General features: G+C 38.3%; 3 protein-coding genes across 8 annotated transcripts; 2 read left to right on the top strand and 1 right to left on the bottom strand.

Moving 5' to 3' along the window:
• Positions 1-56718: 56718 nt before the first annotated feature.
• IL15 (interleukin 15) lies at positions 56719-92160 on the top strand. 2 transcript variants are annotated; one of them, XM_032185925.1, is made up of 7 exons: positions 56719-56745; positions 66828-66954; positions 87476-87585; positions 88897-88978; positions 89527-89568; positions 91249-91389; positions 91940-92160. In XM_032185925.1, exons 2-7 carry the CDS (start codon positions 66892-66894, stop codon positions 92048-92050), a joined length of 549 nt encoding a protein of 182 aa, XP_032041816.1. In that variant the 5' UTR covers positions 56719-56745; positions 66828-66891; the 3' UTR covers positions 92051-92160. The 2 variants fall into 2 exon arrangements, with proteins under 2 accessions (XP_032041816.1, XP_032041817.1); XM_032185926.1 differs by lacking the exons at positions 56719-56745; positions 66828-66954 and adding an exon at positions 87126-87170.
• A 55413-nt stretch (positions 92161-147573) lies between these two features.
• On the bottom strand, positions 147574-440168 carry INPP4B (inositol polyphosphate-4-phosphatase type II B). Of its 5 annotated transcripts, none has more exons than XM_032186552.1 (27): positions 440052-440168; positions 399730-399788; positions 338608-338692; positions 329877-330101; positions 328068-328112; positions 306869-306987; positions 304923-305039; positions 268197-268247; positions 264800-264879; positions 256764-256875; positions 256339-256449; positions 254230-254302; positions 247930-248077; positions 237734-237864; positions 230445-230549; positions 225309-225417; positions 216224-216401; positions 211023-211235; positions 205452-205596; positions 194896-195068; positions 193670-193793; positions 192528-192645; positions 187686-187826; positions 184112-184209; positions 180079-180191; positions 175232-175386; positions 147574-148934 (listed from the first exon to the last, which is right to left on the bottom strand). In XM_032186552.1, exons 2-27 carry the CDS (start codon positions 399739-399741, stop codon positions 148802-148804), a joined length of 3114 nt encoding a protein of 1037 aa, XP_032042443.1. In that variant the 5' UTR covers positions 399742-399788; positions 440052-440168; the 3' UTR covers positions 147574-148801. The 5 variants fall into 5 exon arrangements, with proteins under 5 accessions (XP_032042443.1, XP_032042445.1, XP_032042442.1 ...); XM_032186551.1 differs by lacking the exon at positions 147574-148934 and adding an exon at positions 149246-150342 and having other exon boundaries at positions 440052-440161; XM_032186554.1 differs by lacking the exon at positions 256339-256449.
• A 65144-nt stretch (positions 440169-505312) lies between these two features.
• USP38 (ubiquitin specific peptidase 38) lies at positions 505313-528090 on the top strand. The gene is made up of 10 exons (XM_032186591.1): positions 505313-505997; positions 506455-506590; positions 511913-512042; positions 512285-512386; positions 515173-515331; positions 516414-516607; positions 517254-517347; positions 518209-518315; positions 519406-520750; positions 525254-528090. Exons 1-10 carry the CDS (start codon positions 505313-505315, stop codon positions 525413-525415), a joined length of 3114 nt encoding a protein of 1037 aa, XP_032042482.1. The 3' UTR covers positions 525416-528090.
• The last annotated feature ends 48626 nt before the right edge of the window (positions 528091-576716 follow it).

Genomic DNA, 576716 nt, shown 5'->3' with positions numbered 1-576716 from the left:
ACGTTTCTATAAATACATCAACACAAAAAGGAGGACTAAGGAGAATCTCCATCCTTTACTGGATGCGGGGGGAAACTTAGTTACAAGAGATGAGGAAAAGGCGGAGGTGCTCAATGCCTTCTTTGCCTCAGTCTTTAGCGGCAATACCGGTTGTTCTCTGGATACTCAGTACCCTGAGCTGGTGGAAGGGGATGGGGAGCAGGATGTGGCCCTCATTATCCATGAAGAACTGGTTGGTGACCTGCTACGGCACTTAGATGTGCACAAGTCGATGGGGCCGGATGGGATCCACCCAAGGGTACTGAGGGAACTGGCAGAGGAGCTGGCCAAGCCACTATCCATCATTTATCAGCAGTCCTGGCTATCGGGGGAGGTCCCAATCGACTGGCGGCTAGCAAACGTGATGCCCATCTACAAGAAGGGCCGGAGGGCAGACCCAGGAAACTACAGGCCTGTCAGTTTGACCTCAGTGCCAGGAAAGCTCATGGAGCAGATCCTCCTGAGAGTCATCATGCAGCACTTGCAGGGGAAGCAGGCGATCAGGCCCAGTCAGCATGGCTTTATGAAAGGCAGGTCATGCCTGACGAACCTGATCTCCTTCTATGACAAAGTGACGCGCTGGGTGGATGAGGGAAAGGCTGTGGATGTGGTCTACCTTGACTTCAGCAAGGCTTTTGACACCGTCTCCCACAGCATTCTCCTCAAGAAACTGGCTGCTCTTGGCTTGGACTGGCGCACGCTTCGTTGGGTTAGAGACTGGCTGGATAGCCGGGCGCAAAGAGTCGTGGTGAATGGAGCCAAGTCCAGTTGGAGGCCAGTCACTAGTGGCGTCCCCCAGGGCTCGGTGCTGGGGCCGGTCCTCTTTAATATCTTCATCGATGATCTGGACGAGGACACTGAGTGCACCCTCAGTAAGTTTGCAGATGACACCAAGTTAGGTGCGTGTGTCGATCTGCTTGAGGGTAGGAAAGCTCTGCAGGAGGATCTGGATAGGCTGCACCGATGGGCTGAGGTCAACTGCATGAAGTTTAACAAGGCCAAGTGCCGGGTCCTGCACCTGGGGCGCAATAACCCCAAGCAGAGCTACAGGCTGGGAGAGGAATGGTTGGAAAGCTGCCAGGCAGAGGAGGACCTGGGAGTGATGGTGGATAGTCGGCTGAATATGAGCCAGCAGTGTGCTCAGGTGGCCAAGAAGGCCAACGGCATCCTGGCTTGTATCAGGAACAGCGTGACCAGCAGGGCTAGGGAGGTGATCGTCCCCCTGTACTCAGCTCTGGTGAGGCCGCACCTCGAGTACTGTGTTCAGTTTTGGGCCCCTCGCTACAAGAAGGACATCAAGGTGCTTGAGCGGGTGCAGAGAAGGGCGACGAAGCTGGTGAGGGGCCTGGAGAACAAGTCCTACGAGGAGCGGCTGAGGGAGCTGGGCTTGTTCAGCCTGGAGAAGAGGAGGCTCAGGGGTGACCTTATCGCTCTTTTTAGGTACCTCAAGGGAGGCTGTAGCGAGGTGGGGGTTGGCCTGTTCTCCCATGTGCCTGGTGACGGGACGAGGGGGAATGGGCTTAAGTTGAGCCAGGGGAGTTTTAGGTTAGATGTTAGGAAGAACTTCTTCACTGAAAGGGTTGTGAGGCACTGGAACAGGCTGCCCAGGGAAGTGGTGGAGTCACCATCCCTGGAAGTCTTCAAAAGACGTTTAGATGTAGATCTTAGGGATATGGTTTAGTGGAGGGCTGTTAGCGTTAGGTTGGAGGTTGGACTCGATGACCTTGAGGTCTCTTCCAACCTAGAAAATTCTGTGATTCTGTGATTCCTCTCAGTTCTACCCAGAGGTTTCATGGATGCTTACTGTAGGCTTGCAGCTTCCTTGTAACATTAGATCCATTTTCTATCATGACCACCATGATCCTACTCAGATATTCTAGGTGATGCCTCCTCCTCTCCCCTGAGGGGTAGGTATGTAGCTATGCATTTGGGATAACAAGGGTGGGGTACTCCAAAGCTCACATCCAAAAATAAAAGCAGATTTCAAAGATATTCCTGATTTAAATCCAGAAAATCCAACTAATATTTCTGTGAACTCACACTCCTGATTATTAGCAGAGACCAACAGAGTTCTGTACCTCAGGGAGGGGAACTAAATATTCCTTCACAATTTCTTATAACCTAAAGGAGTAGGAAGACTGCTTTATGTTTTTGTTCAATAGCATACAAAAAGCATACAGAGAAATCTCACCTCACCTTGCAACTTTATCACACTATTATTCTTCTGGGAGATGTTACAGCTTTTTCCTACAGTTAAAACCTACAAGTTGCTAAAATTGTACCCATTGCTGTATGCTATGCAGACATAAAACATGACTATAGTAATCAAAACTGTGCTGTGCAGCCAATGGGTGCAACAGACCTAACTGTGAAGCTCTGGCTCCAGGTTACTTTCTGTAGATGGTTATGGAGAGGATGAAAGAAACATTTATATTAGCAGTACTAGCCTAACCTAGACACGTTAAAATTGAGAATCATTTTCATGTAAAGACCTGTGATAATTAAGTTTTGAGTTCTAATTGACTTTTGTAAGCAAGTTTTGAAAACAATAAATATTTAAGGTGAGGAATAAAAGAAATAGTGAATGGAAAAGTGCCTTGAAACAGCTCCCAAAGTTAGCATCACTCACCTTACTGCTTCCTGATGATGTCTCGGCTAGGGAAGAGTGCATTGAGTGATTTGCTTGAGAAATTTCCAAAAGCGTTGGTACCTTTTCCTAAATCAACCTGAAATGATTAAATAAATAAATAAATAAATAAATAAAATCCCTTTCTTCCTAAAAAGAAACATATCAAACATGCACATTTCAGCATGCTTCCTCCCTGAGGATTTCTCAGTCTAGGAAAAAATTGATGTTTTTTCCAGTTGCTTTCAAAAGGATTACATCTCTGCCAGGTGGTTTGCATGTGACAGTCAAATGCCACTGATGAGAACCATCAATTCCTTCATGGACTTGAAACCACATCCAATTTGTATTGCAAGTGACTATAAAAGGAGATGACTGCTGCCATTATTTTGTTAGATTTAGTCAAAACATCCCCAGACTAAGCAGGAGGGCATGCTGGTAGCTGTTTGATGAGTCTGCTGCAAAAATAATTATGTGGCCTGCAGTTTGTTCACTTTATCTTCTGTAGCACTTTCTTAGTGCCTTTTGTGTGGTTTGAGCACTCAGCTTTCGGAATTAAAGCATCTTTACTTCTATTGTCTTTCCACCTAATTCCCAGATTATGCAGTCTCAGATGTGCATTCTAGGCTGCTTCTCTCTTACATGAAGTATTATAAAATTAAAATATTTTCTTCAATATTCCCTTTCTTGAGATGAAATTTTCTGCACTGTAACTGTGATTGAACTACAAAGAGCTGCCTCTTCGGATCGTGATGCTTAACACAGACCTTAGTTACATTCATGCTGTAATCCTGCTGCTTTGAGCAGGATGAATGTCAAAGCTTGCAACTTCAACAATATATTTTTATTTTTTTTGGCTAAAATGGCACATATGAACTTTTTATTTATTTCTTTACTTAATTTTGATGTGTTACGGCTTAAAGTTTTCATGAACAACCTAGGTACCAGGGAACCAAAAATCTGTTTCAGTTTGTTTCAATAGCTTTTGAAAAAATAAATGGGTATGAACCCCTGGAAGACAGCATGTGAAAGTATTACCAAAACAGTAATTCTGAGCTGACAGGAAAAATCAAAAGCTATGAAAGGAATCATTAAAAACTAGAAGCTGTGCTTATTCAGCTGACTACAAGGGGTCCATGGCAGCTGTGGGTGCCTTTTATAAGGCAAGGATGAGATAAAAAAGGTGGTAACAGCAAACCTGATCCAGCAATCCACCCTGCCAAGAGCAGCCTGACTGCTCCTCTCTTAATGGGTTCCCTTCTTAGCCACTGTTCCCAATCCATCAGACTGGCCTGTGTGTATCCTAAGCCAGCCTCAGCATCCAGTGTTCTTTGGTGGGTGCAGTATATTGCCTTTTGGCACTCCAGTAGAAAAGCACATACACAGCTGTGCATCTCTCCTTTTAAATAAATTGAGGTGAATACAAAGGAAGGAGGAGAAGAGGAATTAAAGGATGTAAAAATTACCATATCAGAGACTTTTGCTGCTGGATATATGGATAAAAAAGCATTGCTTGTGACTCCAGCGAAATGAGAGTCTGCTGTTAGAGTCTTCTACAATCTATCTTGTTTGTGCTCGTGGGGACTTCAGAAGAACTAACTTTATTGGAATGGAACTGAAAAAAACTGGATCATTGGCCAAGGCTTGAAAAAATCGTTTCCTAGCTATAAAAAGAACATTAGCATCTCACAAAGAAGGTGCCATAGAAACAAGAAACATATTTTTAAAGCAAAACTCCCTTTGATGTGAATCCTGTGTAAAGCACAAAAATATAAAAGGGCCTGTGGGATCCTATTTCCTTTTTTTTTTTTTTTTTTTTTTTTTGGCTAATGGGTCACCTGGGACATGTCTTCTTTCTGGTGACTGAACTAAGATGGGGCAGCAGGGATACAAAGGTTTTCTCAAAGACATGCATGTGCTGTAACCAGTTTCTCAGAGGGGGGAAATATTTCTGCTTCCTTTACCCCTCTCTTCTCTTTCTGCACCATTTCTGCTTCACCTTGCACTTACTTGCACAGCAGAAGTGTATCTTGAATTACCAGCCAGAACCAGCTCCAGCAATCTGCTCCTGACAGAAGCTAGTGCAGGAGAAAAACCCCAAGAACTTAACTTATTGGCAACAAAGAAATGTCAGGTACATACAGGAAGAGTTTCTCTTCGTCCCATTCATTAGATATTGGACTTAACTCTGAGGCAAGGGAGTTTAAGTATTTAGTAAACTAAGTTAATCCATATCTTTTTGAATACTGAACATATGTCAGAGGTCAATTATGTGCTTTGTGTTTCCCATAAGATTATTTCCTCTTACATTTTTAACTCATCTTTTGAGTTTTTTTTTTCTTTCCATTAAAAAGCCACTATAGCTCAGGATTACATTATTTAAAACTCTAAATTTAATTATCATTGTATCTAACTCTTTTTATATTGAAGCAAGGCTCACTGATCTCCAATTTACAGTGACTAATGAAAGCTCAACAAAAAAAAAACTCTAAATACTTAAGTAAATGATATATAACTGTAGCAGGATTGCACATAAAGCTTTTGTTTTGTTCTGTTAGCAAGTTGGATGTTTCATCCTTAACCTCTCCTCTGAATTCTGTTATTCACCACTGTCCAATTTACCAGGTTGTTTTAGTATGTTTTGTACTGATACGTCACTAGCTGCCTTTACCTCAGTTTTATTGCCTAGCAGTCAGCTCTACTTTTAGTTATATCTTTTAATGTGCTTTGGAACTCATCTTTAGAAATTGGGAAACTCTTTGTATACATAAATGTGTCTTCAAGTCAATGTTACATATATATGTTACCAGTAGTTGGAGCTTTATCTTCATTTTAAGCTCACATATTTATGAATTATGACTACTCCTCTTTTTATACTGTTCAGAATTGTTACTACTGAAAAATAACGAATGGCAAAATTTTTCCTGGCAGAAGGAGCATATTAGATAGAAATTGGCTAAATACCTTGCCAGCTGTTCATGTCAGCAGTTTCTCAATATTCTGCAAGAATTTCTGTGCGAGAACTGTCTTTCATAGTCATACTGCTTCACCTGAGCTTTTTCCCTTTTACAGTCTTTTAAGGTTATTACTGCACCTCAGTATTTTTAAGGTTTTTAGACCTCTCTCAGAAAGTCAACCTTCAATTTTCAAGCTTCAAAATTAAGTATACTTTCGTGATATTTTGAGAATTGGGGTTCATAAAGGTTCTTTCCTTGAGTTTCCTTTAGACTCAGTGCTGCATTTTTCTAAAGTACAGCCATGAAAGCCAGAAATGGAGAGAAAACATGCTGGGACTTCACTGAGAGCAGAACATTTTGAAGTCCCAGCTCTGATATTTCAATGAGAGAGTCTTGAAACTTAGGAGCAGCTCAAACAGGTTGGTAGTGTGTTAAGTCCTCTTTACGTTGCTCATAGCAAACCTGTGTAGTCAATGGATGCTTACATGTCTAAGCTTTGTTTAGTTAAAAGGCTCTTGCAGTCCATATTGATTCATTATTTCACAAATCTCTCTGTAGTTAGCTGCATCGGCTGTTTTCTTTTATGTTTTAATGGTCTAGAAATGACAATTTGAAAATATTCAGTGGCACAAAGTTGAGAAAAAAAAACAACAAAAAGAAGCATTTGGGGGCAGAATGAGCCTCATTAAAATTATTCAAAATCCTGCTTTTCTGCATATCTCTGTCCTGCTGTTCACTGAAAAGCAGGCCTTGGCTCAAATTTTAAGGAAACATCGTTGATATCTGGGAGATAATGTATTTGTCATTTACCATGTCATTTTTGGAAGGCCAAGGGTAGTAGAAGAAGTATGTTACAAATAAATCCCCTAGTGTGCAAGAATGGTGTTTGAGCCAAGAGCACTGAAGTAAAAATTGCCCCCTGCCAATAGCATTTCGGAATTCAATTGAGATTTATTTTGCAAGCAATGAAGATGTATGCAAGCTGGAATCATTTAAATACAAGAAAATTTGGAGACAAATCAACCAATGAAATGCCCTAAGACCTTTTTTCGATTGTAAATGATATTATGGCAATGAGAATAAAACACTCTCTCTGACCTTGTGCTTTTTCTTGTTACCAAGAAGAAACACAAAAGCCTTGCAGTTATGTTTGAAAACATGCACCAAAATCTTAAAGATTATTTAAGGCAGAAATCTTATTCAAGCTTATTCAAGGTTAGTTTTAAACAAAAGGACATCTATTTTCTAACAAAAAACAGCCACTGAGTAAATAAGTCAGAGAAGATGATAATGACACCTCATTTATCATCACAGTCTAATAGTGATATCACAGTAGATGAAAGCTAGACACTGTCAACCTTGTAAATTTTCAGCTCAGTGAAGCCAACAGGAGAAAAAGGCAAAGAAAAAAAATGGTACAATGGATTTTGCTGTTTCTGACTTGAATGAGATCTCCTTGGAAGGGCCCTACATGGGGCAGCTCACTTGCACTGCAGCATGTGCTGATGCCAGACCTGCTTCTACGGCCTGATGCCACAGAAGAACCCAGGGTGCTGTTTGGGCTGTCTTCAGTAAGTGGTGATGAAGGATCCAGAGACTCAGCCTGAAGTGCTTGGCTCTGTAACACTTTTTTTACTCCCACCTGACAAGGAGGTGACTCTTCGCTGGCTGATGCATTCTCTTCAGCAAGAGGAAGCAGAACCCAGACAGGGCGCAGACAGCTTTCTTTTGTGCAAGCAGTCTCCAAAGTGCACAGGGAGGCAACCTGATCTCAGTTAGGCAGCCCTGAGCATGGTGCTTCACACTCCCCAGGGAGGTAAGTGCCTGTGGGAGTCAGAAAGCAAAGCTGGCATGGAGAGGTGGGATTTTCCTCAGGGATTTTCAGGGAGATACCTCCATCCTTCTTTTCAAGGGGAAAGGTGGCAATCTCTTTCTTTCAAAAACTGAGCAGAGAACAAGTCCTCTTTTGGCTTTGGGCAGAGAATCCCAGAGTGGTGTTCCTATCAGAGCTGGGTGAGATAATGCCCTCAGGATCAAGGAGACCCTCATTTAATCCTGCCTTCTCTACCACAGGGGGACCTGAGCCCACACGTCCTCCTCTGTTATCCCTGCCAGACAAGTTTCTCCACTGAAGAAGATGAAAATGAAAAGGAACAAGGGTCAGAGTGACAAATCAAGACAGGGAAATGACTTTCCTGCCTAGTGGTGGGGACACTCTACAGTAAGACTGTTTTTACTGGCATTAAACTATAATTGCATAAGCAGAACAGGGAAAAAGAACAAGAGGTCCTCAGAGAAAGGCCCCTAGCATTTTGAGGAAATACATTCTCTTTGTTTTTCTTTCTGATCAAACCCAGTTGGACAATGTTATGAGGATGGTGTGAGAAAGTGCGTGCTGTTGGTTCCCATGCAGTTTTTCTCACACACAGAATCACAGGTCCTATAAATCCACAAATCTATTTAGGTCTATGGGGTGCCAATATTCAAAAGCATTCAAATGATGTAAAAATAGAAGAAAGAAGAATTGCTGTAGAAGAGTGCCAGTTACCTACAGGCAATAACTGGATACCACTAAATCAAACTTATGTCATACTGTAACTAGGCCATGGTTCACTTTGATAGGCAACCTTTTTATTTGACAGGTTTGTTTGTTGTTTTGTTTTTAGGTAGTGGATTTTTTCTTCCTGGTTACTAAGGTAGAATTTATAATAGAACCTTTATCCATCTTCATTTCAGTCTGAATTAACACTCTGTGAAGCTTCCCAAGAGCTATCTTTATACGGTGGGTTACACCACCAGAAAGCTTGATTTAGACTTCTTATATGATTAAACACAACACTCATAAGCAAAGCAACACATCTTCATTAAAAACCATTAATAATGAAATTCTATTATGGAAATCAATTCACACTGGCAGAAGAATCAGATCTTATTGCCATCTAACAAGGATTTGCACAGCTGAAATTCTTCATTTAACAATAGAAAAGATCACATTTCCTTTCTTGCAAACGTAGTCTTGAAAAAAATGCCACAGAAATCACTGCATCCTCCAGGATAAAGCATGACATTGCATACAGGGGATGAAATTTTATCCATGTAGCAAAGAGAAATATGTTTAGTGAGAGGTCAAATCAAAAGGAATAGGATGGAAAGATTTCCCATTTGCTAGCAGGAGGTAAGTTTAATTATTCCACACCATTGCTCATCTCATTGGAGGTAATAAACTCCTTGAAAATTCAGTGGCTAGCAAGTGGAGATTCTTTCTTCCAAACAAAACATTTAAATAAGCTAAAAAAAGAATTTACATGGAAAAAATAGCAGTCTAATAACTCCGTATTTAATGAAAACAGTATTTACTATTTCTTTTGAGATATTATAATGGAGATCAAGTTACGTCTGACTAAAAATATTAGCAAAGTAATTCCCAAAATCATAAACATGCCAAAATCTCTACATCAGAAAATAAACTAAAAATTCACTTTCTCTAAACTGACGTAAGTGTGGATGTGAACTCAAGTCTGTGAGCATGGGACCATGCCCAAATTCAGATATAGCCTGGTTCTGTAGTCTGTGAATAACAACCACACAGAAGGTGTGAAAAGGTGGTTTCAGGTGAAATGAACTGTGAAGTGTGAAATAAGCCTCACAAAAAGAAACGTCTGCTTCTGGAGAGTTTGTTTTCAAAATTAGTTTCAACACACACAGGCTTATGCACATAAATGTCTGTTTATACAGATGTTTATCTTGGCATATTCCAATATTGGAGACTTAATCGTGATGTCAAAACCAGGAGGCTGGTCTCTTGGTAGGTATGAAAGAGTTCCTCTGAAAGGCAATTCAGAAGAGGAGTTTAACCTGGGTGGTTTCTATTCTTTACAAAAGGCCCTCTCTCTTTTAATTAAAAAAGGGACCTTTGCTCATAAAGGAGAGAAAATACTTTCATAAATGCTCATTTACGGAATCTCACTATTCATTACTGCCAAGTCATCATGTAGCAATTACTGTCTAGCCCAATACCTTTCAAATTTATATATATGTATATTTTACATATTTAACGGAGATATATATATTATGTTTTTTTATATATATACATATAAATTTGTATGGTATTGGGCTAGGCAGTAATTGGTACACGTGAGATACACATACACTCTCTCCATAAAATGGACCTTGAAAAGGAGATACACAGCAAGAGAATTTTGTACTGCAAGTTGCAGCTGAAAACACACTCATCAAATGGCTTCTCTATTCTTTAGTTCTGCCATTCTTCTCAACAGGACTTCCTAAGTACTTGGGACTGTATTACCTTCTTGCCTTTATATTTCCTAGTAATGTGTCCAGACACTACTAACCAGAGAACGTCATTTTCATAACTTTGATTTTTTACAGGATCTACTTTTCGTGGAGGTTTGCCTACATAATTTGGAAATATGACCTCCAAGAATTATTTAAAAAGACAGAAAAGAAACTGTGCTTTCAAGTGGAAGAGGTTCTTTTGAAATGGAAACCTACCTGAAATAGGTTGCACAGAGAAAATAAAGGCAGTGGTGTAGCGCCCTACAGACAGAAAATTGGAAGAACTTGTAGCATAAGTAGAGATTTTAAGTCCTTTGCAGCTCCTGCAGGAATACACTTCTTAAAGAAGGTAAGAAAGCCAGATGCATTTTTTTTTTTTCTGATGGGGATAAAAAGAAGTCAAAAACAAGGGCACAATATGAAAGCACTGGAAACAAGTTTTAGGACCTTTAAAAGGTCAATGCTCTTTTTCTCTTGCCTTCTCAAAAGGGGACAGTATAAATTAACACATTCTAAATTTCACACAAAATTAATTTCCATATGGCTGTGATATATGAGACAAGAGTCAAGATAACATCATAATTGCGAGGCAAACAGACATTCTATTTTTATAGCAGAAAAATCTACTATCTTGAGACTTTTTTATTACAGCATTGAATCTTTGCTGTGGGATCAAGTTCTTTCTACCAGTGGACAGCTGATTTAGAGACTATCCAGGCCTATCCTGCATCCTTTAAATCAAAGGTAAAGCAACTTTCAGGATTATTGCTGAAATTTGATCTATTTAAGAAAAGCAATAGTGAATACTTTCCCTCTTTTTTATAGAATAAGTTTTATAGGCAATTAAATTGAAGTATGATTTTTGACACATTTATGTTACAGTGCTGCTGGCTGCTGTTGCAGCATACACTGCAACTGCTGTAGAGCGAAAAGAGCTGCGGTTGCTGTTGGCAGAAGCACTGCAGTAGTGATGACAAATGTGATTCTCTCATCCAGTGTGCAGAATGTGAATATGCGCACTTATAGGCTGCTGTGCACTTACAGAGGGATTATGCTCAGATGCTTTCTAAGTAACATTTACCAAATCCAAAATCATCTAACAAAGATTAAAAAATGTTATTGCTATTTTTTACCTGATTGGCTATCCCACCACCAGTTAGCCAGCCAGAAACCACAAAATGCTGGCCTGTCTCCCCCTCATTTGCTCAGTCAGCATTGTAGACTAAGAGGCAGCATGACTTTTTCCCCCCCCCATCACTGCATGAAGAACCTGAAGCACATTTTCATGAAGCAAAGCAAATTCTTCAGCAACTTCCAATACCAGGTTTTATATTACTGAAATTATTTTGTTCTGATAGAACTATTTCTGAGAAGCTAGGGAAAAAAAATAGAGACTGTGAGATCACATTTTTTTTCCCCCTCTATATTTTTCTTCCAAGGGAACTCAGTATGAAGACAGTGACTTGGTGTGGATTGTTTTTCGTGAGGACTGTGATTTTGGATATCTTTATCACAGATTTGGCTATAGATGCATTAAGATTTTATATGAAGCATGAGAATTCCAGGAACATAGACTGACTTAGCATGATGAAGCAAATGGGAAATAACTTGAATTAGCACTTATAGAACAGTAAGTTTCATAGGTGCATGTTCACTTTGCTACATTCCCTTCTGTAGGCAGATATGCATTATATAATGCATTACTGGCAATGCCTTACACTGTGCAGGAAAACTGAAATGGTGCCCACATCCTAGGACTTAAAGAATAAAATAAAATTCCAACAGTCACAATCCCTGCACTCATAAAAAAGAAGTCACACACCTTGGGATAGTGCTAAACCGACAGCCTAGTAAGACAGCCTTATTCTTGCTCTGTGGCCTGTTGTACACTAGCGCTGCATACTGCTTGCCATGGTCTCATCCCAGTTCTGCTTTTCCTTAATTGACAGTAAAGCAGCCCAATTTTAGTCTGGCTGATCTTAAGGTAAAACACAAATCATTGTTCTGGTTTTTCTCAGTTCCTACCTTTGTCATTCTGAACCTCTGGCCATCTGCAATTCAGTTTGACAGAAAAAGAAAGGTCTCTAGTATGTTATCTTTCTACATGGTTCACAGAAGTAAGTAGTCAGAAAGAACAGAGAAATGCTATTTGTGCACCTGTTGAGTGACAGAATTCTTTAGATACTGCGGAAAATACGTAGTAACTGACAGTGGGGACATGATAGCACAAAAAAATGCTCAAGGACCTTGATGTTATTTTTAATGAGTTTGATAACTAGAGTTGGTCACAGATCAAAGCTGTACTCTGCTGGATTTTGTACACAGACAATCTCTACTTTACATATTTTATAAAACACAAATCAACAGGTGGTGAGAATGAGAGACAGCAGTGATCAGTAGGGTAGGCAGTACCATAGCACACAGCCTACTATCAGTGTTTTTTCAAGCATCACCACAAAAGAAATGTTAAAGGGGGGTGAAATCATTTTGTTTTCCTTTGTAGGTGGAATACCATAATCACGTAATAAAGTAGAGCTAAAGAGACAGAAAATTGCTGCTTCCCTTCTTGTTGAAACCTCACCAAGTCAGCAACCATGATTGGGGATCACCTATGTACATACAGTTCTCTTATGTATTGTATTTGCAAATCTGAGGTGGTTTTGTCTGGTTTCTCTAGATTTGTACCTCTCTTCTGATAACTATGAAATACTTATTTTCTGTACCTGTGCTGAAGTCTGCATCTGGCTAAACTGGCAGCCCCGTTTCCACCAAGAGGTGACCTTTAAGAGGCAGCACAGTGACAGGACATATCCTGAGAGGCAGCAGCAGTGAAGGGAGCTGAGACTCCACATCCCTACTTCCTGCAGTCTGTACCAAGTCAAGAAAGGCTGGAGCCCGTCAGACAGCCAGATCCTACTGAGAACTAAGGAAGCCATGGACACATCTGTGCCAGCCCCAGTACACAGCCTGCATCTCAGCTGCATGCACGCTGCACCTCAGGACCTTATATCTCCCTGCAGCCCCATGAGCAGGATGTCTCAGAACAAGTCACAGAGCACAGAAGTTGTTTCCAGCTACACCTCCAAATGAATCTGAATTCACTGGAACCATAACTTTCTCATTACCCTGAGCAAACGTAAGAGGAGACTGTTGTTAAACCTCCAGCTCCATCTCTTTGGCAGCAGTCTGTGCTTGTGTCAGGACAGAGTGACTGCAGAACCACAGCATCAGCCTCGTTCACGTTCTCCAGACTTGTATTATCTTGTAAAGATGAGGGAAATTGCAGACTGTAGCTTGAAAGCATGCCTTTACACGTTATCCTGACTTCCACAGCTCCATGTGTCATTAAAAAACTTCTGTGAGTAGCATCATATGATCATATGTTGGATCTTCAGTCTCAGGCCCTGCAGCAAGAGGAGGAGCAGGGCTGTCTCGTAACATCTGTACCTTCTTCCCATTTCCCCCATAGTCATGCTTCCTCCTCTGTACTTTCCATCAACAAAAGCATTAACACAGCCTGTAAAGTTTCCTTTCTGTCTGAGAATAAAAAACAATATAAAATGTTCTTTTTTCTTCTGGCCCAAAGCTGACTTCTGTTCCCATCTTGCTACGAAAACAAACTGCTAAACCAAAGAAAAGCCAAAGGCATCATACCTTTCTTCCCTACAGCAACTTGGGTGTCAGCTCCTCTCAGACTGATGTCTACCAGGAGAGACAACTGGCTTTGGTGTTAACAGTTCCTCAGGCTAATCATCTTCCTCTGGTGTGGTGTGATCTACCACCTCTCTTGTGCTTTCAGACCTTGGGTTATTTCTTTCACTGTAAGTTACAATATAAGTTATAATAAGGATGAATCCAACAGCTTATGTGAAACAAAGATCACAAAAACTACACTTGGAAGATCCCCAGTAACATATTCTGTAACTGAAATCGCTCTTCCATACTATATGGTAATATTGTGGTTCTGTAGCTGAGAGTTTAAGCAGTTTCTCATGGTTCCAGAGAGAAATCTTTTCCAGCAAACCTTGATATTAGCTGAATGAACATAAACACTATTATTTATTTATTTATTTATTTTTGACGAGTGTCCCTTACCAAAATCATCATTATGGTTTACAAGAAGAATTGGTCTTTGCTCATATTATGCCAATTTTTAGGATTCTTGAAGTAAGCTCTGTACTATTAAGGCTTTAACTTTACTCAGATCAGTCCCACTGACACTAATCTAAGTATTCCTAGGTTGATTTTAAAAGGCAAAGAGTTGTGTAAGCTTTTGAAATAAACAAGAGGACAACTGAGGAACACAGCTTAGGCAGTCTTAAAGCTTTGAGTTCTTGAACAAAAATCTTCTCACAGGATTTCAGTTTATATGGCCTAAGACTGAACTATAGAGAAAAACTGTGCAAGCTGGGAGGACATTCATGCTGACATAATGATTACTTGGGTATAATGACTGAAACAAAAGTTGCAAAAGCTTGCAGATTGTAGCAGAGGAACTAATTCCAACAACAAGAGGAACCAAAACAGAGGGAGCTGAAATAATTAGATTAGTTTAACTGTAACCATGTCTAAATATCCACAGGCATGGAAATGTTCAGTAATTTTGTAAGAGGAATTACCTGTGAATGGCAAAAATCATTCTCTTCAACATGCACAGCTGGCAAGAGAAGAAGCAACCTGTTCAACACTAAGCTGATTCATTTCTTCCTGCATACTACCTTGAAGACCCAGCCCATTTTTATTTGCTAAAGCTCTTGTTCAGATCTTTATTGGCTTGCATGTCAACAGCTGAAGCTTCCTCTTTCTGGTTTCAACAAATCTACTTGCTTTCCCTGCTAAACCATTTAACACATTACAATAAAAATTATCTTTCTGACTTATCACTTCTATTGTATTTTTACTTACTACACATCCCTCATCTACCTTTTCCTTCTCCTACTGCATCAGACAAGCTCTGTACCTCATACTGCCCACCTCTCTCAAAGCATACACTGGTCAGTACTTGCTTGCAGCTGACCAAGAAGCACCAGCTGCTGGTGCTCCCTAGCATAGCCCCTTCCTCTTTTATCATGTTCCTTTTGTAAAGGAAAAGCCTCCCATAAAGAAAATCTGCAAAGTCACTTTAACTTCCTCCTTAAGACTTACTGATGCCTGCCCATGCACATGACACCTGACAGTGACTCATTACCCTCTTCTGTGGTCACTCCCTTTTTGCTTATTCCAAACTCTCAGTCTCAGCTGGACACTACCTTTGGTTTTGCACCTGCTCATGTTCTTAACAGGTGCTCAGGTTACAAGATCTACAAGGTGCAGGCTGGGTTTTGTTTCCTAAAGAGTGTGACCTCTCTAGAAACACTCCACTACAAGATGAAAGGTTAAGCTTCTCAGAGGTTTGTGCCCAAGACCTTGTCCCATGTGAAGCCTCAGACACATGTGGGTGAAACCCAGCTTCCTGATGCACCCAAGAGAGCACTGAGCCTATATGAAGTTTTGAAAACACCCCTGGCTCTTCCCTTTCAACTAGGATAAAGTGGTTTGCTGCCTGGCCAGCTGCCTCAGGGACATGATCACTGTGATACCCTGGGTTATCTCTTGTGATCTCTAGGTTAGCTCTGTAAGCAGTCACCCTCTGATATGCTTCTGGGCTGTTCTGCAAGAAAGAAATAAAAGTCCCTAAAAGGACCAGGGAGAAACAGCAACAGTGCTGCCTTACCTTCTGCTTTATTAGTCAGACACACCCAAGGTATGATTTCTTTTGATTGCCTCCAGCCATAAGGTGTGAAAACACTGCCAAAGCATCACAGGGTTTGTTGCAGTGAGAACCTGCTCATTGTACCTTTTTATTCATGAAGAATTGTCACAGAAAAACAACTTGTGTAGCTGTACACAGAACAGAGTCTGTGCAACTGGTTTTCTTCTCCAGAGCCAAGCTGCAGTCAGCAGTCTTGAGATGAGGGAGATAGCCACGCTGTGGAGTGTTACAGCAGGAGCAAAGAACAGCTGCTGCAGGGTAGGAAGGACTGGACTTCTGGGTAGCCTTGATTTCTCCCTTCGCTGTCTTTCCAGTCTTTTGGGGCACACATTAGGGGCTGATTGTCAATGTGCAGGTAAATTAAAAATTTCATGCCACCACATGAAAGTTGTCACCTGACCAGGGCAGGCTTTCTAATAACATTCCAGGTTTTTACTTTAGCCATTCTGATCATTATTTGGGGAAGACTCAGCACGACTGCACAGACAATCCCTACTCATACGTCGTTCACTGACATCAGTAATTTTCAAAGAAACAGTGCCTTGGAAAGCAGCCTGATGTCTTTCAGAAAGGTAATACTAAATACGTGCCACTGAAGACAAAAATACTGGAAAGTGTGTGTGCACGCTGCTCAGATGTCAGCATCATTGTAACTAGTCAGAGACTGAGAGCAGGCTATACAGCACTGAAATTGGGAGGAATTGGGTAAATGACAATGTCTGTAGATGCCTACTGGAAGAATGTACGTCATAAGATGCAGACTACTTATATTCCCTGTGTTTGTGTGCACACATGCTTGTAAAGCCTTATCCTGTGAACAGAGGAAGAGGTAAGCAGAGGAGAAAAAAAAATTAAAGAAAAAAGAAAAAAAGGCAGGAGAAGGAGTGGAGCAAAGGATTGTTGCTAAAACGAAAAAGAGGTTCAGAAGCAAGAATAGGAAGTCCAGCAAGAAAGGATTTGGCCATTAGGCACCTAAAGCCACTTCTCAAGAAGCAGTGACAAAATGCTCAATCCCAGCTTGCCCAGAGCTGATCTCCTTTCAGACTGAAAGGAACTGATGGCAGGGAGCATTCACCCATGTTCACCCACTGCATGTCAGCAGGAGATGCACCGCGTATGGGTTTTGCAGAGGCCACAAGGCCCAGAACACTTACACAGCCAGGTCACTGCACAGTGGCACGCTACTGACAGTCAACAAAAAGAAAACCATTTACTTCAGAGATTAGCCCTGGAGAATGGGAATGACCATTCAGGACCCTATGGCCTGGACAAAAGCAACTTCATTTTTCATTACTGGGCTCTTTCATGTGGTAATTGATCTTTGCAGAAGAATTCTAGGTGGTGGACTCTTAGATTCATCTCCCCTTTTCCCTGCTGAACAGTCTTTCACCAGGTGAGCAGCCCGAGTTACCTGAAAGAGTGCTGCCTCTTAGAAACCTGGGGCTGCTCGGGGTGAGCAGAGGTGGTGGAAGCAAGACCTTGGAGTGTCAAATCCTGCCTGAGCTCCAAGGAGACATTTCATTTACAATAGCCTCCTCTTTGTTTTCTGAAGCTTAAATGATCAAAGAGCATTTCTTTTTTACGATCATTTTAACACTGACATTATATTGCTATGTTAAAATTGGATGTCGTTTCAGGAAAACCATAGCCACCCATGAAAGCAAAACATAAACTACAACAAATAAAGATGTCAACATAAAAAACTTCTTGGGAATAATACAAAGGCATCTGTAAGTAATACAAATATAGGTTTAATCAAAAATAGTTGCACAGAGAGATCACTCAAAGTAACTATGAGAAAACTGATACAGGAAAAAATGGGAGGATGCACATGATATGGAGGAAGAACAAAGACCTTGTAATGTGACATGCTCAGAAAATACGGATTCTAAGTACACCTCTGTAGTATTGAATTTGGAAACACATTTAGTAACTCATTACAAGAAGTTTCCCTCTTTCCAAATGTCTGGCCTGGTAGTTATTATCACTTCCCACAAATCTGCTGCTTTCAATGATCCAAATACTAATCAAATCACAACGCTATGGCACTTCATGAAATTGGTCCAAATGTTGTGAACAGGTAGTATATGGAAAAGCATTTGGTTACAGAAAGCTCCTTTCCCACATACTCTTTAAGGTTAGTTTTTCCTTCCACGTTTAACTGGAATTTCTGAAGATACTTCTTTCGTTTTCTGTTGAAATAAACAACGAAATATTGCCTGTAAATTTTCCAAAGCCTTTAGCAAAGAATATTTCAGGCTTTATTTATGTATTTATTTACTTATTTTAAAAGTGCAGTCTTCCCCTCACTCCTTGAAAAGCTGGGTGCCTTGGAAAATAGAGCTGAACACCCAGGGCCTGGTCAGTGCAATCCCTTCCATTTTCAGAGCAGATTACGACGATGGTGCTGTAAGGTTAACACCCAGCACAGAAAGCATCCACGTGTGCTTTGTACTGCAGTTCAAAGGGCAGCTCACAGCATCATTGGCTCGTGCACAGCTGCCCGAGGCACAGCCTGAGAGCTGTAGCCAGGGCAGGCCGAGGGTCAGTGCTTGGGTGCACACCGTGGGTCCCAGGCAGGCTGTGAGTGTTGGGTTCTGTGTAGAAAGTAGATTTCCTCCTTTATCTTCCACGGAGAGCGGAATCTGCAGCTGTGCTTCTGAAGTGTTCCACATAAAATAAGGAGCCATGCTTGGGCAAATTTTGGTGTCACTTGGGTCAAGCCCACCTTTTGTCAGCTGTTCAGTTAGCCAGAGGAGACCTCCAGCACTCCCTCTGCTGAATGACCCAGACTGAGATCTCCAGCATTACTGACAGTTAATCCCACTTTTATCTGGTACCTTGAATGACTGCATTAAGCCTGGCATACCTTTCTCAAAATTAGAGCTCTTTTTTTCTTTCTTTCTTTCTTTCTTTTTTTTTTTTCTTCTTATACAGCTGAACTGCAGCGAGGGCTCCATTTCAAAATGTGGCTACCATTAGGGTGGTGTTTTGGTACAGCAAGATATAATATACCTCTGTAATGTACTACTGTGTGCTCTTTAATTCTCCGAATAGCCAAAAGGCAGACGGCAGTAAAAAAGATCAGCTGCACAAACCCAGTAGTGACACAAACTGCTTAAATGAAGCCCATCTGAGCAATGTTTTCCTCATGCTTTGTGATTTTGCCTGTCACCCAGGACAGGTGTCTTAATAGTACAGATGCACTCTAATATGGTATAACCCGTGCACTCCAAATTGTCCCCTGGAGCTATCCAGGAGGTTGTTAAGGGATACAATGATTAAAGGCGAGTGTCAGTCTCATACAAGACTGAGCACTGGGAAATATCAAGACCTGGGGACTGTCTGAGAGTCTTCCCTGACCCAAAAAGTGCAACAGCAAGTGAACGTAGAAATGAAATTAAAGAATATCACTTCTGCCCCACTTCTTACTCACCCCTTTGACCGTGGGCCTGACCTGATAAACAAATGAAGTTCCTTCTTTATGCACACAAATGGGAATTCAGTGGCTAAAGAAGAGCCCAGAAGAATGTTCTGGCTTGCACATTGCCAGAAAAAGAAAAAAAAAAAAGAAAGAAAAAAAAAAAGCTTGCACTACTGCCTAATGCAACAAGGATGAAGCACCAACAAACAGCCTGGGGAGAACTAAACAGCCTCTTCAATTTGCTCGGATGTGGGTTTTAACTGTTTGTTGTGGTTTCATCTGGGATAGCATTAATTTTCTTCCTAGTAGCTGGTATGGTGCTGTTCTTTGGATTTAGGATGTTTTAGTTGTTGCGAAGCAGCCCCTGGACAGAGCCAAGGACTTCTCAGCCTCGCGTGCTGCCTGGCCAGCGAGGAAGCTGGGGGTGCACCAGGAGCTGGGAGGGACACAGCCAGGACAGCTGGCCCAGGCTGGCCAAAGGGACGTCCCACACTGCGTGGCATCATGCTCAGCTATAAAACCAGGGGAGTTGGCCAGGGGGGGCTTCTGCTGCTCGAGAACTGGCTGGGCATCAGTTGGCTAGTAGTGAGCGATTGCAATGTGTGTCACTTGCTTTGTTTATTCTTTTTGTTGTTGCTTGTGTTTGTTTCTTTTTCTTCTTTCTTAGTAAACTGTCCTTACCTCAACCCACCAGTTCTTGCACTTTCCAGTTTTCTCCCCTAACCCACTGCAGGGGGGTTGGTAAGTGAACAGCTGCATGGTGTTCAGCTGTCTGCTTGGTTAAACCACAAAACTGTTCTGGGGGATTCAAAGCTTTACCGGCAGACAAGACAACTGTGTCCCAGACAGATTCTTTTTAACTGCTTGTGTTGGCAGATCCAACACAAAATGTTCCCATGCTTCATGATGTTCAGAACTATTCTGGATCCAAAGAAAAGGCAGAGTTGGAAAGTGTCTGAGGTAGGTCCACCCCAAATAAAATGGGATGAATCATATCCATTGCTCATGCAATTGTTCTCCTACTGCGAGAGCAGCTTTCAAACTCAAAGGCCATCCTTTCTGAGCCTCTAAGTCGGGTACTGAGAGCACCTCTAGACAGATCTCTGTTCCTTGGAGTGCTTAGAGAAAGACAAGAACATGGCTCTGTAGGAGACGGCCAAGCTCAATATGCAGCAGGAATCTCAGGCAGGGTTACTCCCTGTCTCCTTCAGTCAGTGGGGTTCACCCAGTGGACCTGCTCTGACACTGCCCCGTGGCATTTGAACTGCATGAAAGAAACACAGCAGTGTGCTCTGATCAGGAAACAGTCCAAATCAGTTTTAATGCACACAAGTTACAAGCAGATGTGCAGAGAAATAATACTTAATAATACAGAGCCTAAACTATGGGGCTTGTGACATTAACTGATCAAGGTGGCTAAATCCTACGGATTCAAATATCTCTTACCGACACCCAGTGCTTGCTAAACGGCAGAAGAGGCAGAGACTGGATGGTGCTTACATTTTCATTCTGCAGTGGCATTCTAATTATAACTCCCTTCAATAACATCCAGCAATGACTATTATCCCATGCAAAACAGAATTTTGACCAGAGAACAGGTGGTAGGGTATGGCTTTTTCTTTAAAAGAAACAAACAAAAATACAGTTCCCCAGGCTGAGCTACTCTGAGTGATGACCCCAGACAAGCTGGCAATTTATCAGAAAAAAAACATCTTTTCTTCTCAAAGGATATGGTCAGAGGACATTTACCCTTGAGAAATACAGCTCTTTGTTTTTGTAACAGATCCAGCAGCACACAAGCATTCAAAAGGGAATTCTGTAATGTGTGGATGAGAAATGGCAATGCCTAAGCAATTTTGCCTCTCACTATTTTGTCTTGAGATATTCTGCATTGCCACATGGATAGCGTAAGAATCTCAGTTTAACTTTGGTCTTCTTACATGTCCATAAAATACTGCAGGTGAAAGAGCCTTACAACAGGAATCTACCATGGGCATCCTCATGACTTGCGGTGAACTTCTTGCCTTTGAATGCTGGAAGCAAAGCTACAAGAACATCAAAAAAACATGTGGGAACTATTTCCCACAGAGGCCAAAGCCAAAACAGTCCTCTGGCTAAGCCTGAAGAAGAAAGATTCTAATTCTGCAGGCTTAAAGGTTTTTGTGGTTCTCCAGCTTCCCTACATGACATTAGACATGGCTCAGAAGAACTGAATAGCCACACCTACATCATGAGCCCTGCCAAGAGTTCAAGTGCACTTAGTATTATTTGTCACTGCTGGTCTGCTGTCATTAGGGGCAGGGTTGTGCCCAATCACCCAGCAGTATTAATTAATCTTGATCAGCCATAGTATATCTGGCACATTAGCCAGAATATACACCACATAGAGTGTTTTATAGTGGCTTTGTGAGAATATGCAATACCTGATCTGACATAGAACATGCTAATACAACATTAACCTGTTAAACCTACTGCTTTTAAACAAATCCAAATTGCCCATGTGAGTTTGCATTGGATCACTGCTGTTTGCCATTTGGCAGAACCTCTCTGATCCCATCCTAGAAACTCTGAAGTTGGATTTACTATACAGTCAACAGATGGCCTCAGCTGAACTCCTAAAAATGAATCTGCTCAGTGCATTGCACACCACCTGGTACCCTGCCACTAACTACATCAGTAGAGAAGTGTATTTCAATGTCAGCTGGAATTTCCCTAGCCCTTCTCCCTCTTTCTTCAGCAGCAGACAATATCCCAGTAGGGTGAAAAAGGATGAGCATATGGCTAAACCCATTACTGATGTTCTTATAGCATTTAACTTCTGTCCCTGGGCTTGTTTAGATGCTATTTGTGGTGCATCTTCTCTTTTTTCTAGCAAGGACCACTGAGATGGAACACTTACACAGGCTAAAGCTAAAATAGATCTAGTAAAAAACATGGACACAGTGATAAGGGAAGTGTTGAGGGCCAGGAAATATTCTGTGGAAACATCATGCCACGTAGGAAGATAAATATGCAGCTAAGAGGCAATGATGAAAGAGTTATGAGAAACAGCAGTTCTAGGACCTGTTGCCACAGCTACCTCAACAAAAGAAAGCAGTAATTCATGTCATGAAGCAATGCTAATGAAGGGGAGGTTTTCTGGGGTGTGACAAATGCTTGTAAAGATACTCAGTTCACACACTCACAGGCTACAGAAGCTGGCTGCCATCCTTGCAGCCAAGGCATATAAACAATGGGCAGTTGATTGCAGCTGATGTGTAATCTCAGGAGCACGGATAAAGCAGCAGTATTAGACTCAATAATTGGATGGAAAAATTAGCCTCATTTTGAAGCTAAAGAACAAATTCAGTTTCCAATAAGAAGAGTCAAGACAGCAAGTCATGCTGTCATTTAAAACATATTATGGCTGATGTGCAGAATATCAAATGTGGCTGGAGTGCAGGGCAGGGCAAACTACGGGCTTAAATATTGCATTAGGTATCAGATTGCATTTGACAGACAAGGTGGGGAAGAATAGTTATCAAGAAGATTCTCTCTTCTCTCAAAGTAGATCTCCTTCTAAATAGCTACTATCACTTCAAGGAGAGGGTCTCCAGGACAGGAAATTGAGTTTAGAAGCAGACCCCTCTGTACGGATCAGTCAGCCCATCCCAGCCTGCCCAAGCACAGGATTCACAACATGGAAGTTGGTTAAACCCAAGCAGAGCTGCAAAGAAGAACCATGGAAATGAGGAGCAAATGCATCGTAACATCTTCAAAACTGATGTCAACCCGAAGCTTCTGAGCAGAATACTGTAAATAACTGAGATCACCAGGCATGCTCAAACAAGCATTCCTACTTTATATACTATGATAACCATCAGGGTTTCTACCATGACAGAAGATAGAAATCAGACATTCAAACCTTTGCCACATCACCAGGTACAACTATTAATGGAAGACAGGACCTTAGTTGCCTGTCAAAGGACTCCATGTCAACTGAATGGGATCCAGACAGGCTCATTGTCTTAAATAACGCAACCCTCCCACCTAAAATTAGGAGAGGACAAGAAAGAAATCACCATGGTATGATAAATATTAAAAGTGCTGGATGTGGAAAGGTTAACCAAGGATTTACAGGTTGTAGCTGAAGAAAACAGATGTCCTTTAAATATCAGATATCCTTTGAGGAACTAAGAACCATTAGAGGTATACTCACAAGACTTCAGCTACTGTATAAGACTCCCAGAACCTGTAAAACTTAAAACAAATAAATTGGTTTACAATGAATGTTGTGAGAATAGTTAGACTCAAGAACTGAAATCTGAAAAACGATGTAAAATCATTGTGAACAACACACCAATTCTGAAGTATTACATCCTTGTACAACCATTACAGCAACAGTTTTGTACCCCAAAAGGTGGCCTGGGAACAGCAGAACTGATGTAAAACTAATGATTTATAGGGTAAGTGAGTAGACACATGCACACAAATGTGCATGGATGGAAAATGAGGTATAGTCTCTGCTCTTGTGCATGAAGCAAATCTTTTGTAACACAAAGTGGATCCATGGTCTGCTCACAACAAAACATCCTGGTGCTTATCATAGCACTGGATATAGCACAATAATGATCAGGCAATTCACTGACTGTGGCAGATGTGCATAGCAGGCACTGTTTGCAGGGGCAGGCAGTACACCTAGATACACTGCTAAAGTCTCTGTAGACCTGTAAATGTTCTGTCAGCACACAACGATCTCTCTCCATCGGGCTTTCACTGAGCCAAAACACACTCTAGAGCTGCCCATGCTTGTCAGGAACAAGTGCCATAGAGACTGCTCTCTGAGGAGTAAGTAGTTATCTAAACAAGGTAAGATTTAGTTAAGAATAAAGAATAGTCCAGCAAATTATGGCTTGGTTACTTTCCATCTGGGACACCAGCCACTTTTAGGCATATCACCAGCAACACTGGACTCCAAACTAGCTAGTAATTCTTCCCAAATGAGCAAAATATTTAGATAGTACTGCTGTATTGCCAGTTCCTTGTTGTTTTAAGTTCAGTGTTATCTCAAACACGATTTACTACAAGAGGTACACCCATTTACCTCCTGTATTTATTGTGACCTATCTACAAAAGAGTAATATGCAGTATTTCAATTTTAGCAGTTGTGGATAGGCATTATCACATCCAAAAGAGGACTAAATCCAAGACAAACTTTCTACTGTCCTTTCAGGTCACTTACATGATTTTTGAAGTACATTTGTCCCAGTTGATCCTGACTATGTATGACACTAAGGTTTTTAAAAAGCTTTCCCAATAGCATTTTATAGCAGAGCTGTCCAAGACATGGAATGGCTCATTAGTGATGCAAAAAGCTTCTAACTCAGTAAAGTGATTCTACAAAACATTTATTCCCCCCCACCTCTAAAAAATAGCCTCTGCATACTTTCTGACTCTTTATTGATCTTTTCTATGTTAAAGTGAATTTATGCACAATACTTGTCAAAGACTGTTTACTTGTTTGCAATCCATGGAAATATTATGTGCTATTAAAAACAGGTCAGCACTGATTTAATAGTCTCTCTGGAAACTTTTATGTTTAGTATGAGTCTCTGCCACTATCTTGTAATAGGAGCCTTGCTTAAGTTTGGTGCCTGAGGACAAAAATGAAAGCAAAGCTCTTTGCCCTTGAGACATCTGGAGTATGGAGCCTCCCCACCACTTCCAGAGTGCTTTGCAGTGATGGAGAGAGAGAGAGAGAGAGATGAATAAGAACTAATGATGTGGTAAAGAGACGGATATTTTGCTTATATGGTATGGGCAATCTTGCATTTTAAGCCAGAGCAATCCATCTATACCCAACCTGGGCACAAAGGCAAGAACATTTGTTTTCAGAACAGCAGTTTCTAGGCTTGGGGTGCAAAGGCTGCCTAGAAAAGAAAAGAAAATTAAGAGTGCATTAAAATGTCTCTTGTAATTGTCTAGCATGTTATGGAAATCTTATGTCCTTCTGGTGCTGGAAACCCTGATATGATGCAGTACCAAGTGGACCTCTGGGCAGTGCGTTGCAGGCTGTGCAGGTCCCACCTGATGCTAACTCCCTCAAATTTCACTGGTATTTTGATTTTCACTGGTATTTTTAATCTCACAAAACAGATTCATCAGTCACTGATAGCAACAAAGTCTGGGATGGGGACTTAGCTTTAAAGAGTCCCTTGAACAATGTGTTCTAATATTTTTAGCTCTTTAATGAAAATGGAGTTTCTGAACAGGTGTGTATAATATTTCGAATGGATAAGACAATACACCGTGTCTTGACTACATGTACATTGACTTATTATGCAAATATACATACACTGATTAATTATACTATTGTTAGAAGCTTTCCCACGATATAAATGCATACACTTGGATTAGCTGTTATGTGGATCTGCTTGTACAACAGACTAACAGGCCGCCACTACTTCTGGGGAAAGGTGTGTAGAAACTACAGTTGCCTTCCTGGGTTGCCTCAAAAGGCAATTTTATGGAAGTTAATGTTGGAAACATGAACACATTGTACACCAGGAAAATGGGTTTAATACTACAAAGCTTTATGGGTGGAGTGGTTCCAAATGATTTTTTTCTTCCTCTATAATGTATCACTTCTTATCGCCAAGTGACTTCTTGTTCCAAGTGAACAAAATCAGCTGTGTTTCAGTAGTGACCCATTTAAATTTTTTACTGGTTGCTGTTACTGCCAGTTTTGTTATGGAAGAACAGTTTTTCCTTCAGACACCATTTACCCATGCCCTTGGAAGAGAGAACAGAATCACGTTTCCCAACACAACAACAAGGCTACATAAGCTTCAAAGGCCTGGCAACAAAAGTCAGGATCCTGTACAGAACTGTCCACAAGTCAAAGGCATAGATGGTACAAGGAAAAAAAATATAAAAATCAGGCAAACTTGTCAACAAAGAAGCTACAAAGACAGGGGCAACAGGAGGTGGAGAAAGAAAGGGCAAAGATTCAGAAGAAATCTCAATAAAGTATACACTACTTACTTGGACCTACAAACTATGTCTGAAGCACCTTTGTAAACAGGCATGTAGTACACAGTGAACTCCTATGTTCATTCAGATCATTTGTATAAATGATTGAGACCCTCAGATGGAAAGTTCAGCATATGTTCAACACACATGCACAGGCTTCATTTTGGTTTAAGTATATCCATTTTTAACTTCTATCATAGCTGGTTTTGGCTATCACTCCTAGTCTTACAGAATGGTTGAATTCTCCCTTGCTTCCATTTTCCCTGTTTTCTTCATAGTTTTGGTCAAGTGTAATGGATAATAAAATGGATAGTGGAATAAGTGAAATATAGATATCCAAAGAAGTCCTAACTAGCTATGCTTCAGCAGCTGAATTGTAATTCATTGAACACCTGCTGAATTTAGTATAAGGGTATGAAGAAAGCATGCTTCCTTGCTGATTAAGGAATGTATCACGTAAACCAGATTAACCATTTGCAACACAAAGCAAGCAGCAGCAGTAACACTTGGAAACATTTGGTTTCTAATACACCTTGAAAGAAAATGGTTTGAGTTTCAACTGTGAAGTCTATAAGCAAAGCCTTTACAGACACTGTCAGTTACAGCTTCATCAGGAATACAGCTAAATACACTGGAAGTGAACAAAAAAATTGTGCTTCTGTAATAGGATTCTTGGGAGGCTCTGGCCATTTGGCTGATATGAGGCAACATTTGGAAAACATTAGGAAAACGCCCCAAGAAAAGGCTCCCTCTCTGAATGGCTTAATTTTCAAAGGGCATGAAAAGATCCAGTGACTGCAAGAATCTGTCTTAAGTCTTATCTGTGTTCCTCTTATACACCTTGGACAGCTGCTGGTTTCTGAAGATTATCTTAAAATAAAGACCCTTTTGGGGAAACATCTAAATACTTCAGAGCTTTAAGCAAATACACTGCCTCCCTTGGAAGGAAGGGTGTTACCTGACAGCAGATATGCAATTAGAAAGGAGCTTATTGAAATACACAGCACAGTAGACTGCAGAATGTTCCAGTTCAGGAAAGCAAAACATTATCTACTTCATTAGCCTTTTTTCAATAAAGAACAAGAAAAATGTTGTCCTAATACAGAATATATATATATATTTCCCCCCCTCCCTCCCCTTCAATAAATAAGTAAATAAATAAATAAAATCCAAGCAAACAAAAAACAGTTTTGAAAGCCAGGCCCCATGTCGATTTGGGGGGAAGGGGTGGGGGGGTGGGTACAGGGTGTGTGTGTGTTTGTTTGCTTGTTTTACCTGGAATGAGATTAAAGAGAGTAAGATTTGTAGGGCTCACATGCCAGGAGTTCTGTTGTTATGAGTCAGTCAATGTTGACACTTTTTTTTTTTTTTTAATAGTTTTTCATTGAATATTTTTCTCTTTTAGGGATCACTTCTTACTGAAACATCAAGCCAGTTTTGACACCTGCATTATTGCCAGATTCTGAAGATGGTTACGGGTATGGTAGACTAACCAGGAAAGTGAAAGAGCTGTTAAGCAGGAAAAAATTGCAAAAAAATGTTCTTACATTGTTTCTACTCTCTTTGAGATCACATTAGCAGTGACTCTATTAGTCTGAAAAACATAAAAAGATTGTAGTAATATAAGGTCTTTAGAGCACAGTAGATTTTCTGCAGAAATGAATATTCTCTCTCATACTATCACAGTGCTTCTTCTCCAACTCCCTTCTTCAGACAACAAGCTACATTGCACTGATTGGGAAAAAAATAAAAATCCATATTTGTGCTCTGAAAAAATGTGAGTAAAAGTGTAGTTACTTTACTTAACTCATCAATCTTCACACCATGGCAATTAATTAACAAAATGTAATACAACAGCAACAGTTGTAAAATAGCAACTCACAGCTCAGGAAATATCAGAAAGATAAGTCCATGTGCTTCAGAAAACCACCATAAAGTCTTTAAGATGATTGTTAAGAACCTGATGGCAGCAAACCACCTGACATATTTGATTGTCAAGAGATAGTGTTCTCATAATGTGATAGTCACAATAGTCACAAAACAACAACAAAACAAACAAACTGAAGTTCTTCATAACTAGAATGAATATGTCCTCAAAAAAGGCAGGCATCTCATCAAGCAGAAAGAATGACATGCATTTAACTACTAACCAGTTGTTGAGCAATTCTGCTGCTCTTACTAACCTCAGAGGCACAGCATCAGGACTAATTTTGGCTTCATACCATCTGCAAGGCAGCCTAACACTTAGCTTCCATTCTGGCCTGTACGGCATAAAACAATAAATTATCCATTAAATAGTGTGCTAAATGTGCTAAAAACATTGTGGAAAAGCTACTGTAATATTGGTTTCTTGGAGGTCATTAGAGAATGATGTTTGATTCTGCAGATGCATTGAAATAACTGGGCTGCTAATGCCAGCCAAGGATCTGGTTGTATGTGTGAGGAACACATGCAACACTCATTTCAGTGAGGGCTGATTTCTCCTTGATCACTCCCACAAGGACTAAAATTTGCATTTAGTTATGACAGTAGAAGTAAAAGAGAAACTATCACTAGTACTCTTGATAATAACAGTTCTACTCACATATTGGGTCAAGCTAATTCCTGAGATAATTCTAGCTGAAGCTGTTCAGACTACAACAGGCATTAATTTAATCCATTAGATTTGCTCATTACCTGCTATCCTGGGATATGCTTATATTCTCACTAACCAGCATGAGAAGTAACACACACTGGTAGGAAAATAGCTGCTAATATCAGTGACATCAGCAAAGTGAAAACACATGCTAATTGAATTCTAATGCACGGGAGAAAGTGTGTCAGCAATTGCAGCAAATAACACAGTGACTGTGCTGTTCTCATATTACAACATGCGACAACACAAAGCATAACAGACAACTGGAAATTGAAAGGAAAATAAAGAATGCTGCTTCTGAAGAGGAAATCTACAGAACAATCCACATCATTTTACAACAAAATCATGGACAAGTATAAGGGAATTACCACCAGCTACCTCATGTCACTATTTTTCTCATAAGCACCGAGAAATACTCATAAAGCTCACCTTGTCCGTCTAAAGGGAAGTCAGTAAGAACTCTGCTCTGGAGGATGAATGAGCCTTTGAAAAAGTCATTTGACTACTGCAGAAAAAACTTTAAATTATGCAAAAGATAAACTGGCACTAAATATGTATCTGATTGCCATATACTACCCTAAACTGAAAGTATAGTGAAGGAAAAACAAAACAAAACAAAACAAAACATTAAGTATTACAGTGTCATAATATTTTGCAAAAACTTTGCCCAGGAACCTCTCTCCTAGCTTTTAAGTAAAGTTCAGAGATTTGGTTTACTTGATCACCAGTAGCAGATTTCCTTTAGGTCACCGTACATCATGAGAACCAGATCACTCTGAGGCAAAAACACTCAATTTGTCAATGCATTTCCCACAGCAAATGTTACAGAAATTCAAATTGTAAGATATTTCATCCAGCACATTGTGTCCTCATAGGAACTACCCATGGGAAATTAGAGAACCAGCACACACTAATCTGAGCTCTCCCAGGCAATAGTGGTCACATCCCACCACGTTATTTTTGCATTGTTTTTGTGAAACAACACCACAATTGCTGCTTAGTCAGATCCTCCACGGCAACCTGCAAACAACCTGCAGGTTGAGCATGGGTTAGCCAGTAACACTATCCAGAATAAGAGCTGTGGAGCTAAGAGATGCTGGCGTTCCAGGGCAATACTAGGTTCCTCCTTCTCTCCTCCTGTTAGCCTCCCGCTATTATACTGCTGATAATTACCCATATCCTTATCTCATGGGGCATAATGAACTTATTTCCAGTGCCATAGGAGATTCCCTTCTTTCTGTAAAGCTAGACACTTCCCTCTCCCACACCACTCCCCTTAGATTACTTTAACCAGGGAGACAATTAACTTAAACATACAGCAACAGTTTTCAGTTTATTTCCTTGATGTTTTCTTCTGTTCTGGGCTTGAAAAGGCTTCCCCCAGATTGGCGGTTTTTTGCTTCCACAGTAGATCAACATAGAAAAGAAACAGTCAAGACTGCCTCTCATTAGAAATCTTTTTCTTAGGCTATCATGGCCACAGCAAATCTGTCCTCTTGATTTTTAAATGTGGACACTTTCATTACAAGCAGTGCAGCAAATAAATAAATAAATAAATAAATAAGGAAACTGTACTCTTTGAGGGACTGGCATGCTGAAATTTTCTCAATTTATTTTCTTCTCTCAGTATTTCATAACCAAACCTATAGACCTTGTTTTACTCCTGTGGTAAGCCTGTAGGCCATTGTGATACACAGTTTGGTATAACCAGCTGACGGAAGTGTTACAGAGAACCCTCTGCTGTACATCAGAACCCCTCATTTGCAGAGCTTTAACAATTATTTTTTTGTGTTTCTAAACTGTTTCTGTTGTCTTGTAACTCCAGCAAGGTGGCTACAGCCTAGTGAGTTGTACTCACTAGTGCTACAACAACAAGAGCAGTTTGTGGTTGATTTGGGTTGGAAGGGACCTTAAAGATCATAGAATTCTGACCCCCTTTCTATTTTTGGCAGGGACACCTTCCATTAGAGCAAGCTGCCCAAGCCCCATCCAGCTTTGCTTTGAACACCTCCAGGGATAGGGCATCCAACGCTTCTCTGCGCAACCTGTTCCAGTGCCTCACCACTCTCTGAGTACAGAATTTATTCCTCATATCTAATCTAAACCTACTTTCTTTTAGTTTAAAACCATTACTTCTTGTCCTGTCACTACACTACCCAACAGAGCCCCTCCCCAGCTTTCCTGTAGGCCCCCGTCAGGTACTGAAAGTCCACTGTAAGGTCTCCCCCGAGCCTTCCCTTCTCCAGGCTGAACAACTCCAACTCCCTCAACCTGTCTTCATAAGAAAAATGCTCCAGTCCTCTGATCATCTAAATCTGTAAATTCAGAGCAGCTGGCGATGTAATAATATACCCTCTCAGTACTCCTTAGGTACCTGAAAATGAAGATCAGCTTTTTTTTTTTTCTCCTTTTTTTTTTTTTTTCCCCAAAAAAATAAACCATATTATACTTCAGTTCTGTTTTGAAGGTACAGATATTTAATCTCTCAATTCATTCAGCTAACCCTTTCCTTGTTGGCATTTGCTCAGCACATGCACTTGGGTACAAAAGTGTTTATTATATTCTAACACTCACAGTTCTAGTACTTGTGTTTGAAGTGCTTTTTACAAATACAGAAGTATCTCTGGTGCTTTTAATCAAAGACATTTTCATGGCATGACCCACTTAGATCTGCAGCTAATTCTGTAAAATATTTTATTTTTTCAACTATCCAAGCTATGCAATTAGTGAATGGCAAGACCACCTATATCACAGAACACCTATGAAGAAGGATATTGCTGAATCATCTTCCCTCAAAACACTTAAGCCAGGCTGAAGAAAGCAGTAGTAAATATGCAGCATGAAACTGCCTGAAAAAAAACATTAAGTAAGATAGATTACAGATGAAAATGCTGATACTTGGAATATTCCTGAAATTCAAATTCTGAGATGCAGATCTACTGATCACTGGAGCTATACAGGCTGCACCAGCTTAGCATCTATTCACTTCTAACATCTTTTACATCTTCTGAAATCTTGCTAAGCGATTACTATGTAAGGAAAACTAACTCTCAGAACTCTTTAAGCTATGCATGAACAATAAAATAGCAAAAGAGTGAAATAACATCCCCAAAAAAGATTCCAGGCCATTAGCTGAGAATGGCTGCAAATAGCATGAACCATACCTTACCATATTAGTCATTTCAAAGCCTATACCCAGAAACATTGTCACTCGATTGCAAGAGACTGTTCAGCTTTGTCAGATCTTGGTAAACTTAATTCAATCACAAAAATCCATCAGCAGGATAAAGTAAATTAAGGACAAAAAGTAGGAAAAGAAACAAACTCTGTATTCTGTGCTGAATACAGAGGGACAGTAATTATGATCCCATTTTCTTTCCTTTTTAATAGCCTTATGTCATCCACTTCCACCATGTGTGCCTTTGCTGGGGAGATTGCATGATTAAAATTAATCTACTTCTGGCCTACACGGTCTTTTCAGTAATGTATCATTGGAAAGTCTCATTTTGATGATTTATTGCTCTAATGTATCATCACTGAACTGCCATGCCATACAGTTCTGTGCCTTCTTATTGCCAGGTTCTTTGGTGAGACAGACAGTCTTCCTGAGCATGTTTCTGGCCAGTAGATGAGTTCTAGAAACACATTCAGTGCGACAAATAACAAAGATAGGTGGCTTCTTGGTGCAAAAAGGAAATCTGATGCTAAAAGTAGGGTTCTGACACTATTTCTAGTGCAGTATTTTCTCTGTTCTGCTGCCGGATCTCATTGTTTCTGAGAAAGTAATGGAAGTGCTTTAGGATCAAGACTCTAATCAAGAAATGCTATAGCAGTAGAGTTGTTAGAGCCAAGGTGTCCTAGCACTGTATTTCTTACTTCCTTTCTATTATCCACCACTTCTCCACAAGTGCAAAGTACACTTTTCTCATAAAGGGCTTCCTCTTCAGCAACTCAGGACAGCTGTTTCTAATCTCTACTAGACTGCAGCTTGCCTCTGCTTCAGAAGTGAGTGAGTGTCTGGAAGCTTGCCCATTCCTTTTGCCTGTAGCAGCTGGTCTTAGAGGGGATTTTGCTTTTCATTCTGAGACAAGAGTTCTGAACAGAGAGGGAAAATGGTAAGAAAAGACATGTTTCACAGTACCCAGGAAGTTAAAATTATTAAAAGGAATATTTAACATTATTGATTCATATATGCAAATGTAAATAATTTTTAATAAGTGTTTCGGCATTAATTATGCAATAAAATTGAACAACTGCTATCACTGATTTAAGCACATAAGCTCATTACATGGTTTTTAATTACAGTCTGTTTTAGCAGGCCATGATTACAGAATCAAAGGGATAACTCATTTTGATCTAATCAAAATAAATAAAATAAAACTTTCTAAATACCAGAAAAGTAGTATTGTGGTATTGAAGCATGTTTAGAATAGATCACCTTGAAATCTGGTTGACTAACCCCCATACTATTTGTAGCAATCTCAGCAATTAGATCCAATTGTAGAAAAAATGTTAAATATTTTTTCATTTTACTTTTTCATTTCTACTTTTTAAATAATGAAAATGCAAGATAAAAGTTTTCAAATGACTATTTCCTGTGGAACAGCACAGACTGCAAAAAGTCTTCCAGAAATTGTTCAGAGAAGAAATAAGTGGGTCAACAGTCATAATTTTCTTTTCTGAAACAAACAAATAAACCATAGAACCATTACCCTGTAAATAGTACTGCATAATTATGGCTGTAATTGCCTAGAAATCATCAAAAAGAAGAAATATTGCTTGTCAAGATTTTGATGAGTGCTTGACAGCTATCATTCAAAACCATTAAATTTGCATCCATTTTGAGAAAGCAGAAGGAATATCTCCCATGGGAAGCTTATTTAGTAGAAGCAATATGTTATGTGTGAATTCTTAAAATCCCACCTCAGGACTCCTAGATGAAGGCTGCATTGCAAAGAACTGCTTGGGTCACTAATCTGCAACAGGAACAGTTCTATGCTTGCTAAAAATACAAATACCAAAAAGCACAGAAGTTACTAGGCTAGGTATGGTGACAGAAGTAAGGATGCTAAGCCAAAACTTGCTGAGAAATCTGTGCTACCATTATTCTGTCTCAAACAAGCAGGTTGTCAAGTGACACTGGAATGTCATTGCATAGAAATTTATGACCCGTCAGCTGGTAAGACTACAGGAAAAATAAATAAATAAATCAAGATGGCATTTGTTGTAGCCAGAAGATAACTTGCAGGTTTATCAGTGACAGACACAGTTTCTGTGCCTATGTTTAGGAAAAAAAAGGGTTCTAATTTTCCATGTAATCAAAACACATGCAGATATTGCTGTAAACCTTGTATGTAGAAAAGGATCTAGAACCACTAAAAATAATTTGTCTTATAAAACAATCAAAAAACACACACACCTCATATGGCTGCATTCAGTGAGTGTTCTGAAAAAAAAAATCCCTTAGGATTTCCAAGGATATATGGAATATTAAGCAACAAACCAAATAGGATTTCATATCAAGATCACTAAAGATAGTGAAAGAAAAAAAAAAAAGTTAACTTCAAGGACCCCAGGATCATTAACAAAATACCTATATGTGATTAGTGTTAAAATCAGGTATTTGGCTCAGATAACAGCTGGGAATCACAGACTGATATAAGCAATGTCTTTTATTTTTAATATCTGGATTTGTTTTTAATCCTTTCAAATACTTGCCATCAAGCTTTTTTTTTTTTTTTTTTTTTTTTTTTTTTTTTTTCAAGCAAAAAGATATATTTCCTAAAATCTTTTTAGCCAGCTAGCTTCATACTGCCCAAAGTTGTCTCCATATGTTTTATTGCTCTGGCTTAGTAGCACATCACTTTTTGGAGGTTTCAAAGGTAGAAGAAATAAGTGCTGTGAAGAACCTCAGATAATTAAAGGAATGGGAAAGAAAGTTCATTACAAAAATTCTCAGAACACATCAAAGAACAGTAGCAGTAAGTGCAGCAACAGAAGCCCTGCAGTCAGTGCCACTGGGCAGTTTTCCCTGCTGGCTCCAGAAACTAAAGGTAAAATTTGTCCTCTGGCAAGTGCCAGAATTATTGGATTTGAACTGCAATTATTGTTTTGAAAAGTTTGAATAAGCCCATCTGAATCTTTAGCAAATAGCTTAATAACTGAAAGAAATGTAAAGATAGGAGATATAAAACAGCAAAATTAACAAAACAGAGAAAGTCAGTGGAAGCAGACTGTGGGAAAGGACAGGCACAGAGTGCTGACAAGCAGAGGAATCCCAAGGGCCAGAAAGGCCAGGCAGTTAAAATCCTGTTACAAATTACAACAACAACAGAACAGTGGCACATATAAAAACATTCCTCTCATTTTCAGAAGTTATACAAACATGGACAGACTTATTTATACCTTAAAAATGAAGGACAAGTTATTAGTGGAAAGTTTTATTACAAACTGCACAGAGTGCCAATGCAAATTTCAGTACACTTGTTTCCCCAAAACCAGCACCAGAGCTTTGAGGACAACCTTGCTATGCACTCCCGACACAGGAAGAAATTCAGAAGAAATGGTAAGTTAGTCTCAAGGCAATTAGATGCTTTCATACAGTTTCTTCAGTTAATTGATCCTTTAAGCTTCCCAATTAATTGCATTTTTCATCTGAAATGAATATCATTTATCTGGCAGTTAGAAAGATCTTGCAGTATATAGCAAAATTCATGTTTAAAAAAAAAATAGGACGTTTTCTGCTGATTTATTCTGCTAGTTATACTCAGAAGTCAAAAGGAGCAGAGAAAAATCTCTTCTAGCTTGTGTTAAAAGAGGTGTCTTTGTAGTAGCAACAGTGTATAGAAAACATGTTCATGGTCAGTGGCATGCCAATATTCATTCAGAAGAGAGAGTAAGAACAAACAGCTGTGCTCACGAGAAGAGCAGATGTGAGCCTGTATTTAGTTATGTTTGTATATCCTGAAACAGATTTAAGCCATTTCCATGTCCTCAGTATTCCTGTTGGTAACCAAGGAAGTTCTCCATAAGAGAGACAGAAAACCTTGCTGTTAGGTGCCTAGTTATTTAGAATGCCTCTACAGGGCATCACATCAGTAAGGGATGAAAACAGATATCGCATTGCACGGTCCTCACTGTCCTTGGCTATCACATCATTAAATGGAATTTAGGGTGCTCAACACCTTGAAATACCTGGTTTTCCAAGTGTCAATTCCCTTAATGTCTCAAAGTCAATTCCCGTCTGAAAGAGAGCATATAATCTATGTCACCTTCAAATTACACTCTAAATACCTAGTTAAGTGATCAGTTAAATAATGCTCCTTCTGGGGACACTCCATGTTAAGAAACAAGGGAAGAGGCACTACTATAAATTTCACAAATAGACAAATTATCCAGGAAGGATTTCCCACATTAAATGTGTACTCTCCAAACCTCTGCCTGCTTGCTTCCCCTGCCTGTAGCTGGTTTATGCTTCAGTGTTCTGCACACCAACTAGAAAATGTTTGAGTGTCTACTGCACATTGTCACAACTCTAGTTGTTATTTCTGGGGCATGTTATGTTAATTTACATCTGTTACTCCCAACTCCTTTAACTCTGTTCACTCTCAAGCTATATATTTGTATACATTCCCTTTTCATTTTGGTAATAAAAAAAATCCATCTGAAAAGCTATTTTGACAGGTGGGCAACAAATACCACAGGATTCCTAAACTGGCCAAAAAAGACCTTCAACTATACACAAGGCACAGATTTAACATCACCAAACATGCAAGTGATCCATCTTCACCTTTTATTTTAGAAGTTTTGAGCAATAAAACTGGTTTGTAAAACTGGCGTGGATCAAACTACTCTATTTTTTTGCTATCGAATTCAGACAGGCTTAATAGATACATATATATCAAATAGACATCAGCTTGCGGGGTTTTTCTTACCTGCCCTCCTTTTTACCAATCCACCTTTCTTCCTATGTGTCATTTGTAATTCTGAGGTATCCTTTTTATTTGCTTTTGAGCAACACTGAGGATTATTTTTATTGCTTTTATATTATTTAAATTTCATCCCAACTTCTATCTGCCTTTAACTTTCACCTCCTCTCTTCATTTCAACGTGCCTCAAAGCACATTCTTGTCGTCTGATCCCAGCAAAGCCTTCTGCAATTCTATTTGCCTCTCGAGGGAACTCAGCTTTGCAAGATACCAACAGCACCTACAAGTACACTGAGAACTGGCTGCAGACACAAAGCTACTCCCCATGAGCTTTCGCTGGACATGCAGGAGCTAACTCTTTCCCACTTCTTAAAATTGCCCCCCACCTTCTTTGCCAATGTATGAATCCCAGTTAATGTGGCAAATGGGCACAAGACACACATAATCATTTAGGTTACTTTTTTAATGCATCCCTTGAAGATGATGTGGAAATTCTTTGCTAGGCTGTTCATTACCCACACGATCTGCTGCAGATACGCTTTGTCTTCATTACAATGCCTAAAGTCAAGACAAAGCTTAAAGCCATAACACGAGAGACCTACTGGGAAAAGGCGCCAGGGTGAGACTGATATTTCCATAAATAAATTGTAGAATTTTAATTATTTTTAAAAAAATATTAGATCAAAAATTAATAAACCAAGAGTCTGGGGAGAAAATCTGCTGAAATGAAAAATGATAATAGAATGAAGAGAAAACATCGAGTAAGAGGAGGGAAGAAAAAAACACAGGAATACCTATTTAAGGATAGGCATGGAAGTGTGGGAGTGATGATCTGTTTTTTGATATTGCAGTCCTGCTGCAGCTACACAGGCAAGCACACAAAGGATATTCATTCACTCTCTTAGCTCTGGACAGCTAGGTTACGTGCAAGTCTGGCTACTAATTTTCACCCTCTCAGATCCCTGTACAGTCACTTGCAGAGGGATAAGGACACAGATGAATGCTCAGCTTGCCTGAAAGTAGACAGAAAGCTATGAGGAAAACTCCCTGTAGAAAAGAACATGGTGCAATGATACTTCAGCTGGCCTTCAAAATCTAACAGGAATGATGTAGCTGTGCTAACTTCCCAGACAGATAAAATGAGCCTAGGGAGAGCTCCAGGATAATTTTGTTTGGTACGAGTTAACTTTTTAAGCTCAGGGATCTGCATTTGCACCACAGCCATATTCTTCTCTGCCTTACTGTCAAGGTTAATAAGTAGCATCCTCCATTTAACAGCCAGTAACACTAGTACTGAGGATACCTCCTCTCTCAGCCCTTTTCCATTTGCCTGTTTGCAGGCACATATAAAGGAAACTTTAACAGTTTCAAGCTAGGACTGCAAGGTATCAAACTTAGAAGACACTCTTCCCATTATCTACATTTAACTTTTAGGTTATGTTATTTTAAGATATCCTTATTATTTCAGCATTTATAATACTATTAATTCTTTCATGGTAGTCATTCGGATGACCCCAATTGTTATATGTACTCTACAAAGAGCAAAAGTGTGGCTACTACATTAAAAAAAATTGTTATCTAATAAGTGTGTCAGTGTGTATTAGTAGTAACTGAGGAGCTGCTGACCAGATGGAGCATTGTTCCCTGAGGTATCTACTGAAATTACTGCATGGACCATATTCAAAAAATATTTTGCTGGGTGGTGCAGGATGGTCTCTTCTTTGTCTCTGGACACTCCTGTATAAACTGATAGTGTAACAGCATCTCCTGTACTACATCTGGCCCATTTCTCCACATAACACCGTGGCTCGGGCTAGCAAGATCTATGGCCCTGACATGACTGTGCTACTTCAGTGCAAGGAAGGCTCCCCAGAGATCACTTGCATTGCAGGTGGGCCTATGCAGTGCAAAGTACTAACATGTTATCACAGACAAATTATTCCTTTAGTTTCAATTTTATAAAAGACAAAAATCGGTAAATCTATTTTCCTGTGTTTTTCTGCAAGTTACTAACAACAAAAAAAAAAATCAGATGGAAGCATTTTATTTTATAAAAGACAAAGCATATATCATGCAGACATACATGGTGAAAAAATCTTGTTAGCCCCAGTAAGTTGCATCTATTATTAATGGGAATTCTTCATGTTCTCAAGAAGAAACATAGATCTAGCTGAAACCAGAACAGCAGCAAAGTACTTGTTCCAATTCAGTGAGTGCAAACAGCAAGCTCCTTTCTGTAACAGAAGCAGCTGTAAGCAATGGAACACAGGTGCGAGGTACTTAACCCATCACAGCTAAGATACAAAGCTGCAAACACAAGGGTAAGCTATCGTTTTTCATCCAAGCAGGAAATTAATTAAATGTGTAAAGCTGAGAACTTGGACTTGTGGCAATACCTGTAAGACAGGGGGTTTGTGGCATGGCATATCAGGAAAGCAAGAGAAGCTATTAGGTATGTTCAGAGAAATAGGACTGGATGTAAATTGGTTTATCCAACAAAAATACACCCCAGATAAAGCCTACCTTTGAGTCATCTGTCTTCATCCCAGAAGCAATCCTAGGAGGCTACTAATACTAATCACTTAGGTCAAAGGGAGATAAGTGTTTTTTTTGTTACTATTGTTTGTTTTTTAATGCAGCCATGAAAGTTACTTTAAATTACCTGCAGGAAATACTAGAGCATATACTACCCTTGTATTGTTTATATCTGGTAGTAAGGAGACCCAGTCAGGACTTTAACATCCTTGAAACTGTTGGCCAGATCTAGGGGTGACTTATGAGCCTAACAGCAGGATTTGTAGAGTTCATCAGGCTGAGCAGAAAGCTGCCTATTATACCACTGTGGTGTGTAATAAAAGAGAGGTAAGCAAGACCTAAGCCGTGCTCTGAGAAGGAAATAAAAACTTTCCTCTTCCTTCTCCTGAAATCTCCAAGAGTTATGCTTGCTACAGAGAAGGAAGCCCCTAGAGACAAGTTTCTGCCTCTGTCTTCTTACTGTCTTGGAGTTTTCTTACTTTACTTACCAGTTGGGATACAATAGTCCTATGATATTGTCAAGGATTTTGCTCCTTCAGCCTCTTAGGCACAGACTTTTTCCATTACAGTCATCATCCCTGCCTGTGTCTCATCTTGTAGTTACAGCTGGGTTTTCCCTCTCACCTCTAACTGAGGAATTGCATCCCTCTTTGGCTTTGCTGCATCTCACAAGTTCAAAATGCCAAGCTGGCAGCTACCGTCTTTGACAGATCACTGAAATACTTCCACTTTCTTCTTTATCATACTCTGCACACAAAGTCTGAGCTCTAGGCAACACCCTGAGAGGACTGTAGGATTTTTTCCAGAGAGTGGTCAAGCTTAATGCCTCTCTACAGTCAAATAATATTCTAGAGTAAAGGTGCCTGCAATCATATCCAAATTCAGAGGCAGTCAGTATTGGAGCAGTCTGCATTTGACTGTATCAATCAGAGCCCATCATAGAAGGCACAAAATCTTTCTGAAAGTAGGACTGTAAGGTCTAACAAACTTTTCTTCAGAAATGATAGTGGTTTAAACACCCTGCTTGAGGAAGAGGATGGACTAGCTGACCTCTAGTACCTCTTTCAATCTTGCTTTTCTGTGATTTCCTACCAGTTCATGGATAAATTTATGCAAAGGACTTTAAATATGTGCAGACTGAAAAGACTATTTTTAATAAGAGCCACAACTGTAGTCTCACTGTGTAACTTCAAGGGTGCCTCATAATGCTAAGTGTATCATTCAGACCCTGTGGAGCAATCCCATGTTTAAACAAAGAAAACAAAACTGCAAACTGGTTTCTACTTGGAGTACGGCCTGAATGGCAACATTGAGTTATTACTGACACTGACAGCTTTTCATCCTTTTCTTCTGCTATTAAAAAAAGGAAAAAAATATGTGCTCCTTCTTTCTGTTGTTGATTTTTAACTTTATCTTCAGTGTACTTAGAAGAAACTCTGATTTTTCTACATATTTGCACAGGTAGCAAGTTTGACCTTTTGTGGGGATTTTGCCTGTAATAAAATCATCTGACACAAGTGAAGTCTGCTCATTTTCAAAGTAATTGGATTAATGCAAACGTTTTCAGTGCCTACTTCAAACTAGTATAAATGGTCTGACATTAAATGAGGTTAAAAAGTCCCCTATAAACTACCACTGCTGTTATTAAATTTAATTAAGATAGAACAGCAGGCAGTTTAAATGGGAAAGTGTTGTGCAAAAATGGCAGCACAGAAAAATGACTCTGATGTTGTCATTAAAGCTAATTGGAAGCAAGGGTTTCTAAATGACAATGTAATTAACAGGCTAATGAATACCATATTAGGATTGTTATTAACAATGAAATTTGCAAACATACATGGAAAACTAGTTAGATTATCATACAATTAGAGATATTACAAGGTAAAACTCTACAAACAAATTATACAGCACTTTAGCTGCTGATGATACAATGCTCCAACCACACAGCAGTAATAAAGCCTCTTGCCCTCTCACCCTCTTCTTCGATTAAATTAAGTGACGATTACCAAAGATTAGCTATAAAATGTGTCCTCTGAGAAATTTTGCCATACTAAAATTCTGCATAGAGTTCACAAAAGTAGCATTGTTTGATAAGACAATGATCAAAGTTGGGGGAAGGCCCATGACTGCAGGCAGATGATGCACTGCAGCTATAAAAAGACACCTTTGGGATTCATCATTATTAAAAAAAATAAAATAAAATAAAATTCCATGCTGTTGGAAAATAAAAGTCCTGTTAAGTCTGGCTAATGCAATTTTATGCATAAATGAAATTATTTCTCAGAAATAGATGACATAATCAGCTTTTAATAATAATATCTGGCCCAGCTACTTTTCCATGAACCCTTGCTAAACTGCAGATGGAGTGGTGCTGGCTCAGGTCTAGGAGACTGTCCCTTGCATAGCAGTTTGTCATCACTTTCAGGGCAGGAAGGTTGAAGAGCTCTCAATAACAGGAAGATCATAATGAAAAACATAAAAGGAGTTAAAAGGAATGAAGTACAGCAGTGTCTCATGGTGGTTTAAGATACCTTGTTCCAGAAGAGCTTGGATGTGTCCACAGTCAACTTAGTATTCTTACTGGCTTCAAAGTGAGAGTCTTATTAAAAGATATTAGAGTTGAACAGGTATTAGATATAACGTACCCTTCTCACTGGGCATGGTTTACATTTCATTCTGTTGCCAAAAAAATAGCACTTTTTGAATATGAAAACTACATTTTGAGGTTAGGGTTTAAGCATGTAACCAGAAGTCCCCTTTGTCCTGAGTCCAATTATTAATAACTGATATTACTTTCAGTCAGAAAGGCTCTACAGAGCAGAACTTTGATATTACAGACTCTTCCATAATGCACAGATAATTGGTTAGTAAGACAATTAATTAAGTAGACTTGTTACAGATCTTTGCTTCTGGCTGGTTTCTGAAACATTACAAGACAGGTTGATCTGTTAAACTCATCAACTTGAAGGACTGAGTAAAAAGACCAGTCTTTCAAAAAGATAGAGAAATATAATCTCAAAAGGCTTAGCATATTCAAATAAATTAATGTTGTTTTACCAGAGACTGCAAATAGACAAACATACAGGCTTGAAAAGAATATGAAGTACACTACATAACAACCCAGACTGCTAGAATGGAATTGTAGAGGCAACATATGCCTAAATTTCAGGAGATCATATGAAATCTAAGAGGGAAAGTGACAATTAAAAACTTAAGACCAAAAATGAAGAGAATTTTTTTTACTTAACCAGCGAATACTAGATGAGAAAATATGATATGAGAATAAAGGTGTGATTACAAAAAGGAAAGAAGAAAATAATAATAAGCACTTGGAATTGCACTGGACTGATTGATTTGCTGAGAAGACCTTGAAAAGAATTCCAGTTCACAAGAATTTTACAGAAAGGCTCAGTTTTCATCAAGAAAAAGAAGTTTGGGTGGTCAGATCTGACAATTCAGACTTCTAAATTATGATATAAAACAGTACTGTTGTGCAGTAGATTGCACAACAGGCAATCTACTGAATATACATATGAAAAATTACACAGTTTCCTCTGCCTCTACAAACAAATATTTCTAGATAAATATATATTTCATCCTTAATTGATCCCTCCAAACAAATCATCAAAATACATCTTCAAACCAACACAAGTATATATAGTGGGAAACAAGAAAAGCAAAAACATCTGAAGAGACAGCAAGAGAAACAAAGTTAGATAAAGGCAATTTGGAGGGAAAGATGGTTTAAATAAATACAAGGTTCATTTTGTATTTGTTGACTCAGAAATTTAAATTTCTTCATATTCAAATCTTTTCTTCACAGTAATCATTGTGGCTAAAAGAAAATGTTACATCAAGTACTCCTTTGCCAGGATCGAAAACATTAACACCCTTCAACTAAAAATCTCTTTATACAATCCTTGCTTCACTGTATTTGGTAAAGCCAGAATTTTACCCTTTGTCCATACTCAGTGATGTGGACAGAATGAAAGTGTTAAAATAGCAACAAAACGATCATATTGAACTCTGAAAGACACTGCACTTTGCAGGATAAGAATTATATTATTTCAACAGTTCCCAAGATGATATCCCAACAAAAGGTGAAAACCTGTGGCTGGTATATACATTTCTCACCTGCAATCCCCTAGAATGGTAATATATACCTTTACTCTTAGATTACTGCTCAAGTTGTTTGAGCTAAAGTAACTTAATTCCCAAATGGGAAGCCATAGGTGTTTTACACTTTTCACTTTTGCATATTGCTATAGTTGCTTTGTCTTAGTTTTCTTAATCTCCCTGAGTAGAGAAGTTCTTACAAGGATTAACATCAAAGTTGTTATGACCTGTTAAGACTTACCTAAGACACTTTTTGGTTGTTGATGGAAATAAAAATACAAATATATACATATATTTAATATATTCACGCCACTATGTATAACCTAAATATATCTTCCTAAAATCGGTAGCAAAAGCAGAACGTGCCATTCAAACAATTATATTTTGTGATTGAGTCTTGATGCTTCTCAAAGCCAGTGGGGAAAAAACACTGCTTGTTTCAACAGACTAGAAATCAAATACTTCTCATCTATACCTCAAAGTGAAGTATCAGTTCAGTTATGCTACTGATAGTAAGAAGATAAGGTTTTATTTATATTAATCAATCCTGTTTCTTTTCTGCTGCAGGTTGCTTTAGTTGTCTGAAAGAAGTTGACTTCTGCGCAGTCCAGAAAACACGTGCACTACACACTTGGCTACAGTAGTAGCAAAGATTCTGCCTAGTTAGCTTTCTGTCAGACAAGGCACTTTTCAGCAAGTTTAGGGCTACGCGGGGTTATAAGCATTATATCACATGTTCGCTGACACATGGCTGTCAAATAAGTGGATTCTTCAACTATGCACCTTTTTGGTCTAGTATTCATTAAGATCCTTCATTCAACGATGGTTTCCTTTACAGACAAAGGGAAACCGAACTGTAAGATTTGTTTAGTCAAGAACAGGAAGCTTATACTGGTTAGCTCATATAAACAAGGAACAGACATTACCACATAGTTTCACATACTACTTACTAGGAATAGCATACAGCAAATAAATATTAATTTCTGGACTATATATTGTACTTTTCAATTCCACATGAGACAAAGAAAACACCTGAAGTTGCAGTACTTATTCTAAATACATAAAAGAAAGAAATCTTAACAAAGTCAAGATGTGTTCACAAATAGCAAAATAATTTATGACATACAACTTCTGTACCAACTGCAAAATAACATTTTGGTTTAAAGCTTACAGACTGGAGTTTCTCCATCTCTTTATCTTCTAAGGGGTGTGAAAAAAAAATAGGATGAGAAAAAATAAACACTCGACTATTTTAATTGCTAAAAAAACTACATCCCACCTGAAAATCCATTTTAATTGGGATACTAGATACTGGACTATCTGGCTAAGAGAATTTAAGATAACCTTTATTGAACTGGGGCTTTATTGAACTGGATCTTGTCTAAAAACTTACAAACTTTAGTGAACTATCCTGAAACATGAAATTACTACTGAGCTCCTCTCAGTGTTTATCCTTTTTTTTTTTTTTTTCAATTTAGAAATAATCTGTTTCTATTTCTTTTCAACATGTTCCTTTGACCTCTCTTCTATTTTGCAATAATGCTTATATACTTTACTAGAGCAGTCTATTATTTCACACTGTCCCACACTGAACAGAGTCAAAGGTTCTAGAAAACCAATTAAGTTGGTTGTATCTTTTGGAACACAAATCTTTTTAAAGCCTTAAAGCATATCTGCATATCTGCTAACCCTCACGGCCAATCTGACGCATGGAATTGTCTAATCTTTAAAGTCAGAGCTTTCTTCTGTCCTTGTAATTCCTAGATATGAAGGTCTTCCATAAATTCTCATCAAGAATTCTGTGCTGATGGTTTTATCCACAGGATCATGATTTCTAATCCTGACATTCATTCTTTAAAATATGTTTATCTTTCTACATGACAGTAATGCAAACGTGAACTTTTTCCAAATGAAAAATTATCTTAGAAAACTGACCTTTCCTATAAATATCTATTCCATAGATGCCAATTAGCATTCTATTGTTTATTTGTTATACCACCATGAGCCACTATATCAGCTGAAAAGAAAGCCATATAATATTTTGCTTTGGGTAGAATCTGGGGTAATTTCTGTGGAAGTGAAAATTTCAAAATTGTTTGTACGGGAAGACAGTGATCATGTAGCAGCAAAACTAGAGGAAGTATTAGTTTATACTAGCTGATGTTCCCTTACCTGACACATGGATCATAGAAACCACAGAAGAAAGCTTAATGTCTAGAATACAAAAACATGTTGGAAGTTTTTCAAAGCTTAATCAGAAAATTTTCCTGAAGTTGCATATACTTAATAGTATCCAGTACACACTCAGATATGTATACAAACAAATTACTATTGCCTCTTATTTCTTTTGAACCTCCATTTGGGATACAAAATGAAGGGTATACTTCATCATTAGACAATACTTTCTATTTTGTCTCCATTTAATTTTTCTAATCTAATCTAATTTTCATCTAATCTAATTTTCATCTAATCTACAAATTTATAGCAATAGACCATGTCAAGACCTGAAGTGTGAACAAATGATTTACGTGAGGGTAAATGAAACATAGACATTTAGTGCAACACCTTACAGGACTAGACTAGCCAGTCTGTCAAGCAATGTCCTTCATCATATTGAAAAATCCAGTCCCAAATATCCAAATATTTACACAGAAAGGTTTGTTGTTTCTGAAAAAGAAGCACAGATTGATCTAACTCAGGGCTCATGAGCCAAATGTACCCTCACCTGGGGCCAAACTGGGCACTGATATAATGAAACAGTTGTATTTTCCAACCCCATGGAAGTATTGTAGAAGAGACATACTGCATTTACTACCAGACAAAAAAAGAGGCATTATCATATTTTTAAGGCAAACTAGTATTTCAAAAACAATATCCAATTTGACTTATCAAGATGTCACAACTGAAAATCACTCAGAGCTTCTGTGATAAAATTTTAAAGTTTAAGTTTATGACAAAGAATGGATCATGTCACCAAAAAAAAATTCAGATGCACATTCGTATTAGCAGAAAAAGTGTAGAGAACAAGTTGTGAACAAATAGGAACTACAAACCATGCAGAGCCCATATTTAAGATCTGATGCAAATTGGTGTGACAGCTTGCAGAATTGTACTGCCTGAAAGAAGACCTGAGAGACCTGTGGAGGACACAAGGGTACCACCTGGGAAGGGTTCCATTATCCTTGCTCTCCTCTACTGCTCTCCCCTGGTGCTTCTGTCCAGTGCACGGTAGGCAGGTTGAATTCTGAGCTAACAGAGTGCTGGTTTGGCTGAGTGTGGGCTTCCCACCTCCTTCTCTTTAAGAAACTCTGACTGATGTGCTAGCGTCCGGACTGGTAGAAAAATAGGCACAGAGTGCCTGTCTAGATTATGTCTAGACATAATCTCCCACTCTTGAAAAACTACCAGAAGAAACACTCGGAGAAAATGGCAACACAGTGAGTAAGAACCCAACACATTTTGCTATGGAGAAATTATGCCAAATTATCCTTCCTTTTGTGACAGGATAACAAGTCTAAATGACAGAGGAGAAGCAATAGCTGTCATGTCGCCTTGACTCCAGTAATACTTCTGACATGCTGTCATATGTAATTAATATAAGCAAGTAACAAATTTGCCAGCATGAGTGTGCACTACAGGTTGGAAGGCTGGACTTGGAAGTGCTGCTCACAGAGAAACTACTGTAGTATAAAGGAATGAATACAGGTGTGTCACCCAATACTATTTAAGCATTTTCTCTCACAACGCAACAATCAAATGAATATCGTGCTGATGAAATCTCAGAAAGTATGAAATAAAAGGAATGTAACATTTTTGGAAGAGCAGACTGCAAAATAACCTTGAAAAAATGGAGAAGTGGCCCAAACTACAACACAGAAAGGCTGAGTGCAAAATCTGCATACTCAGGCGCTCAAATATTGCTTGCTCAGGTCTATCAGGCGCTCAGCCACTGCTGAGATGGGAGGAGAGCAAGTAAATAATTGAGTCCTTGGTAAAAGCTCAGATCCTAACAAACGCTTTTGGACAGAGACAACATCCAGCATTACCTCTTGAATTACTTGCACAGGAAGCTTTCTGCTCCTGATCAAAGTTTATGGAGAGTGACATTGCCTCCTTAAGGCAGCAGCGCACTTCTTCAAAAGACACAGAATGGGTCAACAGGACCATGAAATCTAAAATTTTCTTTGGTAGGGAAAAAGTAGGTAGGGATTAGTGCTATAAGAGATGAGCTTCCTATTAATGTGAACAGGTCTTCGGTAATCACCAGAAACAAAACAAAGCATAAGAAAAAAAAAAAAAACAACAGAGAGAGCCCCCCCACCCCACCCCTTAACACACAAACAGAAATCACAGCATGAATGAGCACAGCAAGTTAGCTCTTCTCAGGTGAGGAAGTAACTATTTTTAAATGAACATGAATTATATTTATGTTTCCATTATTTCTCAACCCTTGAGTTACACTTCCTGTCCTTCAGCAGTCACACAGTGGACATTTACATTCCCTAGTCAGCCTTGAGGTCACCAGTTTCATAGATTCACCCTGTACAAATCAGAAAAAAAAAAAAAAAAAAAAAAAAAAGTAATTTTAAGCTAAACCTTACATTTCTAAGCTGAAGTAGAGCACACAGGTTTTTTAAACTATGCTGGTCAATACAGCCAAAGGCTTATTTGGGTGACTGATGATGGAAAAGGCTTTCCAGACCTTGTGGTTTAGGTACTATGAACTTGCACCATCAGCAAAACCTCAAATCACTTTTTCATAAATTCATTGCAAAAACATAGTCCTTCCCTTTGCCAAAGATTAAATGGATCTCTTGCTGCTCTGGGATACAAAAAGTCAACTGTGTTTATCAGTATCTTAGGCCTAAGCTTCTGTTGATATGTGTATCAGAGTAGATTAAAACTGATTTGATACAGGCACCCAGGGATGAATAAAGTAATACATGCAATCTGTATGTACCAGCTGTATGTAGTGTAAATCTAGGTAATCACAGAGACTCCACTGGTATAAGCACATGGAAGGGTTTAAAGAAAGTAGTTTGCAATAGCAGCAGGACCCCAGTTCTATCCCTCCGCTAAACCACACAACATACATTTTGAAGAAAGGAAATCAGTTACAGTGGGAGCTGCACAAAAGTAGGTGATCTTTGGTAAATCCAGTGGGATTCAGAAGGAATCCTGAGGTAAAACAAGCAAACTACAAGTTGTCAGTAATTTCTATATTTGTAAAGTGACAAGAAATGTCACAGTGTCACATCTCTAATATACTGACAAGTTTTGGCTCATTGTCAGTTTCCCCAGTTCAAAAGCACTTTGTTGCAGCTGCAACGTAAAGGGCTGCTGCTGCTTTGCACTCTGTGCTAAGACACAAAACAGAAGTCAGTCTTTGTTTTTTCTGTATTTTGCCGATCTCTACAGCTTGAGTATCCCCTTGGACAGTAACTAAAAATGGAAGTAATAAATCAGAGGTAGGGAACATACTGAAATTTCCACACAGTTAAAAGTCACTTCCATACAGAACCGTGGGCCTTTCTACTTCCCTCCAGATGGGCCTGGCCTGGCTGTGGGTCTGAGTAGCAGCCATGTCACCCTCACAGTTTCTGCTTACATGGACCACTGCTTGAATCTGTGAGTCAGTCCCATTATGGACATTGATATAGAAGATTCATCTGAACTGCACACTAGACAAAGAGTTCCATGGCCCGATACTGGAAATTGTGTCCATAAATATTCTTTTTTTTGCTATTTTCAGGATGCATGAAATACACACTTCGTGCATCCTGAGACTGGAAATTCCCTTCACATTTCATTTCTACATGTGATTCTGTGATTTCCTACAAGGAAATTCTGTGACTTTGGCTAGACAGTCCTAAGACAGAGGACAGAAGGGTTCAGAGTGAGCAGTAGAAGTTAAAAATAGTGAATCTCTATTCTTCTGTATACTAAGCATTTCTGTGTCCCATGCATTGCCAGTGAAAACAATGGCATGCCATTCAGAGGGAGCTGTTTCTTCTGAATAACAGATACTCTGGGGAAATATAAGAAAAAAAAAAAAAGACAGGAAAAATTCCTGATCTGAGAACAATAAGCTATCAAAAAAAAAAAAAAAAAAAAACAAACAAACAACAAAAAAAACAAACAAACAAACAAAACAAACAAACAAAAAAAAAACAACCAAACAACCAGGACTGAAATGATAAATGACTATTAGTGGTAATTTTCACAACACTGTCTTTTCATTAGCAATACAAGGTTTTGATAACTCCCATTGCATGCATCCTTTCTTTTTATAGTATGTCACATATTAAGATCCTCTAGAGAAAGCCCTTTTTTTTTTTCTTTTTCCTCATGTAAAAGAGTGAGCACTCTATTGTGGTGATGCAGGAGTTCAACTGTATAGAAGCATGTCATAATATATGAAAAGGCTCTTCATATACCCTAGTAACCTGGACGCAATATGACAAAACTAAAGATAACATTGAATTTGGAACAACCAATTTTAAGTTAAACTACTTTGAAAAAACTCCTTTCTTTTGTGTAATTACAGGACATTACACAGAATTTGTTGTTTAAGTTTCCAGTCCATCCATATGGAAGCTAAACATCTTGTTCCCTCCATTTATATAGCAACTGCTTTCCACTGAGCGATTTCTACCTTTGTCACAAAAGCTATAAGCATTAAAGAGGCTGATATATTACAGTACAATGAAACTATAAAACAGTAATATTAAATGAGAAATATGGTACACGTGTCATGGTTATTTCATGTTAATGAGGAAAAAGAAGAACATGGCCATGACTATTTGACTACATTTCTTTTTATTAGAACTTACTTATTTGCATCACCATATAGGTTAGAATCTAATTTCCTTGCACTTCTAAATGATCTAATAAAAATGGCAAAGCAGGCTGTTAACCTCAGAGATGTTGTCTTCACAGACTAAGATTGATAGACCTGAGCAAATTGTTTTGCCAAACTGTTTGCTCTGAAGACAAGAATTCCTCCCACCCTGCTCCCAAATCATCAAAGTGATTCGGTTTCATTCTTGTAATGTTTGGTTCTTCAATTCACTGTTCTGGAAGTTCTGATGAGAAACATTTATAAATTGCTTGTCTAGTAAAAACAAAGAAGTAAACAAATACACAAAAACACACAAAAAACACACTTTGACTGGTGTGCTTTAAACTTAAGAATGACACTGCTTTCAGATAAGGATCCTGGCTGGAGGCATGTCCAGTACAGCCAGGGATACTTAAACCCAAAAAAAGGCTTTTCTGAGCTCTGCTAATTGGCTTATTTAGAAAGCACCAAACTCAGGATGTCTCTCAAGGTGCTGTACGGGACTACAGCTACCTAGGTCAGAAAATGCCTAGTCATCTAAAGTCAGCTGGCACAACACCTCCCTTCAAAAAAGCATTTAAGTAGAGAATTATTCCTATGCTAACTAGCTGAGAGCTTAAATAAGGAATAGATTCTTTAACAGTATTATGTGTTTGGCATGTAGTATTCCTACTTCAGTGACCATAGAGGCAGTGTGGACCATGAGATTTTTGTGGTCTAGTTGCTGTACTTAGTGTTGCTTAACTCAAGGAAAAAAAAAAACACAAATGTAACTTAAGAGAACCATTACAATGAGGATATGCCTTTGGGGATGTTAGGCAGCTTTATTCACATACTTGCTTTATTTGAGTAGGATTTTCTGTATTTGTCATGCAATTTAAGGAGCAACTCTTAATCCTGGATCCTGGAAAACTTTTAGGCTGCAATACTCAAGCATGCAGTCTAAATAGAATTGTGTCTGTTTGCAGAGCACTACACATAACACTTAAGATCTGAGGTTCCACACACAAATCCAAAAAAAAAAAAAAAAAAGCCAAAAAAAGCTAAAAGCTGAAACTCCGCTGTGCTCCACTCTATGATAGCTTTATTCACAGATTCAGAAATATATTCCTATTCATTTTTAAGCTTTAAACATCTTTTGTTTTAGTTTTCCTAACTTAGCAATTGATATGATTTTGCTTGGAAACACTATCTCTTCAAATAGGAGTAGCTCATATTTAGTGGCAATAGTTGATAAATTATAACTTGCTCAAAATACTATGCATGCTTCTGAAAGCTGGAATCTTAATCTTTCTCCAGATGTGTCTAGAAATTAAATAATATTTGTGAGATGCTAGATTTTTTTTTTTTTTAATAACTAAACTAAAGAGTCTATAATTTAGGACACATTATAACGTAATGCAATGTACCATACTGTACTGTATTATAATAAAAAAGAGACAGACTATCTGAAGTGCTATACTAACCATGAAGAAGAAATGCCTAAACTTTCAGAAGGCACACAATGCCCACCTAGCAACATGTTTAGTATATGACGTGATCTGTTACAGCCATAACTCTGCCATATAGTTATTTCAGACTTGCAAGTTGGTTTATGTGTTGTTACAGAACTGGGGCAGGACGGTTCCCAAATTCAGTTTTGTGTATAATTTGTTGAAAAGATTGTAATTTATAGAAATGCACCTTCCTAGCATATACCAGAGAGGTTTACTTAAGTCCCTCATCACACAAGTTCCCCACTGTCCTCTCTTATTCAGAAATTGTGCACTTTGTTACTAGCTACTACCACTGAGATCAAAACTCACCTCGGCTCAAATGCCCCACCTCTTGGTACACAGCAATGAACGCCAGTGATACAACTGGGATGTGACTCCTCAGAGGCAGAAATCTGTTTTCTCCTTAGCTCCACTGGCTGCCACAGTGGGAGTGGGGGGAACTAAAATTGTACCTGCTTATCAGCTCCTTATATCCATTCTTGCACATAGAGGAAGAAAACAATAGATCTCTCATTTTCCTGTGCGGTAACTTATGAGGCTGATAATTGAAGGAATGGCAGTTCAGCCCTCCAGTAAAAAATCAAGCACAGCAGTAAGAGACACTATTCAAATTGAAAATATTGTCCTCTGTATCTGCCTGTACATTTGTTTTCAGGGATTCTAAACATTTTTGAATTCAGTTTAAATAATAATTGTTATGCTTCAATAACTCTTATCAATGCAGATTTCTTATCAGAAGGCTTTCATTTCAAGACTGTTCTTTGAAAAGATCTTATACCGAGACAGTATGTGAGAAAAGAAAGGTGAAGTCTCATCTTTAATCATTTGGAAATTTACAGAAGAAAGCTGGGTATAAGATGAGTTGGTTGGGCACCTTGCTGGAATAATTTGGCTCTGCAAGAACAGCCTTTTTTCAAGACTACCTCCAAAAAATCCAGCATTCCTGTGTTACCACAATACCTCATTGCTCTAGAAGAGCCTTCTTCCTTCCCACTTCACTTTTTCTCCTGTAGTGATTCTTGGGGATCCATTTTGCTCCCTGGGTGTACAGAAGCAACATCAATTTCAAAGAAATTCATTTTGTGAGTCTATGGGCAAGCTTTTAAGAATACAAGAAAACCAAACTTGTTGTTAGCTATTGTGAAGCCACAAAAAATTTTGATTATGTTGCTTCAAATCAGGATGGTCATATTTGAATTTTCAGTTACGTCATTGTATTTTCAAAATTACATGCATATATGTTTTCACTTTACTGTTCACATGATGTAAGTTATTCACATTCTTTTTCACTTTGTCCACCATAAATGAAAGTTGCATAAATTAGAAGGGGATATTTTGCTTGTAGGATACTATAATAATTATTTATGCTATAAATAAACACCTTGATATGGCTAGTAATATTTAGATGGCTATAAAATATCCCTTATGTAATTAGGAAGTGCACTTTTGTGTATTTAAGAAAACAAACAAGAAAAAAAAATGTTGAGGGACTACAGGTGGTATTGCCACCCTATTGCAGCATAATAGGTACCGACACTTGCATGATTTTTATACATATCTACTGTAATGTTTAGGAACAGCTTTTATATTAATCTAGAAAAGTATATATTTTAACCTCAGAAGTGCCAGCAAAATATAGATCTTAACAAAAGAACAAACACAGAGATCTAGTAAAAAAAAAATCTATTGCATATAAAGTCTTTCTGTTTTGCAAATTTCAAAAAGAAATTATTTCAAAAAAGAAATAATTTCAAAAAGAAATAATTTCAAAGGAAATTATTTGGAAAGTAACTTAAAAATAATAAATGAGTGATTTTTGACCTTTTTCCACAGAATAAAATTTATGAGTACCTAAAGCTTTGTTTGCTTGGTCTCAACTGTTTGATTATAAATTTTTCCTTAGTGAGCAAATTCTGACAAATTATTTTATAGCAAAGGTATCACATCAGAAGGTAAAGACAGAGAGAAAATGATGTATTTCCTTTCAGTTTTAAGAAGTTACATATAAGAGACACCACGGGATTCCAAGTCCAAATACATATACACATTTATGTGAAATTCTTTACTCTTACTCTTGGAAAAAAAAAGACCCCTCACCGTGCCACTCTGTGATCTCAAGATAAACTAATGTTATGTTATGTTCTTGCTGTTGTTCCAAGTGCAGTGAGTTGGAACGATGAGGCACTCCCTAACTGTACCAGGAACTTGTGCTAGCTGGATACCAGACCTGTACAACCCGGAAGGTACTGGAGTCATATGGTTGGTGGGCAACATGAGAATCACCCAACAGGAATTGTGGCCAGGGAAAATATTGACTAAAGCCAATCATCTTGCAGTCCTATGAATACTGGCCCTAAGCGAAGAGCCCCTTTGAGTTCTCCGGGACCACAGCAGGCTGTGATCTAGGATCTCCCCGTGAGGTGGGATGCCTCTCAGGGCAAGACTCCCCAAGGTTCAATGGTCAACCTCCATACACACCGATGTAGAAAAAAGTGAGGAATTCACTTGAGGTCTGACACTAGAGGCAGAAGAGGGTGAGTAATTCACTAAAAAAGTTCTTGAATGTGCAGCGGCATTTATAAATCCCCAATACCTTGTTGTATAGAAATACCTAATCCTTTGCCCTATAGAAATCCCGCAATCTCTTGCTATATGGAAACTGTTAATGTCCTGCTATAAATCTTGTGTGTGAATCTTGCCATTTACAAACCTTTAACTCAGCCACTGTTTTGATTGTAGCAAACCCTACTGAATTATTGTGTTAAATAGGCTAATGATTAACTGATGATTAAGTGCTACTGAAGTAAAAATCATACAGTCTAATTTGTGATTTACCATAAAGGAATTAATAAATCTTATATTGCTGATACATCAGATCTGTGTAAATATTTCATCCACAACAAATCTTTATGACTACTTTTGAAGTAGTGAAGAAGTAGTGCCTAGTGCCCTTAATCACAAAACAGTCAAAACAAATGAGTATGTTACTTCAGTTTAAATATTCATCTAGGCTGGTGTTTTTTTCCTGCAATGCTGGTACCTCCTTTTCACATGTATTTTTGTACTCTGTTACAGCAAGAATTGCAGCCAAGTCTGTACTTTAATTGTCTGTTTCAAACGTTGCCCAGGTTTCAACAGCTGCCAGTGGTGGTAGATTTCACCTTTGCAGTGATAGTGGCTCTGAATCAGATCCTATACAGGAGCTAATCATTGTGGCTGCATTTCATTTCACTGCCTTCTCTGCAGAATGGATGCTGGAACCAAATGTTGTACCACATGATACAGTGTGGACACGACATGGACCTATTAGAACAAGTCCAGAGGAGGGCCACAAAGATGGTCAAGGGTCTGGTTGGAGCATTTATCCTATAAAGACAGGCTGAGGGAGTTGGGGTTGTTCAGCCTGGAGAAGGCTTGGGGAAGACCTTACAGTGGCCTGTCAGTACCTAAAGGGGGCCTACTGGAAGGCTGGGGAGGGACTCTTTGTCAGGGAGTGCAGTGATAGTACAAGGAGTAATGACTTTAAACAACAGAAAAAATGATAGGTTTAGATTAGACATGAGGAAGAAATTCTATACTCAGAGGGTGGTGAGGCACTGGAACAGGTTGCGCAGAGAAGCCGGGGATGCCCCATCCCTGGAGGTGTTCAAGGCCAGGTTGATGGGGCTTTGAGCAACCAGGTCCAGTGTCCTTGGCCACAGCAGGGGGGCTGGAATTGTATTATCTTTAAGGTCCCCTCCAACCCAAATCTTTCTATGATTCTATGATTCTATTTAGGTCCTTAAGTATGTTTTCTGAATCTGGCTGCAATAGAATGTCCTTCACAGGAAACTGTTATTGTTTACCAGGTTTTATAAATACTGTTCCTGAAAAAGATGTATTTTCCCTGAGAAACAGGAAGAAAATGCCCAACACTAGCTTATATTTTCTTCAATTAGGTGATAGGCCCATTGCTAAAACTCTCTCATTTAGCTGCAGAATATTCTCACCACCTCACAGTGTGTGACACACACAGAATAATAACCAGCACCCAGAATAATGCAGAAGGGGACAAAAAGAAGACTGCACAGATGGGAAGTACCATTTTCACTGTTGCCTCTGGAGTGCATGACCTTTACATAGTTAAGTGATGGTGCCTGGAAACCTGAGAGCACTCTGAAAGCTACTAGGCTTCATCTTCAGGACTTTGATTTAATTTTAATTCACAGTAGAAAGGATTTTCATTGTGAGGTGTCTATGTAGAACTTCAGGATTACAGCTGCCATGCCCTATGGTTATCATAGACACTAAACCCACACTTACCTTAATAGCTAAAATCTCTCTCTCTTTTTTTTTTTTTTTTTTTTCTTTAGTTTTGTGTAATTCACAGAGTATTTTTTCAGCTCCTTTATAAGGATATACTTCTGATGTCACCTGTGTCTAGTACACCTCTCTGCCCTGTCATCTTGCAGCAAACTAGATCTTGCCCTTTTCAGAGATCTTTTCTGTCCTGTCAGCCTTTTCCCATGGCCATTCTCTTTCTTGCTGTTGCCTCAAAAGGCAACTTCTCTTTCCCTCCTGTGTAAAATACTGTTCAGGCTGCTGAGAGGAGGAGGAATTATGACAAAAAAGCTGCATTTTTTTGCTTCCAAATTAAGCAAGTCTTTGGAGAGCTGGCTGGGAGGATACGCTTCAGCTACGAAGGTGGAGGGGACTGTGTACAGATACAGGCACAAACTGTGTGCTTCCTCCCCTATATGGAATTAGAGGTAGCAGTGTAATTGTTGCTGCTCAGGACAGCAAGACGCTGCTGTTTGTACTTGTCAGCTGTTTGCCTGCCCGCCCTAAATGGAGACATGTGCCTTTCCCCATGTTGTTCCCACCCTCCCTCTCCCTCCCCCTGCATCTGAGTATTGCTCAGAAGTGGGCGAAAGAGGAATCCTTCTTTATGGTGTGAGTAATTTCCACTGTGTATTATGTACAAACATAGTTCCAAATTATTATGTAACAACTGAAAGTAAAAGAGAATGGAGGAGGGGGTGGAGCATTTGGTGCTGTCATTAGTACAAACTTTACTGCGGCAACTTGCTCCACAGCCTTTCCGAGACTTGTGAGTATATTACAAATTTTAACATCCCCTTGCTTTCTTTTTCTTCCTTTCTTGTATTAAAAGGATGAGGGAATTCGTACTGTTTGGTTTCCAATTATTTAACATTTCTTAAAATTGCCTTGTAAGATATGTCAGAAGTGTAAAATATATAATTTAAGTATTATAGTTAACCTCCTACCTAGAGCCTGTTTCGCTGTTTCTGCTGTATGACAGACATAAGCAAGCATGGAAAATTGGTGCTAGCCTGTGAGATTTTGTCACAATTTTCTAACAAACTCACAATGCAAAAATGAGGAGAAAACAAGCTCTTCTGTAAGACTAGAGAACATAGTAAGGACAAAGATAAAAAGCTGGGAGATAAGTTATTTACCATCTTAATGTATATCTTGAAAGAACATTAAATGTAGACAGGGAACTGAAAATTGCAGTCAAGTGGAATCCTATTGAAATCAGTGATACAGACACAACAGCTGATAGCAGTACACTGGGGAGGTATTAGCTGGTTAGTATGCCAACTAAGTAAATGCATTCATGAGTCTGCTGTTAAAATAACTCCTTCTGCCTAATGAAATCAAAAGGAAGGAGGAAATGGACATTTGGGGAGAACCTTGTGAAGGACTATGTTTTTAAGACCTGCAAAATTACCTCTGTTAAACCCATCAACAGGAAACCCTCCTTAGTGTGCACAAACACAGTGATGATTTCTTCTGTATACAGCAAGAATATTTGTGCTACTTACCCTTAAAAGAGTCTGATATTGCAGAACAAGCTCCTGATTATAATTACTATAGCATGTTTTGCTATATTTTCCAAATAGTCAATAGCATAGCAATTCCTTTGCCCATTATGAATGTTTTTACTTCTATTTACATTTACCCATTAATTTGACATGTGCTAGATAAATGGAAAGATTTCACTCAACTATTTTATCTTGGAACAAGATACATAATTATAGATCAACTTAGTATAAACAAATGATCTTTTTAAACAAATGGAAGCATCAAATCAAATCCTTTGGAGCGTATTGTACTGTTCTAAACTCTAAGAATGTGTATGACTTTATAGCCTGTCACAATTACTCTGCAAACTCAATAAAGGTCACCTTAGCCAGCTCTTTGGAGTGTACGATTCTGTATCCTACTGCTTTGAAACTTTTTGAATTCCTTTGGGAAAAAAATATTATTGTCAGATCCATTCTAAGGCATCCCAGACCTTCACTGAAAATAGAGAGGGATTGCAGAGGACAGATACAAGCTGATGTGGAGTAATTAGGTGGCATGAGTAATATAATGCTAGATTTGTTTTGAGGAGTGAAAAGTCCCATCTCACATCAGCTTGCTTCAGAAAAATACTTGGCTTTGCAAGAAGATAAACATCTTCCAGGCTGTGGCCAGTAATACATTAAATACAAACTTTTTACTGGCAGGTGCAGGATCCTCACAGCCAAATGTTTCCCTCCACTGTTCTCAGAGGGCTCAGCTTTATATAGCCAGCACAGAAAGGAGGAGAAGAATCTGGGAATGGCATGCCCCTCTGTGAGATGTGCTCTATCAAGATAATATGCTTTATGGTGAAAAGTAGGTCATTGCTGCAGGGAGAGGCTAGCAGAGGGTACCACATCCAGGAATCACTAGAGCACAGCAGTTCAACCTCAGCTGTTGGAACAAACTTGTTACTCTGTGAATAGATACTGATTTTTATTCCTCTCATTCTACCTGACAAGGTCTTGTCGCTATACCCTTTCTTTCATCACTGTGCCATCGGTAGAAGCTAAAACCAAGGACAATAAATACACTTGCATTCATGTTTTTCAGGTCTTTCTTGTAACTCCTAACAAAGAATAGTCATTTTAGAGATTATTTAAAATACATCACTATAATGCACTAAGAATTCTCATATGTTGTCAATTTTCTAGAGTAAATGTATAGTGTGTTAAGCAAAACAAGAACAACTCAAATATGACCATTCACTGTACATGTGTACTAAAATATTTTTGATTTCCAGGAGTATTATTTCTTTATTTTCTTTGGTGTATTTTGCAGTGACTTTACAGGGAAAAATGCAAAAAGGGTGCAGCACAATTGTTTTTACTCTTAATATAACCTTTTAGCTCTAAGCAGTTGCATGTCTTAGTTTGCTGCAGAATCCCAAAATTGTGTATTTTAGTAAATGACAGTAGCTTTTCAGGTTGCTTTATTAAAAATAAAAATATTCTAACTATCAGGTCTTTTAGGACAAATTGGAATTATATTTAGGAGCTGTAGTATTCTGAGTCTCTTAATGTGGACAAGGCAAACCTAACTTTTTTCTATTACAACTTTATGATATATTATCTATAAAGATAATTTAACATTTTAAAGATAATGTTAACATTTTAACAAAGTTGTTCAATATCACTTCTATAGACACATTATAACCAGTGATGATGTTCTTTCCATTGTCCATCAGGACATGATAAAACATCCTGTGCCTGAAAATAGAAATCCAAGGTATTGTCATAAATCTGTAAGTTTGAAAATTGCTCAGAAGTGGAGAGGGGAAGACTCTACTATCTGTTATTTATTATCTGCTATTTATTACTCAGAGAAATGTATATGATAGCGTTAGGTAGAGGTTGGACTCGATGATCTTGAGGTCTCTTCCAACCTAGAAATTCTGTGATTCTGTGATTCTGTGATGCAGCATCTTAGTTTTTGTTAGTATTTCCCACACTTTTCTTTATTCTTTATTCTCATTCAATCTAGATTTGTGATTCCAGTTCTACAGACTTTTTTAGGACAGGACTCTGGGAATAAATATTGACATATTTGCAAACAAGTGACTATTTTTCCCTGCAAAGACCAAACCTTGCTAGAAAGGACTATTAGCAGGTCCTTATGGGAATATTTTCTCAAAAGTCCATTTTGAGCAGGAGTTCAAAGGGATAGAACTATATCGCAAGTCCCCAGTACCTAAACAAACAGATTATTCTTTCATAGGCAGAAGGACCTCCAATTCTGTATTATTAATCCCAGAACAATTTACCTTCTCACTGTTTCAGTGCCAAACAATGAACCTTAGCTGCTTGTGCCCATTCTCAAAGGTTCCTCAGTACTGAAGGTTCTTCTGCTCTTGTTGGGTCAGTGCTGTTCCCAGGACTGGTCCTACAATATCATGCTCAGAATGAATCTGAAGGGAGACTTCTGTCTTCCATTCATAAATTAATGTACCAGCATAAAATCAAGACACCGATTCTTTTTTTTTTTTATTGAAAAAATTAGCAAAGAGCAGCAAAAATATTTGGAAGCCAGTTATTTGCCAGCAGGAGATGTACTATATAATTGTGTTGTTCTTGCTGAAACATTGTTATCAGCAGGTAACAAGCATTGTTACAAACCATCTTACATGTACAGTATTTCATGATATAATGGATGAGGTATGTCTATAATGGTAGCAAAGAGCAATCACTCAGACACTGTTTCTACTATAGCTGCTATAAATTAAAAACTATAGTTTAATAGCTTAACAATTAACTCCAGTGCTAATGCTCAAGAACTACCAAAAAAGCCTATTTCCTGCCCACCGATGCATTGTTTTTTAAAAGCCTGCTATTACCTGTAGGATAGAAGGTTTGACCCTATGGCAGTTAAAAATCTTATATCAAAGTTGCACAATTAATCCACTGACGACTAGAAATTATCATTTATTTAAGGTGCCACTTTTAAATGAAAATACAAGTGAAACAAATTTGCTGTCTGTAATTTATTTTTGAGTAGAGGGATATTATGAATAGCTTAGCCAAAAATGGCTCCCACTATACCTTTCCCTGGCTGCAGTTTCTGCTGGAAGTCTGATAATGTCAAGTGCTTAGTAATTTTCTTCCCTTCAGTTTTAAAAACAGATCTGGATGGTGTGGAGAAATTTGTTGTCTATGCCGAGGCAAGGACTTGAACTCATTGGTAATTTCAGGTTATCATTTCCCACAAATCTTGTATGTGCAGATACAAATTATGGCAATACTGTTTTTGAGGTAATGGTCTTGCAAACAACTAATCCAGTAGAAGACCCGTTTTATGTAAAGGAATAAACAACACTGACAGGATTTCACTCCACATATTTTAAATGCCGTAACAACAGTTAATATGCTGTTAACTATTAATAACACACTACCAGTTCTGTAGGCATCATGATGGAAAACCTCAGTGGCCTTCCTTGATACTGCTAGTTAAGAATTACAGCACCTATACCAGTGGTGCCTACTTGTACCTCTGGCAAGTGACAAAGTGTCATTGTTTTCCTAGAAGGAGAAGTAGAAACCTTACCTGCCCTTCCAGGACTAGGGAGAGGTATTGCAGGAAAATGGAAATCTGTGCTCCTGACATCTGAAAGTTGCAGCTGGTTATCACGACCAACTTGCATGTAAGACAAAAAATGTTATCAGCAGAAGCACACTCTTTCAAAAATAACTTATCTGCCTGCATAAGCCATATATCTCTCTCCTGAAGAGGTTCTCTCTGCTGAATCTCACATGGCACATACGACACAGCTGAGTTACAAGAAGCATACAGTGTGAGTTTATGAAAGGCAGATCCTGCCAAGCTAACCTGATCTCTTTCTATGTATGACAAAACGACCTGCTTAGTAAATGAGGAAAAAGTTATGGATGTTGTTTACCTGGAGTTTAGTTAGGCAGTTGATACTGTTTCTCACAGTTTTCTGGAAAACTGGCTGATCGTAGCTTGGAGAGGTATACAGTTTGCTCAGTGAAGAACTGTTTGGATGGCTGGGCTTAAAGAATTGTCATGAATGGAGTTCAATCCAGTTGGTGGCTGGTCAACAGTGGCATTTCTCAGGCTTAATCTTAGGAACAGTTTTGTTTAATGTTTTTATCTGTGACCTGAATGAGGATATTGAGCGCACCCTCAGTAAGTCTGCAGATGACACCACATTAGGAGGGATGGCCAATCTCCTTGAGGGGTAGAAAGGCTTTGCAGAGTGATCTGGATAGGTTAGATCAGTGGGCTGAGTCTGATCGCCTGATATTCAACAAGACTAAATGTCGGGTGCTGCAACTGGGTGCTGGTCAACAACTAGCTCAACATGAGCCAAGTGTGCCCAAGAAGGCCAATGACATCCCAGTCTGCATCAGTAATAGTGTGTCTGGCAGGACTGGAGAGGTGATTGTCCACTTATAAGCAGCACTGGTGAGACTGCACTTTGAGTACCATGTTCAGTTCACTACGAGAAGGAGTTGCGCAAGCATGTGCAGAGAAGAACAACAAAGCTGGTGAAGGAGTAGAAAACAAGATTATGAGGAGTAGCTGAGGGAACTATGTTTGTTTAGTCTGGAGAAGAAGAAGATGAGGGGAGATCCCATCGCTCTTTAAAACTTTCTGAAAGGAGGTTGAAGATTGCAGGGTGTCTGTGTTTTCTCAGGTGACAAGGGATAGGACACAAGGAAATGGTCTCAGGTTGTGCCAGGGCAGGTTTAGACTAGACAGAAGGAAGAATTTCTTAATGGAGAGGGCGGTCAAGCATTGAAACAGGTTGCACTGGGAAGAGTGGTGTCTCTATCCCTGGAGGTATTTAAGAAATGTGTGGACATAGCACTAAGGGACGTGGTTCAGTGATGGGACTCAGTAGGTCAGGCTGATGGTTGGACTTGATAATCTTGAAGGTCTTTTCTAACCTAGATGATTCTATCATTCCATGAACGATGTACTCCCAGCTTGAATGTCATACTAGGCTGCATCAAACTTTTTTAATGGACATCTGCATGCCTATTATAACAGAGCGCTTGTAATATGCTTTTTAAGAACATGGGAATGGGAGTCACAGTAATCTTTTGCAGGCTCATCTATTGTAGCCTGTGGTGGAAAACAGAAAGTATGTTTGTCTCCTTGTTTGAGTGTACTTTGGTAATGCTGCAGTTGCTAGATGGAGTTTCCCTTTATGCTGCTTCTTGGCAGGGTAAATAGATCAAACAGTGTTTCATGCTCCTGAGACTAGATGAGTTCTGATACTACAGTTACCATAATTAGCTGCACTCAGGGCTGCCACATGCAGCATAGATCATCAACGTGCAGCAAAGGGGATGAGATGGAAGGCGACAGTGGGAGCCATCTGGGATTGCACTGCTCCCTGTCCTCAGTCAGCCTGGGGATTCCAGGAGTTGAACTATCCCTGCAGTGACCAACACCAAACACTGGTGATGGCAAAAATCAAATGGATTGGGGTTTACATGCTGTGGGGGTGCTTACAGCTTTCTTCTACTCATTTTATTTATTTTTACATCTTTTAAAATGATTTTTTTTTAAAAAAGTGTATAGCCTAAGTCCCACTGTATCTTATAATACAGTAATTAATTGCATGGGAACAGAAAAATGTAATTGTACCCTGACTATAATACATATATAATGGGAAAAATCAGATATTCTTCTTTTGTATGCCTCCATGTGTGATTTACTGCACATTCCTTGCAATCTGCTGTAAATGCAGAATAATTAATTTTACCTTTTTTTTGCTCACCCTTTATGGCACTCAGCAGCACAGTATCAAGTGGCTTTTTGAATGTGAATTAGTTCATTTTCTCAAAAACCCCAAAGTAAGAGTTTTATTTTATAAATGGGAAAACAAAATAGATGAACCTAAAGATTTAGGGTCTGATATGTGATACCTGGAGTTGATTTTTAAAAGAGATTATTTAGCATGCCCTAGGATTCTCTGTGTTTATATACAGTCCCAAGTGTGTTCTGTTGTAGCTGTGATAATTCAATGTTTGTTTGAATTAAGCTCTGTAGATGGCACTCATTTCTTCAAACTGTAGCCATCTGCATTGGAAAAAACTCCATCTGAGCTAGCTGACTATAAGGACTAGAAATATATGCCTGGGGAGCATGAGGCATCTCATCCTAAGGCCAGATACACAAAGTAACTTAAAATCAAGATTTTGTGTAAGAAGGAGCTCGGAAAATTGTTGGCAATTGTGAAAAATATGGGTTAAGGAACTTGTCCAAATCACATGGAGATGGAGAGATGAAGTCAGGGACAGGACTCAGTTTTCTGGGGCTAAATTCAACTGCTCTTGTCATCAATCCCATGCTTTTCTTCCTGTAATCTGACTCCTTTTGTATATACATGCATCTTTTTTCAAAATATATATATTTTTAAAGACATTGATACAGTCTCTTTCAGGTGCTTGGTCTGTTCAGTAAAGAGAATCCAATCTTTTCAGAAATCCTGTGAGGGAAAACGGAAATTGTTACATAATAGTGTGATTAAAAAGTTAATAATTTACTTTTTTTTTTTTTAAAAAAAAAAAAAAAAAGTTATGAACTCACGGGAAGGCAATGAGAAAAAGATTCAGTTTCAATTTCTGGAGAACAATGTACTTTAGAGTTCATAAATCCCCCCACTTCACTTACAATGTGAGTAAGGACTCCTTCCTTTCACCTCCACCCTGTCTTAATTCTTATCTGTGCCTCCATTCAGTTATGTTACTCTAACTCCAGAGCTTGGTTACATGCAGCATCAATGATTTTTGTTCCTTTACCACATTGTTCCTGCAGGAAGCCTTTTTGTATACCAAAATTTCTGCTTGCCTCTCTGAAGCTCTGAGATAGAGTACATTGATTGTAAAAAGACTGCTGGAGACCAAATACTCAGTGCCAACAAATCTCTTCTGTAATTATGTAAACTAAGCCACTCATGACTTGGCCAACTTTGTGCAGATTTTCTAAGCTGCCGAACTTGAACACATTACTAAAAAGCACAGCTTTAATTAAATAGTTATAAACATTTTCTTTAGTATCAGAGAAAAAATGCACATTTCTGCTCATTTGTTTTTGGAAGTGACTGAATTACTCTTGATGGGACTTAAAAGAAAATCACTAGCCTGAAGAAGTAGTTCAGCATAGGAAATTCCAGCTTTAACAAATTTGGCTTGACAAAAAAAAAAAAAAGCAACTGAAACGGTCTTATTGTTTGAGACCCAGTTGCAGAAGGCCCTGACAAAACTGTAGGCAACAGCCCCTTTACACATACAGAAATATTTTAATTCAAGGCCTAATCTCAAATACTGTACATTGGAAGAGGCATCTCCAGGTCATCTCTTCCAACCTCCCAATTAAAGCAGGGCTAACTTCAACATTACAGCAGATTGCTCCAAGGATACCTCAGAGCTTCCACAACATCTCTAAGCAGCTTCCTTCACTGTGTAACTGCCCTCACTGTGATTTTTTTCCTCATATCCAGTCAGGTTTCCTTTGCTGTGTACAAGGGGAAACTGTAGTTGTTTCCTTCAGTTCTTTCACTGTGCACCTCTGGGAACAGTTTAAGTCTATCTTCTTTATAATCTCTATTTACGTAGCGGAAAAAACAAACAAACAATGAGATCCTTTCTTTCCCTTCCCTTCTCCACGTTGCACAAACCCAAGTCCCTCACGCTGCGTGTTCAGCCCCCAAACCATTTTAGGGTCTGAGTTTTCAGTTCGTCAGTCTCTCTTGTACAGTAGGGCCAAAGCTGTACCCAGAACTCCAGACACACAGCCTTTCTCAGGTGGAGCACCACTCCAGAAACATCATGTTTGTGCCTTTCATCTTGACTTTCCGTTAGATGCCGGGTAGTTTAAGTGTCTCATCAGGATCACATATGCAACTGGGAGGCATCTTCCTTTGTTTAAAGACAGCTTCATCCAATTCCTTGATCAGGCATCTTGTAGCAGATACACACCATCACGTCTGCATGTTGAATTCCTTCTCTTGTCAGGTCTCACCCTCCTTGTACATCACAGCTCCTTTTCCTTGATCCAGTTCTATGCACAGCATACTGTAAGCCCTTTGCTCTTCTCTGCTCATCTTTCCTTATGAGCCTATATCCAGCCACTGCAGCACTCTGGTGATGTGAGTTGTTCCACTACACCTCCTTCATGCCAGCAAGGCCGTCATCCTGTAGCTGTGTGTGGATGGACAGTTCCTCCTGGTTCTTTCCCAAGGCTGCATGCAGAATGCACAGGTACTTAAGGTGATCTCTTGACTGCCCTGTTTACACAAGTGGAGTTTAAGAGCCTTCCTCATCACCATATCCCATAAATTCCCAGTCTGGAAAAGCTTAAATCAAACTTAAATCTCAGGAACTAAGTTCAATTACGAGACGAATGAACATAAAATCAGATTTTGTTATTTCACGGGCTATTTGAACATTATGGAAAACAGTACTTAAAGAGTATCTTTGGAGATGTTTTCTTGCAGATTATGTTGGGACTACTTTTATCAAAAATACAAATACTAATGTCCAGATAAATTGTACTTTCAAAGTATCTTCATCCTTTTCTGCTGTATGCCTGTGAATTCAAAATCCATGGTCTGAACAAAAGAAATTACTTGTTTCTCTAACCCCAATACACAATACTTGCAAGACCTGCAAGTGAATCTAGAAAAAAGAAAGTTTTAAAAAAGAAGGGAAGCTTTCTAGTAAATTTAATTGTTTTGTCTGCAAAGAAGGTAATAAAAAGGCAAATGAGCTAATTCACTGCCATGATACCTACTACGAAAACACTGTTTAAAAGAAGGTGCGTAGTGGATTGCTGCTGACCTGCTCTTTTTTCCATATGGTTTGCTTCATTTATTCTCTTATAATTCACCATATAAAATAAGAAGAATGAAAGTAAAATTGCATAGCTGGGCTGTATTGTATCTACATAAAAGGCAACAATTAAAAGCAATTGTCATGCTGTATTGAAGTAATCAGGGGAGCTCTTCCAGCCTTTTACAAAACATAGAATTATAGCAATGTTAATGGGTGTAACACTAGCTAATTTGGATATAATTTCTGTTCTGATTGTCATCAGAAGTTAGAAAAAAATATCCTTTGATATCCCCCTCCTCAATATTGCAGCATTCAAAGATATCAGTGTAAGATGGGTCTCTAGTACGTAACACTTGTTGAAAAGACGTCTTGTGTTTTTCATTCATTTCAAAGATTTAAAGGGGAGTTGAAAAAGTTGCAAAATTTCAGCAGCTTTCTGGTTTCAATGCTCTTGACAGTCTGAGAGCCACTCAAACCTTTACTGCAACATTAAATATGCTTATTTTTCCACCTCAAGGTCCCACGATGTAGTTGCCTAATTCAGATTCTGTGCTATTCTGAGTAATGTCCCAGGAGGCAAGATGCTGGGGATGGCATGGCCAACACAGAAATCTGCTGGAATGTGCAGCAGGCTGGAGAGTCAGGTAGGTGCCGTTTAAAAAACATGACATTTTATGAAGTCTCAGCGAAGCTTTTAGTGTTATTTTTATAGCCCTACAAGAAAAAACAGGTAATTCAGCAAATTTAAAGCTTGGAAACATTTCCAGGATTTTAGATGAGGCCACTAGAACCCTATAACTTTCTGTTGTGCTTTTTCCATTCCCTGTTGTCTACTTGTCCCAGAATTAACTAGTAAATAGCCTTAAGTCTAAATTTTTTTAGATTTCTGGGATGTTTTTCTTCATCCTCCCTCCTTCTCTCCTCCCTTCCCATTTTATTCTTTGCAGAGAAAGCTCTAGCAGACCTCTCTTGCCTGGACTTAATGATTGTGTCTGTAGCTGACCTTCCACAACATGTGATGCCATAACCCCTGACCCTCAAGCATGTTCAATATGGGAGGAAAATCCTATCAAGTGTCCAGGCTTTGTAGCACTCTTCAGAGTTTCTCAAAACACTTTCTGGATGATTCTGTGTCAGTTGTGTTTCTAGTATGCAATGTGGCCAGATGACCATAGATGGTATCAGGAGATAATAGCATCCTTCTCCCGTTGGCTGAATTTAGGTGTACTCTGAGCTAGAATACTGCATTGACCTGCTTGTCATGAGGCCTTTCAAAGCTGTACCTTGCTATAGTGTTTCCACTTCTACATCTCCTTATTTTTGGTCTGTGCTTCTACCATCTACTCAACATATTCCACCTCGCCACACCAGATTATAACTCCCTGAGTCTTTGCCTACATTTTCAGTCTCCTGCCCATTATTTCATACAAAAATACACCTCCTAGCACTTCTCAGATGTTGCTGAAGATACTATATGATAATGATGGAGTAGATCATGTGCCACTCATTAGCAGTTGCAAGTTACTGCACGTTACTACATGCAGTAACTGCAAGTTACTACAATGATTTTCTGTGGCACTTGTGAGTCAAATTTAGGTTAATTAGTATTCTAGGCCTGTAAACAACTTCAGATACACCACAAGCAAATAATTCCTTATTGATGCAGATAATTTCAAACACAAATACACACAGTGTTATTTTGACAATAGTATTTTCCCTCCTGCTCTTCAAGAATATAAAAAACTATACTGGGTCTGGCTTGGATGGAGTTAACTTTCCCCACAGCAGCCCATACAGTGCTGTGCTCTGCACTTGTAGGTAGAACAACTTGGATATTGCACCAATGTTTTGGCTATTACTGAGCAGCACTGGCATAGCGTCAAGGCTGCCTCTCCATGCCCCATGCCAAAAGCCAGTAGGCTGGGTGGGGGCAAGAGTGGAGGAAAACAGCCAGGACTGCTGACCTAAACTGAACAAAGGGATATTCTATATCGTCTGACATCACACCCAGCTACAACAGTTGTGGAAGGGGAAGGAGAAAGGGGGGGCCTCTCATTAGGAAAGAGTTGGTCTTCCTAAGCCATCACTACTCATATTGAGGCCCTGCTTCCCAAGACATAGCTGAACATCACTTGCTGATGGCAAACAAAGAAAAATTGTTTTCTTCCTTTTGCTTTTGCATGACCTATTTTTTCTTGCATGAGCTGTAATTAAAAAGCTCTTTATCTCAACCTGCAAGCTTTCCTGGTTTTCACTGTATTTTCTTCCCCTGTTCTTCTGTGGGGGGAGAGTGAGAGAGCAGTGTGGTAGAGCTTAGCTGCCTGTTATCCATAGGTTAGTGCCTGGTGCACCTTGACAATAAGCACACGGAGGTCTTTCAATTAAATAATTAATTATATAACTCTGCAGAGTCAGGTGCTTGACAATCTCTCACAAAGCAAGCACTCCTCTGACTTGAATCACCATTATTTATAGACAGCAAACTTGTGAAACTATCTCTCTGGCTACTTTTGGTTGTCTGCCTTAGCTGGCCTAACTTATTTTTACCGAGTTTGCGCATTCCATGGACCAGCTTGGGGATGGGGGGAGGAGAAGACACCAAATTCTGCATTTTCATATATTAGTGTTTTGGTGTGTGTTTTTTAAATATGTTAATGACACTTAATGAGCAAAGGGTTACCATAGGTCAGTTTGGAATTTTCCTTCAGCTGTTTTTCTCCTTCTTGTCTTTTAGTTTCCATCCCTTATCTCCCTTGCTTCTGCTAGCTCAAGGCTACCAGTTTCCCTGTTTTCTTCAAGGTTTCCTTGTTTTCTTCAGCCTGAGACTACATGCCCATTGGTTGTTAAACCTCCACAAAAGCCATTACTCATGTAGCAAGATATGGAAATAGGATTGCAAGATCATCTCAGCAATCACACCTATTTTGCCCTTTGGACATCATAATGTTGCCTCCGTTGTAACTCACCAATTCTTCTCTTTGATCTTTCATGATAACTTCAGAGGCCTCCTGTCTTCTGGAAGTGATTTTGTTTGTTTCCAAAGCCAGTGAACATTTTAAAATATCATTGTATCACTGCTCTCTTTTAAAGATGTGTGAGTTTGTTCCTATAACATTTATTCTGTTACTTTACCATCTCTTGAGTTAATCATTTTATGCTATTATTCATATTTATACACAATGAGTGATGTAGCTATGCAGGTAAAAACAAAATACCAGCGCCTTTCTGAATAGAGTGTACTATCTAAAAACAGACGTAACATTTTGCATTAACACTTACGTCGTGCATGTTATAATTGAAAGAGTACGTGTATGAGTTGAAAACAGTAAATCATAGCAGAATAATCTACTACAAGGAAAAAAGTTGAGTGGATTACATCCACTAAGGATATATTATTGTGTACTCTGTAATAGTTCAAGGATTTTTTTTTGCTTTAGATTTTGAAATGATTAATAAAGATTTGAACTAGATGATGCTTTTGTAGTTAAACTATCTTTTCACTTAAAATACTCTTAGAAGCTACTACACAAAATCTAATGAAGAGTATTCTGGTGATGTTAGAAGTTTCAAAACAGTTTTCAATGAACAGTTCAGAGAGTTATTAGTCATTAGTTATCAGTTATAACAACAAGCGGGTTATTACAATGCTACCAGAAATTTAGGAACCAAGGTCTGTTTTCCAGAAATCAGGCCAACTTTCCATTACCAAAATGGCTTTGAATAACTGAATCTGTCTGTTGGCTAGTTTGCTGAGTTACCTCTATATGCTAGAAGAAAAAATACCATAAAGTTAGTATTGAGTAGCTGATCTTTGGGAACTTTACAGAGAAGCAGGCAAAAAAGATATTTACCTACAGGCTCACAATTAATTACTTACCCTGAGTGTACTAAAGGGTGCTTCTGCATACAAATGAAGTAGCTTCGGTCTGTTGCTGGCCAGTAGGCTGCATGATACTGTTAAATATTGTTGAAGAAAGTAGTTGTCGAGCGGATTTCTGACAAAGCCTTTAGTCCTAAAATTAATTGTTAATATAAACAGTTAAATTAATGTAAAAATGAGAACAAAGTAAATAAAGTGCATTTCATCCGGTGTTTTGTTGCACTGATTCTAATTAGTAGCACTAGTAAAACCAGATTTTTCCAATCTCTTAAAAGTTTCTACAATAATTTACCATATAATTTGAGACTATGACTTTATATTAAATCAAACATCAGATGATTCATTATTTCTACTGTAACGTTCTCTGGTTGAATTTGATAGCTCAAAGCCCATGATTAGAGGATTCCCTCCCTCACTTTCACTGGGGCACTTGAGGAAAATTTCATGTTTTCATTTTCTAAGCCATTCAGAGAAAAGGAAGTTGGTTAGGCATTTCTCTAAAATGTTATTATCAGGTATACTTGAAGAGATATACATGCATTTACTTTAACTTCATGTTTATTTTTGCACTGTAATTATACTAAAAATTCAGTGAAAAAGATCAATGAAATCCCACCAGTATATACAATACCTTCACTCACTCACAAAAAAATATACCAGTCCCAATCTTGTTAAATTTTCTTTTATCTGAAATAATGCCTGTTCCTTATTCATCTATTTGTCTACTGAAGGAATAGACCTTAGTGCACACAACTCTTGACTTCTGCTGGCCAGGATACACAGTTCTGTGAATGACATCAGAATAAGACTGAGAGTGCAGATTTTTCAGTTTCTGTTGTTGTCTCCTGTGTCCCTTTGACTCCCTTTCCATCATTAGTACATGGAGCACCATCTTTTTTTTTTTTTTTTAATGCTATCAACTTCAGGTCTGTAACTGAAAAATTATTATTATTTTTTTTAGCTAATTCATGCTGATATTTGAATGAAGTTTCATATGTACTATTTTATTACATATTTGTAATCATCTAGCCAATTGTAAACTAAATTTATTCTACTGTACCTTAAGACTACTAAAGCTGGTTAGGAGATGAAAGCCTTCAGAAAAACTTCCAGCATATTCACTCCCCTTACTTTCCCCCCAATGTTATTTGTAAGACAAACATCAACCATGTAATTCTTTAGTGTAAGAGCTAAAATTTATAAACGCTCAAAAAAAGAAAGAAACTAGAGATAAGCATGGTAATTAGTTTGCAACTTCAGTGGGCATTTCTATGACCTACTACATGTTTTTAATGATACAGTCTTGGGAAGTGACATAGGCTCTAGCAGTGTGGGGGAGTGTTGCTCTATTTCCTTTCTGAACAAGCTGTCTGTTGGAAACATGCCTCTAAGTTGTAGCTTTCCTCCAGTGTTAGGGCAAGCTACAGACTTTCCTTATTTTATTATGTGCTCCAGGATCCTCAGTCCTTCACAACTCAGCAGCCTAAGCCTCAATCAGGTCTTTTTAATTCCTTCTCTGCAAAGGTGAATTAAGGTGCACTCTCTCTCCAAGCTATCCAGGTCTTGGAAGGAATAAAGGTGAAAGCCATGGAACAGACATTCCAAACCTGATGAAAACACAACTTTCATCACTGTTGCCAAAGTGAAATGGACATTATACTATTGTTTTCTGTTTCCTAGCTTCTGAGTGAGGATAACAAACAAACTCCCTCCCTGTGAAGAACATTTTCAATTTCAGAGCAGGAAAATCTCTATAAAAAAGATTAGTATTCCTTTTCTTACATACTTGAAAGAAGAAAAGAGCCTCTATGAAAACAGGGATGTGCATAGGACACTGAGACAGTACTGAGAAACACAGGAATATGCAGAAACTGTGTCTGGAATAACTGCAGAAATAGGTGGTCCTGTGGGAGAATATTCTGTTAAAAACTCCAGCCTAGAAAAGCCCTACCGTCTAAAATTAATGGTACATACTGAGAACTGCTGTGCATGGCTCTCCACTCAGGCCACGAGATGATGAGTCACTGGCAGCCCCACCTCTTTTCCTGCTACTTGCCTTTCTGCACATATGTCAAGGACAGCAGGTAGAACTGCTATCTTTATAAGTAAAGTAGACTAACTAAAAGCTGTGGCCTCAGTACTTGCAGGCAGACCTACTACGTTGGCATTGTTGCATTTGATGAAGTTTGAAATATTTATTCTTACAGGCTGATCTTCATGGTGCAACGTTTGCACTGTGGGAATAATAATCCATCTTGTCAGGATACTGGATCTCAGGGGCAGGGGTGTGGGATATAGCAGATGCTTGAGCCTTGGGGAACGATGCAGATGGACTGTGAGACATGATGGTGTATGCAGACAGAAATCCCAATGTCCTAATATAAACTGGTGATCCTGTACAAATCCATCTATCACCAGAAGCATTGTAAATTTTTTTTAAGTGAAGATTTCAGCATCTGCTTAACTGCAGTATGTAATTACATAACTACAGCCTTGGTGTTTGATCTGTCAGCAGCAAAATGGCTACCTAGGGATTAATAGTAAACTATGCCCTTGAGTTGGAGCTATCTCCTTGGTATACTGCTTTAATTTCTAGATTGTCTCTGAGCAGATTTTTATTATAATGAGCTCCATTTCATTGCCACGTAGTCATTTCATTATAATATCACTACCCAGCACAGCCTTGTGAATCACAGATCTTTCCCAGTGTTCACTGGTAGTTTTCTGAGACAAGAAATAATGCTCTCCTGAATGAAGTTGCTCCAGGAAAAGTTCTTTCACAGCTCTTTAGTTGGAGGAAAGAGAAGAAAATGCCAGCATCGTAACTTACTTGCAAACCAAAGAAGCCTCAAGTGGAAGTGTATCAGAATTTAATTTATTTTGAAAACAAAGCTTCCTCCCTAAATACAATTCAAGAAGTTTCCCTTCAGTTCTAGAGAGGTGATTCTTGAATTCCTTTTGAAGTGAAAATAGGATTTTCTTGGATTGACTTCAATCTCAAAAAGCCTAATGGTTTCTAATAGATAACCTGCAATGAGGGAGAGGGGAAAAATAAAAAAAAAAAGACCATTTGGTATCATTTGCACGTACTGATTTAAAGAGAAACAGCTATGGAAATGCAGTTATTTGAAATTAATTATGTTATTTATACAAAAAATTAAATACATCTCTATATAAAAAGACATTGTCCCTGCAGGTATCAACAGCTCTCTTGGCTATGCTATCAGACAATTTTCAACTAAACTCATAAAGCACAGGTTGCTTTGAAAGTAATTGTTTCTACTGCAACATTATACTATGCAGCAGACTGTTAAAGTCTCATGATACTCTTTGCAAAAGTAGAATTGGTAGCTTTAATGCCTTGACTAAATCCTAAATGCCTTGACTAAATTTATATGGTCAAGTAATTTGTCTCTCTCTTAAATCCCAAGTATGTGCTTGTTCTTGTCTCCTTCTCACACCTACAAGCAAAATATTCTGCAGACAGAAACCTTTATTTATACGCTTTTTACACTTTTGTGTGACCCTTGTTCTGAAATTTTGCTTATTTAACCAGTTGTTAGTACTCCCGATAAACAGCTGGCCACATAAAAATCAGGAGACGACTCCCATGACTTTGGATTTCCTCCAGAAGCTATGTGGATAACTATGTGATCTTAATTTTCTGTATTTTTTTTTTTATAATATGCCCAGACAAATGCAATATTATTTAATTGACGAAAGCTTTGAGCTTGCCACTGTGCTCATTTTGTTTCCTACAAAGAGATGTTTCTCACCACATAGTGTTCCACATCATTAGAGACTTGCCCCATTTTTCTGCTCTCTTGCTTCTATTCAGAATGCTGAAGTGCTGTGCAATAATTAGGCTGATCTTAGACTTTTGCAGCATATTTCACTGGATTTAATCTTTCCAAGAAACACCTCTCTGTGATATTAAAGAAGTCTGATTTTGATGTGCCCTGTAATGAATACTGTGAATTTCATTTTGAAATATGATACTAATGTAAGGAAGAGATGACCAAATAATACATGAAAATTAGGAATCCAAATCATATTAATCATCTGCAGTCTTCTCATCTCATTGGCTGTTGACTTGCAGATAAATTTGTCAATTTAATTTGAGAAGTATGCACTAACTTTTTGAGGTTCTTAAATTATTTTTTCCTGTAAAAAAGCAGTCTTTATTTGCTTTATGGCAGAATGAGCCTTTCACTTCACTCAATATCATTACACTGTTAATTAGAAATCATCTTTGCTTTCACCCTCTGAGCTACCGTTCTTATTTCAGACATGAAAATCTGGGATGCATGTTTTTTTATTCCACTGTAGATATCCCATGACTCTCTTTCTCAGCTTGCAACGTCTCCTCCAAAAAAATTAAGTTTCCCAAAAATGCAGATGATATTTTAAAAAGAAAAATTCCATACACTCCAAATAATCTCCCCTTTTCTTCTAAAAATGAGTTCCACATAGAGGCACACACAGTTTGTTTCAACTGAGCTATTATCTGATAATAATTACACTGATACTCAAGTAAATAATTAGCATATAAAATTACTGAAATTGATTCCTATTATTCATTTGACTTAAAAAATGACAAAAATCAGAGAGAGCTGGCTGTGCTTGAGTAAAATTTTGTTAGTAAAAATTTAATGACAGTTTGGAAATGACTCAATAAGTATCCACTAGCTTAGTTTATCTAGAGGAGGATAATCAGTTAATCAGTTTTCAATGTAAAGTAAAATAAACACAGCCCCGGGAAAACTGCTGAAGATTCCTGGTATTTTTTTTCAATCACTTTGAAGTCCTGTGCCTGCCTTTTCTCACTCATGTTTAGCTCCTGCAGACCCCCGGAGGACTAGTAAAAGCAGGTCAGAAAGCTAGAGAATTGTACATCTGATACATCACATAAGAGATGGTTACAAGGGATGGACTTTGTGTCATCTGTGTCACCACACCCCACCCCGCAGTCCCAAAATATTCAAACCCCTTAATATCCTACTGAAATTTTGATAGACCATATGCTGCTACCAAATCACTGTTGAAGATAATTTACCCAGACCCAAAACATAGCTAGCAAACAGCTAAATAGATCTCATAGGTCTATAGATTATATAGAGTTTTAGATTATTAAAGGGATACATTAAGCTATTCTACTTTGTTTGGTACATGAATCAAAGTGCTTAGTTCTCTCTGCTAAATTACATAGTTAAAATGTTCTTTTGTGCTGCATTAACCCTTTCAAAAAATACAAGACTGTACATATACAAGTTAACAATGTAACATGAAAAGAGTCCATTTCAGAGTGATAAACACATACCCTCATGAAGACTGTGTAGATACCTTTGAGATTTAAAAGATTTTAGTGAGTCAGTTCAGCATTCGTTTTCTGCAGAAGCTGAAACACAAGCTTATCACAGTATACTACAGTAAAACTTGAAGAAAATACAATGAAAATATGAAATTTGGCCTGATTTGGGGAGAAATCTTCACTAACAACAATATCTTAGGAACACCTGCATCTTTCCAGAAAAGCTGGAATTTTTTGATGTAAAGTTTTTCAAGATGTGATGAAGCATTTGGGGTCTAGTGCTCCTGAATGATAAGAGGGAGAAGTCTCTGCCCTCATACTCCTGTTCAATGAGGGGGACTGGCTTATTCCTCTCACCAGAAACATAGTGTATGTATATATGTGACGTACATGCTGAAGCTGACAAAGATGTCAGCTTTGTTCTGACCGGTTCTCTCTAGCTGACCAGAACACAAAGCAAAGCTATTCTTTCTAATATATACGTTTAACGTTAGCTTTGTGAAACCAGTTTTCAGCTGTTGGATACCTGAAGATATGTACTCCAGACAGTTTTACTCATTTTCCTACTCTCTTTCTTCTATTATTCCATACTCAAATACACTTGACTTGTGTATTGTGTTCAAGAAACCCTATGCTACTAACATTTATTATCTTGGCTAGGTGTTGTCTAACAGTACCTGAATGCATTATAAATGTATGGTGATACAATAGAAAGGTCTAGAGCATATTCACTACTAATACACATATTCTCCAAGTGTCTATGGGACATTTTTTGCAAGGGAATCTTTGTAAAACTTTTCTGATGTTCTGCTTTTAAAACAATTCCTTATTTTCTCGCTCTCTCTCTCTTAAGGACAACCCCCCCACACACACACTCATCTTCTGCCCTTGTGTAACTGAAAATGACTCTCAGATTTGTGACATTTTATGGATGCCTATAGATTATTTTGCTTAATTTAAATGACACATAAATATTTCAGGTCTTATTTTGAAATGTGTGTTATTTCAGGACAAATGGGTCATCATAAGGACAAAGTAGTTTTCTAGTAGGTTTCATACAGGTAAAAATGAATGACTTAACTATAACGCAAATTTATGTGCTTTGCATATATGACAACTTTTAAGAAAAACGCAATAGGCACTACACTGAATGCAAACTAATGTATAAACGTTGAGAAAGCTAACTCAAGCTATGTATTACACTTAGTCAAAGTGACTTTTCAACAATAACATGACTTGTTGAGATGGAGGCCTAGTAGCTATCTTCTACACTTTCTAGGATCTGAAGGCTTTTGCCTCTACCTATCCTAACAACTCAGTGCTCATATCGCAGGTATGCTGGCATCCAAGAACTGGGACAGAATGATTTATCTCAAAGAAATTTAAGTCACATTTTGTCCTGAATTAAATATCAGTGAGTGAGAAAAAAAAAAAAACACTGATTTAAATCAAGGACCTTTATTTTATTTCAGTTTATATCTCAGTTATTTTCTTAAGAAAAGGTCATTTTTTCTAGTTCACATTACCACAAAAAAAAAAAAAAAAATTCAAGTGACAGAAACCCTAACATTAAACATACATTTTCATATTTCTAACCAGGAAAATATTTAATGCACTTATATTTCTTAAACAGTTTTGTGAGTTATAGACTCAGATTCTTAACTGATAGTCCAGGAGACTGTGAATGATGCTTATTTTTGCTTGCTGGTTTTTGTTTTTTATTTTGCTTACAATTTCTGTCAGTCTCTATTCTGAAGGAAAGAAAATGGAAGTAACGTGCTTTAAGAGTATTTGAATCTTGTTTTACGTGACTTAAATGATTACCTAAAATACTTCGGATACAGATGAAAAAAGTATAGACCTCAAAGTACTGGGTTACTCTTTTTGCTCAATATTCCTCAGATTTTCTGCAAGACATGGAAGCACCTTTCGAAAAATCAGTTTAGGCATTTGAGTAGGATAAACACCTCACTCTTACTGAAATCAATAGGATAAGTTAATATTCATCATCCCTTCAACTGACTGCAAGCTTGGGTCTATGGGATGTGACCTTGCTCTGCTCTATGAAGAATTTTGTATGCACTTGGTGTCAAAAGCAATCTTGAAAGTATGGTACATTTTCCTATATATTTAGAGTAGTTAAATGATAGCCCTTCCGGTCATTTTTTACTCATAGTTTGCAACTAAGAGAGAAGAAACTTTGTTTCTCTTTTCCAAATAGGTTGCTCAATTTTGAAATAACTATTTCAAATGATGAAAATGTTCTAACAGTGCCTGGTGAACTGAAGCAAAAATAAACTAGAGCAAAACCACAAAGAAATTAAATACATCTTTTTGGGAAGAGGGCAACTAGCAGCATTTTTTTCCATTTTAATGGCTGAAAATAATACGTACGCTTACTCAAAGTACTGACATTGTAACTGTTAGAAAGCTCAATCTGGCCTAAAAAAAGGAAAGATATGTTCCCTTAGGTTATACGTATTTCTAAAAAGCAGTACTCTTCAGAAAATTACATTATGAAGAGGACTCAATAATGTAATATTTTACATTTTTAAATTACTTACCATCTCCTATTATGTTTAGAACTTAATACAAAAGTTGAAATACAAACTGAAAAAATGTTTAGGTATCAGGAACTGATAACCTTAGCTGACAGTTGAAATTCAAAAAATCCATTATAAAGCAAATACTTATCTATAGTGATTAACTACAGGGAAGAAATACTAGAGATGCTATAAACATGAGAATACCTCAGATCTGACAAGCTTTATATGCATTCTCCTTTGCTGAAGATAGAAGAGTTTATCAGGGAGGTATCGTTGTACTCTTGGCATTCACAACTGGCTGCAGTTGAAGACAGCAGGTCCAGAAGAATTGTAGTCAGAGCCAACTTCACTTTTCCTAAATTCTGTGTGCTTCTCTAAATCATTTCAAGAGCATGTATCTAATTTTTAACCTGTAAGGACTATAATCCTTTCTGATCTGCACATTACAACCTACCCATAAGTTACATACTGCCTGTAGACTAGCAGGGGTTAAAGAAGAGTCATTATGTTGGCTGTGAAATACCCCTTAGAACAGGGTTTTCTGCAGCCCTTTGGGTGTACAGAAGCTGTATAAGAAACTTTATTATGAACCTGTACCTATGTTTTCACAAGACGACTCCTGCATGCCTCAGAACAGGCTCTGATGCAAAACTGTTTTGACTACCTATACAGGTTTACAACAACGATCAATAAGGTCAGACAGACTATCTGAGATGGTACACAGCAGGGGTGGAATGGAAGGAACAGAGTGGAAGGAAAATCTAAAGGAGGTGAGGGGTGAGAGGCTGAGGCCTGGCTACAGGAGGCAGTGCCCGGCCCCTGCAGCCCCTCCAGGATCACCCCCAAGACCGCCAGGCCTTACCTCGAGCTCCCCACACTGCCCGGCCTTCAGCCTTGTTGGGGGCTTGCTCCCAAGGCAAAGCCCTGGTCCCCAGTACAGCAGCAGCACCTTGGGGCCAATCGGATGAAAACAAATTATATTTTTGACTAATGTGAATGTGAAGATGTGCACTTCAAAATTTGCAAGAAGTATTATTTTTTCTGAAAGACTGCATTATCTGCTGAAGTGTTTCTTTTATTTTGAAAGAGTAACTATTAGTCTGTAAATGATATATATGCTTTTGATTTAATACAATTGACAGACTTTTTGCAATATGGTCATAGGTTAAACTTGCAACATGTATTTCATCTTAGAGTTTTATCTCGTGTCTTATATGAGTATATCAGAAACATATTATTAATTACTGTCAACATCTTGCTGTCACTTTTGGCACAACATCTTTTCTGTTAAATCAATGAAGTAAGCAATCCAAGAGCAGAGATGTGTAATTTTATCCAAGAGTTTACTCCTTTTCGATAACACTGTTTCACAGAGATATATATTATAAAGGCAACCAGTGGTTTATTTGTGCTTTGCAGGATTGCCCATTATTTTATACACAACTGATTTTAACATCCCTATGAACTTGTTTTTTCAGTCTTTTTTAAAAACACTTTTGTTTAAATGAACATAGTGGCTAGTAGACTCACCTTACCCTGTATGAAAAAAAATTCCATGTTTTCTGGATGACTGCTGGACAGCACTGTTAAGAGCTATAACTACCGTTTCCAAATTTTAGGAGCTCTGATACAGAAACCAGATTAACAAAATTCAGTATTGCTTCAGCTCTTATTAGCTTGTACACACACATAACATCTTTCATTCCTCTCTATATATTCTGGGCTTGGCTGCCAAGAAATGAAGAAAAACTATCACCCATGCAAATTTAAGAAACCTCAAATAATGACACGTACCATGTTGTGTTGCATCTCCACTGGCAAAGTGGTTCAGTCTGCAATTTCTCAGTTTGTTACATTCCACAAAATATACTCAAAATTTACATGAAAAGGGGAGGTTCCTGTGGCACATACTAGAGCTTTTCCAATAATCAGCTTTCCTGTATCCTAACACAAGAAACTAAGGATGATTGTTCCTTTGCTGTAAGTCTTTCTGGTATGTTATTTATAAATGATTTAGATTAATCTAAAGCAGATATAATTTCCTTTCAAAATTTGTTTGCTTTTCCTATGCAGAAATATGAAACAAATCTATAATAGACATATTCTATTATTTCTTTCAATCCTGATGCTATCTTTTTTTGCCTACTGATCTGTTTACAATATTCCTTTTGGATGTTTATATGTTGCTTTCCTCATTTTTTGATAAATTTGTTTTTCCCAGCTTAATGTTTTGTTCTCAGCATCTCTGGAAAAGGAAGTAACCTCTTCACTGGTTTCAATAGAGCTAAGGCAATTGACACACATTAGGGTTTAATTCTGCTCTTTGAAGAATAAAAGCAAAGGAAAACAGTACAATATGTTCAACTACATCCTGCTTGCTTATCTCAGGATCCAGTACTGTCCAGTAAAAGTATCATAAGACAGGAACATATATTTATTTTATTTTATTTTATTTTATTTTATTTTATTTTATTTTATTTTGTTTTATTTTATTTTATTTTATTTTATTTTATTTATTTTAAAGAAAAAAGGTCTCAAAATACTGCCTCACTTTACAATTTTGAGAATTGCAATTACCATTTTCAATCTTCTTTCTGTTCCAGGTATATTACAGATCCCTATTTGTATATGATATAATTCACAGTCTCTGAGCTAAGTAGTTTGCTAAGTCTGAGATCTTATTTGTCCAGCAGCTGCTCCTTTGGTGACTACTTTATTGTCTCAGGATTTTTAACTTCTCTACATCAGTATGACAGCCTTTAATTTTGTTTACTTTTAAAGTTCTTCAGTACTGTTTTTGATTTTAACATCCTACACTCTAATTCCAAAAAAAAAAAAAAACACCAACTTTATACCTAATTGTATTTTATTTCCATGTTGATTGTTTGTTGCCATGGCATAAAAATATCACACAAAAAAAAAATATTTACAGGGTCCGCCTAGTAACATATATAGATCTGTACACATTTTGTTAAACAAATTTCAACACACTATTTCTGCTGGCTCTTTATTTTGTTGTTGTTTTATGCATGTGCTTTACAATCTCTTGTGATGCTACTGCTTTTTTATGCAGGAAAGTATATCCAGAACAAAAAATCACTACTTTTTGTATATTGCATCCTAAAGGGGTGGGAAGCATGGGGGGAATGGAGTTGAATGGTCATAGCTAACAACCCTATAAATCTGTTCTGTACTCTGCCTTTTACTGACTATGCCATTAACTCAGTCATTTTGACACTATCAATACTTGGGGCTTCTCAATTTAGTAATCACACTGCTTATCAAAGAAACTTAGCATTACTGTCATATATGCTTGCACCAGGACAACATTAAGTTGATCATTCATTATTGAGTGATTAGTACCCTGAGAAGACAGACATTCCATGGAGGAATTTAAAAAGAAAGATGCCATAACTTTATTTTCTGGCTGGATTTTACCAGCTGGCAAAATATGCTCAAGAGAGATCCTGAACTGGTTGGCAAGGAGTAGGTCAAACCCATGGACTAAGTGACATGTTTGGTGTTCTGGTCCCTGATTTCAAGCAGAGACCCTTATTTCAAGCAGAGATATAACTTGAGGAGGCCTGTGGTCATGACTTAGGCATTGTTCTGAAACAGATTGACAAATTAGTGAAAGCAGACAAGCAAAAAGGAAAGCTCTTAATTTAAAGTATTCATACTTAACATTCATCTAGCAATATTTAGCCCTAAATACTGGAGCACTTCTATTGGGTTGCATTGCTGCTGTAATAGTAAGGCTCCTTGCAAAGTTATAAAATCATTCTCTGCACCAAGGACAAACTTCCTCTCAGGCCAATAGCTAAACATAAGATGCATCTTCATAAGACTATGATATAAGCCCCAGGCCTCAAGCATGTTTTGGAGAAAGAAAGAAAAAAAAAAGAAAAAAAAAAAAAAAAATAAGGCCAAAGGAACATATAACTTCTATTTAACTTCTTACATTTCAAATTCTGACATTAAAGTTATCGAGTGGAATAGCAAAGACTCTGTGACCTTTTGGCAAGGTTTTCAAGCAAGCATTGCAACCTTTACTTTCTGATTTCTTCACCTGGCATAAGTCCCAGTTAGCAAGAGCATATAGGAGAAGGAAATCTAACTGGATAACTGTCAAAAGCAAATGAACAAGTATTCCAGCAAACCAAGAACACACAAATGCATAATTGGTTAAACTGAGAGAGTTTCCTGCCATGCTGATTACTGAGAATACTTCATTTTTCTTTGAAAGAAAGTTTGGACACATTACTCACACTTTAGCAGAATAAACTAGATAGAATATTACTCCATCCATGGAAGAGTATGAAGCTATGCATTATGAACAAGAAAGCTATAGTTCTTGGGGAAGGGGGATAAAAGAGAAGGAATCAAATAACAGTAATTTTTAAAGAATGCTTAATTTTTAAACAGAATCTGAAAAAATGCCTTAGTCTGTCTAATTTTAGGTAAATACAAAATTTCTGAGAAAGCACTTTGGCTTTGTGAAATAAAGACTTGAAGATGTAGCAATCTAAGGAATGTTCTGGCTCTCATCCAGAAAAGCATTCATGCAAGTGATTCAGTTTACCACTTAGTAATTCCACTGACTTCCTTTCTGGATCAGTAAATAAAATCTAGACAAAAAGCCAAAGAGGAAGAGTTGAAGACATCCCTGCAGAACAGCACAGAAGTAGAGACTGACTAAAATAGACTAAATAGCATGCAAGAAGATGTCTATTGCAGTAGAGAATGAAGATGAAAAATGAGCACAAACAAAATATTGTGTGGCAACAAATAAGACAAAAGCAATACATCGTACACACACAAAAAAAAGAGACAGTGACATGAAAAAACAAGAAGTTAAGGATGAACAATAATGCAATAGATGGTCAGCGGAGAGGACAGACTGAGGAAGATGATATGACTACAGGGGTAAGGAATGCTGAGTCTAGCCAGAAAGCCTAAAAGCAATGGGAAAAAGGAATGATTAGGAAAAAAAAAAACAGCTGTGTGCCAGAGGTCAAGAAGTTATGGATAAATTGAGAACAGCCAAAAATCAGGTAGGCTAGAATTTATTGTAATTTTTTTATCTTTTGTGTGTGTGTGTGTGCATAAGTAGTGGAACATTCTTCAGACATTCCAGAATTTTAAAAGAACTGGACATAAAATTGTGGCAGGAGAACATATTGTGGAAGGATGAGCCACCAGCATCGTAGGAAATAAAAAAAGCTGATGAGCACTGCTAGGAAGATCATGGAAGTGGAAGGAGCGTCTTTATTGCATTGTATAGCTCTGGTGAGATAACCTTGGATGACAGCTAAGTTCCCACCCAGTTGATTGCTCATTCTCTCCACAGCCAGATGTATAGAGGCGAAAAGTGTAAGGACATAAGAGAGGAAAACTCATGGGTTGAGCTAAAGACAGCCTAATAAGTTAAAAACCAACCAAACAAAAACACCAAAGAACAAGTGATGCAAAAGCAATCACTTGTCACCTACCACCACTGGAGCAATGTCCAGCTATTCTCCAAGCAATGACTGTCTGAAAAAATCACCCCGCCCCTGCTTTTACATGACATTTTTTAAAGTGTGAATTTATATGGTATGGAATATCTATTTGGATATGCTGTCCCAGCTGTGTCCTCTCCCAGAATCTTGCCAACCCTAATGTGCTTGCTGGAAGGGTGGCGTGAGAAACACAGAAACATGGTCACAGCTCTACAGTACAGCATTGTACAAACTACTATGAATAAAATTAAATCCATCCCAACAAGATCCAATGCAACAGTCTAGCAAAATGGAGTCTGAAAGACGACTGTCTACTTCTTTATTAAATGATTCCACTGAAAAAAAAAAAAAAAGAGCTGTTGTAGAGTGAGGATCACTACTGAAAGCACGTGCACAAATAGAGATGTTTGAGGGCTTGTAGGTTCAGGATATAAATTATCTAACTAAGAATGAAAATGCTTAGTTCTTCCCTACAAAGAACAACCTTGTGAGTCCCACAGTTACATGAATATGATAAAGTTACTCAGCAGGACAATCTTACGTCATAGCAATAAAGTATGGGCATAAGCAATAAAAAGTAGTGGACCAGTGTAGATAAAACCAGCTTGCACAGGAACTGAATTTTCCTAATTATAAATATCATATCTCAAGGAATCACTAAGAAATTTACAGGCAACTCTTAATAAAGAAATTCAGATATGTGGTATGTAAGGAAAGACATAATTTTAACTTTCAGAAATTTCCTTTGCTTGTAATTTAAATATTGTATAGAGCTACAAATATTTTCTTTTGACTAATGTATAGTTTTTTATGACAGACAAAATGAAGGAATCAGCAGCTGATTTTGCCTTGGTAAAGAAGAGTTGTCATTTGCTTATATGTTGATTTCTTTAGGAGAGAAAATAGTACTACTGTGGCTTACATTTTACTCACATTAATGATAAGTACTTCATTGTAACTTCATGATGGGAAAATGATATATATATATGTTTTTTTTTTTTTTTTTTTTCAAGCAGATTATTTCTGTGCTTTATAATTCTCAATTGCATCTTGAAATAATATATATTTTAATATATATTTATGTACAAAGTCTTCAATACTTACTCTGGCATAGCAGGTTATCAGAATGCAAGCCATGGAAATAAAAACAAAAAAATGAACTGCTTCTTCTCTTCTGCTGTTCAAAGTCCAAAGTTCATGCCTGTGTAAAACAAGGGCAAGTATTAGTGGTGTAATAAAGTTGGTTAATAAGTAAACAGAGTAAGAAATTAAAAATAAACACTAGCATAGGGAAAGTTACAACAATGTATATTCAAAGCAGAAGAATAATTTGTCAAAGCAAGTAAGTGAGCTAACAATTCTTATGTTGTTGAATAGTAGTGGATGAAACATTTAAGAAATTAGGGTAGAATATTGCTCTGAATTGTAGAAAGGAATGTATTATGTGATCTACTGGACCTTAAAAACCTCTTTCTCTATAAACAAACAAACAAACAAAAAATGTTTTCTTCAGCTGTATCCAAGATATAAGATTTTAAATTTATTTATATGTACCTTGATATTCCTGATAAGACTATTTTTTCAATTAAAAAACCAAAACAAACAAACAAAAAAAAACAGGATATATTTTAAGGGCTGTTAAATCAAATCAAAACAAATAGCATGCAGATAAAAACAAACAAACAAACAAAAAAAAAAACAACAAAAAAAGGTTTTGGTTCATTATATTTACAAGAAACATGACAAACATCACATGAAATAATACTAACTGCAGAAAGGTTGCATCTTTTCTGCAATACTGTAACAAAATCACTTAGTGTTTTTGATAACAGTGAAGTGGCGTGTACTTTTTAAATATTGCAGTCATATATTTGTATTGCTTATTACTTAATATTTTGGTTTTAATATTCACATATTTTAGATTTGCATTTTATGTGGAAATATTAACTGGTTGAGCTTTATTTTTAGACATACTTTGTTTAAAGGTAACTGAAATAGTTTAGAAGATGGATGTGGTATTACTTGATCTGGACATACTTTAATTTATATAATCTATCGTTCATTTACATTTTTCTTACATAACAGATTTTGAACACAAAAGTGATAAAAGAGTCTGGTACTGTTTTCCGTTACTGAGTGTGGAAATATATGTGATGACTAGGTAACTATGCTATTTCTGTGAAACCTGTGGGTTTTGGAAGCAAAATAATTGAAATGTTTTTAGAACACTTTCTATTTAAAACAGTAACAAATATTTTTTACAGACTCTTCAGAAGTGCCCTGGAACACATAAATGTTATTTTCCTAATTTTACCACTATATGCTTTTATAAGTTAAACAGCTTGCAGCAAGGTGACTGGTCACAAGTGGTGTTCCCTAGGGGTCAGTGTTGTCCCCTTTAATAGCTTTATTGATAACTTGGAGGAGGGAATTGAGTGCACCCCCAGTAAGTTTGCAGATGACACCAAGCTGGGGGGAAGTGTCAGTCTGCCAGAGGGTAGGAAGGCCCTGCAGAGGAACCTGGACAGGTTGGGGCGATGGGCAGAGGCCAATCTCAAAAGCTATACAGAGGAAAAGGATCTGGGGGTGCTGATTGATGCTTGCCTGAACGTGAACTGGCAGTGTGCTCAGGTGACCAAGAAAGCCAACAGCATCCTGGCTTGTGTCAGGAATAGTGTAGCCAGCAGGAGTAGGGAGGTGATCGTCCCTTTCTATTCTGCCCTGGTGAGGCTGCACCTTGGGTACTGCGTTCAGCTTTGGGCCCTTCACTACAAGAAGGACATCGAGGCCCTGGAGCATGTCCAGAGAAGAGCTACAAAGCTGGTGAAGGGCCTGGAGCACAAGTCCTGTGAGGAGTGGCTGAGGGAGCTGGGATTGTTTAGTCTGGAGAAGAGGAGGCTCAGGGGAGACCTCATTGCTCTCTACAACTGCCTGAAAGGAAGGTGTGGGGAGCTGGGGGTTGGCCTCTTCTCATAGATAACTAGTGATAGAACTAGAGGGAATGGCCGCAAGTTGCACCAGGGGAGGTTCAGGTTGGAAATTAGGAGATATTTCTTCTCAGAAAGAGCAGTCAGGCATTGGAACAGGTTGCCCAGGGAAGCAGTGGAGTCACCGTCCCTGTGGGTGTTTAAGGAGAGGTTGGACGTGGTGCTTAGGGGCATGGTTTAGTGAATGACAGTGGTAGCAGGGTGATGGTTGGACCAGATGATCTTGAAGGTCTTTTCCAACCTTAATGATTCAATGATTCTAAGTTAGCTACAAACCTGACAATAGATTTTTATTTTATTTTTTTAAAGCTATGTTCAGTTTTTAAATATGCACTTGTAAATTACTGTGTAAATAAACCACAGGTAAAGAAACACAATTAGAGCTAGTTAATATAAAAGTGTTGCACATATGATAAGAAATTAAACTTTGGACAAAAAAGCATAGTTGCAGATAATTAACCTAGCTTGGTGAAGAAGCTGTATCAGCTTAAATTAAAGGGCTTGTGATTCTGAAACAAAGTTTCCTAGGCTGTGCACAACGAGACAGTCAAGGCACAGCTCACACCTCCTCATTTCCAGTTGTCCAACTCCACTGAAAGAATTCGTAACTGCATGAATCACTTCCAGTATGAGAGGTAAATATAGCATGTATAACAGTATAAATATATACTGTATATGAACAGTTTATTTAATATATATACATAGCCCAGGATGAGTTAGGATTTTTGTACTTTGACTTCAGTATCTGATTTTATACTGACTGTTTTGTAAACTGATTACACACATCTGCAAGCTATGAATCAGTTGGTCTTCAATCTACACTCAACAGGTAGTCTTGTCTTGATTGGATGCCTTGTTAAATTGGTTAATTGAGTCAGCAGTAAACAAAATCCTGTGAAATCAAATTGTGATGAGCTATCTTCTTGGTTATATCTTTCAGAAAACACACCTGAAAAGTATTTGTCTGCAATACCATATGTATCTTCTTCTGAACAGTCATTTCTTTTTCCTTTTGAAGAATAAGACTGGACTGACCATCTTCTTCCTATGGTAACTACAAAATTAATGTAAATTAGGTAGTAAACACAAATGATCTATTTTCACTATTACAGCTACTACTTGCAGTTGCCTCCACTTGCTTTAGAAAGTGGGTTCTCTCCTGCCACGTTATGCAGTCCTGCAGCGCTTTTAGGCCATGGTCCCTTACCGTATTCTTTCTTTCTCTGATTAGGCTTACTCCAGTCAAGAATGCACCTTGGCCCTTATCTCCATCATAACCCTCAAGATGTTCAAATTGTTGCAATTAAAGACCTCCATCAATTGCCATATGTCTTTGCAATGAAAACAAACAAACAAAACAAACAAAAAACATTAACAAAAACACACATACAAAAAAAAAAAGCAAACCACAAGTGAACATGTTCAAATGTGTATGCTGGTTTATGTATACTAGATGCTTCCTTTCCATTCTCACTGTTTCCTGTGTTAGAAAACCAGCCTTGATTGATTCTACTGCCTACATGCCCTCCTCACACTGCCCCTTCAGTCAAATCTCTTTGCTAAGGTCTGATATTAAGAAAAAAAGCAGCAAATGTTCTCTGATTCTTGTTATATATATATATTTTTTTTCTTTCTCAAAAATCTTGTAATTTTTGAGTCTCTGTTTAAGGCTTAAGTGTTTAATAGCTGCTTGTTTCAAACCAACTTCCCAAAACAATTAGTTGTCTTTCTTTCCCTATACTGCCTTATATTACTTATAGTACAGCAGTATTGAAAGGGATCCAAGTTAATGAGTCGAGTAGGGAAATATTAAAACCACAGTTCACAGTCCAAAAATCTTCCAAAGGAGAAGAAAATTTTCCTTCCACCCTTTAGTGGTTCACTTCATGTAAAATTTTATCTATGGCAGGAGAAAGCTTTCCTGTACACACACACAACAAACAAACAAACAAAACACATATAAAAGGACACACAATATTTCTACAGGGCTAAAGATATAAATTCCATTGTAGTAGAGGTGGAAAAAATCAGTATTAGAGACCTAGAAATTTGTAATTTTGGAGGATACTTTGCAAGAAGTGTAGATATTTTGCAAAAAAATAGTTGAACATTTCTCTTGCATTATGTCTTATAGAACTAGCCTTTGAAAAAATTTGCTGACTGCTTATAGAGTCTGGCTCTGTGATATATATTTTATACATCAGTAGATTTTATGATTTATCAAATGTACTTGACCCACACATTACCATATATATAACAGCATATCTTTAGTATATGAATAATCTGTTACTCTTTTTTCAGCAGAAACAATGTGTGTACCTACTACTTAGCCTAGTGGTCACTGTTTTTCTTCTGGTCTAGTGCTTATATACCAAAGACAGAGGCAGATCACTGCAAGTGGACAGAAGTTCTGAAAGATTTGGAGCAGATCAAGACATCCGAAGTAAGCTCATTAAAAAGTTAACATTTCATATAAACATAGGAGCAGACATAATTAAACATTTAGCACAGGACTCGGTTAAGAGTGTCAGTAGCAAAGAGTACGAAATGGGATGTTGGTATAGTGATGTTTTGTGGGTGGAAGTGAGGGGGGAGTAGAAGATTGAAGGGAACTGGAGGTGAACAAATATGGTAGATTCTAGAATTAATTATTATTTTCATTCTCTCTTTTTTGAATATTTGATTATTATTTTTTTTAATTTATTTTGGTTGGGTAGAGCAAAAAGAACCATCTCCTAAGGAAAAGGGTAAAGGGCATGGAAGTTAGTTCCTTCTGAAAAAGTACTTACAGAACTCAATTCTGTTGAGCTTCCTCACAGTGAAGCCCATTCTGCAGGTTACTAGATGACTAAGATTCCTGACTTACTGACTCCCTGTAGCTAGCTTGATTGACCGTTTCAACTTGGAGCTAATCCATGTCTCTAATATTTGTTTATTATCTCTAAGGTCTGCTAGTTGTTGCTCATAATTCTAACTCTCATATTCTTTTAGGACATTGATGTCAGTTTATATACAGCAAACACAGATGAGGATGTAAGTAAAATTAAAATTTAACCCAAACTGGTCTAATATAGTAGCTTCATTTCTTTGCTAGCAATTTTCTCCTAAGGTAGCCTTGGTCTAATTTGAGAAAAGTTTCAGAAACCAGATCATTTTCCTTGGAAGTAGTTCTATTACCTAAATTACTTATGATGAACTGTGTAAGCTGGTATTATTTTTACTGAATTACCTGCTATTACAATTAATCGACTAAAAGGGATGATGGAAAAGGAACTTACTAAAATAAACACTGAACAATAACGTTGGTATTTGTTTGTAATTTGAAAAGGGAAAAAGAGTGACAAAGAAAATAGTTCCTGAGATTATTATTTAACACCATGCACTACAATATTACAATAAGAAAATACGGGAAAAGTGTCATATAGAAAATAACTGTCAACATCTACTAGTACATTTCTCTGCTTTTGCAATTCCTTAGCTTAGCAGCAAATACTAGGTAATATCAAGGATTTGGCTTTCTAATAGCTGGAGATTATAATTTATCCTGGAACCAATAAACTTAGTTATTTTTTTAAATATAATTCTTAACCCAGTTATAGAAATCTGCCTAAAATACGATCACATTAAATGCAGTTTCCATAAATTAATTCCTGAAGAGACTATTTCATAATCTGTTATTGTGGAACTCAGTCAGCACTCCAGGAGACACATACAGTCCACCAAGAAAATGAATCAAGCCAATACCCCACGTCTAGCAGTCATTTTTGGTATAAAATGTGTCCTCCTTTGGTATAAAAAGCATCCTCCTGAGAAACTGCCTTTTCTGGCAGCATAAAAATTCATACAATGGCTATGCCAACTACACACAATACATGACTTCCTGTACATAAGAAGTTAACAAGAGATTTCCTAGAAATAATAGACTTACTTACTTACTACATCAGCACAGGATAGTCTCAGTGTGCATGTGGAATACAGTAAATTTGATATGTTCAGTGGACTGGCAAGCCTGAGAAGGCACAGAGTCTAATGTATCTGTGTAGTTTGCTCTGTATGTTATGGGAAAAAAGGTCACAAAACATGCATGGTCCACACCTGCTCACCCATTCCCTTAACTGAAATTAAGTTAATTCCTTAACTGAACACAGAAGTTAATGCACTGTAAAAGTGAATTTATTAGCTGGTAATGTCAGGAAGATTTTCTTAAAGTGGGAAGGCCTGATGTGAAAGTCATACTACCTGGGGCTTGTTCTTGGCAATGGAGAAATCAGTTCCCGTTCTTTTCTTTTTTTTTTTTTTTTTTTTTCTTTATTTGTGTAATACAAGTAATAATTTGTTTGTTTGTTTCTCTCCTCCCCCATTCTTCATTATTTTGAATTCAGATCTCTGAATGAAAGTGCTAGAACGACTAAGAACAATACTTATTTAATTCCATTACTGTTAATTGTATTCCAAATTCCTAGCCTGATTAATTGTTTTCCTATTTTCTTCATCAAGACACAAAGTTTAACTTTGTCCTAGGAAACTGACTGGCCTATATATTAGCTCTCTGAATCTATCTTTGCAGATATTTGAAGGTACTTGAACAGTAAGAAGAGATATCCAGTAAATAAAAATCAACTACTTCTTGGTAAATTATATCCTATATTCAGGTATTCCATTTTAACCTTAAAGCTACTAAAACTTTTTTTTTTCTTTTTTTTTTTTTTTCAGAAAGAATGCCAAGAACCTATAATGAGATGCTTTTTCTTAGAGATGAACGTGATTCTTCATGAATGTAATATCAAAAATTGTAGTAAAACACAGGATGTATACAACATATTGAAAAATGGAAATGCAAGCTTTAAAAATGAGGTAAGTAGTACCAACAGTCTGTGGAAAAAAGTGTTTCTTCAGTAGCAGAACTTTTGTTTTTCACAGATACGCAAAAGGTGAGATGGTACATATGAAAGCAAAATGGGAATCAGTAACCCAAACATACAACAATGAAAAGGCTACACATATAAAAATGAAAGAGCAGAATTCAGTGATTTTTATAAAGCCACTTCTACGATTCCTATCAACAAAAATACTTGTGACTGGGCACACATACATATGTCAAAGTGTTTGAATGTGTATGTATAAATAGTAGTTTGTAACTTCAGTATCTAAAGTCACTTGTTGAGACACATACAGAAGTGTCCTAATTTTCAAAGAGACAGGCCACTTGGATCTCTCACTGAAGCACTGTGTCTTTGAAAGACGATGCTATACAGGAAGCAAGCCAGGAACAAAACATGAGTACCTTGGAAGACTCCAGCAGTGCTTTCTGTAGTAATTGACTGCACTGGAATTATTCACAACAGTTCTCTATCTGAAGAAACAGATCATGTATCCTGCTTTACTATTGCATTTTCTTTTTCAGTTGAGTTCCACAACATCAAAAAAATGTAAAGAATGTGAAGAATATGAAGAAAAAAGTTTTACAGAATTTATACAGAATTTTGTAAAGGTTATACAGAAGGAATGCAAATAATACACTGACCAAAAGAGAAAAGCTGGGAACGAAGACTGTTCAAGAAACATTCCTCAGAGAAATTACATTATCACCAACAATAAACTGAAAAGAACTTCACTTCTAGTGCTACTTACGTACAATAAAAAAAAAAAATAATAACAAAATCTCTGTAATGCATGTGTTCATAATTCCATATGTTCAAATAATATCACTTACAAAATATATATGGAAGGAATTTTAAAAGTTTTTTTTTTTTTTTTTTTTTTTTTTTTTTTCCCTGTGCTTAAGATGTAGTCCCCTGGAGAAAAAACTTTGCCTAACTTACCAGCCTTTCAGTGAAATTTTCTAAGATGATATTAGGATATCTGCAGTGGGAACCTTCCTGTGAACATCAGTTCAGGAATGACTGGATGGAGTTTCAGATAAAAGCTCTTCTTTAATTATCATTAATATAGAATTACCCTATCCTATTAAAGCAGTTGGCTATAGTTATTTCTGTTAGCTGAAATTTATAATTCTACTATCTGCTCAGAGGGCTGAGCCCAGAAGATCTTAGCTCACCTCTTGTTTTTGTTGTTTGTCCTGACAGTTTTCCTTGCCCTTTTTTTGTTTTGTTTTGTTTTCCTATTAGTGTTCCTTCAGTGAACTACTGTCAAAAAACAAGCTGAGGCCTATTTTTCCTGCAGGTCTGTTGGCTCTCTTATAATATTTTTATTCCTATTATGGTTTTCAGTTAAACCCAGTTAGTTGCTTTTAACTATGGCTTCAAAGTCAAAAACTTTGAGCAACCTGGTCTAGTGGGAGGTGTCCCTGACCATGGAAGGGGGGGCTGGAATTAGATGATCTTTAAGGTCCCTTCTAACCCAAACCATTCTATGATTCTATGAAAGAGAAGGGTAGTAGGGTACTGCAAGTCTGCAGCTGAGGGACTGGTTTGTCCCGGCAGAAACAGCTAACTCATGAGACTTGAGTGATGGTATGTCTTCATTCAAATCCCCTTTTAAGGGGTTAATAGAAGTGTTCACTGGCGATAGTTCAATATAGAAATGAGAACTTTGTGAAAGCCAGAATCGTGAATGGTAGTGGAAAAAGGCAAATTTTGAAATGCAGCTACCTCTTTTATTGGGAGATTTTCTGTTCTGGGGCAAATGTAACTCTGAAAGGGGGATTCTTTGCTCATGGTGAAGTAGCTGGTGTGGGGCTCAGCAGCAATTTCAGATTATCCATCTTAGTTCATATAGCTATGTGAGAAAAAGAACAGCTAGAAACATACTTCAGGATCCATTCAAAGTCCACGAGCAAAAGCTCGGAGACACATTGAACATTTCAGTGTGTCAGCACAATGTGCAGTGGTAACACTTAAAAAGGAATGCAAATACTATATTCACTATATGTACTAACAGTCATTTTACATAGCTATAGCAGCATGTCAGCTGATAGTTACATTTTTAAGTACTAAAGAGCTGTTCCATTGTTCAGTACTAGTGACTCTAAGTAGGAATTATAGACATGAAGGTGCAGCAGATCATAGCAGATTCAAGTTGCTACACTGGAACAAAACATAAACCTCCTATGACACAACAGCATCAGTGAATATTTCTGGAAGTATTATCTACTTTATTAGCAAGATAAAAGACATTTAAACATAAAATTATTGCCTGGTAGGTTATGGACTCCAGGTAAACTCACTTGTAAAGAGGTATGCTGCAAACTGTCTCTCCTACACCACATAGCACTAGATTATCAAATAGCTACACACTCTGAGAACCTAGATTGTATGTACAATTGTTAGTCAATTCATTTGTCTAGACACCTGCATCACAAATATTGTGATTCTACTGTCAACCTGCACTAAGTACCCTCTCATTCTTGCGAATCTTTTCTGCTTCCCATCCTTTCCCATTTTAATGTGGGCAACACCACAACAGGATGGCTATCAATGTTTTGTTGCATTTCTCACAGGAATAATATGGAGCAAATATATAGGAACAATATGACAACTATACAATATTTTATCATAGCAGTTTGCTATCTGTGCCATAGGTAAAACTGAGAAGCTATTCTATTTAAAAGTTGCCTTTCCTAGCTCTTCTAAGATCTGTATACTTCCTTCAGTTCACTTGACATCTGTATTCTTGGAGTAAGACAGGACATATTAGTCCTGCCAGTTTGGCATATTTTGCATCATCATTTTCGCAACAAGTTTTCTCTCTAGCCCCCCAAAATCCCTAATATTTCTCATAATTGATAGAACCTACTATTTTTGATCAGTATACAGACAAATCAAATCATTCTTTTGGTCAATCTCCAAGCATTAAAGTCACTAATATTTATCCAGTTAGTAATACATGGAACTCCCCAGTCCTCTAAGGCCACAGTACTGAACAGCAGATGTTCATCATCATCAGTTATGACAGCCAGGAATTTCTTTTCCTCTAACCTTAATTGTGACTTTTTACATCACATTTTGGAAGAATCCTTTAAACTCACAAGATAGCAAATGATTCATCTGGGTTTTCTTTGGCAAACTTGCTGCAATTAATTCAAAGATAATTACATCATTATGGATAATTTCTGCAACTTTTTTTCCGTTACAAGTTTCCTGTTTACATGTATTATTCGACTTCTTACATTTCTAACAGATGTCTTCAGACAGTGTTTCTCTCTCAAATTTGACAATCTTCTTAGCTGTAGGTATGAGGCATTTGGATAAAGTAACTTATCCAAAATCCCTTGGATGTACTGTATTTTTATCACTGACATAATTCCTTTTTATGACCTCAGTCTCTAGTATTTTATATCACTAATAAATTATGAAGATCTACCTTGGGAAACTTAGAATTCATAGCATTTCCTAAGTTGCTTTGAAGTTTTAAGTTATCCAGCTATGACATATAAAGAAGTGGTGTTAACTAAGTGTTGCCTTAAAGACATAAGTATTTTTGTTTTGTTATAGTGTGTTTTTTTTTTTTAGTTGGGTGGTGGTTTATGTTTTTTTTTGTTTTGTTTTGTTTTTTTGTTTTTTGTTTTTTGGTCATTTTAATGTTGTGTCCCATCGTCCACTCTCCTCCCCCCCAATCTTCAATCTTCTGGGATCTCCTGAAAGCAGTGATAATTCTGGACAGTCAATGTTTTGTTTCAGCATTGGTGAAGTGATCCCAAGCAGATAAACTTACACAAAGCAAGCATTAATTATTTCAGTGGGTGGAACACAAGCTTTTCCAGCAGAGTACCTGTAACAGTACCACTGTGGTTGAGAGACTGACAGTAAGACCAAGCTATTAAAACAATGCCTTGTCCTCATTAATGCAGGAAAAATGACAATCACAAACAGCCAGGGCTCCTGAAACAGTTATTTGGAAGTCATATTTCTGACTCTGGAAGCGGAGCTTCTAGTAGCTCATTAGCAGTTGGAGTAGGATGTTGATGACAGCTGTCAGGCTCCCATAGAACATTGGTAAATGAAATAGTAATTCCAAAGTCCTGCTCTGATGACTTATCAAAGACCTCTATTACTTCACAAATAAGAATACAAGGGTAAGTAATATTCACTGGCCCTAAGATGAACTGGCACAGCACAGCTTACTTGGGGGTGGCCACATAACTGAATGAATTTGCTGCTATTGCTAGAAAAGCAAGGAATATTTATTTTTAAGCTCCAGTGCTATAAAGGGACAGAAAAATGATAGCAAGGATATGCTATAAGGAGTAACAAGGAAAGGGTGAAGGTATAGAATGTACCACATCCCTCCCACCACCATCACCCTGGTCCCTGGTCCTGTAAGTTATTGCATCACTGAATATTAAAGCTGACAAGATTTGGGACTTTGACACAAATATCTGTGACTCCTCTCATTAACTGTAGCTACATCCTTCCAAGCCTGCAAATCATGACTGAAATGTCTGTTCCACTGTAACAAGGTGTACCATATGTTAAACAAGAGCCTCTTTTCTTCCTGCCTACATACAAACAGCATTTCAACAGTAAATTATCTTGGTAACTGATCTGTAACTACTAAAGGTACTCTATAACCACCACAATTGACAAAACCCTAAGAAATTTAGAAATAAAAGAGTAACACAGAGCTATTTCCTTGACTGAATATCATGTCCATGAATGCAGAGATTAGCAAATTTCAAGATTCTCAGAAGTAGGGAGCAAGAATTAAGAAGCATAAACACTCAGACACTGCTTTTACCAGCAACCCATGCACAAATACCTTTGTTTATAAGAAATATAGAAGAAGATATGGCTGTACCCTTGCCCCACAGTCAAATGTTTTCCTGCTTCATGGAAAAAAAACACACTCTGTATGTGCTTTATTTTACAGCCCTCTTCTACTTAAGGGTGTTTACACTCCATTCTGCTCTCATTAAACACCCAGACTACACTCATCTCCAACCTAACTGCTTTCAACAGCAAGTTTACCCTAGGTTCTGCAGCTGAAACAGCACTGGAGAGACATATTAAATCTTTCAATTTAAGTGTTCATTCCTTTGTTCTTATCATGTGCATCTCCATGTAAGAAAAAGTTCACTCTATTCCAGCACAGTGTAGTTCTTCTAGACTGTGTCATTCTCTCTCTGCTAACTGCTCTAATTAAGTTTTCCAACATTCACAGCAGCTACACAGAGACAACTTCAGTGTAAATATTCGTCTTGTGGAAGCTGTAGTACTTGAAGTTCTCTGCATATTTTTGGTCATCAGAGTTTGAGTTTTGCTGCACCAGCCATTTCAGAAGGGTATGATTATACCTCCAGACAACCCTAACTCTGCATCAAAATTTTCTGTTAATAAACTATGGAGTAAGATCAATTATAAATACAGTTACATGAAACAGATCTTACAATTATTTGGAAGAGCAAAACAAAAAGCCTTATGAAAATGTCTTATCCTCCAAAAAGGCAAAATAATGCTCACCTATTTTTAACTCCTCAGATGCTGCCAGAAAGTCTTCCAGACCAGTTTTTGCACAACATTTGGGACTCTGATACATATGCTAGAATTTGAACAGTACAGCTGGACAACATTTCTGCAAGGAAAATATGTTTACTTCAAAAAATATTCACTCACAACTGTTGCTGCGACACAAACATATCCAAGAGAGCTCAGAAATCTATTCATGCTGGAGATCCTTGTTAGCTGTTTCCTTGTTGTAAGCAGAGTTGCAAGACAAATTATTTTTTACTTGAAAACAGTTTCTAACAGAAAAATTTATTACATCTTAGATACAATCTTTTAAACACTTAAGTTACAGCTTTATTGTTATACTACTGTTATCTTGTGAAAATATTCTTTGACAAATGAATGTCAAAAAATGTGTAATGAAGTAGTTTGAATTTTTCTTATGTCCCAGGATAATACTGTGTGGGGAATACTAGTACACACATAGACTACATTCTCATGCTTTCTCAGTACTTCAGGGAAATTTATTTCTTTTTTTTTTTTTTTTTTTTTTTTTTTTCTGCATTCTAAAAAGAATTACTAGAATTTTCAAGTGTAACTATGTAAAAAAATACCACCAACTTAAAGTTAGTCTGAAATAGCTCTCTGTTAATTAACCCAGCAAAATCAGTTCAACATCATAAATCTTGGCTATGTCTAAAGTGACTAAGAATTTTACAGAACACATTCTCTGTAACGTAAAACTACAGACTTTCAAATACAGGGCAGTCTTTCTATGTAACTTTCTTTTCAAGATTGCTCAAATACTATCTGATATGTACCCTTAGCAATAATTTTACAAACAAATGTACAAACTCATTCTTTACAAATAAAACCAACTTTATGTTTGAGATTGCTTATTTTTTTCCCTTGGTGATGACAATCCCCCTCACCAATACCACCTCTCAGTACTGCTCAGGGGTGGGTATAAGGGACCTCAAGTGAAGAAATGAAGTTGTGCATGAGAAAAGGGGGAGGAAAGGTGTTTTTTAAAAGTTTGTCTTTGTTTCTAACATCCAAAATCTATTATCATTAGCAATAAATTTAGTTTTCTCCAATTTGAGTCTCCTTTGCCCTCTGCAGTAATAAGTAAGCAATCTGACTGTCTTTATCTTGATTCACAAGCATTCTCATCCTATTCTGTCCCCCTGTCCTGCTGAGATGGGGAAGTGAGGAAGCAGTTGGGTAGGAGTTCAGAGCCTCCATCTTTAGCCAAGGCTGACCCAGCACACGTGTACCACAGGCTTTCAGTACAGAACTGCTGCCAGCACGTATCCAAGTTCAGAGGATTGCAAATTACAGAGATCCCTAATCATATTTCACTGAACACACATGACCTTTTAATTTATTATTCCAGCCTCAACATGTACTACTCAATATATTCAGCACACTAAGTACATTGGGGAGTTGCTGTGGATTAAAGATTAGCTGGGACAAACTGATCTTTTCAACTAAATAAGCAAGGGTAAAATACCAATTAAGCAATACTGCAGTACCACAGAGACAAAGTATGCACCTAAACGACAACCAAAAATACTTGGCCAGAAGTAATTTGTAAACTCTAGGTCTACTTACTGCTAAGGTTAACAAACAAAGTATGGATTCTCCTCTGCACCCACTTCTACGGGTATGTAGTCCCAAAGAGGGTTTCTTACCACAGCCAGTGAACCAGGGTTAATCAACCAATTTGTGCAGAACTTTCCTCCCCACAAAGCCATCACTCTACCACAGAAGAAAACAGAAATGAATTATGACTGTGAATATCCTCTCTCAAACAAGCAAAACAAAAAACCCCACACCCTATTCTGAAAGATTAGTCTGTTCTAGCTCTCAACAGTAGTTGAGGCTAAAGAAGTTGCACTAAAGAGTTTTATATTTAGAGGAACAATTATTAACAGTTATTTATATGTTTACATATAAATATATATATATATATATATGTATATATAAGTAAAATACATACTGACCATTCACATGCCGGAGGATTTCCCAAATAATTTAAAGGATATCGAAGGGATAGGCCAAATTAATAGTAGCAGTAAATAGGATCACAGTCTAGCTCTGTGTATCAGAAAGAGGAGAAAGGAGGAAGAGAAAAACGAAAGAAGAAAACGACAGAAAAAGAAGGAAGAAGGAAGAAAAGAGAAGGAAGAAGAGGGAAGAAAAGAAAGAAAGACAGAAGAAGGAAAAAAAAAAAGTAGCACTTACAAAAATAAACAAGAAAGCATGCCTGGGTTCCTGATCCAAGAACATGATGGACTAAAGAAACAAGCAATAAAAAGCCATCTTTCAAAACTATTGCTTTTACTGAGCTTGCAGTATATCCAGCCCATAAATTGCAGGTTGATTTGGAGGCGTATTCTTGGTCAGAAAACAGGAAATGGATGAGCACTGGCAAAAATCCTCCATGAAACTTATATATATAAAAAGAGAGGTCAAATGGGATAGTCCTGCAACTTATTGTTTTCTAAGCTTTAAAAGCTGCTATCTAAATTTAGCTAGACTTCAAGAGCACAAACTTAACAACAACAAAATCCAATAACAGTCTTTAGTCCTTAAAATATCCTCTTTGCCTATTGGGTCATACACCATACTTGGGTATGGAAACAGATTCTTGCAAGTGGACAATTAAGGAAATAAGTAAGTTCCCACACATTGAGACTCTGAAACATTCCACAATCAAATACTTCAGTGATGACCACAGAAGCCAAACAGAGAATGTGTGTTAAATTATCACTGTATTTGTATTGAAATATTCCTGAGGATTGAAAAGTTTTGGAAAAAAATATTAAAACGCTAGGAATCAGTGTTCACTACATATAAAATGGGGCAATATTAGGCAGATAATGCTTGATAATAAACAGTGACTAATACTTTTCTGGAATATCATATTTTATAACAAGAATTCTTCACTGAATACTCTGAGAACTGAATCCTCTCTCTTGTACAAAAGGGTTAAACCCTGCATTAGAGTGTTATTGGTATGCATTTACACTAATGCAGCCAAGATGAAAATAAAGCTCAGTGACTTAGCAGTCAGGTATAAAGGTCCATTTTACATCAAACAGAATATTATATGAAAAATTACTTACAACTTAAAATCAATGCTAGTGCTTATAAAAGAGACAGATGTTTAATTTTGCATCTACTGTAAGACATGACAAAATAATTGGAAGGTGCATTACTTTTGTCCAGTATGCTCAGTGTCTTTTCAAAAATGATCCACCAAAAATACACCTTTGAACTTAGGGCACTTTAAGTTTGAAACATCTCCCTACTTGCTTCTCTCTCATAGGTGGGCAGCAAATTAGAGAAAACTGTATGACTACCAAACAGTCCACCTACATTATGTCAATGGTTGTATCATAAGGGAAAGTTTAACAACATGTCAGAGAAGACCTAAATTTTTACCAGATTACAGAATGAAGATAAAAATGCTCACAATTAATGTGCTTAGGATAATTTTCATATACTAAGCCTGAGCCTAAACGCGAATTTGTTAAGCTTTTTCTTCCTGCAAAGAGGACAAAACAGAAAAACAGCAGTTAACAAAGCAAAAACACTTCCCCATCTCTCACTCCACTCCCCATTCTGGAATCATTAATTACTGTAAATACACAAAACAGATACGTAAAATTGAAGTAGGGCCACAAAGTTGATCAGAAGGCTGGAGCGCTTCTGTGAAGACAAGCTGGGGGAGTTGGTGTTGTTTAGTCTAGTGAAGGCTGCTGGGAGACATTGTAGTGGCCGTACTTATTCCAGTACTTAAAGGAGGCCTTCAGGAAAGAAGGGGAGACATTATATATTAGGGAGTATAGCAATAGGACAAGGCGTAATGACATTAAACTAAAAGAGGGTAGATTTTGATTAGATATTAGGAGGAAATTCTTCACTCAGAGGGTGGTGAGGCTCTGGGACAGGTTGCCCAGAGAAGCTGTGGATGCCCCATCTCTGGAAGTGTTCAAGGCTAGGCTGGATGGGGCTTTGGGCAACCTGCTCTGGTGGGAGGTGTCCCTGCCCGTGGCAGGGGGTTGGAAACAGATGGTCTTTAAGGTCACTTCCAATCCAAATCATTTTATGATAATTTACCATGATTGCCCTCTAAAAAAGATATTTTGGGGATATAATCAGAGTTTGTTATTTTCCTATGCTTTATGTGTCAGCAGGGTTGTGCTTCACCCAGCCCCAAATTAACATCTTGGGGTAGGGCAAAGTGGCCAGCAGCATAGCGCTCCGGTGACATGAACACCATCAAAAGAAAGGAAGAGATTCTTCATTTTAGGGTTTTAAAAAGAAATGGTGCTACTGTGTACTGCTGTGTTCATGCCACATCTGTGAAAGGAAAAGGTAAGGCACATGCTGTGCAAGCACTGGCCTGTGGCACTGCTTAAATTAGCGTGCAGTTCATTTGCCTGTTGCAGTGGCAATGCCTCACACCCAAGCCAGACAATCCTAAATACAAATTATTCTCTCTGTCCTGACCATAGCAGAAAGGTGGCTACTTTGACTAATGCTTTTTCTCTGCTCACATGGAGTAAGTGCAAGGCTAGACATTTCTCCTGTAGGTCTCTGCATCTTCTCCTCTGTATTTTAACAGTGATTAAACAGAATAGCATAAATTAACAGTTTTCTTTAGCTGTGGCTACAAAATAATCAGAGCTGTCAGTGGACAGTATCCTGATTTTGTTCTGTGGTACTTCCCAAGAAATAATTCCCTTCATGCAGGACAGGAAAGCAAATAGTTACATTCTGTGTAAAAGATGCCTTACTTCCTATGTGGAAGTAGAATTCTGACTCAGTGTGTTCTTTCACCATGGCCTTCTAACTATGCCAACATTAGTATGACTGCAGACCCAAAAGTATATGTTTATGTACAATCCGTGTTCTCAGTCTTAAGGAATGATTTTAAAGAGAGCTAACGTGTGCATGTTGTATCCTGTGCATTTCAAGTAGATTGCACACCTGCTTGATGGTTATCTAAAAACCAATATACAGATTTTCTGCTTTTAATGGTCACACCTGGATTAATGTTTTGATAGAAGACTGCAACATTTTAAATGTAAGGATAGATTGGAAATTCTGTATTTAATTGCTCAGTGTAGTCTTTCCAGGTTCAGTCAAAACCCCTTGACTCTCTTTGGTACTTAACAACAGTATGGGCAATTAAGCAAAACTGAGGAGTACAGGGAAAATAGCTCACTGTGCATTAAAACACAGCACAGGAATCAGCAACAGACTGATCTATAGTTCCACAATGGTTCATTACTGGAATGTAATCAACTGATACTCGATATTTTTTTTATCTGATAATGGAATATTTCACCTTGCCATGTGTCCCTCTAGCCTGGCACTGGAAAGAGTTTAGTTTGGGATCACACAGAGACCGATCCCTTTTTGCAAGTACTTGGAACAAGCTGTACTTGAAAATACTAGAGTATATTTGATCATAAGATTACTTTCCAATCACACTCCAATAAAGAAATATTTATTGTTCAGCAAACACTCACTGAGCAAACAAAAATAACCCTTACCCTTTGCTAACACTCTGCCTGAATTTTCTAATTTAAAGAATGCTGATGGAATGGACACTTCTGTGTAGCACTGAAGTATTCTCTCAAGATCCCTATTTATCACTTCAGCATTAAAGGAAAGTCTTTAAGTTACTTTCACTACAATTATACTTATTTTCTATCATGAAGTCATTTTGTAACCCATCTTTTTCATGTTAGAATGTTTCTACAGTGGGAAAGAAGTTTGAAGAGTTGTTTGAGTATCTTAAACATAACAACATGATGATTCCCCATTAAGCTATTGGACTACCTTATAGCTGAGAAGACTCAAAGCTACACAGCTACAAAAGCAAAATTGAATGATGCTGTCCCAAGGCAGAAAAATGATTATATTTTTCAGGGGTGGAAGAGACAGTATTGGGAATTGGGGGACAGAAAAGGCTGGCAGAAGTAGGACGAGAATTAAGAGAGTACTGAGATTTAACTGAGTAGGACTGGGAGCAAGCAGTCAGGTACAGGGAAAGTCTGTAAGTACAAATAGAGGCAGGGGTCTTGGGCCTGAGGGACACTGAAAGCTGCAGAAAGTGACAAGGATCTTTCCCTTTCCTTTTGTTAAGCCTGCCCCTCTTCTGGCATGTTCTTGTCCCTCTACTCCACCTAGTCTCCCTTTAAGATACCTACCTCCCAACACCCCCTGGACACATCTCTCTCCCCTCTTCTCCACCTCCAAAAGCATTTTCTTAGCTTCACATCCACATCCCATTCCCCCCTCAGGTAAACTAGTTTTCCCTTCCTTTCCTTCCCAGCAGCTTCCCCAACAAAAGAAGAGCAAAGATAAGACTCTTGATCATATGGGTTAAAGGTAGGGCAGGATCAAAAGCAGAGCTCAAATGATATTGGGGCTCCCAGAGAATGAAGCTTTCTGCCCCTTTCTTGGCAGGCCTGAGGCAGATGTGAAGGTAGGAAAAATGTCTGCTTTGGGCTGAGGCTACATACAAGGGCCGCTGTTCCCTTCCTCGTTCTCTCGTAAGCTGATCTTCTCTAAGCAGCAGCAGGTGGAGTGATGATGGATTGTTCAGACTGTAGCAGTACATCTCAGCCACCTTAGGCACAAGCTAAACAGCAGTTTTGCAGCACCCAACAGGCTGGCATTGTAGACAAATGATGATATATCCTTGCTTGGGCTAGCTGTACCTATATACAAGATGCTGTTTTCATCCTGAAATACTGTTAACTGTCCTCCTTTCATCTTGGAAGAGGCTGACTGTTTAAAAGCAGTAGAGCATGGAAATTTGCTAGCAGCTGTATCACATTTCAGACCTTGAAGGCAAACGTGCAAGTGTTGCTATTATAAGAGTGAGTGTGTTATCACAGAGAATTCACCTAAGACAGACACCGACAGATGTCATACTTGCTTCATCAGGAATAAATAAGGAACATCAAAAACTGTTAACAATCATACAAGCAGACAGTCCTTAGTGCTCATGATAAATGTCCTTGGCAAATGCAGATTCTTAAGGCTTGAAGTCCAGCTGTGTAATTCACTTAATGCTTTATAGCCATCAGTGCTCTCTACCCTTAATTCCTCTACCTGGCTATTCCCTTTGATACTTGAGTTTGTGTCTGAGCCTGAACTCACAGCTGCAAAGAGCTCAGGCTGAATCTAACTTCAGAGTCAGTTTTTGCCCTGTTCCTAAGTTTTACTACCTAGGGAATCAACTGATTTACCCCAAGCCAGAGCAAGAGATGAAGCTAACACATAATGGCAGAAGTTTCAAAGGCTTGTGACCTGAGAAATAAGTCTACGTGACAGCAGAAGCACAGTCTCAACGTAACTACCAACTCCCTTTCCTGCAGAGTTATCACTGCGCTTTGTTTTTCTCTAGTGACTGAAAGATGGAGCTATATCATCGCTTCAGAAAGGATGTGTCTGTATTGCAGTGGAGGGTCTTTCCAAGCTTGGCTGATTTCCTCTCTCACTCCTGAACACTCAACAGCATCAAACTTCTTTCCTAGCATTTTGAAAATACTCTGTGAGTGGCTGCTAAAGCACCTCCTTGGGTGTGGAGAAACCATCAAATTCCCATTGGGGTAACTTCAGATTTCTTTAGGTTTATCATTTCATTAGGGTCAAGATTACCGCAACAGCAAACCAAGTTACCTGTTAACAGAGTTACTTCAGTTAACAGAGAAATTGGTTTCAGGAGAGCGAATAGGTTTCACACTTTTGTTCCTAATTCTCACAGCCCTTGTTTCGTGGTTGTTCACCTGTAAATCTTGCCCTCCTGCCTCCAGCACTTCCAGCTCAGCTCTGACATACCATTCTCAAGACTGTCCAAGCACAGTTTCAGGACAGTCAGAGAAAGATCTCAAATGTGAAGCAAGAGTTAATCTGACATCTAATTTGGGAAGCTCTACAAATTATCAAAGTTCAGCACAAAACTATATTTTCACTGAAGGAAGGGGTGGGGGGGAAGACAGTGAGGATTTAAAACCATCATCTTTTGTGTGGGAATGAGAGAGACAAAATTAACATTAATGCCTCTACAGTAGTTTGAATATTTAAAATGCTATATGCTTTATGTTTTTATGAGATTGATTTAAAGAAGATATGCCAGATTACATGCACAAGAGCAAGCAGTGGGAATGTGGTTTGCAGTCAAATCTTAAAACTTGGAAGTCAAAATCTAAACGTCTACAAATCATGGTCTGAGTCTTGATTTTCATCTTAGTTTCCTATGAACTTCCTCACCATAGTACCAAGAAGGAAAATTAAATAGGGAAATGTACTCTTATTTAAAAACTATTACACAGTATGTATTCGCTATTATTGCTGCTCTTACTGTTATAATTGTGGAAGTATGTTCATGAATTTAGAATTCACGATATATAGTGATGCATTTTTTTTTTATTTTTTATTTTTTTATTTTTTTTTTAGCAGTCTTATTTCAAATATATCTGTGTCCAGACTTCCACAATAACCTTCTAAACTTTCCTATCAGTAGAACTCACAGTTCATTAGCCGGTCTGTTAATGCCCACAACTCCTCTTACTCACCTAAGTGATATAAATGTTAGACATTACTCTCTTCTACTTCAGATTGTACTACCTGCACAGAGCCACAACAACTATAAATAGTAAATGGCCTTTCAAAGGTCTTAAATGTGACTTTTACCAGGGGATTACATTTCAGGAAAAAAGAACCGTGCTACTTGTGGCTGTCAACTCTCATATTATGGATAAGGCAGTGATAATTCTGAAGTCATTTTGTGAATTGTGAAAAACCTTTTACAAGAAGAAAGAAAGATGACAGAATCATAATGATGTTACTTACTTTGTATTGAGATAGCGCTGGAAGGCAAACAAAAGCAGCGGCACATTATGTTATGCATTATACAAAAACATCACAGTAGACAGTGACTGCCCTGAAGAGATCAGTCTCAGTAATTTAAAGTTTGGTGAGTAACTGATATTAAGTACTACAGAATTTTTTACTAAATATATTAATACAGGATACCCACATCTCTCACCTGAATTATTGTAATGGAAGAAGAAATACTTCAAATTACTAATGCAAAGGAAGGAACTTTTGGTAACTCAACAAGGCCTTAATGTCAAGCTGCAGCCAACACCCTATTAGGAAAATGCTGTTTCTCATACAGAACAGTTAACTGCACATTCCGCCTTCCATTCAATGGTGAATACCTGGAAGCTGTGCTTAAAATAACTTGTCTACCACCACCAGTTACACTTCATGCTTTTTGCGTTTAGAAGACAGAAGGAAGCTAATAACCCATTTCACACATTCCTGTCTTAAAGGAAGACAAATCAGTCAAAGGAATACTGCTAGTCCCATCAACCCACTTATGTCTGTAAAAAGTCTCTCTCTTTTCTCTCAGTATTATTATTTGAGATGCAGATAAAAAAGGGTCAGGAACATTTTGCACAGGGACATTAATCCATGCTTTTGCGTAAAGGGAAACAGAAAAACTGCACTGCAGTCAGATTACAATCTAATTAGACTTCTTCGGAAATCACAGTCATTCCTATTAAACCTTCTTTGTTGACTGTTTCTATCTCACTGTTTTCCACAAAAGGAAACCAATGATGTGAGCAAGTTGAGCATAGTGGAATTTTTATGATCAGTGGGAATTTTGCCACTGACATTAGTGGGGCCCAGCATGAATAAGTTTAAGCTCAAGTGATTCTGTTACTTTTCAACCTCATCGCTGGACCTGCTGATATTCCCTTAAAGTAGTACAAACATGAATCACTGATATCCCTCAGTTCCTCAGTCAGTTCCTCAACTTAGATAATGACTTCATTACAAACCTACTCTCTGAGGAGTCTTCTGGGGTTTTCTTATCCTCCCCACTCCATTATTCTTCTCATTTCTCGAGTTCATAGCGATCATGTCAATTCAGTTACTGTAGAAACTTAAAGAAAGTAATAAATATCAGACTTCAAAAACATAATTACCTACTTATTTCATTACTTTCTATTGTAACTTTCTGCAGATGTTGCCTTACCTCAATGGTCCCAAGTCAAATGCCAATCCCCCGAGTCTACTGATTAAGATTCTCTTCCCTTTACTGGAAGCTAACTGAACCTGCTTCGGTTGCCTACACACAGCTTGGTCACCATTTAAGGGTAATAGTTACTAATATCCCTATCTTTACCTGTTGAAATATGCATTTAGCGAAACAAGTGAAAGAAGAAAATTTTCCATTTGTGTCTGTTTCTAAAATAGTTGTGAGGGATAGATTCTAGTGAAAATAAGAATGCTCATAATAGAGGCAATGGTCAGAAATTCTTTCTGACTTAGAAGAATAGATCATTGCTCTTTATCCTATGCCTGTCTGATGCGGGAAGAAGCAAAATATTTTAGGGGAGAAAGAGTCCTTGGAATAAAGTTGGAAGACTTCTGTGAGTGCCTTCTCAATTTTGCCATTTTATAACAGTAAGAACAGAACAAGATTAAAACCAGATCATTGGTCAAGCAAGCAAGCAAGTGCAAAAGTAGAGCTGAAGAGTATGAGCAGGGAGGTGATTTAAGTCACCTCCTACCTTTCTTGCAGAGAGAACCTAAAGAACGCAGCTATGGCAGAAGGAAAATGTTCAAAAGTTGGCTTTGGCCTGTCCCCCAGACACTTAGATCCCAGAAGAGGCCTGCTTGCCTAGACGACTGTTATTTCCTTTTTTCTTCTGTGCCAACAACATGATTCAGAGCAGAAGCTACTGCAATTATTGGGAACAGGAACAGCAAATAGGTCATAGAAACATAGACAAAGAAATTTAGATCCTTTGGTTTCTTCTAGCATTTTTGTTACAAATTAAGCAACAATGAAGGCTCACAAGTCTCAGTCTGGGTATTTTTAGGCTGACATTTGAAATTTAAGATCTGGTATTGTTTTACCTGAAAATGTATTGAAAAAAAGTTTTTATGCATTTTCTTCAACTTGTTTAGAGTTTTTCAGTGCATGAAATCACATTACGCAACTGAAATTGAAATGCCCTTAATTGAAAATACGAAAACACACATATGTCAGGACCCATATTAAATGAAATCAAGATTGCCTTTTAGTATTTTGTCATCTAACTCCATTCAAAACCAATTCTGGTTGCTCAAATCCTTAATGTGACAGAATCTGCTTTGAGACTCACTGAAATTAGTGGATCTGTTCCAAACTAGCTCAGTGAAGCTTCCACCAGCTTTCATGTACTACAAAATTATGAGATGCTTTACTTGCTCAAACTTAAAAAGAAGAATTTTTGCTTTTTGAAACAGACTGAAAGATTCACTTGCTGCCAGGGACAACTCAAAGCATAGCCTAATTTCAGCTGTTCCTCAACTGAATAAAAGTCCTAATTATGTTATTTATGGTTTTTGTTTGTTATTTTTGTCATTTATGTTCTATTGTACACCTTCTAAGTACAGTCCTCGTAGACATAATCACAAATTCCTTGAATTCTTCCTATTGATATTTATAAAGCTATAATTTTTGTATTGCATGTATATGAATCTAACTCACAGTTAATGTATATTAATACTTTGATTTTTTAAGAAGAATTCCCTCTGCTTCTAGAAAAAATCTGACTCTCACTGATGCCCTGTAAGAAAAATAAATCCATATAATCCATCATATATGAGCAGGAAGGAGCTGCTGAAATAGCTCCCATCATCCCTAAACTGTTGTGGTAACAGTACTCACCTAGCTGCAACTGCATATGAAGATATCTGCAGTCTGAAAAAGTAAGTTCTAAACTGCATTAATCCTCTATTTCCTCGTCTCCTTAACAGAGAAGAGCAAGAAAGTTTTCAGCAAATCAGTCCCTTACTTTCCCACCACTCACCAGTAGGAAACCTGTCTTCAGGCATATGGCTAGTACTCATCCAAATGTTCTTACTCCTAAAATATTCATTGGAATGCATAGTCTCTCTGGGTAAGGGGAAAGCAGAACACCTGCTGTAGAGGACTCTCCATTTGCTCCCAGGTACTGCTGTTCTTTGTGCTCTGTCTTGAGGATCACAGTGTCTTTAAGGTTAAGGTTCTCAAACTCACAGCGAATCCTTTGTCTCTTTCTTGTCCAGACATAGGAAAACATACCCTGTTTCACAGAAGTCTGATGTTGTACAGAAGATTGTTACAGGTCATAAAATAACACTATAATTCTTGCTTTTAGTTGTGACTACAGTGATTCTGTGCTACCTTTCAAGTAGAAGAGTAATGATATTCCGTAAATAATATATTTTTGTGGTCCTCAAATGAATGACAGTGAAAAAAAACTCTAAGAAACCAGAGGCCTTAGAACAATCAAGGTGATCTGAAGTTTATGCAAGTTTTATCCTTTGCAACTCCAAGTTAAAGAGAGTAGAAGAAAGATCTATCCAGCTACAGACATTCTATCCTTTTTCCCTGATCTTTCATGCTTCTGAGAATCTGAAGCCCTGTCTCTTTAAACTGCCTTTAAAAAATAAAACACAATTATTGATTTTAACTCAAATAGGAAAGAGTTATGCTTATTTACATCCTCTAGGGAACTAGCCCAGCATGTTGTCTAAAACACTTCATTCTGCCTTCTTGGAAGACAACATCAATCTAAATTAACTTTTTTTTTTTTTTTTTTTTTTGCTTGTTTGTTATTTCACTGCTTAATATTTTCCTATGAACAATGCTTTTTTGAGTATGGATTATTTTTTTCTTCTTGATTCAACTGAATTGTTGCTACTAGCAAAGTATCTCTTCCAGCCAGTGAGAACCTCTGATGAGTTTAAACAGTGGTAAAGATGAGGGTCACAAGTTTATGCTCTGATTTTATTTTTAAGGCAACAGTTCTTCTGAAGCTGTCTTCTAAAAAAAAAAAAAAAAAATACATCTCAAATATGATAGTTAAGGGAAGCAAGGAACATTTCTTGAAAAACACCAGTTTCTCTTCATTGCTCTTTTACACATAGATGCGATGCTGTCTGACAGCGTGTTGAACACAACACCGTTGACTAAGCAGTACTTCTATCATATTTTATAGAAAAGTCATTTAATGTTGAAAGTTTAAGTTGCCTTGTGGAAAAACAGTAGTGTCAAGAGAGTTGAAGGAGTTCTTCAGAAACAAAGGTTAAAAGGGAATTGTGTTATGCTCCAGAATAACATTAATTTTACCATCTTAGTGCAGATCTTGAAATTCTTACACTTTCTTCTTCATCCTCTCTTCTCAGAATTATTCCTTCCTGTGAGTTTCAGAATCCTGCTGTGTTTTATCTACTGAAATATCCCATTTTTCTCGAAATTCTGTGTCACAGTATTAGCTTTAAATAGATAAGTGTATTTTCAGAGCTTAATTAATAATAGAATCAGGATAACAACCATATAGATCTCAGCAAGACAGATACTCTACACCAGAACTACCCTTCAGAAACCTGATCTAAAGCTTTATAAATCATCTTTTCCTTTACATTTCATAAAAGTAAAAACCATGATACCCTGAGGATATGAAAACTCTGACTGGAGTTTCACCCCCAGACGCTCTCAAGTTGAATGGCACAAGCCCTACTTCAAGTCGTTCTTTAAAGGAACTCAATTTTTATCTACACCAGACAGATCCTTTCCTAGCATAACTACCACGTATGTATTGTAAATGCTAACCAGTGTAGTTATTGTTTTAATTTAACATGAAATTCACAAACCTCCTGTGTGAAGCCATTCCAAAAAAAAAGTAATTGATCAACTGTTTTTTTTTTTTTGTTTTTTTTTTTTTTTTTACTCACTAAAAGGAACAAATGTTATATCTCTTAACAAGAATCCCTTTGTTTTTTTTTGTTTTGTTTTGTTTTAATTATTATTTTTAGTTTATTTATTTAATGTATTCTTCCAAGAGCAATAATGGCTTTTCTATCCTGAGCTGCAACTATTCCATGCAGGAAACAAGAGGAACATAGGCTAGGTAGGTGTTTTGTCCTTGCCATGCCCAGCTACTAGGTGCTGTCTTAGTACAGTGACCCACACAGCCAGTTAATATCAGTCACTCTGTCTCCAAAATACTCAGTTGGGAACACAAAGGGAGGTATTGCAAATTTACTTCCTCCCTGCTATTTGTTTTTCCTGCTCAGCATTATTTCGTTCTTCTTTGTCTGTTCCCCAACGTGCTTGATCTAACAAAATATAATCGGTGCCTTACACCAACTTACTAAACCAATCCATTTTCTACTGCTTCATGGACTGGTCCCCAGGTGTGATGAAGGTTTTAGAAAGGGACACATATTCCTGAAGAGCACAGGAAGCAAGGATGGCCCATATTCCATGCAGGAAGAGGACCTGGGCACACCTCTGCCAGTTCTCTTTGAAAGAAAGTATTTCCTTTAGCCTTTGAAATTTCAGAAGGCAAGGAGCAACATATCTAAAAGTTTCCTGTAAGATCTCTCTGTTGTTCCCAAGTAACAGTTTTTGTTTTGTTTTTCAACATTTCAAAGTTTTGGGAATTGTGTTGCCAGCAGTGGAAAGCTAAGTCTGAAAGTGCCTTAAAGACAATTTTGTTGTATTTGAAGAAAATTCCTCTCAGATACAAAACCTGGGAAACAATGGCTTAAACTGCCAGGTAAATGCAGAATCAGGTAAAAGGCATAATCCCTTAGTGTTAATTACAGAGCTATGAGCAGTAATTCACGCATCCTGAGGACCCTCCAGGAAGTACTGTGGTTTTGCTTTCCTACCTAGATGGCACAGGGATCTAATAATAACAATAAAAAATTTACAAACTGTCACATATCAGAAGCCAGAATCATATAGAAAGGTTATTGGCACTGTAACATTTTTGCATAACAAAAAAATCAAAATGAATCACCTGCTAATTAATTTATATTACAGCTGGCTGTGTTAGCCTTCCAGGAACGAACAAGGGGTTTTGCTGTTGTTGTTGTTTCCCCACTTTCTTTGTTTACAATTTAAGAAGATGTTAATGGAGCTGCTACATGCAATCTCACAACTCCTGTCCCATTATTCAAAAATGGTGACAGTCAATTCTAAGAAAAACTTCAACATGTGGCTAAAAGCCCACTACCACTCTCCTGCCATTTGTGGGAAGCCTGTTCCCTTTCGGGTGGTCTCAACTTCTAACATCCTACCTTTCCATTTACAATTCTAACTGGAGCAGTCATTGTTACCTTTCTGGACAAGAGGTCCATGGAGCAAGTAAAACATTCTGTGGTGACCTACATAGAAAACCTGCAGAGCCAGCACAAGGACAGTCCCAGTGCTTTGAGATGCCTGTGTCAGTTCTCGTAAATGAATTCTTGGTGGCACCACTTCACATGGAGTTAGTGTTTTGCAGAAGCAAAGGTGCATGTACCATGCAGACCCTGGAACAATCTTGGTGGAGAATTATTATTCAGCTTTGCTTACTTTAACTGAAAATCCTTGCCTGCTGACCTGCTTGTGCTTACACAGGGAAAAGAATATAGGGTAAGACGTCATTCAGCCAGCCCTTTTCAAAATCAGATGTGCTTATGATCATGGGGAAGTGCAGGCCCCCATTGACAGTTACAAAAAACTAAAATGATTTTTCAGTGAACCTTTTCTTTTCACTTTTTGACAGGGACTAAACTTGAAAGGAATGCTAGTGTAGGCTATTCTCTTCTGAGGAAGTTATTTGTGTGACACTCCTTTTCCAGTTGTCAGCTTCTCATGTGTCAGGCCGTGCCATATAGAGAGGAAGCATGGGCTGTACATTTGTGGGGGATACAGGCAGCCCTCTTCACTTTGGTGGTTAGCAAGAATGTGCATCTTTCTTCAGACTCTTCATCAGACTAGGCGTAAATCAGAAAATATTTTGCTGTACCCTCAACAAGGTGTTTTTATTGAAATATTCCTTTTTCTCTGTACTCCCAGTTTTCATATGAAAATGTTACACGAAACTGAAAAAATAAAACCCTGAAAGCATAAAGTAAGCTCTGAAACACATTACGAACCAAAAGGAGAAAGTTTTCTTCAGTATACCTTTACTGATTGTTGAATTTATATATTCGTTTTCTTCAGTCAATTCCTATTTAACTCTGAGAAGCAAACAGCAGAATTTTTTGTGCATTGGTCAGTCACACCTACTCTTGGAAATACTTGGCGAAATCATGCAGGGAAAAGAGGCCATCCACAAAGTAAAAATGTTTTACTTATTACCGTAGGTAAATGAAAATAGAATTCTACGCCATCTACTCAGAATTCTTTCTAAAATCACAGGGGTGTCAGAGAAAGACACTGATTTAGGTGTACAGAGGTTCTAACAAAATGGAGCCCAAGGCTACCAAGCAGAAGAAAGATAAAAACCACTGTTTTCTGGGACTCAATTTTGAGTCTTTGTTAATCAGTAAGGCAAAATACAATACTTTTCATATATTTTTCACTAAAAATTGTAATTAACAAAAGTTTTTGTATTGCTGGGATCATATTAATATTTTTTTTTCTATTACATTAGTAGCTTTTGTAGCCCCTGTGTTATACTTTTGTTTTTCCTGAGAATATATGGTATGTTTGGTATGACATTTCATTGCCAAGATGAAGTTAGAAGATAAAGATATAAAGCATAAATGAAGATAAAGTATGCATTTTGCCAATGAACTAAGTTTAAATGACATATCAGTTTTCCTAGGATCCAGAGAAGATTTGATATAAAGAGTTAAGTGATGCTTTTAAACATATTTACTGATATTTCTCACCCATACTCTTGTCTGAAAAAAAAAAAAAAAATCCTAACAGTGAAAATTAGATGTTGTGTATTGACTTAGCATGTTTTGTGAAAACAGGTATTTTTGCTATGAGATTATAAAGTTATCCATCTAGTAAGCCATACTAATCAAATGGATTAATTTCATGCAGGAAGATAAATGGTAGCTTTCACAAAGCGATTAATGTAATAGATTTTTTTAAACAGTCATTAAAATAACCCAAACTGCCATCACAGAATTTGCTGGGGAAAAAAAAAAATAAAAAAAAATAAGACAAATGAGCAAAATTAATGTGTTTTAAATAAAATAGTACCAGGAGTAAATTTATAAACTGGATTGAAATGCTAGTGAAACACTCTCAGCCAGTGGTTAGGACAAATAAATTTTACATGATGTTGCTTCTTTCTACTTGGGTTTTGCATGTGAAGATCGTAGCTCCTCAACAGATTAATTTTCATTATTTGATAAAAAGCAGCACCTTGTATGAATATTACAGTTCTTTTGTCCCCTCACTTGTAGACATGGTACTAAACAAGGTTTTTAGCTACCATTAGGGAATTTGCCTTGAGAAATATAAATCTCTCTAGAATATAGCACATTTTTCTCTTAAGTGCCACAACATGTAGGACACAGTAGAGAAATATCCATTTTAAAAGCTAAATCCTGATGAATCCAGGTGTCCTTTCTCATTGGGAAAATAAATTTTTATCAGGCATTGCTAATTACGTGCAAAAGTTCCACTGTATAACCAATGGCGCAGAGTCAGTACAAACTGCACGGGAGAGCTCTCGCTTCAAATCAAATAAAGCCTGAGGACAATGCCAGATAATCAGACCTAATCCCTTCACATGTCAGTGAATCACATACTACAGAAATGGCCCGTAACAGGTCTAAAGCTTCCAGTTAAAGCAAGAATGTTTGTCCTTAAAAAGGAGAACTTGTCATGGTGTTGGTGAAGAACAGGAAAGATAATACCTGAAAGCCTTGCAAGATTAGAAATTTGTCTGAGATACACCAAGATAGCCCAGAAACTACACTGTAAGAAAAATAAATAAATAAATAAAAAGAAACAAATGAGTAAGCTCCATGGATCATGGCTCTAAAGATTTTTTACAGATATGTCCTCCTACTGCAACACGTGCCACAGTGAAGTTCTCACTGGGGAACACACTTTCTGCCTCTGCATTAACCCTGTTGCCCAAACCCTGTGGAGACTCAATATCTCTGACACTACGACTTTCCTGTCATTTCACTAAAATCAGCCAACAATTTATGAGCTTATTGGATGCCAAAACTGGATATGACTACATAAGCCTTGTTTTCTTAGGCAAATGGATTAAAACATTTGTAATGGTGCCTGGCAGTCTGACCGGAAGGAAGGAAGGAAGGAAGGAAGGAAGGAAGGAAGGAAGGAAGGAAGGAAGGAAGGAAGGGAAAAACACAAACAAAAAACCAACAACTTAGCTCAGGCATTCAAGATCACTGTGAACATATAAGTAAGGCATACAGGCAGGGCATTTGAGAGGTATCACTGTACCATCTTTCCTTGTTTGCTTGCCTACTCACAGTATGCTATCTACAACTCTGACTCATCTGGGATGTTTCATATAAAGGAAAAATAAAAATTAAAAAAAGACCAGAAAACAAATTAAAGCATGAGAGGAAGAAGGATTGCTTCAGGCACCTGACAAGTCCTGACACATGACAATTAATTGGAGTCATTATTTCAGTATGGAGACAGAAGAGTTTCCTCCATGGTCAGAACCTGTGAAGAAAGGGAATGAAGCAGCACGACTACTCAGGTCTTCCATACATACCAATGCAAGGAGAACCATCTTACCAGCTTCCCAATATGAGGAATAAAATTGTCTAAAAGATTCCAATAGCCAGCAAGATCACCACTTTTCTCCACAGCCCCAGGATACTGTTAGGCTTTCACTGAGATCTAGAAGCCAACCTTTCTTCTTTGCACTCTCTAATATATCTCCTATCTCCATATTTGAACACATCTACCTGTAGTTAAAGTTTATTCAGACTTGTTGAAAGGCTTATTGAGAAATAAAGTGCACTAAGTTTCACATAGCTATTCATATCCATGTTATCCAGACAGCAGAACTGAACACTGTATATATAACTGCAGGTGTATGCCGTGCATACAGGCAATGCATTTCCCCTGTTTCTGCCTAGCAATTTCTGCTGTGTTTGTTCCATAACCGTAACTGATATTTTGCCAGAGGGCTGCATAGAAAGCAAACATGGAGGGGTCTACCTTCAATGATGTGTAAACAAACAAACAAACGAACAAAAACCAAGAAGAAAACAAGTGTTCCCACGCAGCCTTTTACACAGTTTAACACTGCAGGTTTGTAAGCTGTTTCAAGTAACTCAACTCATACAGACAAGGTCCTCTCAAGTCTATGACTTCAGAACAACACAAGCCAGGGAAGGCAAATAAACTGGAGTGTGATTCAAACGTGTGAAGTATACCTGTCAGAAACAATCCATTTATCATCACCAGTTGCCCCACCAAGCCAACACATCTGATTTTAGGTTAGGGGATACTATCATCTTCACAGCACTTACCAGAGTCAAAGTCCCACTGCACTGGAGAACCTGGGCTGTATTGAGCTATGTGCTATGCTGAAATCAGTCCATTTCTAGGACGCATGCTTTCAAAAAGACGATGTATTGAACTGAAATGAATGAAAAGGATGTTAAGTGCTTTGGGTAGGTATTTGGAGGTGAAAGGGGAAAATGTGTTAAACATTTTGAATCTAGTCCTGCTACTGATATGCCATTTATTATGTTAGTATCAGGGACCTTCACAACCCCAAGACCATTCACCTTAAAACCTACTCTGAGAGTAGCAGAAAAGTCATGCCAATGGGAACGCTGGCACAGGAAAAGCAACCTGATTTATATGCCCTTCCAGATAGGAGCATACACCTTGTAGTATAACACCTGAGGAGGGGCCAGGCTTGTAGTAACAGAGGCAGGAAAACAGGAAAATCAAGGCAATCTGTACAGCAGCACTGCAGGTGGGTAAGTCAAGGAGCTGTGTATGGAGCGTAATGCTGTTCTACAGTTTTCTTCTGCCTTTTGAGACAAGACATAGGAAACAATTGTTCCTTTTAGCTCAGTTAGAGCAACACTGAATGGTTTGTCTGAGCTGTAGAGCAGCCCTTTTGTCAAAACCACTTCTCACTAATGACTTGCCTTCCAAAAATACATCGTTCATTCCATTCTTTGTCAGATGTAATTGATGCAAATTCAGTTTTATACCAAAGTATTGGTTATATATACTTTGTGACATCTCAGTTTGACAGCGTACAATTAAGTGACAAATGCTGTGGTGTAAAAAGGAATAGCTATGACAAGCATTCATAACTTTTGTATAAACCTGGCATTTTAGAAGACATGAAAGTCTTCTTCTGGCAAACAGAAGTCTGAGCCAGGTAAGGAGCCAGAGTCACTGCCTTGATTTGTCATGCAAAGGTGAATGGACTCAAGGGCACAGGAAGCCTTGGTGCACACAGCTAAATCCTGCTAGGAAGGTTGCCACTTGGGAAGCATTCTGTGATGATCTCCAAGCTTTTTATTTTATTTAATTACTATTATTTTTTGCTTCAGAGTGTCAGTACAGTGTATGCATTCCTGCTTGGCTATGGCTTACGGTACTGCTCATGGCATCCTGGGCATGTTTCTTTCAGAGTGCCCTGCCTTCCCGTCAGCTCAGTGATTATCCTGGGGCTGGCCTGCCCTTATTTTTTCCTAAGCCTGTTCCTAATCCCTCTGTAGCTATTCCTGTCCCATGATTTCAGACCTTAATCTTTTTCTAACACCCACATTTGATTTTAAATTGTTCCACTTGGCACTTGCCATCTTTTGAAGAGCTCTCACCTGCAGTGCCTACAGCCTTCTCATGTCTATTTTATTTTATGCATCACCTTCCAATCCAGAAAGTAATACTATTACTGCACTGTCTGGGTAAAGTTTCACTTTGATATCAATGTGGTGTTTTATTAGACTGTAATTTTGTCAATTTGTCTGCAGCACTTAACAGCTAAAGTATATCTCTTTTAAATCTGCATTGGTTTAAGAATCAGAGCTTATCAGCCCCCCTGGGTGCAACCACGGATCTCACTAATTCTGTTACTTTTCGGCTGAGGCATTTCAATATTCTCCTTTTCTTTATTCTAGATGCAACCACTTACAGTAAGCAGAGCAAACCAACTACATGGATTTAATGTCTAAGTTGAAACATATCTTCTAATTATCACAATCAATTAAACGTGTCTTCCAGTTATACTCAGGGATTATCTGCTTTGAGTACTGGAATAGAAAGATAGAAAGAGAGAGGAGTAGGAAGCAGAGTTGTTAGCTGGTGGAGGGATTTTGTGCAGTGAGAGGGGAAGAACGTGGTAAAACACAGAATTGCATTTTTGTTTTGTTTTAGAAAGTGAGAAGGTACACCTTTCCAATAACATGATAATAATGTTCATTACTTTTTTTTTCACAGTATTAATACTGAGCTGTAAAGATGGATCAGTCAGATTGTAGGTAGATAGTATGATTTGCATCAGCAGAAATGCTTTCCACAGTTAGTACAAGCATTGTCCTTATCTAGTCATTCATTATTTTTTGTTCTCTATTTTTTTAAACTCCTGAATACTTTATGCCCCTGTCCCGTTTTTTTTTTTTTTTTTTTTTTTTTTTCCCAAAGGTGTTGTATTCACTATACTCTAGAAGTGAGGTTCCATTCCTACATTAAAGGATTCATAATGGAGAAAATGATAATTAAAGATCAAATGGAAATAATGTGGGTTTCTGATTTCCTCTCAAGAAGCAGTAGGTTTTGAGGAGCAAGATTAAAAATAAATACCTGGGCAGGTACAAACAGTAGCAAAGCGTTGGATTGTATATCTACCTGGATTTTAACAATTCAGCTGTTATGTTCTTCTCTGGTTTTAACTTCTTCCTTGCTCTTTCTATTCTTTCTTCTGATAGGGAAGGAGCAGTGACAACTGTTCAGGCTGCTCTGTTCATCTACCTCCACAGGAGTAATTCCCCTTCACCTCACAGAAAGCTCCCACTTTTTGTCAAAATAGCAGCTCCTTCAGTATTCTTAGGAAGTCTCTCTCATCTGTTTGCATCACTGACCAACAAGTGTCTGCATACAGTCTAACTTTTTGTACAATGGTTTAAAATCTTGATTTTTTGCTGTGTCCTCTAGTCTGTTGAGCAACAGCTTCCTAGCATCAGCTGTGGTGGACAGAATTTTTTAATTTCTTTGCAGCTTTGTACAATGTTTGCACTAATGTTTATGGCTTATTTTCACTTCCTCGGGAATGTTCTGTGCTCATAACTTATGTGCTTTCTTCCTGCTTATTTTATCCCTTCCAATTGTTTTCTCTGCTATATTTTGTGTTGGACTGTGCATATTTATAGCAATGCACATGTTGAGGGCAATGATTTGGGCTTTATCAAGTGAGTTCTGAAAATAGCTGTGTGATGCTGGTAGTCAAGCAGACCTTACCCTACCCTCACTGGGTAGCGAGGCCGTGCTGATGTTGCACTAAGGCAGGAAGGTTTTGAGCCAGACCCTACACAGAGCAAATCGCAGAAGCAGAAAGAGAATTTGGAGCCTCCTGGCTGCCAGCTCACTCTGACAAGCCACACTGCTTTCCAGCTATCCTGCATTACCCTAGGGAGACTGAATGGCATTGCTAAACCATGTACAGTTGAATCAACTATGGGCCAATTACCCTCAACTGCTGAATCTTCCAGTTCAGCACTCTCTATCAACATCAGTGTACAAGTTAGCAAGTTCCCAGGAGAGCAATAGAGAGATCTCTTAGCATGCTAGCCTCTAAAAAAGGAAGGGGTAGGGGGCATGGGGTGTTAGCACACTCTGAGTGCCCCATATCCCCAGACAAGAAAAAAAAGACTCAATCTGAAAAGGAGCCTAACAGAAAGAAATGTTCCTTAAAGTCATTTTGACCCTGGCAGATACAAACATAATACATGCTGTCAGTGCAGTCACTTCTAGCTGATAGCATCAAATACAGTTTATACTAGAGATTGTGATTCCATTTCACAGCCAGCTTTCTCTCTCAGTGATGCAAAATGGGCAACTAATTAAGCTGTCATTTTTCAAATCAGAAGATATTTACTAGGCAGTTGCTTCATTAAATAAAATACCACGTGTCAAAAAATTAAAGAAAAGAAGAAGTCTTAAAGGTTTGAAGTTACTTGCTGAAAACCTGTTTCCCAAAAAGGGGGAAAAGGTGAAAATCAGATTAAATCAACCAATATTTTGATTTGTAATGTTAATAAGTTGCATGTTCTCACACAGTTCTTGGAAAAACAATACATCATTTGTAAGCAAAGACTCAATAGGCAAAAGCAATGCACACAACAGAAAATATAAAACAGATTCCTTTACTCCCTGGCTGCATATGTTCGTGCTACAGACTGGAAAACCACAGATAATTTTTAATCTGCTGTCCTGAGTAAATCCAGAAGTGGCTGGTTATATCCCTGGGTAGATTTCTGAAACCAAAACCTGTAGTCTACCATATGAAATACATTTGCAAATTGACAGATCAGCCTCTGAAAAAGATGATAATTTGAGAGCAGGTTACTTGGAAAATTGGGTAATGAAGCAGTAGGATCAGAAGAAAAAACAATGCATTAGAAGTGTCTTCCAACACAGAAAGCCTTCAAAACTTCCTACGAATAGAAATACTTTCTTCCCTGTATCCTCCCACGCAGACTATGGCACAAGAGAGTAGAACAGCACAGTGAATGACCAACAACCTTGCATGCCCAAGTTCTCTAGCCTGCATTGAGAAAGGCTGTCACCTCGCTTGGTGTTCAGCTGATCTGATAAATGAGGCCTGAAAATAATCTGGTAGCGTCACCTCTAGAACCTGTGAAGTCCTTAATTCAATATCCAGTTTCAACCATTAAGCAACTAAGGTGTGTCAGTGACACAGGCAGATCCTCAGAAAGGAGGTTCTAGACTGTCTCCTGGGGAAAGTAAAGGATTGGCATTCCAAAGCTCAGAAAGCACTAATCTTGAACCTCAGACTGCTGAAAAATACACTTACTTACTAGCATCTTTGAAGATGTTTCGATATGAACAGTTGGTCAGGGATTTCCTGTTTTACATATAACCCACAGAAGTATGTCCTATTCAACGAGAACCTAGCATAACAATTTGCTCAAGATTTGTTGTGCAGAAAGTCTACTACAAGCACAAACATTATTGCTCTCTCCAGCATCATCTCCGGGGATACTTGGAAAGAATGTCCTGACTAATCTGCTGCGAATTCTATACGAAACTTAATAGTGACAGGAACCTGAAAGACTCCTGCTCATTTTGAGGATGGCATTTGAAGCAAACCCCATGTTAAGGCATAACTGGGAGGAAAAGGCAAACTATTTACCTCAAGAACATTACATCCTTTCTTATCTCTCATGATAAATCACAGAAAGAGTTATCCGACTCCTACTTTGAGACCTCTGTACCCAGGAGTACTTACAAATATGTCAAAAGGTAAGTAAGCTTGACAGAAAAGGAGCTTCAGGGAAAGCAGTCGGCTGTATCCTGACATATGTCAGATCCTTTATAAACCTCAGGGCATGCCAGTCCCTTGCATTAATTACCTGCAATGGACATCTTCTCACATCTGCTTCTCAGAGGTTCCAGCCTCCTTCCCTATCACTCCCTCCATGGATTTTTCATCAAGCCAAGTGAAGGAAAATAGAAATAATTGTGCTTGCTGTTATGCTGTTTCTCACCGTAAGGGTCCAAAGAGGAACATGAGTTTTCCTATGAACCCAACAGCAGCCATAAAAAGGATAAGGTGCTGAGCTGACACAGCTTGCCTGAGGGAGTGACAATGTCAGCAAATCAAAAGGAATATAAAATGTCTAGACTTACACATGGTCTGGCTGACACTGAATCTCTCCAAGTACTTCATTCAGAGAAAACACTTGCTTATAATACTGTCCTGGCTTATTATTTTATGCAGGGAAGCAGCCAGGAAGTCCAAAGAGCTACATATCTCATTAGGAAAAATCCACCTCCTCTACCCTTACACTTTGAAGCTCTGCTTCCCTTTCAGTTTGGATAGACTGGGTAAAAATTGTGGAAATTGCATGTGGAGTTTCACAGATGGGCTTTGAAGATGGTTTTGTAGACCTTCAAGGAGATATATTCTCAGCTGGCACTTGTTAACAGTCAGACTGGTTCTGTGTCAAACAGCATTATGGTACTGAGGAGGTTTTGAGGTGTGGAGCAAGACCTTGTAAGCTTTCTGCCCATTTAACTCATGAGAAAAACAATTCCCACTGCTGGAAAGAAGTTAGGCTATCGCTTCTCCCAGTGCTGCAAAGAAGATAGGCTGCTGCGTTTACAGCTCTGACTGGGTAAAAAAAGGCCACTGCTTGTAGCAGCTAACCTACTGTTGGTCCTACTTTGTCCAAGAAGATGGAAAACATCATCACAGGAATCTTCATTTGCCTAAGAGACTTTTTTGAAAAATATTTCTAAATGTTACTATACGAAGAGGTGAAATGGTAGAGTAATGCATTATTACTCTAATAATGCATTGGGAGCAGCTTCCAATGTGGGAACAAAGCATAATAAGGGAAAAATTCCAAATAGCTAAATGAGAGTTTGTGACAGATCCAGTCCATGTCTGACAATCATTCTAAAAATGCAAGATTGGTGTTGACAACCAAAGACACGGCTTCTTCCTTTGCTTCTAAGAAGACGTTCAGCCTATGAAGGTAGAGCTAGACTCGAGTGGCTCAGTGTTTTGAAATACTAGATCTCAGGGAAATGGCTTCTGATTTACACCAGTTAAGAATAAATGACCCATGGATTCATTCACTGTCTGTCCCTCATACACTATGGTTTGCAAGTGGTTCTTTGAAAGGTCACTTAATCCTCCTACCCTTTAAAGTGCAACCAACTCCAACGAGCAGTTGAGAGAGGGGTTAATTAAGAAGTGCTAGGCAAGCATTCAGCTGTTTTATACGACTCTTAAAAGCACATTTACCTTTGAACTTATTTCACATGCAGGAAATACCCTGAGCTGGAAGTTAAGCAGAATTTCTTGATAAACTGTCACCTCCTTTTATCTGGCATCATTCATGCAGACAAAGAGCAATTACTATTTTGTACCCTCTGTGGAAGGGCAGTGTTGCTCGAGTGTCAGACACCACTTACTGTCAGCTAGACATGGGGCAACGCCCAGCCCTGAGAAATTTGCCCTCTGATACTCTCAAAGCCTGTAACCCCTGTATGCATTCCTCAGATCTCAAGAAAGGTCTCAAGCTGCACTCAGGCAGAGTTTTCATGCCCAATGCTGGGGTCAGAGTAAGCTTGTTATTTCAAGAGGATTAACTTGGTATTAGTATTAGCGCTGCGGTTACTCCTTAAATAATCTTCCTTTTCGGTATGATGAGTTTCTGCTTGCTGATTAGTCTGATTCTTTGTTGCTGTTACGGATGGCTCTTTTTAATTATTTTTATTAAGTCTCCATCTCATAGGACCAGAGAACACAAACAAATAACCCAATAACAGTAATTCCATATAATATTGGGAACACATGATACAGATATGGTTTATATTAGAACATAAACCAGCACGATACTAGCAACAATTAAATTCTGGGATTTTTTTCTAGACTTTTCAACATACATTAGCAACAGGGAAAAATTTACACATTAAATTGAATCTAGAAGTACAATTCTCTCAGAGTCTGGATACCATAGTGAATGCAAGCTACATCTCACATGACAGCTGCGGATTTAACAGCAAAGGAATAGTGAAATGCAGTCCCATTTGCTGCCTTTGAACACTAAGCACAATACAAACCTGATTACAAGATGTGGCCAAGTAGTCCAAGATGAGAAAATGGTTGCAGATATAACCGAATTCACAGAAGACATTGACTAACTCATTTCATGAGATTTAGTTTGCTCTCTTCCCTTCCTGTTAAAATTCAGGACTAGTGAAAAAAATCCCCATCCATAAAATTTAAACTACAAAACCCCTTATATTCAAGTACTGAAAACTTATACTCAAAGTTTGCAAATTCAGCACAATGGGTATTTACTAATCAATAATAAATAAATCAACTGTAAATTTGTATACAAGCTTCTGGATAATGCTATAAGATGTTTTGTAAAAGCCTACAGATATTTGAATTTTCCACCCACCATTCTCCTAACTTTTAAATGAGGGCATCAACTTTAGCACAACATATTTTCCACATTAATTCCTCTGTACTGAGACTTCACATTCACTCTGTTTTATGACACACAGTGATGACTCTCCTATCAGAACATCATTTGAGAGGAGGTGAATAAAAACATGAATGCCAGGAAATTACGAGACAAGAGCTTGACAGAAAAACACTAACTACAACAATATACATGCTAAATGGCAAGCACTCTCTATGCTTGGTCTTTAACAAATGCCACATTAAATGTAGAAAGAAAGCCAGACTAGCAGAACTGTGCTCAACTGCCCACAGACCATACCTTACTCTGTGCAATTCTGTGCTTTGATGGGAGTCTTAAATCATTCTACAAACATGCTTCCATGCGAGGAACAGAAAATCATTATAGCACTTCGATAAAAGAAGTCCTGAATTAAGAACTTGTAATTGTGTTACATCACTTCTAGGTATGATGCTCCCTTCAGCTTTCTCTGATACTTAATTCTGGGGGGTAGGGAACCAGCAATCTTATTTGCTTTAGTTACAGTGCTTCTGGGAGTTAGGTACACCTGGTCAGTCTCTTCAGCATCTAATCAATCCTGTAAATGCTGAACAAATAAGCGGAGAGGAGTGAGATATTGAAAATGTACCTTTTAAACCATGGTCTAGTTAACTAATAATACATAGGCAAGGCAATGGGTCTTTGTATTATTCAGTCTAAAGTGTACATGTATGATTACAAAAACAACAATTCCTCCAGCAACTCAGAGCAAGGGAAGTAGTTTTAGAGGTTAAAGCTGTTATGCTTCAGTTTCAAAATAATACTTTAAAAAAAATTACAAAGAGGTAGATAGTTTCTTTCCATTCCTAGACATCAATGTACACTGAGCGAGGGAAAAACTTCATAGCAGTGCTGGATACTATGACCACTCAAGTCAGTTAGAACTTGGCCTTGCAACCTCATTTGTTTCAGCATCATTTCTGCAGGCTTCCTGGAATAAGGGCCCTCTCTTCATTATACACGTTTAAAGTGCCAGGCAAAGAATGATTTTAATTTCAGAGCAGGGTCAGGAGGAGATATCACAACACAAATAAAAGCAGCTGCAATATCCCGGAGGAAGAATGGTGGTGTATTCTCTGGAGTTCACTTGATGATTTAGTTATGCTTTGTTTCATGCTGGCACATCTGAAACTCAGAAGCTAAGAATGTTAAACTGGAAACTGCTCTGACATGCCTACAAATACAGGGCTTTTTTAATGAGTCATTTTCTAGTCCCCTTATCTGGATTCAAGAGACACTTAGATCAGACTTGACTGGCTGTCATGTAGCCAGTGCAACATCCACACAGCTCTGGAGGTTTTAGATGCCTATGGCTTATTTTAGCAGAACCTTGATGCCCACAGGTTCTGTGAACTCTGAATTTACTTATTTGATGGCTACTAAGCAACTACACAGTACTGTAAATAAAAACCTTAGTCCAAGGGAAAAAAAAATCAGAAAGAAAATTCTATATGGGACATGAAAAGCCAGGCTTTTGAGTTAAGAATAGACTGATAGGAAATGCCTGAAGGAGAGCAGCAGTTGATACAGAATACTAGAGACTCTGGAAACAAAGTGGAGTAAAAGGACCCAAAGATAGCACTGACGTTACAAACTGTCAAAACTCAGCAGCAGCTTCAGTGCACAAAGACGGTAGTGCTGAAGTGAGGAACTGTCTCCAGTGACAGGTGACTTCCTGAAGAATGCGTTACTGTTTCATGAGGACAGCTTTCTTTTCCAATCTCCTTTTTTTTCCCCTTCTACCTCCCCCTCCTTCTTACTAGAACTGTACTAAATAATCAGGGCAAGTGGCGAAGGAATAAAATAATAAAAAGAATAAACTAGTCACATGAGTTCTTACCTTTCTTCTTTGCTTTTGTAGAGCATTTATGTTACAGGTCATGGAAAGTAAGTTTCTAGCTGTTCCCATAATTTTATTGTATGCAGTAAAGGCATACAATGGTTCTTCTTTGCCAAATGCAGTGCAATGTATGCCTGTTCTAGAAGGCTGTTTGCCTAGTTCTCCACAAAGTCTTTTCCAATCTCATACCACGAACACTTAGAGAACCTTCACAGGTAGTGTTTGCTATTCATTAAAAATAATGTTTAACAACTTATTCTGTGGTTGTGTTTACATTGGTCAGTTTTTTACATCCTTACTCATAAGGTAACTCATTAAAAGCTATGATAAATTTACATTCCAGCTTTCATGTTAAGAGGTTGAATCCTGATGCCCTATGTAATTCTTTGTTTGGACTATATTCTATAAAGACACCCACACATAAACGTAAATACAACTGAACAAAAACAATTGCTGTGCAGAAAATCCTATTTTGTTGAAAACTGATCTAACATAAGTCAGATTTTATTTCATTATCTGAAAGTAAAATAAGCCTGGCTTAAAATGAGAGTCTGAACAGCCTTTTACAAAGGCTTAACTGTATTGGTTAAAACACAACTCATGTTGAGCAATACGATTTGGGCAGGAATAAATACTCAGGAGGGCTTGTAGCCTGTTCAGGAAATTTACTATTTGAAAGTGAACATAATATCTGACAAAAAGGAAGTATTGGCTGCCCAATTTGAGGAACTAGTCTGAGGAACATCAAGAACTAGTCTAGTTCAATCGGTGAGTATATTGAAGCTTACAATGACAATAACAGTATAACTCATTCCTGAGTTACAACTCGTACATGACTGACACAACTCACCTCTCCTCTGACTAGATAGGCACCTCTCCTGTCCTATCCTGAAATATTATTTTTATCCCCAGCCTATTTAGGTCCTAAAAGTGACTTGATTGCTTTGTGCTGTGCTAGAAAGTTTGTGCATTGATCTTTCTTTATGTAGGCTAGCAGTGAGAGTGAATCAGATGCTCCCATAGAAAAAAAATTTATTTGCATTTTACAAAGAAACATAACCGTCAGGAGGTGATTGGGGCTTATGCACTGAGAAGTAATAGAAAGTATACATAGCCTTTTGGACCACACTGAGAACAGTCTAGTTAGTGTAAAGAAATCCAGCTTAAATTGTTTGTTCAGGAAAAGTTTTCAGGAAGGAAACTGTTTAATTATATACACCATTACCAAATATTTTTGAACCAACTTCAGTTGACAGCCGCTATGGAATACCAGGGATATTTTTGTTGCCAGCCTTTGAAGGAACTGATAAGCTCAGAAGGCATCCTGTACCAGGCTTTTCTCCTTTTAACACCCTGAAGGCAAGCTCTTCCTCAGAAGTGAACTTACTTTCCTGTTTTAGCTTGTGGCAGCTGAGTAGCAACACAGAAAATGACCTCCCATACTGCATCTTCCCTCCAAGCAACCTTCCCAAGCTATTTCTGCTGCAGTCCATTTGTTTCCCGAAAAATCCACTATAATTAGTTGGGCACAAGGAAAATCTAGTCAAGATTAAAGAGAGGAAGTCACTGCGATAAATTTGTCTGTTTGTTCAGTTGGCTGATGGTTTGTGTTTTTTTGGGGAGGAGGGCAGTTGAGGCTAAGGAGTGAGGGTGCATTGTCTTTTCTTCCTTCTGGAAAGTTACTGAGAAGTGACTGAGAAGTTACTAGAAAGTGACTGAGAACAAGTTAAAATCACTCAGGAGTGAAAATGGGAGGGAGATGGGCTCTATTGCCCTAGTTCTCATCTCCTTAGAAGGAATAAAAATACATGTAGGTCAAATCTGCAAACGTCAGATCCATAATCCACATATGGCAAGAGCTACAGCACACCAAAATTCAGAAATCTGTTCAGGGATCCAGCCCTAAGAAATCTGTACCATTATATAATATTAAGTCCCACAAATACTAAAAGCAAGTCAATGGAAAATATGAAAGTTGCAGGTAATGGGCATATTTTTATGGCCTCCAACCACATAGTTAGAAAATCAAGCAGTCCCTAGTGGCCATAGATATAAACAATGAATGAGCTCTACTAATTAGCTTTAACTTACAAGTGCAAATCAGGTTAATTAAAAATAAACTTCACTACATTGCAGCACTGAACACATCCCTTTTCTTAATTCAAGTACAGATGAATGGATACAGAAAATTTGATCTATATGTGTTCATTGGGTTAATTAAAATCAGGCATACATTGCAGCACCAGACAGAATTTTTCATTTCTACGAGGGCTGTTGGAAACTTGAGATTAAGAAAGATGAAGGAAAAAAAGCATCTGATGTCTGTTAAAGTGAAAATATTCTTTACACCAGGAAATCTACAGCACAGCTGACTCACAAAGGAAGTATTAATGACTGCCACACCCTGTCCTCTGCATTGTCTTTTTGTGCAGACCACCGAGTCTTTAGCATGAACAAGTTTAATTCAAGCACCTTACGGCAGTCCACTACCAGAGCAATTTCGCCTTTAGTGCACTGAGCTACAAACTGCAGAGGTTCAGCTGTGTCACGCAATTAAGAGAGCCTGGTCACAGTAGGCTCAGGCCACAGACTGGGCAGACAGCTGAACACAGCGCCCTTGTCAGCACTTCTGCATTCATGGGCTGTTGCTGGGACAAGCCAGTGCTGTCTGCCTGTGAACAATCTACGCCCAAACCCAGCCTGCTGGCTGTGAGCAGTGCTCTTGCCAGGATGCTGCAACTTGCCTTCGCAGGGATTCCAGCGTGCCGCTGAAGCAGGTGTGCTAGACTTTGCTCTTGTTCCTGCACCATGGGCGTTTGCCTGCAGGCACGAACTCCGTCTTGAATTAGTTTATAATCAACTTCCTGCTTGGGAGAGTCAGCAGCACTGGATGCAAAATGGCTAAACAAATCTGCACCTCAGTTTTTAAGAATCTTGTTGGCAGAGGTTTTAAATATACCTTCAGGTGTACTGGATTCTCTTTCACCTTTCCATGAATATATATTTTAAAAGACTACAAATGATGCATTCCCCAACACGCTGCATAATCTATTCATAAGAGAGGTGTGTCAGCAAAAACAGGCAGACCTCCTCTATTGGGGAGGTCCCTAAATCACCTTGCTTAGCACAAATTCAAATATAGCTGTCTCTTAACTAGCTGGCATCCACAGCTTCTCTGGGTAACCTCTTCCAGTGCCTCACCACCTTCAGAGTAAAGAATTTCCTCCTGATATCTATCTAAATTTCCCCTCTTTTAGTTTAAAACTATTCTCTCATCTTGTCACCCTTAAAAAACTAATCTCTATCTGCTATTTTCCAATATAAAGAAATCTCATCTAGGAGAAAGACACCTGTGATGTGGGACAGCCCATTGGTCTGCTAGAAACCATGCCCAGTTCTGTTTCAGCACTACAGAAGTGTGTGACAGAGCAGACACAACCAGTTAGATGGTTTTAAAATAGCATTATACAATGCCACTAGGCTAAGGGCTTGAATAGCATTTAACACACACATATTCACCTTTATTTCTTAAAGCATTTCCTTGCCAGGTGAGTTTTTCTCAACTCTAATGAGGACTTCAGAAGCAGTTACACAGTCTTTATGTATGCTTTAAGCAGAGGAGAAATGCCAAGAAAGGTAAAGTAATTAGGTCCTTGGTGTGAAATTAGCTGCTAGACTGCAGGCACGGAATGAAGGAGAAAGCAAAAGTTCTGGAGAAAATTAATTCTTATATGCAGTTTATAAGGATGTAAACTCCATAGTATCAGGTGATAAAAAACGTTCTAGCTAGTGGGAGTTAAAAAAAAAAAAAAAAAAAAAAAAAAAAAAAAAAAAAGATAGTGAGATAGTAACAGCTAATGACATGTCCACTTCTGCACAAGAAACTGAAGGCAGGGAAGCCGTTGTCTTAATAATGTCTCCCTCTGCAGAGGAACAGTCTGTATCAAACTACTGTGTGTGTGTCAATTACCTGCTTAATTGCCCCTATGTGTTACCATATACAGCTTCAAAGGGTTGCCATCACATTTTTCCAGATGTTTTCCTCAGCAAACAGATCTGTCTATGCTTTTGATGCATTTTTCCCAGCTTTTCACTGTCTTACTAAACAATGCAGTAGAATGGCTTGGGTGACTGCTTAATTTCTCTCACTCCTCCACGGCTAGTAGGAAATACTTCATTGCTTACGCATTATAGCTGAAACACCATCTCCACACTGCTGTCTGTTAAGTACATCAACACAGACTGATCCATAATTGAATTAAATGAGAGTCATTTTTGCTTTGTTTGTAAGGGTAAGTAGAAGCAAAAACTCTTCTGAGAAAACCAGGAAAGATTTTCAAAGGCTATGAGAAAAACCAAGTTAAAGTGGTCCCTTAGGACACATTGCAGCCCAATTACACTGCTATTCTTCAGAAAATATTCATGCACTGATAGACTCAATAGGATGTTTTAACAGATCTCTGCGCAGGATGCATGAACTTATAGCAGCACAGTCTCAAACTATTCTGCAAATGGAGCACGGACAGTGAACAGAAACAACGCTGCACCTGGGAGAGAATCCAGGACTGCACCAACATGCACAATATGTTTTGTGGAAGCAACATTACAGAGGCCTCTTCTGAAATTCAGTGCACAGACCATGTTAATATGTACTTTTCCCCTTCCCAAGACATTTGCACGTCCACTTGAAAATCCTCTCCATCTCAAATTCCTGTGTTTGTCTTGGATCTCTAGACCCATACCTGCTCTATCCTTGATTAACAGTCCTGATGCTACAGTCTCAGTGCTGTACAGTAACTGTATATCTATCTACGAATGTTGAACACATCAAGCGCTTTATACATTTTGAAGGACCTGCTTGTCTTCAGCTCACCTGCACTATTTAAGTACGCAGAGTAAGCCACACATTTTGGGCATATACTGCTTTCATTGCACGTATAGAATAAAACTGTTTTCTTTGACAGGCTCGCTGAGCACATCACAGTGTGGTCAAAGGATGGAAATGACTGACAAACTCTAACTCTAAAATGTATTGAATTTGGCATTATGGGACTGGTTCATGCCCATAGAAAGCCATGGTGTTATACTGAATCCTCCGGGCCCAGAGCACCTGAGGAATCCTCTCCTTCTCTGGTGAACTCTGGTGACAACACCAGAACTCCTGCAGTCCATACCTAAAAGCCATTTCAGAATCTTGGGCCAAAAGTAGCATCATGCATGCGTTGACTGACCCTAGCTAACTGCAGAACAAGAAGTTTTCAACTGTGTCTGTTCTTTTTCTGCAGCCTCAAATTCCTCTGCTGCCACCACCATGGAATACATCATTATTAAATCAAAATTCTTGGTACAAAATTAAGAGAAGGTCTAGGTCAGCCAAGGTTTATAGAATATTCAAGGGAGAAGAAAAGGATAGACAACACCATTCTGCAAAATACAACACCACACTGCAAATTCATTTGTATCACATAGACCAACAATTATTTGAAATGCAAGAATCTGAACTTGTGAGAGTACCTAACTGGTATGGCAACTGGTACCTCACTACTATGAAGCATTTCCTCTTATGCAGTCACAACTCATGGCCTGTTAGCTACAAGAATCAATAAACAGTGTAAGAAACTTCCAGTGCTTTGCTATATCGGGCGCTAGAATACAACCTGTGGCCTCAAGCCCTCACAAAAGTTCAACAAGTTTCAAGAGAACAGAAATTAATCCTTAAGAATGTATTTTAGATCCCATACATGCCAGGACATTACAGCTTGTATGTCATATATTAATTTAATAGACTGTATACATGAAAGAAAAGGCACTACTATGCACAAGTTAACATTTACTAGATTCCAGAACCTGAACATTTTTGTTTTTGTTTTTTTTTACAGGTTTTACATTTGATATGTCAGATGTGTATTCACCTGAGGCACATGACCAGTGATTGTTAAAGAATGCCACTACAGTGTTCAAAATCCACATACCTTATTTATTTTTTAACCATTGTTAATTCTGTAATAAGGCTTAGAAGGAACTGAAATCTGAGGACCACTATTGCCTGAAGAGATGGATACAGCTGTTTACATTCATGGTACAGACCAAAGGGACACGCTTTTGTTGTCTTTGAAGAAGTATCAGGAAGGTTGCAATAAGGTGATACTGTCCTCTACAGAGCTTCCTGAAATGTGACACTGTACAGTGAAGCTACAGAATAAATGGTTCTGAACAGCAACAAAAGAAAATATGCAACACTTTCATCCGGGAAAATCTTTGCCTGAGGTTAACTATTCATTACCTTGATGTGTAAATGCTAAGTGAACCCCCACACCATGCTCAAAGCAAAAATGATTCATTCCGATGACACACTTACTAAGTGGCTCTTGTATACCTCAGAAACTCCAAGAATATAATATCAGGGTAGAAAAAATATTATAAGATCTGTAGATTTTTAAGCACTCATTAATTTTTAACAATAGCTTCCTTTGCTATTTGGTATCTAATATTTGTTGAGAAAGACAAATGTTTGAGAAGTGTGCACACAATGCCAAAGAGAGAACATTTTCAGGTTTTACTGCCTGATGCAGTGTATTTGCAGCCTCTGGAAGAACAAGCTGACAGGTTGGGCTGCAAGAGCCAGCAGAACATCTTTCAGCAGTTCAAGGAATTTAATAAATGCTGCTGGCTTCGTAGCTGAAACAACTATCTGCATGTATATCCTTGAATCTATACCAAGCAGATCGTTCTTTTCCATAAGTTTTCTTTAAAAACAGATCTCACCTTCCTGCGAACTGGCTCCCAACAAGACAAAACCTTTTCTTCAAGATTCTTCTCGATTCCCCAGTAGCCGGCAGTTTCTGGGGGGCTGAATCCCACAGAGCCCCCCCCGGCCCCTTGGGGTGACAGCCTGGTTCCTGGTTCTGTCACAGCTTCAGAGGTACTGGCTGCAGAAACCTGGGATCTCCCTGCAGCCCACTGCATCTCAGACCTCATTTATCGGTGTTACCCCTCCCCACACAAAGATTCCAGAAGGTTCTGTTCCCTCCCTTGCAGAAGGCTGCAGAAAGAGAACCTTCCGGATGGTTCTCTACCCTGCCCAGCCTTCTAGAAGGTTCTCTCCACACAAGGAAACAGCGCTGAGGACCAGCCTTTGGCAGGAGGGTCACAGCTCACCATTTGCACCTGCAGGCCGCCTCCCTGTGGAGAAGAGCAGGTGAAATGTGGAAGGCCGTCCCTGTTAGTCCCTAACACACAGTGTGTGCCCTTGAGGAAGGCAGGTCCTCACGTAATGGCTGCCGCGTGCAGTGTGGTGGAGGCACGGAGGAACGAGAGATGGTGGATCTCACCAGAAGCTTTTGCTTTCTGCCTATCTAACTGTCTTTCGAGCCACAAATTAATTTACTGAGGTATATCTTATAGACACCACTTCTCTAGATGTTAATGATGCTCCTGCCTGCCTGTGTGTGCTGTCAGTGGTAAAGCGCCTCTCTGTGAGGCACTGAGCTGGTGGGCAGCGAAAGCTCCTGGATCAATGGCTTCCTCTGCTTTCCTGCTTCCTCTGGTGCTGAACCCACCATACTCTGTTTCATTTGGCATCAGAGGGATTAAAGTCAAGGCTGCTTTCATTAGTGATTACATTTGGAATATATCTGGGAGAAAAAAACCCTCTACATTCAGTCCCAAGATGTTTAATATTCCTGGGAGGCATCAGTTGGGATGGTTGCTAAAAACCTACATTTAAATAGCTGTACCGGTTCTGTTCCATCCTTTGCTCTTAAATGACTGAAAAGTGGAGGTCATTAAGAACAGGTTTCTCAGAAGTGCTGAAGATTCACTATCTCACTGCCTCTAAAGAGTGAATCCCCTCACATTCATCTTTCTTCCTGCCAAGCCAAAGGAGGCCATTTTGGGAGAGGGCAGGCCAGGGGAGATTTAGGGCAGCCAGCTGACAGCCATATATTTGGCTGCCATTGCTTTTTGTGGCACCGCAGATGTGAAAGCACCCGCCTAACTCCTTGTCAGCACTGCAGTGAACACTCTAATTTCACAGCAAGTCTAGGCAACTCCTCATGCTTCTTTGAGGCTCTGAGAAGTAGGTCCCTGAGGAATTCTGTACATGCTATTCATGCTGCTGCTTTATTTGACAGTTTAATCTTGATGTTTAATGTATTTTGCCTGTTCGTTCTTTCTCTTGAAATGGCAGCATTGCATTCCTTCTGCCTGCCTCTCTGAGTCACAGGGCTTGCAGGTGTATGACTGATGGCCGTACCTACAGTGTTGTCTGTGTAGCTTTCAAAAACAATGTGTTTTTAGCTATTAGAATATATTACAGCTTGGCACACTCTTTGATATTGATTTAGCCCATGGAGAAGAAGCCAATAGAGTCCCTATATGAAATTGAGTGCCACATATTTTATTTACCTTTCATCTTGAACCACCTTTCCCAGAGTAAAAATTTAAAGTATATATACAGTGTGGCAAATAGCCAGCTTTCAAAATTACTGTCTTGTCTGCAAGTGGATTAAGGATTCCAACTCTAAATTACTTTTTTTTTTTTTTTTTTTTTTTTTTTAAAGTCGCTCCAGAGTGCAAGAAGTTCTTCCTGATTATTAAAAAGTATTTTTGGTACTGAATATTTGGAGACCGGCAACACAATAAAGACAAGATTTTTTTTCCAGACAACACTATGTTTGCTTGCTTAAAACATAAAAATTGCTTTTGCATATGTAGAAAGTTCTTAGAAATACTTATTCTAATACATCTTAGGTTCCCCTTACTTTAATAGCACCCTTTTTTTCCACAACTGAACAACACTGACAGCTGGCTACTACTGTGGTTAGGATTCAGACAATATAACCTTGGCTGGAGGTATCTAATCTAAATTATTTTTCAGAAATCCTGACCTATTCTTCCTAACTAAGAGACAGATTAGGATATCTATAGGATAGTTCACACATTTGTGAAACAGTTGGACTTAAGATATCTCTGGCTGTGGCCATTTATCTCCCGGGAATATAAATGACAACTAGACAACAGAAGTTTGGTGACATGAACCTACACCTCAGTTCTGTGCTTTCATGTAAAAACCCTGAGTATGTATTTCAACTTGCTGGTTTCAAATTGCCTACCCTAAACTATGGATAACCTCATATGAACCTCATGAACCTGTGCTATTTCCTTTATCCAAAGATAATCAAGCCTCAGCTTGTATCTCTAATGCTAAATGATTTGGGTTGGTGCTGTGAGGATGCTCACAGATCCATCATCCTAAATGTCACACTAATGGGGCTTTATACATGCATGGGATCTCACTCATAGATCAGATGGAAATTTCCCTGAGAAAAATTGGAAATGGCCTTGGGATTTTTCTTGATCTCAGCTATGTGGGATTATCTGGGTACATTTTACCTGCTCCATAGCATATCATAACAAGGGTCCAAGGCACTGAAGATAATTGTTGGATTCTGCAAGCAATTAAATATGTATTTCTGACAAGTAAAGTCCTTTAGCCTAACTAAAGCATTTGGTTTTGAAGTAGAGGTACTTTATTATAATATAAGGCACAGAGGACTCGATCATTTCTTCTGGTCTTAAGCCCCAGGAAACACCGTAGAATAAAGCTCATTTTCTTGAGTGGAAATTTGTACTCAGATAAGCAGATCAGCATTAGGGAGATTGTGATTAATTCAACAGTTTATTTTATGATTTAACCTCAGTCTACCATTGAGTTATTTTGGAAGTGATTTGATAATGGTATTGTCTTTAGCTTAGTGTAGTAACAATACAGTAGCTTTACAAATATGCTTTCTTCATTTATCATTGCCTTATAATAAATATCTCCTTCCAAACAGATATGGTTGGATTCTATGTATTTACTTCAACCTTTCTGACTTATGGATGTAATAAGAATCTCCCTGTTTTGCCTACGGTAGCCACTGGGTTTGTGTAAAACTAAACAATTTACTTTTCATTTATGTTCTTTCATCTGTTGTGATAGGATTGTACGTGACATAGGACAAGCGCAGGGTTTTTTTCTTATTTCCATCTTGTTGGGCTATCATTTCTCTTTTTCATTTTGTTGTGTTAAGTTCAGACATAAACAACCTGATATAAAACTATTTGTAGGGAAAATAAATGAATTATCAACTACCTACTGATACAACTAAAAAACATTGAAGTGGAATAGAGAAATGATCCATCTTAAACCGGGTAATTTTTAAATTTAATAGTCTTAATGATACCTAGTTTATTCATGAAAGAAATGCAAGCATCCAATTTTCTATTGGAAAACATATACTGGTGCGTGGAATTTATTACAATTCTTTCAGCTGATCAAATGTAATAAAGTATTAAATTTAGATTGCAGTCTCTGTAGAACTGTGATAGCAATGTATATCTTGTATCATTTGGAAAACCTCGATACAGTTAGCAACTTGGAAAACTGTGATCAGTAGTATTTTCACTGCTGAAGTCTACATCTCAACCTCCAGAATATATCATCGCAACGATGGTAATTTGCTGTAGAATAAGGCACAGAGAAAAATGTGTGATGTCTCTCTATTCCCACTGGTGCACAATATATATACATAGTTATGAAGAAAAATATATATTACTGTGCACTACACTGATTGCCTTATACTTTTGCCCTTTTGCTTTATGTCCTTTTCCAGACAGTGGAGGAGGATGAAAATTATCAGCCAATAAAAACTGTAGCAAATACCAGACAAAGTAATAGAGGAGTTCAGCATACCTGTCGGCATGCCAAGGTCAAGCTCTTGTGACACAGATTGCTATTGGAAAACAAAGGTGCATAGGTATGAACCTCCAGCTGCTTAAAATATGAGTAGATATAACACATTTCTATCTACTTTGTGTGCTGAACTGGAATTTAAGTTGCCTTAATTGCTATTCCTCTTTATTTTGGTGTTTCAATAATGCATTACATTAATAGCAGATATTATTACACATTTCCTTCTCATACATGGTCGTGTACCAAGCAGTGCAGTGGGATAAAATGATTGAAGAAACTGCTGAAGTGGAAAAAAAAAAAAAAAGAAAAAAAAAAAAAAGACTTCACTAGCATTTAAGAGGACTGGGGTTGCATAATTATATTGCTATTATAGTTTCTAAGTTTTAAGCATGCTGACATCAAGGACACTTAAAGTTTTCCCGATAGATTTAGTTAATTTCCCTATTTTTTTTTTTCATTTGCTTAATGTCCATTTTCAGATGGAATGAGAAGTGTTTTTCATTTCCCAAATAAGTGGAGATTGTATACCTAATGTATTTCTGACCTATGTATCTAGCAAAAATTGAAAATAAGGAGAATACCAAAATAAACGAAACAGACCTTTCAAAATGAAATCTAGGACAAAAGTAGAATAACATAAGATAACATATCTTGTACTCCAAATTAATCATTTCTTTGCTTAACTATTGTGAAAATTTTCATAAAGACTTCACAAAAATCCTGGCTTGTGTATTTATCTAAGAACGTCATTTACAAAGCACGTTTCTGGTTTTCTTGTTGCCAAACGTATTGTTCCATTTGTATTCCGTAAGCATAAATTAACTTCATATTTGTTGGGAGCACAGTTTATTTTTACAGCATGTATTACTTCAAAATTTTATCAGAGGGCTTGGTAATTTCCCACTAAAGGGTAGATAAAGCGTGCACCCACAATTGTGAAGCTTATTTATATTCCTCCTGCCTTGGATGTAAGAAGTAAGACTGAGTTAAAGAAATGGAACAGAACCATCAGAACAAAATGTGCTCTGTAACTAATGAATAAAACCAACATGCATTTTGAAGGAGGAAAGTGACAATTACACCTGACATTTCCTGAACTGCATTTGATTATCCTGCAGAACATTAGGTGGGTAGATTCTGATCTTTTTGGCTCGTGTTTTGTATAATTTTGTTACAGGTTCCAGGCTTTGCTTATCTCACTGGAATTCATGACATAACCTCACCTTCTCAAACTTTCATGAAATCTCATTTTAAAACAACCTTTTCAGGCCTCAGAATAGCAGCTGTTCTACTTAACATAGCCTCCATCTGAAAAGGCTAATCTGCCGTATTACCCCTACTGTGTAATAAAAGCAGATATAATTCCTGATAGGCATGGCTGATGAGTCCGATTCAGAAAGCCTACATTTTACTGAAATGCTTTATATTTGCAATTGGCTAAGCCCACCAAAAGCAAAGCTATTGTGCAGAATTTCCTCTGCATGAATCTGATCCCTGCTTTGGAGGTTTCATCTAGTAGCTTGACTTGTAAATAATACTCACTGAGCTCACATTTACTTAATTTTTAAAGAGCACTTTATTGAGCAGTTCTGCCCATGCTCAGAGAAGAAGTTTGTACAATACCTCTCCTAGTTCAGTTCTCCATCCAGATTTCCAAGTTATTACACACACAAGAAACAAAAGCAGGAAGCTACATTATCAAAAATTCTGATGGGGAAGAATGAGGTATGAAAAGATTCACGTGGCATCATACCTATATATTCTTTCACAATAGAAATATAGATCCTGCTGCAACCAAAGCACCATAACCAGGGAGAGCTCTGTGAGGAGGCTCATCCAGTACAGGCCCTTACACTGTTCCCTAAGTATCAGCTTCCTGTCACTGTTGGAGCCAGGGTGAAAATAGAAGAAACTTTGGCTCTATTCTTACATAAAATTTCTTGTTATGACTCTCACAACAGGCTGTATATAAAGTCCAAAAGCCAAGAGGAGGGTAGAACAAGACAAAAGTTCGCTACTCTTAGCAGACTGAAGGATTATGACAGCTTTTATAATCCACAGAGTTGCAATCTCAAACTGTGAAAATTTCTACGTAGGATTATTAGATGCACACAGTTCCAGGCCCAGCAAACATGCAACTACACTTCCTCCAAACTAGCCTCCCTGACTGAGGCATGCAGAGCTGTTAGTTAATCTGTGTTTCAGCAGAGGATCTCATTTACTCTGATTGCTAAGGCTCCATAACATCAGTAGCTCAAGGGCCTTATGTAATCCATCAGCCTTTGGATGTATTTAAGCCCTTGGTGCCCAAGTGGGCTGATACATAGATCCAAATGTGGATCTGGCTGCTGCAAGTAGAGCACACCCAGCACTAGAGAGCATTAAATGATTAGTTTCCTAACTAAAAACAAAACAACTAAGATTCAATCACAGCATGATCAGCAATTGAAATACTTGAAATAGTTTATATTTCTCAAAACAGGAAAAAAAAAAAAAAAGCGTGAAAATCCTAGTTCTGGAAATGTGCATTACTTGTATAGAAAATATCCTAGAGTATTTTCCAGCTTTAAGTAGTAGCCAGGTAGAAAAAGAATCCATAATTAGTAAATGTGCCCTTCAGGGCACTAAGCATAGTGAAGGATAATTTTGTGTCAGCATCACTGTAATTATAAGACAAATCCATTGACTCAGTCACAAGACCTTCTCTTCAAAAAACTGTCACTTCATAGCAGCTTCTTTCTCTAGATGCTTAACAGCCATGGTAACTGGAAGTTGGACTTAGAGCACAGAAATTGGTGAGAGTTATCCATCTGCAATGCTGGCTTCACGTAAGTTAGTATCAGGTACGTAGTCTGCTTCACGTTCTTTAACAGAACAATTGGGAGGATTGTTTGTTTTTGTTCTTTTAACTCTAAAATTTCTCTTTGTGCTCTTGGTTATTTTGGTGTGTGTGTGTATGCAGACTTGACAGGCAGTGCAGCATCTGCCTTATTACTGCTAGAAGTTGTAGTATTTTCTTTTTAATGATGTCCAAACAAATTATCTGTTAAAAATAGACTACATGGTAGCTCAGTGGGAAACAGAATTTAGCAGGCAGAAGATCAAAAGGAATTAAGTGCCAGAGCTCTGGCCTATGCGCTCGTAAAAATTGATTTGACTTAATAAGTTTAATGCAAAAGGGAATTGCATTCTGTGCACTGCTTTCCTGTTGATTTTTAAAAAGTGTGGGAGCACATCTTCCCTGCTGATGTCCATTAACTATGTCCATGAATATATAAATATAAATTGGGTGTTTCATTTCTTTTTCTTTCTTTCCTTTTTTTTTTTTTTTTTTTTTTTTTTTTTAAAACTCTTATCAGCATTTTATAGCTAGGCAAACTAACTGGATTCACACAAAAAAACTGCTAACAGCTGCTATTTTCCACTCATCTGAAATGCTCATTTTTTCCCCTATTGATATTAAAACAGTAAAAGCCCTGAATTTTATTGATTTATATTTTGCGATAACTGTTTCAACAAAGCATGCAGGTGTCGTATCATAAGTAGGTAAGAGTAGCCATTGAAAGTCATGTTTATCAGCAAGTAATCTTATTGATATTTTGTTTTTATTTACTTGTTGTTTTTCAGGGTGATAATTAGTTTGTTTTGCATCAAAAGTTCCTAGGGGACAGTATAAAACCTAAGCCAGAAAATTCTACCTGTTCATATTTGGTCTTGTAATCAACCTCTAAAAGATCGTTCTGTCTTTAGATGTGAAATGCAGACACAATGCTTATAAACCACAAAAAAAAAAAAAAAAAAAAAGATTGCCCCAGTGCATTCTTGCACTCAATTCTTACTTTCTTGGTTAAGTGCTGTCCTACCTTGCTTTTGTGAGAGCGTACAAAGCATTATGACCAGTTTTCTTCAAAATCATTTTGCTTGTATGAGAATGTATGTACACAGTACCTGCTTGGCCAAAAAGCCGCTGCTTTTAAACAATCCTGTTACTTATTCATTGCAAAAGCTATGTTGCAATGGTAGCTGCTACCATTACCACAGTCATGAAGAAATGAAGTATTCCAACCTCAGTAGTATTGGAAGCAAGGACAAAAGTTTAATGTAGTCTAAACCCCATAGTTTAGGTTAAGACATGGCCTAACTGTCTGTCCTTGACTAGACTCTCTGCTCCTTGATTTTCTTACATTTCTGTATCTGGTGAGTGTTTGATATAGATCCCATAGCCTTAACTCTGAATTCTGCCATGTAACCATTTAGCCACAGAGCTGCTATACTCACGAGAGTCCAGGCACCACAGCGCAATATCCAGGGCCGGGGTGGGAGGGTGGCTCTGCCTGCCTCTTGCTCCCCAATGCCAAAACGTCATGCATGGAACAGACTGGTATGAAGAGTGGGATTTACTGAGAAGTTCAATGAGTTTCAGACACTGAACTGTAGTACCGAACCCCAGATGAGGCTGGTTGAGAACATTATAATAGTACAAATCAGGCTGCAGAATATGGCTGCTGGAGTTCAGTCACAAGTTGTTGTACTTTAACATGAATACAAACTTTGTCACAAAGACTTACGCCCACACCTGGAAACAGAACCACATCATATTACTAAATTTATGAACATCTTTCTAACACGTCCTTTGTCTTTATTTCCTGATATTCTGGTCTCGTGTGGAAAATACAGAGCCAAACATTGATTAACTTGGGCTGCTACAGTCTTCCCCTTAACACCCACTATATCAGGAATTAAATTCAAACAAAGTGCTGAGAATCTGCCTTGGTTTATCCTACCGCAATTTAAGTAGCACCAAAGAAAACTATGTCTTAATCATGTGATGTGCTTTTCATTTGGTAAGTGCCCAAACAGGTTGGAAACCTACATCTTACAAACAAATGCAGCTCACAAGTAGCATGTAGGTTTTTGAATATTTTACTGCATATGCCCCTTCTAAAGAGAACATGATAAAGACATATATTCTCTTCTGAGTACAAGTTCATCAGACTGTTAGCCAATAATTGCAATCGTTTACAGGAAACCACCATCAAGTTTTACGTGTACTGAAATAGAATTCACACAGCACAAACATGAACAAGCCCTTCTTGTGTGATGTCATAAAAAAAGATGTATTTGCCATTCACAGCTGTGAAGCAATCAAAGCCCAGAAAGAGGAATGCTGATGAATCCTCTCGAAGAATCTAGTATTTGGTGTTAGCTTCTTATGTGAAGTGCCCCATTTCTGATTCCTCTCTTGTGAATGATGACCCCAGTATGAGATGTTAAACTTTTCTCTATTTCAAAATCTGGTAAGTTTTACCCTGAAAGAACATCTCTAAGGAAGGACATCACCCAAAAGTCTCTGACAATCAGTGCATATGTCTGACAGTCCTAATTCTGTTCAACTCAGCAGTTTAAACTGTTTTGTCCTGTAAATCACAGCAATCACAGTTTATTCTTACATGAAAAAGGATGCCCATGTGGATTTTGCTGGAGAAAGCTGAAACAAAGAAACATTAGGCATCCTACAGGTCCTGCTAAAGCTTTATTCATGTGCACCTTTTTGCAACACCTCCAATGGCAAAGAAGTATTCAACTGCTAGAAATATCAACAAGGTCAATTTTAAACTGATCTTACTAAACTACCATTTCCCATTCTGTAGTTTTCTATCAAAATTAAGTGTGTACTTTTATGTGTACGCATATATATGTATACACACATATATACATGTGTATATATATACACACACACATTAAAAAGACTTAACTGCTCTTTAAATTCAACTTCTTATCCCAGTTCATTAAGAAACAATTTGTGTTTTCTCCACTAACAATACTAAAATCTTTCCTGCAGCAGAGCAAGTGTACATCTTGTTCATTTACTGGGTTAGGACAGTACTTGGACAACCTACATGGAATTGCTTAGGGTTGATTTACGTGGGTAAAGCAAGCAGAGCACAATCCAGTTATTGTCTAGAATCTTATTGCCCTTAATCCCATTAATAGTAGTTGTCACAGAACTACTGAAGGCTGAGATCCACAGAAGACACAGAGCTCTCACTGACTTGACTAGAAGAAGTATTTGCATTGGAAATTCAGGGTCAACAATGGATGGCCCAGTGTGGATTGCTGCAGACTATGGTTCCGAAAATATCACATCGTACTTCTACTCAAACATGTCCCAAAATACGTTCAGAAAGTGAGGTGGCAAAAATACATTTTTACTACCTTACTAGTCCACTCACTCATTAGAGTTGTAGGTTTTTTTTGGTTACGTGGTCATGAGAAAAAGTGTTTCCTAGTTGACATAGAAGATAAAATCTATAAGCATGCAAAGTGAGACAAATTATTATTATTTTTTTAAAGATTGTCGCTTTTATTAGTAAGAGAGAAATTTTTTAGGCTGAATGCTAACAGCTATCTTATAATTTATTACCATAATAATCGTTAGTTCCTGGTGCTTTCTAAAGATAATCAAGAACCCTGCAGGTAATTAGCACCTCACTGGATTTATCACTGTAAAACAATTGAACATACAAGCATAAATACAAAAAGTAAATGATGCAACAAGCTTCTAACCATAGTACTAATAATACAGAAAGCGAGCCACATTTTCTATATAACCCAAAGAAGATCTCTCTGCTACATTTCAGCCAGGCATGGAGAACTTACCTGTTATGGAGTAGACAAATTACGTAAATCAACAGATCAATCTTTCCCAAGGTCTGGAATTGCCACATCACCTTTTTAATGGTCTTCATTTTGAAAGATGTTGATTCCACCTGTACTACACTGAATACTTCTAAATAGATGAGTAGCTATGTGAAAGAGGTTACCTTGCAAGCATGTGGATGTTTTGTTTAGTTTTAACCTACCTGGTATTGAGATGAAAGTTGAAGTAAGGCTAGAAATAATAGCAACAAATAATTTATGGCCATTACAGACTTTTTACTGTGGGCTTTGTCTACGTGAGAAGGGAATCCACCCTCAAAATCATGCACAAGCTGCCTTCTGGGCAACAACACTATCATGAAAATGAAAAATGAATAACAAAAAAAAAGTCAGAAACATAAAAAATAAACATCACATTTATTTAAATAAAAATATACACATAGTGTACAATGGGCATGGCTTACAGACAGCAATGAAACAAAAATGCTAAATCCTGAAGTATAAAAAGAGTTGAATTGCTTAGTTGTGCTTCATTTCTCTGAACAATCACAGAACATAAACTGAAGTCCAATTAATGTTACTTATACATAGCCCCACGTGCTCCAGAGTGAGACAGGAACATTACAAGGAATAGCTACACCAATGAAAACAAGTACCAAAGTAACTCGGGATTTTAGAATTTTTGATGTCAGACCTTTCATAAACGACAGAGAATTGCTGAAAACTTTTAAAGCACTTTGCATGACAGATGGAAAGTGTACGCAACACCACTGTGAATAGTTAGAGATATAAGTTACAACAGCATCACCCAAATCCCACCACTCCAAACCCCACAGATTCTGAGCGATCAACCATTACACTCAGATTTCCACCATAACTCATGCTCCTTGTCAGCACACAAACTCCAAGCTTTATGCTTCAGCTTTTTGGCATATGGATATATTGGTTCACAAATTCCTTCTATCTCTTTGACTTACTCTGAACTATTAAGTCTTTTTTTTTTTTTTTTCTTCATTTTGGATCATGAGCATTATGATGAAATTTATTGTGTTATTCAGATAACTGAGTGGGAAAAACATTTGAGTGCTGCTGAGTGTAAGCTGACTGTTCTGGCAACAGAACTGACAACGTGTTGCATGACTAAGGAAAAAAACTATGTTATAGAAACTGAAGTCTAGGAGCTTTTTTTTTTTAATGCAGTTCTGTGATTTTTTGCTTTTTAACATGCAATTTACAAGGTAAGTTCATATTTTAAAGAACAGTAAATTATGTTAAGAGCTTTGATTGTAAACATCTGCTTTTAAGCTGCAAATAAGTGAGATGCAAATTCACAGATGGGGTACTGCCTGTACAGCACAATTCCTCTTTACAATAAAAAAGCATAAATAGAGATATCATTGGTTTCAAGTTTACAATGTAGCCAACTGACACAATATATGTTTAAGTTCATTAACTGATTACATACATTAATTCACACAAGTCATTTTGCTGCATGGTCATTAATGCAATTTATCACACCTGTTGCTGTTCAGTGCACTTCCTGCTTGTTATAAGCTGACCATAAGATTTCCTGAAACTTGTGTAAAAGCTAGAAATAACATTAAGCTTATTTTCTGAAAATCATAATAGGTGTATTAAACGGTGGGCTTCAAAATGATACATTCCATTTTGCACCTAAGTATTTAGATATGATTTAAAATACCATTACATTTTAAACCACTTAAACCAGGTGAATTTTCATCCAATTTGATTGTTTTAGACACAAAGTGTTTGTTAATTTCGTATTTAAATTGCAAAAACGCCAGAATTTGGACAGTGCAAAATTAACATTGCAAAGGATTCCATTAAGGTTCCTTTCCAGTTAATATTTACTTTCAGCTGTCCTCATATTTTTTCTTTGTAACACATATATTGCAACCATTCCAGCAAAATATGCAAGTTCACACAGACAAAATCAGATAACAATTAAAAATCTATTTCCTAATTGCTCCATAAAAGCTAAAATATAAACATTAATAAGAACATATTTCAAATTCCCCAAAAGAAAACTTCGGAAGAAAAAAAACCCGCCTGCTTAGTAATGTCAGGCCAGTACATGCTACATATTAATTATAGCAGTATTATAATTATCTCTGAGGGGAAAACAAAACAAAACAAAACAAAAAAAAAAACAAAAAACAAACAACAACAACAAAAAAACCACTTCAACTTTCCATTTCTTTTTTTTTTTTTTCAGACATTTTATACAAGCGCTCTGTTTAGATGCTAGCCTGTGGTACAAAAACAATAAATATGTAATGCATTGTACAAATATTCAAAGTTGGTAGCTCTCATTTCGGGTTTCTTTGAGGCAGTTCCTGATGACCTTAGTTCTACAAGTAATATTTTCCATGAATAAGACAAGATTTAGCTTTAGATGCAGATATATTTTTGATTGTTCATCTTCTAGCCCTTGAAAATTGCTCTCCCATCAAAAGAGATCTTACAAATCTTTAAAAGGGAGCTGATATGGAACACTTTCCATGCATATGCTGCTAAGATCGGTATGTTTCCCCTAAACCTCTGCAAACAAATGGTGCATATTGCTAATAGAAATTTGCTTAATTTTACTCCACTGATACTCGCAGTGATCTACAAGGACATACGCAAGGCCTCAGGTGATGATTCAACTCCTCTGTTGGGCATTCAAATGATAGACTGGGGTTGAAGTGTCTTCTGCAGAGTGCTTATACTTGAATTAAAGTAACTATCAACCCGCAGCAAAAACAAAAACAAATCTTTGTTTCATTATAATAGGAAAAACAGAAAAAAAAAAATTGAATCTGTGATTAACTGACAACTCAGTTTTGTTGAGAAAACCTCTGCCTGCATAAAGTTATATAGGCCCATGGCAAGCAATGATAGAACAGAGGAATATTTGAGCCTGTTACACTACTGAAGCAACAAAACTCTTCTAGTACACTTGGAACTGCATTAGGTTTTAGAAAGACATTCCAATGAAAAAAACTGGCATGAAAAAGTTCGGTCTTATTTAACACAAAATCCAACCTATTCTTTTGTAATGGTCCAAGCCCAATGAAATTTTACTGCAGTACACTAATTTCATTTTTTTTCCTAGTCATCTTTAACAAATAACAGATTTAATTTCACAAGAATATGTTGAGTGTTACTGTTAAAAAGGACAGTGATCTAATGTGTTTTTTTTTTTTTTTTTTTTTTTCATGTGGCTCTACTACTGAAAACATTTTAAATATAAAGGTAACATGAGAGTCACAGTGGTAATTTAGAACCCTAGCGTGGTTTATATTTTGAACTTGACAGAATGCCCATGGGGCTGAGATAAAGAACTATAAGAACCTATAGTGAACCGACCAGTGAATATTGTTCCCACACAGAACTTTACAGATTATTTTGGAATTACTGTGAGAAAGGCCAGCATTCTCTATTACATATTTGCGATTATTTTGGAGGTGTGTAAGGAATTTACCATTATTTCTAAACTGTACGTGTAAAGTTTCCCTAAGTTAATAACAATAATAAACATGGCAGAAAGGAAAGTGGGGGTTAGTGCAGCAATCAGACTGACAGAACAGAACATTACTTTCCTAGGAAGACTTATGTTCCATCAACCTGCAAATAAAATATCATACAGATAAGCTGTGTAACATTTAAACACACACAATTTATGCACACATCCACCCACCCACTGAGCAGTTACTACTTCTACTGATACATGACAGGAAAAATCAATGCATTATATTTTCATCTGCCTGAGAATATCTATGATGCAATGCCAACTCTTCTGACATGTACTGCTGAAATAATACATTCTCAAAGAACAGAGTCAATCATGATAGAACATTCTAAAAATGGAGACATACAATACGAATAAACAAATGCAACAAACCACCTGTGACCACAAATGACCTACTTCACTTTGGAAAAATGTTCCAATCAGTTAAATATGTTGGTATAGCTGAATTCCTGTCTTCACTGAAGTCAATGACTATTGAAATGAGGATCTCTTCCTGAGGTTCTCCTACGTGCCCCAAAGCCTTATCTTAAAAATACATAAGATGAGTTTAATACTATTCACATGATAGATCATTTCTAAGTAACCACCCAATTAGAGTTTGCAAGATCAGGTGCTTAAATAAGTATTTTTACTAGTACAGTTACAGATTTATACCCAATAATGGGTGTTAATAGATTAAAAAGAACAAATTATAATTCATTGTGCCTCAAGATTTCTTTGTCTTCTGTAGGAGCAAATAAACATTAACCTCTTTATCCATAGCAACTACAATTTCCTACAGCTATCCAAGTTCCCAATGCAGTTTTCATTTGGGTAAAACTCTCATATTTCTGCTTTAGATTTTTTTTTTTTTTTTTCTCAAAGGAATGCATTACATAAAGGTCAGTAACCATTGAAAACTCATTTTTTTTTTTTTTTTGTTAACTATTTCTCTCTGCGGGGCAGAAGGCAGCAATAAATAGATACAATTAGAAAACACAAATGTTCTTTGCAAGACAAATTTCAGAACTAACACAAGCTAGCAGAAGCATTAACATTCTTTTTTAAAGCTGATAGTTGTTCTTTATCCTGGAGTGCTACACAGAGCATTACAAATTTTATATAAATCAGTGGTAGCTAACTAGTCCTAATACAGCAGGTTACTCTAATTATAACATTTATCTCAGGCTACATAAAAACATGCATGTTTTTTATAGCCTAAAGATACATGAACTCCTATATATACAAATCATTTTACCTACCACTAAAGAAAATTTAGTTTTAAGAGTTTACTGTAAGCAGGAACATGATAGGTCATATTCAGGTCACCTTACATGAAGAATTATTCCCCCTGATTTCAACATGATTATGTGCAAGAGAAAGTGAAATAAGTGGTATTTGGCTCAGGTGCAGAAAGCTGAGAATGATACATTCAAATGAACTGCAAGGAACGAGAACAGAATTACCAAAATTACAGGCTGTAATTACTGAAAATATATTGTGAAGTCACCATGCGTATGTAAGGAAGCTAAATGTAATGACTAAAATTATATTTAGGCCAGGTATTAATATTTGCATCTTTCATAAACAATTCTAGAAGGATTTAATTATTTGTGATCAAGACCTCACTGCTGCGCTGGTTCCAGAAAACACCATTTCTGACAGGAAGAGACCCCTTAACTCAAATCTCGGGTTTTGGTTCAGAGACAGAATGCCACCCTTCAGACTGATAACATCAGTTCATAATGCAAATGGCATTTCCCTTTTCAATCTGCTGTCAAACTATCCAACAACCTAATTCCAGCTGGTTGATGAATCATACTAAGCTTCAACTTCAGAAGGAAAAGTTGAATATATTAGGTTTTGAGAATATTCAGTTCACTAATATTTTATATTTTATTTCTTGATGACTAACTAGTTATTTTCATGTAAAATGTTAAACCTGATAAAAATAACACCTCAACTGGTTACACATTCCCAAGTAATAAATCATAAACAGCAATTTTTATATTCACTAATGAGCATCATGTATGTTCCTGATTACATATTTGTTAAACTTAGGTGTCAGCTTTTCCATATGTCCCTTCTGGAGGTCTGTAGTACTTTGGGAAAGCCATCAGCTGTATCATGTTGAATGCATACTTTCTGCATTTGACATTCTTCAGTACATTCTCTATGCGGCATCCTTCTCTAGTGAAAGGGGGAAAAAGTACAACTTCATGAAACACAGAATAAATAAATAAGCTTTATTTGTTCATTGCAGAGTTTCAGCAACAGTTGAAGTAAAAATAACAAAGATTCAACTCTACATTTTTGTTTTCCACAAGTGATGATACATCTTACAAAATTAAATCTAAGGCCAGGCCCAGTACAGTTATTGCCCTCAGAAATAGGTGATAAGATTTTTTCCCCTAATATATTTGCCCTTGAGGTTTAAGGTTCAGTTAAAAATAAATAAATAATGATACATTTCATTTTAATTTCAGAAATATATTTGCCTTTTAAACCTTCTAATACTTTTTTTTTTTCAAATTGTTTACTGTATATGTGAGAGTACACGTTGCCATAAAAATGCGTATTCGAGGAATAAGGCATTTTATTAAGTCTGGCCCTATAGATTTCTGAAGGAAGGTTTTTATCTCTGCTTCATTTCTCCTATGTTCAGCTTTGCAATGAAAAAAAGAGAGAATGGCTTTTCAAACAGCCCAATCCAACTCTCTGCTTTATAAAGGAAGGATGTTTGTTCACGTACAGTACAAAAGTCACAAGTGCCAAAGTGGTGCATCAAGACATAAACAGGACTTTGTTAAAAAGAATATAAAAGTGTCTTGAAAGCAAAAGCAACTAAAGCAACAATTACAAACAGGTTAATTTAATTACAAAACAGAACTTGCTCTATTCCGGTTGGTTACTTGACAGAAAAGGGTTAGTTGTAGCAAATAAATAACCATTTCTTGAACAAAAAATATCCCATCAGCTGATAATAACAATGAAAATAACACAATGAAATTAAGTCTTACAAACCACCACCCTCTAATATTGGTCTGGGGGGGGTTAGTCTGTATTGTGCAAATCCATTTTTAATTTTTAATTTTATCATACTAGTTACTCTGGAAAGAGGGGTTCAAGCATTCAGGATTCCACATCTTCTTGTATACACAGTGACAGCATTGTAAGTGGGCTTTCTTTGAGCTAATTACAGTGGGAAAGCTTTACCATGGACAGAAAGAGCAAATCAATTCACTCAATGCATAGTATACTTCTCAGAGTTCAGAAAAAAATAACAAAAACAGTACATTTCAGACATTTGTATCTTAAAGATGAATCCTTGGGGTCTGAAATTGTAGAAATATTACAGCATAATTTCTTTTTCTAAAGTTAGCTTGTTGCTGTTTGTAGAAAAGAAAGGAACACAAGTGAAGTTTATTGATATTTGGCTAATAGCAAAGCAAGACTTAAAATAAGCCACACAACCAGCAAGTGTGAGCTGACAAGCAGCAAGGCGACAGGATAGAAGTGTCGAGAAGTTGGCTTGTTATCAGTTAGACAGCCTGTTTCGGGATCATCCGATTCATTCAGTGCTCCCTGGGTTTGTCTGCTGTTAAACAGGGGAAGTTAGGAACAAATAGAACAGCATTTAAACAGCAAAGAAAGCCAACATGTAGGCATTTTGACAACAAAGCAAAACTACATAGCCATTCTGATGAAATAGATTTACGCTAAGTACTTGCATATATTAAGGATGTTCTATAGCTGACAAGGGATGCACAATGACTAGGTGGGTAATATCTCTTTAAGCCTACTAAGTGCCCTAGGGTAGTATCCACAAGTTAACATTAAGTAACTTAGGAGATGAACGATCCTATCACTACAATGAACACACACACCAAACATAAATGAAATAAGGAAGTAAAAAAAAAAAAAGCTAAGGAAGCAAAGAAAAGAAAGATCACAAATATGTCACAACGTGGCATTGACAAAATAATGTCTCCATGGTTTTCACAGATTTTTCAGTCCTGCTTTACTAACTACTAAGAAATATATAGGCAGAAATAGAGAAGCTGCATGCTCTTTTTGAAGGAGTTACAACTATTCTAAAATGGTTTTAAATGACAGTAAATTGACTTCAAAAATTCATCAGTGCTGGTGGGTCAGCTTTCAAGTCAAAGGCAGTTATTTTTATTTAAAGGCTCACACCTGTATTACCATAAGAAATTTACCTTGTACCTTGCTCAGTTGAGTCAGCTAAGAACTAATCTGCTTGCAGCAAAGTCGTACAGAATCTCTTGTTGAGCAGTCACCTTCCTACCAGAGCAGCAGGGGTACTTTCAAATCAGCACCAATCTTTCCTATTGTAGACTTGATAGCTTCTATACAAGTGGAATTATACATACTTCAGCTGTACCTCTTCAGTCCCTCTGAACTAATCTTTATTTGCATATGCTCAGGATTCCTGTTCATGAACTTCCTTTAGGCACTAAGGAATGATGAGAATTTAAATTTTTCTAGTTACTTTGAATATTCTGTGATGAAAAGGTAACTCTTCTTTTTTTCCTTTGTGGATGTAAGGATATCCAAATACATCAGACAGCAAGAATTCTCTTTCAGAAGCACATGTCCCAGGTATGCTGTTTGTCAAGAAAAAGTACTGGCAGACTGTAAGGAGACAGTAGGCCAGTAGAATCACACAGCTCCATGTAAAATGAGCTCAGAACTTCCTTCCTTTTCTGCTCACATGATAATGCATTCATTTGTGATCAGTTATGAGGACTCAGTTTACTTCTTATCATTAATTTTCTGCTTTACCTTATATTTCTATGTACTTCTAAAAACATACTGCTTACTATTTTTCCTTTTCCTTTCTTAATCTTAAGGCAATTCTACAAGTTGGCTTCTGACCCTTTTCCACTCTCCCTCCCACCTTTTCCACTCTTTGAGGTGAGCATGAACTTACTCCCATTACGCATGTGATTGACAGCTCTAGCTCAGCAGTCTCATCTATCCCCTCCTTCTCTGACACCCCAGTGCTTTTGGACAGTTCTGGATGTCTTTCACGTCACAAACTTCACATGTGCGTTTATGGCAGAGCAGATGCAGAGGCTGAACTCTCCATCCAGGCAGCAACAAAGCTCAGCATTCAGCAAGTTTGCACAGCTACTGCATTAGCCACTGGTTAGGTACTTCATTCAGAAGAGGATTAGTTTTGCATGCCAATGGTTTATTCTAAGCAGGGTGAGTTACATGCTTTCAGACTGCCTCTCTGGGGATGCAACCCTCCTACATCTGTAGCGTGCCCTGCTCTGTTTTGCTCCGTATCTCGTTGACAGTATGACTGTCTTTCATCTGTTTCTACAACTCCCATTAGCATCACTACGATTTAGGCACTTATTATGATGGAAATAGAGAGCCATTTGTTCTTTTTTTTTTTTTTTTTTTCCCCATTAGAAAAGCCTACAGTACATTTTGATCTTTGATATGCTGAGAAGTATGATCAGTGTCTTTCAACATAGTAAGTTCTATCTTACCCTCAGGAAAACCAGTGTGAACAGCTAATGCACGGGGACCTCTGTTCCACAAATCAGTCACATCATTCGATGCATGATTCAGTAAGACATCCTGAAAATAGAGCAAGGGGATCCAACCCCATTACTAGCTACCCAAGAACAAGACTGAGTGGAATATCTAAACACACTTTTAATTTAAGAGGACTATTTCATCACAGACAGGTGCTTTGCTAAGCGCTGCAAATACTTTTCAATGCACTTCAGTGACATCTTCTAACAAACTTTAAAGTGTTCTCCATAGTGACTGAAGTAGCTCAAGTTAAACGAAGTGGGGACCTACATACACTTGGCTGCCTGTAGTGTGACAACACTGCTTCCCCTGGCCCACCTAAATCTGGTGGAAGTTTTACTACATCAGAAAATACGCATCCAGTTGGTGCCACATCAGCTGGATTTATTCAGCTTCTGACTGACACAGTACAATCAGAACAGAGTGGTATTCGACCCTATAATGGTGTGAAGGCATAGCCATAGCTTTTGATGTTCTCTCTGTCACAAACCACATTCTAAGAGCTCTTGAGTCTCAGCAAAGAGGAAGGAAGAAAGCTTCCAAAATATTAAACAAGCTTGTATTGCACATAGACACCATTTTAAGAGGACTAGTAAAAACTTCTAAATTCATAACATCTGTGGTCACGAACACCTCTCTAACTTATAGTACTAATTTAATTCATTTACTTTCAAATCGTTTATCTGAGGCTTACAGCAAACTACAAATAACAAAATGACAGCCAAGGGTGCTGTAAGTTTAATGATGATATAACCATTTCAATCTGCCTTGTATCTCAGTTGGTGTTTTATCATCTTAAGCTCCTATTGAGATAATGTTGCATGCCTATCAAATGAGACAGAGCAAAACAGCAAGTATTTTCTGCTGTCTTTTAACTTGAATGACAAATTGTTTGAAACTCCAAGCAGTGGAGCAGAGAATGAAAATGCTGTGAGGAAAAAAAGAAGCCTCTGAAGAACCCTTATAGAGTCAAGCATAAGTACCAGGGCACACTCCAGCTTTTCATTATCACACTGCTTGGCCATCCCTGCACAGTGTTTTTGTAAGAGACACATTTTTATGCCTTGGGATACATGCTTCTCCTAGTAGAACTTTTCCAGCTCCAGCTACTAATGATACTGGTAATGCTAAATTGTCCTAAAGCAGTGCTTCAGGAAGAATAGTTAGGCAGCTTTCTATCAACACAAGGACCCCCTCATGTGCTAGCAGTGACTTCAGTCTGAATTCATTGTCTTATATACCACAGATACTTTGGGGAATCTGCCTTTTCTGAAAATAGGCTCAAGCAAGCAGTTTCTGAGCCTTCTGGGTTTTTCTTGTCAAACTCCAGTGCTGACACAGAAAAATGCAAAAGCAAGATGCTTCTCTTTAATCCCTCCCAACAATGGCAGCAAAGACACTTCTTCAAATAGAAGTGATTGCAAATGGTTCTCAATCTTACACAATTTTGCTAACTTACCTCCTCTTTTTTATTTGACTATCACAATCCAGAACTTTTAAAGAAGCAGCTTCTCCAAAGAGTTGCAGCCCTCTCAAGGTTTCTAAATGGAACACTGTCTGCTTGCCTTTTTTTTTTTTTTTTTAATAAGATTGTTGGAGTGAAAGCTACTTAGTTTCTGCATTATTCATGTTCCTGCAATTCACTAAAATGCTCCAGTTGTATGAAGAGAAAAAAACGGTGTTTTTAATGCACAGCACTACAGTTGTACGAATGCAGCCTTAACTTTTTCAAAGTGGGGAGATGGGATTCTTGTGAGCATCTCTTGGCCATTATCAAGATGCTGTACCACAACATCTGAAATAATAAAATCTGATTCAGAAGAAAATAGATCTCAGCCCAGTCCTGGAGGACTGCTGAATCAGCAGAACTCACATAAAACAGATAGAGGAACATTGGGCAAAACCCCTTTATGTTCAAAGATAAAATTGATAAAATAAAACCTCCAACAATCTGTAAAGAATAAAAATAAAAAAATGTTTCTGCATCAACTTAAATGGAGGACATAAGAAGGGAGCTATCAGAAATTTTCTGAATCAACAATGTTTTCAATAGTTTTCTGCTGTGTACTGCTGTCAATAACTTTAAAAAATTTCTCAGATCTAGACACTATTAAATAAAGTAAAAAATGCTATAAATCAATTTTTGCTGCTTATGTGATCCTATAATCTCCACTCAGGTTCGAAACTGACATTACTGAAACTGAATAGCAGTCATATCTAAGAATACTGATGAATTCAGTCAGCAACTTGAAGACAGCTGGTACTAAACATACATCAGCAATATAACATATATAAAGTGTGCATCAAATTGCCACACTAAAACCACTCTTGTTTTATCTTCTATAAAAGAACAAAACAAAATCGAAAGTTCAGTTGGAAGAGACCTTCAGAGTTCATTTAGTTCAACTGCCTGGCCACTTGAGGGTTAGCCAAAAGTTCAAGTTGTTGAGGGCATTGTCCAAATGCCTCTTGAACTCTGACAGGCCTGGGGCATCAACCATGCCACCAGGAAGCCTGCTTCAGTGTTTGACCACCCACGCAGCAATAATCTTTTTCCTAATGGCCAGGTCGAACCTCTGCTGGGGGAGCTTTGTGCTGTCCTGTACTGTAACTTCTTTGCCTATTCTTTTCTCTTTTGCCAATATCCTCTATTCCTTTAATCCTTTCTTCTCCCCCATTTAAAATATTTAGTTACATTGTAATAATTGTGTATTTTAAATATTTAACATATATATTTTACAATTTCATCATTTGACATGCTCTTCTTACCCTTTCTATTTCCTAAATAACCAGAGGCTTGTCCACTGTGTTTGTCCAGGCAGCAGATTTACAATAGAGTCATAACAACGTGACACCTAGATCTTCAAAAATATAATGAATGCATAGGAATTTGTTTTGCACTCAAGACCTCTAGAGCTATTGTTTCTCAATCTGTCCAAAGAAAAAGATTCAATCTGAGGTGCTGGTTAGAAACAGCAGAGCACTGGAAGCTCAGCTATGGTCACAGCACAGATTTTAAACACCATTATGGACAGGTCATGACGGATCAGTAAAGCAACAAATTAATTAGCACAGTCTCTTGCAGCAGTACTTTAGAGGCCAGGAGACACCTGGTTTCTGTGCACACAACCACATCCTGAAAAACCCTGTTGTTGTATGTGATGACACTGAAAAGCACTTTGGAGTCTTTGGAAGGAATGGTGGAGTCAAAATTCAATTTATTCGATTGCTCTCCTCCCTCTGCTGTCTACGTTTTCTCATTCAAGCCCAACTAACTACAGATGTCCAAATTTCCCACCAGGTTTCATCAACAGATGTTTTTAAATTTCCCAGGGCAAGTGCATGGGAGGCACATCCCACACTTGTAACCAGTAAAACAGCACAACTCAATCACATTTTGGAGTATGGAAACATTCTCCTGCCATCCTGCTGTGCAACATCCTTCCCAAATTAACGGTGTGGAGTCTTGCAGATTGAAGCAGATAGTCATGACTTATTATCTGATCATATGTCTTCTCTAAACTAAGAGACATTATCTCAATTCTGATAAAAAAATCAGGAAAATAACCATGTACTAAAAAACCACAAGTGTTCATCTATTCTTTACAAATGTGCATCAAAGAAAGAATTGTTTGTTGGTTCACATGATTCCAGTTTAATAATACTGAAGACAGTTCATGAGTTAGGTGTTTTGTCATTTACCAAAATTAAATAGTATAGCAGCGTAAACCCTCTCTCAGCAGTTCCCTGCCACTGAAGCAAAATAGCAAAACCAAGTTCACTTGACACTCCCTGCATCCCCCTTTCTCTGCCAAAAGAGACTGCCGAGCACTGGCCGCCACATGGGAACAGTCCCTTGGTTGTGCCAACCGCCAAACCTAGGAGAGCGCTGGTCTCTGGGTGCCAACACTGTGCCAAGAGACACTTAATAATTTCACTGGATAAAATCCCTGAGATCACGTCCTAGAAACATTCCCCAGTAACTTGTAAGTATGGACAGAGGCTTTAAGTCCTGCAAAGCTGTTCCGGTAGTGTGTGAGGGATTAGCTTCAGAACTGAAAGGTGAGGGGTTTGCAGGAGAACTGCTGCTTTACCTGTCAGAACAGCTGAGTGGTTTTTGAAACATGATTTTCACCTCTCATTATACTTCAAGTAAAGGATTTGCTGTTTGATCCTACTATTTACTAATACCATTGTGCAGCATTACACGTCAATTCTACAAAGGCTTCTCTTCGTATCCAAAAAAATATGATTCTAATAATCTTCCCAGACATTCTCCCATATAGTATTAGGATCGCATATAAGCAAAATTCTCAGGACAAAACTGCAAAACCTTTCCTGAGAAACTTCTCTTGCAAAGTTCAAATTCAATCCCACGTGCAACCAAAATTAAAGCAAATGTGATATACGGCCTTGTGCAGATAAATAAATAAATAAATAAATAAATAAACCAGGCACAACCAACCCACCCAGACCAAAGCTCTGGTATCACAGCGACCTGAGTGTGGGAAGTGATGACAACGACATCCTTCGAGTAAGTTCTGAACATATAAAATGTTTTCCTTCCATAAGGTTATGGCACCAGTATTACAGGCTAGTGAGTCACACTTATTTCCAGTATGTTTCTGTCATAAAAAGGGGAGTTTTACCAGGGATGTGATGATACGTTTAGCTCACAGAGCACAGCAAAACATAAAACCATGATAAATTCTCTCTTGTATATCTAATCATGTCTTAAATACTTCCTTTTGACCATGAAGAAACTTCATGAATCATTCCTTATCTTTCAAAGATTTTTTTTAAAGCCTTTTTCCCCACATGGTGAAGAACAGCTGCAAAACTGATTTAAAAGGCAGAAGAGGCTTGTTGTACAGCCACGCATGAAGAATGGTGCTTAAAATCTGACATTAATTTCTAGACGTTCACGTCTGTGTGTAGGATGACAAAATTAAGGTCAGAGGGAACTGTTGGTGTAAAATGAGGATCAATTATTATGTGTTGCAGTTGTAATTCAGGTCATTTTAAGTGAGGAAAGTGTTGAACAGCAATAGGTATAAATTTGACTGTTCTTACAGTCGTACAGACTGTTTTCTACCTGTAATTTCAAATGGAGATATGAAGAGGAACGTCACTGATTCTGATTAGTAACACCAAGTCATATAATCTCTTCATGGGATTAACCAAAGTGCAAGTCATACGATAAATCATAGGAAAGACCTGTGAACTGCTCTTCCATCTCAAGTAAATAATACCAGTTGTTTTCTACCAACATACTGAAATGGGTCTTTTCTGAAACACATATTAATGGTTTGATAGCTGATCTGTTCTGTGCCCAGCCTTTTTCTGAGTGCTAGTACCCCATTTGGTATATGGGTGTACTTATGCAGGGGGGTTAGTGCACATGTAGATTTGTCAATCATGCAAAATGCACCTGAACCATGATTTCAGCCAGTGCACAAGTGCTGGTACCAGCAGCACTAAATGCAGCAAAGAAAGCTCCTGTACTTACTCTATAACTGAAACCACCACCCTAGAAATGCACAGATCAGGATGCAGACTAGTACACTGGAGACGACATCCCAACCATCCCATCGAATAAACCACCTTCTCTTCGGTAATGACTAAAACCAACCTGCTGAGTTTTATAAATTGTAAGTAATGCCCTAACTGGACCTCAAATGTACTACTTTTTCCACCTACATCCTTCAGAACAAATGGTAAGGGTGGGCTGAAATTCTCGTGTAGTTTTGAAAATGTTTCTTGTCCTTTCTGGTAATAGACAACGTATAAAAAGAGTTTAACAAACCTTTTCTATGGGAAATTATGAAAGTTAATGTGACTTTTTGTTTTGGTGCCTGCTTAGAAGGCTGCAGAAAGTTTTTTGGAGCCTATTTTCAGAAGAAAGTTGTTTTCTTTCCTAAATAGCAGGGAGAAGGACTGAAGTTGAAATACTCTAAACAATGTACTCATATATTTTATAAGTCTTTTCTCTGTTGACACTACTCACACTTGTATCTCTGGTGTAGAGACATGCAAACAAAGAATGTCCCTGGCACATCTGCAGCCAGCTGCATGTGGAAATGTGCAAAGCAGTACTTTAGCAAGATATTCCCACTAATTTTGATAATTGTCATTACTGACAAATAAGAGGAATATATACTATTTAATAAATACTTATACTTGGAGAAAAGAGGGGTTTTACTAATAAAATTCTAAAGCATATAACGTAAAACTGGAACCTTCCAAGATTTTGTACAAAACTTATTCATCTATAATCTATTTTCTTCTGAAGAAGCAGTACGCCAGAAGCAGTGTTTGAGTATTTCCTTCCTTCCTTCCCCAGGAAGAAACATGTAAAGCAGCAGGAGGGTATAAATCTTCCCTCACTGAGATAGCGGATAGTTATCTCTGTCTGCAGAGGCTTTTTCTACTGTTGTGGAAGCTGGTTATTTTGTATGCTGGAAGGAACAGTTTAAGAAACGTTTCAGTGAGACATCATCTCATGGTGCTCCTACTTTAGATAAACACTGCGCCAATTTTCCAGATAAAGCCCTTCTTTAGAAATATCTTGAATGTCCCTGAAATCCAGCACTGCATGAGATTGTGCTGGAGGCAATTCCAGCATTTCCTATTTTATACTCTTTTTTACAGGAATGCAGCTCCCAACCTAGTCAAGTCTGAGATATTAATCCAGGTATAACTTATGTTTCCGGCTATGCTTTTCTTTAATCACTCTAAAAAAAACAGTAACACTCACTCACATACTCTAAGTATTTAAATAACTGTGAGCCAAAGGCAACATGGTCAAACAAAAATCTACAGTGCTGCCAGGCACACAGGTCATTAATTAGAAATCCTTTGTTCCCCCAAATGCCCATTAAAATGGCAGGTCTTAAGGAATTCTGCTTCCCTTCTAATATCTAATAAATGCTAATGCTCTTCAAGCATCTTGTAACATATCCCACAAGAACCTTTCTGCAAATGACACTGCCCTGACTGGCCCTGTGAGCTACGCCAGCATTCACAGCCCTCTCTGGTGTCTGCCAGTGCTCACTGAGCCAGGAAAAAACATGGCCCCTACTCCATCCAGTCTGAGCAGGTTGCTGCTCTCCTCAACTTTTGGTTACTGCCGCCTATCTGTGGCTGTTGCACAGCACTTACAGGCTTCTAGTAACGAAACAAATCTGCCTTTAGAGCATGCATCCGCTGCACTGGTAAGAAAACAGCAGAGACCAAGAATTTTAAACTGCTGAAATTATCTCCTGCCACAACCACAAATATATATGGACAAGTATGCAAGAGTTGAGAGATCTCTACTATTCCCAGTTTTACTCCCAATTAACCTTTACAAAAAGCTAAATCAGCTTCATATCATCACCAGAGTGCAGCCAACACATGGAAAGGGTGCTGGAATCACGCTTGTCTCATTTTATTAGTATTTCATCCTGTGTTAGTTAAAAATAAATTCTGTAATGTGCTATTAATGTGCTGCTACTAACAGCTTAAATACAATCAATAAAACACAAAAGCCGCAATTAAACAACAAAAGTAATTTTTAGAAATTATCGCTGCCTAGCTACAGGCTTCACTTGTTATCTCATTAATATACACAGAGGGCAGAGTTGGCTTCTGCACTGTTTGTGTACTACTAGATTAATGATATCCTTCCTACTCTTACAGCATGGCTAAAGCAAACAATTAGCAAAACTGCTTTAAACTATTATGGTTCATTTTTGCTCCTTGCATGAATATTTCAGGACAGCAGATAGGAGATTCAAACAAAGCTAAAGGCATGTGAGTGCAGGCCAGCAACTGCACTTGTCAGACAAGTATTTGTATCAATGCAGACAGAATATTTTGCTGCATGAAATAATAAATGACATTTTCTCAGGTATGGAAAACAGCAATGAAACATCTGCAGAATACTGTAAAAAATTAAAATGTGATAACCCATGGTAAGATAAAATTAGTCACAACTAATGGAATTAAACTGGAAAAAATGTCAGTTTTACATTGGTCCAATAATGTTCTCTCATGTTCAGGAGAGTTAACAATTAAAGAAGTAACAGACAACTCAAGGGCAAGGAAAGAGTTATCTGCCAAACATTTGTTTTCCTAAAGAGGAGTTATTTTATTCACAAAGTTTCCTCTCTTCCCCTTTCATTCAAATGATTAGCTGCATATTTGTACTAAGGAATACTAGCTATAAATAATACATATTTTTAAAAGTAAACATGTCAGATCATAGTAGAAGGATTAGAACATCATTCACTAAAACACTGAATCTTTTTTTTTGTTTTTTAATTCTATACATGTATCTATAGGAAAACAAACAAACAAATAAAAAACCCAATTTAAGTATTTGCAGAATTCAGAGTGTTCCAAAAATTATTTAAGCTCTAGTAACTTTGTGTCTGAAACAGGTGTCAAATTTAAGTTAGCCACCAACATATATACATGGCAGTTCAGGAGAACAGCATTTTAAGTTCATTGCTTAATTGCTACTGCTATCTATATAAACAAGGAAACTAACAAAAAGGGACTTTTACCTCCAAAATAGCAAAGCATGCAGTCGGTATTTTATCACAGGAAACAAGTAGAAAATAAAGGAAGCAGCCTGAATATAGCAGTGGGTGCAGGTTAATCACTTATTTAGTGGTGCACTTTTCACTTTTTTTTTTTTTTTTTTTTTTTAAATAGCTTTCTTGTGTTCACTGAGCCTATAATAAATGCATTGATGTCTAGTGCTAAATGTATATTTAAACCACATTGGGTAGTGTGCTGAAGCCAGAAAAATCTCCCCTGTGCAAAGTTTTGCCCTCCTCATTCTATTTTACTTTCAGTTGCTTTGGAGGTAAAGCAACATGCACCGAGCTGAATCCTTTAAAAGGCAACGTGCCATATACTCCCTGACCTGCAGTGTCAAGCATCCAGGTATCAAACTTCACAGCCCAGGCTTCCCGTAGGTATAAAGAACATCCCCAGGATGATTCAGAACCCCTAAATTAGGTAGTTACCCATCCTCCAAGGTCTGTACTAGGAACACAAATTCTTAATCCAGATATTCAGATGAAAGACACCTGTAGTTTTATGATAAAAACTGCTTGATTATGAGTGTTTACAGGGAGTTCAAAAAGCTTTGTAAAAGGCTTCTCCAACAGCTAATTGCCCACTTAGCCATTCCCCACCTTTACAAAGCTTTAAAATCTGCAGCTCATACATGGGGCTACCACTACATCGTTTACAAAATGAACCACACAAACCTCAGATTCCTTTTCCACTCCATAAACACTGTCAAACATGATGCCTAAAAGCATAAGCTTTCAAGCTCACTTGACTACAGACTATTTTTAAAGGACAGTCTTGATTTTTTCTGTAATGTGAATAAAGGGAAAAAAAAGATTTATGACAAAGCAATTATCTGTTTTGGGCTATGTTACAATGCGGTACAGAACATTAAGTTCTGCAACAAGACTAAATATCTTTTTATTTCTGTTTTAGCATTCCATAGCCAATGGAGCATGGATAGCAAGTTTAAAGTTTTTATTTTTGCCATAAAAGATCATTTGACTTTTTCTCTCCATTGCAACACATATTTCATTTAATAAACTTTAAAATAAAAACTACTAAAATACTGCTCTATTCAAGGATTACAACTCAGAGGGGGTTCATTTAGTTCCATTAGTTTTAGCATCTGTGTTTTAAGTTGCAGATTGTTTCAAAAATGGCTATTGAGGTAATGCACTGCTTCATTTACAAAGGAAATTGGATGCTTAATACATTTTGCAATGCAATAGTAACAAAGTGGTAGCACTTGCATAAAGCAGCCCACTGTAATACCGGGTTTTGATCCTATCTGGGAAAAGGTCTTCTGACTTGTGCTGAGCCAGCATGTCGTTACTCCATCTGGCTGTGTCTTGTCATGCAGTGAAGTCCACACAACAAATAGCCATGTTTGGGAAGGGTTGTTACTGTATCTGTGCCTAGAAAAGCCAAATTCGTCAGGAGAGGATGCTTATGAATTTAACTAATTGCAGAGATTGTTTGTGGAGAACAGATTGGCCCAAGCAAACCGAGCACAGCATCACAAACCTGCACTCTCTTACGTGCTGCTGATATGGCCACTTGGAGAGGGGGGACAGGATGGGCGCAACAGAAACCTCACCCTCATGGCCCTAGACAATATTTGTTGGTGTTGACTCTGCTAGAGCCACCCCAGTTTTATTTCAGGGGAAAGACGTGTGTCAGAAAGTATGAGATGTGCGTGGCACAAGGTGGTATTTCAGAAAAGACACATGCCCAAATTCTTTGAATTTGAAAGAGATGGTAGCAGTTATCACCACAGCACCCACCGGGCTGCACAGCTGCACTTGTGAAACACTTTTGTGAGTTTTGTTTTGCAAATCCTTTTAATTGGTTTGATCATTCTCTGCTTCAGATAATCAGTCTCTGTCGTACTAACTCGTTATTTCCTATAATTATCACATCACGTTAGTCGCAATGCTTTTCTTCATCTGGGTACATATTTGGTTTGGTTTGATTCGATCCTAAGATACACAACCAAATTAAAAATGTTTTTACTATATTAACTGCAACAACAGGCAAAGAAGAAAATGACAATTTTTCATCTGCTTAAGAGGCAGTCTCAGAATAGGCCCAGGTCTTGGAGATACCTGTACTGTGTCTGAGCACTATTATAAGCATGAAGGAGAGAATCAAAACTGTGAGTTCAAGTTCATTACCACCTCATTGCAAGTTTTACCTTAGAATTAAACTTGAGACCGAAATAAGTTTTGTTATCCCTATTGTGCTGAACAGAGGATGATTCTTTCTGACAGCAGGGAGAATGATTGCCTTCAGGACTGAAAACAGAATTCAGATACCACTGTGCAAAATAAATTCAAAAAAATCAGCTTATACTACAGACACTTTTATGGACTGCTGTGCTATGTGTTTGCTCAGCACCCTCTTGCCAGTGAATAGCTGTTGTCTGAAAGTGAGGAAAAACTGTCTGATTTGAAAAGTGCTCGTGCACTGAGGTTTCGTTATCCTTCCTGAAACACCGAGAACAACACCTGTATCACATTATAGCAACAAGTGGCTGAATTTTCCCAGTAATTCTATGTCAGCAAAATCTTCATCCACAAACAAGCATCTATATCTCAGGACAGTAAAGCTGTGAGGCAACATAGAGCTTGAAGGTCTGAAGTCTTTTATCTAACTTCTAATGGCTGGTCAAAGCACGCAAAACAATCAGGAAACAGTGACACAGGAAAAAAAAAAATCTCTAAAAACCATTTCTTGTTTTGTACTAATATTTTAAAAGTTTGTAAGCCATATTTGAAAATTCATTAAGTCACCTAAGAAAGCAGCAATACGTGACAAAATGCACTGCTTCCTACATTTTCTTGGAGTATTTATGTCTGCATGTGTTATACCATACAGACCACTGTACTTAGGACAAATCTCTGCTGTATGCAATGTTACCCTGTTAAGCACCGGGAAAAAGTGATTTCAGTCCTCTTCAAGCAGAAAAATCTCACAGGTCTTCAATCTACCAGATTACACATTACGCCCAGCCTGACAATTAATGGCTTTTGTTACAGAGATACTCTAGTGTATCTGTAAAGCAAAGAAAGCATGAAGCACAAAGCCATATCCACCCTGGAGGCTTCATGAAATAACAGTTTTTCCTTCAAGAAACAGCAACTTGCAATGAAAATGCAAGACAGTACCTTACAGAGTACAGCATGGCAGGTTAACCAGGAAAACAACCCTACAGGAATGAAAATGAATACCCATCTAACTAGGCAGCACCTCTTGGCTACTTCCAGTGCACGAGAGGAAAAAGAATAGCAGAAGTCTTAGATGTGCAAGTTCACTTCAGGAATGAATTCAAGTAGCATCTTTACATGGCAAGCTATATTAGTCAAACTGTATTTAAAGCAATTGTCTATAAATTTGCTGATAACGCCACTGTAGCAGCAAACTCTTACAAAGAAAGAGGACAGGGAGCAAGTTTCTCCCCTAGGCAGCAGCAGCAGAGTAAGACAGAGACAGGACGTTCTTCAGTGCGGTGCTGAGGAAGGACCAGCGCCAACACTTGGGCAGTACATACCACGGTTTGGCAGTGCCAGCACCACTGCATGCAGGACTGCCACGTCAATGCAAAAAAAAAAACAGAAGAGAATGCAAAACGTTATTAATGTGCATAGCAGTGGATATCAGTAAGGCAATGAACCTTATAAGCATTGCTACTGCACATTCAGGGGCAGGGACACAACTTCTGTTTTAAATAAGGGAGACAATCAGAAGAGCCTCTGTTTAATAAAAAGTAGATCCAAATTCAACGTCCAACAAAGGAAAGGACTATATGGTCATGAGTAGATAATTAGACATCTCTACTCCATCATTTTCCCACTGAAATGCAAAAAAGATAGCAGTGCATTTCTTTATGTCACCTTTTGCTGGTCAATTAGAAACTTTTCAAATCAAAAATGTTTCATAGATAGAAGTGTCTAAACATTTGCTCACATCTAAGCTCTTTGCCTATTCCTGTTACATTTAACCGGTGATTATTAAATGAAAGGCAGTTAGTATGTATGAAATTTGCCACGTTAGTAGTTGCTACATTGGTGGGAAAATTGAGAATACAATAGAAACTGATAAGGATAAAGTAGTAGAAAGCGTCTCTGTTCCTTCGGGAAACAAACTCACATCTTTCTGGTTATAAGCTCTTAAATGAGAGAGATGAGCTCTTTGAAATATCTAGCAATACAAAGAAGTAGCAACGTGAAAGTAGGAAAGAGCATATTCTTAAGTGCACACTGATGACAAGATAAGATGAAACAGCAAACACTGAACACGTCAAAGATTTAAAAAGACCTCATGAATAAGTATTCAGAACTGTTCTAGTCAGTGTTATCGAAACAGAGAATTCCAGAGTCAATCCATGGATTGTTGAATTACTATTGTAAATGTTCATCTTTTAAACACTACTTTGGTCATTTTGAAACGAGCCAATAATGCTTCTGACAGAGTGCCAGCTTAGCCATTTTTATTAGCTTTCCTTAGGCGTTCAATGCAACTGCCATTTTATTACATAAAATAAACTTAGAAAACAGATCGTGCCAGTCTTGGTTAAACTAAGCAAACAGCAACAATAACCACCACCTCCACCAGGCTAAAAGCATTGATTTTTTATTTCCTGGCTGAAATGCCTTATGAAAAAATTTGCTCAAACACTTCTCGTGGACATTCCCATCTTCTGCTTATCACAAGACGACAAGGCATTTTATCGGAGGTTGTTCAGCAAACCTTTCCATTGCTGGATTATATTCTGTAGATGCTCTACCATCAACAATTAGTTATGAGTTATAAATTGATTTAAATAAAAATTGACAACTTTGGAGCAGTGATTTTTGCAAAATGTGTATGAAACAAAACATCATTTTGACAAGAATGATACATTTCCATTGGACCTGCCAGTTTACTCAAAAACACAAACTGACAATCAGATGATCCTAAGCCAGGATCTTTCATATAAAATACGTGACCAGATTGCTCCTCAACCCATTTTTTGAAGAATCTAAACACGTTCTTCATATCTGACAGTGCTGACTGTTGTGTGGAGAGGGCTTGTGACTGATGAGATTTTTTTTTTTATTTTTAAAACCAAGTGCAAAGTCACTGCTCTGTTGCTGCTAATTAGCTGCTGCCTTTTTAGCCTCTCTTGCTACAGCAGCAAAGGTCACATGCTAGTGGCTGGTGTGACGGGAAGGATCCCAGCAGCCTTTAAGCACGTTGACTGAGGTCAGCAGAAGTCAGATGAGGGACAAGAAACCTCAAAAATGACATTCTCACTCACTAGTGTTAGGAAATACACGGCCAAGATACAGAGACATTGTCATGCAGCGAGTCTGTAGCATGAGTTTGAAGCTGCTTATAAATCTGAAAACCCATGTGATTAATGAGAGGAGCAGAAAGAAAAGATTCTTTACAAAGGCCTGACTGTGAAAAAGCTTCAGTTGGGCCTTGAACACTTGTTTCCTAAAAGAAGCCTACAGACCATGAAAGAATACAGAAAACTACCCTCCTCCCCCCCCCAACAAGAGATCCAAATCTGACCTCCTCCTCCTTCACGGAGCTAACCATATCAGTGCAGTATGCTTGACTCAGCCCTGTTGATAACAGTATTTACATTAAAATTACAGATGCAATAATTCAAACATTCTCAAACTACTCCCGGATGTGCTATTTTCTTTATTAAAAAAAAAAAAAAAAAAAAAAAGAGAGACAGACCACAAATAACCGACTCATAAAAGAACTGCGACACCACGCGTATCACAATACTATGGAATCTTTCTGATAGGATAAGTGAAGCTCTGGAGTACCACAGATGGGTGGGATCTCCCTCCTTCCCTTCACTAACAGTGATCTAATTAGCATGCTGGGTCCTACACCCTAAATATTTCATCCCTGTTGCAGGGAAAAGCGATTTCCTTCCTGCCCTCTGACCTTCCCAGTCAATGGGACTTTACCCTCAGCTAACCTTGGCCCGGGATCCCAGGGCCTTGCATGGGTGGAAACTCTGCTCTGGCACCTTCCCAGGGTGCTGGGAGCACAGCCATACCAGTGATCTTGGCATCAGGTATGTTTAGAGTCACAGCACTTCTACAGGATTGCAAAGTCCCAGGAATGCAGAAACCACTGTTATAAGGAGTCAGCTGCTGAGTGATCTGGCAGTGCAGCAGACCAAAGGAAAAAAAAAAGGCATGGAAGAAAACTGGAAAACGCTAGATGAGAAGAGTAAGCTGATTGTTTGAGTGGGGAGTATTCCTATAGAAGAAACTAAGTTGGATGATGGGATTAAGGAGCCTAAAACAAGAGTAAAAATAGACCTGTTACCTGCACCCTGCATAAGCCAACTAGAGCTGTAGCCTGACACTGCATCATCTTTGCCCTGAAGAAATGCAGTCTTCTTTTACAAAACACCCTTTCCAAAACAGCAGCTAGTCGCTGCTCTTTTCTGCATCCTCTCCAACTTCTCTACAGCCTGTACTGTCTGGGACTGCAGGAAGGATACCAGCTCTGCCTGCCAATATTATATTATTCTGACAATAATATAGTTTCAGAGACAGATAAATTCTTGAAGAGATTGAATCCATGATAATTTTAACTAGCTATTGTATACTATTACTACCCACTTATTCTCCTCATTTCCTGCTCCTTTCTTATCTGAATTTTAGGTTTTGCAGTGCTGTTTTTCCTCAGAGCTTTAGCTGTGCATGGTCAAAGCCAGGGTAATTCAGCTGTGGCTCATGGAGATTTAACAGGCAATAAATATGCATGCAGGACTTCTCCTACACAATCCCTCAGAAAATGTTAACAGAAATGAAATATAATAGGAGAAAAAAAAAGTATTACTCACTCTGGTGAGTAAAATGCATCTGCTTTCTGATTTCAGGTAAGGGAGTCCTTCACTGAAGTTCTGAATAAGGAACAGCAGAAGTACTCAAGTACAGTACTACATGAGAAAGTAGATTTATTGGAAAAGGCCTTGTTGACTATTACGTTAAAAAAAAGAGTGATCATAGTGTGTACCTGGTAATCATGCACCTTTTACACTGTGCTGAATAATTAAAATACTCAGAAGGCATAGCTCAATCCCCCACATTCATTTGGGTCAAGATATGGTAAACACTAATATGGGCTAGGTAAGAGAACAGTACTATGTCAATGTTTCAGTGAGAAAAAAAAAGTACGAATTAGAGCAGAACAATTCAGAGTAGTTTTTGAGTGGAATGCCATTAAATCTGGTTCTCCTTTGAAGAAAGGTGTCATCATACACACATGCTCGGCCACAGGCCAAGAACTCCCTTCAATAAAAAAAAAAATCATAGAAAATCAAACCTTCTTTCTTGTTGCCACAAAGCTAAACAAATATAGCCAAACATTTTCTTTTTCAATGGAAAAGGAGGTTGTTTTATTTATATATATATTTTTTTGGTGTAATACACTGCAATTAATATATGCACATGTTTTGCTACTCAGTAGTTTTACCCTTCTGGTCCCTGAGTCTTCCAGAAGGACCCACCTTCCCTATGTTAGCAATGAAGGAGCAGCAGGTGCATTTCAACAGCTCACCCACCTGACTCTGGTGGCAAGATTTAGAGACAATACGCGTTGCTTTTGGTATTACCTTCCCTCCATGGTCTAACAGGAAAATTAAGCATTTACTTCTACCTACCTAAAATTTAAGTGCTTCAGTGAGGTAGCCTAGGTCATATCTTTAAATATTCCTTGCAAAGAGTGGCAAAGGTTTTTACTGTTTTCCCTTGAACACTCCCTCCCTCCCCTGTGATTAGCTCAATATTAGAATATTATTACAGGTTCCAGGGGAAGGGCATCTGTAATTCCCATTACACAATGTTTTCCATTAATATTATACTTCCAATTGTTAGTTCATTTTGAATGGTGAAAATTTGAGCTTACAATGTTATGTAAAGAAGAAAAAAAGTAGCTTTTTTATGATTACTGGAGTTGGATTTGGTATTCTGCACCAAGGTAATAAAGGTATGAGAGATCTAACTATTGTAAGAGCCTGCTCCGGCAAGAATCTCAAATCACCTCTTCCTAACAAGGACTTGTTAAAATTCAGCAGGTACATGTTTTGAGGGTTCAATCTACGCTAAATGCATGCCAAGTGAAGGGGTCAGACAAAGCTTTTCCTTGCTGTTCTTCTCCCTGGCAGACGGTGACTGCTGCAACATGAAGCAAAGGCAATGAGGCAGGGGGACTGTCTCTGCTGCTCTCTCAGCAGTTGTTACTGCAGCCAGTGTCTGAGCTCTGAAGAGGAGAAAGACAAGGAGAGCCACACATGCAGAGGAAGGAGAAGCAACCAGGGGGAAATACTTCAGCAATAGTCTGGTAAAAATGAGGAAGGAACGTGAGAAAAGCCTCACAAGAGGGTTCTCAGGACTCTGACTGGGGTTTCAGAGGGGCGGAAATTAGTGCTTGTAAGAAGCCAGAAAAATCAAGTACAGGAGAAATAAAACTTCTGTAGTTAGCTAGAGAATATCGCCCTGCAAAACGTGGACTTGACCATCTGGACCCAATCTATGAAATATAAACAAAACATGTAAGACTACATTGTAAAACAACCTCTAATTTTGCTTAATTTTCCCATGTAGAAGTATGTAACTCACTGATAACTTTCATGAGCCTTTTGTAGTGTTTGCATTTCCTTTTTTTTTCTTGCTCTTTTCCCTCTCAAGTCTTAAAAAAAAGTATATATATATTTTTAAACATCATAATGATTAAAGTTCCAAAATTAAGTACATGCGTTATAAAGCTTTAAAATTAATAAGGCCTGCTCAAGCTATTGCTTGACACTCTGCAATGGTTGTCTGTAACTCTCTTTCCAGCAGGGCGCTCAGAACTCAACCTCCATTCTAGAGGAGTACAAGAAGGTGCGAATTGCATTGATTCTTTTTTACATCTTGTTGCCTACTTCTATCCATTTTATTTTCTTTCCTGTCAGATGCAATGCACACTCTTGCTATGGAAAACAAATAGTAATTTGGTTTTTGAAAAAAATTTGATGGTTGATTCAATGCATCAAAATTGGACCTTCTTGTTAATTAATGCCAGGCCCTTTTCAATACCTTAGGTAATGTACATCTTTCCATCTGAAGTTTGTACCTCTAAATAAAAGTTACATTTCTGAAGAACTGCAGACTGATGGAAAAAATATATGTTGGAAGATAGGTTCTCCCTTAAAAGTTTTGTTTATACTAAGCCAAGATTCTCAGAAAAAAATGTTGGAGAAGGTCTGATGGGCTACGGACTGAAAAGGTTAGAGGAGAACACGTGCTTCTTCTGCATAACCACTGCATCTACTGCTACAAGCTCACAGGGACAGGGGGAAGGCTTGGAGAAAGGTCAAGGAAGGTCTGCACACGGATCCCAGCCTCTCATCCTGTCACTTTGCTCCTGCTTCCTAGACCATAGGAGTCACAACGCTGTTTGGCATACGCCCTTGCATGGCAAAGGTCTCTCTACTTGGACCTATGGCTTTCACCCAGATCACATGGAGGCTGTTACAGCTGTCTCTCCTTTTCAACTCACACGTCTTTAATATGATCTTTAAGAAAAGGTGCCCTCAAACACCTGTTTAAAAAGGAGCAATTTGCTTCATAACTAGGCCATCAAAAGTCCATACCTTGTGGCCCAGACCATTCATTCTTTGTATTTGCACTTCAATCAGATTTTTGATTGGCAATTTATCTGAAATAATCTGAAATATCCTTGGCTGGCATTTCAGATGAAAACAGTGTGTCCTATGCCAAGTCAAATTTTGTATTCAATGCCTGACAGGTATCGTGCCCTGCTAAGAATTATGACAGGGATGGATGAAAGCTTGGAGACTTCACCGTACACAGGGGATTTGTCACATCATTTGCTTGGTTTTACTTTTGAGGCATTATTGGAAATGCGCTCAAAAACCCAGAAGATTCTGAAGTTATTTGCTACCCAAGGACTTCAAAACAGACCCTGTCACCAAGATATTAACATTCAATAGGTTTGGAAAATAAAAACATTTTATGAAACTGCTTTGTAATGTGCTGCCTACCAGGGTCCAAGGCTCCTTAAGCAGTGGCCAGCTCTAAGGAAGAAAAGTAGAATTGTGTGACAGATACTGTAGTGAACTCTGGACCATTTGTTTTGTCTCTTTGCTGTCTTCTGGAATACAGTTGACATTAAATGACAGGAAATATTTGTACATTGGTGAATGGAAAAAACAAAATATTGACTGCAAAAAATGATGATTTGAAAGTGGCAGCAACATTAAAAATACGATTTCAGTATGACATGAATTGCAAGCATTTGATAAAGAAGAAATAACATATATTGATCTCCCTCATTCTGTAATATGAATGTCACTAAGATCAATGAAAGTCACAAACATACACAAAACAAATTATAGTGCGTACCACTGTGGAATAGCTGCTTCTGGTTTTACACACACTGGTACTGTAGCATCACAATGCCTACAGTTGCACCCAGAAGACAAAACCATATTTCAGATATTCTAAGTGATAAAGCCTGACTTCCTAGCATCATTTCACATTCTTCATAAGCTAAAGGGACAATTATTAGAAGGATTTTTGCACCTTTTTATTGTTGTTGTTGTTAAAAAAGCAATAAACTCCATATAGTTGATCAGTACAAGACATGAACTGTGCTAATGAATTTGTTCACTAAATAAGAGGTACTAGCAGTATTTTCCTAAACAGCATCATACAATGGACATGAAAACAAACTGAAACATTTTAAATTGCTTCTGGTTTACTCAAAATTCACAGGCTTACAGGGACAAAAGCAAAGCCAAAAAGCAGCAGCACACAAGTCCAGCATCACCAAACTTCTCCTGATGTCAAGAATGCACAAAACCAGCAGCACATGCTTCCCTTTTACAACAGGCCCCAAAGCTGTGCATAACACTGGCAGGAAAAAAAGAAAAGCTTTACAGTTACACAGGCACCTTTATAATTTTCATATCTCAAAATTATGGCATTTCCAATAAAGGCTGCTTTTGAATCTCCATTTGCTTTTACAACTAAGTTTGTTTCACCGTACTGTCTATCTCCTACTGTTAATTCTTGAAAGAAGCCCATCAAAGATCAATCCAGTCTGTTAGGATTCTGGATGCTAAAAATGATTTTTTCTTTTCGACTTGTTCTTTTGAAAGGTTTAAAAGTGATTTGCAGCAATCAGCATAAAGGAAGTTGATTGACAGAGTTTAGCAAAGTGATCTAGAAGAGATTCATCAGGGGAAAACTGCATACATTAGAAACTAAAAGGTGACCACAGTTTTTCTCCATCTCCTCTCAAAACAAAATGTATTCTTTTAGATGTGGAAAATCATTCTAAAAGCTTCTACAAATAGTCAATGGAAAGCTTAGAAAAACAGTTTTAAATAAGACTGCAATGGTAATCAAACAAAAAGAAAGGTTAAAAAGGCAAGCATTACAACAAGTAACAAACAAATCCATTGACCTTACTCACACAAACCTCAGAATCATAGCTGCCAAACTTCCCTCAAATAAAATACAGGAGATTTAGCTGAAATGCCTTTATATCTCTTCCTGTGGAAATTATGGCCTTTTTCCTCCTTGTTGCCTGACTGTTCTTTTCTTCCCAGTTTGCTCTCTCAAATTGCTTTTCCCTGCCACTCACCTTCCTTCGCCTCCCTGCAACAAGAGAGCACAGCTGGAGGGTCCTTGCTGCACTCTCTAGTCAGTGGTAGAGAGGGAGAAACAGAAAGGAAAGCCTGTAGCATTTCAAGTGCTGCTTCATAAGCACCTCCAGCCACAGATAAGTAGTGGGAAGGCACAAAGAGCCCTCCTGAAGATACAGTAACTACTGCATTCCTTAAACATGTCTAAAAAATAATTAAAAAAAAGCCCAAAGCCAGCTCCTTAAAACCGTCCAAAAAACTCTCAATGGTAATACGATGGAGTTAAATATGTGTATCCCCATCTGACATTTTCATTCTTCTGTTCTGAATATTTTTTTTAACCTATGGTTATGTGCACAGTACAATACAGACAGAGACTAGAATAGGCAAAGGATTTACTTATTTGTTTTGCTGATGGTGCGGGATAAATTTGTGTACTACTGCCGCTACTTGCAAGGCCCTTGCTTTAAATCCCGGACAATCCTACCACCCAAGTCAAAATTATTCCTTTCATTCAATGCAGCAGCTACTTCAGTTCAAGGCTGTTTTAAATTCATTTGCAGGTTATTAACAAGATAAAGCTTTTATCTGCCTAAAACTAGAGCAAAACCCCAAAATAAACATTTTTATCATGTTGCTTCAGACTCCTATACCTTTTCATTTACTTTTTAAGCTACTCCAGATTTTCTGGACTTTTCCCTGTTCTTCTGAGACTCCAATTTATTCTCACCTGCAAATATAACTAATGAGTTAATCACCTCAGCTTTCAAATCAGTTATGTGATAAAGCATGTAAAGTCCTTAACATTTTAGCCTGCAAAAACTACTATACTTCTGTACTAACAAGTTAATTTGTATATATCACAGAATGGTTTGGGTTGGAAGGAACCTTAAAGACCACCAGTTCCAACCCGCTGCCATGGGCAGGGACACCTCCCACCAGCCCAGGTTGCCCAAGGCCCCATCCAGCCTGGCCTTGAACACCTCCAGGGATGGGGCATCCACAGCTCCTCTGGGCAGCCTGTGCCAGGGCCTCACCACCCTCTGAGTAAACAATTTCTCCCGAATATCTAATCTAAAACTACCCTTTCTTAGTTTAAAACCATTATCCCCTACACTCCCCGATGAGTCCCTCTCCTGCTTTCTTGTAGTCCCCCGTTAGGTACTGGAATACATCAGGGTCTTTTTTTTTTTTTTTTTTTTTAAATCACATTTATATCTGTGGAATTTTTCCAGTGCTATTCTACATAATAATGTATTTCATATAATTAGTTTGCTTCTATCTGGTAACTTACTGTAATTTACATGCTGTTGTATTTATTGGAGACATAAAAGAAAAAAACATATTTGAAATGCCAACAAAAATGGAACTCAACACAGAAAACTAAGAATTTTTTCATTAATGATAAAACATATAGTTATGAAAGGCGGCACACAGGAGTCATTCACTCACTGAAATACTGCAGAGACTAAGGGATTTATGCAAGCTAATGATACATACAAAATGATACCTCAGTTTAATACATCACTGCACTAGCAGCTTGCAAAACAACTACACTTCTAAACCATCTCAGTCTTCTGCTCAATTACTCATTGCAAAAATTACATTTTTTTTTCTTTAGAATACCTATCCTTGTTAAAAGACAGAAGGATTTTGCATGTGTAAACCTACAGATTAATCTGATAATACCAAATATTAAGGTCAAGAACTATCAATTACAGACATTAAACATGATTGGTACTCAGATATGATCTTTACAAATCCAACCCACAATCGCATTGTGTATTTCACAGAAGTGCAATAAATAATTCAATTACTTCCTTGCAGGCTGACCAGAATATTTTCTGTTAGTCTTGTAGGGACTTTTGTTATATATTACTTGAATCTTGTGGATAAATCTCTTGAACCCTTACAGAATATATAATGCAACATTTGTTAATGCCAATAATGAAACAGTTTCTTTAGAGAATGTAGCACCTGGATTCATTTTATGATCAAAACTCATTTGCTTAATTGTTTTTTATTCAAAGGCTCACATGACCAAAAATCTTTACATCTTCTAATTACACATTCCTGACTATATCAGCCTTAGTTTCTTCATAGTTGTAATTTAGAATGAAATATTTTTTTTAGCACAGTAAAGATTTTTATCAAATAATAGTGGCAATCACCATGAATCCAAACCTGCTTTTATTTTTAATAACATGATCTAATGAGAATTGCCATCTGTAACAAAAGCTAATTCAGCTTCCACATTGTTGTCTAAATTTTATACGAATGTTTTAATTAGTATATAAACATTTGAAAAATATTCTAAAAAACAGAAAATAACTTTTTTATATAGAGTCACAGAATGTTGTTAAAATTTTAAGCTTTATGAAAGTCTAAGAAGTTGTTAAATGATGGCTGTTTACCTCGGTCAAATTCGACAGTCAATGGAGTGGCACTTCACAGGGTTTCACGTATAAATCTCAGAAACTGTTCATTAGTGTTAAAACATAAAATACCTTGGCATGTAGAAGTAAATCAGTAGCTGGCACGCTGCTGGTTGGTTCTCTGCTAAACCAGGACCGGGGCCTATCACGCACTTGCAACTAGCTTTAGCCAGCTCTGCAGTGTAGTTTCTGGCTCAGCTCAAAACGCAAGGGGCATGAAATAATTCTCCACATACCTTCTCATGCAATCCAGTGCCCGAATAAAGAAATCTTTGTGAAGCTGATGCTCGTCCCTCAAGATGGAGCACTGCTCCAGTGTCACTGACATGGATGTCCGGTCTTTGGCACTTTTGCAACAGGTGAAACGGACACCATTCAGCTTGCGGCAAATCTGAAACACAAGCAGATGTCAAAGGATTGCTTTTCTCTCTCCTCAGGTTCTCTACACACCTGCTGACTGTCAACATCCCACAATTCTACACCCACGGACAACTAATACAGAAAACGGTATTTCTCAAGAAGAAAGCTGCTATTAAAAGGTGGTAACTCAATTCTGAATCATGTGTCTGCTGACATATGACTTAACTGTCATTAGAGATAAATTATTTATTAGTGCTGCCTTGAGGATTTTCATATTCTAAGGATTATGGACATGCTGGCCTGACACAGTGGCACAAGAAGGTAAAAATGTTGCACTGAAAGGGACTGTAAATTTCGCTTTTGTTTTATAAATTTGCAGCCATAACACTCTACAAAAACAGGACCAGAAGATGATAGCTACTGATCAATAGCCCATTTCCAATTTGTCCAAATTAAACATCTTAAAAGCAGATCTTAATGGTCTCCATTAGGAGGACAAGCCTGAAAATAACCTGCCCACTGAGGAAAAAGAAGGCCTTATTGGTTTGAGAAGAGAGCTGCATGCAAGCTTGCCCTACAGTTGCTGTCTATGATTGTTTTTGCTCCTTTGATATTTACTGTAGCACACGTAACATTTGATCCCTCAAAAACATGCTTGAACTTTATGCATAGGTACTACACAAAAATTTCTTCATAACAAACTGTGGAGTTATTATATTTTGTTTTCTTCTGTTTCAATAGAAAGCCTTGCCTTCTGTTTTATCACCAAATATCAATTAAGACAGCACTGTGACACGTGCACCATGTTTTATATTTGGGCTGATGAGGAACAGGTTCTGTACAAAGCAGGAGAGACGTCCAGCACCCAAGTGGTCTGGTTTGGATACAAAACACAGGTCACGGAGGATGGCCCAGTTCTCCAAGCCAGAGAAACAATCAAGTCTCAATCCTGTCCCCACACCCCAGCCCAAGTGAAGCAAGAAACTGATGGTGGACACAGCATCAACCACCTACTATTCTTAGTTCTCATCACGGGTAAGCAAGATACTAAAACATCTACACTTATTTACAGGTTACCAAACCATTACATCCAATTTCCTGAAATTGAAATATAAAGCACTCATGTTAGTCTACACTATAAAAGAAAATGTTGCTTCCATTTTTTCTCACTTTCCGTGACAACCGCACTATGCAATTAAAGTTTAATTGTCTCAACACCTAATGAATGTTGAAAGAAAATAAAGAAAAACTTTGACAAGGCTTTTTTAGCTCAGACTTGGGAACACAGAGGACTAATTCCTCGTGAGGGTACGGATGCAGACAAATCCATCTTAATACTGAAATTAAAACTTAAAACTTCCAACAGCTAAACTGTTCAGAACAATTGAACCTTAACATGAATGATTGCCATGAAGTGCTTGCTTTCACCTGACACTGACAAAATTCTAAGGGATAAGGGAACTATGACATATTTTAAGGATCCTTTCTTACTTTAAGAAGCAACTGGTTACTGTACCAGCCCATTAGGATATACATTGGGTTCAAACAGTTTACTAGAAAAAATTGACAGAGAGCTGATGTGCCCTATTATGGGTCTATTTTTCCCCTGATATCATTTGTCCTAAGAAAAGTAACGCCCTCCCAACCAAGCTTTTCTTGCTTCTGTCCCTGGACATTACCAAAAGTAAACAGCTACAAGAATAAGGCAAGGTTACAAATTACAGTGTTTACACCTCAGCCTGAGGAAGCTTTTCAGCTAGGCCATGGAGCACTGACTTAGCATCTTTCAGGATAAAACTGGAGCGTGATCTTCATAACATTACTTCAGCAAATAAGCAGTTGTAAAAAAATCCATTAATGGCGTTCCCAGAAATTCCTCTTAAAATAAGTATCCTAGATAATACTTGCAGCCTTTCAAGGTCTTTGTGAGGATGAGCAACATCTCAGAAGTCCGGGGAATTAACTGAATCTAACTTTGAAACCAAAGAAGTATATGCTAGTAAAGGACAATCTGCGTTTTCTTTCTACAACTCAAAACTATAAAACATATTTGCTTAAAAAAATGGGAATTTGTATTGCAATTTAAATAATGTACTATAAGACTTTTTTAACGTTGTTTTTTTAAGAAAGTGTCAAGTAGGGCTGATAATGCTGTGCAAAGAGTTAACTGCTTAGTTGAAGACATTGATTCTCTTGACACTCATGTCTTTTCAAGTCCATGAGTCACCACAGCTACTTGAATCAAATGAGTCCTACGCAAAAACCAGGTAACCATTCTGGATGGATGACAGCCTTTGGTTCAAGGAGGGGAGACTAAACCCCAAATCTGGGCTGACAGCACTCAACTTAAGTGCTGGAGACAGAGTCAGTTTTGAACTGAGAAACACTCTAGGTACAACAAGCAAATGGCCATAACCGCAATCTGGAGGGCTTATTTTGCATATAAATTCAATCCAAATGGCTCAATCATTCTAAAGTGGATTAAGCAGAAAACAATCCATTAAATTAAATAAGCAGATAAAAAAAATCCTTAGCTTCTGATTTAAAGAGAAATCTAGGTCAACATGATAGTCCAGCACAGATAAGTCCTCAGAATAATTCAGTTCACTAAGCAGCAGCAGTTAAAATAAATAATTAAAATGGGCAAACAGTGATCAGATGCTCAAGAAATCTAATAAGGTACAATACAACAATCTACGGTAATACCATAATATCAGAACACACAGCTTACGGTATGTGTCTTGATCGAATTTTATCCTCGCTTTTGCTCACTTCATCATATTGGGGATATAGGAAATGTCTGTTTTTCATTAATAAGCTTTATTATTAGATATTTTTATTCATGTTCCCAATGAGCACAGATTTAAATTATTATCACTGTGATTAAATTTAAGAAGGGGATGATAAAAATGTAAAACAATGAAAACTAAAAAAGGATAGATCAATATGTTTATTTCTCCTGACATAGAGAAGAAAAGGGGTCTAGCTTAGGAAATCAAAATATACATTTAAATCTCTGTCTCATTATATTTTGGATAAGAAATGTTTGTGATATCTTTTTGTGATTTTTTTTTTTTTTTTTTTTAATGCAGATGTGTTCTCACCAGACTACATGCAGGTGCAGATACATATACATATCCATGTAGAAACTCACATCTCATATACTGTAACAGTGGTATCCTTACAGCTGGAAATCTGTCTTTCCAACGTATAAATCTAATATAGTATAACAGCGTGTATATCAGCAGGTTCAGAAATAACTTTCTCAAAAAGTTATGTAAATTATGTAAAGTAATGTAAGAGAAATATAATAAGGGAAGGAAAAACTTGAAGCACTTATGTCCAAACAATGTTCTTCACCCATGAAATTACTTTCAGGAAATCCTGAATAGATCATAGAAGACGACTTTCTATATACAGAGATTAAGTAAATTCTATCATATGCTTTGTAGCTCAGTTTATACTATCCCAGACTATTTATCTTTTACTTCTTTGCAAAGCAACATTTCACAGTAATTGCAAAATAGACACTGCAAAAAAAAAGCTTACATTTTTATGCACAATGGATTTATACTGCAATAGCATGTGATAATATTAACCCAAAGAAAAATTTTATTACCAATATAAAAAATTATACGTTACCAATACAGACCTAATTAATATTGTCATATTCCTATTGTTAATGAAAAGTCATGCAAAGTATTATGTAATATAATGATATAATAAATGACACTTGCATCAAACATTTACTTCCCTTGAAGGATACATGCATTTGAAAGTTCCCCAAATCACACGGTTTTATTTTTCACTTTCAGTGGACATCAAAGGCTCAAGACTCTGCTTGTACAAATGGGCAGAGCCATCAAGGGTATTTTTATAAACCTAAAACTATTACCTACTTAAATCTCAGACTCCTGAAAAGCCTGATGTCTTTATATGTATCTGTTCGGGTTTGTTTGCTTGTTTTTAACATATATGTGCAAAATCACAGAATCGGGGAGAAGGGGAATCTAATGATAAAAGCAGTTTTATTGATATATATTTAAGAACAGTATTCTGCATCATACTTCAGGGCTTTCTGACACTAAAGAATAAAAGCAATGTTTATTAAATAATGTAAACCTTGGTTATTATAGACATGATTTTACACAAAAAAAGTTAGATACCATAACTGAATACTGTATAGCTCATATAAGGTGATATATTTACAGCTATACACAACCATCCAGGAAAGAGATTCTGCTTGCCCATACAGGAGATGAATGGATCTCTCAAGAAAAGGCCCTGGGGTTGTGAGGCATTGGAACACGCTGCCCAGGGAAGTAGTTGAGTCACCCATCTCTGGAGTACTCAAAAGATGTGTGGATGCAGTGCTGAGGGACATGGTTTAGTGGTAGACTTGGCAGCGCTAGGTTAATGGTTGGACTTGAACTTAAAGGTCTTTTCCAACCTAAATGACTCTATGATGGTTAAATCACAGTGACCAAGACCACCTCCCTCTTCCAATTCTGGCTAGGTCTACCAGTAAATGTAGAAAGAAGAGAGATATTCAGGAGTGGGATAAGAAGCCAACAGAACAGAAGGGTTAGAGCACCATTTCAGCATACCTACTTGAATAATTGAGTTTTCCAGTCAAATCCTTGATATTAACTGCATTTATTACATCAGAAAGCATGCGAAAATTAATACATCATGTGAATGTATTTGAAACAAAAGATCTTACCGTTGCAGCCAGCCACATGATTTCTACATTCTTTCTCCTCTTGGCCTGGATATTTTGATGAAGATTTTCTAATAACCCCTTTAAATCATTTTGTTCTTGAAAATGCGGGAGGCCTAAAGAAAAAGAATGGTAGGGTTGATCATCATGGTAAGGTTCATGACAGTGCTGTGCTGACTGAAGAATGTGCTTATTAAAGAAGAGGTATATAATTTACAGCCTCATTTGGGAATGCAGGATGGAAAGCACTGGCAAAATATTCGGAGAATAAACAAATCTTACTTCTAAGTATGGGGTTGTCCTCCCTGAGGGCTTCACCTTGGAAAATTAAAATGTCTTCAACCTTCATCTTAAAAATGGAAGGTGAAAACGTTCATATCTTTGTTGTAGTTCTGTTCATCAACTATTACAGAAATCCATTGGAAATGGATATAGAAGTAACTGAGTATAATTAGAGCAGCTTTGATGATTTAAAAAATGTATTTATTTATTTTGAGGTGAAAATATTTTGCTTTTGTTTTCAAAAGAATGCATCTCATTTTTATTTTAAAATGATGCTTTAGTTCCTAATATAACCTACATTTACAGGTGTTAAACAGGACTTAACACCCTCATAAATCTAACAAATAATATTGCTCAGTCTGCAATGAAATGAGAATTTCATTTTGAAGTACGAAGTTATTTCAAGGTTTACCTAAAAAATGAAATTTTACCTACTTTCCCTAGTTGTGCCAAATAGGATGATGTTTTGTTAATCATACACACCTAGAGGGAATTCAATAGTAAACAATTTAATTTGCTCTTCTGTGTTGTGTATATATAGAAGGGTTTTGTTTTAAGTATTACCTTTATCTTTAGTAGTCTTGAAAACAACCAAAATCTATTTTTCTAAATGATTTGTTTTTATGTTAGGGAAATAGAAAAAAAATCAGTAGTAGTATCACCAAAATAAGTCTTAGAATCAATTGAAGCAAAATTAAACCGAATCTATTAAACCAGTCTTTTTCTGCAATTACATTGACATCCCCTACTCTAAAAAAAGCAGGATGTTCCATTTAAGAGGAAAAAAGCAAAACAAACCCCCTATGATTTATATGCAGTTTCAGGGAGTAAAAATGATGCCACTACTATAATTCAGGTCAAAATCCACTCTCCCAATCTGATCATAGCTGTAATGATCTCTCTTCTATCAACAGGCTTTTTAACTTTCATCTCTAATGAATCCCAGTTTTTCTTTTTCATAATTTATAGTGAGAAGTAATTGAAAAAAAACATTCTAAAATTGTTTAAGTTGTGCTACACATACTGTCCACACTGATAAAAGAAACAGCACCAAAACTCAAACAAACAAAAACACTATACAGGAAAGATACATTAAAACCAGCTTTGCAATAATTTTACTGATGATTGTTTGATCTGAGCATTACAATTCCTGACCATAGAATTAAATGCAGAACATATAAAAATACATCAGAACTTCTGTGACTATTATACTTATCCTGCATCTGTTCCTTGAAAACATACAGCATATGAAGAGTACTCTAAAAAGATGCTTCCAGATTATGAGAATATATCACTAGATAAACATTTTGTTGCCTCAAAGTAGCTTTCCTTTGATTCACAGCATAAAATTGATCATCTCAGAGAGATGACTTCACCACAGATAAAGCAAGATTATCCTAAATTACAGTATTGCCAAACGAGTTGTATCTTGACTGGATGTGACTGATAGCTTAAATTCTTTGTACCACAAAGCAGTATTAAGCTGTCAAATCATTCTCATGGATTATAAAGTGGAGAAGCCTCGAAGTATGAAACAGACTCATAGACTGTGTGTTGAAATATATATGCACTACTACGTGCATTATAATGCTAAGGAAGAAAACCCTTTATTTGCTTGCAGGATTTCAAAACCTTGTATACATCTCTCTTCTCACATGGGATACTATCTTTAAACAGTGATGTTGCTGTTGGTGTTAGGTATCAAACTAGCAATACTGAGTATCAATTGTGACACAGCTTTACCTTGTTATGCTCTCAGCTGCTCAATTGAGTAAACTAAGGCATCTTTTCAATTACATGTGCTACTAAAGAACAATCATATATCTGTATTCTTACTATCATTAACTAATCAATAGAAGTGTGGTGGATGCAACAGCCTGGCCAACAGGGCTGCCAGTCTTCAAATTCTGTCTGGGTTCATGAGCTCTGTTTGTAGCTAACAGCTTTGTGACATGGGTCCTGCATTTATTTTGTAGCACAGATTTGGCATGATAGGAAACTATCTGGAAAGGTGTAACAAAGCCATCAAGGAGTCATCAATACTGAATGGCTCTCACATGGCTACAAAATCAGGGCTGCTGCTAGCTTGGATGGGGGTTTATCTTCCTAAAGGGGAATCCTCCTCTGGCAGAGCACCTTGACGAATGTGTACTCCTGCCTCTCTACTCCCCACCCCTTCACTCTCCTTCTTAAAAAGTACCCCCACCCCAAAAAAAAATAAAAATAAAAAAAAATCACTGAAAGGAGGTATGGGGATAGTGTAGGTGTAGGAGAGGGCTGGTTTAAAACACACATTTCTCCAAGCCAAAAGAGTGATATCATATAATGGCACATAGCAACCGGGAAGTGCAGTGGAACCAGAAGGTACTTCATGTTATGTAAAAATTTGGACAAAAACCAGACTCAGTTCTCAGAGGTAGAGAAAATGCAAGGGAATAATAACCAGAATAGACATGATCAGTTAGACAAGCATGGTTCTTGCAAGTCTGTACAGTCTGGAAGAAGTCCAGGAAGACTGTGCAGCACACTAATAATTCTTCTAGAAGAAGGCACTACAAGGTTTGTTCCTGTCATTGAAAAGGAGCAAATACTATATGCATGCAAATTTTACTTTTATGTAATAAGATCCGCTTACAAAGTCATAGACCTATCTTAGACCTAATTCCAGATGAGGTTAGTTTTTCAGGAAGCTTTCTTGGCAGAATTTCCCTAAACTAATTGCTAACTTACTGTATGAGATTTTCTGTAGAAATTTTCATAATATTAGAGATGTGAGTGGACTGGTGGTCATACTGCTTAGCCCTTAGGAAAAGAGCTTTCACTTCTGCCAGAATAATTAAAAAATTAAAATTTTGCTGATATAAAAGATAAGCACATATGTATATAGAGTGGCACATCAGATAAAACTACAAGTACATGTACAAATGGATAATTAGCAAAACAAAAGAACAGAAGCTGTTCTGTAAGAGGGCACAAGCTTTGCATAGGATTTTAACCAGAAGTATGTACCATGAGGAATTACAAACACGTCCTGTAGGACAACAGGTTCTTTAGGTTCAAACATGGTTACCCAAGTGGAACAGGCAGAGACCTAAATCCAAGCTATTTTAAGTCAGCCTGCACAATTTGTAAGTTTTAGGAATATAATTCAGGCATTAAGACTGCTTTAACAGGTTTATATTGATACAAATGGTCCTTTTCAGCATAGTAACAGAACGCTATGTTTATGATGCCACATATCTATAACATTCGAATGTAGGACCCATTCTAATAGAACGATGCTATTAATATCAGTGATGTTATAATGTGGCTCATTACTGAGAAATCTGTAGATACAGATGGAAGCAGTCTTCCATACCTTAACACATACTCGGGAAGAAAAGTAGAGGCAATGAGTGAAACTGATGAAAATTCCCATCGAGTACTTCTGTACAAATATAGTAACTATGGAGTGTCCTCCACTTGAATTATTAAAGAGTATATCATATTAATAATTTAAGAGCGCTGTTTGGTTCATCATTACTGCACTTCAACCTCTCTGTTGTTTTTGCTATGGCCTTGGGCCTGCAATCACTGCTGACTTCAGCAGGGATTTGAAAAGGCCCAAACTGCTCAACTTGATGGAACAAATTATAGGACTGAGGCCTACATCTAAACACAGCACATTAACATTGCGCTAATACTACTTTCTTATAATCTTTCACCTATTAAACCTTTTAAAAGCCATTTGGATATTGTATTATCTTATACTCACAGTCAGGAGGCATTTTTTCCGTAAACAAGTTGTAATACTCTTTTAGAAGTTCTAGGTTTTCCTGGTTAATGTTTTCTTGCAAAGTGGTATCTCCAAACCTATAAAATTACAGTAAAACGATGAAAAGTCTACAACATAAAGCCAAATCATCCTTCAGAATGTTTTCTATGTATAAAGAATTTGATTATTTTTTTCTAGTGTTGAATGTATTAAATTTTGTCAAATGTGCTTTGGAACTAATATTTGGGAATGAGGTAAACAACCATTGATAAGTCTTCCCAAAACATATGGACAAAGTAATTCGTTTACATACAATCATTCAATAAAGCACAAGTTCTGATTCTCTTCATGAATCTTGAATAAATGCAAGGGCTCTCTGTGGGAATTCCAAATGGGAAGAGTACAACTCCTAAATCTCTTAATATACCTGAGCAACAGCAGTAGCAGTAATTTCTACCAGAGATAGATGATATTGAAGCCACACAAGATGGAATAGAGGTAAGCATCAGAAGAAAAACCTCCTGAAGGACTAATTTCTGCCACTGGAGTACTCTGGTCTGAGAATATTTGCTATAAATAGTCAAATTGATTAATCCTCCAGACCTTCTCAGCCCTATGCTGCTCCTGAACTGTTAGTTATTTTATTTTCTTGTGTCTGAAACTAACGAAAAAACTCTTTCCCTGCTTTTGAACAGTGATTTCTCTATTAAGCTTCACAGAGCCACCATTAAAGGCAGCTCTGTGCTAGCTGCCTTTAGAGACTAGCTGCCTCTGTGCTACACCTCTGTGTAGCAAGGTGGGGGTTGGTCTATTCTCCCATGTGCCTGGTGACAGGACGAGGGAGAATGGGCTAAAGTTGCGCCAGGGGTGTTTTAGGTTGGATATTGGGAAGAACTTCTTTACCGAGAGGGTTGTGAGGCATTGGAATGGGCTGCCCAGGGAAGTGGTGGAGTCACCATCCCTGGAGGTCTTTAAAAGATGTTTAGATGTAGAGCTTAGGGATATGGTTTAGTGGAGGACTTGTTAGTGTTAGGTCAGAGGTTGGACTCGATGATCTTGAGGTCTCTTCCAACCTAGACAATTCTGTGATTCTGTGAAACCACAGGCTAGCTCACTTCAGCTGCCTGCATTTAAGCTTTCTGCAGCACACAGACATCACTGGTCACACTACAGTGCTGCAGCTGGGTCAGGCAAGTGTTCTGGGGTTTCTTGCAGCAATTTAGTCTGCTGGGAACACATTGTCCATGTCCCCAATAACCTGTTCCTCACAGAAAACCCAGGCTGCATCAGGATGCCATTACAGTTTATCCGCAAACTGACTATTGCTATATGGAAAAGTATCTTTCTTTCTGAGACCAAAATTTCCACAACAGTGAAGTTTCACACATAGGTTAAAAAAAGCCTCCTGCTACTTATACTCTGATGGATACAGAAGTAAGGACAGGAGTGTTCCTTAGGCAGTTAGGACCAAGTTTCTGTGCCTCATCTTTAGAATAACGTTGAAACAAAGAAAAGGAAGACAGAGTAGAAAATGGTGCAAAACTAAAAAAAGAGGGGCATGGATAGGTAAATGAGAAATTCAGGCAGACACAAGGGGATGCAATCAGAAGATTCCAAATGTACTGTTATATCACATGGAAAGTAATCAAATATTTTAAAGGGCAAAAAAGGAAATGATTCAGCTACTTCCCTCAAGAGCCATTGCTGCACTGTCACACGAGTATTTCTTTTAAAACAGGCACATTATCAACTGTGCTTTATTGAAAGTGGATGTTAACAGCTAATTAAGTACCATCTTGTAACAATTTATCACAAAACAATTTTTATTTTTATGTTCATTCTCCCACTAAAACACCTTTTAACAAAAATCATGTGCAGTGTTTCCAATCTCAAAGACAAGCATGCAATCAAGTTGAGCAATATTTTCAACAAAGACTAATGTTAACACCTGTAACCACAAGCATAAAATGTTTCTGCATGGAATAAACCAACTTGGTTTGCTTGAAAGATAATTCATTATTTTTTTATGTATGGCTTTCTTTTCTTTGGGGACAAGGTAGAATCACTACGGAGAAAAATGTTACCACTCTTCCTGTCACTCCACTTGGAACCCAGTTGACATCTTTTCAAACTGACTCCTCTGCTTTCTACTGATTCCTTCCCTCCCCAGATGCAGGCTATTTCTAATTTTGTCACCTCTTTCTTCAGGACCTTTGTAATATGTGGTCTGTCTTTCCCCACCCTACACGAGCTCTCACAAACTTGGTTACTGCACACTCCTTTTTTTCTAATTTTGGAAAAATGTGAAGCATCACACTTTTTGTCATTACTGACTTTGCTGGTTTTGTGTATTACTACATAGGTCCTCCCATAAAACCACTTTTCATTTTTTTTTATGGCATCAAGAATAAACTATTTTCATTTTCAAGAGCATTGCAAGCTCTATAGAGAGCTACTCACTTCTTTTTCCTCTAGTAAAATGCTAACTTTTACCTTTGTCTTCTGATTCAGCCTTCATCTCCCATTCAAATTTTATAATTAAGTTTTCCCACACTTCACCACTCACAACTGAGAGACGTCTCCCCAAGATATTCACACAGCTACCTGATTGCATTCCTTAGAAATCTTCCTTAAATGTCTCCTTCTACTCCTCTATCTACAAAGGACATGATGTCAAACTCCAGTTGTGCTTAACTTCTTGTCTGTTGCCCAGGTTAACAAATTTTCTCTGTCTCCATGTATTTCCCCACCTACACATAGAGTGCTTTTGGTTTTGAGTATGTAGTTTTTTGAGTTTGTTTGAATACAGACTAAAAGAACATATTACACTCTGTTTAAAAAAAAAAAAAAAAAACAGTTAAAGAAAAAATGATGCCCACCTTGCAATTTTAGCATTGTACAAGCTTTGTAATTTAACACGACCAACGGCTAACCTTCTCTGGGGACAGAAAATTAGTAGGTTGGTGAAACTTTGACTAACATTGCACTGATAAATTAGTTTCCAGCAATCCCTTCAGAGGACGAGTATTAGCATATTAGAATTTTAACATCAGCCTTCATGTTTCCAGAGGCATATTACTAACATATTCTATGCAAATAACTAACGCCCCTCAACCTTGTCTAAAAAAAAAAAAGTCAAACCTAAGAAGTTGAGAAAAATGTTCTCTTTATGGTTTACAATTTGTTCAACTCCACCTCTAAAATGGTAAGAAATTGAAATTTTCGAACTTCTGTTTGAAAAGGCAAAAAGTACTGCACATTAAGATTTATCCATGTGAACTAGAAATCCATTCCCTATCTGTATCCAAGGAAAACTTGGTGTTGATTGTGTGAAATAAACAGACTAAGTCCCGCATACAGCCTTATCTTTACTTGGCCTTTTTCATTATTTTGCATTGCTCCATAGCTTGTACTTATTTCCTTTAATACTTTTGAAAATACACACAAAGTCAAGCTGAAATGGTCCAAGAGCAATTAACGAAAAGATTTCTTTGTAATCCTATGAGGGGTATCTTGTACTAACACAGCATACTCAGATAGAAAATGAAACATTTTTCTGAAAGTGTCTTCTTACCTCTCTGCAAGTGTTTGCTGTTCATTGATTCCAACATTAAAGAGTACTGGATACATGCGAAGTAGCTTTCCTTCTTTAATCTCCTGTGGCAGCAGCTCAAACATCTTTGCTGGAAGCTGGACCTCTATAACATAATGTTCACTAGGAAAAATAAAAGGAAGAATAAGGATAGGAATATTGATTGGTTTGCTTGAAATTATAACCTTCCTAAGTTACAGAGAACATTTAGACATATCAATCAGTTTCCTTTTTTCCCCTTGTGTTAAAGCACAACATGTGAAGACTCAGCTGACTTGTTTTAAGAGCACAAACTTATATGGAAATATAAGGTATATATGATTATATGCTCTTGATACTGACTTCTTTACTGAAGTGAAAATAGGACTAAAAGTGGAATCAGCAGAAAAGTCTTCTGCTACCACAGTATCAGTGTGAACACCTCAACTGTTAAAGCGCATCTCACTGAATTACAAAAACAACTTGATTTCAGAAGCCACAACTTGAACCTTGTATCCACTCTACATGTAATATGGCCTATATGGAGAAAACTCTTCAGAAAAGCCCACAAAATATCAATTTCCTTTAGTGTCTGGATTTTTTTCCTTAGGGATAGAAAGCATCACAAACTACAAAATAGACTCAGTGAAGATAATAATTAAAGGCTCATTACCCAAACATGGATCCTATTTTAGGAGAAGGGATGAGATGTAACAGTATTGTTTTCATGTTGTGTTTTGTTTGACTTTACTAAAAATATGCTACTTTGGCTGCCAGTCCAGTTTCTGATCGTGTCGTTCATTGTGGAACCCTCAAGTTGAATTCTACCTGTTTTGACAATTGATGCCTGAACTAACATGATAGAAACAATAGCACGCTGCTAGCTTTCTTTCTATTATTAGAGCAATTGGTGTAATAAAAAAGAGCAGACCAGGAGCAGATCCATTTGTCTTGCAGACTTTGAAATTTTAATCATTTGAAGAGGGCCAACTGATACCAAAAACTTAAACTTTCTCTCCTGCAGAGGACACTTCGGTACAGCATCATGAAGGAAAATTATTACAGAGGTGTTAGGGAAGAAGGATCTATATCCTACCTATGAAAACTAGGCCTATGACATCACACGATTTATGCACGCAAACTTAAGATGGAAAAGAATGGGTTTCATTCTTTTGACTTTATCTAGTTATCTTTTTTAATAATACTGCTTTGCATGTAGCAAAATAATCACAAAATCCCTCAAACCCTTATTTCAATCTATCATGTGTTTGCTAAAGAATTAAAATATAATCTTGACTACCCATGTGTAGAACTTCAGGGAGAAAAGGCAGAAAACCCTAAAGAACAATGGCAGTTTCTTCAATGGCTCTTCAATCCTCAGCAAGTTGGATGGATTAGTGGACCTATCTTAGAACTGGTGCTTCTTCTTCGGAAAGGTAGAGGTTGTGTTTGAACCCCTGTCCTACTCAACAAAATAAAATGGGTCCAAGTACAGACTTGTGACTGAAGTGTAATTGTGGCTAGGCTGTTGTCATGTGCTTTGGTATGGGCTAGAACTAGTATGTAGTCTTTGAGCAAATGCCAGATGCTTCCAACTGGGGCAGTTATCAACAGTTATGAATGGAGGATATGTGTCTCAGATGAGGGAAACAACAACAAACTTATGTGGGGAGTAGAACTGTATTTGGTTTGAGTTTTATTTAATTAATTAATCCATGTGAAGGAAACACAGAGTTAGCAAGGATGACAGTAAAGAACTCTGTGAAAATGATCTTTGTATAGCAATATTCATTCTCAGCCTGCATACTTGTAATTCCTAGCTGCTGTGAAGTGCTACCAGAATGTTTTCCTGTCATAGAGCACTTTCAGGAGGTTGAGAAGAGATGTTGGTTTAGTCTAATTTAAAGAATGTACGTTACTGAACCAAAAATGTCATTAAGTCATTGCATTGCAACATTTCACGCTTCCAAAAATCACTACAAATCTTTCAACGTGTCAAAGAACACCGAAAAATGTTGACCTTTAGGCATGACAAATTAACATCTGTAGCATTTAAGAGCCTACCCTCCCCTTACTTCTTTTTTGTTTGTTTTTTTTAATTAAAATTTACACAAGTCCCAGATATAATCCTTGGTAGGCTTTAAAAATCTTTCACCAGTTGTGCAATAAGAACAACCCAGTTCTTATCATTTAAGAAGAACACTACTAGACTGTGACAGGGAGCTGTCTGGCAAGTCTGGAAGTCTGGGAATGGTTCCTAAGTCAGGTAGGGTAGGAAAAAAAAAAAAATCAAAGTATTGAAAACTGGAGAACTTGTTTGACATTAATTTCCCAACATTTTACAGGTCCTATGATTCTACTGCAGTAAGAAACAATAATAAAATAATAAAGCTTATTGTCACTTAGTATCTCTCTCTTATGGCTAGCTTCAGTGCAGAGATACTAGGCAGTTTTGGCATGTGATGGATAATAAGGCCACTACATTTTGCAATGAGAAGGTGGCTAACCAAGGAATTGTTACATGATTTTTTAACATTTAAAGATCTCCACGGGGAAAAAAAAAACAACAACAAAAACAAACAAACAAACAAAAAAAAAACGGAGTAGAGAAACCCAGTGTGCTTAAGAGGTTAAAAAATAAATTATCTATTTCAGGACTAATTATATAAGTTTAGGTGTTCTACATTTGTTTATTTCAGTAAAACATGACTGTTTAAGAGTAACTCTGTCTAACTTTATTTGCCTTGTTCTCAAATATTTGTTATCATCATATATGAGGACAGAAAACCACTTGTAGACCTGTAAGAAAGATTCTAACAACTACCCCCACACACAGGTGAGGGCCATGGACTCTGTAGCTATTTGCGGTCAGCTCCAAGTGCACACTTAGCTCTGTCCATAAACACAGAACAGGTCATTTACACTATCTTTGCTTTGCAACAAGAAAAAAAAAAAAAAAAAAAAAAAGAAACACAAACAAAGTCATTGCATTTCATCAGGGAGGTGCTTTATCCAGGAAAGTGACAACTATTTAGACTACTTCCATGTGGCTGCAAGTGCCGGTCTGATCATGCACTTAGTTGAAAGCTTTTTTTTTTTTTTTTTTAAATCAAACCCTGTGATGACTCAGAAGTTCATGCACACAACCCAATACTTTTATAAAATTCTTTAATACAATGTAAGAGTTAACTACTTTTGCCCATAATATAAGAACTCAAGTGCCTAAACTCAATTCCACCTGGATGGCCACAGTCAGCCACCCACATCAGCAGGTCAGCACATTACTACTCAACGCCACACTCTTTGGATTGATTTGTTTTCCTTTGTAGAATCTCAGTCTTCAGCACTTCCCTCACAAAACAATTGCAAGTGAATACTCTGTCTCTGCAAATTAAGAACTGGTAGTTTTATGTTCTGTCTTGCATTTCTACAGTATTTAAGTCTAATTTTAGATTTGAAACAATCCAAAAGATGTGGATTCTCTAAACGTTAATTAGAAAATACTTGTTTTTTCCACTATCTCCTCTTTTATGTATGACTTTCAATGCTGTCTCATATCACAGCTCAAAGAGAACAGGGCTCCAAACAAGTCTTAAAACTTTTTTTTTTTTTTTTTTTTTAGTCTGATACCAATTCCATCAAGTGAACACCTGCCAGTAAGTACAGTACAGCAATCATAGGCAGTAACTCTTCTTCCTAAAGACTGACTACTCTATCAATCCAGAATGCCTGAGGCAGCTTAAAGTTCAAGTCTTTCAAAAGCAGGACCTCCTGGTGTGACAGTTCAGTGTACTGCAGTAATGGCAGCAAGCCAGTAAATGTAGCTGCTAGATTTTTCAAGATGTTTGACTGGTGTGATTTACAAAGGATGTATTTCTTCTGTTTTATCTACACACCATAATTATTCTTAATTACTCCCGATGTGTTGCCTATCATACTCCGGCCTTCCTGCTATTTATTTCAATCCCTTCTCGGAAGGCCCATAGGATGAGAGTGAATCATCCAGAATAATTAAGTAAATCAGTTGTGAAAGCCCCCTTCAGAGAAAAAAAATATCTTTTTTAAAAGTTGCTGCTTTTAGCTGAATTTAATTTACAGTCAACTCAAGAATAATGATACTATTAAGGAAGTGATTTCTGCAAAAGTAAAAACATTTGGGGCTTCAGACTAGAATAATAATGAAGATGAAAACCCCATTCCTCATGTGTAACAATCTTTTTAACCCTCTTGTAGCCACAATTAATGAACTATTTCAGTTTATGCCCTGATATTCAGCATTGCTTATGTGAGATGCATGATGCATAATGCATCAGTGGCTTCGTGTAAGGACTTCTGATGTTGCATATGTTCTAAATGATCTTCAACAAATAAAATTGGCATCAGAGTCTTTCAGTTTCCATCTCAAGACAATCAAGCTTTAGCTCTTAGAAACATAATTTCATTTCTCACACTGGAAAATAAGTTTTGGTAACCTCAAAAACAAGGTACGTTCAGTTAGAATACACTTTTGTAAATATTTAACCTTGCCACTTCTCTTTGATTCAGTGTCTGGATACGAAAAATGCAACAGAAACTCAACATGCAATTCAGGCACTTGTGATTAATTTGTGTTATATATTTGGAGCTTTAAGGTGCTAATCAGGAAAGTAACCTAGAGCCCATACTACTATTAGCTTTACAAATCCCTACTACCTCAATTACACATCCATTTGCTTCATGAAGAGGCAAACTACTGCACTTTCCATATAATAGAACTCAGCAATAAAAAAAAAAAACATTATCTGCATTTTCATGTGCTAACGGTTAAAGCTACCTGCCATGTGCTTCAGGAAACAAAGTTCTTACCGCCTTCCAGTTATAATAGGCAAAAAATCTTCTGATTTGGCTTCAATGACTTTAAACATTACTTTCTGCAAATCTGAAATTCCCACAGCCATGTCTTCTAGCATCCCTGCTTCTTCACCTGTATGGAAAGATTACAGGGTTATTAACAGAGAAGACATCAGTCACTGAATAGGTTATAGTAAGGCAATATGTGGATTGTATTTCCCAGTCTGTGCATCTGAAAATCACAGCCCTAAATCCACATTAGAGTAACCTACATAAAAGCAGTCTGATTTTTAGAACTGCTGACAATTCTCTGTGGCCTAGATAACTGAGTATTAAGCACCTCTGAAAATCAGTCTGCTTTACGTGTGCGTAGAGAAAAATGGCCTTTCTGACGTTATTCTATTTTGAAAGTGTTTTTTAAAGACTGTCCTGCTGGTGGAGGACAAAGGTTTTAAGAATAACAGTGACCATCATGCAGAAAGGAGTCTGACAGCAATCTCCAAATGAGGAGGTGTAATTGCCTATGCAGCAAAGAACTGCACAAATGCTAAATCCCTCTACTTTTTTCAAAATCTCTATTTTGGGGAAGGATTCCAACACATCTAGTTCAAAGCTTTTTGAAGCGAACTGCAATTACTCTCTCCAAATGTCCTCAAAAATAGATATAAAATGATGGCACTTATAACAAGTCAGGCGTTAAACAATTCTCAGGGTATCTTCACCAGTACTGACATGGTCAAGGCACAAGAGAGAGGGTCAGTAACTGTGCTGTTTGGGTTAGCTTTATAAACCTGCTTTTTTGGGTCAGACCAAGTGCCTATACAAATGAAAACAGGACATATTAAAATCAAAAGTTTCCCTAGCTGCATTGATGAAGCCCGTCTCCTGTATTTAAGGCAATGTAGATCCGCACTCTGTGCAGAAGAATTAGCAGCTAGTGTTCCCTGAGAGATTGAAAATAATCTAAGTAATCTGTGATGTAGAGTTGACAACACTGTCAACTGTGCTATTATATAGAAGCCTACTGTCTCCTAAGGGTAATATTTTCTGATTCAGTAAGGCAAATTCCTGGAGTGGAACAGAAGTTAAAATCTAAAACTCCTGGGTAAGCGTCTGGTGTGTATGCATAAAGAATTCTGTCCAAGAACAATACTTACTATATGTGCTAAGGAGTCCTTCATATTGCACAAGTAACCCAACAGTATGAAGCTGTTGTAAAAATCCTTGATCATGTAAACTTGTGTGCAATTTGATTATAAACCCACAGACCAATCCAGCAAGCTATAAAGACAAAAAAAAATATGGAATTACATATGTTTTGCAATCACAGTGAAAACAAGGCTTGCTATCATTGTACACTACAGAAGTAATATTTATATATCACAGAATCGTCTAGGTTGGAAGAGACCTCAAGATCATCGAGTCCAACCTCTGACCTAACACTAATAAGTCCTCCACTTAAACCATATTGCTAAGTTCAACATCATCTGTGAAAATAACTTGGATATTTCTATGTAGTGACAATATACATGATTTCACATTAGTATATTGCTGAGGCTTTTTTACAGCAAATATTCCCTTATTTTATATTACAGAAATTTCACTTGTTTTATGGGATTGTGTTATTTACAATGGAATAAACACGACCAGGACCTCTCTTAGCAGACTATAAACATGCAAAGATACGAATTATGATGGATTTCAAAGCAGTTAGACACCTAACGTAAACATATCTCCTTGGCCATCGTTCCCTAACTCCTTAATTATGTTGGGAAATACGTGTAACTTGAGGAAGAAATTAGATTCTCTTTAAATAATTGGTCTATCTGGAAAACAACACCTACAGGAGAGGATCAAAAGAACTTGAGTTATTTACCAAGAGAAGACAAGTCAGAGAAGAGGCAGGCTGACAGTCTTTAAACACATAAAATACTGATACAAATGGAAAACCAATTGTCTGTTATTCATTTCCACAGTGACCAGGAGAAAAAATATCTAGCTTCAACAGCAGCAAGGAATGTTCAGGCTAGATTTGAGGTCCTTACTTCCACGTGAGAATACTGGCGTATATAACCCGGGAAGACTACAAAAAATAGCTTTACGGATCTCTTCTTTGGATGAAGCGGAGAGGTTAGATAATGTCTTCCAGTTCACAGCAGACCTATTTCTGTGACTCGGTGATTCAGTTACTATGGATTTCCATTTACTATTCCTTTCTTTATCACATTATAAAATATTTAGGTGGATGTAATGGAAAACACATGAAAAAGTTGTGATAAACCAGGCAAAAGAACAACACACACAGAGACATAGTATGGTCAATTATAGTAGCATCATCAAAATAGCCATTACAGTAGGATATAAGTGAAATAAGACAACCTACTGCTTGACTGAAGACAATGTCTCTCCTCAGGGTCAGCATCAAACATTGTGGCAAACCACAGGCAAGTTCCTGGAGCAGGACAAACGCCATTGACTGCTTCGCTCTGGTCACCACCTCTCCCATGCAGTCCTTCAGCGTAATCACCAAGGGATAAAGTTGTTCATACCAGTCACCTAGAACAAGACAGATCATTAGCTCCAAAGCAGAAAAGTTGTAGTAAAAATCATTTTTGGACTGGAGAGAGGCCTGCAGTGGCTGTCTAGCTTGTCCTAGAGCTTTAGCCAACACTGAAGCTCTATATCCTAACCATTGTGGTGTTGCAAACATCACTAGAGGTTATGCTTAAAGGAAGGATTCTAGCTTAGCACCAAGACTGGGGTTATATCCCTGGCCTGAATTCAGCTGTATCCTGAAACAACTTTTTAACAGACCTAACTTCTCGGTAAAGCTTGCATTAATGTGTTATACACCAAACTTAGAGATACAAGCAAAAACTCGTTTAGCACAAGATGAATATGATGAAGAATCTCCCATTCTTTCCAACCTTGTTCTTTGACAACCTTGTATCTAAGCAAATGAAATGCAGTCAAAAAAAAAAACACAAAACACCACTGAAAAACAGGGAGATCCTGTATTTAAGAAAAAAAATGCATGCTGGGAGGCAAAATAGAAGAACAAATAGATATCTGGGAAGGATATTATCTGTTTAATGTATAGGCTTGAAAGATGCTAACACCTTCAAGTCTCATTTCTTTCTAGCTTATCTCTGTATTCTTCTCTTTAAATAGACATACTGAACTCATTATTTTTTGAGTTACTGTGAGCAGACAGATTTTGATCTACTCTATAATGCTTTGCTGTTAAAATGTATTTGAGAAGTATCAGAAAAAACAAGCTGATGAAACACATGAAAAAAACACTACTCCTTAATACATTAGAAATTAAAGAAAGTGATAATGAGTAACGGAGAAAAAAACAGAATAGCTTACTCAAACTTGACCAATTACCCAAGCTGTTCCTGAATTTTTCGAGATTTAATAAAAACAGACCTGCGTTGTAGTTACCTATGGTTTTGCCTACACCCCCCTGCATTGAGCAAATAAAAAAAATAACCCTGCTTCAGAATCTACATCTCAGTTTCATTGTTATAGTTTGAAAAGACAGAAATTGACATTCCAGAAAAATCTATACAAGAATAGGAAGTGCAAATGACTTTGTAGTGTCCATCACTAAGGTGTTTTGTTTTGTTTTTGTGTAGATTAGTGTAATTAAGAATTATTGATAACCAAAACCTGTTCCACTTAAATTGTAATTAGGTGGAAGATAACAGAACATTGTTTCAGGTAACATTCTGAGCCAGGCCAGCGAGAGACTCATTAGTACTAAAGAAGTTCTTTAGACAGGAACACAGAGCTGTCTGCTGCAAAGTTAATTTGGCTATACTATGGAAAAATATGGAAATGAATAAAACTGTAGCCAAGACAACTTGAGAGGACTTTGAAAGCCAGGAGGAACTGCAAAATAATTAAGGTGTAGGAAGGAAGAAATAAGAATAAGGACAGAGCAGTCAGAACAACTTGGATTGCTTTGCAAACAGTGTCTATATGGTGAGACAAAATGTGTTTTAATACAGGCATACATATTTCAGTGTAAGAAATACAGACTGAAAAACCATTCCCTGGAAAAGAGCAGTTATGAAATTAGAGCCATCATGAAGAAAACAGAACATAAGCCATCCGCAGTCCCATGCTGCAGCAAAAAGTTAATTTTATATGTCGCTGACAAAAACAGTATTGATACAATGCTTGCCAAAATCTGGTGTATCCATTTTAAAGACTCCTGGAAAAATAGTGAGCTTGAAAAGGAGAGCCACCAAGATTTAGGGTTTAAACTTCTTAAGCCTATCAAAAAGACTGAACAGAAACTTGATTTCTGCTCTTTATGAAGAGAAAATAAAGAGTACTAAAGGGAATAAAAGCAAAAGAATAACCAAAGGCTGGCGGCTGCTGTAAGACACGGTCTAATTGAATTTTAAAATAAGGTAGACAACATACTGGAATAGGCTGATCACATGATCTGAATTTTCCTTTGTGGCCTTAAATTATAGTAATTTACTAAATTAATCAATAAATATATGCCAATGAAAGCAATTGCAGCAGAATGAGATTAAAAGGCAATGTACACTAAACCAGTGAACAGATCTGCAAGTGATAAGAAAATAATTTGTCTGCTTCTTACTTGAGCAAATAATGAAAAAGATCATACATAGCCACTTTAAAAAGTATTTAAAAAGTAGAGCTGAAGGCACAGCCAAGAGACATATGTCCCACTCTTATGGGAAAGCATAGCTGGATGCAGACACATACAATGATCTTCCAAGTACACTGATGGCTAGGGCAAGAAAAAAGAAGAATTTATTGATTTAGGCACACTTCATGAACCTGCTTTTACAACTCAGATTATGTGGATAGTACTTAGAAGCTTTACCAACTCATTTCATAGAAGAGGTGGTCATATAGTGACCACAAAATTCAGGTAACACTTGAAACTTTTGTAACTTCAGGTAACACTTGGAACTTTTTTTTACTGAGTTGCCACTTAACCAGGCAATCCACATCATGCATTTCTGCTTTTTTAGGAACGTAACTTTGTACTTATCCTTACTGAACTGCATCCTAATATTTTAGCGTTCCATTTCATCAACATCCATTCTAATCCTGCTCCCATGGTGCTTAAAGCCTCTCCCAGCCTTAAGCATTTGCAAATTTTATAAGCATCATCTATATTTCATAAGCCAAGTCAGTAGTGAAAATATTGAATAATACTGGACCCAGAACAAACGTAAGTGGATTCTGCTTCACACAGCCTTCCAGATTGGCAGTAAACCACCGATAACTACCTTCTGTTACGATTTTTGCACGTACCTTGTGCTGCAAAGATTCAAGATCAGTTGTTTGTTGTTTTGTTTTTGTTTTGCTAAGATTATGATTGAAATGTAGTGCTTTACAAAGATAAAAACGGGACTTATTTGATCGTATTACTAGTATAGGCAATTTTTGTCAATGACAGCTGCATTAAGAAGCAATTCAAATATTTGGAATTCTCAAGACCAATTTTTTATTGAAGGACAGTCATGCTAATTGAATTAAAAATAAATTCTACTGAATACTTAAATTCACCAAGAAAACCATGCAGTGCCTACTCTCTATAGAGAACTTTACTATCATATGTACTTTGCTTTGTAGAATACAATAAAACCCATAAATTTGTAGGAAATCTTACCCTATTGGATAAATAAATACTAATTATAATATAAAATAGAATTGTACTTGGCATCAGGAGAGGAGAAATTACAATACCCCCAGATAATTATCTAAAACAATCAATTTGGTGCATGTTTTCACTGAAAATTTCTATTCACAACTAGTAAGGATGTCCAGGCCCCAGAAGGTGGAGCTAGTTAGCAGATCTAAGAAGGATTGCATTGTTACTTGAGAATAGAACATTTATGAATGGACAAATGTATTCTCATTTCTGTCCTTTTATTTTAAAGAAAAATTAGTGTTAAGATAAAAGCAAGTTTATGACAGACCAAGGTCTTTGAAAGGACAAAAGTGTAGGAGAGATCTTCATAGATGCTTCATATCTTTGGTCTGTGTTAAAAATCACTGTATGTCAGTTGTTATGATGTTTATCCTATTGCAAATACTCCAGGCAGGATTAAAAACATGGTTATCCATTAACAATGCACAAGTCTCTAAATATCTATCAGACACACTTACAGCAAATACTGAAGCTTATAAGTTGCGCCTTGAATCAGAGAATCGTATTTATTAAACAAAAAAGAAGCACTGTATTTTGAAGCTTATGAGTAAACTCAATAAACAGGAAAATTGTCTTGTACACAAGGAATAAATACAGAATATTAATAAAATTCATCAAGAGATAATATGTGTAAAAAAGAGCTTTAAAATCCTGATCTAAATTCATGTTTAGATTATCCTGATTTACTTTATTCTGACATTGCTCATGTGTGAGGGTACTGCGTGGTTACCAGGCACTGCTTACACATCTAAGAGTCTGGGAGAGGTCTTCTACTACTGAGACTGATGATAGCTTGGCAGAATCACATAAAGAAGGGAATGGTACAAATTACTGCTTTTGTGTCTAACGCATTCAAGTACTTACAGAAGCACTGATGCTTCAGATGTCATATTTATTTTAACTTGAACTTGCAAGATTTGCATCCTCAACTAAGTGGAAATAAAGGTCTTTCAAGAACACTTCAGAATTAACTGAATGAGTAAACACTTCAGAAAGGACATTAGCAGCAAGAATGTAAGCTAGAAGGAGACCACAAGGTAACTGTCAAGTTGCTAAGATGACACAGGCAGCCTGTTCTGTATGGAAAATTTAGGATCCAAACAGAGTCAGAGCCTGGTGATGAAGCAAGGAAACTCATTTCAAAAACCATCCTAGTCAGTTTCTGGATAGGAGAGTAAAACATGGCAGGCACATGAAAATGGAAAATGAAAGGATGAAATTAAAAGAAGAAATACTGTCACTATACAGTTAGTGTGAGACTAAAACATGAGTAAGTGCAACTAGGTTACTAGTCTGCTTCCATTGCTGGAGAGTTGTCAAAGTTCAATTTATGAGAGGATTTGCTCTATGGTTGCTGGAAAACATCTTGCAGTCCCACATTCTAACATGCCTGCACAGGCAAATGACCTGCTGAGCTCCCAACGAGTCATTTTTACATGCTAAAATTCAAGTTGCAGTATGTCAAACTGCATGTGAAATTTGATAAAGTTTGGCAGAAAAGCAAGGCATTTTCAGCATCAGACCTGCTGAACTGTTCATTAAAAAGTTCTGGTAATCAAACTGGAAAAGCCCTAGGGCTTTGCAACAGCACTCTTATCTCAGTTTACACTGGCAACAGAGGAAAAAAGCCAATTCTATCATTCCTGTCTGCACCACCTAAAAATCAGTGGAAATCTTTGATGGCCACAAGCGACCTCAAAATTTAAATGGTATGAAGTTAAAAGTGAAGTAAAAACAGAAGAAAACACATCACCACACTTTTAAAAGGACAAAGGGAACTAGACACTTCCTGTAATTGAGGTAACAGCAGCTATTGAAGACCTAACCATTTACAGTATCTAATCACTTATTCCCTTACTACCTGAATACGCAAAGCCCATGATAGGATTGAAATAACAGAGGTCAAGCAATATAAGTGAGTTGACGTGTCATCACCACAAACTGAATGTGTGATACAAAATCGAATGGCTTACGAAAAAAGGCAAGCCAAAAAAAATAAATAAATAACCAACCAACCCAGAACAGTAACAGTCCCCTCAAAAACAGATGGTGCAAACAGAACAAACTATGTAACCCACACCGTTTGAATTTATTCTTCCAGGATAGTAGCATGCTTCCTATTTCTTTCTTTTCCCATCCAGCTCTTTGAGCTCAGTTAACTCAAGAATGAGAGCTATGCTTTATGAGGAGGGATGAGGTTTTCTCCGTGTAATTCTGCCACATTTCTTACCAGAACATCACAAACCTGCATAAGTCTTCCTGGTATTTCTGCAGTTAGTATCACAGCAGTCTACTTCGACCACATAATTCTAGTGTCATGGGGAACGATTTTGAATTCTTGTAGATTTCTCTATCTACTCTATTCACCTGAGACTTTCTATACTTTCACACAGACTAATACTGAAAGTTGAAACCATCTAATCATACATATACTAGTGTCTCGGCAGCTTCTGTCACACTGAAAACAGGAAAAGATGACAGCAGCAATAGACAATGTTAAAGCTAATCTAAAATACTCAAAACATAAACCTTGCTATGGAAGTATTGTACGACCAGATGTTCTGATGTCTTCAGAAAACACTTTGTTCATTCAGTTAAACAGGTGAAGGAAAGGAAGACTTTTAAAGCTCTTGTCAGTAGCTGAATTACTGATAGAAAGTATTGCTGAACTGGTTATCTTATATTCTGGGCTCCATATAGTCCAATTATTCAACCTACCAAAAAGAGAAGGAAGGAAGATACAGGAGTGAGAGGGAAAAGAATAAGAGTGGAAAAACAGAAGTAGTACATTAAATTTTGGAATCAGAGTTGATTCAAAGACTATTTTACGAGAATAAGAAAAATCTAACGAAAAGGAATGGAAGAGTAAGTTTTTGAGAACTGTTCATTTCCTCAAAATATAGTTTCCTAGTTAAGGAGCAGACTGAAGGAGAATTTTACATCTTCCCAACTCAATCACATTTTCAAGTAAATGCCCTTCTTCCTGAAGGTGCTATCAAAACTAGACAGTTTTGTTTCACATTTCTATTGGCAATTGCATTTGGATGGATGTGATTCCCCAGGGCACTAAAAGACAGAAGAGTTTAATCTAGAATTACAGAGATCCCAGCAGGTACAAAATTACTCAAAAAAAAAAAAAAAAAAAAAAAAAAAGTAAAAATACCCATAGCAATATGGCTATGAATATCCTTCATTTGAGCTAGGAAACATGGCACCATTCCCCAAATGATCTTGGTTACCTACAGTGAAGATTACCCTTGACCAATTCATCTGCCCAGCAGCATAGCTTATGACTCCATAATTAACTTCAGGCAAAATCCATATGCAACCCCAATGTTAGTTTAAATTCTTTGAGATAACTTGGTGGGATTTTGGATGTAGCAGGTTAGGGAGTACTCACACAAACAGCCAGTGGAGGAGCAGCTGGGTTTGATAATACTGATAGAGAGTTACAAAGAGCAGCTGGAAACAGTAGCCTCTTGTACCAGTACAGCTAGATGTGGAGATCCATCAGGGACTGTATAAGCCTAGGAGCAAACTTCTGCATTTTATTGGCATCTAATTCTCCAGGACAGGCTTTCACATTCCAACTCCAAAAAAAACCCACACAGTAAGGCAAAGGTAAAGAGAGAATTCAATGTTGTCAAGTAATTCTCCAAAGCAAGCCAGTCTCAAGCTAAAAAAAGGTAAAAAACAAAACAAAACAAAACAAACAAACCTTTCCTTTAAAATCCATCTACTCTTCCTGATTTATCCTGCAGAGAAATCATAATTCTGCAAGTGATAAAACCATGGCATGTTACCTTGGTAACTGATAACTCAAATTCAGTCTTAAGAATACACTCAAAGGTCAGACTGCATGAAAAGTTATGCTAAGGAAGGTACAACTCATGTTGAAAGATAAGTACAAGAAAATGGTGCCACCAATATTTCAGATTACAAAGATTCCATAAAATAAATATAAGCATGCTGGGAAAAAGAGTAAGACCATAGAATGTCAGCATTGAGATTGCAAATCTAAGCCTATATTCACAAACTCTAAATATAGGTTATGGTAACATCTGTAGTAGCAGGAATATGCTATTGCTCAAAAACATCAAATTGCTGTCATAACTTTTTCTACCATCTAAAATGAATGCGATGCATTCTTCGCAATCTTTTCATTGTTATACGTATATAAAAATTTTCCATGGTAACAGGCAGGTTCAACTAATATAAGCAAACATTTTATCCCATACTTTAAGGCATACTTTTCAATGATTTGATCAAATCCATGCGTATTGCTTATTTTTCTTACAAACAGCAGCACAACTTTTCTTAGGATCAGCCTCAGCACTGAAACAGTTTCAGATTCAAAGATCCGTGCCCATACACTTGCAGTACTACTCAAGTAGGTTATGCTCATATTATGGTAAAATATTTAAGCACAACATATTGCAAACTTTTCATTATGTGATTTTCATGCATTTTATGTATTAAAAATGCTAAATTTTAGAAACGTATCTGCACGCAAAAGCATGCTATTACTTCATATCTAAGAAAAAGTTATGTACCAACACATCCAGGCTTCAAATATGAAACGGAGGAAATTAAGGCAGAATTTATAGCCTCAAACAGTATCTCAACTCTATGTAGGTGCTTCATAATGAATCCTCAGGGGTTCACGTCAAACTTGAGAGAAAGACGCAGAGAGAAATAAAACACTGTCACACAGAAGTTAAGCATGCAAAATTATGGACCCAAAGGCAATGGTTTTGAAAACTATCAGGCGATCAGGTTTGGTACACCCCTGGATAGTCCTTCAAAAAGCTTTTAAGCAAGCCCTACACAAGAAAACAATTTTAAAACAATTCCATTTCTACATGACTTCAAAACTCTTATAAACTGTCAAGGTCATGCCATGATGCTCTTATGAAAACACCATTAGGATATGATGCTTTCCTCAAACAGCAGAACATGAAATCAGTCATCTCCCCCACAAATCTTCTGCACTATGCACACAATCAGGTGTTGCAGAACACTCAGCACAACTCAACAAATACACTGACCCTACTCTCATAGAGAAGCATTTGCACTGATTCAAGAGTCATAGAGAAGATCCTGAAGTGAGGAATACATCGAAGAGAAGAATCTATCCCAGCACCACAGGCCTGTCATCTCCAGAAGGCAGCTTCTCAGCTGAACAAAATATGTCTTTAATCTTCTAACCATTACAATTATTGTTATTGCTTACTAAGAGGTACTTTTCATTCCATTTGGTAACTTATTATAATACTTAAAAGGAAACTTAAGGGTTTTTTGATTTTGCGAGCCAAAAGCTCTAATCATTATTTCATTTGCCTGTGTAGGATGTGAGCCTGAATCAGAACTAAGAATTCAAGCTTTATTTTTTTAATTTTTTTTTCAACTACAGTGAAAGAATCAAATAGACTGATGATTCTGGTTAAGCACATTTTATGGCTTATACAGGACAACAGAGGAGATATGCAGAGGGTTGAACAGATTGAGGGAAAAAACTGTAAACGTTTATGTTGCTAAACATGTCTATCTCTTGTTTTTATGGAGAGCAAACATCCAAAACAAAGAATAATCCTAAATCATGACTTTTCCAGACTGGGTTAAAAACAAAAGTCTCAAATTTTCTGTTGTAACTTAAAGACATTTTAACAATTGGAATACAGATAAAAACAGCACATGCAACTCTAAATTCCCACACAATTGCACTGTAGTAACATCGGGGAAGTTTGGATGAAAGTGTACTACTGCTTTATATGCAAAACATTTTTAATAGACATACTGGATTTTAGCTAGTAATAGAGAAAAGCTAGCTAACACAATGGGAAAAGAAAGGGAGTTAAGCACAAGAACAAATATTCGATTTATTTCTTTTAAACAAAATCAGTATGGTTTGGTTCAATTTCTAAAAACTATTTCACTTTTTTTTTTTTTAATCTTCTTATCTGAAGGTCTGAAAAAAACATGGAAAACTTCTCCAAAAAAAAAACTAGTTGTGTTGATATTTTGTACATGTAAGTCTTCACTACAAAACAAAGATGATGGTATCTCTAATATCAGAGGGATAGTTGCCTATTAGACAAGCTCACAAAAGCAAATATGAGAAATACTCTGGTCTCCGGACTATTCATACAAAAACTTTTAAAACAAGTCCAGCGTATCTGGCACTGAAAAATAAGAATTCCAAGATGCCAGAAGAAATCTCTCATACTGTTAGAAATGCTGACCTTGATAGATCAAGATTACAACCAAAATCCATTGCACAAAACAACAGAACTACACGAACAATATGCGGATCAAAAAAAAGCTTAAATTCTTGTTACATGAGAAAAAAATTATGAAAGAATTCACATTAACATTAGAATCCTTGATATAATATTAAGTCATTACAATATGGGGAAAAGAAAATGTAAAGGAAAATATAGGATAAAATACAAGGTATTTTTGTTTGTTTATTTTTTTAATGAGCCAGTTATGTAAAACTTCATAAAAAGTGTTTTGTTTTGGTGTGGGGGTCATTTATTGATGAATAGCACGAGTCTGCTTTCCTTACATCTGGGATATCACCAAACAGCTGCTTCATTTGTTGCAGCACGCACTCACACTATGAAGTCGTTTGTCAGACTTCCAAAGCAGATCTTGACCAGTGAGGAATGTAGCCATAGGAAAAGATCAGAAGTTTGGCGCCAAGGTCCTGCTGCAAAGTTGTCTTTGCACCATCTCATAGAATCACTCTACATAGCATTCAGTATTGACAAAGATGAACTTCTGCATTCAAGTTAAAACTAATTTTAGCAAATGAGAAAATGTATCCGTATCTCACAGAAAAGCAGATAGGTTTACAAGAGAACGACGTTCAAATACAATGTTCAACTTTTCTTCGAGTTTCCTAAGAGTTAAGGTACATCCCTTCTTTTTTTCTCAAAATGGTATTCAAGAAAAACCTAAAACAATCTGCATCAGCTTTCCAAGCAAAACATTGTGGTTTCAAAAGGTTTTCATGGAGCACAAAAAAATTGAGCACAGCAAGCAGTTTGAGTGCACAACTGAGATGCAATTTGATAAAGACTTCCATCATTCAAGGCTATGGCTGTGTAAAACCTTTCTATCAGCACTCCCATCAAAGATACTATTGACTCCTCTATCTTATTTTTTTCTGTGGCTTTTTCTATTTGTATTTACTCTAGTCAATGATTAAAAAAAAAAAGGTTGCTTACCACCTGCATGCAACACCTTGCAATCTGCTGCTGAAGGGTCGCTTTCACCTTCTTTAGTTTTGCTGCTGTTGTCTTTTTCAAGCAGTCTGTCCACCATGGCAATAACACAGTTTAAACTCTTCCCAACGTTGGCCCACACCCTGTCCTGAAAAGAGCATAATTATTGCTGCACATTACCAAAAGATAGAGACAATATCAGCTTCTTATTAAGGCCTTAAAATATAGACAGAGATGTGAAAATTACACAAATATTAGGTATTAGCATATTACTGGTTTTCTCATTCTACAGCTTTTTAATGGACTTCTCTCTTGCAGTGTAAATTAAATGCTTGAACTGTAACTGTGTTACTTTATTTATTTATTTGATACCAGAAAAAACTTGTACTTGAAACTCTACATATGCATGCAAAGTTATCTGTTTTAGGTCCAAACACGGGGAACTGAGCAGTTTGTCTATTTGACATTATGCAGTAATAGTATAGACATTTAAGACCTCGCTAAATGAAATCTTGCGCGCGACTACATGTTTTGCCATTGTACTTGGCAACCTCTTCTAGATATTTCACATATCCTCTATTTTACCACATCTTAGTCTGCTAAAATAGATGTAAAAATTATGCTGTCATAACACATTTGAGGTAACACCATTCAGTTTTGTCCTGCACCTCACACACAGTCTGCAACCATGAGTTAATTCACTAAGTTTATAATAAATAAGAGAATTACATAAATAATAGAGCAGTAGAAGAAAACCTGTACAATCAGAGGAAAAAAAGGGGGGTGGGGAGAATGTGGAGTGAAAGATCTGCTGCAGATCTCCATCCCAGTCAAAACCGAGGCACGGAGACACAGGAAGGGTCCCCCTTCATGGGCTGGATGTTGTAGAGATCAACATTCTTGCACCTACTCTTGTGGGGCTGAGTAAGAAAAAGGAATAAAAATAATAAAAGAAAAGCCGTAACAGAAATGAGGCAGTACATAAGAGTAGTAATCAAAGCTAAAATCCCCTACATGTACATGCTTTAATACTGAGTCATTCTGACACTAATGCAGAGTAACCATAGTTTGCTTGAGGATTAAAAATGGAAAGATAAATCTCTGATCTTCTTTTGACATTATAATAGCCAAAAGCATTATGTACACATCAGGCCTTGAGGAATAAAATGGAGTTTGCAAAAAGACAGAATGAGAGAAGGTCAAGGAATGCAACTGAAAACTCAAACCATACTTCCATTTAAGTGGTTACACTTGTAAACTTAGAAGTTGGGTGAGGGCAAAGAAGAACTGCTACCAAGGCAAACTTTTAACATAAAATTTACATTCGATTTCATGCCACAGTTCTTAAGCCATTCTCCTGACTGAGGGATCCCAGTTTTCCCTGTTCCCTCATCCTGAGCACACACCCTGTGACAAGCAGACATCCTGCCCTGAGGTAGACACAGGTCTGCAGAATCTGTAACAGCAACACAGACCGTCTTCTCCAGCTTTCCAAACCTGGAATTGGAAGGAATTTGTTGGGCTGCTGTAAGGGCACCTAGGTTTGCAGGTGGATGTAGAAATCAGGGACAAGCATGGTATGTCCCTCTTCCAGGGTAAAGGCATGCCTTGCATGCACCAGGAGAAAGGTATTGGTGATTTACGAGAGGAAGAAGCTCGTAGCTCTCACACAGACAGCATTTAATCCAAAAACCTATTATTTTTTTTTAAAGTACTGAGCACCTAATGCAGTAATTGGAAGTATCTGCACCCATACACATGAAACAAACCCTTAAACCCAACTACCTGAAACTCACAGGCATAGATACAATTTAAAGTGAAAAAAATGCAGAGGTACAGATTCCTTCACCAGTTTAATCCTATGCATACCTCAAACGTTCCTAAAAACATTCAGAATATGGAAGAAATGATTGATTTCCACCACCCACAAGCAACAGTTTGGGGAAAAATGATTATATGAAGAGCAATGAGGTGCTGCAAAAAGTAAAAATCCTGGCCTCAAAGAGCTGCAAATTTTACTGGAGAGTGGCAGAGAATTTCAGCTTTTCTCATCACTGAAGTTGCTGAGCTATATGAACTCAAGTTGTTCGGCATGGCTGCAGCAACGTTATTTCCCTTTCCTCCCTCTGCTGGAGCAGTTCAATCCCAACACAGACAGTGTTTAGTTCTTAATGAGCGTCTGGAGTTATTGCACGAGAAACACAAATATGAGCTCTTGTTCATTTAGGAAAGAACACTTCCCTTTGTAAGCCAACTAACTACTAACCCAGCATTAAGATGATGTCTATAGAACATTCACACAACCATTCCCTGAGGGTTTAGAAGCAAAATTCATAAACATCTGTTGACAGAAAGCTCACTTTTATTATCCTACATCTGGCCATTTTACTTACGAGGAAGTGAAACACAGGAAGCAAGGGCCTGTTCCAGAGCTCTTTCTCCAGATAAAAGGTTCTTAGGATTCAAAGCCATCATTACAGGCAGACACAATAAGTAGATGTGTGTATCATTCATGATGTTCTTCTGCCTCCAATTATCGAAAAACAACTGCTTTCTGTTATTCTCCATGGGAAGAAATACATCCCTTTTACATTCTTTCTTGCCCCTTTCTATTCCTGTTTTCCTGAACCCTAGCACACCTTCTGTGGCAATCTGCCTAAGAACTATGTCACAAGTGATCATCTTGCAGCATGTGTCAGGTTAAAGGACAAAACACACACACAGCCTCTCAAGTAGATATTCTAATAAGCCATCTGTGTGAAGTGAGGGACGAGAAGAAAATAAGTGTTATTTCTTGATAAACTGAAGTGCCAAGACCTTAGGCTCCACAGCGGGATGCTTATCCCCTGACACCAGTTCTCCCAGCAGTTGTGATAGGGCTAATTGGGTGGTACTACTGTGGTGTGAAGGATCAAGAGAAAAAAGGTTTCTGGCTCACTCTCATCACTTCTTTAAGCTCTAAAGTCAAACTAATGACAGAAAAAATGGAAATCTGCAACAGGGCTTGCCCTTGTTGGGGTAAAGCAGACTGAGACAAGTCAATGGCACCTTGACCTCTCCTACTTCCAAACTGGCCCTTTCACATACACCAATACAGCTGCATGCTTTACTTGGGCAAGTCTGACAGAGCAACTACAACCCCCATTGTTACAGAGATTCTGTGCTTCTTTCAAGATGCAATGTAGGTTCATAGCCACATACAACCCTTCAGGCCCTTTTGAGGTATGCTCATAGGTAAAGCAAATATTTTAACTAATGTGCATGATTAACACCCTCCTGTGATATGACAGTGTTTTGGAATATATCACATAGGTCAGTATTTCAGAACCATGTCAGTATTTTGTACGTGACTTACTGGAAACACCATCTGATGTTCTCTGTAACTTAGCAGTTAAGTAGTCAGAAACATAGAGCAGAAACACCTCCAAGTGTCCATGTGCCTACCTTTTCTTGTATTATGCATGACAAAATGCTTTGTTCCCTCCTGCAAGGAGGTTCTAGGATAGCAGAAGCAGCTGGCAAGAGAAGACGAGAGTATCTATCCAGAGGCAATCTAATACCCAAGTTAAATATTTCCATCAACAGCAATGCTTTACTACTGCCTACATATACTGTGCAGATATAAACAGCTCAATCCATACTGCTGTCAGCTAAAGTGGGATCAATATTTGTACTTGATATCAAAGCAAAAGGCGCAACACAGTATTGCTATGGAGAAGAGGAAGGCTTTTAGGGAAACTGCTCACTCAATGAAAGGGCACCCCCTGCACAATCAAGAAGCTGAGAGCTATTCCTTACTGATAAATTTGGATGCCAGGGATGGGGGAATCTTGTCAAGTTGTTTTAACACTCTGCCTTGAATTCACTTTTGTGATACAGTCTTCGGAAGTGAGTGGAACAGGGTCAGTCTAAATAGTTGTTGGACGTGATTGATTTAGACTGGGTAAAACTAAAATTGAAATTTCAATCACCAAAAGCAACTCCAGTGCTTGATAACAGTGGAAAAAAAATCAACAAAGGAGAACATAGTAACCTGCATAGAAAGCAAAATTTGCTTCTTTAATTAGTTGTCTCTCAGCATACATAAAGTTTTTTTTTTTTAATGTTACGTGTACTCATTCTTACTATTTCCATCACACTAATAACTGCTTGATCATTAAAACTCACATTATCCATTACGTCCATTGTCAGAAAGAACTGAAAATCAGTGGAAGCCTAATGATTCAAATTTAGAATAAAAAAAATTTCTCCAAGATTTATACTGTCTCAAGTTTGACACTGACTCAGACTCAGTTTAACTCAGAAAAAAATAGAGAAAAGATACACTTAATTTTAACCAAGCAGGTAATCTTACTAATTCATCAATTCATCACTACAGACTGATGCATTTCTGTATTGTAGTATTAGGGGCAAACATCTGGCAAAAAAAAATCAATAAGAAACCAATGAAATAGAGTAAAGCTAGCTGCTCTGCAATGACAGAACTACTAAATGAAAATACAACTTGCACAAAAATGCTAATTCTCCCGTCTGTCAAATCTATGGGGATATTTATTTTTCTGAGTGTCTCAGTAGCTAGAATGAAACAATTTGGCTATCATTTTAAGGAAAGAAGGAATGCTCTAGACCCTCAGGTTCAAGAGAAAACACAAACAAGTGATTCAAGGCTCTGAAGTCGGAAGACAAATAAAAGAAAGAGTTAATTATTTACTGTTTAAATTTCATGACTTCTTAATGCATGGGCTTAAAGATAATTCTTTTCTCTAGAAGAGAAAAGGATATTCTTCCTCCCTTATTTTATGGTATGGATAAAAATTACAGTTCAGGTGTAGGTACTGCAGCTCAAAGATATTAATTATTTACAATATGGATTAATATGCTAGAATCCTTTACTTTTATGAGCATACAGTGAAGCATATGAACCTGAACCGAATAAAAATAGCTTGAATAAAAACAGGGTGTATATATAACAGAAGCAGACATATAATCAACACATCCACCAAAACAATTAATTTACAAAAAGCTCAGCCACAAGTAATACAGATCTTTGTAAAATATGCTAAGAATGTTCAAATCTAAAAGCCATATTTCATTCTGTTATGTAATCTCAGATATCCTCTAAGAAAACGGTCTAAGGGAAAACAGTTGTTTCTATGTGAGTTAACTCATGCATGTTTAAACTACTGGTTTTTTTTGGGGGGGAAAAAGAAGAAGAACAACAAATCAGTATATGCCTTTTCAGTCTCCTTAAGTCTGCCTAGCTAGCAAAACCAACTCAAATAATAGTAAAGTACAACTACTTTCCTGCCTGGGCAAGAAGATTCTCATCATCCTCGCCATTATACACTGCGCAGAAGCATGCATTACTAAGGAAAGCTTTTCAAGTTAGTTTCAGGAAGATGTATATATTTGAAGTTCCAGTAACTCAAGATATATCTGAAAATTGCTATTTAAAGGTTTTGAACTCATTTTTTCCCCAACAAAATGTGACAAGGATGGTAGAGCTTGCATTTGTTTATGTTGGTTTTTAGGTTTCAGGATTCAATGCCAACCAAGAGTTTTCTGACTACTTACCCACTCTTCTTCATCATACTCAGAATGATGGGGTATAGAGTCCTGTCTTCTAATCTGAGAAGGATGATCCTGATGCTTTAGGTCATCACTCTCTTCTGCACTGCTTCTAGGCACAGCTGGTTTCTTGAGGACACAGCCGGGTCGGGCTGTGTATAGTGCTAAAAGGGCACTTCTGACCAGCTGATCCTTAAACGCGTGCACAAATAACTCTGTCTAGAGAAAAAACACACACATACACTGAATGCAAGGTTAGGTCAAAGAATGTAATAGAACAGCAAAGCTATTACAACACTGAATTACCCTTAGAGGCAGGGATGTTTGTGTTTCAGGTCAGCCTAAGGGGCAGAAAAAGAAGTAAACCAGCAAACAGTAAGGAACAATTCAAGAGTTTTTGGGACATCACCGCATTCTACAATCCCATTGTTGTACAGATTAACACAAAAGAACTGTACCTGTCAGAGATCATCACCTTTTCACACAATCCTCTTTTATTCGAGCTCTAAATTGTGCCTGCAGAGACAAGCCTCTATAAAGACCAGTTCCAAGAGCACCCAACCACTGCTTAATCATATCCAAGTGTTAGAAAAAAAACATCATTAACAAATAGAAGAATCTCCTTGAACAAAAACACTCCACACTACACTGACAAAACTGAAGTATCTGCAAAAGCAGTGTTCCATGTGTAAGCTCTGGTACTTGTAGGTACCAACCTGTACCTACAATTTCCACCTTTAATTCATTTATTTTTTAAGAATGAAACCCTTGAAATAATTTTCCAGGCTCTCCAACGATGTTACTCAACTGACCATCACTATCATTTTTAAGCTCTTGTTGACTGTGACAGATGGAAGATCACCTTATTTCTAAAAACCTCCCATCTCCCTGCATTATTTACTTCTACCATAAGAAGAAAAGCAAAAATGTTTATGTCCCTGTTTTCTGCATATGGTCTTTAGCACCTCCAGCCTCTGTCTCTAAATAACTGCATGAACTTCTCCACTGGTATTTTCAGTCATTCTCAAGTTACAGTCAAGTCACAATATGAAGCGTGATACTGCAAACAAATGAATTCAGGGATGAGAATATAAATTAGCATTTTATTAGTTCCACTGTATCTCAGTGCAAAAGGCTTTTGGAGCCCCCATACGAAAAAGATTAAAAATTAACTGAGGACTGTAGATCATGTTTGTAACAGTATGCCAGTGCTCCATAATTAGACTTGCTTCAATGAGCATAGGAAATCCTGACTTCCCAAGGTATACATCCCTATCCTCAGTATAAGGAAGGCATTCAGGAAAGCATGAAATAGACCTTATCCTTACAAGCCACTAGATGTGTTGTGTCAACTTTTTCTAACCTGGTAGAAGATTGTTCTTCCTGACTCTTTATTTTATTTGGGGCTATTATATCCTTCAAGGATATACCTTTCGAAGAGCTCTGGTTCTCCATACTTGCTCTTGTCACCCATGTGCCATGCACACCCGTCACACACAACATGGGGCCCTATCTCTGCTGGCCGGTTCACTTCATCAGCCGACAAGAACAGCTGAGCTGCAGAGGACAAGGCACAAGCACATGTCCCTTTTCACCACATGGCAGCAACCACTAGCAAAGCAGCACAGACAGATAGCCAGGGAGAGTCACAGTTTTGGTTATTTCACAGAAATGCTCATCAGGGTTCATCTGTCAGAGACGGGTGAGCATACACCCCATCAATACACCACAGCCCACCCACACTGCTCTAGCTCCTCTCCCTGGTCAGACGCCTTGGCTCACAGGTTGATGAAACACTTTCTCATTCCTTTCATACCATAATAACACCCACCAAGTTCTAAGTATCAGCCTCCACTCATGCTCAACTTATTTCTTTCCATGGTTTCTTCCCTCCATACCACCCACCTCAAAAGCTGACATTTAGACCACAATGCTCCAAAGAATTGTGGTTTTCCTTTAAGACCCAGCTGCTGAGGTTGGGAACCTGCATGAGAAGTGTCTGCTCTTTACAGGTTTAATAATGTTTTGGGGAAAAAAAAGAAACAAAACTATTTTGATCCTTAATGGCTGCAAAGAGAAAGCCTGAGAATTTCCTACATATAAAACTCACAAGGCTCAATAAAACAACGTACGAATATCTAAGCTAAGTCATCATTATTATTATTATTTTAATTAAGACTTCTTTTGGACCTGATTTGAGATTCTTTAGTGATTGGGCTTGAGAAACGCTGCTTAGCTCTGGCAATTTTATCAGACCCATTCTGCCACCTTCTTACTAACTTAGTGCCCGATAGAAAGGGTACTTAGAGACAATTTTCTTATTTGTAGCCCTTCAGAACTGCCTCACTGCAGTCCTGAGCTGCACTGCAAGACTATTTCAGTTTTCTACATTTCCAGGTTCTACACGATACATGCTCAGAAAACAGTCTTTGGGTAATATTGCCACCAAACCCTATCAAAATTTCCTATAAAGGCGAGACAAATTTTGACTTGCACAGCTGTCTTGTCTCTTGTGGTAACAGTAGAGCTTCTCTTCAAAGCTGCTCTGCAATTCCTATTAAAATAGCACAAACCATTTATCTGTCCTTACAAATGGCAATACCATGGTTTTGCTGAGGTTTGAGGTACCTCTCTTCCCCCTCAAGATTTGCTTGAGATCATATCTGGTCTCCACATGAGGAATGGTAAATCCAAAAAAAAAGCTTTGAGTTTTAAAAGTATTGGACAACTTAAAGTCAGAAAAGTCCACTATGACTGAGATGTATATTAAGTAACTATCTGAAAAGTTTATTGAATTTAATTTCAATGTAAATATGTTATAGGGAAAATGTATTTTTAAAAAAAAAGCAAGTTGGCATGGAAGTGAATCACCGTTTTTTCACAGAGAGACTAAAATTCTTCTGTAATTAAATTCCATTCAAGGATTCCATTGGTTTAACAACAATCTACATTTAACTACAGTTTCTTACAGCTAAATTTGCAGAACATCACTATTTATAAAATCTTATAGAAGGCACAAAACAAGTATATACAAAGAAATGCAAACTTTGCAAGTTCTTTTGGATACTTGACTAAAGAGTATTTCTGCAAATAAAGATAGGCATAACTGGAAAATGAATTTATCAAGCCTTCTGCAAGCTGCAAACGCTGATATACTTGTCGACAGCTAAAGGCTTCTTTAATCAATTAGCAGAAAATGTTGATAAAAGATTAGTCTCAGGAAAACTGTACAGTAAATTGCAAATCATATACAGAGAAGTAAAACCATGCTTAATATGAGAAAATAAGCTCAATATAAGAAAATAAGCAGCAGTGGAATTATTTAATTTTCACTTCCAACATGTGCGGCCACCAGTCCCTCCATTTGCAACAAAAATCCCTAACTGTAATTCACAGTTTTCATAGCTCAGTTTTATTTACTACTACCTACTATTTTAGAAAGAATCATTCTCCATATGAATTTTAATATCATCTTAAGGTTAAAAAAAAATATGCCTTTAAATGAACTCAAGAAATTTAATCACCAGCCAAACTGTTTTTCCCAATTTCTTCAAACATCTGTTTAATTTCTCAATGTGTATCAAGTTAAGTCACAGAACATTTCTTTCTTACAAGTAAAAGGTACACAAAAGGTCAAGAGCGACAGCATCTGATGTGCCTCAAAAACACAGGTAGGCATCACGTAATTCTAACCGGAAAAGTATGCCAAGCTATCTTAATTATCAGGGACACTCTTCTAAGCCCCGGCCTCTCATACTCTACCAGGTGATATAGATGGATAAGTTATCTTCCAATATTGAGATATTGCTTTGTGTTAACCATACGGGATCTAGTTGTAGCACCAAGTGGGTTTGGTCAATGGGAGTTTTTGAAGCTTAGCCTTGTGCTTCCCTGAAGTCGTTCCTTGGTCTTTCCTTTCCTCCCCAGCTCTCATTCCTTCTTTATAAGCAGCTGTCCTTCTATACCAGCTTCCTCAGGAATAATCCCAACCCCTTTTTCACTTGTCCTCTTCTCAGACTAAACATGGGAATATACCTGCACATACATTTTTCTTTGAACTAACTCCTAATAGAGCAGCTGTATTTTTTCTATGACCAGCTAAAAAAGTTCTCCTTCAGTACTACATGGAGAGGTCAGCTACAATTGCCACAAAATGAAACTATATTCCTCTCTTTTGTTTCCAGGCTGAATTCTACTTTCCTATGTATCCCTTACATTTGCAGCTACTGGACTGTTTCTAAAGTTACTGTGGATTTACACATCTTTAACCGAAAGCAACATTTGTCTCCCCCTGTGGCTCCAGCGTAATGCCTTCACAGTATGTGACTGAGCTCAGTATTGAGATTTGAAACTCTCACATTGAATGATGTACTGCTGGGATAATAGTGCTCAACAGACCATAGGGGTTGCAACTTCCAATAGCTGAAGATATATTGAAATGATTACTGATAGTGTATTAAGTCATATTGAGATCACGTTACAGAAGGTATGGCCCATGAAGCGATGGGAAACTTTTTAAACCCCTCTGGCTATAGCTATAGTGCTTAATATTTTCACAGGATAACATATGCTTAAAAGTACTTCACAGACTTCAGCTAATCTCCAAAATCACTCTGAGAGACAGGTGGAAAAATATTATCTTCCTTAATTTAGAGCTAAAGAAACTAAGATGAGGAGGTGCCTACAGCTACAAAAGGAAATAATAGAAGAAAGAGGATTAAAATTTGAGACCTCCTGGTTCCAACTTATCCTTCCAAACTGCATCACCATTTCTGGTCATGTTATTATTCTAAACCTTAAGCACTGGCTTGAGCTACCTCCCATAGGCAGTAGTTTGAAGTATCACAGGAAGAGAAATAATAGTTTATCCTACCACATATCCTCCAATTTACTTACAATAACCTATTTTTGAAAAACCTCAGTATGTGGCCACTAGAGGATAACAAAGACATATGAAATTAAGTTAATTATACTTTCAAATAAAGACAACCCTTATAAATTTCATTAATTTTCTACATGGAAAGCCTACAGAAATGCAAAAAAAAAAATATTATTTTTCTGATGGCAACATTTTGAAGCTTATTTTAACAGAGCTTATATAACATTTCTTAATGCTATGAAAAGCAACTTATGCAGGAAAAAAAAAAAAACAGCAGCTAGAGACTTGGTTATTCCATTTCCCATTGCAGTGAAGATTTGAATCTTACTTTTTCTGAAAGCATCTTTAAAGAGTTCTTCAAGCTGTCTGGAGAATGCTGGCTTGCAGAATTAAGCAGCAGGTCTGCATGGCTTGATATGAGAGGTTGTAGATGATTGATGTTGCTGAGAACTTCTTTTGCCTTGGCTGTGTTTTCAGGTGAATAGTAAATACACTGGTATCCAGTACTGCAACAACACAGGAAGAGACAATGTCAAAATGATCTCTGCTATTACTAACCATGCTTAATGTGCTAAAAATATTAACGTTAATGTTGTAAGAATGACAGATACCCAAACTTGACTGATATGATAGAAATGCTCCTTCCTTTAAGGGTAAAAACAAGTCCTAATCCGAACATTAGAGAATAATGGACTGCCCACCACCAAACATCCAGATAATACTGTTCAACCTAATTTTGACTAAAATAATCAAAAATCTATTTTCCTTATTTTTTTTTTTGAATGTGATTCTGGAGAAAAGAAAGGTTTGACCAGGTCAGATAATAATCACAAAGAACAAAAGGCTCCTTTACTTTTCCATCTCAATTCCCCTTTCATATTAATAACTACGTTATTTCCAATAAAGTTATTTCTAAGAAAAGCCACGTGTCTAGTTTAGCAATGCATCTAGTTTGCAAGAAGAGACACAGAAATGTGGTATCAAAGGGAAATATGAAGTTAATTACTACAAAAATACACAAGCACATACTGCTAATTTTAACTGTTTACAAACTACTGCACTTTATTTGCATGATTTGTTTTCCTTCTGAAAACTTACCCCTCTTCCCCAACACTAATTATACAATATCCTTTTATACCATTATTCCAAAATATGATTTTTAAGCACTGTGCAGTCTTTCCAGTATTTTGCTGTACCATACATGTTCCCACTTAGAACTCCTGCACACAATTCTTCCTTTTATAAAGCCCTGCTGCAGTCCTTCAGAGAAACCAAAGTGTTTTGCAGATTCAGACTAACTTGTAACATTAACACAGGAAAGAAAAAAAAGAGGGCAGCATACAAAACGTGGGTGCCCAGTCTATTTTACTCCGCTGTACCCTGTGCACAGCATGAAGTTTATGCATGTTTTCAACAGCTTTCACTTGATTAACCACTCAATGGAGAGCTCAAGGAACAGGTATGACATGACCTAATGTCTTCTGGGATAAAAAACGGTTACCAGGCAGTTCCAAAAGCCTGTACATGAAATGCCCAGTTGGCTTCCTCATGTAATTATTAATACGTATTTAGTTGTCACCAAGCAGCTCCTAGAACATCAACGACGACAGAGCATTGCACACACTCCCCAGCTGCCCCTGTATGCATATCCTCTTTCCCCTTGTGTCTTTCCTTCATTCATCCTTGCCTCTCTTCTGCCCTTCTCCCTCCCAGCTTTATATCTTAACTTGAAGATCAAGACCTGAATTTTGACACTCAGGCAGTTCTTTGAACTTCAATGATAGTTGCTTTTCATTTTAGTCTTTTTTTTTTTTTTCAGATCTTTTCACTCCCATTTCCTCTTTATTATCTCTTCCAGTTCCCACTCATTAGCTTTCTACAAATAAGAAATTAAATTTAATTGGATGCAAGACATACACACATTCAGAAGTCCAAATGAAGTCACTCTCACAAAATCTAAAAGGCTTAAATCTTTTTGCAAATAAGAATAAGTTGAAGCAGTCTTAAAGTTAAGCATCTTGCTTAGGTACTTGGCAGAGTTACTGTCCCAAATCACACGATATCCCATCCTAATTTTCTTTCACTAATGCCTCCATTTTAGATATAATTCTTTGTAGAAGTGGTCAGGATGAATGACATCTGAGTCAGTGAGGCATTGCCATGCTGTCAACCACACCAAAATTACGACATCTCCAATTCACAGCCCACTAAATGACGTACTGGCTACTAAGTGCAGAGGGCAGAATTCTGAATATTTCAACAGAACGAATTGTTGAAACCATCTCTCCTAATGAATTGTGAAAAAAAATAAAAAATAAAATCTTGCCCCTCTAAGAAATGAGGAAATGGTCACAGCTCTGCCTTTGAGGTGGCAACACTGTCAGTCAAATTAGATCCATTGCTTCATCTACTGCAACTCTCAAGCTGACAGACTCAGTAGAGAGGGCACAGACAAAGATTAACAGTCTATGTTAATTGTAGCAAAGACAGTCTTAACACTGAATAATCTCTAATTCCCCTTCAGTCTTCTTCCTCCCTTTATCAAACAGCCTTTTTGCAGGCTGAATTTGGCTAACACTTGTTATCAAGCTCACCATGCACATACTCCATTCTGGGATTCCCCTCAGCCCTTAATTCCCAGATCTTTTTCACTATCTCCCAACTCTAAGCTTCAGTGAATATTGCAGCAGAAAAGCTACAGACAATGCTATAAGACAGACAGAGACGCTAACCCTGTGGGTAGTTCTCATTCTATTAAAGTCAGTCATAGCTTTTAAATAAAAGAAATTGTGAAGAGAGAATTACTCTTTCTTTAGAAGGAGATTTCCTATCAAGCCTCATGATTTAGCTAATTTTAACCTTTCCCTCAAACCCCAGAAAACACAAAAACAACCCCAAAATTCAGTTTCTTCAGTACAAGTCCAAAGGAAGTGAGCTATTGTTTTTCAGATACAACATGCCTGGGGGGATATCTGGCGTTTTATAATTCATGTGTCCCAACACTTTTGCATCTAAGCTTAGTCTGAAATTTTCTGTGGCTTACAATTCATGAAAAGGCATTTATGCTTCCAATTCACTGAAATGAGCCTCCTTATAAATAAGTACTATTAGAACTTGCTGCTACATATAGTTAATGTACATCAGTAATACTCATCAGTAATACCGCTTTAAAGAAGCTGCTGCTCATAGAAGATGCACAGAATACAGAGAAACTTTCTACAGGTGTTCTGATGTAGAAACTAGATGAAAGGAATAACAGGTAAGAAGAAAACTTCTGCATTCGGTAAAAGACAAAATGGGTAGGCCCAGTGCAGGAAATCAGCAACACTATGAAAAACTACCCTTGATAAATAGAATATATTATTGATTATGTATCTCTTGAATGTCTTCTGGGTTAAGTTTCAGAAGTTTCACTTCGCATAGAAAATGACTTTTACATCTTGGCACCATCATTACCAACATCCACGTGAGTGTCAGTAGTCATTTAGGCTTTAGAACTGCTTTAATAACAATATTATGTAATTGGATAAAGACTATATTGACTAAATCTGCAATTTTAACTTTAAGTTAACAAAGTTTTTGCCTGAGAATAAATACTGCAATATGCTAAACATCTAATTTTTTAATGACACTCAGAGTAACTCTACTCCTGCTGTTAACTAAGTCATTTGTGTGGCTGAGTTAAATTGTCACCATCTGGGACTGGGTTAAAATCTTTTTAACAATGAACATTTGACCTTAGATTTTTCACAGTAAAAACTGCAGACATCAATATCCAGAATACAGTTAAGGAACATAAAACAAAACCCCCCTCCCAGGTAATCTTGAGCTTATGTATGCTAGTGAAACTACCAGCACGGTGGCTTGTTTTTAAAGGATCTCTTGTAACCTGTATGAAGTGGAAAGTTTTGATCAAAACTCAACTGATCACGTAAAAAACAGGACAATTCACCATATCAGGAAATAAAAGCAAGCTATGTGATCAGGGCTGAGATTTGGAAAATAGGAGAGATCAGATTTTTCAATGGATTTTTGTAATTTCTCTAAGATTCCCTTGAAATTTGTTTTGAATACTAAGGAAAATGATGATATTTTACTGGTTCTATCTAATTCGTCTTTACTTATTAAGTCTGAATCCTCATCTTGAAGTGATGATCAAGGTTGTATGCATAGAGCTTCTGTTGATGTTCTTCTGTTGCCTCCCAATTCAAATTCTATCTGACTCTTGGAGAAACACTACACCAATATCTTCAACTGGCAATGGGACATGAGTTGTATTGAAAACAAAAGTCAAGATGCACTACATTGACCTAGTTAGAACGGATACCATAGTGGCAAAGAGTCTTCCTAGGAAGACTCAGTCCAGGAAGTTTGAATGCCTATGGAAAGCCTTCTGTAGTTGTTCAAACTAATATTTGGGTATCTTCACATTGGTAGAAAGATGCAAGTAACCTTTAACATAGAAGAGAAGCTCATCCAGGGTAACTGAGCAAGGTTCTTAGCAGAAGACAAAAACTTTCATGCCTTACCACAAAACTGAGGGTAAATGACACCTTTCAGTTTAACCATTTCCTGGCAGCCTGATGTACATTACACCAGGAAAACAGCGTATACCCCCACATTGTTTAAAAAGTAGAAGTGCTGCCCTCCTCTTTCATTACACAGAGAAAGACTGGCAAAGTCATGGAACGACTTCTCATCACTCCTGCAGCCCACATAGAAGAAATAAATAGTGTCTTGCTCTCCAAAGGACAATCCTTTCTAATCTTTGTATGTGAAGCACCTCTAAACCCCTTCTTCCTTTTCTTTGCCAGTCCTGGTAACCTTTCTTTCAGGCTTGTTTAAGGAAAAGCTTCAGACAATTTTGTCTAGAGAGCCTAGTGGCTGAAAAATACTGTGATGAGATTTTTATATCAATGAATAGCACACAAACTGTGGCAGTTTCTCAGTAAAACTTCCAACAACCATAAACATTGATTTTATGGTGTGTCAAAAAACATTCATTTCCATGAAGTCTGTCTCTTTCTCATATATTTATATATAATTATGGACATGCATGCACACATGAAAAGAGAGAAAGTGAGCAAAGGACGTCTCTGTGAAAAGTACTGTGCCTAACAGTCTATGATCTCCCTGCAGAACTAAGGTTCCAATTAGATCAAACACAAATCATTATTGTTTCAACATGTCTATGCTTTCCTGTGAAACAGTACCATTTCAGATTTCTCACACAATAGGAATGGGTGAAGGTTGTGAAAATCAGGTGTAGGAACCCTGAAGATCTCACTTTTAATAAAACCTCTGTTAATAACTATGCTAATGAAGAAGCATACCTCACACCTTGACCAAAGATCTAGGCCTTATTAAACAAAAACGGGGCCTTTCAGAGAATTCATACTCAAATCAAATAATGATGGTACCCCCAACAAACAAACAAACAAAAAAATCAACCTTCCACTACTCTTAGCTTTAAGTTTGCTCTAATTTAAAGCGGGATTCCTTTTCAAGAACCTGCTTTTTAAAGAACCTGCTAGAAATTGTATAAAAAAAAATAGTGAATCACAAAAGCTAGTGCAGCTTCTGGGACACCTCTGTTTTTCCTGATGACTAGTACTTGAGCGTTAAAATGTTTATAATTACAAAGTTTAAGAAAATAAAACTATTAGAGTAACTTGAAAGTGACTTATGAACACTTAAAACAGTGAGGCATAATATGGGTATAACTCACAGAATGCCTGCCTGCACAACTAAACTCTACAAATAAAGATTTGCTGTGCCATCTAGATTGATGAGAAGATGAGCCCTTTCATTTCCTGGATGGAGAAGTAATCTATACTGGCAGGCCAAGAGAAGACTAAATCTGAACAACTTTCTCTTTTAGATACAAATAAGGAAGAACATAAGTAATAAGAATCAATATCGTATCATGAGAGAAAAAAAAAAAAAAAAAGAAAAAAACAGAATAAATGTATTTCATACACAGATAATTAATTGCATTGCACTGCAATGGTTTGACATACTTCAGTCAGCACATTTCAGTTATTTAAATGGTGCCATGCCTAAACAATTAAGAAAAGCATCTTTTCTCTTACTTATGAAGTTCTTGTGAAGTTCACTGCTAGCTACTACAGGGACAAGCACAACACAGTCATACCTTACAGACATGCTTGATGTTTGTAGTGCTGAGGCAGTTTATTTGCCACTTTTCTGCAGATAAAGAACTGTAAAGATTATAAATGGGTTGTAAAGCAGTGTGCCTCACTTCAGATCATATACATGTATGGCTAAGTTAACCATATATGGCTAACTTTTTCCATCTCTTACTCAAGACCATGTTTTTCAATTGATTTTTATTTTTTAGTATTACTTGCTTGGGAATAAGCAAAAGAAAGTTATATAAAAATACTGCGTTTTTAATAAATATTTTTTAAAACTTCCCCTCTTTGGTCTCCACAAACATCTACATTCCATGTAATGGAAAACATGCCACACATCTTCAAACAGATACACTTATTACACATTCCTCTGATAAACTCCAATGAAACATATGTTTCATTGTGGTTTTGGTTTGGCAACTGCAAATGCAATTACATCTTGCAAAGTGAGATATAACCTTGCTAACAGTTAACACTTCCTCTTGTCTGTTAATTCCACAAGCACAGGTTTGAGCGAGGAATATTTTGTGATATGCTGACACTGTCGAATATTTCAGCAAACTGTTCTACTAATCAGCCTGAAGGTCAAATGCATGCAAGACATTCTGTCATATGCATCAACAATGATGTCTTGAAAGCTACCGGGACTGGATTGAGAAATAATCTCTTCCCACATCTTTCTCCAGGTCTTTAGCTCAGTTAGCCCAGAGGAAACGGCAGCTAAATCTGCATTTTTTTTTTCCTGCTCATTTCATATTCTGACTGATATCTCAAGGTGTCATTTCTTCCTTCAACCAAAGCTTCAGAAAAGCTGCTGCAGTTGTAAAACAGAAAATTTAAATTGTAAAAGCTGCCCTCAGAAATGCCAAGTGTCCTCAAAGCATCCTCATGCAGTTAAATAAACAGGTGCATACAAAATAAAGTTATCATTGCCATAGTGAAAGAAATTTCTCCATTGTAAGAATGAGAACAGCCTTTTCAAGTATCTATTTAAAGCAGTTCCACTCCTGAATTTTCAAGTAACTGAGATCATATTCAGAGCATGCTTTCTCCTACCTTTTGACCCACCCAAGTTCTTCCAACTCAAGACAAAAAAAAAAAAAAAAAAAAAAAGTGTAAAAAGTGTGGAGTTTCCTTGGAGCTCTTCTCAGCAACAGAAGGGAAGATGACTTCTGGAGGTTCCCTTCTTTCTGCTTCGTGGAATTCATACACTGAGCAATCTTGAAGGAGTGGCAAGTGATTCACTAAAAACTGCAGTCCCCTATTGTCAGCGCTCAAATTTAAGTTTATTATCCTGACTCCAGTTTTTTTGTTTTTCCTAGGAATAGTCTGAAAGGATAGCAACATAGTGACTCTTGCTAGTCCTAGAGACAGACTTCCACTCTTCCAGGTGAAGAGAGAAACAAAGAAAACTGGACTGCCAGAATATGGTCCAGTTCGATGTCCTCAAAAGTCACCAATCTAGAGGTGCTTCTGAGAGATGCAGAAATATCTCAGAAGCAGGGCAAATATACGAGGATGTGTAGGCACTCTGAAATAGGTATGAAATACTTTAATAAAACCTGCTCCTGATCACAATCCTCTATGAACTCAGAGGGCTGTATAGTTTAGGTCAGTGAAATCAAGGTGAATGAATATAAACAAGGAGAGGCTGTGCTGCAATGAGTATCCATTGCCATCCTAGCCTTTTGACACTTAACACTGCATAGGACCCAAAGGTCTAGCCAACATTCTTCTCCCCTGTTACAGGCGACTATGAAACAAGGGCATTGGCTATTCATTCCTAAGAGATGCTGCAGGTCTTTTCAAGAAAGACCTCAATAAAGACTATGACTCTTTGCTACGGGGCATTTTCCCTTTTTTTCCTCCAATTAACATAAATCACAGATAATCATTTCAAGTTTACCTCGCAGCTATCCTCCAGTTTGGGAAATCATATTCTGTCAGTGTGGATAAGTTCCAAGACAATGCAAGTGAGAGACAGCTCATTTTCTGAAAGCTGAATATTTTGAGGGCTAGAACTGCAGAATTCTTCATGTTACTTAGAACTTAAATTTCTTTTAATAAAAGATAATAAAGAGTGTGTCCTTATCCACCTTATTAAAATACTTGAAAAAGTACTTAAATATGATGCTTGTATTTAACGCATCAGATGAACACAGCTTTGGAGATTATTTTGAAACACTGACAACAGATACTTTATGAAATGTCTTTAGACATTTTCTTCTTAAGGAAGCAGGAAATTTATAGGCCTCCTGTTCATGGTAATAAGGCTGCCTGCACCAGTCTGCGGGCAGGAGATTAGGTACCTACTGTCAACACGAAGTCCATCCACAGGTCTCTAATGATAAACAGTACTTATATTTCATTGGCAAGTTTTTTCACCAGAAGTGGCCACAGAATAAGGTTTTTATGCCCATGCAGTGCAAAACAGTAAAATGAAATTAAAAAACACAGTTTTCATTACAGTTTTCAAAGCAAATGCATCTGCTGTTGTTTTTGTTTTTTTTAAACACTAATGTCAACTTGTAGTCAAATTTGCTTCTAGCCAAATTTGAAGAAGTTAACAGTAGATTTTTATAATGTATCATCTTTTCATTCCTTATGATATGGTATCCATTAAATATTTTGGAATGCCAAATACGAATCGAATTAAATTAATTTTCTATGAAGAACTGTGATGATTTAGATTAGCATACACATGTACCTCCTCTCAAATGCTGTACCATTAATTGCACAGTGTGGCACAGGTTGTCCAACTGCAGAGCAGTCACAACATAGTCACAACTACGGGTACGCTGACAGCTTGTCAGGCCGGAAAGATTTTTTTGCAGACGTGCCCAGGACTGTCAAAAATGAAAATGCTACTGGAAACCATTGTGTTTTTTTATTGAAAAGTTGTCTATAGCTGATTCCTACTTGGTCGCAATCATTACAGAAGAGATTACTCATTCTGAGGAGCATGTTTTCAAGTATAGGTACTCCTCAGGCTTCCTGAAATATGGGAAGAAAATTTCACAATTGTGTGTTTGCGTCCAAAATAAATCTTGTAGTGCCAAGTAAATTGTGCTTCAATTTTGCCATCTAGCAAAACAGGAAAAATAAAGAAGTTACTTTATGAATGAGTCATTGTCCAGTCGTACTAGATTTTCATCTTCCATGCATCCAGCAGGGGGAAACTGTTCTGTAACTCAATGAGGTCCTACTACTACAATGCAGCTTTAATGATCTTTTCCTAGCTATTACAGAAATACTTACTTTCGCCTTTCTGCTTCAAATTTACTCAGCAGTTTTCGGAGACCACCATTCTTAAATCCCTGGAAATGTGCTGCTGGGGCTCCCACGGTGATTACATCATACAAAGCATCTGAAACAGGAAGAGACAAGCACAGAGATTTGTATGCCCAAAACATAGCAATACTATAGCAATGCTACTCTACAAGACATTAGGAGAACAAGTCTGCATTATTTCCAAGGAATAATTGAGAACCTGTCTCAAGAAGGCCCAGCAGCTAGTTAATATTTTTACACTTGCACACCTCAGAAAGTTTACCTGATTTATTACTACATCTATTATGTGCCACAATGTAGAAAAATACTCTAGCTCTGAGGTTTACAAAGCTGTGAAGTAAATTGGTCCTTTGTGTATTTCTCTTTATTACTTCTTTCAGTATTTAACTTGAAGTCATACTGAAACGCACAGATTCATGCATTTTGGAGTTAAGAAACCGTCATGATGAAGTAGTCTGACTACCCGAATTACACAAGTTACAGAATTGCAGCTAATGATTACTGCATCAAGCTAATGTCTTCTGGTTGAGTGAGGGCATTTTTTTTTCCTTAGGTTGGTTTAAAGACTTTAGGTGACAATGAATTCTTTGCATTCCCAGAGAAGTTGCTCCTGACTAGTAAAAAATTCCACTTCATATTTAGATTGAATTTGTTTAGTTTCTGCTTTCAGGTATGACTACCTCCTTAATGCTAAGTTGAAGAGCCCTTTTCTATCACATACATTTACTTTGTATATATGATTATAAACACAGAACAATTCTGTTATTTTCAGCTGAAAGGTTACCAAAATGGGAAATAAACTATGCTATTGAAGTTCTTGCTGACATGACAAACTGTTGTTACTCTGTGCATAATGACATGCATGATGGATATTTTCTATGGATGTCTGCTTATGGAACTGGAGATTGAACGTCTTTTTAAAAACAGCCTCTCATTTTGTGCTTGTGATTGTCAGTACAGAAACAGAGAGTTACATCCAAAATCACAATCGCTTTGTCAAAAGTTTACGTTAGCATGTGCAGAATTTCCATCTGCATTAAGCAGTACCTATGTTGTACTCACTTGAAGTATAAAAATACAGGTCAGACTGAGGCATTTTTAAGACGTTCTTCTAAAGGAAACAGGATTTTTTTAATTGAGAGAGAGAGTTGTTTTATTCATCAAGGAAGCTTTCCATGTAAATTAAAATCTCATCCTCTCCTAAAATAGAACTTTTATTGCATTCTGATGATAAATATCCCTAGAAGCAAGAACACTGTACAAATGATTCACAGCTAATGAACCACATTTTACTTCCAGAGCTGAATCTCAAAGCATATTTGCTCAAATTGATTTGAACTCTAATGAAATGGTGGCTCTTCAATTCCCACTTGAGGAGAAGCAACATAATTTCATTAGCCTCATGTGAGCCTCAAGATTCGTAAACAGCCCATTCTTTCAGGTCTTCAGTAAGTTTTATCCATAACGCATAACCTTTGGCTACTAGACCTCCAGTGCTGACAATAGTTCTACTGCTTAAAGCAACATCAGTTTGGAACTAAAATAAGAGCGAAACTCATCAGGTTAACTGGACAGTGGCATTCAGATATGTTTCCGGATAACTCATAAAGCTATAGAAAAACGTATACAAGACTAAATCCTGCTGCTTTTGCTGACTTTGTCTTAAAAATAGTGGTGCTGTTTACAGCTACCCCAGGGGATTTGCCCAGAAGGCAGCTTTCATTCAGCCTGGGCCCTTCCCTGCACGAAGAGCAACTGTTTCAGATCCAAACACACCCAGACCAGCTGAGCACCTCTTGCATGGAAGAGAACAAGAAGAGTGAGGGCAGCAAAGAAGGAAACAAGTGTGACCCTGGTGATGGGCACAGGGCTGTCTCTCTCTCACCTTCCAGAGCATGCTATACTGGAAAGTGCTGCAAGGCTTGGGAGGAATTCCTTGTGATGTGCTCTGCTTATACATCAATGCAGCTCCTCATGAAGGACAAACAGTGTCAGCATGAGTGTCAGCATGTTCCAGTAACTCATAACCATTATCCAAGTCAAGAACAGACTATTGCTGACAACACTCAGCAGTGGAGACAAAGCTTAAAATGCAGCTGAGAGTAGTAGGAGCTGTGCCATATTGTCAGCGTGTTCCACAAAAATTAATAATTCATACAAAAGAAAGGGGGAAAAGAAGGGGAGGAGGGAGCCCTCCCTCAAATAAGTAGTTCATAATTTGAAGGGGAAAAAGAGCATCGGAATACAAGAAAACTAGCTTTAAATAAAACATTTCACTCTAATTATTCTGACTCAAAAGATTTATTCACCTCCTACTTACAGAAGTGAAACACCAACACTGGTTATACAGTTGCCAAAAACCAGTCCCTTCACCATTCAGCACTTCCTGCTCAGCACTCCTTCCTCAATAAACCAGGTGCAACATGGTGACAACCACAGCAACACAGTTCCATAATCCTGAGCTTTATCCAGTCCATATAAAGAGTAGAACGATTTTTATGCCAAGCACAGCTCAATCTAGAACTTGAATCAACCTCCTCACCTTCACATGAGGCCATCTTTGTCTTGCACTGGACACAGAAGCAAAATGAAAATCTCTTCATTTTAAACAAGTCTGCTTATTGTATAAACAAGGTCAAAAGCAAAGCTATAGCAACATATAAATTTAACTTCCATAGTATGATTCACAGAGCAAAACGCAACATTTATCAAATTGATAGGGATGAAGTTATTCCATAAAGAAACAGTATTTTTCTCAAAGCAGTTCCTACCAGAAGGTTAGACGCACAAGCATTTTCTATTTCACATCAATACGATACAGTAACCTGCATCTAAGTTCAGTAAAAACAAGCCTGTTACTGGACACGTTGAACAAAGTACATATCCGTATGTACACATACGATAGACATGATTAAGACCTATCTTGCATCCACAAACTGAAGGTATCTGACAGCATAAGGGTCAATGACAACATTGTTGCTCATCAGCTCATTTAATCACAACCCCTATGAATATTTGTAGGCTTTTCTATTTTTCCCATCAGTCTCCCTGTTATGCTCTGGCTGCCCTTTGATATATGACAAGCAAAGCACATGTTGAGAAAGAGCAACTTGACATCAAAGTGCTCAGAATGACAGAATGACCAGCAATTGCTACAATATCAGAATATAAGTATACATCTAATAGAAGATGTAGCCTTTTGGTGCTCATAAAATGAAACTTATTTCAATAAATTAAACAGATGGGACTTTGAGTAATAGATACCGAAATGATTTATCCAACTGAAGACAAGTATATTCATCTTCATAAACTTTTTGTTATAGTTACTGAATGACAGAAGACATTACAGAAAATGATCCCCTCTTTCCAGAAGATGTAAATTCTCTACTTTTAGCACAATCCATGAGATATTTGCATTTTGAGACTAAGCAAATGCTTACGTGACACAGGGCAGCACTGAAAAAGCCAATTTAGACACAAGCAGCACTGGGTTCATTTAGGCTTCCTAGGAAATAGGATATATTAAGTTCAGAAGTCACATTGTCCTTCGTGGAACCGTGCTACTTACATCACCTAGGCTGGTGAGTTCATCCAGGCAAACTCTGGGAGAAAATTTAATGTGCTCTACCATTATCTCTGGTGGCACAGTGAAAAAAAACACCTTAGAAACAAGACAGATAAGATTGGCTTTTACACCACTATTGGCACTATGGATCACAATGAAAAATTCAGTCAATGCCCTAGAAGCACATGAATCTTACTGAACATTGTGCAGTATGTCAGTATGAAACATGACAGTATTAGTTCTGCACTGTTACATGACAACATTTTGAACTATGCATAGGGTTACAAATGTATTTCAATGCACATATATTCTGAATTTGCTTATTTGTTTGAAGTACCATCAAAACAAAAAGAGCACAAACTCCTTGGAACTTATTAGTAAAGAATTCAAAAGAAATTTAGCTAACCACTCCTTAATTTTCCGAGATCTGCAGTCAGTATCCAAAGTTTGCAGCTTCAGAAGACAAGACAGAAATTCCTTGCATAGCTGAAACATGGGACCTGATTTCTTGGTTTTCTTAACTTCTCATCCATTTGAACAGCAACACGTGTGGGTGCAGGTTTCAGAATTTGTAGAGAAAAGTGAAGGAAGGGTTAAGCTGGTCATTTCTTTGTTTACATGATTTACTTGTAATTTTGTTTTCCAAGTTGTAAAGTTGTTTTCTAAGGACAGTATATCCTCAGTTGCTCTAGAATATTTCCAAAGCAATTTCCAAAACAGTAAGTTTGGGGTGTAGAAGCAGGTGCACAAACCTGAGAGAATGAAATCAAACCATGAAGGAAAATGGGCAGGCTCCAGATTAGGGCACAAAACAAAGACAGGAAATGTCCACTTGCAGAGCTTATAGGGCCCATTAAAAAAAAATCAAGTGAGAAATTTATACTCCTGTAAATGTTTCACTGTTTAAGTTATTAAATACTGAATTTAGAAACGTAACTTTATTAAAAAGAAAAAAGCAATCATCTAGTCATGTAAGGAACTTTCTATATCAAGCCATACTTTAGAAATCTTAGACAATCTAATATCATACAAAATTCAGTGGTTAGCAATTAAAAAAAAAAAAAAAATGAAACAAATCTCCTTTGTTTTGTTTTTAAGTTGAAGTATTTCCTGTGAAATTATTTCAGTCTCAGCATTATTCCAAACTCATCTGAAGTCTAAATATCACATGCATTTACCAAAAAAATCAACTTACTACTACTACTTTCTGTGCTTTTTTTTTCCTGTAGCATCTTTATGTCCCATCCATGAAATTTAATAACACTGCTGCCAGTATCCTTCAAGTAAGTGAAAAGTTAAAAAAGACCAAGATTCAACTCTCCAAACAGCATAATTTTCAGACCTACTGTTGTTGTAATGTTTCATTTGAAAACTTTATGTCCATCTGATGATGATTCTTGAAACCAGATATGTAAGTTAAGATACTTGCATCTTAAAAAGGGCTAAAATGGGAACTGCCTCTTTCAGCTGTAAGTTTAATTGTATTTCAAAGTATGCTTTTTCATACTCAGAGGATTTCTCTGCAGAATATGCTTTACCTTTCAATCGAGGACTATGCACGTGCATTCTTTGCAAATGGAGATTTATTGGAATGAATTCCAATGTTTTTTCTCCTTTGCTGCAGCTTGATTTGAAGGAAGAACCTGAAAAACAAAAGTTTAAAGAATCATTAACTTAAGCACCCAGCAGATGTTTTGTCTTTTTTTTTTTTAATGTGAGGACAATACTTGTACGTTAGCAGCCTTCCTTAATTTACTTTTAATGTGTAATTGTATATTAGGAGAAGAATGGTTCACTAACTGAGTCTCAGCATGTATCCATACTGCATGCAACAAAACAGCTTTTAATTCACAGAACAATCTAATTTTTTATTCTAGGTGATAGACGTTTTTTCCCTGCTGTCTGAAGTAGGTCTGCAGCCTGCTGGAAACGTTGCCACAGTTAATGGGTATTATGTTTATTCTGTTCAATAAACACAGGGGTGCAGAGCTATGATGGCACTATATTTTCACTGAATAACCTTTGTTTCTTAAAACAGAAATATGTTGACTGGGCTACACACGTTTCCTAGAAAGTTCAAAGTAAACTGGTTTAAGGAAAGCTGTAAATTTTTTTTTTTTTCCTACAGAAATCCAGCACCACAAGAAGCACAAAGCTCAAAAAAAAAATCTGGCTTTATACTTCAAAAGTATGAGTTTATGAGTAACTCTATTGTATAGGAATATAATCATAGGCATATAGGAATATAACTAAAATCTGACTAATAAAATCATTTTTGGGGAGATATTTGATAGGGCATATATATATGTATGTATATATATTTATATAAAGCAAAAGGGTGTAGATTAAGAAAGAAAGATGATCCGACCTTCTCACTTAGGTAGCATAACTAACTTAGACCATTTTGTTCGTATCCTGTCATTTAGCCATCTGCTAAGTGTTTGGACTAAAATTTCTCTGATTTAGATAGGATTTTCTCCTCTACTCCTACAGTCTCGCTCAAAAGTTTTTTCTTCTTCTTGTGTTATGGGGGGGGGGAAGTTAATTTTTTTTTTTTTTTAATTCTTTTTTGATTTGCTCAGTCAAAATTTGCAAGAGGTTCTCTATTGAAAGTGCCATAAAATTCCAAGACAACTGCTTCAGCCTCCCAATGCAAACCATATTGCTGGACAGCACCAATGACCCCCCAGACCAAAGCTACAGAGGTACTACCAAACTTGTACAAAGCCAAGCCAGGTACTTCACCTAAATAGCTGTAGGCCTGTGGAGGCTGCTGTCTAAGGTTAGCAACTTCAAGTAATAATAATTTGAATGGAGAATTAAAGCAAAGGTAATGAGAAAAGCAATTGTTAAGGAATCAATTATATTTACATTTGATAGGAAAACTCAGGTACAGGTTGAAAACAGGAGAAATTCAAGAGGACAAATAGGAATGAGAAAACGCATCAGGAAAGCACATAATTATGAGCTGTGAACACCAAATTATGAGCAGTGAAAGGAACTTGAACTGTGTCACAAACAAAATGGGAGTAACACAGGTGAGGAGACTGAAATTATGAGGGAAGAAAACAGAATGGGGGCAGACAATTTATGAGAATTCAGCTGAGCCCAGGGTCAAAGTCTGAGGGATGATAACGATCTGTGACAAGGAAACACTGATGGACTAAGAAGAGAGTGAGGTAAGAGAAAATTAAAAGGGACAGGCAAAAAAAAAAAAAGAGTAGGAGGGAGAAGAAAAGAGCCTGCATGTCATGGAGTACACTTCTGTCCCGAGCTGAAGTAGAACACACAAAGCACTGCTAAGTCTTGTTACTCCTCTTTTCAGGGAAGACCTGTGAAGCAAGAATCCCTTCCGCTCCAATGTCAGTAACACATGAGAAAAATCCACTGCTATTAGTTACTCTTTTTACCCAGGTATGAGAAATCCATGCAGTGGAATTAAAGATTTCCATCCACATCTGCCAGTTACATCCATGCGATAAAACTCATTTTCAGGGTTGTGGGATGTTTTGTTTGGATGGTTGTTTTTTTCTAAATAACTGTGGTCATTTCACTATGCTGGGCAGCTGAACTCCACCACAACCACTCTCACTCCCACACCTCAAAGGAAAAGGGAAGAAAATGCAATAGAAATGGCTCAAGGGCTAAGATAAGAACAGGGAGATCACTCATCAGTTATTGTAATGGGCAAAACAGACTCAGCATAAAGAGATCAATATAATGTATTGCCTATCACTAGCAGGCTAGCACAGTGAGAAACTAAAAGCTAATTAAAAAACACCTTCTTTCCCTCCTGCACCCTCTTCTCCCTCCTTCCCCTGAACAGAACAGGGGAATGGGGGCTGCGGTCAGTCTCTAACATTTCATCTCCGTCACTCCCTCACAGTCCCTCTCTGCCCCTGCTCCATGTGGGGTCCCTCCCACGGGATGCCGTCCTTCTCGGACTGAGCCTGCAGGGGCTGCCTACAGGCAGCAGCTCTTCAAGAACTGCTCCCACACGGCTCCATCCCACAGGGTCCATCCATCCCCCAGGAGCAAACTGCTCCAGCACGGGTCCCCCACGGGTGGGCGGCAGCTCCCCCCAGACCCCCTGCTCCTGCGTGGGCTCCTCTCCATGGGCTGCAGCTCCGGCCCAGGGCCTGCTCCTGCGGGGGTTCTCCATGGGCTGCAGCCTCCTCCAGGCCACATCCACCTGCTATACTGGGGGCTCCTCCATGGGCTGCAGTGTGGAGATCTGCCCCATGTGGGACCCATGGGCTGCAGGGGGACAGCCTGCTCCACCAGGGGCCTCTCCCTGCACAGGCCGCAGGGGAACTGCTGCTGCCTACACCTGGAGCACCTCCTGCCCTCCTGCTGCACTCACCTGGGGGCTGCAGGGCTGGTTCTCCGCTCTCCCAGCTGCTGTTGCACAGCAGTTGTTTCCCTTTCTTCAACCTGCTCTCCCAGAGGCCCAACCAGCATCATTCCCTGGCTCAGCTCTGGACAGCAGCAGATCCCTTTTGGGGCCATCTGGAGCTGGCTCTGATCTGACATGGGAAAGCTCCGCTCACAGAGGTCACCCCTGCTATCAAACTCTTGACACATAAACCCAATACAATAATGTTTTAAGCTGTATTTTAGGCTAAGAAGACCACAATTTCTCTATTAAAATAATTATTATAATTGTTGCAAGATCAAACTCTTCGAAGTTAGAAAATACGAGCTCATAGATGTAATCTTCCTCTGACAGGAAACTCTGAAGTAGATTTGAATTCCGTATCACTTACTAGCTTTTTCCAGTTCATCGAGCACTTAGGGTCTTCGGTGCTTACTTCAGAAGCAGCTATTCAATATTTTGTTACCAACTTTTACTCTAGTATCTAGGTACATGTATACTGCTCAAGCCTTCCACAAAGACAGAATTATTAGTTTCTGCAGTTTCTACTGCATAAGCACTACAGTTTCTAAGGGCTTTACAAATATTTAGAGGATAAGTTTAACTGGATACATTAAATTGTTATAATTTCATCTATTCTAATCACAGAGACTAACTTAAGGTTGAGGCATTTAAGAAGCAGTACGTTAATATGAGACGTGGAGGATCTGATTCTGCCAAGTTTGAAATATCATACATGTTACATTTCCGAAGCACGGCTCCCACTGACATGAATTATATACATCAGCAGTGAATACTCCTACAAAACAGACTGTGTGTATTGCCAGACTTCCAGAAAATAAGAACAAACTAATGACTTCTGAAAAGTCTGACTTGTCTAGCGTCACATCAGAACTCTGTGACGGAGGCAGGCATAATATCCAATTCCCCAGAGCAATATTCAGTTGCCCTAACCTCGATCATATCTTTTTCTCTCATTCTACAGCTGGACAAACAACAGAATTCTCATTTTGATCACTGAGAAAAAGAACACCAGGAAAAAAAAAATCATTTCAGGTCAAAATAAAAACAAGCAAATAACATTCTCAAAGCTCAACTCCCTTTTTTGTCTACTCTACAAAGTTGGACTTGGTGCAGATATGTTCGCTTTATGGTAATTCTCACTTGCTGTAAAATCCAACAAAGAATGAGAAATATTCATAGGGAATATCTTGCCTCCAGTTTTCAAGCAAGGCATATCAAGTGGTTGTGCTCAGGGCGTAAATGCTTGGTGGAAGTTAATCAGCATGCTACAGGACCATAATCCAGAACAAACCAATTTTCAAGTATATAATTTGTAGAAATAAACTAAAATTCAAGTTTTCTAAGATGGATTTGAACCAGAATTAAATTTTTGATTGAATACATTGTAGAGAGGTAAATGAATATACAGTTAATCGAGAAGCAGACAACTCAGAGCCAACAATAAGTGTATATAAAAACATTTTTAAAATTGGGATCAAGCTGCAAACTAAAAAGTTAAGCTGAAAATATTCAGTCACATATCCATTATTTTCAAGATTTGCTGAACATTATTCTCCTTCATGCCACATTACTATTTTTTTTTCTATTACAGTACTTCAGACTGAAGAAAATTGTATGATACTATATTATGTTAAAAGAGCAGTAAAGGTTATCTCATGAGCTCAAGAGAAACCTGTACCAAAAGGTATATCTTCTCTACAGTGAGAGGACTAAAGGTTGGACTTAAAAGGTTGGACTAGATAATCTTAGAGGTTTTTTCAAACCTAAATAATTCTATGATTCTGAGATCCAAGATCAAGACAGATGCAAAAATGACTTAATGCTCCCTCTTTCTGGCTGCAAATCTTGTAATCTAATCCCAGGCACATCTTCAACAACAGATTAACTATGCCTCTTACTTAGCTACACCTCCTTTATTCCTACTCCTCTAACACAGAAACATCTGTGACCCCAATTTCCAGGTCCCTAAAAGACTATGACACACTGGAATATCAGATCACTCCTCAAGTCAAGTTTCACTTAATCTGGTCACCTGTCAGGGTTAACACTTTGCCTGCATTATCCTTATTTTTCACCCTTGTACCAGGGGGGAGAAGATATCAAGTTTTCACACAAAATGAAAATTAGGGTTTTGCAAATATATGCATGTATTTCACCAGCACCATAATGCTGGGGTAAAACAGTGTTGTTCAAGAAATGAGATTTAGGTGTGTACCTGAGCATTGACCTCCAAATTAACTCCTCCTCATTTATGTTAAGTCTTTAAGTACAACTATTACTCTTGATAATCTTGGGTTCCATGGTCCACTGCCGTTATCTCAAATCACGGTTAATTTAATATCATTCAATATCACCAGCCATTTTCAAAATCACTTATCACAACACAGTCCCTTGCAGGATTTAAATTTAATAGATTACATTGTCTTTTTTTTTTTTTTTTTTTTTAAATCTCAAAAAGTCATTTCAATATTTTGCTGAAAGTGTTAATTATTACATTGACTCCTTCACCATCTGTATTTATTTCCTTGCATATGATATTTTATGGAGTGTTTTCAAAATGTAATCAACAAAGCATTTAAAAAAATGTGTATTAGTTACAACACGGAAACATAAGGAGTGTCATACTGGATCAGGCAGTAGTCTGCCAAAATCAGAATTGGAATATTCTGATGATGGTAAACAATCAAAAATACAAGAAATTACAGTTGTGCAACCAAAATGCAAATGATTACACAACAGATGAGCTTCCCCCCATAGATCAACTGCTGCCAAAACGTTTGGTTTCAGTTAGCGGCTGTTTTTTTTTTGTTGTTCATACACTAAAACAGGATTTCTCTTTTCCTGTGACCAAGAAAGAAATCCCAGAGCAACCTGGAATGACAAATGCCATGGTCAATCTTCTATTAGAAGATAATGTATAAAGGACAGAAGTACAGTTTTAGTGATTATTTTGGAAAAGAAATATTTGCGTCTTGCCTACTAAAAGCAGCAGATCCATTATTAGAAAAGTGTTCAATTCTGTATAAGAAGAAATTGCTATGCATTTTAGTTGTATGTTGGACTAAAATCTGGTTGCTTGATTTCTCAGTAAATAAAAAGGGCTTGTTTGTTTTTACAGGACTGTAAAAAGCTAGAAATAGTTAAAGTACCTCAAATTGTCCCTATTATTTGATAGTTCAAAAGATGTTATCTCTTGCAAGATTGTTATATTTGCAACACAATGCACAAAGCCCTGTTTACCTCTGGCAAGCCTGTGCCTCCATGCACAAAGCTGTGGGAGTAAGGCCCTACTGGGAGCAGCTAGTGGTGAGAATATAGAGTGAAAGAGCATATCCAAGCAATAATGGCAGCAAAGTCACAGAGAACACATATTGAGATGGTGACTGTGAGGACTGGCATTAGAAAACTGACACCAGCAAGAAAGCAGCAACAACAAGGCCTCTGTAGTCATTCAGAACAAAAGTGTTTATTTCCTTCCAGAAAAATCTCAAAAACTACAGGGGGTAGGGGTGAAAGGCATGCTATGAACAGAAAGAAAAAATTGTTTTCTCAAAATAGTGTTATTTTTTATTCAGGAAATAATTCCAGTAGTCTCGCAAAACAGAAAAGAATTACCATATTTTTGAATGATTTGTGAACAACCAAAAGAAAAGTAATTCAAAACCAAGAAATAGTTAGTTCTGCAGACCTTTCTTGTTCTCTTTTACAAGTAAGAATTTCTACAGGAGAAAAAGATCAGCTTTCTTTTCTGCACATTTTTCACTGATGCTGTCTTATTCAACTGGCATGTAGACACTGCAATACATTACAGTCCTTGACCACAGGACCCTGACAAATATTACCCAAACAACCAACCAGTGCACATCAGAATATAAGACAAAACTATCTTCATCTGAAAAAAACAAGCACAGTACATACCGCTTCCTCTGGAATTTGGACGGACTGTCCATCCTATATAAATTGCGTGCTTTTCTGGCACAACCTGGCCAATGACAAATGCTACACTAAGGATACATGGAGCATGCCACTTTTATCCTGTCTATGGTTAAATGCAACTTAGGTTTCAAGAAAAGCTCAGAACAAACCTCTAAGGTAGTTCTAGTAGCTGTTTTCAGCTAGCAGATGGTACTCAGTACTAGAAAAGCAGCAAAATCAAGGGAACATGCAATTAAAACAGGCACACCCACCTTCTCAAATCTTTTGGCTGCTGCATAACTACAGACTACGTTAATTGTGAAAGCTTGTTGGAATGTATGAAAAAATTTTAGAAGAGTACTTCTGAATATCTCAGAAATACAACAATTAAATTATTATTTATGATTTTTTACATGTTTTATTACTGCTGAATACTTGAATACTCCAGCATATAATTAGAATTAAGTAGGTTGACTGTTAAGTGCTCCAAGAGAGGGGAGGCAACTTTCATACCTGTATGCTTCCCAAGCTCTGCAAGAGTATCCTGATACATGCTCAGCATCTGATCACAGTGTGCAATAACACTTTTACGCATATTGTCCCAGTGAGGAGCAAGTTCTCCCAAGTCTTTAAGTTCCTGATTCCTGTACCAAAAGGCAAAAAGAGATGGCATTAATTCATTAATCCATTAACATTCACATTCAACCAAATTAATCCAATTAATCCCAAAATAGTTCGTTATAAAACATCAAAAGCACTTCCCAATTGAATTAAAATCTTGGGTCTGTTCTCATGGCAATTGTGAAGTTTGGTGATATCAGCTCTGTTTTTCAACTTTGCAATAAAGAATGCCAAATGAGCGAATAATGCAGTAATTTGCGTTCAGAATTCATCTGGTACAAACGCAAGCTGAAATATTGTTTTTCCCTTGGAGGCAAGGCAGCTTCCAGGCTCAAAGAGCTCTGTTCACAGTAAGCAACATCTTGTGAGGAAATGTTAAGCACCATTGTAAAGTATACGAAGTTCAATCCTTCTCCAGTGACTGCAGCATAGCTGTTCTATAAACTCTACTCTTTGGATACTGTCTTATACATCATTATATTTGGATGCTGTCTTACACATCAATACATATTTCTACAAATGTCAGTTTATCCAACACACTACCAGACATAACCAGTCCACCCCCCCCCCCCCCCCCATACACATCCTTTTGTGCTATATGCACAACAAAACACAAATTAAAACAGAAAGCCACCATTTCCCTAAAACTTAATCTTCAGCCTTACATCTGTGTTCATCAGGTCAAAACAGCAGTGTTATGGTAACCAAACATGTCACTGAAAATCCGAAAGGAAATCCTTTAGCAAATTATCAGTTTTCCTGTATGCTCTTTTGAGAGCTGACCTGAAAGAAATAGAGATCCCTAGTTTCCTGCACAAACAAGCATGGTTACCATGTTTCTGGCTTTCTGTTTTTTTTTCCTCACTTGAAAAGTAAATCCAACCCCAGATCCACTTTGGGTGTTCTGCTTTTAAAGAAGCTGAAATATCTCAAGCCTTCAGAGGCTTGGAATTATTTGGGAGAAAACTTATATAAACCGACCGACTAGTTTTCCTAATGTTCCTCAAAGCATCAAGCAGACTATTTCACTGCAATTCTTGGAAGTCTCAGAAAAGAATTCCAGAGGGCAGGTCCTTGATATATGAAAATTACTGAAGAGGAAGAGGGGCAGAGGGGTGGGAAAAGAGGATGGGGGGAAAGAGGAGAAAAAATAAAAAGGTGAGAAGAACACCAATGAGACTGCTGCCCAGGAACATAGCTATACTTAAAGCAACAGTTTGGACCACTAGCCAAAGATTCTCAAAATTATTTCTTAAAGAAAAAAAAAAAACACACACACACCAATACATAGCTTTCCCCATCACTGTTGGCTTTGCACTACAGTGAACAGTACTAGAAAAAGCTATAGAGGCATAATTCTGCTTCTAACTAAGGCAACAAGCAAAATAAAAAGCAAATTCAGGCATTTTGCTTGGTTTACATGTCTTTGAAAGTACCAAAATGGAAACAAACACTACAATACATTAACTTGTTTGGAGTTTACTAATGACATATGATCAGTTTTTCATCTCATTTGACCTAAAAGAACAGAAGCAGATGACATGGTTTAATCTTCCTCCATCGATATACCATTGATATAAACCGGCAATGGTGTAGCATAAGAATAATCAGCACTAGGAGGTCAGCCCCACCATTTTCCATCATCATTTTCCTTATAAAACTTCATTAGCTTAAAATGGGACACTTCATTGAGTAAAAATCTCATGGCTTCCAACTAAGAAACACCCCTCAAGATTTGTCAGAGCATAGAATTCTATTTGTTTGTAATGAAGGTAATTTGGCCCTTAATATTTCAAATGTGATCTTCAATAATTTTAGAAACAATGCTTGTTCCTGACTCAATCTAAACTTGTATTTTCCTCCTATACAGCAGTACACTACCCTGCAGAGACTGAAGAAATACTATACAGTGAGAGCTGGATGCATCAATGCATAACATTCAGAGCCCTCTATTCCATGGAAAACCCAGTGCTGGGGCTCTGCTCTCCTGTCTCCATCTAAGTCTGCCCCTGGAGCTGCTGGTCCCATACTTATGCCAAGCAACAGCAGCAGCAAAAACCCCTTATCTCAGACTAAAATATCACTTGTGTACCGAAACTAGTTTAACTGGCTGACTTCAGTTACACCGAAAGCAATGGGAAGGGCAAGCTGAAATCCCACCACATTAACTTTAATGTGTTTTCAAGGAATGAAAAATCCTGCTCTTATCACTGTCGACAAGGCTTGCATTTATTTCATCTCAGAAACACACATCACTGAAGTCAAAATACAGCCGCCAGTATCTCACAAAAAATGCATCTCATCTGCAATGTTTTATTAAAACTTGCCATTTTAAACTAATCTAGAAAAAAATCAAAAATACCAGATAATGATTATATGGCATGTATACTATCCCTCCAAAAACAGCCCTCTTGCACACTTTTTATTTTTATTTTTCCCAAATGCAATAATCAATCCAAGCCATTTTGGATTTGGATACTATTTGTGTGTTGTGAATTCTTACTGTTTGTCACACTGCTGCTGGTGACTCAGTGCAACTCTGTTCTGAAACGTGGCTGAAAACAGAATTATCTTTTCGGTAACTAGGTTTCACCAAGAATATTTCATAGTACCAGGCTTTATTAGCATTACTGGTAATACCCCCTCCCCATAAATAAACAGAATGTATAAACACAGTATTTTGTAATAACCCATAACATTCTATCTAAAAAGAAAAGTGTTTTAATAATGTTGCTGTACTTTATACCCGAACTTATTTCGCTGAAAAACTTGACAATACATTTCAAACAGTAAATACGTGTAACTGTGCAATAAATGGAAATCAGTATTTTTATATTGGTTCTCCTTAAGGGCAAATTGGTTACTGATTCACCTGTTCAATTCAAGCATGGAATTTCAAATAATTTGTCAACAGAGCAGTAAGATCAGTGCAAACTCAGTATTGTAAAACAGAGCTATTTGTCATGATCTTCCCCCATTCCAAATCCCCTCTGAAGGTCTTTCCCAGGTAATTGCACTCACCACCATGACACATCTTGTGCTTAGCATCAACTTTAGCCCTTCTTACACAATCAAATCCAAGATTTGTTTCCTACATCTTGCTGCTTAGCTCCACAAACCACCTCCAAGACAGTCTTTTCTATCAGTGCCTAATGGAAAATATCAGCCAGGACAGTCTCAACTTCCATTGTCTCCTGCCTTAAGTACTTTAATATCTTCCTCTGAGACCTTGGCACAAGCTTGCTCCATTTTGTGTCTAATCAGAGAGAGGATGTAAACCGTCTGTCCCATTCCTCCTCCTCCTCCTCCTCCACAAATGTAAGCTAACTTATTTTTAAGCCTTTCTAGGGCACTTTCTCACATCATTTTTTTTTCCTTTAGTACACAAAGTATACTAAGCTTTCATTAAGCGCTTGCCATTATGGTTGGAAGAAGTTCCGCATTTCAAAATTGCAAATCTACCTTTTACTTTTTTTTTTTTTTTTTTTTTTTTTTACTTTTTTTTTTTTTTACTTCAAAACTTTTCTGCCATTATGGCAGAAAAATTAAATACTGGATCCTGACCTGCCGAAAGCACTCTATACTATCACGATCCTTAGTACAAAGATTAATGGTCATTGGTACTAACACAATACAAGTTTAAATAGACAAAAATTTACAAGAGTAAATTATGAGACTCCTCAGGATCCCACAGCACTATTAGAGCTGTCATGAATCTTCATTTCAGGCTCCTGCTTAAAACCAACAACAGCTTATATCTTCCTGATTTACAGAGCTACAATTCATGGACACCTGGCTCTTTGGGGAACTTGAGCTTTACCCAACCTTCCCCTGCTGATGGAAAGTATGGCTGTGTGGCAAGCTGCTGATACACAACATGGTTTGGCAAAATCGGTCCTTAGGTAAAAACATCTGTTCTCTTTACAAACAACTGCATTGGGGCACCCAGAGATTTGTAAAGACTGCATGACATTTTTAAGACTACAAGCAATTAAATACCATTACCGTCAGAATCATAACTTAAAACTATGCAGGATTTTTGATTCCAAGCAAATGTTCAGTGAAGCCTATTGAACTTGGAAAAAAAATAAATCAATGGAACTTTGCACACCCAAGGCTCAGATTAACATTCTACCTTTTGATTTACCAACTCAGGCTTTGCTTATTGAAGGACGCAGCCGTGAGATTATAGCAAACTACTGCAAGTACCTGAAAGAGGCACAAAGAATTTCTTCTATTATTCACGTTGATAGTTTCTACTTAAATGGTTTGGTTTGTGTCATGCACTCTAATGACCACTGTAACAGAAAAAGTCACTCTTTCTTATCACGCTTCTTATCACTTTCTTATAAGGATACAGGAACAGGATAAAGGTAACAAAGTTTTGAATACTTATCAAACGGGAGCTTTAGAGTAAATATAAACCATAAGCTTTGGGGCATGAATCAATCTCTCATAAGTAATGGAAACTTAAAAGTTTCCTTCTAAGGAAAGGAGCAAAGGAATTAGTTTTCCTAAAAAATTTTACTTTAAAATGTACATATTTATGGGCAACCATTACATCTTATTGAAGAATAGAAGCAGATAAAATTACTCTCATTTTTCTTTATAACAAGTTATGGTCCCTGTGATATACAGGCAATAACCCATCAAAACAATGTAACATCCTCTCCAGGAATAAAAAAATCATAGCCTTTTTACTATATTGTTTCTAAAGCGGACAAATAATTACTGAGGAGGATTTAATCCCTTCTGGGGAAACTACCATGAAAATGAATAAAATGATACTTTTTCTTTATTTCCTGATGTTTTTCATTGAGAATCTCTCAAAAACAGAAGCTGTTTTTCCTCTTAGAGAATTTCTAAAAACTGTTGTAGCTTCTGCTAAGACCAAAATGCCAGATAACTGAAAATGAGATGGTGCTTATCTATTTCATTCCTCAAACATTAGTCCAAAAAAAATAATTAAAAAAAAAGTAGATATACACACACAAAAAACATCTTAATATTTTAAAACTTGTTTTCTCCATGTATATAGGGAGAATAAACCGGGATTTGCAGAGTCTTGAGAATATTTTGAACTGTCCGTGACAGCTGGAGTCTTAAAGTTCATTTTGCATCTCTATCCACCCCAGTTTTTCTTATTCAAAAGCATAGGCAACACAACAGCTAAATTAAACCCATTCCTTTCTTTCTGCCTTGAAACTCTTTCCCTTCCTGGGATATTTTATTACCTGTGTTTATTTTAAAAACTCAAATCTTCAAATAGCATAAGCATTTGAAGCTAGGTGTATTATTTATTTTAAAAGCAAAGAATAATTTTCTTGAATCGCATGATTGCAGAGTCTCAAATTCAGTAATATTCAGTATGGCACCTATAGAATTTATATTTTACACCTAAATTCTATTTTTAGTAATTATCAATTGTGAATGGTTTTGTTTGTTTGTTTTTATTATATATTTATTTATTTTACATTTTCCTGCTGTATCAGGATATAGTAGAATCAGCTTGGGTCAAATAAAGACAATCGTTTTGCTTATATCGTAGAGCCGAAACAACATTTTACTCTGACAGTTTTTATTTATCACTTCACTTCTTTCAGCTTGGAATCATATATGTGTTAAAATGAATCATATAATTAATTGCATGATTACTCAGGCATCTAAACACTTCTGTGGGTGTTTTTTTCCCCCAACTTATTAATCAGTGTCTCATTCAAAATTAACTGTGCTGTCTTTATGACATCAGTAACAATAAAATTGTACAGGGCCTTTTTTTTTAAAAAAAATCATGTTTACACCTTAATGTCTCTGAATTTATACTCTGCATCAAGTGACATGAAAAGACAAAATTACACCAAACTCAGTGCTATTAGAAGCACAGGTTACTGTTAAGTACAAAGTCTAGTTAACCACATAGAAGTTAAGATTTCTTTCAGTGAAGACAGAATTTGTATTCAAATAATTACAGCCTTGAAAACAAGATTATTTTTACTTTGGTTTTGTATTGTTCTGTTCTTCACCACATTGGAGACTCAACAAGACTTACCTCAACAAGTTAGATCATTTGCTTGGTATTGAATTCTTTGATTCCAGGGCATGCTGTGCACAAACAACTAGAAATTTTACCAACCAATCTCCAAGAAGCATTAACATTTTATAACTTTCAGCACTGCTGAATAATAATAATGTTACCTATAGGTAACTACCACAGAACAAATGAGGAAGTATTCCTCCATTCCAACGTGCTACAGCTTTAAACACCCAGTGTAGAAAGTAGAGCCCAGCAAATTTGACTTCATTAAGTCTGATGAAAATTCCGCTGAGACTTAAACAGTTGCCATCTTTTCCAAATTTAGTTATGAATAGTGAAATCAAGAGTACAAAGAATTATATAGTATTCACACATGAAAATAACTTCTATTCATTTATAAATGCATGGTAATAAATTGAATCATGTTGCAGGTAGGCAATTGTCCTCAATCTACTCAGAAAAATTTAAGTTACACTTGCATTTGTACATTTATATTCCTATATGCAGCATCTGATGGTCAAAGAGATATTTTGCATCCTTTCTGATGCACAGCAGGGTAAATACCTTCACATGCCTGTAGTTGAACTATGTTCTACTGCTGCTTTTTTTAATTTTTTTTCAAGTATTCAAAAAATTTCTTCCATGAAAAATCATGCTAGGTAGTTATCTGAGTTAAGGTTTTAAAAGTCTTCAAGTGGATGCCAGATCATATTAACAGTGTCCATATAAAGGTGGTGAGTTCCAACAGCTTTAAAAGTTACAGTAAGTTTACTTGGTGTAGTTTTTCCACACTACATCCATCAACACAATGTTTTTGCAGTGCCATTGTTCAAAAACAAGTAATTTAAAAACTTATGTGCAAAGGTCCACAAAATCAATGCCCATTGCCAATACAGAGCATTACTGCCTGTGTCTCCATTTCTCTACAGAGGTTTTATATTAAAAGAATGAAGCAAAACATTTATCTTTCAAACAATCTAAAATCTGTCCCCATTCTGGAATGTTGTAAGGAAGAATTCAAAAAACAGATTGTGAAATCTATACTAGACTGACTACAAGATAAATTGGCATGAGAAAAGGCTACTGGGGTTGGGACAGGACAGCCATTGCAGCAGGAAAGTTGGAAGGCGCTTTGTACTCTGGAAAGATGGGTCAAGGGAAGTTGAGCAATTTATCCTTGAAATTTGTTTACAGGCTGTGACCACAGATGCTATCGGCCAAATTCAGCCATAAGTAGGTGAAATTTCCCTTTAACCAAAACTGAATTTGGCCCTAAGGAACTCAAAAAGAGCTTTAGCAACAAATGTGAGAGACATGTATGGTGGGTTCTACTGTGTTTTCCTAATTCTCCTGCTATCAGAGAATCATCTAGGTTGGAAGTGACCTCTGAGATCACCTAGTCCAACCTCTGACCTAACACTAACAAGTCCTCCACTAAACCAAATCACTAAGCTCTACATCTAAATGTCTTTTAAATACCTCCAGGGATGGTGACTCAACCACTTCCCTGGGCAACCCATTCCAATGCCCAACAACCCTTTCTATGCTGATCTAGTACAACAAAAACCACATCCACAACTGCAAGCTTAGATTACACAGGCTGGCAAAAATTCTGAACGACTTATAAACTAAGATATAAAAGATAGGTATAAAAAATGTGGACAAGATCAGTGTAGAGAAACAGGGGAAAGGACCCACTGAAAACCCTTGAAGAAGAAACATTTTTGTTGTAATGAAAAGCAGCAAAGTAGATTATATGGCCCTTGTTAGAACAGTAAAAATAACCACATAACTCATTAAGACTTCCTCCAAAGAGGTTTGAAGGATTTGCATTCTTTAATGCATGAATATCTTTAAAACTTTCCTCCATGCTGAAAAAAAAATATCCTCAGTGGTTACGTACTTCAGAGTATCAAGTCCAAAAATGAAAAAAGTTTGGTTAACAATGAACATTGTAGTTTTATCAAGTGATAAACAATTCTAAGAGCTATGAGAAAAGAGAATTTAAATTACAATTTAAAATACAATACTGAATAGGATTAACATTGCACTTGGATATCTTTTATATGTAATTGCTTCAGACTATATTGAATCCACAATAGGAATGAAATGAAACAAGCTAAGCATAGTAAGTGGCCTCTGAGACAAAAATATTTATTCACTGGGGAAAAAAAAACATGCAGAGAAGAATACTTCAGAAGGAAAGAACCTCGAGATGGTATACCATAATATTTATAAGAGTTCAAGAACTAGCATAGCAATAACTTCCTTCCATTAATTTACTACTTGATAAATGTAAGGAGGACACATCTTCGTAATTATTTCAGACAGCAGAGCATGTGCAAAGCTGAAGCTTCAACCTACACGCTTGTACACTGATAGGCAAACAGATGCCCTTATTCCTTCCATCTGCTTATATCCTACAAAAAGGTGCCGCTCCCCTTGATCTTACCTCCTCCTTCAGACTGCCCTCCTAATCTTCTACATGGCACTGATATCACACTGGCAGTCAGGAAAACCATGAGCACTTGCCTCAATCTTCAAGCCACTTTTACTTACGTTTCTTCCTCCAAGTTTTTCTTAATTTCAGTGAGTATTTAAAGATCATTTAACACAAATAACAAGTAATGGGTGGGTTTTTTTTTTGTTTCTTTTTCTTTCCTTTTAGATGAATGTTATTATTTGAAATAACAACAAGCACTGTTACTTCCATTATGGCTTTGGAGACAATAACACATTAGAAATAAAAGTAGTTAAAGTAATCCCTTAACACTTAAAAGGCATTTACCCATGGGGCAAATGAAAATTTGGGAAGTGGATGAGCTGTGTATTCAGTATAATCTATTTTTATTGCTAACTAAAAAAAAGTACGCATCAGTATTTTCATACAAGATTTGGCCCATAAGCACCTAAACATGGTGTTAATGAATAAAATAAAGTATTACAATGATTCACATATGATTTTATAACCCATCATCATCACTATACAGAAGTATGTACCAGTCCACTGACTTTATTAAATGCAAGATTCTGGCCTGACAACTACTGTTGTATTGGCATAAAGAAATCACAGAGAAGCAACAGATGAGGTGAATAAAAATAGATAGGAACTCCTACTGCAGGACCAACCACCACCATAAAGAACCCTTCCAATGTGCTGTGGAACGGGGAATGCCTGAAAACACACAGGATGACTTAGGGATCCAGAATTAGCTTACAGTGCTGCTCTTAGGCATTAGACAAGATGACAACTTAGGCAAGATTCACGGGGAAAGAGGCAACATCTTTTAGTACACTATCCAGTATCACTGGAAAAAGCAGATAAGATTTTAGGGAAGCCTTGGACCACTTGAAATACTAGCTTTTGTCCCAGCTGTATCAGCAGAACTTATTCAAAGGCAGATCACAATTTTAGTCCCTACAGTGGGCAAACAAGTTTTAGGCCGCTGGTGATCCTTATCCTCTTTTTGCCCCACGCCATACATACTGTGATAATCCTAAGTCTTTCCTGATTAAAAGGCCCAACATGAGCAAAGATTTCAAAATTATATTATTTTGATACCTTTTTCTCATGTCAAAAATTGTAAATTAGTTAAAAGAAAGTGATTTATATTATCATTGCTTCTTTATTAACTATGAACGTGTTACTTTATATTGCTTGCGTAATATTTACCAATGGTTTAAGTGCTACTAAGGCACAAAGCCAAACATTCTACAATGCAGTTCACACTCTCGTCATGTGTTGTTTCTGTATACGATGTTAGCTTTTCAGAAAATGTGTATCGTTAACCAAATGTTGATTCTTGCACATTTCAAGTCATAACTGCATTCTAGCACAGTTCATAGCACAGAACTTAAGAACTCACACTGGAGTCTTATAAAGTTACAAGCAATCAATTCTGTTGTTCAGTTACAGCTGCAAATTCTTAACAGCAAAAGAGCACTATATTTTGCCCATTTCATTGTTTAAATTATTATTTTTTAAGCTCATCACACACTTTTTTCTAAGAAAAATAAAATATAGTATTGACTATTGCTACTTCTTCATCCTTACCTTCTCATATCCTCCTTTATGTGCAGATTGATCAGTTCTTTAGGAACATGGAAAGAGAGAGTAGTCTCAGCCATCTGTTCACGGATCCTCATCCACTTGTTGTCAGAAGTAGGGAATCTATACAACTTACAGATTGGATTTTTTAACACTGCAAAGAAGAAAAATTATATCATTGCTTTCCTGTGGTTATACAACTGAAAATTTTTGACAACAAACTTAATCTAAAAACAATATGCTATTTTCCCCTCCAGCTTGTAGAATTACCTTTAAAACCATTAGAATTCTGTTATGTACATAAATATTTTATTTATTATCACAGCATGCGGAGGACATATTGCTAGTACAATAGGAAATTCACATTTTGCCGTAGCAGGTATTCTGTGAATTTAGCATTTCAGTGTAGTAAGAACATCAATTATGCTCTTTATTCTTACACTTAAGGTACAATTAGTGAAAATGGAATGCAAAACATAAACAATGAACTCGCATACAGTCAATACTACCACATACCATCTGCTAGAATCACTCACATTAATAATAAATTGCACTGGAAAAGTGAAGCATGCCTCACAGTTTAGCTGTATTTGATGCATCTTCTCCATGACATGCACATATAGAAGTCATTAACACAAATAGATGTTGTGCATCCACATTAATGGAAACTCGATCACTGACGCAGTCAAGAAAATGGTACTTCATAGAAATAAGGATAACAATCATGCAAACACATTACACTCTGCTCCCAAAACACTACTGTAATTTGACATGGAAAAAAAAAAAAAAAAAAAAAAAACAACAACTTGAAAGGCTGTCCTTAAAACCCACCATGGTTTTCACCTTAAAGCTCTTAGCATGTTGGCTGTTTCCATTCTGACCTTACAATGATGTTCTGTAATAGAGATAGGAAATTTCTATTCCTTCCCCGCCATTCTTAACTGATGGGGTAAAAAGCTATGAAAGGAAAGTTTTGTTTGACTATATCAATAAGCTTTGTGGGGGATCAATTTCTGTCATTAAATATACACGTGCTGCTTCCTAACACAAAGTGACTTTGGACAGCCATCCAAATCCTCCAACAGTACTTTTCTATCAGACTTCTGAGAAAAAAAAAAAAAAAGAAAAAAAAAAAGCCTTAGACGAGGGTCCCATTGATCTGCCAGTGAATGGTCTATAACTCAAACAAATATATTTCCCATGTGTGCTGCAAGGAAACTGCTGCTGTCAAAATGACGGCTACTAGTAGAAATTTCAGCTTCTTTTAAAACTCACTGCTACTGTTACTGCCTACTCAGGCTGACTTAAATAGAACAAAAAACACAGGCCAAGTTATCAAAGATACACAAATGGTCATGTACATCTAAGTAAGCTTGCTTTTTTAAAAAACCATAATTCATTAAGAAAGGAATGTTGCAAATATTCACACTAAAGTAATTGCTGATTTACTGTTTTCTATTCCTGTCATTGAGATCTCCTTAATCAGTCTTAGAGAAATTGGAAGCATTCAATCTTTTTGCCTTTATGATTGATTTTACGTAGAAAAGTCAGAACTTAGTTTTTTTGAAGTAAACACAATAGATGGATGGCAATGGCCTACAAATAACAGCAGTTTTTGTTCATCACTAGCACCTGAAATACCTCAATGCTCAAGTGCACACATTTTACAGCTTGAGAATCCTCGCTACAAAAAAAAATTAAAAAAATCTCTAAGCCCTGTAAACTCAACTTATATCCAGTGTTTGGACTTTGCTATATTACTTCATTAAAATATGCTGTAATGTTTTCCTATGCTCATTGTCTTCTGCTGAGAATCTTTCTTGGAAAATCAGTTTTCCAATAATGTTGACAGCCTCTGCCAATCCACAAGGCAACTATATGGCACCCATCATTAACAAGACATGGAATGACAATCTTTAGACATCAGAGGGAGCTCAATAAACTCTGTTAAATCAAGTCTGGCCTTAAACAAAAACCTAAAACAGTTTTAGGATTTAGATTAGGTGTAACCTGTTTACTATGAAGCAGGCTGATAATTTTCACCAGGAGTTTTCAGATGATAATGACCAAGACACAAACATAAAATGTGAAGAAGAGAGAAGAACATTTTCCTTTCCAATAAGTTTTTAAAGACAGTTTTCCCAAGAACAATGTTTGAATTTGTACTCAGAATCTATTACATTCAAAAAATTCGCCTGTCTGTGAGAACCTAATGCATATGCACAGAATTAGTTGATCAGCGTATGTACATATCCACAATCTCTTTCCTCCCATTATCACCAGCAATAAAAACTACTACCATCAACCAAAAAAAAAAAACAAATAAAAAAAAAAACACAGACGAGTAATACTACTGCAGCATGATATCAAGGAGACTAGGTATCACTTCAGAAACATGGATCCAAAGGTCTTGCTTCTACCATTGTTAGAATGATTAAGCTATTCATTGGGTATTATCTGAAGATAATACCTCTGATGCTGAACTTTCAGAATGGAATAATCTCAAGTGGTTCTAGTTAGTTAAAAAATAAATAAAAATAGATTTTTAGAATGGCCAAAACATCTATCTTCCCATGGGTTTATGAAGAAAAATTCAATTACAAACTCAGAAAAAAAAAGCCTTGGAATTTTGTTTTTATGAGGAAATCAATTAATTCTAATTTGCACTGTTGCTAGAGTTCAAGGTCGTCACAATGAGCTGCACAATACTCCGTGTTTTTTTTTTTTTATAAACAGAGCTACTAACTACTAAAGTCATGTGATTCCACAGAAGTCTCAGATACGTTTTTCCTTCTAATCAAACCAAGTTGTCCGAAAAAAAAAAAAAAAAAAAAAAAGTTTCACAAATGTAATCCTTCCTGTATTTCGACAGTGATCATGTAAGGTACTGAAAAAAAGTAATTCCAAATGAACTCCTGTGGTTAGAAAGAGAACGATTTATTTTAAAAATGTTTCTTTATAGCATGAAGCCTAGAAGCCAATGTCATATATTTAACCATCCATATTTTTGGACATGCTCATTTTTAAATTTAAAGACCTCTGTACTTTTTATTCCATGCAATATAGTTCACACTGCTTCCCCTGCAAGTAAAATAAAAAAAAATAATAGAAGATTCAATACTCTGCTTTCATTTTTGTTCCCTGTTCAACATAGATCAAAGCATACCGCTGCCACACACTAATTCACTAACAGTGTTTCCTTTTTTTGGACAGATGTATTATGCTAGGATAGGATAATTTCTACATCCTAAATTTTTGCTTAATTGCTATTACTTTTATTCTCTTTTTCATTGCAAAGGGCAATACATTTTCTTGCAAACAATTGGCAAACACTCCTGTGTTAGAAACAAACAACTGAATTTGGTGACACAAATTCAATCTCTTGGGGTATAAACAGAATACTAATAGGTGTTTGTGAAATATATTCATTCCCTCCTCACTCAATAAGTGCCTTGTAACTCACTTGAGGGCTCTGAGTTCTATATATTAAGATTTAAGTTTCAGAAGAATGCCAGCATGCACCTATGCCTACAGGCTTTAAGAACCACATTTTTTTTCTTTTTTTTTTTTCTTCTCAATTTAATAGGTTTGAAGGCCTGAAAAACAACATGAAGCAGAGCGAAACAGGAATGTTTACAACAGCATACACGTGTAGTAAACACCTATGTTTCTGGAATATATGCTGTACTGTAGATAGCTCTGTATGTACACAGCAGGGAAAGTAGTACAGGCAATACATACTATAGGCCGGATGATAACCTCAACTTCTATCATATTACTGCTGCTGTTCTTCTTTTTCCTTCACTCCTTATTCTTGATTGCCTCCAATTTTGCCACACTGAAATTTGTCTAGCTTAAGCTGATTATTTTTGGAAATTGTCAGTTAAAATGGTCCAGCTGCCTTGAAAATGAGGCTAAAAGCACGAGATGGTCTATGATGTGCAAGCTATGAGATCTATAATGGAAAGTTCTGTGCTTTATAAACTTGAATCCTGAGGGTAAATCTTTTACAGAGATGTACGCTTTTCACAGAATCATTTAGGTTGGAAAAGACCTCTAAGATCATCTCATTCAACTTTTCAAGTCCAACCTTTAGTCCAACCTTTTTACCCCATCTATGGCATTCCTCCCAGATCTGACAATGATATGAAGTGTAAAGCTTTAGGAAAGAATGTAAAAATTCAAAACAGACTGACTTGAACTTAACACCTTATACTTGCACCGATGGTCTACCTCTATTGAAAATGCTTGTCTCCTTCCTAGTTTTTAATGCTAACAAGATTGTGAATGTCTTGTTCTTACAGGGTGGATGAATACCGTTTTGGGCAGAGGTAATGTGTGGCACAACGTGTTAAGGGCAGCACTGGTGCCCATATGAGAAAATCCATCTCCAGGCAATGCAGACAGCTTTAATCTACATGAATCCCAGTCACGGAGACATGCTGGGAGAAAAGTCTGACCGGCTGGGACAAGAGGCTGTGAATAAAAAAGGAAAGCAAAAGTCTCCTAAGAAAAGAAATTGGGAATTCACTAAGAATAAGGAGAAAAGAATGGGACTGACAAAACCTGTTACTAGTGCCAGGTGTCTGTAGGGAAGTTCAGGCAATACTGGGGTGAGAAGAGGAAGTCACAAAAACAGGAAGCAAACTGAAGAATAAGTACTTATTAGAACAAACTTCCTGCATCTGAAAGCTATTTCCAATATACTGCATGCTGTCATTTCTCATATGTGCATCTGCAATTCCGCTATTTCCCTTCACCTCTTTTCTAAAAAGAAAAACAAACCAACCAAAAACAACAACAAAAAAAGTTTTGCAGGTTTGACTTTGAATACCCTGGCAATGCTGGGTGAGTCTGGGGTTTGCATTTGTATACAAGACCAACAAACATAGATGCGTTAAGTGCTGTCTACGAACACTGTAGAATCGCATGCAAACACTCCTGACAAAGTGACCTAAACTTGATTATTCCTCAAGCTGACAAATATCTTGTAAGTTCCAACAATTTAACACAACTCACTCCCCAAACTACAGCATTTCCCCACCAAAAATAAATTAAAAAATTTAAACCCAGCCAATGGCAAATTAAAGGAATTCAGTTGCAATCAGTGACATTTTCTCTGAATATAAAGTCCTTTGAGACCCAGTTAGCTGGATGACACACAGTCAGAATCTAAGAGCTGTACTGAGTTTGACCAAATCATGCAACTGGCTCTGTATCTCACCTCCAAGAAGAGCCATAAATAGATACCTAAAGATATAAGACACTCTCCCTGTCTCTAGTTGTTTCCAGTTAAGGAATCTCCAGAATGAAATGTAGTTCAATCAATTAAAAAGTTCTCCACAGACATTTCTAGTCTCTCATTGAAGCAGTAAAAAGAAATGGCCATTCTGAAAAAGGTGTTTTTCCCTGCTTCTGATCTATTCTCAACAAATCACAGGAAAATACAGCTTTTACACATGCATAAGAAAATTAATTCTGTAGGTTTCTAGCGCTTCCTTCAGACTGCAAATCTTGACTACTAAGTCTCCAGTCCTGCCAATGAAGTAATATGAAAAAGTTTCAATAAAGGTTTTAAAAGGTTTTAAAACTTCAGTAACATTTCTCTTCAACTGCATGCAGCAAACACACCGAATACTTGACAGCGCAGTGGTTTCTGATGACCCATATAACTTATCTGTGACATTCTTACTGTAGAGCAATGGAGATCCATAAACTCGGGCTAATAAAACTTTTACAGTGCAGCATATCAGCATGTAATATTTCTCAGTATATTGAAAGAGAAATTGTTCTAGTTCAGCACTGTACACTCAAGCCAGAGCTGACTTAGAATTGAGAATGACTTGCCAACAACTTCCTTAGTTTTAGGACAGACAGCTTTCAGATCCAACTGAAATTGCCATGGCATCAGCTATGAGAAAGATTAATTCTCCTGGGTATTCAATTGCAAATGGCACATAATTATTTTAACAGGACATCAAGCAATGACATGACATTAACTTATGAGGTTAATTCCATGCCCACTGAAGTCACAGACAATCTTGAAAAATTACTGAATTGTAAAGATGCTGGAGTGGGAGATTTCAGTAGCATTTCAGAAAGCATAATTGACATACTGAAAAAAAAAAAGTTTTCTTCACATTTCTTAACAAAATGATACTGTCAAAAAACTATAAAACATTAAAATTAAGAATCTCTACATGATTTGAAGAGCTTTTTAAGAGCTCTGCTACAAATTTTTGCAACTTCTTCAGGACCTGATAGAGCATTCCAGCAGCCATCTCTATTGGAAGTTAGAATACTTACCTGCATTTAAAGAAGGCAAGTTGTCTTTGCCACTTAGGCCTTCAGGGGCTGTACACTCACGAACCAATGCACACTACAAGTGAAACACAACCACATACATAACACATTATGGCATAACAAGCAAATTTAAAGCAGTTCATAAATGGCAGACTAAAAAACAACACTGATAATTTCCCAGCCCTGCCAGTAATTGCCATTTACATTTTTATTTTTACATTTGTGTTCCAATATATTGCACCAGCATCAGAACTACTGCAGAGAAAGTGAGAAAATATTACCAGCTATTACGTAATAGAACAAAAAGGTTTCCTACCAGAACAATGGCAGAGGCTAAAATAATTTTTTACTTCTTCTGTGGTTTCAGAGGGATTTCTTTCAACACGACATTTTTCACATGCACAGTGCCAGGAAGCACTCCATGAATTTTTAAACAAGGGAGAAGTAGGAACCAGAAGAAAACTTTAAAATGTGGTTTTGGTTTACAATTAAAGTCCTCTGTTATATAAGTGAATTAGAAGAAGATTCCTTTGATTAGGTTAGTGTATAAAGTAGAAGTAGTTAAAGTTTTTGGAGAAATCAACTGGTATGAAGACATGCTAAATGTACTAAGATGAATATTTTGTGTTCCTCCCCCAGTAAGAAAAAAGAAGCTTATGAAGGTGATAGGAAAATCAGGTAGCAGAATTCTTTTTAGATGTTCTGCTGCAGAGCTTGAAGCAAAGAGAAGACATGACGTGCTCCCTACCAGCTGACATCTCAAGTAGAATTGACTTATCAGCTTACTCCTCCCTGAGCAATCCCTAGGGCATAGGGTATCTAATGAGTTCACAAACGTAATGCAGAACTTATCTCTTTGCAACTCTACCTTCTCGCAATTACTTCTTGGGAATAAACTCACAGATTGCATCCTCACTACGAACATACAAACTAGGGCTCCATGATGCAACACCATGACAACTAATTCCTAAAAATTGAATCCTTTAAAGACTACGAGAAATACAGCTGTCACAAGGTTACTCTTTCATGCAAGTATTAGAACCCCTTAGAAAGGTGCTATTAAAAGCATTAGAAAGGTGTTATTAAAAGCCTTCTGGCTACCCCAGAACAGACACAGACCATTAATAATATCTGAAATTATTGTGTGAAGTCACATTCCACATTTTGAAATAGAAAAAAAAAATGAAAGAGAAGGCTAGAAAAAGTTAGTCTTGCATATCTTACAGAGGTTGTACAGTACAAAACCAGAAAGATTTCAGTGTTTTTTTTGGCTGCTTTGGAATTGGTCCCCCTAGTCCATGGGTTTAAAAAGGCTTTGGGACCCTTTGATGAGGATGGATACATCCTCAGAGTTTGGCCCAAAAGCAGACTGTTTTGGCTAAGCAGGAAAGATATTCAGAACAATGCCTTTCTCTTCAAATATACATTATTTATAACATAATATTTTTTGTTACCTCAAAAAAGAAAAAAATAAGGAGTATTTAATTTTGCATCTCCTGCAGCATTATCTGAACTTAGTTCATTTTTTTCTCCTCCATCAAGAGCAGAATAAGGGAAGCATCTGAAGTACATCATAGTATTAGTGTTGCAAAAATTCTGTCAGTGAAAATGAAACTCCAGAGACAGCTATCAAGTGGCAGCAGCTATATTTCAGTTGTCATCATACTGGGGCCTCAGAAAAAGACCTTATTAATCACAAACCATTCAAACCCCAATAACGTTATTCAGAGTGGTCATTTCTGAATCTTTCCCCAGCCCAAGCCTCTTGTCATCCATCTTTTCCACCCCTCCTTTGGATCCCCCATTCCTCCCAAATCCATTCCCACATATCTCCAAATCCCATATATCATCCCCGTCTTGCATCTCCACCACTTCTGGCTGCAAGACCTGCCAAGTGGACACCATTTTTTCCCTAACACCTTTTGTCCCTCCTCTTACTCCTCGCCACGAGTCCCCCAGCTCAAAATACCTGCATACACCCCCTATTCAACACTACCCTGTTCTAGCACTCTGAAGTGCCATTGCTGCCACCCTCCACCCCTCTTGATTTTCTCCACCACTACGTGCTCCCATAAAATGCAGCTGAACCTGCCCCTTTGCAAGGGGATTCACCTCTTCTTTGGCTCGCCTGTCTGTCATTCTTTCCAGGTTTTCAGTATTGTGGGCACAGGTTGCACTTAGAAATCCACATGAACAGGACTTCAAGGGCAGAAAACAGAGGAACTGTCCAAGGGAAAAAGAAATCAGATTTATGGCGTCTCTACGGACAATTGTTGATCAGGAGTGATTAAATAGGGTCAATTGAGGTCAAAATCAACTCTTTTTCTAAAAAAGGGGAGTGATTAGGAAACTGATAACAGAATATTACTCTCCACATTTCATGAAAAAGGATTTTTACTTCATAGAGATGAAGTGTACATAGGACTTCATTCCAGAAATTTTCGAATAACCACTTAACCCAATGTGGTATAAGTAATTTCATCATCTGGTACCTCTAATCATTCTAATTAATTCTGCGCAACGAACTGAGTGGCTACCTTTTGATCCTGTGCATCTGTTGTGATGTGGTCCATTTCCCCATCTTCGAACTCTCCCATCTTCACAAGGTTGACTTCAATGGTACCAACTGTTTTCCCACCATCAGAAGTTCTGGAAAGAAATCTGACATTAGGTCATCTGCAGCATCTCATTTCTTCGATAAAAATATTTTCAGTAAACATGTAGTTCCCTCTTTGTTCTGTATAGCTACTGTTCCGTACTTAACTCATTATTTACATCCATAAAGCAAACATTAAAAATAAGGCTTATTATGTTTACTGCACATGGCTTAAAACAAGGGAAGTTTTCATCATAAAACAGAGAATTGGAAACTTCAAAATGGTGGCAGAAAATGCTCAGAAGAGGTACTAGGAAGCTGGCAAACAAGAAAAAAACTTTCAGAAAGAATTATGTTAGACGTGTATTTCCATCAGTAACTGCCACATTCTTGGGACAGCTCTCACTGCAGGAAAATAAACCCTACTTCAACACAGATACCCTTACTGACCTTCAGAAAACAATCCTTGCGTCATGTCAGTAAAGGAAAGAAAAATCCCCTGACTGTTGTTCTCCACGCTTCACCCAGCAAAATGGTGAAACCTACAGGCTGCAGCCCTGCTTCTGGCATAGCACGGGGCACATGAGCTGACACCTGCTGCCCCTCAGCTTTGCCCAGCTGTTATGCACGGGCTGTCCTGCAGCACGTGCTCCTAACACCGCTCCAGGTGGCAGAGCCCTGTCTCTGGGCTGGGCTCCCACAGTTTTACATCAACTTTATTTTTGTGTGCTGTAATAAGGTCTAAATTAGGTCAGAGTAAGCCAGTTCTTCAGGCTGATTAAAGTTAAGCACATACATTGGTCTTTCCAGGCATGGACACATTTTGATGCCAACTCAAACTTTGCTTTTTCTACATTAAAATCTCCAAGCATAGCTACTCCAAGCTTCAAATTTCAACATTTATATTTTGTTACAAGCCATTATACTTCAGTGTGTGACTCGGTGAAATATACTCATCTTGCAAGTACATGTACACAGCTTGAATATGTTCTTACATAAAAGCTTGAAAATTACACATAATTCTCCATATTTTACATGTGTCACTGTTTCATTTGCTGTAAGCTAAATTCATTAGTGACAATAAAATGAAAGAATGCAAAATGAACCAATTCCGGATAGCCCTGCAACCCAAGAAGAAGCCTATGTTAATTAACAAAGTATACAGAAGAAAAATAATGAAGAAAGGTTCAATGTCCAAAGGGTGTTTATAAGCAAAGGTACATATTAATCCTGAAGTATATAAAATGCAATTTAAGTGTCTTCTGAATTCAGAATGTTCCCCTGAATTACTACATAGAGGTTTCACTTCATTTTTTTCCTTCCTAGGTCACAACTACCATGCAAACTGGGCTACCTCAGCAAATGGACTACAGCATTTCTAAGGAAAAAAAGAATACAAGAGATATTAGCATATCATACATACTTTTAAAAATCATAGCAAATGCTTGACTACAGGACTGACAATTTTTCAGCAGCTTAATGTGTCCTGATCAAAGTGTCAAGTGGATGATCTCATTGCCAAGCTGCCTTAAATATACAACAGCACTTGACTGTTTCCTGAAAGGAAAAAGTTTGCATTCACTTGACCATCAGAAGTAAAATTTTGCCCTTCCATTTTTTAGGAATCTTGATTTCTATGGCCAAAGAGACCTACAAGTCTGGCACTGACCTAGATAAAACAGACCTGATGCAAAGTTACACCAGTGTAAATTAAGAGTATAAGTGAATATTGAGCAAAAAAGGTATTCAATTTGCAAATAAACTGATAAAAGCCAATGAGCTAAGTTGTTTGAGTTAAATAAAATAAAAATGGAAATTCTAGTCACACTTTCTCAGTCATCTCATTTTCTTTAGAAAACTCAATATCCCCTCCTTGCTGCTACTAGAAGCATGCCCCCTGCATGGCAGTGAGCACTGCATTGCTTGCCTGCACAAGCAGCACACAAGGGGAAGCTTTCTCCATACGTGTTGAAAGAAATACAATGGATGTAATTTCACTTTATATCCATTTTTTCAATTATTTTCTTCCCAAAATCACTCATGTTCTGTGTAATATTACAATCTAAAACATGCAGCAACTACAGGAGCAGACAATGGAAAAGAATAAAACTGAACAGTAGGACTGTTGCATTTTAATTGTACTCCTTCCTTCATTTCTGTCAACTTTCCACATGGAAATACAAAATCACAATTAAAAACAAATTCACAAAGTTTCTTTTTGATGCTAGAGGCACACAAGTCAACAAAAAGCTCTATAAATGTCCAGGGACAAGCCATCATTAGCTGTGTCACACACTGAATTTAAAATACCACTAGCGCATGAGTCTTCAAACAACAGACATGTCACACGTGTAAAACTTACAAACAACATCATGAGGTTAAAAATTTGCTTAAAAGAAAATTGAAAGTGAGAAACAGAATTGATGCAGTGGGAAAAATAAGAAGCCCACTGACCACACTGAACTAAAATAGGAAACTGTATAATTTTACTTTGCACTAAAACAAACAGTATTACACATCAGATATACATATTTCATGCCATTTGCTTGGACAGACAGGAGAAGGCACACACACTGTCAAACAGAGCATCAGGAAAATAATTAACTGGCTTTAGGATACTTCCTAACGTATTAGGTTAGAAAAAGCTTATTTGCTATTGTACAATAAAGCTGAGAAGTGCACTCTGCACTGACACGCTGCAGTGAAGACTGTCCCTGCAGCAAAACGCTTATAGTCGCAAGACAAGATTCAGTACAGACCCACAGGAGTTTAGTATTGCACAACGAGGATGGCACCTTGACAAATCTGCATCGCAACTTTACTAACACACGCCATGGGGATGGGGAACAGAACAGTAAGAATAAATACCTGTCAATGTCAAGAAGCCCATATTTGGCTGTAACTCTAGTTGGCTTCTGGAACTGGAAAATTTGCAATGATTTTAATTTCTTTTAACGCAGCTTGGGACAACTGCCCCATGTTTGTCCACAGAGCATCTGCATTTGGAATATTATCAAAAACGGAGACAGGGTGGTACAATAGTGATTTCTAAATCAGACTTGGAATGCAACACCAGAGGATGCAGGCTTCAGCAGCAAAGCTGGCAATGTTTCAGTCTATCAGTAACCATTCAATCCAACCTGCCTGCATCCCCCAGTGCTCACTTCACCTGCCACAGCTGCAGTCCTGTGACAATCTACACCCATCTACACTGAAGTCCCATCTCACGAACCTTGAGGAAGTGGTTACAGGTGAAACTGCAGGTTTTGAACTTAAAGAAATACTTTTCTTTTGGATTTCTCTGATGAAATAAATACTTTCATCAGAGCTAAATGCAACAACTGCTATTCAGCTCACTTAGTCAAATCCAGACATTTGTGAAGTTGTCCTGAAATCAGCTCAGGTTTAAAGCTACAATTGCTTACTAACACTTTTAATATTAAAGTTTATCATATGTATGGATTTGCTTACCATCTCAAGTCCTTAAGGACCTCCAGATTAATACCAGCTCCCTCAAATACAAGAGAAAGAGCTACCCAGTACCATCCCAAGCAACAAAAATGCATGCCCACCTTACTGATGATAAAAGGTTGATGTGGGCATCCAGAGAGGAATAAACTAACAAGCTAGCAGTGGAAAAGCAGGTGAGTTAGATGGACCGAGAACAGCAGTCGTTCTCCTCCAATGCGGTACTCATTGAGTCTCATTACTGTGTATTGAGCATGTAAATTTAGGCCTGCTAATTGGTTCCCATGGCTATACCTTTCTTCCCAAAAAATGGCTTAAGAACACAAAGAAAAAGAGAAGCAGACTGTGTATTTGCATAACAGTGTTAATTATAGATGACAAAGTGACTGACTGCCTGAAAAGCAAACGGCATGATTTTCAGGCTATCAGGCAGCCCCATTCTCCAGTGCATAATACACAACAAATGAAATTAGCTCAAACTAACATACATACCGCCATAAAATCCATTTTCTCCACAGATGCAATATATTTTGAAATACGTAAGCATAAAATTACTGTTCTTGTATAGAAATGTTGTTGCTTTTGTTTATTCTGCAAAACCACAGTAAAGCCTATCTCAACCAATATTGATTTAAACATGTCCACTGGTAAATAACATTTTGTAAAACTCTCAGATAAATAAAGTTTTGTGATGTTCAATCAGCTCTCCATTTTCATGATTTCAGTGAAATGTTGATTAAGCTTCATGCCAAAACAAGTTTTCTCTCAACTCTCTGGGAGATTTGCCTGGCTTATAAAAGTCGAGTCTGCTTCCTGGGGTGGATGACGTGACAAAGGAGACCAGGTAGTTGCAGACAGACTCATACTGAATTTTAATAGAGAAAAGCAGCTAAATATATCATATTCTATAGTAATTATTTCCCAAGGAAGTTATATATATTTAAACCACTGCAAAAATAACAGCGCTGCTTTCAAACCTTACTTCGTTAATCCTACATGGTGAATGTAACTCCTCTTCAAGTGTAGTTACATGTCTGCTGGCCCACTGAACTACAGGGTGTTTGAGGGGCAGTGTTATGAGGAGGAGGAGGAAAAGCTTGGAGTACTTTGTTTTTCTCTTTTAAATGGTGTGTCAGGATTATCTTGCCCAACTTTTCAAGAAACAGACAGCTTATCTCCTTTATTGAAAGGAAATGGGTTTAGTCCTGCCCAAGATTAATGAAAATACAACAGCTAAAATAAAGCAGACTGAAAGACAAATAGACATTGTCCAAGAGGTCAAAGCAACACAGAATAAACAAACATTTTGATTGCCTGACAAACACAATTGCAACCAAAAAAGAGTTCTGAACGAACAACAAAGCACAAGATACTTCTACACATCTGCTGGATCAATACTTTCATTAATTCAACAGAAAACCCAGAAGCCTGGATGCCGATCCTTTCAGCAGACAAGTGAGAAAAGTGGCCGGTGGGGGTATGGAGAACAAGACTACGCTGCCCCTTGTTTTAATGATTTCAACTTGCACACCATTGAAAGGTTTGGAACTTTTGAAAGCTACCACGGCATAGACAAAAAAGAACCTCCAAAAAGGTACAATCAGTCATGTATGTAAGGAAAGGCCAGAGAATACAGGACTGACAGACATCCGTGGCCACATTTGCTCAGATAATTTGTGTAACTGATGTACCCCATCCCAGTTCTTGGCTTTGTAGAGTTGAAATCATTGTTATAAGGCTCTGCTTACAGGAACGGAAAGAATTACCCCAATTTCACAGTGAAGTGGCCTACTTCTCCTTTCACACTGCCTACTACGAGGAACATCTCAGACAGATGGACCTTAATTTCACAGAACATAAAAGAGCACTATCATCTTTTGCCAAGCTTGCTGCTTCTTACATATTAATTTACTGGAAATCATACCCAAATCACCTGAGCTAAAATTGACCTTCCTGGAAACAGGACAAACTACCACCACATGGGAAGCAGCTAACGGATGTACTAATCACTAGCCCTATACAAAAGGCCATACACCCCACCCCAACAGCACAAAACAACCTACACCACACGCACCACCACACAATTATGTTATATATAGAAATAAATATATATATAACACACGTCGTGTATATAAATATATCCTATATGATTCTATGATTTCTTATATAGAATTATAGATCTCTGCCAGCCCTCCACGAAAAGCCTCCACAAAATAATTGCCAAAATACAAGAATATTCCTTTAAAAACACTTCTATATTGTTAACATTGTACCACAGAAAGTCAAATGCAAGACACAATAAATGAGTATGACACTAAAAAGGAATAAAAATAGTCAAAATATAACCAGCTTCTCTAATTAGACCAATATCTACAGGACACAGTTATTTCCAGATTCTCAAATCTATATATCAGATCTAACAAAGTAGCAATGCTAAATCACAGGCACTCCTGGCAAACTCCCATCCAAAGTATATCAACAAAAATTAAATAAAATTGCATTCCCTGACAAGGCCCTCTGTATATCTCCCATCCTGCTAACGGATACGAATACAAGAGAACAATGGGAGAAAAACAAGTTCTGGTTACTAAACTGCTCTGGATAAAATGCCATCAAAGAGAGGCAGATGATTTGCATCTTTTGTGCTGTTGAATTGTCATAACCAGGAAACAATCCAACATTTAAAAGGTTAGGAATATTTTTTTTAACATAAATAAATTAAACCAACTAAAGACTATCACATAATATATCCACAAAATTAGAGTTGTTATAACATTTGTCTTTTAGTATTAGCTGCACAAAGTGGACAAACAAGACAAAATATTAATTAAAAGCAAACCTGAAAAGGCTCAGAGGTTCAATTGAAACTAGGCTGGCAAGCTGTCATTTATTGTTCATTAGTTATCTGAACTTTTGGTTTGCATATTAGGTGGGTAGACTATACAATGCTCTCAGCTTCCTGAAATTTTACATTCTTTTGACTTTACATTTGACTGCATAGTCACTTATTATGGCTCCTGTCCAAGGCGTTCTTTCAGATCAAGGTTTCGATATACCAACTACAGAGGCAAGGAAAATTTGTCCCCCCAAAACTGAGAATTTGAAATTCTGTAAGAATACACTCTTACAAATGAACTTGGATTTATGTACCCAAACATTTCCATAGAGAGTAGTAAATTGACATTTTATCTGATCCTGTTTTCTACTTTAGAAAACAAAGTTATCCTATTGATAATCATGGCAGTTACTGTGTTTGGGTCAAACTAAAATAAAGGGTTTTTGTTAACTTTGCCTCTAAACTATATACATGTATGTGATTACTACTGTTATAGTAGAAAAACTGCTATTACAGTTTGAAGGCTGCTATGGTAATAAAAACAAAATATTTCAACAGGTTTCCCTTCAAAAAAATGTAGTGTCCTTGAGATAATGGAAGTACATCATCATCACTGAACAGGTCATAATTTAGACTCCCAGCCAAATCAAGGCTTGCTTGATGTTCAACTCATGCATGCAGGATGAACCTTTCTTTTTTCTAAACAGTACCCATGTGCGTTATCCCAGGCAGAACATACACCAAAAGATGCCAGATCATCTTCTAGCACATGTTGCAGTTTTCCTTGTCAGAACTTCTCACTCTGAATATTTTGCTCATGTAGAAACATAGTTTGGGCACTAGCTCTGCAAGTTTTAGCTCTGCCATACTTAGTAATCCCAAATAAACCTCCAGCGGGTTTGCAAAAATCAGCTCAACACCATCTCTGCATTTTACACAGTCCAGTGAATTTATTAAGAAAAATCACAATCTAAAATGTGTCCTCTAGCCTTAAAATGGTTTTGATTTATATCTTGATTCATATCTTGATTTATCTTACAGCCATAAATCAGTATCAGAGGTAAAAACTGAACTCTTCAGTGCAGAGCTTTAAGAAATACCTGTTCAGCACAAAACTAGATTTCAAACACTGTACCTGACTCTCCTACAGATCTGTGCCCTGTGTCACTGAACAGAGTTGTACATTGAACCCCACTGACATCTGAGTTGGGCTGCATGTAATGATGATGTTAGGAGACAGCATTGATTTCACGAGAGAAGTCTTAACTCATTATGTCCACTGTCTTTAAGTATGCTTTTTAAGTATGCTTCACAGCCAAACCAGCCAAGTGTACAATATTAATTCTTTAAGACACACACGAAATGAAACTGAGAACCTTACACTCCTTTCTAATAAGAGACTTGGAAACAAACCCACTACCTCAAGTTCCCTGCAATTCTTCCATAGGTTATACCACAGAATTACTAACCTTCTCTAATCTGACACGCGGCAAACTCCAGCTTAAATAATTGGTATTTCATTTTGACTTTGTGTATGGCATAAACAGAAGCACTTCAAGTTGATATCTAATATACCTAAGGTAATATGGAGTTTCAAACACAGTCAAGCAGGAATCAACAGATGCCATGGGATTATTAACCTGAAATGGTTTACTACAGATAAAAACGCTTACCTGAGGGTAAGGGTCAGCTGTTGCTCCTTTGACTTCACCAAGTCTCCTACTCTAAAAGTTGCACAGCCCAGGAAGCTTCGCTACAAAACAAAGCAGAAAAGACAAGATTAATTGATTTTTGAAGTTTTGTTATTTTTTTGGCCATGCGCCTTGAAATCTTACTTGCTACCTAGAAAAAATACTACATTCCAACATACTAGTTTGACACATTATCTGGTAGAAATGTGGTATGCATCTGTAATGCTATCATCATTAAGTTGTTCAATACTGGTTTTATGGGAAGGAACCTCTCTCTTTTGTTAAGACCTGTCTGACAACCTTAAAAATAACAGGCTGCAAAGTGTACAGCTCCAGTAAAGTTTTCATTCAGTATCAGCATTTGCATTTTGCATCTTCTTTCTTTATTCCTGTATTTCATATTTCTACATTACAAGGAATGATAAATTTTCAGTGTTTTACCAATGTTGTTCTTGCTATGTTTTTTTCCCAAGGCACTAGCATCTATATGTTCCAAGTGCAGATGTATTTGGCTATGAAGCTACTTTTACACAGAGTTCAGGGCAAGGTTATCAACAGAAATGTTGTATTGCTGTAGTTTACAGCAGCATTTGTTTCCATTCTAGGGTGAACCTATTCATTGCAATATGAGTATAGAGAAATGTGCTAATGCAATTAGAATTTCTAAAGATAAGTTAAGCTACTACACTATATCTATTCCTTGCATCAAAATCACCTTCACACACCATCAGGAATACAGTGCAAGGAGGAAAACACTCATCTTTTCCTTTATTACTTTTCATTCTCTGCTCATACTTCACTGCATATTGCTGAAGTCTCATTTGGTCAGTTTGTCCAACAGTATTCATCTTGCCTTGGGAAAAATGGGAAAAACTGTCCACAGCCACCTTCTAGGCATAATTTTTTTTTGAATATACAACTAATTATAACCTATTCACAGCAAATAATATTAAGATCATAAGGTTATACTGAATTTTTGCAAGAGAATATTAAGAAACAAAATTTGTGTTTATTATGTTATGCTGATTTTACTCTACTGTTGGAATTGCAATCAAAATAAAATTCCATGGTAAATTATATATAGTCTTAGGTATCCAAATTCAAGCAGAATGAAGTTGTGTTCATGTGAAATCAACATGATGCATGCAAAAAACAACTGCTACCTTTGGAGAAAAAGAGAACAGAATTTGTAGCTACTAAGAAACAACATCTTTTGGTAAAACAAAAGAAAACAAACAAACCTGCAGCTGCTTTCTTTCAGGAAGGCCAGCTGGATATTGTATACTTGCATACGGGCAATAAATGTCTACAGCAAGATAGGTTTTTGTGTATATAAAATGTACAGTTCAAATCATAATCCTCAATTTAGGTAAGCCACAACACTGGTCTTCAACTTGGTAAGCTAAGTTATCCGCTATGGCTCATTCCTAACAAAAATGCAGGCTTAAAAATAGATAATTGATTTCCTGTGTTTTGGTTGGCACTTAGGCAGCAGAAGAAAAAAAGATGCAAGCTGAGAGTCTAGGGAAGCCTGGGAAAGCAGCAGATTTGGGAAGTACTGAACAGGAAGTAAGGAAACAAAAAAGCCTGTATGAAATACCCAGAGAAAAACAACAGTCATACAAGCAAAGATGATGGTTAGTTTTCACTGCCAAAGTGAAGCATGTACTTGTCTAGGTGTGACTCACGCTGAGATGCACACTTGCTAGAGTGAACACACAAACATCTTCCTTTAGATCAGTCAACATGACAGCTTTTTTATTTTTTTATTTTTTTATTTTTTTAACACAAACTCTGCAAGGGCATGGTTAGCTCAGGTTATTCACATTACAAGAGAACATCCTTCTTATTCCAAAGAGAATATATTCTGCAGCACAACTACATAGCAGCCTTTATTGGATATTTCAAAGCAGCTGAGTGCTCGCAGCCACAACGTTATCATTTGGAAAGAGGGAGAGGGATATTTAGAACGAAACTGATACAGGCTTGGGGCTTCTCTCTGCAGTAAAATAGAACTATACATCCATTTCAGAACCCAAAGTATGAGTCCCCACATGATCAGGGCTAAGAGGTGATGACACAGCTCTTATCTATGATCTGGAAGCTTTGGTCACTGTACCCACTAACCATCTCTGAGCGTCGCATGTAGTTCTTCAGGGGCTTAAAATTAAAAGTGAATAATTTTATGAGCTTAAAAACTTCCACTAACTCGCTTGTTTCATATTCTTATGCTCATTTAGAATAAAACTTTCTTAACCTGACAATGCAATTAGGAATTATTTGCAAAATTAAATACTATTGAGAATGATCCCATGACCTAAATGCAGACAGCCATGTTTATGTTTAAGGGTTCTAATTTCAAATGATGCTGGATATTACTTTCTCTGAACTGATTTAGAGATAGATGGTATACCCTAGGGCCTGAACTGGCAGTCTACAAACCAATCAAACTTCGCATGTGTAACTTGGAAAGGCTTTAAAATTAGACTTAAAATAGAATGGCTGCTGTAATGCTAATTACAGAGCAATGTTCCTCTGTAATTTTGCTAGTAGAGTACTTAGGATTATAAATGTGAGGATATGAGCCTTGACTAGTTTGGTGAATAATCCTGCCTAGCCAAAGAGAAAAGTCCCTATAATAGGTGTAGGAAAAGATGGAAGACATTGATTATTTCATTAAGATTGAACACTGACAGGTTACAGATTTTTCAAACACTAGCTGAAATGCTGGAAACTATGCCAAGGAAGCCCTGGTAATGCAGGCAAGTCAGAACCTTAGATTAATATTTTCCAAATCCCAGATCTTGTTTAGTCTTTTATTCAGCTGTAACAGGACTAATGTTTTGCTGTCCCATGCAGCCTCCATATTACTTGGGAAGCTCTACCCTAAGATACAGGAAAGATATCCCAATACCTTTGCCAAAACCAGCCCAGACACACATAGAAAATTGAACTCACTATCTACCATCAGTGCCATTTCTTCATCTGAACCCAAAGGCAACTCCTACAGCAGAACTATTTATACTCTGCACATGAAAACGAGAAAGCCTCATTGAAATAATGTAACTCCATGCTCTCAATCCAGATCTTGCTACTTGCATGACAGTAGCAAGAAGTCTAGATAGTTGTGTTTGCCTCAGGTAAATTTCAGCTGAAAATGGTTTTCAATAAATAAATGAATGGGGTGACAGCAATCCCCAAGCCTGTTAACTCCTGCCTTGACTCTTTTTAACCCAACTTGTGCTATTAAAAAACAAACAAACCAACAAACAAAAACTAGCTTGCCAGCTCCTGTTTAGGCAGAATGTCTTATCTCTTGTTTGGTGAATATGTCTGCTGATGAGGTGAAAAAAATTCATCAATGAAAAAAATTGCTTACTCCAACATCTGCTCTGGGCTCCTTGTGATCAGGTAGGACACTGGTGCGGACCTGAAAGGAGAGAAAAAAGGCAAGCCAATCATTAATTTTGTTGTCACTTTCCTATAATGAGAGAAGTGCCCATATATTTTTCCCTTATATTTTTCTATATTTAAGAGCTGATTATAAAGGCAAATATGTATGCGTGTATAATTGAATAACATTTTATTAATAATTTAACCACAACATTTTCTGGTTTCTTTGGAGAAAGAGTACAGTCTCTCTTCATTATCCATTTATCATTTTGAACTTCCCTTTTTTTGACTTTAATCTCAGACATCCATTATTCTATTACAACTTCTGTTTTTTCATTATGTGTTTTAGGTTTTTCTGAGCAAAACACAAAGCTTTGAATGCTGCGTATATTCAGAAACGGGAAAGACTGAACTTCCCCGGAGTAACATGTTCTAATCTTACCTTGGGAGACAAGAGATGTATGAAGAGATCAAAAATCAAGCAAGAAATACAACTTGTAACCTAAGTCAAATTCATATCATTTACGAGTATTTATACAAGTGATTTACTTTGTAAAACAGCATAACTGGTGTATATATCACAGCTTATAACACCGGGAAAAACACTAGTGTGCTGAAGTGGATGCTCATTTCACATATACATTTTTTTAAAAAAACTGTATCTTATAGTTTCTAGCGTTCTTAAAGACATATCTAAGTGTCAAATTTCTCTAGGCATAAATGCTAAATTCAGCTTTAATTACCTGTCCTTTTTCATCATATAAAGCAGCTTTATCTAAAGAACACTTCTTTTGGTCATTCACAGCAGTGTCACATCCACACATACTGCCAAGCATTCAAAAGACCGAATCATTATCCTTTGTGAAACTTTTGCATCTGCCCTTAATTAAAGCCTCTGCATTTCAGTTTGTGATCGAAGGCCGCGTTCACAAGCCACATGAGTTTTGCTGAGAAATAATACTAGATCCTTCTCTCAGTTACACCAGGTTTACCGCATCTAATCCCCTCTGGCTTTCAATGAGTTCCCCGTACCTACTGCAGCAGGCTGCTCAAATGCCCTATTCTGACAGCACCATTACATGTCCAGCCATCTCACAACACCCAGATATTTTCCACGTGAGGCTAAGCACATGGTAAGAGGCTACTGAAAGCAGTCACAGAAAAACTGATTTTAACTCCTTCAAATTAGAGCTTTCCAAGAAAGCATTCACAATTTCACTCCCTCAGTACAACTCTGGCAGTGGTATAAGAACACACATGCAGATGATTTTACCGTTTTGTCACCTGGCAGTGACCACCAGCACCCTTCTTTCCCCCATAGCCCCTTTTGCACAGAAGGCAAGCACTGAATTCTTCCAAGACAATGACCACAACTCTATAGAAAGCTGGTATGATTTGCTCTATACCAAGGGACAACTTCAGCTCTTTGTCCATCTGGAAGGGTCAAGCAGAAGGGCCAGCATACCTGCATGCAGTTGGACACTTTTCCCAGGCAAGGTTAGATGATGACTCTGCTTTGCAGAGCATGGAGTCAGAAGCATTTGTTTGTGCAGCAGTAAGACTACGCACTACCTCTGGGCACACTTCACAAGAAAGAATGAGGTTAGTAGAAAATATAAGACCTAAGTCTCTAAGAGTCATCTGCTTTTCCTCCCAACTTCTCTGCAACTGAGTATCTTCCCGCTTCTCTGTGTAGGCTGCATCTCACGCTCTTCCTAGAGAAGTGTAGGTGTACTTGATTTGCAAACACATGGCACAAAATAAGCATTGGGAGATGCCTCCTCAGGGACAACTGAGGTTACCAAGATTTAACAGCTTATGCAGGTGCATAACTAGGTGTATGAGTGAAAACCAGCAATCAGATATTTGATCACAAACTTTTGTGTGTGTGTTTTTTTTTGTTTGTTTGTTTTAAACTTATTTACTTGCAGCTTGGGCATATGATCAAAACTGCCTTCAAACAAATTGAAAACCACAGTTCAGAAATCATGTATTACTTAGGAACTCTCCCTGTAAAAGTATATCGCAACAAACACGCCACCTCTGCAACATCCAAGTGGGAGCTGGAACAGGCCAGCAGACAGAAGATCTGTACATTAGGAGTGCTTTGGGACACGCTACAAAGAATCAGATCAGCCCCACCAAGGCTTATTGACTCGACATAATTGCCAGCCATACCGGAGCTGTACTGTCTTGCACCATGCCTCTATGGAAATGATACAGGCTATATCTACATAATGGTCCGTTGCAGCTCCAATTCCAGAAGGATTTTACAGCTTGGGTACAGGGCCAGACTCAGCACAGCTCACAGCTTCAGCTGCTGACAACATTAGTCTGCAAATTACTACACGCACAAATGGAGAACTGACTGCACTGAAGTTACACTGGGAGGAAAAAAAGACTGTTCTTGCTATTCCATTTTCTCCCATAAAGCTCTAAGATCACATATGCCCCAAAACTGAAACACAGAAAAATGAAAGTCACACTTCTGAAATACAGTTATAGCAACCTCACCTTCTCTAGGTCTGCTCAATTCCACAGCTACTCATAAGATAAATAACTAATCCCTGAAGGCAAAATCCCACATTTCAGAGTCAAAGTAAATATGAAAAAGCTGTAATATCTATCCATATAAATCTAAATAATCTTAATATGTTTTCACAGAATACAGTGAAAAATAAGAGGAGGAAGAAGTTTATTTGCCTTGTTGACATGGTATACAGAATGAGAACTATTCATTTTTCTAACCTATTTCAATCAACTTATTTTCTCCACAGAGAAAAGGATCTGTCAACTGCAAGGGTATGTGAGAGATTAGAAGTGACAAAATGGTCTTTATAAATTAGAGACAACTAGTATTTGAGTCCTAGCAACACTGAAAATAGATGCTCTTCTGCTACTACTAATTTGTTCTTTATTGAGACTTGGGCTGCACATACTCTAGCACTATCAGTTTCTACTGCACATTGCATTGAAGTGAGAAGGAAAACGCATGTATTGCAGCACCTAGTTAACTCTCAGCAAACAGTTAATACAGACCTATGCTGCAAGGCATCTTTTGCATGATGAAATCATCAGCACGCCCTTGTGAACAGCTGCTGGCAAGCCATGACCTTTACACTGTGGTTTCAGCACACACAGTTTGCACCCATGAAGAAACACCTACAAGTGATGGTTTGACCCTTGCAGAGGTCTGAAACAGCATCTCTTCACAGAGCTCTCAGCTGCCACACACATCCAGCCATGTCAGGGATGCGAGAACACATTCAGCCACTTGCAGAACCCTCGCTGAATACTCAGCACTGTCTGGCAGGGGCAGCAACGCAGTGCACTTCAGTTAACCTTCCCCCCAGCCTCGAGTTAAATTGTGAAATTATTATAATGACTGCTAAAGCATTATTAATGTAATAATGCAATAATTAAATCACTATAATGACCACTGTTATATTAATAAAGATATACATGCCTTTTCTCCACCTGTTTTTTTGTTGTTGTTGTTTTTGTTTCTTACACAAAGCACAACCATGTGAAAAAAAAAAAAAAAAACCTTCTGTAGTCTTATATAAGTACTGGATATTCTAGGCAATTATAATTTTAATATAAAACAACATCCTCTTTGAAGTATTAAGTCATTACAATCAGGCAGTAAGCCAGTTGCCTTCTTGCCTTTGATAATTTCAGGGAATCACTCCACATACAGTTTTTAAAGTCTGTTGTATACCAGGAACAATCTGCAAAGTCTGAAGAGTAAAAACCCTGTTCAGGATGCTCGTGATGCCCTTCTTCCCTCTGTGTTTGCACTGTGAGAAATCACAGAAGGCACATTTGAGCTTCTGTGCGCAAGCTACTGATGGAGCATAGCTAAGCTTTTTGGGCTATTCATTTATATGGACCAGCCAACAGGGAGCTGTTACTTGCTCAAGTCTGAGTACCTCAGGCAGTTATTACACTTCCACTACCCAAAGATCACCAGCACAGACTGCACGGTCCAAAACAAAGCAGCAGCAGTTAACCACAGACAGGGAAAGCCAGCTGTTCAAGAAACACATCCCAAAAATGCTTATTCCAGAATAATGAAGAAAATGGGACATGAAAAGAAAAAAGGCAATATATGAAGTTGGTCTGTTTGTTTATTTCACCTAGCTGTGTGTTTTGCTTGAACAAGACATGACTGATGTGTCCTGCTCCATCTCTGTCTCCCAGTCTGTCTGAGCATCTCGCTTCCCTGAAGCAGCAGACTCTAACCCTAGTGTTCAAGCTGGAATTTCAGGGAAAAACGCCCTGCTAGAACGATAAACTCAGCACTGCTCACAGGGCCAGAGGCAGCTGGATAGAAAAAAAAGAAAAAAGAAAGAAGAAAAAAAGCCAGTAATATTAATTTCCTTATGAATATCAGAGAACCTGTGCCAAAAAAAACACTGCTAGAGACACCAAGGAAAGAACTTGTACTCTAACCACTTATTTCAGGGGACACTCAGAGGATGCAAGCCAAGGGTGGTGAGAAGAGTATACTGCTCTCTGATCAACAGGCAGCCAACTCAGTCTCACTTCAGTATACGATTCACAGCATAAATTAATGCAAATATTGCTGGACTGATCAGATGAAGAGCACAACAACACATAATATTACTAGAACGTGAACTTCAGCAGCAAAATTTATAAAAATTACACTGTGACTCTGGAGACCTTGACAAAGTTGAAATGAACTTTTTTCTCTGCTGAATAAACAGTCTATTTTTGAGTATGCTAAAAGCTGCATTTCATAATTTGTATTTATTTCCTTAAAAGTCACATTAAGTTCTTCAGAAACCTTACCATAAATTAAACATGACACCATTTACACTGATGAGCCAGTTATTTGCGAGATACCAAGTTCCTATTTGCATTTCCTATAGGTATTTCCAACACTCCCAGTGTAGTCTGACTCATTTGAGCAGCTGAAAATGAGAACCCAGGATTTAAAACTCTCTGCAGCTGGAGCAATCCTGTCCCCAGTACACATCTTCTACCCAACATCCCTATAGGAGTTACTATTATCCCTCTGTCAACACCTGGGGACATTGCTGGGGGTACAGGAGGGCTTGGGCTCAGTATTTCGAATGAGTTCTTTTTATATAAGGGACAGAACTAACCAACTGTCAGCTCCCCTTGAAGTCAGAGGCAGGGAATTGCTGTAAGATTATGCAAAGAAAAAGTTGACAACTTGATTCCCCTGCCACAGCTTTAGGTTCCTTTTTTTTTTTTTTTTTTTAATAAATGTGAATTTATGAAGTTTAACATGAACATTTTACAGGAATTCTGCTCAGCCAGTCAGTCTCCAGCTTCTGCATTTTCCACTTGGAAGTGGAAAGCACTCCGGCAGTGGATTTTCACTGGAACTACCTCTACTCACAGTCGCAGCTCTGTCAGCACCCAAAAGAACTTCTGTCAACATTTGAAACAAGCAGCATCACTGCCCTTAAGTTTGTGCCATGTTTACAGGCAGTGCCCATCAATCAGTATCCTGGATACCAGCAGAAGGCATTTGGAGAAGCAGAGCAAGACACTTCAGCTCCGTTTTACGGAAAAATGCATTCACAATACACATTTTCTGTTTAATCCCACTCCCCTCAAAAGTGGGCACAAAAGCTTAAAAAAGCAATCAACAACTGATACTTTAACAAAACTTATTAGCAGCTCACAATTCTAAGCATCTCCAGATTGTTTGTTTTAATATTTTGCTATCAGACAACAAATAATAAAATCCCCTTCACAAATTTCTAAACTACACCTTAAATTTATTTGGATTTCTGCTCCTACTCTTCTCACTGGAAAGTCATTTAAGAAGCTGATTGCCATAATAGATCAGAGGCATTTTCTAATTTGCAGCCAAGCATTATTCGTGGAGAGTTTATACTCATTTGCTCTTCTGCTAACATGTTCTTTAGGTAAGTAATTATTTTCTCTTCCTCACGTTGGTCTCCTGATGGATTCATAAGAAGGGAATCGTATGCTCTCTTGTACTTCATTTTATTAGGATAATAAGCCAAGCTTTTCCAATACACGATGATACAATAGGCTTCCATTCCCCAGATTATCCTATCTGTTCCAGTCCTAATTTATCTTCTTGAACATAAGTGATGACATTATTCACAGGTTTCCAGAAAAGGCCTAATTTCTCTATACTGAACGTAGTTCCCTCGATTCATCTGGGAATCCTGTTTGCCACTCTCTGCTGTATTACATCTGCTGCTCAAAGACACTTCATCAACTAACCTGCTTTGTCCTTTATCTCAATTGTTGCCAATGCATGAAGTCTTAGTTCATCCAAAAAGCTTCTGTTAGTAGAAAACGCAGTACTGTACTTAGAGACTACTGTATTTCATCCTATTTCTATTACTCCTGGCTCTGAGTTTCTCAAAACAGCCTGGTGGGCAAGAAATTGCCTCACCTGACAACACTTTTTCTTTAGGGGATAAGGAACCTTCTTCACATGCCCAACTTCGCTTTAGCAAGCAGAAAAACTCTTGCAAGCCTTTTCAGAAGAGCAGGGAAATATCAGATTTATCAATGAGTTGGTTTTTTTTTTGCTCCATTGACACTCTGTAATAATATTTACAGAATTGGAAGCCACAGGGAGGCTAAGGTCTGGTGCCCATATTACCTAATGGATGGCAATCACTGCTTCACTTCTGATTCAAGGAACTCAGGGTAAAATTTCTCATCGGATTTACTGTGCTAAAAGGGATAAATATAGGTTAGACAAATTATTATTATTATTATTTTAATGGCTTGCTAAGAATTTTGATTTCTTTGCCTTAGTAGGCAGGACATATCTATTAATGAAAGCCCATTTTAGCAAACCTATTACTGTTCTTCCCTAGATAATGGCTCTTCTAGCCTGAAGAACCACAGTACTCTCATGCCACCAAATACTGTGTCCAGGGCCCCCCAGAGCTTCAGCTGCACTGCTGACAACCCACCCTTGAGGGCAGAGAGGAATTTTCTCACAGGAACCTCAGGGAGCTCCTGGGAAGAGGCAGCAGATGTCAATTCTGACTTATCAGGAACTCTACAAATACAAACATTTCCAACTACCCAAATACAAACATTTCCAAAACTATCTACAAAGAAAAACGTACAAATTCATTTCTTTCATTTAAGGAAGTATTTTGTTCTTTGACTAGCACAGCTGAACCCACATAACTGGAATTTTGCTCCTAAGGATATAAATACCCAAACAAACAGCCTACTTGCCAGCCATCTTTAAACAAACAAACAATCTTTGATGGTGCTCTGACCTTTGCACAAACCTCTCTCTCTCCTGAGATGAGAAACTGAAGGTTTATTTATTATTTAAAGAAATTCACTGCTAGCTTCAGAAGCTATTTCAGGATAGAAGTCTCATTTCTCCCATAAGCTACGCTTTCTCCTGTACAGGGGGGAAGAAGATGTCACTGTGGTCTTATTTTACCCTCTGCAGCAACCTAAACGTGCTTCTGTACTTAAAACACAAGGCCCAAAGCACACATCTCACAGTTCCTTTAGTTCTCAACATCAGGTTGTAACAGAGAAAAGTTTGAGAGTATTTCATTGCATTTTATCAGTGAAATTATATTCAGTCACTTCCTTACAAAACGCACAGGATTTTCATCTCAAAACCATTTTACAGACATAATGGTTTTCCTCACCTGCATGTGTCACTGTGCTTAATTTCCATATTGAGATAACCCCCCTATTTTCCATATCATTATCTTTTTTTTTTTTTTTTTTTTTAAAAAAAAAAAAAAAAGGCAATCCTCTCCTATGAGCAAGATCAAGCTGCTGCAGAGCTGCAGTTCAAACCAAATCATCTGTGAGCACCCTGCTTCCAGACTGATTAGCAGGGTCAGGAAAGTGACAGCCATGGCTGACGGGGGTAAGCAATTACATGCTGATTCTTATGAAGTGGGAATAAAGACACGTGGTACATATTTTGAAATTGCTTGTTTCTTGCAAAATACGCATCCTGATCATGCAAAAAAGATTCTAAGGTTCAGAGTGAACATTTAATACATTTAAAACTCTGCACTACTCAAAAAAAAAAAAAAAAAAAAAAAAAAAAAAAAAAAAACCCTTCTTCTTAAACTGAAAAGCAGTAATTTTCCATCTTCCAGGACTGTTTCAACCATGCTTTATCAGCAAATAACGAAATAACATACTTCCACAAACAGTAGGAGTGTTGTTCCTAGCAAAGATGCTTAGGTCTGAAATTTGACTCTTTATAATTCTTGCTTGTGCCTTCTAACTTCTCATTTGGAAATTCAGCAAGGTAACATTCGCTGGGAAAGACAGTATCTGTTATTAGATGAGGTGACACAAAATGGAAAGGAACAGACAACTTTGTTTTTGGCACATGACAACAATGGATTCAAAGAAAATCAAGAAAATCTCCTTCATGGACTCAAGGAAACTCGTGTGCCTGAAACCTTGTTTGCTTTCTCTGTCATATCTGCGCATCTAATAAGAGACTGCTTACTCCTATAGATCCTGACTTGGACTACCCCAAAATTGCTGTACTCACAACAAGATCTACTAAGACATTTAAAAAAAAAAAAAAAAAAAAAATGCCTTCTCCATTCTAGCCCACCAGACAGATATTTTCTGTGAGGTATCCAGCTGTCAGCCACAACACTACAGCTTATTAAGATGCTACAACCAGGAGACGGGAAAGTTATAGCACAAACTCCTGTGACAGCTTTTTCCCCTCTTGCACTTTCATATTTCACACACTGCTCCTTCACCTCTGATGCACAGGATAATTTTTCAGCATCGCATCCTTTGTTGCTTCCAACAGTGCTCTGCTAAGATGACAGCACTTGCTGACTCACCCTTTACTTCCTCAGCAAATGACATGAAATGCTGTAGGATGAAGAGATTTAAAGTCAGTATCGTTTCTCAGGATCCATACAAATTGACACCAGAGGAGTGAATTGGAAATTTTTAAAAGGTGTGTATTTCAACACCACTGAACAGAAATTCCATTTCTAAAAGAAATACCGTCACTAAATATCCTTAGCTAGTCTTCTTCCAACACAAGTCAAGTCATTAAAAAAAGAAACTGGTTTGAGAAAGGAGATAAATTCTATTGGACTCGGTCCAGATCTATGTAAACTGCCTGATGGAGCATGCTTATGTTTCAAATCGGTAACAGCTCTTGGATCAAAATAAATATTAGAAATTCACTAGAACATGAGTGTAGAACAATAGAGGATAAAAAAAAAAAATTAGCAGTAATGCTTTACTGTTATGCAGATGAGATAACAGAATTTGTTTCTGAGTAAGTCAAAGGAATAGATCTAACTTTCTACAGATGATGAGAATTTGCAGAATGTTTAATGGCTGACTACAGGTATTGCAACATCTTGAGGACTTTTGAAAACAAGTAGGACTTTCTACTTAATAAACAGCACATAAGCTCTGCTTCCGAAAATGTGGTAGCAGTCTTACCTACCAAAAATATTTTGTCAAGTCAACAGTTGACAATCTGCAAAACCTACAGTTTCTCATCACTTCTTCCCCCACACGGAGTACTCTCATAATCTGGTACAAGAAGTAATTATTTATAAAAGAACAGCATTTCAAAACAAGATGAATTATATCAATTGTAGTTAAACATGTAAAAATATGGTGATCTGTTTAGCTTGAGGACAGGTTGCAATGTAGTGCCCTGAACAGCGCATCATCCTGTATGCTGACAGGATGGTGGTAGTTGTAGAAAATCCATGTTCAGAGGTTTCCTCTTTACAACTATACCTAAAAGTGAAAAAGATAAATGCAACACAGAACAGCTTATACGTAAAGTAAGTTGTATTCACAAACCATCTTCCAACTCATACAATAAATTCTGTGTAATTACAGACCCTCTGCCTCCACCTTGATCATTACAGTAGTCACCAGAAGTCAGTCATCTTGCAGATGCACCCTTTGAACTTCACTAAGAAGCAACACAAAGCCCCCTGGATAAAATGCTTGAGTCTTTAACTAAGTCCTGTAAGCATTTCAAGACATGAATTAACTTAGCACAGACGTCAAGGCTCACGTACTCAGTTTCCTAATAAGACCAATGAAATTTCCAATGTCAAAGAAGGACACGTTGAGTAGCTCAATGGCATACGTTTATTCAGAAGGAAACCACACATACACAAAAACAAGCAAAAACAACTAGAAACCCCACACACGTTTATGACTTTTTTCTTACGCTACAGTTAACCAATCAAGATGTTGATCTAGAACAGTAACAGCCACCTTTACAAAGGACAAGAAGAAAAGATGAGAATGTAATGAGAGAAATGCATCCAGGAGGTGTCTGGATGAACTCTGCTTAATGCCAGTAATTTATTCCATCTGTGAGTGGAACAAATGAAAAGAGGATAAAACAGCTGGCAAGAAAGCAGATGCATAGAAAACAAAATTCAGAATCAGTCATGTTAGAGCAGTTACAAGATTTCAGTGTCACACATGCTCTTCTAGCATCAACAAGTTGAAACATACATACATACGGTTGGGACTACTTTGACTGAATTGGCAAATAAAATAGTCGAATAGTTGCACCAACTGATGGGGTATTTTTAAGTAATACTCTCAATTTTACTTATTGCTCTCGTGCCACATCATTTTAAATTACTAGTAAAAATTCAAGAACACAGATAATTCTGTTGGATGGACTGAGGTAGATGTTGCATTAGTTAGAGTTTTTTTCCGACAATACAAGAAAAAAATTTAACTGAAGATCACAAAGAAATCTGTATGAAAGATAATTAAAATGACCAGAGAAATAGGCTACAAAAGAGCTGTTTGAATTCCAAACTCAAGTTTAGGAACAGGAGAATTGGGATAAAGAAGAGAAAGACAAAGGTCCTTCAGGAAAGCATTCTATCCTGAGGCATCATTTAAGCAGTTCTCTAAATGCCACTGCTATCCCACGTGAAAATGAAAGAGAACTTTAAAGAAAAAAAATAAATAAAAAAATCAGCTGTACATGCAATGGACTCATTTGAGGGAAAAAACTGCCTAATGACAAATAATACTTTATAAAAATACATGTAATATAGTGGAAAGAGATGAAAAGGACACATGCATGATTAGAAACTGCCTTTAACAAGTTATTCCACCTTTCCAAAGAGTGAAAAATCTCATTCACACGTATTCACCAAACTTGGTGATTATTTTGTACAGCACTAGTATCTTGGGTATTTTTAAGAAATGAGTATAGAAACCTTCATTCCAACAAACTTAAAATTCTGCACAAAACATGCCTGGATTATTCTATTTATACACAGTTAATTTCTGAACAGGAAGAAAGAATCAAAAGGATCAGAATGCTTTCAAGTGCTTTGACTAACAAAGCTGTATTATTTAAAATATCCAAAGGATTAAGAATTTAGCTGCCAGTTCAACAAAAACAAAACCAAATGAAACATTCCCATACAGATTTACTACTTCCATTTCACATGTATACGTAGGAATCATTAAGATGTGGGCTTTACTCAAAGATAGAAGACTGAAAATGAGAAGTTAATCCGAACTACATAGGTTGTTTATTCGTACACCTTCAGTGGAAACAGTCGAGAAGACGATGCTTTCTATTCCATCCTATGATTTCATGAAGTCAATCTGCTCAATTTTAAGCATGAAAAGATCTTAGAATAATATCTAATTTAATACTATTGCAAAAGCTTCAACTCTAAACTTGTCAGCATAAGCATCATCACAGTCTGAGAATCAGCACCAACACTATTAAATTCCTCTTCTCTTGCTTTTGAAAGGAACAGAATGGAGTAAAAACAAAGTTCATGTTGTTCAGTACATCACTCCCTACAAAAACTAAAACATACCTGAACTTATTTGAAAATCCACATTTAAAAATAATAGCTGAACATTCCTTTTTAAAGGTCTTGATTCAAAATGCATGCAAGGTTTCAGCTCCAGATAGTATTTGGATTAACAAAATATGCATGACAGGTCTGATTTAAATGCTGCAGCTTAAAATTCTCATCCTCCTACACAGAGATCACGGCACAGAAAGGCAGTGAATTACACACCACTCCATCCACCATCAACGCTCCACAAACCTGCAGGCAATTCACAACTGCATATATCTCAAGAGGGACAGTTTAAAGACTTATCTTATGAAGGTCCCCCAAAATCCAAAGAAATCTCAAGGTTGCTCTGAGTTAATATATTTACATTCCTCCTCATCTGTGAGAAAAGAAACTAACATTCCTTGAAATAATTTCAGGAATTCATGAATACAAAAAAGCCGTAATGTCAGGCCTCTGTCAGGAGAGAAGCCTGCTCACTGTAAATAATAAGTGCTTAAAAATTTAAGTCCTATCTGTGAAGTCATGAAAACTCCGTCCTTATCTACTTTTCTACATACCATGTAATACACCATGTGGAACGTACCATCTAACATCAATTTTAAATCAGACTCCAGAACTGAGTGCTTAGGCTATTGGACTCACCATCCCGTAAGGCCAGGATGCCAGCACCCTGTTCCCAGTGCCCTCTCATTCCTGACACTGTGGCTATCGATTCTGCTGTCACCGTTCAATTCAGCTGTTTTATTCCCAGAAGTAGCATCCTCATTCTTCGCATGCATCAGTTTCTTCCCATGGTAAAAAGTGCTAACACAGCAAAACATACAATTCCCGAAACTGCATCTCACCTTGTACACCACCACCACTCATTAGGAGAGGCAAGCAATGGCATTTTCAGCCTCTGTTAGAGAGAAATTATTCAGACTATATGATACCCAGAGAACACCCAGACCCTGCTTTTCTTTCCAACTTATATGCCAACGGCACTGTACCTCAAGGAGAGGATGGTTTTGCTTCCCTCAACAACCAGAGGAATGCAGAGTGCTGCAAGCCCCTGCAAAAGGATATTTACATCTCATCCTTGGCAGTGCTAGCAAGGATCGCACAGCAGAAGCAATTTTTCAGGATTTATGCAGTCCCCAAACGAAAAGTTTACTGAGCTGGTACGCCAGATTTGCACTCTTTTCTTTTCTTCACTACCAAGAATTTAACACCCAAGTTTGCAGCACTTTTCACTTCATATAATTTATTATGAAATTTTACAATTAATGTGCAAAACCAAAGTAAAATGCAATACCGTATTTACATAATAAGTATCAGAAGGAAACATATGTAAAGAAATCCCATTATAAGAAAAAAACAATATTATTTCCCCCTTTTGGAGTTTTATTCATAACTGTTAGAAGCCTTTTGAGAAGACCCTATACTGCTGATGGACATGCATCAGGACTACTTCTTGGTACCCCAGGTTGTTACTTTCACAGATTATTCAAACACCAGAGCCTTGAAACTTGAATTTGTACTTAAAAATACTAGTGCTGCACAATCCATATTTAAATAGACTTGGCTCTTCCCAAAGACAGCATTAAGAAGCAATAGCTGCAAGTGTCACCATCACCATTCATATCATCAAACCTATGAATCCTTCTGTGTAGATTGAAAATCCTTTTATAATCATGCACTTCACTTTACAAATGTCTATACTCAGGAGATGTCCTGTCATTAGTACAGCTACCAACAACCACCTAAGCAAGCAGAATTCAGAAAAAATGGTTCAAAAAAAGTTGTCTGGTAGACACCTCCCCCCCACACCCATTCGTGTTTTTAATCTTCTGTTAATTTACTGCATTCCAGAAGCTACACATTTCTCAGGAGCATAGCTATTATTCATGGTTTGTTTCATTGGAGGGATGAAGAGTGTCATCTCAGTAAACTCTTCTTTCCAAGAAATAAGATCTGCTGACTGACCATCATTTTGCTTGACAAGATTTCTCTGAAGATAAGCACCAGTACCTAATGGATACCCTTGAAGAACACCACGCTTCCTGAGCAGAGGCTCAGTGTGCTTCCAGCAGTGCCTCCATATAGAAGAGCAACAACAAAAGCCACTTCCAGTTATGCAGTTTAATTGTATTAACAGCAATATTTTTTCCTCTCACTTTTTCTCCCTTAAAATTTCCCACGTCCTCCACTGCTAACAAACAGTTCCAACACATTCTTTACAAATCCTGCTCCACTGGCAACCCATGAATCATCTGGCAAAACAACTCCTCTTATGTGGAGGGCACCGCTAAAGGTTGCCCTGTGCCACAGTGCCAATCAAGCACAAACACCTCCTTCTGAGGCAGCAGGAATCAGCATGGTTATGCTGATCTTATGCTCAGAAAAGAACTTTACACCTTTCTACGTACATATTTTTTTCCTTTTTTAGCAACCAGAAATTGAGCTAGGCACTAGAGAGCTGCCAGTCCTTGGTCATAAAGTTCACATGATGAAGTCCCCTCTTCACTGAACTTACACATCTGCAGCCTTTCTCTGTTGAGGCCTTTGTGAGCTGCATCTGTGGAGTTTCAAGTTCACAACCATGCCCTTCAGCTTTCTTTTAACATCAGCCACAACAAGTGATCAAACACATTCCTGAACATTACAGACCTGCATCCACAATGGAGTTTCATATAAATTCCTTGTTGTAGGAATATTTAATTGTTGTACTTGCACTACTTTGGCCATTTTCCTGGAAAATGCGCACAGCAGCCTGAGTTCAGTGATTATTCTCTAACCCAGTCCTCACTTTCCTGCTTTTTACTTGCACAGAATAAGTTCTGTTCTCTGCATGTATGAAGAACATTTTCTCACGAATGGCTTTGTGCTCCAGCAAATTACAGGAATTCCTGTGCAATACATCAGGAGAGTCTGACACACACATTTCACTTTGAAATAAACCAAAACCACCACCACCAAACATAAAACATGCCACAGAACATTTCCACATGTTTGTATGTTAAAACGAGCAATAGCAACACACAAAAATTAAAAATACGTGTCCCTAGGGAGCAACAAGGAAATTGATCAATATAGTATTTTGGTGAAGGTTACACACAGGAACGCTTAAAGGTAGCTATTAAGTAATAGCCAGCTCAAATCTCATTGCTTTTTTCTCGTCATCCATAGTAATAGCCAGTGGAACTCACACCTCAAAATATCCCTTCCTGCAACAAAGGGTTAATAAACCCAGGACCTGCAGCACAGCTTTGCGCACCAATTCTCTGTGACACTTCCTAATTCATCACTGGTAGAGGATGAACTCTGGCTACAAGACCATGAAGAGAAAAGTTCTGCTTCTACTAGCTTCATTACCATGTGCTTTCAAACATTTGACTGAGAAAAAGAAATGCCATACGCTCCTATTATTTGGTTTAGCATTTGAGAAACTGTTTTTAAATTCTTGCTCCATCCCAATCATTCCTCTGCCCTTGGAAGGGGTGAGCGAAAACTTCTCCCACCATATGCCCCAGGAGTAGCAGAGATGGGGACAAATGACTCAGGGGGAATTTAGCTGAAGAACTAAAAATACTCCTCTCCGTGACTGATATATTTACAAGGGGTACAAAGAGTGTCACTTCAAAGCTCCTCACTGGTCAACACAGAAAGCCTCCTTGTCCCTGTACCTTGCCTACTGTCTTTCTGGAAGAAAGAAAAAAGATATGCCCAGTCAAGTGCAAATAAGTTGTTGCACTTGGATGAAATCTCAATTGTAATGCCCCTGGTAGCCCACCAGCACCTTAACTGAGGAAGAAAGATTGATTTTTTTTCCCCTCAGTTAGAATGGCGATACTTACTATCAGAGTAGCGATCTAAAAGCAGGGACCTCCACTAACCAAGAACAAAGGACTCACACTGAAGCTTTGGAAACACCCACGCAACAACTGTATCCGTGAACAACAAAATCTACGGTCTCATGAATAAAGACTCCAACTTATTCTCAGCTTCTTAGTGTTCTTCTGCTTAAAGCCATTAATAATGATAAAACTGACAGAATTTTGTTAGGTAAAAGAACTTCCTTGCAACCAAGTATTGTTGGAACACATAAAAGGATTTATTGCATAGATGGAAGTTTGGCATTTTTGTTTTTTACATTACCTTCTATTAAGAAGAAAAAAGTTAAGTACTTACCACCCCATGCACTTCTCATTAGAACACCAGGTGCTTTCCCCCATTTTATTAAGGCAGAAGCTTTTCTTTACCTTACCACTACATCTGTGCTTAGCATCTTCAGACATGAAGCTTTGTTACCCAACATGCAGATAGTAGCCATGCACGCAAACATACTTCATCTCATGTGTTGAGGTCATTCCATAAAAATCAAAGCCTCTGCAGAATGAAAGTATTTGTGACTTGCCTTTGATAACACAGTAAGCCTGCGGTAAAATTAAGACCATCAGTTCATGTCTCCCATTCCACATACCACAGGATTACTCAGCTTCCTTCCTCTGTACGCAGTTGGGGGTATCCCCCTAACAAACTTAGTTATGTATTCCAAAACACTGTGCTATTTAAGTACCTCTTCAAAGCCCAAGACCTAATTGAAACCATCCCAAAATAGCATGTCACAGCCACGCAATCCAGAGCTACACCAAGAGCCAGGACATTCAGAGACTTCTGATGAGCAGCTCCCATACTGCCACTCACCCAGCACACCATTCAAGTGATTTATTTCCTCAGTGGATTTAGAAGCTTGGCTTGCAGAACGCAACAGGAACCACAGATCTACGTGCACATTTTTGTTCTGAAAGAGAATTTGGATGCTGACCTCAGAGAAGATAGATTACGTATGAAATATATATATGAAGATACACAAAGAGCCATGGCTGCTTAAAGAATTTTCTTTCAAAATCTCAGATCCTGGTGGTACATTATTAATACCAGTTACTGTAGTTTAGTATTTTAAAATGCCAAATTTAAATTATTTTGGCAAACAAAACCATTGAAGTTGGATGTGATAAAAGCAAATTGTTATTTTGTACATTATGTTTTCAAAGTTTTCTCATTCCAGTTATAAAAAACAGATGTTTTCAAGGAAAATGGAAGTATTATTTTTTCCACTCACAATCTAAAACTTTTGGATTTCAAAGACAGGTCCAGTGCCTAATGGCATTAGTGAAAGTTCTTGCACGAGCTCCATACTTCATTTCTGTTCTCAGGCAAAGGAAGCAGAAGAAAGCTTCAACACCTTGAGAAGTGAAAATGTACTCATTGCTCATATTCACCAAGGCACTTTCTGATGTCTTTTCTACAGTAATGTCTCCTTCACATATCCACACTAAATTGATTGTCTAAACAACTCTTTCTTTCACTTCCACTTCCCACTTCCCTACACTCGATACCCAAACACTAAATAATGCAGTAACAGCACCATCTTTGAAACAAACTCTAGTTATTTGAATGCTCAGGTACTAAACCTGGTTTTCCAGTGCTGCACGCTCTCAGCATGCCAACATACAGGCGGCATTTCCACTCTAACAACATCAAAGCTGCTAATGGATTTGTTTTTTCAACACCAGGAAAACAAGGAGAAAACATAAAAAGAGAAAAGAATTAATGCCAAAACTTTCGAACTTCTAGATCATGAAGAATGAAATCACAGTATAATTTGAAATACCTGTGATACCCTAGCCCTTTCACCAAGATACCTCACAGGAAAAGAAATGGATTCAACTAAGTGCTGACTGGCAGCAGTTTAGGAAGAAAAGTACTAAGACTTATATATCCATATAATTAACAGGGAAAGAGTCAGCAAGTGCCACAAGAAATATGATGTTTAACAGGTATTTTTAAAACACAAAGACCTGTTTTGTTTTTATTTGTAACATAGGTACTGTTTGAAACAAGGCTGTGGTGGAGCTCCTAGCTGTGCTCATGTGAATTAAGAAGCAAACTCACAGTCAAGTCATACCATTATAAAAACAGGGGATTCATTTCTAAAAGAGAATCTAGTGTAAAAATTTGATTTCATTCAAATCTTAAGCTTCAACTTTAACAACTAAAAATAAAGGCATTTTCACAGCTGTAAAAACAAAACCTGTTTGTTTGGTTTTTAACTATTCAGTACGCCTCCTGCATATTAATTCTATGTTGCCAAATCACACCAAAAATTAACGTCATTAATTGATGGCCTGTATTTTCAAACTCAGCTTAGAAGTTTTGTACTTCAGTGCTATTTCTTACACAACATTGCCTGAACAAAGCAGGCAAAGGGGAGAACGTGGTCTGAGGACCTATCATGAACATTCAAAAGCCTAAACCTTTTTTTTTTTCTTCTGAAAAAAAACCTGACCTGTTCTTTCCTTTAAAGACAAAAGCCTTGGACAGAATCCTTATCTCTGTGATTTCCAAAACCGTGAAGGAGAAATAAATGCTTCACAGCAGAAAACTGCATAAAGCTCCAAATCCTATTTTCTCCACATAAAATCAATTACTTGATAAACAAGAGAAAATTATGCAACGAATTAAATACATTAAAAAGATGTATTTTTCTGCAGATGCAGAAACTGCTGCCTCAGTCTCTTCTTCTACTCTCTGAACTTGAAGTTCACTACAGACGTGACCCTGTCTATACTTCACTCGTTGCCAATTCCATCGTCTCCTCCCTTATTACATCTTAACTCAGTTTTCCATAATCTTACACCCATTATATGCATAAAGCTTTCCCTTTTTTCCTCTGTAATTTCACCAAATGCTGTATCATTTCACACCTTTCACTTTCTTTCATTGCTATCCTAACACTCTATGTATGCTTTCTAATTCTACCTGTTACATCTGAGAAACCATTAAAATAATCCCATATTAAATAAAGCATCAACCAAATAAATATATATATATGTTCTCTTGTCCTTAGACCATTTTATGATCCCTGAAAATTTTTTTCTTCATGGATTTTCAGCTGCTCCAGACTTCCTGTTTATTCTTTTTCTAGGTGTCCTTCAACCCCCTTGGGTAGCTCTTCTGTAGAAGACCACGTACACTACAGAAACTGTAACCGAAACAGAGGAAATAATTCTCTTCTGCTGCATTGATATTGAGCCACCATAAGTACAAAAAGACATGATAGTGAAGAATAAGTCGGAAAGTAAAAAGTTAATCCTAATATTCAACCGAAAAAAGCAAACATAATTAAATTGATACCATTCCTAGGGTTTGACTGTAGTATTATCTCAGGTAACAACCCAAAGCTGTCTACATCTTAGTATTTATAGATATTAAAACTCTGTCCTGATGAGTCCATTAGCAGAGTTGCACATATCTTATGCAGAAATTCTTCTTCAACTTCAGTTATACTTCCACGGAGCATATGGACACATGCATGAAATCCAGTAGTATGGGAATCATCTAAAAAATAATGACTGTCAAACTCACATTAGAAAAATACACATGTTCATTAAATGGAGATCAAGCCAGACTGATTTCTTATTTTTCTTCAGTAAGATAACTGATTGTCTCGACAAAGGAAATGCACTAGCTCTTATCTTCTGAACTTCAATAAAGCATTTGATATAGTGCCTTTTCAAAAATTATTAGTCTGCTGAAAAGAAATTAGAGAGATTAACAGACTAGCTAATCAGGAAATGGTAGGTTTCAAACAGTAATGAGAGTTCCTTGAGACTCAGTCACAAGGCTAATTTTATTTCATATTTTCACTGAATACTACACAAAAATCATAGCAGCTTTATAATGAAATTTAAAAGGCAGAACCTATAATGAGCAAAGGCTCAATATGATACAGAAAGAATTACACACATAGGATCTTAGTAACAAAAACATAACCGTATTAAGTGCTAGGTGATGCATTCAATTAGTTACAACTAGCACTTCCTCTATAAGCTAGACACACATTTGTTCAGAAAATACAGCAGCAGAAAGACTTAAGTGTATCATTAATAAACAGGCAGAATATGAGGCATGGACAACTTCAAGAAAGTAAATAAGCTTTTTCAGATGCAACAGGAATGGTATTTCCACTTTATCAGCAATACTATGTACATTTGCCATTCGTATTCAAGAAGCAGGATTAGGATGTTGTGAAGAATGGTAAACCTAATTTTAGGTAAGAAGATTGAAATAGTTAAACTTATTAAGCATCAGAATACAAAAGCTAAAAGAAGGGATAATTATTCCAAAGAAATGCAACTGTGCATAAAAGGAAGGAGAAGAGCTATTTAAACTAAGGTAGCATTCCCCAGACTTTAAAACTAGGGATGTTGGAATGGACCTTCCAATTTCACTTTTTCACATATATTTGACAAAAGACATTCTTAGCATACAAAGATGAAATAGATAAAAGTCACTATCTGGACACCGGATAATACTGAAGCCATTCAATGACAGATCACCTTGTGACTCAGCGTAATTCTCTCCCTCTTTCAGAAAAAGATAAATTTTTAGCTTAGTGAACTCCCCTCAGAAAGACTGTTATTTCTGAATTTAATTGAAAAAATGTAAATCCTCTTTGAGCTTTACTCCTCTTGAATTCTTCTGAGTACTGCTTGACTACCGTCATGCTTGCATTACCCCGAGGGCAGTGACTACTGCTCCCTAACAGAGCAGACACTCAGCTACCAAGCCTGCGTGATTTTTAACCATATAGCTTACAGAGACCCAACATTCACCAGACACCACAAACTGGAATACCTAAAAATGACTGCATATTTTTATTCGCTGTGATGTATATTCAAACTGTCATCGTAAGAGATTCCTGCACCAAAGTCCCCATATAAATTTAAGAGTTTAGTATTATATCTTTCAATATTTAGCCTAAAGCAAGTTTTCATGCCCAACTTGCAAAACTCTGAAAAGAGAAGTTTATAAAGGAGATGCTGACAGAGCTGAATTTTCATAAATGTATTCTCATTGCAGTCATCATAATTTCCTTTTCAGTGGTCATGTATAACAATGATTTATAAGTACAGACTTTTCTGTAACTAAGAGCAGGAGTAATGAAGACATCATTTGTATCACAGTTGAGAAGTTTAACTGCTAAGTTGCTCATTAAAAAGCCAGGGGCATAGGTTGAATCCAAATTTCCTAATTGTCTTGAACAATTTTATTTATTACTATCTCCCTTTGTCACATATCTACTCTTGCTTTACCCCCTTTAAAACAAGATCTTCAGTCTTTTTCAAAAACTGAAAACCATTCAGATTTAGTGTACCTGTTCTCACTGTTCTGAATGGTCAGTTAAATTTTAAGATGGGTTCAACCACTTAAATAACCAACATAAATCTTCATCCTCTCTAAAAAACAAAAGCAAGCACTGCATGGATCAACAAACTTAACCATGTAGTAAAAAAAAAAAAAAAAAAAAAAAAAAAAAAAAAAATGCTCTTCAATTGAACATTTGGTTTACAAAACACAGCAGACATAATGTAACAACTGTGAAATTAGAAACAAATTCAACAGCGTACTTCTCTCCAAATATATAAGAAAAAATATATTATAGGAACCATCTGTGTGCTGAAGTACAAGGAAAGGCAAACAGAATTTTAGGATGACTGAGACTAGACAGAGTGAGATCTACTCAGCTTCCCAAGATAAGTGTTAGGGAAGTGACGTGTCACATTAATAGTATTTCCAAATTCAGTCCAAAACATTTCAATGGAAATAACTTGTTCTGCTGAATTACACCTCTCCCCCCCATACACTCAGCTGGGCCACATCATATGATTAGCCCAATAGTTGACACAACAAATCTTCTGAAAACATGCGCCACTGCGTAGGCTGCTCTATAACCCCCCTCTCATTGTAGAAGAGCTGTAATCCATCTTCCTCTAAGTGACAGCAGCTACAAGTGGCTCTGAGGGCCACATACTTAGAGTTTGAAAAAGGTGGTGACAGATTTCTTCAGGCATCCCTAAAAGTGCCTAAGTATACAGAGAAAGACTAAAAGCACCTGAGTACCTAAAAGTAAATAAAATAGGAAATTGGATGACTAACAATCACAATCCAGACAGCAGCCCATTGGCACCTTTAGATCTGAGAGGTATGGACAACTAAGTAACTTGCCATAACTCAACCCCTAACTCTTATCATCATCTTAGGTGAAATGAAAGTTCTAACACAGAAAAAGATACACGAACTCAGGTCTGATTCCTTAAAAACACCTTTTTCAGTGGTCATGTATATACAGTCAATCCAGTACCATCCCGGACCTTTCAGTTTTTTTCCAGTCTAACATATCAACTATGATTTCCTCTATGACTACTCCTGTAGCAACAGCACATAGATTAGCTGCATATTCTATTAAGGGAATATCATTGTTATATCAGGAGAATGGCTTTTTCTTTTTTTTTTTTTAAACACTGTTGTGGTCTCTGTAGGTTAAGAGACAAAACATAACAGAAAGCGACAGGAAGCACAGCCTGTCACAAATGACATAAAGCTAGCTCTAAAGGTGAACAAAAATTATATAAGAATCAAATCTCATCCTCTGCAGCTGCCACCTGAACAAAACACATTCAATAAAAACCATGCCAGAAATTCTCTTCTGTTCAAGGTAACGTGCCTCATGCTTTAAAAATAGGCCTAACAAGGTAGGGCCATGCAACTGAGGCTGTCACAAACTATCAAGCCACTTGAAGGTGAGAAGAAATTGTTATTTTTAAAGCACTTTTCAGAAATCTAGACGTTTGCCAGCAGACCAGACAAAGCTGACTAAGCCCTGGAGGCAAAGCTTCGCTGTCCAAGCCCATAGAGATGCTGCTGCTGCACCTCCAGCTCCTGGCTTACTGCTGATCAGGCGAGGACCTTTCACCACCCATGGGTGCTGGAGAGGCTGTGGAAAATCAGGTTTGATTCCCTCCCGCACTGACTCTGTGAAGTCTCCAGAACTCATAGGTAGGAACTTCAACAATAAATGTGATTGTATCAGAAGTTCATAGGGAATTAACTATTTCCATGAAGATCAGTGAGGCATTCATCCTTCCTTTCTCCTCCCTGCTTTTTTCCCAGACTCCCTTTCAGTCCCAAATATGGGCAGATAACTGATTAAGCATTTCTTAAAATACTGGATTTGAATATTATTTTTGGAAATTGTTAGCTAAATTTCCATATACGTTTACAGTACAGAAAATTTTCATGACAAAGCAATTTTCTGACTCAAATTACATCCAGAATTCAATTCAAACCTTATAAAATACTAACAGCTCTGGGGAGAAAATATGCCTTCTACTACTGTCCAGCAACATCATTTTTGATTGTAAGCACTGCTGCAATTCACACTGTCTGTATTGAAGATTGCCAACAGAATTCAGTTAGACAGAACGTCACTACTCATCCTGGATGTGCTTGACTTTGTACATTCTCACTCATCATGAGGTCTTACTCCCAAAGCAGAAGTCCAGCAGGCTGTGTCACAGCTAGGTTCTTGATGTGACTAGCTACACCTGCCTCTAAAGCTTTCCAGTACCTTCAACAAGGTATTTCTTCAGCTCTTATCTTCAAGTAGCATTTAGTGTTGCTGTATCTCAGTCAAACAGCTGTTAACTCCACAGATGAGTACATTTAACTTCATCTTAAGCATCTCTCTCTTTTCCATATAAAAGCTACATCCAGAGAAGACTTGAGGATCCACATTCCCACTGCAATACTGCAGTGCACATGCACTTTCTGCTGGAGGACTGACAGTGTACCGAAGGCACTAATTCAGTTTTTGAACTACTCCTCTGAGTTTTCTGAAAAATAACTAGCACTGCACTAGTCAAATTCACTGATATATGTGCAGATGTGGTTAGGTCTCTCCAACAGAAATTCTTCCACTGGCTTTCCTAGCACCAGCACACTACCACGTCCTGCTGACAGACCTGCCCGAGCTCCAAAGCTGCTCCAACAGCTCAAGCAGAGGTGAAGGGAGAAGCACTACAGCCTTTTCACCGGATAGCCCTCTTGCTGAACAACTGTGCCACGTGGCAGCTTTGAAGCTGAGCTACAGCTTGATTGTTAAAAGCATAATGGGCGAGAGCTGTGCAGATCACTGGTTGAGCACCCTCCAGCTTAGTCCAAGGACCTCTCGTTCTCTTCCAGCCTACAATTTACATGTATATACATGGGTTTATGCAAAAGTGAGGACAGGCAGCTTACCATCAGGAAGCATGCACAGAGACTGTGGACTTGACAAAACTTTACAAGGATGCCACCATTACAGAATGTAACAAGGAAGAACAACCAGTCACAAATAACTAACACATGGTTAAATTTTTTTTCCAACATAAAAATAATTATTTGCTGACACCAGGCTTTTATTTTAAAAACAACAGGATATGGATGTGGAATTCTTCAGACTAACAGGACAGTCACTCTGCTTGCCTGTTTTTGAGGACTTCTCTCTGTTTTTGAAGATTTCTTCTTTTGAAGACTTGCCTGCTTCTTCTGTTTTTGAAGAAAAACCTCACACAACTACATACACCTTTCAGAATTTCAGCTTTCTCTCTTGCAAACACTATTACTGTTCAGAAACTAACCTCTATTCCAGGCTGCAAGCAGCGCCTTGCCATCAGATTCCCTGACAGCCTGATCTCCAGAAATTATGCTACACAGAAATTCTGACTCTCCCAGTCAGCTACGAATGGTAAGCTCAAAGAATAATCAGGCCAAGGATTCTACCAGATTGAAGTACAGAAAAACAGGAAAGTTCCCTTTTCTCCTCTCCCTAAAGGACCCCAAAATGACAAAACCCTAAAACCACACCAAGAGAAGACCAACACACAGGTGAACATGCCTGGGGCACGTTTACCAAACACTTGCAGGCTGCTTTGTCTCACATCACCTTCTGAAAGAGGATACATGTCATGGAAGAAAATAGGTGAACTACAACAAAATATCCTCTAAAATACAAATATATTAGGGGAGGGGGAAACAAACCAAAACCAAGACCAACAATAGCTTGCTTAATAGACTGAGTGACTTCCCTTCACTTCTTGTTCCTCTCTAACTGATTCAATAGACAGCTCATGTTTTTGGGGGGGCTAACATAGCGGTTAGGAGAGATGCTAAAACGCTGCTTTCCTTTTCCTGGGGAGCTTAATGCTGCTGGAGCAAACAGGCTTTTTGTCGTGTTCATACTGACTGCACTGCTGATTACAGTGGTTTGGGTGTCTGAAAACAGAAGAAAACACCGTGCTCTCTGGTCCCTCCCACAGGAGGCTGCTCCTGGGTCCTACCTTAGGACCACTCCAAGAAAGGAGCAGGGGAAAAGAATGCACCACTGCACTGCGACAAAATACTCCGTGCTGTGGCCATCCCGAAATCAACACAAATTTATCCACCAGGAGAGGAATGCTAACTGACAAGGCCAAGGTTGTTTTAATGGATAGCGAGACTCTGGACAGAAGACTTGCACAACGTTGCACATATACAGAAAACGTCTTTTAAGATGCTTCTCAGTGGAAAGGGATGTACGTACCTATGCTTTAATTTATACTGCAAGAACAGCCTTTCTTCCGTCACACCCAAGCCTGAAAGCCATTTGGGCACAGTTAATTATTCAGAAACCTCCCTGTCACAGGGGTGATGTTATTTCAGAACAGGGTAGCAATAATTGGGCAGTAACTGTCCACAGCTTCCACATTCGAAGATAATTTCTTGAGTGAGAGCTTTGCAATTACTTCTTTTTGAAAAGCTGCCAAGTTATTCCCCAGGAACAGAGGCAGTGAGAATCTATAGCTATAACAAATCAAGGACCTCCATGCTCGATTTCACTAAGGCTGCTGTGTGTCAAAATCCAAGCCTTCCAAGCATCTCAAAGACACAGTGACTGCTGCCTTCTACAGGAAATAAATCACATTTGTCCCACATGGCAGTTTTTCCATAAGGAAGCAGACAACCCTCTCTGAAGTCATCTCAGAAATAGTTTTCTCCCATTCCCAAATTTACAAATCTGCATTTTAAGACAAAATGATCCATACAAATGCTCATGGTGCAGATGCTGTTGCAATCAAATGACTTAGCTTTTATCTCTTCTCGTATATACGGGGATAAAAAGTGCTACTGACTGCCTCTGACGCTCCCAGTCAAGTGTCTGAAGAGCAGCAGGGAACATAAAGCTGAGATGCAGTGATACCTCTGGGTCCTGCCCACAGATTTTGGTGAAACAGGTACAGGCAGAAACTTGCAGAATGCATTTGTTCAAATAGAACCACAAAAAATACTGTGCTACACTCTGCCTTACTTCTGCTCTACAAAAATAACATTTTTTCTTTGCGTTGCCTAAAAACAATTTAATAATAGATGCCTGTATTGCTGTTACACAAACAAATCCAAAGCAATGCAGACAAACAGGTGAGATGCACAAAGACTTCAGTTTCCACCTGAAATTCCTGTGCATATCAAACTAGCTCAATGTCATACACACATCCTTAACAAACCACCTTTCTGCACAGCAATATATACACAATTGGTGCAAATGTACAGCTCTTTGGTGTGTATGACAGCATGCCTGCTCCTCTGCTTTTAGACAAAACACATTCCTCTAATTTCTCCCCAGAGAAAGACCTCTGAATTGTACGTGGAGATGGCTCAGGTATTAAAACTTTACTGTCAAAACTGACAGGACAGTCTTTGCTAATTGGTGTGTTTGGGTTTGCTCTATACTAGGATCCTGTGATAGCTCTAAGAGCCACCAGACCAGTCATGTTTAAAATGCTGTGCCTTACTGTAACATGCTCAAATCTGCAGGAAAAGCTGGCAAAGAAAAACTTCAGGGGGAACAAACTACATTCACATATCCTTTAAAATTCAAATAAAATAGAAAGCCATAGTGTGCCCTACTCTGAATTAGAAAAAAAATCTTAAAGTACTTTGGATAATCATGACTTGCAGATTTTCATTTCACATTAGTGAGAACGCATACATGACAAAGAATTTAAGGATAATAATATTGCCAGAATAAACATCAACAGCTGCACAATACTATAAAAATCTTCAGCTACGCTTGCTTTAGAAATATTATGACTGTGATGACAAGAACTCCAAAAGAAGGGAAAAAAAAAAAAAAAAAAAAAAAACCTTCAAACTCTCAACATCCCAATATACAGGGTGGGGAGAGAACAAGGGGCACTCACCAAAAAGACTGAATATAGTTGCAGATTGCAATGCATCAGCTATCCTTTCTATCTGGAAAAACAAAGTGTTTTGGACTCATCAAGACCAACTACCTGGTCCCCAAAAGACCACCCAAAAATCAGACCCTGTGTCTGAGAGCATTTTCCAAACACTTCTTGAACTCTGGCAGCCTTGGTGCCATGACCACTGTGCTGGGGAGCCTGCTCTACTACCTGACCACCCTCTCAGTGAAAACTCCAAAGGTGAGAAATTGATTTATTTATTGCTTCTCATCCATGCAAACAGAATAAGATATGACTGTTTACTTACATGCGTGCTGGTTCTTTTTTGTTTGTTTTTCTTACTTTCTGTTCTATATGCCCTGGAAGACTTCCAAAAGAAATTCTTCCTTAGTCATTTGATTTTGATGCAGAGTATACACTCACCATGACTCCTGCATGTCAGAAATCTGGGGCCACCTGCTCTCCTTGAATTTGACCCAAGCATTGCATCATATTGATGGGCCTAACAGAGCACTCCAGCAGAAGAGCTGCACCACCACGTAACAACCGGCTTCCATAACACCGGAGTCTGTGCCTCACAGTACACTTATCTGCCTTTTTTTCACTCTAAGGTACAAAATCAATACAACTGCATATTAAGAGGAAGGCAGAAGGACTGGAGAACAGGTTACTGCTGCCATCACAGCATGCTGTAATTGCTTTAAAGCAATATCATAAGACATAAGCCTTTCGGCTCTGAAGCCTGGCTACAGGGAAAAGCAAACTCGTTTCAGAGATACCAACACAAAAACGCATAGGAGGGCCACATAAACCATCAGCTTCTGAAAGACTATGTCCATCCCCTGCTGTAGTGCCCTAGGCTACAATAGCACTCCACATACTTCGTCAGGGCTCAAATACCTTCACCTCTTCAGTAAGCACAGTGCCCATGAGTTTACACCACGTCAGTTTACTCCTCAGTGAAAGGAAACCTCTCTCAAAGTCCCACAACCCTATAAAGCAGCTGATGCTTGGTTCAATGTAACTGCTTTGTACACTGAAACCTAAGCTCAACTGCTGAAGTCCAATCAGATTTATACTGTTAGGATTTTTAGTCAAACACCCACCCCCAAGAATTTGGGTCAGCCAGACACTAGGAGAGAACTGAACACACTGAGCTTTGACCATGCTGTGGACCAAATTTCTCCTTCCTTCTCCTGCCTCTCTAGCCATCACTACACAAACAGTGCAGTTTCTTAAAACACAACCGAACACATTCAAAAGGGAGAGGCTTTTTTCCTCCCTTTGTGATCACACAGTCCCAGTTGAACAGGACAACATAAAGAGGAGATGAGCAGAATTCTCAGTTCTGGCATGAAGAAACCCAAGCATGGAGAATTCCAGCCATGTGGGAATTTGTTTCTGTAATATCATCGAATCACAGAACATTTTGGGTTGGATGGGACCTTAAAGCCCACCCAGTTCCAACTCCCTGCAATGGGCAGGGACACCTCCCACTAGACCAGGTTTCCCAGGGCCCCATCCAGCCTGGCCTCCAGCACACCTCCAGGGATCCACAGATTCTCTGGGCAGCCTGGTCCACTGCCAAGTAATACACTGTCTAATAATTATGTAAAGAGGCTTTGATTACAATAAAATTCAATGATACACGCATTTCTAAAGGCACTGGAATTCCCAAATGATTACACAAGCCTTTCATGTTTATTCATCAAGTATTTAAAATACAGCAGAATATAAAATACAGCAGAATACAAAACATTTAGCTAGTTTACTGGGAGCAATCTACTAAGTTCTTCTAACAAAACTGCTCAAGAAAAGTCTCAAATTATGTCCAGAACCTATGATTCTTTCTTAAGTTGAAATGGAGTTATTTGTGCCACTTTACTTTATAAGTACAAAGTTTCAAATGCAAACATTCACTGTTTCTACCATATCCATGACGGTAAAGAACACTTTGGTTAGACACATGGTGGAGGGAAAAAATCTGTGCTAATAGATTGAATTTGTTCTGTTTTCTATTTCCAAGAGTACTCACAACAAAACTTTAATAGGAAAGAATTTTTTCCATTTTCAACTGCCTACGTTCATAACACAAAAATGCAAGACTTAGCACTGTTTCAAATACATTTCTTTTTATTCCATCAATTCTTGTTGTATTTAAAGATACTAAATATCATGCAGAAGTATTTTTGCACCGAAGGATCAGATTTCAAATATACTGTACCTTCTATTTTATCTTAATATTGCTCAGTGCCTTTCTATGAACTGAGATGCCTGAGAATTTGAAACAAATATGATTTTCAAGATGCTAAAAATTCGAGATAAAAACCTACAAACTTGCAGGAAGTCTTTTCATTATTTTCATTAGTCCTAAACCATGTTTTGAGAAAAAAAAATGAAGTGTCTTAGTGAAGATTAAGAGGCAAAAGCTACATTATTAACATCTATTTTTCTTTCTTTTTCAACATTTACGAGAAATTCATTTCCACTAATATACAATTTCAACAGCAAGGGAAAAAAGGGCATAAATTTATTTATTTATTTATTTATTACTGTGGTATAAAAACTATTACATGTAACAAAGTACTCTAAAGCCTTATTTGGAGGAAAAATGCCGCAAATAAAAAACATGAAAAATGAAACACGAGGAGCTCACAGTTGATTTTTCAAGGAGTTCAACACACCCACTCAAAGTTACAAGTGCTTCTATATCAACAAGAGAGGCATGTATTTGAGAGATTATTTTCCAGGTAGATTAACTACCAAAAATGAATCAAGCAGGCAAAACGGAGCCTTCCATACTGGGAAAAAAAAAAATCTTAAGTCATTCACTGCTTATTTTTTCACCTGCAGGGAGTGCCTCTCATTTTTAAGTACCGAGCAGCTATAGATGAATATGGCAACTGTTGCATCTATGATTATTATAATTAGGTGCAGATAAAGGCAAACATATGAGCTGTTTTCTCAAATGTCTGTTTGCCTTTTATGCATTTTAGAGTTCGTGCTGGTGTGATGGGATTAACTGATCATTCAGTTAAACAACAGGTAAATCCACAACCCGAACAGCCCTTTGAGTCATTCAAACTTGCCTGTGCTGCCACGTTTAGTAGAAGGAAATCCTACATGCTTGCAAAGTCTGGAACCTGCAAGGAAAGCCCAGGAACCTGCTGCCTGCCCCTAGGGCTGCGTATCCAACCTGACGGCATCACTGGCCACTTCTCCTTGGGATGCAGGAAACACCTGGGCCCAAGGCTCTAGAAGAGGAAACAGACCAACCTTTTGCAGCGACAGAAGCCCGTTCCTCAATCCGAGCTGATGTTTCCATAGCCAGATTGCTTCCATACTGACTAAAGAAACACCTTGCCTCCTCTACCCAGCCTTCTATGCTAGGTCCCCCTAGGTCATTAGAAATAAGACAGTCTGACAACCACCTTGGAAGTTGGACTATTCTGATGTCTTCTGTGCTAGATTAGCAAGGGAGGGAGTTATCTATGGATATGCATATACAGAGTACATGTAGAGGAGTGACACACTTGGAAGTGTTTTGGACAGCGCTAACAGATTAGAACAATTGTGCCTATGTTAGCAAAATCCATACCTAGTTAAAATGAGTTCTACCGAAAAAGATTACTGTTTGTTTTCCTACATTTAAAATGAGCAATTTCCAAGGCATCCTTCATATTCTTAGGGAACAATTGGTCTCATCACTCAAAGTTTCACAACAGTTTACCAGAGTCAGCTTTTAGCATCAACCTTTGCCTGATGTGAGACAACAGCAGCATTTGATTGACATAGCAGGTAAAAAACAAAGAGGAAAATTACCAAACAGTAGATCTCAACTTTCCCTGAAGACACAGCAATAAGGAAGAATTTGCCTCAATTGGAAAAAAAATATAAAAGAGTACGGAAAAAAAGTAGGAAGACAAATGGGATGTTTTGGAAGAGATGGATTTTGCAAAACCAAGTCCCTCCCCACTGAATTTTCAAGGTCTAGGCACAAACAGCAGTTAAAGCTACAAATGGACTAAGTTCAACGCACCTGTAGTTGTTCTGGTCTTGACATTTATCCCCAGTTCTCTTACAGATTCACTAAAGTGTAAGAAACCTTTTTTCCTTACACCTCAGCCACTTCAAAGAAGTATTTTGTTTCAATCTCAAACCAAATGAAAGTCAGTAGCTTGAATTTCCCTTTATGTTTCCAGACTTTTAAGAAATACCAAGAAAGACAGACAACAATGCTTAGGTGCATTCCACCCGCACACAACCAGAAAAACAGAAACAAATTTCCTCCCCCTATATTGCCATTACTGGCATTTGGTGACAGTACAGAATTTGAAACAAAAGGAAAACTGAATCTATCAAGTACATATTCATGAAGAAAGTCACAAGATTCTTAAAAGAAGCTTGAATAAAGGATTATTACAAGTATTTCTGTGGGTAGGACAGTGGTACAGTGCAATATTGCTCTATTAAAAATAAAGAAATAAGTTTCTAATTTAAGGCAATATTTCTCCACAAATCCTGCAGACATGACAGCGAACAGAGCTGAGAAAAGGAAGAATGTGAAGTGCTTTTTCTTTAAACAAAGAGCAGCACTTTCAACGCTACTTTGAGTTTTAAAGAAAAAAGAAGCCTTGCTTCAGAAGTTTTAGCGTTCACAAGAGCGAGGCACTAAGAGCACTCCGGTGCAGGCAGAGTGCAGGGAGATGATGTGCAAGCTTCCACATTTATCTCTGCTAATGCATTTCACATACCGCTCCGCAGCGCTACTAATATTCAAGCCGTGAGCCTCTTCAGCAGAAATGGCAAGTCACACCAAGCTGCGTGGTGGGTCTGTCATATAGATCGATGCCCACGAGGGAACAGGGAAGACTGTCACTTCAGATCTGGCTTCAAATCCAACTTAAAATGCCTTTTTCATGACAGACAGTCTTCATTTCCGACTCAACCCAGTGTGATTCAATTTTAACAGGGATACTTGCAGTACCAAGAAACACACAAAGAAAAAGCGTTCGTGAATTTTCATTCACTGTCAGCAAGTTTAGCGGAAGATTTAAAACTGAACAGTCAAAGACAAGTAATTTGAAGCCTAAATAAACTAGAACTTGTCACTTCATAATGCTTGTTCCCACATACAAATTTGCACTCCTATCTCTATTACTCTTTAAATAATAAAATTATAATTTATGTAATTAAGTAAAAAATGCAAGACCAGACTACATAATTCGTAATCTTTGAATTGCCTTTTATGTAACAAGTTTCTCCTTGCTCTCAGTAGGCAGTATTAGAGTGGTTATTCATACTCGGAACATCACGTGTGATTTCCAGTAGTTACATACATCCAAAGAAGATTGTCTTTACCTGCTGATATTTAAGATTAAAAAAAAAAAAAAAAAAGAAAAGAAAAAGAAATCAACTAAGTCTCTAAATGTAACTGTACAGAAATTTTCTGCTTTTGAAGCAAATTCTCAAGCTTCTGGATTCATTTCTCAAGCTTCTCAATTTGTTTCTTTCTGGAAGGGAAATCTGCAAAGGAGAGCTGCAAAGACCAGATACAGAAAGCAGTCACTGAGACTTCTGCCCCTTGCTTCCAGCACTTTTTCACATGTGCATCAAGAAGTGGCAGCACAACTCATTGCGTGCCATGCCAGAACATGATAACAGCATTTACCTGAACATCTCACTGCATTTAAATGAACACAATTCTAGATTGTGTTAATATAATAAAAGACAAGAATGTTTTCACGCCCACTTTACAGATAGAAAAGTCTGTGTAGGAAGAATTTAAGCTGGGTCTCTACCTGCATCAAATCAACACAAATCAGATGCAGAAACAGAAGAACCAACTGCAAAAACAAGCAAACAAAAACCTCACTATCACTCAATGCTACAGCACTTGCCTAAAAATAGTCACACTGTTCCATACAATGAAGTTCAGAGCGCTTGCTGCAGGACACAAATGTATGTATTTTAAATACAGAAAGACTGCTGCCTCCCAAACCAGTCACTTAGCACTCCCTCCCTTAATGTAACATGAATTCATCTATTTCACATCTTCTGCAGATCTGTCATGCAGCAGTGTTACCCAACTTGCACTACACATTATTTTCAAAGAGAATTAATCCTGCTTCAGCATTAGAAGTTGCTAGACCAAACTGAGCAATCCTGCATGTTTATCAAAAAGCTAAGAATAGCGTGCCTGTGCAAAAGCCATACAGTGGTGATATTTCAACAACGTTCAAGCCTCTAATCCAAATTTCCTTGGACAATGATTTAAAGAACAGGTGCAGCCCAAGCATTTAGACAAAACCCTACCATCAAAAAATCTCAAAGGCAGTGCAACTCAAGCCAGTGAAACCAACTTGCTTATGGCAACATGGGAAGAAAATCTTTCTGATGTTGAAACAGATGTCACTGTACATTTTTCAGAACATGGCATTATCCACTGCTTTGTATGCATGGCCTCGCTGGATTTACATTACATTTCGTGAACACTCTATTAGCTTCTTTATTCCAGCTATATCCAAGTTAAGTAGGAATAGCATCGTCTTTATTAGAAGCTTCTATTTACATGAAAATTTACAGTAACCAATTCCCCTCATGTTCTGTTTTCTCCATAACAAAAGTTGTCTCATTTTATTAAGAAGTCTCAATTACAGACAACCTGATACAGCCAAGATATAATTATGATCAACATCAAACAGACATGCAAAGAAAGGGAAAAGTGCAGCTAGGACATCCAGCGTGTAAAGCACAGTGAATGTGATACCAGTTGCACAGTACTTAAATATAGTTAAGCTGCTCTTCTGTTATAAATGCAAGTTAAATGACAGACAAGACTGAAGCCAACTACCTGTTTTCTCATATAAGCATTGCAAGGTTATTTATTTATTTATTTATTTAGAGCAGCATAAACAGCGTATCAGCAATGCAAAAAAAAAAATCTGGTTGTCTGTCACTAGGGAGCATACCCTTACACTTTACGTCACGACCTGTGTGTACAAGCTGACAAGTATCTAAATATTTCTGCATTACAGCAAAAATCCAATTGGATTGAAAACAAGGCCTAATCTTTTTCTGTACAGACAAAACTAGGCTTAGGCAAAACACAAGAAATCTTTTTGTCCTGTGAGATACATACTGCCCTTTCCCTACTTTCTCTACAGTCCTCTATTTGTGACAGTAACATCCTGCTCAAAGCTTGACTAACACACAGAATTTATTTCCTTTAACTTCATTTAAAATTACTAGAGAAATGAGAAATAAGAAATGAATAAGCATATTGCTGAACTGCAGTGTGGTGAGTGATATCAGCTACTTTGAAATGGCTAACTTAAGTACTAGGAGTAGAATAACTCTGATATTGTGGGATTTTTTTTTTTACTGTGGCTTTTTGTCCAATTTCTGCAAAACATTCAGCAGTCAAATCCTAGGTTTTTTCTGCCATAAACAATCACTTTCATGAGCTGGAGACAAATATGACCAGCCTTGAAGCACAGCTGAGCATAGCACAGAACACCCAGCAACCTTGGATTTTCTTCACCCCATGGGGATTGCCTGTGTTGGAGTTTGCAGGGATGGCAAGGCTACGTGTTGTGGTCACAAGCTGTGGCAGCAGTTTGTGTGGACCAAAGGAGCCAACTTCACTGTAGCCTGGATAACTGTAACTGTAAAGCCACAACACTTGGTACAAGCTCTCTGCAAAAGGGATGCATCCCACTTCTTGAATCATAAAACAAGCACTGAGCTCTGTAGCACTGCTGCCAAGCCAGTGGTAATATCAAGCTAGCTCACTTTAAGCTGACTTTTATGAATGTAGATACATCTCCAAGACTCAAAACAAGACAAACAAAACCACCTGAACTAACAGGAAAGTGTGACAGCTTCCAGTTATAGGAAAGAAAGTCAAGCCATTAGTTTTTTCCTTGCTCATATTCCAGGAAATAAGCCAAAGTCCAAATATTGCCACAAATCAAGTCTCAACCTGGGTGGCCCAGGGTCATTCACACATGCTGCAATATACCCTGATTTTGATCTCACAGCTGATTTAATCTTTTCTTACCTATAAACAGCTTTAAGAAAGCTGACTATTAAAAAAGGCTAAATGCACGTAAAACAGATGGCATTAACATTTTCCAATTTCCAAAGGAAAATATTACGTCTCCAGAGTCTTACGAGCTATATTAATTTGATTCTCTGGGACAGACTCCAGTTCTGTACTCAATTATAAGGAACAGTTGCAAAAGTTTCTTTAAAGTTCTTAAAAGCTATCAAATTATATTCATGCTCTAGACTAGATCTTTCATATGTAGTTTGTCCTGTAGAATGGGCAGTATATGTCTAGAAGGAAAGTACAGGGATAGGTCTACAAATCAAGTCCATTTTTGCCCTTACAGATGCAATATTATTATCCATCATGCTGTCAGTCACAATAGCTTAAGAACTGGAAGGGATGGGACAAAGTCAAACCCCTTTCACATAATTCCTGTATCTGTTCATAGGTGACAATTCTATTGAAGAAACAGCAGATACCATTTGTAGCCCATAAATCTAAACCACAATCAAGAATTAAATCACTCTCATTCTGAGAAGTGTACACTCCCCTGCCCAGTTAATTCTAAACAGAAAAAAATACCTTAGTCTATAAATTGAAAGAAATCCACATTCTACAGGTAAAATACTCCACCGACTCCCATTAAAGAGAAGAGCAAGGAGAAAGAACTAACCTGTTTGCTCACGAATCTAAAATTTAAACAAACGTATCAACTATTTTCTATCTTCAAAAAATATAGAGGTCCTCTGAACATAACTTCACTCACGTAAGCAGTTCAAAGACAGTCAGAAGTTAAGCTATGCCTTTAATTTCCTTCTTATGGGTAATGACTGCATATACAGGCATGACATGAGCTCATATAGTCTTTAATCAAATTGGGGGCCAATTACAGACACATAAAGAGCAATTCAGCTAATTAAATACAGGTTTCAAGGGCTGCTTTCAACGCCTATCAGCTGGAGTCCAGCTGTCAGACAAAAAACACAATTCTCTCATAGGTCCTATCATATCTTCAAGTGCTGTAAGTCTGTCCTAGATCACCTGGAGCACACAAAATGGCACAAGGTCTATGTCTGACACTTAAACCACTCAAATAGTCCCACTGACCTCCACATATCATCTGAAATAACTGTTTCTGAACATAAGAAGCTGACATAGTAACCAAAAATGTATTACGTTGGAATCCAAATGGTTCACCCTTGGTAGCGGACACAATTTTGGACCCTTAAGAATCAGTAATAGCAGGAGTCATAGTAGAGTTGCAGGTATCACCTCCCAAGAGGTTAAAATTCAAAACGACCATCCCCCTCAAACATCACATTACAGGTTCTATTATTAACCTGGTTTTGTCATAAAAGTAAAATATGATCAGAAACATATTTCTGAAAATTTGATGTTATCTCAATCTATTCCGTATGTTCTCTGCCATCAAAAAGCACACAGGAGCAATCTTTTATTTCCCAGAAATGTGTTCTGATTGATGTAACCAATTAAACAATAGCAAAGAGTCTGTTTAAAGCTAATGGTTCTTTCTCTATTCTTTAACATGGTAACAAAAAGTACATTTTAGATACAACAGAAAAGCAAAACCAATTCTACGTATCCTCATTTCTTTAGTATGTAAACCTGCTAAAGAGGGCCAATGAACACCGCAGTGACAAACTTAAATACTCAATAAGATTTTGCAAGCAATGAAGCAAAACACTCACCGTGTCTTGAGATTTATCTTTGACATCGTAGACCGTTAGTTTTATTTTCGTCTCCTCATAGATGGGGTACTCCGGTGGGAATGTCACACCAGTCAAAAACAGTGGATCTCTTGTTCCCTGCGTAACACAAGTAAATATTCAGTAAGGTAACAGCTGTGCAATATGTAGCATGCCATTAGGGATGCACGTACAGAAACAGTGAGCTCCTTAGAAGTAGTTAGTTGTTCATCTCTCTCTGCTGTAGAAATCCCAGTGTTACATAAAATTAATAACAAACTGGACAACTTCACAATTTTTTCACAGTGGAAAAGAATTTAAGTGCTTCTGAAACAGAGTTCAGCTGCATGCCATCAAACAGTTCAGTCTGCAGGCATCAATATGTGAAATAATGATCTGTAATAAGCAGTGTCCTGTGGTACTTTCAGGAAGTATTTCAAAATATACCTTAATTTAAACCCATAAATAACATTTCTTAGTTGTTGTGTAAATGAAGTCATAATAAAATGTCTATAGAAATGCTACAGAAACCACGTATTACATTAAGGATACTGATTTTTTGGAGGGGCTACATTTCCTTTCTTTGGATAGTAATAGACTAAGACAACATTCCTATGTTTTGTAACATTAGGATCACATCTGAAGGCTGTACAAAGAAGTTACTGTATCATAATTTCAAATATATAAACAATTAAATTGATCATGTAAAATCTTTGCCTGTAACTCCTTAATGTTCAATTATAACCAAAAAAGCCCTCCCAAAGGTTACGAGACTAGTATCCTTAAATTCTCTATTAAGTGAAATAAAGTTTCTAGCATGATGAACATAACTTCACTTGCCAAAATAGCTTTCCTGCCTCCTCCTCCCCCAAAGCCTGACTGTGAAAGAAGCTAAGAGCCTTGACAGAAATTGATGTGTTTACTCATGCCCTCAAACATATCCTGTATCAGGAGATTGTGTTAGGAAATGCATGCACTTCTATTAAAAACAAAAACAAAAACAAAACAAAACAAAAAAAAAACACACAACACTATTCTATCTTCCACACGACATCATTCCAGACAGTCTGCAATGAAACATCCTGAGCAGATACAAGGTATTTGAATTAAGCAGTTTCAGGACGGTAGGTGGCTGCAACTATAACCATTTAATTAGTAGTTAGGTGGTATGAAGATCACAAAGAGCTCATGAAATATTCTCACTGTGTTTAAGTTAAAACAAGCCTTCGGTAAAGTAAGTTCAGGTGTGTATTTACAATAAGACTTCGCTGTTCTTAATGAATCTCTACAGCAAATCAAACAAGTTACACCTACATTGTCTGCTCAGACTTAAATAATTTTCCATGTAAACAGTTTTTGCTGTTTGTGACACTAATGCTTACAGGGAAAATGAAAACTAGCAAAACAGCCTGAGACAACTTGTGCTGTATTATGCAATTCAAGTTACTAATTATTTTATATGAATTCAGACATAACATACACACTTCTCCTAATAGTAGGCTAATATTTTTCAAGTTGCAAAAATGTCAACTTTCCAAAAGAGAAAAAATAAACCGAAGTATAAATCTACTTAACGTGCCTGCATTCTTCTGTAATTTCAAAATACTTTCCATACACTTCACATTTAGCTTTATTTTGCATAGTCTTGCTCTTTCAAGAGCAACTACTCCCTGTTCAGTCTAGACCAGTGTGTGAAGAAGCGGAGTATTTTCTATGTCTCTGCTTGGAAAAACAGAGCTTTCATGAAAAGGCAAGTTCATTTCTAACTGTTTGTCCTGGTCAAATGCCAAGAACTACAGAACACTCCTAGGTATGCCCTGTTAACAGCTAGAGCGTGCTTGCCTTACTTAAGACTATGCACTAACTTGCTTTATTTCTCATTCACTTTCTCAAGAAAAAAATGAGCAACTCATTAATCAACATGTTAATTGAATAAGAAAGACTCTCACCTCCACGATTTCAGTGCTTGAATACCTCGTCAAAATGTGCTCTGCTGGATGTACCACTGAGACTTGTATAAATGTATTCAGCTTCCGATCACGGGTAGCAGCCACTAGACCCTTGCATGCTGGAGACAGTACAAAAGAAAAATAAAATACTCAAATGAGAACTCTGGGAAAACTCTGCCACAAGCACAGGACAAAGCAGACCACGCTAGCTCCAGATCAAATCTCCAGAGACAAGCCGATTTAACAGAGGAAGTACCTTGGAAGTAACTTACAGAAATAGGAAGTCACATGCTGCAGAACTGAACGGAGATTTCGTTTCCACTAAAAATACTCACAGCTTCTGCAAAGCTCCCTGCCAGAGGCTCATCAGCTCCGGTATATGAATGCGCGCGCACATACCCACACACACACACGTTGGGATAGTGGGTAATTTTACATAAGCATTCATTTAATTTGCCTCAAAATCTTCGCAGCCTGAAATGATCATCTCTTTTCTGTCAATTCTCACAGTATATGACCACTTGAAAGACATTCTAAACCAGTTCAATGCTATCAGTCATTAGACTGGTTTACATAGCCTGACACCACATCACCAACTTTTCACTAGAACTAACGGAGAAAAAAAATCTACATACCCAAAAGCAGACAGCAAAATAACCAATTCTTGTTAGTGACTGGCATATACATGAAAAGTGTAATTGTATTCTGGCTATATGACATCATCATTAAAACTCATTTTACTTGGTAAATATGGAACAATCCCATTCTTGTTTAATAATTCATTCTTAACCTAGACTTATAGTCATGCAGATGGTCAAGTTCACTCAGACTAAAATACCTCAAAGCCTTCTGGAAGAAAACTGGGGGGGGTGGGGGGGGACAGGGAGGGAGGAAGGTAAAAGCACCAAAGAAAAAAAAAGGAGGGGGAAGAAACAAAAGCACAATTAATTGCTTTGCATACAGGACATGTACTAACAGGGCATTGGCTCAAAAACAAAACCCATGCACCTTATATTCCGTAATGAACACACAACAGTGAGTACTGCAATAAGATTTATCCAGCGTTTTCTGTATTGCATAGAACTACTCTGGGATCCTAGAATCCTGGGGGAAGAAAAGAAAAGCCTATGGTTTCAGAGAGGCTAATTGTCAAGAAAGAGCTAGGGACATTTTCTAACAGTCACTGCCAACCAGGGGCTTCCTCAAGTGCAGCTGACCTTTAACTTTCTAAAGGTGAGGCAGATTATCCTCACAGTAAGCAAACCTGGTCTGATGAGAAGGCAAGGAAAGCTCTGATGCACACAAAAGGCCAACTCAGCTTGGTTTATATTTTTTCCCCCTTTGGGTTTGCACCTGCTGATTGAGTATTACATAAAAAAACCTGCCCAAAGGTATTGTGTTTTTTTTCCCCTACTCTTCCATAATGGTTTAAAAGAGAACAAGAAAACAGTTAAATCCAACTTTCATGGAATATCTTTAAGTTTCTGCTTTAGCACAAATTTCCAATGATACTTGTCAAGTCTCAAGCTGACCTTCATCATTTGGTGGTAAAAAAAAAAATAGGGTAACAATAAAGGTTTGTGCACGATGGAGTCTTCATGAAGTAGCACCAGACTTGAATAGCAAGTTGCCAGCGATTCTTTATCTCTAAGGCTCACCATACTATTGAAATCACTCTAAATATCAGTAACATCTGACAGGCCCAGCAGAATTATTTCAGTATATTTACTAAAAAGCACTTAAAGCACAAAAGGTCGGGCAGACACCTGCCACTTTGAGCTACAGCCTTTCTAAAGCTCATCGCAAGACCCTGAAGTAACAGTCTGCCAGCAACCACACCTGGCATAATGAATTGGTACGAAATCATCAGAACTTCAACTTCCACTGACAGCCACTGACACCCCAAATCCTTACACCGCCATCCAACCCTTAAATGGCTGGTCCACTCTGTATTCCTGCTTTCAGAAGGCAGCACTTTAGGACATGCTGTTTCAAAGGAACAACAAGAAAGCTGATGTTCCCTACCAGAACCTGGAACACTAACAGACATTCAGTCAAATTTTTCACAGCCATCACAAAGGAAGGCTAGCAAGCTCACATTTCAGTGGACCTCCAAAGATGACAGGAATATATAAGAAGGTAAACACAAAAAAAGACAAACTTTGTGGGGAAAAAAAATAAAATACAGAGGCTGTAGCAAGAACCCTACAGCTGAAGTTTTATAAGAAGTACTAGTGCACGGTGAACAAAGGTAAATCCCTCAATAAATGGAAGCTTGATTTACCTATGGAATATCTCAAAAACATGAACCAAATAGGACTAAGTTTTCTATCAGCCTATTCATACAGGCTTTTATGCAATTGAAAAAACTTTAAAAGATAGGAAGAAGACTGTACCAAGTGGTCACCATCTTGATGGTATCTGAGCACAGGAGACCATTCATTTCTATGACTGTAAGGAAACCAGTCAGTAAATCATTTCCTCGTAAACAGGCAGCCTAGCAACATGATCTGGAATTTTACTGGATAGAGTTGATGTGAAAATAATTCATCTGCATACCTCCAGTTGGGAGGATCAGCACAAAGTACCACAAGTCTCTGGGCAGAAAGATAGATGAAATAAAATGAAACACTCATCTACTGTGCTGACAGTTATTTGTGCCTACTATGACATGGGGCTACTGCTGCTCACAGCCACCCTTCAGTCAGAGAAGACACTCAATAAGGTTGTCACTGGCAGAGAATAGAAGATTTGGAGTGACACAGAATGTGTCAGTTTGGGCACTCCAGCACATCACTTCCCTTAAAAATGCCCTGAATGACATGTTTAACAAAACGTAAGGGCTTCTTTTTAGCTGATAGGAGAAGTTTGTTTTATCTTACTCACATCCTGTCCAGTTCCACAGACCCACTTGGAATTATTGCCCCTTGAACTATTTTACAGGCAGCACCTCTGACAATCTGAAGTCTTCCCAAAGAAACAGGCAACACTCTTTGGACAGGTTTAACATTACATGGCTATGCAAGATAACACAAACTGGACGCTCTGAATTTAAATAGATCTGTTGAACATGACCAACAAGTTATTCAAAAGAAACTGATGAAAATACAAACACAAAATGCAGAGCAAGGCTGTTTTCTTAACACAGTGAAAGCAGGTAACCTAATGTTAATATACTTCACACCATAACCTACATTCACGCTGACCATACTTCGGTCACACTACTTCTCAATACCTCACTATGCTTGAATTAATTCTGGAAAAACTCATCAACAAAACTCAGGGAACTGAAGTGACAGCTTGTACTTACATGCCAAAGTTATATGAATCTACTCATTGTGACTGTTGACTCAGTGTGCAAAAGCCTGAGTCATCCATTCCCCTGGTGATCCCATCTCGGCTGAGCCTACCAGTGTACAATGAATGTTTAAGGAAGAACTGCATTAGGAATAATTTATGTTTTCGTATCAACAAAGCACAAGTTAAGATAGCAAGAAGAAACCATTCCTCTGTGTAACAAACAAGGAAAAAGAAGGAAAAACACAGCAAGGGAATCACTACGTGTGGAACAAGATGACAGGCTGAATGGAAACAGCATTCTGGAATATGTTTTCAAATATATGTTTATGTATTGTCCAAAATATTATGGTCTATGTATAAAACTGTCTTACCATTTGAAACACCTTAAATCATAAAATATTTAAACACTGGTATCATTCAGCACTTATTTCTAAAGAATAAAAGCAAAGTGAATATTAATTAGTTTCATTTTCATTGCTGTAGCTGTTCTATGATTAAGGCTATGAAATTATTCACAAATACCAGTAAACAAGTGCTCCTTTGCTACCAGTCATGCCTATACATTGTCACGCACGCTCTGCTACCACGCATACAAGCTGTGTGTGCAGTAAACACAAGCTGGGTAAGAAGATGTTTGCTTTCTGAGTTCTGCCCCATGCAGTATTTCCCTGATATCCATCCCTCACACACTGCATGCTGCTGGCTGCGTTCTTCATCTTCTCCACCTGGGTGCACAATGCATGTAAAGACAACACAAGGCAATGACTGGTTACTGCTTGGCCAGAACCAAGCCATGCTGCAAGCAGCAGAACCTAGCTTCATGTTTTCAGTAACAGAGACATGGTAGAGGGGGAATTTTCTGAAAACATTAGTGGTATAGAACAGAGAACAGGGAGAAAGTCTAAAAAATATACACTAAAGGAGAACGGGGGCACTAAAGGAGAAGCAGTGTGGAAATTCTTCAGCTACCTTCCCTGAAACTACAATGATTCTGACCAGGTGTTCAACATGGCTCCAAGCAGCAAGTCCACTGCAGCCAGAAGAAATGAATCTGGCAGAGACAGGTGCAGATGCAGCTTCTCCCAGAACTGAAAAAGCTCCAGCAGCTGGAACAAGCTACGTGGGCAGAGAGAAAGACAGACATCCTCTGCTCAGAGTTGTTTGGGAGAGAAGCCAAGGACTAGACTAAAACTTTGCAATGTTTGTACATGTTGGACAGTAGGGGAAATAACAACACATTGGTGAATGTCTTAACAATCTAGGGATTCACAGGGTCCGTGTGTTAGCCAACATTGTAATTAGTGAGGTAGCTTTTTCTCTAACCAGTGGCAGAAACAACCCCATTTCCCATGACTTCATTCCTTCCCATTTTCCAAACCCAGACACATGCCAAGGGAGAGGAATTAACCACTATCCCTGCTTTCTCCACAGCACGCTATTTTGTATGCACTTGGAACAGAAGATCAGCAGGATCTGAAGATAAGTGGCATGGGAGAAGCCTGTGTCTCACACAGACATATATATGTGAACATCATGTTCAATTTTTTTTTTCCATTTCATTGGCATTATAGCCTCATTACTATCCCAAAGCAACTTAGTTTATAAATAGTAATGTACAATCTGTCTTTATAGACAAATTAACTGAGGTGTAGCAATTCCTTAGTGGGCAAAAGGATACATTAACTAAGAGCACTGCACAATCAGACTTGTGCAACGTGTAACTCTGAAGTGCACATTTTATTTTCCTCCACCCCAGGGGTGGTATAAGAGGAGAATGTGTGCAAAGCCACTGCTCCTGCCTCCACTGAACACACACTGCTAACCAAGCTTGCTGAGAAGATACCTCCAGCCAGGCACACAAAGGCTTCAGAATAATCCCAGAATAATCCAATTTCTGAATCTACAGGGAAAAAAAATGGCCATATTTGATTTAGGATTGTAAAGATAACTGCAAGAGGGAAAAGAACCAGAGAGAAATGCGTCATCTGTACCTCAAAACATGCCAGAAAGCAACTGAGGCAGTGTTTGAGGACTGCTAGTAACTCAGGATGGTGTTAATGGCCACCAGCTAGTGTCCCACAATTAGTTTCTGTTTTTAAATCACGAATACTACTAACTGGATATCCCATTTATGTGTCAGCAACAATGCTTCAGTTTACTGGTGGGTAAGAACACCTCTGCCTAGGAAGTAGAAAGGACAGATGCCTACACTACAAAGAGGTCAATCCCACAGCAATTTGCCACGTGGACTCCCAGTGAAATTCACAGCATAACCCTGAGTATTAAGAAAGGACATCCAAGTAAAGCTCCATTGATTTTTACTTAAAAAAGCTTTAAGATCACATTTCCTGTCTCTGGGAATGAGAGCCTTGTATGAAAACAGAACACCTATCTGTTCTCTGCAATGTACAGCTGGTTCCTGAAGTAACCTAGCTGCATCACAAGGAAATGCACATACATAATACAGTTAAGTATCCTTCAGGGATGCTTGTAATTAACAGTGGGAAGAAAATTTCTACCAACAGTCCAAGGAAAAAAGATGATGAGAAAGTTGTATTAGACGAAACAAAGATACCTATGGAATTTCTACAAATACAGGTTTAAAAAAAATCAAAACAATATTAGCAATACTGACTGTAAGTAATATTTCACTATGCTATGTAGAAAAACATCAATCATTTCCCACCTTATTTGCAGCTTATTGAATACAACTATTCAGGAATCATTGAAATAAGATAGAAACAAGGGCTGCTGGGAGAAAGCACTGTATGCTGATGGGAGATGTGATCATGCCCAGCAGTCAAGATGCAAGCTGTACTCAAACCATTTGCATAGGAAATGATAAGACTGGTTGGAATTATCACTGAATATCTCAAGTGTTGAATTTCAGGACAAGTTCTGCCCACTCTGGGTTTTGCAGTACTAGAGAAATGTCAGTTTGTATTTTGTGTTTTACTCTAAGTTTCACGGTAGAATAGAGCATCAAGTATGGAACTTATAAACTGTATCCTACTTTCTCCAAAAAGCTAAAATAAATGCCAAGGCTTAGACCATAACTTCGCATGGATGATACCGGCAGCAATAATAGTCATTTCCTGAGCGTGGGTTTCAATTCTTGTGATGTGTTAGAGCAGGCCTTTTTCATACTGCTTCCTTACCATTCAGCCTAGACAACTCCAGTTATTTATAGAGCATAATTATGATAGATGCAAGAAACTCAGGAAACTGGCTGACTGGATCAACGTACAGCTCACAGGCGTTGTATTGTCACTGAAGAAGGGAGTGCGTGACTACTTGAGTTAACCACCCATTCTGTGCGACTTACGTTTAGGTCGTGCAGTTAATCCATTACTAACTTGTTAGATGATCTGCTCCAACACATTCATTGCTAGCAATCACACACCTCCACACTTCAGCTACCTTTGTGTTCTAGACTCATCTACACACTGGCAAGGTCACGGAAGTCATTTTCTAGCTTTGCTCAGACCAGCTGGTTTCTTAAGTCATGAAGCAGAGAACAAACTGCTCTGGATTTGTATTTTTTTTTTTATCACCTTTACCTTTGGAAACTCTAGAGTACCTTTTTTATACAGTGCCATATTCAGTTATAAAAGCATAATTGTTTCAAAAAATATTACATTTCCTTATTAAGCACACTGTGCATATAACAGTACAGTTCTCAAATGCTGTAGTAGTCTACAGCCAGCAAAGCAGAGCTTTTGCTCATATTTTAGGCTTTTAGTTACCATCTATACCTTCTGTCCAAAGCTATTCTGACTGTGGCACTGCCTGTTAACAGTGTTTTTGCTCTGCCCTGAAGGGGACTTCAGTTCTCTGGTGATAGTAATGAGGAAAGTGAAAAAAAAATGCTTCAAGACAAGAAAATTGTTATGCATAACTACATTCCAAAGTATATTTCATATCAGAATCTGTTTTGATAAGAATACGCTGCTATTCTAAGGCTGAAATTTATTTTGGCATTGTTGGCATTTTAGAATGCCACAGAAATGTTTAAATGTCTGGGAAACAGAGTTAAATACCACTTCCCCTTTCACCTTTTCCCAATATTGTCATATCAAGTATCTAATTAAGTTTTTAAAAAAATAAACTTGCTGTAATTCCAGATTTCCCACAATCCTAAAAATAATGATTACAAGTTTAAGCACCAGCTGAAGCATTAGGAGAACAGCAAATAATAGACTTCCTTTTTTCTTTTAACTATGAATTTCTTTATACTGTAAGCTCACAGCAAGTGTCTGTAACCTGCAACAACTTCTCCCAGATTTTATAAATAAAATAGGTTCTGCTCATTTTTAACTTTCTCCATCTTTGCAGAAATTTATAAATTCACAAAAATATATCAGCAACATTACCAGAATACGAAAGAAACAAATAGCCAAATCTCCTTCACGGGAAGTTTTCAGTCAGCCCCATCTCTTTTTATTACAGCAGCATACATGGCTTACTTTAACATAAACATTAATACAGTGCTATACCAGTTGTCAAATGAAACTTGTGGTTTTGATCCTCAGTGCATGGTATTACTGTACAATGCTGTAGACAGAATCTTTTCCCCTATTATGTAAATAGAATGCAGCTGTTCTTTATCCTTACTCTAAATCCATGTCTTCACGTGCATCCTTACGATGCATGTTCAAGGCTTGGTAAATAAAGAAGCTTCCCTTCCAAAATAAAGCACTGCAATCAAGCAACACAGAGTCCAGCAACTATGGCAGACAACAAGCTTCAGAAAGTACTTGGAACATAACATGAAGTCTTTTAGTGAGCTTCTTCACTACAGTACAGCACACAACCGCTCAAAGGAGCTTTAATTAAATGAGACACACACGATTCTAAATAGAAATCAAACTAAAGGAAACCAGACCTCAGCAGGGACTGATCCACCCTGCTTCCTAAGGACATTGTACAGCCTGTGCAAGACTTTCGGATCCCACAACTATACTGTTGTGATCACCCAAGGTAGATGATGTTGACATTGACTTGAGTACCCCTAAGCAATAGTGTATTTTTAGCAGCTACCATAAAGGATGCCTCTTTCGCATAAACTTTCCTGAAGCCAGCTCTCGTGAATTATCTGGTAACCAACCACGCAGCCATAGCCCTTCAGCCCACAAGAAACTGTGAGTGAATATCATATTCATTTCTTCTTCAAATAATAATGTTACATAATAAATGTATTAAGAAATATTAGTTAAGAGTTTAAAAAAATCTTCATTTGTCTCTATCTCCTGAGGATCTGAGATTTTAATCCAGAATGAAGTAGGTATTGCTGCTCTTCACCACAATGGGAGCACACTCGTCTCGAAGTTAAGAAGACTGCTAGCCCATTTTAGTTTTGAAAGCAATTCATTCACAGTCTCTACAGCCAGCAATCTCCACCTTACCAGGCATTAAGAATTCTAGTGTTCAAACAACGTTAAGACCAAGTTCTTCTGAGATCATCATCATCTGTGAAGAACCACACTTAAAACATGGCTAATCACAAAAATTTAAGTGTCCATAGCAGTACTAGAAACTTTATTATCAGAGGATGTGAGCAAAACCATAAAGAAAAACATTTTTTCAAGTATTTTGTTTGTTTTGAACCCCTACCAAGCACCTCAGATAGCCTGGTGTGCTTGTTACAGCCACAGCAGCCATGCTGCATCCAGCATCACGTGGGGTTTTGCAGCGCTTCGAATATAGCTCCCATTCTACCATGGCCCACAGGGGAACTTGGTTTTCAAGTCAAATCTCACCGTAGGACATGCATTTCAAAACTTCCAAAAATAAGTACATCTATAACTAATGTGTTCAAAAGGGGAGGATGACTTCAGTCTTCAATTAATTAGATGTTTTTCTTTTTATAGAACTTCTGTTCCCACATATGAGGATTAAAAAAAAGTCCACTGGGAGATGTTTTATAACATGAAAGTATTATCGCAATTATTTCTATAGGCATATTTAGAGATGTATTTAACAACTGCCATTTGAAAGACAAATGTTCAGTTAACACGGTGCAGTACCATTAAGAACCATAGAAGAGCTATCGTGCTTTGAGTAATTTTTAAAAGGTTCTGTTAATAATTATTGGCCTAGCAAAACCCAATCGTTTCATGGCCGTTTAGTTATTACCATTCTGCACAACAAGAGGCACGAACTGCACAACTACTGTAATCTGGAAATGATTTCCTTGCTATTTGTCTCCTTAATTATCTAAACCCTTTTGGAATTATAAGGTGACTATCTTCAAACAGAAAGACACATGAGGAAAGAGATAGGAGGCCATCTCCAGAGAACTCTTCACGAAGTGTTTTGCAGACTGGGCTAAAGATTAGAAAACGCCAACCGCAAAAAGCAACAGCAAGAAGTCAAGAGAAAACTCACAAAAAGCCAGACGGCCACAAGTGGGTTTTCAACAGAGTACTCTAAGCTTTCACACACCTGCTGCCTAACTCCACAGACATTCAAAGTCTCCAGATATTTAAGCTTTCGACTGCAAGAGGTCCCTACGTGCCTGCAGGTCAACTTCTGGGCATGTCCCAGATGCATTCACAGTGCTGAGCATCTCTGAGCCCATCTCAGGCCCTGTCAGAATTTGCGAACCCCACACCGATCTTGACAGTCTCAGGCTGGCAGGTAGTGGCAGGGCACAGCTGCTAGTCCACGCTCCAAGAAAACATCACTGCTGATTTCTTTCACAACACACCCAGCAGGAAGGCTGAAGGAGAAATGGTACCAGTTTCCCCTTTTAATTGAGTGAAAGCACTGGACCAGAAAGAAGTCAGATGCAGGTCGGATCCAGGTCTATCATTCTGCATACCTCTACTTTAGCAGCTACAAACCACAGAAATTCATCAATTATCACTCAAGAGAAAGCGCACAGAAGTAGACCTCCAAATCTTCCTCTTGAAGACATCCTACCTTGATTAGAAAAACAAACAAGCAAGCAAAAAAAAAAAAAAAAATAGAAAGAACGGAAGAGTTACTGCCAGCAGCGGTAGAGGGGACCCAGGTAAGAATCTGAACAGCACTTTCTGTATTTAACATTAAATTGTCACTCAGTTCAAGTCAAGGACACAGCCACTGTCCTCTGAAGAGACTCCAGAACTCAGGGCCATCCCACCCAGGAAAGGGCATTGATCATTAAGCAGTCATCCTCAGCTTATTTCTCTTTCACTCAAACTCATCCTCAACTCTTTTAGGAGTGGAAAAAGGGGGAAGAGTTTCAGTTGAAAGTAAAAAGCATGCACTTCAATTTTACTCCTGGCCAACACCGCTGTAAATACATCCAGTAAACATTTTTTGCTCTGTTTGCATTTTAGAAGCATTCCCGCTAGTAAGTCTCCCATGTGAAAACATACAGGGGAAAAAAAATCTTCACATGCAAATATACAAAAAAAAACACATTAGAATGAGCACTTACCAGCTAGTATCCCAGGCCATAACCAAAGAACTTTAATTTCACATTTGCTGAACTATCTGTGGCTCCAACTTGCTCCTTGCCCAAGAAGCAAAGCAATTCATGCTGGTATCATACCCTTACCTGAAGTATACTAAATGTACCATAAAATCACAATCACAGAATCATCCAGGTTGGAAGAGACCTCTGAGATCACCAAGTCCAACCTCTGACCTAACACTAACAAGTCCTCCACTAAACCATATCCCTAAGCTCTACATCTAAACGTCTTTTAAAGACCTCCAGGGATGGTGACTCACCCACTTCCCTGGGCAGCCTGTTCCAATGCCTCACAACCCTTTCGGTGATGTTCTTCCTAATATCCAACCTAAACCTCCCCTGGTGCAACTTTAGCACGTTCCCCCTAACAAAAAGAGAGTTAAGAGTTAAAACTTAAAACTGCTTGAGTTCAGATGGATTACAATTTTTAAATCTTAACTTCAACATAATTAAAAGAGATGGTTAGAGATCCTGAAGTATTTCTAGATCAAGGCAACAGACACCTTAGTATCACCAGATGGTACAGAACATTGTGAGAGTCAATTGCAAACCAGTCAGCTAACAGAAAGCTCTAAAAGGCACCCAAAATCCTATTGCCAACTTACATGACAAACGTCTATCACAGAGACCCCAGAAACATTTTGGTTAGAAAGGACCTCTTGAGCTCCAGTCCAACACCTGTGTCTATGCAGGGTGAGCTACAGCAGGTTGCCCAGGACCACAGTCAGTCAGGTTTTGACTGTCTTCAAGGATGGAGACTCAAAAACCTCTCTACGCATTTTACGTTGTGTTCGGTCAACCTCACAGTAAACAAGAAGTGTTTTTGTTTTGTTTGGTTGGTTTTAATTCTGATTATTTTTTTTTTAATTTGCATCTGTTGTCTCTTGTTCTTCACTGGGCAGAAGAATGTGGCTGCCTCATCTCCACTGTCTCCGTCTAGCTATTTATACACCTTGATAAGATCCCCGAGACCTCTCTTCTCCAGGTTGAAAAGTCCCAGCTCATGGGATATGATGCTCCAGCTCCCTTAATCATGAACGTTATTTCTTGCTTCCTAAATTATTCCAATAATTCTGTCCAATTATTCAAAAACACAGTATTTCTTGCAACTACCCAGCAGAACTCCCAGAACCATAAGAGACATAGGACATCAGCAGAGAAAGCTAACATTTCAGCCACTGAAGCATAAAAAAAAAAAAGCAATAAAAATGGCTCTTAAGCAATCGTTGCTGTATATACAATTTATTTTTTAAGTAGAACTACAGTTCAAAATTTTACAGCTACCAGATCTTGTAGTTTGATGCAAAAAAGCCCTTCTATCAGTAAGAAAAGTGTAGTTTTAAAGGATTTATAAAATACCTAGATTATTCTTAATAATGCAAACTACAGAATACACTAACATTCGTTGCTGAAAATATTCTGCAAGCACTCTATGCCTTCTAAGCTTCTCTGACAACAGCAGCATAGTTCAAAAAAAAAAAAATATGTCCTGAACAGTTAAAATGTCAGCTTCCTAGGAGGTTCGGAAATGTTTGAAGGAGACAACAGTGCCAGGACTGCCATCCAAATCTCTGTTGTGGGTAAGCAAGTCTTACAGAGCTTTCTGTACGAACAAAGAACACCTCATCCTGCGTTGGCTCATTGCTCTCTGCGTATAAATGTCTGCAGAAGAAATTATTCTCAGTAAGAAACTAAATAGCCCTCTGCATTCAGATGTGTTTCCTGCAACCACAAACCAACCAGTTCTGGACCTACCCCTTGTTATGTAACAGAGAGGGCACATCACCATCAGGTCATTTAAGAGCTGTACCTCACGGAGAGGCTGGTCATACCACGGGAGAGTGGGCTGACTGCCAGCCTCAGCTGGGAAGATGCTGCCCAGGAACGTTGTTTCCACAGCAGAGAACTGCTAGGTAAGCTGTCATCATTCCCTGCCCAGCTCAGCCACCCAACCACACACAACTCTTCCACTCACTCTACTCCATCAGTCTGGCACCCTAAAGGTGTAACAGACCCCGTGCATGCACACCCACACCCCTCCCAAATCAAGGCTCAGTGCACGAGATCTCAGTGGCCCATGTGGAAGTCATGCTACAAAGTCTGAAGAGTCACTTGAGAGAACGGGGTTCAAAAACTTGAAAGAGGGCATAAATTGGCAAGACAAACAGGAGAAAGTACACGCCGTAGGTGATGTATTTTTGGGGAAAAGCAGGAAGAGAAAAATATTAAGGAAAAAAGAACAGCATATGCCAAAAATAACTTCCCTTTAGCTTAATGATCTTTAATCGTACATTGTAATGAAGTAGTTTAAAAATACCCTGGAAACACAAGTTTTCAGTTACATTGGAATAATTTAAAAGTTTATGTCACATTCACTAGAACACCTAATACTTCAGAAATCAAGCATTAAGCCTGTAAAAATACTAAGAGACAAATTAAGGTACCTACTGAGCTTCTTTTTTTTTTTTTTTAATACCTAAGTGACAAATTAATAAGACCAATTTTGACTGAATCACATCAAATGCCTACCTATATCAATAAATTCTTAAATAACTAACTCTTTTCCTAAGAATCTTTCCATGAGCTTCACAATTTATCATAAAGGTTTCTGATTCTTTGAGTATTTTAAGCTCAGAAGCTACAAGCAGGTCAGGCAGAGCAACATGAGTACCCACATAAGGTTCAGAAGTGGTTAACCCACAGATTAACCCATGTACCATTTTTAATATCAAGAAGCAACATTTTACTGAGAAACCTATCAATTTTATTTAAGATCTGAAAAAGAAAGGTCCTCCATACTCTTATCCTCCTCATTCCGTGGCCATGTAAGTTCAACAATTTTCTACCTCTGGCACAATTTCAGAATTTGTACACTTCTGACAGAATTTAATCCTATTATCTATTGCATCACTTGAGCACTCTGTTGATAAAACCCTGTCTCTCAGAACAGTTAAAATCCATAAAAACCTTTCAAGTGTTAAATAGCTTTTCAAATTCAGGTATCTACAAACTCCTCTCTAAATAGATTAGCCATAGCTATTCAAAATTTATCTCTAGATACATTTATATCACAACATGTGAGAGTCACTGTGGTATAATCTTTATTCTATTAGATTTAAAAGCAAATATTTCGCTTAGTCACAACCCTGATTGGTACACGTTCATATTTACATGATTGTCATCTCCTTTTGCCTGGTAGCCCAAGGAAAAAAAAGTATGAAAAGCAAAAGCTTCCAGAAACAGGAGATATTTAAATATCACAGAACAAAACTACCTGAATACTGTTTGCACATGGATTTACTTACATTAATACCCCAAAACATCCTCGCACTATTTATGACTCGTATTCGGATGTTAGTAGTTGCTCTACTCCATCACACCAAGTGCACTGAATCAGTATGATCTACCTGGCATTAGTGGCTCATCGTGTGCTCTGACCTACTGCAGAGCAAGTACACATCCCCGCACTTAAACCCACCATGGTGAATAACTGCCACACAGCAAGAAGTTTTATATAATTTAACCTCTCTAACCTGCAGAAATTGAATTTACAGAAGTCATAAATGCTTAGCGAGTATCACTAAGTAGCAGTAGATATCAACAAGTTGGAAGCATATCCATGACCACTTCGATACAGAATTACTCATTAACACAAACTAAGTAGACAGAGTTAGCAAAAATGACTAATGCTATACTAAGCATAATGAGTTGTCAGCCAGGAAATATATCGATACATGGAATAGATATCTTCAATTATATTCTACACAGAAATATATATATTATATTCTCCCTATGCAGTACATAAAATATATATTTATTTCTATATATAAATACCTATATTATAAGGGAGAACTTTTTGAATTCTCTCAACATGTGACGAACAGACAGACCAGTAGCTGAACAGTTTCCAAAGTTTCACTACTGAAAATTTCCGAGTTCCTGCATAATCAGCAATGTAATTGAGATTAATCTTTAAGGACTGTGACAGCACTCTGTTCTCTGGCTGCAATGCAAATTAAGACAGTCCCCACCCCAAAGAGCTAAAAGGCTAGATTTCTGAAATTACAGCAGTGCCTAGAGATACAGATTTGAAAAACTGGCCTCATTCTCCAGAACTGGAATGCAGCATTATCTGGAAAAACTGAATAAGGATATGAGTTTTGGAAAGGAGTATGGCTTGCAGTTTCACAGTATGTTTTTTAAATTATTATTATTTGGTTGGTGTTTTTTCCCCTCTTCATTTTCTGATTTTTTTTTAAATTTTTTTTTAATTTCAAGGATAGAGAACATTCTTGAAAGATGCTTTAAGGTAGTGAACACTGTACATTAGCAAACCACGTTGGTACAGTACATTATGTGGGAGGGAAGGGTGGCAGAACGTAACGAATGAACTAATACAACAGAGAAATGGAGAATGCAGGTTGGCACTGCCAAGTGGAATGGGACAACCTTCTACTGGAATGAGACTGAATATGTTCATAACAGATGAGTCAGACAAGACTAAAAGGTGGCAGTGTTTTAAAGGGAAAACATTAATACTTCTTTTTTCTTTTAATACTTCAACAGTGACATTATGATTACCTCATTACATCAAAACTGTCTAAAATTACCAAGTCATACTGGTAAGATCCAGCCAGTGTTGGCAACACCATAGATAAAGATATCCCTTTTTCTTGGACAGGGTAGGAGGCATGTAAAATTCACGAGTGCTGCTGTACTTTTAAAGAGGCTTAAAATGACAAAGGAGCAGAGCTTCAGAAAGCTGCCTATAAAAAAAAATATAGTTCTTGGGCAAGGGCTATGACAACCCCAAAAGCTTTGTCAAAAGCTAACAAAGTACTGTGGGAGGACAGGTGGATAAAGAGGTTGTGGTATCTTGGTAAATCCGTCCTCAAATCACTTCTCAGCAATGCTCATTTAATGCCTGCATATCATATAAAAAGCTTATGAGCTCCACAGAATGCAAGAAAACACTATGGATTTTACTCTCCTCCCTAAGTGACTGACCATCACTTAGCTCTGGGTGACGCTGCTTATTTATTTGATCGATGCACATCATCCTGCTCTATCACCAAACACTGCTGAAAAGGAGAGGACAGCATGACATGAAAGGTGAAGGGTGTTCACAGGCTTGGAACTTGTCTGATTGCACTTCTTGCCTCAACATCACACAAGTCTCTTATCTCAAGTTCACCTGTGTAAGGTGGGGAAAAAACCTCTGAAGAGTTATTTTGAAAACATGGCAAGTCCTAGTGTCAAAACCACTCAAAACATGCCCATTATACTAGGCCTGAAATTGGTACCTCTTTGGAAGGGTCTCTCATGTCCAAGTTCATCGTAGCAATTAGAACTTGCTAGGAATAAAATGCCATTTCAGCATCTTATGCTGTAGTGCAAAAGCCCCAAAACAGCCTGAAGCCCAAACAAGCAGTTCCCAGAGGAGAAGAGAGGATTCCTTCCAACCATATGAAACCTTTGCTATTTACTTGTTCTGTGCAAATTAATTCATCTTCATCTATTTTGTCATTGGGATGAATCTCAATCCCAATACAGAGTTTTATATCAGTAAAACCAGGAAAACACACCTGAGTAGGTCATTGTGTAGAAAAAAAATGTATAAGATCAGACCAAATTCATAATAAATTCTAACTTTTAACCAAAAAAAAAAATCAAGTTTTAAGACAGCAAAAGCATAAACCTGCTCTTCATGTGACTGTTAAACTAATTTGATTCACATGGCCTTTAAAAAAAATAGGGAAATAAAAAACCTAGAGCATACAGTGACACTTTAATTCATAGAAAAAAGATCACTTCTCTTTTTACATGCTCTCAGAATGTGATGATGATTTTCTTTTTCATTTGACTAATAAGAAACTATTAGTTGCTGAACTGAAAAACTGAAAGCTGAGTTAGATGGGAAATTCTGCTAGAATCAGGAGTCTGATTCCAAGCTTATGGTGTTGATGAAACTAGTATTTTTGCTCATTACTCTTCTAGGAACAGCTGCTGCCAAAAAACCTCCAGATTATGTTTCAGAACTGGAAAAAAAAAACATTTGGTCATGGTCTTTGAGCAGCATTGATGTACCATTTAGGTTCAGTATTCAGAGTTAAATCTGCTTCAAGACCTTTTCCAAAAGATGCCATCACAATACTACCCTGGGAAAATGAAAAAGACAGTGAAGACTTTAAGAAAAAAAGGTTATCTGTGTTTAGAGGTAGACAGCTCCTGTATCAACACACCACTTGGTAAAATGGAAATATAAATGCCCTAGAAAATTTATGTTTTTAACCTTTCATCTCCTCAGTTATGTTTTCTATGAATTGTGTGCTATTTAATGAGATTTTGAAAAAGGACCTAACTGAGACTTACATTATTCTATACTTTGAAAAGTACACAGAGATTACACAACAACAGGACAGTCCATCAAGTTTCACTGCCCTAACATACCTCCCAAGAAAGGGAAAGCTTTTGCATATGCTCGACAGGTGCTCTCATTAAAATGAGTACCTGACTATGACTACAACATGTGCAGAGATATGACTTCCTAGGCAGCTATCTAGACAATTATACTACACCCACAACGGTAATATCCTCAGCTGTCTCCACACCTCTAACCAATTAGGGAAATTCAAGAATACTGAAATGCATCCAGAGAAATTCTACTGGACATTAAAACAGTAATGACCTTTCCATTTAGATTTTATTTTCTCCAATGTATTTCTCCATATTAATGGCACATTCATTACTGAGCTCAGCTCTGAGCACTTCTACTACCAACTGAGCCTTCTGCCCTACTCCCTCCTTTTTATTGAGTTTTCCTGTGCTGCTTTATCAGTTTATCATGAAGTAAATGCAACTACCTTTAGAGATGCAAGCTCTTAGAAACTTCATAAGTGCTCACCTGTATGCATAATATAATTTATATCCTATAACCATTACCTAATATTTCAGCTAAGTAAGCTCATACTACAAAGTAGCTACACTGCAATCAGCATTAAGTCAGGAACCTACACCATGTGTAGTTAGATCCAGGACTCAGAGACTTGGTTATTTTGAAAAACAAAACAGTAACTGGCAACCAAAACCAGTTAAGTCCAGAACAAACACCTGTAGAAAGAGCTAACTCTGTGCAGTAATCTTGCATCAGACAGTATGCAAGCATTAATGAAAAGCCATATTCTATCTTAATTACTGGTGAGCTCCATTTCTGAAAGTTACTTATTGATCAACTATTCACCAGTGACAGAAAAAATATAAATTATGTGGCAATAACTGAAAGATACTTTTAAAGTTAAAGGCATGTCCATATGAGCTGACATAAGCAAATGTTTATTTGCATACGTGTTTTTTGACATGAAGTCTAATTTCTACTTAGCTAATCAAATATTGTTCATACGTCTGTGACTAAAATTAAAGATATAAACCATTATTTCGGGAATGGAGACCAGTTTTATATGTTATTTTGTTTTCCAAAACATAAACGCTTAAGACCAGTTAAATCGTTTTTACAAGTCTCTACAGAGCCCTAAAATGTGGTTACTTTAGGTACACCTTGTAGTAGTTGGCTTGCTTGCAGCAAATCTCTATGTATCACCCTTCCTTACCATGCTTTTTTGGTTTACTGGACAACAAGGCCTTGGAAGTCCTTTGTTAGCAAGTGCTAAGTTTCTCATTTATTTACTGATTCCTAAAACTATAGCTACCCGCACTGCTGTAATATGGATATTGAACAAAATTACCTTAACAGTCTAATTTTATAGAATTCAAGCCTCCAAAAGATAGAGCAGCCAAACAATGCTCTTGGCCTGCCACCAGCCAAGAGGCAGATAGTTGGCGCAGCTGATACTGCAAGGCAGTGCATCTTTCCCAGCCAAATTCTTCCTTTCACATCCACAAGCCAAAAGCAGCTGCTGCGTTCATGTCCATTTCTACAGCACAGTGGTGGTGAGTGGGGTGGTGGCAGGTAGGAGATACTGCCAGGGTTATATTGATCTTACAGTAACAAGGGTAACAGCTTATGACACATTGAAGTCTTCTGTGGACCACTCAGTCACTTCACATGGATTTCCATGATGTAAATTAATGTTTAGTGTTATTTTAAAATAAGACACTAAGGGTCAGCCTTGCTGCCAAATATCCCTGACTTATAAGCAGTGACCAGGAATACCAGTGAAAAACACGAGGTTTATGTTTCTACTTGTTACCTGAGCAGCAGAAGCAGACTTCAATGTATAATACAACTCCATGACTTGATCAACAATGATGCAGAATAAACCAGAAAATAAATTCCTACTAAAAATAAATAAATAAAATGCAAAAGACACCATGGGTGAATATAGCTCCATCAAGCATTAGCATGAAAACATCTGAATATAGTTACACACTTTTTTTTTTTTTTTTTTTAAAAAAAAAAACACTTCTTCTGGCCTGGGCACATTTGTCACAATAAAAATGTTTCCTGAAGTACAGCTTATCTAATTGCCATTGTCTGTAGCACCTTCCTCCCTTTTCCAATTCCACACCAGGGTCATTCTGGGAGTTTGTTATGGCTGGAACATTGCAATTTTACTAGCTATGCCTAAATACTCCAGTCACATCATCTACAAAAATGCTTATAGAAAGAAACAGGAAAGTTACCTTTAGAAATGTATTAGAAATAGAAAGGTAAAAACAGTTTTTTATCATCTTTATAGCATGGTAATTTCCTGAGAGAACTAGGCCTTTCTTCTGTGCCAACTTTTATAAGTTTCAGAAGTAGACCCTACAGAAGAAAAAACACTATTCCACAACATTTTTTACAGCTGTAACCATCTAGTTTAAAAAAAAAAAAAAAAAAAACAAACACACATACAGGTGAAACTACCCTGGTATACTTACGAGAATCTAGAAATTACTGCATCCAATAGAACTGCATCTGCCCAAAAGGGCATCGCTTAGGATATCTGCTTTTAAATCAGTGTTGTTACTGCCATACAAAAGCCAAGCATAACCCAGTTCAAAGGACAAGGCCACAAAGGACAAGTGACAGGATGAACAAGGTGAGAGCCTGCAGTCACACCACTGATGCCATTGTGTTTGCTGTATTGGGAGGGTTGCAGAAGGAGATCTTGTGGGTAAAGTTCTCCAAACAGTGGAGTTCAATGGATTTTACTGCACTCTTATTCTTTTGCTCTCTTGCACACACACGGTGATACAGGGGGTAAGACCAATCTGGTACGGTAAATAAACAGGAAGGAAAAAAAGAGGAAAAAAAAAGAAAGGCTAAAGTCATGATTTCCACAACTAGAATATCCACTGCTACAAGAGATCTCTTGCCCCCTTACAGTTGGGTAGGACACATTTAATGGAAGTGATAGCATGATAGTAGTAGAAACTGTCCCCTCTCTCCCCCCTGAAGATTTTTATGTAAGAGATTTTTCCAATTCTTGCAGAATCTTTGCAATAGACATTTTCCAAGTGTTTCTATCAGAGGAAATATAACAGATACTGAACAGCTTTAAAAGTTTCTCATTGTACAACTATAAAACAAGATGCATATTAACAGATTATAGGAATACAAAAATAAGAAATTTGCCAAGTATATTTATATATTTCAGAAAATACGAAGCATATAGCATGAGATATTTCAGAAGATCTGTTATTTCAAATTGTGATTTTACTGTTTATAGGAAGAGACAATAAGCAAGAAGCCTAGCTATTAGTCTGATTTCTGATAAGGAATTATTGCATTTAATTTTTCAACAGCAAAAGATCATTTATCTTCATGTTTGGCAAGTTTGAAATTTCAAGTTTTTGCTCTGAAAGAGCAATAACAAAGTTAATAATTCACTTCTCTAAATGGTACACTCTTCAGGAAGCAAATACTGTGCACCTTTACGTCATAGTACAACTACATAATTATTCTACTAGCTTTCTTGATTTATTCAGCCATCTTTATTATGCTGTATACCCCTGTATAGAGAGGGTGGCTGGAGCTGACAGAACACCTCCTGAAATGAAGTTATTTTACTAACTGAAAGTATAAAAAGGGAAAATTAGGCAAACATTTACATCCATTCCTGTCTCTAAAAAAGATCAAGGCTTTTAAATAAAGGTTTGTTCTACCATCTGAATGAAAGGTCTTTTTTAAAAGTGCATCTTAAACACAGTTCAAATTAGTAACATTTCATAAACAACATCGACAGAACTATGGGACAGATTTTCAGCACAGTAGAGAAGTAGAGCATTTGAGAAGTCAGCAGATCTTCAGATATTTTAACCAAACAGGAATACCAAGACAGCATTTCAAAGACACACACACAGGCAGGTCTCCTGCCTATCTTGCCTAAATGAACCAGAGCTCTTACGTTCTTTCTTTTTCAAGAGGCAATATGCTGCACTACATAACACTACACATATGCATACACACAGCAAGGAAAAAAAATGGTATCTTACCAAGACTGAACTCCAACTTTGGTTCATTTGCAATCCTCTGAATACCTTTTAACATTAAGAAAGGAACATATAAGAAATAATTTCATTTTAATATATTTTTTAAATACAACTTAAAAGTTTTAAATGTCTTATTCATGACTCATTAACTACCTGCCACTGCCAATGGAGAAACATTTCATAATTAAAAAGTGGGAGTGAAAGAGGTCTTTGCATGAAGTACTTATCCAGAAAAAAAAATTTTAACTTCTACAGTTGACTTCTGTCTTAGTAACAGAAACTTTTCATTGACGGGAAAAGAAAATAAGAAAAAAAATCAGGTATTGATATCTGTAAGATTTTTGATCCCAATTATCTCCGAACATAATGTTTTCCTGACAGATACTACAATTCTTTTTTTTTTTTTTTTTTTAAATGGGTACGCTATCACATTAAAAATAAAAACAAGAAGTATGTCCTGCGAAAGTATGTAAATTAGGTTAATCTAGGAAAATATATCGAAGTTGTTGTTTTACAATTTACATGTAGGTCAATAAAATAACCCTGCTCTTTATTAGAAAACAGTATTTGATTTTGTTTTTCATATACTGAAAACAAGAACATTTTAGTTCCTTCCACTTTGGAATCAAGTTCTAGTGCATATGTACTGCTAAGGGCTATATATTCTACCTACATAGGACAAAGAAGTGAACCACAGAACCACAATAAGAGGAACACAGGAAGGATGGTTAAATAATAGTGAGTTGTTCACCCTCTGCAGGAAGTAATTGAATCCCAACTATGGTATCGATTAAACTTGTAGAAAAGAAACTGTCTCACGGCAACATTTATATATCATCTCCAGTAAGCATCATTATTAAGTAGTTGAAATTACTGAAGTACTGAAGAAATTGGTCCGACTTGGGTGAACCAAGCTGGTATATAATCGAGAAAATAAGATTTTTGTTACAAATATAGGAAGAAAATAGCTGTTCACGTTCCATGAAAATTTGATGTTGCAGAATAGGTCTGGATTTCAAATTGTTCTCATTATTGTAGCTAATCATTCAAGTCTGACCAGAAAAAAAAAAAAAAAAGAAAATACAGCTGCAGAGCTTGGAAAGGTCTTGGTCAGTAAGAAATAATAAATAAGATCTCCCTTTTTTTTTTTTTTTTTTTTTAAATAGAGTTATAAAAATTTCTCTGACCACAAATTTCTCAGAGTTCAACCTCACCACTAGCAGAGTCAGCATGTTGGCCCGGAACATTTTTATGAGTGTGCTGGACACAGACTTGATTAAGTAACTGGGCAACTGAAATACAGTACACAGCAATATGGCATAATTCAGGCCCCCGTGCATCCAACATGACTCAGTGTATCGCTACATGCTTTCATACCCCCAGTACTTTTATATTATGAAGTACACTTTCATAACACTAAATTAAGTGTCACTAAGTATCTAAACTAAGTATCACTTTGCAAATAGAAGAAAATTATCAGATATTATCTTACATAGTAACCCATATATTCATGTAGTACACATAACAAGAACAGGATATTTAGGTCTCATGAAGAAAACACATTGGAGAAAAAGGCCAGAAATGTAGTGATCACATATTTGTTCCTCTGAAGATAATCTGCATAAATTTAAGTATAATTGGTAATGATATATGCAGATAGTTTTGATCAATTCTCTCCTTCTACAATTGCATTTTGTTAAGCAACAAGTAAAAGAGCATTACGTACACAGTCTATAACGCTAACCGTGTTGCTATATTCTGTGGCATTTTTATTTTAGCACTCTAAAAAAAAAAATGAATATATGCACTTACTCGTAAACTGTGGCTCTCCTAAACTGTCTACTTGTGACGAAGGGAGAAACTGACGGGCTTCATCTGATGCTCTCTCCTCTTTGATTTCCATGATCAGTCTCCGGAGCTGCTGAATTTTATTCCTCAAACCTTCCGAATTTGCCTCTCCCAGTGCCACAGCCCAAGCTTCACAGTCTGTCTTAGATGCAGCTTCAATGTAAAGATCTGGTTCTCCACTCTGAAACTCTGCAGTCAGAAAACATCAACACCGTTGTTAGGAACTCTTATTCAGACCGGGGATCACAACAAAATTGTTATCCCACAACATTAATGCCACCACACGTACTTCTTCCATTACAGAGCCACGCAGCCCACCCAATTCTTGAGCCAATGCCCTGTTCTTTAGTATTTGGTGCAGCACAAAGTCTATCCACAGAGCAGTTCTAAAAGCAATTAACATATTGCTAAACCAGGTGGATGAATCAAACTGAAATGGGAAACCCTTTTTCAGGACAGATTCTGCAGCTTAGCAGGTAGCTATCAGAATTGCTAACTTAAACAAGAATTTAGCAGGAGCAGCAGACAGAGAGAGACAACGTAATTTCACCAGAATCGATGTGTTCATCAGTTCTTCTATTAGACCTGCACTTTCTGCTCCACATTTTATCCATCCTTGGCAGAATACTGCTCATCAATACATGCAGATAATTTAGCATGACATAACTCCTCTGTGAAGGCCCAACAGGTTGTGCATGGGAGCTTCTGACCTCATTACTATATACATGTCTTTTGCTGTTCTGCCTGAAGTCTAATTGTTTAATGATGAAATTTTCTAAGGATGAAAGACAGAAGGCATTTAAAAAAATGCCAAAGCTCCCAAGGAAATGCAGGTAAGTAGCAAGGGTCAGTCGTTTGATTAGAATTAGCACAGAAAGAAATAACACCTCTTAAGCATTTAAAATTCTGTAGCACGGACAGCTTCACAGAGCCGCAAATTCAGTGTGACATGGTGTGTGATAAACACAATGAAGAATGAACTGCGAAAGAAAAAAAAAAAAAAAAATCAATGCTTCCCTGAATATGTTACCAACTGATTCAGAAACATAAAACCCTATGAAGCACCTGTGTTAAGAAGGATTGAAGGATTTGGTAGGACATCAAAATCATTTTGACCTAAATGAGCCATAGCTAATATTACTAAATATAATAATGTTAATAAGCAGAAAACTTGCATGCTTTCATAACTAGTTCAAAAATCTAAACAACACACAGAACTTTTCTATATACAAAGTGAACTTGAATTCCCTTTTCCTAACTTGAGTATCTAACCTTGGGCACTTACCCACATATGTTATTCTAAACCCATTTGCACTTCATAAACTGAGCATCTGCCACTTACAATTAACTATGCCTTTATTGTTATGGGGGACAAAAGATGCAAACCTCAAGTCTGGAAGTCTCTTAAAATTGTGTTGGCACAAATCCCAGTAGAGGTGGAACAAGTTGTTTGTCTGGTAGTGGATCTAAGGAAATGTAAATATCTGCCTGCAGCTGCTGATAAGAATTCAGAACAAGATTTCACAGACCAGCTGAACTAAAGAATCCATGAAGAATGAGGGAGAAGAAGAGCAGAAAGTGGGGAAACGTCCTTCTAGCTTCACAGGTACTTTAAGAAGTGCTAATAAGGATTTAAACTCTTGCCTCTGGCCCCAGCTCAGTCTGGGAAATAAGATATTCAGTTCATGTGACAAGAATATTCAGAATCAGAGGGAGATGCAGATGTTCATCTGATCCTTATTTGCACACAATATATATTTGCCTTGAGTGACCAAACCTGAACAAGCTGAGCTTGACTGTTTGTGAAAATTAATTCAAACAAAAATTTCACCTGTAAGCTCTCATGTGATCTGCTACTGCATCTGGGGTGGACAAGCGGGCAGTAACCTTCAAGAGGACTGGTAATTAGAAGAGCTGATAAATTCTCTTATGCTCTAGTAAGACCTGTGACAGCACAGTTATCTACTCCCTTCTGTCACTAAGCCCAGTAATTCAGAAGTTTGGTTTTACTTCGTTGTATTTTAGAAGTACCAGTGGGAAGGAAAAAAGAAAGGGGGAAAGAAAAGGAAAAGTGGCATGTAGGCAACCACCATCAAGACTGAAACTAACCATCAGTCATCCAGATATTTACAGGCATGCAAAACACCTGCTTGTACCATTCAGTCTTTAAAAGCTCTGAATTTTTAAAAGAAGCAGCTTGGATTTCCAAGATGCCTTAGCTAATGAAAGACTGTCACACAAACAAGCCAACACTTGACAATCAAAATTCAAATATGCCAAGGTGTTCTTTTTTTTTTCTCTTTATTTTTAAACATAAACAGGAACAGTGATCTTGCCTTGAAATATTCTGCCACTAGCTAAATAAAAAACATCTGCTTTGGGAGGAAATCAACATTTTGCAATTGAAATCGTGCTATTTATATTTACCTCTCAGCTGTGGAAATCAGACTGCTGAGCACAAAAGGCATACTGAATCATACTTAATATGCATAAAACCAGAAAGACATCGTGAAATGCAGTGTGAGTGGACATAATTCACTGTATTCTGATCTAACAGGTGCCAGTTTTGAAATCTGGAAATTTATTCCCAATTATCACTTCAAAACTATACTCTGCTATATTTAGGTCTTTGGGGGTACTCAGAACAACTTCTTCGGGGTACTCAGAACAACTAAGTTAAATTCTGAAAAGCATACGAAACTGCCACAAAAATACCACTCTGCAAATGTAGGAAGTTTTATTCTGCAGATCGAACAGTTGGCAGTATATTTCACATGCTGATTCAACGCATGTAATGTTTACGTACAACCAGTTTACATACTATAAGAAATAAAAACTGTCTTAACCATTTTCAAAATGCACATTGGCAAAAACGTCTGTTGCAATAAAGGAACACAGGTTTATGTAAGTAATAAATCACTATCATGTTCTTCTTTCATATTGTCATGTTGACTATTATTTTAAATCATATGCAAATAGATAATCCTATTGAGCTCAGATAGTTAATTCCAGGTTTTATTATGGAGGCAAAACTTAGCTGCCATGAGTATTTCTGAAAATAAAACTGTATACCGACAAACCCTCAAATATAATGAATGCCTCCAGTGAGTGATGGGTATATCAGTAGAATTATATTTGTCCTGAAACATCCTACAAAGGAGAATTTCATGGGTAAGCAAAAAAAAAAAACTTGTTATTCGCATCTAAAGTTACAGTAGAAAACACAAGTAGTCAGTCAAAAATGAATTAACTGCCACAAATACTAGCCTCAAGGGAAAAGAAAAAGGAGGAAGCAAACATTACTAACTCTAGTGAATGGGCTTGATACCAAGTGTTCGCACTGATACTTGGATAAAGCAGTGCAAGCCAACCCCAGTGAAAGCCTCTCTTACTCTAACCCAACCATCTAAAGTCAGAAGTATATTTTGGTATTAGTTCCATCATCCTAAAATAACTTCTTGTTGTCATAGTTACTTTGTAATAATACTTAGATTTCAAAAGTTTTTCACTTTAACAGTACCAACTGCCTCTTTCCTCCACAACTACTTTGATATTTCAGTTGTTTTTAACAAGGGAGTTGTGAGCATTTTTAAAATCTTAAGTCCCTTTTCATTTTAATAAAATCTTCAACAGAAACCTGGGTTTCTCTGAAACTTGCAGTAAATAACTGAGTCTCAAAAAAAAGCAGACAGTTACTGGAATCAACCTTTGTCTCTCGAAAGACTGCAGTTTAATAGACAAACTTCTAAAAATAATATATACATACACACACACACATTTCTAAGGTGTAAGGAGAAATGTTTTTCACTGCAGCTTTTTCATTTGGCCTTTTTTTTTTTTTTTCCCCTCTTAGGAAGGCCTAATTGACTTAATTTACTAAATATGTAAAAGTGACAGAAAGACTGATACACTATGGTTTGGTTTATTTTTCATTAAGGAGAGCTGTAAGCATAAAATCATGTTGAACAGTACAAAAGAAATTGCTGGCAGTATTTGAAAACATGTACAATGCACATGGTCAGTGTCCATGATAACAGCCCCTCATCTTCTAGGGAATCACTTTTTCCCCCTCCTACACCAATATTCAAAATTGGAGAGTTCAAAAAAGGTTCAAGGTTCTCTCTCCATTCACACACACTAGCAAAAACCAATTCTCAACTGCTACCTCAGGCGTGGTAAATGGTTGGAAATATCAATGAACCACTGTCACTCTAAAATATAAAGCACCATCGCAGCTAACCACCATAATTCTGTAACAAAAGCAGAATGAAGCTTTGATACATAAATTATATCTGCAGGATATTTCTAATACAGACATCAGAGGCTTTTAATTCACAAAGCTGACTGAATTCTATATGCTGATGCATTTCATGTTCAAATTAGTATTGATGAAATCATCCCACGGTTACTCGTGATTCTACGTTAATCTTCCTTTGAAAGTTCAATTCTTGATCAAAGATAAAGAATTTAATTAAGAATTTTATCTTCAGTGGTTGGGTTTATTTAATTTTTTCATTTTGCAATTCTAGAATAAACTTTTTAAGTTACCATTATAATCTTCATTTAAGTCCCCACAGAAGTTCACAAAGACAACTGAGGTATTTGATATAAATACAGCATGATACAAAACTTTGTTTTCCCAGGTTGACGATCGCACTATAATACTTCCTTTCTTTCACTTCCAGCGAGCTTTCACACATGCCCTTTCCTTGAATTAATTAACCACGCACCTACACTGAGAGCCAGGCAGGCCACACAAATATTTAAGCACCCCAATGGTATCCTTAAGAGCACTGAGCAGAAGTCCTACAGCATACACTACAGCTTTTGCATAGCAGTTGACTTTTTAGCAAAAACGAAGTAATCAAACCCCTGGTTGAACCATCAATCCACCTTCAATAAGGCAGAATTCAAGGACCTTGATTCTCTATGCAAGTCTATCAGAGTAAGTAATGTATTCCTCAGTTACCACACCTCAAAACAAGCGAGTGATACTAACCTGCCTTTCCAAACCACTACCACTGAAAGAAGCAAAAAATTCCAGGCTTTTTGGGTTACATACTACTCACAAATGGCAAAGGGAATGTTTGCCATCTAAGGGTTATTCATACATGTGGGACTTTCACCTGACACCCTGCAAAACATTGTAGGTAACTCTGACCTTGCATCAAAAACTCGGTCATCTTCCTATCTTCCCTCCTTCCTCACCACGCCTCACCAGCCCTACCTGCACGTCAGAGCTCTTACTTCCCTAGTTCTCACCAAGAAAGCACACACAATAATAAAACTGATACATTGCTAGGTAAGTTCTTACCCTGAAAAACTGAAGAGATTTACAGATCAAGAAAATGCAGTCCCTGAATGTAGTCTCTCACATCCAATTTCATTTTTTTGTGCCTGCGTCTCTTGGGTTCATTCCCAAATTTTTGTTGTACCACATGGAGCGAAGGAGGCCCATAGAGATGGCTCACATCCACACCATGCAAGTAACGTGAGACTCCATACAACAGCTCAACTTCAGATTGCTCTTTGGAGAGATTCAAGCATCCAGCCACACAGCTCCAGTCACCCTATTCAAGAGTAATGTAAGTGTGACCAAAAACTACCAACATTTTCCTCACTGAAGCCTGGCCTCTCCACAGGCTGCAGGGAAATACCTCCTCCACCCTGTGGTGCTGCCACTGGAGCAGGCTGGAACCGTCCCAGGGTAGGCCCAGCCACTCCTCACAGGGACCGCTTCTGCAGCCCCCCACTGCTGCCAGCACCTTGCCACATAAACCATCTTTAACAGGGCTTCCAAGGTCCAGAGGAAGAAAGGAACATATCATTGTAATAATTTAGAGAAATATTTCAGTGTTTGATGAGGCTATGATGCTTCTCTGTATTGTCAGGTGTGACCACTGCGGTTATTCAGGAGAACTGGAGCTGAGGAAGTTAACAATGCATTGCTCAAACCTTTCAGTGCACAGCAGCCGTTTGCAGGTTTAAGACCTTTTTGAATAAAATTGCTGAAATACTCTGCTTACCACACTTTTCTGGATTTCAGAACTGAATCACACTCATGTGAACCCTCGTGAGCTTTAAATCAGATCCGCCTCATGCTAGTCTGACCTGCTCCGTTAATAGCAGCTAGTCAATGTTATGAGGGCACATGAGAAACCAGCCAATACAGAAGGATGTTTCACCTAACAAATCTTTGTTTCCTTGAATGTTTCACTTAGAAATGTTTTGAGTTAGATAGCTTTGGGAGCATTATGCTTAAAGTGCTTCCACAGATCTATCCACTACAACTACCTGACCTCCTTTGCACTCTACTTACATTTCAGTGAACACAACACTGAGGCAATCAGCTTCACAACATAACTGAATATTGCATGAAAATTTCCTTCTATTTCCCTCTGTGTTTACGCTACTGTCATATATTACATTATCTTCTTAGCTATCTGATTCAGACTCCGTTTCTCACTGTCCAGTGAGGACTTAGCCCACTGCTCAGAGAAAGATGGAGATACTCAGCCAGAAGCTCATTCCTAAACCCCCCTCACAGCTTGAAGCCTGAACCTGAACCATCCACTGATTTTCTTTATCTTGCAATCTGTCCCTTCCTAGCTGCAAAATTTATGTTTAATGGATGAACTCAGCCTCCTTTATCTTGAGCTTTGGTTGTGTACTGCCATAGGTGCCCTTGGCCTGTTCCAACAGGAATTTGTCATAGTGAGCAATTAAATTCTCCTATCCTGTTTCTACCCAAAACATTTCAAGCCCCACATACACATTTTACAGCTTGTTTTATTTGGCTCCCAGTAATCAATTGATATCTCAATGATCAGGTAGTAACAAGGCAACTAGCTTTTCCATGACAAAAGCCCCCAGTGATGAAGACCTCTTCATTCTTGAGTATCTTTCCCTCCCCCCTTTTGTCTTCTGAATTGTGTTTTTATCCTACTGTACACAGAATATGATTTCACTTCCTTTAGTACTTTACTGTCACTCAGTACACAGTACACTATTTTCATTCCTCTTTGGTTTTGTTGGAATACCTCACATATCTCGCTTGCTTTCTCTTTTCCAATTCAAAGAATTATCTGCCAGCCTCTTGCCCTTGTTCTCCAACACATGAAACTGCCAAGTTTGAAATCTGTTGCTTCTCTACCTGTCTGTCTCTTCCTCTGTCTTTTGTTGTATTCCTTTAGTCACACTCCAGGTATTCATCATCATTTCACAGCTCTGCAAACCTTTAGTTTTCCGTGCTTTTTCCTCTTTTCTCCTTTAAAACTTCTTTTTAAACACTGGTTTGATATGCTACCCTTACTTCTAGTTACACTACTGACCTTCAAACTCTCACTGGAGACACAGACTTTCTAACAGAGACAATTTCTGTTCCTAACTATGGAAGTACATTTCTTTCTCCATACATATTCCCAGTCACATTTTCTCCACAGGCAGTCTCAAGTGCTTACTCAGTACAGAGTTGTCTGCTTCTCCTGTGTTTGGACTTAAAATCTGCCAGTCTCATTGCCATAGAAACCAGCCTGTTTTCAGGCTTCAAAGCCAATTAAAAGGATCTTGTCAGTAATTAAAACTGAGTTCTTGGTATAGCAGCATTATGTTAAAGCACTAAAAAAAAGCACCAAAAGGGAACCAGCATGACTGTATTCATACCCAAACTGTAACATCACCACCTCATAAAGTCAATGATCCCAATTAATGAATTAGAATCAATAAACGCAGAATTAGAAAAGCCTCGATTTGAGAGTCAGCAGTAATCATTCAGCTATTATGATTAGGCAAAGTAATGCTTCCAAATTCAGAAAGACATCAGATTTAATTCCATTAGTGAAGATGCGGAACTGGACCTATTTCTCAAAACACTATCCAGAAAAAGATGAAAGACAATGAGCACATTTCGTGTCACTGCCTTCTCAAACGTAACCAAGCACTAAGAACCACTTCAGTAAGTGACTGTTTAAACTGTGAGAAAACATATTCAGTGCAATTCAAAAAACAAAAACAACAAAAAAAACACCACTTGACATTTAGATTTGGGTAGGTAAAACTTGCTTGCTTTTGTAAACCTCTTAGATCAAAGCTAAGTGAAAACATCAAATTCATCTGAATAGTTATACTCTGCGGTAGTATTGGAAAGACTCCACTTCATGAAAAAAAAATAAACACAATGGTTATTTCAGTTGTTCTTGCAGAGAAAACTGTATGTCAGCATTTTCTCCAAATGAAAATCACACTAAAATTATAATTCTGATTTCTATGATTTTTTTTTGTTTCAATTCAGCGAATGAAAACTTGATAAGAGATTAGAAAAAGCAGGAAACCCTAAATTAATAGGGAGGTCAACAATAACAAATCATTTTGAATACAATGAATTAAGCGTGCATCAACATAAAATCCACGTTCTACATAATACCTAACAAACCGAAGCATCAAACTTCTTGTCAGAGGAAGACTATTAATTTCACTTTATTTTAGAAAAAGTAAAAATACAGCTTTTAGGATTTTCTCGTCAGGCATGAATTCAGAGACAAGCAATATTTAGATGTATACATCATTAACAGACAACAGGACAAATTTTAGCTAAGTTTATGACAACGTTTCAGTGTCTGGATGGTTGCTTTTTTGTTGGTTTTGTTGACTAAAATAAGAAATCCACAGTGAACATACTGAGCTGTGTCTTACTTACTGAGAATTATTGAAACATCTGTTTTACTTCTGAACTCCACAACCCAGCACCGCTCCAGGATTACCACTTCGGAGGCTTCCGAACTCTGTGAGACGTAAAGATGACAAAACATTAGGATTTGAAACCTGACAGGGAAGTCCTTCTGTTTGGCTGTTTGCCGCCAGCACAGCATGTCGATACAAAAACAACGAAGCAGAATAGTCACTAGGCAGATGGATACAGGCTTGCTTTAATTACCTATCTGTGCTACCCTACTTCAGTTCAATGAGCTTTAACAGGAATGAACTGTTGGAAAAGACCACAAAGTAAACTAAGAAAAAAAAAATAACTATTTTTTTCATTGCATAGGTTTAGGTGCCACCTCATTCCTAAGCAAATCAGTTAAGTCCATGTAATGCCAACTTCCATATTTACTACTAATGCTGAACGAAAAGTTGGCTTCTACAGTATTTTCAAGTAAAGAAAACATGCAATCTTCCAATAGGCATTTCTACTTAATTTTCATTTTAAAAGGATTTCTTTATCATAATTTGAAACTTTGAATGTTGTGTCTGGCTATGCAATTCAGATTGCATTAAGTGATATGGGCCTATTGCAGAGCGTAATACAAGTCACCAGTATCATTTCTGGGGAGTGCTCTATAGACAAGATGAAGCCTCTTCTTCTAGTTTAGTGAGTCTGACTCATTTTTCAAGAAGAGTGAAGCAATCAATCACTCCCTCAGAATTAATCTTTTTTTCCCTTAAAATTTTTATTATCCATTTTTTATCCCTAACATCTGGTAATAAATAACCATTAGAGCACGTGCCCATTCGCCTTCTCATTGCAGGATGCCAACAAGTCACAGAGCTCATCATCTATTTCAGTGAAATTCTTCAGGGACAAACGTAAATTTTTCCTTTAACATTCCTTCCTCGAGTGTTTCTTTACTCCAACTGTCCCTAACAATGGAAAATTTCTCATTCTCCACCAATTTCACCACAAGCCTGAACTTTAGTTCCATTCATTTGATGCCTAATGAATGACTTTGTTAAAAAAAAAAAAAAAAAAAAAAAAAAAAAAAAAAAAAAAAAAATTTCATTAGATTAACTTTAGCCTTAATAGATCATTTAGAGGAAAAAAAAAAAGAGGGAAAAGTAATGAAACAGGCAAGACGCACAAGTGCTGCATCGAAAACTTTTTTTTATTTATAGAATCCAACAAATTGAGCATATACGGCAACGCAGACATGATTTCCAAGTGCTGTCAAATGAGGTATTCTTCAAGTATCTTATCAGGGAAAGTAAAATACAAGATCAACATCTTAAAGCCCTTATCAGAAGCAGGTAAATCCATCCTGAGAAAAGAGGCAATAATACTTCTAAAACACAACAGCAAACTAACTAGGAAGAGCTCTCCACCACAAGAATGCTGATGACTATTGTAACTCTTCAGATTTTGAAGCAAGATATGAAGACCTATATAGTCTCCACTCTGATTGTCCCTAGGTAAGTGGATAACGCAGCCCAATTCCTTTAAGAGCTGGCAATCTTTTAGCAAAAAAAAAAAAAAAAAAAAAAAAAAAAAAAAAAAACAACCTAAAGAAAGGTTTTATTTCAGAAGCTAACAGAGGTCTAAGTCAATTTAACACTCAACTGTGAATATAGGAAAGACTTCTACCCAGTTTCTGTCCAAAAAAAAAATATTCAGATTAATTCCAACAGCTTTGCCCCATTACATACCTACAGAAAATGGTTCCTCTTCTAATATTCATGTCCCACTGCTCAAACATGCAAACGTGATAACTACCTAGATTTCACATTTCCTCCAAATCATAGATCTGCAGTAATGTGCAGTAAATTGAAGACTCACTATATAAAGAAAAGCAACTCCAAATTGCATGGCTCTCAGAGGAGTCAGGTATACAACAAGGCCAGGAATAAAGCAATCAAAGCTTTCCTGTAGTTGGCTCTAGTTGCCAAAACTTACAGAGCTGACGTTTAGATTTGTAAAGAAAAGTGTATGTAGAAAAAAAAATATCATCTGGCTAGCAAGAACTATCAAATAATTAACAAGAGTTTCAATCAGCAGTGTTTGTCTCACGCTGCAATGTGAGACGATGGTTCAGGTGACATACAACATGAACTACAAACACAAGAAAGGAAGGTGCAGAGTATTTCAAGCTTCCTGTGTTTTGAGATGGCAGATACTGTAGTACAAAGGCCTTTCCAGAGAAGAACTACTCCATGCCATACACCAATGCAAGCTGGAATGAAATAACACAGCAACTTCAAATGAATGTATATGCTCTTCCAAGATACACAATTGAGTACTGTGATCAGAGGATGTGCTGTTACTTTTTCTGTACATGTGAGGGAACAAGAAGGGAAACAATAAAAAAGATGAAAAGAGCATAAGACTGCCAGAAGAGAAAGCACACGCTGCTGCAAAACATCTCCCACATCTTGACACAAAGCTGAAGAAAAAGATCTTCAGCATTACTATTATTACAGACTTTTTTTTTTTTAATCATTTAGATGAGTTATACTCTATCTGGCACACAAAAGCCAATGGGAAATTTACCCATAAATGAAATGAAAAACTGCAATCAAGGGATCCATTATGCATATCTCACAGATCAGCTTTGTTTATCAGTATTTAAAGGGACACCAAATTTCTCTCTTGCTCTAAGTACATAATATGAGCTTATTTGGACTAACTGTTAATTCACTTTTCCTTTTTGGGGATACATACCAAATCCGCAGGCAGCAAAAACAAACAGTAAATTGTTTTAAACCAGTGATTTGGATAGGAAAATAAAAGATTCATAAATATAAGTAGAAATATCCAGATAAGTAGAAATATTTAAAATATCCAAGTAATGATGCTACAGTAGAACAGTACCCAAACCTTAGAATGAGCAGAAACTGTATCTTTCTATTTGCTTAGCCAAATGATGGGCCAAGCTTTGCTATCAGGATGATGTTGTAAATCCTAAATAATCCTCTGCTATCGGCTGTGTCTGCTGTGAGTTTTGAATCAGACCAGTCAAGACACCTGACCATTTCCACAGCTAGTACTAAAATAAAAGATACCTGTACTGGAACACATCAGCAGGTGTTTGCTAACTGCATATTCATCTCTAGAGCATTTTTGCAGTTAGAAAGCACAAAAATGGAATTACATTCTTAAAGTAGCAAGGATAACACACAGTAGTTGAAGCTAAAACAGTACGGCTTCCAATTGCTTCTAACTATGCACACTGAATTTGCAACGTACATTGTAACTTGCATTTGTAACTATGTCATTGCAGATTTCCATTTTTCTCTGAATTGGGGGTGAAAAAGCTTTCAAAAAATCAAAGTGCCAGGAGACTTAGAACTGTCAAACAGTGGCAAGTCTGAGCTATATCTGCGTTCCTGTACATTTGTCTCCATGCATCATGGAGGGGGAGTGGAAGTGTGTTAGCATGAAAGGATTCTACAATAGATTTGTTGCTGCAGGGAGAAAGAAAACCTGTTAGCTATATCGAGTAGAGAACTGAACTGATGGTTAAAATTAGAAGTGACATCCCAAGCATTTGCTCCATGTTAAACAGCAAGTAGAAAAGTAAAATGACAACACTGTGGGAGAGAAACAAACACTACAGAAAGTACAAACCCTTCTAATAATACGTTTTGAAAAGCCTCCATTATCAAGGGTGGAGAAGAGAAGGTTGTGTGATATGGAGGGAATGGGAAGAAATCATACAAAAATTCAAGAATCTCTACTTATAACTTCAGACTTTTGGTTTAAGCTAATTTTTGCCAACTTGAAATAATTGAAGACCTTGGACAGTTCAGTGCTACATACACCGATCTACTTACGCTTTTCAAAACAGTTATTTTCTACCCTCATTTATTAATGCTCCTGTGATGAAAACAAGTTTAGGTCTAAGTTTTATGGAAAAGTAACAAAATGAAAATGGATATAGTTGTTGTCGCTCAGAAGTAACACAATAGACAATATTAGGGACAAAAAAAAAAATAATTAAAAACATAAATGCTGATAATTGTAGGTTTCTAATCCTTGCTAGTTATTTAAGAAAGTATTTTCAAGACAGGAATCAGTAGCAGCAGCTGAAGTTTCTCAAATTCATTTTGAATCCTTACCGTGTCTTCCCCCAAGCTGCAGTCATCACTGTCCACCGGACACTGGCTGTCTGCAAAGCTCAGCGAAGCCTTAACTGCACAGGACTGACCTCCAGTACTCTACCACACCTAATGCTTTCACTAGAAGCCACAGAGGAGGAGCTGTTGTCTCAGTGGACCTGAAAGTCCAGGCATTCAGGCACCCACAAGGCTGCTTACAGTGATTTACAGGCTAAGAGATGAACTTGCAGCAGGAAGAGGGAAGCGAAGCACCCACTCCTCATTAGGGACTCTCCCCTAGTTCCATCGTGTACCTACACAGCTGCCTGTGCAAAACCAGCTCCAAAAATCTCAGTGTCCTCAGATGCCTACCGAAGGCTGGCTTTGCAGGAGGAGAGTTAGAAGACGGCTACCATGGATGATGAAACGGCCTCTATCTCTCGGGGCACCTGCAGCGCACCAAAGGCCCGACTGCAACCCAGTGGCAATCACGACCTAACGTTCAATGAACCAGCTCCGATACAACAGCAACAAATTTGTAACAGCATTAGGTGTACAACTTGCCTCTTATCCTCAGGTTTTGTAACTTCAGTGTTGGCAAATAAACTAGTCAGATTGATACTACCTCACTAACACGAATGCACTCAGGTCGGGCTTTTGACTAAGCACTGCCTCCTGCATTTGTTGTTTTCAGTGTCAACACAAATAAGGTTCATCATTCTGCAGTTAAAGCGTAGCTTATATACATGAACTAACAAAAACAAGCAACAGGCTTTACCAGGGTAATTTCATTCAGAAATAGAAAAGCTAATAGTCTTAAAAAAGACAGGTACAATTTAATTCTGCAGTGATATGCCCATTACCAAAAAGACTAAAATACAGTGTTCTAGCTTTGAGGTAGTAACAAATGACTGTACAACACAAGCAAGCATATAATTTGAAAAATTAGAAATCCCCCTTTATATGCTGGCAAACAGTATTCACTGCAACACTCCAACAATCTAAAACAATCTCCTTTTATGTTACATCTTCTTCTGCCACATTAACATTCCCAGCCCATTGCCAAGCCCGTGACCCAAGCTGTGAGATAAGGTAAGATGCAGCCACCTTTACAAACCATCAGCTCATTGAAAGATACTCAAATAATCATTTTCAAAAAATGCCCTAACCACTGTGATTAATCCATCATGTAATGCCACTAAATACCAACTTCATGCTGACAATAACAGCACTAATCTACATTCACTCCAGAAAATGCTGCTGACTTAGGTCACTGAACAAATCCTGCAGAACAAACAAGTACTTTTAATAATCTATTACCTGTAACAAACATGAATAGTTTACTCTTTTTTTTTTTTTTAGTTTTGAAATGCATTAACAATGTACAAATATGTTCTCTTCATTTATACCCCATATTTACTCTGTTTATTATGCATATGCTTAATTAAAAAAAAAAAAAAAAAGAACTCAAAGTTAAACATTTTCTACATTCTACACACAGCTTGAAAGAATCTCAAATTACCTTTCTTACAAAAAAGTTAATTATATACAACTCAGATAAGAATTAGTTATGTTTTCCAAGAAGTTCTATTTTGGCACAAGACTCCAGGGCCATATCACAACACACACCTCAGATAACACACTTAAAAAAAAAAAATTGTTTCCCCCTTTGTTTTACACTTCTTGGCTGTCTTTGAAAGAAAGAAAGAAAAAAAAAGTGTTATTAATCACTGGCTCAGTTCCCAATATAATATCTTTTACTTCAAAAATAGCCTAGAATAAGAACGTTAACTGTACTTTAAAATAAGGTATTGACAGCTTAATTACAGCTTTTACCAGTTTTAGCAGTACCAGAAGGGTAAGGAAGGCAGAACACCAAAATGTTATTGCTGCAAGTATTGTGCATTTGTAAAAGGCATTAACTCAACATATTTAAAGGTCAACAGTGAAGGATGTTTCTTTCCATATCTGCCAATTCTCACCATTTTATGTTAAGTTCACAGCATCTGGCATAACTTTCAGTAATTCCCAATTCCTAATTCCTGGAGGCACAATATCACAAGCTTTTATTATCAATCTCAGCCTTCCTGCAGGAGGAGAGCTTGAGGCAGAACCTAAGCATTCAAAGCCACAAAGTTCCTCAAGAAGATTTATCCTCTTGGTGGTGGTGTGGGTTTTTTTGTTTGTTTGTTTTTTAAAGATGTATGATTTTAACCCCAACTCCTATATTTTAAGGGTCAAAACTAGTTAAATCTTGAAGTGGTAAGACAGCATGCTTCAAAGAGATAAAACTGAAGTTTCCTTGCTGTGGTCCATTTGAGCCACGGGTCCACCTCTCCCATTAAAAAAAAAAAAAAAAAAAAAAAAAAAAAAAAGGCTCAGATGAAACAGATGAATCACACCCTTCCTTCAGGAAGCCCAAGGAGTGGGAAAGATTAAAGACCCCCAACCCCTTCACGAGGAGGAATTCTCTGACAAGATCCCTGTGCCTCATTGATGCAGGGAGGCATACGCATCTCCACAGGGTAGAATCTAGCTTGCAGAGAGATTTCAGAAGAATGTCATTTCATTTTCTGATAGAGGAAAAAAATTAACGCAGGTGTTCAAGAACTGATATGTTTTACTCATTTTGGTACAGCAGAATAACAGAGGATGACGTTGTCTTGATACTTAAGATGCATAAGTTTCCTAGCACTACATGTATTGACAGCCACCATATTATGATTACACCCTTAAATAACGATTTCCAGCTGTGAGTAAACTAAACAAAAACATTTTAAAAATAGCAATGGACACATTCATAGTATTCCCTAGATGAGAACAGATGTCCTACCTGAATGGTTAACAACCATTTAGTCATTTCTATTCAGTACCAAGTTCAGCCTAAACAATACTGTGCTGACAAGACCCAGTGAAAAGAAACATCATATTTAATGTTAGGACATTTCTGACTATTTGACTTGAGCATACAATAAGTGCAAAAATACAGATGTTTCAAGCATCAGCAGCCAAGCCTGAACTGATCCCAGCGGAAAGGGGACCACTACTACAGATCTGTTATTCCTTCCGCAAACCCTGGCAAGCAAGATTTTATGAGCATTGATAGATACATTGATTAAAAAAACAATTGGAATAGTTTTGTATCTTTACTATTGACAAAGAAGGGATCATCATCTTTCTATAATGACTCTCCCCACCCAAAAACCAAGTTCCAGTTACCCATTTAAAAGGTTTGGATGTAGTCTCTTTTCACACCAGGGATTTTTTACCCTCTCAGATGTATGCTCTACTCGCTAATTCTCAATGGCACACCTCTGTCTTCAAAGAGCCCCATATATTTTCAAATGCATGCCTACTTGTACTACCCACAGCATCTCGTGGTAAGCAACTCCAGTTCTTCCACTACCTGTTCCGTGAAACATCACTGTCTTTTGCTTAACATACTTCTTTTCTTAACATCCCAAGTTCTTGCACTAGAATAGCTGATAAACCATTAATGCTAATCTCCTTCAAGTTGTTAATGATTTTGGATATTGATATCACAGACCATCTTCCTTATCTCTTCTGGCTGAAGAATTACATCTTGATCGTTCCTTGTACTGATGGCGCTAATAGCCCTTCTCTGAAACTTCCCCAGCTACTTTATGTACTACGAGGGGGACTGAACTACTTGGTAGATCTTCATAGAGATTGAGCGATGTTATCTTCTCTCTTTTCCCAACTACTCATAACATTCGACTTAAGCAGGACTACAGCTGATCATCTAAGGCCATCTTTCCAATTTAAAGACAAGTATGTCATGGAAAACAGTGTCCAATGCTTTGCACAAGCCCAGTTAGATAATGTCAGTTGTTCTTCCCCTATCCACCAATGCTGTAACGCCACTGTAGAAGGCCACCAGATTTGTCTGGTGCGATCTGCCTTTATTGAAGCCATGTTGGCTGTTGCCAATCACCTTATTTTCCATGTACCTTAGCATAGTTTTCACAAGGATACACTATCAGCTTTTCTTTTTTGTGTTAGAAAAACTATTCTCGCTTCTATTTGGAAGCAAGCTATCATTTTTTCCCCCCAAGTCTTCTGAGCACAGTACTTTTGAAAGAAGCAAATGCTATTTTTCAAGGTGCTCATGACTCAGTGTGCTAAGAGACTAGTGCTGTGTGACTAGCTATAGTCTCTAAGAGGACCAAAAGAATTCCAAGGAGGCCTAAAAATTGTCACCAAGTAGTCCTTGCCCAACTGCAATGAATTCCAACTTGTACACAGACAAACAAGTAAAATAAACCCTTTCAATGCCTTTTATTTTAAAGCATCTGTTTTACTTCCTCCCTTCTCCTTGTTCTCTCAGGCTGAAAGGGCCATAAGCAGGAACGCTGAAACACAGCTCTGCCTTTAAGCTAACCCAGCACACCTCTGTTCTTTACAATAGCAACATTAAGCCCTTGGTATTTCAAATGCATATGTTCTGTATTTTATGTTTGAGGAAAAGTGAAACAACGCCACACAGAAGCCCAAACCTGTTAAGGACATTTGTTTTGAAACAAAACAAAACAAAACCGTATTATTATTTTCTCCCAGAGAAACTTTCCTTCCCATTTTCTCTTACAACCAATAAGTCACTGGACATAAAAAGCAAAGTGAGCAATTCATGTGCAGGCATCCAAAAGCAGCAAACCATCTAGGTTACAAGCGCTTAAAATTTGGAAATCTCTTGTATCATATACCATAAAATGAGAGCTTTCATAACCTTACTACTCCAAGTTGAAAAAAAGGAAGAGCCACCTGTCTTCTCTACTGATTAACAAGATCGTTTTATTTCCAACATGGTATTGACTTTCTGATCTTCAGGATTATGTCTTAGGAACTCTAACTAAAGAGGAACTACTGAAGTAATCATGTGACAAATTGTTTAAGTTAAATGCTTAGAAACTACAAAACAAACCTTGTAAGCATCAAGAAAATTATTTTTATTCAGTTAAGCATCAAATTAAAAGGTGGCATTTCACAAGTATAATATCCACCCCACTTTTAATGTACAATGAAATTGGCTTTAAAGTGTTTGAAAAAAAAAATAGTTTGAAGAAGTATCTAGATTTATTTGAACATCATGTATTTGTATTTTAGGTTATTTGAAAGAACAGTAACTAAGCACAGAGAAACAAAGGAAAAAGAAATAAATTCAATCAGACAATCGATTCAGGACAAAAATAGCCAAATATCAATGGAGAGACACTTCTCATAAAACAGTTGCTTCATCTCTAATCTCTCAGGCCATCCTCAAGGGAAACCAACAAACCACTTCCCAAATAGGAAGCTCTGGAAGAGAGGCTGCAGTTTTACAGGCAACTAAACTGACATCACAGCTAAAATTCATAACTCTGCTAGATACCAAATGTATCTAATGGGCCATAAAATAAAAATTACAGGCTCTGTATGATCTCTCCCTCCACAGCCAGCTCCTCACATTCCACCAGCTCTGAACAGCCTCTGTCTCTTTCTCTCTTACCCCTTCCCCTCCACCAAGAGCACCCCACCTATTCTCACCCCTCGCCTCCTGGGAGCTACTTTTTCTTTACAAGATGGTGAAATTAATCCATATTTAACTGAACTCTGTGCAACTGTCTTCACTTTTTATTTAGCTTGGAATACTGCTGGTTTGATTTCAGACCTTAACAAAGGCATTTGTGGATCAAGAGTTTGTCACTTCTCAGCTGCAGCAGTCAGTCTAATAGACTGCATAGCCTCTAACTACCCGTCTTCTCTTACTTATGCTGTCACATCGCCACAGATGCAGCAGCACTATTCTTGTTGAAAATAACACACACAGAAAAAAAAAGGAATGATGAGCCCGCAGACAGAATTTTTCAAAAAGGCGTTTTTAGCAGGTAGGAAAGAAAAATCAATAGGTAAGTATGTGAGAGCAAGAAGCATGCTGGCTTGTTGGAGCAGGTACACCATGGCACATTTCAGTGCTAACTAAGTTTAGTGACTTTATATACAGTGCAAATAATGTTTTCAAAGACACCCATCTAAGAAGTGTCATTTTTGCAGAGCGATCAGTCAATACATTAGAGCAAACTTTTATCTGTTTAAAGACCTAGCCACTCTCTCTCTGCAAATACAATCTTGTCTTTTTACACTTCACAAAAATCCAAGTATATTGAAAAAGCAGCACAAAATTTAACCCCAGCCCATAACTGCAAGATGCAGCTATGCACTCCTTATCTGAAGATAAGATCATGAAAACAGAAAGGATCCATCTACACAGGCTACTCTCAGCCTTCCAGAGTCCCAAATATTTACATGTAAGCGGCATGCTCTACATGTAAAGCAGATGCAAAAAGAAATTAAGGCATTTTAAGATTAATTTACAGAAATGCAGTTATCTAGAAACTACCTGTTGATTACATGATCAACAGGCACCGAATATTTATTTACAACTAAATGCTATTTCTGCACAATTTATGAGTCTCAATATAGTGACAAAATTGGTGTCTAGAGTACCATGCGCTGGCTATAAACAACAAGCATCAAATAGATCATTAAAATTAATCATGAGTAGCACGCTCTACCATGCCTTAAAACACCCTCCATGGACTCCTAACACAAATATTCAAAGGATTGTTTCAAAATGCAGGTAGTCTCACTCCTAACAAAAAGGAAATCATGGCACCTGTCTTGTTAAAGTGTTCAACTTTATACATGCAAACTTAAATTAGTAGATCACTTTGAATGAAGTAATTCAGGTTTTTATACTCAATATCAAGCTCCTATTGGACAACTGCCCACCGACCTGGTTATTTCACTTGAATCTCACAACCTCAAAGTCTGTCCTGCCCACAGGTAAAAACACTACCTGGTTTTTACCAGTCTGTTCAAAGGCCACTTACATTGAACAGTCTTATATAAACGTAGCTGATGAAGGCACTAAGTCTTGGCCACTAAAGGAAATAGAAGGAAATATATAGAAGGATATGGGAAGGAGTAATAGAGGTAGAGTCATAAAGGTAAAAGCCAAAATCAACTCAAAAAGCTCTAAGAAGTTTGGTCTTCAGAAGTGAATTTGGCCTTTTAGGAATTTGCTTTGAAAACATAACTTTTCTATAACTTCCATCATGTGGAATTGAGGAAAAAGTCAGGCTGTTTCACAAGGCTAACCATATTTGGTTACCATTTATGAAATGAATGTCAGAATTTTATCATCACTGAAGGGATAATTGGCTCAATTTGCTTCTAAATTTGTTCGAATTGTACACACATACTCCAAATATTCCCTAGTAAAGAAAGCAGGCAAGGACAAATATTTTGGAATCTTAGCAACCTTCCAGAGAAAAACATTTTTCATCGCTCCAATTATGTTAGCATCTTCAAAAAATTCAAATTATTGTTTTCCTAACTCGATTACTTAAACAGAAGAACAATATTTACATCAAGTTAGAACTCAGCTACCTAAATCAAAATTAAAAAAAAAAAAAAAAGCTTGAATAAAGCAATAAACTAGACAATCTGTACAAAAGCCCATCTCATACAGTATCTGTTTATGACAGCAAACAAAAGCACCTAACTGGGGAATTCTTCAAGAACATGGCAGCGATGCCACCATGCTACGCTACACCACCTCCAAGCTTCAAACAGTCTGGTTCAGGGACTTTTCGGAGCAAATGAGTCATTCTCTTTAATTAATGTGTAGATTTCTTCAGCATATTGCATTCACCAATATGTCTACTTCTACAATTTATTACAATTTTTAATTATTTTAAATAAACATCTGCAACAGCTCATCTTTAGATCTCATAGATTGCTCTATGGTTTTCTTTGGTAGTAGTTGTGGGCAAAGTGCAAGCTCCAGTAAAACCATTTGAAGACACCTGTAAATAATCAAAGTATACAACCCATCTATATTTAATGTGCAAAAAGGGCCCTATGAAACACTAAAAATTTCATGCACCAAACTATTCCTACATTTTTGTCTCTGAGAATGTGAGGTTGGATACAAACCATAAATCCAACTACGGCAATTACCCTCTCCTAATTTGTAGGGAATGTTTTTACCTAGCAAATGTGTCAGAAGTTTATGTTGCGCAACCATATTCAGAGATGCCATTTCTAGCAGACTTTATAGTAGGCCTTCCTCAAGGAAAACTTTATTTACAACATAATGATACATAAACAGTCTCAAAAGAGTCTATGCATTTGAGTAGCCCAAACAAGAAACCACAGCTGGCTTATAAAACCGTGTGTCTATATACACATACATACAAACATTCACTGAAAATTTGATGAAATGCTATGCAGAATGAGGTAAAATGTATCTCACCACAAGTGAGACGTGATTTCAAGAAAAAACAGTAATTTATGTTTCCTGGGGAAAAAAAGTAACGAATCAACAACTTCAGTATGGTTTTAGAGCAGACTAGCTAAAGACACAGATGAAGAAATTCAGTACCCTTGGATGCTTCTTTTTTCCCTTTTTTTTTCTCCTCACGTTGCGGTTCATATTGCACTTGCAAGTCTTTACATAAAGTATTCTAAAAGCTTACTGGCATCCCACTATGATTTTACTGCATGCTTACTGAGCAGACATAGAATATAATAACCTCTATCTTGCCCTTCTGCATTTTCATTCTTCTTTGGTCATAAGAAGACAGCTTCAAGTTTCTGAAACAATTATTTCAAATACTCAATTACAGATAACAGTAATTAACTTTCCCAAAAGCATTTTCAGAACAAAATTAAAATACATTCATGGATGTTATTAAAAGAAAGGTGCAGCTGAAAGCACTGGATTAAAGATGATGAAACTGCACAGCGTTCTGGAAATGTCAATGCTTATTGCGACGTAACAGCTTTGAAACAGTTTTCAGAGGCAAGTTCAATCCTCATTTGGTTTTCACATTCTGACTTGAAGCTGTAAATTACTGGTCTCTGTAAGGGGAAGAGGGAAAAGCCCTAGACGTTAATGTTTTTAGCAGTGATCATAAACAGCAAATCAAAAGCTTTCCAATAGACATTACAAATACCTAGAGTGTAATTGCAGCTATGGCACTCACCCCTCACCCCCCCCCCCAAATTCAAGAGAACCAACTGCATTTTTTCCTTACAGACTGAAATAAGCAATAACCCCATTTGTCTCTATAACAATTCCAATTGCATGTCAACACATGTAAATACATGCACAGAATACTGCAATTACACAAAGTGTCCACCTACAAATATTCGTATCCACATTGCTAAGACATACCATTACATGTTTGATCCTTTGTGGTTTTAATAACACTGCTCCTTTTCCACGCTGCCAAATTTCTTCAAAAAGGAGTTTCAGCAGCAGCCCACAGGCAAACTAGAGACTAAGCAGGCAGTAAAGTGAAGTAGTCTCAGAGTGAAATAAGTTTTATATGATTTTTCATGTTTCTCCTCACTTGCTTCACTTTTTATCGAGACCAAAACAGAAAAAAGCTCCCTAAAAAACTTATACAAACAGTTCACTTTTTCAGTAGGTCTCATCACTGCTGTGGCATTTCATCACGCTCAAAAGCGATTTATTGCTTCATATATCTTCTCACTGTAATTGTTCTGCCTTAAACACTGAGTGAATGATTTGATACTCCCCAGGAAACTGATCAAAACGATAAAACATGAAGGGCAACCAACAATCTACGGGATGATAAAATAAAAGCACATTAAAAATAGCATTCTCTTACACTCTGCTGCATAGAAACCCTATGAAACCACTTAAAACATTGACTTCAGTACCCAAAACATCCATCATTACTACTACTACTACTGTAAACGTCACAGCAGCTAACAGCAACTTTTAAGAAGCATTACAGAAGATGTGTTTATTGTACTGAGATGTTGTGGTCACATTCTGCAAGGCATGAGGAGAACATACCAGCTGATTGTTTAGAAGCAAATATACACCATTAATGAAACCACTCTGCTTTGTCGCCTTCCCTAGCAACACTTGACTACCTCATGAGTTTGCAAACAACCTGGTAAAATATGGTACAAACAGCAACACCAATGCATGCGTGTTTTCAGTTATCTTGGTTGGACAGCACTAAAAGCCCACCAAGCAGTATCCAGAAATGAGTGCTCTCACATCTGTAATGGCAAGGGACCAGAGGAATGAGATTCCCAGCTCTGGTCTAGTATTCCTTCTTGGAACTCCTCAGCTCGGAGTGGGAGTCACAGAATGGTTTGGGTCGTAAGAGACCTTAAAGCCCAGCCAGTTCCAACCCCCTGCCATGGGCAGGGACGCCTCCCACAAGCCCAGGTTGCCCAAAGCCCCATCCAGCCTGGCCTTGAACACCTCCAGGGATGGGGCATCCACAGCTCCTCTGGGCAGCCTGTGTCAGGGCCTCACCACCCTTTGAGTGAAAGAATTTCCTCCTAATCTCTAACCTAAGTCTCCCCTCTTTTAGTTTTAAACTAATCCCTCTTGTCCTAGCACTGTCTGCATGAGTAAAAAGTTGCTCAAACTTTTTTATAAGCCCCCTTTAAGTATTGAAAAGCTTCAATGAGGTCTCCCCAGAGACTTCTCCAGGCCAAACATCCCCAGGTCTCTCAGGCTTTCTTCATAGGAAAGGTAGCCTAGCCCTCTGATCATCTTTGTGGTAATACAAGCTATTTCATCCCCTTTGGGAATTTTGAGGGGGAGAGAGAAGAAAAAAAAAAAAAAAAAAGAAAAAGAAAAAAAAAAAAGAAAAGAAAGAAAATCAGCTATTTTTTCTCCCTTTGCTGTTAACTCCACAGTCTTGTTCCAAATCCCTGTAGAGGAGGAAGCCTGGAGCCACCAGCTCCCTACCCACTGAGCACATGACCTCTGGAGCCCTGTTTCCAGACATCTTCACAAGTAACTCCTCAGACAGCATTTTTTCAGAGTTTGGGGCAAAAAGGTGGATAAAGCTGAGTCAGCAGCATTGCACTTGCCAACAAAGTCCTCAACCCAGAAATTTTGTATGAAGCTTTCAGTGACTTGATTGTTACTTTTGTCACATTGCCATGGACACAAATCCAAACTGAACCATCAAATAATTAGATAACCATGTCTGACATCTGGAAACAACTTGGGGGAAGGTGAAGGAAATATCTGTAATCCTGTTTAAATGCTGTCATCATTAACAGCTTTCCTCCTGCTTGAATCTTGTTATTAATACTTAACAAGTAAGGGAGAAAGCTGATAGTGACTTGAATTCCATCTTCTTGCATGAAGGGAGCTTACCATCGCTCGGGGTGGTGGCATAGCAAGTACAGATCAATACACCCAAGTGTTGTAGACCTTCAGAAAGGTGAGGTTTGGTGACCACGCTACCAACCTAAATTTTGACTTCCTCTGCATACCAAGAGCCACAGACAATGACTCTGGGCATAGATGTTCATGAAGAGACCAGCAGCAGAGGAGGGAGTGGACACAGCTGCGCTAAGGAGAAAGCTCATCACACCTTGCCAAAATTGAACACTGGTACTGTGGTTGGCAGTAGCATTTGTAGGCAGGGGTGGGGTTGGGTGTACACTCACACTTATTCACTGTTAAGCTACAGGAGTTCAGTTACTTTAGATAGGAACGAAGAAACTTCAAACCAGTAAGCATGAAACCATATATAAAAATGGAATAAAAAAAAATCAAAAGATCTAAGAAATTTTTAAGAATAAATTTAAAGAAATCAATAATCAAATGAGAAGAAACTAGCTTTAGAAATTTAGGCATTTTTAACCTCCTAGATGTAATTAGTCCTTTTAAGGATCTGATAAAACTGCAGCAATTTCTGAGAAAAAAAAAAAAAAAAAAGGACCAAGAACTTAAACTCACTTCATCTAATCTTTCTCATAACTACTGCCAGGGATATACAAAATCTGTCTTCAAGCCTTTACCACAGAACATGTACAGATAAAATTTTCACACCAGCAAGAATTAAAAGAAGCAGCTTTCAGTAACATCTTACCCCATGCAATATATCAGAAAGGAGAACTAGAGCTAACTTTTAACTTCTTGTGCTGTTCCTAAACTGACACATGCTAAGTACTTTCTTAAAACACATCCAGAGTTTAATCCATGCAAGTGGCAAGGAATATTAAGCATCACTATCATATCCATTATTTCAAGTGTTTTGCTAGTGGTTGCTGGCTATGCTAGAGTAAATTACCCCAAATACATTAATCCCAAATGATGTTACTTGTGCCAACAGAAAGCTTCTTGCATCAGTTTTTGAATTTCTATTACCTGTAATTTCAACTCCATGCTATATTTTGATCCTACCTCATTAGTGTTGTTTTTGTTTTTTCTTTTTTAAAAAAGTTGACTTTCAAAAACCTTTTTTCTGTCCCCATATAGCATGCTGAAAAAGGATTTCACATCATTTATGTGTCCTCAGGCACTGCCAACCATCATGCCTGTAGGCCTTAAATAACTGCACTCTGACAGAGAATACAGTGAAGCCCACCTTGCATCCAAAACAGCACTGATGTTCTCACACTGCCAGGCTGCTAAGATCCTCCAGCCACATTCTTACATTGACTACCTTACTTTTTAACAGTACATTTTAACCGCCATAAAAGCCAAACAAATTTTACAAGTGTTTCTACAAATATGAATCACTAACATCAAGTGATGTTAATGCAATACCATACTGGATGAAGAAATTTATGAAGAAATAAAGACTGGATTCAGCCTTCAGCTGTCTTGCCCTATTTAATTTCCTGTGTGCATTTTCATCTTCTGAAAAGCGTACTATATTAGTGAGGGAATATACTGAAATTACACTGTAATTATCATGAAATGAGTTTTCCCAGCAAGAACACTGTAATAGACAGAAATAATTCTGAGTGATTATTTAGGTGTGGTTTTTTTTTTTTTTTTTTGCGTATGTGTTTTGTTGTTGTTATTGTTCTGTTTGTTTTAGAGTTTTTTTTTCCCCCTTTTTTTTTTTTTTTTTTGCTCTTGTTTTTGCTAGAGTCTGGGTAGCTATATGGATACATAAAGCACAGTCAAAACCCAAAACAGTCTCCCAGACATCCACAGCTCCAAGCATAATTGCAATTCCTGTACTCTGCTGAAGGAGACATGCATAAAGGACGCAGTGAAAGGAAATATAAAAGAATGGAGTGAGCTTGCTAGCTGATGGTGCTTTGTAACTCCTCCCATTCACAGAGAAGCTGCAGCACCCTGCTCTCCATGGGGCACTACCAGAAGCCTGCAAACTTGCAGTAATGGAGAGTAGCAGCCAGCCTGGTGGTCGACACATTCCTAGCAGCTGCTTGGAGTTGCTAACAGCACAGCTTACGGCCACTGCTACTTCCATTTCAGCCTGACAACCTTCTAACGCATCAAGCTGAAGAAACAAAACACCACGTATTCATTAATACAATATACATATACAATAGTTAATTTGGGATCCCTTTGGTAGCCAGAGATAATAGTTAGTTAACTGCTTGTCCCATCTGGCCTTAATACAAAATGTAATGCAGAATATTATTACTACCATCTTGCCATTTGTGAAGGCATCAAGATTACTTGACAAGTTAGCTTAATAATTGAAAATAAAGTAGATGTAATAGAAATCTAATTTCACAAGAAACTAATCAAGAAAACATACAGCCACCCACAGTTCACATATAAAATTAAAACATCTGTTACACAAGTATAGGAGAGAGAAGGCTGAAGGCAGGCATTTTAACATGTGAGCTGCTTTAGGAGACTTTCATTTTAAACTGCTGAACAACAGAGCCAACAGGTTGCTTGGACAGAATTAAAGGATCTCTGACAGCAGGCAACCACAATACAAATCACAAGAAAATGGCAAAAGCCTCAGCAACTTCTCAGTACGATGCTTTAGCCTCATAACCATGTAACCTCAGGAAAGGGCAAACCCTACCTCCACAAACACAGAGGAAGTAAGAGCAGAGCCACTCTGTTGGGTGGGGGGTGAGGACAGCATGTCGCCTGTGCCAAGGTGCCTGGGCCATGCTCAGCAGCGAGTGTCACCTCCAGCAGCAGCAGCAATGCTGCCACAGCACTGCCTGGGATGAGCTGATAATAGGGCACAGCTAAGTCCAAGTGGAAACATCCCCTTAGAAGATGCCTATTACGGGCATATCTTTAAACAAATACAAGTGCATGCACTCCAGATTCGCAGCTGAAATCATGCTACCTGACAAGGAACAAATTTTCTTCAGCCTCTCACAGTAATTCTGTGGCTGGTCAGCTTTCCAGCAAGTATAGGACAGCCCTAGAGCCAGCACCATGTGTACAATTAAGGGGGATAGCAAGCACAAAGAGCAAGAGTTTGCACCAGCAGCATCACTTCTGTACAAAAGGACATGGAACTGCACCCTTCAGAGCAGATGAGGGCAGAAAACACGGCATCAGACAAACTGCTTGGGTACTTTTCTGAATTAGGGTCATCTTTCAGATAAAGCTCAGGAGCAGCACAGTAGCTGTAGCAGTTAAATGTAGTAGCAGTTAAATGTAACACCTCATCTATGTGCTACTGTCTTATATTACAATTACTCACCAGCATGTCAACACTGAATGCCTGCAATTCTTCACAGATTAAAATAGTCTACATATCTTAAGTTTCCCAAATTCTCAACAGGCAGAACTTAGCATCACGACTGCAGCCAGGCTGTCACACCCAAGGCCAAGCAACTGCAGGCAGCTGTGCTGGGCTCCTTCCAGCTGCTCCCCTGGCTCTGCACAAAATGCCTGCACTGAGAAACTCCTCTGACACCTCAGGAGGTCATTCATTGCCAAGTCTGCAGGTGTTCCAGAAATCCAGCCTTCACCAAAAACATGTTGACCTACACAGACCCCATCCTTCAGCATCCTTCAGTTACTGATATATGGATATATTCTAATGCTTTTTGTTAGACCAGGAGAAAAAATCAGCATGTTTTACAGAGTAACTCCCACTGGGGAATTATTTTTTCTTCAGTACATAATTGTCCAAAACACAACTTCAGTAACATAATAGTAATTCTTTAACACAGTCACAACTGTAATATCAGAACTGTTTTCCTAGTTTGCAAAGGCCATGAAAAGACAGTATCATTTTTTTTAAATGATTCATTATACATAACACTAATATAAGAAGGTGGTAAGAAAATCGACTACAGCAATTCTGTATTACTGAATTATGTCCATTTTATGTACAAATAAAAGGTTGGTAGGAATAAAAATCTGAACCTAAGATCTGTAACAGAATTTGCTGCTGCTAAGCACTTATCTTAGACTACACCAAAAGCCTGGAAAAGTAAGTGAGAGGTCCAATCTGATTTTATACTTCCAGTAGGGAAACTTGACATGATTTGGCAAGCATAATACTGTTCTGTCGCATTGAGGTCACTGCTTCTGCATCGCTAGGTACAGACACCACATTTAAGCCTTTAGGCTTCCTCCGTTCTAGGTGTTAATTTTGACACAGCTCTGGCCTCATTAAATACAAATCTCCAAACACCTTTTCCTATGAAGAAATTTCTCATGTAGGAGATCAAGAAATAAGCTCTTTTTCATTTTCAGATTAGTAAGAAGTCAGGCAGGCTACATTTCAGTACAACGCAGTGACGCAAGCATTTCTAGGATGAGCCTCTACTTCTACTCTGGCTCCAAACAAGTTTGCTTATTCTCTTCTGTGATCTGTCTTCTCTCATGCAGCAATTTCCATATTTCTTCAAAACTTTATTTGTTAAACCAGAGGGATTCACAGAGTGTTGAACTCAAGAAGCCAGAGATTTATTTGGAATGAAGGATTTTGGAGAAGCCTGCCACAAATCCAACAAAATTTAGGGTGAAGGGAGCAACGTAGTTGGGTCAGTATAATTACTGTCCATGAGTAGATGTATAATGGTATCTAGATTTTCTGTCCTCCTAAATGGTAGGCCCTCCCTCCATACTGCTTCTTCATTGCCACATGCTCCTTATGCTTGCTCTGATATTTCCTCTGAGATTCTCTGTAAGCAATATCCAATACTACCCTGAAGAAAACTGACCCTGACAGACAGGAAGGTAAATATTTTTTCTGTCAGCTTTGTGAATTGGATCAATTCAAGACCTACCAGCAGAAACACAACAGAGGGCATGGAATTATACAGCTGGGACCAAGGGAGAATCCAAGGACTTGCCTTTAGCAGCAATACATTGTAGATCCATTCACCTGTGCTGCACAGCTTTACACCACTAGTTAAAAGGATTGACGGTATCTCTAATCACTGATGTCAAGGTTACTATAGGGTTAGGAAAAAGTGTTATTTACATTCCCTGTTCACATATTAATTGTTCTCACATCTCTTAGAAGCACACATGTACTTATTTGAAAATGAAAACAGGAGCTAAGGAACGTGATTTTTTAGCAAGGTCTAAAAAGGGAGCAGATTCCTTAATGAAAAGCACCGCACAGACAAACCATACAGGATTCTTAATTTAATCCATATCAGAACTTTATTTCTTAATTTCCTGACTTCTTTCCCATTAAAACTTCAATTTGGTATTCCAATAAACTGTCTTTTCAACTTAGATATGATAGGCTTTAAAGCTATGCATTTCAAGTTCGGTAAAGATTAAAACATCCCATTAGAAAATCACCATCAATTAACCGATTCCCTTGAAGTAGTTTGAGTAAACTTTTCTGTGTAAACAAAGTGAAAAATAAATAGATGAGCAAGACATCAAACAAACCAGAAGCTCTGTAATGCACATAAACCCTTGACCAACCCCCTCGTGCTCCTGTCTGGAAACACCACTGCCCCTGTTCCTCCACAGCTGCCAGCAGCTCCTGAATACACAAAGCACTCAGCTGCTTCACTGACATTTGAGGCCCTGCAAAAAAGCACGTCTTAATCCTGACTGCTGGGAGATGTCACTGTAAATCCTAAAAACATCTGCCACGCTGCTAGCTGAACAGATCTAGTTTCATTGTGGTGTAAGGTACCGTGAGCTTGTAATCTGCTTTTGCCTTCACCTGTTTTTCTTCAGGAAATAATCACTGTGTTAACACAATCAGTTGCCAAAATATTTGCATAAAACAACAATTAGCTTTAAGAGAGCACACATGCCCATGTGTGTTGCTAAACTTGATGATTACAAGGTTCCACTGTCTTGCAGTGGTAAGACTTTGTTTGGGACATGAAAAAAGCTATGTATGATTAAAGATAAAGATCACAAGCACATTCTTAGTAGGACTAAACCCCAGATAATATGTTGAAATACTACCTACAGTAGTGAAGTACTTAATTGATTTAATTATTAATTATATGTAATAATTCAAACTGATGCAATATTTGTAATGACAACTCACCAGATCCGCTAGGGCTAACTTTGCCTTACTCCTGCTTAGAAATTCTCCACAAGAATCAAACCCAAAGTTCATTCAATGTTTACACCAAAGCATTTCCCATTTTATTTCACTTAATCTGTAGATGGCAGAATAAAGCCAGCATGTTCCCATGAAAAAATCCACAGAGCTTTAAATGGTGTAATCAATAGAGAGGCTTCAAATCCCAGCTCAGTCACAACGAGCACACTGCCAACTGCAACCTCATTTCAGCTCAGAGACTGCTTTCTGGAACCTTGCCCGTGCAACTGATGATGTCCAAAAATGAAAAGGCAGCCTAACATACCAGAACTACACCACAGGCCTTACCCAAACCCACGTAGAAAGAACTTGGGTTATGTTATTATTTCATGAGGACAGCTACTGAGATTATGAATGGATTTTTCTAGAGACTAAAATGGTGGTAAGTCGCTGCTCTGAGTGAACTAGTTACACACCAAGACTCCACTTCACTAGATAACCACTTCGACACACCAGCTGATTTTCAGAGTAGCTGAAGTTTTTCTTCTTAAATACTTTACAACTCAAGCCTGAGACAGCAGTCACTACAGGCAATAGAAGCATCACAGCCCAGGGCAGGTAAGTAGCTGGTTACAGCAGCATTTCGGTACAACAGCTGCTATCGTGTTGTTGCAGACCTCATCCAAATATTTCAACAAATTTGCAAAAGCAGGTTCGGAGCACAGCCACACGTTAGGCTTCTAGCACGGCAGAACCCAGCTGTACCTGAAAATAGGGACAGATCTCCAAATGCTTTCCACAAAGTTCTTCTCAGGCCATGTCCCCCAGTTAACAGTAACACTGCCACAGATCTGGCACTACATAATACCAACCATATACAGCTTCATCAGGTACCTCGTGTCTTGCACTACTCAGCTTCCATGAGACCATCAAATTGCAGACTGCTAGGCCGCAGTCAAGCAGCCTTGCCTTACTACTAATCTTTCTCCCTGTTAGCTCAAAGACATCTACAGACCTACTTACAAAATAGATTAGCCTTCAAATAAATAAAAATAAATAAATCTTATAAGCAACATGAAATAACTATTCCAAGTAAAGCAGGTACAATATTTAAGCCTACTTTTTATCTTACAATAGATTGATTCTCGCTCCTCACTTCATCAGTCCTGTATCATTCAAGTGTTTTGCTTTCCTATCAATTCATGCCCTGCTATCTGATGCATACCTACTTTCCTCTACTCACCACCACTTTTTTTTTTTTTTTTTTTGACTCAATGGCCAAAAAGAAGTATAGCTGTTACTTCCTTTACACTTCAAGTCAGAAATTCATAATAAAGTTCCATAGCCTCAGATGAAGGTAGAAATTTCAGAAAGGCTTACTTGCACATACAAGAAAAAAAAAAAATGCTAAAACAAATCTCCATAAAAATATCTGTGTTTTTTTTTTTTTTTTTTCTTTTTAGTTATTATTTTGACAGGTTCACAAGTGGGAAAATCTTTCCCTGCACAACTCAAGTTCAGAAACACAGTATCTTGTTTTAAAATTCAAAAAGCAAAACGTATTTTAGAAATTCCTTGGGTACTTTCAAATGAATAAAGTATTTCCAGCTTCCCAATACAAATGCTTTTCAGTCCAAGGCAACCAGAACTACTTTTCCCACAAACGGGGCTGTCCTTTTTGCATAAGAGGAGGAAATTCTGCAGTATTTCCACAATTCTCCAAATTCGCAGAGCACAGCTGGAGACCACACTCCAAAATACAGAGTATTTGAGCAATACTAGCCAGTAGTAGCCCAGAACAAGCACACACTGGAAAGCAAATCTGAATGAATTTCAGGTGTCTCAGCAATTCACAAAGTTAGTTCAGCTCTACTATGCACATTTTTCACCTTCCTCAAGGTTTCTTCTACTTACTTTCAGCCTTTCAAATGACTCAAACTGATACCTGTGTGAACTTTAGCAAAAAATATCAATCTAATAAAAGAGAAAATCCTTTCCCAGTTTCAGTGTGACCTCAGCCAACATGAAGCATATGCTAGCTGGTGGAAATGCTACTAACAAATTGCCACTGAAAATGGGTCTGAAAAAAACAAACTATGACATAGTTTTGAAAATAAATACCTAATGTTTCCAAATATCCCAGCTTAATAAGTCAATATTTTTTGTTGTTATTTAGTAGAGTATCATTTGAGAGGCTTCTCTGAAATATACCCTATAATCCCTAACAAAACATGTGAAGCCAGCCAATTTGATTTTTCTTTCTTCCAGGAAGCATAACATTTCTCAGATGAATAAGGAACTTTGAAAAAAATGAAGAGTATGGTCACGTCCTGCAATTCAAAATTTACAAAGTTAATCCTGAATATAAATTGCTGTGAAAACATCCTCCAGACACTCAGTCCTAAGGTCTGCTCTACTGCAATGAATTCTATCATGAAGGTTTAGCCAACTCAGTTCACTGTTTTATGTTACAATACTGCACTTTTCAGATAAGACTTCTGTTTCTCCTCTCCACAGACCAACTGATGAGAAGTAGTCAAGATACACCGAACTGAGGATTTCAATATAGTAATAATGAATGGATAAACGCATTAATTTATGACAAGACAAACATGTTCGCTTTGTATCTTACTACTAATATATCTAGTTAGCTCATAAGACTACCATAACTAGTGGTGCGGTTTTTTCCCCCCTTTTACTGCCTGCTTCATCTGATAAAATGCTGTTCAGACTGAATGGACATCATAAATCTGAAATTCAATGTACTTTCCCCATCTGCATGTATTTATAACATGTATATATTGTTCTTGCACTAGTATGCAAGAACATTCATCCACTGTTGTCAACTATTCAGCTATTTCCAGATTATTTTATTTTATTTTAAGGCTGGTGGGTGGGTTGCTGAAGAATTCAAATAGTTTTTTGTAACATAATTCATAGAGTTTTCTGCAATACCTAGCCAAAATTTTCTCATCTTGCAAGGGAATCTAACAAAGAATGCCACAGACATAAACATAATAATGAGAATTTTGAGAAAAGGATAATCTCCATTTAGACATACAATTCGGAGAAGCTACATTGATCTAGGAATGTACCTTACACTACAGTCACAAATTAACATATGAAGTAGAAGATTTAATCCAACAAATAGCTAGCAAATAAATTCTAAAATCTTACAAAAATCAATCATTACTTAGGCGAGTAAATATTTATACATCTTACAAATGTATGCGTATTCAATTTCAACGGGACAATAACAGACACACTAAAAGTGCTAGGGCTCTAGGGTGGTTTTTTTCTTAGATCAAATTGTGGGTACGCACACGAAGGTCAAGTTTGGAACTACCTTCTTGCTCATTTCAAACATATGAAAACATACAAAAATGAAAACATACATTTACTGTGGTGAAATGTACCCTGGTTTTGCTATTGAAACTCATTATTTTCTACACCAGCAGCCAAACACAAGCTGCACACCATGCATATGTAGTCTCTGAAGAATCAAACTCCAAAAACCTGACCTAATATTGTCACTAGCCTGCTGTGGCACTGTGACCACTGAGTTTCCTGCATAGCTTGACAATGTGAACATTATCATTATGCTCTACCCGAGTAAAGTTTATATGCTTTTGTGAACATACTGCAGGGAGGTTACACCTTCCATACCTCTGCAACCAAAACAAACTTCAGAACTGTATTACAATCATTATTGCATTTGGAGGTTTGCCATAAGAAATGTATTATTTCATATTTATTGGAGTAAGCAACTTTAACCTGAAATTTAAATGGCAGGAGATGCTCTGCAAAGTTCTGCTCCTCAGTGGAACACTGCCTTGTATAGCTCACAATGGACTAAGGCAGCAGAATAAGGCCTTGCATGGAGGGCAGAAGAACAGACAATCCAATCCTACTCAAATTCAGTTCTACTCAAATTGCTGTGTTAGAATTACTTTGTAAAATATTGCCTACACTTTTTATAACACATGCAGTGCTGGGTCACACAGATCTACTAAGCAGATGACCACTATTTCTATACATGGATACAGGCCTACAAGTTGCTAATATTCTATTAGCTCCTTTGGTGTAAAAAGCTGGAAAAGACTAGACAAAATCCTCCAAGAATCACGTGCTCTAATCTTGAAGGACACTGAGCATTCAATGGCTTTTTCTGGCACACAGTCCCCCAGAATAGCATTACCCCTGAGAAAAACGTAAACTTAATGAAGATTCACTGTATCGACAGAGTTAAAACCATGAAATGTGATGTCTGCGTCCTACCTCTTCCTCCCTTTACTTTCCCCTACTGTCAACATCTGTCTCATAAATGTCTCTCACATTTCAGGTTAAAATCTCACCTTTACACGTAAGTTTATCTCAGAATACAAAGATGATAATGGGATTTGTGAAGTTTTCAGCTCTGAAGTGAGGTAACTGTGACAGGTCTTACAGAAATATATTTTTCATTCAGAGCCATAAGAAAGCTAATATTGAATGCTAGTGGGAACACTATTACCAATAAAAGAGTCTGAGAACAAAAGTTCACTGGAATTTCAAGGGATAAGATGACTGGACCTTAAATAAAATGAAATCCAGTATGAATGAAATACAAGAGAACTTGCCTGTGGGAAAGGAGTCCCAGATATGATTGTACTCGCTCAGAACTGTTGCTTAAAGATTATGAAGAATGACAAATTCAACTATTAAATGCCTTGTGCTATTTTGGAAGCCAAATGATTTGTGCAATAGGTAAATAGGATATTTAACAGTCTTTGGGGGCTATAACGACAGTACAACTTTCCTTTCATGCCCCTTAAAATGGTTTTCTGCCCTGGAGAAATCATTTTCAACCCTTCATAAAATGTTCAGTTTTATTCCTTTTACTTTTCTCCTACCATTAAATGTGATCTTTTTACTTCATCTCCATTTTCTCTTGGTCCAAAATATACTGTTCTTTCCCCCAGGGGATACGTAATTTCTCTTAAAGGATCGTCAGCCCATCAGAGCTGAGATGAGAATTATTTTAAAAACCATCATGACCTTCTATGATAAGACGATAAAGGATAATAGAATATCTATGAATGAATGGTAGATGATAATCCAGTGACTCACATGAGCATGATTAGGCAGGAAAAAATTCAAACAATGTAAAAAGTTATAATCCTTCTGAAACATTTCAAGTTTTAGACATGATATTTATCTTGGGAAAAAATGGTCTTTGATTACATTCAAACATTCTATACGGAATTTTCATAGAAATTGTAGAGAAATGATCTGAAGACTATATCTAAGACAACTTTGAGCTATTCCTGACTACTTCTTTCTTGGCTGCACATAGTCCTTTAAATAATATTAAGAATATTTTTACTACTTTATATGAAGGATTTAAGCTACTTTCCAAAGATTCTCTTCTTATCTTGGAAAAAAGCTCTAGATGTGAAAAGTATTCTGCACCTACTTCTGAAAATATAATTGGAAAATCAGCCCTAAGGTTGGGGTGTGTGGGCTTCACCCTCCCTTCCTTCAAAAGTGGAAAACAATCAGACGCATTGGGATATACAGCATAACACCTAAAAATAAAAACAATAATAATCATATTAAAAAAAAAAAAAAAATCAAAACGCAAGGTAAAATACTGGTGCTAAAAACACACTTAGCACGTGTAGAAGAATCTAAAGCATAAGCACAAGAAACAAAAAAGAAAACAATATATCCAATTAGAAGACTCAAGCTTTGTAATTCTCTCATTTCAAGAATATTTCTGCATACGAAGTACTAACTGATGAAGAGCACTGCTCCAGCACCAGCACAGCGCCAAAAAGCTTCAACTTCCAGGTACCATGCCACTGCTTTCACATTAGCACCTGTTTTACATTCTTGCAACGAAGTTACTTAAAAGAGCAGAAAATCTTTGAAAACTCAACATTTGAATAGGTGCAACTGCAGATGAAAGATTTAAAATCCTCCTCACCCTTCCTAGGATAGCAATATCTTGCCATTGGACCAAGCTTTTTCACTTCACTAAATTGAAGCAATACCCATTTAAAAATTTCAAAGTTACTTTGAGAAACAAGCCCAAAGAGACAAAGTTAAAAATGGTTATTTCAAGCCAGAAGTAGAAAAATATGGGAAGCACACGAGTCTGCATGCCTGCTTCTCTAATTAAATGCATTGGCTGGACTCCCACACAACTGTGTGGAAGTTAACAAATACAGGAAATCAAAATTTAATTTTCCATCCTTTTCTTGAAGGCTACATTCATGAAGATGAGAAAAAAGGGACTATTTTTTACAACAGTACAGTTTAAGCACTTCTGTAACAACTTGCTTCAAAATGTAACTGGGTACCACGCGTGCTTGAGATTTTAAATTATTTCTCTTAGGCATTAGATGCAGCATTTATAAGCAGAATACCTATATAAAACCAACAACAAAGTAGTAATAGTGCCTACTGAGCCTAATTATACAGTGACAGAGCTTTGAAAACCCTAAAATTTCTGAAGAAGGTGCATTAAGAAACACAGCCTTATCACTCACTGAGAAATGCTGATTTGTACCTTAATCTAGCCAGGTTTTCCAGCTGATGACTCCATACACAGTTTCATCTCAAGATACCGACGATAAGTAGCATATAATCATCTAGGGGTCAAATGTATCCCTTGCATTTCTCCAATGGCTCCAGAATTATACTACGAGAATATGATTTCAGAGTTGATATTTCGGATCAAATTACCATCTGCGCGTTCAGTAGAATCACTGTTACAGCACAGGCTGCTATTCTGTTGTAAAAGCTCTTCTAGGATGGAGATGGAAACACAAGATTATTTTAAAATACTATTAGTCATTTTACACCTCACAATACATAAAACATTTTTTCCTCATTTTCTAACTTCAGTTGACATAAAGTAATAGCTATTAACAGAGCCCCCTCTTGCCAGCAAAGCAATCTACTGAACTTTTATAAACATCTAGTAGACCTGAATAGTGAAAACTAAGCCCGTAAGCCTTTGTGAGGCCATGCATGCTACCTACTGAAATCCGTTACTCCACCTCAGCAAGTTGTCTATAGCATATCCCTTATTACAGGGTTACTGTCATCCTATCCTTCAAGACATCAGCACATTTCAATCTTCCCAGCCATGCAATTCTCTGGCAGAAAATTTAAATCTACAAAACTTGATCACACCAGACTCAAATGGAGTCCGTCTTGTTGCTTTTCCTTATCCGCACACAGCATTTGACTTCTGTCCCTCTGCGGTTGTGAGCAGCCTGGTTAAAGCAGGTTCTTTAGAAAGCCCCTGCATTTTAAATTACACTTATGGACAGGAACCAAGCAGCAATTCCTCCAGAGGTCTGAAGAGTGGTTCTGACCAGATTTGCATAGTTTAGGTTCCCTTTGGCTATGACTGCAAATCTCAACAGAGCACCTCAGCAATCTGATGGTACAGTGCAGCACAGGCTGGCACAGCAATGAAGACAATTTCCAGTGGCTGAACCAACAGGCTTCACAGAAAGCTTCTTCTTTAGGGAAGGAGAGAGTTGCTTCTGAGAGAAATGTTAACTAAATCACTCCTAGGTTTCAGGACCACATTTCCACTAACGCATGGTATTCTAGTAGGGGTTCAAGTGGGTCTGAAATCCTCAAATCTCAATAAAAATTGTAGCCACATCAGAAAGGGATATCTGACTGCATCAACTTGCCTTAAGAGAAGGCTTCCAGTTACAAAATTGAAGATTAAATACAAGTCAGAGGGAGAATGGGAGCAACCCTATATAAGCCTGCAGTTCTTCATCCCCGCACTGCAATGGTTACTGTGCCAAGTTCCGAAGGGCCCACAGAAATCCATTTTAAATTACTACAGCCAAACAAGAAGCAACAAGCAAGATCATAAAATATAGCTATCCATTCCTTATGACGTTTCCACGTCACCAAGTCAGATGCAAATCTGTTTTTTACAGGTTTAACTCAAAAGGTATAATAGCAGACTCATTCAAATTCCTAAATTACTAAAATATATGAAAATATCTTGAAAATTTGAGGTGAAAGTTTTTAAGATTCCACATTTTGTCACAAGTTGTGTTTTTTTTTTTTTTTGGAAGGTGCGGCATAAAAGGAAAAAAGTCCTGTTGTAGGCAATATTTTCATTGGAAGTCAGCAATCTATCCCCTATGTTTTGCAAAAGCATACTCTATAGGCCCTTAAATATCTTGATTATTTTTTAATCAGGAAACTCAACTAATAAAGCTATTAATCTTACCTGTTTTTTTGTCTCTGAACAGTTCCTTTGTTTTAAAGGTGTTGAGTCATTCACATACACACAGAGCATCTTTGAACATTTCAACTAAAATAGTTTCAATTAGCTACTACACAGCTGACCAATCCCATCACATTAAAGCAACACCCACTAATTACCCCATGATAAGAATCTTTAATTCACTTAAGTGCTAATTCTGTGGCCACTTTACCTTAATTATTCATGTTACAGGCAAGGGAAAAAAAAAAAAAAGCATCAATAAAAGGTTACTAGAAAAAATTGAAGCTTCTTAGACATTAAAATTGAAGTGTTTAACCTAACAAAATACTTTTTTTCCCTCCTCATTTGAAGAGTGTGGAACTGATCGAGTTAAAGGACAAAAGCATAATTCAGTATGTCAGTTGAACGTGGGATGTTGCCAACTGTACAGAAAGATCTGCAATCCTTACAGAAACAACAGCTTTGGAAATACACTTCCCAGATCATGCCTTGATGCCATACATACTGTTTTTCAAAGGCCATCATGGCACTCAACAATGTCACTCAGCTTCTGCCTTCGTGGAAATTGAGGGCAAACAAGCAGAATACTGGAGTTACTGTCAAATTAACAAGTTATTGACCAGCATCACCTATCTCAGATCAGCAATCTCCTCATGTACCATTTCACAGTGAACTTGAGGTTACAGGGAAACTGGAAAGACTCCTCTCTCTCATAACCTCTGCCACTGCTTAAAATGATTTAACCTCACACTCGATTAGTTCATGTGAAACATGACCTTCAGAATTGCCTGGTCAGAGAGGAAAGAGAGAGGCTATGGTCTAAAAGAGCCATAATTTCTCCCCAGCCCGTGCAGCTTATTGGTTAGCACAGTGCTGTCACAGAGCAGTCTACCAAGTGCTCCATGGTCACCATGAACATTACAGATCTGGGTTGGTATCTTTTAAGACATCTCTGCGGTGTCTCTTCTATAAAGACGCATCTCCCTCTGTGTAAGTGTACATAAATAAGTATAAATGAAAACAGAATGAGCAATATCCTACTCATAATGTGCTCTTCAACTATCCTTTATTATGAGTTGCTAATATCCTATTCAACAGCATTGCAAGAAACCAAAACTTCTCTACTCTAGAACTAGGTTATTCTGTTGAAATGGCACCACAGAAAGCAGCACAGCAATGGATTGTGCCTAATACACACGCACGAGAGATGAAAATATTCAGCTCTTCACAGCTGGTTCTCCTCACCTTCACAGTAGCGAACAACTAAACCAGCATTAATTCCAGGTCAAAAGCTCTGAAAAGCCAAAAATCACTATTGTACTAGTTACACCTGTCTGGTCGGTGGAGCATGGATTCAATAATCGGTGTGGTATGTCCCATAATTCAAAGTTCATGCATTTCTATGGCAGCACAGTTGAGCTTTTTCTCCTCTACAATATTCCAGGGGTTGAGTCCCAACCATTTGGAGCCAGTGGTTTGCTAAGCATGGAGCAGAGGTAGAGGCACAAAGGGGCTGAAACAACAGTTGCTTCTGCCAACACAAACCTTACTGACAGTTTAAGACTCTCCTGAATGAAGGTGTTGGTCTTGAAAAATCAAAGCCCCATGAGAACAAAGACTTGAAATGGCAGTTCCACTGTCATTAAAAACCTGAAGCGCATTCAACCAGTAACATCCTTAAAGCCACTCATGATATTAAAAAAAAAAAAAAAAAAAAAAAAAAAAAAAAAAAAAGCTGCCAGCAATTTTTCATTCCATGGTTTAATATTTCAAACTTTTTTTTTTTTTTTTTTAAAGTCTCAGTTGGAACAATATATTCCTACTGTGTTTAATGAATGAAACTTCTCAAATCCAGCGACTGCATGTCTGCCTGTCTTTTAAGGCTCTCAGACAGCTGAAGTTCCTTCCAGTCATCTATTCTGCAACTCTGATCTGGGGAATAACATTATCATAAGACAAACGTAGCTCTATAGATTCAAAAAGTTCTTTAATACCAGTCCCATCATCTGGCATGTGTTATTAAAAGAACTTGGGGTTATGTTTTTTAATTACAGGAAAATTGACATTACCAAGTATGCTGTGGTTTGCTCTCTTCTGCATAGCAATTCTCATTTTCACTTGTGTTGTTTTGTTCCCACCTCACTTTAAGTCTTGGTGAAAACCAGTTACAGAAGAGTCAAAACAGCAAACATCAGTGTGTGGTGTCAGGGACCTTTTAGGCCACAGGCAGTCACAACTAGAATCCCTAAAAAAAAAAAAAAAAAAAAAAACCCTGAAGATACACTAGGCAGCTATATATTCATTTAAACCAGAGGCTGAAAAATGAGACTTTCAGTGAGCAATTCAATACTCTACTGACTTCTACATTACAAAGTGTACATTTTAAAATACAAAATAACTCATCTAAGAACAAATACAATTTAAAACAAGAAAAGCAATTAAAAACCAGCTTACAAACAACAACCTATTACTAGTGTTTAAATCCTGCTAGAGACCACCAAGTACTATCAGAAGAGTTTTGATGGCCCCTAGTCTCAGCAGCCAGCCCCATATGCACTGTTCAAGACATCCAACTGTTTCCAGTCAGATGCACCATAGACCTCTCAGGCATCAGAAAGCTAAAACCTAATTTCAATAGCATCTTCCAACCAAGTCTCGGGAGAAGCCTCAGTGTCCCCAACTGTTTTTCAGGGCTCAATTATAAGATGGGTTAGAAATCCTTTCCTTCTGTTTGTTGTTCTTCTGTTAAATAGAATTTTGTGAAGAATAACTGTGACAGCAGCATCTGGTCCCTTCTTTTAAGCCCCAAGATTACCATTGCAGTGCATATGTGAAATGACGTCTAACGTAACAGGGCAGTTTCACCACTTACCGCAGTAACAAAAAAACTTATCAGAACTTTTGAAAACCATGAGTAAGCGATCATAGCTCAATCTGGAGTTGCTCTTCTGAACTTTCCAGTAACAGAGGAACGTTGATAGTGATTCTACAAAGACAGTCTCCAGAATTTGCACTGTTCAGCAAACTGCTCACAAATCAGAAGAAACTCTATGCTTGTCAACTTACAAGTAGCTACTGCAGTGGTAAGAAAAAAGCTGTCAAGGGTGATGAGACTGGTAGAGAACAGCCTTAGAGAACACACCAGCACACATCATGATTTTCAAGCAAAAATCAACGATGTCTTCCAGCTGCAGATTCAGAGTCAGCCAGGAGTCAGAGAAAGTAAACAATTCCTCCCACCTGCTCTGCTGAAATCAAGCTCCAGGTCTGCTCAATCAACTCTTTCCTCATTCATTAAGGCTGGGCAAAGTCATACTCAGAGCTGTCAGCCCTACATACCATGCTTCCAGGGGAAATATGAGAAAAAAAAAGATTTTCAAAATTAGTTTTGCATTTTGATAATTTCTCAGTCAACCAACGCAGCACTGTTAAATGCAAGCCAGACCAGCAGTTTGCCCTTGAAAGTAAGCTTTGTGGTGCAAGAAAAAAAAAAAAAAAGTCTACATTAGCTCAAAACAAAAAAACAAACAAACATATAAACCAAAATCAATATTCTTTTCTGGCCCAAAATTTGCACAGAAGTACAATTCATACCACCCTTGGACAAGTCATTTTGAATCACAGCATTTCTCTCCATTAGAATATAGCTTTTGTTCTACTTTAATTAGTTATTCTCTCATTCTGGGACTTCATAAATGTCAAGTGCATAACAGTGAAAAACATTCAGAGATTACTGCACACACTGGCGACTTGGTGGGAACTTCTCACAAGATTTTGGGCTGCCGCATGTTTTCATTACATTTGGAATTACAATTGCTACTCATTCACAAAGGGGGCACAAGGGATGAAGCTGTGTCAGGCTGGCAGCTTGGCTGTGTCGAGCCAGGGGAGCACAGAAAGAAGAAGGAAGGTCTGCTATTGCTCTGGGGCACACACTTGGGCAGACGTCTTGCCGTTGTGCCTGGATTTGCTGGTTTGTTATTAAATCTGAAAGAACTGGCCCTGAAATCAGCAATTCATTTCCAAGTTCCAGTGTTTTATTCCACTTGCCCATGCAGATTGCCAGGGCTGATTTCCCAGCCACTCTCTAGGCCATTAGAAATGGTCTTCCTTCACTACAGTTTAGGTCTATTAGCATAGCAATATTCATATGAATTCAAAGAGACAAACCATGTGGAAAGCTGACTTACAGCAGCATTAGCTGTATTATTTCCAATATCCCTTTATCATAAAGGGAAATCTTACTGCATGATCTTACTGCATCCTACATGAACCTGAAGCTAATAAGATTGTTCTCCATTTCTTTTCATTTTAAAAATACCCATCTCTTTGTCACATGCAAAGCCCACACCTACACAAGTAATTATTCAATATCCTTTTAAAGTATGATGAAGAAAACAAACCTGCTTGCACATTGCGAGCCTGACCATTAATGAACGCAAGTAGATTGGCCCTCTTCCAATACTCTGGTGTTAACTGAAAGTTTGGAGAACAGTGCTCCCCCTGAAAATAGATGGTTACCAAACACGTGCCTGGGAAACCGCCTGGGCAAGTTTTCCATTTTTATGTGGTCACTTTCAGAATCAACATTTAACAGATTTTTCACCTAGAAAAATAGAAGGGTTAAAAAGGAAAGAAAAAAAAAAGAAAGAAAAAAAAAAAAAAAAAGAAAAGCACCTATTTGAAGGTATAATTAAGGTAAAGCTTACCAGACTAACAAAACAACCTAGCTACTTTCCAAGTCTTTTCTGTTGCTTTTCCATTTTACAGTCCAATGAACATTACAGAAAACACCCTAGTACACACATGTATTTACAGAATCCTTAACCCCTCAATCCTTCACACAGCCCTTACAAATAGACTGATTCTTCACTCAGATGTTCTCTCGTCTGTTTACCTGCTGTAACGTAGGAGGAAAATTTGGAAAGACATGGGACTCCATCACCATGTATACGCATGTTATGGTGAAATTCATCAGCTTCACTGAAATTGCTTGAATTCCATGCTGGTGTAGCACAGAAAATGATTAGACATAGAGCTGTAGAGTAATGCTAGACAAGACTAGATTGTCCATTGATCAGTTCTGTGTAGAGAAGAGCTGGTAGCATCTTCCTGATCGGTTGCCCAGTTTCACAGAAAGGAAAACACTGCTCTTTGAAATGGTACAGGGGAAGACGTAAAGACATAGATGTAGCAAAGCCCTACCCTTGACACAATTCACTCCTTTTCTCCCCAGTACATAACCTCATTTACCTGAAGGAGGAAAGGCTGATACTTTTGTTTGTTTGTCCACTTGTCCTAAAACAAGCAAACAAGGAAAAGAACAATCTGGCAGAAGAATTTTCCTTAGTGCAAGAGAAACAGCACTGCTGTCATATAGCCAGAAACCTAATGTCCTTTCTCAGAGGAAAGAGCACAAGAAGGGATACAAGTTATTTCAAGAAATGAATAATTACTTGAACAGTACGCACCTCTGCTATTCAGCATGACCCAAAACATTCGTATGTTTGGTTTAAATGAATACTTCAGGCAGTTTTTAGAGAAAAATATTCAAGTGAAACTGTTCACAGCATAAACTTATTTTGAGAACCTCAGTTACCTTCCAGAAGAAAAAGAGGCAGGATAACTATTTGGGTTAAAGCAATTAACTTTGGCAGTAGATTATGAGGGTGTACAAAAAAAAAAAAAAAAAAAAAAAAAAAAATAGGGCAAACTAAAAATGCTTTAAAAAAAAAAAAGGAAAAAATGAAAATCACTACTCTGACCTCAGTCAATTATAAAGAACAGATTTAAAAATACTGTCTCCAAGCAGCACTTAGCATCACCATTAAAAGCCTCAGCTGAACAACAGAATCCCATATTTCAAAATACCTTGAAAACTTCAATGACTGTAGTTTAACTGAACAGCACTTTGAGGAATGTGCAAACTTTAAAAAATTCATACTGGAGCACAAAAAAGCTCGCAGCTTGTAGCATATATTAACATCCTTGACCTTAATCTGATTATTTCAGGCTATTTATGAATCTGGAGTGAAGGAAAACAGTGAATTACTTTTTAGAACATGTTTTGAAAAACTGTAAAATACTGGCTGGCATAAGATAAGATAGGTGCTGGGCTTGCATGCTTTGCAGCTCTCCCCTTGAGATTACATACTGGATCCCCATTCTGTCACTCAGATATGGGACAGTAAATGGGGAGCTCTGTGGCATTTCTCATGTACCTAAGGAGAAGGATAGAAACAATTTGTGTTATAAATTGTGCACTATCTACTCTTCTACTGCAGCAAGATCATTTAGTCATACTAACTTTGGAAATTTGTATGTTCAGTTTGTGATGCCCTTTCAAGGTGCCATTGCTACTTCCCTCGTATCACCGTCTGGATGGCACATGCATGCACTTGCATACATACGTACAAATTCAAATACCTGACTTGAAAAGGCAAGATGTTCAAATGCCACATCTCTTTTCCCAGGCAACCATTTAACACCCAAAGGGAGAACAACCTGTTTCATGCTTGCAGAGCCTCATGGACTAGCTGATCTAGGCAAAATAACCTCAAGCTACTCCAAGCAAACATGACAATGATCTTACTAATGTAATCAGCATGCTGCCTAGATGACAAATTTAGTGTGGTACTTGCAGCAGAAAAGGCAAACCTGACCCGTCGTAGTATATACCCATACCATCTTTTCGATTTCAAACAATGATTTTGCCAAAGAAATTTACCAAGTTCCAAGAAAAAAAAAATCCAATTTTTTTTTTTTGAGATTATTGGGATGTATAAAACTGCTTTTTTTCATTTACAAGACCCAGTTACTGAAAAGACTAAACCTATGTTCATTTGATTATATTGAGCAGTACAAGGTGAAAATATTAGGTTGATTTAGATAGTAACTGATTCTTCCATGTTTTCTATCTCCATCTCCAGATCCTGCTTATTTACAGACGATGGTATGTAAATCCTGTGCAAAGTGAGGCAGAGTGGAACAAAACCAGTCTAAAGGCAGGGTATGCCTAGAGCAACTTCTTGGGACTATAAATTAGCAGGTACAACACAGAGCAGAACAGAGACTGTACAAAATTGTACAGCTAGTTTGACTTGCTTGTGAGTTTAAGAATACTGCAAGTGATAATATAAAAGCTACTTTCACTGCCCAGTCTCTCCTGCAGAAACCGCTTGTCAACCAAGCCCTCACACTCTTAGTTTAAAAAAGTCCTCGAAGAAAACAAATGACAACTCCACCTATCCTCACCACCACCAGATTAATATCTTTTTTTCTCTTTAAAAATGCCAATATTAGAAACGTGCAAATGAGAAGTTTCAAATAGGAGAGATGGGGAAGTGGTCAACAGATTAAAAACTAAAATGAGCAAGAGAAAGCTGATAAAATTTCCTGGCAGACCGTGAGAACTTTACATATTACAGTTGAGCCACCTTTGCCTACCATGCCACAACCTTGTGTGGCATTAACAGATGCAAATTTGCTGGCTGAAGTGCAACTGACTCAACTGAAAACCAGCCAGGGTTCAATAGCCTTTTTGTCCCCGTGACCCTTTTTGAGCACTTAAAGCCTTCATCATATTGTTCTAAGCACCATCCTGCAGGAGAGCACCATTCTACTACTGATAAGTCTAGGAAACAGTAAAGTAAAATAAACTAAGTACAAAACATTAGAAAACGGTTAGAATCCATGGCAAATTACATGAATGGATTTTTTAAAAATATTACTACTAGTAACAACATCATCTCAATGAGCAAGTAGTTTTCACCCGGAATAGTAGCTGGCAAACCAACCTGTCATAACAACGTATTTGGGCCAAACCTGACATTTGATACAGCAACTATAAAAAATACTACTGAGAATTCAGCAGTCAGCCTTTTGCTTTCATCTTTCATTATTACTTTTTTTTTTTAATATGGAATATACTAAGTAGATAAACTGTATCTTCATGACCGAAGATTGCTCATTTGCTTTTACTTAGCAGTAACAGTCATATGTAACCAACATCTACATGGCCATATAAGACTATGAATTTTGCTTCTCACAGCTGATTCCCCAATCACTTGGTACCTCAATTTTGACAACTAAAACTAAACACAGTACAAGCATTTGGAAGATAGCTAAAGCTTCCAAATGATAATTGAAAATCGTTGCCAATTTTTCCATATTGCAAACAACCCATGCTTCTGTCTTCAATGGATCAATGACAAAATATAGTAAGTCATTTTTAAAAAAAAAAGGAAACACAGTCCCCCAACAAACAGAAGGGGAAGTTGGGTAACGAAAGCATGAAACAGCATTTCTTCACTCATTCAATGCATATACAGTTTCTAGTAACAGACTTGTTGAAGGGGGTTGAAGTTGGCTTTCCCCCCCCAGAGTTTCTGTTGCAACAAATAGCTCAGCTGTGCATGTTCTGGTCATGCGTGACTACATGCTGTCTGCCAGGGCTCAGCATTGACTACCTGCAGCCCCACAACTTCCTTCTCTTTTCATTTATTCACATTCTTAAGTACAGCAGTTCTTAACAGCTCAGTTTTTACTCCAAAACTGTAGACAAAAGCATGGATAGTTTTGGTTTGTGATTCATTATTCCGACAGGCATTTGTGTGACAGCTGATTTGCATTGTGCTATTTCTAATATTTAGCTGAAAACTTATTTACTGTATTTCTTTCAAAGGGTACTGAGAAAGAACTGATGAAGACAAGAACACTCACGCTTCAGCAAAGGCGTAAGCCCTGGAGAGGATGCCAAGTTACTCTCAGTGTAATCTTTGAAAAACAGGTCAACATGGAGCCTTCACGCAACAACGCGATTGCTATTCCATAGGCTTCCTACTTCGGGGAGCACAGCCCCGGGCTCAGGAGTGAGGCTGAGGAAGGCCGGCAAGACCAAGGCCTCCCATCTGCCCCACACACGTTCAGCCTGGCCGCACCCACCCCAGGCTCAAGGGATGGCCTCAAAGCAAATATTTGCCTTTTTCCCTGATAGCAAAAGCCAAACAACACTCCTCTGGCACTACCTGCTTGGCTTAATCTTGGTCTGAAAAGATCTTTTGGGTGACATTTCTCAAACTTTTAATTATGGGACTAATTGAAAAAGATGGGCAAGCCTGATGCAACATGTATATTTAAATTTTTTGTTGGGGGAACCAAGAAAACAAAGAGCAAAACACACATTTTCTACCTGTAATACTTGCCTTTTGGTCATAAACCAAGCATGACTACAGCCCTCTTCTCTGCTTTTCACCCAGCCTCTGGAGATGTGAAAGAAATGAGCACAGAGGACAAGCACAGCACAATGTATTTCTACTGCAGAAAGCTTTAACACCTTGAATTTTGTGGCATGCATGAGCAGAAGTGTAACAGTACGCTGTTCTGTTTTGAAACAGTAATAGCTTTACATTTTTGAATAAGTTTCCTTTATTTAAAAAGGAAATCTAGGAGTCCAGTAAGTCTGAAGTCTACCAGCATTTCAGTTTTTCGGTGTACATTTAAATCTATGCCCTGTATTTAAACTCAAGGAAACCTGCTGTCAGCACATCAATACAAGTCACAGCAGGCTCTAGTACTGAGCCCACTGCCAGTGAGCTTAGAACTGCATGCAAAAACATCACATCCTTTTTAGCAATATGAGAAACTGCAGTATTCTTGTAGCTGTAGCCCAAGATATCTTCAGTTCCAAGAGTTAAAAAATGTTCTACTTCAGAGGTGGAAATTGACTGGCATTATAAAACAGGTTACAGATTTAGCTAAATTTCTGAATAATAATTAGGCTCAAAAGGTTAAATGGGTGCTAAATTGTGAGCAAGTTGTTAAAGTTTTTCATAGGAATCACAATGTTTCTTACTGCACAATGAAGGATGAGTGACTGGTGAAGCCATCCAACCCCTTGAATAACTAGAATTTTCAGTGGACAGAAAAGCAATGGCAGTTAACTAACTGAACCATTTTCATGTTTTCAGTCCTTACAACTTCCTTTCCAACATACTTGAAATACCACCCACAAAGTAAATAGTAATTGTCCTGCAGCAAAGAATTAGTTCATTGAATTAGTTAATAGTCCTTCTGTCTCTGTTAATGGTTAGGGATAATTATTATACAATACAACAATAGTAGAAGTTACAAAATGTCAAGTTCAACAGCTTCTTAAGAAACTGCAATGTAATAGTGATGTGTCCAGTAACACAGAAATCCTATAGAATCTGAAACGTGGATCACATGAAAAGAAGAAATAAATTGGTACAAAATGAGAATGTTGATAATCCAGAAAAGGATGTTTGGATAGGATGAAAATAGGAAGAAAAAAAAAAAAAAAAAAAAAGAACAAAAACAGGGAAAAAAAGAGCTGTAAGGGAAAATAAAACTAGAAGGCAGACAGAGAACTGGGCATTACACAGCGGTGGAAGAAGTAACAGCCTCTCATAGAGAGAGAGTCAGAGAAAGATTATGAAAGTGGAAGAAAGTATAAGACCTTGGGACTATGTCAAGTTCCAAGATGAGGCAAAAAGATTAGAATAACAGCTAAAACAGATAATATCCCTGCTAGAATTTGACAAGAAGGAAGCCAAAGGAAGGAGCTGAATAATTTATATATCAGGGTAGAAAAATCCAGTTTGAAGTGTTCAGGAGATAAATGACCCTGGCATCTGAGGGGAAGGACCATCAGCTCTACACTGCATATATTGCCAAGTGACAACCTCATGAAGCACATGTACCCTTCTTCAGGCTTAGGGCCTTGGATACAGGAGGCTAGGACCAGGACACTTCATGTCTCTTTCTCTCCATCTCATCTTTACAATGGAAACAAGCCCACACACAGTTTCTAGCTCTCATTTATAGAAATCAGGAAGAAAACAACACCCAGTGCTATACAGGGAAATGTAAAGAAGGAGCAACCTGAACAACTGCTACAGTGAAGCATTAATTACCGCAGTCATTGCTCTGAAGGTCTGATGTCATCAAATTCTGGACAGTACAACCTAACCAGTGCAGAAAACATAATCCATTTATTGAATCAGGCCAAATTCACTGCAGTTTCTACAGTTCCTTAAGAATAAAAGGTCAACTCCCTCCTACTGCGACAAGTCAGTATGCAAGAAACAGCAGGCTCCCCTGCTACTGGTGAGTGAAAAGACAGAAGATAAAAGCGTGTTGTGCACACTTTGAAAAAGCATTCTAGGACATAATTCCACATATATTCAAACACAGCAAGAAAGGAATCCATAAAAAGGAGTTAGATATTTTCTTCTATACTCATCACCTTTAAAGCTGCTGTTTCTCTTATTGTTCTTGTTCACTGATTCTTACTCTTTTCTTATCCTATATTTTACATGAACCAACACTATTCCTTCCATGTTCCTATAAACAAATTATTTTCTAACACAGGCAACAGTCATGATTATTGAAGCATAATGTAACAAAGTACTCATATCCTATTTTTCATCAACGGCTTCTGTGACAGTGTCTCCATATCACTGTATCAAAACCTTAGAAGCACAGGATCAATATCAGCTTCTAGTTTCTGGAACACAAACCACACACGGATATTTCTTGGTTGACTTTCAGTGACCTGCAGCAGCAAAACAGGAGCTTACATAGCTGTACTGGGTCTGACTGGGATGTTAGCTTTCCCTGCAGCAGCCCATACAGTGCAGTGCTCTGCACTTGTAGCTGGAACAGCAGTGGGATCACACCAGTGTTGTGTCTGCTGCTGAGCAGTGCTGGCACAGCATCAGGACTTTCTCTAACACTCCTAGGGGGTGGGCAAAAAAGTGAGAAGATAAACATCATCAGGGCAGCTGACCTAAACCAACCAAAGGGATATTCCATACCATACGATGTCACTCTCAGCAATAAAAGGTGGAAACAGGAAGAAGAGGGGAGGGGTGGGCTCTCATTGTGAACATGTCAGTCCTCCTCCTGAACACTGGCTACATGCGTCGAGGCCCTGCTTCAAGGACGTGGTCAAGCATCGCTCATTTGTGGGAAGTATTTTTTTTCCTCTGCGCTTCCACATAGCCTTTGTTTTGTTTTGTTTTTCCTTTTCCTTTTTTTTTCTTTAGTTAAATTATTTAGTTAATAATAATCTTTCCTTAATAATTATTATTTTTGTCCCCTTTAATTAAATTATCCTTATCTCAACCCGTGAATTGTTCTTTACTTCTTCCCCTCCTCATCTAAGGAGGGGGAGTGAGTGAGCGGTTGTGGTGCTTAGCTGCCTAGCACAGTAAAACCACCACAACAGCACAGCTGAGCCTATTGGTAACAAGGAGGAACAGAAGAACACTGTGATATGAAGACCAAAGGTAGGCTCAGTCCTTGCTAAGGTTAAACAAGACATTAACAAAACAGCATTACATTCCTTTACTTGGTAATCCTTAATTAGTCCACAAGAGAGATCTACAGGGAAACAAGCATTTAAAAAAAAAAAAAAACAGTTTGCCACTACTGTAATTAATATGCCTAAAAACTCTTCCTGTGGATTTATAGGTTGTCTGGGTAGATTAGGAACATCTCAAAGGACCAAAATATCAGATTCCTGGCTTAAAATGGGGAAAATAAATAAATAAATAAATAAATAAATAAGAAAATAGAACTTATCAGTGATTTCAGTATTCATGTTTTCTTGCTTATTTAGATTAGCCATCTTTCTCATTTATCCTTGAGGTACACATGGTAATAAAGTATGTTGCATTTTATCTTCCTGTTCAGTATACATTTTTAATCTTTACAAATATATTCAGCATATACTTTATTCTTCACTTTTCATTGCTTCATAATTTCTTTATAATTTACTCGTATCTTGGAGAAAACAACCTCAATCCCATTATAGTATCAGTTGTATAACATTTGAAAACAAGTGTTACAATGAAAGCAAACTGTCTTTCATCCAGTTAACTCAATCTGTGATTTTAACATGTTTTGTACTATTTGGACATCTTTCCCACTGGAGAGAATTAATGTAATTAGTCTGCATACAGTATATGCACATCTCATTCATCTAAGAAATCAATGCAGTACGACATAGCAGCGCTGAGTTTAACCGTGAATTACCTCATCTCATCTGTTTCATATATTAAGTGTATAACCCTAAAACCTTGAAGCCCACACTCCTCACAGTGAAGTCAAAATGAATGGCTTACAGGAATAGTTTGGGGAGCCTTATACCTTATCCGCCTCTCAGTTATTGTAACCTCTATTACCAGTAGACTAATATGAAATTACACATGAAGTAAAAGCTAACATATTGCTGACATGAAGTTATTAAATAAAACCAATAGATTTTCTTTGGTATAGAATTTTAACTAGTAAAGCAAGACAGACTGTGCTACAAAGCTTTCATCTTAAATCAGAGGACAAGCAATCACAACTGCACGTTAAAATACATTTCAGCCACAAAATCCAATGTTGAAAAAAAAAAAAAAGACAAGAAGCACGTGATGCAGTCATCTGTAACAACATGAAGGAATGCTGTTTTTGGCACTGTGCACTATTACAAATAAGTTCCTGATCTATGCTGAACTTGGCTCTCATTCAGCTCTGTATTCTGAAAGAATATCACTAACACTACTCCTTTTTAAAAACTTTCCCAAAGAAAGTGTACTGACAGTGATTGCAAGATAAAGATGATTAAATTATGCCTTTGGAGGGCTCTGCTTAAATATAAACGGTTTTTATGTGAAGTACACCAAAAAGATACTTTTTTGAAATAACATTTCGTTACAACTACTCTTTAAGCCTATGAACTTCGCAATCTCGCTCTACCTACTCTCAGCATCTAAGGGTTTTACCAGTTGTGTGGAAGCTTCCAAATATCATTCCTGGTCAACTTTCCAAGACATCCTGAGTAATAGATTAATAAAACCAGAATAAAGCAAATCTTAAACAGATTATTGCATTGGAGGGACATATCACTGCCTTCTCATGCTGAGAGCCTGAAAGAGTTCTAGGAACTTAACTGACATGTCTGCTCCAGAGCACAAGCTGCAGTCCTGCCATAGGGAACTCAATAATTAAATGGCTAAATTTAGAACTGAAAATAAGGAAGTCAATTTATACGACTAGCTAGTACTTGACAAGCCATATGTCAGAGTGCTGTAGGTCAGGCAGTCTCTACTGTGAACGTGGATGGGGGGAAATGGCATAAGGAAGATACAAACACCATTCCCTTTTTCCACACCACTGTCACTTGCTCCTCCTCCACCCCCTCACCTGCAGATGATACAGTAGAGCCAAGCCCTTGTTCAAGGCTTCAAGAAGGGAGCCCTAAGCACACAGTTATGAAGACCTGGCTCCAGATCCTTGTACCCAATGGTATCAACAAGTCCAAGAACCTAAGGCATTTGCACTGCAAGTATATAAGATACCTGCCTGCACATTAGAATCATAAATATGAGCTAGTAGTAACAAAAAAAGAGAGAAAAAAAGATGTAGTGAAGGAAGACTTACAAATCATCTTAAACTTAAAAAAAAAAAAAAAAAAAAAAAAAAAAAAAGTTGAATAAATAAATCCAGACTTGCTTCAGTACAAGTTCAGGCACTTCAGTGCCATGGTCTCAAGCACACAATTACATAATAATCCTACTTAAAAATCGCATGTGGAAAAAATATATTTTCATGGTATTAGACATTAGACTATGTTCTGTATTCTGGAAACTCTGATCAAGGAAACACAAACTGTTTAATATTCAATTGATGGAATCAGCAGTTATGGTTTGGCCACAAAGAGCTAAAAGAAAGCACTTATTAATACTTATCTTGTTAACACTAATGGCTAAGCCCTATCTCACACTCTTTTGCTGGTATACAAAAACAACTTGCAAGAAAACATGACTCTAGGCCCGGTCTCCACCTTCTAACTTTTAACACGTTTGCATAGTTATACACAACCACTCACTAAAATGGCCACTGCGCCATTTTGTTAGCGAGCAGTTTACCTTACTCCCCATCTGCCAATCTCAAGAAAACAAAAAAGTCCAGCAAGTTCTAGCTGCAACCCATGGCTTTCTGCAAAGGGGTCTCAAAGGCAGCGGGTAGAGGGACAGCCTAAGGCCAGCAATATCCATGGCCTTCAGGCCACACAACCCACCCCCCCACAGGCAGTAATGTGGGAAGAACTACTTGGAGGGGTGAGGAAACCACACAATAACTAATGATCCTCAATCTTTTAATGGAAGAAAAGTTTCATTCTGTTCATACTTCTTGCTCGAGTTCTATGGAGGACTTCAGTCTCTAAAAAATTTCACTCTTTCCTCATTTGGAAATGCTTGCTGATTTATTGGACTAAAATATATTCTCATCTCTGGTCTGGGAAGAGAAAAGCAGCTTGGATTCTCTAATTTTTTTTTTTTTTTTTTTTAAAAAAAATGGTCATCACAACACAGAATGCCAGGAATATATTGATGCAAGGGAATGAATCAAAATGGGAACACCTGACTTTGAACATTTCCAAAGTTTAATTTATTTTAAACCACTGCCAAAAAGCAACATTTTTTCCCTTGACACTATTTTCTGATTCACACTTAAGCATGTCTTTTATAATTCCGAGAGGCATAACAGCCAGCTATATATCAAATTGAAAGCTGTAGTTTCAAATATTCCATTCCCCATTTTATAAGCTACAACAATATCACTTAATAGGCAAGAGCTGGCTTCGTTCACTGTGGAAAGGAAAATATATATTCCTTTACAAGTAGAACATCTGAATATTTACTGTTTTGGAACTCCTGCATGACTGGAAAGAGAAAGAGTCAGCAATGTTTTAGAACACCACTTCATTGAGGAGACACTTCACACTGTTCCATATATTACTGGTTGTTCTAAGGGGAAAAAATGTCATGTCATGTCCCCCCCCCCCTTTTTTTTTTGAAAAGTAATCAACTTTCAACAGTAAACAGAAATGCATACAGACTTGATACCACACTTCTTTCCTTTTTATTTATTTGAACTGTCCATCTCTTAAAATTACTCCCAACTTAAAACTGTGCTTATTTAAAAATGAGAGCATTCGGTCAAAAACACCTTAAAAAGAAAAACTCTCGTTTTATACAAAACCTCCTCCACAGAAATGGTAAGGGGTTTAGAAAGTCAAGTTTAGAGATACCTTAAACAGTAAGATGTCGTCATTCTACCACTCCATCAGAAAATTATTTTGCAGTTGCAGGCAGGCTTCAATGTGTATCTTCAGGACTGTCCTGGAAGGCAGTTGTGATGATTTAGGTAATTCCACACAGCATCCAGCATCAGGGAGAACCTATAACTTCCTCTCAGGGATGGGAACTGCTTGCTGACAGTTGGTCTTGCCAGAACATTAGAGGTAGGGATAATCATCTTAAAGGGGAGAAATACAGAATTCAGTGCCAAACTGCCCTCTCTTTAGCGACCTCTTCCATCGAGCAGAGTGATGGAAACATGAAGCCACAAACCTATTAAAGCAGGGTCACCTAGACAATCCTGACTCGTGATGAGCACAGAGATTAAGTAACAACCAGAGCAGCTACCAGAAGGTCATGGAATCATGGCTCATATTTTCTTGGTCAGAATTTCTAGAATACAGAGGATCATTCCTGTCAATAACGTATTTTAACCTGCCAAGTTTACACATGAATTATGTTACTTTATTTGTAAGATTGAAGACCCCATTTTCAGGCTACATTCTTCTAGACAGTGAGCAGGAAGGACTGTTCAACATGCACTGCTCCAAGTGTCTGCTTTAGGAATACAGCTGAACAGTAAAGTGATTGCTATAAAGATTCTCTCAACTGTGAACTTTATACTCATAGATAAACACCTAAAAGGAACATGGGGAATAAAGCATGTAATAAAAAAACACAGAGTATGCAATTAAGGAATCAAGTAACAAATTAATTACATTCAACCTCATCCTCAGTTTATCTAATTTGTAGGAATTAGATTATGTACTCAAAGCCTCATTTGAAGAAGAATTAATTTTTTTTCCTTCATTTAATAGAAAACCATTTCTCTGTAGAGTACTGTTGAACAGGAATGAAAGCATTCAAATTAGCTTGCATGTCTGTAAAGAAGGTTTGGATCCCTGTTATTTAAAAGTGACAGCTGACAAAAAGCATCACCACAAAAAGTTCAAACAATACTCTCAGATTCTTCCAAGTTTTGGACGAAGATAAAATTGTCGGCACTAGGAGGTCAAACGTATATCCAAATTATTTTGAACACCAAGCAGGAAGAAACCAAAGACATTTTTCTCCCAATGACTGTCTGAACTGAGTTTTCAAATGCAACGGTAGCGATATAGAAGCTAAAAGCAGAGACTGTTTGCAGATTTAGACCACAGATATTTACGTCTACTACAGATATTGGGGTGGGGAGAGCTCTAGGGGGAAGGAATAAAATATAGAAATAAGCATCTCCATGAATAAACACTAAGTTTCCAGTTTCTCCAGGCTGTTCTACAGTAAGAACAGAGATGCAGTACTGAATGACATGAGAGCCTCATTCTCGCCAAATGAGTAATTCAGAATGTCTCAGGTGTGACCTTACTTGAAGGACCAGCATGAGACACCATATCATAGAAAAACAAGAAGCCCAAAACTACCAATAAGGAAAGAAATAGAAATGAGAACAGTTGCAGTTACAGTGCACCTCCACAGCATCAACACACAGTACAGATCATGCCATCTCCTGGAAGCCTTACTGTCATGGTGAGCTAATATAGTCGGTCTTGCTAGGGAAAGATACGCTGCATCTCTACAGATTCAGAGGCAGAAACCCTTACCAGATGCTTTACTCTCAACTCTCTATGGAGTTTCCAGAACTGGTAGGAAGCTATACTGACATAACTTGTCTTGGAGTAGAGAGACAGATGACCATGTCTTCTCTTCTCATGTAACATGTAAGGAAGAGAAGTTCTGAACTTTCTTGCAGGTCTTTTATTTTTGTGTCTGTGACACAATTTGGATATATCTCGTCATTTCAAAATGACCAGACCCTCAGTTCAATAATCCTAGATCCACTACTTGTGCTTTAAAAAAAAAAGAAAACAAGCAAAAAAAATAGAATTAAAAAAAAAAATGAAATGCTTTTGTCTTTATTAACAAGATGAGGCATAGGGAAAAGCTGTATTTTCTTCCTGATTTACAATCTGCCAGATACAACTTAGCGTATTTATTTGTATTTCCTTTCCTGGGAATAACCCTTCTTTCTCAGTAGAAAATAGCTTGAACAGAAATAATTTTTATTTCAGAACTAAGCAACATGTCAAATAAAAGCAAATATGTGTGTATATATATATGTGTGTGTGTGTGTGTATAAAATCTTCTCCCCAGGCCACAGACTGCATAAATTTCCTAGCAGAGGCTATCAAGCTTCCTTACAAAGGTCAAACTTCAGTGGTATTTAAACCCTCTGATTATTATTAATAGCCTGTGACTTGGCCCATGGTGCCTTTTCCATGACGTACCAGCCTTTTGCAATGCTTGTGCAGAGCCCCATACATCTGCACAGCAGCCCAGGCGGAGCACTCAGATGGCTTTCATCTCCAAGCCCACAGCCTTGCCTGGGACCCTGGGCCAAGCCCTGGCAGCTGGGGAACCATCCTGCCACAGCTCTGCTGCAACCACATCAACCCAGTTAGCTACACTTAAGCTCACAAAAGCAAAAACACCATACCTTTGTGTTGTAGAGTACACAGAATGTCACAGGATTTGAAGCTTTTGTTGCCTCGTATTTAATTCCCACCTACAATTTTCCCCGACCTACATTATTAAAGAATTAATTGAAATGTTTAAAGTGTTTAGTGTTAACACAGGTAAAAATACACTTTTTCCATTTCCACATAACCATCTTTTTGATTAGGCTAGACAAACACCTAAGTTTTAATCATGTCTGTAGAAGCATTAATTATTTCATCGCCACAGGAATTCTGTTTGTATCCTAATTAGTTTGTGAGCACAGTTCTCAATCTTAAAATTACTTCAAAAAATATTGTAACTTATAAAGTGGAGCTTTTTTCATAAGCTAGATAAAAAACTGATAACCAGCACCAGAAAGCCTCAGATCCCGTGTTCTTTACATGATCATACTATGATCATTTGTGACTAGAAATAGATTCCAAGACAGAAGGCAGCAAATACCAATCCCTTAACACCATATAAATATCTACCTATCTATATACATATATATATGTGTATATATATATGTGTGTGTATATATATATATATATGTACATATATATATATATGTATATATATACATATATATATATACACATGTATATATATATGTATATATATACATATATATATATATATATATGTATATATATATATATACACACACACACACGTATATGATTGGTCTTAAAAGTGGTCAGTGAGATCCACAGGACCAAACAGTATTTTCAAGGTACTGGAAGCTGACTTTGCTCCGCCATGTATGTGCACTGTAGATCAAGAAGAAAAATGTCTGATAGAAAAAACTTCAGGAACACAAATGTGCTTCCATGAGCCTAACAAAAAAAAAAAAAAAAAAAAAAAAAAAAAAAAAAGCTGCCATATTTGTTCAGTAAGGACGGATGCACAGGAAGTCTGAAATATTCCAGTCAATAACTTGGCTTCAGATAGTTGACGCATGTTCAGCGCTTCAGACATAAATCCTTACTCCATAAATCCTGAATAAAATATACTAAAAGAAAAAAAAAAAAAAAAGACAGGGTTGACACATGTAAAAGAGAAAGCAGACACACAGGAATACCTATACCATCTTAATGCTTCCTCCTCTGCTTTTTAATCCCTTTCTTCACACATCAAGACTTCAGCAAAAAAAATTTCTGCACTACCAAGTAAGTCTCAGAGCAAACTAATCAACTTGCTAATAAACTTGAGGGTTGCTTGAGACAGCCATGCCTGGCTATTCAAGTCAGGTTGATGAGAGCTAAATCTGTCAAAGCATTAATAAAGCACAGCCCAAATAACCATGATTACTCACTGGACTATTGATAAAACAGTCTTGCTCCTCAAAACACCAAAACTTCCATCAGTAAAACAGATTGTATATTGCATTTATTTCTCCAAAATTCCAGTTAGTTGGCCACTAACTGAATCCCATTATGCCCTTGAACTGCATTGACATTACAACTCAAAATGTCCCATTAGATTTTAAGGCTCTTTATTTAACTTTCCTATGTATCTGGCAGATATACATAAGAAGGACTGGGCCAGCTAAAAGCAGTTCCACCTACTGGTTCTGAAATGGTGTGCTGTTAAGTGTTTTAAAAGGTTTTTGTTTGTTTTGTCTTTTTAAGGGAACAAATGAGTTGCTTTCCTTTCACCTCAAGTTGATATCATATCAGCAAGGCACTATCATCAAAATAACTCCTGCAAAAAGGAGACAGAGAGAGCAGCTACAGATTCTTCATAATCACTGGTAAATCTGCTCAAAGCAGTAGCACTGCATCCCCTGATCCCTACTCCGATGAAATCAAACCACCTGATACTGGTAGGACACAGGGGCTTGTCACTCAGGTACCACGCTGTGGTAGTATCTGCAAGGCACTTAGCAGAAATAGAATTAATTGTCATCCTCTAAAGAGTTGATCCATTAGCACTCGTGTGTTAAGCTGTGATAAAACGGAGACATCACTGGCAATGCTGAGGCATATCTTCTCTCATGGGAATACTTCAGAATGTTCTTATATTAGGAAAGCTTTTATACCCTTCTGAAACAGTACAGAGATCCATTTTTGTTTCATGAGCTTGTGTGTTCCACATCTGTTCTACTCTTTATAAATATTGCTATAAAGGAAAGGTCACTGACAGAACTCTAAGGATGCGTTCAATATCAAGCAGACTTTTTAAACAGTCAAGACGAGACAAAGTCTGAGAACTTGGGGAAGTCAAGAGCAAACAAAAGGCCAGATGCATGTGATTAAACGAACAAACACCCAGGGTGTTAGCTGGAATTTTTATTGAGAGTTCAAGGAAAATCTTAAAGGGGGGGGCAGGAGACAACCCTCTCCCAAACCCAGCAATTCTTTTTAAAGCATCAAATATGCCATTGATTCCTTCTTTCTGTAAAGACAATAAGTCGTGTGCATGATGTCAGCTACAGGTTTCCCACACACACATCTCTTATTTCTTTTAAACTTCTGTTAGGTAGGATAAAGCTCTAAGTATCATCAAGTGCAAGTTTGATTGATGCAGGTAAAATTTTCAGCTTTAAAAAAAAAAAAAAAAAAAAAAAAAAGCATTCAACAGCCTAAATAAAAATAAAATGAAGTCAGTAACTTAACCAATCCTGTAATATGCCTGTTATTAGTTTTAGCAACATTCTACAGAAGCAGGCATGTAATAACAGATTTTAATTCTTTCTCTGACAAAACTCTTCTGCATTGACCAAATGAGTAGAAATTTGTAATACAGAAGAAAATAAAAAGAGAAAGCTCTAAAAGTAAGTAATAGGAAGGTGAAGAGTTAACAGGTTTTACAGAGGAAGCCACATGTCACAAGTTTATTAGAGTTATCTGAAGCATTCAGCACGTTTAACAAGGTCCTTCACCAATTGTTTGGAAAAACTACCCTGCAAAGGTATAAAGGGCAGAAGTCCTGCATTAACAGATGTCCAGGATTAAGGATGTGTATAGTTGGTAACATTTGCTAGTGCAAAGAAAGAGACCCAAATCTGAAACTGAAGGCAGAGCTGTAGGGTCTCACTACCCTCACAAACCACGTGAAAATGTATTAAATAAAACGCAGTGCTGATAAGCGCAAGCTGTGCACATATGACAAAACACAACCACTTTTTTAACACTGGACTTAAAATTAGCTATCACCACGCAGGAAATAAGTGGTGGCACTGTGAAGAGCTCAGTTCTCAGAGCTGATGAGGAAAAAAAAAAGAAATAATAAATATTAGTGGTTAATAGAGATAGTGAAGGAGAAAGCACTATTTTATCCTCAACACTCATTAGTTGCTACTAAAAAACTAAATTTAAGGCTAGAATACAAAATGAATTATAATTTAGAGACACTCAACTTATTCAAAGCAAAAGTCCCATTAAAATTCAGGGTAAGGGAGAGGTTTAGAAAACGGGGGCTTTTTTCCCTCTTGGTACAGCCAGGAGCCCATGGAAGCATGACTACCCTTTGCTGCAATTTAGCTGAGCTCCCCTCCTTTGGTTTTCATGCCACCTTCCTAAACAGCCTTCTAGTCCCAGTGTAACCAGGACCATGTGCTCACCACATTTGTCCCCACGCCAATAAAAAAAAAATAAAAAAAACAACCCACAGAAGTCACCTCTCATCCCCACCAAGTCATGGCAGCTGGCTTACAGTTAGGTTCTCCAGAAGAAGAAAATGGCCCCTTGCCTGAAGCATTTTTCTGCAGCCATAGTATATCCTCCTAACTCAGTCCAGCTCAGCGGAAAGAAAAGAAAGGGCGTGGACAGAGCAAAACCACCCTTCATGCTTCACTTTGCAAAGGCAAGTAGCATAGATCAGGCTACACACAAACTTCAGAGCCACTGCAGTAGGAAGTACTACAGAAATTATAAAAATAAAAACAGAAGCAAAAGAGAAGTTGATAGGATCATCTGGGATGCAATTCAAAGAGCAGCACACTGATGTATATATGCACATACAGCTCCTCTCCTCCCTTCTGCTAAACACAGCCTTCAGTAATGAGTAACTATGTGGTGCAGCAAGCACTGACTAGCCGGAAGAGTCTTTGATGGTAAAGCAAGATGCAACTACCACCAAGTTTCTCGAGCTGGCTGGTACCAATCGCTGTGCTGCTGCAAGATGATTCAAGCTTCTCTGGTTTCTCTTCTCTCACCATCCGGCTCATAGAAGTCTAAACTGAGGTTAATCAGCAGTCCCTGGCTTCAAAATCCTGTTTTAGACCAAAAATAAAAGCAAGCTTTGTCCTCAGTGAATTGCTGCAGTAGAGTGGGTTTTCTTAGGATTAGTTAACATTAGCATAATGTTAGCATAATGCTCATTTGGCTGGTAAGCTACAATTTACTTGAAGAGATTGCTGCTGCCATCTACTGACAGTTTATAAACAGGAGTACACAGTAACTTACTTTATTGTGAAAGTAGACAAATTTTTCAGTAGAGAAGCCCAGTATGCACAAGCTGGTAGCCAGGCTACATTATTTGTCCAGTAGGATATAGAATCATGAACAATATTTCACAGTTCTATGATTCATATCACACACAGGTTGCTTTCAGTGAAGAAATGGTTTAGCAACAGTGTCCTGACAACCTAGTTCCTGGTTTAAAAAAAAAAAAAAAAAAAAAAAAAAAGAAAGAAAAAGACTCAACCCATGTGTTTTGATTTTAGAAAGAGCTGGAGGGGAAGGAAGGATGAGTGTGTTCCTTTAACTGCTATTCACTCAACACTAAAAAAAAAAAAAAAAAAAAAAGTATTCTATTTCAGAGCTCTATCTTTAACTTCACATTTTCCTCTTAGAAGTAATAACCCAGTTCTGATGAACATAATCTGAAGTGTCATAATCAAGCGCTCTGATTGATACTTTTATCTTCCTACCATTTCTGTCACTGGAACACGTTGTGAAGTGAAACAGTTCTGCAGGCCAAGCAGCATTTCCACTTCTATTCAATACCACAATACGAGGACTTGTACTTCAAAACACAAAATAAAGTGTTTTCATGATTCTCTTCTGTGGAAAAGTGTTGAAGATTGATGGATTATAGCAAGAGTCATAGCTTAGTGTAGCATGCCAGTCCACTTATGTTATTAGTCTTTCTCCTTCCCTAGGTTTCTTTCATGCGTTGAGAAGGAATTCACTGAGATAACTGCAAACTATTTTGGTTGCAACCTACTCAGAAACCGCTACATGTTGCCCACTCAGCACTTGCACACATAACTTCAAAGTCTTCTTTGTTTCCAATAACACACCCATCAGGTTTCTATTAGCAAAACCAGACAGGAAAGTTACTTTTTTCAAGAATTAATTGATATAACCACGTCTTATCCTTCCCAAGATCAGGAAAACAATCTTCCAGTAACTGAAAACACAAGGTAAGATGAACCCAGTTCAGAGTTTCAGGTGACAAAGAGCTAGAACGGAAGTGTTCCATCTTAAAAAGAATCTGCAGAGCAGACAGCGAAAACACAAATACTTAGAAACATATTCTGACTGAAAGTGAGATGCTGAAGTCAATGAAACAAGTCACAGGAAGGGAAGTGATGTTCACTTCAGCCATCAAAAGCAATGGGAGGAAGAACTTGACAGGAAAGATTAAGCAGCTGTTTGATTCACGCTGAAATTGAATTCACGGCCAAATGCACAGGAAGAGATCTCTGAAAGGCAAGGTGAAAGCAGAGTTTGGGCAAGCCAGTACTGAAGCTGATCTAGATGCAATTTAGCACTGAAGAACATGCAGTGTTATGCTACCTTTTTCCCTATATATACTTCAACTCTGGATACGGCATCCCACAAATCCTCAAAAGAAATAAATTTGAAGGAAGTAGTTGAAAATGACTGAGAGAAAGCAGAGAAACAGAAATCAGAAGTGTCAGTCAGGTGCAGGAACAAGAGAGACACTTCTTAGCTCTTGTTAGAAAAGGTCATTCAAAGGAGATCAGTAAAACCCGGGATGCAACTGCAATAGATGCTACCGTAAACAAAGTAGTAATAAACTCCAGATATCAAAGAGGCAAAGCAGGTGAGTTGAGGACAGGTAGGCACACAACAGGGAGGATTAAAGCATGCTTATTCCATAAAAGAGCTAGAGGAAAGAAAGATTAAGGAACAAGTTAAACAAGAGGTCAAAGTAGATGCTAAAGAAAGGCAAGAGACGGAAAGGAATTATCAAAGCAGGCACAGGTTAAAAGGTCTGCCTCTGACAGCAGTAGAAGCAAAGGGAGGGCTTCGCTATCTGGAGAGTAAGTCAGTAATATCTGGAGGCAGGAAGGAGAAGCAGCAAGAGAAATGAAGGAATAAAAGACAGCAGGAAGGCAGTAGGGATTGCCAGGATCTTATTAAGCTAGGAGAAAAAGAGAAAGTCTTTCAGGTCATAGTAAAAACAGGAGTAAATAATTACTCTCATAACTCAGTAGTTATAAAGTGCATTTCCAAGTACTGTTGGAAATACAAGTGCCACAAGTCAGCTCGTACACCTCAGTGGCACTGCACAGGCCCTCAGTAAAAAAAACTCAGTGAGCACTTGCCATACCAAGGAAAAAATGTTCTGGTGCCACTGAGATGCAGCCATCTGTTGGAGTGCTAAAACACATGGGTCTGGGATAGCACTACAACTACTTCGGAGCAATGACTACTAAGGAAATCATAGATTATGTTTGTCTACTCGGTGTTCTGCCCCAGTTGTTTCAGACAACTTCACGATCCCTGCATTATCTCTTCGTGAGCGGTGTGAAGACAGCAGCTTCCTCCCTCCAGACACTGCACTGGCATTATCTACATCATGGTGCTTTAAGTGGCAATATGGGTATCACAACTGTCAACATTTAAAAGTTAAAAGTAAAAAGTTATAGCTTGGAGTTCTCTGCATAGCATTCTTCTAATCCAATGTGGCTAAAAACCTTGAACAGCCTTAAAAACAACAACAAAACCCACTAACTACTATTTAAATCAAGGCATGCAAACAGACATTCTCGAGTGCCTTTACAACACAACATCAGAGATCCCACAACTAGTTATTTAAAAATAGGCCCAGCTTAAGTAAGGGACTTAAAACATACCAAGACATCTCACTGATCTGCACATGTGACTACTGTTACAGGATTCAATATCATATGAAAGTAGAATAAGAAGCCTACAATGCAACATCCCTTCTCTCAACAGAACCCAATTCATCTGAGTTCCTCACTGAACACTGCCTGATATTTAACTTAGGTATAAATGCATACGCTTTTATATACATATAAAAACCTCATTCCAACAACATGGCAACAATCCACATCTCAGTTAAGTGCAGGCACAAATACACACATAGCTGGGGCTGACAATGCTCCAAAATACCCCAAAGCTTTTGGGCTATGGAAGGGGTGATGCAGTTTTCAGATCTGCCTGGGCCACGCTTCTGCCATTTTCTACTTCCTACTGCAAATCCAAGTCTTCCCAGACCAGCAATAACACATCTCACTGAATCTTACTGAAGGTATGTTATGTTACAGACATAGAATCACTTGGCTGCTTCTTAACTTATAGATATTGCAAAAACATGGCCACAACCAGTATCATACGTGCATTATTCAGCCAAAAAACACATCAGCAATGACATTAAATCTCAAAGCAATGCTACGCTGCACAGCATCCCTGACTCTGGCTGCTCAGACATGAACACTTCAACTGATACAGAGCATGCTCTAGAAAACTGAAACCACTACTGAGAAATGGTTTCAAAGAAGTGCACCCTTACCCAGGAGAGTCACTTTTTTCAATACACCCTGGAGAGATGACTGTCTTACAAAACACTAAGCCACACGTGCACGCACACACAGAAAACTCCATAGTCCAATGGAACAGGAAAGGCTCCAAAGCTTCAACAGAAATAAAACTATCTCACACTGTAAGGATACTTGAAAGGTAACAAATTGGAAAGGAGAATACTAAACCTATATGGCTAAGCTGAAATGCTGGAGATACCTTGTGAATACTCATCCGAATGCAGAAAAGATTCACATACTTTCTCACACTTTTAAAGCCAAACTTCCATATACTAATGCCATGAGAACCTGAGTAACGTTTTCACGGCTGCATTACAATGTAGTTCACATCCAAACCTCAGAAGCATGTCATTATCCTATTGTTTCTACCTTGCACATGGTTCTCTGGTTATTGATTTATGAGCCAACCTGCAATCTTTGAGGCTTTTCTGCCAACTGTTAATAATACATTAGAGTTGTGATAAATGCTGTAACAACATAATTTATGTTAAGCTTTCACAAACATTGCAAGAAAGCTTGTGATTATTGACAGCACCACCATTTAGATTTGCTCATTACTCTCATCTGCAAAATCTTAAGCCCAGCAACGCATTCAGTTTAAGGCAATTCATTACAAAGACAGTCTCAAAACATTCACCACTGTTTACCTAATATATTAACACCTCAGACATCAGGTGTATTATCATATTCCAATTTACACCTGTGCAGCTGTCTGCTATTTCTTCAGAATACATCCCATGTTTTCAGGGGGTTCAGAACCAGGCATAGAGATTCACTGCAACATGAACACGTCATGCAAGTTTGCTACCACAACAATTCCTAAATTAGAGAAAAAAGACAGGTTCATGATTATATACGCGCAATATGATGACTACCAATTTAAGGTACTTTCAGCACTCATAACAGCTTTTGTCAACCATATAACTAGGCTTCCACGTGATTTTTTTTAAATCAATACATTATAGGTGTCTTAAAAGGCAAGCGTTCACACACACACAAAGAAGTGTCCAAAGTATCAAAAAAATCAGCATGAGATTGAGCTAGTGCATGAACACAGCAACATAACCAACAGGAAAGGTTACTTCTATAAAATCACCAAACTGGAAACCAAGGAAGATTTACGCGATAGACACTAATGACTTTGCTAGAGAACCCACTAGACAGTATTGATCACAATTCCACTTTTAAATTCCTAAATACATATTCAAAACTAAGTAGCAATGTCAAAATGTTTACTCACTAGAACATAATGGACCCTCTGGAGCTATTACTGAGGAGCAAAACCATAATTGTCCTTTTAGTATATCTTTTTATGCATAGATTTGCAAAGTAATTTGCAAAACCGGCTAAGTATCAGCACTACCATTTGGGAATATCAGCACATGGGAAAATTAACCATAGATGGGTTAGGTGTTTTTTTTTTCTTTACCTCAGCAACAATCATTCCAAATTCACACAATATTTTCTTACCAAAGAGGGTTTTGTAGGTTTCTTTTGTTTTGTTGGTTGTTTGTTGTTTTTTCCTCCTCATCCACAGGTGTGAGAGGAAAAAAATAGCAAAAAATAGCACTGAATTGGGGTGAGGACTAAGCAAGACTGGGAAACGTTAAAATAATCTGTTTGCTTCTTTCTTATAAAAAAATTATTCTAAAGGACCTATGAAAAGAAAAGAGCAAGGAAATGACACAGCATGACATTTAGTAAGAAACAAGTTGCAGTGTTCCTGAAAAATTAGATAGAGAAAAATATCTTCGCTATAAATTCTCATCTGCAATTGTAAACAAGTAAAGTCAGTACATAATACTGCAATTCTCAAAGAGGCTTGAAACTTGAAATCAGAAGTCCCCTATGTCAAGGAAAAAAAAGGCACATAGATCTACAACACTCATTATAGGCATTAGCAACTGTTACACAGCTGTCTTCATCCCTGTTTCCCACTTGCATGACCTCTAAAATAAAAGCACCACCCAGACTGGAACTGTCTAAAATTTAAGTAAATTAAACCCATCCCACAGGCTTTCAATGAGGTACAGTATTTTGGACTCCCGCTTGGAGTCCAAAATAACCAACTCCATTGCTAAACCAAGGGAAATAAGTAGCTTTATCATTCCCAATAGGTTATTCTATTGCATGCAGATATGATAAAGTGAAAGAATAAACCACATATTTTCCCTGCACTGAAAATGTACTGCTGTGCTACTTAAGATTTACAGCACCCAGAAGTCGGGAGGCCTCCTTGGCAATTTTATAGCCCAGATTCCTCATATACAAGTAGTATAATTTATGTACATTTGAACTAGAATGAGAGTCTGTCATTAAACTATAAGCATTTGTGTATGCAGACATGCACGTGCCTCTGACAGCAATTAATGAATAGCAGCAAATCAGTCTTCATTTCATGACAGCAACTTCTGAAAGTAACTGCTCAGCATTCAGATGAGCTTCCAGAACAGAGTTACTTTTCTTCCGTGTCAAGCCATAAGAAGCCGAATCAGGTTCCAGTAACAAAAATAGGAGTGCAGCTTCAACAGTGCTGTTCTGGGCACATCGTTCATGCACCACATCTCCTGAGTGTAGCAGAGGTTTCAGTAGGATATTTAAAAACATCAAATTGGCGGCTATGCCTATTATTTAAGATGCCTAACTTTTATGAGACAAGACTATTTTCAGTTGTTTATTATACTAGCAAACTACATTCCCAAACTCCAAAACTGATTTTTTTTTTTTTTTTGTGTCTAATATTGCTTCAGAGGGGTCCCCTCTTCATTTCTAAAATGAACTACGGAAAAAATACAGGGTACACTCCCATCTGTTCTCACAGCCAATTACTTCATTTTTACTTCATATGACTATAAATGACATTCTTTCAAGTAGGGATTTGAGATTTGACAGATCTTTGTCACAGAAGCTATCCTTTATGGTACCCAACAGTAGAAACTTCTGAAAGTGACTACTCAACAAATTCCTCAAATGTAAGTCCACTAGGAAGTGCTGTATCATTTAGTTTGATATATTTCACATCCCTGTCCTTCAATCACTCAGTAGTCTCTGAACTGAATCCAGTTAATTCCGACATTTTTATGATGAGATACAGTAGGTGCTCAGTGTACTTTTTTTTTTTTTTTTTTTTTTTTTTTTTTAGCAGCCAGTCATCCTGCAGTAATTATTTGAATTTGTCCAACTTCACTTCCAGGTTTCACCCTTATTGTGACCTTCTTAAAGTACCTGATAAAATCACCCTGTGGAAACACTTGGATATTCAAGGAGTCACCACTCATCTTTTTGATAAGCTTATACTTGTCACATCTCCTGGTAAAGGTGTTTAATCATATTCGTAGCTTCCTTCCATATGTAACCTTTGCCAATTTTGAAACTTGTTTAAACCAAGCAACCAGAAAGAGATGCAGTTTTCTAACGCTGACCTAGACATAAAGATCACCCACGTTAGGTATTTAATTGATTCAGTCAAACCACAGCATTTCAACAGCAATTTCCTTTTGTTCACTGCAAGCCTAAACCATTTCAGTAACAAACCATTAATTTATCTCTCCCCATGTTTCTCAACACGGTTTTGCATTTGAACATTGAGTGGACCTAGTTTCATCAGCAAATCAACTAGCCCTCTGAGATCACCAGATATTCATCATTACATCCATATGCACTTCATCTGCATATTTAAAAAAACACAACGACAACACATGAAGCTGAGTACCAATCCCCACTAAATCCTCTAGTATAGTTTGATCAGCTCTGGAAATTTAAAGAGCAAACTGGTAGCTACATTTGCTTTCAGCAGAACTCTTATCCCTCTCTTCAAAGATGCAGAGTTGATCAAAATATTTCTAGAAACTGTTTTCACAAAATGCCAGAGGCCCCCATGAAATTAGGGCACTTGAAGGAACACGGGGCAAGATGCAGTCTCAAACTCAAAGCCCTTTGCTAAAAATAGTTTCTGCAAGTCATACAGCAGAATAAGATATGAGGGTGTGACAAAGGGATGTCACAGCCTTGAGTTTACTTTCACCTACATAAAACTTGCATGCCCTTTCGCCATCCAAGGGAATGCAGCCACATAGCACTCGCCAGAGAAACCTGCATCATTTGGTTTGCATACACAGAGAAATCTATCGCACGCTCCTTAACAGCGCTTTGAAAGCAAATACTGCTTTAAAATTAGACCACGTGCACAACTATCGGTATATTAAAAATAAGTCACTGCATCATGCTGAAAACCTTTCAAACAGAATATACAATCTGTCAAGCTGTATTATTGTTTCAATTCAATAGCTGGTCCATACAGTACAGCAATATCTTAAAAGACAAACATAAAACACTTAGTTAACAACAGGTAAATGTCTTAAGCCTTGTACAGTCCCCTAATTCTTCACAATTCCATGCTATTTTCAGCCAAGTACAGAAGCAGTGTTCAGCATATCAGAAAGAAAGGCTAAGAAAGTAGTTCTACTCTTAGTACTTGTTCCTTACAGGGGTTGAGTTGCCTCAACTTCTATTGAACCTAAAGGCAAATGAGGGCACTTGGCATGCAAGACTTCCATTACGTGTCAGGGTCAGATCCTATTTTAATAGGCTCTTTATTCTAGGTAAATAATTGCTCTTTACATCAAAGCAAAGTACTCGTGCATAAAGGAGGAGAAAATAATCCAACACTTCAGAGCAAATTCAGTTACAAAACACTAAAAACTGTATTGGACTCTCAAACTGCATCTTGAACACTAGCACAATACCTCATTGAAGCTGTGAAATTTTTGCTTTCATTATTCCAGTAGATCTGATGGAGAAATTCTGGATTTAAAGCTGTGTGTGTTATGAGCAAAACCTGGCTACAGACTATTTATGATTCAGCCAAAGAATGTTGATATCATGAAGAATACCTAGTGTTATAGAAGGCAAACAATGGAATTTTTTCATCTCCACTATTCTAATAATAGGAATTTTTGTCTCTAAAAGCATAATGCCAATAGCTATCATGAAAAAGGATTACTCAAGTTCATACAGATTAAACTAACACATCAAGAAAAGCAGTAGGAAAATGAATTACCTTATTTTTCATTAGAAAGAGCAGATTTCCTTTCAGTCGGCACCATCTCTCTCTCGGTTCTGTATGCAAAGAAGTAAGAGATTAATAAAAACAACCTTTTGTCTTCACACATTAAATGCTTCTTAAAGAAAATGCATTAGTAATAAAGGTCAGAAAAGAAAATCATTAACAACCAAAAAAAGCCAGCTTCACTCAGCAACTGCCTATGTACAACATGCTGTTAAATGCCAGATAACTTCCCAGAAGGTTTCTTCTACTCTGCAGCTGAAAGAATTGGTGACTGCAGCAGACACTCCACTGTGTTTTCTCTGCTTCTCTGCTTTTTCCTCACACGGGAGCAGAAAGAGCCACTTTAGCACGGTACAGCTTTTGCTTCCATCGTTGGAAGAGATGGAGTATAATCCTTTTTAAGGCACAAAAAAAATTTACTGTTTACTTAGATTAAGACATGCTCATCTGGATTTACAGTTTTTGGAAAGTAGCAAGTAAGCAAATGCGACCTAAATATTTACAGTCACTTCACTATTACTATTTTACTGCACTTTTTTAAAAGTGCTTACCCAATGAAAACAGCCACATGTTTGTGCTTATACACGAATAGATGCATGTAATCAAACTTTTAAGAAAAAGGAATGTTTCAGAACCTTGGGGTGGGTGAAAAAAAGCTATTCCTACTAGCCATTTTTTTTAATTACATCTTCTCTTGTTTTGAAGAAAAAAAAGCACTTTTTTATCCAGCTCTAAGTATAGACAGCTAGATACAGCTATTATAAACATCTCACATGCAAATATAATATCTTTCAACAAACCCTGCATCATTTTAGCATTTCCTAGAAAATAAAGAATATTTAGCATAAGGGTTGTTGTTTTTTTTTTTTGTTGTGGCTGTGACATTTTTGGTAGTTAGCTGGTGGGTGTCATAGGGTGGTTTGTGTGGGTATTTTTTTTTTTTTTTTTTTTTTTTTTTTTTGAGAAAGAGGACATGTGAAACCCCATGTCTCCAGACAGCAGCCAGCCATTAACTGATGGGAAGCCGGAAAAACAGCAGTACCCCAAGGACATGGTTGTTCCACTGCCGCCTCCAAGGAACTCTTACACTTCCCTCTATGCTGGCCACCACGAGAGGCTTATTACTGACCAGGGAGGTGTCTTGTTACAATAAATAAATAAAATTGTTGTTTCCTCTTGGTACTTTTAATTAAGATGTTTCAACAGGGAACACTTGAAAGTCAGAACAGCTTTCTCCCACAAGTGGAAGACTTAGTCCCAGGGACGGGGACTTACAGTGTCTGATTTCAGCTGTATGTCAGGTTTGGTGGTTTTGTTTGGTTTTGTGTTGTTCTTAGGTAGGGGATGAGATTATTAATAATAATTATTTTAGAAAGAATTGTGTTGATGGATCTTTCCTAACCTACTGAAGTACAAAACCAAAAGTAATATACATCAATGCTCATCCACCAACTAAAATCTAAACCAAGTTATCACAGCTGCATCTGATGTTTTACAGTAGAAGTATGGGACTCTGCTTAGACTACATGCCACCCTCCAGAACCCTACAAGCATCAGCAGAAGAAAGGTATCTTATCACAGACACACTGCAGCTGTTTCTAGTATAAGGTATATTTAAATAAGAATTGTGAAAGTCACTACCTTGTAACAGTGTGAAAAATAGGCCGAAAGGTAAGTCATATTTAGTAATGACAAGGCTCGCAATGGATAGTACATAGAGTGACTTAAACCCTTCTCTCAAGAGGTCCTTATCCAAATGCTGGCAGCCAGAAGGATTTACTGGGCAGTAGGATCATTCTATGCATGCCTAGTTTCTTAAAGATCTTCCTAAAAATCAACTGCCACTGACGACACTAGCAACAGGAGGTCAGGCTACAAGAATGCTTGGTCTGTGGTCAATCAAAGGGTTTTTAGCAGCAATGCTAGCACTCAGTGTATGACTAAGTGCATAAAAACCCAGCACATCATCAAAAAAATCAGATATTCATTGGACAGGGTCTGATAATGCTGCCTGCAATGAGAACACAGGGACAGAACCCCACTGAGAAACCCCAAAGCAGCCAGATGAGAATGCTCACCAGTACTCTGTCCAGAAAGCTTGCTGCATCCTCCATAGGAGACTGGTTATCAACTTACCTCATCATTACAAAATGTATAGAATACTCTGAAAGCATAGCACAACATTTTTTGGCCCCTTATCATAACCAAGTCTGTGCCTTTTTTTTTCCCCCCAATAAAATCAAAGTAAATGCATCTCAGTGAAGATCAGCTGGGACAAGTGAAAATAAAACATTTGCTGTTGCTGAAATTATTGTATTAGAAATGATTTTACAGCTAAATAGGAACTATTTCCTAACAACTACCAAGGGAACAGACATTTGTTCAAGCTTACTGGAAATTGAAAGACATTTAAAACATGATCATAAAAGCCAGAAGAAACCTGCAAAGGAGGTGGAAAGTGAGCAATAAAAAAAAAATCTTATGACAAAAGAAAGTGCAGTTTTTGCAGGGTTGGACCTGAAGAACTGCATAACACTACATACAGCAACTAACAACTGGTGACTTGAAACCACTAATTAAAAAATTCTTTTCAATCAAGAAAAAATAGTTTTAAGGCCCAGATACTGTTTGTCAGGTATATAACAAAGGATACTCGAAAACTTGAGCAAACTAAAGAGCTGTTTTTAAATTATTTATTTAGAATGGTATTTAGCATCACTCAAGCATCAGTAATGAAGAAAACTGAAGACACTGAGACTTATGTGATTAGTGAAACTGTAAGCTGACAGCTGCAGCAAACATGCACATCAACCACAGGTAGTTTTCAACTCGAGTTATTTTTACCTATTAATTTTTCATCCCCGACCACTCTGCAGATCTTCAGTTTTCCTTCCTTGTCAAAACAACCTGATGGTCGCTTGGCCAGCAAAGCCAGATCTTTAGCATTGAATCTCATTGAGTTGGCAGGGAAGAAGATGAAGACAAGCAAATGATGGAGGACAATAACGGTGCTAGTTAGTTTGTTGAAGAAGAGCAAAATCTAAGCAGCAGATATGAAGGTCAACTGAAATATTAAAAAAAAAAAAAAAAAAAAAGGTTGCTATTTATTGTGATTTCCTTTGTGTTATGCACTCCAAACACTGATTTATTTCATAGTATGGAATCAGTACAACAAATAAGGAAAAAGCCCTCCGTCAAAAAATAACCCATCCTTTCCCCATACACACATTTGTTTGTTTGTTTTGTGCTTTTGTTTAAAAAAAAAAAAAAAAAAAAAAAAGTAAAATTGAGTTTAGCTTTCCAGTGTCCCTATACTGGAACTGAAACTGTAATTTGATGCATTATTTCCACAGTTGAACACCACCACTAATATATTCTGGCTATAGGCACATAACAACTAGAAAGTTCAAATACGTCTTCATGTGGCATTGTAAAGGGGAAAACTGCCTTGCTCTTCTGTCTCCTTCACAGGAACAGTAACTCTAAAAGAATACCAAGTGTGAACAATTGGAACTTCATCACTTACTCAAGTATTCATGTTGTGTTATACTGTGACTTAATTGTACACTAAGTGCTTCCGTTTTGATCATGATATATATTCATCGTTTTCAACTACTGTAGAACATTTTCCTCTGTTCTCAAGAAAAGAGTTGCGCCAAAGTAACCAAAACAATTTTTATCGGAAATACATCTGTTGAACTTAGCAGAAAAAGTTACACGATACCGATCTGAGATCATCAACTCCCTCATAGCCCTCTGTTCATCTGAAATTAGTTTTAGATTAGGTCAGTAGCTGTAATTTTCACCGGTGGTAGTTGTATGGAGAACAAATATTTTTGTCTAAATTGCAGCTACTACAGCACCATTTCACACTGCTGCAAGGAGAAGAAAATAAAGCCAGAAAATTTGTTTTAGACTTTTTTTTTTTTTTTTTTTTTTTTTTTTTTAATCTCCAAGACATCCTATGCTCTCAATATCCAACCCTTTTGTAAGGGCCTTTCTCAAAAAAAACTTCTTGGAAAAACCCATATACAATCAAGTAACAAGCTTCTCAGGCAGCTTTTAATACTCTCGTGCATTTTAAAAGCCTCAACTTCACCACATATGGATCTGGGAGGCTAGTTCCCATCCCTCAGATGGAAGCCTTTGTTCCTTATATTCTTTCTTGGGTCTAGTTACCCTCAGAATCGATGACTTCTGACATTATTTTTCCCTCAACAAGCCACAGCCAATTCCAGCATCACTACATGACTGAAAGCAGGCCAAGCCTTACTTTGTACATCATGAAACAGGCCATAAATATGATGTTCAGAAAACAAATCTCCAGATACTTTTTTTCCTCCTAGAAAGGTTCCACAATTCCATGGCGAACTCCTATAAAGCTATTTCAAATTTGCCTTTCATTACCAAACACCGTTGCAAGCAGGAAACAAAAATACATGCAAGCAGTCCCATCACATATATATTCATCAGAAAATTGCAGCATCCACTCCTCCAGCAATTCTTCTTCCTTACTTTTCTTTCTTGTTTTACCTTTACTGTCAACAGCTGTACTTGTTTTCCAAGCCCATATTCACGCCTTTCACTCCATTTCATAATACTGTTGAGATTATCACCTCATAACCTTATGGTCATCACAGAGCCTGACCTACTGCTTACAGCATATAAGCACGCCACTGTCACCAAAATGAACTACCGACACCAAATGAGGCTCCATGCAGGTGCAGCTGCTCACAAGTTTTCTAAATTGATGGACTACAAGTGTGGAAAGATGACTCATACAGGAATCACAAAAAGGATATTTATCAAGACTGTATTCTAATGCTATAATCATATTTAAATTTAAAAGCTCATCCATCGGAGATGGAAAAAGAGTTGAGAAAAGACACTGACTTGGCCAGCACTATAAACAAAACCCAGTCCTAATACCCTTTGCAACAGGCTGACCAGGACATATAATATGCAGGAACTTTGGGACTGGGATGTGCACAGTCCCAGTAGGATCTCTGTGCTGAGTGGAGTTGATTGTCAGTTTTGTTTTACCAACATGGATTTTATTTTAAACACCAGTGCACACTGTGCTTACAATGGACCTGTTTGATTAAAAAAAGCACTCAGCAAGGTGCATAATATTTGTCATCTCCCAATGTGTACTTCTTCTTGGCCAATCCCCCTCCCAAGCAGATACCTCGCACACCGTTCTGATAGCTCACTGGCAGCCACTACCTTTCAGAAACAAGTTTTCAGCAATTCAGCCACAACCTACTTAGCTGTTTTTGAACCAATTCCTTCCAATGCATCGTACGTAGACATTATAAATCCACCCTAAACAGCATCTTCAGCTATATACAGTTAGACTGCTTCCATCTTTCTGAAAAGCATAGAGAAAGCCAGACCCTAGGACTCTAGTCCCAGATGAAAAAGTCACTGAAAACCATCAATAACTGAATAAAACCTGCAGTATGAACGCAATGAAGGTTACTGGCTAAACCTTAATTATGCTTAAATGCAGTAATTACTGTAAAGCACAGGCATCTGTACTCCATATAGAACCGCAAAGCACAGAAGACCATGGGAAGAGACAAGTCACAAACTACTATTCAAAGAAGCTTTTTCGTTCCATCAAAGAGAAAACAGAACTAAATAAACAGAACAATATTTTGGCTTTCCAGAAAGGATATTAGAAAGAAGAAAGAAATTCCACAAGGAGATGTGCAGATTGATTTTGGTATTTTACCCCTGGGGGGGGATGGTATCTCTCTGCATTCATCTATCGGTGAAGTGGTAACCCTCTAGAAATTTCTTACATTTCTGTATCGCTTACCCTGAGTAAGAGCCAAAACACTTAAATCATGTGGGACAGGAGGACTGGTACACAGGAGTTAAAGCCCTGAAGACAGTGTGCTTCAGTACATCTGACACACAAATGCCAGCCTTGAAACACAAGGCAGCTGGGCCAGCAACCAAGGGGCCTGTTCCTTGGAAGCTCACCACACAAGCAAAACCCATCTGACAACATCTGCATATTATTCAGGCCTAAAAGACACAATAGACTGTGGGACTCCAACATGGGTTTAACTGAGTAACCTGATGACCAAAGACAATCACAGCTAGTGTTGTGACAGCAATAAAATAAAGGTAAAAACTCTGATATAAGTGTGTCTTCAGCTTCAGCATTGGCTCTCCTTGGAAAAAAACTTGTTAAGAACTCGTTAACTTGATAATCAACTTCCCTTCTGGCTCCATTTCAGAACAAAGCTGTCAGACGGAAAAACTACTTAGTCATGCAGTGCCTTTCACTGTTTCTTCTGGCTTATCTCTTTCCTAGCATGAACTCAGAGAAGATATCTTCAATTGTTTAACACCAATGGTTTGCAAGACAGGCATAATTTAATACTTGTGTTTAAGAGAGACAGTGACACTGAATCCGAAGTCCACCTCAACACCTCTACCAACACAATAACCACAGCCATAATTTAGAGGGAAATCAGACCAGTCAAGTACTTAGCATCCTGAAGAGAAAAAGCATAGCAGAAACCATTTTGGGAAGCAAGAATTGCAGACCAGCTTCTAAGATTGATTTTACTAGCTTAGGACAACCACCAAGCTGCAGCTGTTCAAAGCAGTAACTAAAGGAGTCCCCCAGTGCCATTAGGAAATAGGAAAGCCACCTTTGTGCCAGTACATGCTATCCTGAAACGCCACTTGCAACACTACTTTTTAAGTTCCATGTTTCATTATGCATCTTAGGTGCCGATCAGCATTAAAGAGATTAGCGCATAATAGGGCGCAGCTTTCCTCAGTACTGCATTTAGTGCCACACAAAAAAAAAAAAAAATCAGATATTCATTGATAAAAGTGATAGAACGCAAGCTTTCTAATGATGCAATCTCCTTAATATCTAGAACAAAGTCAATACAAATGGCTGCCTGATTTCACTGGTTTAGCAACTTCAAAAAGAAAAATGCACGAACTTAATTCATACAACTCCCCAGAGACCCTGCCAAATATATTTTACATTTTCCTTCTCTTCCTTTGAAAAGGTACAATATTTTTAGTTCACATCATTTTGTATTAAGAACTTCTTTAATCTCTGGAACACACACAGTGCTGGAAACAGCCTTCAAAAAGAAAGCTGCAAAATTAGCCCAGGATTTTGTCTTCAATACTGATACAAACTTTCAGCAGAGAGTTATTGCCAATTTCACATACTGTCTCTGTATTTCACCCTTCATGTGATTTTTAGGCCATAAAACATGGATAAGAAACGTTGTGTCCCCAACCTTGGTCAAAATCTCCAATCTGTGACTGATCCCTGCATGGTGTAATGCAAAACTAGATTTTTCTATCATAATGAGGAAATAAGAGAGCAGTTAAGCAAAAAACATACGACAAGAATTTTAAACATGCAGATATGTATACATCTAAATGTAAAAATTTCAAAATCTAAACATGTATTTAAGTTTTATCTTGGAAATCAGTAGCAGGTGATGAGCTGCTTAGGAAAGAAAACTGCCTGGGCTTATGTAAATTCAGAGTCTATATTCCAGAGGAAGTTTCAAGGGATCTGCAGATGGTAACCTTATAGAACAGGATAAAACAGTACAGGAACATATGTCTTACAACAGAACCTTCCTTCCAGTATTTTTTCTGTTGGGGCAAAATAGGTAAGATCTACATACCAGGTATTACTAAATACCAGGTTATCTACAGAAATGATCTCTCAGTAATAGGAAGTTCTCTCTTTCTAATGTAAAAGATGCCTATTATCTGACTGACTTTGCCGATGGAAATTTTCTGTTTAATTCTCCCCAGCCAGCTCCAGCCTTGTGCCACGAGATCCGTGCCCCTGCGATGGCCCGGCCCAGTACCACACAAGCCAACCAACATCTTTGTGTCAGTGTCACTGCTGCCTCCTAGTCCCTTTAAAAGTCTTAATACTAACAAGATTTTAAAGGGGAAGTATCCAAAAAAGCTTTGGTAGGTGAGCCATTGTATCTGGAGGGAGATAATGAATAATAAAATGCTGGCGTAACTTGAAGGTATTCCCTTCAGCTGATGAGAAAGGAGAAAAAAGGCTTTTTGTTTCCTTCAGCTCACAGTCCCCTGTCAAGCAAATGCCTAAATAATTTATTTGGCTCACCAGATGTGACCTTTCATGAAAAAAAGCACTCTGCTTCCCCTAAAATGGATAATACAAATAAACACCTACCACAGAGACAGGCATCACTTGGCACACCCGCCGAATGGTATGCTTCTAGCTGCTGATACTGATCTGACTCAACAGCAGCTCTGGGCAACAGAGGCCATTTTTTGGCTCTGGGACTTGTCCCATGTGGTTCATGGCCTGCCAGGCTCTACCCTGTGAGGTGCAGGGTTGAAGAAGAAAAAGACTGCTGCTTTCAGCAGCACTGCCAGCTCACAGCCGCGTCCAGTGTGGAAACTACAGCTTCCCTCATGCTGGAGCAGCCACTGAGGTGACTCAGGTGCAGGCTCCTGGGGAAAAGGAGCCCAGGCCACCTCGCCATGGCAGCGCTGCTGCTCGCGAACCCCACAGCCAGCTCAAGGAACTTCATTTGGGGACAGCCAACCCCCTTGAGCTATGCCCTCATCAGACTGGCTGCCTGGCTGCAGAAGTGCACTGAGGACAAGAATTTCAAGTCCTCTTATGGTCCTCCTCCTCCTCCACTGAGGTGCTGATGGCCTGCTCAGCCCTGCAGCCTTCTTCCCACTGCTGCAAAGCGCAGCCCAACTGCCCTGGCTACACCTTTCCTTGGGCTAAGAAAGCTGCATTATTGACAACACTTGAAAACAAATACCGCAAGGTTAAGCCAGTCTTCCAAAACTCTTTTCTGAAGTGACTGCATCAATTACTGTTTCAAAGACATCGTCTGCACTCAAATAAAATGGCCAATACAAGTTTGGGCAGTACTACAACTATGTGGTTTCAGAACAGACTCCAGCTAAATGTTAGCATTTCATTCACTATTTGTTTACAAATTGACACACTGGATTCCATTCTGTAGTCTCCAGGAATACATGCACACAAACCTTTTGTAACCTGCCACTTCAAACAAAATGAAAGAGGAAAAAAAAGGAATAACTAGCGTATATATAGCTCTGTTCAGTAGAAGTTCCTATACACACTAAAGCAGGCAAGACAGCCTGGAGGAGGCAGGGTGTTTGGACCAGTTACCCCCTAAAGGAACGGGCTGGAAAGGAAGACACAGCAACTGTTTTCAGAGAGAGCACAATATGTTAAGTATGGCAGTGCTCCACTCCTCAAGAAGCAGTATTCCAGAGCAATTACCTGGAACTTCTGCCTACAGCAGACTTGTCTCCTGCCTTTTACAGGGTCTATACATGTACAGGTGTTAAATGTAGAGACAACTCCAAAATACAACACTGCTACTACATCAGTTTTACTGTCCATCTTTACTATACCAGAAATTACCGTACTAAGACTGCACATATACTCTTAAAATAGAGGATTTTTATTGTTTCTTAGTCTTGAAACACTTGCAGACCCAGACAACTTCAAGTTCCTCAACCTCTGTTGCTTTGCTTCATATCCTAGGACTAAACAACTTTTACTGTTTTGGTATCTGATAGAAAAAAAAAAAAAAAAAAGCTAGCTCTAGCTATCACACTGCTGAGAAATCATAGTGATGAGGAAGTTGCTTTCTACTCCCCCCACGCACACACCAAATTTGAGATATCAGAGGGTTATCTGAGCTATAAGTAGATTTCTTACCACGTATTTGAGACATTTAGGCATTCATTTGAGCTCTAAAAAGATTTTAGCCATAGGCAGACTGAGTCAAGTCACCTACATAAATTAAAATACAACATTATACCTCTATTTTTATATATGGTATTAAGTACTTGGCACAGAATTCCTTCAGTAAGCTTCATACAGCTCTAGAGTTCACAACTATATTTGTTTTGGCATTAACAGGAAAGAGTCCTTTCCTCTTTTCTTAGCAGTATCAAGTTCTGCTTTGGCTCTATTTTCCCCACATGGCCTTCAAGAAAGAAACTGAAGCATCTTTCCTTACAGAAACTGTCTGAAGACCCAGCAGAGGCTCTAATGTTACTACCCCACAGTTATGGACAGACCATGAGCTCCTCTGCTCCTGCATTTTCCAAGGCAAAGAGATTGCTGGGTTTCTCCAAATTACCTCTAACTTGGCAGAAGGAAAGCATGGAAAACAAGGGAATTTGATGAAGATGCTCAAACTGAATAATTAAGACTCAACTAACATATAAAGAAAAACATCTTTGTGAAGTACATTCTCTATTTAAATATATTGCTTCTGAAAGTTCATAAGTACTTGATTACCTACATTTCTAGTTATTATTAATATATTATATGTATACATATATATAAAACATGCACACACACACACTATCTCAATTGAGAATGCAATTGCTAAATGAATTTATCCAGGAAATGGTGACTTGGTGCTGTTATATTAAGGAAGAGCAATAAATCACTTTAACTGTGTCTCAATAATAATGGTTCAATTTTTACATTCCCTGAAAGTCTCAATTCAGCAGAAACTATTGTGTGTATCATCTAGGGAAGAGAATATTCAGGCTGAGATGCAAAACAAGGCAGTTACCAGGGGAAGGGTTAGAAATGCAGAAGAAGATGAAAATCACTACAGAAGTTACTGCTTTATACCCATCTGGCAATTGCAGCAATAACAAGATGCTTATTGATCTTTTGTGTTAAGATCAACATTCTCAATTAGTAAATAGCAATGAAAATAATTTATTTAAAAAAAAATAATTAAATGGAATATCTCACTGCGAACTTAAACTTACTGTTGAATATCCATCACTACACTACCTGTTTTCACTAACATACAATTTTTCCCTAGCTGAAAGCATGAAGGAAACAAATCACAGAAAATTTTCTCGTATCATAAGCCATTAACTCGGCAATAGAGTCACATTTTTAACTGTTTTTTTTGTTTGTTTGTTTGTTTTGCATACATCCACCTACTCTTTAACATACAGCATCCTACTCTCTTAAGCTAGAAAGCTAGAAGGAGTCACAGGCAAACATTTCACAAACATTTTTAAACAGCCTTAGTCTAAGAAGTTGGAACTGACAGCCTAGCTAAATAAGATATATTTTTTTCATATTAAAAACCTCACATGAATATAAGAAGTTCACAGCAGTAACAAAGAAGAAAAAAGATTTCGGCAGTTATAAGATAGGAAATTCATGTTGCTTAGGTACAGAATTATTTGGGTAAATAGCCCACAACTTCAGTGCTGTGACGCAAGAATGCTTGTTGTAGAATGGGCATGTCTGAATTAAATCATTTTGTATTAAAAATAAAACATAATGATTTTCACTAGAGGCAGTCCACTTTGCTAGGGCTGAATGTTTCCATGATGAAAACGGCAGATGCATAGTACTATAACCCAAGCCTCTTGACACAGCAACTGATTTTGCCTCAGGATGCGAACGGTTGTTAACAGCCTCTTTTCCATCTCTACTGAAACCACACCTCATTGACCAGCCTGGAAAAGCTGCTCAACATCTAACTGAAGGATTTTCACTTACATTTTAATCAGACCTACATACTCTGAAGGATTCCCAGCTTCAGCCTCTGGCCAAGAATAAATAGAGAAACCAGCCTGAAGTGCAAAAACAGAACTTAAGGGGAAACCAGCAAACCCAAAGTACAAAAAAAAATCTGAATCTGAAAAGGTTAAAGAAAATTCCTGTCCCTCAGAACTCCAGCTTTCAAAGCTCCCCAGTACAGGAATTTTAAGAGCCAGGTTTCTGTGGTTATGAGCAAGCTGTTCCCTAGTCAAACCTGCATTCTTGGCTTTCTTGTTATCCTGTCAAGGAGGGAGAGCAGAACACCTCCGGCCCCTCTCACTAATCTAAGTCACTCCAAGGGTGGCAAGTGGAAGTATCAGAGTTGATACTTAGAGTTGAAACTGACTGGGCCTAGCCTGGGAAGGGTGAAGTAATTAGAGCTGGTGGGAACAGGAAGGAGAGAACATACAGGATGGAAAAAACATATGTGAAGGAACATGGAAGAAGAGCCCTGTGTGGGAGCTGCTGGCCGATCTAGAAGGTTAACAGGTAGGTAAAGAGGCAGTGCACCCGACCCTCAGGAGCCAGGCCAGACGGTTTTATGACGCATACGCTGCTTCTTCCAGCTCGATGAAGAGACCCAGGTAGGGTGGCTGCTCTGTGTACCAGCAGCTCTGCTGCACCTGCTGGACAGATAGGGCTACCTTCTGCAGTCAGTGCTTAACAGCCTTAAAACTGATTTCAAGCAGAACATCAATTGTTTGAGGTGTTTTTTTTGGTTTTTTTTTTTGTTTGTTTGTTTGTTTTTCCCCCATCCCAGTTGATGCATCTTCAGACATCAGCGTCAACTATTTTGGGAACCGAGGTTATTCTGACCACTTTCTTCAAGGCAGAAAGAGAACTTGTACAGGAATTTAGACAGAGAAGGTTAAGAACTTTCAGTTCTGCTAATAAGCAGACATCACCTTTGCCCAAGAACAATATTTTAGAACTTGCAGATTGCACACACAAACACAAAATACATTTACAGCAACATTCTATTCAATTTACTCAGTCAAAGTTGTTGCTCCCTACCACCGCCAGTTCACTATGGTGTATCAGCACAAGAAAGGCAAAAAAAACAAATCCATAATGGCTCAAGAACTGATTTCTTCCTTAATTTCCTCAAGGCAGACAGGCAATTAGGATGTTAATTGGAAGATATGAACAGTGGCAGGTCGTTCTCATGTTTTTTCCAAAACTTGTTCATTCCCTTCCCAGCATACAGATTTTAAGGGGGGGGTGGGGGGGGAACAAAAGTTCTACATTTTGTTTGGAAAGCCATCAAGTTGGCACTCCTTTTTGCACCTTCTCAGTAAGTGTGACCGAAGTTCTAATTTCTGGCTAACATCTGCCTTTGGATTTACAATTTCATCTTTTCTTTTTTTTTTTTTTTTTCCCCTATAAGCAGTAACAGACCCACAGGGCTTCTTTATTAAGACATTTACTATTTGCTAAAAATTTTTGTACTACATTTGATTAGTCTATAGATGCATCAATTGATTTCTCCTTCTGTAGCAAAATAGCAGAACATTAATTGAAAATCATTATGAAAATCCTTCTTCGGGTACAGCAAACGTAAATCTAGCGATGAGCACAGGCACCGAGACCAGTCACATCAGACTTCTGCAAGTAGATGAAAAGCTATGAAACCTGGAGTTGTAGTGGGTAGGGGGTATTGCTATTGTTGCCTTTTTTCTGCTGCTGGTCTTGAAATGTGCAAGAACAAAAAACTGTTCTTACAATCATCTTTCAAGGACAAAAAATTATCAAGGGTCAGAAATCTGTCAGTTATAAGAGCATCCATTTTCAAGGCCTCAAGTCCTATAAAACACCTCTCTTGACGTGGAAATGAAAGGTTTAGAGCAACTCTCTAAGTGTTTTAGTGGCATCAAGAAGTTACTCCTCCTAAGCACTGTGGAAGTAATTCAAAGAGAAGCCTACTGCAGCCAGTGACTTAATGGTTTGTACCAAACAGCACAAAACATAAAAAATGGTGCTCATATCGAACACGCAGGATCCAACCATATATATTAAAAACACAGCCGAAGAGAATATCTGACGTCTCAAAACAACTACTAAACGTAACGATGGAACCCAATCCTCTTTGCAACATGTATTATTGAGCTCAAACCTAAAAGCAGCTAGACAGCTCTGTCTCAATATCCCCAAAGGAATGCTGTTCTAGCACCTGGCTACTTTAATGGCAAAAACCTTTATGATTTCCCAGCTAAGCATCTTAATGTTCAAATTATCCCCATTATTATGCCAACAGTGACCTTCAACTTACATTTAGGTTTTCTTCACTTTACTGTAAGAGTCAAAGCAAGCCAAGTAGTTGAATTATTTCATTCTTCCCCTGTAGGCTACACTTTCCAGTCCTGATCCTTCCCTGAACCAGTCCCACCTCAACTCTCCTCTCAGGGAGACACAAAGGACCAAAGCCACATGAAATACTCAAACTATATGAAGTCTGAGTTGAAACAACAGCATTCAAAACCCACCTCGCCTGTTCTTAGCCTCAACATTTATTTATTAGACCTTGCAGCCACAATACCTTGGCCCTATCCACCATTATCACAAACATTTGTTCTCCAGTTGATATTTGTGAAGTTAGTCTCTCACAATACACCCTGTAATTTTCATCTTCACACTCCAGCTTTCTCTCCCTAGATCCAGATCTGCATCTATCACAGAAATCTAGTAATACCTCCACCACTTCTCACTAAACTTCTATTAGCCTAAGCAGCTTCTGTTTCACTTAGATCGTCTCTGAATTATTAGAGTAATGCATCACGTATTATAGTGCTATTCAATAACCTCTATTTCTAGCTTTCCTGAAAAGGTCATAGCCTTCAATATTCATGTTCCATCATGACTGCTATGCTATGATCTTATGGCTGTGATATCCAGTTTATATTCTGCAATTCAAATTACTCCATTTTATACCCCAAGCTCCTGGTATTTGCACAAAAGTGTTTCAGCTTTGTTTGCACTTCAGCGGACACAGCCTTAACTGCATTCAAAGCTGGCATAGCTGTAACCGCTCGTTATATTACCCAACAATGATTTTCATAAGTATTTATTGAACTTAACTTCTATTCTAGTAATTGTCTGCTGTTCTACACAGCTATGCCACTATTTGCTGTGCTATCCTGGTTTGCCTAACTCTTTTAATGTAGACTTTAAAGAAAAAACATCATGGGCATTATGCAAATCTCTATCGTATTGCACAGTCCAAACTTCTTCTATAGCAGTAGCACAGACTCTCAACACCAGAAAGATCTTTCTCTAAGTATTACAATTTGAGCTCTTTTTTTGAAAGACTTCTCCTTCAGCAGATGCATTTTAAATGGTCAAAATTGCCAAATTCTTTCTGTAGGACCAGTTCTGGAGTAATCAACAACTTGGTTATCCTGCTACCCCACTGTTCTTTTCCTCCAAGACTTGCAAAAACTCTGCTCAGTGCCAAGTGAACCTCCACACAGCTGAGCATCTTCTCCAGCCCAGGCGACCCTTCCAAAAAAAAGGAATCTCCACTGCCGCAGGGTCACTAATATGCATCTCCTAATTATCCCCCATTAGCTGGACTTCTCTTCTGCCTTTTAGAGCCATGAGCTTCCACTGATATACTAACCACATGTTACATTGACGTGGCTGTACCATGCAAGTCTTTCTCCAGCACATCTCTAAACTTGCAAATGTAAGCAACCTCATCTCCCCACTCCTCCAAAACATCAAAGTTACAAGACCTCCAGCCTGTATGCTTTTTGTCAACCCATGACAAAGCAATGCATTAAACAAAATAGGTTAGCAGGTGTCATGGTTTTGGCTGAGGCAGAGTTAATTTTCTTTACACAGGCTCACACAATGCTGTGCTTTGGATTTTTGACGAGAATAGGGGTGATAACCCACAGCTGTTTGAGCTGCTGCAGAGCAGTGCTCACACAGAGCCAAGGACTTTGCTGCCTCTCGTGCTGCCTGGCCAGCGAGGGGATACAGCCAGGACAGCTGGCCCAGGCTGCCCAGAGGGATGTCCTGCACCTTGTGGTGCTCAGCAACAGCAGCTGGGGTAGGGGAAGAGGAAGGGGGATGTTGGGAGTGGAGGCATTTATCTTCCCAAGGAACTGTTACGTGTGATGTTGAATCCTGCTGGCCTGGACGTGGCTGAACACCTCCTGCCGATGGAAAGCGGCGGGAGGATTCCTTGCTTTGCTTTGCTTCCATGCACAGCTTTTGTTTTACCTAGTAAGCTGTCTTGATCTCAACCCCTGAGTTCTGGCACTTCTACCTTCTGATTCTCTCCCACCCAGTGAGAGTGAACAAGCAGCTGTGTGGGGCTCAGCTGCCTGCAGGGTTAAGCCATGACAGCAGGCTTCGAGAAGAGACTCGATGCTTCTTTCACCTTTCCTCCATTAAGATGAAGTACATTATTACCTTCACCACCTCCTGTTACATGGAATTTCCACTGACTGGTCTTCTAAACGTAAGCACAAAGGAAAATCTCACAGAAATAAATCCACCTTGTATTTTCCTAAATATTCTCTTCTTAAAGTTAGTAAGCATACTCGTCTAGAAACAGAAAAAAGTAGTGTCCTGTTAGAAACCAAAGCCAGAACACATTCAAGCTTGAAACAGGGTTTAGTCACTCAAAAGTGCAAGAGATTTTTGTTATACATTCACAGCAAAACAACACAGTTAACTTAAAGAGCCGCAAGGGTACTACCATGGTAAGATAGCTCTGAGTCTCAAATAGTAGCTTGTCACTTTTCTGAAGCAACGATAAAGAAAATCATAACAAAGCGTGAAAGCAGCAGCCACAAATCTATACTTCCATACTCCCCACATGTGAAACGAAGTCAGAAGTAATTTAGAATAAGAAACAATAGCTAGCACCATCTCTGTCACTCGGAGATGTTCATATTGAGAGAAAAACAAGCTCTACTTACTAAAAGGGAATGTGAAATAAGCACACGCAGCAATTAAGCTGCAAAGACCAAACGCTGCAGTTTCTTATGGCAGGAAACAGAAGAAGTTAATGCAAGTAGACACTATCGTTGAGTATACTTGACATATTTCTAACCAGTTCATGTGACACTTAATTCTTTGAGATTAAACTATCTGCAAGATCCTTTGCTTAAAGCACAGCAAGTTATGACAGGACACTAATTTCCTAAGAACTATTTATGAGATGATAACGTTTTCTTCTATGAGAAGAATGGTAAATCTTATAAGCATGCATTTTCTGAAGATATTTAATCTTCCGTTCTTTTATTAGGAAGAACAAAAGTTACTTGCACATATTCCCAGTACAAATGTTTCCCTTCATTTTACATGCCCCTCCCATAACCTCAGTACTAAGAGTTTAGAAGTCAGATGCTGTTAAACAAGGACAAGTGGCATCTCCCCTTCAAATCTTTTCCTTTATTGCATTACAGCAATGGGAGAACAGACAAAATAGCAGCTGGTACAGTTTTCTTCTTTCTATTACTGTGTGATTTGTTAAAAACATGGGGGAGAGCAAGTAAGGAAGTGGTTGCACAGAACCGTAACAGTACAGATTTGGTTTTACCAGCAATTGGCATCAGAGAAGATGCAAATGGCTACGCTACCAAAATGCTATGTGGATCCAGTACCAAAGTACATCTGGTGGTCCATAAGTCAGAGTTTATGGACATTTTATTACTTGATCATTTTCCCAGTTCAAGCTTCATATTCATGCTGGAAAGTCAAATATAATCAGATTGCTTTATCACAAAGCTTCAAGCCAGACTATTTAAAACAGTGAGCCTGGTCTCTGGGTCCAGACTGTATCACAGAAGGTTAAAACTATAAAACCAAAATTACAGTTGCATCTTCTGAAGTGTAGCAGGAAAAAAGCCACTTACCCTTATAAAATTGAAATGAAACTCAGTCACCACTTCACTCAGCAATGCAGAAATGCTGTATTGACTACTAACTGAAGAGGGAACACAGCTTCTACCACACCTGCTGAAAGGGTTCACCGTAAATTGTCCTAGGGCACTTCACTGCCATCAACCCACTCCTTCAAGGAAGTCTGACCCTACTGCATTTCTTGACCTAACCCCATTTCTTGCCTACTCAACCACACTTTTTCCTGCACCGTTATTTAAAGTCAGGCACGATCTAAGCCACAGATATTTCACCTTGACAAAGCCTGAATAATTTACCTGCAACAGAATCAGACATGTCTACTAGTAGATTTTGAAAGAAGTTAAAACAATAATCCTACAGTAAATAATTTACCTTTGGCTTCCAAATTTTTACAGGAAACCACAGCTTGGTTCGTCTTTCCACATCTGCTTGAATGTATATATGCTTATTAAACTTCTTAAAAGCAACCTTGCTTCTTGTCATTCTTAAGCATCTTAGCATTTTCAATACAGCTTGATTAGCCCACATACTGACTATATTTTCTAATACAGAGGTAAGCAAACTACTGCCCGTGACTATCTTTACTGATTCCTTTTTATTCAATATTCAATTAACTCCTTTGTTTTTAAACCTAGCTGCAACTTCGGGATTACTTTGCAGACCAAGTCAGCACCCTGTATTTCACAAAAATTAAGAAGTGATGGAAGTTGCCTAAAGTTCCACCCAGACATTGTGTTCAAGCTGCTACCAATTCACTATCCATATTTGTTATGTACTTAAATGTAGTTCGCTGATGCAGGTATAGGACATGTTAAGTGGTTCTCAGCACAGAACTTCCATGCACGGATTCAAAGGGTTAAATAAAGTTCCACTGAAAACCTAAAGTAGTATTGATCATACAAAGGATTAACAGGATATATAAATGTGTGATATATAAATTAATCCACCTGGGATTCAAAGACCAACTCACTGATAGGACTTCTGGGTAGTACTAGATGAATGACTGAAAAAGTCCTTCTGGATTTAGCTAGGGATTAGGCAGCAGGTATCTCTCAGTATGCCTGATTGCGTCTGTATTTTTTCAGACACAATAGGAACCTACAAACCTGTTTTTTTTGTTTTTGTTTTTGTTTTTTTTTTAATCAATTTTATATATTTTTAAGAACACTGACCAAACTACTCAAATAGAAATGGTCCTTCCGCCAGGAGATTAAGTCTGAAATGTAGATGTATAGAAGCTAATGAGATTTACATGTAAAGTGTTTCATTTCCTAATGACTTCAGCAGTTTTTTAAATATGTATTACAGCATTTTCTACCACAGCCTACAGAGAATAAGAGATTGGTATATCCTCAGCAAAGAGGAGGAAATAATAAGGCACCAACTTCTGCTGTTGAAGAGAAGAAAAAGACAAGCAAGTCCCAAAATAAAAGAATAGGTAAGAAGAGATATTAGCTCACTGCTGTCATCATACTACCAAAGAGCTCCTAGGAAAAATTAATAAATAGAGAGAATGGAGGGATTATTTTTGCAAATCCAGTAAGTACAAATCCATACATCCTACGTTTTGAGAATCAGAAAGCAAGGAACAGAGAACTCCAGATTTCCTTTGCAGCAGATGTCCAATTACATATCCACTCATCACAAAACCACTACAAGACCAGGCTAAACCAACATATTCCTATGTGACTATAAAGAGTCTTAACATCCTAGTATTTTATGAGATGTAAAAACCAGCGTTGAGTCTTGCATCAATTGGACTCCAATGTCAGAAATAAATATCACCACTGATGTCTGTGCCCCAAGAACACACTCAAAAATAAATAAATAAATAAAGCTATTTATCACTGCACAGTATTAAGTGAAATTTTATTTGGAAAGAAACACAGGCTTTTGTTATTCAGTGCTAGTATGCAGGCTATAAAACTCAATCACAACAGAAAAGAATTATCAGTAAGTAACAAAGCTTGGATGATATTACTGGATCTTTGACAGTACAAAACAGTTTTAACAGTTTCAACAATATGATACACTTCAAAGTAGAAAAAAACATAAGCCATAAATAAATATCACTAGAAGGGTAACAAACTACTTCACAGGAAGAGTTCTTCTTAGAGTAGGAAGCGAACACAGTGTTACATCCAAGTTAATTCATTAATGTATCTTAAGTTACTAGAAACACGGAATAATTCATCTCGTAGTACACTGTTAGGTATTTTGCTTATTTAGGAGAAAGCCTGCAAATTTTCGACAAACTGGGAAAGAATAAGATTAGAAGGAAACCTGGAAAAACAAGAGACCAAGAGAGGATGGGGTTTTCTTTTGGATTCTTTTTTGTTTCATTTTAAATAAACCCCAATCAAATACATATACAATTTGACAACCCTCCTAAAATAAAATCCACCCATGTTTTCTCCGCTGCTGCAACTTCGCTGTTTCCAGACTTGTGTTATCTTCAACAAGAAGTATAAATCAATTAAAAAGATTGACATAACTTGTTAATTACTTACTCTGCTACATGACTTAAAAGGGAATATAGTAAAAAGAGGACAACTATCACGGCCTGGATTGCAGACACATAGGTCCCTACCCCCTTCAAGGTTAGCTGATGATGCCCTTTAACAGCCTGGAAAAATACACTGGCAATTCCCAACAGTAACCAGTAGATGCTGAACTAACACCCAATTAGGTGAATGGAGTAACTCTGACCTCCCACAATAGAATTATTCCCTTAAGCAGGTATGCCTCAAAACTACTAAAAGGGTCTTCAAACAACAACAGCAGCCAGGTCATCTTAAAGTAAGTGGTGCTGAGCGCCTACTGTTTGCACATCTTTGCTTCTCTAGACAGTAGTAAAAGGCAAAACCAGAACAAGAAGCTGTAAGACACTACATAAGAGCAGCACAGCAAAAATAGCTTTGTAAGCATGGCACTCTTCACATTACCCTCACCTGGTTACAACACAAAGGGCAAATAAACATTTGTTCCCCAATGCATGCTTACTTTCCTTTGCCATAATCACAAATAATATTTTTCACTTACTGCTACAATGCCAGAGCTCTGAGCCAAAACAGTTCTGCACTTCTATAGATGACATTAATACAGTGATGTTGACTAATGAGGTTGTGGTCTCCTCTACTTAAAATCAGTTACAGCTAAGACAGCAGTGGTCAGAAGTTCATGAAATATGCCTTAAAAGGCTTGAAAAACCCTTCATTTCAGAAAGTCTGATTCAAGTGAAGATCTCCAAACAACGCTCTCCTTCCCAGACCTCTGTAGATGTAGACAAGGCCACGGCTTCTGTTTTGTGGGCCTTTTTGATTTGTGGGGAAGTAAGAAAGAAGGAAAAAAAAAATGAGAAAAAAGAGGCACAGGGAAAACACAAAGACACCAGGCATTGTGTAACCAGAAGCATGTACCAAACAAATCTAACAAGCAGCGGTAATGGACACCTACAGTTATTTTCACAGGATTTGTATTGATGAGGAATGAACATTCACACTATTAACAGTCTTTTTATAGTTACCTTAAACTAAATCAGATTTTTCACTCTATAGGAAACCTCCCTGATACTGACAACGCATTTGCTACAGTCCTCTTTAGGCTGCTACATGACATAGAGCCTATATTCTAATCATGGCCACTCCATAAGGCCAAATGGCTTTTGGATACCTCTCAAGGCTTCCCTTTTATGACTCAGGACCAGCCTGAGCACAGAAATGAGGCAAACAGTAGCAAGACTTACTACGTAATAGACGAGAATTACTTTTAAAGGCAAAACAATTACACCCAACTACCTTACCTGAATTCAGTATGCCACAACACTGACTTGAAGAAACCAGTGCTCAGTAGATCACTTCTTCTCTTTCCCTCTTCCCTACAACTTATTTTCTGCTAAGCACATAATGCACACTCACTCTGTCCTACCACTCTAACATGGAAGAGCATCAGCACCCCTAGGTAAACCTCCTCCCTACTTACAGACAGCGGCACCCCCACAACAAGCTGGGGTAAGAAATCAAGATATTCTGATGCACAGTATCTGCAATTCAACACAAATGAGCCCTCTTACCAACACAAACTAGAACACCTGGCTGAGGCCAGCAGCAGCTGAAGAGCCAGATGATCATTTGCCTCTGCTGCCCTACACCAACAACCCAACAAACCCAGGCAGCAACTTCCCCAGTCACTTTGGCACAACACAGCAGAGTCCATTGCCTGCTCTCTACTGCTGTTTCATATCCCCCTGTACTAAGCCAGGGGGCAGGGATCTCGGGATGTTCAGTAATAAAACTTGGTTTAATGCCTGAATGGTTCTTTTAAACACGGATGAATCATAATCCCTGAAGGTTATGGTTCTCCATACTTGCAAGACCACTCCTGATGGGATTAATTCTTGTAATAGCATAGCTGATCACCACCATTAAGCAAATCGAAAACACATAATCAAGTAGATAAATGTATGCAAATAAGCCATTGCCTAAAATCTGAAAGGAATCAGTGCCATGTCTAGAGGACAGTTTTGTTTTACTTAGCCTAAAATTTAATCAAAGCATTCAGGAACAAAACACATTCCTCTGTCCAGTTGGCATACTGATTTTCTAAGCCCAGTCACGTCAGTATCTAGGTTGTTTTGTCCTGCCAATCTTCTCCAGTCATGTTCCCTCTATGAGAACACCTAATCTGCCCCATCGAGTCTGATTACAGACTAGACATGGCTAACTACAGCCTGCTGCCATCCTGTAGTGCTTTCCATTCCTCATCCGAAGTCTTTACAAGGTGGCTCTACATTTCCCATTTCTCCATGTATTTCTCATCACCTTGGTAGATAAAACAAGCCCTGGCAGACAGACAGATGGGTACTACTGATCTTGCAAATGCTTTACTTTTCAGTGAGTGATCGCTTGACTAATCAATGGCTGTGCAATTTCTAGTCCAGGTCTGCTTCTCTTACACCACATATTTCCACTGTATACATTTTGGTTAACTGGGAAGAGGTGGGGGGGGGAACCTGAAAGTTAAGACTGAAATACAATTTAATCAGCCAATTCATAGCATATTTGCGGAGCAAACATTTGATATATTAGGAAGGTCGATTATATACTTAATCAATTTTTAAACAAAAGACCTCTGCTTACTCACAGGACTTCTTTTCAAATGGACAAATTTCTGATTTTACACGCTGGGCCTGAGAACAATCACCGAGTTCTTGGACAGCAAGTACAGGTTTGACAGCTTGGTGCATTTATTTTCTTAGAGTTGCAAAGACATTAGAAATGAGTCTGAACGCTCCTGCCTTCCCCAGAAAAAGTAATTTTCCATTTCCTGGATGAAAATGGCACTATAAATGGTATATTCGCTCACTTTGAAGAGATTCATTTCTGCACAGACTGCCCTGGCTGGAAGGAAGAGAAGAATGGAATAACTAACAAACAAACACTTTGGTCAGGAGACATGCAGAACCAGCAATTTATTTCCCTGCTCCTTCCATTCTACTGCTGCTACCAGCACAAATCACACTGAGCTGAATGGACAAAGGAGCAAAAAGCAACAACTGAGCAATTCGCTGTTTTTTTTTTTTTTCCCATAGAAAAACTTAGATCTAAGTATTGTTGATAGAGAACATAAAAACCACTATGGAGAATCAGTCAGAAATTTTATTAAAAGCTTTCGTTTACAGAAAAATTGAAGTTAACTTTGAGAAAATTTCTTAATTAAATTCACATTCTCAGTAGAGCACCTCATGCTGAGGTGAGCTACCATTTCACTTACGTTTCACAAAATAATTAAAACTCAAATTGTGAGTTAAGTATTCTTTCAGCGCTGAAGCAAAGTCTGGGGAGTACACTGAATTGTGTATTATGTATTCTCAGCAGTAAGGAGATCAAAAATACACATACACAATTCAAGCAGCCTAGGAGCTTTCATGGAGTCATCACCATGCCAAGAAAGAAAGGGCTTCTGCATACCTACAGCTCAAAATAAAGGATGGAAACAACAGTATAAGGGCTACTCCCTTAAAGAAGCTATAACTTGGCAAGCAGTAAACCAAACCCTCTTCTCAGCAACAAAATGGTCCTAAATCCCCCTTTACACCAGGGAGAGGGGTGCTGGAAGCCAATCCGAGCACAACAGAAGCAATTTACCCAAAGTACCTTACAGCTTGACTAATCCAAGCAGCACGGAGACTGTGAGGCAACAGCACAAAACAAATATAAATTTGAACAATCCCAACTGAGCCCAGAGAAATTTAACAGCCCCATCCTCCACGTTCTCCAAATCCAGCACTGTACTTCAGATCTACTTAGTTAACAGAAAAAGAGCCCTGAGGACAAAACATCTCTCAGGTTTCTCAATAGCCCTGCTCTGGCTTCAGCAGTGCCAGACTGGCTCGTCACACCAAGACAGTTGTGTCATCAGCTGCCATACAAAAGAGATGGGGGAAAACTCTTCTAGGACATTTCAGACATTCAAAGACCCATCAGCAGTATTCATTGCTGCCTAATTAATCTAAACCAGAACATTCAAAATGCAAAAACACTGAAATGATAGCTTGCCAACTAATATGTATTTACAGTAATCACGTTATTCTGCAACATAGCTGCCCATAGCTGAGGTTGTCTCCTCTAGGTCTCCCAGTGTTTGCCACAGTTACGGCACTCAGTTTGCTGTTTTTCCCACATGACAGGCATCATTCAAGATGACTTCACCGAATGCTTTGTTCATCTGTTTTGTTTACATTTCTAAGTCTTCAGGTTAAGTGAAAGGCTAAGTATAGATCCAAGCATGTAGTCCATATCTATTTAAATAGATGTCAAAATTCTGAAATGTTATCATACTAAAATGCTTCCATCAAATCTATTACCCACAGGAAAGGAAATGGAGAGAGTCCTTGCTTGAGGTCAGATTTTACAGTCATTATCTGAACACAGCTCCAACTGACAGCTGCATTTTCTCCCATTTAATTTCATTTCCATGGATGCTGATAAAACAATTAATAGACTTGACTGGTAATTTGCATATTAAAACTAAACAACGAGAAAATCACAGTAAAAAGTGGTTAAAAAAATACAACAGTAACTTTTGGCCCCTAGCCTATTGGCCCAGAAAGCTGTCATTTGCCTCTTTTTCTGTCATCAGGGGACCAAGTTCCACCGAACCAATTCTGTCCCCTTCCTTTGCTGGAAATTAAAGTGCAGGAAGGGAAGAGCACCAGTGGCTGTTGGCAGGAGCACACAGATTCCCACCAGTATTGTACTCTGTACTGCTTTGGTGATTACTGAATACTCTTACCACTCTTAGTCCATATGAGGGAACCCAATACTACCTGGGAAAGCTTTGCTTGCTCCTTTGTCTTACTTTTTGTCTCCCTAGTAAGAAGAGATGGAGAAAATTAACCATACAAATGAGGAACTTTTTAGCGCATTTTCATGACACTGGATTACTGTATCCATTTCATGACACTGGATTAGTGTATCCATTAACTGGATCCAGTAGGTGGATACAGGACAACCAACCTGCATTTAAGAATAAGAATTTTAAAATAGTCTGACATTGGATTTGTTGCACTGTAAGCCTATAAAGGAAGAAAAACCTGAAAGCACTCCACTTCTTTTATCCATTAGCCTTTTATTTCTTGCCTGTCTACAGCACACACTTCCAAGTCTTCTATTGGCCTATTTATGACCCAATTCTCATCTGTTAAAAAAAACAAAGCATTCGTTCCATCTAACAAATGATATACCAATAAACATGCCTACTGTCCAAGTGCCTTCTCATCAATCATCCCGTTCCAGCAGGATAAGGGATCACTCTTAGTTTCATAGATTAAGGTTACATGATTAATTTTATTTATTCCTGTGGTGGATCGAAAAATTACTATCACTCCCTATTCTCTTCCAATGGAAACAGGCAACTGGATTTATTTTTTTTTTTTTTTAACTGGCATTTAGATTATGGCTTGCCCATGGTTTTTAATAGTCACGAGGCAACTTATTTGTGGACTATCCAAATAAACTGCATGCTATTTATAAACTTATTTTTATAATGTTTGGTTTTACATTTATTTGAATGTCACATCTACACATGCATATGAAGGTAATGTGAAAAAAAAGACTACTTTTGAGATGCAGTTGAGGAGTTATTTTTGCTTGGTCATGCACATCTGGACTTCATGTTTTTAAAAGGAAATTAAAAAAAAAAAAAAAAAAAAAGATAGCAGCTATCTGCCATGCCCTGAAGTAAACTGAACCTCAGTGTTATAAGGAAAACCAAAGGGACTAGGAGAAATACAGAAATGTCATCTTTTCAATTGCTCCCCCAGCATTCCTGTCATTTCTCATTTTTCTGGTCTCAAAGTTTCTCAAACTGCCGAAAGATTTCTGCTATCAATTTTTTTATTTTTTAATCATTACCGCCTTCAAAACAGGAGACAAAGACATATGATGAGACTGTTTAGATAAACTTTGTTACTTTTCATCCGATTTCCTCAAACAGCACGCACAACTACACTTCAAATTTTAGGCTACCTTTTCTCATGACTGAATTTATAGGATTTGTCAGAAAAACAAGCTCAAAAACTGAGGAAGGTAAAAAGAAGACAACAGAATCAAAGAATCCTTCCTTAACAGGAAGGGACTATCTCAGTTTGTCCTCGGCAGGAAGGGAATTCTTCCTCAGAGTAAGGGGACTGTCACTTAACCTTCAGCTTTCTAAGCTGTCAGTGCCCACTCTTGTCATCCTTAGTAACAACTCGCATTCCTGATCCTTCATACTTAACTGTAAATTCAATTATCTCTGGCTCTCGTTAAAGCACTATCTAATCTTACTTTCTATGAGGCCAGATTTCCATCATTCCTGATAAAAGATTTCTCTAGAGCGGTGCCTCTATCCACCCTATTCCCAAAACTTTCCCAGGTAAACATGGCATTTTCTTCCATATGAAGACAGAAACTCTCTAAAAGGTTGTATCTAAAGCAAGGTTTTACTTATTCCACCAAATGTTTTCCAGACAGAAACCCTATATTTCTGTGTTGAAAGGAAAATAATTGACCTTCCTGTATTTAGTGTGAAGAACAACATTACAATAATGTGAAAAGCAACATTACAACAAAAAACACCACTTTTAAAGAAACAAAGAAAGAAGTGCAGGTGAGCAAAGCTGAACATATGATTTCATGATATAGTAATACATAGTTCTAACCACATCATTAAGTATTTCTTAGTGATGCTGTGTTTTGTCTGAGCTAAATAGCAAACTGGATGGGTAAGAAGCTCAGAGCACAAATAGGAGAGCCCCTGCACCTCAGTAAGGGTACACGAAACCTTGCCAGAAATCTTTTTTAAACACAGATATTTAAACAATAACAGCAAGACTTGGTCTGAAAACCACCAATCTGTTCTGTTCTTAATAAGGATAAAGATTTTAAACTGAAGACCTTAATCAGGGTCAATTTCTTGGTCTGATCTGAACCTTCTGTTCTAGTTTGGTCACCAACTATGACCAGCAAACTGCTCTGCAGGGTGACACTCTTAGGAACATACATTGAACAAGATGACTGTCACCTCATGTCCTACTTCTACAAGTGAGGTACAAAGCTGTAAAATATCAAGTGCCAGGGACAGACCAGTGCAGAATTAAGAACCGTGCCAGTCCAGAGCTCGCTGTAGCACTGACACAGATGACAACTTTCAATTTTCTCAGGATTAAGGTAATTTAAAAATCAACAAATATGGGTCTCAATCTGAATTCAGTGTGATTTAGTGTTTATTTAGTTCCAATGTAATCTAACTTCTGGCAGACACTTAAAAAGGAAGACATCGTGCTCTACCCATTAAGCAGGGAGCAATCAATAAGCACCAAAATTATGGCATTATGAGAGATTTCTTACCTACCTCATTTGCAAAAATGATCATACGTTATTTCTTATTACACTGAATTAAATATTAACAGCCCTTAATATTACTCTTAACATTAAGAATATTCACATTTTAAGTGCTAAATTCCCAACTGAAAGTAATATTGTAAAATTACTTGCAAAAATAAAAAATGGATTGAATAACTTCCTCGTAATAACATGAGATGGAAGCTGAACCTAGCTGCTGTTATCAAAAATCACTGCCCCACTGAGCTCAAAGATAAACACCTGCACACAGTCCAATTCAAAGCATTTAAAATATCATGTCAGAGGCACAAGGCAGTAGTGCAACCAGACAAAACAGGAAAACTCATTACATACTGTTAATTTATTGTAAGCAGCAGGTGTTTCTCATGGGAACATTGATTTCTTCCTTTTGGTTTCACAGGTAGCTGTGGCATGCCTGCGTTTTCTCCCTTGCTGCCCATGTGCCCTTTAAATACATTCATTATACATGAGCACTCCATGAGAGCCTGGACAGCTCAGCTCTAACTTCTTCCCAACTATAGTAAAAGTCAGTGACTAATGCATCTAAATATAGCAGTAACAGCAATTTTTAAAGTAATGCTACTATTTGCAAATATCACATCATACGTTCAGTAACAAATTAGGAAGCCAAGCACAAGTAGAAATATTTCAGAATGAAGGCTTAAAGTATTACATTGATTCATTCTGAATTTAGGTTAATGGTGATTTTCAAGTTTTAGATTTAGCAGCCCTAGTTCCAGCCCAGCCTCACAAACTTGCACCAACACTCATCTTTACTCAAGCAGCTGAGGGTTTCCCTGGACAATCCAGGCATTGCCCTCTGCACAGGCTTCTCACGGGCTAATGAATACGTTCGAGTGGCAGCACAATAACTGACAGGGCAAGGCTCGCAGCCAAGGCAGCATCCACACCATCATGAATTGGGTAACCCAGTGCGAACCGTTTGATTGCACGAGATGATGTACTGCTCCAGCTCACTCAGACATTACCCAGAGGCCACCCCTCCAAAAAAATAGGTTTTTAACAATCTGTGAATTTCTTTGAATGTTTTCAGTGTTAAACAGCCCTGGACCTGGACTCATACCTACTGAGACTACGCTCTGCATACAGAGCTTCAAAATCCCCCCTGCCTCTCCTCCCTGATCTCCTTTCCTGCATTTAAAACCCCAGAAGCAGTATATAAACAAACACATGCTCCACTGGCTGCTGTAACAAGATAAATAAATTAATACAGAAGAGTTTTGAGCCCCGCCCCCCCCCTTCATTTTTAGATACCTAAGCATATTTTCTAACAATCCCTATTTCATTACATCTATCATTATCCATAAATGAGATAAGGCTTTTTTCTTCAAGAAAAATTTATTCTATTAGACTTACTGGTAGAACTGAGAAAAACAAAGTTTAATTACCCATATATCATCAAGAGCAACTGAGAGAAAAGGTAGTTTTTCACCTATGGACTACCTAGTAAGTACTAGTAGACACATCATAAGTTATTTATCTTCCAGTAAACGAGACTGCTCTCTCCAGAGTCAAAAAGAGAACACAGCCCTGGCTATAGATCTCCGCTTTCTCCTTATTAAGAAAAGGACAAGTAAATTAAATATTTTATGATGAAAAAAGGAACAAAGCATCAGCTAGTTAAGATAAAAAATAACTTTTGAGTAACATACCATTTATACATTTTTAAAGTAATGCCAAAGAACGTCCAGAACATTCCCTTTCTAAACTCTGTTGCACTTGTAGGCAAAGTGTTAATCTCTGTAGAAAGACTAATGGTTTTCCAACATATTTCATTGAGAAAAGGGTTGACTAAATTAGATTTTTTTTAATTTTTTTTTTTTTTAATTAAGTTGGTCCCTTGCCTGGAGCAGCCAGAGTTGTTTACCCACAATGGCCATGAAATTCCCTGTGTTTGATGGTTTAATTATCTCCTCCTTGCCTGGTAATTCTTTTAAGGCATTTATTTTTTTGTGTGTGGCATAGCAAATAAAGCATTATCTGTCTGTCTGTCTCTGTCAGGTACTTGCACTTCCTATCCCCCTCTCGTATGATCATATTTAGGTCAATGGATTACAGAGCCTTCATTTCAAGCATATAGTTTAAATTTATTTATACTGTATTTACCTGGTCCACTGCAGTCCATGACATACACTTGTATACAGACACTTCCTACCTGTAGATACTACAAGATCTGAATTTTGTTTTACTGGTTTGATTCTATCAACTGTCAGATGCAGGCAATCCTACCACGAAGAGCAGGGCAAGCTGCACTCAACTCCCACCTCAGCTCCAGGTACTGGCTTACGCTGTCTGGTCCTGTAAGCAGCTTGGGCATGATGACAACTAGGTCTGAAAGCTATGAATATTCTTCACTGGGATAGAATGGAGACAGCATTACTTGAACAGAAACAGAAAAAGCTGAAAGATAACCATGTGTGAAAAAAACAGCAAAAACCAGTATCACTGACTGCATTAAGAGAACAAGTTAACTCAAAGTCTGTGACATACCACAGCTTCCTTCACTAATGAACACAGGCATACTGAATAGTTCTTATTAAATTCCAAAAATAACCATGTGCACCTTTCATTAAAAAGAATAAATAAAATCTGAGCTGAACAATACACAGGAATAGATTTCAAATTAGCCCAAGGTCCACTTGACCGACAGTAGTTCTAAATACAACTTACACTGCATCTTCCTTCAGACTTGAAACAAACGAGTTATTATGAACAAATTAGAACCAACTCGAATCTTTTCATCTCCCAGATAGCCACCAGGACTGCCACTGCAGAACAGTTTCAAAGGCAAGTCCTGATCTGAAAGCTTCCTGTTAGATGTCCAGGAAGGAGGCATTAGAGACCTTACGAAGCCAGAACACTGCCCTGGGCAGGCAAAAGAAGCCAACAGATAAGAAAGCCTGACTTCCATGTTTCACATTGTATGAACAATGCAAAACACAAAGAATAGGGAATATTATTGTCGCTAATGTAAACAGTAAAAGAAAATCAAAAATGTTTTTTTGCCAGATCCTCACAAATCCAAACCAGACTCCTAAGACACTCCACGACCCAAACACACCCTGTCACATTCCCTCCTCACCCAGGGAATTGGTCTCACAAGCAAACATTAGGAGGCAGCCAGCTCGTCCTCCCCTGGGACGCACTGAAGTTCTCTCAACACACATAGGGACTAACCAACCTTTTTACAGCTCCCCAGAGGTTCCCTGCTCTGCAGACACAAGCTCTCCTCCAGTTCCTCACTATCACTCCCACAGAGGGGCATCTTACCTCGCCTGTCGAGGTGTCAGTATGTCTGACCTACACGCGAGTCTGAGCCTCAGCCCAAAGAGGGTTTTCAAGATGGGATCCCATGCTTGCTCCCAAGGGACCAGCACTTCCATCTCCCTCTGACTATCCTATCCCTTCTGTGCATTCCCAGAATCAACACCGAACGGGTGTCATTACTAATATTTATTTTTTTTTTTTAACTAACCTAAGACACTGAAAACTGTTTTGGAAAACAAATCCGAAGGCCAAGATCTCAGGGTGCTTCCACAAGCTTCAGTGAACTTGCAGCACTGCAAACGAGGTCAGAACAGGCTCCCATCACTTCGGGGAGGTGAGAGATGTGGGGACATTGCTGACTGTACAACAAAGGCTCTTTTGAATTATTTCCCACAGCAGAATCAACAAATCATCTGGATGTAAAGCTGAAACGCTGCTCCAAATACAGAAATGAAAAACTAGGGTCATAACTGACTGGCTGGTATTGTCTTTTAAAATTGCCCAAAAATACATCTTCTGCTATATTTTCAGTATTCTTGCACTTCGTAATTGGATTTTAATAAAATATTTCTGCCTTAACCTTCAAACTATAGTGGGAGACATTGCTCTTTCAGAGCACAAAAACAGACCCTCAAAGCTGATGTTTTTCTGAACTGAAAAGGTATCTGACAGGAACACAAATTCCCACAGGCGTGGGCTAGATCTTCACCACTATTTTAAATAAAATAGTACTTGAAATAAAATAGTCCAAAGTCACATATGTTTTTGTTGTTGTTGTTTTTTCTTTTCCCCTGAACTGGAGTAGTTCATGAGGACAGAGCTATGCTTTTTATTATTATTATCAACAAAAAGATGTAGCCACAAACCTCAAGTAAAATCCCACTTTACCTGCACTTTGTTTTTTTGATTAAGTAGATCAGATAGAGGAGAAAAAAAGTAGATCACTGCTTCAGGCAAAACGCTCAAGTATGTCATTCCACTGCAATGTACCAAAATTGACTGGTAAGGTTATTTCAGCAAACTGGAAGTGAATAACCATAATTTTATCTTTGAAAAAAGAGCACAATTGTTTTGTGTTCACTTGTTGATATAAATCTTAATAAATATTCATAGATAACTCTAGGACAATCTGCTCAAGAAGTTGAGCACATGCTGAATTAGGTATTTTAAATAATTATTATAAATGTATCCTCTCCTAGTAACATGGAAACAGTTGTAACATGTTCCTTAACAACCCTCAGATCTGTTTAAATGAAATAGCTGACAAATGCTACCACCTGCAAGAGCTGTGCAAGGCTTGGCTGTACTAGAAGCACAGGTGCACGACTTGAGGTGGGTTGGCTTCCCTTCTTCCCCTCTCCTCAGGAGAGAAGGGACTTGTTCCCAGGAGCTCCTGAGCCTCTGCTTGCTTACATTAATCTGGGACTTGGCCCCTCGTTTGCAGGATTAGTATTTCCTCCACTTTGCACTAATGACCACAGGTAACAGAGAAGGAAGGTATATCTACAGCTACACACAGACAAAAAGTGGGAAAAAATAAAAAAATAAAAAATCTACCTCCCTTGTAACATCACTTTAGCAAAAAGGATAAACGTGAAGAGGTACTTTGGCAGCCTGATGCATTTTTGATCACACAGCACTAATGGGCAGGACACACGTGGTAGCATCTACAGCACTTCGGCAGCCATGAAGCTCGTTCTCAGGAGCAACATTTTTGAGAATAAATAGGTGGACCTCAAACTATAGCCCAGTGCTAGCCCAGAAAAAATATACCTGCAATCCTGGTGACAGACTTTCAGGATAAAATATATTTTTAAAAATTACATTACACACACCAGAAAAAAAGCAACCAGGACTGAGACCGTCACACCTGCACAGATCAAGCCTCCTCAGTCTTTATAGCAAAAGGGACAAAGGGATTTCAGTTTCCCATGATCACGGTTGGAGGTGAGAGCATTGGACACGGCATCAGACAGGTTATTTCTGGAATACTTTTTATGGAGGCTTAAAATAAATTTCAAAGACTGCCATTTAATCTTGCTTCGGCGTCTGTATTCCTTTCACCCTGTGAGTCAGTTGATAACTTCACAGAATGCTTTTGTCAGGTTCCCATGCTTCTTTAGGCCAGTCTTCAGCTGCAAATTGTCAGAAAACTCCTACTCACATCAATATGAGCACCCACAACTTTTTTTTATTATTATTTTGAATACCCTGATGTTTAGCATGCTTTTTCATTTGTGCAAGTTTGCCACAGCTTGCCATTCCCTTAAGAATGTTGATGAAAACCAACCAATTAAAAAAAACATCTGTTTGCTGAGCCAAACTGATCACAACTGAGGTTTGGTACCTACGCTTACACTTGGAGTTCACACGACAAGTAAGACTCCAAGCTGCCAAGGAGACCTTACACAAAGTTTCCTTCACCACAAGGCATGAATGATACACATTAAAGTCGAATTTTAAACAGACTACCTAAAGGTTTGGGGGCACTAGTCCCTGTGTCACTCAGACCCATATACACATATGCAGTATGTCTCCAAGCACGGGGTTAGTGGAACATCTGCTTTTTCTGCTGGTGAATCTTGCACATCATCTACAAAATACTGACAATACGGGTACTGGTGGTACCTATGTTTTCTTCCATGAAAAGCATTATAGTAGCAGCAGAAAAGCAAGAAAAGGGAAGCGTTGCTATTTTAAAGTGTTTTTGTATCTTCTACTTAAAAGGAGGCACTATTTCTCTAAATCCCAACTTCCAATAGTACTTCCTCAAACGTATTCAGCATCTCATGAATTATATTTACCGTCTGCCTAATTTGCCACCACATCAGTTACTGATTAATTTTAGTGCAAAGTGCTACATATGTTTACATGTATATTTTGACAGCCGGAGTATACTGAATAATCCCAGCACATGGACAGCTTCTCTTTTTCCAGTACGCAGTTCCAAAGACACTATTGTGACTAGGCTTCTCTTTTTTGCCAGAGAAAGAAAATCCAATTTATTAAAATGTAAAGCTTTCATGGTGTTACATCAGACTGCTTTCTAATTTTACTTGCAAATATGTAACAAAGCAGTCGAGCAGTTGCACAGAACCTTTACAGGTTGGGTCCTCTGATCCCCCTTGCTTCTTATGCTTCAGTGGGGAAATGTTATCTCTAGGCTATCACATCTTGACAGTACAAAAACTGACTTACAAGAAACTTAAAAGTTTCTTGTAAGCGTTCTTTTCTCCACCTTGATCCGAATTTATCAGACACTGCTAAAAGAAACTTGGGAAGCACTCTACGGTACACCAACAAAGGATGCATTTTGCTCCCAAGCATCAGTCCTAACCCCAATTCTCAGTGAAAATCCCCTTTAATGCTTGATTAACATTAAGATACATTTGGGCTTTTTGAGTTAAATACATCATACCCTTTAAAGATGATTGACATCACAGTGACTGGTTTTGTGTATGTAATCTCACATATGTGTAGATACTTTCTGTACAGCATAGACAATAAACTGTAATAGTACCTGCAATTAGCTATCAATAATTTACCCTGGAGGTTATGGAGAATTCAATTGATTTTATGAAAAAATAATAAATAAAAAATCATATCCTTACTAGACCTATGTAAATGATAAATAGCCCTAACAGAGGTACCAAATATCAAAATGAAGTCTCATCTATTGAACAGTCTCATCAGTTGATGCTTTTGTCCTAGTTTTAAAATACTCAACACTTTCAAATTATACACCTGGTATGCCTAAGCAATAAATAACGCACAAGCAAGTTAACAATGACTAAACTCATTTACAATATGTCACTGAGCTTACAGTAGCTGCATAAATATATTTTCTTAGCTGAACAAAGTCAACTCAAGACAAATTTAGATAGTGAAAAATAAGTGACTTTATATTTTACAAGAGTACATACAGCAAAACCATGCAGAGCTCCAAAACGAGCCATGCGAGGGGTAGCTTCTGCTGGGTTTGTTACGAATTCAAATGACTGGAGGCTTCTTCGTATTTTGCACTGCCACCTAGCGTAGACTGTCCTCGTATTTTCCAAGCTTCCAGCAGACCATCAGCACCTGAGGTACTGAAAACCAAAAAACTTCCATAAAAATAGCAGACACCGTTTTTGTTTTTATTACTTGGAAACTATCAATTGCTGGAAGGATAAGACTACAATAACCAGCTTAAACAAAATGTTTCTAGGACCAAAACCTAAAAAGATATCTAACACCAGCAGCAGGAAAGCCAAAAACAAAAAACAAAAAAAAAGCCTAGAAATGCAACAAAGTAAAATTATGTACTTGTATTTTCAACTCAGTGGCTAAATAATCATTAGATATGATTCATCTGGAAAAACATTTCATGTAGATTCCCCAAATGAAAACTAAATTAACACAGGTTTAGCATCTGTGCTTTTATAGAAACTACAGATGAAATTAAGCAGTATTTCTCAATAGCAGGTCTAGAGTTAGAGTGGTTATTTCAATGTATTTTTTTAAACCAGGTGTTGCTTCATCATTTACACCCTGTGCCTTTACTCCAAGGTTTAATCACTGGATCACTGCCTGATGAGGTCGATCACACTGCTCTTGTGGAACGAGCTGCTGTGCAGGACTGCAGGGAAGTTGGCTTGATAATCAGCTTCCCCCACGGAGCCAACAGTGCCGTTTCCAGCTAACACAATGAGGCTACATCATGTGGCCGTCCTACAGAAGTCACACGGACAGTACCATGACAGACAGCAACTTCCTGATTATTAATGAGAAAATGTATAATAATTCTCATCAATCAGAAAGGTTTGCTCTTTGGTTTTGGTTTTTTAACTACTTGAAGAGGAAACCTTATGCTCAACATCTAATAGAGCAGCTCCTATTCTGTTTAACAAATTCTGTTTTCATCCAAGGTGTAAACTCGACCAACTCATTAAAAAGACTTACTCCAACTACGTCGCTACAGCAGAGAAAATCATTTCATCCTATAAAACTCAGTTCCTACTTGCCTTTAACTGTATACATGTACACGACACAAACAAAACCCAGGCAAAGTTGCGCTGTTACTGCTGCAATAGAAACGCTGCACAATACCAGCGGGTTGATGCGCTCTGCTTAATGCTCCATTTGCACAGCAGTAAATACACAAGATACCAAGTCACATTTAGCTCGTAGACATTTATACCTATTTTCATGTTTCTGAGTCATTTTCTTAACAGAAATAAGCACCTTAAGTACCGTGCATCCTACTAGCATTGCTGTAATGTGCCAAGATCACAGATTATGAATAACTAAACAATACAAAAACCTGATGGTACGTGAAAAACTGTCAAAATACAATAAAAGCTTATTTCCCACAAGAGTTTCTCTCTTAATTTTCCATTATACATCTACCCCTTATAATTACAAGAAAAGCTGGTCTTCTTAAGGCCTCTTATTAAGAGATTTCACTCTATTTGCCAAACTCATGTTCTTGCAGCAAGCAAGAAATTCATATTGGCAGGTGTACAGCTAATAGAATTAAGCAAATCAATAAAAATTAAAGTGTTTTTGTTTTGTATATATGAAAAGTTCAGGAGAAAAACGCTGTTAAGTAGTTCTGCTCCCCAGTCAGACACAGCAATTGGACTTTACTACCATACTTAGAACAAGTTTTCTCTGAGGTCGCAGCATAGGGTAAAATTTCATAGAAACAAGATATACAGTGAGCAGAAAAAAATCCAAGAAAACACAGTTTTCATTTCTAATGCCATGGCACATAGTAACGGAGTACTAATTCAGCCTGTCAGAGAAATGAACTTGATAAATAGCATCCTGTTTACCATGCTTGACACATACTATGTTGAGTAAGCACCTTTAGCTTGTGTTGTCTTTTGAATTCTCATTAAATAGAGCTTTCTTCAAAACTAAAAACAATCCAAATGAACCTGCAGGGCAAACTCACGGACCAACAGGAGGAAGAGGCTTAGTTTGTTAGGCTGAGGCAAAAAGCCTATTAGGATCCCTATCTATGGAAATCAATATTATCCTCCCCTGCAGCTACAGACTTGAAACTGCTGTAAATTAAAAAAACGTCCCCTGCCCCATCTCTTCCAGATTCAGGAGGAGGGCAAGTTCTGTAGAACTTGAATGTTGAACACTGTGGAAGCAGAAATTGCTCTACATTTTTAAGCTGTACCTCTGCAGACATTGACATCTAGCATTTGAAAACTCATTGCTGAAAGGTGTAAGAATGATAAAGTGTGAAGTTATCACTATAAACTTGAAAAATCTACAGAGTAAGGGAACACAATTTGTTCTATTCAATCCCTCCTGAAACAAATTAATAAACATACCATGTGCAGCGCAATATGCCCACTTCACTTGTCAGTATGTTATCTTGCTATACCTTGCCAAAAAGGTACACAAGACTTGGAAGAAATGCAATGCATCCTGTCTCCTAACAGCATTTTTTATTGCACAATGCATTGTATGAATCTTGTTTGCTGTTCGAGATTCCACCTGTCTTCAGTTAATTTATGATGATAGAAGAAATGGAAAAAAAAAACTCCTCCTGAATTGATCTGCAATGGAACTGGACAAATTATCTGAATGTACCTTTATACATTATGGGGAAAAATATAAAGAATCCTCCATCATTCATTTACACTTTTTCCTCTTCTTAACATTCAGCTTGCAAGCATTCAACATAGGCTTACAAACAGCAAGAAACCAAAATTCAAACCTCAGCTCCTTTTACATATTGCCACCTTGGATTTTGTATCAAGACAAGTAAGTCTTTCTAATTAGTCCTCTATCACCACAAAGACATTTATGAGCTAAAGTCCATGTACAAACCTTGCGCAATCCAGCCAGCCTTTTCAGGGTCGCATTAGGTTCTCTGTAACAGATCAACTACCAACTCCAGAAGAGCCTGATAAGCTAACTGACCAGATCCTTATCTGGCAAAGTTGAGGAAGAATTAGGCATCCCTTAAGAGAAAAAGTCCTTCAGGGCTGGAACAGCAAAGTCAACTGTGACTGCTCCTGAAGGACGAGACATAGAAACTGGGACGAAACTGGAGAGAGACTGACAGGTCTGTAAGTGAAATCAAGAAGCTGGGGAGGGCTCATAAGCCTAGACAAGCAGTAAGCAAAACCATGGGCTTGCTGAGGCCAGGGCAACCAGCTCTCCCTGATGAAGCTCCAGCCCTGCTCCCTCCCTCACCCCATTTTTGTGTTTTGAATTTTCAAGTTCTTTTTAAAAGCCAAGGAAGAGGGCCTCATTGAATGTGATTTATATCAATCCAGGTGATTTTACGAAAAGGTATCCTTTCTCAAAAGCGTGATGAATAACAAGTGTCATTCATCACCAGTAACAAGAAAATATTAACATAACACAAAAGAATAATTAATAGGTAGTTATTCGAACCAAAGTAGTCATTCCCCAAAATTTTCATCAATCACAGAACATGTGGCATACTGCAAAGCTTGTGAAAATATAAATTACTTAGGAGGAAAAATATAGCTAACTGCCCAGAAGTTAAGGAACACTAATTGAAGTTACCATAAATTGTGAAGAGATTTCAGTGCTGGGAGTAATTGCCCACCTTCCTCTTTGCAAGTTATCTTTTACACAAATCCAAAAGGTGTTGTTTTCATATTTCTCTGCACAAGTCCTACGCTAAAACTATCTATCTGTAACAAGCTAAATAATTCACCAGACATATCAATCCCACTACGTTTTGTCAAACCCCTTACAGAATACAGGCCTAGGCCTATTCAAACAGTTATTCCGCCTGCAACAGTTGCCTGCCTGCCTGTTACCTTCTCAGCCTCCTCTGTCCAGAAAGTGATGGCCATAAAAGAGGATCTGCAGGAGGCACCTGGATATACCCACTTGGAACAATATCCCTTACCCCTAGGAAGGCAAAATTCTCTGGTCTGAAACCTAAGGCAGCCTCATGGATATGGCTCTGCAGAGAGGCCAGGGCAAAAGAGATCAGCAGCACTCATAAGGTTGGAAGAACCCATGAAGAACTGGAATTCTAAGACTTAGGAAGACCAAAATAACCAGCAAAAGAAAAGCTTGATTTTTAAAATAAGGCTTAATCTTCAGCACTGTAGAAACCCTGTCAGAAAGCAGAGGAAAATATGAAGGGGGGAAAAAAATGAAGAAAAAAAATACAAACAAGCAAGAACAGGGACTCTAAAGTAGTAACACTGCCCCATGCCCCTACTAATGCCATCAGGGCTGTAAAAATCTCACAGGACTAATTTCTGCTCATATTAACCTTGTGACTAGTATTTTAATATTCGTGTAATTATCAGAACGTGTGAAGCAAACAGCATTCAGTGCTGCTTGGATAGTTCCGGTAATGAGGACTCAAATGCACAAACCCCACTGAATATACAGGTGCACAGGACAAAAACCTAAGATACCCACAGTGCTTTAAATCTAGTTCAGAATTAATAACAAAAAAAAAAAAAAAATCACAAAATAAAAATCAAATGAATGAAACACTGCCCTTTCAAAGGCTATCACGCCTGTGAAATGCTTATCTGAATATAAGGCTTTATTAATAGCCAATTCTTTACATAAACTCCTGCCTTGATGCAGGCTGAGAAATACAGACGCTTTCCCTTATCGTTTTTGCTATGTAGACATCTCTTAAATATAGATAGAGGGTGCCTGTAAACCAGTGAAGACTGAAAATTAGTCTCATTTTTGAGAATCAAAACTGGATTCCAAAGGCGTACATATGGCCTCATTCTGGTATATATATTTTAACGCATCACTAATGGACAAGTAAACAATTCCTCTGGTGAAGAGGAATGGAAGCATTAGCTGAATTAATTTCATATCAGATGAAAACACAGCTCCACAGAGACTTGGTGCTATTATTATTTATCCTTTTTTTTTTTTTTTTCGAATTAGGCACAGGGTTAGCTTTAGGCACCTGGCAAACAGATAAGCACAAGCCCTGCCGTTCACGCTTCCAAAATCCCTGTATTATTTTGGGGGAAAGAGCAAGCGCCCTGCTCGATCGCAGCTCAGGAATTACACGCCGCTCCTTCCCACCCCTCGGTCCCCTTCTTTTCAGGCCGACAGCATTTCAACTTCCAACTCTGCCCAACTTATTCCCCCGCAATACCTTCCGTGCGGTTTCCATCACACCTCAGTAGATGCTGTTCTTCGCAAGATGGGGATGGGTACCCGGTAGCTCAACCACTCCACCACAATTAACCCCTTAGAGCCTCCTACCCCTCGCCCAGCACCCCCAGCAGGACGGCCAACCCCCCGAATGCCACCCTCGGAGCCCAAAACGCCTCTCCCAGGCCGGGCAGAGCCGCTCGCAGCAGGGGGAGGCGGCGCGGCGCTCCCGGCGAAGTTGCCCCAGCCCCGGCTCCGCACCCAGCCCCGCTGCCCCCCGCTCAGCCCGGGAGCACCCCTCGCCCTCCGCCGGCTCCCCGCACGCCCGGCGGGCTGTAACCTTCAGAAACTTGCAAAGGGAGAGACTTCGGCGGGCACGGAGCCCGGCTCCGGAGCTCTCCCCGCACGCCAGCAGCCGGCGGGGAGAGGAGGAAGCAGCGCCCGCGCCCGCGCCCCGCCCGGCCCCGCTCGGCCCGGCCTGCCCCCGGCGGCGTTACCTGGCTGGCGGCGGGGGGGGCCGCCCGGCGGGGCACTTTCCGCCGCTGCCTGCGTGCGTGTGGCGACCGGCAGCCCGCTATGGATAGCCCGCAGCCTCCAGCGCGGCGGCAGCGGGAGGAGACCGAGGGCTGGGCGCCTGGGCACCCGCAGCCCGGCTCGCCCGCCCCGCCGCCGCCACAGCCACAGCCACAGCGAGGGCGAGTGGCGGCTGCCGCCCGCCGCGGGCACCGGCGCTCCTGCCCCGCGGCGCCGCCTCCGGGCGAGTCTCCTCCTCCTCCTCCTCCTCCCAATGTCACCGCTGCACGCCGCCGGCTTCCCGGCCGGCTGACCCGCCTCTGCCGCTGCCCGTGTGGCTCGGTAGCCTTGTAACGGCACGGCACGGCACGGCACGGCCGCGCAGAGGTGACCCTCTGCTGCCGGAGGAGGCGAGCCCGGCGCGGGGCTGTGGGAGGGAGAAGCCGCCGCTTGCCGTTCACCTCCCGCCGCACAGAGGGAGCCTGGCCTCCGCCGCCGCCTCCGCTGAGGGGCGGTGGGGGAAGCCCGCCGGGCCCGGGGGTACGGTGGGGAGAGGCAGGGGTCCCTCGGGGACAGGGCTGGCACCCGGCTGAGTGCCACCCTCCTCCTCCTCTTCCTCCTCCCCGGGGCTGGGCAGCCCTCGCACGGGCACTGAGGAGCCGAGGGGCAGCGTCAGGCACTGCCCCTGCCACAGCTGGGAACGGGGGCACCCCTCAGGGCCAGCGGGGTGCCCCTCAAGTGCCCCCCAGCCCCTCAAGTTTGGGATGGAGGGACAGGGTTTGCCCCTTTCCGACTGCCAGGGGGTCCCACGAAGTGCCCACGGCCTCCGTGCCCTCCAAGCAGCCCACCTAGGCCCTTGGCAATGTGAGGCAAGGGAGTCTTAGTAAACAACAATTTTCATATAATCAATGTGTTTTTCTTGTTTCTTTTGTAGCTAGATGATAAATTCCAGTATTTCAAACTTCAGGTAATCCTGCTGGAACTCTCTCTGCACTATAACTGGGCACAGTTTGGGATTAGAGCTGTAAAAGCAACTCCTATACAGTCATATACAAAATTGGCCAAGGTAACACAAAATAGATTGTTATCTTAGACTACTTAATAGCATTTTTTACAGGGTTAATTTTTAGGGTTTTTTATGTTACAAGATCTGTACTCACCTCCTATACTCATCTACAGATGGCTACTAGGACAAAGCCTGGTGATGACCTGTGCAAAGCAAGATGGATTTAGTTTCAAAAGTTTGAAGTCAAAACAAAGTTACACAGAGACACAAAATTGGGAGCAAAGAGGAGCTAACCAAATATTTGCATTTTAAGCTACATAAAAATAGAAAGGAAAACCCTGAGAAGGCACATGAGAGAGATCTTGCCTTGTCCAAACATTTAAACATTAAAAAGTAATATATAAAGATCTTGTATATTGATGGAACTACACGTTTAGGTAAAGCTATTCCTACAGAAGTGTTTGCAGAATTATAGTCATATTGAGCAAGCTATCATAATGAAATGAAACTGTCTTTTAAATTCAGAGATGAGTCTCTGGAGTATCTCTCATGAACAGAATTTTGCTTTTCACAACAGGAATTACTTCATAATATTCCTTCTTGTTCAATTTTTAATGTTCTGTACTGTAGTAGGTAGCAGAAAAGATCCTGCTGGTGTATGAATTGAGACTGGCAGACTCAGAGTGCCACTGATTAAAACCTATGTTTTAAGAAGGGAACTTGGAAAAGTTAGCTAGATTTAGTTCAACTATAGATAAGTTTCCTTCTCTGTGCTCCCTTAAGGGCTGAGTACTGTTCCGGTTTAGTCTGCAGTTCTGTTTCACATGAAAGCAATCCCATGCTCTTACAGCACACTGTACATACAATGAGCACTTATCAAAAGGTCTCGAAGTACACTTCTTTCTTAAGTGAGGCTTTGTCATGCAGCAGGCCATACTGCAGAGCACAGGAAGGAAAGCCTGATTTCTAGATTAGATTTCTATGTTACGATGCAAGATGTCACTAGAAGATGCCTGTTCAGAAATCTAACATATGCTTTTCACTGTGGGGAAAAACAAACAAACAAAAAGATTAGATTTTTATTGCCCCTTTGAAGTGTTTTAAAACGGATATATAGTCAAAAGCCCTCTTTCATCACACAGTCGAAGTTTTCAGAGCTCAGAACTACACTTTAGCATAAAAAATGTGATCTGATGTTCGGAAGTATTGACCTCAAAATTATTTCAGATGTGTTTCAGTGCTCACTATCTCCAAAAAATAAAATCACATTTCAAGTGCCTAGATATGGATTTAGGGTGTCTGACTGCATCCATTTGGGCTTGAAAATCTTAGCCTGCCTGTACCTGTGCTTCATAAGAAATGCATCAGAAAGCTTCAGACAAGCTATAAAAGCATTCTCAAAAAAGCAATGCAGACTTGCACCAGTAGAGCACAAGACACAACCCTAACAAAGCTACTTGGCTGTATAATTGAACTCATTCGGGTATAAATAACACCTGAAGCCCAGCCTTTAACAGTCAACTGTAGTTGCAGGAGAAATAAATAAAAATAAACATCTGCAGGAACAGTTTTCCTGTTACTTGTTTACTGCTATCTTCCCAACAACATTTTCCAAATCAAAATGTTTCTCTTTAAAATCTCTCCCTTTCTGCTAGCCAGTTACTACCCCAACTCTCACACATGACCTCCTATGTTACACCGTACAAATGTGAAGTCTACCTGAGCTTCCTGACTTGCTACCATTCTACTTCACTGTAGAGTCAAATACAGAGTCTCTTTCTTACTGAAAAAGGTGAGGACAAGGAGGCAAGGAAGGAAAAGAGAAATTAAACTATGACACACCAGAGACTTCTGAAAGGAACAGCATGTGGAGCTATTGGAGAATTTCCCTGCTCTTCTCCAGTCCCACTAGTAAGGTTTACTATATGCAGGCCAAGGCCTGGGATCAAAGAGAACACTAAATCACCAAAAAACTCCAGGATGAGAAAAAGAGGTAGGATTTAATGGTCTGTCAGCAGCCAGAGTGGAGTCTCTCTGCAGGAGAAGCTGTAGCAAGCAATCTGAGTCTCCCAGTGCGCAGGGGGAAATAACAGGGTTGGTAGGAATTTTCTACATTTTCAAGGAAAAGTAAACAACTAAGTAGGAAAAAAAATGCAAATCTTTATTGTTTTTGGCCTTTGCTCAGAGCACATTCGGATGGATAAAATGGTTTGTTTCCAAGAAGCTTTGTGTGTTATATTTGATCCATGTTCTGTACAGTTTTTTACCAGGGAAAAGGGGTTAACATACACCAAACACAATTGGGTACGTCATGCTAACCTTGGGAAAATGCAGAGCAGTAAGATATAGGCTTAACAGCAAAATGGGGGAGGGGGGGGTAACTGTGAAGGGTTTAAACTATTCTGTATTCCTGATTGCCCAACCACCTTTTAAGGCACAGGCAGGGTAAAAATGCAAGCCTGCTTGTTCTCAGGACAGTCAGTATGACTGACTGCATAGCGTAATTGCATCGTTTCTCCATAATAGCCACAACACAGCAAAGAATATTGAATTCGTACCTGCTTTTTAACTGCAAAGAAGTAGCGATTCAAGAATTAAATCATAACAAAAGCATAAGCCATTCCCTTATCAGCAGCTGAACACTCCCACCCCTTCAAGCCACTATCCTCCTCACAGTAGAGCCAACAACCCTGCCTAAAAACAAAGGATGCTTCTGGCACTGAACCAAAGCCTAAAGCACCAAATGAAAATCACCAAAAACACATCCTAAGCAAGACTGAACTTTGCTAGTACAGCTTCCTGCATAAGTGTCACTGTAGATTACTGCACAAAATTGAAGTCTGTGAACTATGTCAGGCTCTTAACAAACAGCGAATCAGTGACCGTGAACTACAGTTCGGCTCTCAGTGCCTCGCACCTTGTTACTTACACTGATGATAAATGTGTACGAAAAAGTTACCCTGCTGATCTAATGGTGATTTATACCCAATTCATGTGTTGCCATGCAGCTACAGAACAACTGCAAAAGAAGCAAGAAGATGGTGAACTAGGTTATGCGAGGGAACTGGAAAACATGAAGCACTGAAAGAAACCTAGTCTTTTCTGTACAGGTTCCTCTGTAAGGGCAATCCCTTGTGCTACTGACTCCAGGGAGGCCAACGCAGGCCACTGCCAACATGGAACAACTTACAGGAACAATGCTCAGAAAAGGAGCAGCTGTATAGCTGATCTAACAGAGGTGAAACTGAAAGTGAGACACAGCGTACTACAAGGGGCTGAAGAACTTCCTCAGTTATCCCAAGTGATCGCAGACATTTCATCAAAAGACAATGATGAAAAACAATAAAGAAGCACTGGAGAAAAGACTGCAGAGATAGGATCACACTGTGTACCAAATGAGAAATGGGTGGTAATGCAAATAATAATAAAAAAAAAGTGAAGTCTTGTGCTGAGTAGATTGCACCTCCTGCTGAAAGATAGATAGATTTGCTTCCTTTACACTTTGGGAATATTTATTGTGTTTGTTGTACCAGTAGGGAATTATTTTAACAAAGTTACCTAACTCAAATGTTGTTCTACGCATCAGATACAAGATGCAAATTTATATCATCAACATCCATCTGGACAGTAATTTCACTTCTTTTCCTGCTGTTAGGAAAAACTCAGTCTTAAAACTCCAAGAAGAAAAAACTATTGCACTACTTTGTATTCTTATTCAGTCGCATTTTCTCCAAATTTCATTTATTGCCATGCAACTTTTGCCTTCTTAAAAAAAAAAAAAAAATTAGTGTCCAAAGTTCCATAAGACAACAAACATTGGCTTATTAGTAATATGCCCTTGGAAACATCATATTCATATGACATAAAATGCTGAACAACGTAAACTTATTCAGCTGTTCAAAACACAATCATGGAGTGGCTTCATTTTCAAACAGACTATGTCAGATGGCCTGTTTTAAAGCTTACAGAACCACTGCACCAAGTGGTCTAACCAATATAACAATAATTCCCAGGCCTAATTTGAATCAATTTACCAAGCAAGACATGTGTTCACATCTTGTACTAAAGGCATTGGGGGCCACTGCATAAAAAAGTTTTTGTTTTCTACTCCTTTTGGACAAACATAAATGACTATACAGCATACAAGGCTTTAAAGAGTCCAGATCAGCAACTAAGTTGGCAGTTCAGTTCCATAAGTACAAACTCTGCAGACTTTAAAGGCCTTCTTACTGGCTTTTCCACAAGGCAAAAGTCATGTTTTTTAAATCAGGACTACTCTTGTCGTAGAACATCTCTATAGACCAAAATCCCTCTTATTGGATGTTAGGCACTTAACCTCTGCCTAAATAAATAAATAAAGTCACCCTGCTTTATTTTATCTCAGAAGGCAAAAATACTTCAATATCTTTTGGCAATACTTGTTTGGGACAGAAGGTGGAAGGCCAAGCCAGCAGTTAGTTTACTGTCTAAAACAATAAAGTCATCAGACAACTGAAACGCAGGCAATACATAGCTCCCTACTTACTGACAAGATACTGTTATTGCTTTTTTTTTTTTTTCCCCGTGTTCTCTCCATATAATAAATTTTAAGGAATAAAAGAACACACTTAGTTCAAAGCCTTGTATTGATAGACACCAACAAATGCATACATAAACTGTCAAGAAAATCTCTCACTCAAAGAAAAAATCTTACAGCCTAGAAAGCAGTTGCATAATACTTACTCTGTTATGACCACCTCCTAAAACTACAATTCAAACTATAGGCTTTATTCTTAAAAGTTAATCAACTCTGTATTTACAAACAGAATATCATCAATCTTCTCTGTTTAAGGCTATTTGAAAAGCACCAAGAAGTTCGATTCTACCTTACATTTAATCCCCTATTCCCTCTACCTTAGTACTACAAGAAAAAATGTGTCTTCTAGGACAGCAATGCCTACAAACAGAATATTCCTGCCAATGGCCAGCTGTTCCCAATTTTCTCATTTTCCAAAGGGAAAAATTGGCAGAAAGCAGCTGAGTTCACATTTTCATTGCCCTCCAGTGGTGTAATTACTTATATCACTTTATATTGAAAACAACTTTCCCTCGAACCATGACAGCATTTTATTTACTTTGCCTGATGAAAATTAAAAGGTTTGATGCAAAAGAAAATGAAGTCCTTAGAGCTTTGCAGTGTTTTATGGTGAAGTAGTTCACACAGTAGTTCACACCCTCCTTTGAAATAGATTTTGGCTCCGTTTGCAGCAGCTGGTTGAAGACGAGCAACTTCTAAAAAACTGAAAATTCAGCAATGCCTGCCAGATTGGAGCAGCAAGATGATGTGATACCTTATCATTGGTAGCTTGATAAAATGATTATGTGAAATCCATTCTCATTTAGTATGCATTTCCTTTTACAGCTGCATACATATATCCTCTAATGCATGCCCCGCAAATTCACAGCAAGAGGAGCCCAATGAGTTACCACACTTGTCTGAAGAAAACTAAACGCTTAGAAACTAAAGAAAATAATCTAAGCTGGAGCTTTAACAGATACTCTCTTCCATCGAAAAGTAGGTTTTTTGAGCTTGAAAAGAATGTTCAGAAATAATATGTGAGTGCCAGTAGAAAAATATCTTTTAGAAATTTCATTTTCTTCCATTTACTGGCCATTTCCTTTCGCACTGGAAAGGGGCCAGGCCTGTGTGACAGGTGGGGCTGATAATTGCGGGAGCACTTTGTGCAAGCCCATTATTGTGTTCAGTAGCACATCTCTGAAGCAATTTTTGACTTCAACTTAGCCCTAGAATGGTCTAATATATGCACCGGGAAATAGTGTGTGTGTGTAAAAAAACAAGTTTGGTACAGGAAACCTCACAGCACTTGGGTGGATTTCTGACACGTGTGCTAACAAAACATTTGAGCTCTGGAAGCTGGTGCCCTGTGCTATGGCATTCCAGGCCTCTCACAGCCCTGCAGGGCAACCGCCAGGTTGCTAACTCAGATAAACTGACTTAAGGCTTCCAGAACACCTTTGTCTTTCACCATAAGTGATCCAGGCATCCACACATCCAGAGGAACGTTATACTAGCAAAAGGAGATTAACCACATCAGATACCAACTGGCAAAATCAAGGAGTAATAAGATAAAGCCGCTGTTTAAGACAGCAAACAAGCAGGTGTGAATAGCACATGTGGGTGCTATTTAGGAAGGTGTAGCAGCTCAGTGGAGGTATCTGAAGGTGGGGGTGGTTCATGGCTCTATATAATTAGCAGCAGCAACAGCATAGAGCTGCTGCTTGCTGTTGAAGTAAGATGCTATTTGTTAGCTAGAAGGTAATATCCGTTTTCACAAAAGGAAAGCCTTTTGGTTTTGCTGAGTTCTTGGTGTCATTTCTTTTCTTTAATTTAAGGAAAAAAAATAAGTTTCTGATATTTCTTTTTTGGAAACTCATCATTCCTGTGTTAATAGCTAACATTTCAAATCACAGCCACCTTGATTTCAGAGGAGTTTTACCCAGAGGATGGCTTCTTATCTGTGTCTTCTACTGGCTTATTCACATACCTGTAACGTAGGCAGGTCTATGCTGGAGAAGGGTTTTTTCTTCTGTTTTCTAGACATCAGCAGACCACATGCAGGCTTTCACCCCTGATCTTTTTTATCTTGGTCACAGCAGGACTTCAAAAGGGATATATTTTACTACACAGATGAGCAATCACTTTCAAAATCCTTTGCAGCATTTTCCTACCCACTGTGCTTCAATTCACAATTTGATGCCATTCAAAAAATAGCAGTCTCTTGTCTGTGTATGATATTGCAGGCTAGCTTAGGGTAAATGCTTAATCGGAAATCATCGCTACTTAATGGTATATTCTTTTCCTTGTACTGCAATTTAAAAGAGTATTACAAGGAATATTTTGGAGGGCTTGATACGTGCCTTGCTGATTCTGTCCCTCTCTTCTCGTTTTTAACATATTCTGAATTTTGACTTAATTTGTCCTGTACAAACTTGCACATAATGTGAATAAGCTAGTTAAGAATTAATGATGTTGACTGCCTAAAATGAGTTGCATGCTCTTCTGGTCGAGGGCCGTGTTTGGAAAGAGTATCTGCCTTGTATTGTGACGTAAATGAAATAAAAAAGAAGTGAAATAAAATTTTAAAAATAGTGATTGGTGGTGAGGCCAGTGGATTTTTTTTAGTTGCAGATCTGTCACTGACCTGTTACATGATTTTGAGAACATCACTTACTTGGTATGGATCTGACCTGCTTGTAAAGTATCTGTAATCCCCCTTGCTGACTTAACAAGGTAGTTAGATTTGGGCCCAGGCTATAGCTGGCCTTTCAGTACCAGTGTGCCATTCTGGCCGTGAAAGAGAATTTTACCTTATGTGCCTTACTTTGACCAAGGACAATTAATATGAGGGGATCTCTGGAGAACTTCTTTCCTTTTGCGAGCTATAGGTTTACTTAAGAGCCTGGGAGAAACTGGAATTATAGGCAATTGTAGGCCTGAAGAAGGTCACAAAGCTTAGGAAGGAACCATGTTTTCTTCAAGTATTTCTCAAACTATTGTCTCCTTTACTCCCTGTGTCTATGACAGACTGTCCTTTAATTGAGATGTTTAGTACAAACTAAAATCCTTACCCAATAGTACTGTGCATCTTAGGAGGAACATACTTAAAACAATTCAAGTCATGTGTCAGGTCCATACATGAAGTCCACCCCATTTTTACCAGCTCTCTTTCTCTGGGTAGCAGTAAGTTGGTTTCAGAACTATGCTCTGCTCCTTCCTGAGTTGTATCTGGGTCATCTAGATCAATTCACTGGAATATTTTCATCTAATGGGATTACTCTTACGAAGCTTCAGGACCTTTTTCTGTAGTTCAACACTTAGAATATTTAGCACCATCTTTTATGTATTTGTCTGTATGTGTTTTAATGTTTTGCTGCTATCATGCCATCTCCATATATTGGAGCAGAACCACATGTGACAAACGGCTGTACAGGTATAGCACATGTAGACGGGGGGAGTTGTTTGTTTTGAAAAAATATTTGGTAGGCATACTGCAGTAACTCCAGAGAGTATGAGTTTTCTTGGTTGACTGCTTATAGATAAATTCTTAATGAATATAACCATCTTCAGAGTAAATACTATTTCAGGTATTTCAGGGATAATTAACCTATGCAGTTGCCACTATTTTTGTAGGGAATACTTAACATAAGGTAAATTACTTCCACGTTCTAAGTATAAATCCCTTACAATGTAATGTCTGGTATTTGTGCATTAATTTATTTGCTTCTCTGTTATTTTAACTAACATTAGTGGCTAAGGAAATACTAACTTAAGTTATACAAACACAGTCTCCAGGAAAAATGTTTTAGCAAGTATAGATGGTGTTAATATGTGAAATCACTTTAACCACTTCCTCCTTGTTATTTTTAGGGATGAAGTGTGGTCAGGTGGTGAACATTTATTGCTAGTAAATTAATCAAAATAAGAAATACAAAGTAAATCAGCCTAAAGAACTATGAAGTTATCTCCATTCCATGTGTTTGGGCAGATTCTGTTTACCTTTCTCTTCCTGTGACAAGTCCAGAGAAATTATGTTGGATCCAGCTGAGCTGTTCTGAAACTATAGCATTTGCCTAAAACCAGAAGAGAATTCACCCACTCCACAGGAGATGTATGTTTAGCTGCCTGCCAGCCAATTGCAGGTAGGATTTACCTTGCACAAATTTCTTAAAATTATTCAGCAGAATCTGAGAAAATGTGAAACCTAAAACTAAGTCTATGCTGGGGAAGAAGAGCTGAGAAAGGATGGGAGTGGAAACCAAGCCAGAGGTTTGGTGGGGAGCTCCTCAGAGCTCACAGGGAGCAGGCCCTGTTAGACACCTTCGTGTTGCTAAGATGTTTGGGGGAAAGAAGAGAAAAGCTGCAATGTGCCTGGCACAGGCTGTTTCGTGGAAGGATAGACATCCTTCATATCACTCTCAAAACATTTTGTGGGGAAAATGAAGTTGAGAGTAGAAGAGGTGAAGCAAACACTGGCTTCCACAAGACTATTGTCCAGTGACCTTTGTCAAGGGAGTCTGAGGGATATTTCTTCTGTGGAAGGCAATTCAGGTTCTCAGAGAAATGTTACATCCTTCTCCCACTGTATATTGGGATAAATATTGATTTTTTTTTTTCAGTTTTCCTGAACATACTACTGCAGAATATACATTATTTTTTTAACCTTTCCTGCCTCTTGTGTCCAAATAGCAGTCTGCCTGAGGAGGCTGCTTTCAAATTTGTTTTAAACAAAGACAGAAAAAAGAAATGGAGAAATAAAGGCAAAGAAACTACATGCAAAGTCTGAAATTTGAAGTTTGTATTAAACATTATTGGTGACTAATTGTCATTTAGGTGGAAATAGTCCACCAGAAGATAATGTTTTCTTTTTTAAAACAAAAAAAAAAAAAGTTGTTTGGATGGAAGAAATAACAGATGTAGATTTAAACAGGTTCCTTCAGTCAGAGCTGGTTTGCCTCAGCCATGCTCAGAGGACATGCAGAATGAGCTCCAGTTTGCCTGCGAAAGCCTGGGTGAATATATGACTTGTGGCTTAAACAGAATTAACCTGCATGTGACATTGGCTACGGAGGAAACATCTCTCCTGGACAATACTTAAAGCACAACGCTAATTCTAAGTTGGCCATTCATTTTCTCCTTTTTCATTAGTGCAGGGGTTAAAACATTGAAAAGGATCAAGTATTTTGCAATCAGAGGTGAGGGTAGGTTGGCTGTGCACGAGGGACAAGCCTGTGAAATTGCTACTGGTAAAGATTCTCCAAGGACTTGAGTCTATTGAGCGCTTTCACTAGTGCTTTACTTTCTGAAGAAGCTGCTGAATGTCATTTCTCTTGATTAAACTTGCAGAAATATATTTCTTTTTGAACTTGTTTTCATATTATTAAATCTTAGCATGGGGAGATGAAATATAAGACATTGGACTTCATGCAGAAAGGTACAAGTATTTCAGGGCTTCTTGCCGTTCATTTGCTAGGTGTTTATTTTCCTCATACATTGAATCTTTATACAACTGACACTAAGATGATCAAAATTTGGCCCGGTGCTATCATTGCAGCGATAATACAATCTAAGTGTGAGCAAGGACAGAAACACAATAAGATGTAATGCTCTTCATGGTGTCACAGTCCTTCATTTAGCTTTGACATTTATTACCTCCACAGCTATTGGTAATAGCATCTTCACTTGCTTTCCAGAAACATTCTAGTGCATTATATTTTCCTTTTGGAAACAAAACAAACAACAAGCTTTAATCTTCCATCTCCTTTGTTTATAACAAAGACCGTAGCCTTATCAAGGAATTCCTCCATCTGATGTACACTAATAGTTACTATGCTGTTATGCGTAGTATAAAATGCAGTAGGATGCTTTAAATCTCTGAGTAAATTTTCTGTAAATATGTTGGTTGGAAAGGGGGATAGAAAAAGATATCATAACGTAGTATCAAAACTAGGGGAGTGTTGATTTAGATGCCTGGTTTATGTTTTTCAGCACAGATGTAACTTACTCTGATCAGCACTGAGACATTTATTCTCCTTACTTTAGAATTTCTAGGAGGAATGGTGTAGAGAAGCTTAGTACAACACAAATCTGCTGTTTGGAAATGGTACTAATATAAATCCATGCACCACTGCAGTAATGATAAGAAAGGTAATAGTGTAATGATTAAAAAAAAAAAAAAAATGTCAGGAAACTTGCCAAAATGTTTCTTTAAAATTCAATCTATAATTGCTGATCAGGCATACAATCCAGCTATTTTTTCATCTGACATTTTGTTTATACCATTTTCTAGTCTGTAAGATCAGGTAGTATGCATAGGAAAGATATTTGTGTTCTGTGATACCATACAGGCAATCAAGTTGCAGTGTACATATCAATAAAACAAGAAATGCATTCCTCAAGTTCCTCTATTTACTGATCAAGCGAAACTCTTAAAACCAAAAGAAAAACAAACCTGTTCCAGACAATGTAATTGTCTGAAGTCTCCGATATGCAGGTATAAAACAAGATTTTCTTATTTTTAATGAGTATGTTGGATCTGGGAAAAAAAAAATATTCACCTGTACCTGGTGGCTGGACCAAAATACATTTAATTATATTTGGGGATGTTCAGAAATATTGGTGAGCTTTTAAAATACCCATAATGGGGCAGAAATGCCAACTTCTGATGGCTCAATTTTGGGCCATATAAAGTGACAGCACAATGGCTGTGGGAAATACTTAGTTTGCATTTTAGACATCTGAAATAACATGAAACCTGCCCTGGTTTCCTTGCATTACCGTGTAATCCAAGTCCATCAAAATGTTCAGTCTATGTATTTATTGCTTCACAACACAGGCATGCAGAATTTACTGTTCTAAGATGGAATGCACTGATTGTGTGTCACTTTGACTGCTCTCATTTTCTCCTCTTTGGATTTTCAAACAAAATCCAAAAAGAAGCTCAGAGAGAGAAGCTGAGAGAGAAAGCAACAGATCTTCTGTCCCCCATGAGGGAACAACATAGCAGCTTGCTCAGCTGGAGCTTTAACGTAATGGAGGTGTCCATCCCTTCTGTGTGCTCTCCCAGCCATTACTTGCCATAAAAAACATTGTAGTATTGTCCTGCTGCAAACACGCTAATCATATCACACATTTGGATGATAGCACAAACAGCATAAGTGTCTGTTATTGCCATAATAACAGTTTCTGCATAGGAGAAAAGACAAGGAAGAATAGGGACTGAAGAAAATAAGGCTGTTATGCTGAGATCATCTCCAGGAAGCTGCTCTTTCCCTTTGCAACAGCCTAGCAAACCTTCACTGCCTCTTGCTGAGGGGTGTTTTCACAGCACTGTGTTTAGTTCTGCTCTAAATGAAGGATTTCATGGATTTGTCTGTTTTGTGTTTGTTTGTTTTTAATATGACTGTCATTTCTTACAACAGTGAAGAGACAAGGAAGTAGATGAAGTTACTGAAAGGAAATGTTTAAAAATATATATTTTTATGGAAAAGATCCATGGAACAATAAGGTATTTTAAACTTCTCAATGGTATTGTTTTTATACTTACTGTATGGTTTAATAGACAGTTCTGGTGCAAAATTTAATACCAGTCAAAAATCTCATAGGAATAACATGACTCTTTAGTGGAAATAAATGTTATGCTGGGGCAATTTTTAGAACCTTCTATTTTCTTTTCTTTAGAAACGTAATGAAGAAATAAAACAGAAAAAAAAATATGCAGCCGGGCATCTTAAATTATATATTCAATAAGGTGCTAAGATGAGCAGTTTTAGTTGATTATATAATTTTGACCATAAAATGTAGCACGTTTCTTGATTTGAACTCCCCTTACAGATGACAAATATAACAGGTATGAAATAAACAGACATAGCTCCAGAAAGTTGTGTGGTCAAGGAAAAGTGCAAGCCAACAGTGAACTTTGCTCTCATTTGGCAAAACAGAGATTACTTATACTCCCTGCCTTATATCAAAACACCAAAATTGAAGTATAGACATCATTTTACCACTCCCTCACTCACCATAATTTGTAGATTTAGCCATATGAAACGATATCTTTGTCTTTTTAGCATGAAAACTAGGCCAATAATCTTCCTTAAGCATCTCTGATTGTTCCTGTCCAACCCAAACAAACAAGCTTGCTATGGAGTATTCCTTCTATTTGCTCTTCAGATAAATATGTGTCATCAGTATGTTGTAACTTGACCATGCCTAAACATAATGACATGGATGATTACAAGAATACTAATTTGTTCAGCCTTTTTGTTGGAGATGAGGTCATAGTACAGAGAGGTAACATTTGCTATCCTTTGCTGTGCTGTGCAGTGCCTCACCTTGGTCATACTCCCTGGACACGCAGGGGATCGGTGGCACTGTTCAAAGGAGCAATGGCCGGGAGCAGCAGGAGGACACAGCTCTGTGCTGTGACTTTTGGAGAAGCCCTGTGAAGGGAGAGGAGCTGCATTGTTGAAGGAGGAGGCTGGGAAGGAACTGTAGTAATTGTAACAGTAATGCCTCCTTCCCTATTTCCCTCTTGCACTGAGGGTATAAAAGGCTCTCTTTGAGACAAGCCAACTCTTCCATTTGGAGCCATGTTTGTTAGCTGGGTGTCACAGTCTCCCTACTCACCCACAGGAAGGGGTGCTCTATGGAGCCTGTCCTCCCAACACACTTCCAGCTAAGTCCAGACTTCATGTAAGTAATTCTTGCAAGATTTCCCATGACATAGTCATATATATTGTCTCTGATGGGTGGCTTTGCAACCCGATGCTAGATGGGTAGGTGCAAATGGATAGGGAGTTTGAGTAAAGTGTTAATAAAAAAAACTGATTAAGATCAAAATACTTTCCACAAGGTTAACATAAAAAGTGATGTGTTGAGTTAAATTACACTAAGGAATAAATGGCAAATGCCTACTTATATACGTAAGTGAGGCTTTCATGAATAATCCAGCACGCTTGTTAATGATAATGAAAGTGCCTGTGTCTGATATATTAGAATTACTTCCCCTTAGTCTCTGCAGGCTAAAAGCTTTGCCTATTGTTGCACACCATGCTAGGATGAAGAGCTGCTAAGGCAAGGCTTGATTTTTATATTGCTAGTCTACTGCAGTTATAGGTGAGTTTGCTATTTGCTTTTTCAGAAGCCCACAAAAAAATTGTAGTGGAGACCTCTGTCATAAAAAACATATATATATATATTTTTTTTTTTCTATTGCTTATCTGATGAATATTTTTAAAAAATATATTTATCTAAAAATTAAAGCCAGCTAGAAACCTGTAAAAAGCAAGTCTACCTGCTACATTTATGATGCTGAACTGGCAGATTTATTATGTGGGGAGGCAGAGGGATCAGTGCTGTCTAGCCTGGCTTTAAATGCAGAATTTGGGTGATGGATGTCACACCCATTTTAAAATTTACATCAGCAGGGGTGAGGTCAGATACAGAGCTTGTGGAGAATAATCAATTCTTTTTCTAGAAAAATCATGCTGACAGGAATAACACCCTGAGATTGCAAACATGGAAGCTGTGTGGCAGTGGGAATGGATTACTGGTTAGCCAGTTTATTAGGGCATCTAGAATTTGTATCATACTCGAGAGACATTTTAGTTACAGGCTAATCAACTGGAAAAGATACTTGAAGAAAAAGGATATCCTAGTTGATATAGTTCACAAAGCATTAGTTAAGCTTCATGAGTCTGATGGACAACAAATTATTGTTGAAACAGCTCATATCTAAAGAACATTTTTCTGTGTCATTTGTTTCAACTTGTTCTTCTGTGTCACCTGAAATCAAGGAAGTAGCTCTGCAGCATGCACTTACAGTCTGCATCAGCGACAAGTTTATTCTTCTACAATTTCTCTCATACTTTTTTTCTATCTGAAATAAAATGGGCAGGGACTACATCTCTCTAACAACAGCAGATTTAAACTGGAACAGCCTGCTGCTCACTGCTCTAAGACCAATTTACTTTGCTTTGGCAGCATAAAAGAGGCCAAATGGATGTAAAAGAATAACTTACACTTGCTTTAATTCCCCTGTTACAATGTCAGTGATGTATAAAGCAGTTTCAGAGTACCTAACAATCCAGCCCTTAAATGTGAACTGTTAGGATTTTATGCCATGCATGGTATTGCTACAAATTTATAATTTGCAATAGTTGGTCTCATTGCCATGACGTAGGATGATGTACAAATTATAACATGGTCTCTACAGTATTATCTGTATCTCTTGTACTCATGTGGGGTCAAAGTACACAAACTTTGTATGTTTAGCAGATTGTGATTAAGCCTTTTAATTCAATATCATTCTACCAGACAATTCTCCAGGGCACAAGATGAGATGCCAGGGTTTATTTGCTTCATCTGCTAGATAAAGATTTCTCTGCAAATTCGTCTGGGTATGTTTTATCCAGAGGATCTTGACAAAGAGTGTGAGATTGATACTGTTTTCAGTGAAGGTTTGCCTTGGACCTCCAAGCACAGCAAGCCCTGTAATTAGAAACAGCTTCATCCTGGTAGTGATATAATGTTACAGAAGAACAGAGGCAAACCAGACCTGACTGGACAAAAGACCCAGTTAACTTATATTTTGCTTCCACCAATGCACTAAGGCAGGTGCCTGAGGAGCAGGACAAATGTGTGATAATCCCAAATCTCTGCCAGCTTTCAACCCTTTGCAGTTGAGGGGACTGCTGAGCCAGACTTGGTTTCTGGGCACTGAGAACCCCTCATTGATGTGAGTTCATGCCATCCTCACCCAGATGCACAGAAACCATTCTCCCTTTCTTTATTCTAAATCTGGTGTCTGCTACCTCTGTTTGATGTCTTTTTCTTCTTGTAGTGGAAGAAACAGAACGATCGATTGCTATCCACTCTCTCCATGTCACTCATTGTTTTACAGCCTCAGGCATCTCTTTTTCAATCTGAAGGATTCCAGCCTATTTAATCTTGTCTCTAACAGGAACTGTTCTGATAACTTTGATGAGCCTGTTGCCATCTTCTGAACTTTGCCAGTTCTCTTATAACCTTTGAAATGCTGGGACCAGAGCAGGATTCAGTGTTCAAGGATAGCTGGTAGGAAATGGTTTTGTCTTCTCTGTTCTTTTCCTCATAATTTCTAATGCTAGACTTTTTTTTTTTTCCCTCTGCAGTTGGGCACTGACCAGAAATTTTCATATAGCTATCTATTACAACCTCAAGATCTTACCCCAGCGTGCCAGAGTTGGTGTGAACTCTATCTTTTTTGTTCCCCTTCACATTTGAGTTACATTGAATTTCAACTGGTTTTGTGCTATCAAGATCATGGGGTCTCTCCCCTTAACTGTTTGGTTATCTTATGTGTTTTTACTCTCTGAGATCAGTTTCATTTATTCATGTTGAAACAGCTCAAATCTAGAGAACATTTTTCTGCATCACTTGTTTCAACTTGTTCTCCCCCTTATGCTGTTGCTGCAAAGTTTCTTTAAGAGACTTTACACTGAACTGTGAGTCTGGAAATCGAGGTTGACTACATCAATTCCCTAAACTGAATACTTTCTGATCCTTAGAGATCTCCAAAAGGCTTGTAAGATACAATTTCTCTTTGCAAGAGGGACGTCAGTTCCTCAGTAAGGTGCTGTATTTGTCCACTGTTTCTCATACAGCTCCTCACTAGTCACCAGTTCGCCAAATCTAGTCTGGAAAGCTTTAATTTTTCCCATTATGAATACAAAGGAATGACTGTATCTGAATTATTAGTCTTTTATAGCCTACTTTCTTTGTAAGTCTCTTCTGTTATAATGGAAAAGTTATTCAGTTGTGCCTAGAGGATTAGGGCACTGAATATTCCTGTCATAACAGTTGTCACTTGTTCACGTTGGGCTGAATTCAACACCATTGAAACTAAGGTGATCTTAGCCACTTGATTTGATACAGCACGTACCAAATTAATTCCTGCCCCATATTGCCATAAAAGCTCAGTGCTCTTTATACAGCTTTTCCCAGATTATAATTTTTATCAGTTTGTGCAGGTAATAGTGGATTTATTCATGTTCAACAAAAAACAGCCTTAATTTGAGATATACTTAACCTACTGTTAATGTTTTATCTCCTGATGAATAACCTCATTCACCTGAAACCTGGTCCCACCACATCTATACCGAACTCTGCTGTTCTCTACTTCACTGCTCAAGTCAGCCCTTGCTGCAAGGCTGACTGTCTGTTCTTGCCATGTCTACAGCCTTCTGATTCCAGGGTGCCTGGCTTTGCCTTATGTGCCTGAGCAGACCAATGTTTGTAAATTCCCAAGCCAAACAGATCCTCAAAAGGACTGTTCTTGTTGTCAGCAGTTTTGGTTTTTTCCTTTCTTTTCTTCATTTCTCAGTAACAGATCTCTTCATAATTAGCAATCAGCTTTCAGAGAAACAGGTAAATGGTGTTCATTTGAATTGATGTGACAGAAATAAAAGGATTTACACAGTATCTGTGCATGTCCCTTGAATGAACATGAATAACAACATGCAGATGCAGAGTGCTGACAGCCTCTAAGCACCACAAACTATTCCCACAGTTTTCTTGCTATCTTCTCATTAGGAGTTGGGCTCTTTGGAAGTCCAGAAATGCATTAAAAAAAGAAGAATCTGCCTAGAAACACAAAGGACCAGAAAAGCCAGTAAAATCAAATGCCCTTTACCTTCCCTGCAGTACTCCTTGAAGGCCAGCGAGCCCCCTTGAGGGCTGCAAGGCCAGCTGTGGTGCCAGCCTACTGGGCAAGTATCCCCAGGGTGGTACAAAGCCTCCAACAGGCTCCCCTGGGCTGTCATCTCACCCTACTCCCCAGCCTCCACCACTGCTTTTGAGCACTGATCACTGAGCCAAGCCTGCCTCCACTGAAACCAGCCTGCTGAGGAGCATTTTTGGAAACACCACCCTGCAGGGCTCTTTGCCTCAGGCAGGCAGTGGCAGAGCTGGGCGAAAAATTCCCAAAGTTTCCCTTCCCTGTAGGGAAATCAGCAAACCCTGTCTTCCCAATTGCAGAGATGGGCAGCTCTCACCTCTTGTCCTTGTTATCACGCCCTGATTAGAATTCAGTGTCAAGACGAGCGATAGCAGGCCTGGTGCTGGTTGCACATTTTTAGGCCGCAAATACACTGTTACATAATCAGCTGATTTAATCTTTTCATAAAGATGTATTTCTTTATCATAAGAAGATACAGGGCTTGTTTGGTGCAAGAAGTAATTGCTATACTTTGATAATAGAAGACTGGGTTGTTTATTCAGCCAAGGTTTTCATGACTCCTGAGCCAGTGATGCCCAGTAATTAGATCTGTAGCTTTTGGCTCCTCATTATTCACTGCTGCTGTAGTAGACGGATTACATTTATATATTGGTGAGCCCAAGAAGATTTTTCTTTTATGAATACTGATCTTCTGAGAGGTTTTTTTTTTTGAATTAATAACAGTGGAATTAATGCTTTGAAGGTATTTTTTATTAAAATGGTGATCTCGGTGGACACTATGCGGTAGCACTGGTTGAAATGTGGAAAATATGTTGGAGAGGAAATTCATAGATTTTTTTTACATTTTTTTTAAATCACAAGTCAAGGCAGGATGTCCAAAATCTCCCAATTGTTCATAAAGCAACACTTTAAAATATTTAGATTTGGTAAGGCTCAAACTTCTCTTTTAGGATGCAAAAAAAGACAGTGGTAAATTTGAAGAAAATCTTTTTGTCCCTTCCACAACAAAATGTTTTCATAAGACCTTAAAGAATGCAATGAGGTTGCTATATTCTCATGAAGTGTTTTAATTCACTCTTTCAAGTCAGCTCTTTCCAATGGAAAAATCTTCACCTCAAAAAATTCTGAGCAGTTGTATTGTGCAGTGAAACTGAGACACATCGTTGCAAAAACACGTTTAGCTTGCTTTCTGCCAAGGTGTTAAGCATTACCATGGCACCACAATACCACAGGACTGAGCCCTCACGAACTAGGCACTTGTCTGCAGAAGACAAAGATAGCCCCATCCCAAGCAGAGTGCAATTTAGATGCTATCAGTCTCAGTACATAAAAAAAAGAAAGAAAAGCACAGAAACAGCAGATGTAAAGACAGGAAGTTTGCACCAGAGCAAAAACATGAACCAGTACTTGCTCTCAGGTCAGTGCCTTGATCAAAAGACTATTCTTCCACCTTCAATTTGCTTTCAAGTCATGCAGCTTTGAGTTTCTGCTGAACTTCAGGTTTGGACAAAGCTCCCCTCATTTTTAACTTTGACTGTATCAGAAAAAAAAAAGGTTTATTTTGGTTTGTTTTTCCTAGACCACTGGAAACTACCATTCAACTTCTCAAGTTAGTGAAGGATCATAAAATGGTCCAGATCCCCTTCACAGGTGAAGGTTTTAACTTTGAAATGCTTTTGAGTCTTTCCACATAAAAGATGACCAGAAAACTTCTTATGGAGATGTAAACCACAGGGAATCAGGTGCCTTGAGATATTGTTACGGGCACATCACACACCATTGATTTATAGAAGGTTTCAACAGTGGATCACACCATGTAATAAATGTTTATTATTCCTTAAAAGTTTTGCTATCATATGCACAGTCCAAGTGCTTAATAATGGTTTTAATTGGGTGCAAAAATGCTTCTTGGGGTCAATCTTTATGAATTTACAGATATTTATTCTTTCTACAAATATTGCTACAGTTCAATTTTTTGTGTTTTTGTGATCCTATTCGTTACAGAGAATGTGCATTCTTGCGCAAAAGAGATTTCCCTAAGGGCAGGATAACATCTAAATGAAATGTAAATGCAGGGACTGCATTAAGATATCATACAGCACAATACTATAAATATTTTAAGTCGCTCCACCTTCTGTGTTATGATGTACATGTGAGTGAAAGTGACCCAAATTTACCTTATGTTTTAATGCAGAATTATGTTATTTAGATGCTTAACAAATACCATACAATTCCAGTACGCATCCAAGACCCGATGAGATAACATGTATGTATGCCCAAGTAAGAGAATAGTGCTTAAAAACTCCTCCTTTTGGTTGTGTACACTTTGAATATGTAGACCTAACCCCACATCTGCTGGACCTACAAGCCTGTGTCTTCCTTCATGCCTGTCAAGGGCAATCAGTAAAACAGACTTAGCATAGCTGTTGAAGAGAACAGAAAATGCCAGCTTCTGCTGTTCCATCTCACTGCTGTTCTTCTCCTGCGCTTACACCCAGGGAAAAAAAAAAAAAAAGACTAGAATTTTTTTTTTGTGTTGTAAGAAACAACCATGTGTACCATATATTGTGCAACAAAATGTTCAAATCCATGACATTTCCCTGCATTATTTAGGGATTTTTTTTTTTTTCTGCATTAAATTTTCATCTCTAAGACCCTGATTTCATTTTGCTGGCTTCATGTATTTCAAAAAACTCAGTTCTTTTCAACGAAGCTTCAGATAAGTTGTCCTTTTAAAAATCCAGGACACATATCATCTGAAACAGTCCACTTTTCATGTTTGTCAGGGCTAAAGGCTTTTTTGCAACTACTTAACCTCTTCTCCTAATTTACATAAAAAGCTTATGTGCCACCATCTAATTCCATGGCAATTTATTTTTCCTTCCATACAGGAGTAAAGTAGCAACCTTTTTCTGTTTTCCTTTTCCTCCCTTTTTTTTTACGGAATAACAAACCCATGTTTCTGTACTATGAAGCAAATAATCTGGCTGATTGAAAAGGCTCAGAATGATTCCTTAGGAAGTTTAGTATAGTGTTTTTTTTTTTTTTTTTTTTTTTTTTTTAAGAAACCTCCCTTTTCTACAAAATGGTCCCTCCAGATTAAAGTAGTACTGCTGCAGTGGTTTTGGACATTGATTTACAATAGGGCTGTATATTGTTTGAAAGAAGTAGGTCTAGAGGGCAGTACTCAGAACAAAGCTGCTATGGCTTTTATAAAGTCAATAACACATTTCAGAAAGCGCTGCGCTACAGAATGGCTCAAGTTCCCTAATGGGAAACCCAGTGGCCTTCAGTCTTGTGCCTTAATGTACCTGATATTTGAACTTCTCTCTCCACACTGTAATCATGAAGGTGTTTTAAGCCAACTCATAATACCTTGCAGCAGATTAGTGAGGAGCATGTTAAGACAGTGAGCTACTGCAGCTGAGCCATGGTAAACCAATCGCTCTGAATCATCTGTCCAGACCATGTGTATTCGAGCCTGTGAAGGAAAGATGTAGGAGAGCTGACAGTCTGCACAGGATTTGCTTCCTATTCCTTTCAACACAATCTTTTTTTTTCCATTGTAATCACCACACCAGATTACAGCCTGAAATAGTAAATCTGAATCTATTCATCATATGAGTAGGCTTTAAACCAATTCATTCCTCATACCTGCAGAAACCTGCATGCATAGATCATACTGAGGAGGGAAGATGCAATAAGACCTGCAACATCAACACCCCCTTCCAACTCCATCCCTGCTTACCATCTTCTGCACACCGTAGCACTCCCCATCACTTCAGAATGCTCTGGTGCCCTCAGCATATTAAAAGACTACAAATGACTGTGGAGGTTACTTCAATTGGAGCAAAAGGCTTTCACCTACTTAGAAAAAGGAAAGGAAGAAGTACTTTTGCTTCTTCTGTAATAAGCCTTTGTAAAGATCCTGGAGGCGATCAGCAGCCAGGAAGAAGCAAGTCCAGGACCTTCGCCTAGCAGCTAACTCTCTCTTTAATGTCCCATCTTTTTCTCAGTGCTGCTGTTTATGAAGTGTAATGATAGTAGTAAAACAAATGCAAATAAATAATGGATGGATGAATACATCTTGAGATGAATAAATTATGTGAGTCATACTGACTTTCAAGAGTAAGATTTGTTACAGTTCATGTTTGAGAGGGGCTGTTAAAGGGATTTTCTCCTGGATCCTCCAGCACTTGTACTTCAGTGCTGGAGACCCTTGGAGCAGCATGCGAGGAGGGAGCCAGCCCTCTCACAGAGGCAGAGGCTTGCTGCAGGAGCACACGGTGGGCAGGGTGGTATGAAAGGTCTTCTCCCGCAGCTAGGGAGGAATCCTGACTGGAAGAAAATATGCATTTCAAAGAAAAAAGAACACTGTAGTCCACATAAGTCCAAAGTACCCCTTCAGTGGCTGCTGACATCCAGAAGAAGGCTTCTGAAATCAGCACCTTCCCAGCTACCCCAGTAGCCCTTCTCCCAGCCATATGCCAAACCTCACAAATTAATTACTTCATTCTCCCTTTTCCCCTACGGGGTTTTCCACCTCTTTTCTTGTAGCCAAAAGAGAAAAATAAAGATTCCTTGCTAATGTAAACTGGCATAACTCCACAGGCTTAAGTTTTTCCCAGCAGAGGATCAGATATTGATACACTGACATCAGAGAAAGAGGATCAGATTTATCCTGTAGTCAGAGAAGGAGAAACTGTAGGAGGTCTCTGATAAGGGAGCTGAATGAAGTCCAAGCCTCGAAGCACTCTGGACTATCTTTTTTATTTTTTTTTTCCTCAAAATGGTCTGAAGCAGTTTCTGAGTTAAAGAGCAGTCAGATACGAACTAGAACAACTTCAGTGATGTCAGCTGTACTTTTACCGTGAGGAACCATGACATTAACTAGTTCAACTCCCTGCCTGTGGTAAACAGTCCAGTGAGGAGGTTTGTGCCACCGGGGATGGATAGCTACACAGGCAGTGTCTGGAGGGCCATAAAGCTCACGGATTTTCCTGAGAGACACTGCAGGTATCTTTGGTGCCAAGGTACAGCTCCACCTCTCTGTGCCAGCCTGCTGTTTAGGGAAGATTTTGTATGACTGTTGGACCAAGTCCATTCATTTACATTGAGGCCTAGTCCAAAGTCTAGATCAATGGGCTGAGTCCAATTGCATGACATTCAACAAGTCTAAATGCCAGTAGCTGCACTTGTGTCATAACCCCAGGCAGTGCTATAGACTTGGGGAATAGTGTCTGGAAAGTTGTCTGGCAGAAAAGGACCAGGGGGTGCTGGTTGACAGCCAGCAGTGTACCCACGCAGCCAAGATGCCACACTGTTTTCTCAGGTGACAAGTGACAGAACACAAGGAAACAGTCTCAAGTTGTGCCAGGGATTTGTGTGTTTAGATTGGACATTAGGAAGAATTCCTTCATGGAGAGGGTGGTCAAGCAATGGAACAGGCTGTCCAGGAAAGTGGTGGTGGATTTCTCATACCTGGAGGTATTTAAGAGATGTGTGGACATGGATGGCACTACCGGACAAGATAATCCACTATTTAAAACAACAGATTTGTTTGACAAAGCCTAAACATGGAATATTGTGCTTTCTGCAGATTCATAAAAGAATCATTGATCTTCTAAAGCAGATTTATCATAAAAGTCACAGAAATCTCTCTAGAGTGTGCAATATAATATACCATAAAAAATCCAAACTCAACGAAGCTGGAATATTAAATAAGATATTAAATTTATTGTAAGGGAACTCAACATAAAAATATTAACAATATTGCTATCACAAAAAAAAAAAAAAAAAAAAAAAAAAATCTAGCCAAAATGTAATTATTAAAATAGAGCACAGAGGCAAGAATATTTTTCAAGAAAACGTATTACTCTGTAAATTCAACTTTTTCTTTTCTTAGCTGATGTCAACCTTAGGTTCTAAGGTCTTCATAATTGCTAGAGGTTATTATGTTTTATTATTGCCTGATAACAAACATTTAATTACCTTGGTGATAATTTCAGCACAAAATGCTCTAGAAATGCAAACTGAATGAATCATCATTAACTCAGGCTGTAAAATAACTAGCTTAAAAATTGTATTGCCTTAAAATATAAAAAAGCAAGTTGGAAGTCTCTTTCAAAGTCAAACCAAAGAGAATTTTCAATAGGCCAACAATAGCTAAAGTTCAACTTACAGTAGGCAGGCAACTTTCATTCTACATAATACAAAAAAGCTGCAACAGGTTTCGTATCCTACTGTGGTGTATGCTGTTCCTGTGGTGACTGTTCCATTTTTAGAGGGAAAATATGCTGCTAAACTATGTCTAAGCTGAGGCTTTGGATGTGTTTCCCACTGTTGACCGTGTTCCTGCCACATCCAGACTCCTCTTTGTTGAGCCATGACTCCTTTTTGCCCCAGATCTCTTGCTGTGGCCAGGTTTTGGGGGAATGGAACTTAGGCACCTGAGCCAGAGGGAAGAACTGTTTTACGTTAGCTAATTAAGTCCCCACCTTAGCCAACTGAACAACCATAATTTCTCAATGTGCATAATTCCTCATGGCTTAGAGAAAGCTGAGGTTTGTATCACAATGTCCCATCACATCCTCCAGATGAGATTCATAGAACAGCCCAGGCTGGAAGGGACCTTTGAAAGACTATCAAGTTCAGCCTTTTTTGGGGAGAAAAGGGAGCCAAGATGAGATTATCTAGCACCCTGTCCAATTGCATCTTGAAAATGTCCAGTGATGGAGATCCTACCAAGTCCTTCTGGAGGATGTTCAGTGACTGAGTGTTCTCACTACAAAAAAAGAAAAAGAAAAAAAGTTTTGTCTGTAATGTCTGCAGATGTGCAAGAGTGCACAAACTATGGACCTATGGACATTATTCTTTCTCACTTCCTCATATCCTCACTTGTACCCAATGCATATGTTGAGATTTATATTTTATTAACAATTTTTTAATATTTTAAAATAATTTCTGTGGAAAACAGTCTTCAAGTGCAAGCTGTGCATACATACTTGTATGTGTATTTCCATACCCTTCCTTCAGTATTTTTTTCATATTCTGGCAACACAATTTAATTTGAATAAGCCCCAATACTGGGCTTCTAAAAGATTTGTTAATATAGACAGTCAAGAAGAAAAGACACCCTACTCAAAGCAAAAGGTGGCAACATATGCTTTCACATTATTAGCCACTGCAGAATCTATGTCAGGGACCAAGAGACAGAGGCACTTTTGAATGACACTATGATGGGGGAAAACATCCCATGAAATGCTCACGTTCTGAGATGCTAAAATCAACCAGTTATGATTGAAAACCAGAACTCGTTAGTTTCAGTGCTTTGAGAAATCATTGGCACCCCCAATAGGGGCTCCCAGAGAGGATAAGTTTCACACACAGATTACAAATCAAGAACAGTGACATTATTTAATAAAGAGCAGTTAGACTCTACAAGTATACCCAACATCTATGTAATCTACTAGCTTACTCATGAGCTTTTTCCTATTTAGACCTTTACCCAGAAGACACGTTGCTTTAAAACTGAATCACAAATTATCTTCCTGGAATTACTAAAACAGACACTGATCAGAACTGCAGATGATGGTCTCAGTACCTTGTCCATGCTCCTATGACATCCATGTTCACCTCAAAATTTTTCGTTTATTTCTTGTGTGTCATCATATTCAGAATGAAAGAGGCAAACTAATATTTTCCCTCTGTAACAGAAGTGTCTCCATTCTCTGCAGTATCCAAGTTAAAATTTATGAGCTTTGACATTGAACTCAGAAAGATTTACCTCTTAGCTGCTTGTAAACTCTCCAGTGAAGTAAGGAAATAATTTTGTCTTGAGAAAACCTGAAGGACTTTAAGCTACTCAGTGTATTCCAAGATGCTTGTTTAGTTTCTCCTGGTGACTTCTTTGACAAAAAGATGTCAAATTTCAAGAAGACAAAAAGTGATTTTAAAATTGCTGATCTTTTTGGTGAGAATAAAGAATGAGCATTGCTATTTTAGTTTTACATCTTCCAAGCTTGTATCTTTAGCATCATAAAATCCCTCAGAAAAGTTATTTTTTAAAAAGTTCAGTCTTTAAGGTCCAGAATTCACCCAATAAAGATTCACACTGAATATAACCTCTTCTCGTGTCATATGTGTTAGTATGTAAACAATATTATTTGTAAAAATATTATAACAAGAATAATAACATTTAACAGAGATGTTCTTCAATAATTAAAAAAAAAAATCAAATAGGTTACTTTTTGCTGCAGAAATAAGTGATATCAAAACAGGCTCCAAGTAAATCTCCAATGTAATTCTGATTACTTCAGTTGAATTGTGTCAGGGATAATGTCTCTTATTCTGCAATTTCTAAGTCCTTAACTACAAAAACATTGCATAAGGCTAAACTTAGAAAAAATATATGCCAGTACTTTTGAACAATAGAAGCTAGTTTTGAAAAGGGAACAAGATTAAAATTATTTATAAATATTATTCAATGTGCAATATGCAAATCTCACAGGTCTGAGAATAATACTCCTTAAATATCATAAGAAGCTGATATAATTTCATCCCTACTAAAAAATTAATAAAAAGGTGATTTGCTATTAGAATGGTTGTTATCTGTGTGACCTGATACATGTGCAGTGCTACATTTTAAATGCAGAAAGAATTTTCCTGGGCAGACCAAATGACTTAAGGACAGCTTATCAAGTTTTAGAGAAAGAGTAAGTTTTAACATGGCAATGACTGACTGTCTGCTCCAACACACACACAAAAAAAAAAAATTCTCATCAAAGATCCAAACAGTGTTGTGTGAGCCTGTACAAAGAAAATTAACTCTGCCTCAGCCAAAACCATGAGAAATTATAAGTATTAAACAAAAAAATAAGGAGAACAGAACAGCCCACATTTGATATACTGTTATACTGGTAAGGATTGCAGAAAAACACTAATTTCTTTATTTAAAAGGTACCTTACTGCTTGTCTGTTATCTGATGCCAGAGCCTACCTGGTCTAGAAGTGTTTCATTTGTTTCACTCAAGGGCACTAGGTGGTTTCTAAGATAAAATTGAGAAACTGGACTGCTTGCTTTTGGGTGTATATCTGTCCCTGCTATCATTTGGTGGATCAGGAATGAGGTGGGGCATGCAGCAGCAATACATGCTCCCCTCCCGAACCATGCTGTGCTGCTTCAGCCCTGCCCAAGACCCTGATGGGGGGCAACAGGGGCCAGGACCCTCTTTGCCATCCCACCTGCTGATAGCAGCGTCAGATTGAAGTGGCAGCTGCAGGCTGCTTCTGCTCCCTACACAGCCAAAACACCTCATTTTTTTGGTATTGTATGTCATTCAGGATGTGCTTCCTTTAAGAGTAATCTAGGATTTGAATCACAAATACAGATTTTTACACATTTGCTGCGGTTTCTGGTTATAACAATGGCTAAGTGGAGTCCTGCAGCCTGTTTTTCTTCAAAGGCTGGCTTGAACAGGAAGTTCACACATGAGGACTGTTTAATGATGCATCAAAATCATTTAAAAACAGATGCAAGATTGGCAGCCAAGTGTGTTAGTGATTTTGGGTGTGGGTATAGGTAGATGAACAAGATTATTCATCTTGTCTGACACCTCCCTTCTGCCTCACTTATATATTGATTTTTGCCTGAGCTGTTTCTGAACTCAAACAGCTACGATGTTTGCATTTGCACCCCACATCATAGGAGCTGTCGTCGCTTATTGTCAGATTTTTAGAGACCACTCAGACTGGGAATGCATTTTAGTTAAACCAGCCATTAATGCAGACGGGGAATGAACTTACGATAGTATCTGGCATGGTGGAAAGTAGACTCAGTGATAAATGCATCCAGCACTTTAGACACTTTAGATTCCTCTGGGGCAACTGCAACATCTTTGAGTGATCACTGCATCATCAAGCTGGAGATCATAGGTTAATTGGAAAGTTTGCTAATGCAAGAGTTTTACTGGAACTATGAAGAACAATACTGCTTCTTTGCACCATTTTTCACTGCACCATTTTAATTCAGATGCTCTATCAGTTATCAGCAGGAGGTAAGAAAACCCAATGGTATCCAAAAACTGAAACAAAATACCCTACATGCTGATCTGTTCTGAGATCTGTGAGGAACTGGCTCCCAAAAGTGGCTACAGACTTATGAAGTCTTTTATCCTTTAGAGTCACTGGACTAAATCCTGGCTACCTTATTCAAATTGATTAAACAGGTCAAATGCCCATCAAATTAAGAAGGAATTAAACATGAGTTTCTCCTCGACAAGGAAAGAACAGACTATAGGACTGAGCTCAGTGGAAATTCAAATCATAGGCAAAAACTAAGATGTTTTCCTTAGGGGATTTTCCTTACGTATTAAGCAGGCAAACTGTTTAACACGTTCTGACATGTATGTTAGTGCCAGATACCTGCACAGCTGGCACACTTGCCCAACATTCGGATGCTTTTCTTTTATTGGGCTCAATGTATGAGAAAAGAAATGCATATACTTGAAGACTGGAGCTTTTGAGGTGCAAAGGACCCACGAGCTCTGATGACAGTGTTGCAGGAGAGTTTCTACAATTCCCTGTGGTGCATGGCTTTCCCCTTGCTGGATTTCAGTTGCTGTCAGAAGAGCACAAGTTCCTCCAGCCAGCACAGTACAGCAGTGCTGAATGCTGGTTTTTAGCAAGTCTGGAGCCACTGTTTTTGTCTTGCCCGTTCCAACCACAGACAACAGCAACCAAGTTTAAATGCTATCAAGGTTGACCGGTATTCAAGCAAGGAGAGTACATACATGCATGATTCAGCCTTTACTTAGATCCACATTTACCACAAAAGTGATTAACCTGAGCATGAAACAAATAATTTTTTGGGCTCTGCAAGATATGGCAAATCTTACAGAGACTAGAAAATGCACGGCATGTTGAAAAAAATAATATTAAAAGACCACATAATAGTACCCTGTTTTCATTCTAACGTTACAAAGTGTTTGAAAGCAAAGAGCACACATTTCAGTATCTACTTGACTTATTGTAGTCTCCTTTGCCATTACTTGCAGCTGTGAATCCTTAAATGTCTTCTGTGAAGGACGAAAAACCTGAAATGCATGCAAGTATCAAAAACCTTCTATTGTAGGAAAGCAAGATTTATCCTGAAAAGATTGCTGTGTCAAATGTGACTGATAACATATCAAATGTGCATAGAGTGTTTGAAAAAAAAAAAAAAAAAAAAAAAAAGTGAAAATTAAAAAGCAATCCTCCCTGTGAGTGGTTTGCAATAGGCTACTCTCTACTTCCATTCCTACATGGTAAGCCAGGATGCTGGTTAGCAAGAAGTTTTGAATTCTGTGGCAAATTCATAGTGGAAGGCTTCCACTGTGGGTTATAAGAAAGAAGAAAAATGATAGTTTGTACAATGGAATATCCCTCTCGGAGTAATGCTTTTCCTGCAGACCTGCTACAATCTAAAAGCATTTGCAACAAAAGCAGATCAAAGGCTGCTGGCCACACAGATTGCTAGGGAAGGGGAGAGAATGAGTGCAGAGGCTCCTTCTCCATAAAAAACAACCCAACTGGTCATACTCAGCCAGCCTACGTACCCCAGCCTTGTTTTTTGTTTCCATCACTTCAGTGTGTATGACTGCTGATCAGAAGGAAACCCCAGGTACATGCTCAGTACAGGGCTTTGTTTCTAACTTGCAAACCCAGGAGGTTCCTCAGAGGCGTGTGGTTGGTGATGGGGGACAGATCCTGCTGCAGGCAGCTGAGAAACCCTGGGGCAGGCACCTGCCTACCCATGCAGCAAGGTTTCACATGTGGGGAAAGCTCTTTCCTCATCTGTCACTCCTGAAGTTGCACATATGTAAAGCAATGAGGTTTTAATTGCAATCTATCACAGCTGTCAAAACATCTGGCCAATTAAATCTAGGGTCCCCGCTGTATGTCAGTGTAGGACTTTTATGTGTCTCTTTCTTATTGAAGCATCTAAAATTACAATCCAGACTCTGACCTGCTCCCATCCCTGTTGGGTTGCTCATGCAAAGAGCAGAAACAGAAGAACAGACAAGCTCCTCTAGAGACAAATCTCACCACTGGCAGCCTTCACTAGCCATAGAGGTAGTGTAGCTTCTCTGCAGCATGGTATCTGTACAGGAGATGGGGAAAAGTGGGATGGGGCTGGGCTGCACACCACAGAAACCTCACTGGCATTAGAATTGAGCAGAACTCTTTCTGTTTCATACCTGAAATTAGTCCTGCATCTTGCAGTCAGAAAGATTGATAGTCAGTCAGAAAAATACAGTGCTGCCTAGCTTTCTAGATCAATTTCTTGTTGGAAATTATATAAAAACACAACTACTGCAATTACTTCATTTCAGTAATTATAGCTCATTGTTTATTTTATTAATTATTTTGTTACAGTAAAAGTGTATTTCTGTAAATGTCCTTGATTGGTCATTTTTGTGTTTAGGGCTTTGAAAATAGTAATAAAGCCATTTAAATAGGGTTTGTATTTATTCTTTCCACAGCCTTCTATCTAAGGCAATAAATTAATAATGATTTTGAGTGGCAAAATATATAATATGTATACATGTGCAAACATAAATCATTTCAGCAACCATATAACTGTATTATTATTTTTTACTACTCTAGTGGTAAAAATGATGCTGAAAATTTATTACAAGAATCCATATGAAAGCAATAAAATAAAGTAAAATGATCATAAAACCAATCACATATTTTATAGAAAATAGGAGTATAAAATCACTTTGTGTGAGGTTTCTCTGCTGCAAAGCAATTTGTCATTTAAGAAAAGACAACTTTCTGCTGTGTTTAAGCATCTAAAGTGTTCAACTTCTTACGACCCATGCAGGAATGGGAATAGGTTTTATTATTTTCAATTTCAAAAAGCTTTACTCATCACTGGTCATGCTAGCGCAATCTTTCAGTGCCAGAGGTAGAGTAATTTGCCAGTTCTGATAAGTTTGTAAGAGTTATCCCTTCCCTTTTACATTCCAAAGTTTCAGGCCTTCTGCACACACTCTCCTTTAGCTGCAAAATATCTCAATTTCCTAATACCCTAGGACTATTTCATTGGCCAAACTTCTGGGATGTGCTCATATTTAATACATAAAACCTGAAATCTGGGGAAGTAAAAACAAATTTAATGCTACAATGCTTTAGAGAGACTTTCAATTAATTCAACTGAGGTAATATTTCTAATTTTGCTCTTTAAGAAGCAACTCAGAGCTGACATACACTTCACAAAACATTGATGTGTGACCAGCACTCTTTTATTCACTTTTATAGTCCCTGATTTATAGCATGATTTAATTTACATTACAGGAAAGATCTATGGATGTCTCTGAGCAGTAAATTCAAATTACATCGACCATGTTATTCCAGTTTATTTCTCTTACTTTATTACAGGATACTAAACAATTCAAACATTCTTACTTAGCAGCCCTACACTTTATCCTGTAACTCTGTTCCTAAAAATATGTTTGCTCTCCAAAGGGAAATTCTCCTCCAGCCATCTCTGTAAGCTCCGTGAAATATAGTGTTGCATCTTCAGAGGACACTATACCCTTCTGAGTCATTTTTATGCAATATAGTTGAGGGTTTTTTTCTGTCTGAGTTCTGCTCTTGTAATGACACATGTTGTTATTCAAAAAAATGCATATAACCATTCATCTTGGCAGGCTAATAAGGTACAAAACTAAAATCCTACAGAAATTTATAGCTACAGTATTTAGTGGCCTATGGTTCTGGTTATTGCTAAGCTAATTGTAAAGTATTCTTTACAATTAGAGAATAACTTAGAAATAAACAACATGGCAGACCACCAAATTTACATTTCCTTTTTAAAGATGTGGTCAGCAGAAAAACAGAAGGAAGGACTTGTAACTTTTAACTTTAATTCCGTAGTCTCAAACTCTGCTGTAAAAGGGTTGGTATAACCTGTTATCTGGGGTGGCAAGAGGAGAAGGAAGAAAGGGAGGAAATAAAGTGAAAGGAAACAAGTGGAAAATCTTTCACTTCTCATCAAGAAGTAAGTGTTATTCACATAAAAGTGTACCACTTTACGGGTACGAATATCAGTCCCAAGGAAATTGTAAAAATATCAGGCTACAGCATACCTTCTTTGAAGCTCAACATTTATGGAACATGTTTTTTCCCTCCACTAATTTTCTTAGCTCTTGGCTTTCTTCCCAGGCAGTAGTTTCTCAGGCTAGTGTGTTGTGATCTAAATACTAGGCTGGGCTGGAAGCTAACTTAAAATTCAACGTAAGAAGGCAGTGATTCCTACCTGTTACGTTTACTGTTATTCCTAAATAACTTGTGAATTCACTCACAGCAGTCACCCTGTTTCCCTGTACAATTATTCCTTTAGTGTTCTAACAACAGACCTATATATAGTATTGAGATCCCTCTTCCTTTGCCAAATTCCCTGGTGGGCTTTCTGGAAATTTTGCTTCATTAACAAATGCTCGTTCAAAACCCTCATAGGCTGTTTTTCCTTCCTCCTAAGCCATGACTTCTGATAACCTGAATGCAATTTCTTCCAGATTCTCCCAGGAGATTTTATGCAAATGCTTGTTTGTTTTGTTGTTGTTGTTTTTGGTTGTTGTTGTTTGTTTTGTTTTGTTTTGTTTTGTTTTGACAGAACTAGTCATAATAATGTTTGTGCCTGGTTGCACCACTGTAAATCTGGACTTGTTCCATTGCCTTTGAAGGAGCTAATCTGCCTTTACCCCTGTATTACTAAGCTGAAATAGTGGGGCTACTTGTATGGAGGATTTGGGTTTTGTAAAATCTCATAACATTGTTTAACAGCTATCACATAAATAGGAAAGAAAACGTAATACTGAGATGAAATATAAGCAATTGATTTTTTTTTTTCTTTTTGCCATCATGCTGTACAGCAGGAAAAGGAAAAGGATTTCATAATAATAGCTGGGCCAACTGTCAAAATGATAGGATGCACTTGATTTTAAGCTTTGGTTTCACACACTAATCAAGCGGTATTAGCATAACGACTGCTTGTCTTTCTTCTTTTCTCCAGGTCTAGTATATTGATGGAGCAATAAGAGATAATGAATTTGGATGTCTGGTATAAACAAACCAAATAACAAATACTTCTTCAAAGCATTGTGAGAGACATTGCTTCATCTTCCTCAGCTGAGAGACCACAACTCCAAAAGCAGATCAAAGAATTTGGTGAAAGGTTCAAAGGGAAAAGATGATTATTTTCTCTGTTTATTTTTCTCTAATCCTTTCTTCTTTCTTTGTACTGCAGTCTCTCTTTTATCCCTATCCGTGATTTTGTTCTGGAAAAAGTGGCCTTCTGTGGAGGTCTTAACTGAAAGACAAAACCTGAAGAATTCAGGGGTCAAAACACATTCAACTCTCCTCTTGTCAGGTCTTCTGTCTGACACCGAAAAGATTACTCCTCCACTATCTGAGAGTTTAACTGTTGCCTCTTCCAGCAGTTTCTGGAGCATTTGTATTTTAGATGCCTGTCAACACCTGCTCATCTCTCTTGCAGTTGAGATCGTGGCAATCCCCAACCCCTGCAGATGGGGGCATATTTTCAGTTTGATCTGCAAAATTTCAGGTAGGTAGGAGAGCTCCTAAATTATTGCTGCAGTGGGTTCAGAGCAACACCAGGTAAAAAGCACGGGGAACTAATGACAATGCAAACTGGGAATGGCAGTTAGATATCTAAGAAAAGAAACATGAGACAGCAGAAAATACAGGCCAAAAATGGACCCCCTTAACCACCCTAAGAATTGCAGCTCTGACTGTAAACAAGAAACAGGAATTATGCACAGCAGTCTTTAATAAAAGAACAGCTAAAAGCTGAAAACATACTGAAGAGAGCAGAGGATGATAAACTGTTTTGGTCTTGGAAAGCAGACCAGACTCCTCTTTATTTCAATACCAGTCAGCCTTACTCCTCTGCACACAGAATACTGAAAACAAGACAAAAAGGCAACTTCTTGACCAAGAGCTACTCAATACATTTACAATATATAAAAGGAGATTAAATTGCTACAAAGCAGCAAGAGAAAGCCTTTCTGTTTTCCTTTTTCTTTTTCTTTTTTTCTTTTTTTAATCCATGTAATACTATAATATAGCTGAAAAGAAGGAAAAGGCTTAGCTGGCATAACAGGCTGAGCCCTGGATGTTTAAGGGCAGCTCTAGGTGAAGAGCTGTCTGCCTCGCATACCTCATTCCATAGGCTGTAAGCCCTGGTCCTCAAGGCGAGCCTTGCAGGGATGCTGGAGGTACTTCAGGGAAAGCAGCCCAGTGGTTACCTGGTTATCAAAGATAGAACCACAAAGGGCAGGCTCCAAGCAGCATGTAGCCATGAAATGGGACAGTCTGAGGTTTCAGGTGTCCTGTGTGGCATCTCGGATGTGTTGAGGGACCATTTCCTTTTGGGAGTTATAGTGGCAGCCTGAATCTCTTCCTAACAGAATGAGGAAGATTTAGGGTAAGTCTCACCACAAGTATTTAGGCCAGTCCCAGCAGTCTTGCCTGTATTTCTAGCTGATGGGATGCAGCTTGGCTCTGTCCTGGAAGCCATGGGCTCATGGTAATATGGCCAGGCCCAGACTAGCAGTCTGGTCTTCAGGACAGCACCAAGTCCCTTGTGGAGGCAGGTGCTGGTCACCACAGGATCACCAGTTCCTCCCAGCACTGCTGTGCCTCAGTGCTCTCTTTGGATGCTGGTTTCCTTCAATGGAGAATTGATTTTTTTGCCTCACATTCACTGTGGTAAAGTGCTTAGACAGGCTTAGGGTTCACCATTGAGGGGGACTTAAAGATGTTTTTAACTATGGCTGTAAAAATAAAAACAGTACAACACCGAAGATGCCGCAGCCTCTGTCACTTTCAGAAAATAGTAAGTACAGCTCTTTCTACTAATTCTAAACTGGCGCAGAGCACATTAAAAAATTAATAATAAGAAAAAAAAGCTATTATATCTAAATGCTCTTAGTAGCCACTGTGCCCTATCTAAAAAAGAGTTGAGCAATGATGACCTGGGTCTTTCCTGACTTCTTCTCCACACAGACTGTAGGGAATGAAGCAGACTCGCACCTTCGGCATTCGCCTCAGATCCCTCATAAGACAGCAGCTAATACAAGCCCTCAAAATTTTGTGTTGTCATTTATTTTTTAATGTTTGCTAAAATCCCACAATTTGTGGAATATAAACCTGCACTTGGCACGTATCTCCTCCTACAATGTGCTCTGCACATGGCCATTTCAGTTATTAGTACAGAAATGAGAAGAAAAGATCCCTTCCACTTTACGGCTGTTGGGCCCCAGGTTGACTGTGTGGAACATTAAAACCAACCACAGAAAATGAAATCTAGTCAGAAATAGGCTGGCTAGAGCAGTAAGCTGTTCAAATTAAAGTCTTGTTCCTTAGCAGGAAAAAAAAAAAAAACAACATAACATTTCTCTGCCATTGCCAAATAATGAACACCTTAGAACAAAACTGAAGTATATCAAGACATTAAATATAGAGATAATCTTGACAGACTACTATACATTCTCCTTCCTAAAATTAACTGCTAGGAATGAAATGATGGTCTAAGTACCTGGCTAGTTGCAGGAAGAGAAATATTGTTGCTTGTGAGCTATGAAAGACAGGATTTTTATGCTTCACAAAGGTAAATGCTACTGACTAACATAGCAACTGAGCAGAGGTAAATGAGTCAGCATGTCAGAGGAACGGAGCTCTACTCCATTTCAGCTCCTCATTTCTTGTCTCTACAGGGGAGGCAGTCCTGTGGCCCACTTGGTAGCTATTACTAATAAAAACACGGCTCTAAAATAGCAAAGAGTATTTGATCACAACAATCTATACTTTAGCATAATGTGGAAATTAGTGTAGTATTGAAAGCTTTAAATATAATGAAAAACCTTATGAGAAATCATAGTTAGCATTTTTTGGAAGAAAAAAAAATGTGTTCCAAAAACAGTCCTTATTGTTTACTTCACAAAAAGATAGAATTAATTGCCTTCCCTGTAGGCAACTTAAGTAGAAAGGGCAAGGAATCAGGAAACATTGTGACTGATCTGCCCTTTAACGTCTCAGAGACGGTGACAGAGCATGAAGGCACTTTGAAAGAACCATCTAGGGGAAGTGAGCATTGTCACTGCCTCTGCTGAATCTCTTCTGTGAATAAAGAAATTCAGTCTCCCAGCCTGCTCATCCACTACCTTTCATAAACTTTGGTGAATAACTGAATGCAATATTTATCAATCTGAAATTTAAAATAAAAATAAAGCATGTAAATGTATATTATGCTGGCATTATTGTTTACTGACACATTCAGACACTGTGGTCCAGTTTCAGTGCCTGCATGTGTACTGTCCTACAATTATTTTCCTTCTTTTTAGGTCAGCCAGCCATGTAACATGCTTGTCATGAGAAGTCACCTCCTATGTAGATAAAAAAAAACAACTCCTGCAATCACATGTTCCTATGATCTGGGATCTAGCATGCAAATCTGATTATGATTTTACAGCTTAATTTCAACAAACTTTAACTGATTCACTTTTCACCCCATTCATCTCTTTTCCATATATTGATTTAAAAGTTAAACAGTGTCATCCTGTTGATATTCACAGGATCACCCACAACCGAAGAGCTGTGAAGTAATGGGAATGTGTACAAAAAAACACTTGAGAATATTAAAGTGTTAAGTGCTAAGTTGTCCCACCTCCTCTCTCTCCCATCTAAGGCAATGCTGCTTGCATCCACTGTGGCAGGGTGCACACTCCCAGAGCACGTAGTGCCTGCCTTGGAGAAGGCAACAGTGCTACAACCCTGATCTACAATGCAATGCTAAGGGTTAGACCAGTGGAGGAAAAACGGTCCAAGATTGTCCAGCACCTACCTGAGGAATTCAGTTCCTTTAGATTTGAATGCTAGTAATGATTCTTCCATAAGAAATTACTAATGCTTACAATATTTTAGTTTGCTTTTGTTTAGTTTGTTGGGAGTATACTCTAGTGGCAAGGGTGGAGAATACCCAGAAGAGGAAAACATTGCAGTTGAGTTGATCGTGAAATAAGTGTCTGATACAACTCCATGTTTTTCCAAAAGTCTCTAAAAGCAAGACCAAAAATTTGACTTTAGGTGCTTGTCTCCAAAAGTAGTGTAGTAAAGACAATAGTCAAATCTGACATTATCTGGTTCTTCAGAAATACTACCATACAACTACATGCTTTTCTAAAGTATCAAATTATAAAAGGATAAACTTCTATAAGGTGGACAATGTAAGCTTGTAAGCACCCCTTCTGAACTGCATTTTCCAGTTGCTAATGTTGGAAGCTTCCTCTGGAAGTGCCAATCCAAATTCTTACATGTTTATCCACTTAGCTCATGGAAGGCTTTTACATCAGTTGGTAAGGAAGATCATATCTACTTCTGCATTTAAAATAAGTAAATTCTAGTAGCTACTCTGCCAGTGCTCCCAGCCATGCTGCTACCCCCTAGCAGGGTACCTTGCTTTGTCATTTTACCCTTAGCCTTTTCACAGTGAGAAAGAGTAGCAACTAGCAACAGTCATGGCAATGGTCTTTGTCATTTAATTGTAACAGGAAAGGGGCTCTGAAATCACTAATTTGATTTAGGTTGATGACCAATGGCATCTCTTCACCAGATTCTCTTTTTCAGCTGATTAGAAGAAAATGGCATTATATCTCAATTCCTCTTTCAGTTAGTTCTCCATACCCAGAGAATTTTTGATCCCTCATATCTGCCTACCAGGTAACAAGTCGACAGCTTCAAAATTAGAGTTTCCCTTGCCTCATACTTTGCTACTTCTTAGCGTACAAACTGTGAAACCTAGACTACCACAGAAGAAAATCAGTATTATTCTGAATCAGACAAAGTTGGGGGTGGTGGGGACAAGTGAAAAGCACATTTTACATACTCCTGTCAATGTTTAAAGGGCTCTTTTTTAATTTACACTTCCTGATTACAGTGACCTCAGCAATAACTTACATTCCATTTCTTTCAATTTCAGCAGGAGTGAGACACCTCAAAAGAAAAGGAGGTTTCAGGAAGTGATTCAGAATTTGGTATTATCACTTGTATCTGTTAAGGCTTGTTCTTTCAGCTATATATTTGTTTTTGCAATATGGCTTGTGGTCTGCTAAGTACCATTTCACTTTACCACAAGGGAGGGGAGAGGGGTGAGCTAGTAGAACTGCATCTCCAAACAGTAACAAGGGAGATCATTTTACACCAGATGTTTTCTGCAGCGTGCATACTGCTCAGTTCAGAAGACATAATCCAGATGATTGTCCTCACAGTCAAACAGCAAACTCCCAGGTTTTGAAAAATAAAGCTTTCTTCTTCTTTACTGTTTAAATCCTTTGTAAATCTCCTGGTTCTCTAGTTACAGTAGATGTCTGCCAGCCTCTCCAGAATTCTTGACATGTTTCTCCAGAATGACCTTTATTTTACACTAAACAAAAATCTTCAGAGAGTAAATATAAGGTCTTCCTCACCATCTCCACGTTTATTTTGCTGCAAGATATATCTGATCTCAAAACTGATACCACCTCCACTTCACAGGAATTTTTCCTATTAGAAAAAAAGCAAATAAAATGGCACGTAGAAATCAAGTCACAACAGATACCAATTGCACACTGTCTTCTCTGCCATGGAAGTAATGAATCACTTCCTCAGCACTGTGAGAAGGGGGCATCAAGTCACTGAAGGTGCTTCATTTCAAAAGAAACCAAACGACATGATGCTGAGCTGTACTTGTTGGAGAGGATGCAGAAAATCAAAAGATACAGGAATTTCTGTAGTAAGTAGCTACTTTTGTTTTTTGCCCTACAGAGTCTGGGCCATTTTAGAACCTAGAATTAATGAGGGCAAATATCCAACCTGCAGACTGTGGTATACTTCAGAAATGCAGCAGAGCCATGCACAAGGACTTTACTTCTACCCTGGTCCACTTCTTTGTGACTCCCTTGGCACACACGTGTTGATAGGGGCACTCCTCCAGGTCACTTAGGTTGGGCTCACGCTCCAAAAAGTGTATTTGCAGTTGATCCCTCTGGTCCTGATGTGGAAACATCTGTCCCAAGGTCTTAAAACCATCTACTATTCATTATTTTACATTTCTTATTCAGTGTGAGCAGCCAAGCACAGGTACTCAGATAGAGCTGTAGCTGGATTGCCTTTTTCCTCTACAAACTGAAGTGGCTTTGATGTTCCTCACTTCTGTCTCACATGGTTATGTAGTGAGGCCATGAACTATTGGATTTTGCAATGCAATTTTGCATTTTGTTAGATTTTTTTTTTTTTTTTCGAACAGGTAATGGCTGCAGCTTTGTGTTAGATTAACTGTGCCATGCACATAGTTTGTACACCAGTTCTATAAGCAGCCTGTTCTTACATTAGCTAAAGTGACGACTCTTTCACCATTGGTATCACTGTGACAGAGATCAGACTCTATATTTGCAACTTCTGGATTCTTCTTGCTGAAATAGGCCACATACAGGCAGTGTTGTCATTTTTTATTAATCACAGGTAACATAATTCTGGTCACTGCCATAGGCTGTTTTGTCGCTATATATAATCTTGCAACTTTCACACAATTTTTGCAAAGCAAAATGAGAATGAGGAACTAATCCCCCTCAAAATGTCTTATGGCTTTGAGGAAGAGAGCTTTAACTCTGTGTCTAGAGGCTAATTGTTCAAGTCCCAGCTGTTCTGCCAACTGTGGTTAATATTTTTCTGCCCTTCACAACCCAAGACATTACATTCAATTGCACAGTAACTATTATTCCCCAGTTCTGCAGACAAAGGAAGCCAAACGTTGTCTAAAAGTGATTTGGACAGCACTGAAACCAGGACTGACAGGCCAGCAAGGGCTCTCACAGGGACTAAAGATAAATCAAATCAGATGCTTCTAGAATAATTTGCTTCCCATATATTGAATTAACGTATGGCTTCAAAATTTGTGTTAATGTATCTTTTATTACTGTACGTTTGTTCCTCTAACTGCATCCAGCCCTGTGGGGACGAGCTGTGGCAGCCTCCGTGCTGGGAGTGTGAAGGGCCTACAGGCCGGCGCGGCTCAGGCTGCAGCAAGCTCCACAGCACAAGGCCAGCTGCCCCAGGCCAGCACACAGACTGGGGTCCCGACCAACTACAGACAGTGTTTGCACCCAACGAAAACAAAGAAATAATGCTGAGCACCCGTTATCCTGGGCAGCTGGGCTTGTATCCCCAGAAACAAGGTGGCTAGGTCTGTGCAAACTCCCAAAAGATTAGGCCTTAATATAATAAGCCTCTTCCCAGAACACAAAGTGTGGCAAATGAACGATACAGCCTGTCACCTCTTGATACCGAGTGAAATCCTGCCCGGCTCAAGCAGGGATTAAAATTTGTTCCCAGCTAATTGATGTTTGGAGTCGCAACACTAGATTAATTAGTCTCAGCTCCAGCTTCTGCTTCACATATTTGCCTCTGCAGCTTTGAGGTAGCGTTTTAGGTCAGGCACTAGCTCTCACTGTGTGCACAAGCAGTGCCAAGCACGAGAGGATGCTGAAGCCCTTTGGACTGGTTCAGTCTGAATTTGGAAACACTGGCTAAAGTATAATAATCTCCCAGGGCCAGGCTGGTGGGACTGTGCAGAGGAGTGGACAGACAAAAAAGACAGCCGTGATTGTCTTTCATGTCATGGGCTGTGGTCTGATTTGGGGATAGGCAACATTTTGCTGCTGTTGGGATTGTACACGTAAAATAGTGACCTGCCATGACCAGGCATGTCCTTTGTCCCAAAGTACAAGAAAACCAAATGTAACCACCATTGATGGAAACTCTAGAAAATGAAATGTATTTTAGGGGCTGCTCCAGAGAGTTTCAGCAGCTGTTATGCCTACCCATTTTGACATTTTATCTCTCTAGCATAAGAGTGCATAGTGGTGACAGGAATATGAAGAGGTTTAATTCCAAAATGGGAGAAAAAGGCAAATTATCATGTTTTTTTTTTTTTTTTTTCAATTAATCAAATTTTTAGCAACATAAGCTCACAGTCAAAACATGCCAATAAATTATAAATGTTTTGGTTCTGCTAATTTATGCAAAGACATTTTAAATAAGAGCAAAACCCAAGACACTTCATTCTGCAGCTGTTCAACCAGACATCTCAATGTTTTCCAAAATATTTCTTCTCACTTTAAAATAAAATTTCTTCAAAGTAAAAGATATAATGGAGGAGAAGAACTACCAGCCAGCAACTTGTTTCTTTATAAAAACTGTTTCAATAAAATGTTTTTGATTAGCTTTTAGTACATGTGCGTCTTTAAAATTATCTGGAGAAAAAAAAAGATGGAAGCTGGAAGGATTGAAAGATATTAGAATAAAATTCCAGTTAAAGGAGGACAACTGGCAATTCTTTCTGATTTAGAGCTAGGAACACGTTAGTACCATTTTTCCCTTTGGGGGACTGTTTACCCTCAACCAAAACAGCCCTGTCTCAGTTTACGAGAAATTCAGGACAAGCTGCTATAACAAACTGCCAATTGCAATTCAGTCGGGATTTCATCCTACTCCAAAAAACAGCCATCATAAAATTTTTACATTACAAAATACATCCCGTTACTGTACTTTAGGGTTTCATATTATTCCATCTATTTCTTCCATTACTAGGCCTCAGTCCACCAATTCTGCCTTAGCAGCCTGCAAGCAACATCTCTCTCAGAACATCTCCATATAGTACCTAAAGCATTTCCAGAGTAAAAATGATGTTGTTCTGGGCCCTGTATGGAATCGGTAAAGTGTTTCTTTTTGCACATTCCCACATTATGGCCACTACTCATATCCGCTCCTACCATTTCTTTAACATGATAAAAGAAACAACAAAAGGGGCATGGTAGAAGAGACAAATGATGGTACCGTTTGAAGCTAACTTTCCACATCCTAAGAATGTCATTGTATTCATGAGCTGTACACTTGAGCAGTGTCTTCAGAGATATTCTTTGTACTCACAAGGATGATTCGTATCTATGAATGTTTCCGAAGTGCATGTTAACAACTTTATCTCACTGTACTACTTCACAAGACAGGACTGTAAGCATGCAGCTGTACCACCTGTGCTGTAATCCTGCAATCAGTTTTACATAAAGGTGGTCACATCGCAGCAGCAGCTGCAGCAGCAGAAGCAGCTGGTAATGTGAAGAAGGGTTGGTAGGAAAGTATGCAGTGTGGTTTCAGTTGTCTGAACTGGAAGCAGGAAAATGCGACTGTAGGCAACTGCAGATTAGCAGGACTGAAGGGGTCACAGACTAAGAATAACTGGTAGAGTCCACTAATAGTAGATTTGATCCAGTAATACTCAAAGGCTTCCCAGATGCCTCACAAAACCTTGATTTTTAGAGCCACTGTCTTCACCACACTCAAAAGCATAAAAAGGACAAGAAGAAAAAGTGAATTTTCACTGCAGTCTCTCACGTCTTGAAATCTCTGGGCAAATGTGCAAATATTTCTGCTGCTACCTTTCAGAGAAGCCCAGGAAAGGGAGAAAGGGATATTTGTACAGAGCTGCATTCTCACTCCGGTACCAGCTTCTCTAACAGCTAATGCATAATACAAAGTTTATCCTGACAAGTCGTTTGAATATTGGGCTCTGAGAGCATGAAGTACTGCAGTTAAACCTACAGGACTGATAACATTGCAGTGCACACTGGAGCCAATTCACAGCTGCCAGGAGCTCTTCCAGGAGGTGCTCCTTCAGAGTATTTGTAAACACCTACACACACCACTGAAGAGGATTACAGAGATTTGTGAAAGGCAGAAATAAAATGCCTATAAAAAGAAGCATTTTCTTATTAGATATGGGTTTTTCCTTCTGGGGTTTTCTCTTCTGGTTAGCAGAAATAGAAATATGGTAAACGTGGTTTCTTCATTAATTGACTTGTGCCTGCAGGCAGATAAACTCAGCTTATTTTATCCATCTATTCAACAATTATGATTACTATAGCTATATTCCATGCGATTTAAGGAAATTTCGATGTATTCCTTATAGTGAATTTTTGTACTTTACATTTTACTGGTAGGCAACATGGGAAATAATTAATAAACATTGTATAATACAGACACATTCAGTAAATAACCATGCTTCTGCTTAGACTTTCATCAGACATATAAATAGAAACAAGGGAATCTACATGTATCATCTGTAATAAAATAATCAAAATTAATATGCTTTTAAATGCTTATATAACAATACAATGTGTGATCATGAGAGATATGGAAAAATAAATTGCACAAAGTTTAAAAAAAAAAAAACACACAGAAAATCATAAAAATGAGCCTTCACATATGAAACCCTAACCACATCACACAAAAAATGATTGCAGTGATAAAAAAAAAAAAAAAGCATCACAGATGATTTGTTCCATATGTATTTTATTTGCCACTAAGCACTCTATCAACATCATGTGGCAATATCAAACTGCCGCAGGATTATGACTTAACTCTGCAAGATGTTTACAGCAAGAGAACAAAAAGCAGTCCCTGTCTCATCACACAGCCTTGCCCTTTGGCCAACTAGTAAAGGCTTGGAGGCCTCTGATGTAGGGTCTGGATTTTCTTGTTGGAGGAGAGATTGCTGTAACCAAGGTATTTTGCAATTGTTATTTGGTATGTTGTAGCTGGACTTGATAAGTAACAGGGTTTCACTTATTATTAATTTTTAAGGGAAAAACAAAAACAAAACTAAACAAAAAGAAATAAAGAAAAACAGAACCTTAAGTTTGGGGGGGGGGAAAAAATTGTAGATTTCTCTGTCTCTGTATTGTTTTCAGTTACCTGGGAACCTGCTGTCATAAAACATTAACTCAGGGCCCAAGCTCATAGGAACCACTTGAAACAACACACGGAGAGTTAAACACATCAGCACCAAGCTCCTCTGCAGTATAAAGACCTCAAGACAAGTACAGCATGACAATCATTCACAAGAACCTATAAATCATGTGCATCTCCAGCTGATTTCAATAGCAACACAGCCTATTATCTTAAAAAAGTTCCTATCAGATGTGTTAGATTGTAAATTCAGAATTTCTTCTCTTCTACCTCCACTTCCCTCCTGCAATCCAAATTATGAAACTTTAGATAGGTTATCTTCTTCTCACGCACCATCAGCAGTACATGGGCTTTGAAGAACAAGCCAAGCTTCATGGGAAGCTGATCATACTGGGAGAAACAGGTGCACAGCACTTTTCCCTCCTGCAATTCAAATCAGACGTGAATTGCACTCTTATAAACAGCTGATGACATAAGCAGTGTTTGATCTGGTTTCCTTTTAATGGAAGATACAATACCAAGTGATTCGTGTAGTTATAAAAATGCACATATTCCCTTTTGACTTCATTCAGCTTGCTATGATATGGTAAAAAGAATTCATTTTTTATATCAAATGCACAAAACCAGTATCTTTGGGTTTGTTACCACCAAGAACCACAGGAACGCGGGCTCTTTCCTACCATAAACATATGTCTACTTTGCCAATGTTAAATAATTTCTAGCCTGGTTCTCTGAAAATGTGATCGGCCACATCTGCTGAATTTTAGGGATAAAAGCAAGTTGTCTTCATGTCAGACTCTAGAGCTATAATAGGTAAGAGCACATGCTCTGGAATTCAGGGAGAGGACTCTGATATATTGTTAAATGAAATATTTACTAAAGACCAGAGCCTGCAGGGTGCCGGGTGCCCCAAGTTCCTGGCTCACATCAGACTGCTCAGCAGCGCAGGAGTGTCACTTTTCATAGACTTTACATCTCTGTCGCAATTTGTTATCTAGCAGAGATGTATGCAGTAGAGACTTTGTTAATGAGGTATAAAGGCTACTTCTCTGCACAGACTCAGGATGAAAGTATGCTTATTTACCTCTGGTTTTATGTATTCTTTTTTGTGTGCCAGTCATAGCTGTTAATTAAACACAGCAGCTCTTGTAAATGCAAAGATGGGAACTAGGGCTCCAGGGCTCCAGGCGCAGGCATTTTAGTAGCATCTTAAAAAATGATGTAAGAATTTCACTGAGGAAGCCAACAATTACAGTGGAGGACTGCGGGGCCTTTCTGAAACAACCTTGAGCTGTGAGGGAGGAGGGAGCCCTCTTCAGCAAGAGGGAACTCCAGAGGGACAGCAGTCGTAGCAGCTCTTCCTTTCACAGCTTCTTAGCTTCCCTACCTCCAGAAATCCCCTTAATTAACAAACTCAGGGAAAATGAAAGCAAATTATAGAGCTAGAGTCAATCTTCCCACCCCTAGGCTCTAACCCTTTTACTCTTCAGTCAGTGAGAGAAAATACATGTATTTACCATTATGTGTACAATCAGAGTCCTCCTAAACGCAGCGGTCTCACTGCCTTTGTTGGGATCCAGACTAGTTCTTGGCCAGAAATCGCAAGATCAGGCTTTGGGATGATCAGAAGCCATCCATTCAACTTGGAAAAACATAGAAGCCAGGACAGCTCTTGACTTGCTTGAGTCACCACAAGCCAGCCACCATTACCTATACTCAAACGAAAACAGAGCCCTCGGTTCCTGTGCAAAAACACCAAAATAAATGTTTCTGCATGCCACCATCCTGCAGGGCCTTTCCTGCAGCACGTGCCCAGCCCAGCAAGGCCAGGAGCCCTGCCTGGGGAGGGTTCCCTGGGAGAACCCTTCAGATCCCACAGGAAGACAAAAGGGCACCGTGACCTCAGAGAGCACACCCCTGCCTTTCAACAGCACTTCTGCCGATACTGAAAATCGGGCATCACCCCGAGGAGTGAAAAAGCTCCACTTCACTGCCTCTTCAGGGATGGTGGTATTTACTGGTTGAACCACTAAGCCATAAACATACACAGAACCATAACCATCTGCTGGAAATACTACACTGGAGTTTCATTTTAGTGAATGTTGTTTGGCTGTGTTCAATTAAGTAGATTAAAATGATTTATCAGCAGTCATTTCCCATTGCTTCCAATGCCTTTGTCCCTCATTCAGGACTGGAGAAGTAGTAACTGCCTTGATGGTAATGCTCTCACAGTTTGTATGGAATAGAGAGCTTTCAGATGAGGGAGAAAGGAATTATACATGAATAAGATAGTAAAGGCACATGGGAAGGGAAAGTGATTTAGCAGGGCATTTCAAATGCATAAATAAATCATAAATTTACACTGAAATGTCACTGTAGTAAGTTTCCCTTACACTGATCACTGAATGACAATATATTCTTTGTACGTGGATATGTGAAAGGCTAGAATGTGCTGCTACGTTTGCCCCATGTTTCTGAGAAAAAACGCTGATTGGAGCATAAATATTTTCAATTTTTAGTACCACAGGTCTTTTCATAGAAGCACTATCATAGCCTCTCTTAGTTCAGCATAGAAGTACTGTAGAAAGGAAAACGAAATATTACAAATTTACAATATAAGCAGTGGATCTCATTCAGAGTCCCCAAAAATATAAAATCCAGAAAAAAAAATGGATTCTTATTATGTTGAAAATGGAACAACTTTATGCTCTACTGATTTCTTAATGCAGCAAATCTTGGAGAGATGTAAGATGATGCCACGCAGAGATGCAAGGAAATATTTTTTGAAGTGGAAGAATCAGATAAATCATGAATCACCAGTGTCACTGCTAAATCTGCGCATGCTCTCACTGTTATTTTTAGATCACTGACCACCATCCTACCATCCTTGCCCAAGGACCTTAAGCACTGTTTTCAAAGACTCACAAACAAACAAGAGACAATCAAACACGAGAAATAAGCATAATCACCACAGTACTTTCTGACTTTCTCTTCTGCTTTGAGCTGTGACTTTCCATCTAAAATCACTATTCCAAAACTCAGAGTTTTAGGACAGAAACTACTTGCAGATTCAGTTGCAAAACTATTGATGGATGAATCGAAAAATCAGTATGATTGCATGTAAGTCACCAGGGATCTGCATGCAACCAGAGATATTGAAAATCGTGTCTAATTTTGCTTCCACAGAAAAGATTCAACCATGCCAATAGTAGATATTGTAATTTGATGTTGTTTCACAGATAACTCTCAAGAAGATCAGCTCTCAAGAACATCAATTCCAAATGGTGCATCTTTATGCATAATCCCATTACAAGATTGTATTGCTACAGATCTAGCTTTTAATGGTGCTAAATTCAATGAGATTCAAGAAAATACATACTACAGAGAGCAAACAAAACCTAATTTTTTGAAATGTGCTGCCTCTGTACTACTGTAAACACTTTGAATCTCAGTCATTTGGACATAGTATAACTTTCTTAAACCTTTTGTAATGTTTTGTCTCAAGACAGAATAAAAACATATGAAAAATATTTACAGTAGGCAGCAGAACTAGCCTTCTCTTTTCCTCTTCACGCTCTCTCAATTTCTACTTTCTCATTTCAACCCATCTTATCAGATATTTTATAACCACAGGAATGGAATGATTTAGGTTAGAAGTGACCACCTTAGCGTTGTTGTTTTTGTGTTGGTTTTTTTTTTTAACAACTGTCTATCTGGAATTTCTCTTGCTGCAACTTGCATTTGTTGTCGCTTTCCCTTTCACCGTGCACGTGAAAAGACTCTGGCTTCATAGTCTTCTCACTAAGCCTTCTTCATGATGATCCATAGTTAAAAAGGCAGCTAAAAACCAACAACATCAAACAAACAAAACAGAAGAATTCAAGTCCTTGTCCTCTGGAGTTTTTCCTTCCTTGAGTCCATGCACTCTTCTGGCTTCCTTTTACAGATAGAGGAAAAAATTGGATGCAATGTACAATCACTTCTGTTGCTTTGGAAAACCAAGCCATAGCAATAGTCCTCTACTTGCTTCCTAAATTTTGTCCAAAATGTGTTTTCCAAATATATAATCTTCCAAGTACAGACTTCATGATTGCATACTGGTATCTTTGATCGACCTATTGCAAGACACATATCTGGTTGGCAGGGAAGCTGATTTTCACTGTTAATACTGAGACATACATCATTTAGTCTGAATGTTTTAGCAAAAAGAAGATTTGAAAAGATATCTTAATCAGTCTGAAATCCCTGGAAAGGAGTTCTCAGAAGAATGTCTCCTGCAGAAAATGAGGAGAAAAACCACTGAGGGATGCTAAGTTATTTTCTACAGAAAGCTTGTATAGCCCAAGGGAGAATGACAGCAAAAAGGAAGAGCTGTTTTTAACAGAAAGCATTGCTGAAGCAGTATTTCATATAACTGAGCTACCAGCTAAGAGTGGGTAACTACAAACTTCTCAGATGTTACTGTGTCAAAGAAGCATTCAGAAAATTACAGGAGAGTCTAGGAAAACTCATAGTGCAAAGATGTAGGAAAAGCTGCGCGCTACATCATTGATCTCTGACCTTTGTCACCTCATTTGTACAGCAATATGAATGACGGCTGAATGTAAGTCGTCTTCTCCATACTGTATTAACATTCTTTATTTCTGTTGAATGCTTGGCTTGCTTTTTCTACAAGTTAAAAAAAAAATGGGTTATAGGTATTGACAGTTTGACATAATAATTTAGATTAGCCATTGCACCTCATAAAATAATTAGCCTGGAAATGAAGAATCAAGCTCAAGAATGTGCTAAATGGAGCAATCATCCAGCACAGTGAACGGGGAAAGGATTTTGCAGTTACAGTGGAAGAGTCACTGAAACATTCGGCCATCCAGCGCATATCTGCAATAAAGAAGTGGGCAAATGAAATACTGTTTCTCCGTAATCTGCTGTGTGACCAGAAGAAAAACAAGAGATGATAGAGGATTTACTCTACAAGTCCCACTGTCTGCTGTATGGGACACCATGACTTTTGAGAGCTATATTAAAGCAATAAAAATAATACCAGGTCTCAACACTATAGGGCAATTGCTTTGAAGCTGGAGATGTGCTTGTGTGAAAAAAAGACTTCAGTGTGGCCTACCAGAATTGAAAGTTGTGAAAGGTACAAGTAAAACTGGTAGAAACCGAGTTTTAATGCTAGCAAGACATTACAAGATAGGGGAGATAGCTCCTGCTAGCCTACTAGCCTAGTGTTTGATTAATGAACTCAGACAGCTCTTCCATTCAAACACCAGCAATCATACAGAATTAATGACTGAGTAACCGAAACAAACGTAAAATGAATTCAGTCAGCACAAGTGATGGTTTGTTTATTTTGGTGAGAAGGTAGAAAATGCACCTAATAAAAAAGCAACCTGCACGTGCAGACCTCTGGCTGTATCCAATACTTCCTGGGGCAACACCGAAAATGCTCAGTTTCATAGTCATGCTTCATTGGCAAGCTGATCAGTATGAGACAAAGGTGGTATTTAAACAAAGAATGATTATTGATTTCTGATCAACCTCTTGGCAGTTTTGTCTCAAGGATACTAAGCAAGCCATTTTTTCTCGCTAGTGGCCCCTTGATGTAACACTGTGCCCCGAAAGTCAGTAGAAATGTCCCAACCCATCCCCTCAGGGTTGCACAGGGCTGTCCTTCCCTCTGCCCTGTTTGCAGGGACCCTGGGAGGGGATTTGCTTCTAATGTGCATTGCTGATCTGAAGCAATGTAGTGCTTGTGCTACTGTGGAAGCACCCAGCGTGTCTAAACAAGCTCCTGTTAGGTGGTACAGCTCCATCTACTGATACCAGCAGTCCCCAGATAACAGACAGCTCTGCAGCCTGAGCTTAAGCAAACATTTCTGGCTCTGTAGGACTTCCAGTGTCACTAAAAGACACTCAAGGACGGGAACACGAGGAGCAGGGATATACAGGGACATGATGTTAAGAAGCCCGAAAAGTTATAGATCAGCTTTACACCAATGAAGGAAGAGGGTACTCAGAGCTTCTTTAGAAGAAGCACACCAAAAACTTCTGAGTGGCCCTCATTAAAGGCAAAAATACCTCTGTTAGAACTCCACTGAACTCTCTTCAAGTCACACCAGGGACGAATTTGACCCCTGATGGAATGGGAACATAATCAAATGACATTAAAAGAAAGAGTTTTAATCAAGTAACACTTAACTTTGGTTATATTATTTTTATTGTATTAATCTATTTTTGTATATAAGACTTATTCTTCATTCAGTGTTATTACAGTAGTATTCCCCAAGTTGTATAAAATTTTATTAGCACTTTGTCTTATTTGACGGTTTTATTCGTGCACGAACTCAAGAGATTTTGTAATTGTATATATACACTTGAGGAAGGAGTTATAACAGTATAATTGAAGGAAAAGGAACTTAATTTCTTTTTATAGTGCAGAGGTGATTCTGCTTCCAGCGAGGAATGAAGAGTATCACAACTCAGTACCAAAAGAAAGAGGATAACTTTTTCAGTGGTCTGCTTAGCCCCACAGAGCAGACTACCTTGAGAGAGGAAGGTGACCTTTACTGATTTTGATGATGATGGTAAGGTCTGTAAGTATTCCCTGGGGAATGACATTCAACTGCCCTGAGGAACCACCTGAAAGCCCCAAGTTATCAGCACCATCCTCCAACTCCTCTCTCAGAGTAAGGCTCACATGCGGTGCCTGATGTTGGGAACCGCTATTTCAGCATCAAACTGGCAGATACTAACTTCACAATATAAAAGCCTCTATCTTCAAATCTTCTGTGCTGAAGCATTCACCAGAGGAGATGGGACTACCATTTTTAGCAGAACCACCACAAGCAAGCAGCCAGGTGACTGAACAAATCAAGGCCTTGCTGAAGGTAGACAGTTGAGAAGCAAAAACTTCCAGTTGTTTGGTTTTTTTCCAAGTGGAATTACACTGACACCTACGTGTGGGCACAGGGATGGAAGAGGAAACCATGCTGCATGCCTCAGTTTTGGCTACACTAGTTCTTTCACCAGAGGCATGAGTAGATGCTATGCTGAGAAGCTCCAGATGCACTGTGAAACACTCTCCCTCTTCTCCACGTTTGCAGAGAACAAACTGTCTTGCAAATGCTCAGATACTTCATTCATTCATTCCACAACACACTGAAAGCGTTTAAGCCCAGATCACTCATTTTACATTTTTCATCATTCTAAAAGATTTTCATCAATTCTCCAAGAAGCAATCATTCCAGTCTTGCCTAAAAGATCCCCTCCTTCTTCAACCTAAGGAGATATTTTACTTTTCTAAAAGAAAGGAATTTATACTTTTATACAATTCACTTTTTAACCTGGAAAAGACAGCAGGAACCTCTTCACCTCATGTTTCATCTTTCCTGCTTGTGTGTTCTGGCATGACAGGCTGGCATTTAAACCACTATGAGGTCTCTTGGTCACAACCCTGCCAAGCAGATAAGCCTCCTGGAAAACCCTCCCTACACTCACTCCCAGCAGATTAAACCACTTGGAGTTTTCTCCAGTTATTTCCTGTACAGCCTCTCTCATGTCTTCTAGGTCCAACTTTTTTCTCCTGTTTTTACCACTCCATAAATCCATAATGGGCTTATTTTACTCAGATAAGTCGGACAGGAAGGAAGGAAGGAAGGAAGGAAGGAAGGAAGACCTCTTTTTCTACCTGGGGAAATTAGGCATGGAAAATCCTCACCCCAAACTCAAACTGGGATGGCAAAGTGCTCAGCCTGACAAATTAAATGTCATCATTGCTTCAGATAAAGATGCATTAATCACCAAGCAGCTTCTGCCAGCTGCTTGCACATCAGAGTTCAGAGGAAAGCAAGGGAAACCAAAGAGACAAATATGAAAAAGAGTGTTTTTTCCATGGCTTTGAAGTGGTGGCAATGTGTAGTCTGACTGCAGAACTGGCCACACCACCAAATGTCAGCTGTTACCTCCGGAGCCATTAAGTTTACAAACTAGCATTGTGGTACCTCTTGTATTGCAACTTTAAAATGTGCTACTGGCTTCCTGATGCCGTTCTGGACAATGTTACTTTCCTACTGAACAGCCCTGTGATAGAAAATGTTGGATTTTTGGACCTGCTCTGCTATTCCTCAGCCACGCCGGGGAGTGACCGCACGTATGCGCCAGTTCCTGCTGCAGCCTCTGTGTGCTGCATCAAAACGAGAGGAGCTTAACTAACTGCAAAAGGTCACAGCTCCATGGCTAGAGCGGGCAGATGACAGGAAGTATGCCACAAGTTCATACATTACACTGGCTAACGTCTGAATTTATTCCCCCTCAGACAGGCAAGTACCTGCATTAGTAAAAAGCTCCATGAAGGCATTAAATACTGGAAATAATACACTAATATTATTATTTTAAGATGGCAGTGGCTTTTCCACTAAAAACTTCATGACTATTACAATTTCTAATTCTCATACTACCTCTGAGCTAAATTATCATGAGCCTCAAAATCTCATAAAATTAATTGGAAGGACTGACAGCATCAAAAACGTGTTTTACATGTCTAGACAAATCTGATTATCATCATGCCCTTCAGAAATATGTTATATATTCCCAGCATGTCAGATTTTACGTAGCATTACCATTAAATGTGGTTTAACTTCAGCTGACAAATCAGAGAATAATGATTGGGATGAATCTGGTAATCTATTTGAGATTTAAGAGACTAATTATGTTAATGACAAGCAAGATAAGGTATTTGGACAATGGCATTAAATGGCTCTTTGACCAAAAACCTATTCACTTTATGTTAAATATACTTCTAAAAAGTATTTTCAGTATCATAAATAAGTACGGTAAAATAAAAAACAAATAAAAGGAATAGTTTTCATTGCATACAGTTTGCTTAATTGGTAGTAGAGTATTTTGAGATTAAATGGATTTTCTACTTAGCTGAAAGTAATTGGGGGCACGAAATTCATAGCAAAGGTGCAGTCCCAGAATCCGCAGAATTGCAAATTTGTCACATTAATGTAGAAGCCTGAGGACATTAAAGGAAAGAGGCTCTAATTTTGCTTCCTGAAGATGCTACAAATTTTGCCAGTGGTTGCTGTGAACAAGACAGATCTCACTAAATACACACAGTTAGAAACTCAGATTTTCACTTGCCATTTCTGTTTTGCATCTAAAACTGGGATGGCTAGATTGTTATTGTCTTCCCCACAAGGAAAAGATGGTTTCATGGTAACTATAATGCCTGTTTGGGACTGTTGTCAAAGCAGGTTCTCTGTGTCTCTATTGCTCCATATCCAGAAGTGCGATTGTAGAGCTCACTTAAGAAATATCTCAATTTAATCCATCCAAGACTGGGCACCTTGTCTTCAGAGGGGGGGATATGAGGTGAGACGCTGCTTTCCTTTGTGTGGTGTTGGCAAAATAAATGCCAGTCCCTTAATCACACTTGATGATGCAGCTAGACTAACGTGGATTTCTGCCCTCTTCATAGTAGCACCTTTTATAAACAAAATCTCATTGGGAGCATGCTGTCCTCTCAGTAACATTCCGTTCAGAAACGGGATTTACAGAGTGTAGGAGCTGACGGATGGCAAAGCATGAAGGTGATCTGAACAGCCTTCATTGCTGTTGGGCAGGGATGCCTGGATCTGAGCCAACAACTGAAGGCATGACAGGCAGCATGTGCTGAGCTGAGCACTGAATAAGCAGCTTCCAGGGAAAGGCCCAGCAGGCACTCAGAGCAGAGGGCAGGCTGAGACCTGGATCCCACTCAATCAGCCCAGACCAGGACCCAATTGAGTTAGCTGAAAGCTCCTGCTAGTAGGACTGTCTCATTATCTAGATAAATACAATGCACAAAGCCACACCAGAAGTATCGTATTTCCTAATTCTCAATTTCGTATGAAAAACTAAAGCATAAAGGGCTTAAATATTATGCTAATGGTTACACAAAATGGGAATCAAATGTACATTTCCTGTCTGCAGCGAGCTCCTGCACAGTGTCATCCAGCATGCAGAGAGGACAATGTACACCAACAGCTGGGATATGAACACTTTACACAGGCGACCGCTTAGGTACAATGCAAGGTGCTCTGCAACTAGTAATTCTTCCAGGTGTTGTGCAGTATCACACTCACCTACTACTCACCTGCACTGGTCAATGACATTCAGAGGATACTTTGTTGGCTGAATGAACCTGAAAAGAGTTGTGTTCCACATGCATGAGTTGGACTGTTATTCATGCCCTAAACTTTGTCCTGTCTCAGTTTTAATTAATACTAATCTCTGCTTTGCAAGGGCAGAAGTTAGTCTGCTCTTCTTTTAAATGTCTTCTTTCTATAAACCTTTCCTGCCCAAATTAAACTAATCAATATTCCTACAATGCCTTTTCATATGAAACTGTCACCATTCCTTAAGTATGTTACTATCTACCAATTACCGGTTTCTACCTCTCATAACACTTCTTTCTTTTTCATTAGCACTTCAAAATATTCTCATGCTCTACAACATCTCATTAAATTGGAATGCTGATTATTTCTATTGTGCTAGCAAGTGTGTCACTGGCACTGTAATGATTATCTTTTCCCTACCTTAACTATTCAAATGAAGCAAAAATCAGTTCCATTTCACTCTTTCCAGATGAATCCCAGCTCCTTTTATTTAAGCATCCCTATCTGTATCTTTATTTCCACTGCTACACTATCCCACTGTAATGGATAATGGGATCCAATGACTGGATTGTCATTGCTGGAAATGTTTGCTGTAGAGCAAGCGATGTCCTAGAACTTCTTGTAGAAGCACAAAATGAAAAACGTAGCCCAGCTTTGGAACACTGCTAATATAAATATGAGCCGAGAGAGATGAGATAACCAATAGGCAGAGCATGGAGGTAATAGGGGGACAGTCAAGGCCAGTAAAACAAGGAGGGATTACAGAAAACCAACAGGAGCTCTTCTATATCTTCAAGAGGCAGAGAGTCATCAAAAGAGAGTGAGGTGGTTTTACAGATGTTTGTGAGGGTATGTGAGATGGATATTCATCAGGGAAAATGTCAAGGTGTTTACAGAGGAGGATTTTTCAAAGCACCTAACACTTCTTAGAACATGCACCCTACTGGCTTTTAGTAGGACTGATATTCATAAAGCACTTGGACAGTTCAGGATGTAATTTCTTGTTCTCTTGATCCATTTAAAAAATGCAGATACTGTACAATGTAAACAAGTAAACAGAATCAAATTCCTCTACCAGACATTGTCAAGCATGATCCTCTGAGAGTCCTAGGTGATGTAAAATCTTTTTGTGGCCTTTCATGAATCATTTAGACATGTCTACAGCAGAATCTATTTCACAAGAAAGTTGTGAGCCACAGCTAATCTCTCACAGGGGTTTTATGAGGCACTGGAAAAGACACACTTTAAATGACCAAGCATTAAAGAAGGACTTTTACCTTCAAAAGCATTGGTGTCTGTGGAGTATTGGTAGGAAGGGGACTCACAAGATCCCAACAGAAGACATTCAGGCAGGGATGTATGGTTTGACAGCACTGCTTCAATACAGACATGTCAGGCACCTTCGCTGTAACTTTACTTTCATGGGCTACAGGGACAAGATGTACGTAAGTCATGGTTCAGTTGCACAGTTTGGAAAGGCAGCTGTCTAATACTGACAGGAAACAAAAGTCTGTACTGCCAGGAAAAAATCAGACATTGGCCTCAAAGGTGGAGGTGGTTCTGCAATCCCTTCCAGCCTGCCTTCTTCTACTCTGACAGGAAGATACTTCTTCCGCGCTAGCAGAAATACGGACACACATCAGGTAGATACCAGACGGACAGTCGAGCTAGGAGGCTGTTTCTCTTACAGTGATAGTATGCACTGCAAGAAACAACACGAGACAAAAATCCTTGTGTAGGAACTGAAGTTCTGTCTGGTGAGAGGCTGGAGAGAATGAGGCTAGGCTCAGGGGACAAGGGGAGCAAGTACGGTCAAGCCATCCCCAGGGGAACTACCTCAGGCAGACCTTTGCTGAAAAACTGAAATGGCAATTCTTTTCATAGAAAAGAACACTCCACCTATTGTCACGTCTGATTTAAATTAAACTAAACAAGCATCCACAAACCAAAAGCAATTTATAGCCACTTAAATAAAAATTAATTTTCCTCTCCGTTATCCAGGGTTTCCTAGAGTAGTTTATGACACTATAAACCTTCTGTGATACTCTTGTTGCTTTTAAATCATTCTAGGAGAACAAAGATACTCAACCACACATATAACAACCATGGGAAAAATGTACTTCTCCTTTTATTTTTATTTGGGTAAGTTGTGTATCAAGCTGTCAGTATACATCATATAAATTTCAAAAAGAGAGGCTGGATACATCTAATCTTTTAAAAACATTTTTGGCCACCAATAATGGCCTAAACAGAGATTCATTTTTTCATGTTGTACATAATAGGTGGTAGAGAATTTTGAATTCAGTAAACAAAATGGTTAATTTTCTAATGTTATGCTACGTTTGAACTAGAATGTTTTAGTTTAAATATATGCTGTCCCAGAAGAATGAGATCATTGGAATCAGGGCACAAAAGTCCATAGTACATCCTGACACAATTCAACACAAATAAGCTCTATGAGCTTAGTGTATTTGTCTAATCACATGTTATTTATAACATGGAACATTTGCTTCTACATTGCATTGCTAAAAGCATTTTCTTCCCAACCAATTTCAGTGCATTCAGAGCATCTGAGAAACACTGTACTTCTCTCTGATTAAAAGAAATCTGATACTGAAACTGGAACTGATTGAGACTGTGCCCAACTGTTCAAAGAACCAATTATTATACACATTAACCTAAGCTCCCTTCAGCAGCTACTGTAAGCAGAGAACATGTCAGATCCCGGTTGAAGATGGAGACAAAATACCACCGTTATTGAATTATCACAGGCTCCATCTGTGCTGAAATTTGAAAAGAAATCCAAATAAAAACGTGTTTACACAGTTTCACATCTCAGAGTACATATCTGACCCCACATCATTTTTGTATATCCCCACAATTCCTTTTTTTCATAGATCCTAAGCCTAAGGTAAAGAGAATTTTCTTACTGATCCACATTTCTCCTAAAGAATTCAGCTATTCAAAGAAACAAACAAAAAATGGTTATAATTCCTTTTGTTGTTATGCATATAAATTAGCACATGCAACACTGCACAGAGTGTCAAAATATGAACAGACTGGCTTATTTTGCTAGATTATTGCAGACTCCAAATCAAAATAATCTGAATTTGATATATTACTCTGTTGCTAAGAATTCTTCTGGGAACTCAAATACTGGAGCTGAATCCAAAAAGCTAAAAAGTCTACAATATAATAGATAAATGAAAGAGTAGTTGGGCAAACTTTTCAAAAAAATCACTGAATTGCACTGACATTTCTGGCAGAAGACAGAAACTAATTGTATATTCTGATTACTGATATGACTACACTGTGTCTTAGGGCTAAATCACTCCTTAAGTGATCTGCTCACTTAAGGGTGAAATCTTTGAGGATGTCTGTACAAGACCAACATAATGTACTTGTTATGTTATCCCTGATTATAGACAATATATGCTAGTGGGTCTGCATCTGACTTTTTTCGTTAAACGTGCTTGCATATTTCCATAAAATACTCTTCCTGTCCTTTTTTATTGTCCAGAGCTACTACATTCCTTGTTCCATGGTATTTCATTTCTGGGTAAAGTAATTCAGTGTACACTATGTGTATGATCTCTATAGTGTTTTGAGATTCCTTGAACTGGGAGTCAGACACCTTTACTTGGTGTTGCAAAGAAATGAAGTGTAGGTGGCCACTTTCATGTCCTGTAATGCTACCACATTTTAAATAACATTTTCCCCCACTCCCATGTCTACAGACCCGCATATTTGTTAATTGCAAGTGAGCTTCTTGTCATTTCATGATTTTTTTTTTTGCTACAAAATTCAATTTGACCTGTTTGAATAGACTTTTGTTTGGGTATTGGAGGACCTATCTACCCCACAGCAAAGCATAACGCAGAGATACTTGAACTGGTGGCAACCAACCTGCAGTGTCAAAAGCTGCACCAGCTCAGCTGTGCTCCTAATACAAAGATTTCATTGTTTATTGCTGGAACGAAGTTGTGTGTCTCTACCATGCAATGTAGGTTAGATGTAGTCAAAATGATGACAGAGGATGAAAGGGACTGTTGCCAGACATTTTTGACACAGGGTATTTACTAAATAATTCAGAGTATTCTGAGCATAACTAAAGAAATATTGTGGCACTCATCAGCACTGATGCTCCTTAAAAAAAATGAAATATTATAAATTAAGTAATGACTTCCTTCACAACAGTAAGCAACAATCTGCCAGAGAGGAGGTAAGAGTCAGAAGGGAGCTTTGTACCTGGTTTAGAACCAGCAGAAGTTTTAATTTATTCCAGTTAACACGGAGGAAGCTAATGGTGAAATTGTAGACATCAGACATACTAACTTTGCCTTCGGGTTGAAGAAACATGTATCTAAACAGAAAACACAAAAGATATTATGAAAAGTTTGTACCTGCTTTAATACTGAAGAACCAACCCTTCTTGGATTTCTAATGACTTATGTGGAAAAAAAATCACAATTATGACCAAGGCTAAAACTCTCAGACTCTGGATAAACTAATGCTTAATCATTGACAAAATAATTAGAACAAAATCATACAGTCCATGAAATGTATGAAGGCTGGTCAGTAATGACAGTATTATGTAAGTAAGAGAAAATTCAAACTATATGTATGGTGTGCAAGACAAACAAAAACACAACCAACCAACCAAAATAAAACTGATACGGTATTTTTTTTTACAACGGTGCACTATTTTATACATATATATATATAACGGAGAGTCAAGACCTCAATTTGAGTTAAAAAATAGTGCATGGATCTTATCACAGAATCACAGAATCACAGAATTTTCTAGGTTGGAAGAGACCTCAAGGTCATCGAGTCCAACCTCCAACCTAACGCTAACAGCCCTCCACTAAACCATATCCCTAAGCTCTACATCTAAACGTCTTTTGAAGACTTCCAAGGATGGTGACTCCACCACTTCCCTGGGCAGCCTGTTCCAATGCCTCACAACCCTTTCAGTGAAGAAGTTCTTCCTAACATCTAGCCTGTGCTGTAGCAAACGTGAGACAAAACAAGACACAAACAAAGGTGCGAGACACAGTGGATTACTTCATGTAGGAGTTGTCTGCACATGTCAGTAGAAGAGAACGCTCCCAGGCAGTGAGGACCACTTGGAGCAGTCCCGCTGAAAACAATGAGACATATTTGTGCCGCGTGATCAGGCTTATCAGTACAACAAAACATTTTGTTTTGTTAGCTCAAGGACAAGGATTTCGCACGAGTCAAAATGCTGGCTTAGTAGAAGTGTTATAAATGTACGAGAACAACTGGAAAATGTATACAGAGATACTGATCTCATCACAGGATGTATATACCTTATAATACTGACAAATCTCCAGGCTCAGGCAAGGTGAAACATCTATTTTAAGGCACACCCCAATAAAGCCATGGTCATAGGTATTAGGCATTAACTTTTTGTTCTGTGAAACTAAACTTTCTAGTTTTCTTTTTTTCTGGATTCACCCCTCCTCAACTTTGTATTTGTCTTTAATGACAATTTACATTTGGTCCTCAGTTATTCCTTCAAATGTTATCTATAAAATATATCCAGAAGATCTGATAGCATGAACATCTTTGGTATTTGATAAGTGTCTATTCTTGAACAAATTACATTCTTTTATGGGTACCCTTTACAAGACACATGGATGATATAGGAAGAAGGAGGCAGCAGAAACCCTTAAGTTTGAGAGGTGATTTCTACCCCTCATATAAAGAAACTGCAATAAAAATAGGAGATTTATGATTCAATTTACTCCTTCATTAAGCAGCAGACATTGTAAGTGTCAGCCAATGGCTGTAAGAATTTCAGTATTGGTTCTGCCTAGTGTCTCATTAAAAACAGATAAAAACCAGCACTCTAGCTTAAGCCAAACCTGTTATTTTTAAAAATGAAATATGCTGTCATATTTTTACAAATTAGTATACGTACCTACTTGGATGAATGTGCAGCTACTGAGAACTGTAAAAATATCATAGTGAAAAACCCGTTAAGTCAGGTGTGCGTAATATGCAGTGAAGTACAATGCTTAATATTTTTACCACCTGGTGAATCTTTTCTCTCCTGAGAAAGGTGTGCTATTTGACACATCTTTGGGGGCAGATTCAATGAAGTATGCATTGTCCTCTGCCATAGCCTCACAGCTGATTTCCACAGTTCATATTCTGTCTAATTTCTGAGTCACAAATGACCTTGCAGCCAATCTACTTTTATTATTTTGTCAGATAACTGGGCTGATGTATAACTCTGTTTCTATAAACAGGCTATTTCCTCATCAGGAATCTGAACTTTATCAAATGTATCATTTATCAAAGGAAGTTCTTTATACAGACATGGCTTTTTTTGTTTGTTTTGTTTTGTTTTGTTTTAAGAGCAGTTTGTACTTGAAAAAGAAGTTCACCATTGCGATTTTTTCCCCTGAAAATAGTATATATCATTGCATATGAATTCCTACATAATGCCACATTTTCATATGAACACACTCAAGTTGCATTTGTATTGCAAATGTATGCAGGCAAGATAGTCATTTGCACAAGTGAAATAGATAAAGGATTGCACAAATTCATGTCTTTTGGCATAACTTATTTTGATTCTCCGTATGTAAGCATCTAGCCTCACACATCCTAAATATGATGCAGTTTATGCTGACTTTAAAATCTGGGACACTTACCGTGAACCTTCTGTGCCATACAAAAGCAAAAAAAGAGATATGGAGCCCCCAAAAGTTCACTTTTCAGACTGTCAAAAGGACTTGGAAAATTTCTGCACTTCTTACAAGTGAAACGTGAGTTTTTGGCATATACATTGCCTCTGGGTACTTGCTGTGAAAGTCTAGGTAGAGTAAACCCTTCTGACCTCTGTGGGATTTTACTGACGCAGTTCTAAATTTCACAGAGACACAAGTGAAGAGGAATCAAGGGGTGTCTAATGCACAGCAAAGTTTTTAGTTGTCCAAATATCAATCTAACTACCATTGGCACTTTCTTTAGAGTATGCAATGAGATAAACATCAGCAGGAATAGTAAATGTAGCAACAGTAATCAGTTGTTCATTCACATAATTGAGACTGGACAGAAAGAGTGTATGAAGATTTGCCAGTTAATAAAAGTGGATAAAAGTACTGAAAATATATATATATATTCATCACAGTCAACCAGCTGAACCCCTTACTGAGAGTATTTAATAAAGAAGGCAGTTTTACCTTGCAAAGAAGCCTGAGTCTACGTACAATGTTTCAGACAAACTAACCCCGAACCATACAGAACCACAAAGATTTCTTACTCCTGGAAAATTCCAGTGGCAGGTATGGTCTATCAGTTTACCTTATACCTCACTCTTTTAATACATTAACTTTCTGGCCCTTTAGTCCATGCTTTTGTCTTTTAATCCAAACAGACGCCTGATTCCTCCTTAAACTTTTCAGCGTCTTGGCCCAATACTCAGGCAGCTTTAGTGCCAGATTACTGATGAGGAGCTACCTAGGTCTCCCAGAGGCCACTGCTGAACTGCAGCCTTTAATGACGGTTGGTTGTTAATAGCCACTTATTTGGCTGAAACTAAGGTTACCACTCATATTCAAGGTGGTTACTACACAAGTTTTCTGAATCCTACCATGATCTCTGCAAGCGCCTCTGTTACAGCAATGGAAAATTAATACTGAATTAGTAATAAAGTCACGTTCAGTCAAATGTTGCTCCTTGCATTGGCAAATATATATATATATATGTTATACATGCAAAACTGAATCATGACAGATTATACCCACAGAAAACAGCTCTTTCAAACCAGAGCTTCTCTCCTCAAAAATAAATAATTGCATTGTGGTAACAGGTTTTACCATCAGTAAGACACTGAGGCCACATGCTGTGCTGTCTTGATTTTTGGATAAATAAACCTGTGCCCTGTTGTTTTTTCGATGAATAAGCCTTCGGGACATGTGACAGTGTATGACTGGAACACAATGATTCAACATTCAGGCATTTTTAATCAACACTTTGAAAATTAAAATAATTAATGCTTGGTAAACATGTAATTGAACCTTACAGTGCTCTCCAGTACCTTGCTACTACTATGCATACTTCACAGATACCAGCCCTGCAGTTAAGCAAGCTGCTTGCTGCCACCAGTGGACTCGATATCAGAGCCATGATTAGCACTCCAAAGTTCATGACTCATGGCACAGTTTCATTTTACAGTGAAACTAATCTAACAGCAAGCTGTGACTGAAAACGGAGGCCTGTCCGCCAACTCCCCCATGCCTCTGCTGCCCATCTTAAACTAGATTTAGCAGACTTGCAGCAACACGGCCATGCCACATGCTCAGCACCAGATGCCTTGAACCTACTGCAGTTATATGGGGATCCTACCTCTCAGGGAGACTAAATTACGTGCTATGTGGCTATCTCCAGACGTCAGCAGCAAGTCCAACGTGTTAGACTTGTTCATATGGGTGGAATAAGGAATGGGCAGATGTTGTGTCTAGAGCCTTGCCAGCCCTTAGGGAGGCCCTGCAGGAGAGCCACATTTTCCTTACCTAGAAAAGGTTCTGCTAGAAAACAGCCATCTCAAACATAAGGTGTTAAATGTCTGTAGGCTGACAGGATATCTTTAGCCCAGGGCTCTTAGTAACAGGTTTCCTTTCTGTCTTACTTTCTTTAAGATTTTTGAGTTATTAAGCCATTGTTTGCCTTACTTCGTTATTTGTGCTGTTTTACAGAAAGAGTAATTATTGTTCAGAATTATTAATAATCTTTGTTTGATGAAACATAAGTGTTTTTTTTCCCCTTTTTCAGAGTAAACATTTTAAAACATTTTATTGACTGAAGAATTCACTTGTTTTCGTTTGGTCATAACTTAGTAATATATTGATATAATGAAGTTAAGTTCAAATGAGAACAGAGGAACAGTTTGTGTTCCAAAATTTAGCTCATATGTATATATTGGTAATTGCATATTTAATGGTCAGGCTGTAATTAGGATCATTCCCACAGCTCAGGTTATTTTTAGCTCTGAAGTCATACACATATGCAGTGACTCAACCATCCATTGTAACTCTTAACCACTTGTTTGTCTTTACTAGTTCTATGACTGGAAATAAGTTAATTAAATGAAGAGTATGAATACTTGGTCACCTGGGTGCAAAAAGGAGTCTCCATGTTCCTACATTAGAGTTACCTTCCCTTTCTCCAAACTATATGACTCCGGCTATCAATTTCAGCTTTTCTTGGGTCAGGAGATTTTCAGACCTTTCTGTGGCTATCTCTGGAGAAACTGCCTCACCTGCATGGTGATCCAAGCAGCAGGTAGAGTTCTCCCACCCATGGCCATCATGTAAAACAAAGACAAAGCACTGAAGACCTGCTCTGACCTTTGGTCTCGCGGCTCACAGAAACACTTGATCCTGCCGACCTGTAGCTGCTCATGTTTTCTGCTTTCCCCATCTCTTCATGTACCTGCAAGCCATCCAGATTTCCAGATTTTCAGAAGGCCATCCCAGCTCTTTCACATTGGTTTCTGCTATTCATGGCAACTGCCTCTCTCATCATCATCCCTCCGTGGTGTGCCCCATGAGCCTGCCACACCACCTCGCCTTTCTCCATTTCTTTTTGTTTCTTTCTCATACATCCTGACACATTTGAGCAACTCTGGAGCTGCCCCAACCTCCCTCCTTCTGTTCTCTATGTGATCCTCCCTCCACACGATGTCTCACTTTACCCTTTGTCTGTATGTACCTCTGGCATCTTGATTTCAAGCCCTCTTACTTTCAGAGTTCTGGCTGCACTCCTGACTGGACTGCTCTCCCATTCTGGCTTCAGAAGATACCATCAATAATTCTAGAGGAAAACAAAAAAGAGATTGCATGATCGGACTTGAGAAAAACTAAAAAATCCTGGTGTAGACCATGTATTGTGCTTCACAGGTATACAAGCTACGTAACCCAGCACCTTCTTTGAGGTCAATTTTTTATGGGTATTAAGTACAAAGTCCTTTCGAAATTAAAAAGTTGAGAGATGTGAATACAGGAAACGTTACAAAGATAATTTAGGTAATTAATAAATTGGTGGTAATACTATCTGATACTTTGAACTACCTCAGAAACATCCCTAGGCCAACACAACGTGTACAGGAACGTGATGACTCCGCCATGGCAATTTTTCTTGTGTGTTGAGACTTGTAGAGCTGTTATGGGCACGAGGAGCAAACAGAACAGGAGTGTGGAGGAGCCAAGGTGCGGCTGTGCGAGCAGTTTAAGGGCACGTTTGGAGTGTTTTATAAACGGTGTAGTCGATCTTTAAGTTAACTCTGAATTTCCTGACTCGATGCTTTGTGTTTTTGACATCTGCAGCACTTAAGGCTTTGTGCTGGTGTTTCTCTGAGGCAGCGGAGCGCTCCCTTCCCCTCCGCTCCGCTCCCACAACAGCCCCGAGCTCCCCTCAGCCCAACGACCGCCATAACACCGGCGCCGCCATTACCCGCCCCCTCTGAAGCCCCGCCCCCGACCGCCATCACGGCCGCCCCCGCTGCCGCGCGGCCCCGCCCCTCTCTCCGCTCGGCCCCGCCCCCTGTCGCCCGCCTCCCGCCATTGGCCGGTGCGGCGAGGGGGGCGGGGCGGGGCGGCAACGGCCTTTGCGCCGCGTCCTGCCGCTGCTGCCGCCGCCGCCGCTTCCCGTTTGCGCCGCGCCGCTTCCGGGTCGGAGGGAGGGAGGCAGGGAGGGGGGGCGGGGGGCAGCGTTCGGCGGCGTCCGTTGGGGCCGCGGCGCCTGAAGGGGGCCGGGGGCGGGGAGGGGCCGCCGGGGGGGGCGGCATAGCGCGGCGGGGCGGCGGCAGGGCCGCGGGGAGGCGGCGGCGGCGGCCCCCGCCGAGGCCCGGTGCCGAGCCGGTCCTCCCGCCCGCCCGCCGCCGCCGCCGCCTCTCGGCCGATGCGTTGGCGGCGTCCGCCATGGACAAGATCCTGGAGGGGCTGGTGAGCTCGGCGCACCCGCTGCCGCTGAAGCGGGTGATCGTGCAGCGGGTGGTGGAGCTGGCCGAGACGCCGCTGAGCCGGGCGCAGTGCCGCGCCATGTTCGCGCTGGGCACCCGGCTGGTGCTGCAGGGCCCCGACCGCTTCCAGCGGCAGGTGGGCCGGCAGGTGCTGGAGGCCTACGGCCGGTACCACCGCGCCGAGTTCGAGGCGTTCTTCGACCGCGGGCTCGTCCTCGGCCTCCTGCAGCGCGGCTACGGCGAGCTGAGCAACCGCGACCCGGCCATCCTGGACTACATCCAGGCCGGGCTGCGCCTGATCATGAGCTGCCCGTCGGTGCTGGAGCTCTTCGAGCTGCTGCAGGTGGAGGCGCTGCGCCTGGTGTGCGAGCGGCCGGCGCCGCCGCTCTGCGCCCGCCTGTGCCAGCTGCTGGGCGACTTCCCGCAGTGCCTGCCCCGCGGCAGGAAGCTCTCGCTCGCCTTCTGCCAGCAGCTGGTGCGCAGCATCGCCCACTTCCAGAGCCAGGGCAGCCGGGAGGCCGAGCTGCGCCTCTACGTCTCGCAGGTGACGCAGGTGAGCGGGCTGCTGCGCAGCGTCTGGAAGGCCGAGCCCGACACGCTGCTGCCCTCCCTGCAGGAGCTCTTCGCCGTCATCTCGGCCACCGGTGAGCCCCGGGCCCGGGAGGGTGCCCCGTGCACCTAGGGAGCGCTAGGATGCGGTGTCTGGCCGCAGGCACTATGCCTAGCCAGAGATTGCTGAGAAAGGACCATGCGAAATAGCTGTGCAGGGCCCATGTTAACATCCAGCACACCAAACAGTTGTGAGGCACCGCAGTTTGCAGCAAAAAGCACCTCTCAGCCACAGAGGGGGAGGGAGGTGGCAGGTTGTCGCTGTCCTGTGCAGATACTGAATGGACAAAGGGCGCTGTAATTCAGCACTCTTCATGTGCTTAACCCCTTGAAACTTGTCTCGTTCTACCCTGTGTCAATATAACGTTAGGTTTAGGCTAGACTTGTTTCAGAACTTTACAGCTGCAGTCAAGCTGTTGCGAAAACGAGGTGTAGTTTTCCTGCAGGGATTTCTCCTCGTTTCTTACCATCTGGCCTGTTGAACTATTGCAGATACTTCATTTGAACCCTCGGTTGCACTGGCAAGTCTTGTGCAGCACATACCATTACAGATGATTACAGTACTCATCATGAGCCTTACTACAGATCCAAATGTGAAAGATGCAAGCATGACTCAAGCGCTGTGCAGGTACCGTATTTTATTGGGAAGGGGGAACACTCTTGACTTGGCCTTTTTAAAGTTACTTCTCTCTTCAGTTTAAAAAGAAAGGTATGAGGAAACTTTAAAGATGGCATTCAAAGTTATACTGCTTGGTATGTTAAACTTGTTTATATTGCTGATACCACGGATGTTACCAGCAAGGTTTCAGTTTAAGGTTACTGCCTTCATTGTTAGTATGTCTTCTTTGTCACGCTTTGCTGGGATAGAATGAAGTATAGAAGGAAACTAAGAGGAAGCCAGCTGTGTTGCTTTTAAATGCTATTTTCTGTTTAGTAAATGCTATTTTCTGTTTAGATATCCCACTTGATGGGAGACAGCTTAAACTAGGAAACTTGATGGGTTGTACTGTCAAGCTGAGAAATAAGGCCTTGTTTTCTGAAGACTAGCCTTTCCACTTTTCGGAGGTGTAGATTGTTTCTCTCCTCTATTCTCTATCTGTAAAGAGAGGAAACAAATGAGTAGATCTCATTTCGGTTTAGATATGTATGACTTTTCAGTAGGATTTGTAGGTGACAGCCTATGTTTACGTCTTTACTCAAGTCTCCAGAAGTTTGACTGTTGTCAAAATGGTGGAGGAATGGCAATGACATAAAAACAATTGCACAGTGTACTTCCTGTCACTAATACTGTGAACATTGATTCAGATTGCTGTCTTGGCTAGCATCTTCAGAAATGTGAGTTCTATTAATATAATAAGGTGGCAACTAGAGAAAAATTAAGACCTTGACGTTCTTTACTGTCTTCCTAAAGTCTATGGAGGAAACTTCTGTTGAGCCCAGACAGAAAAATGAGTAAAGCAATTGAACAGGAAGCTTTTAGAGATTTGTATTGTCTTTTAATACCGTATAAGTATCCTGTTTTCAAACTACATCCGTGTGAATGTAGCGTAATACTTGGATTCCTACAGTATAGTACTTACGTGTATCTTTGTGAAATACTGAGGTTGTTTCTGAAAATAGTCATTGTGTTCACTTGAAATTAGGAAGTTGTACATCATTTGAAAGCATAATATTAATTCTGGTGTTTAGAGACTTTAAAAGAATCACCTTGACTGGCCAGACTTCTCCAAAGGCACGTGCCCAGTCTAAAATTCGCAGCTGAGAAATTCAGAAGGTTTTGTGCGTACTAGTAACTTGCCAGTAATATACTGGTGATTAATTTTCATGTTTGTGTAGTTTTAATACTTAATTCTATTACCTGCTTCAACACAACGGGATTGTTTAATTGCACTTCTAGAATGGCTTCTCTGTATGCCTCTGCTTAGGGAAGTAAGGCAGTGCTGAGCTTTGGGTATAATAGGAGCTGCTATTATCAAGTAAGAGCTGCCTCGTAATGGTAGCTCTGTTTTTCATCTTGCTTTTGAAAGGGCTGTGCAATCTTACTTGCCTTATTCATGGAACAAATGCTTGACATTTAAGAGTCTCGTTCTACAGTCACAGGACTGACTTTTTAGGAACCCCTTGTTACTGTTGTTTTTTAGATACTGTTGTGTCAATGCTGTATCCAGTTTTGTTTTCTACCTCTGGCTACCCTTTGCACTAATTACTTGTTCCCTTCTGCTTTAAAAGGGTGCTCTTATAAAGGAGGTAATGCTGCTGGAATTTCTGGAGCACTGAATGGCTATGTTGTCATCAGGCTTGCATCATTTCCAGGAGGTGCAGAACTCCAGGCATCTCAAAGCCTGTGTTGAGAGTCACCAGCGCTTTGAGACTGCATATTAGAGACCCGTTTACTTGGTTCCTAAGGTGAACTTTTATGACACTGCATAGCCTGTCTAAAATTGAGTACAGATTAGTAAATAATGGGTAATCAGCAGATAAATTCAGTTGGGGTAATCAGTATTATATTATGTGCAGGTGAGTATAAGAAAGAGTGCTGTTTTTTGGCATTGAGGTGTTCATAATTGACTCAGCTGCCTCATTAAATCTTACCTGAAGCATCAGTGCAGAGAAGCAGGAAGTTGTTGAGTGCCCTCTGGGATGTATGACTCCTTTGAGGGTTTACTTCGGAGGTTTCAGAGGAAGTTTGTTAGCCACATTCAGAAGCATAACAAGAACCATGGTTCTTGTTTTCATGGTGCTCCAAATACGTTTAAAAGAAACTGAATTTTATTAGAATGAAAATGCTCCAGGTATGACCAGGCCCTTTGTCCAATTGGTCAAAATGTAAAACCTTTTAATAGATTTAAAATTATTTTTTTTTTTTTTTTTTTTTTTTTTTTTGGGTGGGGTGGGGAGGGAGATGCCAAGTAACTTGAGTTCTGTTGTTTTTTTCAAATGTGAGAGATTTACACTAAGTCTTTGTCTGGTAATGGTGCTAAGAAGATACCTTTGCAAAAAAAAAAAAAACTTTTTAAGGGTGCAGAGATCAACATTTGATTTTATCCAGAGATACCAAATACTGTCGTGGTTAGGCACACATGAGTAGCAGGCCTGTTCATCATAGGGTGGTATGAGGCAGAAGGATCTCTCAGGGCCTTGGGGATGTTATTTTGGTCAAACAAAACATCTTCTGTGTTTATGCACAGTCACCATGTCCCATATTAGTATCTGCCTTTGCGTTAAAATGCAGTAGCAATGGAGGAAGTGCAGCAGAGACCATCTAGTAACCTGAGAGTCTATCATAACCTACCAGATCTCAGATTTTGTTCTTAAGGACAGTCCTAAACATGTCTGCAGGCTTACCCGTGTTCTCTTTTGGCTTTCGTTTCTTGTCTTAAGAATATCAACTTTGCTTTTAGAAGCAGAAACAGACTGTAAGGATGGGAGTTGAATGTGTATCAATTACATGGACAATAAGCCTGTTCTTCACAAGGTTACTCATACTCAAATGGTAGCTATTGACCTATTAGTAATAGTGGTGAATAGTTTAATAGTTAATTATACTGAATAGAGAAGACACAACATGGCAAGTCTTGTGACCAGAGTGTTGGGATGAAACACAAAGAGCCCCAGCTTCTGCCCAAAAGCAGTGTCTTGCATTTGTCGTTTGAGAATAAGTGTGGCTGAAACTGCATATATGAGCAGGATGGTAGTCAGAATACATTATAACCACTGTTCTGAAACAGGGCTCTATCAAAACACTCCTTAGTTACCTAAACAGTTAATTAAGAAAATTAAATATGTTGTCATTAGTCTTTAATCGATCTTGCAGGTCTTTGTGCTCCTGTTGAAAAGTACCAAGCCTACAAATTTAAGGGTGGGTGCTGAAGAGCACAATGCTATGGGACTTACAGATCTGTTTTTAGGTGCAGGTTAATTCTTTGCAGGCCAAAGGAGTTTTGGCCTAGATTGGATCCCTCATTTTGTAAAGCATATGAAAAGGCTGCTCACAAAAAGCATTTGAATATAAAATCCTGAGGAAATGGGAGCTTTGTGTAAATTCAGAGCAAAGAATATTGTTGGCATGTTTCCTCCACGTGTTTTGTAGTGATATTGAAGAAATACAGGTAGATCTGTACTTGATTCTTAAAGTAAACAAAAAACAACACAACAAGGCAGTCTTAATCATTACTTTACAGAAGCCTTCCAATGTCATGTATGTGAGTAGTTCCTAATTGCAAGATATATGAATTAGGGGATGTTTGTATGCTACATGTTTTTCAGATCTAACTTGCAAACTAGATGTATTACCATAAAAAAAAAAAAAATACAGCATGTCTGCAATACATGTCTGGTATTGCTCAACATGACTCTTAGCTTGCAATCCTAGGACTGAAACCCTTATTTCAGTTTGGAGCACTTCATTTGCCAGGAAGACCATAGGATGTGATTGTTTTCTTTCGGATTCATCACCACAAGCCATGTGGCATGTGCAGCAGACGATTTTCAGACTCCTTGTGTCAATAAATTCTCTTAGAAAGCCTTGCATGCGGTTCTTCACCATAAAATTCATCTATTGGGGTTTCAGATGACTGAAACTGACTTGAAACTAAATTCTAGAAGTTCTAACATCTTATGTAATTTGATGTTGGTTCCCATCAGTAGTTTATTTTATGTCTCGGTTTGTTGCAACTTTGTACTTGGAGCAAAAAAGAAAAGCAGCTTGTGCTCTTGTTCTGTGTAGTGCTTATGAGATAGCTCTTATCCAAGAGAAGCTATGCAGCTGTGCCATGTTAGCATTCTTCTACATTGCAAATCAAAACAGGGAAGATAGGACTGCTTGAAACTGTTAGATTCTCTTTGTTCCTTCTGGCTGATGACAGGAGACAGTAATATGTAAAACCTCTTGGATCTGTAGTGTGTGGCAGGATACATTCATATAGTATCCATGTCTTTTCAGTGTTTTCTTTATTCTGTTAAATAGGCTAGGAGCCTGCTAAATGAACCTATTTGTAGTGATGCTGACTGCTAGACTGGTTATGTGTAATCTGTTCAGCTCTGCTTAGAGTTTGAACTCCCAAAGAATTTATCTTTGAAGAACTTTTTCTGTGAAAACGAAGAAACAGACCTGTAACTTGCCTTTTTCATTGAATTATAGAATAGAATTGTAGCCGCCTTTAGATGGAAAGCAGCCTTTGGAGGTCATCTGGTCCAATCCTGTTCACAGTGGGGCCTGCTTCAGAGTCAGACCTTGTTGCTCAGGGCCCTTTTCCAGTTTAAGAACAGATAATGATAGAATCTGTGTCTTAGACTTGCTTCACATAACATGCTTGTCTGCCTTGAGTACCTGTGTGAATTGTCTGCTAATTTAGAAAGATCGGAGGGCTTTATTTTCAGCCCTTTGTTTCGTATGTTTCATTATATTTCCTAGGTACAGCTGAATTCATTTCACACTTCCTTGTTTCTTAGCTATATTGAAATTCTTCCTTTTGGAGCAAGTGTAGACCATAGGCTACTGATAGCTATTATAAGGTTTTTGTAACATCTACAGTGTTTTATGTTACTAGACTTTGCCTTTTTAAACGTAGTAGTCTTTTTTTCTGGTTTGTGTGGTAAATGCTGTAGGAGGGCATGTTGCCAATTACAGGCACTTTATCATCTTCAATTGTTTCTGGCACAAATAAAAAATTTATGTCTGTAAAAACTGAGTTCATTTTTTTGAATACAAAGAATATGTAATACTTAAATTTATCTTAATCTATTTTAATTATCTATTTATTGTATTCGATAGCTGATAATACAGCAATAAATTCGTAGAAATGAAACAAATTCCTATGACTGCCTAATACCCTTCCATTATTTCTTGTGAGTGTGTCTGTATAGAATGTTTTTGATGAGGTCAGAATCAAGTGGCATGTTGTTTGTTTTGTTGGTATATTTTACTAAACCAGTTTTCATTATCTTTCAGGATGATTGACTGGTTGTCTTGGCCTCTGGCTCAGCATGTAGAAACTTGGGTGATTGCACTGCTGAAAGGACTAGCTGCAGTCCAGAAATTTACTATCCTTATCGATGTCACTCTGCTGAAGATTGAGTTGGTATGTTGGAAAAGAACAAAACTGAAGGAGAGGGGAAGGAGTTGGTAACACAAGCAACAACAGACAGTTGCATAGCTGTTGCATATACTCTTTTTATTGTCCTGCATAGATGGTGTGAACTTGTAGCTTACAGTTACATGTAACTTTGTTTCAAATGGTTGAGGGTTTGGAAGTCTGTTTACATTTTTACTAGAATTTCACTTTCTAGATTTACTGAAAATAAATGTTTTGTTGCTTTTTAGGTATTTAATCGACTTTGGTTTCCTCTGGTGAGGCCTGGTGCCCTTGCTGTCCTTTCCCACATGTTACTTAGTTTCCAACATTCTCCAGAAGCTTTTCATTTGGTAAGTTACAGATTAAATGACTTTAAGTTGTTTTGAAATGTAATTCATATGGGCTTTTTAAATTGGGCACAAAGAGAAACAGAATTCAAGTGCTCGGATTTCATCTTTGTTTCAAGGTTCCAGAATCAGATTTCTGTGGGTTACAGACTACAAGGCTTTCTAGCTGCCAGGTTCAGCAACTCAATCTGTAACTGGAAACGATGCTTTGTTCTTCCTGGTATGTATGGGTTTCTGGCAGTAGCATCTGGGGACCACATTCTGTCTTTGACCACGTACTTCGAGAATGACATTTTACATGTTGTGAAGTCTACAGGTCAAGTTGGGCTGTGGGTTGGTCTTTCAGATACAACTGTTTAGAGTAAACAGACAACCAGTTATATTTCCTGCTATATATGGTCTAGTTGCCCTGGACAGATGTGCAAGAGCAAATAGTTCAGTTTAAGGAAGTTACGTGGTTGTGACATACATGTCTGCAAACTGAAAGGCGCTATTTTTAATGCATTTTCCAAAATACAACTCACCAGTTAAAGCAATAGGTATTAGGTTATGACAATTACTGCTTAGATTCATAGCAAGATGTATAACACCTTCCCTCACATCAAGTTCAGTGCCTAGCTGGAAGTTACTTTTAAGTGAAATATAGGTCTTTCAGACTTGACTATAATAATATCATGGTACGCAGTTCCTTTAAGCTGTCCCCAGGGCTCTTAGGCTTGAAGTGAACTCAAATGCTTTGCTTTCATTAGTGTCAGAGTAATTGTCTTAATGCCTGTTAAACTTCTGTTATTAAAAAAAAAAAAAAAAATTTCAACTCGTTCTCCTGCCCTACTCTGGATGTATGATAGAAAACTGAGTGACAAATTAAATAGACAAGTTGCTTTGAATGTGCTCAAAAACAAATATTTCATGTAGTTGCTATCCTGCTTTTCTTTGTTCTTGAGAGACAAAACATCCATGTGAAAAATGTAAAATAAAAGACAGTTAAAGCAAAATACCTATTTCTAGAATTACAGGGAAAACTAGTACTCTGTAATATATGCAACATTGCCTAAGCATGTCTTCAGCACTTGACCATTGCCATTTTCTCTCATTTTGAAACAACCTTTTTCACTTGCAATTGTGATACACTACTGTCATTCAGTATCCTATCATATTCTCCTGCATTTAAACTACTTGTTCACTATTTAAAAATTATCTCGAAGTGAAGTGGTTAAATAAACATTTCATAAGGGCTGCTGAATGTACTTTGCAGTGTATCTGAGTTAATGTTGCTCTTTGCTCTTTTTGAGCATCATTACCTGAATGACTTGCTTTTGAAGTCCTTGAAGAATGTTCTCTTGTACTTAAAATATGGAATTCAACCACAGTTTTTACAGGTGTATGACACTTTAGTTCAACTTCAGCCAAAAGTGATGCTTCTGTATATATTCCAGGTGTAACTTTGACTATTATGCAGTGTGCCAGAAGCAAGATTTTGATTCTCAATTAGACCTTTGGACTTGTACATTCTGTTCTTCCCACATGGCTTGTCTGTACAAAATTATCACATCTTGGGTTTTATTTATGCAAATCTCATTCTTGGAAGTTGACACTTAGTCACTGCTGTGTACTTGCGTTTGTAAAATGCGAAACTTTTAATTGCAGCTTTCACTGGTGACTATATGATTCATACAACAATTTATCTTGGTATTTTTGTTTTCAAAGAGTAGATATCTTGCTTGTAGGAAGAGTGGAGTTTGTTTCTGAGATACAAAAATATTTATACATACAGAACAACTGGTATTTGAGAACGTGGCAAATGAGTATTTTGCACCTGGCTCCTCTCAGTTTGGTGTTTTCAAGTATACTGGTTCATGTAACTTATGTACTTGCCTAAAATGGCCTTCTTACTTTTGTATACTTTCTGTGTTTAATGCAGAACAGTTTTAGCATGATGTGAAATGATTGCATCCGTTTTTTCCACAGTTGATCCATTTGATCACTTAGAAACAAGAAAGTGTCAAAAATATTTCAGTTAAGTCCCAGATTAAGTTTGGATAAGCCCTTAAGTCTAGGGCCCACACTGAAGTAACTTTATACTTGTTATGTTTTAAGATGAACGAATAAGACTTTTCACATTAAAAATACAGACAGAACTGTGTTGAAGAAGGGGAAAGAGTTAGACTAAATGTTGTTTTTATAATGAATTTAAAGCAGTAATGGATTTGAACTAATTCCCAAATAGGTTACTATTCTGATGGTATTTTTTTTGCTTGTGATAAATTATCTTGGTTTGAGCCAAGCTCTATCACTAGGTGGAGCTGCAAACCAGTTTCCATCTTTTAAAATAAAATCAGACCAATGCCTTACCTGCTTCAGATACTAAGATTAGATTCTGTTAAGGAAAAATTGAGACATTTTGTTTTAAAAACTACATATGAAATTAGGACAGGATACTGAGCTGTTAGTGGTGGCACAAAAGCAAAATGTTTGCTCTACTATCACTAATAAAATGAGTGCTTTGAACATACGACTATTTAAAAACTTGACATGCATATTCTGAGTTCATGAAGTTCTAAAACCTGGTGTATGAGGGCAAGACAGCACTAAACGATTAATTGTGCTGTTTGAAAATTGTCATGGGTGAAGAATAATGCGTGTGTTTTTCTGGTCACTGTTTCTCAATCGCTTGTTACCTTAAGAACAAAACGTTCCCTGCTATTTAGGGTGTGGAAACAGTGAAGTTGTCTGTAGAACAAAATTTGAAAATGGAATTGCTGTTTAATTCTTTCTTTTCCCTCCTTTAGGTTGTGCCACATGTGGTCAGCTTGGTTCACTCCTTCAAAAGTGATGGTTTACCTTCCAGTACAGCATTTTTGATGCAGTTGACTGAGTTGATACACTGTATGATGTATCATTATTCAGGTTTTCCAGAGCTCTATGAACCCATTCTGGAAGCTATTAAGGTATATTAGGAATGCAAAGATGGCGGGATGTTTCTGTTTTGTTTTCCCAAACATGAAAGCTCTAATCTGACAGATCTATATTGTTTAGAACATCCACTAGGAAATATGAGTTAACCACATAATCTGTTGTTGATTCTAACTATTTGAAATAAAGTTCTGATTGTCCACGAGATGATTATAACAGCCTTTACGAAGAGTCTGTAATTAGAGCCTTTATTAAAAACACAACCTAATTTCTTCAGCCTCATGTACCTAACAATGTCTTTGCAAAGTCTATTCTAGACATTGCGTTTCAACTCAAACTAGAAACTGTAACTATCCAAATATAAGTTCACGTTCAGGAGTACTTAGAATGCTATAATTCACTGACTTTCTCCAAAACACCATGTAAACACTACATCTTAGTAGTGCAGTCAGTATTGCATGCCTCTGTGGGTAAAGGATACTGGCCTACACTGTTTCAAAGCCAAGGTCTGCTTTTTTGAGACAATATTTAATTTACCTAATAGATATTTTTCATTACTTAAGAGAAACTCATAAAGTAGGGGGTTACTGCCTGATTTTATAACAGTGGTATTTCACTGAAATGTTTTGAAGCCTAAAAAGCCCCCTATCAACTTCACTTCAAGTATTTTGGAGTTTTTATTCTTTTTTTTTTTTTCGGATTAGACAGCAGGAATGTATCTCCAGAAAAGGTTATGGATGTTTTGAGGTTCTATTAATGCATGGAATTTGCAAAGTAGTTTTGAGGGGTAGGAAAGATTATGTGTGTATGCAGATCCAAGATGTTTACCAGCCCCTTATTCGTGTCACTTGCTAGTTGACAAAAAAAGCCCTGAAGAAGAGGATTCAAGGATGTTGTTGTTTGTAATAGGACACTTTATTAGCTTTTGACTTGCCAGTCATTTGTGCTGTCAGTATCTTCAAAGGCAATAGCAGCATGTATGTATGAGGCTAGCAGGGGTGGCAAAAGGCTGAAGGAGAAGTCAGGAGTAAGGGAAGGTACTGCCATCCAGCAGTATCTTATATCTATTATAAAAGCAAATATACAAGTCTATTAAAACGGTTTGTTTCTTTTGTAGGATATGCCCAAACCCAGTGAAGAGAAGATTAAGTTGATTCTCAGTCAGAGCGCCTGGACTTCTCAATCCAGTTCTTTGCCGTCTTGTTTATCTAGACTTTCTGGAAAATCTGAAACTGGGAAGACCGGTCTAATTAATCTGGGAAATACTTGCTACATGAACAGTGTTATTCAGGCACTTTTTATGGCTACAGAGTAAGCCCTTTTTTACCGGCTCTTTTCATTGCAAGTTGAGTGTTGCAGTTTTCTTGCCTTTCATTGAATATAAACATGTCCTGAGTTAGTCAGCTGCCCAGGGCTGGGTGTCTTTCTTTGCACTTACATGCTGGTTGCTTTTCTAAAATCCATCTCTGTGGAACTGCAATTTCAGCTGTTAAAAATCCTGATGTTTTCTGTTCATTGTCAAAAATGTATATGCATTGAACTAACAAAAGCATTTTAACAGTGACTCAATGTGTCTTTCCAGTGTCTAAAATGGGACTTCAGTGTCTGTCTTCCAGGTCCTGGACAAATCACCTGTTCTTTGCTCTCGTTAATATTTTAAAAATTGTATGGTGATGCTTTTGTGACAATCTGGAAGCTGTTGGGGGGGGTGGGAGGAGGGTGTTGGGGTGTCCCATCTTACACACTTAAATATTTGGAGAAATCACGTTTTACAATGAGCTCCTGCTGTACAGTAGTTATACACTTCTGCACTAGAGCAGAATCCAGGGATTGAAGGGAAAGTGCTCAAGTGTTCTATGTCTTGCTGTCTTTCAAACTGAAGTAATCTGAGATGGAATGATGCCTGCATTGCTGTTAGAAAGCTACGAGGGAAATTAACATTTATTTCTTATTTCAGTTTCAGAAGACATGTTTTATCTCTGAATCTAAATGGGTGTAATTCACTAATGAGAAAATTGCAGCATCTTTTTGCATTCTTGGCCCATACCCAGGTATGACAGCTTTCGATCTTTTTTTAAGCTCAGATTTGTATACCAAAATTTAGGAAGTGGCATCACGCCATGGGAGTACACTACAGTACCTTAAATATAAAATGCGGTGCATTTGTAGGGGAATGAGTCTGCCTCCAAATGTTTAGATGACATTAATGGAATTAGAGTAATCTATTTTGTAAGTGGAACACTCACTTATGAACAACCAAATGACAAAATCATTTCTGTTTTTATGGATGGATAGTAATGTGTTTTCTTTCAGAAGGCAAAAGAGGAAAAAAAAAAAATAAAAAAAAAAGACCTGAATTGATACACCAGTTCATTTTATGCAACTTCATGGGATGAAGTTCTGTAGTGATTTCTACGTTAAATTTTAACGTCGTTCAACTTCTGATTTGACCTTTATTAAATGAAACACTGAAGTTTTTCCTAGTAATAGGAAGACAAAAGACAGTGATTAATACCAACCAACTTTTTGCAAACGTCATGAGGATGGATCACCTTAAAAATAAATTGATACTAATCAAATATTGGTGTGCTTCTGAAGTATGTCTTTTTCAAGCTTGCCAGCAAGAACATTAACTTGCTCTTAGACTTAATGCCTGGCTTATGCTCCCTACACGTAGAATATTTGCAGGAACCACTACTTTTTTCTGTACTAGCGGTGATTGCTACAAAATTAAGGGTTAATACTTGTTTTTCTCCTCCTATGATTAAATTGTTTAGATGTGTAAATGTACCATGTTTCACACAATTCTTTCAGCATGAAGTGGTTCAGAGTCCAGCTGTTTGTATCAAAATGATTTAACAAAATGTTTCAGTTCTAATTTATCATTGTCTGTCTATTTCATACGCTAACAGAGGGAGGCATATGCTCCTAGAATTTTCTTTGAGGCTTCCAGGCCACCATGGTTCACTCCTCGATCCCAGCAGGATTGCTCAGAATATCTCCGGTTCCTTCTAGACAGGTACAGTTATCATGCCATTAATGAGTAGAAATCTGCAGCCCTCTCACATAATGCTGAGCTTCTTATTAGGAGCAGTCATCTAATAGTGCAATTGCATGAGTGAAAATCAGGTATTTTGGGTTTGTCCCCTGACTGTGTGTGTCATAAATCATCTCTGAAAAACTTTTTTTCTTGAGTTTGATCCACGGTCAAGTCCAAATACAGTCTTTTGTCCGCATCATCTAAAGCAGATTGTGTTGGTGGTGGTGATTTTTTTTTTTTTTTTTTTTAAACATGAGCTTAAACTTGGGTGTGACTTAGGTTAGCTGTGGTCCCATTGTAAAATTCATGTGGTCGCTGAAAGCTGTTTAGTCACAGATCTGGAATTTCATCTTAGTGTAGGCAGCTATATTTCATATAGGTTAGATAAGTAATGAAGAGATGTGCATGCCTTTATAACTAGTTGTTTATAAACAAGTTAATTAATTGTGACACAGATAAAACCCACAATTTATTTGTAAGCTTACTTAATTTCAGCATGCTAAGTATTTTTACTGAGTTTTGGCTTAAGCAATATGCTTAGACACATGCTGCTTTTGGAGAATTTTATTTCAGTTGGCAAAGTGTCCTTTTTTTCCCTGTGTTAGGTTACTTTTACTACAGTTTCTGACTTTCTTGGGTGCGAGATCTTGACCTTCTCTTTTCCTTGGAAGTAGTCTGGCACAATATAAAGTAGCTACTTCTTTCTTTTACAAAACCTGGCATGAACAAGTCCAATGGAGACTTGATATAGGATGGTAAACTAGTAAACAACGTTTTTAATAAATGCATACTGGTTCTCGCAGTGCATTCATTGTGTTCAGCTACATATAAAATTTGCATAAAAATCCTTATGCTTTCACTTTATAGTTCACTTAATAGTCTACTGGATAGTACTGAACTGTGTGGTTTGGCTCACTTATATGAATGGTAACAGTTTTTTTAATGTACGAGGTTTCTATTCACTTGACCATTGATTTTTTTAGCATAGCTTGAAAAGAAGTCTCAGATGTTGCAGCTGTGTTTCTTTGAAAAACAGTACCACTACTTGTACTTTTTTCTTTGTCTTCAGGCTGCATGAAGAAGAGAAAACTCTGAAAGCATTGTCTTCAGTGAAGGCTCCTGAAAGTAGGAAGAATGATGAGTCCCAGACACAAGAAACTGTCCATAAAGCACAGGTATTTGCTGAAGCACCTTGTTTGGGAAGTGAAGAAAGAACTCTCATAGAGAAAATGTTTGGAGGAAAACTGAAGACTACTATATGCTGTTTGAACTGCAAAAGCACATCTCAAAAGGAAGAAGCTTTCACAGATCTCTCCCTGGCTTTCTGTCCTCCAGCATCCTTGGAGAATGTTGGTTCAAAATGTGTGGACTGTTCTGAAATGAAAGATGACTGTGGGGTGGAAACAAGTACTTCAGCAACTATTCCTGCTGGAGAAACGCCTGTCAATAGCGTGGAAATAAATGGTGGATGCGATGCAGTTACAAATGAAGGAACCACAAAAGATTTATCTGCTGAGCCGAACTCTGAGACCAATTCTGAACTCAACAAAGGTCAAGAAAACAGGGACATGTCTCAGAGGCTAGTAGGGAAAAATACCCCATCAGTTACAGACTTACTGAATTATTTTCTGGCACCTGAGATCCTCAGTGGAGACAATAAATATTATTGTGAAAAGTGTGCCTCTCTACAGAATGCTGAGAAAACTATGCAAATCATTGAGGAACCTGAATACCTCATTCTCACACTTCTGAGATTTTCATATGATCCAAAGTGTCATATAAGACGTAAGATCTTGGACAATGTTTCTCTGCCACTTGTTCTGGAACTGCCAGTCAAAACAGCAACATCGCCTCTACCTGTAGTTTCAGGAGGTTGGTCTGTTGATGTTGAGGTTTCTGATACTGGAGAAAATCTTGCTAAAAAACTTAAGCCCTCTGGTGCTGATGAAGTGTCCTGTCCACAGCTGGTGCCCTACACCCTAAGCTCTGTGGTGGTACACTCTGGCGTATCCTCTGAAAGTGGACATTACTATTCGTATGCTAGAAATGTTACTGGTTCAGGGCCTTCAGGACTGCATCATCAGTCTAAAGCTCTCTCTTTAGTTTGCCCTCAAAATAAGTTGTTGGCAGAGGAGAGTCCTTGTACTGTTATAGAAAATGAGCTGGACACTGAGATGTCAAAAGAATGGTTTCTGTTCAATGACAGCAGAGTGACATTTACCTCATTTCAGTCAGTCCAGAAAATTACCAGTAGATTTCCGAAGGACACTGCTTATGTTCTCTTTTACAAAAAACAGAATAACACCTGTGGCTTCAACACCAATTCAGCGAATGGACTCTGGGTAAATGGAGACCCTCCCTTGCAAAAAGACCTCATGGATGCAATTACAAAAGATAACAAATTATACTTGCAGGTAAGTTACAAGTAATATGCCAAGAGTGGTCTCCTTAACACAAGAAGAGTTAAAATAAAAAGAAAAAAGGTAGCTCTAGAGTATTCTCATACGTGAACTTGGTAAATCACAAATCCATCTTCAATCTTGACCTGTACTATGAAATCTGTCTAGGAACTTGATCAGCTGTCTCTATTAGGCATGAAGCACAAGCAAAAATAGTTTGAACTGGTCCTTTAACCATTTGTAACAATATGCAGGAAGAGCTTGTCAAACAGTACTAAGTTGCGTTGCCTTTCGTAAATTGGAAGAATGGCTGAAGTATATTAACTTCACTGTTCTTAAGTGTGTTGTCATTTCAAGTGACATCTGTACAACTGATTGCCAAATGCTGTAACAATTAAATTGAAGACCACGTGCTAGTGACTAGGTTCTGCTTTCCTTTTGCTTTTTTTCTCTGGGAACTCTTCCTTTTTGTAGTAGCTGTATTTTATATTGCTGTTACTTAAAAACGCTGTGCTCCACATGAAAATGTGGTTTGTTTTGAGCACCACTGCTATGTTTAGGCTGTCTTGTATTAAATGTTTTATTGTGTGTTCCTTGGGTTAAGCTATTCCTGGGAGTTACAGGCCTACTCAAATTAGAAAAATTAATTTCAAATTGGGAAAGAACAGATCAATCTTGCTGTGAGAATCTTTTAATGAATCTTCTTATAATAGTCACAGGTATGTGATAAACATTAAGCTGGAAGCTTCACTAGCCATTCTGCTGTTTTCTGACTATTTAAAACATTTGTGTGCTAAACATCATTGATTATATGCTGTCTCTCTTCTTGCTTATACAAGGTGACGTAAGGCTTAGCTTCTTCAGCAGCAGTTCCAAATAATATTTTTGGTCAGAATTGCTTTCATTTCTTTCCACTTATGTATGATTGTATTCTACAGCTAACTTCAAACTCAAAACTTATGGGGCTCTCTAAGTCAATATTTTAAAGACCATTTTGAGTTAACTTCTGGAACATAGTAAAAAGTTACATTGGTCTCTTTGAATACTGCTGTACACTTGGAAGTGGAGGAAAATTGGTGTGACTTTGTAAGACTTAGTCACTTGACAGACACACAAATGTTGTTTTGAATACTCTTTCAGACTAAAGCTTTCTGCATAGAGAATGTCACTTAAATTACGTAAAGAATTGTTATCTTCTCACATAAGTTGGCTTTCACTTCTAAGCTATTAGTGTCTTGAAAACCTTTCCCTTAAAACTCACGTGTCCTTAAAATGAAAAAAGGTTGATATTTTTCACATATATGGTGTTTATTGTTACTTCTTAAAATTTAGTCTTCTACACACATTGAAATGCTGAATTCTTACATATTAGCTTCTTAGATGCTGAGATCCTGTTCTTTTCTCAGTTTAAATGAGACTGTTAAAAATGCTTAGTACTTTACTTTATCAAATTAGGTCTAGTGTTGTGATCTTTTGAATTAGGTTATTGTACTTTTGAGAAGTCTAATTTCAGTGTTTGGAGTTCCAAACAAGTATTATGTGAAGAATAGACTTCGCTATTGAGGAAGCCTTCACTTTTTTTGAAACGAGGTGATTTAAAAAAAAAAAAAAATCCTCTACTGTAGTGCTTTAGTTTTATTATTGCATACCAGCTGACCACAAGATAAACTAAAGTATTTTCATTTCAAATATCATAACCTGCAGTATGAGTAGCTCCCACTCCAATTAAAACAAATTAAAAATTGCTTTCTGAGAACAAGTGAAAGGTTTTTGGGGGGAGGAGAGGAATGATTTGTGGTGTTCTCAGTCCACAGAACTATGGTGACTATTGAGATTTGCTTAACTGGTTGGTGTCTTTTTTCAGTAAAGAAATGTAATTGGTCTAAAAACATGAAGCATTTGCTTTGTATGGAAACAAGGATATTTCTTGTGGAAATTGTAGTGGTGTTTGCTATACTAGAACAGCCAATACAGGCTGATAATTAAGTCAGCATATGCCTTGAGAAGAAAGAGATGGGCTCATTTAGCACAAACTATTAAACACGAATCAAGCACGAAAGATCTTAAATTGGTAGACATTTAGACATAGTAGGCATCAGTTGTTTTAGCACTGGATGTCATGATAGGGTATAGTTCTTAATACTGTCAAGAAGCTTTAATTGGTGATTTGATCACTGCTCTGTATTTCTCATGTGTATGCATGCATAGAGATGCCTTCTGTCTATAATAAGAAACAGTTTTATATACTCTAGCAAAGAATTTAGATCATGAGTGAAGTTTATCCTATTCTCAGTGCATTGTGGCTGCTTCTGCATGTTCTCTTAAGCAATTGATAGAAAGCTCTGCTTGTCACTTGTTTGTGTCCTGCATCCAGTGCAATGCTGTGATGGGGGGCTCCAGAGCTGGGAGTCATCCCTTGCATGTAAGTCGTGTGCAAAATATGGTGGTGTTGCTATTAGTGACTGTCACCACTGGTAGTAGTGAAAACAAGATTCATCTCCTCTGCAAGGAAGCCTCATAATAGATTGCTGTGATCTGTGTTGTGAAAGGTGCCTAATACAAAATAAGCATGAAATAACAACCTAGTAACTGCAGAAAAGGAAATGACTCTGTAGCTGAATCTGACAAAAAAAAAAAAAAAAAAAAAAAAAACACTTAAATTTAAGATGTTTTGAAATTTGTAGCTGAAAATAAAAGCTTTATTTACTATCAGGTAATCTGCAGACCTATTTCTGATGCTTATGTTCTTCTTTAATCCAGTTTGCCAAGTAAAACTCAACTACCTTGTTTTAAGAAGTGTGAAGAGTTGTCTGGAGGGACAAAAGTGGAGGAGGGAGTAAGGAGAACTCCTTTTTTGGTTTGGTTCCTTGCTGCATTAAAACAAAGATGTTACAAACAACTAAGCAAAAAAGAAAAAACAGCCAAGGTGCAGTGTAGCAGTTTTCCCACTGTTAGGCTTTGAGGAGACATTCTGTCCTAAGTTAAACAGCATTTTTCAGCTAACGAGGGAATTTACACAAGTCCTGCTACTTAAATCAAAATTCCTGTTGGTTTCTGGTACAAAAAGTAAGTTTTGTATTCCCTAGGTATTAAGTAGTTTTTCTGTGTTATAGTTAACAGATGCATAAGAATCCACATACTGTTGGAGACTGTCCTTGAAAGACAGTATTATACAGTGGTCAGCATATCTGATTTGACAGTTTTTTATAAGTCTTCTATATGGTTTTGGAAATCGGTATTCTTTTCAGTACTGCAAAATAGTTTAATACTTAGACTATGTTTTTATAAGAGGACAGTCAACTGTCCCACAGTTTAGATCTATACATGTTATTTGTAGCACTTAGGAATTTGCATGGACAAATCTATTCAGCACCTTCATGGTAATGTAACAGTCTTAGGTTTTTGGCTCCATTCCTTGCTTTCACCAGGAGGTGGTGGAGAAGAAAAGGAACAACTGAAGGTGATCATTGTGGTTCTGAAAATCCTGTGAAAATTCCTTGCTGTTGCCTGGAGATAGTGGTGTGCAGTGACCAGCTGTCACGTGAAGCCTGCCAGTGTGATCATTAGCACCTAAATGCTCTCTTCTTGCTTCTGAAATAAATAGAGCTTTTACTTTACATCTTTATTGTTGGTGTTCAAGAACCCAACCCTGACTTCCCTCCCTGGACTTCTGAGGCTTTTGGCCAATTTGAGAAAGGGATACTTAAGCACAAGCTACTGCAAGGTTTGTGAAACGAGCTGGAGAGAGAAAATGTATGGTATCTCTGAGGGAAGAGCCTGTGCTCCTTCATGGCTCCTGAGATGTCTAATAAGAGGATGTTCACGCCTGTAAAACAAGCTGGCAGGAAGCTATGCTTTGTTACCTTTGCTTCTCATGCAGGTACTTCTTCCTTGTGTGTTCCTGCAGCTTATTCTCATTTGTTTTCTGGAGTATTTGAGAGTTGTGAAGACCTACTCATGTTAACACAGGGTTAGCATCACAGTAACTGTTGCAAGTTAAAAGTCTACACTGCATGGAAATGAAACGCTTGTTGGACTTCTTGCATTTTATCTGATTATGTTGCTCATTCATGCCATTGATAACGTGGAATGAAATTGTGGGCTTAAAATAAATAACATTGGTGTAAAAGTTCTGCATTTCAGTTTGGCAACAGAGATCAAGGGCATCTTAAAAATTCTGGGATGAAAATTCATGGGAAGTGTATACGAATTGGATGTTTTGTTAGCTTTTGATCAGCAGTCTAACCTTTTTAGAAGCATCCTATATAACTTCACAATGTTTCGAGCTTAAATTTAAGTGGATTTAATTATGAATCACATACGCTTAATCATGTTCAGCAAAATTGTGCCTCTGGGAATGGCTGTGGATGTTGCCTTAAACTTGGATTTCAACAAGGTAACTGTTGAGCCTTTAGAGTTAACAAGCTAGCAAATGTTGCCTTTAAAGCTGTTTTTACTAATTTACTAGAAATTAAATGACTCTAGGATTTTTTAATGGTCTGTTTTCTTTCATTTCAGGAGCAAGAGCTTAGTGCTCGAACACAAGCACTTCAAGCTGCCTCAGCCTCGTGCTCTTTCCGCCCCAATGGATTTGATGACAACGATCCCCCAGGAAGCTGTGGACCAGCAGGTGGAGGAGGAGGGGGTGGGTTCAGTACTGTTGGTAGATTAGTCTTTTGACTACGAAGACGACCTGGAATACACTGGTTCCAAAGCAACCCAGTAATGCTGAGGACAATTAGAACTTTGGAACATTGTCATATATTGTACCAAGTTTTGAGACTTGATTGTTGTTCAAAAGCAAATGTTGGGGTTTTTTTGCTTGTGTTTTATTTGAAATAAATAAGCGCATAATGGAAAAAAACTACCTCTTAAAAATTCAGTTGCTTTTATGGTAAGAGACACTTGCCGAAAAGACAAAGTGGAGATTTTTAAGTAGTTTTTAATGACACTGCGTTAAACTCAACAAGTGCATGTACATCATTTTCTATTTTCCTTATCCACTGAACGAGGAAAGTTCATTTTGACTCTGATGGCGTTGCTTTATGTGGAAATGACTTTGGATGGGTTATACTGCATACATAGTTTCCCACCCCACCTTATTAACAAATCTGATACCTTTATGATTTCTAAATATGATGCAATCTTATAATGAAGGCAATAACTTAAGATGTGACATGCTACAGTACTTTAAAAAAAATATTAAATATATTTGCAGCATAAATGTAAAGAAGAAAAACATATAAATATTTGCTAAGATGTTTTCCAAAACTGCATGTTCTGTAGGAACAATGTTTTTAAATAGAAGTTAACTTTGTAGTGTTTCTAATTTTTTTGAGAATTTTAAAATTATTTCAGGGAATATATCTGCTGTGTATTTGAAAGGATGAGATTCTGTATGTGCCTTGCAGAACTGTAACTTGAAAACAACTTTCTGAGGCTGCAGAAAAGGGACAATATGTTAGTCAAGTTTTTCCAGTATTAGGAATCAAGCTGGGTTTAGAAATCCATTAGGCTTCCAGAAATTAAAAAAATAATAATAATAATCTGGTAGTGAGAAATGCAGTAAGTTTTTTCCATTATTTTTGATTCAAAAGGCTAAACCTAGTAATTTAATTGGTTAAGCTGGTCATAATTATTGAGCTATACTTCTGAAATTGCAGGAAGGCTACCTGTATTGATCCTTGCTGAGGATCTGTGCTTCTAAGAGTCTTTTTGAGTTTGGCCTTCTGATTTTGCTTACAGAGCAATTTCTGGTGAGTTCAGGTTTTAAGTGTCTGCAGAAGACCAAAATGGCATTGTCTATGGAGCAATGTTTGCTGGCTTGTTCTGTTAGTCTTGGCAGAAACAGAAGCTTTGTTTTTAATGTGCAATGAGGATAACGGAAGTAAAGGAATTACACTGAATCTGGTGATTAATTCTTAACTTGAATAATCTTATAGTGAAGTGTAAATTTATTTAAAGTATTTTTACAAGATTCTGCACTGTTTTGCTGTGTTTTTATATTAAGTGACAAAGCGTATCCTTAAAGAGCATGCAAACCTGGCAAGTGTTAGCTTAACTGTATAATTTTTTTTCAGAAAATGCCTTTAAAAAGCATTAAATGAGTTTTTTTAAAAAAATTGTTCATATAATAACAAATATTTGGATTTTAGTCCATAGTAAGGTATCTTAGCTTGCAAACTATTTTTATATTATCACTAAAACTGTGCTACTTGCTCTGCTGTAGGTTCATGTTACTGCTCAAGAAGGCTAGAGCAGGTCACCTTAATTTTTTTTAGTAGGCTTCAAGCTCTGTTTTGACTTTAGTACCTCACCTTTGACCTGTGCTTTCATTGCTGCCTCAGTTGTGGGTTTCTGAATCAGGGGATTCAGCTGTGGAAATGGGGGATGATACGAGACCATTGTGAGGAATGTTCTCATTCAGTTTGGGTGAGGTTGTCTTGAAAGCGCGCTCCATCTTACAGTTCTGTAGCTTTCAGTCCAAGGAGGTTTTTCATTTCCTTCTGGGTTTCTTTGCCAGGTGGCTCTGGCTTTAAAATGTTCTTATGACAGGCAAATTACGCTTTACTCTTCCAAATTATGGAAAGGACACTATAAAAAGCTGTCTATTTGTGTTACAATGGGAGTGTTTTGTCTCTGCTGTTGATTTAAGACACTAGAAGTTAAAAGCAGGAGCAAGTGCTTTTACTCTATATGAAGTCAGAGTTTTTTGTAAAGGTCAATCTTGTTTTTACGTTCTCGAAGTAAAAATGCTAATTATGTATCCCACCTAAAATGTGTGGTATGACTTTGTATACCTATTGTACTATATCTATTTCATGAGCTCTTACAAGGCTTTTTATGCTCTTGTTAGCCTATTCTATCTTAGATGTTAAATATGGAAACTTTGTTGGAGGAATGCCATAGGGCTGGATCTCCTTAAGTGTAAAATGATGGTATGTCTGAAATTGAAAATATCCTTTATTTTTTACTTGACTTGTGTTGATGCAGTTACTTTGGGTTTTGCAAATGGAATTTGAACTCGAAATACCTATTTGCAAGTCTGCCTGTTGACCTGACAACCCTCATAGGCAGATGGATACCTTAATATGAAAGGTTTCAATAAAGCTAGTGAAAGTGGAGTATTTCTCACTTTGAACTGTACAGATTTTCATTGTTTACAGTAATGGCACTGCATGTTCTGGACACTGTTCTTTCATCTGTGTACATATGGTACTTCAGTTTGTCTGTGACTGAATGCTGGATGGTTTGTTTATTGACCTTTTTGGCTCCATTCTTAATTTGCTTTCCATCTGAGTTGAAGTTGATTAAGTAGAAAGATACAAAATACATAATGCTATGTCGGAAGCTTACTTCTTGTTGTTTCCTTTCTTGAAGGATATACTATGATACCAAACTCAAGGATGGTATGTCTTTTAAAAAATCATATTTCCTTATACTAAGAGATTGTGTTATGGTCTTTGTTTTAATGGTCAGTGAAGTTGTATCAACTTTCCTCCATGCAGTTCACTTTCTATAGTTCTTTGTGTGGAACATTGTAGTGGATTCCTGTGAGTGTCACCAGCATAACAAGTGATTACAATATCTGTGAATCTCATTATTCCAAATGAGGAGAGAAAAGCTTCACTCGGATAGCTAAAAGAATCAACTTCAGAACAGCTCTTCTTTTTTTTTTTTTTTTTTTCCCCTCTTGTTTGCCTGCTCAGGAAAGTTAGATATCTCATCTGCTGTGTCCTCTGGAAGTTTGATTTTATGGGTAAGCGTTTTCTTTTTTTTTCTTTTTTTTTTTTTTAACTCTGTATCTGTAAAAATTGTATATGAAGTGAGGATACTTGTTTATACAAATAGTAGGTGAAGAGTAGAAGCACCGTGGGCTAAATGTTTGTTAGAACAAAAGCAAGTATAAACTTTGTGTGAATAAGTCTTAGATTAGAAATTTACTAATTGCTGGGACTAATTCTGGAACAGCCTTACAGGCAGAGACCTGCTTTGAAGGAAGAGCCAAGTATATCTGTGTAAGAAATTAAATGCAAAGCAGTGTCTGAAGAGTAGGCAACTAGACTTGATAAACCAGAGGCCTCTAGAGCTTTTCTCTTCCTTTGGCATTCTGGTCTTGATGTTACTTATCTTGCTTTTAAGGCTCAGAGTAGAGGCAAGTGTAAACCAAGGGAATACTGGAGCACAGTGTAACAGTAGCAATAAAAAGGGCTGAGTGCTTAATGTTGGGTGTACTTGCTTTCTGATAAAGTGGAATGTGGCATAAAAGTAAAGTAATAGAAAGTGGAATCTAGGCAGGCCTGTGATCCAGAGATGTGTTCAGGTTTGAATGCAAGATTGATTACCCTGGTAATAGCCTGCAGTAGGATGTAATGGGTTGTAGCACTTGATGGCCTCAGTAGGCTGGGATCAAATGTAAAATTAATGAAATCATTGCACTTCTTCAATGAGTGAAGGAAAGATCTATGATATAAACAAGAGGTTGGAATAGACGAACTTGAAAGCTTTCATGTTTTTTTCTTTTACAGATGGTTGTCTTATGTACACCTTAAACTAAATTCATAGCTTGAGTATAATGCTTCAAAAATCATATAGGTGTCAGGTCAAATATAACAATTAAGAACCAAAAATAGTGGGAAGTTATTTGGGGCTTCTGTAAAACATGAAGCTTAATTGGACCTCAGAACCTAGTGAGTATCGGTGTTTCAGCAAGTGATTTAAAGGGCCTTGAGCTGAGCTCCAGCTATGACATACGTCAGCTGTGAGGTAATGCACCACTGGATTACTACACATAGCTTTTTCTATTGTTTTTACAGTGAATGTTCCCTCCCATTTCACTCTTACTTCTGCTTGAATGGAAGTATTGAAGGGAAAAAACAAACTCAGCCAGAGTGAAGCACAGATAATAAAGAACTCTTTTAAATATAAGCTCCTGCTTTCTTAGTTCAAACAGAATTATTTCTAAGTTTAGATTCTAAGCAAGTATGTGGGTTCAGGTTATGCAGTTCTTATTCCTTTTTTTCTCAGTGCAAGTAATAAGATGTAGTGGATTATTAGGAACCAGTTGTACTGGAATCAGGCCTGTCAAAACGCACAGGCCGCTGCTGCTCTCTGGGTGTGCAGCACGCTACCACATGCTGTGAAACACTGGCCTGGCTGCTGGATGTTCCCCTCAGACACCAAGGGGAAGAGCAGTTGCTCTTTGTCTTGTTGGTTGGCTCTTGGGACCTTCACCATCCTCTCTGCACTGTGAACAGTCAAAGGCAGCCAGCCCTATGGCACTCCCTCAGCGTGCCTGAGGGGCTAGGCCTGCCCTCGGGGCTGCAGCAGGAGGAGCCTGAGGTGGGGCTGTACTGTGTGTCCTGTCCCCAGCCCCCTCAGGGACACCTCCACGCATGGAGCAGGTAATTCAGGACCCTGACCTTGCTGACAGGCTGGCACCTGTGGGGAGCAGTCCCCAGGGGTGGGGTGGCTGTACATGGAGGTGGTGTGTGGGAAGTGAGGCGGGGGCACTGAGGGGGAAGTGTTTGAGCCTGGCCCCAGCACTACCACACAGCCAAAAAGAAAGGATGGCTCCTAACTAATTTAGTAGTTATATATGTTTTGATGGCAGTTTCACAAGTATCTGCCATAACGTTGTAATTTCAGTGTACTTTCACCAAAGGGTAGATACCGTCAATAGTGTGTTGTTACCTGAGCCTAGTCCTACAGTTTATATGTATTGCTTATATATTTTGTGTGGACATTATAAAATATATATAAGAACAGAAACTGAAAAATGATGAGAGAAAGATGAAAAAATATTTTCAAGTACTTACTAATGGCATAAAAACCTTTTTCCTGCACTGAAGTGGATTATTTTATGCACCCCCTGAGCTGCATGCACCTGAATTTGGAGACTACAGCATCAAGCTATAGTCTTGAAATGTCTTTTAATTTGATGTGAACAAGCATCAGAATTGACCTGATCATAAAATTTATTTTAGACTGTGAGCATGGACTCGTGTCATTACATTATGCTGCTTGACCATGTTTTTATCTGGCTTTATTCTGAGTTATAAAATTTGATGCAAGGTCTGTTAACAGTTTCACAATCTGTTTTCCTACAGTGTGCATTAAATGATGTAAAAAGAGGTGTCAGTCTTAAGTGCTTTGCAGAGATGCCAAGCCATTCCAGTTCTGAGGGGAGGGCATCTCCCTCGCCAGACAAAGGACAGTGTTAGTACTTGGCTTTAAAGGTTAGTATCATTTTTCAACTGACTCATTCATTTTCAAGTATATTCTAAAGAACTGTGGTACTTAACTATTGCGTTCATAAGAGAACATTATTTAACTTCCTTGCTGTTTTTCATAGTGTTTTCTCTGCTGAACTACAATGTGTATCTTGGGTTTATTTTTGCAGTGTGCCTGTTCTTAAATTTTGTTGTAATTTGGCACAAATACTTAATGATATTTCTTATCCATTTAAGAAATGGATGGGGGCAAATGAGTGTTTTATTGTATGTGTATCAGATTGTGTAAACAAGTCAGAATGTTGTTTTTTTGTGTCTCAGAGGGTATCTCAAATTATCTTAATTTTTCAGCGGTTTCAACTGAGAGCAAAGATCGATGTTCTAGTAAATTTTAGGTGGCACTTTTTTCTAGAATGGTAAATCTATAAATCTCAGCTCGAAGAAGCACACATACAGAAAATAAGTAAGAAGTGGTCCTATTAATCCTATTTTTGGGTACACATGTGTGGTGCCAGGAGTTGGACTCGATGATCCTTATGGGTCCCTTCCAACTTTATGATTCTATGAAGCCAAACAGATCTGGAGAAACAGGTACTGGTATTAACTGAATTTCAAATGTATTTCAGTTGCAATGATATAACCATGTTTCATTTGAGTTGTATTAATTCATGTTAGCAATGCGTACTATGGTTATCCTGCTTGAGGAAAGGGTCAGCCTTTGTATTTTTTCAGGTGGTATCAACATATAACACAAACCATTGTTGTTAAGTAGTTGTTGAATTCAGATCAAACATCACTTGAAGCTGAACTCCAACTGAGGACAAACTAGATTGCACTGGTTGGTGTTCTTAGTGGAGAGGAAGAAGTAACTAAACTTGGGAGGAGGCTTTTTTGGCTTGTGGGTTTTTCATTAGGTGTCTGCCAGAATTGTTCGTTGGGTCAAGAACATCATCTAAATCTGCAGATATGTTTAAATCATTTTCCACTTGAGCATTATTATTGGCTGAAATGCAGCAGTTCGCAGTGAAGGTCAAAATTATGGCACAAATGTTTAGGCTGTCTATAAAGACAAGGTTTGGAGACTGTTTTCAACTTCTTGTGTGTTTCTCCTCAAGTTTCCTGAGACTGCAAGTTGAAAGAAGGTTGTTTTGTTTTGTTTTGTTTTTTCTTAACTGGAAGAATACCTAGGAAACTCAAACAATTAACAGGCTAGTTAATAGTCTGTAAATTACTCCTGGGTGGTGAATTGTGGGGGAGGGAAGGGAAAGGTTTGGGCTACACTTGTAATGTGCATTATGAAGCTGAGTCTCCTCTACTTGGCTGCCCACACCTCCCTCTGGCATTAGAAACACATGCCTTTATGTGGTCTCAAGATGAAGCTCGGTACTGGTGTGTGAGGATAAAATCGTGGGAACCTCCCCTTCATGCAAGACCAATTCAGGCTAATTGAAGAATTATCCTTGACCTGAGCTGTCTCAGTTTTGCTTTGAGTAACTTCAATCTGCTACCTGCTAAGGTAAAGGACAGATCAAGCTTTAATGCAACTAAGAACCTAATTGTAGTTTAAAAAAAAATTAGCTTCAGTAGGAATTGCTAGTTCTTTGCTGAGCTGCAAAATCCCGGGGCTGCAAGGTGTTTCACATTGATGAAGCAATGGAAACAGCAGCTACTCAGAATTCACTGGGGGAAGGAGTTGGCCATAGTGTTGAGAGGAATTGTGGGGATGATTTCATCATTTGGGTTTGTCATCTGTATTCCACATTTGGCGATTGATGTGACTGAAGGCATGTGTGAGGATAATAAACAATTTGAGGAAGTGGAATAGAAAGCAAACAGTAGTTAACTTCTTCAAAGCAGTTATTAGCCTTTCTGAGGAAGTAAGATCTGTTCCTGAAATGGGGATCCATGTCCTGTCAGTATGACCCTACATGACAGCCTACAAGAGCACATGTACTGCTCCGATGGTCTCACAGGGTATGTTAAGAGATGGAAGGCATATATGGGAAGACGGCAACATTTGTAGTACACTTGGTCTGAAATGTACTCTCTGTTCATATGCTGTAGACGTTACAGCATAGGTGAAGATGATTTTCTTTGACTACAGGCTTGGAGGAACACTTTCTGGAACTTCTGAATTTCCTGGATATTAATCCAATACACTTTATGCATAGTGATCAGTGTTTGTTCTCCAGTTGTGAATGAGTTGTGAGGCTACAAGTTGAAATAAACATCAAATAAGACTGTAACTGCTTATTTGACAAGGCTGCCTGGGAATTCAGCTCATCTCCTTACTCTGTCTCTCTTGGTGCTATGGATCTGTTCAGCTGGGTAGACCGGGATGAACGGAAAAGCAGCAGTTCTTTCACATTCCCCAGCCCACACTATGGGAATGGGCATAAATCTCCAGCTTTGGAGAGGATTTGATGAAAGGAAAACAATCGAATGATTTTCAAAAAGGGGAGGGAGAAGCTGGAAAGAAGTGTAAGCAAGAGCTTCAGAGGGTGTGGGTATGCAAAGTTGTGGATTTCCTACTCTTTGAGACCAAAGAGAAGATGTTTAAGCAAAAACTTACCAACTTCAGATGTCTTGTATACATCTAAAAAAAAAAATACGTGGGAAAAAGGTGTAGCAGCTCTTTGGTCAAGTTAATTGTGACCTTACTTATATTTTCATCATTATTTGAGCCAAACTAATGTCTGGCCTTCTGTCCATCTGCACTCTCCATTCCAAGAAATTTGTTTGGATAAAAGTAAGTATTTTGGGGTTTGTCTTAATCTCTCTTGGAAATAGCTGCTGATTTTTTTTCCAAGCAACTCTTCTGCCTGAATACACTACCCGTTTTTTTTTGAAGGATGATGTGTACTCTTAAATGAAAAGGTGTGTGTAATACAAATTACTCAAATCCAATGTATTATATAAGAGGAAGGCTGACAAATGGTGAAAAAAACATTGGTAGAAAGATTAAAATGAAGCCAAGAGGGTAAATGACCGTGTCTTGAAATCCTTTTGAATCCCAGCATTCTTAAGATGGATATTCTACAGATCACTAGGACCAAACAATATTGCTTAACTTTACTCCCCTACCCATTTAAGTACTGTCATGGAAAACTGAGGGAGTGCAGCCAGAGGCTTACTGCATAAGAGAAATAATCACCAAACGGTGATACTTTGACAGCTTCATCAGTGGTGTTTAGTAATGCTTCCTGGTTTTTACCAGTTCGGCCATATAAGTCAGGTAACTCTAATCTTACTCTCCCTCAAACAATATCTGGGTGAGTAAGTTACAATACTTCAGAAATGCTTCCTGTTAGGACTCAATCAGTGATGACTTCACTCTTCCCCATCCCCTCCTTGTTTCCCTTCCAGCTGCCTTGTGTTCTCCTATGCTAAACTCTGCAGGATGCAGACTATGCTGCATATGTGTCAGTACAGGGCTGTGCATAATGGTGTTTCATTCTCAGTTAGCTTTTAAACGTTACTGTAAGTAATGAACCTAGTTCCTGAATGTATCCGAAACTCGGATAACAGAAATGGAATTAAAAACTTAAAATGAACTGTTGCATCTACATAACCTGAGGTGACTTTGTTTGAAGTTCCTGTTTTGCATGTGAAGATTCAGGCAAGTGGCAGTGAAAGTAAAAAAGTTTTGTGTTTCTTTAGCCCTTTGTTAAAAGCTCCTGCTAAAAAGATCTGTAAGCCCACTGGTAGAAGGAAGTAATGTAGTGGCAGGTATGCTTTGGGTATTTGTAGGGAATTGCTTTATTAAGAGGTTCTCACAAAGGCCAATCACTACTCCCTTTTATGCAAAGTCTTGTGGTTGCAGGTGCTTGAACCATCAACACTTCAATGCCAAATTAAGTGTTTTGTGTTTGGCTCTAAGTAATACTGAACCACAGGGCAGTGCAATCGTTCTGCTGCTGGTGTGGCTAAGTGATTCAGTGCTGGCTGTAGGGAATGCCAAATCATGGGTTGTCTTATTCAGAGGGAGCAATGGGCACTAATGTGTCGGATAACAGCGAACTTTACTTCATGTTCTTCACCTGGAAGTCACCATGAACTACATGATGCCACTTCACGTAGTGGTCTGACCACCAAGTAAAGCTTGCTAAGTGTGTGTAGGGTATGTGAAGTGATGAAGATACTTGTTCTCTGACTTCCAAATGTACCACTATACCGCTATTTTTCAGGACATAGGAGCTCTTAATCTGATTTCATTTGTTAGCTGTACACAAACCTATGCATACTGGTATAGTATGTGAAGAACAGGAAGGAGAACTTAAAATTAAAACTACCCTGACCTGAGTATTTGTGCAATTGTTTGAAGCTGTTCCTACACCCCTTTGTAGTTGGGATCCATGATGCTATATTAATTTTGAAGTAATTATGTGTTTATCCAGTAGAGAGCACTAATGATACTACTATCTTTTAGATGACATTGCTGTAAAAGTATGCTGTGTTCTGAGCTTTGGAGCACTTGCTGGGATTTGGACTAAAGCTTTTTCTAATGTAGTGCATGGCTGAAACTCTGCTGAATAGTTACAATGGAAGGCATGTAAAAACAGTCTGCTGGAACTCCTATACTATTAGGAACTATTACTGTTAACTATATGCTATACTATTACAGCTCAAAAATGTAGCAGTACTCAAGTGTCTCCTTTGCATGAAGTTGCTAAGTGAAGGTTAACTTTGAAGTCAGCCAGCATCCTTCTTTGGCTCATGACAGACAGTCAGGATGAACAGTTGATGCAGCAGGCATGTTAAAGGTCTTGGGGAAGTCAGTGGTATAAACAAGGTGGTTATTGCCTCTTTGCAGGTGACACCTTCTACATTGATATGGCAAAAAAGGCATTTGTAACTAATGTTTTGGTGGCTCACTTCCTTCAGAGGCAGGACGGCAGAGCTGGGCATGAGATGGCTTACTGAAGTTCAAATGTTGGTCTTGATGCGTGATGTAGCATGAGACAGAGCCCAAGTTATCTTTGAGATGTCAAAGGGTGTTTGTGGCCAGAAATTTAAAAATAATCCCCTTACTTAGTTTGTGAGAAAGCTAGATGGAGTCAATGAGAGAATGTAAAGCACAGACCCATAATAATGGCTTCAAAATAACTTTGGAAGAGTATCTTAAATTCATGTCTTGAGTAAGACCTCTTGCCATGCAGTCCAAATGAATTGGTTGTAATAGTTCAGAGCTTGTGTTACCTTAGTTTCAGAGCATGAAGCCCAGAGGAGAAAGTGTTAGAATTCTTCCTTAGGGTAATAAAAGAATTTTAATTATGTGACCAGTATAAATTAATCTTCCTAAATGCACAGACAGTGTGAAACAATCATGCTGAGAGAAATATGAGGTACAGGAATCCATTCAGTCTTGAATGAATTTAAGAATAACTGTCTGGAGGCAATATCTTTATTATGTTATTTTTAAGGACTTAAAGAAAAAAGCAACAGCCGTGCTATGGAGCTGCGCATGGACTCTTAATGTTACCTCTGGGCTTGTTGTATTCACTGATGTGTGGTTTGAACTCTGAGACTGCAGCATTATCTCAGAAACAACTTCTAATTTTAATGTTTGCCACTTCTAATAGAGGAGATTCTGTTCAACAAAAGGATCTGAGTGTGACTAAGATACCATCTTCTGTAAATCAGGGCTAACATGCACATTTCATTGCTCAAGTGGGAAAAATTTGTGTTACAAGAGATAGATTTAAAATTCTTAATTGTAAGCCATTTCTAGCTACAGCTGGTATACTGCTCTTGGGAAATGGGCAGCTAGCGTGCACCATTCCAGTACAACTCCAACAAAACATGGGCTGATTGTTACACATCGAGAAAAATGGCATGTTTCTATGTTAAAGTCGACTTGGTGTGCAAAATCTGCTCAGGTAAATCTGTTGAGAAGAATTTTAGACTTTGCTAAATCTACTTTACTTTTAAGAAGGTGGTCGTAGCTGTTGCTGATACGGATTTGCTTTGTGTATTGCTTTTTGATGATGTGAATGCGATTTAACACAGCTATCCCACCAGTTAATGTTGTTGTTCTGCTTGTATTTGTCCATTGGTCCTCAAATCTACCATCTGGTAACAATCTGCATTAAAATACTGGCCTGCCTGAAATTAATGGGAGTCCTGCCATGGACTTCAGTAAGTCCAGGATTTCACCCTGGTCTTCATCGTGCATGACTATTGCTATTTAGGGTGTGGCAAATATGCTATATTCTGAACTTTGATTTATGTGAGCATTTGCTGAGCAGATGTTAGGGAGCTCAACTTGTTCGTTTCAATCCATCTCTCCTATAGCAAGTGGAAAAAGGAGGCCAAATCGGTCTCAGGTGTGGTTCTATTCACGTGGGATGCTTACAGTGATTATGCTCTGTGATGAGTCAGAAACATCAGGCTGTATTTAAGAAACCACAGCTATAAACTAAACAAGTATTTATTACTTCTGCTGGGAGCTAGTTGCCCAAGCTAACACTCATGCCATGTGAGTGGCTTGGGGAAGGGGTGGGCAGTGGCAGGGTTAGCAGAGCGGGGGCTCCCTTGGTGTGCTCTGCTTGCAGGTCAGCTGCTGACGTGGTGGGCTTCCTTCTTCTCCAAGGCTTGGTCTCTCTCTGAAGTGGGGTTACCACCTCTGCACCTGTGGCAGGGACAAGGCCTTCAGATGTACGAAGCACTTGAGTTTGCATTTCGCACAAGTGTTGGTCTGCAGATACAAAACATTAGCCCTTACTCATTAGCTTAAAAGCACGGTAAGGAAAAACCCCTTTTCCCATCTCTACTTCTATCAGCTGCAAAATACTCCGTGCTTTTTAGGTTCAGTAGCCATGGGAGGAGGGGTTGGAAGTCCAGTTTACGGTGGAGATGAAATAAGAACACAACTGGCTCATCTTTGCCAGAACCCACTGCAGCTCCCACAGTGGGAGTAACTCCCACAGTTATGTCTGGTGCTTGCCAACTCCCACTGAGCCTGGTATTTTCCCACTGCATTGTTTTTACTGATAGCTTCTGCTGAATAATAACAAGAATCTCTGAAAGGGTGGAAGAGATTAGCGCTCTTTATAATTGATTAAAGAAGTGTTAGCATGCAGCCACTGAAGACTGTGTAGCCTGTATGGTAAAGGCACATCATGGTTTTATCTTTCCTTTCCTAAAAATGATGAGTACTTGATATCAGTGTTCAGATATAGGACCTTTCCTGTTTTCAATCTCTTTTGGGGAGGAGTGGTAAATGAGGGTGGAAGGCTGCCAGAGATAAATACCCAGTTCATAGATGGAGTCACAAGACTAAGCTGTACAGGGTTTTATGTCTCAAAACACAGAATAATTAGCCATAATAGTAAAGGGAACAAAGCAGTTACGGATGAATAAGAATATACTTTTCTCAAGGAAGCCTAGGACGTGGCAAAGATTGTTTAAATACTATTGCTGCTTAGCTGGGAATTGGTGTAACAGCGAAAACAGAAACCAAGCTAGATTGCTTGCTGGAGAAGTGTGCTTGAGAGAGCTTGCCTGCTCTCTTTACATCTCCCACTGAAGTGATGCTGTCAGCACACGGCGTTCAGCCCCACTAGACCCCCCTGCACACCGTTCTGTGAGTGCAAAAGAGCTGCAATAATAAATGTTTCCATCTGCTTCTGGTTAGGAGTTTGTCTCATCCTATCCTCCACAGTGATCCATGCACTTGAGACAGCCAGGCATGATTATTTCCACTAGCAAGGACCAAGATCACACCCTGCACAGCCCCATCTGGTCCAAACCTGCTGCGGATGGCCTGCTGAGCAGCACAGGTCACTGTAAGATGATCACACTCACATCCCATATGCTGACCGGGTCCCTGTTGCGTACGTTGGCTGTCTTTCGAGCCCCAGCGCTCCGAGGATGCTCGTCCTTCTGCGAGTGTGGTTTTCTGTAGCAGTTGTTTCACTCTGGCTGCTGAACTGTGCAGCAAATGTGAGATTTGCGTATAGGAGCCAAAGCATGTGCGAAGATTGGACCTTGGCTTCAGAACTGTGTGTCAAAAGAAGAATGAATGACCAAGAGCCTTTGAACATGCAGTGTGAAACCTTAAATTCATCAACTGAACTTCCCTCAGTTGCCCTGTTTGTGTTTCCCTCCCCTCCAGCCTGATCACCTAAGTCAGGTAATTTACGCCTACCTACTGGAAGGAAGGCGAGGTGATTGATGGTGTTGTTTTTAGCTCTTGCAAGGTGCTCGGAGGCTGTGGTGGTGATTGCCAAGAGAACCGAAGCCTACAAACACCTGCAAAACTTGGTCATGCCTCAACTGTTTGTGAATTCTCTGGGAAGATTAAACACATGGGAATAAAGCTTCTTGCTACATCATCTCATTCCTCAGTCTACTTCATATTTGATTAATGCAGAGATAGGAAGTTGGTGAATGCTCCGTTTAATAAGCAGTTTCAAATTTGGGGCTAAAATATGCACTTCACATAGTTGTTTGATTGGGACTGGGGGAGTGCCTCATCAGCTCCTTTTGCTCTTTTTGTAAACTTGGCAGGACAGGGACACACGCTGCAATATCCAACCAATACAGTGTTACATATAGATTGAAGTATATCATTAGTTTTTGGTGTGTAAAATCATAATTTTGGCAAAATCAGTAACACATAGTTCTTAGCTTTGTAGTAACAGTTTAAGTACAAACTTCACTTTTTTTTTTTTTTTTAAGCAGGTAAAGCATACTTAAAAGCAAGTAGCATGCTGGTACTTGTATTAAGTTTTCTAAATGCCACTGTGCATGTTCTGGTATGTTCCTCAGTCCCTTTACTGTGGACTCCTAGAGATCATTGGGAAGGTATTTTTACTTGGTCTTTATCTGCACCCTGTCTCTATCTCATCACGTATTCTCAGAAACAAACCACAAGGAGTAGGGTTTGCATGCTGGCGAGAACCCGCTCTTGTTTCAGAAGAGATGAGACTATCAATGAATCGTGGAAGAAAAAAGATTATTATGTCTTTTTAAAGATAATTCGTATTTCAAGTGGAGGTCTTTAAAATGTGTAATCAGTACTAAACGTAATAAAACGTACAACCCTTCCTGCAGCTGAGTGCTGAGCAGCACAGTGGAGAGCTGTGTATAGGAACTGCTTAAACTAACCCCAGTTAAACATCTAATTTGATGCTGCTAATGATTACTAAGCCCACAAATGTGTCCTAGAGCCTTAAGATGAAGTTTCATAAATGGATGTGCCAAATAAGCAACTCATAGCTATCGGAAGAGGATGATCTTTTTGCCTTTCTTACCTTGAGTGAGCCTTTGGTGCTCATGATTGCATTTGAAGTCAATTTAAAGAACTCAAGTGGCTTTATATTCTGCTGAATGTTCCCACAGATATTCTGGCTTTCTTTCAAAACAGTGTGGGGTGAGGTGTTGGCTTTTTTTGCTGTTGTGTTTTTTGTATTTTTTTTTATAACTTGCTGGGATTGTAAATTGCATCAACCTACTCTGTAATGGGACAAGTGCTGGTGTCAGCACAGGGGAGGGGATGATCTGCGCATCTGGGGAGTGAAAAAAACGGGTTGAGAAAAAGGTATTGTGGAAGGGAAATGGGATGCCTTCTGTTCCTTGCAGGCTTGGCATATTAGTTTGGCTCATATTTTTACCGTGATGTCCTGCGTATTATAGACATTACCTCCAGAAAACTAAGTGTGTGGAAGAGCGGGGAAGTGTTTTGCCTGTTAAATGAAGGATACAAAATCCTGTTACCTCATTCAAAAAGGAGATGTATGTGTCTTCATCTCATGCAAATGTGTGAAGATGCTAAAACTTGTGTTTGCAGACAGAAGGTACTACGGTAATACTAAGAATGGAGCTGCACTGATCTTGATTTATTAATGTCACTGGTGGAATTTGAGCTGATTTATTAAGATGAGACTTCACCATGCTCAGTACTTCTACAGAAATAGGCCATAAATCAATCAGTCATCTATTATATCTCATTGCAAGTTATGTTGTCTTCTCAAATCCCCTATGGGCATAAAATATTGTTTTGATCTGTGTTCTTCCTTTAATAAGAAAAGTCAGGTCTACCATTTCATTTCCTTCTTAGGACTTCTGACAGAAGGTTAGCTATCATGATAGTTCGAGTCCTTTTTATGGGGGAAAAAGTACTGGAACACCCTAAGTTGTGTCCTAAGCCTTCCAGTATTCTTCCAGGAGCTGGAAAAAAACTCAAAAAGAGGTATTTTTTGTGGTTGTCAGGAGAAGAATGCAAAATGGATGTCTGTTTGGCTAGCACGATGTGAGGAGAAACGTGACTAAGGGTGACTTTGGATTTTCTCAGTTTTGTTTCTGTCCGAAGAACAGGAAGCACCATTTCTTTGTGCCTTGTGTTGTGGAAATAGCAAACAAAAGAGGAAGCACCCAGTTAGAAATGATTGACATAGGGAAGGGAAATTGTGATCCAAACATACATGGGGGATGGGTTAGGACTAGAGGAAAAAGGCTGCAAGAGGACAGCTGCAGACTTACAAGCAGCTGTAACCCAGCAGCACGATGGCTAAATGCGTTGGCACTAATTGAAAACCAAACTATACCTGATAAGTCTATCATCACATCCTGTATTCCCTTAGAAGTAGTTTATAAAAAGGAAAAAAAATGCAAGCTAACACTGCCCGGGGGAAAGATAGCCCACAGGGCTTTTGTATCATAATTTCTAATACCTCAAGGCAAGCTAGTGAGAAAACGGTTCACAAGAAGAGTGGATTGGCAGCGCTCTTCCCAAAATATTATTTTTGGGCTGCTCATCTCTAGTGCCTGGTGACGTGGCTTCAGGGAAGGAGAGCGCACTTCTGTATAGCATGCACGTTCCTGAAACTGTACTGAGCACTGGAGCCTTTTTTATACAGTAACCCAATAACCACAAACGAACAAAAGCCCCTATGCTGCTAGTAAGGCCAGTGTCCTGTAGGCACTGCTTGTTATTTTGTGAAAATCTTTCAGCATTACATGCTCTTGAAGGTATTTCCTTTACTTGGACACTCCAGTGTGCCTGGCTGTCAGCTATCTAGGTAGTAGAAATGCTTGGGTTGCTTGCTCATAGTTGGACTGAAGTGCCTGACCACCCTCTGAATCAGCCCAGGAAAGCTGAGCCGTTTTGCTGTGGTGCTCAATCTTCCTCTGTAGGCTCTACCTCAAGGCCTTCTGCAGCCCTTCAGCATTTTGGGTTTTTATTCCACACATTAACCCTCACCCGCACCCCAGCTTCTCACAGCATTTTTTTAGAAACTGCTCAGGATATTTTTGGGGGCCTGTCATTTCCTCTTTTCCAAATACTTGAGGAGAAGATGAGAATGAGCATCTCAGTAGAATATTTTTAAAGCATAAAATGGGAGCAAGGCAACTGGAGCCAGGAGAGGTATGGAGCTAATGTAAAGATGGCTGCTTAGACTGTAAACTTGGTGTGGGAATTGAGTTAATGTGGGCTCCCAGGGAAAGGAGAAAGGACGTGGTATGGATCGAATTAGGGAAGGAAAGAATTAACTGTTGAGAAGGAGGCTGGTTGCAGGGAGCTCCTGGAACAGAACCCACCGTCACCTTGCGTAAACTCTTTGGGAAAGCTGCCTGTGACAGTTGTACACCCCTGGCTATGCATGCTGAAGGCAGGAAGAAATGAAAAATAAACAACAAAGCCGTAGTATGTTCAGAGAACAAGCATAGTTGTAACTTTTATAATTTTTTTTTTTTACACTTTTTATAAATTAACTTGTGGTTAGTATGGGCTTAAAAAAAAAAAAAAGCCTTTTGTCAACAGGATTGAACTGATCCCCTTTTTATTTTGGGTGTTTACAGTAAGATAGTGACTTAAAACTGTTGTGGATAGTCTAACCATAAAATAGAAATGGAGAGCATGAGGAGAATAAAAGTATTTATTATACCACCTTTCTGGTGACTGGAATAAAGGCATTAGTGGGGAGGGAAGGGACGGATGGTCCTTTGAGAAGATCTACAAACTGAAATGGCTATAATATGTTCCCAGGCTTGACCTTAGAGAAGAATGTAGGTGAACTATTTTTAGTGCCCCTATCGAAGTAATTGCATGTCAGTGAGTAACAGTAAGTTCAAAAGTTGGTTAGAAATAGTCTCTGTGTACCTCGTAGTAATTGGGATCCGTTGCTTTTGCAGGACTGGATTATATATTGCCAAACAAAAATACACTTAAGTAAGTTGTGTAAATGAGATGTGGTCCATTAAACAAGGTATAATGTCTTCTAGTTGGTGAAAACCTGGCCATTGAGCCATATAACAAAAGGCTCCAGGATTACTTCAAGATAAGCATGGTCTACTGAGAGCACCAGTAAACGCACTCTTTGATCATCTGGTTATCATAATTGTCTTATTGTCTGTTAGACAGGAACTTAATGACAAATGGCTGAAGGTTTTCTTAGGTTTCCATAACAGGTTTTTTTGAATTCTTTCTTCAATGAGACATTGAAGAGAAAAGACTGGGGGGTGGGGGAAAAAAAGAGCACCAGAAATACAAAACTGGTCTTATCTTTTAGAAATCTCTTACCTGTCTGGATCAATTTCTATTCTAAGACAGGGCACCCGTAATGCTTAACTCAAAATCCATTCTCAGGGCAATGGCAGGGGGTGGTTAGGGCTGCACAGACACCTCCCTTGGCAGCTCTGATGGAAAGAGCCATGCTGCTGGGGACCAGAAGAAAGGCACCTCCAGCCGAGTACAGATACAGCTACAAAAAGCTGACTGTTTGTCCAGGAGCTGTGAAACCAAACATACTAGTGTCTGCAGTTCTTACTGGGGAGCTAGAAGCAACACACAAATGAGCATGCAAGTAGAAATCTCAAAGCTTTGCCACTTGTCATGCTATTTCTCTACAAACCTCTGAGAAAAACCATTACTAAAGCCTCAGCGATCAATCTGAGCAAGGAAGAGTTACTTGGCTGGAGCTGCCAAGTTAGACCTGAAGTCGATTGTGGTAGAGCCTACATAGCGCGACGGAACAGAAGTTACTGTACACACCCAATATCCTGGGAAATGTAGATCAAGTGACCTGACCAAAATTGCGTAGCTGTTGGTTAAACTGGTAGTTGTGCTCTCAGCATTATGTCAACTGTCCCATGAAGAATAAAAGGGAAAGTGTAAATTGCCTATATAATGCCTAGTCAGTAATTAGTTATTTAGAAAAGAATTGCAATAAAAAGGGCCCTGGTGTGGGTGTAAAGGATAGACCTTTGAAGTCTGACTGCGATTGTAAGTTATGCATGCTTGTGGTCTGTGGAATCTTTTCTATCTAACATGTTTCCAAAGTTCAATTTTTTTAAAGACAGCTATATTTAATTTTAGAAGGAAGCTATTCTGAATGCTGAAGTACTTATGTCACTCTCATTAAAAATGGGATATTAAAGAAATAATAACGTAGGAGAGTCAAGTTGAACTGCTGGGCTTTTGGGCCCTGCCTTTGTGAACTCAAATCAAGTGAGCACATGGGGAAGCAAGCTAGAAAGGTAGGATTCCAGCTGAGTCCTGAGCAAGCCAGCTATCTACATATAAACTCCTTTTCCTTCTCCTCAGTATAGAAAAGGGAATTAAATTTGCTCCAGTATGACATGTAAGTGCAGACATGTGGGCAGCATTTCATATCTAACCAGTTAGGTTTACAGAAATTGAGACTTGAAATTATTTTTGAAATCTTGACCTACAAGTGTTTTAACAAAACTTCACTACTGCAGTTACTAGATCTCTTTCATTTCTCTGGTAGATGCTCGCAGGGATGAACTTCTGTTGAAAGCTTTGGGATTTTATGGTACTTAGGCATGTTGCAACCTCCAGAGTTGTTTTTTCTTCTTGTCTTCTCCTTTCTCCTCCCTGACTTAATGAAAGCATAAGGAACCATTAGTGATGAAAAGCTTTGGGTTTCTGTGTTCTTAGGAAAAATAGATGACGGGGTACTTGATCAGTGAAAGACCAAGAAAGCAGCAGAAAGAGGGAGAAAGCTCTGTATTTGCTGCTTATGTAGACTGTAGAAGTAACAGCATTTACAACTACAGAATACAACTACAGAATAAAATGATGTAACTGTCTCAAAACCCTCAAAAAAGGAAATACACATGATTAAAAATCAAATGCCAGTTAAAAAATGGCATCTGAAATAAGCTGTTTTCTGGAAAGTAAAAATGTAAAATATATAGACTAGGCTAAGTGGTTTGTTTCCACGCCTTAGCTGGCCAGCAAGGAAAGTCCATCGCATCCCCAAGGTTGTCTTAGCAAGACGCGTGCCAAGTCATAATGGTGAGTGACAAGGTCTGACCCATCGAGCTTCTGCTATGCAAGAGAAGGAGGATATTTTGTCTTGTTTGGAGGGGGACTCGCTGCTCTGGTGAGCTGTTAAATATTGAAGAAAACTTCATCTCATTACAGGGAGTTACATACATATACCAATGACTGAAGTACTGTAGCAATGGCAGATAGATGGAGAAAGAAACAGATGCATTGCAGTGAATTTTTATTTAATCTAACAGCTATGCTCACAGAAACAAGTTTGTCCAAAATATGATTATTCTGTTGAACTAAAACTAACCCTTGTTATTAACCTTACGTTCACTAGTTTACAATGTGACTAGTTATACGTTTATACTCTGTAGAAAATCAAAATGCCTTTGAGAATGCCTTTTACCTAGGCTTGCGTTTGTTGGATGCCATCACTGCAAAATGGAGTATGGATGAGAAAGATCCCTTCTTTCAAGGTTAAAGTAAGGGGATATCAGAAGGCATGCAACTATAGGTGTGCTTTGAGTTGTATTTCTGCTGTCTTCAGAAACCATAAATAGAAAGGAAATTCAATAAATGAGCATTTCTTACTAACAGAACTTAAAGACAGCATGTTCTCTTATGTAAGCAACATGTTTTCCATAAATTGTTTCAAGCTGTACAAATGTGTTTGCCAATCCTCAAAGCAATCATTTGCAGCCAATTTTTTTGGATGATAATAAGATTAATGATAAAATAACACTGAAAACAATTTTAAAATAACCTTGGGGATTTAACATAAATCCATAAAAACAAGGAAATTCTGAGTTAAGGCAGCCAGAGTGTATTTAACTTAGTTTTGTTTTGCTTCCAAACTGCAACACATAGGCTTGTTCATTAGGAGCAAAGGGTTTAAGGCCACTTGATAAAAGTACAAACCATACATGCACTGAAAGAGCTGTAAGCACAGCAATATGTGGGGGATGTTGGGTTTATCTTAAGAGGCTTTATCTGTGTTAGTATGGCTAAATAGTATTAAGGAAAATAGTCTATATTTTATTTTCTCTGCTTGTTTTTTTAATACTTTGTAGCTAACATTGCATGTAGTGGGCATCCCCTTTTTCTGATGCTGAAATTCACCATGTAATAGTGTTTACTGTAGCTAGACTTCAGTTTTCCTGAAATGAAAGGTATTAATTGTTGTATAATACATCACATTGATAGGCTTAATCTCACCTTCAAACTGTTATCTTTGTGTTGGTGTAACATCTTGATATACAAACATTTGCAATAATTATTGTGCTAATAGTGGTGATACCTTTACAAAATAACATATACTAATAATTTCCAATACCCTAGTTTACATAAAGGATCAAGAGAGAATGCCCACAGAAAAACTCAACTGATATGGAAATAGGCCTGTATAATGGAGCTAATAATCCTCACTTTGCATAGGCTTTGTACTGGCTGCTTCTGAAAACACAGGTTTTATGCCGAATTTCTTAAGCTTATGGAAGATGTAAACAAGGAAAATTCAACTGTGTAATTGTACTGACAATAAGAGGATTTATCAGCAGCCTCAAAACTTGAAATGTGCTGCATAGACCTGCAACTTGATCTGGAGGAGCAGTTATTAGCGGTATTAGGTTATAAACCTTCCTGCCGCAGAAAAGCCTGAAGAGGGCTGGTGTGCTTGTTGCAGACTGAATCTCTGAAGAGTTGCATTATGAAGTTCTGGCAAGTCTTTACTGGACATGGGCAAAGTGCAGTTATTTCTGATGTTTGTTAGAGCACTACAGCACTAAATTTTACTTGGTTTTCAAAGGATAATCCCTTAACCATCCCCTGTATCCCTAACCCCAAATTTTTAGTCCCTGCTCAAAGCTACATGTAGGCTAGAGTTCTCGTACGTAAGATTTAGAATCAGGACAATAGCATTATTCTTCTCAGCTGTGTTCTTGGAAATCGGTGGGTTTTATGGTAGGAAAAACTTGTAAAAAGTATGCAGCCTGATGGGATGAAAGAAGTCAAGTCAAAGAGTTCAAAGTGTAAGATTACAGACAATGCAAAAAAACAGGGGATCTTCTAATGAGAAGGCTTGGGCAGCTAACATAATAATGATCCTACTATATTACTCTGTAATTAGGTAATTTCCTTCTTAGATGGCCAAGAAATAAATCCTATAAATACAAGCTTATATGACAGCAGTGACAAGATAATGTCTCACAGAAGTCATTGCCTGAAATCCAGAGATGTAAAATGTGTAGAAATACAAAATAACTTCATGGGTATCATGACCTTCTGAGGCAAAATCTCTTATCAGTGGACCCGCCAAAGCAAAATCCAGCATGCCTGGATGACCATCAGGGGCTGGGTGTTTAAACACCTGAGTTACAGAAATGGGAGATGTATTCATCCTTTTCTTACTGCAAGGACACAGACATCTCTTGGAAACTGTGGGCTGGAGCATGTTATTTCAGAGGAAAATACTTACTAGCAGGGAGGAACCCTGTATTTATATTGCCAAATGCTTTCCGCTGTAAAAAGAAAAAAAAAAAATGTCCTTTGACCTTTCTGGGAAAGCTGTAGTTCTCCCTTTGTGTATGGGAAGCCTTGGAAAGTTGAGCAAAGACAGCTCCTTGGAGCCAGAGGTGTCTTTTTCTGCCTGCTTCTGCTCAGCTCTGGCTGAGACGTCACTTAATTTAAGTTTTGCTTAAATCCTTTCTAAAATGGTAGAATCAAAGGCTCGGTTTTAACCAGGGAGGATGGCCTAGCTGGGCAGCTCACAGCTGAGAAGGAGGAAGGTCTTTTACCACCTCTCCCTTTCTTTCCACTCCTGGCCATACTTGTCTGATGGTTCAGTTTGTGCTGATGCTGGCACCCCTTATGCTGTGCCCAAATTCACCGGTCTGGCAGAAAACTACTGCTCTGACAAGAGCATCACCAGGGAATGAGCTGATTCAGTTCAAGACAAGATTCAGTATGGGGGAAAGCCAGCGTGAGGACAGGACTGGCATCATGTGGCTGGGAGGATGGAGGAGAAGGAGCAGGTATTGAGGGGAGAATAAGTCCTCCTTTTCAGTGCTGCCTTGGTTCAGCTCAGCCATTTGGGAAGTGGTGCTCACAGGCTATACGAAGACAAAAGCATTTATTCTGTTCTGAGCTGAGGAAATAAGCATCTTCTCAAGGGAGATGGGTAGAGAGAGCCAGACTGGATGTCCTTGACAATTTCTTCTACTCCATTGCCTACATTAGTCCCTCTGTTCAATTATATCGCCATGGTGCATATCTGAATTCAGCCCTGTTCTTGATGGTGCCTTATTACTGGGTCTTCAAACATGAAAACAACAGGAAATAGCATTCAGAACTCAGATCATTAGATGAAATATATTTAGGAAGTGCTGAAGTGCTTGAAAATGCAGCTCTCAGTGTTGTGAGCATCCCTAATTTAGTCCTCTTCTCTTGTGTGCATTATGGTACCTTCAAGGCTGAGAGCTCATCAGTGTCTTTCCTGTCGCTTCCCTTCATCTTGCAGCGAATGAAAGTAGCAGAAACTGTTATAAAGAAGAAACTAAAGATTCTCTGTAGGCTTGGGATGCTGGGTAATAAGTAGGTCAGTAGCCAAATGGAAAAAACTAAGTATCTTACAGCTAGCGTGCTCTTTGAACAGTCCTTTCTGTACCTAAATGCAGACTTCGGTGTAAAAAAAAAAAAAACAAAAAAAAAACTTTTAACCATAAAACTGAAGATATTATTTCAGTGCTTACATGGAAGGGGATTGGACAACAGTTGTATAGGCAGCCTGAATTTTGGCAATACCTGACTTCAGCAGAGCTTGATTTTGCCATCTTAATTGCGTGGGTGGGGCCTGTCCAATTGTTTGTATGTCATTAACATTAAAGAAATGAATAACCATTCTCAAGACCTTTCCTATGCGCATTGTGTTCTTTAGTCCATAAGGATTAACTTCTTTCTAGGCAAAGCTTCAAAAAGGAAAATTACGTACTATTAAAATAACTCATTTTAGAGCTTCATATTTTCACTTAGATCTTAATCAAGCTATTATTGTTATTAAAATATTCTGAAGTGAATTCAGATTTCATAAATATGGATTTTTTTTGGAGCTGCTTCTGCGTGCAGAGCAAGTTAGAAACGAGCACACAGCCTCTAATGGGACTTATTAATTCCCAGAGCAGTTGCTTTTAGTTTCTTCAGTGACTCAGCTGGAGACCCTGGTGCTCTCTGAAGCGTTTGCCATGTTTATTTCCCTGACATCTCGTAAAATCCCAATTGCAAGAGTCTCTTGCTAAGTCTTCTATGTACAATTTTATCAAGATCATCAAAAAGGTACATTAGAAATCTGAATTAAATTGGCAAAGCAAAATGAAGAAGCTTGGAATAAAACTCCTAGTGCCTGCCTAAACTCCCTTGTGTTATGGCTAAATATTGCAGCGTTTTCACTACAAGGATGGATTTTTCCTTTCTTACATCTTTATTTTTGTTGTTGTTAGTTTAAAACCATCTTTATATGTTTACCTGGGGTTCTAGTGTATCTGCTGCTTTTTAAACTGAGTTCTGTAATAGCCTTCGCAGTGTCCTTATAGGTGCAGAAATTCTCTGCTCTTTGCTTGCTTTCCTCCTTCAGTGCGTTGCTGAGGCTGTCCCATTTGGCTTTTCTTTGTTCTCCACTGACTGCCTTCCATTTTTCTTCTCTTTTATCGATCTTTCTTGGTTAGTACAGTGAGTAAAACGCGTGCAATCCTCATCTCTTCCCTCTGGGGGACTGCAGCAAGTCTGTAAGCTGCAGCAGCATTAGGAAGATGTGATCAAAGATCAATGCGACGTGGCTTTGGGATGTTTGGTAGCTCGTGACTACCCACTGAGCAGTGTCTGGTGCCAGTGCAAAGCAAGGAAGCCTAAGGCTGATTTGGGTTTTCCTCTACACCCTCTGAACCTGAAGTAAGTGACTCCTGATTTATAGGGATGTGAAGAGGAATGGAAATGGGCCAGCAGCTAAGAGCCCCTCTTGCTGGGATGGGTACGCGTGCGCCAGTTGGCTACGTTGTTTTTCTTTGGCAAGGACTACTGCAACTAGAGAGTATCTGGAGACATCTGAAGCACTGAAGTTCTTTTAAAAAATCGTGGAACTAGCTTGTTGGAATTGCCGTCATGTTTAAAAACACCAGGGATAACAACAGGATCTATGCAATTCCAGTTTTACTTCCTGAACGTGAAGTGACCATAGGGGATAGTTGAGGAAAAGGAGTGCTATGGTAATAAAAAGAACTGGTGTTGGCTTGGGCTAGGAGGGAGTTCACGTTCTTCATAGCAACTGGTGTGGTGCTTGGTTTTGGGTTTGTGACCAAAACAGTGTTGAGATCACATCTAGCTGATGCTGGAGGGTGCTCAGGCTGCGTGGAGGCTACCTGTTTCTCACCCTGCCCCACCAGTGAGGAGCTGGGGTTGGTCAGGAGGCTGGGAGGGCATGTTCTCCAGACACTGCTTAAAGCAGAACAGGATGCCTTGCAGGATCACAGAGCTGTTGAGGCTGGAAGTCACCTCTGGAGGTGGTCTAGTCCAGCCCCAGGGCTGTGCCCAGTGGGTTTTGGCATCTCCTGGGGTGGAGGTGCCACAACCCCTCTACCGTTTTGTTTGGCAATGGCTTATAATGAGAGCTGCACGGTACACACAGAAACATATAAATTTGCCAAGAATTTAGGCAATATTAATTTATAGACTTTAAGCAAAATCCCGACCTTAAACTTGTCTCAGATGGCCTATTTCAGCTTTTTGACTAATTACAGCTGGCTTTATAAAGGTTTATTGCAAGTGAAATGGACGGCGACGTTGTTTCCCTATTCCCTTGCTCTAGCTGAGCTCCTCTAGGATAATTGTCTCCATTTTCTCTATCTGCTGTCTTCAGTGACCTTGCTTTAATGACCTTGGAAGTACGATGGGCCAAAGTCAGTGCTGTCATACATGGGATCGGTGCCACTAATAACAGGTCCTTTTTGCAGTGACCGTAACAGAGGCTTTGATCCGGTGCTTCTCAGCAATGCTGCAGAAGTTATGCACCTGCTCCCATCTTCAGTTCGTCACAGGCTCAGGCTTCAATGATGTATGGAGTGCAGAAGTACAGTTTCTTGGATAATTAAAACAAACAAACAGAAGCGTTTCCTTTCTGTGACAGATAAATGGCTAAGTAGATTAAAACACGGTTGAAAAAGCTTTGCATGTAAAACTAGAAATATGATTGCAGAGTATTTTGCCAATGAGTAATGGATTGGAATCTATAACTATTGGCCACAGTGTTGTTTTTGTTAATTTTTATGTTTTTTAATTATGATGGGGGTTCTGTTATGCCATCACCAGAGGAAGACAACTCATTCCCCTCGCATCCCTCCCCAAAATCCGTTACAGTCTATAAATTAGCAGAGGGAGTCCCACAGGGATATAAAAATAGAGATTTTTTTAAAGATACAGGTCTTGTCAAGGTACATGACATTTGAATGGAGATTTTCCAACATTCAGAACCGTTTTAGAGGTGAGCACCTACTTCAGAGCCACTCCTCTTTTGAAAATCTTTTTCCCCCTTTTTTTTTTTTCCCAAAGATCTTGGTAAATGTCTTTAATAAATTAAAACTAAATGTTGCCAGATCTACAAACAACTTTGTCTCTATGGATATTCCATGAATAACCTTTACTTAACTGAATAAAGCAGAAAAGCAGTAAGTTCAACCTTTCTTTCTCCCTCTGAGCAGTCCACTCCCTTGCGCAGAGTTCAGCTCTCAGTCCAGACCACCCACATCATGAATGAACGCTCTGATCTTGCCCTCCAACCACCTGGAACTGGATAACTGCCTTTCAAAATAGACTACACCCTCTTTTATTTCCTAATGTCTCAGGTACATTTTTCAGTACTTAAGCACTTCACAGGCAAGGGTGATATCCATTCTACTTCTATAATGGTTACTGAAATGTTTATTCTCCAAGGAAAAGGAAAAATACAGGACAAAAGATACCAGCACACAATTTTTTCAGTGTACTAATATTGCACCTCTGTCTGTTTCTGCCCAGTTTGAAACTCAAGTTTGCATTAGGGAACCTGAGGAATCAGACTTGTAAGCCTGTAATTCCTGTGACTCTAGAGCCTGGAGAAATTTGGGGGTACACAACCTCTTGTTTCAGAAGACTTGGTGTTACCACTTGGTGCTCTAGGAAGAACTGCTTTTTTTGGATCTGCACAGTGCCCTGGTGATTTGGGACTCTCAAATATGCAAATAAATCTTTTGGAGATCTTACATCTTTCAGGGGCTGTTCTTACTTACAGTGATGCTGTTGGATGAGAAGCTGAAGTGGGCTGTAGGTGGGTCTCAGGCTGGGTGCATCGTTCTTAGGATCCCTGCTCTGGCAGAGGTAATACTGAGGGGAATGTCCAAGCTTGACAAGGAGAGGCAGGATCAGAGACCTGGGAAGGGCCATAAAATGTCAATCGAAGGATCACTGAGATCTTTCTCAGTCTCTTAGGTCCATGGGGGACTTTATCTTCCTAACTCCTCAGCATACCCACCAAGAACAGAAAACAGGATAGAATGATTTAATCACAATACAATTATCAAAAGATAACAAAATTGCTCATTCCCACCTGCCTAGTAGCTCCAGTGGTGAGTTTTGGGAGGACAGTTACTGTCTGCGTCCTGGGAAAGCACAAACTTCAGTTGACATTTGCTGAAAGCATATCTGGCTACTGGAAGGGCCGGAGGGAAGGGTCCTGCTGAAGGAGCCGCAGAGATGAACTACTGCAAGCCAGCAGTTACACATAGGAATGCAATAAGGTTTTGCCTAAGAGCCTCCATTTCTAGACACTGTCCCAGCATCTGCATCAGGAAATCGGCCTGCTATTTCTTTACTTCCAACCTTTGCTGGGTTCAGAGAAAACACGATTTTTTGGAAGAAAAATTCTTCTAGTGGAATGCAGTGCAGAAAACAAAGAATTAGGAAAAGAAACTGCTGATAAAGACTGCATCAAAAGCAGAATAATGATCAACATCTGAGCACAGAAACAAAAGCTCATTTACTGTAAATGATGCACTCTGATCTTCGAGTCAAATTCAACCATAGTGTAACAGCATTAATTGACCCTAAGGGTTTGTTTGGCTTTTCTTTTTTTAAATGTTCTCATCTTGTTTCTGGAAAAAAATATGTGATAACAGATTTGCAATCCGCCTGATTTGCATTCTTAAAGTTTATTATGGCCCAACCTAGCCCGCATTCACATTCCAGTGTCTCCTCCTGAATAAACCGAAGCACCTTCCAGATGTGGTTGATACGGTGATTATGTTTCTGTGCTGCAAAAGTTATACGAAGATTTCTTAATGACAAGCACAAGTTTTTATTTAATTTAGGATTTTGCCTTCCAGTAAGCTCATCTTTTTATAACGACAAAGCCAGTTCTGCAAGGTTCAAAGTGGAAGCCCTTGGAGGTTAATTTCCTGCCAGCATGGGAGGAGTCAACTATGGCTGTGTGAGCATCACTACAAGATATGGGCGGGGGCATTTGCAGACCACCATCAAGCCAAAGAAAGTGGAGGGAGACACACAAGCAAACACAAAAGCTTGTCTACTTTATCTTTTAGATGAGAAACTCTATGGGATAAAATCGCATTTTCCCCATTTGGGCATTTGTGTAGCATCAAGCACAGTATCATCAAATGTCGTATAATTCATCACTGATGGGACAATGCCAGCTGTGAATTATTTAAAGACAGAAATATCTTTTTCTTAATGCAGCAGTACCTGTTTGAATGTATTTTAAATGAAATTCAGTTCCCTTTACAGTTAGGGCTTAGGAAAAATCTGTTAGCTATTCATTGGCCTAATATTTTTTTTTCCTGTCATTGTTCATGCAGAAGGCTAAATAGTATTTAAAAATGGGTTAAATAAGTGAAGTTTTTGCTAGTATGTCTGAAAACATAACCTGTTGTCCTGGACTAGATAGACACTTATTGCAACACTGCATTTTCAGCCACATTCCACTGGTTGGAAAAGATATGCTTAGTTCTTTGGAAAAGATCTCTAAGAAGTGAGAAATTCAAAAATGCTCGCTTCATCAATTTTTATAGCCAGTACGTTTCCCTTTGCTTCGTGGTTGCCAAGAACTTTTATCCATTAAGGATATTCAGGCTCACATATATTCAGTTCTCTTACACAGATACACGCGTTCGGAGATAGCCAGCAGTTACCGGACTCCAGGATTTACCTACACAAAATGCTACTGAAATGAAAATATAAGAAATGAAATAAATAAAAGCTAATATATTGTTAGGCATGTGTGGTTAGATTAACTGTCTACTGAATGAAAAAAATATAGAGAGAGAAATTAATTTAGCACACAATGTAAATTTGACAACCTGTGGTGTCTATATGTCAACTGCATATGAGTCTGCTGATAAAATATCATGATCCTCTCTAATAACTGCAATAACTGCATTGTATTTTTTATGTTCCCATTTTCCTAGTGGATTGGTTTTCCTTTTGTGTCACTCAGACACTCCCTATGCTCTTTCAGGAGTACTTTGCTATGCAAGCTGCCCAAATATTTCTGATAACGCTTACTGAGTTAATTGCTTTCACCTCTCTACTGGTTGTCTCATACCTTGCTGTGATCAGCTTCCCACAGTTACATCCCTGGCTATGTCTAACCTAATCCAGGTGTATGTCCAGGGCTTCTCAGCGCTGGAAAACAGAGCCTACCTTTCCCTAGCAGTGTTCCTAACATTGCTGCTCTCCTTCCCTACCCAGCAGTCACACAAGGATATCTGCCAGCACCACGTTTCAGATTATTCAGTTCTCTTCCTTTCAACAACGCTAACTTCTCGCAATTCACATTTACAAAGCCCTGTGGGAAAAGCAAGCCTTTTGGTCAGACATTTTGAGATGTCATGTTTTTATTTTAACTCAGGGAAATTTTCATCAGGGAAAGTAGCTGAACATGCTGTTCCCAGTTTTTCCCCAGTTTCTCTGGAATGTCCTCCTTGGCTGCTTCGATGGGATTCCGAGCTGGCTGAGTCTGCTCCTAAGAGTGGCTTTTTGCTCACCTACTTTTAGTTAGAATAAATAGTTTGGCTTTTGTTTTTACCACATTCAGTGACGGTTCCTTGCCATCTGTTTTTATTGGCTCCAAGTTTTGTTGGGCTTTGCCCAACAAAGACAGAAACCTGTGCCTCTTTAATCCTGTAACTTGCCCCCTTGCTGTCACCAGGCGTTACCCACACCGTGGTCAGCTGCTGGCAGTGGGGGCCTGCGATGCATACAGTGAGATGCTTTCCATTTTCATCTGCTGATGTTCTCCACAGACAGCACAGCTTCCTTCAGACCTGCCGGTGAAACATCCCATCAGCTGCGCTTCCTGCACTTTCCAGTGACACGATGAACAGCTGTGATTTTGTAGCATGCACTTGAGCATGTCTCCTGATGGCGTTTGGAGTTCTGTCGGTCACTTCATGGTCTCTTGCGTGCAGTTCCCTCTGCTGAACAGAAATGATTTGCCTTCAGTATCAAGGAAATCATGCACTTACTACAGCCCCACTGTGTGTACCTCCTCAGGGAGAGCAACTCTTTTCATTCAGCCAATTTCCAGACACCTAGACAGCCAGCTGCACAAGACCAGAAGAGACCAATGTTTTGTTTGCCAAGAGCTATTAACGACAGCCTCTGTTGTATCTCTGGTGTATCCTCTGTGCCTGCTGCTTTCCCAGGCTTCCTTCTCAGCCGAGAACATACCACTTCCTTCCCCCAGACCCGGGGCTCACAAGGGAGCTGGAGGCTGAGCAGCCACAAGCAGGCCGTGCGATCGATGGGGTGTAGAGTACATCAGGTGATGCTAACGGCAGCCTCGCAACCCCCAGGCTTCCTTCCTCCCTCCCTCAGAAGGTAGGTGTCTGGGCTGCATATTCATGCTCTCTCTTCCGACCTCCCATAATATGAACAGTTCTTCTGAGGTGGCCAGAAGGACATCTCTGCAGCGTCTCCAAATCTCCCACTGAAGTCTCCAAAATAGTCTTGAAGCACTTGGAAAACCTTCAGTTGTGGCACAAAGTGTTTGGTGAGGAATTGGACCACTACAACATTTGCACAATTTCTTGCCTTAGGACACCCTAGGTTATGCCCCTTCCCTTAATGTCTCGTCTGCTGCTGCGTCTGCATTATCCCTGTTTTGAAACTCTCCTATGTTCCTCAATCTCCAAACCATTCTCTTTCTCTTCCTTTACTATTTTCTGCCTGCTCCAGCACCTTCTCATTTAGACACGGTGAGGTCCAATGCTAACTTAATGGAAAGTGCGTGGAGACAGTTTGGAACAGTACAGGGCTCGCTTTGCTCCTAAGGTTGCCTGTATTTGTCTCTGTGCTCACCTCTGACAATGCCTCAGCCCTGTTTTGCCCAGAAACCAAATATTTCAGCTGATTCTAGAAAAAGTCAGCCAAAGCTGACATCCTCAACATCTTGTCTTTTCAACTTTCAACTTTGAGCTAAGAAATGGCTGACCCAGAGCCTGCATTGTTCATTTAACACCTGATCTCTGGGGTTTTTATATCATAACTTAAATGATTTAATTCTTTGCTCTGCTGTGGGGAAAACTCTGTATGCTGCGTAGTCTGGGAAACTCCCTAGGATATGGAATGAAAATGTAAAGAGTGGGTAAATCTGGCAATATGAACTCCACCAAAGGAAAGGAGTGATTCCTTTAGGTGCTCTTCTGCTGGACACTGCTTGAACTATTCTTCTCCTCTCGCTGTGATCACTGGCTGATTTGACCACCCTCTTGGGAAACTTTAACAGACAAAATTTTGTCTGGTCTTTTTTTTTTTTTTTTCCTGGAAATTTGATATAAAAACAGTGCACTGCCACACACACCAGGGCAAAATATAGGTGCTAGCTCCTAACAGCTATGGTATGTATACATTGTATTGAGGTTTACTATTTAAACATGGACCACATCTGGAATTATATATACCTTGAACCTTATATGTCTGAAATGTTGACTGTTACTCACAGGCATCAGAAACCTGTCTCTGCTTAATGTCACAGGTTTTCCAGCAAAAACTACTGAGTGAATACAGTGAGTATCAGAGTGGCTGTGATTCCCAGTGGGACTGGACAGTAATATAAGCATTGCAGGGTTTGTGCCTACTTTCTTCAAGTTCTTCTCCTATTCATATTTAAATGTTGCACACAGCAAGTATAGGGCACATGAAAGCACAGTGTACCTTCTCGCCTACCTCTCAACAGCCATATTTAAGCAATATTTACTAGAAAGATGCTAACGTTGTTTTGTTTGCCCCATGGAAGAAACATGAAGGGCTTCTGAAACTTGAAAAAGCAAGTGAGTTGCAGGGTCTGTTACATAAGGAGATTAGGAATGAAATAAGGACGTACTGTGTACTAGCCAAGCTACCCTTTATTGTTCAAAGAGACTTAATGAAATTCCTGAATTTTGTAACCAAAATAAGGTCTCTCTCTCATGAAAAGGATAGACTAAAATGCTTCAGAGGAGTCAAAATATGAAAATGAGGTTTTACATTTCTGCTTAAAAAAATCAACAGCAGGATGGAGGAGCTATTTTTCTTTTCTGGATTACATAGCTGTACTATTCGGATTGATCCAACTTTAGAAAATGTTCTTCCTTTAGAGAAACTATTCTTGGCAATAAAATGTTTGTGCAAGCAGCAATAAGAGAACATTTTCAGGTGTAAAAACTACAGATCTATTAGGCAACACAATGAAATCTAGAAATATGAGGATAATAAAAAGCAAACCTGTTGAAAATTTATATTCACATCAGAAAGATATCTTGCAGGACAACTCTGGATATTAGATCCAGGAAAGAAAAGTCAGCATTAAGCAAAGCATTGATGAGAGGAATGAAAAGATCTATAAAATCCTAGCCATGGCAATGCCAGAGAAATCAGGTTTGTTTATACATCTCCTATTGTGGCTTCAGAAGAGTGAATATGTTCTGTCATCTTCAATCTTTGTTTTACAGTTTATAATAGACTTTATATAGTTATATATTTTGCTGATTGTGTCTCAGTGGCTCAGAATACAAGCCTGAAAGATGGCAGATCTGAAATAAAAACATTATAGAAAGTCTTACAGCTTTTAATAAAAATTGGAGACTATCTAATAGAGAACTGAATTCCCAAAATGGCCCGCGATGGCAGTTACAGATCATAAGCTTTTCCTTACTGAGAGCCACGTGGGACTTTCAGCAGGTCATATATTAAAATACACCTTGGCATTATCAAATATTAAGGCAGAAATATTTAGGGCTCACCTTTGGCCCACCAGAGTGACGGCTGAACTTCCAGATAAAACGTGTCCCTTCTAAAACACTGACTTGGTGCTACTGAGTAGGCTGAAGGAATGGGGCGGTAGGTTTCTGTGATTCTCAACAGAGGGAGGAATCTCCATGAGACTTTCTGTGGCCCTGGAACACCTGTCCCAGGTATACTGGCCCCCCGTAACCTCTCTGGGAAGCTTGCAAGGAATTGTTCCACCTCATAACTTGCCCTGATACCAATTGCATAGGCTGAATGGAAATTTCCACCTATGCTTGGGGCAAGGGACCAAGAAATCTCTTTTGACTGCAGTTTAAGATGTGCAAAGAAACATCTCTCCATTTCTGTAGGCCCTGTGTATATCTGCCTATTCCACGGAAGAAACAAAAATGTGAACTTCCCCTCCCGTTTCCTCACAGGTCATTCTAGGAAGTCATCTTTGCTCTGATGCCAGGGCAGAGGTAGGACAGCACTGGACCTTGTGGAAGAGGGCTGGGTCTCCCTCTCTGCACCCCAAATCAGCATAGACCCGCTCTCATTCTGCGAGGAGCACAGACAGCACGAGGAGGGGTAGAGGAGGAGAACTTGGACCAGAGGGGTGGCTCTTCCTGGGGCATTCCTGCTGCAACACCAGCAGGCTCAGTTCACAGTTCTCCTTGCTTCCTCTCTTGCCAGCACGAAGCAGACTTCGAAGCACAGCATAATTAACCACAATAAGTAATGAAACTGACCTGGTTTGGATTTGATCGCAGTGTTTCCAGCTTGGTGTGCTGGCTGGCCTTTCCTGGTGGGAAAACTCCTGCAAAAATAGCCTCCCTTGGGAAGACACCGTTCATCCAGATGGCATACCCACTGAAAAATAGGAAATCCTCTTTCTCATGTAGTACAAAACCCAGATGGTGGAAGTTAAAATATTTCCCACATTGTTGAGGGCGTCTGAAAGGAAAGATTACCTTGCACCTGCCAGTCAACCAAAGAGGAAATCAGATCCCAATCTGGTCAGATCAAGAGTGCTTCTGGACCAGGTGCGGAGACAGATAAGGTGGCACCTGGGATCCATCAGCCCCAAGGCTCACACCAAGTCTTACCACCCCATTCTGGAGTGGGACTTTCCCCTCAGTGCTAGGGCTGGGTGTGTTTCTGATGATATTCCAAAGCTGCCGGGACACGGTCCTGGGCAACCTGCTGTAGGTGGCCCTGCTGGAGCAGGGAACTGGACCAGGTGGCTTCCAGAGGTCCCTTCCCACCTCAACCAACCCATAATTCTGTAAAGAGGGCAAAGAGTGGAGCCTGAAGGTGAAATACAATGTGTAATAGGGCAGATGAACAAGCGAGGGGTTAATATGCAAGGACGAGAACTGGCGAGAGAAAACAGGAAGACAAAGGGAGGGGTAAAAAAAAGGCTGCACCAGAAGGAAATTTATCCTACAGAGAATAAAAAAGAGAAAGTTGGACCCCTGGATCCAGAAATTATTTTCATAGCCCTAGGGCAATGAAGAGGGTCAGTACAAATATAAGAGTAGTGAACTGAAAAACGAACAAGAAGTAAAGATAGTCTGAAAGTCTTAGGGAACCTTCTGAAGTCTTTGAAATGCTGATACTTTAAGTTACAGCTGCTCCAAACACACAGGGCAGGGATCTTCCTTTGAGGTAACAGCCCTGATGTTGCTGCTCGTTTCTTGAAAAATACCAGAAAGCAGAAAGGATTTCTAGAAAGAGGGTTTTGTTTTTGTTTTTTCTATTTCATAGATAGCTATCCATTTAAGAAAAATTTAACATTTTGTAAAAATAGTAATAATAATAATAATAACAATAATGATAATGATAATAATAATAATAAATAGCCCTTATTTTGTTCTACTTTTTGAAGGGTCAGTTTTCTCTGAAATGAGTTAATCAGAGTCCAGCCTAAATACCATATGCTGACTCTTTAGCCCCAAAGTGAGAGGAAAAATACATTTAGTTTTTGTTTGTTTGAACTTTAATGTAAGGGGTTCGGGGAGCCCTCTACAATGTCCCTTGGTGAAATGTCTACTCTGCCATTTTTCCGCGGGGACAACTGTACACAGCTGATCTTCCCCTTCTAGGGAAAGGGTTTATTTTGAGGTTAAGGGAGACAGCTACTGGAAAAGAATCTTATTTAATAAAGAAATGAACAATTCATCTGGCAGAGCTGACAAAAAAGGCCTGACAAAGGAGCAATAATAGCGTTAACCTCAGGCTCTGTGTGTGGTCCACAGATGAAGTGTTTTGAAGGCCATGGTTTGCCTGTCCTCTCTGAGTGAAGAGAGGAAGAGAGAAAAACAAATCTGTGCCATCTCTGCCTGTGATTTTTTTTGTCTTGTTACAGGAAAAGCAAAGGCAACTGTGAGGCCAGCTTACTCTCTGCTTGTGATTGAACATCCTATTCTTGTGGTCATGGCAAAACTAAGCGGTGGTTTGGACTTCCAATAGCCCCCACCCCAAGTTCTAGATTTCACTGAAAATACCCGGAGTTTAACAAACCACTTTGTTCCTTAAATCATTGTTTTTCAAGGGAAATTTAATTTAAAAGATGTATTTATAACTAAGTGAAACCCTATGCTATGCAAACAAAAAGATTATTGTTTGAAATAATTCCCATCTTGTTGGGACCATGTCCAGAACTCATATTTTCTCAGAGACAAACTGAAATGGGACTAGAGACATTCGGCTCCAAATCTGGTAATCCACGACTTCAGGGGCCAAATCCTGCTTTCAGCTCCACTGCTGTAAGTTCAAAGTTACTCCACTGACTTCACATTTGGCCCCATATGTGGAAAACAAGATTTCACCTCCGTGTCATGCTTTGCTCAATTTCTTCTTGGATTTCTCTTTGTCCATTTTCCTCTCAAATTTAAAAACAAGAATTTAATCCAGCCAGCAGATTAATTTGAGCAATAAAGAGCCAATGTAAAGTGGGCCAAAAAAAAAAAAAAAAAGTAGAAACTGGAAGGTGCTGGTGCCTGGAACTGAGGTCCAAAGGCATGAAGTACCTTTTGCTCTGGCTGACAGGAAGCTGCTCCTAATATTTGTGTATTTCTGAGGAAGGGAGAGCATTCCAGTTCATGCTATTTCATGAACAAAAGTGTATTTTAATTAATTCCGAACATCAGGCATTGTCAGCTTTAAGGATCTTATTTCATCATGTTTTTCAGTAAATTGCTACCATGATTGGTTCTGCCCGGGAGCCAAACTGAGCGTGGCCCGTACGTATGTCAGGGTAATGAGGAGGAAGGAATCTAAGTAACCAGCCTTTCCCTTGCACAGCTCACATAGAAATAAAAAGTTCAGTCTCTGAATTCCTCTCTTCCTTTCCACCCTGTTGTGAAAAAGAAGACAAATAAATGTGTGGGAAAATAATTTTGATAACTTGAGTTATTCCAAAATCTTGAGATTGATTGAACAATAAATTGTAGATCCATATGGGCTTTAGTATTCATCTTTCCAAATCTTTGTCTGCAACCGGGAAATCTCAGACCTTTTTAAAGAAAAGCAGAAGCTGGCAGTCTCAGACGTTCTCATGTTGACATGTCCCTGGAAGCACGAGCTGTGTAAAGACACAGTCAGTGTGAGATTAGGCAACAAAGACTGTTTTTCAGCTCCATGATAATTACTGGAACCAGGCAGGCTTACATGTGCAGGGAAAGAAAAGGAAAGTAATCCCACCCTAAAAAGTCATTCCTTCCATATGCATGTGAACTCGGATCTAGGCAGAAACCTATGACATGGTTTATGGTTTCCTTAATATAAATTAAAACCATCGAACAAAATATTGCAAACATTTCTTATAGACAATAATGGTAGATGTGTAGAAGAAACTGCAAAGGATTATCAGTGGTCAATATACTTTGAGAATGACCTAAGCAAAATATGGTTTCATATAAACACGTTACCTCAGGGTTTACACCCTAACTTTAGTTTATATTGGGAGTGAAGATATGGTTGATCAAAAATGTATCAAGTCTGCCTTCCCATATCAAAAACTATATTCCTCTCCGTTAACCACATGCCCATCTGCTTTTTATTCTGTCCTTGGTTTTGTTCTGTCCTATACAGCTCTAGCTTACTTCATGTAATTTCACAGGTCTGTTTATGAACGAGTTTCTGTTACTGCTGTTCCTATTATTACTCTTGTTAGGTATATCTGATTAGGCTTTACTAGTCCTAGAGAATCCAACACCAGGATGGAATTAAATGTACTTAAAACCTCTAGGCTACCCAGGCACCTGAATAGGAAAAAGACTGAAACATCCTCAGCAGCTGATGGCTTCACCATGGCATTGCCCTGTCCCCTCCCAGGGGCTCCACCTCACCCTTCACAGGCACCTGGCTCTCTGACCAAAAGTGGGAAGCAAAATGGCAAACTAATTTGTTCCTTTGCTGCTCTTCCTGCAGCAGAATCTGTACTGCCTCTTCCCACCCCTTCTCAAGAACAAGGAGTCAAAGAGTTTATTGTATCCTAAGGAGATGCCGCAGGTGATGGCAAGCTACTGCTCCAGGTTTTGTCTGATGCACAAGTCTCTTGTACTTCAGTAAATCTGTAAGGGGAGAATGCACCTAAAATGCTCAAACAAAGCTCACCACTATGCAATTTTTGAAATCAGAAGTAAGTAAGAGAAGGAGTGGAGAAGTCAGGTAGGGTTTTAGAAGGAAATGCTACTTCTTTAGATGTGTGTTTTAAATAAATAAAATTAACTAAATCCCTCAATGCACTCTTGCTAGGATGGTCTAGGATATTCTCTAATATTCTTCTATCAGGACCACTTGCTAATTATGCTACATTTTAGTACTAAGCAGGGATATCTTAGAAGGGCCTGAAAAAGTGTCTCCCTCTCCCATTGAATAAATTCTTATAGTGCATTCTCTGGGCTGTAATAAATGAAGAAAGGAACTGGGAAGCCATTAGGTACTGCCTGGTACATTTCAGGACGAAACAAGACAGCATTATTTTTTCATTTCCAATACTGGCCTAAAATGAAAACTCAGGATAGAAAATGACACTACAAACATTCAATGATAAGGCTATTCAAGCTAGATTTTCAGTCATTTTAAGGGCCATGCCAGGAGTTGTTAGAGAGCTTTTCAAAAGAAATAGTCATGATGATTTAGACAAAATAATTGCCTTTGACCTTTCCTTTCCTAGTGAACAGTTCTCCTTCTGAAAAAGCAGACTTCTTAATGGTGGCAGTTCTCCAAAATGGTATAGAAGTACTTATTCATTAATGACACAGAGTGGTTATCATTGGAAAATTCATATTAGGTTGGACTCTTGCTATTTTAAATAAATTACAAAAAGCCTATTCCTGACTTCTTCCACATAAAAGAACAGTTGACTTGAATGAGAAAAAAAAAAAAAGTAGCAAATCCATCTCATCAGAGTGCAATATGTACATTTCATGGATACAGCGCTCGGTGCTATAGCTGTGTTCAAGGCAGGTGCTCTTGTAGGAATGTCCCATCCCTGGTCTCCCAGGCAGGAGACCTGCAGGAGCATGATGTGACTCCTGTGCAGCTCAGGTGGATTTCCCTTCATGCACAACACAGCCTTGTGTCCTCACACACATTCGGGATGTGACCAAGCTGTGTCACAGGAGCTGGAAAACAGAAAACACCACATATATACACAACTGCGCCTTTAGCAAGCTGAATACAATTACAGTGTTTTTTGTACTGCTCTGTTCTTACTGTAATTTGCACAACAAGAAGCAAATGCTACTTTGGTGCACCAGGTGTTACAACATTATTGCCATGCCTAGAAGCCTCTTCACATCCCTAAATGGGGCATTGCTGAGGTTCAAATAGCAACAAATTACAGTGGTCTAAATAGCAAGTCAAGATAATGAGTCCAAATTGACTTCACTGCCATTGCATCAGTGCAACACCAGGTAAAAGCTAGCCTTTGGGTGGAGGTAGCTCCTCTAGTGGAAGGTAGGTCGGTGTGCCTTGCCCTGCTTCTTCCCTCTTGCCAGAGGAGGTAGCAACTAGAGCCAGGGGAAGGTGCAACTGCATCCTCCGTTTGCCCTGGAAATATTGGCCATTGGGTGTGCCCTGCTTTCCTGCTTGTGTTCATCACTCAAGCTCAGAGGATGGATTTACAGCTTGAACTGTCTGATTCCTCGAAAAGATGTTATTCTTCGGGCGTTTTCCCCAAATTTGAGACTTTGCTTGTGAAGCCCTTTGTCCACAGGGGATTCCGCTGTGTGTAAATGCATTGCCAATGTGCACACTGAAATCTGTGTAATTAGTGTAACAAGGTTGTTTGTTTTTAAGCCTTCAGCTGATGAAACGGTGTATGATAGTGATAATTTTTGATATACAGATAGTGTTATTGTCCACTGTCGATACACAGTTCATTTGTGTAAAGCAAAGATACTCTTTCTTGAAAGGAAAGGAAAAGAGGAGATGATTCAGATCAAAGTTGGTATGAGGCTCAGTACATAAATATTCTATAACATGTAATTGTAGAGCTACCTATTATATGGCATATGATACAGCTTATTGCTGGCTTTACAGAAAAATTATAGCTCATGAGATAATCTTGAGCAGCACTTCAGGGTTGCCTTACTTTTTGGGAAGCTTAGTGATGACAGATACCTGAATCTGTCACAATACTAAACCAAAAGCTCTTGTGGTATGGCTAAGGTTCATGATAAATGGGATCAGCTCGATTCAGGGACTGCATCTGGGACTGTCTTCCTTTGCTTCCTTTTCGCATCGGGCCTGATGGATCCAACCTGGTGATCTTGGTCTCATGGTGAAAGCTGTGGCACAAGCTTGTGCTGGAGCATCTCCAGCTCCCTGTAGCCTCAGGAGAAGGTTGCCAGCCTCTTCTTTCATCAACTTGCCTCCTAGGTCCTCTGCGTCACTGTAGACCCCAGGGTGCAGGGAAATCAGTGGGACAGAGGGAGGAGTCCTGAAATTTGGCTGCAAAGGTAGCATGACCTCTATTCCCACTGCACAAGCAGAGAGGCTGTGTAGTTACCAACACCTCTCTTCTGTGCAGAGGGATCTACACATAAAAAAAAAAAAAAAAAAAAAAAAAAGCAATGCAGAGCAATGCACAAAGCATGTCTGCATCAGCAGTAGCGAGTCTTGACAACTGTGGCAATGTTCCCACAAAGGCTTTGCAAATATTTATTAATTGTTTTAGTGTATGAGAAAAGTATAAACAAAGAGTATTGATTATTTCAGTCTTCTGAGCTCATTATATCTGTGGATACTGCAAATGCTTTTAAGCACAGGAGATTATTCAGGGCAAAGCTCCTTCTGCAATGCATTTGAAGATTACGGGAACATTATTGATATACTCACACACGCTCAGTGGTGCTCCATACAGGCTTATAAAGCCAAGTGGTATCTGCCTTACTTGATCACTCAGAAAGTTGCTGACCTCCTAAACAGAGCTGTTTTGCTAAAGCTGTTTTGCTGATTCCTATGACATACGGGCTTTCCTGATGTGGGAGGTCTGCTTTGGCTGATGGTGGGGCATGAAAACTACGGTCACAAGAAGTTGGGCTGTAATTATATCATCTGTACGCGGAGCCCTGCGCTCTGCAGAGAGGAATGTCAAACCACTTCAGTGTTTATCAGTTCCCTATCTACGGGTGAGCTAGGAGAGCTGCTCTTCTTATCTTACCAAGCCCATGTTTCTGGAGCTGAAGGTCACAAATTCCAAAAAGCTAGATCACAACTTGGTGCGAGCTTGTGTTTGTGTCTGTGGCCTCTTACCAATGGCATCTCATGTTTAAACTGAATTCCTGTCAGCATATATTTGCTGCCTCGACGTGAAAAACATTTTCACCTCACTCAGAAAACTACCGTGACTGAAGCATTACACAGTTACTTGCTGCTCCACAGTTCCAGTGCTTTCTACATACATGCAGTAAATGAGAGAGGTCCACTTAACAACTGTCATATACCGCGTTTATTATGGGCTGCAGCTGTTGACAGTTATGCAACTGGGATGAAATGCATCCCCATAAAAAGCACTCGTATGAGGCCTGTGCCACCACATAGATTCTGCCTAAACCCTCAAAATAGACCTCAGGTAGGCCCAGCAGCAGCCAGGGGTCTAAGTGGATGACAGCAATCTGAGGCACTTTGGCTGCTCTCTATAATATTTTTAATGAATAATCCATCTACCCCAAGTAATTTCACTTCCCCATTTCTGGTGCTGTCTAGGCACTTTGACTGGAAAACAGCAAGCACAGCATGTTTCTCGATTTGCTCTTTTCCCGCAGAGAAACTTAGGAAATCACATTAAAAAAAAAAAAAAAAAAAAAAAAAAAAAAAAAACTAACTTACAGCTTGTTTACACCAAATATTAATGTTGCACCATGATATAGTCTCCTATTCAAATTTACACTTTCTTTTCCTGTAGCTTTGAAGAATATATCACACACTTTCCTCATGTGGTGTATGTAGTAAGCTGCAGAATTACTTCAATTCCCACTGGCTTCAGCAAGTTGAAGGACTTTTTTTTTATTATTTAAGCTGAGGTTTTGGCAGGGGCTTTGGGGAAACAGCAGTACAGATGTATGGTCATGTAAGAGCAGATTTATGATTGCACATGAACTCTTTAGTATTTCAACCACATAATGTTCCTTTACATTTAGGCCTTTTACAGAGTGTTACGGAGAATAAATCCATATACTTGCAAGCACATCTCTTTCAGCCACTTATGCAAATACGAAGCTGGCACAAGTCAACATCTGCTGCTGTTACAAATGGACCTGTGTGCATACTGTTTGCTATGCACATATTCACTGCAGTCCCCAGTCCTGCAGGACATGCTGTGCTCCCCCCAAATCACTCAGCTTACACCAGTAGAAGTCTGCCCATCTGGAGAAACGGGTCAGAGCAATGTATATCTGTGTGCCATACTAAATCTTTAATTAGGTTTGGAAAGGTCAAAAAGAAGATTTAACAACATTCCTGAACTCAACAAAGCCTACCTGTGGCACCTACCTGGCCTATCTATAAGAATTGCATGAGTTTTTTCCAAAAACATTACTGTTCTAAGGACTTCTAAATCAGAGGCCACATAGCTATTGATTATTGTCTGCATGCTTGTAGCGACAAGGATCATCTCTTTGCTCAGCTGGACAAACATGAGCAGTGTGAGAACAGGCATGGGAAAACTTGGCAGTTAATTATGGCAAGAAGCTGATCTGGATGCAAAACAGACATAGTTTTATAGTGTGTTTTCTCTCTACCAGATCTCCGTAACACTATAATGAGCACTGCTGTCATACCAAATTCCTGCTGTGAGTCAGAAAGGGGGTGAAGTGGAAGAGCCTCCAACACTACCCCCAGTCCTGTTTGCCAGGAGGTGCAGTGAGTACGAGCCCCCAGGACTCTGCCCATGGCTTTTCATCCTAACGCCCCTTCTGTCCCCTTGGGAGAAAGTGAACAAAACTGGGTTTAAGTTTTGTTCCTGACAAGTCCTGGAGTTAGAGCTCTAGGCAATCTCTGCTACAAAATAATAAAATAAAATAAAATAAAATAAAATAAAATAAAATAAAATAAAATAAAATAAAATAAAATAAAATAAAATAAAATAAAATAAAATAAAATAAAATAAAATAAAATAAAATAAAATAAAATAAAATAAAATAAAGTGGGATACAGGCACTACATTCTGATTACAACCCTGTTAAATTCCCTGCATCTTTACATCTTTACTTTTCATTTTTGATTTTTATTCTTCTTTGTCTCTGCTTGAGTAATAACATCACCTGCTTGTCTTGTACTAAACACATCTTGTTAACTTGCCAGCAATGTCATTTTGTGAATGGTATATCTTGACTGCTACAGAAAAATGTTAGAGGAAAATCATCATTGCCCATATCAATAGACTCTTAAATTGATTCCTTTCATGCTTTCATGCTTTGTTTTTATTAAATGTTTAAGTTGCTGTGTTCTTATTAAATATTACAGGATGTTGCAACAGATGGAAATAGGCCATTGCAACAACTTTCACATTACTAGTCAGTAGCAGTTCCCATTTCATAAACCTGCTTTATGGGAGCCTGTAATTACACATTCATAATAAAATATGAACTATATACAGTTTGTACATTTATTTTCAGTATTCAGCCAGAAAATTTTAGAGTAGAAGCCAAATCATTTTCAAAGGGAAGAAAAGTATATCATGTGCCATATTGAACCAAGATACTCTGTTACACTGAAAGAGAAAAACTGCACACCAAGAACAGAACAATCTCTTCTCGCAAGTAAACCTTTATTGAACAAAACATCATTGGGCAAATTTTGTACTTTTGCGTTGAAGAGCCTGATTGCACCATAGAGTTGGAGACATATAACTACTGGCTGACATAAAAGTGATCAAGGTCATAAAATACAGCTGAGGTTATGCTACTTCTCCTCACCTTATCATATGAAGGGATTTCAAACCACTTTTAACCTTTGGTTAGCTCCTAGATAGGCTTTTATCAAATCTGTTCAGGCGAGCAACAAATTAGACTTTAGCTTATTATCACTATTCCTCTATCTGGCTTTGCTCAATTAGGTGTGTTGGGCATTTTTCAAATGGCATTAGGAACCTCATTTTTTACTACAGTAAACTCACAAACAGCTGTGCCAGGAAGAGAAAAAATGTAATATTGCTTCTGACGGGACTGCTGTGATACACTTTGTCCCACTGAGCACAGAGAAGGAACACTGCGAATATTGGGAAAGGCACACAGAGCCGCTTGGTTCCTGGAAGAGTCTTGGTACTGTGGAGCAAAAGTTGTGGGCTCACCTCCAAAAAAATGAAAATAAAAAATAAGAAAATTATCTTGCTCTCTTGAAGTATGTAGTTGTCCAAAATTTTGACAGCTTTAGTTTTTTGGTTTTATTTTTGTATTTTTGTGGCGTTACCTATCCTCTCTCACTATCAAAGATGTTTGCAGAAAGAGCGCTCTGACTTCCTGCCTATTTGATCACAACACTTTATTACTTCTAATTTGCTGTATGTGGGAGGCCAAGGATTAGCACAGAACTAGGCGTCGCAAACTCAGATCTTCCTGCTATCTGACTGCGGGATTACAGACCAACTACGTCCAGCTCCAGTTTACTGTGTTTGAACAGAGAGGTTACCCTCATGGCAAAGCTCACATTCTGTGTTTTTACAACAGGTTAAAATAAGAGGGGCAGAACACCTTGGCTACACACAAGTGGTTGCCTTGAACAAAGGGTTGCCTCCTTCCATGTTTTTATGCCTGGCTCCAACCCCCTCTTTTATCAGTTTGTGGCTAATCCTGCATGCCTGGCCTCGCCACACTTCTGCTGTCCACCCAAGCTCAGGACACCCCTCTGTCACCGTAACAGAGACTGAAATCTTTCTCTTGCTCTCCAGAGGGGAGTGAGCTGAGGTGCCGCTCTCATTTCACACCCCTGGCAAAGCATGACCTTTTGATGGGATCATGAGTACCCTGTCATGCACTGCCTCCGACACTCAGTGCTGGAATTGTGTGGCTGATCAAGCAAGCAACAGCTTTACTTCTTACCGTGCTGGATGACCTCAAATTTGTGAACAAGGTGATGGCCCAGTAGGTGAGTAGGGGTTTTGCTTCGCTCAACATCTACCTTGGTAGATGAGCTGGGAAGGGGAGAGACACAGAGCCCCTTCCCACACACAGTAATGCTCCTCGGCCTCCTGAAGCTTCTCACTGATCCTTCCCAACCTCCTGTCCTCATTTTGGGAAACTGTGCCACCCCTCCCACTGAAACAAATATCGCTCCTCCTGAGGATGAAGATAGTGTCTGCAGGCAAGTCCCGAGCTGCTGGTTTGCGCCATTTTGATCCTACTACAGCAGCTTCCCAGTTCCCTTTTCCCAGGTAGGCCCTCGTTACTAAAACACAGCTTGTCAGACATTCTCCAAGAATACTTTTTCCTCAGAAAAATATTGATTCACGTTAAATATATTCCTTAATTCTAAAATAGAGCTTCTGAACAACGTACAGGCATAACAAAAGGGTAAAAATACCCAGGAAAAAGTAGCTAAGCAGTTCAGGTACTCACTCAGAAAGCAGAGGCAGACTCAAGTTCTCCTCCGTGTCAGAAAATGCAGGGATCAAAACTCACCCTTCCCACCCTTGCAGGAAGTGATTTAACCACAGGTTACGCCATACTTTGCTGTTTGCAACCTTCTCTCTGTTTTACATGACTTTTTTGGTTGGGTCACCAATTTCTCCCCCTTACAAGGAAAACAGCCAGCTTCCAAAGAACAGGAATACTTAGAGGAAGGCTTCAAGCAATCTAAAAACATTGGGAGGAAAAAGCATTAAAAAATTGACATTTGGCTTTTTAAAGAGAACACTATTACACACTGCCTTTGTATAAAGAAAAAGTAAAACAGTACCCCCTAAAAATTGAAGCTTTTTGACATTCCAACACTAAAAGTTGTATCTTTTCTCAGGACAAAAACAATCAATCAAACAAACAAACAAACAAAATAATAGTGGAGCACTATGAAATTTTCAATGCCTGTGATGAAACACCTTAATGATATCTGAGGCCCACTCCAATGGCCCCAGCATGAACCTCGGCAGAGTGCCTTTTTCCTACAGTGTTCGTGTGACAGATAATGAATGACAGGAATGTCTGCGACCGCCTGCCTGCCCCAGTGATTGTTCTGGAACAGGCTTCAGTCCTCAGCAAATGAAGCAAACAAATCAAAATTATGCCGTAGTAGTTACACCATACAATGAATCTATGAAAATAAGTATTCCGTTCCTGAAATACCAAATGCTTTACTACAGATGTGAATCTCAAAAACCACAAAGAGCTGTCTGTGAAAGCCCACAGTAGATACAAACAACATACAGTAGAGCGCAAGATTATATTTCAGAGAAAATGGTGAAATAAATTAATTTAAATTTTGATGTAATAGTCTCCAGTAGAGGAAGATGACTCAATAAGCAGAAAATATTTGTTTTGGGGTCAAATGTAGCTCTTTCACCTGGCCATAAGTTTTCTGTGAGTGTTTTAGTTCATGTTTTTTTGCCAACTGTGGCTTGCTAATGACTTGTGACTATCCACATATTATCAATAATCAATATTTGAGTTGTGTGGCTTGTCAAGTGAGCAACAGTTTTAGTTCTTACCATGTTGGATGACCTAAATTTTGTGGACAGGGTGATGGCCTAATCAGTGAACTGAGATACTGCTGCCCTCAAGGACACAAGGGCAGGTGGAGGGATAGAAATAGAAGGCAATGTAAGGTGTTTTTTTGGAAATTCACATTTTTTATTTAAATGCAAGTAGAACATTAAATCTATTCACCTATAATATGGAAATATCTTTTTCCTGTGCTTTGAGTTCTTTAACTGAAAAATGTGTTTGTGCCTGGAAGAAGCAGGGAAAGTGTGGTATTTCTGGTACATTACTGAGGAGCTGTAGAAGGAACAAAGACTTGTAACACTCAAGCTACACTGAAAAAATGTCAGAGGCATCACTTTGTGGCACGGAGAAGAAGGATAGAGTTGTAATCTTAGTGAATCTGAGTTCCTCAGTTTTGATCTGAATTTTGCAGTGTTGGCAAGAATGAGTCCATAGTTATCTTGAACTGTTCCCCTCACTGTCCCTCATACTCACTTCATTTTTCATTACTGAGAACTCTGATTGTTCTCCAGAAGTGCTGAAAATGATGCGAGAGTAAACAATCTCTCTAAATTGTGATCTGATCATTAATGCCACTTGTAAAGTTACATGAAATTGTCTCATCCTCCTGTTCTTTATAGATTTAGCTCGGGACATCCTGAAAAAGCAGCTGTGACTCCACTGCCCTCCTGCTGCACTGTTTCTCTAACATGTTTTCATGTTGTCTCGGACACTGCATAACCTCGGGGCTAGGCATTTCTCTTCCCCTGACGGTGTCACTACACATGCTATAGCCTGTCAGTTTGAATCTGATTTTTCCTTTCTGGTTTGAGGGGTACAGAAACATTTGGAAGATGTAATTCAAACTCAGGCCATATGATACAGTCCACTCACTTATCTGAGAACATCTGCTTTGCTCCACTGCTGTGCACTCCTGACTAGGTAATAATTCTAGACAGAAAAGATCAGACTGAGCCTGAAAGAGCTCAGACCTATGGGAAAGAATCTTCTGATGAAACCTGAGTCCAGTGGAAACTCTTAACATTAAAGTAAAATAATGAACTTCTTGCAAAGAAAAAATGCATGTTTCCATGTTTGAAAAGGCAAAAAATAAGCATACCTTCCTTCTCCACGTTTTGGCATTTTTAAATGTTATAGAGATGTTAGATGTTATGGTAAAGAGTAGAGGTTGATAAAGTAAAAATAATGGTAGCAACACATTTCTATGTCCTTAGAGGCAGGCTGTGGGAATCTCAGGCCAAAGCACTGCAGGTTTTATAAGTAAATACAGAAAGACCATGTCTCTCCTTTTCGCTCTGCCTGAACAAGACTGTTCTGGCTTCAGTGCAAAGTGTTTGACTCTGGATCTCAAATCTTCTTATCTAATTTGTAAATTTGGTAGTCTACCTATTCCTGCTATTGATAAAGGCTAAGGATCTTAAAAATTCTTGAAAAGACTTAACTGAAATTAAAATAATGTAATGACTGAATAATAATAATTAAATACTAATTGGGAAAAAAAAATCCATTCAGGACTGTCATTTACCTCCAAGAGTATGGTTACTTTTCTGACTCACATGCTAAAGTTTCATTTTACCTGACTTTACACATCACAAGCATGGCTATGTACTTCTGTGCTACTTGTCTAGACTCTTTTTATAGTCAATGGAGATAAACAAGCTCTTCAAGAAGGCAATTCACCCAATCACCTTAACCATCTGTCTTTGGAAAAGATGAAATGCGTCCTAGTTGGTTATATCTCACCACGGACTATAAAGAAGTGTAGATGAGTAGCTCATATGCAAACAACCACGCTGCAGATGACTACAGTGAGATGCACCCCAGCCTAGATGACTTGCACTGCTAGTTGGCTTAATGTAGTAGGACTCCTCTTTGGCTGACGCTGTAGGCAATTGGCGGGACTATCCCTGAAACTGTCCTTACTCCAGTAGAAAGTATTGGGGATGTGGAAGGCATACATTTCTTATTCTTCTAGTGAGTTAAAAGAGGCGTAAACGTGGCTGTCTCGAGAGCTATTGTTTAGCATTTCTGAAAGAGGGGCCCCTAAATCTGCAGAGAAGATAATTCATAGTGGTGAATTTCTCTGCAAAGCAGCAGGTTCCAAACAAAGTGAATTTGGGTCCTAATGTGTGACCCTGTTGTCTGAGAACATGTTAGAGAGGCACCTTGTAGCTGTTGTCTCTATCTTGTGGTGGTAGGTCCTCTTCTGTGATGTCTTCTTATGCTGTCACTGAAACCACCATCCTGAAATGTTTTCTTACTTGCTGTCTCTCAGCCTTTAGCTGCTCCCCCAGTTCTCTATGTTGCAATAAATTTATTTTGGGGGGAGAAGTTCAAAATGTCTTCCACCTTGTGTATTTGGAGGACAAACCACAGCCAACCAAAACAGGTTGGGTGATGTGTTTTTGACTATGCACAACAGAGTTTGGTCTCTTATATGACCATGCATTGCAATTTATCCTTAAAACACGGTCATCTCTATAGTAATTCATATTTCTAAAGGTTCAAATCAAACTTGTCTGAACTGTTAAGTTTCCATTTTGTGGAACTTGTAAAATGCTTCCTGGTTTTTATATAAAAAATTCCACTGATTTTCAGCACAGTAGGATAGATGCAAAGGTATCATCCTTATGGGGGGAAAATCTTGCTGATTCATTTTAACCGGTATAGACCTGAGGAAGTTTCTGCATGGCTGGCCAACCAGCTCGCCTGCTCCTTCTTTCTTGCTCAGTCTAGAGAGAAAAGGGAAATTCCCTTGCATGAAGTAAGGCATTCAACTTATCCCATGGTCAAAAAAAAAAGGTCAAATGGACAAACATTTACCAGTGAATTTCCATTCCAGGAGTGTGAAGGAGAATTTTCTACAAAGATCACAAAGGAGATCTCAATGTATTACAAAAACTGTTCCTTTTTTTTTTTTTTTTTTTTTTTTGTGCAAGTTCTGCAGTATACCCTTTTCTGTGTTTGCCTGCATCAATATTGAAAGGAAAACTACAAAAAAGACAAGAGGTAGTTTAATGACCAGTAAACAACTCTGAAGTGTTTGGACATCAAGTTATCTCATTTAATTATGACTATTTTGTATTGCTCTTTAGTAAATCTCTTTTCCAATAATACATAGAACTACAAACTGAAAGAAAGAAATACTAAATAATGTAATCCATGGACTGCCAGAAGAATTCTGTAAGTTAATCTACCTGGGACTATTTCTGAATCAGAAGGAGAAATATCTCAGATGAAAACAAATTTCAACATCTTTTTTTTTGTGTTTTTTTTTTTTTTTTTTTTTTAAAGCTTAAAAGAATTTTTTGCACTGGTTCATTGTTACATAAATACCTAAAAATGTCTTGGGATATAGCTTGACATGCAAAATGTATGGTTTTTAATTTGTGTTTTAAGTTTCTTGTGCCATGACAAAGTGCAAATTTTGTTTTCAAATATATGGAAAGGGCACAGAAGAGTTTAGGCATCACTGTCAGGAGCCACAGCTGAATGAGGCTGCAATGTGAAACTACAGAGGAATAAATACATAGTTTTTCACATCACACAATACAAAGTCAAGAGCTGTAGCAAGCAGCATCTTTTTATGCAAGTCCAGAATTTCTAAGCTATTTGCATGAGAAATTAGTATCATTTATATTTTTAAAAACAAATCCATATGAATTTAATCTCCTCATCTATCAGCTCCTGTTTCCTTTGTCAAGAGGGTTTGGCAGGCAAACCAGAGGCAAATGGATTTACACATGACCTACTTTATGTGGTGAATTATATAAATAGTCTACTCCAAAATTTTGGAGAAGCCATTTAGAACGCCTTGGAAGGCACGCATAAAGGAACACAAAGTCAGTGGAGGAATGAAAGCATCTTTCACATGCTTGTAGGATGAAGGTAGCAATTGAGAAGAAACAAGTCAGAGGAGCCTGACGTCCAAGGCAGTTAGCCAGCCTGTGCCAAAAGCCCCATGACTGTGCGTGTGGCAGTCACACACCAGGGCACAGTGTCACCCTGCCGCTGGCAAAGCCTTTTGTTCAGTTTTGCACAACACAGCTCATCATAGTATCTGATCACAAAATGGATACTGCCTTGGAAGACGACAGCTATAAGGGATTCATAAATAGTAACACATGCAACTGTGCAGGAGCTGGGCCTGGAATTATGTTGGCATTAAAGCCGGCGGGAATTCCAGCCGAGCTCCGCTCGCTAGCGGCTCAGCTGGGTACATCCGCTCCTTGGCTGCACACAAATGCCAATTGTAAGCTTCTTTTTTAGAAATGGTGAAAGCCTCCACCAACTGCAAAATGACTGGTGGCAGTTGTTTGTTTTTTTAATGCCAGGATAAAGCAAGGGAAACTCATGGAAAATAAGGCAGCGGTTCCTCAGGCCTATGACGATTCACAGAAGAAAAGAGCAAGATGGATCTTAGTGAGCACAGTGAAACCGCTTTGGCTTTTTAGGCCATCTCTGATATGCTAGCAAGGCAGAGAAAATCCTTTTTCCTCCGGGATTGCCCTTGAACAAAACCGGAGAAGACCTCCATAGTGTAATTAATTGACCTGAAAGGATCTTTATTCTCTGAGTTTCCTGAATAAGAGCACACTTGTACGGAAATAACCTGCGGGGTCAAAGTGAGGGGAGAGGGTGGCCTTACCCTGACACAGAGCCCTAGCGGTCAGTTAACCCAGCGGCAGCGTGAGCCAGCGCCTCCGCCGTGAGCCCTCCCCAGCACACCGAGACCAGGGGAAAGCCTGTGCTCCTCAGCACAAGACATGTGTCAGGAAAGCAGCAAAATGGACTGTGTTTAACCTTGTTTAAAGTCTCAAAACCAAGTCACAGCAGGAAAACTAGCTGAAACATTCATTCTTGACAGTCTTTGCGACGCATATGCCAATTTCATGAAATTATGCTCTACCCTAATTTAGCTGAGCGTAAGGAATTTTCTGCATGGCATAAATTATTTCACTTGTGCCCACTAACCTCTCTTCAGAGACATGTTTACAGCTCTAACTGTGCAGATTGTAACAGTCAGACCTAAGTAT

This window comes from Aythya fuligula, chromosome 4 (assembly GCF_009819795.1).
Source record: "Aythya fuligula isolate bAytFul2 chromosome 4, bAytFul2.pri, whole genome shotgun sequence".
Lineage (NCBI taxonomy): Eukaryota > Metazoa > Chordata > Aves > Anseriformes > Anatidae > Aythya > Aythya fuligula.
The sequence above is the reverse complement of the archived record's forward strand: the minus strand, read 5'-3'. Positions and strand labels throughout refer to the sequence as shown.

What these genes read in the sequence shown, in the direction of transcription:
- IL15 (XM_032185925.1), top strand. Translation starts at nt 66,892, where the DNA reads ATGCTGGGGATGGCATGGCCAACACAGAAATCTGCTGGAATGTGCAGC. An exon ending in GCAGCAGGCTGGAGAGTCAG is followed by an intron (nt 66,955 to 87,475) that starts GTAGGTGCCGTT and finishes TATATCTTTCAG; the next exon opens with AAAACACACCTGAAAAGTAT. An exon ending in CAGCAAACACAGATGAGGAT is followed by an intron (nt 89,569 to 91,248) that starts GTAAGTAAAATT and finishes TTTTTTTTTCAG; the next exon opens with AAAGAATGCCAAGAACCTAT.
- INPP4B (XM_032186551.1), bottom strand. An exon ending in ACAGGCGAGCCAAAGAAGAG is followed by an intron (nt 254,303 to 256,338) that starts GTGAATCCCCTT and finishes TTTCACTTGTAG; the next exon opens with TGTGCATTGGTTCGTGAGTG. An exon ending in TTTGAAGCAGAAAGGCGAAA is followed by an intron (nt 216,402 to 225,308) that starts GTAAGTATTTCT and finishes GTGTTGTTGCAG; the next exon opens with TACTGGATACCAGTGTATTT.
- USP38 (XM_032186591.1), top strand. Translation starts at nt 505,313, where the DNA reads ATGGACAAGATCCTGGAGGGGCTGGTGAGCTCGGCGCACCCGCTGCCG. An exon ending in CCATTCTGGAAGCTATTAAG is followed by an intron (nt 515,332 to 516,413) that starts GTATATTAGGAA and finishes TTTCTTTTGTAG; the next exon opens with GATATGCCCAAACCCAGTGA. An exon ending in CATTCTTGGCCCATACCCAG is followed by an intron (nt 517,348 to 518,208) that starts GTATGACAGCTT and finishes ATACGCTAACAG; the next exon opens with AGGGAGGCATATGCTCCTAG.